This window comes from Dryobates pubescens, chromosome 14, assembly GCF_014839835.1.
Source record: "Dryobates pubescens isolate bDryPub1 chromosome 14, bDryPub1.pri, whole genome shotgun sequence".
Lineage (NCBI taxonomy): Eukaryota > Metazoa > Chordata > Aves > Piciformes > Picidae > Dryobates > Dryobates pubescens.
Window position 1 is genome coordinate 2,800,468 of NC_071625.1, and position 573,319 is coordinate 3,373,786.

General features: G+C 45.0%; 7 protein-coding genes and 1 long non-coding RNA gene across 9 annotated transcripts; 3 read left to right on the forward strand and 5 right to left on the reverse strand.

The window, feature by feature from the left end:
- Nucleotides 1-41,743: 41,743 nt before the first annotated feature.
- VPS13B (vacuolar protein sorting 13 homolog B) lies at nucleotides 41,744-368,780 on the forward strand. The gene is made up of 62 exons (XM_054167231.1): nucleotides 41,744-41,918; nucleotides 45,806-45,949; nucleotides 62,321-62,444; nucleotides 65,216-65,383; nucleotides 66,365-66,546; nucleotides 68,231-68,405; nucleotides 71,846-72,114; nucleotides 74,427-74,522; nucleotides 74,876-74,998; nucleotides 75,675-75,812; nucleotides 77,311-77,398; nucleotides 80,375-80,566; nucleotides 81,522-81,691; nucleotides 84,008-84,202; nucleotides 84,846-84,970; nucleotides 97,014-97,198; nucleotides 130,487-130,621; nucleotides 131,488-131,661; nucleotides 177,871-177,980; nucleotides 182,004-182,151; nucleotides 186,848-186,975; nucleotides 194,916-195,150; nucleotides 197,538-197,758; nucleotides 202,543-202,749; nucleotides 209,668-209,839; nucleotides 210,868-210,982; nucleotides 211,929-212,070; nucleotides 212,360-212,768; nucleotides 217,327-217,438; nucleotides 235,791-235,994; nucleotides 245,075-245,201; nucleotides 246,818-246,961; nucleotides 268,165-268,867; nucleotides 275,679-275,816; nucleotides 285,365-285,772; nucleotides 296,460-296,659; nucleotides 299,582-299,789; nucleotides 300,113-300,297; nucleotides 312,513-312,709; nucleotides 316,050-316,231; nucleotides 319,115-319,464; nucleotides 325,819-325,980; nucleotides 333,525-333,680; nucleotides 334,569-334,832; nucleotides 334,986-335,069; nucleotides 335,242-335,417; nucleotides 335,962-336,132; nucleotides 336,764-336,965; nucleotides 337,927-338,115; nucleotides 338,829-338,975; nucleotides 340,170-340,438; nucleotides 342,328-342,455; nucleotides 343,281-343,480; nucleotides 346,116-346,234; nucleotides 347,382-348,205; nucleotides 352,424-352,600; nucleotides 353,440-353,610; nucleotides 360,303-360,479; nucleotides 363,326-363,428; nucleotides 364,036-364,285; nucleotides 366,667-366,914; nucleotides 367,553-368,780. Exons 1-61 carry the CDS (start codon nucleotides 41,772-41,774, stop codon nucleotides 366,904-366,906), a joined length of 12,084 nt encoding a protein of 4,027 aa, XP_054023206.1. The 5' UTR covers nucleotides 41,744-41,771; the 3' UTR covers nucleotides 366,907-366,914; nucleotides 367,553-368,780.
- On the reverse strand, nucleotides 360,499-371,046 carry LOC128897789 (uncharacterized). Its single transcript, XR_008462596.1, has 3 exons — nucleotides 370,813-371,046; nucleotides 370,524-370,555; nucleotides 360,499-360,676 (listed from the first exon to the last, which is right to left on the reverse strand). It is a non-coding gene; the product is annotated as an uncharacterized LOC128897789 (long non-coding RNA).
- Nucleotides 371,047-371,078: 32 nt separating this feature from the next.
- Nucleotides 371,079-377,471, reverse strand: LOC104298130 (cytochrome c oxidase subunit 6C). 2 transcript variants are annotated; one of them, XM_009898167.2, is made up of 4 exons: nucleotides 377,355-377,471; nucleotides 376,305-376,430; nucleotides 375,135-375,273; nucleotides 371,079-371,205 (listed from the first exon to the last, which is right to left on the reverse strand). In XM_009898167.2, exons 2-3 carry the CDS (start codon nucleotides 376,416-376,418, stop codon nucleotides 375,154-375,156), a joined length of 234 nt encoding a protein of 77 aa, XP_009896469.1. In that variant the 5' UTR covers nucleotides 376,419-376,430; nucleotides 377,355-377,471; the 3' UTR covers nucleotides 371,079-371,205; nucleotides 375,135-375,153. The 2 variants fall into 2 exon arrangements, with proteins under 2 accessions (XP_009896469.1, XP_054023205.1); XM_054167230.1 differs by having other exon boundaries at nucleotides 377,338-377,437.
- Nucleotides 377,472-385,705: 8,234 nt separating this feature from the next.
- RGS22 (regulator of G protein signaling 22) lies at nucleotides 385,706-441,018 on the reverse strand. The gene is given in 29 exon segments (XM_054167528.1): nucleotides 385,706-385,892; nucleotides 387,336-387,443; nucleotides 388,135-388,237; nucleotides 389,889-389,996; nucleotides 392,122-392,235; nucleotides 392,354-392,464; nucleotides 392,785-392,897; nucleotides 393,336-393,534; nucleotides 395,102-395,281; nucleotides 397,681-397,842; nucleotides 401,408-401,566; nucleotides 402,183-402,345; nucleotides 405,910-406,076; nucleotides 406,603-406,695; nucleotides 410,873-411,067; nucleotides 417,371-417,472; nucleotides 419,026-419,151; nucleotides 421,204-421,309; nucleotides 421,850-421,923; nucleotides 423,520-423,700; nucleotides 424,608-424,769; nucleotides 425,333-425,885; nucleotides 426,938-427,067; nucleotides 427,419-427,572; nucleotides 428,173-428,258; nucleotides 432,315-432,536; nucleotides 437,906-437,968; nucleotides 440,294-440,322; nucleotides 440,934-441,018. Coding segments are annotated over 29 exon segments (4,008 nt in total). The 5' UTR covers nucleotides 440,959-441,018; the 3' UTR covers nucleotides 385,706-385,872.
- A 9,992-nt stretch (nucleotides 441,019-451,010) lies between these two features.
- Nucleotides 451,011-454,802, reverse strand: FBXO43 (F-box protein 43). Its single transcript, XM_009898165.2, has 4 exons — nucleotides 453,328-454,802; nucleotides 452,374-452,476; nucleotides 451,350-451,535; nucleotides 451,011-451,259 (listed from the first exon to the last, which is right to left on the reverse strand). The coding sequence occupies exons 1-4, from the start codon at nucleotides 454,800-454,802 to the stop codon at nucleotides 451,011-451,013; spliced, it is 2,013 nt and encodes a 670-aa protein (XP_009896467.2).
- A 6,387-nt stretch (nucleotides 454,803-461,189) lies between these two features.
- Nucleotides 461,190-463,355, forward strand: POLR2K (RNA polymerase II, I and III subunit K). Its single transcript, XM_009898164.2, has 4 exons — nucleotides 461,190-461,222; nucleotides 461,528-461,591; nucleotides 462,218-462,310; nucleotides 463,249-463,355. Exons 2-4 carry the CDS (start codon nucleotides 461,531-461,533, stop codon nucleotides 463,269-463,271), a joined length of 177 nt encoding a protein of 58 aa, XP_009896466.1. The 5' UTR covers nucleotides 461,190-461,222; nucleotides 461,528-461,530; the 3' UTR covers nucleotides 463,272-463,355.
- A 3,223-nt stretch (nucleotides 463,356-466,578) lies between these two features.
- Nucleotides 466,579-492,952, forward strand: SPAG1 (sperm associated antigen 1). The gene is made up of 19 exons (XM_054167464.1): nucleotides 466,579-466,678; nucleotides 467,359-467,500; nucleotides 468,533-468,692; nucleotides 469,041-469,166; nucleotides 470,767-470,834; nucleotides 472,007-472,125; nucleotides 472,589-472,694; nucleotides 473,574-473,704; nucleotides 473,936-474,042; nucleotides 475,209-475,371; nucleotides 477,591-478,013; nucleotides 478,342-478,441; nucleotides 480,124-480,276; nucleotides 484,323-484,498; nucleotides 485,208-485,349; nucleotides 486,832-486,958; nucleotides 489,302-489,466; nucleotides 491,185-491,556; nucleotides 492,137-492,952. The coding sequence occupies exons 2-19, from the start codon at nucleotides 467,361-467,363 to the stop codon at nucleotides 492,266-492,268; spliced, it is 2,910 nt and encodes a 969-aa protein (XP_054023439.1). The 5' UTR covers nucleotides 466,579-466,678; nucleotides 467,359-467,360; the 3' UTR covers nucleotides 492,269-492,952.
- Nucleotides 492,953-495,006: 2,054 nt separating this feature from the next.
- Nucleotides 495,007-513,331, reverse strand: RNF19A (ring finger protein 19A, RBR E3 ubiquitin protein ligase). The gene is made up of 9 exons (XM_054167466.1): nucleotides 512,689-513,331; nucleotides 507,743-507,951; nucleotides 505,682-505,826; nucleotides 504,995-505,157; nucleotides 501,827-501,941; nucleotides 499,320-499,481; nucleotides 498,537-498,750; nucleotides 496,973-497,116; nucleotides 495,007-496,306 (listed from the first exon to the last, which is right to left on the reverse strand). The coding sequence occupies exons 1-9, from the start codon at nucleotides 513,303-513,305 to the stop codon at nucleotides 495,625-495,627; spliced, it is 2,451 nt and encodes an 816-aa protein (XP_054023441.1). The 5' UTR covers nucleotides 513,306-513,331; the 3' UTR covers nucleotides 495,007-495,624.
- Nucleotides 513,332-573,319: the final 59,988 nt, after the last annotated feature.

The following is a 573,319-nucleotide window of genomic DNA, read 5'->3' on the forward strand; positions in this document are numbered from 1 at the left end:
AATTTTTAATATGAAATATTCACTTGTATTTTCCAAAGACCTGCACTTAGGGGAAAATGCTTCTTACCATACAGCAACTGACTGCCCACTCCCTGCTATCCAAAGGCTCTCATAGCATCTGAGTCTGAAAAAATCAGGTCTCTTATCTCCTGATGAGGCAGCCTGGTACTGCAATACAAGAACTGTCTTGCATTTGGGAAGGCTGCAGAAGAAGGGATTTGAGCAAGCGAGCTGCAGACATGCAGGAGGAGAAAAAAGCTGGGCTAGAAATTCAAACTTTTCAGATAAATCAAATCCTGCTCACTCCTTTGGAAGTGCAACCTTCCCTCTAGCCAAAAAGAATGAAGACAGTTGATCCCTCTACATTTAGTTTTCTGGATTTGAAAAATGAAATAAAAGAGAAAGTATCTCTCAGTCTTCTCTCGAGGGACTTGTTCTCTTGCACTGCTTGGAGTGGGGCTGTACCAGTATCAGAGGACAGCACTTGACTTGACCCTGTGTTTGTAATGATATTATTGCCCCTATTCACAGAGTGGAAACTTGCTGGATCTCTTCCATTAGGAGGAGGAATTGATGATAGGAGTCAGGAATGTCTTTGGTTTATTTACAAAGCATGTGCTCAGAATTTTGTTTCTCTGAATGCAGTAGAAACAAACAACAGACACTTTTACTCAAAGTTTCCACGCTTGCTTCTGTAGCTCAGCATGCTCCCCGCAGAGCTGAGCTGCTCTGGGCCCCTTGCAGGACTGCTTCTCTGGCTGTTCTTTCTTAGGGACAGTGAGGCATGCACATGCTACTCCCCCCCGCCCCCCTATCTAACCAGCTGGCTTTCCTAACCTCCACATGCCATAGTGAATTCTGGTTGAGCTCAGCCCTACTTCTGATTAGGCTCTGGCATGATTTCATAGAATGGCTTAGGTTGAAGGGATGTCAGAGATCATCTGCACCAACCTCCAGGCCATGAGCAGGGACACCTCTTGACTAGACTCAACCAACCTGGCCTTGAACACCCCCAGGGAGGATGTGTCCACAACCTCCCTAGATGACCTATTCCAAAGTTCCTTCCATCTACTGAAGAACTTCTTCCTAAGATCCCATCTAACCCTACTTTCCCTCAGCTTCAAACCATTCCCCCTTGTCCTGTCTTTCTAGACACCCTCAGGAAAAGTCCCTCTGCAGCCTTCCTGTAGGATCCCTTCAGTATTGGAAAGCAGCTCTAAGGTCTTCTCTTCTCTAGGCTGAACAATCTCAGCTCTCTCAGCCTGTCCTCATAGCAGAGGTACTCCAGCCCTTGGATCATCTTTGTGGCCCTCCTCTGACCTCACTCCAGCAGCTCTTTGTCCTTATGCTGGGGACACCATAACTGGACACAGTATTTGAAGTGGGGTCTCACAAGAGGAGAGTCAAGGGGCAGAATCCCCTCACTTGTTTTGGGTGGCATCTCCCGTTATCTTCAGCCTCCTACTCCCCGAAGGACTAAATTGCTCTTTTCTTTTGGCTGGAAGGACAGACACCTCTATTAGTTTTTCTCAGGTGTGTGACTGTAGATGTGAAAATCCCACAGCCACGAAAATTCCATACAGGTACCACCTGCAGCCACACAGCCACACACAGAGGTACACAAACAGACTTTGGAGCGGCTCTGTAAGCTGTAGTGCAACAAAGCCTCAGAATGGTTTTCTAGCTGTTCAAATCATTTACAACCTGCAGTTGCAGACAAGCTTTCACACTAATTTCACACCAGCACGGCTTATCTCAGATCTGTAGCATGAACTTTTGTCAAAGGAAAATAAGTAAATAAGGGCAAAAACTCTTGACAGCTGAGTATCATTTCTGAATGCCTGCAACAAGACAGTGTTCTCACATTTCAAACAAGTGCTAATTTTTACAGTATTGAGTCCGTCATTCTTTAGCTCTGCTAATCACAGTTTGATAGGAAGGTGCAGAGTAATCATGTCAGAGAGAGAGATTTGTCCTCCCATGAGAAATACTCCCCAAAACATTTCAAATTAAGAACTGGAGACCACGGGCAGGCACAGTTGCAGTGCACTGCATTTCTCAGCTCGCAGCCTTAAAGCTCCTTCCCATCTCAAGTAATACTCACTTGAAGCACAGAACCTTAGACGAGCTTGAAGTGCAAGTGAAGATGAAAGCAGAACTGAGCGTGCAAAAAGGGAAAGCAAAGTATTCTCATGAAGTTGGAGCTTTGTGCTTTCTTCCCAGGATAAACTGCTTCCAACCTGCGGCACACAAAGGCTTCCCTGATCTCTGCAGCTCCCCGCTCTCTGCAATTTTGTGTTTTCATATGGGATACTGGTCAGGTCAATTCCATTCTAGGTACATGTATGCTGTTCTAAACCAATTTAAAGCCCATTGGTAGGATGTGCTAAGCATTACTTCTATTGCACTTGCATAAAACAAGAGAATGGCAAAGAGTTTATGAAGGGATTCTTTGAAGCTGATGTTGGGCCAATAGGAAAGGGATGTTTGCAGGGATTCTTTTCACACCTTTATTGGATGCAGTGGTTGCTTGTATTTGTCAATAGCATTGAAAGCTATGAGTAGACAGGACAAAATAAACATTTTTCAACATGAGCAGACTGCATTAGTAGCAGTGGAATGCATCTAGTTAACTAAAGACATTGTCCTCGGGCGCTAAAGAGATAATAATTACATTTGCAACTCCACCTTCTGGCTTATTTTGCTCTGAGGAGGCCAAGAGTTTGGATTCTTTATTTTGAATAAATGTGGATACTTCCTTCAGGGTTTGAAAAAGGAAAAATTGACAGCTACATTCCAAAGAAAGCTTAGCTGGATGGAAAATGACTGCTTGCAATACTAATGTGCTCTTTGTTTAGTGGTGCAAATCAGTATCATCTCTTCAAAAGTGTGTAGCTAGGATAAGCGTTGGATATGAGACCAAAGAGCTCTCTTCATTTCATGAGTTAAAGATTTCCATATGAAAAGAAGTGTATATGTGTGAAATCTTTTTCTGAACAACTTTCAACAGATTTGTGGGAAAAATACAGTGGAAAGCTCTTCTAGCCAGTGGCACTTGGGCTACTTCAAAGAGATACTGTGGGAACACTAAGATAAATTAATCAGATGGAGACGGAGAGTGAAAGAACAGCTACATCCTTAACTAATTTTGTTCAGTGATATCAAAGTCTCAAGTTTTCCAGGGTTCTCTCCATGTTTGTAAAGCTAGGGTACTGCCACAAGCACTCCCCTACACTAAAGACAGTACTTTTAGCATTCAGTATTCTCCACACCTCTCTGTAGCAGTTCATCCTTCTTTCACCCTCGGTGGCTTCAGAACAACATGGAAACACTTAGGCTCTTGGGCAGAAGGATTTGAAGCATGTAGCTCTCTCTTTAAAAAGGAATCATATACAGATTTGGTTATAAACATCTTCCTGTGCCCCTAGAAATCAATAGGGGTGGAGAGTCAGACATGGGATTTAATGGAAAAAGTTATAACCCTGTATAAAGACCAGCACCAGCAGTGGAGCAGTGCTAGATGAAACTGTTCAGGCTCACTGGCATGTTGATTCTGTGGAGTACATTTTTACTGAAACAGTTTCCATATCATGTTTGGCCTCATGAATGCTCAGTGGTAGAAGCCAAATCCTGTCCTCAGTCCAATCTCTGCAATTCCCTTCAACCACGTTGCAGCTTTCATCTGCTTTCTTGCATCAGATTCTTTCACATGATTTCAGCTGTGCCAAGCATCTTGAAGTTGTGTTACCAAGAATGTTTCAAGCACAGATCTCTCAGCCTCATCACCAAAGACAAAACTCCTTTGCCCAAGTGCTTTGCCCTAAATCCAAGGGGAAAAAATGGAAGCTTTGCACCACTTTGAGCTGAGATCTTGGCCTTTGAAACTATGGCATAGACATAGGGGTTGAACCAAAGTAGGGTTTGGACTTTGTGAGATGAATCAGCGTCAGTGAAATGTTTCCAGGTGAAGAGAACATTCTCCTGTTTGTTCCCAAACTGGCCTGCCTGCAGGGTTTCTCCATTACAGCCTCCATTCACAGACTGAAATTACAGCTGTGCCTTGCTCTGATTGCTGTTTCCACCCCTTCTCTCCCCAGCATGCCAACCCTTTCTCCCTTTCTTCTGAGCAGGAATGAATGGTAGAGCAGGGAAGCTTTTGTTAGTCTCAGCTGAAGGCTGGCTGGGGAATTAACAGGCTAACTGAAGTGTCAAGACCTCCCCAGAGGAGAAAGAACTAGCGAAAAAAAAACCCCAAAACCAAAACAAACCCAGCTCGTGAGGAGCAAAGGCAAAAAAGGGCAGAAGTATAAGGGCTGGGGGCTCATGAGTAGATCAGGAAGATGTTCTCACGGTGTCACCATGTTGTAAATCCCAGTGCAGCCAAGGCAGCATAGGAACAGTTAGAGAGGTGTGTGGTGGTTTTGGGGGTGCTCAATCATGTTCTTAGCTGAAATCTCTTCTAAGAGACACTTCAGGCTAGAGATGGGTGTGGATGGAGGAGGGAAGGAGGAAAGTCTAGGAGAAAAAGCAGCTGCTGGTCAACAGCAGAGGAAATGAAGAAGATACTGTGTCTTTCCCTGCTGAGAATGGGACCGTTGTGTTTGAAGAAGAAACATCTGAGAAAGCATTTGCAAACACTGTCTCAGAACAACTAGGACTAGCAGATGTCAGTCAGGGAAAATCTGTCTTTAAGTTCCAGGCACTGAAACTGTATTTCTATTGTGTTTGAACTAATTCAGTCAACCCCATTTAATTTCCATTGTTGCAAGAGTCTAAAAGAGGCAGGAAAGAAAGAAGAAACCCAAAGTCTACTGGAGAGAGATGCCGAGAAAGAGAAGGACGTTTGGAGGGGAGGGGGAAGAGGGCAGAACTGGCAGGAAGAATAGAAGATGTTGTTAGTGAAGCAATTTTTTTGGTAATTCTTTTCCTGCAGAGATTTTGTCATCAGTCTGTTGTAACCATCCACCTGTACAGTAACTACCAAACACACATTGGACACAATGAGCTAATCTCTGACTTTCCTTTGCGTCAGCCCTATGGGGAAAATGCCACAAGACAAATCCATCTGACACGCTGTCATATCTCTTTGTGTTTCGAACCTGTTCAAAATGCAAAAGCGAAGCAGTTTGTTTGAGTTGCAGAAGGGGTTTTGGCTTACTCCCCATGAAAATATGATTATAAATTCCTCCTGCATTTACTGTTGGCGTATTATAAACAACCGAGTCCACCGATCGCTGGCTTATGTAAGAATTCTCCTGTTATTTGAGACTCGCTGCCTTGTACCAAAGTGACATACCTATTTTTCAAGAGCTGAACTCCACACTGAAAGGAACTTTTTCTGTTCAGTGGGATTTTTATTGCTGGCTAGGGGAGGAGGAAAGCAAGCTGTGGGAGTTCTTGCCTCATACGCCCCAGCTGATTGCTTTCAGTGCAACTTTTACCCATTTGCAGCTGGGCTGTGAGAGCTCCTGCTCTGTGACAGCCATGTCCCCATCCAGATACTAAAAAATGTCAGTGTCCTTATTTAAACCTCTGCTGTTGAGCCTGTGCATTCGATTCAAGATTCTGAACGCCTTGGCATCTGTCTCGATGCTTCCTGATGAACTGCAGGCCATGAAAGAAGCTGCATTTTGACCATCCCCTTTTACCTTCGCCGTGGCACGCCTCATTATCTGTCACGGGTGGGAAGAAAACATCTGAATGAATGTAATCCTTTTATGGGTTTATGGTCACAAAGTCCTCAAGGGAGTGTTCCAAATCCAGAACACCGGGTTTGGTGTTTCAGTGGGTCAGATTCCTCTCAGCTGTGTGCCCATAGCTTTGGTCAAGCTGTCAGAAGGTGAAGAGCAGTCAGGTGTCAGAGCAATTACGCTGGGCCTTGCTGTGAATGGTGGATTTTTGTGTGTGTGGAGAGAGCTCCCTAGGATCTTAAAAAAGGAGAGCCTGTCTGCATGAGGATGACCTATTTTTGGGAAATCATTACTGTCTCACTCTCTGGCCTGCACAGCTTTCTGCATGCTATTGGATTCTATCAGTGTGCCACACTACTTGTTCAGTCCTGCTTTATTCCTACAAATGACTGATTTTTGCCTGTTACTGATGGCACAGGGCAAACCTGAACCTTAGGTATTTAGGTAAGTGAGAGTGTGTAGGATATTGCAAATTTGCCTTTTCTGCAAGTTGCTCACAGTTTAAAAGCTTTCCTTAAAGAAAAAGTAAAGCACGGGCAGTTTCAACACGATGGACTCATACCGGCCCTTACATTTGCTTCAGCTTGAGCATGAAAGGAACTTTGATTTCAGTAAGAGATAAAATCTGAATGAACTAGCAGGCTTTATTCTTTGCCTCATCATTTTCCTGACACGGGGACCCATTCCTAGTCAGAAAGCTGTGGAGACCATCACACTAATTTGCTGGAGTCATGGAGCATCCAGGAGTGCTTGGATATGCCCAGGTCACGCTGCATTCTCAACATATTCTAAGTCTGTAAGGTGTTTAGAACAGATCCTAGATCCCATTTGATAAAATATGCAAGTGAGGCATAATATGTAACTTATTAAACCGATAGCTCAGCTATCAATTACTCTTTGGAAGGAGGCTCATACGGCAAAGTAAGAAGAATGCTACTGAATGGATTCCTGGAGGCAGGCTGTGTGGTCCACAACGTTAAAAGAAGCAGCAGTAAATGCTGTGTTCCAGCTTTGATTCCACTATCAGCTATTTAATGGCATTGTTTATTAATATAATCATTATTTGTATAACAGTGTCACTTAGAAACTTTAAATACAGGACCCCAGCTGAGTCATTTCATCTCCAGGGTTCAGTTCCCCTATCTCACAGCAATATTTTAGAGCCATGTTGTTAGGAAGACTTAGCAATGTTTGCTGAGCACTTTGGAGGAATGAAGCACTGTATTAATGTACAAGGAGGGTTGCTATTTAAAAGAAAAATCTTCATTATTTTTTCAAAAGCAAACAATTTTGGCAAGATGATAAAAGGAAGAAAGAAAGGGGGAGTGCAGGGCTGAAGACGGTATATTCATTTTCTTCTCCCTAAACAGTAAACTCGTTAAGGAACAATATATTCTTTCATTCTCATTGTTCTATCACCCAGCCTCTTGCACTCAAGAGCAGCCATTTCATATCTGTATTTACACTTCTCAAGCCATACTCTGTGTTGGTGCTTTTCAGCACTTGATACATTTATTTAAGGATCAACTCAGAGCACTTACTCCTCTTATTAGGAAAACACATCCCTTTTACACACCACAGCCTGCAACTGCAATGCTATTATAAATCATAGGTATCCCTGACACCCCCCTTTCATCTCCTCAGAGATGCAATGATCTTTACAGGGGGTTTGCTTTCATTTAGGTTGCTTTGCTACTTCTTCCTTGGGGTTGAAATAAACAGTCTTTCATTTCTTGTCTCAGCCAATGGATTTGTCTTTCCCCTGATAGCACACAACAACATGATTGTCAGTTGTCGGTGTATGCAGGTCAGTCCATGAATCTCTGGCAGGCATAAGCTCTACCTTTTGCAAAGACAGCTCCTTTACCCAAAGGCAATGCCTTTATTGAAACCATTAATCTAATCTGCTTGTGCTCAAATGATTATGTCTATGGGTAATGTATTTACTGTACCTTTGCTTTCACTAAGTACCAGTTTGGGGGGGGAAAGCAAGAGAGTACAACTCAAGTCATGACATTTGTGTGCTACGAGGAATAAGATGAAATGTTGATCTACTTTCAGTGGGCTTAAACCGATTTCAAGTAGTATAAATCAGGCAAATGTCCAGCAAGAGGAAAAAAGTGATGCACTGCAGTGAAAAAGAGATACGAAAGAAGAGACAATGTCAGAAGGGTGTCGAGAGGAGAGGGCAGGGGGAAAGTGTCACAGGCAGCCAGAGAGGGATAAGATCTGGAGGATGTGACTGTAGAGATGCAGTGAGGGTGATTAAAAAGTAACAAGGAACAAAGAAGATACTATCCATTTTGATTCCTGCTGCTAATTCTGAAGCATACTTAAACTTCAGCCGCAAGTTGCTGCTTGTCAGCTCATTAAGTCAATCCCCTGGCTTTGTTAATCGCCTGTGTTGCCGATGAGAAGCATGTAAATGTTTTTGTGGCAACGCTCTGTGACATCTACTTACTGCCATTTAAAACACCACCTAGCTCTGCAGCAAAGGTGACAAATGAGACTCTGCTGCTCTTTTGAAATGTCTTTTGTTATGATTATGAAAAGCAGAATTCTGATTTTTAACGAGAACTCATGAACTTGAAACACAAAACCGGTCTGATCTGGACAGTTCAGGTACCAAATGTAACTTGTCAGCTAAATGCTGACAGGACTCAACCGACTGTGTGGTATTTCAACCCATTTCTGTTTTCTGCTTTAAGTCGCTGTTAAGACCCCTGCTTGCTCTCAGCCCTTATACATTAGTTAAAGAGCCGTGCTCTGTGCAGCTGGTCACAAGATACCGCCTTGACCGCGCATGAAATTCACGCTGGAGGTAACACTTGGTCTGTTTCTCTGCCTAGTAACGGAAGGTCCGACTCCATGAATTTCGTCAACCAATCTCTCTGGGAGAGGAATTTAGCCTGGTTTAAAAGACACTTTGTGAAAAGATTAATTTCCTAACCTGTAAAGGGGAAATGGCCTCTTCTTAAATTAGAAAGCATTCTCTTCTTCGGGGTTTGCAGGATTATGTCTCCACTGCATGAACCCAGCATCCAGGCAGGATTGTGTAATGGCAAAAGTATTCAGCTGGAGCAGCCAGCTTTATGATTGACTGATGATATTCTGCTGAAGAAGATCTGAGCAAAGATAACATTTTCAAAAGAAAAATACTGCTGGCACTTGACTACCTGTTCTGCACAGCATTTATTCGAGCTTGTCAGCTAACCAAAACAGAGCCCCGAACGCCGCCGATCGCTGACCCCCTCTGCTGTAAAATCTTCTGTTACTAAATCAGCACTTCCCTGCTCTCTGTGTTTGTCTTAAGCCTTTTTGTGAAACAGTATCTGCCTCCTCGGAGCCGTTTACTGCTCCGGCTGTGTACGCACCGAGAGTTCTGTGCAAAGATCAAGGGGACGCGAGGTGCAGCCCCATCCAGGTGATAGTGATGCAGGGTTTACTCTAGGGTTGCTCATTTATTAGGATACAGTTTGTGTGCTCTTACTGAAGGACAGCTCAGCGCTGTTGGAGCCCGGACTCATTGTTCTCGGCACTTAAACGCTGAATGGTTAGGATGAGCTGGATAAATGCTTTGAGGTTTTCTAAGGTAAATGAGTTAGACACGTGAAACTACAGCTATGTCTTAGCAGCTTAATACAGCCATAAACTGTAATGCCTGATTTATCCTGATGAAATAATGAGAAGATGTTAACATTTCTCAGGATAATCTGTGACGAATAGGAAGTGCTTTGGCCTGTGGCTATATGGTGCTAGGGCCTGATTATATCAGAGCTCATAAATTATAGAGTCAAAAGAGACCACTGCGATCATCTGGCTTGGCCTCCTCTATAATACAAGCCATGGGACTTCCCTGAATTAATTCCTGTTTGAACTGGACCACAAGGTTTAGAGAAGCAGCCAATATCACTTAAAATATTTCCAGTGATGGGGAGCCCACAGCAGCCCTTAGTGAACAGTTCCAAGGAGCAGCTGTTCTTGCCCTTACATCTTTGTGCCCCCTTTTTATTCTTATTTTTTAAATTTTCTTGACTCAGCTTCCAGCAATTAAATCTTAGTTTGCCTTTGCCTACTAAACTAACTCTCATTCATCAAACTCATATCCCTGCCATAGATACTTATGGTCTGTGGTCATCTCTTCTCCTAGCCTCTGCTTTCTTAAAACAGCAGAATAAACTCTTTGAGTCTACTGCTATAAAGCATATTGTTGGATTCTTTAATGAGCCCCTTGGCTCTTCTCCACAGTCTGTGTAAATCTATCAGAATCCTCTATGGACTGTAAATATTGGGCATGGACTGTAGTCCATCATGAGTCCTACCAATGCTAAGTGTAGCAATCACATCATCTTCCTCACTCTTTGTATATGTTACTGGATCACTTGAATCCTTTTTGCCTTCATTGCCCATTGAGAAGTAACATTCAGCAGGTTATTGACCTTAAACATTCAGAGATTAACTCTTTTTTTTTTAATGTTATCAGTAATTTAGAAGTTAAAAAAATATATCAGAAGAGGTTTTAGGTTCCTTATGTAGGGCCAAGTTCTACCCAGGCTGAACACCTGGGCACAGGAAAGAATTCATTCTCTCATGTGTGTTTCGGTATCTTGCTGTGTGCAACGGATTTAGTGCTTAGTAGAGCAAAAGAGAGGACCTTCAGGTGCTCCACTCCAGAGCAACAAAAAGGAATAGCAGAGAGGAAGTTGTGGCTTCACCCACAGCAGACCTTGCTCCCTACCTTTCCACAGTGCAGCGCAGCTGGGCCTGGGGGAGGCACATCCTCTGGCATCCCCCTCCCTCAGCATCACTGGTGCTAGGAGATTGTAAAGAAGGAGGCATGGGGGTGCTTGGGGGTGGATTTATGCACATCTGTGTAATAGTGAAAGCCTGGATCACTCAGTTTTTAAGCAAGGGTAGAGAGAGACAGTTCATTAGCTTGGCAGTATCCCTTCAGCCTTGCATGCTGTCTCTCTGACTAAACATCTCCTCAAAGTCACTTTATGCTTAATTTTGGAGAATGAGTAATCATCTTTGCACCACTCCAGAAAATGTCAGCAGCAATTTATGACTTGCAGAAGCACCAAAGTAAACCAGCCATTGTGGTGGCATACACCATTTAGATGGAAGCTGGTATAGGTACCACTGCTGATACTGGCATTGTTTATTGCAGCATAGATGTTACTGATATCAGCCAATAGTACATTCAGGAATTCACAGAGAAGGTGGTGAGACACTGGAGCAGGCTGCCCAGGGAGGTCATGGATCCCCCTTCCCTGGAGGTGTTCGAGGCCAGGTTGGATGAAACCTTGAGCAACCTGATCCAGTGCAAGGTGTCCCTGCCCGTGGCAGGGGCATTGGAACTAGATGATCTTTAAGGTCCCTTCCAACTCAAACCATGCCATGAATCAACAAGTGGATATGTTTTATACAGTAAATTATTGTGACAGTGTCTCCATAGGGAATACATTTATACTAATGACCCATTTACTGCATTTATTTGAAACACCAAACTTAAGTGCAAATACCCATGGCCAATTTATGTGCTTAGCAGTCTGTTACACACCCTTGAAGTCATAAAGTCATTAGCATAATACATATTTTAGCACACTCATTTCTCTCTTTCTCTTTTAATTGTGTGTGGGATCTAAGATGTTTTCCTCAGGGCTTGGGGAGGTGTTGCTCCACACTGTGCTGTAGCACAGGGTCTTGGATATACCCTGTAGGAGTTTAATGAGTGTTTATGTTCTGGCAGTGCCAAGAGGCTGTCTCGCAGTCGGTCCTTCCGGTGGCTGCAGTTTCTCAAGGCAGTGCTGATCATATCTCAGTGGAGGGAGATTTCACATCCTTCCAAGCAATGCCAATGGCTCAGTGTTGTAATAATGTCTCAGAGAAACACATGCTTGCCCATTGCTGTGTTTTATCAACAAGAATTTACTTCTTCAGTGCTCTGAGGTTTTTTTTCTCAGCAGGGGAGATCCTCATTTACAAGAGAGTCTCCTCCAGTGAGGGGTTTGGTGGCACTTTCTCATACGCACTGCTCTTCCTCAGCCTCTCCCTACCACTGCTGATAGCAATACTGGGGCTGTGGATACACAGCTATGCAGGTGACACTCTTTGTGGCCTCAGGATGCTGTTCAGGCTTTTGGTGTGTGTGGGTTTTTACTCAGGAATTGCTGAATATGTATTTCATTTGGTTTTTGCAGAGGTAAAGGCTCCTACACCGAGTCTCAGTTCAGCTGATTGCTACCACCCAGGTTACTCACCCCTGGGTTAAGTTACTCTTTCTCTCTTGAGAGTCCCGGTTTATAACATGCAGCATGAAAACAAAGTGACATGGACTAAACTGACACTCAGCTACGACAGTGCCTTCACTTGGCATTTGCATCTGCAAGAGAGCTATGAATGCTTACTGGCTAAGGAGCTGCTGGCTCAAACCTGGAACTTCTTTTGGTGTATTTTGTCAAGAGGTCTATTCCTACAAAGCTCCCAGGCCTGCTAGGGATGCTGCAGCTTTTCAGAGTCTCTTTGGCTGTTCAAACCACATTTCCCCACGTCTCACATCTGCTCACCAGGTTCCTGGATATCCTTGATACAGTTTGGCCAGTTTGCTGGGCCTCTGGCTCTCCAAACACAGAATTCTTTTCCAAAATGGCTCTGCTTTATCCTCAGGAGTTTCTATTTTCAGTCATCCAGCTGCCTTCACACACACACTATCTTCTATGCCCAATTCATCCTGATAGCTCCAATATTTTTGAGAGGCAAGCAAAATTTTTCTCTGATGTCTGGCTACCCTATCAGAGGCCTAGACACAGGCACTTGTAAATCTTTGTCTTGCAAAGTTTGGTTTCAGATAATTTCCAAATCCCTTCCTTGAAACCAGCTGTATAACAAAAGAGGAAAGCCAGCCACTTCACACATACATTGGGTAGAGACTCACTTTTTTTACTCCCTGGTTTAAAATGGTGTATAGCTGGATTTTCTGTCTGTCAGAGCACATACTCATTTTCTCTGTTTTAAGGCTGCAGGGCTGCTCTGGCCAAAAATGAAATCTGTCCATACAGAAGCAGTCCAGTTTAGCAGTGCCAGAAGCTTTTGTTACAAGTTGTTTATGACTTTTTGCCCTCAAACACGCACATCCAACTGTACTGCCAGACACTCACCCCAGTGCATGCTTTTGCCCCCTCAGTGAGAGTGACCTTGACAATAAAAGCTAAGAGATGTTTCTGACTTCAGTGCAATGCCTCAATTTGACTTCAGTGGAAGAGAAGAGAAGAGAAGAGAGGAGAAGAGAAGAGAAGAGAGGAGAAGAGAGGAGAAGAGAGGAGAAGAGAGGAGAAGAGAGGAGAAGAGAAGAGAAGAGAAGAGAAGAGAAGAGAAGAGAAGAGAAGAGAAGAGAAGAGAAGAGAAGAGAAGAGAAGAGAAGAGAAGAGAAGAGAAGAGAAGAGAAGAGAAGAGAAGAGAAGAGAAGAGAAGAGTATCATATACTTGCCTACTGTCTACAATCATTACATTTAAAGGTATAGGAGATGGGATGGCAGCATCATGCTGAAGTTCCCTTCTTCCTAAGGCATCTTTCTCCAGTAGCTGCACTAAGAATAAGCTTTCCCATGCATTCAAGAGTCTTGGAAGAAATACCAGTAGATATGTCCTTTCTCTTACAAGAGAAAGAAGATAAAATAGTATAGAAAAGCATAAACCTAAGCACTAAAGATAAGTGTAAATAAGCTGATGAGAATGCAACATGAGAATATAATGGAAAAAAATTAGAGAGCAGCCAGCCTCCTCTCCCTCTCTGCATCTCCTCCTCCTGCCCACCGCCTGGGAGCCAGCTAGTCGTTAGCATTGTCTCCAAGTTGAGCCCAGCAGTGATCCCTCAGCTCCCGGTGAGCCACGTCAGCAAGCTGGCATGGCCCAGGTGAGTGCTGTGTAAATGAGCCAGACAGGGGCTGGCAGCAGGATGGCGTAAGGCAGAACCCGTTCGTTCAGCTGCACTGCTGCTGCTTATCAGCCCACACAGGCTCAGGCAGAGGTTTCTTCACCAGCAGTGTAGCCCTCCTAGGCTCCTGGACATTATTTAATGAACAAGACTCAATACTTTTGTGGGGCTTCATGGGGACTGTGTGCAGCTGTTCTGTCACACCTGTAATACAGCACCGAGCTGCTGCCATGCAGGTGTTAAACTGAAGGAGCATCACGCCCCCAGTGAAACCCAGTGGATGAGGGTCTGTTCGTGGCATAACTGGCATACAGGTGAATCAGTCTGAAAACTGCTTACCATAAGAGACATTAAGTGACTGACATAATTTTATGCAAATACTGAGTGGCTGCAGGTATTTCATTCTGCAATGATACAAACATTTAATTGATGGTTTAGTCCAGTTGCTACCAAAGACTGGCCATAGCTGGCTGTAAAACAAGCACTGGCTCTCAGAGTTGCTGTCCAAGTCTACCCTACTTCCTACTCCTGCTTTATTTGTAAGACAGAAACCACTCTAAGGTTCCTGGGGCACAAGCAAGGTGCAAGGCTTTCAACGTTTCTTGCTGATGGGCATTGAGAGCCTCCCTGGTTGGCATCATGAGATAAGGTTACTTATAAACTGGTGGCCCTGAAAACACTTTGTAGTTTCCCATTTTGTAGTTGGTAGCTTTGTACTATTTACACCTTGGTCTTTAGTCACATAGGAGTCCACAGTTATGGTTGTCCTCCCTTGCACCGCTTTGGGAACCTAACTTCTGTCATGCAACTGCTGTTATCTTAGATTTTAGTTTCTTCTCTGACATGCCTGAGGGCAAGCACAAAAGCCTAGAACCAAGTGTGACGAGAGCATGCTATAAATACTGTCAAAGAAAGTCAAATGAGCTTTCTCCTAAGTAAGGATACTGGTCCAGGCCACCTGCTTAGCAAGCTGCTATCAAACTCCTGCCTTTCAGGACAAAGATGGTCCTTGCTGCTTTCAGGAGTAAAAAAAACCTTCTCCTGACAAAGCCAGAAGAGTTTTTCTGAACTAGAGGAGCAAACTTGTCCCCCACCACACTCACTCAGCTACTTTCAGTCCAGGTGATACCTTATCATTCCAAAAGTGAACCTGTTTATTTAGAAGTCACCTGAGGATGGATCAGTCAGGAGAGCAGAAAAGACACAAGAAGGAAGTTCTGTGCACATGTGGAAGAATGATGTAGAAGAAGGTGGGGTGCATATGCTGAAGGGAGGCTGAACATGTGTTAAAATCCCCACATGACTTGGGTCTGGCATAAAGCCTGTAAGTGGGTTTTGAATAGATTTGTGCATGTGCACAAACACATTGGGGAAATCTTTGTGTACCCACAGATTTGTTCTGGTTTGGAAGTGTTGGTGCAATGTGTGTGCAGAGCAGAGAATGAGAGCACGTGCAAGCGAAAGAAGGAGAGCAAGAGGTGGTTTCAGTGGCTGTGCCAGCAGAGCATGGACTTATAAACTGTAGCATGGGAAGATGCCAGCACAGAAGACCTCTAAGATGTTGAAAGTATGATGAAACTTCTGAGTTAAAAGCTTACTACAGAGAGAGCACAAGAGGAGTCAGACTGAGGAACACAGGAGGGAGGAAGAGCAATAGGAGTGATCCAAAGAGACAGGGAGGAACAGCACACAAAAGGCAGAGAGAAAACAACAGTTGTGAAGTGTAAAGAGCAAAAGAGGAGAAATTCAGGAAGTGTGAAGACACTGCAGAAATGCAAAGAGCATGGAGTCAGCTTTTACAATTTTTGCTAAGTTGAAGTGTTCTGGGGTGAGTGCTTCCTGATGGGGATTATTGCTCTTTTGGTGTAAAATGCACTGCAGGGGCAGAAGAGTGCCCACAGTCAGTCCCAGCTGCTGGCTGCTTCTCTCACGGTTTTGTCTTTCTCATTTATTTTTCAATTAGGACAAAATTTTTCTTCCTTGAATTGAGAAGTCCCCTCAAAAGGTGGCTTTTTTCAGCTGCACCTGTGTTGCACCACTGTTACTGGTTGGTGTTCAAACTGCCCCATTCACTTTCCAAAAGAGAGTCTTCCCTTTGAAAACTTTCACAGATTTTGCCATGTTAAAGGAAACCCTCTGCCATCCCTTATGCAATTGATTCTGTTCACACCCATTGCAGGGAATCATGATAACAACAGCTTCCCTTCTGGGCTTGCCTGAGAGATTTCCATACTACTCAGTCAGGATTTCCACGTGCAGGTGAGATATAAACATAAAGGGTGCAGTGAAAGGGAGCCCTGGGAGTATAGAGCCAGTGAAGGGGAGCACTGGGAGTACAGAATCAGTGAAAGGGAGCCCTGGGAGTATAGAGCCAGTGAAGGGGAGCACTGGGAGTACAGAATCAGTGAAGGGGAGCACTGGGAGTATAGAGCCAGTGAAAGGGAGCACTGGGAGTATAGAGCCAGAGAGAAGAAGGATATGAAGGTGAATAAAACAAAGCAAGGGCAGTCAGGAGACAGGCTACAAAAAAGTGGAAGAGAAGAAAAGGAGAACAAAGAATCAGAATAATTTGATAGGTAGAGGAAATAAAGTGACATGCAAACCAAAAATAGAGCAAAAGTAGAATTTAACATGGGAAAATGGAAATACAGCAGAATTTGCACAAGAAGTCTAGAATGGTGGGAAGAAACTAAAGGAAGCTGTAGAGCGACGTAGCAGGGTAGTAAGCCAGTGAGTAATTTTTCAGGGAGTGAAAACAGCCTGAAGTCAGTGCCTGTGTATTTATCTGTATTGCTAGGGATAGGGATGCACTGTACCTTTCTGTAAAGCCTAGGAGGTTGGAAACAAATGTTTATAGAGGCACTCCTGCTGGAAGAGAGGGGTTTGTTTTCCTTCCACACAGTTAGGTCTCTGTAGCTAATTACACGGCTGCATTACTGATCATGTTATGCAGACTGTATTGACATTGAGAGAAGGTGGACAGGAGGCACAATAGGTTCAGTGATGTGTATGTAAACATTTCTATCTGCACCCTCAGAGGAATTCCAACTCTCTCCACATAGAAAACAAGTCAAGACCTTCTAGAAAGTAAGCAACAGAGACAGGTCTAAGCTGCCAGATTTTGAATCCTGCCCAATAAGACAGAAAGGGATGCCATGTAAATGAGAAACTGGCCTGAGTTTCTTCTATGTATACACATCTCCATTCATTTTACTGCAGTGGTTCAGCTCTTTAGGCTTTGCTTAGGTTAATTTCTAACCAATGCTCAGCTATTTTCTATCCTTTTTACCCCAGTTTTGCAGCATTATCTGCATTAGTAACGACTTCACTGTGTGCACGCAGCCATTGGCTTTGCTCTCCGCTGTTAATGAGGCCTCCTAAATATTTCAATTCACAGAATAGATTGCTCTTTTGGTGTGAAACCATGCTGCTGCTTGGTTAAATACAAGCAGCTGCTGCTTGTAGAATATGCTTTAAGAAGGGCAACGAAACCGCCCTTTTGTTTTAGATTCTCTGGTGCTTAGATTGTAGCCTCATTCCTTGTATTTCCTATTTACAGTATTTAATGGAGATACTTTCAAATGCTTATAAGAGCAAAGCAGGGAACAGTTTAACCTCTGACAAGGGCAGCATTTCTAAATTCAACTGTAAGCACTTAGTTAAGAAAAATCTGTTTCCAGTTTCCTGATGGGATCCCTTTAAACAAAATGCAGGTTAACTCCAGGCAGCAAAGCTCTGAGTTCAGCCTTGTCAGGAAAGGCCAAATGCTGCAGATCCCTGCTCAGGAGAGCAGCCTTTCAAATTATGAGTCTTTTTCAAGTAGAAAGGAACACTCACGCCATTTTAGGATTTGCAGCATTTGGCCTGCAGCTAACTTGGCAAAACCTGCGCCTCCACGGTGCTCCTAGTCCCCAGTAAAACCTCCTAAGTGGTTTTTGATTCCTTTTCAGTATTTAACTCCCTCTGAGGGGAAAAAAAAAAAAAAAAGCCTGCCAGGTGATGAACTTCCCTGGGATTCAGAATGTTTGCTAAAATGATAACAAAACAAGGCCCTAACAGCTGAGTCATGGAATTCAGGAAAACAGAAATTCACCGTGCTATAACCTAGGGACCAATGACTTCATTTCCCTTCCTCTATGGATTTGCATGAATGTAAACAAGAACAAAGAAACTGGCTTGGAACAGCTGATTGAAAAATGAGGGCTAATCTGGTAATTTTTAATGGGCCAAGTTCTGTAGCCTTACCAGAGCAAAACCCTCCGTGTTGTCATTTGGCATTGAAAGAGTGCTGCCTGACTCAGGGCTGGAGCTCTGCAGCAGGAGACACACATCTCCCAGAGTCAGCCTTTTTATTCCCTTCCATAAATAGTTTCAGAAGTGAAGTGAAGGTTTTCCTCTGCTGAAAGGACAGAGGGATTGCTTTTTTTAATCCTGTTTGATAAGAAGTGCTGCACTGTGCCATTGTCTTTTCTTGCTTGGTGCAAGGAGAATGATTCTTGCTGCTCCAGCCTCCTTTGTTCAGCAGATGTTTGAGGGCAATACCTGAACTGATCTCTCAGGTGATCCTCCTGCGGCCAGCAATGTCACTTCATGTGGCTGGCCCGGAATGGAACTGTACTCCAAATCCTGCCAGGAGGGAGAAGATAAACCCCACAGAGCAGGCATTTCTTAAGCAAGGTCCACAGCAAGAAGACCCAACAAACCAAAACAGAGCTACTGTAGGTTCACAGCAGAGGGACAGCCGTTCACAACTCCGAGCCATCTCTATCCCATTGCCCCCAAAGATCTGGCAAATAGCCACAGGAATGCTATGCTTGTCTACTTTTGTGGGAAGAAGCAAACTGCATAGAGTTAATTTCTTTCAGTGACAGACATCTGCGATTCTTTACTGGGTTTGCCAACAAAACTAGTTAGGAAATGCTGGGGGTAACAATCTGGTCCTGAAGAACTCTGCACCTGAACGTTAAACACCATCTTAAGTCTGAACGTATTTTCTCTCTCTTCTAAAACCAGACTTTGCCTGAGTCAAATTAGACAACCTACTAGAGAACATTTTATGATTTAAGAGTTCTCTAAAATGACCCCAAAATATCTTCTTGATGTTTCATCATGCCATGATTTTGCATTCTGCCATCTCTAGATCTCTCCCTCTCCTGCAGCGTCTCCCCCATTGAATCTACCCCTGACTCAACATGAAGCATCGCTTTGTCTGAGACCTGGGCTTGTTCCACCCCTGAAAAGGAAAGGAAAACTTTACCTGGTATTTGCATTTTTGGCCATTTGGTTAGCAACATATTTGAGGTTGTTTCACATTAGTCTCAGAGACCTAGATGGCATACTGAGCAGAAGGCAGGTGAAAAAGTTCATGATTATCAATCAGCATCTCAGTTCGGTACGTGTGTGTTTTCCCTGTTGCTGAGTTCATTATTCTCGCTAATAATACCGAGTTAAACACCTGAATATACCACTGCAGACAAACCCATGTTATTTATGCATTTTCACTAAACTAATCCTTGCCACAGGCAAGATTTTAACCTTGTAAAGGGTTGCAAGCTGCTCGTGCTTGTAGTTGCTCTTCCCAAGGCACAGACTGTGAACAGACTTCGACTCACAGTCTCTGTTCATGACTTGTTCTCCCTCTCCTGTGGCGAGGAGTAAGAGACAGAGCCACAACCCTTTCAAAATCCCTGAAGATTCTTTGATACAGATGAACTTTCACACGAAAAACACTCAAGGGAAACAATCCTAGGCTGAACAACACGTCTTTCTTAGAGCAGCTGCAATTTCTGTAGTGTGGACAGGAAGAAAGGAAAATAGCAGCTCTGGTTCATGACGGAGATAACCCCAACCATCAGGCAGTCACCTAGGAGAGTTAAATCCCGTTTGCTCCTAATTGCAACCGAGCAAAGCACAGCCTGTTTCTGCCGGCATTTCTGTCTGAAGGAAAACCTGGTAGCTCTTTTCTTTTCTTTCCCTCCAGCAGGGAAGAGCCCAGCCTGGCAGTACTGGGGGCTGGCGGTGCACCTCCGCAGGCAGGCAGCGCCGCTGGAACCCAACGCCGCCCCGGTGCTGCGTGCTGGCAGCGTAAAGCGGAGGCACTGGCAGCACAGCTGCCGCACCGAGGACTACGCTCTTACTCAGCTGAGCTGCTCCCCGCCTGCCCTGGAGGTAGAGATGCTTAATTCTCTGACCAAAAGCCTGGTTTTGCTATTACTAGTGCTGCAAGGCTGTGGAGCTCTGGGAGGGTGAGCTGGCTGCTATTCTGTTTTGCACATCATCAACGAACTTCTCAGCTAATTTCCCACTGCAGAATCTTTGTTACCAGCAATGCTCTGTGAGGCAGAAGGAATATTTTTTACTTTGCAATCTCAGATGGAAGCTGCAGTTTGGCAGCTGGAAAAGCAGATTTTTGTCTTGTAAACTCAGCATATATGATATGAAAGTCATAGAAAATAAAAAACAAGGATCTTAATGTTGTTGCTGCTAAAGAACAAGTGAATTACAAACACATTTTAAAAGGTCTGTTTGCATTGGGTTGTTGTTTGGGTTGGTTTTTTTCTGTCAGCCATTCTTTAAGGCTCAGTCCCTTGCTTTCCAAGTCCTGTTGAAACATACAGTTCTGCTAGCTCCAAACCTGGCATCCTGCAGGTGTCAAAAATAATGAGACTGTCTTAAAAAACCTCAAGTCCCAGAAAAATAAGATGGACTTTTTAAACTCCTAACCTTTTATCAAATCTGTGTTTGTATTTTCAGTCGTTACAAATGTGAAGGGCAGAAGCACACTTGAAGGGAAAGCAGCTTAAAACGGTCATGGGTTCATTCACGTCCCAGCGTGGCAGTTAGAAAGGAAGAAGCAAATATTGAAACTCAAGATAAAAATCTTGAGACTTTTAAAAACTGAGCACCACCCCCCCCCCCAGACCCAAAGCAGCTCTTATTCTAGAATTCAGACAGTAAATCTCCACTAAGAGGGCAGAGCAAAATTACAGCAGAATAGTGTTAGTGCTTCAAAAAGAAAATAGCTTGATAAAAACGTCCCCAAAAGTAAAGCCACTTAGATCTCAGCAGCTGGTACTGAAAAAAACTGAAGCACTGGAAGACTGGCAAGGGCAAATTAAGGTATAGGTCTCCTAGCTGTAATGAAGTAGTTTTTTCTGCAGTCCTCTTTGCCCAGTGAGTACCATTTTTGAGGTGAGAACGACTGAAATAGGCTATTTCCTTACAGTTCATCGGGGTCAACAGGAGTTTTCACTGTGAAAGGACAGCAGCACTTAGTCCTTGCCTAGTTAGGCATTGTAGTGAGACCTGTTGACTCTACAGCTCCTTACCTTCTGTGATATTTTAGGAAGCTCACAAACCAGCTTGTATTATTCCAAGATTGAGCAAATCCTAAAGAAGAAAAGCATGCAACTCGAAAGCACCAATCCTCGTGCCGAGTGGACTAAATCAAGCTTATGTAAGGAAATTTTTCAACTATGCTGTCATAAAAACAGGGCAACACTTGCACAATTTGTACCCTACAGTCCAAAAACTTGTCCTAGGAAAGGATCCAGTGGCAGGAAATGTAGTGCAATTAGAATTTGGAAGGAGGGATAAACAAGGGTTGAATTAAATTTCTATCAGAAAGCTCTTTGTGACCCTTAATTCTACAGAAGGTACAACCACTCAACACAACAAACAGCCTGCAGGTGTGAGCCTGGGGCAGCCTCAAAAAGGAGAGAAGTGGAGATCTAATGAGCAACTTCTCTACCCTCACAAAAAGCAACACTGAAAAGAAGTCATTGGTGTAAGGTGGAGTAGGTGTTCACTCAAGGAAAACATGGGAAGGTTTTCCTTACTAGAAGGCTTCTCCAAGGTGTAAAACACATTTTAAAGAGCCACGTATCCCACTGTTCAAAAGCCAGCTACGTTTGCTGAGACAGAAGCTCATGCCACACAAATTTATCAAAGGTTTGGCTGAAATCCAAATAAATTGTTCTGTGTGAACTCCTGCATTTTTATCAGCTTTGCATAACTCTAAAAAGATAAAGTGAAGATAGACTAATCAAACAGAGGGAGCTTTTTCTTGCCATCCCTACAGGCAGTGAACTAACACGAAGTTAGTAAAACTAACATGGGTGGAAGCAGTTTGCATGAAATTACTGTCAGCAACTTTGCTCAAAACACGAAGTAAAACTTTGGTGAGATTTGAAGTGCTTGTTTCACTTTGGAGAATGATTTTATTCCTTCACTATCCCATGGTTTTATTCATCCACTATCCCATTTGCTCCACTTACTTTTGGCTGGGGCCAGAACGTACAGAATGTCTGCATTTCTTAGGTGCTGAGTGCAACCTTCAGCCAAACCAGGCAGAACCTTTTCTGACAGCTGCTCCCTCCAGCTTTCCAGCCCAGATCTTCACACTCATAAGAACCTGAAAAGCTGGAAAACTTGTAGATTGTTGGGTATTGTTCCAAGCTGAACTCCTGAAAATCATTGCAGGGAAACCAAAATGAACATATTGTGGTTGCTTTATTTCACAGCTGTCCTGAAAAGGGGGAAAAAATATATATATATATGTATATTTAAAAAGCTACAGAACAGCCTATATTTGACCATCTTTGAATATGTGGTGTCTTCCCTGCATTCTGTACCTTTAACTTGATGAGAAACTGTCTGTCTGTTGAGGCAGTGGCCATTTTATTTGCAGAGGCTGTGAGGCAAGAGAGGCGCACTCCGTTCCCTTCAAGAACAGAATCACTTTCATTTCTTGGTTTCCAACGTGAAATTAAAAGAAGGACAACTTAAAGGCTGAGGCAAAAGGTTTGTGTACAAGCATGCATCCATATAAAGTATATATTAACCCAAATATATGATTGTAAACATAATCTCTAACTATAGATGGGGTTATTTGTGTTATTTGATACTTGCCTTCATTTTCACACACATTGTGCTGGAGAGAAAACCACCAGCCCTGCACTAAGGTTTGTGGCAGGACTGCAGTGTGGTGTCCACAGCACCCTTCTCCAGAAGCAGCTGAATACACAGAACTGGAACCCTTATCATCACAGCAGGTTTATCATAGCCTTGAAAATCATCAGCGCATGGAATCTTGGTTTCATTCAACCATCCAGCTACAGGCTTAGCTAACAAACCCACTCAAACTCTGAGTGAAATATCCAGACCTTGCCAGTGGAAACCTGCATTTTCTGTGCCAGCAGCTGTCGACTTCCCCCAGCGCGGTAAGGGGAATTCCCAAAGGCACTTTGAAAACAACCCTTCCTTGGGATCCCAATGGAGGGAGCCCATTTTGCCCTTTGGAATAATGCATCGTATGGCATTTTCTACCTTGTTTGGTATTTAGAGGTGGAATTTATTGCCAGGCTTCCTGGCAGCAAGCTGTGCAGGTTGCAGGCGGAGGCTGATGGAGGTGAGTGAATTAATGTGGTGGCTGTTTGGAATGTCGTCCAGCTGCCAGGGAGAATTATGTTTGTTTGCCTTTGGCATAAGTGTGAAAGGAACAGCCGTAGATCTCAGAAGTGTGAGTCTACATTTTTATATCTCACACTAATGAATACATTTTTTTGTATCCTATACATTTGGGGAAATAGCAGAATTTATTTGTACATTTTATTTACCACTTGTGTGGTAGAGAGGGAATGTTTCCTCAGAGACTGGACTTGTACTTGAGAGAAGAAAAAGGGAAACAAAAAAAAAGGTGGAAAAAAAAAAGGTGAAAAAGAAAGGAAAAAAAAGGAGAAAAGAAAAAAAAAAGAGAAAAGAAAAAAAGAGAAAAGAAAAAAAAGAGAAAAGAAAAAAAGATAAAGAGAAAAAGGAAGAAAGGAAGAAAGGAAGGAAAAAAGAGTGAAAGAAAGGAAGAGAAAGAAAGGAAGAGAGAAAGAAAGGAAGAAAGAAAGAAAGGAAGAAAGAAAGAAAAGAAAAAGAAAGAAAAGAAAAAGAAAGAAAAGAAAAAGAAAGAAAAGAAAAAGAAAGAAAGGAGAAAGAAAGAAAGAAAGAAAGAAAAGAAAGAAAGAAAGAAAAGAAAAAGAAAGAAAGAAAGAAAAGAAAGAAAAAGAAAGAAAGAAAAAGAAAAAGAAAAGAAAAAGAAAGAAAGAAAAAGAAAGAAAAAAAAGAAAGAAAGAAAAAGAAAGAAAGAAAAAGAAAAAGAAAATAAAAAGAAAGAAAAAGAAAAAGAAAGAAAGAAAAAGAAAAGAAAGAAAGAAAAGAAAAAGAAAGAAAGACAGAAAAGAAAGAAAAGAAAGAAAGAAAAAGAAAAGAAAGAAAGAAAAAGAAAGAAAGAAAAGAAAAAGAAAGAAAGAAAAGAAAAAGAAAGAAAGAAAGAAAAGAAAAAGAAAAGAAAGAAAGAAAAGAAAAAGAAAGGAAGGAAGGAAGGAAGGAAGGAAGGAAGGAAGGAAGGAAGGAAGGAAGGAAAAGACCTGACAAATCCAAAACAATGTCAGTAAAAATTACCCTAATTTAATGTCACTGTTTTTGCAACTATAGCTGAAATCAGATCAAAGGAAATAGAATTCCAGAAAGGTCTGAAAAGTTATTTGAGTAACTTTCCCTCCCCCTCAATGTCACCAAAATATCCAATTTTGCATTTGTTTTTTTGCTGGAATTGTATTTCTTTCAGTTGGATCTTTCCTTTGCCCATAAATTGCCAAGCTCCTGTGCTGTCAAGAGAGGGATGATAATGCCGTTTGTAACGTGCCCTGATGTGAAAAGTGCTCTAGCAGATTGATCTATTGCTGCTGCTGATAGGAGCAGAAATTTCCCCAACTAGATCTGTCAATAGCTGACACTAAAACAACAAGGTACAAAGTGCATTTGAAGACTGTCAGACACCATTGCTTTTTGTGTTTTCTCTAGCAAACTATTCTTTAGATAGCTGACTTGACCTAGTGTTGTTTAAAAAGATCAAGGGCTCAGTGGCTCAGAAGGGAAAAAAAAATGATGGAGAAGAATAATATTAGTTAATCTACACTATGGAAAGCCTAAATGTCTCTTGTCCCATCATGGTAGGTAAATGAAACTGTCACTGAGATCTCTTCTGTTGGCCTTCATAATATAGAAGGGGAAAAAAGCTTTCTGGCTCTGCTTCAGTAAGGAATTAAAGATGAATTAATGATTTTTGAAATAATTATTGAAATAATTATTTTTCATAATGGTTTGAAATAATTATTTGCAAAAAGTCATGTCATAGGACAGACTTTTTAAAAAGAGAAGAATCAGAGAATCAGCTTCTCAGGTTCTGTTTGCAGGCACGTCACCTTACACCTATGACTGGGAGAAGTGCAAATTCAAATGAAGCTTGCAATTTACTTTTCATGATTCCAGGTTTGGTGTTTGTTAATGAATAGCTGTAAGGACTGAAATACACTATAAAATAATTTGACTGTTTGAAAAGCAAACACATTTAACATTAATGGGAAAATAATCTGTTGAATTAATATTCCTCAAGCACTTGTTCTGCTCTGACCATAAATGTTTGTAACCTTGTTCAGAGCCTGTTTCCATCGAAGTGGCATGACCAGCAGGAGAAAGGAAAACAGCTGTGAGTTTGTAAGCAGGACTGTTTTCTGGTAGGATGAAGATGTAAGCTATCACTTTGGAGATGGGATTGGGGTCAAGAGGTAGTGATGAAAACAAATAAGAGGAAAACAAAATAAGGAAAAAAGGAGGGTGGGGGAGCTAAAGGAAACAAGGATGAAAAGAACAATAGGAAATAGGGAGTGGAAGGTACAGAGTGTGACAGAGAAGAAGAACAAGAAATAAGCATCAGTGGGGGCAGAGAAAGAGCATAAGAAGCCAAAGGGGGGTGGGGGAATAAAATGAGAGAGAACTACATAAAAATGAGGGCAGGGTGGAAAAGCTAAAAGGGGAGGAAAAGGAACTTCGCCAAAAGAGTGCTAAATTGAAGGGAGAATTGGTAAATCCTTCTTGGAGCAATCCGTGCTGCCCAATTATCCACACGCAATCCCTCTGAGGCACCCTACGGTCATAGCTGTGCAGCCTTGACGCCAAAAGAACTACTTGGAGCTGTGGTCCAGTGTCAGAGGAAGCAGGAAAAGATGGCAGAAAGAATCCTGTGGCAGAGAAACCTCACCTCCCTGAGCCAAGCACTCCTGCCAACAGATCCAGCTGCAGCCAGCTACGGCTGGAGTCATTCGGTACTTGCTCTGCGAGCAGGGTGAGCAGCCCAAGAGCAGCAGAGATGCTGTAAGCAGCCAGATCTCTGCAGCTTCCCCTCTTCTTTGCATGTTGGTGCCTAACAAGGTGAGGGGAGGACAGCTGGAGAATGGAGCAGAAAGAGAAATAAGGAAGAGCAAAACCTGTTGTAAAGAGGGTCACAGATAGTGGGCAGAAGAGGGAAGAGAGACCAAGAGAAAAACAATGAATGCTGGATGGGAAGGAAAGACTCGTATTACCTACCTAAGTGATCCCCTGTGAGCTGTAAGTAGCAGCGGCACGGCACACAGCCTGCTGCTGCACCCATGAGCTGAGTGATGGACATGAAAGAACAAGAGGGACACACATGCCTGTCTCAAATCCAGCCACTCTTAAACTTGGAAATACTTCTGCCAGGGGATTTCAATGGAGTGTGTATCAGTTTCTTTCTGACCAGGCTTGACCTTTTCCAGCAGGCAAGCTGGGATCTCTCTTCATGTTGCCAACATGGCTGTATTTGTCAGCAGGATAAACGAACTGAGTCAGTGGAGCTCTGGGAACAGATTTGCAGTTGACACGCACTCCCTCTGCTGCTTGGCATTTGCTTCTACACAGCAAGATACAAACAGACCAATTTCCCCGAGTTTTGCAAAAGAAAGAGTTCTAAAACGTTCTGCTTACTGCACTTTTACATGGCTACGAGCTCCCTGCTGGTCACACCTCCCTTGGTGGACCGAATGTACATAAAGATCGACCACTGTGATCTTTCAGACAAGAGGTCTTGAAGTCCACGAAGGCCCTTCGCAAATGTGTTTGTTAAAATGGTTTATTGGGATGAGTGTGCATTAGTGGCCTTGTTTTCTTCCCCACAAGGACAGGTCACTGGTGTTGCCTCACTGACACAGCCATCCCCAGCTGAGCTCTGGAACACAGGATAACCAAAGCTTGCTTTTAGGAAGATTTGGTACATGCTCAGCTGGGCATCACTTCATCTGAAGGCACAGACAGTGGGGGATGCAGTGCTGAAATACACAGCTCCATCTGAGGACGTCTGAGAAAGAACTCATTGGGTGCTTTGGCTTGTGGCCTGTTACAGCGTAAGGATGAAAGCACCACAGCTGGTAACAGAGTTGGCCAGTTCAGAGAGCAAGAAATAATGCTGCAGTCAGCGCTGTGCTTGTTAGGACTGGGTGGCCTCTGTGTGACCACCAGCCACAAGCGCTCCAGAGAGCTGGTAGCATGCCTAAACTGAACTCCACAGTAACCAACTCCTGAATTCTAATCCTGTCTCTAACTCAGAGTCCTGGTCAAAATCTACTTAGGATCTTCCTGACTTGCTTCTACATCCATGGGGTGGGGGAAAAAATCAATATTTATAGCTCTTACCAGGCACACTGGAGCAGCCCTTCAGCATTTACACTTCATATCATCTGTGCAGCTGCCTCTGCCCAACCAGCTTGTTCCTCTTTGGTGCTACCACATCCACGTGAAAACTTAACCATCAGCTGATCACCAAAAAAAAGGGGAGCTCCAGTTCTCTGCTTTATAAAAAATGAGCATTTCTATTTTTCAAATTACCCTTTGAAATACTGTTTTAATAAAAGAGACCAGAAGAAAAGTCTCCTTGGCCAATTCTTATGTCAAGATCTGGGAGAGACTGCTGGAGAGTATTTTACATTCAGACAGGAATTATTACTTTAGCCCTCAGGCAAAATGTACCAGAAACTTTTCTTGGGTCATTCTAGCAACAAATGATGAAGAAAGGAAACATCTTTTATTTAAAATAGAGTCTGTGAGTTTGGTTGGTTTTTTTTTTTTTTTCACTCATAAAGACTAAATTTAGACAAATTGTCTTGGAAACTCAGGAAAGAAAACGTTGTGGGTTGGTTTCCCCCCCCCCCCCCCGTTCATCAGTTTTCTAACTGCTCAAAGTTAAAATAAGCAGGAGCAGTCAATTGCTATTCCCTCTTAAAAAGAGTTTTCTTTACTGGCTTTAACTGTTTCCTATCATTATCACAGTTCAGTGCTTGCAGACAGTAGAGCAGCTGAACAACACAGACACACACTAATATTTCCAAGACGTTTTCAACCCACGGGCAAAGCTAGATTCCATTTGTCCCTTGCAGTTCTGCTCAAGCTTGAGGAGAGCTCTTTTTTTGGCTATAATTGCAGGAAATCAACATTCAAATCTATATATCCAATTACAATTGCCTTAAATGATCAGCTAATCTTTGCTAGAGCTTTTATCTAGCCTGGAAAAGTTATTTTTCTGTAGTGTAATGCCAATGGAAGTGCAAATTCTGTGAGAATTGCTTTGCTATCAGTGTCTACAACATCACTGCAGAATAAGTCAGCACAATATTGTCTTGTTTTTAGGACACACAATGCTCACAGCACACTTTTCATTTGCTCATTGCTGTTGCAGTGACAGGTATATCTCAAAGGCTTGTGTAGCTCAGAGTCTTTATTAACACTGTTCTATTTTGAAGGGGAAATCAAATAGTGCTGGCTTTTGTTGAGAGCAACTCAAGCAGAGCTGGGCCACAAAGCTGCAGAAGGCAATGGAACATCTCCCTGTGAGCACAGGATGAGGGAGCTAGGGCTTTTGAGCTTGAAGCAGAGGAGCCTGGGGGGTGTCCTCATTCCTGGTGATAGGGATGTGCAGGGCAGTGTGGGGAGGATGGAGCCAGGCTCCACTCCAGGATGTCCAAGGACAGGACAAGGGGCAAGGGGTGCAAGCTGGAGCACAGGAGGTGCCACAGGAACAGGAGGGAAAACATTTTCCCTGTGAGGGTGCCAGAGCCCTGGAGCAGGCTGCCCAGAGAAGTTGTGGAGTCTCCTTCTCTGGAGCCATTCCAAACCCACCTGGGTGTGTTCCTGTGTGACCTGCCCTGGGTGCTCCTGCTCTGGCAGGAAGGTTGGACTGGGTGATCTCTTGGAGGTCCCTTTAACCCTCTAACATTCTGTGCTGCTGTGATCACACTCATTCAACATTTCATTTCTAACCAAAAACCATTCATCAAGCACAAAGTTTGCTCCCTTGGATCGCTGGTTTCTTGCAAACCTAGTGAAAAGCTGGCACCCCAGAGATGCACATCTCAAACATTCTGCAGCTGAACACACAAATAGCTCCAGCGATAGGAACAGTCTGCCCAGGGCAGTGCTGGAGTCACCATCCCTGGGGGTGTTGAAGCAGCATGTGGACCTGGTGCTTAGAGACATGGTTCAGTGTTGACCCTTCAGTGCTTGATCGAAGGTAGGCCTGGATGATCTTGAAGGTTGGGCGATCCTCAAGGTCTTTTCCAACCTAATATATTCTGTGACTCTGTGTGATTCTGCGAAATGGGGATTCACCAAGACAGGCAACTGCTTGGCCCTAGTGGTGTGTCTGTCTGCCTGTCTGCCTCCTGTGTGGACTACCTTGCTTTGAAAACACGTTGAAAAGTCTGGACTGCCCTCTCCATCAGAATGAAACCAAATGCCAAAACCTCAGCATTTTTCACGAAACAGAATCCTTGTTTCCTGGCCAGCCCTATTATTGAACCTTAATATGATACAACATGTGTCCATATTTGCACACATGGTCCACAGCCCTTACACATGTGTAAATCCTACTGAAGTCATGTCTAAAGGATCAGGCTCGGGGGCTGTTATAGAAAAAGTTCATGTTTCACTGACTTTTTGGTATTCTTTGAAGATATTACATTAAGAGTAAATATAGAGAGGTACATGTTATATGCAAGGTTTTCAGAGAAATTTAACTTCCACACCAGAAGGTCACATCTAAGGCAATATGGTCTTGGAACAAGTTCAAAGTTGTCACACTTGATAAAAATAGCTTAAAGGGCACATAACTGTGCTGGAGTACGGGAAAAGAGTGGAACATGAGAGGGAGAATGATTGAAGGCCTGATTACTAATCATCTACATGCTGGACTGCTATTGAAAGCTGGGTTTGCAAACATGTATCTGGTACTGAAGTTAAAGACAAGTTCAAGCAATTAAAAGAGCAGAAATGCTTTTGCACTGCAATCTCTAAGGAAACAGCAACTTACAAACCTAATTCTCTAGAAGAGTGGAAAACCTTTCCCGAGTAGAGAGGATAAAAGAATGCTGCTTCTAGGTTCAAAAGGATGTTTCTGCAGTCAGATTTTTGCATTACTTGTTCATCTTTCTGTAAAGCTTTCCTGAGAGACAAGCTCTCTATACTCATTTTGCAAACATAAAAAAACCACCTTCAGCTTTTTGTATTTCATTTGAAACTGCTGCAGTTATTGTAGAAGGGAAAAATAATGGCTAAGTTCATCCAACATCCTGAAAGAGGGACAGGGAGCTGAACTTGAGGAGAACTTAAATCATACTGGAACCTGGGCTGCTATAGCACAACATGTGGTACATGATAAACAAAAGTTTATGTTACATTGCCTCTTGAAATACACATTGGGTCAGCTTGGCAGTCAGTAGCCCTTGGGATTGTCTTCTGTGTATTGGATACCTGTTAAGCCACAGTCAAATCTGCTGATGATCCTTCAGCCACACATTTAAGTGAGCACAGAATAAGATCCCAAAGCCCTTCTGCAAACGAATCCACTCGTGTGCAAGTGCCACTAAAGGGAAGGCTGCTTCGGAACTGGCAGGACACTCAGTAAGTCATGGGTCATGTGTGTCCTGCATGGAAAACAACACCGTACAATCCCAGCTCCCTTAGCCTCTCCTCACCAGACCTGCTTTCCAAACCCTTCACCAGCTTCACTGCACTTCTGTGGACACACTCCAGCACCTCAATGTCTTCCACTGCAGTATCCAAACCTGGACACAGTACTCGAGGTGCAGCCTCGCTGGTGCCCAGCACAGGGGTACAAGCGCTTCCTGGCTCCTGCTGCCCAAGTAATTTCTGATCCAGGTCAGGATGCTGTTGGCCTTCTTGGCCACCTGAGCACACTGCTGGTTCATGTTCAGCCAGCTATCAACCACCCCCCCCCAAGTCTTTTTCTGTTGGGCATATTTTCAGCCACTTGTCCCCATGCCTGGAGCATCGCATGGGGTTACTGCAACCGAAGTGCAGGAGCTGGGACTTGGCTGTGTTGAACTTCACGCAACTGACCTCAAGTTCACTGATTCAAGTGATGCAGGTGTCTCTGCAGAGCCTTCCTACCCTTAAGCAGACCAACACTGCTTCTTCATACTGTGTTGTCTGTAAACCTACTGAGGGTGCCCTTGATCCCTGATAAAGATGTTAAACAGGACCAGCAACAGCCCTGAGCCCTGGGGAACACCACTTGTGACTGGAAAAAAAAGAATGATTTAATTTCCCACCCCAGCTGAGCAGGCAAAGGGCTCAGCCCTGAGGAGTTACTGGGGGAGGTGTGTCCCAATGCCAGCAGCAGCAGCAGCAGCAGCTCAATGCATTTGCTGTATTTTGCACCTGCCTTTTAATGATTAATGGCTTGGTGCAACCTTTGTGCCAAAACTTAACAAAAAATAATGTTTGATGACTTTGTAATGCAATACTTTTGACTCACTTCTCCCAGAACTGCTACATGCAGGTCTCAGTCAAGTCCTGATCCTATGTATCTCAGTGAGGCTCTTAATGATGAGAAAATGAAATTGCTGACTTCCCCGCTTGGAAACACATTTGTCATCCATCCACATCCTTCCCTGTGGAGCAACTGCCTCACATGCAGGGGTTTGTTTGAGCAGGTTTCACCTCATGGGAGACTGAGGCAAATTACCATGTAAGATAATTTATTCTATGGCATAGCTTTGGTTTGTGACAGTGACCCTTTCTTTGCCCTAGCAAGGAAGTACTTAAGAACTGAAGGTGTCCCTTCGACCAGAGAGAAACGCCCAAAAGCACAAGAATCTCACACCACTCATGGCACACTTAGCAACCAAGAGGACTGTAAATCTTTGATGATTAGGAAGTAAATGATAGCAAAAGTGCCCCAAAGCCACTCTAAAAATAGAGAACAACCCAGCTCCAGGAGGTGCACTGGATACACACAGCTCTCCATACCCCCCTTTGTAAGGGTGGAACTGTGGGGAAAGGTTACGCTGTGCTAGGGCAGAGAAGCAACAATGTAATTTATGCTGCTGGGCTTAAAAGCATCACATTTTTATACAAAAACAAAAAAGCAGAGAGTCTGAGTCATTAGAAAAATACTTGCACAGCTGGTAAATTATATTTTCTATGGACTTTCTACATGTGATTCTAAGCACTAAGTATACACATTATTAGGGTCAACCCAAATCCAGGCTGCTGAAAAATCCAAAGTGTTGGAGGATTTAGGATCTTCCTGTGGATTTTGTTGTAGCCTCCACAATCTATGCTTTCATTAAAATAATATATGCCCTAACTTGCCAGGTTCTGAAAGGAGCCTTTACAGTGTTAAGCAGTGCTCTGGTTCACAGACCCTACAACCCACAGATTGCAACAATTCTCCCAGGAGATGTAGAATAATACCAATATTTACTCTGCATTTTTATCTTCTCAGAACGGATTGACCACTGATTCAGAAGCAAAGAACTCCTGTGATATGGCCCTGTCCTCTCACTCAACTGGAAATGGTAATGTTGTAGTGGTTTTAGCACTAACCATCCATGAAAGAGCACAAAAGGTAAGGATGCCCCAGAGAGGGAGTTAATCAGGGTCTGTCTGTCTGTTACAACCTCATTAAGAGGGGCGGTACTACTCTGTTCTTTCATCTTTGTAAAGTGAGAGTGAAACAGTCCATCAGGAGTTTGCTTAGCTGGGAAAAGTGACACATCTGCTGGCCATTCTTTTTTTCTTGGTCTCAATGTCTGGAAAGAAGTGCTTTGTATTCTTGTTGCATCTGGACAAAGACAGACCTGCTGGAGGTGCTCCGAGCTCCATGAAGTTTCATAGAATATACATAGAATAACCCAGGTTGGAAGAGACCTTGTTTTGGTTTAAACTCAGATTTGGTTTCTTCTCCTCTCCCAGTCACATTTACACACTGCTTTTCTTTTGGCTGTGTTTCTCTGCAGCCACTACAGCCCTCTCTTTATCTAGAGTGCAGCTCTGAGAACTGCAGCGAACTGGAAAGTTTTTAATTCTCTTGCCAGTTCCCATAGTCCACTGTTGGGAATCCCTTGAGCTGGAAGAGATTAGAAGCCATGAGCCAATGGCCATTGCTTTTAACTCAAATGGTTTTAAAGGCCATCCAAGCAGTGCAAACCAGATTTGCATGACTCCAGTCCCATGTACTGGATGTCATTGAAAGGATTTTGCTGCCAAACTTCTCTGCCTTACAGCAGAGCTAAAAGCTGCGGTCAGGAATTAAAGCAATATTTTACAAGCCACTGTACAAACCCAGAACAAGAAGATGGTCCCTGCCTAAAAAATACACAACATAAAGGTGTCATCAGTTGGCATGTGTTCTGTACATCAGCTTTGCCACAGGAAAATACTGCACCTAATTACGTCCTAAGGTTACAGACAACATGGAGATATGACTGATGGATGAGCCCAAGGACATAGCCGTATGACAGGGATCCACCAGACAGGGAGGGTATCAGTTCCCTTGCTCCCAGCTGTTGTCATTTTGGTAGACATCCTAGTGACAGTAAGTTTTGAGAAAGGGGAAGGCAGTGAGGACCTTTGTAGGTGTTTCAAACATGTTGTCTCCATGTATGAAAGACCTCTTAGGTGATGACATACACAGAGGGAAAAACCTGGTGGTGATCTGCATCACTGCCAGAGCAGAAGTCAGTGTCAATCTGCTGCAAGGGGGAAGAGAGAAAGGGTGATGTGCTTGAAAGAAATGCAAAGCATTCAAACCTAAATCTTTTGCATCTGTTGTCATAAACTCAAACAATTTAATGGAGGCATGCAAAGGGGAGGTTAGGACTTTGCAGAGAGGAGAAATAAGGTAGATTGTAGTTGTCAGGTGCTGTAGAAAAGCCTGCTTTGGTACCTCAGACAGAAGATGATGGAAACATGTACTTTATCTTTTCTAATTAGTAGCAGCTGCCTGCTCTCAGAGGTTTTCAACTAGGAAAGTTTAGGTTACCTTGATAATTATTCTGTCCAGCTTCCCTAAAACAAGTCTCCAAAGAGAACATAGCCTGAAATGGTTCAGCTTTCCCAGGTAATTTGTTACTAGAATTAAAATCAGCAGCTGTGCTCTGTTGGGATGGCAACATCTTTGCAGCACACTAAATAGTTAGGCCTGATTTGCATAAATGTTTGGAAACACAGTAAAGGTGATGACAAAACAGCTGGGTGCAAGGGTATGAGATCCATCACCACAAAGCAAGTGATTCATGTGGTGTCAGCCTTCAAATAGAAACTAAGAATGCACTTGGAGAGTTCTGTCCAGCTCATAGATTCACACATATTTGTTCTTAGGCACGAGATATCTTGAACAAGCTCTCAAAACTTTGGTGCCCAGAGGTCAGCGAGCTTTGTTTTTGCAGTGTGTGTCACAAATGTAAACGGCTGATAGACTGAGTTAGTCTATTTGAGTCAGTTAACAGACTGAGTTAGTCCATTTGAGTCAGTTAACAGACTGAGTTAGTCTATTTGAGTCAGTTAACAGACTGAGTTAGTCCATTTGAGTCAGTTAACAGACAGTTAGTCATCGTCGGTTTTCACGCAGACCTTAGGAATTTCCAATATGGAACAAGAGGCAGAAAAGAGTGAGAGCCATCACTAATAAAATGCTTTGCAATATTCCACACAACATCATCACAATCTCTCCCTTCCGTCAGGCTATAAGCAAGTCAGCCCCTGGAATAAAACACAAGACAGGCAATGTTGCCTACTTGGGGGACTGAAGACTGAACAAAGAGATTTCCACTTTCTCCAACTTCACTTTTGTCTCTAGACTGATGTTGTTAGCAACCCTGAATGTGAAATGTGGAGAGAATTACATCAATGAAAAGAAAAACCCCAGCAAAGCAAGGAACTGATAATGACTGCCTAGACATTGAGAAGCACTTGTTTAAAAGCAAGACCAAACCCACAGTGTCTCAAAACTTGTAATCAAAACCAAACTGTCTCAAGACTGCACCTACCTCCTAACCACCATTGCCAGGGCTCTCCCACATCCTCCTCAGTGTCGTATTCACCTGCTCTGTCTTCTCCATTTAAAATGAAATTGGATCTTTAGGCTTCTGGCTTTGAGTGTGGGTGCAGCCTTCCTTGTGGCCTCAGGATGATCACTCCTTGCTGATCTTTTCGGGTGACATGTCACCGCCTCCAACTCTCCTGCTTTGGGCAGACATGTTCCCCAAACTCTACCTCTTGTCTTTCAAGGTCCAAGGGAATTCTAAGCAGTCATTCCATCAGAAGTGGGATCCTTACAGAGCTTTTCTAGCCTTTTTTTTTTGAGAGAGGTGTGAAACAGCTACTTAAGGTCAGAAAATCATTGAATGCTAACATCTGGCAGCTCTGGGAGAGAAAAAAAATAAGGCAGCCTAAGGCCTCTAAGTTATATGCTAGGACAAAAAAATAACCCAAAGTTCTGGGAATGACAAAAAGTCTCTCTCATAAAATAGCTGAGTATCTCAGTTATATGCTTCACATCTTCTCTTTTTAGTTCTTTGTGGCTTTCACAGTCTGATTTCAATTTCTACAGCCTGATTTCAGTGTTAGGACCCATGTTTACTTACCTATGAAGTCCAAGAAACCCAGGAGATCAGTGCTGAAATAATAAAGATTTTATTCACATGGAGCTGGGGCTGCCAAGTTCCAAGAGTGGCTTTTTGGAGCTGACACACATTTTCTTGGCCTTGCAGTTCTTGCAGCTGTTCACCATGTCTGACATTCATTAACAGCAGCTCTACCAATATGCAAATCAAACCTAAGGACATTTTCGCATGCTAAGAAGAAACTCTGAAGTATCTTCATTACAGCTTTGCTGACTTCTTTACAGACTTCAGCTCCTGCAGAAATGTCCTGGCTTCAGCTGCAGGGCAAGCCAAAGAAGGGGCATCACAGGGTACTACAGCTTGACTGTGAAACTCATTTTGCCAGCAAACAATGAAGGGCACTCGAGTTTAGCATAATTCAAGCGAAGCCATTTCTCTCCTCACCCTATAAAGAACAGATCAATGACAGAAAGAAAAGGTGCCAGTTACTTTCTATCTTCTGATAACACAGAACATTCTTCAAACCAGGAAAGATTATGGTAGCAGAGTGATACTTATATATATTTTAACTGTATCTACAGTATGTGCACTGAATATTTACTGAAAATTATTAATAAGCACCACAAATTGAAACAATCTGTTTGGATTTTTGGGGGGCGAAATGTAAGTAGATAAAGCTGAGGGAAAAGTGATCATTTAACTCTTGAAAAGCAGGAGTGTTTTCAGAGCATGCATGCTAGAAGCTGCCATTGGAAATACAGATCTTTTGCATGAACACTGCAGTAAGAGTCAAGCAAGAACCTGTGTGAAGCGTTTCACACATAAATCTCCTGGTGCCTGCAGGCAGGAATCAATTACATGTTTCTTTACATACCCATTTAAAAATTGTCAAACAGACATTTCATGTACTGGAACCAGAAATTGTATCTTCTTGCTTGAGTTTTTTTTGATGTATGCCATAATTAGGTGTAGAAGCCAAAGACATCTCTTCATAGCCAAAGGATACAGAAACCCTTTAGGCGTATCGGAACAGGTCAAATCGCAGCCTGGGCTGCGTGTGAAAGCAGCACGGCCAGCAGGTTGAGAGAGGGGATTTTGCCCCTCTGCTCTGCTGAGACCTCACCTGCAGTGCTGTGTTCAGCTCTGGAGCCCTTAGAATAGGAAGGACATGGACCCGCTGGAGTGGGTCCAGAGGAGGGCCACAAGAAGATCAGGGGGCTGGAGCACCTCTCCTGTGAGCACAGGCTGAGGGAGCTGGGGGTGTTCAGCCTGGAGAGAAGGCGGCTCCAGGGTGACCTTAGAGCAGCCTTCCAGTGCCTGAAGGGGGCTACAAGCAGGCTGCAGAGAGACTGTTTGCAAAGGCCTGCAGGGACAGGATGAGGGGCAATGGTTTGAAATGAGAGAACAGCAGATTTAGTCTGGATGTGAGGAACAAATTCTGCACCATGAGGGTGCTGGAACACTGCAACAGGTTGCCCAGGGAGGGAGTTGAAGCCCCATCCCTGGAGATATTAAGGGTCAGGCTGGACAAGGCTCTGAGCAACCTGATCTAGTAAAGGATGTCCCTGCTGACTCAGGGAAGTTGGACTATATGACCTTTGGAGGTCCCTTCCAACCCAAACCATTTTGTGATTCCAAGTATCTTTGCATACCCTACAGTTTCATTGCTGCAGGACAGGAAATGTTTTCCTTTCTTAGCAATTCAACAACAACTTGGAAAACACTTCCAAGTCCTGCCTTTGTGGTTCAGAGGGGCATGCATGCTTCTCAGGAGTTACCTGGAAATTATACTCTTAGAAGACCAGGACTCCACATTCCCCCTCTGTTCCACTCAGGTTCCCCATCTTGTCATTTACCCATTCTGGTGTGTGAATAAAGGCTCAGTAGCAGAGGTATTCTGCAGAGACAAGACTGCCTCTGCAATGAAGGGCTAAGAATTCCCCAAGCAACCAGAATGTATGGGAAAAGAATCCATGCCTGTAGCCTACATTTAAACCACCAGTCACTGCAGCTAAATCCTTACACTTCAATGCACCATTACTGTCTAGACCAGAGGCTTTCCAACCCAGCCCTGCTCACGCTGCTTAAGTTGGTTGTGAGTCCATTGCACAGCCTGCAATGGTTCAAATCCAGATCTGCATTAATGTGCCTCGCTCCCCAGTGCCCTGAGCTGCTACAGGGATTTAAATTTACCAGAGGTTTAGTGCTGGGAGAAGCCATTTCCCCAAAAGCCATCTGAGGCAGCAATGAGCTGGGATTAGGGATCCAAAGCCACTTGGCTTCCAGAATTTCATGACCTTCATTCGCTGAAAAACTACCTGGTGTGAACATAACTGTTTCAACAGACTCTTGCTCGTAAGCATAGTCACAAATTCCCTAGATTTTCCTTTTCTTTTAACATTGATTCTTCATTTTAAATGTGTCAAAGATCAGTCTGGTTTTGTCATATTTGACCCCCAAAAAGTTAAAAAATGACTACTTCAAGCCTGCAGCTGAAAGGTTTTCTGCTATGATGCTCAGGTAAAAATTAGGGAAGAGAAGAACAAACAAAACTTGTAAGAGAGAGAGATGTTTGAAGGTTTAAACCTAGAATATAACTAACATTCAGACTGCAATGGAAATCTCTCTGTCATGCTTTTTCAAATGCTTCCCCCCCCCAATGTCTAATCTGGGTGCATCTTGGTCAACCCCATAGCAATAAAAGCTGTATGGCACTTTTTCTTCCCCAGTTCTTGATGGCTATAGCCATACGATTGACTAGTTAGGTATCATGCCGTCATTAATCAGCTATTTCATGGTGAAAAAGGAGTTCCTCACAGGTTGTCTCCCAAGCCTCTGTGTCAGGAACCTCAGATTCTCTCAAATCCTGCTAACAGCCTAAGCCAAATTTTTAAAAGTATAAATCTCTTTACATGTGTGATTTCCTTGGGTTTTGCCCATAACTGCAGCCTCAGGTAGTGGGATGGTCACTTAATCCTCTTCTCCCCTTTTCTTGACTCTCTTCATTTTTATGAACTCTGTTTTTCCCTTCCATTTTGCACTTTATTGATCATGCTTCTGTTGCAGAAAATGGCAAATCACCCTGAGCAGCAACAGCTCTGAAGCTAGGAAGGCACCCAGAAGCTCTTTAATCAGGTTAGTTTTCTGCAGGTAGATAAATTTCCAGAGGAGTTCCTTGCATTCCTGCCCTCTTTTCACTTCTGGCCAAACGCTACAACAATCTCCTGTAAGCTTTCCCAGCCTCCAAATCAAACTGTATAAACCTCTGTTAGCTTTTCAAGGGATTCACAACCGCTGAAGCGATTCCAATGAACCAGATCTGCACTTTTTGGTTATACCTGTCCTCACATTTCACTGACTGGCTGGAATATGGAACAAACTGGGCTAGTGGAGGCAGCTGGCATGTCCAGCAGACATGCCCTCCTGGCTTTACTATGCCCGAGTTCATTGCTACACACCATTTGCTGTTACCTGCACATTCCCTGTGTATTTGACTTCCACCTCTCTGTACATCAGGGACCTCTTGTAACTCTCTCCAGCTACTTTCACACCACCCATTTCCTTTCTGTCAAAGATTGATTTCCACTTTTTCTCTCTTTTTTTTTCCCCTTCTGTAGGCAATAAATTATTCAGGGCGTCAACATACTTGAACTGGAACTGAGATGGAGGTAGTTATAATGAAATGCTAATAACTGCCAGGAAAATTACAGAGCTGTTCTGAGCTGCTAGAGCTGCCAAGCAGCTGCCAGGAGCACTATGTGTCTCCCCTACTTTTCTTCTAGCTTACTGACTTTCATCAAACTAGGGCGTAGCTCTTCAATTCCACACTTTCAGAAAGCATTCCATTGTTGATTGGATGTGTCATTCAGAAGTGATCACCTAATGGACAGAGGAAGAGAGGAATGTTTTTCTGCTGAAATGGAGGCTTTTTAATGCGTGCCTAGGGTGTGCTTCAACATTAAACTTATCTGCTGGCACACCCCTCTGTTGTGTCAATGCAACTCTATGGGGAGGCTATGCTAGAAATGAGCTTGCTTCCATGAACACAGATCATTTCACTGAGCTGGCCTGCAGTGCAGACTCCCACAACATTGCACCAATAACATTCCCCACTCCCACAGCCCTCTCAGAGGAGCAGAAATGCGTAGCAGTCGTGTGAAGGAACTCTTCAAGGATGTTGGCATGAGACAAATTGCAAGGCAGAAGCACACAAAGAGCTCTGATGCTGTTAAAGTGTTTCTGTCCCTTGCCTGTCTGCCACCACCTCTCAGCCACAGGTTAACAGGCTGAAGAATGGTCAAATGGGCTTGAGTAAGAGCTGTGGGAGTGGTGTCCACCATAAGACAAAAGGCAGTCCAAGATGAGTCAACTCTTTGGGGTGAATACCAGTTTGCAGGCTGTGATTCGTGACTGAAGAGGGCACAGCTGGTGAGGTAATATTCTGTGTAAAATGAGGGTAGATTCATTGACAATGAGGGTGATGAGACACTGAACAGCTTGCCCTAGGAGGTCATGAATGCTCCTCCCAGGAGGTGTTGAAGGCCAGGTTGGATGAGGCCTTGAGCAACCTGGGCTAGTGGAAGATGCTCCTGCCCATGGCAGAGGGGTTGGAACTGGATGATCTTTAAAGTGCCTTTCAACCTATGGGTCTATGATTCTAGGATGAACTCAGCAGGGGTATGCCAGAGGCAGCACAGACAGCTAACCCACCAGGAGCCGGAGCCACCAGACCTTGATTAGCTCAGGGAATTTCAACACACTGCTGTGGGAGGTTGACTCCTATCTGAGGAGCTCAGTTTGGGCACCAACTGACATGACCATGCCCCGTGTGTCACACACTGCTGTTTTCAGCCATGCAAGCACACAGATCAAATACGTATTCCTGGAAATCTGAAATCCTGTGTATCTCAACAGGGCACACCTCAGGCTTTCCTTTAAAACTCCAAGCTGAGGCCTTTGTGAGGTGATTCATTACCCACATCAAAGCCATGCCCGCACTTCACCCTGGAAAAAAAACACGAGCCCCAGCTCTTTTCCAGCTCATCCCTAGGCCAAGTCATGCCAAGGCCTTTCCAGGGCACGTCCTGCCACAAGGAGCAAGCCCAGAAGGACTCAGGGCTGTGGGGAGAACTTGTCTCCGATGATCAACATCCTGAGGAGAGCTCTGGGCACACAGAACACTGAAGGTATTTCTCAGTAACTTTTTTTGTCGTGTTTGCAATTGTGACACTCAGAACCCAAGCAGAGCTGCCTTCGGGAGCAAACGTTATCAGCAAACGTTACGAAACGCAGGGGCATTACGTTCGCTGTCGCCGAACGGGCAGCTCACACTCATGGAGCAGACACCTACGCGGTGGTAGACTCTCCTCCGCCGCGCTAGGGAAGGGCAGACACGGCTCCCGGGCGCGCCAGCCTCCGCTTCCTCGCCGTTTCCCGCTCACAGGGCTCGGCCGCGCCGCCGCTCCCACCCCGGCCCCTCCCCGCGGCAGCTCGCGGCCGCTCCGGCCCCGCCGTCAGCGCCCGGCAGAGCGCTGCACTTCCGCCGGCTTCAAGGCGGACTTCCGGCTTGGGCTGCGCGGCGGCCGAATCCTTCCGGCCGAGGGGGTGCACGCGCGAAGGGGAACCCGGAAGCGTCCGTGCGGCTGAGCCCGAGCGGCGGCGGCTGCCTGCGCGGGGTTCCCGCGGCCCGGCCGGCCCGGGGAGGGCGGTGGCTGGGCGAGGGGCACGGAGCCTCGCGGGTGTGCGGAGGGACAGGTAAGGAGGTCCTGAGTGGGGGTGGGGATGCAGTGGGGAGGTGTGAAGGGTGTCCCGAAGGTGCGGGCGCGGGGTTCCCGGCTTCGTGCTGATGCCTGGGAGAGGCTGCGGCGATGCCGGAGGTGGGGAAGGGTCTCCTGAGCGTGGCAGGGGTGCTGGAAGGAGTGCGGGGTGGGAGGGGAGTGGAGTGGAGTGGTGGCAAGCGTTAGCGTAGCTGCAGGTTATGAAGGGTGTTGGTTTGCTTAGAGGTGAGGGTGGCACGACGCTGACGTTTCTGCAGTGAGCGCAGTGTGCAAGGTGTCCGGGTCGGTGAGATGTACCTCAGGTGGTGGGTTAGTGTAGACTGAAACCAGCTGAAGTGACCAAAAGCGCGATCGGCTGCTTCACGTCCTTCTTTGGACGCAGATAGCTGCGCTTTCATCTTGCTCTGTGCTTAATCTTTCCATGTAAGCGTGTCTCTGCACGGAGGTGTGTCTGTTTGCAAAGCAGAGTCTGAAATACACCCAAACAGCGTGGCTCTTACTTCATTCAGAATTAGGCTGGCAGATTTAGAAAGAATATCTCATTGTCTTGTCCTTTTTTCCCCCCCTTCCCAGTGCTTGACCTGTAACACAGAGATCTTCCAGAATGCTGGAGTCCTATGTAACTCCTATTTTGATGAGTTATGTGAATCGCTACATAAAGAACTTGAAGCCTTCGGATCTGCAGTTGTCACTCTGGGGTGGAGATGTTGTGCTTAGTAAACTTGAGTTAAAGCTGGATGTGCTTGAACAGGTATGTTGTATTTACAGTAGTGTCTGTGTCTTGGATTTAAAAGAAGCTGATTAAATAGTTTAGATTGCTCTGCACAGGTCAAAACAGTGAAAGGGTGGACTAGATGATCCTTGAGGTCCCTTCCAACCTGGTATTCTATGAAGCTATGAATATTTCTTCATGTCCAAGTCCTTTCCCCTGCTCCTGCATTTGGTTGCATTAATTCCACATAATTTCTTTATTGATGGTTGGTAATTCTTTGCCCATTCTTGAAGTGAAGAAGAAGGCTTTTTAGTGGAGATGTTCTTCCTCAGGAACTCTGGCTTTGCAGCGTGAATGAACTAAATGTCTTGTCCAGTCGTGTTTACTGATTGCATACAGTAATGAGTTCAAAATGTCACAAAGCCAAGTAGGATGTATTTTTCACGATGCATGCTAAACAAGTTTGTGTTCTCTGTATTGTTTTATCTCTTCAGTTTTCATTGTTCCACTTGTATCTGAGCTTAGGAGGAACCGAGGGGTAGATCTGTCAGCTGGTTTGTGTGGATTAGGGCAGAAGCTGTGTAAAACTTTGTCTTACAAAGACAAACTTGACCAAGTGAAACACCTGACACACAATTTCTAGCTTGCTGTCAATATGAACTGGTTAAGTCCTAGTGGAGAGACTGTTTCCATCTGTCCTTATCTGAGTTGACAACTCAAGGAGTTGAGTGTGAGAGACAGATAAAGCTGTTTTCTGTTATGTGTAGTGTAGCAAGCTTTAGCTGGACTCCTGTGTCCTGATGTATCCAAGTGAAGGAGCTGAGAGAAATGCAGCAAAAATAATGGGAGATTTAGACAATGTAGCCACTGAGAGAAGAATAAACCAGGGAATGTTTCATCTTGGGAGGAGAAGGCTGATAAGGGATCTTATCAATGTCTATAAATATCTGAGAGGTGATCTCTCTTGGGTGGTGCCCAGTGACAGGACAAGGAACAGTGGGTACAAATTGGAACACAGGAGGTTCCACCTCAACATGAGGTGACACTTCTTTATGGTGAGGGTGCCAGAGCCCTGAAACAGGCTGCCCAGAGAGGTTGTGGAGTTTCCTTCTCTGGAGACTTTCAGAACCCCCCTGGATGCATTCCTGTGTGACCTGCCCTGGGTGATCCTGCTCTGGCAGGAAAGGAGGAGGAATGAAAAAGGGCTTTGTTATGTTGTTTTATGAACAAGTTGCTAAATTTGGTTTGTTTTGTGTTGTCTGCTGAAATAGCACAACAAAGATTTCTCTGTGTTGCTTTAAGGGAAATTTGCTTGTGCAATTAGGATAATGTCAGACAGCATTTGTATCCACATTCCTTTGAAAAAGCACAGCTGTGCCTTCTAAATGTGCTGTGCATTTGGGCCTGTCACCTTGTCTTGCAAGAATTCCTGCTTCTGTTTCTTGCAATATCCTCAGGTTAACTAGACAAAAATGAGGATGTGTTAAATTCTTCCAGCACACAGTGGGAGAAGATCTGTTGTGGAGTGCTGTCTGAAGTCAGCTTCATGCTTGTGAACACGTCAGGATCTAAATAGGCTTTACAGTATTGATGAGTGACAGGAATTAATGTGCCTGTGAGTCTGCAAAGGGAACTTAGTTCTCTTAATAGTCACAGTTTGCTGTCTTGATTAGTGAGAATGTTGCCTCTTAAGTTGTATGCTTAGATTGCATTTTATTTCTATGGTTTATCTGTCTGCACTCTGCCCCACCCCTCCCCACCAAAGCTGTGGTCCATGAGGTGCTGTTTCACCATCTGCAGCTGAAGTGCCCAGTACTTTGCTTTTCAGTGGCTTAACTGGGACCATTTGGATTAAAGTTTTATTAGTGGTGATTGTGAGCCTGAGGCAGAGTTTGTAGGAGAGAGGCTTTTAGCTGCAATCCCTTAGTATGCTGGTGAATGAGATGAAGGAAAAACACATGGAAGAGCCTTATTAATTTGTTTTCACAAAGTGGTTTTGTAAGGAAGTCTGTAAGTGGCATCTTTTGGAATGGGGACTAGAAACCAGGCATGACTTTGGGTGAGCTTGGGCAAGGTTGGAGTCAAGAGTTTCCTTGACTTGAGACAGATGCAGATTTGCTTAACTTCATTAATGAAAGCTTGTTAACACCACTGCCTTCCCACTTCAAGATGTACTTAAAAAAAAAATAGAGATATGTTTTGTCCAGCTGTCCTTTCTGAAGATTTTATCAGCAGTGGCTGCACTTTATCTGCTCTTAACTCTTGGATGCCTCAAGGGTCTGTACTGGGACTAGTGCTGGTCAATATCTTCATCAATGATATCAAGAGCAAGGCTGAGGCAGCTTCAGCAAGTTTGCAGGTGACACTAAACTGAGTGTGGTTGGTAAGACTGAAGGGCAGGATGGGTGCCATCCAAAAGGACCTGGACAGGCTGCAGAGGTGGAAGGAGAATCTCATGAGGTTCAATAAGGCAAAGTGCAAGGCCCTGCATCTCAGTCGGGGCAGTCGTAGATACCAGTCTGGGCTGGGGGTGATGAGATTGAGAGCAGTCCTGCAGAGAAGGACTTGGGGCCACTGGTGTGTAAGCTGGACATGAGCCAACAATGAGCACTTGCAGCCCAGAAGGCCAATGGCAGCCTGAGCTGCATCAAAAGCAGCATGGCCAGAGATGGAGAGAGGAGATTCTGCCCCTCTGCTCTGGGGAGACCTCACCTGCAGTGGTGTGTCCAGCTCTGGGACCCCAAACACAGGAGAGAGATGGGCTTGATGGAGCAGGTCCAGAGCAGAGCCACACAAATGATCAGGGGGTTGGAGAACCTCTGCTGCAAGGACAGGCTGGGGGAGATGGGGCTGTTCACTGTGTTGGTGTTAGATGTGCATGTAGAAGAATAGTTGCCTTCTCTTCTGGGTGAGTAATGAGAGGCCATGTCGATGTGCTGACCTGTCACCATTGCAACTGTGGTTACTTCAACTCTGAATTTAGAATATGGGAAGTACTTAGAAAAATCAGAGTTTTTAATGGACTTTCAAAACATGCCAGTGAGATTTGATGACAGTTTCAAGGTGTTAGGCAAATAATGATATTAATTAGCCTCACAGAAATATTCTGTAGGTAGACTTTATATGTTAAATACTAAATGCAAAATATTCTGTAGGTAGACTTTATATGTTAAATACTAAATGCAAAATCCACTTGTCCTTAAATTTTATGCATGTGCAACTTGTATAAAGCAAGGCTAAGTTTAGGGTCAAGCTGTGCAGGAGATCAGGCTTTCCTGGGTCCACTTCCAGATGTTTGTCTGGACTGTCTCTGCTTAGCTTCTACTCATTCATTAGTAGTACTGAGTCAAAGCGTTTAAGTACCTAAAGTGAGCCAAGGTGCGATGGTGTTTAAACCCTGGGTTGCCCAGCATTGCTGAGGGAGTTCTGAAGAAAGATTTCTGTCCCTGACTTTACCAGTTAAGAAGCTGGCAGTGCTGATCAGCAGCAGGCTCACTAGGAGCCAGTGGTGTGCCCTGGCAGCCGAGAGGGCAAACCACATCCTGTGGCTTCTTCGATGTTTGCTTAATTCCAAACCTGTGCTCTTCAGAATAATGCCTGTCAGTGTAGGCATTTGTGTTCCCCTGCTTGCCTCTTGAATAGTGACAGGTTTTGCAGTGGCTTCATGTGAGAGATTTGGTTGTAAACTTTTTTTGTCATCACGAATGTGGTAATCCAAACGTCTGCTTTGAGCAGACTGATTAATGTAGATGTGCAAGCAATTAGGCAGCTGCCAGGCCCCATGGCATACTGCTGATTTGGGGAGGGAGAAGAGATTTTTGACTTATGCTTTGTGCTAGAACTGTGCTGCTTTGTGTTGCAGATTTGTCTTGAATGTGGGTGTGTTTCATTAATTAATTCATTCATGGCTCTCTTGTTGTTGTTAGGAGCTGAAGCTTCCCTTTACTTTTTTAAGTGGGCATATTCATGAACTTCGAATTCATGTGCCATGGACAAAGCTGGGATCAGAGCCAGTTGTCATCACTATCAATACAATGGAATGCATCTTGAAATTAAAGGATGGAGCTCAGGTAAGAAACATGCTGAATGCTTTCCTACCCTTGGGAGGTTGATGAGAATAACAGCTTCTATAGGTCCCCTCTTTTTCAAGCCTTCTGAAGGATCTGACGCGTGAAGCTGTAGTCCCTGTTAGGTTCTGAGGGGCTCATACTGCTGTTCTCAACATGGTTAACATCTTTCTTGATGCCTATTTTAATTCCTTATGAGCTGTAGCTGTGTTCTTGCAAGTGTCAAAGCATGTTCATAGTGCTCTGCCATGATTTTCCTGTGACTAGACAAGAAATGGATTTCAAGAGCAATTTGTGCCTCCCAAGAAGCAGTGCTGGTTGCTTGAGACAGCTGTGTGTAGCACCACTGAACACTGGGCATCCTCAGAAGATGTGTTGTTGTTAGTGAAGGAGTGCTCTAAAGATCCTGCAGTGCAATTCTCTTTTCCCTTTAGAAGTTACAGTACTTGCTTGAGTGTACTTGGAAGAATTCTTATGTGTGAGAGTCTCAAAGGGCTTTTTGTTTGGTTCCTCTCAAGGATTTGTCCACTGCACTGATTCACATGCTCAGGGAGGATTTCCTTCTCTCACAGTGAAGCTGAAATATGCAGTTTTGTGACTGATTTAGTTAAAAGAGGTCATTGGGTATGTCAGTGGTAACCTGGTTTTAGTCAGGTGTGGTGCTTATGAGAGGTTTTGTGGGTTTGGTTTGTGTTTCTGTGTGTGTGTGTTTGGTTTTTTCTTAATGCCTTGTTCACATTTCAATTTCAGCACAGAATCTTCCACTTACATGCAGGGTCATGCAAAAGAAAATCCCAGTGTGTGCAAAGCTCTTCAGTGTTTGATAGGCAGCATGATGAGCTGATAACATTTGACATCAATAATTAGGTACAGAAAGAATGTTGGAAACTGCTTTTCCATGACATTGGATATTTCTTGTAATAATCCTTTCTGGCTCCAGAGCTAAGAGACTTTTGTTGCTGGAGCAAAACTCTCTAGTCCTGTGTATGCTAGACCCAAAGCATGTAGAATCACAGAGTCCTTAAGGTTGGAAAAGATCTTTAAGATCCTCAAGTCCAGCCATAACCCAACTGCCATGACCACTAAACTTGAAGCACCACAGCTTCTTGAACACCTCCAGGGATGGTGACTCTACCACCTCCTTGGCCAGCCTGTTCCAAACCCTCACCATTCTCTCACTAAAGAAGTTTTTCCTCATGTCCAACCTAAACCTCTCCTGGCACAACTCAAACACAGCTTGTGACTAGCCACCAGCTGATTTAAGTCTGTTTGTCACAGCTCTTTGCTGGATTCTAATCTGGCTGGATGGGCCCCAGAGTCCACTGGGCTATGCCATGGGCCCCAAAGTTCTCCAGGGGAATGCTGTGGGAGATGGTGTCAAAGGCTTTACTAAATTCCAGGTAGACAATATCCACAGCCTTTCCCTCATCCAGGTGGGTCACCTGGTGATAGCAGGGGATGAGGTGTGCTGTGAGGTGCTTGCATTCTGTGGTTAGAATCTGTGCAGATGTGCATATCCACACCTGTGCATGCCAACAGCTACATGCTGAGGACTTCTCCAGTGTTAAGGTAAGATTCTTGAAGACCAGATGGTCCATGAGAAATTTGTTTTTAGGAGCAGCAAATTGCAACTAATTGTAGAGCTGCAGAACAAGATTTGAAGCCTATGACTTTGTGCAGCCAAAACTAATACTTGATACTGGCTACTGCTGCAGTGATCAGATAGCCTGGTTGCATGGCATTTGAAACTGAAATTTTGTGGAGCATGCAGCAAAAGGTCAGATGCTGGGGCTGTAAAGCACTCTCAAAACAAGTATTTGTTACAGATGTTTAAGGTTCAGAGGCAAGAAAGGATGTTTGAAGGTTGCAGCTGACATTGGAGCAAATCGCTCGGTGCTGTGTACACTCAGGAGGCTCAGATCCGGGGCTGCACCACAGAAGGACTATCATCAACTAACAAGAATGTAAATGACAGCACTTTTCTGCTGTTTTCTGAGGATATGGCTTAAAAAGTTGACAGCTAGAAATTGATTTCTTCAATTACTATTTGAAAGTGTTTTGTGAAAAGAAGGTGTTTTGACAAATTCCTCTGTTGTAGATTTCCGTGCCACGGTTAAAACCGGCTGGCAGGCAAATCTTTGTAGTCACTAAGTGAGAAACCTGAATGAAACAGAATACTGCTGTGTGGCGTATGGGAGTAAAATGAACCTCTGGTTTCCCACTGGAACTCTTCTGCAGAGAACTTAGTGAAGAGCATAATTAGCAATAAAGTTTAGTTTAGTTCTCAAAGGTTGTAGAATCCTAGACTGGCTCAGGTTGGAAGGGACCTCAGAGCTCATCTCCTCCAGCCTCCCCACCATGGGCAGGGACACCTCTCAACTAGACTCAGCTGCCCAAGGCCTCTTCTAGCCTGGCCTTCAACACCCCCAAGGAGAAGGCATCCACAGCCTCCCTGGGCAGCCTGTTCCAGAGTCTCACCACCCTCCTATTGAAGAACTTCTTTGTAAGCTCCAGTCTAACCCTGCTCTCCCTCAGTTTCAAACCATTCCCCCTTGTCCTGTCTCCAGACACCCTCAGGCAAAGTTCCTCTGCAGGGACTACCTGTGGGATCCCTTCAGCTATTGGAAGGCAGTCATTGACTCTCATGAGACTTCCTTATGGATGTTTTGGCTTGTTTTAGAGGGTATTAAATTCTTCTTATTACTTATCTCTATATATTAAATCTCAGGACTTCTATCTACAATTGCAGTCCCCTTGCTAAATCTCTGCTGATGCTGATTTTCTTCCTAGGCTGCTTCTCCTTTTTTGTCCTGTTGCACCCTTAACTTGTTTTCTACTTAAATTCTTCTCTTAGCTAAAATTTACAGTTCTCTGTCCATGCCTCAACACTCCTCTGCCCAAACTAGATGCTCTGAATGTGGACTGTGCAAATCAGGAATGCCAATCTTATGTCTGTTTCTTTCGCCTTCCTGACACTGTAACTGACCACAAGACTTATCTTTGTATTCAACCTTGAATTCTCTGGTTTTTAGTTTTGCAACTGATGCAGATGAGGAGATTCAAGGAGAAATGTAACATCTGTATTACTGCTTCACGTCTGAGTCCTTGCCTTTGATCAGGACACAGTGCATCAGGATTATGCTGATGTAGAGACAGATGAAAACTCTACCCCAAGGATAACTAATTCTGGGATCAGGGAGGACTGTAGGATACAAGCACTCAGAAGGGCACAGCATACAGACAGTTAAGCACTGTTCCTTTTATCAGGCATTGCAAAGCAGGTTTTGAAGGCATATAATAATAAATTGAGAAACAGTGGGGAGCAGCCCACAAGCATGACTGTCAGAGCAGCAGACACCTTCCTATCTGACAGCCATCGAGGCTGCCAGCAAAGAACGCTGCGAGCAGGAACTGAGCTCAACGGGGAGATGATTGCAGCGGCAGATAGAGTGTGCAGGCAGGTTATGAGGACAGAAGGCTTGTACAGTGCCATGAAGTTTTTGTTTGGGTGGTGAAGCTAGCTGCAGGTCTGGAGCAGTGCTTTGCTGTCTCTCCCCTCCCCTGGGTTGCAGTGGTTGCACTGAATGCGGCTGCTTTGGCAGGTGGGGCTGGGTTTTGTTGGAGTGCGTGTGTGTGCTGTTCAGTGATGGCAAAAGCGTGGTGAGGCTTGAAGTCAGAGGACTAACCATCAGACTTGGATAGCCTGCTCTTCATTTGCTCATGCAGATGTAATTTGTTTGCCTTGGAACACCTGACTAGCCAAGGAGTCTCATTCAATTTGGAGCCTTGTCAGGATGCTGCAGTTTGGAAGGACATGATCACAGTTTTGGACACGCTGGGAGAGTTTTCTACGTGTACAAATCTTTTAGGGAATCCTGCACAGTGCTGAATTTCTGGCACTTGTCTCAATATTTCAGTAGTTTAGTTTCCCCTATGCTTTGAATTATTTTTTTGCTTCAGAGCAGCTGCCTAGAGCCCAGTTATTTCATGGGTTTGTTCTAAAATAGATGTGGCTGTGGGGCTTGTTCTTTTCTGGATCATCTTGGAGCTCAGCAGAAATCAGTGCTCCATGAACCATGTGTTTCTGATTGGCACTTTTTTACAACCTTTGGCTTTTGAACAAACTCTTTTCATCTTCTGTTTTCACTTTCTCACCTTGATTTTTTTTTTGTTGTTGTTATTATTTATTATTGTTTTATTTCTAAGTGTTGGATTTTTTTCTTTCATAAGCATTGGAAATGTGGGCACTGACTCCCTGAACAGCTTCTTCCTTTTCACTGAGAACTCCAGTTTAGCTATGGTTGTGCTTTGATATTTGACTGTAGAAATGGATTTTTCTTCTTGTCACCTCTTCACTCTTCCACGTTAGGTCTCCTCTTTCCCTGTCAGTGTTCCTAAGTTCTATAAAATATGATTTGGACAAAAAACCTGTGGAAATAATAGCAGCTCTCCTCAGGCTTGTCAGTATTTTTGAGGGGGTTGGTCTCTTCTGCCAGGCAATCAGCACCAGAACAAGAGGACCCAGTCTCAAGCTGTGCCAGGGGAGGTTTAGGCTGGAGGTGAGGAGAAAGTTCTTCACAGAGAGAGTTGTTAGCTGTTGGAATGTGCTGCCCAGGGAGGTGGTGGAGTCACCGTCCCTGGAGCTGTTCAAGAGGGGATTGGATGTGGCACTTGGTGCCATGGTCTAGTAGCCATGAGGTGCTGGGTGACAGGTTGGACTTGATGATCTTTGAGGTCTTTTCCAACCTTATTGATTCTGATTCCATTTTGCCTTGCGCCTTCTTGTCTTCCCTCCGGTTTGTGTAGCTGGTGCAGCTCATGCCACGTCCTCCATCTGGCTTTAGCCTACTTCCCACATGCTGGCTTGGGTCTTACTGTGAGGTGAATTGCAGTTTGCTTACCTCATAGAAAACAGAATCTGCCCTCAAAAGGTGATGAAGAGTCTTGATTTCTTTGTTTGTTCTGGGTTAGTGTGTTGAATTAGCATCCTGGGTGATCTGGTGAAGGCCAAAGTTGGCACACAGAGAAGACCTCAACTGTGGGAAAGTCTCAGCTCCTCTTAGCTGTGTTATCTCAATGCATCATCCTCTGATCAGCCTCATCCCACTAATTATTTATTGAGTGGTTGTCAGCTGACTGATTGCACTGAGTTTTATGAATGGTAACCAATGCTTTTTGTTTTCCAAGCCTCTTCTGGACCTAGAGATTACTCAAGACCTGGTGTCTGTCTGTTGCAATGCCACTTTGCAGTTACAGTTCAACATAAAGTGAAGCAGCAGACCAGGTCTGTTTTCAAAACTGGGTTGGTTGAGAATTCAGAATCTCAATATTTAGTATGAAATCAACAAATATATTCATAGACTTTTTCTCATTGCTGTCATTGCTGCTGGAAAATACTTGTGTGCTGAAAACCGAAGCGTTAGGAGCTTGTTGTACATAGGCTACCAAGAGCTGGATCTCAGTCTGGGAGACTTCCCTGGAACTGGGGTGTACTGGGAGTAAAGACTTGCTGCTATAGAAGCTGCAAACCACATTGGGAGTAAGTCCTGGCTGCAGGGTTTCACCATGCCTTAGTTGTGGAGCCTCACATGTTGTTGAGAATATTCTAGTATTGTGCCATAGGGCACAGGTGACCTAATCAGCAAGCTTGCAGGTGACACCAAGCTGAATGGTGCTGTCAACGTGCTAGAGGGATGGGCTGTTATCCAGAAGGATCTGGACAAGCTGGAGAGGTGGGCACAGGTGAACCTCATGAGGTTCAACAAGTCCAACTACAAAGTCCTGCACCTGGGTTGGAATGAGCCTCGTTAACAATGCAGGCTGGGGGATGAGGTGATAGAAAACAGCTGTGCAGAAAAGGACTTGGGAGTTCTGGTGCACCAACAACGGTCACTTATAATCCAGAAGGCTGATGGCAGCCTGGGCTGCATCAAAAGCAGCAGGGCCAGAGATGGAGAGAGGAGATTCTGCCCCTCTGCTCTGGGGAGACCTCACCTGCAGTGCTGTGTCCAGCTCTGGAGCCCTCAACACAGGAAGGACATGGACCTGATGGACTGGGCCCAGAGGAGGGCCATGAAGGTGACTGGGGGGGTTGGAACACCTCTGCTGAGAGGTGCTGAGGGAGCTGGGGTAGTTTAGCCTGGAGAAGAGAAGGTTCTAGATATAGCAGTGGCCTTCCAGTACCTCGGGGCCTGCAGGAAAGCCAGGAAGGGACTTTTCACTAGAGTTTGTAGTGACAGGATGAGAGGGAAGGGTTTGAAGCTTGAGGAGTGCAGATTTAGACTGGAGATTAGGAAGAAATTCTTTACCATGAGGGTGGTGAGACACTGGAACAGGTTGCCCAGGGAGGTCATGGATGCTCCCTCCCTGGAGATGTTGAAGGCCAGGTTGGATGAGGCCTTGAGCAACCTGGGCTGCTGGAAGGTGTCCCTGCCCATGGCAGCAGGGTTGGAGCTGGATGATCTTTAAGGTCCCTTCCAACCCAACCATTCTGTGAATGTGGTGGATTGGTGATTGGAGGTCGTGTTGTGGTACAGGTTCCTGAGCTTTGGAAGGGAAGAGAAGCAAAGCAGCGATCACTGCAATGAGATTGCTACAGACTCCCATTTCAGAGTTACAAGACCCCCAACTCCATTAGTCTTATTTGATAGACTTGAAAGTAGAAACCAACAGAAGTATTTCTGTGTTTTAATTCTGCATGTGGGCAAGTAGATGGAAGGCTTGAAACTCAGGTACCACAGCCTCCCAGATTTATGTTCCAGAAAAGTGATTTACTGAGGCAAATGCAAATAATAATATTTAAGTGGTGTGTTTATAAAAAGTACAGAGGAGCTGTTCTGCTGTGTAGATGCAGGTGTATAAAGCAGAAGGATTGAGAGTAATCCTTGTACCTCCACTGGTTTTACTTTGCTTTTTTTCTGACCTACTTACAGCAAGGAAATGTAATGCCCATAGTCAGTGTCTTTGTTCCAAGGTATAGGGTGAGAGGATTTATATAGCATCTTTGGCATCGTTCCTAGAAGTCTGGGGTCAGATTCTGATTCAGCTTTCCCTGGCATAGGTCTGGAATGCCTCAATTGATTTACTTTGGAGTAATTCCAGATTTCTCCCAATCCAGCTGACATCAAATCTGGCCCCTACAATCCAGCTTTGTTTCATGTAGTCGGGTGAAGAGTTTGGCTTGGTACAGTTTAGTGGGGACCAAGGTGAGGTAATGCATTTGAAGAGATTTCCTTGGAGAGGAAGCAGTTTTTCCTCATTTGCTGATAGATTAAAGCAGAGTTCAATTTGTTGGAATGTATTTTAGCTCCTCATTATAGCAAGACCTACTCTTCCAGCATGGGCATGATTGCAGATTCTGTAGTGGAAACCCCCTGTCATTTACCCACCTTTGGTAAACACATCTTGAAATTCCAACAGACAAAATACTTCTAATTCCTTCAAGTACAAAGTCTGCTCTGAAATGACAACTTGTTCCTTTTGGTAAGAGTGGTCTTTGCCCTGAAACCAGGTGATTCCATTACAGTTTGTTAGCTACAGGTATTGAACTTAGGCAGAAAACTTCCCTGTGTTTCAATTCTTGCTTGTCACTTGACAATAGCTGCTCTTAGAGGGGGATTCCTGCTAAATTATTTCAATGCCCAGTTGATGTAGATTGTGTTTTATTTTGATCACTTAGGGACAATAAACTCTGTCTCAGTCATCTTTTTAGCTTAAGTCCAACTCTGAAATAAACCTGGACTTCACTCCAAAACCAAATCAGTAACTGCAGTTAAACTTCATCCCTCTATTGAGAACCTTGGCAATTTAGTCTTTTTCTTTTCCTTTTTTTTTAACTTCTCTTTTGGCATCCTTTTTTAGTGGCTCTGCCTCTGACTTGCTAAGAAACCATGTCCTGAGGCTGTCACCTTGGCTTGCTGAAGGTCCTCCCTTGGTTTCCTTTGCCCAGGCACCTGTCAGCTTTGAGCTAGTTGGTGTCTATCAGAGCTATCTGTCAAAATGCAAAGATAGAAAGAGCCCAGAATGCTGTAAGGTGGTGTCCTTCTTTTTCAGTGTAAGTCACAGAATCAAAGAATCTTAGGGGTTGGAAGGCACCACAAAAACAAGACCATCACCTTCATCCTGACACCCACCCCTCAGCTGTTTGTGGACCTTGATAAGCTGCCCTTACACATTACACCAGATTGGAGGATGAGCTGCACAAAGCTGCTTTACTCGTTTGACATGCATGAATCATTCCTCTGGAAGATTTTGTCATGTAAAGGGCTTTATTAATTGGAAGTGCTTTCAGTCAGAGCTGAAAATGTACTTTGGTTTCATTAGATAGTGAAGCATTGTTTTTTTGTTCCCCCTCAAGAGCCTGTCAGCATGATTCAGTATTTCAGGTTAGGGGATGAATCCCTGAAATGAGCCAAGAGCTGCAGCAGCAGCAATATTTAATTACTTGGGCCCAAGGCTCATTACTCTTGAGGCTTTGAATTGTGTTGGTCATTAGGGACTGTTTGCAAAGAACCACAGTGGTTTTCCATGCAGCTCTGGGAGCTGAGTGGTGTCCTGATGAGTAGAGCCAATGCTGCTCTGCTGTCTGCTGCAGGCAGCAGTTGTGTCCCAGTCCTTTGGGTGGGTTGGCCCACCCATGGGCTTGTTTTCATTCTTGGTGGCAGGTGAGCATCATGTTTTATGGCTTCTGGGACACTCTGTAGGTGAGGACAGTCTGGACTGTGTTGTGTGTGTGGCGTTCTGCTGCCTTCTGGAAGCAACTGTGCTGGATTCCAGGTGTTTAAACTGTCTGCCCTGCAGTTTTTCCCCAGCAGAGCCTGATGAAGACCTGAGAAGCAGGGTGGTAGGGGTGTGCTGCTGACTCCATACAATTCATGCAGCCTGCTTCTGTTGGTCCTCTTTCCCATATGTGCCTCTGATGCAGAAAGTGGCAGGGTTTGGGGTAAATGCATTGTCCTGGAAGTGGAAAGTGGCCATCTTTTCTTGAAATTCTTCTACCCTTTTGCCAGTGTGCATTTCCATTTGGACTCTCAGAGTGGTGAGGGAGAGGCTGCAAGCTTCCTTGATAAAGTAGTGGTGGGAAGCAGGCAGCCTGCTCCAGTGCAGTCATCTGGTGTGCAGCTGAGGCTCTTAGGAGAAGAGGCCAAAGGGAAGAACCTAGATGAATTGTCCTGCCATGCTGCATTATAGCCTGTGGGATACAGGTTGCTCATCCTAGATATTTGCTTACAATCATGAAGAATGTTAAGCTTTTGCAGTAAAACTTTAGGAAAGTACTTAACAGCATAAGAAAAATCTGCTTAAGCCACAATAAACTCTGCATTCTTTTTAGCAGCCTGCCATGAGGAGGGAGCATCTGGTGGCCAGAGTAGATCAGAGTCCTGAGTGCATATGCTAGCAGTTTGATTGTCATCAACAGACATTACATCTTACTTGATTTATTCTGTGCAACAAATAAAACTTGGTTTCCTGCCCTGTTCAGGATGGTCTGCTTTGCTTGCCTTGTACACAGCTCAGCTCTGGCTGCACCCATGGAAAAGCTGGGGGCGATTGTGTAGCATGGAAAGAACAGTGGACATCTCTTTTTATCTGCTCCTGTACATACAGCTGTTCTCTTCACCTGAAATCACAGAATGTTGGGGGTTGGAAGGGACCTCCAGAGATCATCCAGTCCAACCCCCCTGCCAGAGCAGGGTCACCCAGGGCAGGTCATACAGGACCACATCCAGGTGGGTTTTGAATGTCTCTGGAGAAGGAGACTCCACAGCCTCTCTGGGCAGCCTGCTGCAGGGCTCTGGCACCCTCACCATAAAGAAGTGTCTCCTCATGCTGAGTTGGAACCTCCTGTGTTCCAATGTGTACCATTGTCCCATGTCCTGTCACTGGGCACCACCCAAAAGGGACCATCACCTTCACCCTGACACCCACACCTCAGATATTTACAGACATTGGTCAGATCCCTTCTCAGCCTTCTCTTCTGCAGACTAAACAGCCCCAGGTCTCTTCCAGGAGAAATGTTCAAATCCCTCAGCTGTCCTCGTGGCTCTCCATTATACCAAACCTTCTGCAGCTAACTTTCCCAGGGCAGTTACCTAAATGTCATGATTCTCTCATCTTTTTTTGTTGTTTATGACATATCTGAGAGTATGCCACTCAAAAGTGGTGCTTAGAAATGGCAGTTTATTACCTATATGCTGATTGTTTCAGCACCTCTGTCCTCAGTAGCCAAGTGAGCTGTGCATGGAGTTGGGGGACAAGCTGAGATTCACTCCTGTTGCTGCACATAGAACCCAAGTTCACTTGCAAGAGGAGCATGCTGAAGCTGCTCAGGCACTTCTGCTCTTGGCATTTTTTGATTAAAAACAATTTCTGCACAGCAATGTTTTCTTTGCAGTGAAATGCCAGTGGTGGTACCTGTAGGTGTTCAGCTGGAACTAGCTGCCTGCTGGTGTTCCCTGTGCAGATAGCTAATTGCCCTTTTGGCTTGGGCCAAGCACTGATTGTGGTGGGTGGGCTATGCAGAGGACTCCTGGTGGGCTATGCAGAAGACTCCTTGTTGCTGCAGGGTGTAGTGTTTAAGGTGCAGCAGCAGATCAGCCTGTGCACAGGAGTCTTGCTGCTTTGCAGCACTTAGAGTACCTGCTGAGAAGCATGCAAAAGCTCTGCCTCCCAAGGTTGGCCTTCTCATCAACTGCTGTCCCCAGCCCTTTCCTCACCTTGTGTGTGGCCCAGCAGGTTCCCCATGTGTCAAAACTGATGTGTAGTTGCCAGGGTGCTTCCTTGCTCTTAGTTAATGCAACTTTGAGACCAGTAGTTTGGTTGCCCAAAGATTAATTTGAAAATATTTAGCCATTTTAATTTCCTACTTAGCAGTGGCTTTTGCATGAAACACCACTGGAGTAGCAGGTGGTTTCCTGGCTCTCTGGAGGGCACGGCTTGCTCCAGCTGCTTTTGCTGTGCTCTATTTAATAAAAGGTTTTACTGCATCTCTCATAACAAGCTGCTGTTATACACTCATGGTGGGATTTTGTAATATACCTACAAGAATCCACCTGCAGGGATTTCAGCAAAAGGTTGAATGAATTGAGTCTTCCCTCACTGCTGGCCTTCTCCTGCCTCCCCACCCTCAGCTGGAGATTGTCCCAAACTCTGCTTGAAGGCTAGTGCTGGGGCAAAGTAACTCAGAAATTGAGCCTCTTTGTACCTGAGAACCACAGCTGCTTCCTCCAGGAGAGGGGAAGGAGAAAACCCCAAGTTTGCCAGCTATGTGGAGTTAATAAACATGGCTCATGGTACTTACCTGAGAACCACTTACAGTGGTTTTTCTGCCTGTAGTGCCCTCATTCCTGGTGATAAAGATGTGCAGGACAGTGTCAGGAGGATGGAGCCAGGCTCTGCTCAGGGATGTCCAAGGACAGGACAAAGAGCAGGGGCTGCAAGCTGGAGTAGAGGAGGTGCCACAGGAACAAGAGGGAAAACTTTTTCTCTGTGAGGGTGCCAGAGCCCTGGAGCAGGCTGCCCAGAGAGGTTGTGGAGTCTCCTTCTCTGGAGACATCCAAAAACCCCCCTGGTTGTGTTCCTGTGTGACCTGCCCTGGGTGACCCTGCTGTGTCAGGGGGCTTGGACTGGGTGATCTCTGGAGGTCCCTTCCACCCCCCAACAGTCTGTGGTTCTGTGATGCTGGCCCCTGGTTTCTAATCATGGTGCCTTGCAGTATGCAGATGGCTCAAAGGTGGTCATCTAGCAACTGTGCATTAGCAGAGGGAAAAACCTGCTTCCAATAACTTTTTAATAGGTCTTGCAGTATTTACTACCCATCTAGTAATAGCTGTCTGTGTAATTATCTCTACCTGATCAAAATCAATTATTGGACATAGTTGCACACTCAGATGCCAAATGAAAATGTCCTGCTCAACGTGAGTGAGGCTTCTTTTTCCATTTAATAATGCTGGAACCAAGATTTACCACTCTGCAGTTCAGCTTAGTGTGTTGTAGCTGATTGAAGTGCTGCTGTGAGATGCTTATGGGAATTTTCTCATGCAAGTTGGTTTGGCTCTAGTTCAGAGTCATTTTCATAACTTCTTCCAAACTGTTTTGGTAAACTTAGAGAGCTTACATATAATAAACCTTGCAGTAAATTTTAGTCCCTCAAAAATGACAGAGAGAGGCAGTTGCACCTTGGAGTTTTGCATAGCAAAAGGAGTGTCTCTTAAAGAGAATGAAGGCAGTGTCTGCTGCTGGCCATGCTGGAACTCACACTCTTCCCTGGAGGATGTTTTTTCTTGTGCAGTAAAGATGCTGCTTTTAAGAAGCATTTGGGGTTTGTTTCTCTCCTTTTGCTTTCTTGTTTCCTATGCCATCCCTGTTGTACCATCCCCTCACCATGTCTGATCATCTGCTAGTCTGACCCTTTTTGGCACTATTCAGCAGTCAGTATCTGAGGAAGTATTTATTGAGTAAATACTTCCTACCCTCCTGAATAAGCAGGCTCTTAAGAACAAGTGGAGCTTTCTTTTTTGGACCATCTAATCTGTTTCTCTTTTAAGTGGAACCAATTTTCTCTGCTCTTCAGGGCTACATGATTTGATGAAAGCAGTGGGACAATATGTGCATAAATAGCTAAGTGCTCCCCAGGAGAAAGCCTTGTTTTCCCCATAAAGCCAACTTAGGAGGCATTTTGGAGGTCTTGCTGTTAAAGAGGATATTGTAGAATGTGACAGTGTCTTTTTGAAGACCAAGAGCTATGCATTTTAAATATGGAAAACAGAGTAAGGAATGAAGAGAAACTCCTTGCAGTATCTGGCTGATGTGGTAGTAGTAAATTGACTGAGTCTCTTGCATGTGGATTTGCTAGCTGTGATGTCTTTAGCATGTCACTTATGACTTGCATGGTTTCAGAAGTAACCATGGTGCTCCAGGAAAACATTTCAGCTGAGTACCTGGTCTGGCACATTTGCCACAAGGGGAAAAAAAGAGCCTGAATGTGCAAACTTCTGTGCCCTGCTCCGAGGTGTGTTTGTGTAACACCTTCCCTGAGCAGGACCTCATCATTTGTAGCTTTTCCAGGCTGAAAGGATATTTTTGTAAGTGAGTGGTGTTTTCTTTAACAATCAGCTCTCCAGATACATGATGAGTATTTTTAGCTTTCTGCTCTTGTGACTCTTGTTTGAAATCATTCTTTTTACTGTGAGGGTGCCAGAGCCCTGGAGCAGGCTGCCCAGAGAGGTTGTGGAGTCTCCTTCCCTGGACACATTCAAAACCTGCCTGGATGTGTTCCTGTGTGACCTGCCCTGGGTGATCCTGCTCTGGCAGGGGGCTTGGACTGGATGATCTCTGGAGGTCCCTTCCATTCTGTCATCCTTAATGCTAAAATGAATTGGCATTTATCAAATCTCTTAGCTATAGTTATTAGAACTTTTAGAACTCCCTTCCCACCCCCAGAATCATTTTGACTGTAACTTAAAAATGTTTGTCATCTGGTGTGAGGTGGATTTATGGGAGCACAGAAGTTTTAGTGCCTTTTGGCTGGGTGTTTCTGATGACATCACTGTGATCTAGACACAGTGTGTGACTCTAGTTGGTTCCAGTGTTAAATAGTTTCATAATTATGCTAGTTTTGGCAGTTTGCTTGGAACCTTTTCCCATCTCTTTAATGAACATGTTTTACTTCTGGGCTTATGAGGCAGCCACATGTTTGAGAAATTAATAGTGTGCTCTTAAAGTTAACAGTGAGCACAAGTGTGCAGATACAGAAAGCTTTGGGGTATATGTCCACTTAGGAATCTAGTTCCTGTAAGCTCATGGCCACTGCTAGCATCCTCCAGTAAGTAAAAAATCCAACATTTGCTTTATAACCTGGCAGGAGCTGTTGTGAAATGTAGTGTGGTCATGCTCCTAATAATGCTGTGCTGCTCTCAAGCTAATTGTCTAACAAGGAGAAATGAAGGGATGTTATCCTTGCCTAAAAAACTGCCCTTCAAATAGTTGGTCAGGTTGATTTCTTCATAGATGTAGGTGTACTCTGTCACTTTGTGTGGGTGACATCACAGAGAGGGATTTCTGGGGTCAATTTGTGTGTTGCATTGTGGCACCATCTTTCAGTGTGTACATTTGGGGTTGATTGCTTTTATATCCAGTTTGCTCTCGATGGTTGTGGTCTTTTCCCCTCATGACAGACTTGCAGCTGAGGGAAATGTGAAGAGCTCATTATATTGATGGGTTCAGATTGGAGGATTTCTTTCAAAATGAACTCAATCTGAGGGTTCTCTGCCCCATTAAAATGAAGAACTCCCCCAAACTCCAGAGTGCTGGTCTATAGTCCTACCTCTGAAGTGGTGAAAGCTTAAACCACTCTTAGTTCAACTTTAAGTATTAGTAGGACTTCAGAATTTGCATAGGTTTTGCATGATGAATCTTGGATGAATCAGTTTGATGAACCTTCAGGTTGTGTCAGTGCAGAGATAGAAAAGTCAGACTTGGATGTAGTTGGACTTGATACAGTTAACACTTCCAGAACAGACTGTCTTCCCCAGCCCCACTTTCTTTTTCTTGTAGCTAACCTAAATATCAAAAGGCAAGCATGCTGTGATCCTCTTGGATCCAAGTGTTAAATGGTCTCCCCACAGCATTCTGTGCAACCCAAAAGTGGGCTCAGGAAAGAAGGCAATGTGCTGATTGAGCTGCTTGGTCAGGCTGACATGTTGGGGTTTTCTTTACCAGTTGAAACATGACTAGCAGTGCAGTGACTCATCTGACAAAACATTGTCATGCTACCGAGGAGCCAGCTGCCAACGAAGAGGGCATGGGTAAAAGCAATTGCAAACATTTCAGCTTGCAAGTCTGTGATCTGATTTTTCTTGGTAAGCTGGAGGTGTGAAGGAGAGGTGAGCTTTGCTGATTACAAAATTTGTATGTTGATGAAGAGGTTTCCATCACCCCAGGCTTAAAGGTAAACCAAGAGCTTCAAGTTGTCAGTATTACTCAGATGTGCCACAAGGAGAGCAGAGCTTCAAATGACATTGTGCTGTGGTTAGAGGCTCTGAGAGAGTCTTTGCAAGACTCATGCCTCCAGAATAGGAAATAAGAAAGCAAACAACTGCCCTCTAAACACAGCTGATGCTAATCCCTCATTTTTCACGGGTTGGGATGGGGAAAGTCTTGTGTGACTGAGATGGCCAAATAACTGTGAAACAATAATAACCCCCCAGCTGGGATCAGCACTTCATTAATGAGTGGGAAACATCAAATCCTTGACTTTAGAAGCTGTCTTCTAGTATATAGACAATGATAAATTCATCTTTCTGTTTATTTATTCCCCCCAGGCTAAGATTATATTGCTCATTGTTGTTTTTTCTCAGTCAAACGCTATTTCCACATTGAGAGTTTTTCCTCTGTTTATTGAGATACAGAGTGGAAGGAGTGGAACTCTCTCTTCAGTCATTTTGGAAGTTGAAGATTTCTGTTAAAAATGTGTCATTGCACTTCAAATTTTCCCTGCAAAACACATGAAGAAGCAAGCAGTGTGAAGATTCCACTTTGTAATCTGTCTGAGATGACTGAAAGTGCCGAGGGAGCCTGCAGGGAAACCATGAGCTATCCCATACAAAAAACCAGCAGAGTTCAAGCTGTTTGCTTTTTGGTGCTTAGGGGAGTTAAGACTATTAGGGATTCTTACTGCAGTACTTAGCATTTGTTGTCCAGACCCTTCTTTCTGTGACCTTGTTGTGTGATCCTAGCAGTGCCATGATCTGTTTTGCTCTTTTTTCTGCAAGAAACAACAGAATACAGAATTAACCAGGTTGGAAAAGCCCTTCAAGATCACAGAGTCCAACCTATCAGCCAACACCATCTAATCAACCATGGCACTAAGTGCCTCATCCAGTCTCTTTTTAAACACTTCTGGTGATGGTGACTCCACCACCTCCCTGGGCAGCACATTCCAGTGGCCAATCTTTCTTTCTGGGAAGAATTTCTTCCTAACATCCAGCCTGAACCTCCCCTGGCACAGCTTGAGACTGTGTCCTCTTGTTCTGGTACTGGTTGCCTGGGAGAAGAGACCAGCCCCCATCTGGCTACAACATCCCTTTAGGTAGCTGTAGATGGCAATAAGGTCTCCCCTGAGCCTCCTCTTCTCCAGGCTAAGCAACCCCTAAGGAACATCTATAGAGGAGAGACTTTGGCTTGAGTCAGGAGTTGTAAGAGTTTGCTTCCTCTCTAACCTGCTCTCCTAATACACTTATGAGAGTATTTGCTTTGCTTTTTGTGCCCACATAGCTTTGTAGTGTCTGTAGTTGGATGCATGTCCAGGAGGGAACTGATGGAAAAACAGCAGCAGAAGGTGAATCACTGTGACTCATCTGCTTTCTTTTCCTCTAGCAGGAAGACCACGAGAGCTGCGGTTCCAGCTCAACAAACCGCAGCACCACGGAAAGCATGAAGGCAGCAGTGAAACCACGCCGGGTCCAGCACTCGGCTTCCCCTGACCCTGATTTACCTCCAGGTAATGCAGAAATTCTGGAGCTGTGTTGCATTCCACTGACACAAAATACCCACACTTCATCCAGGTGGCCACAGCATTGAAGTTTGTAGATTCATAGAATGGTTTGGGTTGGAAGGGACCTCCAGAGGTCATCTAGTCCAACACCCTGCAGTCAGCAGGGACATCCTCCTCTAGATCTGGTTGTTCAGAGCCTAGTCAGGCCTCACCTTGAATATCTCCAGGGATGGGGCCTCAATTACCTCCCTGGGCAACCTATTGCAGTGTTTCAGCACCCTCCTGGTGCACAACTTGTTCCTACCATCCAATCTAAATCTCCTGTTATATCTCTGCTCACCTACAAGAGATGTAAAGGTGAGTGAAATTCTTGGATATTATAAAAGAGAACCAGATTGCAATATCCACAGTTAATCCTTCCATCTTTTCCTGCCCTTTTGTTGAATGCATAAATTCACAGAACTCATTTGTAGTGTGAGGTAGATGAGCATGAGAAACATGCTGTAGAGGCCCCCCCAAGGCCACAGGGGGATGGGCAGTCTCAGGCCTGGCCAGCTGAGACTAGCCCAGCAGAGGGAGGGGGAAGAAGGAGCCCTGGGGGTTTTGGATGCACCCTCAGGTGGGGATGGGATCTTTCTTTGTCACTGCGCTTTGGGTTTTCTGTAACATTCACTGCTTTCTATTTAAACTTTTATCACTTTTGCAATCCGTTTGCCTGAGTCGTTATTTCTGCCTGTGGTGGGGAGGGGACCTGCCCCAACCCATTACAATCACTCTGTATTCTCCTGCTCATCAAGTGCTTAGTGGTTCACCTGAAAGTTCTTTTCTTGTGCATTTTCATTTTGTTTTCAGATTCTTATGCAACAAAGGTGATCCAAGGTTGGAGCACCTCTGCTGTGAGGATAGGTTGAGGGAGCTGGAATTGTTCAGCCTGGAGAAGAGAAGACTCAGGGGGGACCTTGGAGCTGCCTTCCAATAGCTGAAGGGATCCTCCAGGAAGGCTGAAGAGGGACTTTTCATGAGGGTGTCTAGAGCCAGGACAAGGGGGAATGGTTTGAAGCTGAGGAAGAGCAGGGTTAGACTGGAGCTGAGGAAGAAATTCTTCTGTAGATGGAAGGAACTCTGGAATAGGTTGTCCAGGGAGGCTGTGGCTGCCTCTCCCCTGGGGGTGTTGAAAGCCAGGTTGGATGAGGCCTTGAGCAGCTGAGACTAGCTGAGAGGTGTCCCTGCCCATGGTGGGGAGGTTGGAGGAGATGATCTCTGAGGTCTCTTCCATTCTAGGATTCTATTATTATCAAGTCCTATGTCTACAGAAGTACCACTTATTTTTCTCCCCCTGGCATAAAATTTAGCTCAGTTGAACTTGAAGATTTTTATATGGTGTAAATACATCCCTATGAAAAAATCTAGATACAGTCATCTGAGCTTTCTGGGGTTAACAGCTAGGTAAATGTTTCTGAGTTTGTACAGAAATTTGGAGTATGTGATATAATTTTGTGTGGAAAAAATGAAATGGGAGAGTGCTGGAATGAATTGCAGTGTGCATTCTTGGGGCAAGTAATTTTAGGTGGCTTAAAGACCCCAGTTGTTTGTTAGGCTTCTTTTCTGTCTTTTGGTAATAGAATGTTTGTGTTTACCTCTCATCCAAAGAGAGCAGTGGCATTGAGTGAGTGGAGTATTAGGTACTACACAGCATTATCATGCTTTGGAATGAGTGCTTGAGGAATCACATCTGGAGGCTTTCTCAGCTCTGAGATCCAAGAAACTCCTGTGGCTTGGACTTGCAGAGCTCTTGGCATCCACAGTTGCCTACCATGGACAGCGCTTCAGCTCTGGCAGTTCCTTGGTTGTTGGTTCTTTAGGTCTCACCTGTGAACAAAAGGAGTCCAAGGTTTGGCAAAGAGTTGGATCATTCTCTTACCTTCAGTGGCAGGTTTAGGACTTTGGTTCCTCAAATCTGTGGCAGTGGTACCTGTGGACCTACCAGAAAGGCCTGGTCTTAGTATATGTCTGGAGGCCTGCTTATTGTAATGTTGAAGTTAAAACATTCCAGATGATGTGTTTCCACAGATACAGAAGTAACATGCACATCAAATACCCTAGAATGGCTCAGGCTGGAATTAGACCTCAAAGGCTCCAACCTCCCCATTGCAGGCTGGGACACCTCTCAACTAGACTTAGCTGCTCAAGGCCTCATCCAACTTGAGCACCCCCACATAGGAGGCATCTACATCCTCCCTGGGCAGCCTATTCCAGAGTCTCACCACACTTACACTGAAGATCTTCCTCAGCTCCAGTCTAACCCTGCTCTCCCTCAATTTCAAACCATTCCCCCTTCTCCTGTCTCTAGACACCCTCAGGAAAAGTCCCTCTGCAGCCTTCCTGTAGGATCCCTTCAGGTGTCGGAGGGCAGCTCTAAAATCCCCCTGCAGCCTTTTCTTCTCCAGACTGACCAACCCCAGCTGCCTCAGCCTGTCCTTGTAGCAGAGGTGCTCCAACCTTTGGATGGATCATCTTTGTTTTCAATCTCTTGGTATTTTCAGGCTTTTTCCCCCTATGATTTATTGAATGTCTTGGGAGGTTCCTGACCTAACTGCAGGCAATGTTGAAGAGTGTTAAGTTCTGTGGTGTGGGGATAGGTGAAGGCCAGTGATAGCTGGTTTGGTTCAACTGTGGCTTTTACAGAGAGTATACAGGTTGGAAGTAATGACCTTAGTAATAAAGGAGTGTGGCATCCTGCCTTCCTGTAACTCCTCAGAGCTGGTTTTGTTCCACAGGCTATGTTCAGAGTTTGATTAGGAGGGTGGTGAACAATGTCAACATTGTGATCAACAACCTCATCTTGAAGTACGTGGAGGATGACATTGTCCTCTCGGTCAACATCACTTCTGCCGAGTGCTACACTGTGAATGAGTTCTGGGACCGAGCGTTCATGGACATCTCTGGTGAGTGGAGATGCTTTTGGTTTAGGTGTCACAGTGGGGGCACTCTTCACAGAATCACAGGTTTTGGAGTGGCCAACATGGGCCTGTAAGCTGAGGTGTTCTCTCTGACAGTTGGTAGAGGTGGAATTTGGGCACGGTGGAAGTGTTTTAAGGTCACACCGATGTTCTGTGGTAGAATGGGGAATGCAGTGGTTTTCTGACCACTGGACTCAGTTCTTTGTTCTGGCTGAAATTACTGCAAACTAATACCACAAAATTAAGAAATGGTTCCTCTTGAGATCACTGGAGTGAGCTTTGAAAGATTGGAAAGAAAACTTTGGAGGGAAAATATTCAAGGTTCTTCCTGAGAGAATGATATCAATAGTGGTCACTAAAGCCGTGAATGAAGCCAGTAGTGGTCCACTAAAGCCAGTAGTGGTCCACTAAAGCCAGTAGTGGTCCACTAAAGCCAGTAGTGGTCCACTAAAGCCAGTAGTGGTCCACTAAAGCCAGTAGTGGTCCACTAAAGCCCAGAATGATGCCAGAAAGAATGCCAAGAGTAATGCCAATAACGTTCTTTAATGTCAATAATGTTCTCTAATGCCAAGAACGATGCTGAGAGTGATGCCAGGAATGTTCACTAGTAGCAAGAACGATGCCAAGGATGTTCACTGATGCCAGTAGTGTTGCTGGGCCTTTGCTTGCACAGGGAGCAGTGCTCTTCTGTTAGAAACAGATGGAAGGTACAGTGAAGGGATGAAAATCTGAATTGGATGTGAGCAAATTGTCCTCACTTCTGAAGTATTCAACTGAGAAAGTCTGTTGAGTCCTTAACTTGTTCTCTTTAGCCACATGAACTATGTGCTGACCTAAACATTCAACTCCTCAGGTGTCTTGTCTTGTTGTCCCCTAGCTAAGAGCATGGATGCATCACTGATTTTTCTTATGCAATAGATGTCTTTCTGTTTTTTCCCCCCCTAACTTTTATGTTTCTTTCCAAAGCCACTGATCTGGTCCTGAGAAAGATGATCAACTTCTCTGACTGCACAGTTTGTCTTGATAAGAGAAATGCTAGTGGTAAAATTGAATTCTACCAGGAGCCTCTGCTCTATAAATGTTCCTTCAGGACTCGTCTGCATTTTACTTACGATAACCTCAACTCCAAAATGCCATCTATCATTAAAGTAGGTATCCACCACACCACTGGGTTGCTTGCTTGGTTTTTTGCTGCTGGCTAGTGGAAGTTTGATTTTCTTATTTTATTTTTTCTCAAAGTCTAGCTTGGAATTTAAAGTAAAGTGCAAAGCCAAGGCTGTTGCTTTCTGCTAAAGGGATGTTCTGCTTGTGTTTTGCTCATATAGAATCAATCAACCAGGTCAGGAAAGACCTCAGAGATCATCAAGTCCAACCTACTACCTAATACCTAACACCTCCTGACAACTAAACCATGGCTCCAAGTGCCACATCCAATCCCTTTTTGAATGCTTCCAGGGATGGTGACTCCACCACCTCCCTGGGCAGCACATTCCAATGGCCAATTACTCTTTTTGTGGAGAAACTTCTCCTCACCTTGAGCCTGAACTTCCCCTGGCACAGCTTGAGACTGTGTCCTCTTGTTCTGGTGCTGGTTGCCTGGGAGAAGAGACCAACCCCCACCTGTCTACCACCTCACTTCAGGTAGTTGTAGAGAGCAATAAGGTCCCCCCTTAGCCTCCTCTTCTCCAGGCTAAACAACCCCAGCTCCCTCAGCCTCTCCTCATAGGGCTTGTGCTCAAGACCTCTCACCAGCCTCGCTGGCCTTCTCTGGGCACGTTCAAGTGATGCAGTTAGTCTGTGTACAGTAAGAGCTTGCAAGGAAGGAATGCTCTGTAATATTTTTTTGTTTTTCTGAAGTTTTGAAAAACAAAACATAATCATTATAAGGAGATGGGAAAAAAAAAGAAGCCTGCAGATAATCTTCTACAGAAAAGAAGCCAACCCCCTTGCAGGACAGGGACACCCAGGGCAGGTCACAGAGGAACACATCCAGGTGGGTTTGAATGTCTCCAGAGGAGACTTCACAGCCTCTCTGGGCAGCCTGCTCCAGGGCTCTGTTTCTCTCACAGTGGAAAAAGTTGGCTGGCTATCACTGAAAAGAGCCTGCCTTCATCCTCCTGGCAACCACTCTTCAGGTATTTGTAGACACTGATCAAGTCCTCTTTCAGCCTTCTCTGCTGCAGACTGAACAGCCCCAGGTCTCTGAGCCTTTGCTCCTAACAGAGATGCTGCAGTCCCTTAAACATCCTTGCAGCCCTCTGTTGGACTCTCTCCAGTAGTTCCCTGTCCCTTTTGAACTGGGGAGCCTGGAGCTGGACACAATATTCCAGATGTGGCCTAACTAGGGCTGAGTAGAGGTGCAGGAGAGCCTCCCTTGACCTGCTGGTCACGCTCTTCTTAATGCACCATTGCCTTCTTGGCTGGCAGGGCACATTGCTGTCCCATGGGGAACTTCTTCTCAAGCAGGACTCCAAGGTCCTTCTCTGTGGAGCTACTCTCCAGTAGGCCAACCCCTAAGCTGTACTGCTGCATGGGGCTGTTCCTCTATGTTGTTAAAAATGATAATGTTATTGTGAAAAATGACCATGTATTATCATCTTACTTACAATTTGTAGTGGATCCTGGACTAACCCAAACCCCAGACTGGAATGCACGGAGTCTGTCTTTGCTACTCATCATTTACAGCCCTGTGCCTGGTGCTGTGTTGTGGCTTTTGTTTTCAGAAATCAGAACGCCCACACAAGATGAATGTGGGGTTGCATGGTTGGAGGGGTGGCTTCTGTGATGGCAGACCTTGGATGCTCATTGCTTTTGTGCTGTTTTCTGTTCTAGATCCACACCTTAGTTGAGAGTTTGAAGCTTTCCATCTCTGATCAGCAGCTGCCTATGTTCATCCGTATAATGCAGCTTGGCATCGCTCTCTATTATGGAGAGATAGGCAGCTTCAAAGATGGGGAAAGTGAAGATGTGGTTTGCCACACTAAAGATATGCTGGGGAATGTCACAGGTAAATAACAATTTCGACTGTTTGAAGAGATACATCTAAAACCTATTTGCTTTTTACAAATGTAAGTGACCAGGGACAGTGATTGCAAAGTGCTTTGGCAGTCTGCAGTTGGGGAGAGGCTGGGTGGGTGTGCAGTGCTCTGACATCTGTTTCTAGGTCAGGTTCTGAAAAATATTCTGGTGGTCCTGACTGAACTCAGGTTAAACTTCAGATAAGATCATTTTAGAAGTTGTGATCCATCAGGATCCATTTGGATTTATCTGTCACTGTGTCATGCAAGGTACCTGTCCTTAGGCAGCTTGGACTTTTCTCCCTTTCCCTGTTCTAATTCAAGGTGGCTGCAGCCAGTTTCAAAGTGGCTTGGTTGTAAATCTTTCTTTGAAAGTTGCCTCTGAGAGTGGCTGTATCAGCATCAGTTCTAACCAGCAGAGCACTGGGGAAGTTTAGGCTGGAGGTGAGGAGAAAGTTCTTCACAGAGAGAGTCATTCTTCATTGGAATGTGCTGCCCAGGGAGGTGGTGGAGTCACCATCCCTGGAGGGGTTCAAGAGGGGATTGGACGTGGCACTTGGTGCCATGGTCTAGTCATGAGGTCTGTGGTGACAGGTTGGACTTGATGATCTATGAGGTCTCTTCCAATCTTGGTGATACTGTGATAAATTGGGTGTTAGGAACAAATTCTGCACTGTGAGGGTGCTGAACACTGCAACAGGTTGTCCAAAGAGGTAGTTGAGGAGCTATTCAAAGTCAGGCTCACCAAGGCTCTGAGCATCCTGGTCTAGTGGAGGCTGTCCCTGCTGACTGCAGGGGGGCTGGACTGATTGACCTTTGGTGGTCCCTTCCAACCCAAATCAATCCAGGATTCTCTGGGTGGTGAAACAGTTTAAGTGAAGATAAGGTTAAAACAGAAGGCATCTGCCTAGAAGTGCTCAGTCTGGAATGGAATAAGAGATTCTTAGGTCCAAATATGAGTAAAATCTTTGGCAAGGCATCTCTTGTCATCCTTGTTTCTCATCTGTGTTCTCAGGAAGGTTGCTTGCTTTCTGTAAGTGTTCAAAAGAAGAATGCAAATGTCAGCTGTGAAAGTGCCTTCCAAGTTTCTAATACAATAGCCATCTAAACAAGCCAGAATTGTGTAACTCCTCACTTGGGGACACAGAGCTGTCAGAAGGGCCAGCTAAGCTGATCTTGCAGTGGGAAGAACCAATGCAGTTTTTGTTCAACTGCTCCATGCTCAAATGTTGTCATTGCACTTCATTGCATCTTCATATCTATTTGATGGAATTATCTCCTTCAGAACACAAACCAGATGGCAGTTGTTGGGTGGCCAAGCCTGAGCTGTGGAAACAGCTCTAGAAGTCTATTTCTGTCTTCATTGCAAAATATTTTGCCACATAGAGGCTAAAACTGTCATTAACTCTTTTCTTTCACACTGCTTCTGCTTGTGTCCTACACAGTTTAGTGTCTGTGTAGGCACACACACCAGTTTGCACATATAGACAGACATAGATTTACAAACATTTAGTAGATGTTTACAAATATCTGAGGGCTGGGGGTCAGGAGGGAGGGGACAGGCTCTGCTCACTTGCTCCCTGTGATAGGACAAGGAGCAATGGATGTAAGCTGCAGCACAGGAGGTTCCACCTCAGCACAAGGGGGAACTTCTTTACTGTGAGGGTCACAGAGCACTGGAACAGGCTCCCCAGAGAGGTTGTGGAGTCTCTGTCTCTGGAGACTTTCAAAGCCTGTCTGGATGTGTTCCTCTGTGACCTGAGCTGGATTGTATGGTCCTGCTCTGGCAGGGGGGTTGGACTTGATCATCTCTTTGGGTCCTTTCAAACCCCTGACATCCTGTGAGCCTGTGAAAGAGAACTTTGAACTATCTATTTTTCCTCCCCTCTTATTCAGTGTGGTTAATCAGGAGTGACAAAGTGACATTAAGCAGGTGACCCATGCCAGCAGTTTGGGATTTCACTTGGGTTTTTTTCCCTTCTGGCTTCACGTTCTGTCTGTGTACAAGAAAGGAAAAACACCCCACACTTTCTCAGCACTTTTTGGGCCATTTCTCTGCCATACTTCCAACCACAGAGGTGAACTTTTCTGAGCAACCTTCAGATGTGCTGTAATTATTTTCAGGAAAACAAAATGTAATCGAGTACAACAAAAAATCAAATGCATTATCTGCTGAGCTTTATTAGCCACAGTTTTTAAACATCTTTCCCCCCCCCCCCCCAAAAAAAAACAACCCCAAGGCTTCATGAAATCCAAGATTAATTCCACTGGATTTGTGCCTAAATTTTTTGCAGTTTAATAATGTACAGACCTCTTTCAGAGATTCTATTTTTATGACTCTTTGAAAGGGTTCTGAAGATTCATTAAACAATTTAAAACCCCTCCTTTCAGTTTGAAGAATTTCCTGGGTTCAGTTATCACTAATTCTTACTCTTTTGGCTGGGGTTTATGTTTCTGATGCCAATATTGGCATGATAAAATAAATTCTCTCTCTAAGAATATTCCAGCAGCAGTTTGTTCTTGTGTACCTAAACATAAGAGCAAGAGCTTGAGATATGACAGCAGGGTGGACACAGCCTGTATTTTTGTAGCCTGAGCAAAGTTTGCTCAAATTCTGTTAAGCTGAAGACATTCAAAATGCAAAAGTAAAATTGTAGGTGCCCTCATGCAGGCCAGAAAAGCAAATAGTGTGCTGGGCTGCAGCCAGAGGAGTGTGGCCAGCAGGGCAAGAGAGAGGATTCTGCCCCTTTAAACTGCTCTGCTGAGACCCCACCTCGAATCCTGCCTCCAGTTCTGGTGTCCCCAGCATGAGAAAGACACAGAGCTGCTGGAGAGGGTCCAGAGGAGGCCACAAAGGTGATTCAAGGGCTGGAGCAGCTCTCTATGAGGACAGGCTGAGGGAGCTGGGGTTGTTCAGCCTGGAAAAGAGAAGACTTTGGGGGCACTTTAGAGCTGCCTTCCAGTACCTGCAGGGTTCCTTCAGGAAGGCTGCAGAAGGACTTTTCATGAGGGTGTCTAAGGACAGGACAAGAAGGAATGGTTTGAAGCTGAGGGAGAGCAGGGTTAGACTGGAGCTGAGGAAGAAGTTCTTCAGTCTGAGGGTGGTGAGGCCCTGGAATAGGCTGCCCAGGGAGGCTGTGGCTGCCTCCTGCCTGGGAGTGTTCAAGGCCAGGTTGGATGCACTGTACAGTAATAAAACTATTGGAAAGTTCCTTAGGTTGGGTTTTGTTGTTGTGGTTTTTTAGGGGGAGAGGAAAACATGGAGCCAAGCAGTTGGAAACATTCAGAAATGTAAAGTTTCTACTTATTTTCTGTCTTTACAAACCAAGTGTGAAACACTGTCCTAGGTAAATGTCACGTCCTGTAACTCTGAATCTAATGAATGAATTTGCAAGCACAGTGGATTTTAAATCTGATTTTGTTTTAAAAGGAGCAGAGGATGAAACAAGCTCAGTGATGCAATATCCTACACAGTATATCAGTCAAGATCCTTATTTGCATCAAGATGATGATCAGCAACAAGGATGGGTTTCTTGGGCTTGGTCTTTTGTTCCTGCTATTGTGAGTTATGATGAGGAGGAGAATGACTCTAGTGGCGTTGATGATGGGATGATGCTACATCAGCAGAAATCTCAGTCCCTCAAGGATCCTGTTATCTCAGTAGGGTTTTATTGTACAAAGGCAACAGTGACTTTTAAGGTAAGTGTGCCTCTGAGCAGAGATCATTTTTCACTGAAAGGATTTCTAATTCTGGAGTAGGCTCCCCAGGGGGTGGTTGGATCCCCATCCCTGGAGGGCTTTAAAAGGCTAAGAAATGTGATGCTGAGGGACTCAAGTTAGCACCAAACCTGGCAGAGTTAGAGAATGGTTGGACTCAATGATCTGAGAGAGCTTTTCCAGCCCTGCAGTCTTGTAGCCCCCTTCAGGTACTGGCAGGCTGCTCATAGGTCTGCCTGGAGCCTTTTCTTCTCCAGGCTGAGCAACCTCAGCTCCCTCAGCCTGTTGTCGTAGCAGAGGTTCTCAGCCCCTCTGAGCATTTTCATGGCCCTTCTCTGGACCCTCTCCATTAGGTCCATGTCCTTCCTGTGCTGAGGGCTCCAGGGCTGAGCACAGCACTGCAGGTGAGGTCTCACCAGAGCCGAGGGGCAGAATTGCTTCTTTGGATGTGATAATTCCTTATCCACTGGACAGTCCAGCCACCAAATCCATATCTCTCCAGCTTAGAGAGAAGGATATTGTGGGAGTCTGGTACACCCAAACAAATGGCCAAACCTAATTTCTCATTATCAAAGCTCACCATATTCTTCCCTTTGCTCTGTGCTGTGCAGCAGGAATCTTTATTCTCTTTCCTCACATGAGAAAGCTCATTAAAAATGGCATGGCCTCTTTGCTGGACTGAGCTTTCCTGGTGCTTCACTGCCAGCTTTATGCATTTCACTTTAAGAAGTGATAAAAAAATCCTACTCAAAATGCACCATCTTCCATTCTATAAATGATGTAGGATACTAACATGGTGTCAGGAGGAAAACAGAATTCCTTGTTCTGCTTGCATGCAAAGAATGTATGGAATTAATTTGTGGTTCAGATTTTGGGACAAAATCAGGTCAGGTTTCTGCATTAGCATTCTGAACAGTTGATATCATTCCAGCTAAACAGCCTGCCAAATGAAACAGCACTTTCTAATAATGCTGAAAATGGCTCTTGTAATGACTGAGTTCTTTTAATCAATTAATTGCTTTTCCTCTCCAATAATTGCACACAGCTGAAGGCTGAGCAGTGATTTTTTTCATTTATTATATTCTTCCCCCCCCCATCCATTTTTTGAGGACATTGGGATTACAAAATTTCAATTTGAAACCACATCTGTGTGTATCCACTCCTGGAAATACTGAGACCTTGGGGATAGTCTGATGGAGAAGTTAGGAAGCTACTTAAGCTGCTCAGCAAACCTAAGTATTTCTTTTAAATGCATAATGTGACAGCTTCATTGTTTGGTGACTCTCTTCTCTCTTTTCTTAGCTGCAGGTTACAGGATTTGTAACCTGAAAGTGTGTTTTGCCACTTCACATTTTTCCAATGGAATCACGCAAGACCTATAAATGCATGTTGCTGTTGATTGCTGTGATAAAAATGAGTTTAGTTGTAAAAAAAATCTTTACTTAATGCCCTGCTGCTTAATTATTTGCTGGGAAGAATAAAGAATGTAGGCCTGGGCACCTCGTTCCAAGAAGGACCTCAGGGAACTGCTTGAAAGAATCCAGCACAGGGCCACAAAGGTGCTGAAGGCAGTGGAACATCTCCCTGTGAGCACAGGCTGAGGGAGCTGGGGCTTGGAGCAGAGGAGCCTGAGGGCTGCCCTCACTCCTGGTGATAAAGATGTGCAGGGCAGTGTCAGGAGGATGGAGCCAGGCTCTGCTCAGGGATGTCCAAGGACAGGACAAAGGGGCAAGGGGTGCAAGCTGGAGCAGAGGAGGTGCCACAGGAGCAGAAGGGAAAACTTATTCCCTGTGAGGGTGCCAGAGCCCTGGAGCAGGCTGTCCAGAGAGGTTGTGGAGTCTCCTTCTCTGGAGCCATTCCAAACCCAGCTGGATGTGTCCCTGTGTGACCTGCCCTGGGTGCTCCTGCTCTGGCAGGGGGCTTGGACTGGGTGATCTCTGGAGGTCCCTTCCAACCCCTAGCATTCTGTGATTTTGTATGATTTGATTTTAACAGTACTTTAGAAGCTGATTTGATGCTGTACTAGTAGGACAGCTCTGCATCTGCCTCATCTTTTCACACAGTTTCTCTTTAGAAACTAAAAACACTGCAGAGGATTTAAAACTTTGTGTTGTAGCAGCCTTAAACCCCAAGGCTGAATACAAGTTCTGATAGGGCAATGCCTTGCAGCTGTTGCACCTCTTTCCTGCTTGTGACTAAGTTTGGGCCCCTAGTTTGTCCTCAGGAGTGCTGTATATTAATGACATTACTGCTGATGTTAACTCATATAAGGTGTTTATGCTATTGTTTCACAGCTCACTGAAATGCAAACTGAAAGTAGTTACTACAGCCCTCAGAAAGTCAAATCCAAAGAAGTTTTGTGCTGGGAACAAGAAGGAACCACAGTTGAGGTAATTTTCCATTGCAGGTTTGCTTTGTGATTCATTTTAAGTAATGGAGGAAGTCATTACCAAGAAAATGTTGTGACATTATTTCATTACTGATTTTTTTAAATATATATATTCTGTTCTAATTGGGTAAATTTATTATAATGATCACTTAGAACTTCTCTAAATTTTCTGTGCCACAGTGATCAGACACTGCAGTAACCCCTTCCAAGTGCCCTGTTTGATTCACTTGGGTTTTATTTCAGTCTAAATATATAAACCTAAACATATTGTGCTTCACTTTTCTCCACCTTTTCTGTTTCTCATGGAGTAGAATTCTTCAAAATATCTCTTCTTTTTTTCCCTCCCCTCACTAGGTCCTTATGAAAGGTGAACTTTTCTTTGATTGCCAAATAGGTTTTGTTGGTTGCCAAGCTATGTGCCTTAAAGGAATTATGGGGATTAAGGATTTTGAAGACAACATGAATAGGACTGATGAGGTGAGTATGCTGAGATAGAGCTGACCTGCTGAACAGGGGATTCTGGTATGTGTGCATTGTTAGCTAATGTCCAGTTTCTCACCCACCAGCTCCCCCACGTCCTTTCCTGCAGGGCTGCTCTCAATCTCAGCCTGGATTAGTATCAAGGGTTACCCTGACCCAGGTGCAGGACCTTGTACTTTGCCTTACTGAACCTCAGGAGGTTCTCCTAAGCCCAGTTCTTTAGCCTGTCTGTGTCCTTCTGGATGGCATCCCTTCCCTCAGTCTTATCAACTGCACCACTCAGCTTGGCATCATCATCAGTCTCTCTGGCTGTAACACTGATGAAGATACTGAGCAGCGCAGACCCCTGAGGGACACCACTTGTCACCTGTCACCATCCGGACATGGAGCTGTTGATTGCTATCTTTTGTATGCAGTCATCTAATGAATTCCTCATCTAATGAACAGTCCAACAGTCAAATCCATATCTCTTCAGTTGAGGGGGATGGGTGGAAGGGGAGGGAGAGGACAGGAACTTCAGCATTATTGGAATTGAAGCTGTTGTAGTTGTTTTCATTCATCATGAAATGTGCTCTTGAGACAGGCTATGATGCCATTGGTGTGTTATGACAGAACTGAAACTGTATTTTTTTTTTATCTCCCCTCCTTTGTTATTTTCTGCTACCTCATGAAGGAAGCCTATTTCTTTAACTGTGGAGAAAATCTGAGTGCAAAAGGGATGACCTACCTCACCAATTCCCTGTTCGATTACAGGAGTCCAGAAAACAACGGTATTCGTGCAGAGTTTATACTGGATGCAGCTCATCATAAGGTCAGACAACTACATTTTACTGAGAAAAAAATACCTTCTAATGCTCTCTAAGATATTAGTGATGATTATTTAAGTATAGGTACTACTAGAGGACTGGTAGTCATTACTTAGAATAGAATAGAACTAACCAGGTTGGAAAAGACCTCTGAGATCAAGTCCAACCTATCCCCCAACACCATCTAATCAACTAAACCATGGCACCAAGCACCCCATCCAGTCTCTTCCTAAACACCTCCAGTGATGGTGGCTCCACCACCTCCCTGGGCAGCACATTCCAATGGCCAGTCTCTCTTTCTGTGAAGAACTTCTTCCTAACATCCAGCACTTGGCTGTGCTTAACTGAATCTTACTTTGCGGATGGCCAAAAAAGAAAGGTAAAGCAGGCAAAAAAAGGTGAAGCAGCTAATGTTTGGTAAGAAATCAAATGACAGAAACATGTCCAAGAGAAATCTCAACCCCTTCCTGCCCCAAAAGCTGACTGAATGCCTTTCATTTTCAAAAGCATGAACTGCAGAACACCTATGAGAGAATGGTAGCAAAAAGTCCAGTTTCACCAACACACACTTCTTTAACAGTAAGCATTTCATGGTCTTCACACTGCTCTCATGGAAAACAGATCTTGGGCAGTGGTCATCTTATTGGCTGAATGCTGTGTTTGTATCCATGGAGGAGGCCTTGCTAATTCTGCCTTTGGCAGAGACAAATTTTCAGTCAGCAGCAGCCTCTTGTTGTCAGTTGTGCAGCAAAACTTTATTCCCTGATTGTAATTCTTAAAGCCTGGATGGAATGACCCTGTGGTCCCCTCAGGTGTGGTCATAGGGTAGAGCTCTGTGCTCTATCGTTGTACAGGTAAGACATTTACAATTTTGAATGGGTCTAATTTTGCTGTTTTCACCTTTTTAGGTGAAGTGTAACCCTGAAGGATAAAGAATAAAATTACCCAAAGAATAACATTAACTAATGCAATCACATAGTGTGCTTTGGTTTTGAGCTTTACTCTTTCCTTGGCTTGTCTTTGCTTTTATGATTTGCCTAGTTTTTGGCAAGAGGGGAAGCAAACTTGCTATGTGATGATTAAGATGCTAAATCCCAGTGCTGGCTTCCTACTGTTTAAAGCTAAAGCCACAATATTCCTTAAATAAAAAAGCTCCAGTTTTCAGTGTAGTTGATTAGGCAGATCTGGTGGACGTAGGGGGTCAAGTGAGGAATATTTACTCCATTAAAGGTACTAATTAACTAAATGTTATTGATGAATTGGTCAGCATGTCCACTGGAATTATAGATGTGCCTTTGTGCAGCCTCAAATAGAAGTTGCATTACCTGCTGGAAAGGTGAATTCTTTGGGATAACCTCTGTCCTTTGTCTTGATAAGCCTTTCCTTGTGTTGATGCACAAATCCAAACATCAATATATCTCTCTCATCCCAACCTATCAGCTGGCAATCTGAAGATTCTTTCCTTGTACAACATTTGCTTTGTTTGGTTTGCTTTGTTGGCAGGAGGCATACACAGAGATAGCTGGAATGCAGAGGTTTGGGGCTTTCTACATGGATTACCTGTACACAATGGAAAGCACCAGTGGCAAAGGTACCTTTTCTTTTGTTGTTTACCTTGTTAAATAATGGAAACAAACACTTTTCATGCCCAGCTGGTCTTTGACCAACTGCCCTCTAACTTACCTTAGATTTACCATCCTGTTTGTTGTTAAAATGGTTTCATCTTCATTGATGTGTTTGGGATTTAAGTGTTTTGATTAGCTGTTGGTAGTTGGTGTCCTTCCCATTTTTGTTCTCTTCTTGTTGCCCCTGCATAACTAATCTCAATGATCTCTTCCATTGTCAGTTGCTAAACTGACATCAGTTGCATTCTAGAAGTGGTGAAGTTTATAAAGAATGATGTCTTGGGTTTTTGAAGCTGTCTTTATTGATTTTGGGGGAGAAAGGAATCTTTTAAGAAAGCTTGGTTGAAGAATGAAGTTGATCTTCTGCTGTCTTTGTCTCCTATGAAGGAAAATGCTGCGATAAGAGAGAGTGAGGAGAATGGGTCTTTAAGGATGCATCTCTGAATAGTTTTGTGAGCAAATGTTAACCTAAAATGTGCACCATGGCAATATTAGCTAATTCTAAGCAATTGGTGAGATTCCTGTAAATCTGAGGCAATCCAGTGGACTAAATGTGATGAGCAGATCTGCTTTTGTGTCACAGAAGCCAGGCCAGAGTAGTTCATGTGTGTATTTTTATACAGATTCTTATTGTGAATCATGATGTTACTCCTTCCCCAGTCCCAGGCAGTGGCATCTACAGCTGGTGCAGCAGTTCTAGTGCCTGAGTAATTCTTTTGTCCTCACCTGTGTATTTATTATCATGAGCTGTATTTCTGTGGACAGCTGTAGGGGACTTGTTGCTGTTTTGTGACTGTACATTGCTCTCTTCTTGCTACCTAATCCTGCTTCTCTGGGTATGGGTTTATTTTTTTGCAGGCTTTTGTCTCTCTGTAAGAGAAGTTGCAACTCCTAATGTTTGTGCTGTTTGGAGTTGTTGGATAGTAAGTATAAAAGGAGTAGGGAAGAAAAGCTTGCAATTCAGTTAGAGCATTGATCGTGGGAAGCTTACAAAAAGAAATGAATGTTGGTGTTGCCTGTGATAGCAGAGGGATACCCCAGGGAATTTCATAGTTCTTTCCTGCCCCTGCCACTTTTCCCTTTGTGCTGTGACTGTGATGGGAAGCTGAGGATGTACCTGAATCAAGGTTCTCCTGCATTCTGCTGGCTTTAATACAGAGAGAACTGTTGAATTGCACACAACATTTTTATAGAGAGAAGCTGCAGAACTTTTATAGAAAGAAGCTAAGTCTTGTGTCCTTGCTGGAGGAGAGGAGGAAGCACAGGCAGCTTCATTGGGGCTGTTTTCTTAAAGTGCAAGTTGATCCTTGTGGTGTGTTTTGTCTTCTTGCTCTGAGCACACAAGGAATGGAATGACAGCGTTTTGACTCTAACCTTCTGCAGGAGTTGCTGAACTCAGAAACACTTTTTCCCACCCCCTCAGGCCCAGGCTGCTGGTGTTATGGGAATACCTTTTCCCTTTCACAGCTTCCCTTCTCTTTCTTTCCTTTTGCTTTCTTAGGGCCTTGGCTTCTATTTTTTGCATCAGTCACCAGGAAAACACCCCACAAAACGTAGCTTGGCTTCCTCTTAAGCCCTGCCTGCACTTTAAGTATTACTCCTCTGATTGCAGCTACCTGACTACATAACAGAATGGAGCAATTAATTTTTAAGTGGATGGTGTCAATGGTGGTTAAAGCTCTAGAACAAGAACTTAAATTTTCAGGTAGTTTTGTTCCCTGGAAAGACAAATGCAACATTTTCTGCTAGTTACTTTGAAGCTAATTTTTGTGTATTACAAATCAAATATGCAGTTATTAGAACATGAAGGAATAGGTGTGGATGATTTCTTTAAAGTGAAGCTGCAAATACCTCTCAGGATTTTGCAAGCAATATAAATCTTGCTCCATTTTGGATATGTGGAAGTCTGCATCTCACTAGTTCTTGTTTTGACATTAGCCAGGGTTTTAGTTACACTCAGTGCACAGCACCTTCCCCTGAAAGAGCCCTAACCCAGCTGAAGTTCTAGGATGCAGTTACTGTGAGTGTAAGATTTTTATCTGTCGAGGCAATTTTGGTTTGACACATTGTCTGCACCTTTAACCTTCCTTGGAGCATACGATTACTGATTAAACCAGGAGTGCCTCCTGGATAGCATTAACCTCAGGAGTTCCATCTGGCACCCCTAGAAGTGTGTTAATCACTTTTAGTATTTTGAATGAAAACAAGACAGCCATGCACAGTAGTCTTACTATGAAACTTTGCCTCTCGTTCCTTTCCAGCTTTATTTGCCTAGTTTTTGGTTGGTGTTTCAGCACAAACCAGTGATTTCCCAGAAAGGTTGTGTACCCTGGCTGTCCCTGGATCTCTGATTTGCATGATCTAAGAGGGTTTGCTTTTGAGGTTCTGTTTTCTTTATAATGTGTGCCTGCCTATGTTGGTGGCAAATTTATTATGCAGCAGCCTCATTGTAAGACTTTTATTACCCTTTTAATGCATTTAGTAGTTATTCGGGGGGGTTTTTTGTGAGTTAAAATTAGACACACAGTTTACAGAGAGCTGAATACTTGGTGATCAGAAATGAGTTTCCTTCATGCAGCTCTGAAGTTTCAGAAGGGAACCTGTGATCACTCACCTGCAGTTGTAGAACCGATAAGTTTTCTGTCACATTCTCTTTGCACTTGGTCAGAATTAAATTGAACTATGGCCACAGAACTTTAGAGACCTTCAGAGAATCCCCACCTTGAGAGACTGTGATACAAAGGTAGTAGAAAGGTTCCTAAGTTGTGTTGTTCCAAGCTGTGCTGGGAGGCAAGGCAGAATCTTGTCCTGTTTGCTCTGTGTTGACTGGAGCGATGTTTGTGTAGCCAGGTTAAAGCAGTCACAGGGCACTGAGGTGTTGGTGTATTTTCTGTACGAGTCAGTTGCTTGGTGTAATTTGTTCTTATTTACCAAACTTCCAGTTTCTGGGAATCAGCAAGACCTGGCTTCAGCAAAGAGTGAAGATTTTGGCAGCGTGCAGGAGATGTCCACAAAGAGCCTCATCGTGGGCCCCCTGAGCCTCCGGCTGGAGAGCAGCGCGGTGCACCGCATCATGAAAATGGTCGTGTGTGCTCTGGAGCACGAGTATGAGCCATACAGCAGAGCCAAGCCAGGTCTGCTCCTACTGCATGCACACAAACATGCAGCATGAAGTCAGAACAGAATGGCTTACCTTGGAAGGGACCTCAGAGATCATCTACTCCCTGAGGGGCAGGGACAGTTCTCAACTAGACTCAAGGCCTCATCCAACTTGAGCACTCCCACAAAGGAGGCAGCCACGGCCTCCCGGGGCAGCCTATTCCAGACTCTCACCACCCTTGTACTGAAGAACTTCTTTCTCAGATCCAGTCTAACCCTGCTCTCCCTCAGCTTCAAACCATTCCCCCTCATCCTGTCTCTAGACAGCCTCAGGCAAGGTCCCTCTGCAGCCTTCTTGCAGGATCACTTCGGGTGTTGGCAGGCAGCTCTAAGGTCCCCCTGGAGTCTTCTTTTCTCTAGACTGAAATAATTTTGGACACTTTGGAGGCCATTTGGTTCAGTCACAAGCTTCTTTTTGAGTAAAGAGGGCTTCTTTCATTGGGAAGTCTTCCTCAAATTCGAAGTCTTAGAGATGAAGGTGTTCCCTGTTAGTATCTATTTATTGGTTTGAAATAGAATAGAATAGAATAAACCAGGTTGGAAGAGCCCTTCAAGATCATAGTGTCCAACTTATCATCCAACACCACCTAATCAACTAAACCATGCAACCAAGCATCCTGTCAAGCCTTGTCCTGAACACCCCCAGCAATATGTAGTTCTATATCCAATATCCAATATCCAAATGCATGGAAAGAAACTGTGGTGGAAAGTTAAGATGAGTTTCTGAGGGAGCTGTGCAGATTTCAAAGTAAGGAAGATCCAGTTACAATTGCTTTTAGCCTTAGGTGGAACCTGTGTCCAATAAAATTATTAATTGTGAAGGGGGGGAAGCTTTCCAATGTTTTTTCCAGTCCCTCCCCATTTCTGAACAGCAGCTGGAGAAGCCATTCTGTATATTTGAGTCCAATAGGTGTTTTTGATTTATTGTAGATATTAGTGATGGAAGCAGGACGATGCCAAGCTCAGAAGAAGTAGCAGCATTGGAGGAGTACATTCCCACTCGACTCACAACATTCACTGTTCTGAAGTGTACAGTTATAATCCCAGTGGCAGAATTCAATTTGCTGGACCACCTGATGCCCATCATCATGGGTGAGAAGGTCTGTATGCCCAGAGATTTGTTCACTTCTTCATATCAGCTCGTGCTGCTTCAGAGAAGTGTTCTCACTGGCTCTTACTCCTTGTGCCAGATGTGTTGCTGAGTTCAGTTTGGTGCCCAGGAGCCTTATCTTCAGGTGCCTGAGATGAGTGGTGTGAGTGGTGACTAGCTGGACTTGGAGAGTGAAGGTGTCATTGTGTACTCATAGGAAAAAAGAACTGGGAAGCAAAGAAGGCTTGTAAAGAAGCTTCTCACATTAGAAAGTGAGATGTTGAGAGCTGCCTTGTGGGAAGCATTGTTTCATCCTGGAGCAGCCTGATGGGTTGGAGTGCTTTGCACCTCATGGGCATGGATGGATCATCTTTTTGTAATGGGAGAACAGCCCCAATTTCTTGTAGATCTGAGGCAAAAAAAGTTGAATTCAAGTGAACTCCCCCCCCCCCCCCCTTATTTTTTTAAAGCCAAGCCTACTTTAATAATTCTGAATTTCAGACTGAAAGTCAGACATACAGCAACTTCTTGGCCTCTTTTCCTGCAAGTTTAATACAAATTTTAGATCCTTAGAGTAATTTGGCTTGGAAGAGATGACCTCCAGGAATCCAACCCCCTCTTCAAAGCAAGCCCAAGCAGAGCAGGGTGCTCCAGGGGATGTGCAGTGAAGTGCTGAATTCACTCCAAGCATAGAGATTCCATAAGGAGCTCTCCCATAGACGTGACTGGAATTGCCTGTGCCAGCTTGTGTCTGTTGCCACTCATCTGCTAAGGGCACACCTCTGGCAGAGTCCAGCTCTCTCCGGTCTGTACCCTCCCAGTAGGCTCTCCCTTTTCCTTGCTGAATGGCTTCAGTTTTCTCAGTCTGTCCTGGCAGAGGCCTCCTGTGCCTCAATCCTCTAACCCCTTTGGTAGCCTTCCAACCAATGTAGTGTGGTTTGTGGATGGTGCATTCTGATCTGCACTAGGTGCAGTGCTTCATTTTAGTGGATGCTATGGAAAATGGAATTGGAGGTGTAGAATGGCTGCATGTTTGACTTACATTTTTGGCATGGCATCTGCTTTTTTGGCATGACATCTGAGATGTCTGGAGTGGGTCTGAATACATAACACAGGGCAGTGTGAAGGTTACAGCAGCATGACTTGAGGATGGTCATGGTGCTTTGGAGTGGTGAAAATGTAAACAAAATATTTCAACCTTGCATATTCTTGTGGTGCAGTGACCTTGGGCAGCTGCCAGGTGCTCACACAGCCACACTCTCACTTCTTCTCAACAGGAAAGAGGGTCAGGATGAGAGAGGGGGAGATCACCACTTACCAGTATGAGCAAAAGAGGGTCAGGATGAGAGGGGGGGAGATCACCACTTACCAGTATGAGCAAAACAGACTTGGCTTGGGGGTGATTGATTTAATTTATTGCCAATTAAAGTCGATTTGAATAGTGAAAAACAAAGACAAGAATCAAAAGAACACTTTTTACCCATCCCACCTTTTTCCCAGGCTTGACTTCACTCCTTCCTTCCCTGAGTCCTCTAATCTCACCCCACAACACAGGGGGATGAGAAACTGGTAGCTGCAGTCAGTCCATAACAGTTGATCTCTACTGCTCCCTCTTTCTCCATGCTTTTCCCCTGCTCCAGTGTGACTCCTTCCCACAGGCTTCAGGCCCTGAGGGAAAGTGAGCTGCAGCCTGGGCTATTCACAAGGCTGCAGTGTCCTTCAGGGCCTGTCCACCTGCTCCAGCATGGGGTCCTCCATGGGCTGCAGTGTGTGTGGCTGCTCTGGTATGGGCTGTTCCACAGGCTGGAGGGGAATCTCTGTGCTGGTGCTTGAGTGCTGCCGCCTCCTCCTCCTTCTCGGACCTTGCTCTTTCTCACTTTGTTTCCCAGAGCCTGCTCAGCCTGTGTGGCATTTTTGCTGTTTCTCAAATAGAATAGAATAAAATGTTTCCACAGAATTGCCACCAGCTTGGCTGATGGGCTCAGCTGGGTGCTGCACTGTGGAGCAACTGCAGCAGTGGCTGGCATCACTTGGCACTGGCTGTGCCTGGCATGGGGCATTTCCTCACACAGACCACCCCTGCAGCCTTCCCCTGCCAGCACCTGGGCACCTACACCCAAGACAGCTCTGGGTAAAGAGTTGCTCTGTGAATTTTAAACTCTGAAGAAATGATTTTGTGGAGGTTTGAGGACTCGAATGGTGTCTGTGAACAGTTCCTTGCCTGTGGGTTTGCTGGTGTGTGTGTGTGTAGGGAAGGTTTTGTAAACATGTTAGAGAAGACATCTCTCATGTAGTAACTGCATGTTTTTTTCCCCCTCTCCTCTAGAACTTAAGTGGGCTGCTAAATGCTGCAAGTTTCCAGCCCCTGCGGCCTCTGCCTTCCATCCGAATTTTGGTGGATAAGGTTAACCTGGAGCACTCGGTGCCCATGTATGCAGAGCAGCTGGTGCACGTGGTCAGCAGCCTCAGCCACCCCTCTGACAACCTGCTGCATTACTGCTACTCACACTGCTATCTGAAGGTAAAAGAGGTCTGGAGATCATGAGGGTCTACAAGGCAAAGTGCAAGGTCCTGTACCTAGACTGGGGCCACTCTTGCTATCAGTCCAGGCTGTCCCCCAGGGGACTTGGGGGTGCTGGTGGGTGAGAAGCTGGACATGAGCCAGCTATGTGTGCTTTGTTTTCCATACTGACCAGGGAGAAGTCATAAAAAATAGCTGTGATGAATTTTTCTTTAGATGCTTCTATTAATGGGGGGGAAAAAAGAGAAGCTTTGAGGACAAGCTTCTTATTTCCTTCAATACCACTTTTTTTAGGCCAATGTGGTAATTACAGCAAGTGATTTTATTTTATATGAAAGGTAGAGTGCAATCTGCAGGTGGAGAGGATATAGACTAATACATTTTAGCTGATAAATTATTTCAGCTTTGGGACAAATGGAACAGAGCACAGTTGGCACCTTTTGAGTGAAGGAAATATTTTTGTATTTATTGCTATTGAGAGTTTTTTAGGTAGCTTTATCTAGTTGCATTTGCTGGGGGGGAGGGAAGGGGAATTATCTGAAGCCAATAGGTAATTTATCTCATGTATTTGAAAACATGTATATTATAAAGGTAACTTGAAAGTGGTCTGGTTGTGCCCTTTGACCAATTGATTGTGTTTCAGGTATTTGGTTTTCAAGCAGCACTGACTTCTTTGGACAGCAAAGGGCTGTACTGCTTCCCAGTTCCAGTTATCCCCTCCTTCAGTACTGCTCTTTATGGCAAGCTGATCAAGTTTCCCAGATACTGGTGAGCATTAAGCATTGTGTTTAAAAAATGGGCTCAAACACTTTTGTACTTCTGATGACTGATTTTTAATCTGCCAAGCTCCAGGATCATCCCTAAACGTTTCTGTCTCCTCTGTTGTGTTCTCCTACCCACGTCTATTATCATTAATAAGTTTCTTTGTGAGGATGGCTGTTAATAGACATTGAGACCCTTGCTTGATTGAGAAAACAAGCCCTGCAGTAAAGGGCTTTCTTCTAGACCTTGAAGAATTGTGACCCACTTTCCAGCCTTCCTTGAGTGGATGCAAAAGCTGAAGTTACACACTGATGGCAAGCCTGATGTTTGTAACTGAGCACATCAGCTTTGTTAAACTCAACCAAATAAAAAGCAACAAATGTAGGGGGGGGGGGGGGGGGGAGGAATTAATCCCAAATCAGCCCAAACCCACATAAGGATTTTATTTGTGTTATTCATTATGGTTGGAAGTGTTTTTAATATAGCAAGCAGGTAGTAAGCTGTTTGTAGTAGTTAAGCTTTTAAGTGCAAACACTTTGGTTCTGAAAGCACTTCTGTGTAAGCCATATAATTGCTTTGATTTATTACCTCTAATTCCATGGAAATTCACTACTAAAATTGAAATTTGCCTCTACAGGTTAAATTTTGCATCATAAATGTCCTCCTGTAGTAATTTTTATTAATAAATTGTACTTATAAAAACTATTTTCAAGGAAATGTGTTTTGCCAGTACTTTGGCAAGGACACTAATTTTTTGAGCAGTAGCTGTCTGTAGAGCTGTTTTATGACTCAATGCGTGCCAAGAATCCTACATAAGGATAAAGGGCTGGGGCATGTCTGCTGTGAGGATAGGCTGAGGGACTTGGGGTTGTTCAGCCTGGAGAAGAGAAGATTCTGGGGGGACCTTATAGCTGAAGGGATCCTACAGGGGGGCTGCAGAAAGACTTTTCCTGAGGGTGTCTAGAGGCAGGGCAAGGGGGAATGGTTTGAAGCTGAGGGAGAGCAGGGTTGGACTGGAGCTGAGGAAGAAGTTCTTCAGTAGGTGGTGAGGCTCTGCAATAGGCCTACTGAGGTTGTGGCCCTCCTCTGGACTCACTCCAGCAGCTCTGTGTCCTTCCTGCCCTGAGGACACCATAACTGGAGGCAGTATTTGGGTTGGGGTCTCAGCAGAGCAGAGCAAAGAGGCAGAATCCCCCTCACCATAGTGCTCTGTCTCGTGTGTGCACAGGCTCGTGCTCGCATTCTCTTCAGTGTGCATCTTCCTCTTCTCTCTCTTGTGCTTCCTGGCTCACTCTCTCTCTCCCTTTTAAAAATATTGTGATGTGTGCCCAGCTGGAAAACAAAGTATTGTAGGCTAATAACATAGAAAAAAAGCTATGCAGTAGTTCTGGGGAGTGAAGACAAGGGAATGGTTCTGCCTTAAGATGGAAATCATCTCTCAGAATTGATTTTTCTCTTTTTCAGACCAGCACTCTCTATGGTCTGCTGCATTTAGAAATCTTTTTAATAGCCTTCTCACTTGCTTTTCCTTACAATCTGATAGCTCTCTAAAGCTTGCTTATTTATTAAGAGTGTGAAACAATTACAGAAAATTACTTTATTCCAACCATTTACCCAAACTAAGCAACTCCAATTTGCGGGTAATAAAGTAGAAGACCAAATGAGTAGAGCAGCAGGCTGGTTAAATGAAGTGTAGTCTGAAGTGAATAAAAGTCCAGATGAAACACATCAAATAGCACTTGAGCTAAATCGAAGTCAGCATGAGGACTGAGAGCCTCATTGAAGTCATGCAGTGAGTGAGAATTAGCCTGCTAGGATAACCTGGTAATGTCATTAAAGCTAAATTCAGTCCTCCTCCCCCCCCCCAAATTATCCCACCTGCTTTATTTGGGGGTTTTTTGTAGATTTCACATTCCAGAGTTTCTTCAAGTCCACACATCTGATGCTACATGTGTTCTGGTATTTCTTCCTAGAAAATATCTGCAACAGACCCTAGCTTTTAAAAACAAAGACATTTTATGGACTGTTATGGAATCCCCCAGGTAGTGTGGTTTGAGTTAGCAGTGAAAATCTCAACTTGATTTCTGACATAAATCAGTAGAATACCTTTCTTTTCCTGCTGCAGTGTGAAGCTCTCCAAATGTGCATCAAATGCTGTAGAATGGGGTTGGGGTTTTTTGAAGCTGGCTGACAAACATTGGTAGCCTGTTTGAACAGATAAAATGTCAACAATATCAGCCCAGTGAATTCCAATAAATAGCCATAAATGCTCCAGTTCCATTCACCTAATGGATTGATGTCTGCTCTAATTGCAGTTAATACACTTTCTTCTTACAAATGTGTTCAAGCTCCCTGCTTAACTAAGCCTTGGACATTTCTGAAGTACTTTCTGTGCAAACAAAAACATCTGGGCTAGTGATTTTTTTGTCAGGCATAACAAGATGCAAAAGACAATGCTGATGTCAGTAGTTTGCAGCTGCTTGATGTAGTGTTGCATGCCAGCTTGTAAAGCAGCTTTCAGGAGGATGTCTAAGAGCAGCTGAGAATTAGCAGAAGATGGTTAAAAGCCTAGAATGAATTGCAGGGTTGTTTATTGGCAAAGAGAAATCTGAGAGGAGTTTGCTGATTTGTTGGTTTCTGGGGTTTGAGGTTTTGGGTTGGTTGGGTTTTCTATTTTGGTTGGGGTTTTTGCTTGGTTTTGGTTTTTCTTTGTTGGTTTTTGCTACAGTGTCTGATCTAGTTAAGCCACTTTAGTGTTGTAACCTTCTCTCACAAAATATCACTTAATTGTGCTTCTGAAGGCTGTGAAAGTAACATTAAAGTTGCATCATTTCTGAACAGCCTTCCTTATCTTTTTTGGAGTTGCTCTCTGGATCGCTGCTAATCTGTCAGCTGTATGTGTTGAGCTAAATACTGGTCCAGTTATGTGTGTTGCTTTATTGCTTTTCTCCTGTTCTTGAGCCATCTTCTCTGCAGTCTCTTCTCATGGCAAGTGTTTCAGACTCTCCTTTTCCTTTATAAGGTCTGGGGGAAGGTTCTCTCCTCCTCACCTGTCTCCACCTGTGACAGCCTTCGAGACTCAAAACACTGCTGGAATAAGCTCATAAATGGGGGTGATGTGATCCCTGCATCCTTTCTTTTCAGCTGCTTGGCCCAGTAGTCTACTTGTAGGGGGTCTGTTTCCTTGATGAGTTTCCTTTTAATGGTTTTGAGACTAGAGCAATAGCTGCTGATTCAGTGTCTGCAAGGAAGCACCAGCACAGCCTTAGCTAATAGCTGCCCGTGTTCAATTTGAGACTGAAGTCTTTGTGATGAAGTTGTGGACATGCTAGGTGAATTAGGACCTAAGATTTCATGGCTTGCTCTGTAATTATTAGAGAGCACAGAGTTAACTGATTGCTCTTGAATTGCTGCTCTTTCAGAACAAAAATCTGAGATAGAAACTTGCAGGCAGGCCTGGATAGCTGCTGCTGGACAAACAAATCTTTGAGGCACTCAAAGGGTACAAATTTGGCACTTTTCTTTTGAGCTGTTCTCTGCCAGTCTTGGGGAATAAACTACACCTTAAACATAGGCAGGGTATTAAACTTTGTCCAGCAGTTTCTCATTCACAGATTCAAGAATGATTTAGATTGGAAGGGACCTTAAAAATCATCCAGTTCCACCCCCCTGCTATGGGCAGGGACACCTTCCACTAGCCCAGGTTGCTCAAGGCCTCATCCAACCTGGGCCTTGAACACCTCCAGGGAGAGGCCATATAATGAGGAGGAATTCTTGCCAACATGAGATTTGGTTTGTTTCCTCTGTCTCTTTTCTTCAGTTCTTCTGTTGAAGAGCTGATAATTACTGACAAAAGCTGGTGAAAATGTAAAACTTGCTGTGCCTTCAGTTACATCTCAGCTGCTCAGAGACACGTTGCCACTTGTTTTCTCTTGTGAGCCTGTGACAGTCCTGACCTAGTTACTGTATTACTGTGTTCTCACAGCACTGAAGCATCACTAAAGAAATCTAGGTGCAGAGATGCTGCCACTGAATGTTTGTGTGTATTTTATGTAGGCTTTGTTTCTGTGAATCCTTAAAATGTTTCTATAATGGAGCTGTTGGCAGTATTTCAGCACAGTATTGAACTGGATAGGTAAATATTGCCTGTGTCTCTGGAGCAGTTCACATGTACATTAGATTGGCACCTTAGGGCATTACCTCCTTTTGGTAACTGTTACACAATGACACTGACAGACTGTGCCAACAACATGAAGATCAGCACTTTGTGTTTTCTTGCCTTGTTTTGACTTTCATAGAATCACCAAGGTTGGAAAAGACCTCAAGTCCAACCATAACCCAACTACCATGAAGTCATCACACGGTTCAGTGCAGTTGTGCTAGTAAGAGGCAACTGGACCCTGCTGGCAGGCAATGCAGAGTCAGATATGCAGAGACTATGAGCATTAGATCATAAATCTGGGAGGTTTTCCAATAAATTGACACATGAGTCTTGACTTTGGCAGCCTGTTTTATTGACTAGTCACAGCAAATCAAGAGTCACGTCAGTTGAGACCGGGGGTGGATTGTGTTTCACGTGGGCAGTCCAGGGCCATGCTTGTTTCCTGGGTCAGAAGCAGAAAAAAGGTTGAAGACAGATGAAACTGATTTTGTAGCATTCAGTTGTGACTATTACTTATGTCAGTAATTGGACAGAACTGCCAGATGAAAATTCAGGGTATCCTTTGGAGCAGAAAAGCTCTGAGGTTGCATGCCTGAGCAGATGCCATCGGTGCGTGGGACAGGAGAGGGTTTCAGCCACAGCAGCATCATGTGAGTTAGAGCTAGCATGTGTGGAAGTGTGCTAGCTGAGCTGTGGAGGTGTGCCAGTGATAGGGGCTGTGCAAAAGCAGAGAGGAGCAGTTCTTCTCTTGGGTAGAATTGCTTCAGATGTGAACATTCAGCCTAGGGAGCATGCTGCATTGCTTCACTTTGTGTTCTTCTTTGCCATTGCCCAGCAAATGCATCAAAGAGCAGAATACTAAATCAGATTCTTGCAGATTTGTTAGTAGCTGTTTACAGCATGCTCTTGTGAGCAGTACATTTGGTTTGGCTGACAGTGCATCTTTGTGTTTGAAGAGCAGGCAGGCCTGTGTGTCACAGCAGATTGTGAGCAGTAATGCAGGGTCATTTGATGCTTGGTTTTGCCAGGAGTCTGATTATTTTCATTGATGACACAGCTTAACATATTGGTTATTGTAAAAGTTAAAGTGGGCTATGCTTCTGTAGAGGGCTGAAGATGCTTAGGTGTAGGAGAAGGAACTTGTGGGGGACATATTCTAATCTGCAGTGATACTGGTTGTGCCTTAGGAGGAAGACTTTTACAATGAGGGTGGTGGAACACTTGAACAGGTTCCACAGGGAGGTAGATGGTGGAGGCCCTGCCCATGAGACATTTAAGGTCGGGTTTGAGGAGACTTTGAGCAACCTGATCTAGTTGGGGATGTCCCTGCTTACTGCAGGGGGTATTGGACTAGATGACCTTTGGAGGTCCCTTTCAGCCCAGTGCATTCTGTGTTCCCATGATCATGCATTAAATATCAGCATGAACACTTTGGGGTCCTTCTCAGCTGTACTCTTCTGGAAGGAGCTGTTGTTGCTTACCAAGAGCAACCCTCTGTCCAAGAGAGGCTTTGCATTCTGAGTACATGACTTGCAGCTTGATTAGTGTGACTACAAATTAACTTCAGTTGGAAACCTCTGGTTTAATTATTTTTATTTTCAATCAAGTGCAGATCTAAGGTTACTGCTTCCCAGCAGATGTGGCAGGCAGCATTCAGCAAATCCATGGATAGTGCACTTTCAATCAATGTCAATTGGAAGCAGTTGTATTTCTCAGCATTGTCCATGAGGAGGGAATTCAGCAGAGCTGACAGGAAAGGGTGGTCATCTGCAGTGTTTCCAGTGTGGTTATTTAGCCTAATTAATTGTCAAGGCTCTTCAGTGAGAGTAAATTAAGCCTATTAACTAATACCTGCCCAGGGAAAGTGATTGCACATGGTAAATACTTCATGCTGGCTGTGGTAACTGTTGCCATCAGTATGGGCTGGCATTTGTACCAGAAACAAGCAAATAGTATTTGTTATGTGCAGGATGTTCAGTGTTAGAGCCATGTTTTGCTTTCCTTGAGACTGGTGAAAGGTACAAATACCCTCTACTGTCTTAAAGCTCCAGTGCTGGTATGCAGCATAAATAGGAAAGAACATTTGAGTCTCTGCTATCTGTTTGGAAAGTGTTTCTTTTACTCAGTGTTTCCACTGTTTGAAGGAAATGTGGGGTAGGATTTGTAGGGATATTCTCAGTTATGAGGCTTGCCCTGTGCCTACCCTGGCCAGAAGGCTCCACTGCTGGCAGTTTCACATGCAGTGTTTGTCCAGAATTTTGCTGGTATTTGGTGCTTTTTTCACTCTTGCTCCTCTAAGTGTAGCTGTGAGTCACAGAGAGGAATACAGTCTGTGATTCTGTGATGTATGCTATGAAATAAAACATCCCAGAAACCAGTCTGTGGGCCTGAGGCTTAGTGGTCTCTTGTGCCTCAGTTCATACCCACATGCCTACCTGTAGCTTCCCCTTCCACTCCCAAAAGAACTGGGGGGAAGAAACCCTTTAAGTCAGAAGGATATGGTCAGGCTTCAGACCTGGGACAGCTTCTGGCATGCTTAGTCCCTTCAGCATTGTTTGAGAAGTGGCAGCTTCTGTGGCCTGAGGGTGGCAGGACTTGAGCTGCTGTGCCCAGCTGCAGACCTTCACTGGAGCCTCTGCTTGGCCTTCTTCAGTTGGCAAATAAGGACAAAACCTGCTTGAAACTTGCATCTTGAAACAGAAGGACCATTTGAGCCAGCCCCATTTGAGGGATTTGGAAGAAAGGTACTTTGGTATTGTAGTTGCTTTTTTTGCCTTTTCCTTGGCATCTTCTCTTTAAGACAGTGCCATGGGAGTTGATAGGATCAAGAGCACTGCTTCAGGAATTTGTAGTTGGCAAAACAGTAACTTGAAGAAAGAAATCACTTCCATGCTTTAGGACTCCCAGTGTAGGTCCCCAGTGATCCCTCTCTTCTGGAGAAGACTCTGGGGGAAACCTTAGAGCTGCCTTCCAATAGCTGAAGGGATCCTACAGGAAGGCTGCAGAGGGACTTGTCCTGAGGGTGTCTAGAGACAGGCCAAGGGGGAATGGTTTGAAGCTGAGGGAGAGCAGGGTCAGGCTGGAGCTGAGGAAGAAGTTCCTCAGTACAAGGGTGGTGAGACTCTGGAATAGGTTGCCCAGGGAGGTTGTGGCTGCCTCCTTCCTGGGGTGCTGAAGGCCAGGCTGGATGAGGCCTTGAGCAGCTGAGTCTAGATAAGAGGTGTCTCTGGGGTGGGGAGGTTGGAGGAGATGATCTCTGAGCTCTCTTCCAGCCTGAGCCAATCTATGAATCTATAATTCATAGCACATAGGTGCTAACTTTGTTGGTCTTAAGGACTCCTTGGCATGTGTGAAGCTTTTTAAGCCCAAACCTGAGCACAACCCCCTATATCCATGTGACTGCCTCAAAGGTTGAGGCAGAGTCAGGACTTAAGGTGCCTAATTTGGATTTAACAGTAATTGTAGCCTTTGAAGTAGAAAGTAGTATGCATTTTCTGGGATTTCATGTTTTGCTTTAAATATAGTGTCTGATATCCTTTAACATTCTTTTGAGGTTGCTAATTAATGAGGCCACAGCAGAATAATTGTAACTCTCTCTGCAGTTCTGCAGTGTGTACCTGGGAATCATTAAGGCATCTTGTCTATTCCTGTCCTTGCTGGTGATGATACCCTTGATCCCTCTGTTGCTATATTAAAGGCTTTTGTGGTAATGGGAAAAGCAAAATGCCCTTCCCCCTTCCAGCAGCTTCCTTTTGATGCTATAACTTCTGTCTTAAAGGATACCAGAATTGGCTTCTGGGGTGCTTTCAGGAAAGGGTTTAGTAGAATAAATTCACAGAACCTCCCCAAATTCCAATCAACTTTTTGGGACAAAATGTCTTATTTAGATCAGCTGTTAGTCCTTCTCTCCCTCCCTCCCTTCCTCCCTCTGATGTTAAAAAGATACTCTCCAGAAGTCAGTTGTGAAGTGATCATGGTGTATCCTCCTAATCCAGCATCTAGAATCTTCAGAAAGGAAAAAAATGAATTTTTATTTATTTGGCAGAAGTCAGTAAATCCTGAAAATCATCACTTGCCCCTTGGAATAATTTGTACTCTTAACAGTGTTGCCTATAAATAAGAGGCAAGGGCAGCTGCAGCTGCTGAAATTGCACCTGTGGAAGTGATGACATTTCAGGCAGCCTGTAGTGAAGCCTGCAGAAGAGGTCTTGGAGATGGTTTTAGAGTGAAGTGTTCCAAAGCAGGTTTAATTGGTGTGGTTTTTTTTGATGATAATTAACTTGTTCCTAAAGCACAAATAACTGTCTGAAGACTAAGGAGGGTGTGACACATGATAGAGCTTTCTGATTTTGAGTTGTGGTGACTTCAGTCCTGCATTCTAAACAACAACAATCCCAAGGCTGCAGTGGTTAAGAATAGAATACAATAGAATAAACCAGGTTGGAAGAGACCTTCAAGATCATCGTGTCCAACCTATCATCCAACACCACCTAATCAACTAAACCATGCAACCAAGCACCCTGTCAAGGCTCCTCCTGAACACCTCCAATGATGGTGACTCCACCACCTCCCCAGGCAGCCCATTCCAATGGGCAATCACTCTCTCTGTGTAGAACTTCTTCCTAACTGCCAGCCTAAACCTCCCCTGGTGCAGCTTGAGACTGTGTCCTCTTGTTCTGGTGCTGGCTGCCTGGGAGAAGAGACCAACCTCTGCCTGTCTACCACCTCCCTTCAGGTAGTTGTAGAGAGCAATAAGGTAGTTGTAACTTCCTTCCTTTCTTCTCCCTGTGCCCTCCCTTCAGACCTTTGGTTTTTCAAGTAGCAGACAGACATCCTTTCCCTTACCCAATAATAGTTGCTTAAAAGTTAAGACAAAGGATCAAAATAATCATTTAAAGCTGAGATGACAGAGAAATATGGATTTGTGGTAGGACTGCAGGTGAAGCATTTGCTCCTGTCAAACCTAAAGCCACCATGCAATTTCTTTTAGCCTAAGTGGAAAGGTTTGCAAATGCTGAGTGAAATTATCCAGGCATTTAAATTACCTTCAGGTTCTTCTAAGGCACAGTTGCTGGGTTCTAGTAGCAGGTTCCTGGCTTTGTTATTTTGGAAAAAATGAACTCATGGTCTTTTACTGTACAGGATATGAGTAATAACAAAAATGAAATTTCTGGAAGCCTTTTGCAGCTTTGCAGTTGGGGACTCTATATAAACCTCTGGACCCAGCTGTTCACCGCTGTATCCTTTCAATCACTTGGAGGTGTTGATTTTAAAAGAATGAGTTGCTGTTCCTAAAGTCTACAAACTCCAAATATTTCATAGCAGGCCTGTGAACTTGCCTGGGTTGGTTCTATGGGTGCCTGTGCATGGTGGATGAGAAGGACCAATTCATGCTTTCATTCAAGGGCAGCGAAGAGAATTATTTTCTTTAATGCTACGCCAGATTTATCCAAATATTTCAGCAAGTCTGCATTACAGTTTGTCAGCAAACTGGGTACAACCAAAGTGTATTTAAAAATCATTTAATTAGGACAGATTCATTTTCACTCCATGCCACTACACAGCAAGACTTGCTTGTTCATATTTCCTTCAATTTACCCTGGAACTTGGCCAAGCTGAGCTTTAATGAGTAGCCTATCCTGCTAGTTACATTAGGATTTATTTTCCCCTGGAGAAGAATGTTGGAATTGGTAGGTTTTTAACCTGCTCAGTTAAATGAACATATGTTCAGAAACTGCATCTTAACTCTTTGAGAGTAAAGATTTGAGCAATAATGATTTCTATTGTTGTTCCAGTTTAAGTGCTGTTTAAACAGGGGGTTTAGATTTCAGCCATGTGCCAGAGCTGGTTTGATAGGGCGAGGAGTTTTGATACGAAGTCACATTCAGTTGCTTAACACAAATTTAATGATACTATATAGCAACCCAGATTGGTTTACTGAAAAAAAAAACACCCAAAGTTATTTCTTCTTGTGTTTTCATTTGTTGCCCAAATGTATCTCTTGGGTCGTAAAACTTGGTTCAATATAGCTCAGTACCTTATTAATGATGGATTTTCTGTATTAACAGGTGCAGTTTGGTAGCAAACTTGTATTCTGAGTTATTTTAAATGCATTATTTGTGTTTCAAAACTATTATAATAAATCCTGAATTATAAATGTGCTTTCATCACTAGCCAGGCCCAGTTAAAATTTCCTTTAAGCAGCATTTGCTGCACACATGGTCTGATACTTCCCCCCCCCCCCATCCTATAAAGAAAGGATTTATTTCCTTCTACTTCCCATTCCTCCAAACCTGTCTGAAAAGGACCAGTAGAATTTATTCCTGTGGGATTGTCAAAGCACAATCTAGTAGAATTTGCATATTCTTTAAGAAAATAAAGAAATTCATACACTGCTATTAGCCATGAGGGAATATTTTATGTGAAACTTGAGTGTTAAGTTCAGCATAGTTCAGTGCAGTAGCTGTGATTTGTATTAGGTGAATAGTCAGGCTTTGAGAGGAAAAGCTTTTCCACTCCTTTTGTAGAATGGCTTAGATTGGAAGGGACCTTCAAGATCATCCAGTTCCAACCCCCTGCCATGGGAAAGGACACCTTCCATCAGCCCAGGTTGCTCAAGGCCTCATCCCATCTGGCCCTGAACATCTCCAGGGAGGAGGTATCCACAGCATCCCTGGGCAACCTGTTCCGGTGTCTCACCACCCTCACTGGAAAGAATTTCTCCCTAATCTCCAGTCTAAATCTGCCCTCCTCAAGCTTCAATCCATTCCCTCTCATCCTATCACTACAAGCCCTTGCCAAAAGTCCCTTCCTGGTTTTCTTGTAGGCCCCTTCAGGAAATGGAAGGCTGCTCTAAAGTGTCCCTGGAGCCTTCTCTTCTCACAGCTGAACAGCCCCAGCTCTCTCAGCCTTTCCCCATAGGATCTTTTTTCCACTGGACATTTATCTGAGGGGTGGGTGTCAGGATGAAAGTGATGGTCTCTTTTGGGAGGTGCCCAGTGGTAGGACAAGGAACAATGGCTGCAAGCTGGAACACCGGAGGTTCCACCTCAGCCTAAGGAGTCACTTGACAGTGAGGGTGCTGGAGCCCTGGAGCAGGCTGCCCAGAGAGGTTGTGGAGTCTCCTCCTGAGACATTCCAAATCCACCTGGATGTGTGACTTGATGATCTCTGGCACTCTGTGATTTTACTGGTAGTGGTCTATATAGTCTCTAAGCATTTTACTTCCACCCAGAATGTCCTTTACCTTGCACTGCCCTCCCAAAGCCTGCTCCTATCTTTTCCTCTTCCATAATTCTAAAGTATAATGCAATGGAAGTTACTGGAATCACCTAATGAGCTCTGCCTGCCCAATATGGAATGTGAGGGGGAAATCTGGGCTGTGGGGCTCTTTGTATTTTGTTGTGTGGCTGTTGTCTGTAAGGTTTCCTTGATCACTGCCCAAATTCCATTTGGTGATTCACTGTAAACTTTGAAATCAAATTTTCAGGAAAGCAAAGTTCTGAACGAGTTTTGTTTTCTGTGTTTTCAGCCAAGAGCCCAATTTTGTGAGCTGCTCTTACTTTTGTGGGAGCACTTGGAAATGCTTTTATTAAATATTGTGAAAGGAAGAGTTAATTAGATTAAATGAAACATTTTGGGCTTGTTTTGTTTTCCCTGTCGTGTTTTGGAGGGAGGTGTAAGGTTAAATCATGTAATGGAAGTCACATTTAGGGTGAATTGCAATAGAAGTGGAATCTCACAAGAAGAAATGTAACAGACACAGCTCCAGCCTTGCAGACTTAGCTGCCTGGTATCTGCTATTCAGTGAGTGGGCTTTGTCATTATTTTTTATGCACCACAGTAATGATTTTCCTTTTCTTTTTCCCTCCTGCTTACTTTGAACAGGACCAAGCGAGCTCACGTTCCCCTAACAGAGTGCATATTTGAGCTGCCTCATTTGGCAATCCAAGCAACCAGAGCTCAAACCCTTTTGCTTCAAACCATTTATCAGAGCTGGTGTCACCCTGCTGGAAGTTTCAGTTCTGTGGTGGTGAATGAAGCTCTCCTGCATGAGGTCTTCCAAACTTCAGGTAAACAAGTGGGATCCTTTGGGTTCAGTATTTCTTATGGTGCAGGGCACTGCTAGGGAATCTGCATACACGTAGATCCTTTAAATCCAGGTTTTTGCCTGTAGTAGTTAATGGACAGAGTGTTTTTTGTGTGTGCTTGGGTATTTATAGCTCCAGGATGTAAGCTAAGCCACTGAGTTTCACTCCCTGGCACCAATTTCTGGATGCATTTAATTTTCCCATGCAGGATATTTTTTTCCATGCCTCCCTCACATGAGACATCCACCCTTGCTACCTTGCATGGTACAATGTTGGAACTTCAAATCATTCACAGAGGTGAAGCTGGATCATTTAAGGGCTTTATTAATCAATGGCATGTCTCAAGCTGTGCCAGGGGAGGTTTAGACTCAAGGTGAGGAGAAAGTTCTTCACTGAGAGAGTCGTTCATCATTGGAATGTGCTGCCCAGGGAGGTGGTGGAGTCACCATCCCTGGAGGTGTTCAAGAGGAGATTGGACGTGGCACTTGGAGCCATGGTCTAGTCATGAGGTCTGTGGTGACAGGTTGGACTCGATGATCCTCGAGGTCTCTTCCAACCTTAGTGATACTGTGATACTGTGAAACTGCTGAAGATCTGCAAGCCTTACTGGTGATAATATATCTAATGGAACTGGTTACCTGCCATCCTTTTGCAAAGCATCCATGGATCTGGGGAGTAAGTTATGGGTTTTGACCAGTTTATAGTTGACCATAGTCTTCAAGTGCATAAAGGTCATCCAGAAGAAGAAAAACTACTTTATTTATCTGTTTTTAAGTACAGATTAGAATAATTTAGACCTGTTGCTGGGTATCCACTGTGATAATAAGAATAATCGAGGTCTCTTGGAATCTCCATCATTACTAGTCATGGAGAACATGTTAGGAGACTGATTCAGATACAGTAAGTAATGACTTGAATCAGAATGGCAGATCAGAATAGCACTGGAAATCTTTACCAGCCCTGTTTTTATCAGTCCTATTTTCCTTCTTCCATTCATGTTGGTTTTTACAGTTAAATCTGTGTTGATCTGATGGTGCAAAAATACTGCTGTATTTTTAGGTCTGTAACCTGTTTTAAGTGCTTAGTTTTCCCGTTCTCATCCAAAAGTCACTGCTTCTCTTCATTCCTTGACTCTGTGTGGCTCACCAAGGATGAGATTGTGAGGTTTTAGTCCCACGTGCTGGTGCTTCTGAAGGCAGCAGGTTTCCAACCCATACCTCAAAGAGAAATGTGAAAACACAGTCAGCCACGTTTCAGGTGGTCTTAGGCTTTGCACAGTTCCAAACTAGCCATCATTTAGCATGCTTCAGTCCTTCAGTGAACTGTGACACAACTCTGCTAACCATAGAGCTGCAGAATAGCAATCTGGAGCCCACGCTGGAAGCACTTACAATAAAGCAAACAAACAGTGCAGCGCACTCGGTTTGATCTCCTCTTGTTCACAGCTTAATGATTGGCCTGGTCAATGTTAAACTTCTGCAGTGATACTCTGCATGAACTAGCTGAAGGCAGCTTTGAGTTCAAGGCTGTGAAATGATTGCTGTCTATCCTTTTGTCCTAATTCTTGGCTTGCTTGCTTGTCTAAGTCTGCTACCTTGTGTTGGAATGCCTTTGTGGAAAATTCAGGCTAATTAGCTGTGTTGGAAAAACATCCCCATGCTTAGGGTCAGCTCCCTTCTACTGTAACAGCAACTTCTCCATCCCTAAGCTTCTGACAAAGCCTGACTGGGATGGCACAGGGAAGCTGGGATTTCAGCTGCTGTTTTCTTTTATTCTTTTTCCCCCTTCTTTTTCTTCTTCAATGAAGTAACTCTGAAGATAATGTAGTCAGTAAGGAACATTTTGGTAGGCCATGCACGTCTGTTAAATCACTGGTATTCTTTCACTAACGTTCAGCTTAGTTTCTCCATCATAAACCAGCAGCTGAGGAATGTTCCTTGGGAGTCCTTGGTTTGGGTCCTTGCCTGCCTTTGTTTTCAAGATTCTAAAAAGCCATCTTGCTAACAAATTAGAAATACATCAGGACAAGCAGATAGTCTCTGTCTCTCTCTCTCTTAGATTCTTATCCACCTGTGAAATAAACCTGCCCTGAGCAGACATGACATTCTTCAAAAAAAAAGGACTCTTGTAGTTTGTTTTCCAGTTTTTTCATGGTTTGCCATTATCCAAAGATTTCTAGCAAGTCTGCCTGCCCACCATCTGGATCACAGGCTTGTGATCCTTCTTGATACAGAGTCCACCACTCTGCTGGTTTGTCCTTTGGGAACAAACTCTGCCCTCTTGCAGAGGTGTTGCAGTTGTGCTACCTCCGCTAGGTATTTGCTGCGAGCGAGTGATGTGCCTCTGTGCTGGGCTGATCCAGTCTTAATTGAACCTTTACCTTTACAAACTTGTATCTTCTCTTTTATCAGGAATTATGGTCCCTAGTTATGCTTTTCCCAACACAGCCATCTCCTCCAGTTTTAAAACTGCATCACTGAGCCTGTGCTTGTAACATGGCCTAAGAGATGCTGTAGAGGAAAGAAGAACAGGTGAGTTGTGGAGGAAGGAAATAAAAATATGAAGGAGGGAAAAAGAGAAAGGTGATCAGCTAATAAAAAGGGAAGAGAGATTCAGGGGAACACCAAGAGAAGCAGGTAGAAAGAGTTAAAGCAGAAAGGCAGTAGAAGTTAAGAAAGACAAAATCTAGGAGGATGACAAGTACAGATAGAGGAGCTGCAGGAGGAGGAGAGAACATCACAGAACACTTGACTGCTGGCCCTTTGACATGCTGTGGAGAGTCCATAAAGGTATTAAGGCCTCTTTGGGAACCTGTCTGCTGGGAAACTGATGAAAGACTTTCTCTGGATGTAGTTTAAAAAGGGAGCTTTGCACATTTCCACAAACACAGGAGCAAAATTTATAGCTGGTATCTGGAGTTCTGTCCTATGGCTCCATGCTGGAGCAGAAATGTTTTTCTGCTCCAAAACTTCAGCCTAAATTATTTTTGAAGGAAGGTGATGTAGGAATTCAGAACAAACTCAGGCTCTTCCCTCCACAAATTCATGTTGGGGGTAGATTAATGGAGTACCAGCAGGTGAAAACAGCATGAAGATTGACACTCTTATGTCTTCCATCTACCTTTCTGCTTCTACTCTACAGAAACCTTTTTCTAACTAGGAGAAAAACCCAAAACCTAAAGCAACTTTCCTCAAGTGTTTAATAGTTTGTTGATTATTAGACTTACTGTCTTCAGCAGATAGTTCAAGAGTTTCTCTTTTGATGAACTTGTCCAAAGGCAAGGTGGTTTTGATGCCTGAAAAGCAAGTTGTGTGTGTTTGGTTTCTGACAGAATGTGGGAATGATGTGTCTGTGCTACTCAGAGTATGTCTGTGTCACGCATGGTGGTAAGTCTGTTATCCTAAAACTGCCTATAAATAGATGTGAGTGAGCTGGCTGAGCTCAGTTCTGACAATTTGAAGGAGGATGCTGTGGTTTTTACACTGGCTATTTGTTGTAAATGTGTCTAAATATTGTGCCTTCCTTAGCTTGAGATGATTATTGTTGTACTCTTACAAAAATAAGTCTGCAAAATACTGCAAAAGAACTGTGCCAGTTGAGAGCATTTTAAGGCTGAGCATAGTTAATCCTGTGGAGTAATTGGACTGTGTATTTTTTCATTATCTGCTGTTAGGTACCTGAAGCACTCAATTTCTAACCCTTTCAGCCTGCCAAGCAAACATATACACAGTCACACATGGCTTTAGTTTACTCTGGAAAAATGGACCTGGCTACCACTTTTTCCTCATCCCGTTCAGGTAGTTCATTATTTTGTTGACAGTTCAGTTCCATTAATCTGGTGTTTTGGGGTGGGGAAATTGCTTGCAGACCTTAGGTTTCTCTATTGAAGGTGATCAAACAGGCATTTGAATCCCCCCATGTAAATGATGTCTTAAAGTTAAAACAAAAATCTCCTTTCCAGCAAGTAACTGTAAAACTATTTTATGCAAGATTTCATGTGGGATACCTTAATGGTTGAATAATAAATTTTACCTCATAAAAATGAAATTCAATAATACAGTAGCGTTCTCAGCGCAGTAGCATCTGGTGGAATCTCCTGAGAGCCAGTATTTTCCAACTCATTAGGATCATGTCGTTCTGTATGTCGTCAACATTGACTTAGCCAAGCTACCTTTCCTTACATAACCGCCAAACTATTAAATAGGTCTCTTGTGGAGTGAAGTCAAATATTCCTCTTATTTTTGCTTGTGCCTTGGAAGAAGAGAAGAAAATGTACATGCTGTAACATTTAAACATCTGGTCTCGACCACATCAGGGTAGCCCTGAGAAAAGTAACAGGATTCAGTTGTTCTTCCCAGGTGTACGTATAAAAAAGGGGCTGTGGAGCTGCTGCATACTTCTTTTACCACTTAGGAAAAAGACTGAAATAAGCAACTTGCCTTTCTAATACCCCTGCCTTTAAAACTGCCTTTTGTTTCTCTTTTTTTCCCCCCCTTCTACCTGCTCCCCTGCCACCACAGCCCAAAACACCAAACCCAGCACAATCGCCACGTTTCCCGGCTCAGTGGTGAGGCAGGTTGTTAAGCTCTAATCACTTCCTTGCAGCTTATTGGTGTTTAATCTCTGTTCCCCAGAACGTGGCCACTCCTGGCATTTGTTTTGAAGAGCATGACTGAAACTTTCTGTTGCAGATCAAAGTGTGAGTGTGTATTCTCCTCAGTAATGACTTGAGACATGGACTGGATCAGGAGCAGTGTGGCCAGCAGGAGCGGGGAAGTCATTCTGCCCCTATGCTCAGGCCACACCTTGAGTACTGTGTCCAGTTCTGGGCCCCTCAATTCAAGAGAGATGTTGAGTTGCTGGAAGGTGTCCAGAGAAGGGCAACAAGCTGGGGAGGGGTTTGGAGCACAGCCCTATGAGGAGAGGCTGAGGCGGCTGGGGTTGCTTAGCCTGGAGAAGAGGAGGCTCAGGGGAGACCTTGGTGTCTACAACTACCTGAAGGGTGATTGTAACCAGGTGGGGGTTGGTCTCTTCTCCCAGGCACCCAGCAGCAGAACAAGAGGACACAGTCTCAAGCTGTGCAGGGGGAAGTTTAGGCTTGATCTTAGAAAGAAGTTCTTCATAGAAAGAGAGATTGCCCATTGGAAGCTGAGGGAGAGCAGGGCTAGACTGGAGCTTGGGAAGTTGTTCTTCAGTATTAGGGTGGTGAGACTCTGGAATAGGCTACCTAGGGAGGCTGTGGCTGCCTCCTTCCTGGGGGTGTTGAAGGCCAGGTTGGATGAGGCCTTGAGCAACTGAGTCTAGCTGAGAGGTGTCCCTGCCCATGGTGAGGAGGTTGAAGGAGATGGCCTGAGCCATTCTAGGATTAATCAGTGAGGTTAAGATACTCAGCCTGTTGAGTATTTTAATAAATCCTCTGTCTGAAACAATGGGTCTGTAGTGGCCTGAAATGAGGAACTAACATGTGACCAGTAATTAAACCTGCCTTCTTTTCTGGTCTAATTACATACTAATAAACTGTGAGAAGCACAGCATTCTGGTGAAAGAATAGCAGGAGGCATCCAAACAAGCTTAACACTGCTTGGTAATGTTGTGCTAAAGAATCTACTGTGCTGAAAAGTCCACATGAGTCTTCTGAAATGTCTGTTGTGGTCCAAGTGAACGTGTACTTAGTGTGTACACGTTCAGAGAGAGAAAGAGAAGCTGAAAAAAGCTGTGGATTGGGAAAGGAACACAAATACAGATGAAATCTGTAGGTATCCAACAGTGCATGTAAGCTTCTGAAGGTGAATTGTGCTTCAGAGTTGCAGGAGAGCTCATTTCAGTCTGGTTGGTGACATTAACAGTGAACTCTTGTTGGTTATGTAGGTGGGCTCCCAAAACCAGGACACTTAAGCTGGGAGCTATAAATAGTGCCCTTCCTCCAGTCTGGAGTTTATTTGCACAAAGAGCCATGGAAGCTGTGACTGAGAGCACCTGTTTTGTGTGCTCAGCTGGTAGCTTGATGTTATTTCTTGTCCTGTTAAGAAAGGTGTTTGGACAGCAGGCAGGTAGGCTGCCCTTCTGCTGCCTTCCAACTACTAGGTTGAAAAACTACAGGCAGCTTGAAGTGATGGCTTCTTTGCTAAGAGTTACAGAGCATGTTTGAGACTGAGCTACTGCAATTCAGTTATGACAAGAAGACAGGGGAAGAACAAGAGGAGACTGCAGGGGGACCTTAGAGCTCCCTGCCAATAGCTGAAGGGATCCTCCAGGAAGGCTGCAGAGGGACTTCTCCTGAGGGTATCTAGAGCCAGGACAAGGGGGAATTGTTTGAAGCTGAGGCAAAGCAGGGTTAGACTGAAGCTGAGGAAGAAGTTCTTCAGTATGTGGTTGGTGAGACTCTGGAACAGGCTGCCCAGGGAGGTTGTGGCTGCCTTTTCCCTGGGGGTGTTGAAGGCCAGGCTGGATGAGGCCTTGAGCAGCCGAGTCTAGTTGAGAGGTGTCCCTGCCCAGGGTAGGGAGGTTGGAGGAGAGGAGCTCTGAGGTCCCTTCCAACCTGAGCCAATCTATGAATCTGCTGAATAACAGAAACTGTAAAGTTCCTGAGACAAGCTGAGAGCAGACAGTGAAAGCTTCAGGGATAACAGAAGGAAGTACTCTTTTCTGGGGGAGGGCCCAGGGAAATTGTCAAATTTTGAGCAAAGCAGGAAGCCTTTAGTGTTTGCTGATAGAAGAAAGCATGAAGGGCAAGGCCATGGTGGCTTTTTGGTGCCTGTGATTTGAGAGGAAGATGCATGCAGAGGTCTTGCAACAGAAATATTGACTCCACTCAGGACATCATTTACTAAAGAGTGCTTTTGAAAAGAGCAGGAGGAAAATCTTTCACTGCTTCTGGAAAAAGAATAGGGTCATCAGGAAGTTCAAATTGGAAGGGACTGCTGGAAGCCTCTAGCTGAGTCTTTTGCTGTTGTGAGGAGTTGTGGCCATGTGCTTGGTACGGCCTTGGCAGTAAATGTCAAGTTCAGAGCTGTAGGGTACCCAGTCTCAGGTACCTGTTAGCTATCTTTTAATCTCTGTGCAGATCCTTTCAGAGTTGCACCTAGCTTCTAGAGCACAGAGTTTGTGTGTGCTTTCAGCAGTCTCTCCAGTGCTGTGAAGCTGTGTTCTGAGGAAAATAATGTGCAGGTCAAGAGGGTGGCCTGCACTGCTCTGGGCTTGGTGTTAGGAAATTGCATCTGAAACTGTCCTGTTTGTGCCAACAAACCAGAGCACTTCAGAGGCCCTAGGAGTCCATAGATTTTTATGTCTGTTCTTTTTACACTGAGTGTAAGCTTTAAAGCAAAGCTTTGAGGCACGGGCAGGGCAGCATTTGCAGTGCTGTTGAAAGCTCACATGATTGCATCTTGCTCTAGCTCTCACAGCTCCTGGTTTCATCAGTTAGCTCTGTGTTCTGTCCACTGGGCTTAGATGAGGTGGTTGTGATCAGCAAAGTGCTAAGCACTTGATCTTCTGTCTTTCAAGAGAGCTTTTTATAAAACTTGCTTTGATGTGTACTTTGTGTCCAGGCTACTTTCCCAGTGGGATCACTTTTTATGCTGCTATCTGTTTGTATGTGGCAGTATCCCAGATGTTATCAATGAAACGCAGCTTGCCAGCAGATTTATGCTCATCACCAAGGTAGTACCTTGCCACAGGCAGCAATAAGAGCAACCACTTCTTTAATTCATAAACTTTACCTCCTGTAAATTTGCACAAAGGCTTGAAATTCTCTCTTTGCAGATACATGCTAAATACAGGAAAATAAAATGGCTGAAAAAGGGAATAGTCCTGGAGAAGCTATCGTCAAGATCTCAGTCCTGCTGTCTCATGGCCTTCCAATCCCTTTCCTACCTTCATTGGAATGATTTGTATGAGTTTGAAGAGAAACCTTCAGGGGAGTTTATTTCTAATGGTGTCAGTAAAGAGCTGTTATAACTTAAACACTGTGGGGGACAATAATCAGGAGAAAGGAGCTGGTGATCAGGTATTAGAGCATAGCAGGAAGCACTGAGGAGTCCACAGAGATGGTTGTGACGTGGCACACAGTGCAGAGAGGTCACTGGAAAAGATTTCTACTTTTATTTTTTCTAATGTTTTCTATCAAGCATTCCCTCAGACACTGCATTTGCTGTGGGAGCATTTGATCAGCAGGCTGGGCAGCAGGAAAAGAAAGCTGCAGACTTTATAACAGTACCTTGAAGCACATGTACAAGTACAGTGAAAGGTTTTCTAGAGAAGTAATTTATGTATTTCCCTCCCTGTTACATTCTGAAGCTGGTCTGAGTTATGAAGATTGTCATTAAGGTTCCTATAATATTGCTCAGTCTTTTCTGGAACCCATCTACTGTAGAAATGCTTCCAGGGTGAGCTGGAAGCTGTTTTATTGCACCAGGTGGCTTTGTTCTTAGGCTTTCAAAATGGCATGAGCATCTGTGTGTTAATTATTTTTGGTGAGGTTTTCTCTACTTTTCCCTTGAAATTCTTGCTCTCTGTAAAGCAGGAAGAGTTCTCTGTGTTTATCTGGCACAGCCATTCATCTCCTTTGCAGTTTCAGTGTTTTACTCTCATTTACTTGAATATAATTGAATGTGTTCTGCTGACATGCATTTATAGCTCCAGGCTCTCTGACTTAGCTGTTGAAGCTGTTTCCTTGCCACAGAAGTTAATGTGTCTGTGGATTCCCCTGCATGTGGCTAGGAGCCTTTTGCCTTATCAGTTATTCTTGCTATTGGGTCTGGTGTTAAATTGTTCTGGCACTGAAAACCTTTGATGCCAGGAAGGTAGAATGACAACTTCATCACTCTCTGTCCTTGCTGTGGACAATCAACTTTATTAGCCTTGCAATCTGGATGTGTCGGATGAATTCCTCAAGCCTCCCGTGCATCGCCTGTGTTCTATCCACAGCGCAGCAGAAGGCTGTGCAGTGCTACTATTTTTATACTCCTAGTCCCACACCTGTTTCTTTTGTTACTAATAAAAGCAAGACTTCCAGAAGATATCAGTGCAATGGAGTTGTCCTTCAGATCATTCTCATCTGTGCAAAGAACTGTTTGATATTCCAGTTGTGGACTCCGTTTCCCAACAAAAGTCATGCGACAGCAGCAGCGAGGTGCAATGAGAGCTCTCCTAGGATTCCTTTCAATGGAATGGAAGACTGGGGGTACACAAGGTTGTGTGGCCTTGGATGTGATTGTTATTTGATATATGAGCTGTGACATAGCTATTGCATGACTGAGATGTGCCTGTAAGCGATGCAGCGTACAGATGGGGTTTCTCTGAAACAAAGCCAGCGACTCAATCTGAATGTGCTCATTTAAAGGGGAAAGAATACTTCATAAAACATATGGGAACGTTTCTGCTTTTTCATTAAATGCCCTTCTTGCTCTTAAGCATTTTTTATGATTGTTCATGCTACTATGTCCTTTACCTGAAGCAGGATTGCCTCTGCATCTGTTTGGTTCTAGTGATGTTTGTGTAAAGTTCTGAGTATTTAATTTAAAACCACACCAACTGTATTTTTCGGCTTTGTTCCACAACTTTCAGCAATTCAAAGGTGAAATATTATCACACACAGTATCACACAGTAACTAAGGTAGGAAGAGACCCCAAGGATCATCAAGTCCAACCTTTTCATGGAACTGCTGGGGAAAAAACCCTTTCCATTCTGCACTGCAAAATACGGGATTTGGGAAGAAAGTCAGATGCTGGCAACAGGGCAGTTGCGGAGTGTGATTTAAGTGGCATGGTTACTAGGATCCACTGGAATCAAAACCAGGCTTATGCACATTTCAACAAGAAAATGCAGACCAAGTTTATGCAAAGAGGATCCCACTCTTCAAAAGTGTGGATGCTGAAAATGTGCAAGGAATCATAGCAACCCACAACTCACCCAGGACCTCTTGTCATGATATGGCAAACCTTATCCTGGGCTGCATCCGGAGGAGCGTGGCCAGCAGGGCAAGAGAGGGCATTCTGCCCCTTGGCTCTGCTCTGCTGAGGCCCCTCCTCCAATACTGCCTCCAGTTGTGGTGGCCTCAGCATAAGCTGGAGGTTCATCTAGGAAATGTCATTCAGACTTTCCCACTTCCCAATCCCCCATTGGTTCCAGGCTGTTGGTATAGGTGGACCTTTGATGTAATAATTCTGTTCTGTGTTAGTTTGAATGCAAACTGTTGATGTGTAGGAACCATTTTTGTGCTAACTGACTGAAAATTCAGATGTTAGTCTGAAATGACACAGAAGTAGTATGTGATATAATTAAACTTGTAATGCAAACTCAAATTCTTCAGTACCTACAGAACTTCCTCATTTCTTTCTTAATGGGTATTTCCTCCCTAATGCAATTCTAAGAAAGCTAATACTGACTTTTGACAATGCAGTTACTTTTAATTGTATGTGCTGCTGAGGTGCTTTGGTGCTAGATCTTGTTTGCAGGCATTTTCATAGGGATAAGAGGGTTTTCAAACCTCCTCTGTGCTGCCTTACAGAGGCTGTGATTTCCTGTTATTTTTAGCTGATAGAGGCTCATGCTGTTGTGCAAGAGGATGGTCTTCCCTTCCACTCCTGACAGCAGCTTTCCCACACCTTCTAATGATCAGGCAGATATGTGAGCAGTTAGTTCAGCTTGTAGATCCAGCTGGAAACTGCTCCTTCTGAGGGTAGTTTTTCAGTCCATTTGGCAGTTTATCTGGCTTCCAGCATGCCCACATGAGCAGTAGAGGCAGCTCAAGGCAGAGGGAATGATGGCATTGCCGCAAGGGGAAGCAGCTCAGACCTGACTGAGAGGCTCGTCTGGTGTAAAGCTCTGCAGCCATCTCAAGATCTTATTCCAATATATCAGCTGCTTCTCCTTTACTTTCTGAAAGATGCCCAGTCCTGCAGGTTAGGATCACTTATGTTCTTTGTGTGTTTGCAATAGTTAGTGATTCCCACTTACTGTTTACACTGGACTGGTGTACATTGCACAGGATTATAGGAGCCTCATCTCTTACTGCTGAAGCCATTCTGTCTCACTCAAAAGGGTGTCAGAGTTGATGAAATTCTACGTTCTGCTACACATTGGAACAAACTCACAGCTTTGTGCCAAGAATACTTGGTGAGGTAAACCAGCAGAAATTTGTTTTGGTAGCATCCCTGCATGGAGAATGTGCCAAGCAGGTGTCTGTAGTCAGCCTACAGGTAGGATCTAGTCTCTCCATTTGGAAGTAGCAATTAACTTTCTGTCAAGCAAAATTTTGCTTTCTTTTATAGGCTGCTATTTGGTGGCCATTTCAGAAGCTGTCACTACTTAGCCAGTCTCATATGGTGGGGTTTTTGCACATACAGGGCCATAAAAAAAGTCAGCTGCTTTTTTTTGGGCCTTTTTTTTCATTGAAGGTAGCCTGGAGGTGTAGGGGGGGAAAATTAAAATAGCACTGAAGAGAATTGAAATTTTTTATTACAGGAGGGTGCATACAAAGATTTTGTTTCCAAGGGGATGCTGCAGTTGTGGAGAGCTGTGAAGCAAGCCTCTGCCAGCTGCATTGGGGAACCTGTGCCAAGTAAACTACAGGTTGTATCCCAAACTATTCTGAGCATTAATGTTATCCGTAGTATAAAAGCACCGAGAGTGGTTTTGATAAGAGCTACCACACCTGGTTGTAAATCATTCTTGGTAAACAAGAAAAGGCATTATTGGAAGAAAAAGGATTCTACTCTGTTTGTGGTTTGGGTTTTTTAGGTATGGTGGTGGGGTGACTTTGGTTTGCTCAGTGTTCTGTGCAGACAGGTAAGCTGCCACCTCCCTGAAGTCTCTCAGTCACTTCTGTTTCCTTCTAATGAAATGATTGACTTCTGTGCTTTGCTTTTTTTTTACTATCTATAAACATTCCCTGTCCCTCAGGCTGTGTGGCTGTATTTTATGCAGTTTCTGACTAAAATTAGCAAATCCATTACCTCAGCCCTTAACCAGCCAACTGTGCCACTGATGACCCAGTGCTCGTGGTGTAATGCTGCCAAAGCGCAGCCAGGCTCCGGAGACCTCTCTGGAATACGCTGCTGCAAGCAATTCTTAGCCTGTGGAGCCAAATACCTTTTTTCCCTTGATTTCATTTCCACTTTCATTCCTTTGGGATTTTTATTTCCTAAGGAAGGTTGGCCTTGCTTTCAGTTGCTTGAATACATAAATGGTCTACCTGTTTTGTGGTGACTGGGTGCAGTTGGAACCAGTGTTTTCCTTTGTTTTCATTTTTGGTTCTTTATATTTCCCTGGAGTATTTCGTGTGTTTGTGTAGCTGTGTTGGGGTTTTTATGCTAGCAAAGCAGCACAGATGCACTTTCTTTAGGTGGCATTCTTCTGAGATACTTACTGCATTCATTTTTTTTCTTCTTTGTTGTTTGTTGGTTGTGAATTACTCAGTTTATGCAATCGCAGCAGAAGTGGTTTAGGCTTCTGCAAATATTTAGGGAATGTAACTGGGAATTGTCAGCTTACGTGTGGCTGGAGAAGCAGCTCACTGGATGGTAAACCTGCTGTGTGCTCTCTTCTAAAATGTCTAACAAATGCATCATCTGCAGCCTCTGTTTTTAACATGGACAACTGGCTTCTGGGAAAGCAAAATTTGGTTATCTGCAAGATAATTCTTAATCTTTCCTTTTAAAGCATCTGACATTTGGGGCCTTGCCCTCCAGTCATGACAAACTTAGCAGAGGAAAGCAAGCCCCTGGTATTCCTTGTACAAGAAAGGAGGTCTCTCTCTTTTTTCCTTTCTTTTACACCTTGCATTTATGTGTCTCCAAGTCAGTACAGGCATTTTCTCTCCTTCATAGGGCATTTGAACCTGAAGTATGAGGATGGTTTGTCTCCTGTAGCTTTGCCACCAGTGTTAGAAGTCTTTAGTTTTATTTGTGTCACTGTTATGGAGGAAATTGACTTTCACAAATCATGTTAACATCATCTTTCCTTGATCTTCTCTTGTTTATGCTTTTTGTATGGTCTTGTTTTGTTTTGTCTCCTGTTGCAATGAAATCTTTTGGCAACACAGTTCTTAGTATGCATGGGCAGATGTTTAGCTTCCCGTGGTGGGATGAAGCCAATGGGAAGTCAGTGTGTGTAACATCAGTGGCCATTTCACGAAGCTGATCTGCACATTGCTTCTGTGTACTCTGTGAAGAGGTGATTAGGTAACTGTTTCCTCTGGGAATTAATTGGAACCATCTGTCTGGTTATTAATTATGCATTCTAGTTGTTGTATTGAAAACATTCCTTTCCTGTATTTATTGATGTTGTCTGGAAGTCTTGGGAACTACACTGACACATACTGTGTAACCACTCCAAGGAGTAGGGATGTAAACAGAGAAGCTCCATGTTAGACTATTTATTCTATCATATAACTGAACTTGAAGAGGAATTCTCCTTTGCTCTCATGCTTCAGGTTCTTCAAAGCTTGAATGCCATTTGAATAGTGTCATTGTTGTGGTTTATCAGCAGTGTGGTGAGCACTGCAAAATGAATTTCCTTTCCCATACTCAAAACTTCTGAATTTGTTTTATTGGCATAAAGAAAAGTCCTGAAAGAAGATGAAAGCTAAAGCTTGTAGTGGGGTCTCCAGAGAGAATGTCACCTAGCCCTACTCACCTATTGATAATTCTTCAATGACTTCTCACAAGTTTATCCAGAAGAGAGAATTGATTTCTTCACAGGGAAGAAAGTTCAACAGCTGAGCTCAGTTTGCCATGGTGTGAAGAACCACTCGCTTGCCTCTGGGAAGAGTATTTACAAATGAGCACCAACACCTTTGATCCAGACACAGAAACTGTAGCTTGGTTCCATAAGCATCAGAGCTTTAACTCCACCATGGATAGCCCAGATACAGATTGGAGGGAAGAATTTGGCTCTCTTCAAAAATCAGCATAAAGAAGAGTAATCTTCCCAGCAGTTCCTAAGTAGCATTCTTGCATGGACTCCTTAGCTAACTTCTGCTGTGCTGGCATTTGTGGATTTACATGTGGAGGCTTACATTTCTGTTTGGGAGGGAGTCTGTCAGAATTTGTTGGAGGTTGGAAGGGACCTCCAGAGATCGAGTCCAAGCCCCCTGCCAGAGCAGGATCACCCAGGGCAGGTCACACAGGAAGACATCCAGGTGGGTTTGGAAAGTCTCCAGAGAAGGAGACTCCACAGCCTCTCTGGGCAGCCATCTTCAGGGCTCTGGCACCCTCACAGTACAGAAGTGTCTCCTCCTGTTGAGGTGGAAGCTCCTGTGTTCCAGCTTGTACCCATTGTTCCCTGTCCTGTCACTGGGCACCACCCATAAAGAGCCTGGCCCCTTCATCCTGACACCCACCCCTCAGCTATTTATAGACATTGATCAGATCCCCTCTCAGCCTTCTCTCCAGGCTAAACACTCCCAGGGCTCTCAGTTCTGTGTCATGTGTGCTTGTTTCTTCCTGGGAAGTGACCAGAGACTGTTGAGATCAAAGTGGTTAGTGTGAGAGCTGAGTGGTTGGTGTGAGCTGTGTGAAGTACATGGTGCAGAAGGTTCCATGGTGATCTCTTATTTTTGTTTCTCCTTGAGGTTCTGTAGATATTTCTTTCCAGAGGCAGACTGATGGCTTCCATGGTTAGAACACAGTGGTGTGGCATGAATGCCATCTTCCCACATCTGCACCGTATGCCTGTGCCTATGGGACAAAATTAAGGCAAATGAAGTAATAAACATCCTTATAATTGTTGATTATGTTCCAATTGTGTTGCATTGTAGGAGGAGAACTTTCCTGAGTGTGACATGCTAAATATTGACTCAATTTCCAGAGGAATGTCTGCTTTTCATTTTGAAGATGGTACTGTGTTCATTCTAGACACCTGAAAATGATTATGGAAATGAGGCTGTGTGATCTGAGCCGCACTGCCTCTTTGCTCTGCAGTGTAACTTGTCTTGAAGACCATGTGATTGAACACTTCTGCTCATAAGGACAGTTCTCTGTTCAGCACAATTCCTGTCTCATTTTATTTCCCTTTAGGAGAATCTGGTTTAATATGTACAGAAATCACAGTTTCAGTATTGGAAACTATGTTGAGAGCTCCACTGTTGAGTTTTTAATGGTTTTCTCTGGTAGAAGAGATTTGCTTCAGTATGATGAAATCCTAGAATGGCTCAGGGTGGAAGAGACATCAGAGCTCATCTACTCCAACCTCCCTATCATGGGCAGGGACACCTCTCAACTAGATTCAGCTGCTCACAGTCTCATCCAGCCTGGCCTGCGATACCCCCAGGGAGGACACATCCACAACGTCCCTGGGCAGCCTGTTCCAGAGTCTCACCACACTTGTACTGAAGAACTTCTTCCTCAGTCTAACCCTGTTCTTCCTAAGCTTCAAACCATTCCCCCTTGTCCTGTCTCTAGACACCCTCAGGACAAGTCCCTCTGCAGCCTTCTTGTAGGATCCCTTCATCTATTGGCAGGCAGCTCTAAGGTCCCCCTGCAGTCTTCTCCAGGCTGAACACCCCCAGCTCCCTCAGCCTATCCTCACAGCAGAGCTGCTCCAGCCCTTGGATCACCTTTGTGGCTTCCTCTGGACTCACTCCAGCAGCTCTGTGTCCCTCGTGCTGGGGACACCAGAACTGGAGGCAGGTTTGGAGGCAAAGTCTCAGCAGGGCAGAGACAGGGGGCAGAATCCTCTCTCTTGCCCTGCTACCCACACTCCTCTAGCTTCAGCCCAGCACACAGCTGCCTGCTGGGCTGCAGGAGGGCACTGCTGGCTCCTGGGGAGCTGCTCAGCAACCAACACCCCCAAGTCTCTTTCTTCAGGGCTACTCTAAACCCACTCTGCACCCAGCCTGGATTTCTGTGTGAGGTTGGCCCGACCTAGGCACTAGGGCCTGGCACTTTGGCATGTTGAACCTCATGCAGTGTGTTCTGTTAAGGAGATGGTCCTGTACCATCACACACCTCCCATCAAAGAAGAATTGTAACTTTGGTTTCAGTGTTTTCCCAAATATTTAGCCAAATGTTTCTAAGCAATAACTCTTAAGTAGCAAAATTGGGACTTGATAGTCCCTGGGGAAGAGCAGTATAGAAAAATGACCTGAACTGTTGACTGTCTCTTAGTTGACTGTTAACTAACTAAGGTAATTGGAAAAGTTTATTAGTTAACATTGCTTAGTCATAAATTAACTTGCTAAAATACAGTGTGTGAAGACCCCACCTGGAGCATTGCCTCCAGTTCTGGTGCCCCCAGGATAAGAGGAGCATGGAACTGCTGGAGCAGGTCCAGGGGAGGCCAGGATGCTGATCAGAGGGCTGGAGAACCTTCCCTATGGGGACAGGCTGGAAGAGTTGGGGCTGTCCAGCCTGGAGAAGGGAAGGCTCTGGGGAGACCTTAGAGCAGCCTTCCAGTACGTGCGGGGCTACAAGAAAGCCAGGAAGGGACTTTTGACAAGGGTTTGTAGTGATAGGATGAGAGGGAATGGATTGAAGCTTGAGGAGGGCAGATTTAGAGGGGAAATTAGGAAGAAATTCTTTGGAGTGAGGGTGTCAAGACACTGGAATAGGTTGCTCAGAGAGGCTGTGGCTGCCTCCTCCCTGGAGGTGTTGAAGGCCAGGTTGGATGAGGCCTTGAGCAACCTGGGCTAGTGGAAGGTGTCCCTGCCCACGGCAGGGGGGTTGGAACTGGATGATCTTTATAGTCTGTTTCAACTAAACCATTCTATCAACTTCATTTGGCAAGCTTGAAGGACTTAGAACTGAGTTCTTAGCTTGAGGCAACAGCTGATTGGAATGCTAGAGAGAAGTTATTTTTCCCTACTGAAGTTGTGTGCTGCAAGTAGGAGTCTATACAGTGTGTTGCTCTATAACGGAGACATGTAGTCCTCTTCAAGGATTTCATTGAGCTGGGCTGTAGCCATAGATCTGTAAGTAGCGTGTAAATACTTGAAAATGCTGGAGAAATAAATTGGGTTTGAAGATTGATTATCTGTTTGGTTCTGCAAGGCTTCCAAAGAGCAGATGACAAAGAGTGCTTTGTTTTGGTAACTAAGCCACTTCAGTGCTTTGTTGAAGAAGTTGTCCATGAATACTGAAGCTAAGGCTTTAACAGTCTCCAGCACTAAAATATCTCTCAGGCCATTTTTCCCCCTGTCAGACTGTGTAAAGAAAGCATTACATTAAATCCATGTTTTGTGGGCATGCTATGGAACAAAACTCCTTATCAATGCACATCTTAGACAAGTAGGTAGTGTGCAAAGACTTCGATGTCCTCACACTAATCTTTTCCCCAGATCTTTTGAGTAAGGAACACAGTTGGAATTTCATTTTTATGTGGAAACAAAAAAGAACCTGGAGTTTATTTTTAATGAGTTACTTTGACTTAAAAAGGGTTTGTAAAATACAAGGCAGTGGTAGTCACTTGCTGGTTTAGTTACCACTAGATGTAGGAGATAACTGTTTACTAGAGAAAAATGTAAAAGCTCAAAGATGAAGCAGTTGTGTAGTTTCCAAGCATGTAACACAGGACACATTTTAAAAACACAAGAAATGGTTTAATTTCATTAACTGTGGTCTGAGATGTTGTGCATCCCACTCCTGGTAAACCACAGTGGCATTTACTGGCTGTTGCTTCAAAGCGCTGGTGGTTTGCCTCCCTTTTCCAGGGCCAAACGTGTCAGAAGACCGTTAACTCAAGTCTGGAAAGCGGGGCTCATGGATTTTGCTCTAATGATAAATTGAGCATATTGCTGATAGAATCAAGGCAATGGACTTGCCAAAACCCTGCCTTAATGTCTTTTAAGCATGAAGCAATAATGTTGCTGTGAAGTAGCTTTTAAATGGCATTTGGTGAAGTGGAGAGCAGCTGGATTAGAAGGGGCTGTTTCTAACTGCAGTCAGCAGTGGTCATGGTATCACATTGCAGTCACCCTATAAAATAGCTTGTATTTGAAGAGAAATGGGGAAAAGTGGAGGTAGGAATAGAGAGAGAAGTAAGCATGGTCTGTGTGATGTCCAGAGGGGTTTGGAATTGGTTACAGTTTGATAATGTTGCTTCAGCTGCTTGGGCAGCAGTGTAGTTCTCAATGGAGGAAGGTCTTTATCAATGGAACTTTTATCAGGCTCTTGGAATGTTGTGGAGGTGCAGTCAGTCTGCACTTCTCAGGCAGTCTGAGATGTTGATAGAACTGTGCCTAACATCCCAGCCAGCTAAGGTGGACAAATGGTTGATTTTGAGTTTTAAATGAAAAGGAAACAAAAGAGTAGATGACTGATTGTGACTTGCATAGGCAAAGCTAGGGCACCCAGTGCTGGCTGTGTAGAGACTTCCCCTTTGCCATTAGAATAAGAGCTGGAAATTCACTTAGCTGGAAGAAGTTTGTTTTCCTTCCTGGAGAAGACCTATTGTTGAAAGGGCTTCACTTACCCGAGTTCTCCATTTAGAGAAGAGAGTTTATGGCTGCATTTTGGATCGTACTGGCTTGCAGGTGCACTGGAGGTGGGAACAGCCTGAGACTGGAATCATCATGGACCTAGGGGGTTTTTTAATTGAAAAGGATTGTCTCAGGTCAGATTCAAATCCATACTTACAAGAAGACCAAGACAAGTTCCATATTTAGTTTGTTCAGGGAAGTAGGTCCTGTTATTCTGCTGGCTTCTGCAGGGCTTTCACTATTGTGGAGCCCTAGTGTTATGGGTGTGTTCATGGCTCTCCTTGTCTTCTGTCTCTTACTGGGGCAATCCACTCCCTACCCTTAGTAATGGGTACTTGAGCACTGTGCATTCCTACCAAAATGTGATGATGGTCTTGGTAGAGTCTTGGTAGAAGGTGTGTCTGGGTCCATCGTTGCCATAGGTGATGTGGAAGCTTGGCTTCTAGAAAGGCCACAGCAATTACCATGGCATGCAATTCATCCAGAGGATTGTCGGAGAGCAGCAAGTTTAGGATCATTTCTGTGTAGAAGCAGAAAACTTCTTGTAGATCTACGTATATAAGAGCAACATTGTGTAATAGTTCTGTGCTAATTGAGCAGTGATTAATTAGTATGAAATTGTTAGAACTGTTTCAGATCGTGAGCCCTCCCCTCTCTGATGAATAATGCCCCTGTAAGACCTCCTGTTTCTCTAGGGAGAAATGCCCAGAAGCTGAATGTTTTTCTTAGGGTCAGGCAGGAAATACCTGCCCAAACCAGGATTAGAAGGCACATTTCTGGCTGATAGATTCATGTATAATCCATTGCATCTCTGTACTTCCCAGGGAAAACCAATATTCCTCACCCTTCTGCTCGCTCACTCTTTCCCCTGCTTTAATTTCTGTTATGGTTTACTGCACAGTATTGGTTAACACTTAAAACTACTAATTGCTCTTCTGAAATTGTGTGTAATATTCACAGGGACAGTTTGGTACAGATTGCCTGACAATGCAGGGTGTTGCCAGGGGAACTCACAGTTTGCAATGACACAGCCTTGCTTTACGGACATCTCTTTCTTCTGCTCCATAACAAAGTGATCTTCTTCAGCTGTTTTTCAAGGAAGATGTTTTAGGCTTTTCTGAAGCAGAGCTCACTCATTTTTTTTAAGGAGCTCTTTTATGATGGTAGTTCATGTTAATAAATTCTTTTCTTCTTTTGAATATGATGTTTGTCAGTGGTATAATTTGCCATTAAGTCTTAATAACTTTGCCATCAACCCAGCAATCTCTTCTGTCCTATTCAATTTGTTCTTGCATCTTTGATGTGGACTCTGTCTTCAGTGTTCCAGGACAGGGTAATTCCTTGGCTAAAGCTTTATACAGGTTTCCTTTTTGTAGGCTGTGGATCCAGGGTGAGTATCCCTGAAATGACAGATTTTCTGTTCTGATTCAGAAAGACTTTTTTGCATGAGGGGAATCATTAGCTTTACTATTTCCATTTCCCCTCTCTCCTGAATACCCATGTTTTGTTCTGTAGGGTTTCTTTATAATTTTGTTTCACATGTATTGGTGGTTCTCATACTGAGGATGGCTGAGTATTGCTCATCTCTCTAGTGCCACATCTGCTTTTTCAGCATTTACTGCAACCTTTTGGGATTAAAAGAGCAGCTGCCTTTGTACCACGTGAGGAGATCACTGTGTGATTGTTAGGTACCTGTCAGTAACTCCAGTGATTAGATCTTACATTGTTATAATGTTTATGTAACCTTTATGTACCTTGCTGACACCAGTAGTGATATTCCTTCACAGCTTCAGATTGCATTGGGTTGGAAGGGACTCTCAAAGGTCCTCTTGTCCAAGTCCCCTGCAATCACCAGAGACCCCTCCAACTAGATCAGGCTGCCCAGGGCCAAATCCAGTCTGGTCTTCAATGTCTCCAGGGATGGGGCCTCAACTGGGCAGCCTGTTCCAGTATTTCACCACTATCATTGTGCAGAACTTTCTCCTGATGTCCAACCTAAGTCTGCCCTGCTCCAGTTTCAAACCATTGCCCCTCATCCTGTCTCTACAAGCCCTTCTAAACAGTCCCTCCTCAGCCTTCCTGTAGGTCCTTTCAGATATTGAAATGTAGCTCTAAGGTCTCCTTGGAGCCTTCTTTTCTTCTGGCTGAACAGCCCCAATTCCTCCAGCCTGTCTTCATAGCAGAGGTGCTCCTGCCCTCTGATAGTCTTGGCCCTGCTCTGGACCTGCTTCAGCAAGTCCATCTCTCTCATGTTGGGGGCCCCAGAGCTGCACACATGTTCCTGATGGATGACAGATACATGGTCTTGAAATGTCATTAGGTTGTGTTTAAGAAGGTGACTGGAGATGAGGAAGAAATTCTTTAGAGTGAGGGTGGGGAGACACTGGAACAGGTTGCCCAGGGAGGTTGTGGATGCCCCCTCCCTGGAGGTGTTGAAGGGCCAGGCTGGATGAGGCCTTTTGCAGCCTGGGCTGGTGGAAGGTGTCCCTGCCCATGGCAGGGGGGTTTGGAACTAGATGATCTTTAAGGTCCCTTCCAACCCAAACCATTCTATGGATCTATGAGTATGTAAATATTTCCTCTTCAGAAAAGAGAGCTGTGTGGATGAGCTGGGAAAATACTTATTGCTGAACTCAAAGTTTAATGGCCGAAATGCACCTAGGGTTGCTCTTCATGGCCTTTGTATGCTCTCCTCTTCTCTGAGGCAGTTTCTAAGCCCTAGAATACATCCCCTACACAGAACCCCGTGGATGAATAGGTGGCAAATTGTTTCCAATGTTTTGTTCATTTCCTTACTGAGTGTTTTTATTCTTGCTTGTGACACATGAAGTTCCTTAAAGGAGGCTTGCATACAATTAGGCTTACTGCTTTTTCTGCTTGATTAAAATGCTTTTAACATCCATATGAGCACCATGAAATTCGGTGGCTGCTGGGGGTCTTCCAAGGAGTTGTGAGAGAGCAATTTTATTTTTATGTTTTAGGGGTTTTTTTTTAAAAGCATTAAACACATATTTTAAACAAGGAGGGATCTAAGCAGTCAGGGGAAAACACAGAGGCAAAGCAATGCTCTGTAAAGATGACTGAGAGTAATACAGAGCGAGTAAGAAACTTTGATATCCTAACTCTAATTGATTCCAGCGATTTGTCTGTTCAAGCCAATGCAAATAATTGTAACATCTGTCAAAAACCGACCACTAGCATGAAAACCTTTTAACATTTTGCACTTAATAAACTATTTTATCCATAAACTACCTTATTGTTTATATTAAAAACTCCAAAATATTCGGCCTGCCCCAGCCATTTGAACAAAAAAAAACCCAAAACCCTGCTTTAATAAGTAGACGTTGCATAAAAATGACACAATCCAGCAGTTATTTGGTAAGGCCAGCATAATCATAAATTCACCATCCATGCTTTTCCAAAAATACTAACCCATATTGTTCTCCCTGGACCTGTTGCAGGGATGACTAATCCAGCTGCTGAGGTCTCCCTTTATGTGTTTGATGGAACACTTGGCTTGCTCGGCTACAGCTGTGTGTTTATGTGCGGTGCACACCTGCAGGGGCCTGACAAATAGCTGTAGTATGCAGAGTATACAAAATTACCCTGGCAGTGCTGCAAATAAGGAAGTTTCTGTTTTGAAGTCCATATGTGTGTGTGAGCTTGAGATGCCAGCTGGGGTATTTATGTTGCATTGCACAGATGTAAAACTGCCAACTGATTTTATACCAAATAAAGGCTAATCTTTTTATACATACTCGGTGTCGGAGTTACGAAGTGGCGCGGAAGAATGTTCTCACGACTTAGGGCTTTTAAAATGAGAGCTGACATTAAAAATGCTTGAACTCACAATGTGCACAGGGGGTAAAGATAAAAACCTACTGTGTTTAGTTAGCTGACTGCTATCTTAAGGGCTTTATTGTTAGTGATGTGTAGTTATTAGCTGGACGTAATCAGGACTTGATTTATTGGATGCGCGTACGCTGCACCGTAGTTCCTTTTGTCCAGGAGGTCTCTTCAGATCTGTGTTGAATCCAGTTTATGGGTTCTGAAATGTGCAAGCCCAGTTTATAGAGCTACTTAACTTGGAAGCTTTGCTTTCCTGTTTTCCATTGTGTTTAAGCATGGTGATGTTTTTTTCATCAAATTTAATACGTGCTTTGAAAATGGTTGTCACTGTGGGTAGGCCTTGGTGGTGAAGGTACTTCTAAAGATACTGTTTGCCTTCAAACACTTGAACTGGGCTGGCGCTTCTCTGCTGTGTGGATAGGCTGAGGGACCTGGGATTTGTTCAGCATGGAGAAGAGAGGACTCTGGGAAGGACCTTCGAGCTGCCTTCCAGGACCTGAAAGGATCCAAGGATCCTACAGGAAGGGCAATGGTTTGAAGCTGAGGGAGAGCAGGGTTAGGCTGGAGCTTAGGAAGAAGTTCTTCAGTCTGAGGGTGCTGAGACGCTCAAATAGGATGCCCAGGGAGGCTGTGGCTGCCTCCTCCTTGGGGTATTGAAGGCCAGGTTGGATGAGGCCTTGAGCTGCTCAGTCTAGCTGAGAGGTAGGGAGGTTGGAGTAGGTGATCTCTGAAGTCTTTCCCAAGCTGAGCAATTTGGGGATTCTGTGCAACTAAAATGGAAGCATTCATTCCATTTGCTAAAACTGGCAAATAGCACAGATAGCAACTTTAGTGTCATTTTTAATTTGGTGTTTATTCTGGGCTACTAAAACATTTGGGGATCTGTAGAATTCTTCTTTGGCTTACTCTGTCACAAGGTACACTTGGAGAAACACATCTATGGTTAATCTGTAGGAGCAAAGAAAAGGTGAACCACGCTGAAGCGTTCCACCATGGAATGCATCTCAAGAGACCCAGGAATTAATTTTGCTGAATACCCTGCAGAGTTTAGCAATGAGTAGCTAAATAAAATGTAGCAGTGTCTGGCCACCTCACACAGCACACCTGTCTGGTAGGGCTTTTTTTGAACCAAAAGAATTGCAGACACTCGGCTTGGGACAGCAGTCTGGGGCTTCATGAGCTTAAAATTCATGTCTGCAAATGTCCCCCAGAAGCTCAAACACTGTCCAGAACTACAGTTCCATGATTACTACATTCTACAGCAGAAATTTCAGGCGTTGATGAATATTAGTTAGCCAAAGAGGCAATGAATTACTGCAAGTAGAAGGAAGAGCCAGGCTGTAATACTGCAAAGCTGTGTCCTGTTGGCTAACAAAAGGGTGAGTGTGGCTGTGAGCTGCTGGTACTGCTGAGAACCAGTCTAGAGAGCAGGGCTGGCTGGGACGCAACGCAGAATGCCAAACCTGAGTGCCAAGTGGAAACGCTTCAGCTTAGTTCTGCTGTATGGGTACAGGGAGTCTTAACTGTTGTAATATCCTCGATTTGGGAAGTATATTTGAGACCATGAGAGCAGAATTCTCTCGCTGTGGGAGGAAATATGTTGCAAAGATGGTGTAGTGATTTTGTGGCAGGGCCAGCTCTGATGGAAGGATATCACTTCAAACGGCTCGCCGCCGCTGCAGGTTGCAAACACACAATTGAAGGCTTCTAGTTCTCAGCTCAGGCACAGATGTCTTTCAATAAGTTCAGGCAGTAATTTCTTCAAATTGCTCAGTTTATCAGCAGCACATGTCATCAATCCTGGAGTGGCTGCTCCAGTCAGACTGCGGGATCCTTAGCGTACAGACACAGCTGCAAACAGGTGAACAGGCAGAAAGTAATTTGTGCAGCTTGGTGGCTGTCAGACAAAAGACAGACAATCTGTGTTTCAAACAGAGTGCAGGCCTTGCACGGGCCAGACAAAAGGGATTTCTACAACTGCAAATAATTCTGAGGTTAAGGTGTTTTCCTTTCTGCCATTAGGTGATTTGTTAAAATTGGGAACAATGAGCATTATAAATCTACACCGAAACTGGAGATAAGATGAAAGGGAAAAACAGCTCGCTAAATAAGCTTACATCCTTCTGTTGAAAAGCATGCGACTGGCGGCCACAGAGCCTGCTTTTAGCAGCTAAGCCTGAATGAGCGGGGAAGTCACTGTGCCCCTGGACTCAGCACTGGTTAGGCCACACCTTGAGTGCTGTGTCCAGTTCTGGGGCCCTCAGTTTAAGAAGGACATCGAGACACTTGCACATGTCCAGAGAAGGGCAACAAGGCTGGGGAGAGGCCTTGAGCACAGCCCTGTGAGGAGAGGCTGAGGGAGCTGGGGTTGCTTAGCCTGGAGAAGAGGAGGCTCAGGGGAGACCTTTTTGCTCTCTCCAAATCCCTGAAGGGAGGTTGTAGCCAGGAGGGAGTTGGTCTCTTCTCCCAGGCAACCAGCAGCAGAACAAGAGGACACAGTCTCAAGCTGCGCCAGGGGAAGTGTAGGCGTGAGGTGAGGAGAAAGTTCTTCACCAAGAGAGTTATTTGCCATTGGAATGTGCTGCCCAGGGAGGTGGTGGAGTCACCATCCCTGGAGGTGTTCAAGAGGGGATTGGATGTGGCGCTCAGTGCCATGGTCTAGTCATGAGGTCTTGGGTGATAGGTAGGACTTGATGATCTTTGAGGTCTCTTCCAACCTTGGTGATACTGTGATACAGGTTTGGAATTAGGGTAAGGATGCCTGACTGGCAAAAGGAGCAACCCTGTCAAGGGAATAAGCTCCTACTATTCCTCTGGACTGAAAAAATTGACTTATTAATTTATTTTCAAATTCTCCTTTGGATGTCATTCTAAGATACTGTGAAGGTTCCTCAGGATTTCTTTAAAGCTCTGTCTTCCCCAGGTTTTAATATTGAGTATATAGGTCACGACTTACTACACTAAGTAAATCAGAGTTACAATTTGTAGCAAACAAGCTTCATGTAGCACTAACCCAATGGCAGTAAGAGGGAGAAAATGCACTCCCCAGTCACAGATATTCCTTCTTCAAATGTCTGCCTGCAGAATATCTGTTCCTTCCACTGCTTCTCATGGGCTTTGTAAACTTGTCTTGACCTCCCAACTTCTTCTGCAGCATTCCATGAGGTACTAATCAAGCTAATGTAATGTAGCCCTTCTTCCTGTTCAGCGCAGTGAGTAAGTACTTGGGTGCGATAATACTGACAGGTAATTCTATGCTTAATTTCAGTTGTTCTGGCAAATTTATTTTCTGTGTTATTTAAAGCTTACCAAGACAGAGATATATGGGTGGCAGAAGATGCAAAGAGTGTCTACTTGAAGGTAGCAGCTGGTATTTGTGAAGATAGGGCCCTTTGCATAGGGGATAACTCAGTCTGCTGAGGACGTTGCAGTGTGCTGAAATCCACTTCTGTGCATAGTGTAGTGATGCCTATGAAAATCAATCAATTAATGCAATTGTGCAGTTCTGCTTAATCATGCAGAACTGTTCACTACAATTTTTAATCTGACCCATGAAAGTTCACTGTTGCTTTTAAAAATGAAACCCAGGAGCTTTCTTACAAATAGTTTGTTCTTCTTGCAGCTCCTGCCTGTGTTACACACTGGAGTCCCACATGAACCTTGCTGTAATTAAAGAATGCTCTTGTTAGGCTGTTGCAAACTTCTGTCAAAATACAGAATTCCACAGGGAAACCATATGCTGAGCTTGAAGAATTCCTTAAATTTCTGACCTATGAAGAAGCATGTTCCAAGCACTTGCTTTAATAAGCTGTAGTAAGGAAGCACTGCCCTGTTTCATGGTTTGGGGCAAATGCTAATTCTAAGGTTAAATTGTGTCCCTAATACCTGCTTGTTTCAGGACTTCCCCTGCATTTGGATTTTCTTCTCTTTTTGTGTCTTCATAGGCAGTAAGATTTTCTTTAATCTCTCAGAAATTAATCATGCTAATGAACATTTCCTTCCAGGGAAGATTATAGATTCTTCTTTCTTCCAGGGATGATGATATCTGAGAATCCTAGAGTGGCTCAGGTTGGAAGGGACCTCGGAGACCATCTCCTCCAACCTCCCTGCCATGAGCAGGGATACCTCCCAACTAGACTAAGCTGCTCAAGGCTTAGAACATCCCCCCAGGGAGGAGGCAGCCACAACCTTCCTGGGCAGCTTATTCCAGACTCTGGTACTGAAGAACTTATTCCTCAGCTCCAGTCTAACCCTGCTCTCCCTCAGCTTCAAACCATTTCCCCTTGTCCTGTCTCAGGACCCCCTCATGAAAAGTCCCCCTGCAGCCTTCCTGTAGGACTCCTTCAGGTACTGGAAGGCAGCTCTAAGGTTTCCCCAGAGTCTTCTCGAGGCTGAACAACCCCAGTTTCCTCAGCCTGCCCTCGCAGCAGAGGTGCTCCAGCCCTTGGATCCTCTTTCTGGCCTTCTCTGGACTCACTCCAACAACTTTGTGTCCTTCTTATGATGGACACAGGTAATTAGTCTCTCTCTAGATAGATAGATTTTTGTTTTGGTTTTAATATGTTATCTCTTCTTCTTTCTTCCAGGGAAGATTCTATGTCAGCTTGTTTTCTCCTAACCCTGACAGCACGTGTATTGCTTGTTGATTGTGTAGGGCCTGTGCTGTAGCTTGCAGCCTGGCATTGTTAGGGTGGTAGCATGTATGGGCTTCACCTCTTCATCATGAAGGCGAGATCACCTTCCTTAAAGGATGGTTTTAATTTGTGGAGGGGAATCAAGTGGATACTGTATTTAAGGAGGGGAAAAACCCCTGCATTCATGCAGGTTGCTGTCTGAGTCCAAATTGCTGATCAGAGAGTCTTTATCCACATGGGTAATGTGCTGTGCAATATAAGCTGAAATATGTTCCACGAGGGAGGAAAGCGGAATAGGTTACATACGCTGCTCCTAAGTGCAAGGAATATAAAACTCCATTACTCACTTTAAGCAGGTGCTTTTTATATGAGGCTTTAAAGAAATATAAAACTGCTGGTGAAATGATTGGTTTGCACAGACACGACTTAACTTCCAGCACTGTGACCAGATAAAGAGGCTGAAAATATTTCTACAAACATTTCTGTAATGATTTGAAGGATTAAAGGTTAATATCCTCCTGGTGTAAGAAACTGCCATTCCAGGCACTAAAGGTGCTGCTGCTCTCTTAAGTCCTCAATAGGGGTATAGAATGTTTAAAAGCAAAGGTAAACATTTTTGTTCAAGCATTGTGGGTCCAGGTTTATAGCCTGAAGAATGTGTCTTGAAATGGCTGAGAGGAGCACAGTGATACCTTGAAGAAGAGCAGCACAATACACTCAGCACTGCAGCTGAGTAAGGATGATACCCCAGTTAGCACCAAAACTCATCCTTAAAGGAAGTGAAGTCTTGTCACCTATGCATGTGGAAAACTACGTGTGAAGGGGCAGCTTCACACCTTTCTGTTCTTTAAAGCAGCCTGAGAAGGAGAATTGAGGAATCTGTTTAAGATACATAGATACATCTAAGACTTGATGTAGTGCATCTTAGCCTTTCTCCATGTAATGTCAGAGTCACGGAGTGGTAACGGTTGGAAGGGACCTCCAGAGATGGAGTCCAACTGCCCTGCCAGAGCAGGATCACCCAGGGAAGGCCCACACAGGAGCACATCCAGATGGGTTTTTGGATGTCTCCAGAGAAGGAAACTCACAACCTCTCTGGGCAGTCTGCTCCAGGGTTCTGTTGCCCTCACAGTACAGAAATGTCTCCTCATGTTGAGGTGGAACCTCCTGTGTTCCGGCTTGTGCCCACTGTTCCTTGTCCTGTCCCTGGGCACCACCCAAGAGAGACCATCACCTTCTTCCTGACACCCACCCCTCATTGGTCAGATCCCCTCTCAGCCTTCTCCTCTCCAGGCTAAACCGCCCCAGCTCTCTTAGCCTTTCTTCATAGCAGAGGTGTTCAAACCCCTCAATCATCCTCATAGCTCTCCATTGGACTCTCTCCAGGACTCTCTTGCTCTTTCACAGTGAGCAGGTGACCAAGAGGTGTTACAGGGAAGCTCACAACCATGTGTAGGTCCAGGTGAGATATGGCACTGCACATCTCTTGCATAGTAGGTGTGTTACATAGCACTTTAAGGTTTACAGCTGTTCTGGGGAGAGAGGCTTTTGAAAGGCAAGGGAGTACAAACTCCTGGGAAAGCAGGCTTTGGTTGCCAAAGAGCTTATTGAAATAGATGTGTCTTAGAGACACAGAGCTCCACAGCTGAACACGAAGGCGATGAGATCTGAGATGAGCTCTGCTTCCTGTAAGGCTTTGCTCTTTCATCCTGTGATTTGCTGTCCTAGAAAGCTGTAGCTGTCCTTTTTCTGTTGCTGGGCACCTTCTGACCTAAAGAGGAGTTGTAAAATGCAAGCTTTATTCCAGAGCCTAAGATACTTTGCAACTTGTGCTTAGCACTTTTGAAGAGCAGACATTTGAACTGGGCTTGGATTAAGCTGGACCTAGATTTCAGAAAAACTTGGGTTAGAAAATGCAGTTCAGAGGTTTTGTGATCATCTTAGCAAATGGCATTGAGAAAATGTGCTCTAATATACTTTGTGTGTAGAGATTCTGCGTGAGCTGCTGAACTTCACCTCAGATGCAGCGAGCGATTATGAGTTTACACTTCCAGCTATGGGATGTGTTAGTTGGAGTGCAAGCTGTCAGCTCTTTCCTCTCTCCATCTCTGGTTTTGTCTTGGGCAGGATCTTACTTAAAATACTTTTGAAGTTTCTCAAGTCCTTCCTTGTTTATCCACATCCTGGAAGCCTTTGCATCTCTGTAAACGTTAGCATTTGCCTGCTGACAGTGTCTGGATGTGAGGATTAACAGGATGTGCATTCTGAGAGTTAGAAGCTTGGACTCTGATGCTTTTCTGCCATCTCTTGGAAGACAAAAGTTAATTTAGTGCATTAACCTGGGCTGCTGCCACTTGTCTCAACTGATCCAGTGGTATCTGAAACACAGCAGAAGGGAAAATCCATCCTTCCCCTCTTTCTGAATCCCCGTTTACAGCAGCAGGAGCAGTGCCACTAAAGCCTTTCCAATCCTCTGTGCTGACCACTGCCACCTTGCCATTCTCACAGAAGAGATGAGCTTGCTCTTACACTTGGATTTGTTTACTGGCTGCTCTGTGCTAGGCATGGCAAACTTCAGTATATATTTCTGCAAGGAACTGGACTTTGTTTCTCGCTTCCCTGGGGTGGGTTGAGACAGCCTCAAACGGTCACACTTCCCGTAAGGCTTAGGCCTAAATGCTATTTCATTTGCTTCATAGCTCCTTGCTTTTATTCATGGATTGATGTTTTTACTGAGTTTGAAATCACTTTGCCATGTAGATGAGGGGCTTCTACTCTAGCATGTTGCCAACCCATGGTTTATTGGTTCTTAATGCTTTAAAAATGGCAATTTTCCCTTCTGAGCCCATTACCTAAATGTGGGGAGAATCAATGTGGAACTAATTCTGGAAGTTTTAGCCTTGGTTTATTTGTTTACTCTTCCATATTTTGCATCTCTTTTACTAAAGAATTAGTGATTGTATTTCACAGTCCTCAGAATCTTCTGCTGGGTTCCTGTCTTTTCTATTGCTCAGTTCAGATTTTGTCACTTGGGGCTCCTCCATTAATCATTGCATGCTGACCTTGTTACAAAAGGATTAGTGAAAGATGTGGAGGCTACTGGGGAAATGACTGATTAGGCAACTTTTAAAACCTGGTTTTAAATGAAGTGAATGATAACATTGGTGGAGTCATTAGCAGAAATCCTGAGCTGATCTAAAGGCAGGTCACAGGTTTGATTTTCTAGGTAGCTGATTCCCTCCTGCTTGTACTTAGAATGTCAGGGACTGCAGAGACTTGGGACAAGCTGCATGAATCTAAAATGGACTCCATGGTGGAAATGATTTCAGTTGAGAAGCACATAATCTTCCATAGTGAAGTGAGAGAGATGGATCTGACAGCACACCTTGGATTTTGAGGCATAAAAGAGTGGCTGATAGATGGAACTAGCAAGAAGCTACCAGCTTTCAGAAGACTGAAAAGACAGAGGTCAAATTATGAACTAGGATTTGTTTTCCTGTGGTTGTAACCTTGGCTTTTAACAGTATTTTATATTCTTTGGGACTGAATTGGCAGAAGACCTGGAGAAATAGACTGTGTCTGTCTGCTCTTTTTAAACACTGTGGCCTCTGTTTGCAGAAGTCCATAGGAAGCAGGAGAAGGCAGAGCCAGGGCTAGGAAATGCCTACAGATACCCTATCTGCTTTTGGCAAATTCATGTGTGGTGTCTGATACCACACCTTAGATCAAAGGGGATTTTCAGCTTTAAAAGAGGCTTACCCCAGGCAAGACTAGGAATGAGGGTGTGTGATCAGTAGCTGATCTTTCAGGCTGAGAGCTGATGGGGTGTTGCAGTGGCAGGCACACAGATGGGTTGCAGTGAGCATTCTTTGAGCCTGCAGCCTTCCTGAGCCACAAATGAGGAAAAGGCTGAACATGCCTCCAACACAGGAAACAGGTTCAGTTGTGATAAGAAAATATGCACAGAATGTGCAACCTGCTTTCACATGGCAGCCCTGTGCTGCTGCTTCTCTTTTCCTACCTTGGGAAGTACTTGGGATTCGAGGGTTAGTTTAATGTCTTGCCAGAACAAAACTTGACTGAATCTATGCCAAGAAGTCTAATTACCAAATGGTTTTTATGTGCAGCACCAAAACCACTTCAGTGTTCATGAACTGGAAGCATAATTACCAAATTGAATCCAAAAATTTCTGTTTCATACTATTTTTTTTTTAAGGATTTTTTCCTAACTAGTTAATACCTCTTAAAGATTATGACTAGATATTAAAGATCAGTTACCTGGACCCTCAGCAAGTTCATTGATAATACCAAACTGAGGGGGTGGGGTGGGGAGGTGGCTGACATGACACCCTGTCAGGCTGTGCTGCCATACAAGGAGATTTGGACAGGGTGGAGAGCTGGGCAAAGGAGGACCTCATGAAGTTCAGTAGGAAGTGTAGAGTCCTGCATCTGGGAAGGAACAGCACCAGGCACCAGCACAGACTGGGATTGTCCTGCTGGAAGGCAGCTCCATGGAGAAAGACCTTGGAGTCCTGGTGGACAGCAAGTTCTGCATGGGACAACAAAGTGTCCCTGTGGCCAGGAGGGCCAATGGTATCCTGGGGTGCATCAAGGAAAGTGTGACCAGCAGGGCTGGGGAGGTTCTCCTGCCCCTCTACTCTGGTGAGACCTCACCAGGAATACTGTGCCCAGTTTTGGGCTCCCCAGTTCAAGAGAGACAGGGAACTGCTGGAGAGAGTCCAATGGAGAGCCATGAGGATGACTGGGGGACTCTGCTCTGAAGAATGACTGAGAGCCCTGGGGCTGTTTGGTCTGGGAGAAGAGAAGGCTGAGAGGGGATCTGATCAATGTCTATAAATATCTGAGGTGTGGGTGTCAGGATGAAGGTGATGGCCTCTTTTGGATGCTGCCAGTGATAGGACAAGGAACAACAGGGTGCAAGCTGGAACACAGGAGGTTCCACCTCAACATGAGAGGACAGCCCTGGAGCTGGCTGCCCAGCGAGGTTGTGGAGTCTCCTCCTTTGGAGAGAACCTGGATGCATTCCTGTGTGGCCTGCCCGAGGTGCTTCTGCTCTGGCAGAGGGGCTGGGCTGGATGATCTCTGCAGGACCCTTCCAACCCCTGGCATTCTGTGATTCTGTGACTTTTTTTGATTCTTGGGTTTAAGTCTTCAAGAGAGAGTGCAAAACCCAAATGGGTTCATTCTGTAGAGAATCTATGAAGCCTCTGTACTGTGTTCAGCTCTCTATGACTGTCTTGAAACACATATCAAAATGCTTTAAAATAGGGGTTTTTTGTACCTGATGTTCCCTAATACTTTCCTTGCATAATGATGGACTTTGGATCAAATCCTCTGTTACATATGTGAGGAAACATTGCCATAATTGCACTAATGTTTGCATAATTAACAGGCTGCTTGCCAGTTTTAACTGACAAATTCCAAGGCACTTCTGCACAAAGGGGAAAAAAACCCCATTAAAAATGGTGACTTCTGTTAGTTTTTCCTTTCATACTTGTTACAGGTGTTGAAACTATTTATTTCTAATTTGCCAGTAAATTTATGTGTTTTCTTCTGATAGGCAGAGTTGTACCAAATAGGAGGGGCTGGCTTCCTCCATCCCTGCTCTGGGGCTGTTTTGGGGGCTGCCTTCCAGTCCTGCCAACATACCTCACTCCTGATTCGTATGATCCCCTGCTGCTGTTGCTGTGGTTCTAGGCAGCTCTTCAGAAATGCCTGCCAACAGCACCAGTTTCTTTCAACCAGTGTGGTAGTTTGCTGGTGTGCACCAATGGGGGGCAGAGGAAAGACCACCAAAACATTTCCACTTGTGACCTCAGGCAAGGTTTGAACTCCAGCTTCCTCTGGAAAATGGCAAGCGTGCCACTGGCCTTCTGAGCTTTGTGGCTGTGGGGATGTGAAGCTTTACATTGCCACTGAGGAAAAATGGTGGTGTCTAAGTGTAAGCTGGAAACACTTGGGCATTTTAAGATGCTGCAAGGAAAGGATCATATGGAGACCTGAAAGAGAAGAGTTGAGGCAGGCACCTATAACCTGCAAACAAAAGTGCATGTACTTGCGTGTATAGATAGTTATTATCCCAGTGTCACAGTGGCCTTGTGTGTTTCCCCTCACTGTGTCTGTGTTGCTTCCCTCACCCTGGCTGTTGGTGTTTTCATGCCCCACTTCGTATGAAAATGCCAACCTGCAGCACTCTCTCAGTTCCATTTCGAAGCTGTGACTTCACCAGCAGGAGGAGGGAACATCTAAGGCAGATAATTAAAGTCTAATTAAATTTAAATGCCTCGGTGAAGGAATATAAAAATATTTAAATTCAACAGGCTAGTACATTTGCAGTTTTCTTTTATTAGGTGTGAAATCTAAGAATCCCCTGCCAACTCTGGAGGGTTCAATCCAGAATGTTGAATTGAAGTACTGCGGCACATCGTTGGTCAAATGCGCCTCTGGGACCGTGGGATCCATAAAAATTTGTGCCAAAGCCCCAGGTATGTGCAGCTGGACCATGTAAAACTTTATTGCCTGTAGAGGAGAATTGGCCTTGCCTTTTACAAGGAGAGTTACTGAAACAAGAATTTACTCATTGTTCCTATGAATCAGGGGGTTTGGGTATTCTGTTTTGGGGAGGGTTTATTGTTATTGTTCTGAGTGTGCCAGGATGGTCCATTCTGGCCCCAGGATGATCCATTCTGGCCTCAGCACAGTTCAGTTTTACACTGAATAAAAAGATTGGGTTTTTTTCCATGAGACAAATATAAACCTAAAAGCACTGAAGAAGCTGGACTAAATTCTGCATTTTCCTATGACACAGGCTGTTTGCATTTTGCTTTCCTTTTGACCTAATGTTGATGTGTTTATTGTTTCATGTCTCGTTTTCCATTAATGGCAGAAGTGGGTGTTTCACTTGGGAAGTTTCTGAGGGCTCTGTGATAAATTGCTTTTAAATTTCTGTAACAGACTTTTTTTGAGAGCATGAAGGAGCTTTTGCAATCAGTGCCTGTGACCTTTTCAGAAGGCAGCTCGTGTCAACAGCCCATGTAGTGTATGTAAATCCAGGTCATTCTGATGTTGAGGCCACTATGGTATTAAATGATATTATTTTATAAGGTGGGGATGGAAATGACTATCTTAAAGATAATTGATTACTTCATTTGAAGTCCTCCTGGATGTAAAGGCATTTACAAGATGGCATTAAGGAAGCTGTTTAGTAGTTTATGTGAGGTTGCTCTTTCAATGTCTTCTTTCAGTTCTGTACTTACACTGTTAATAAGTGTGCTCTTTGGACCAGTGAATGTTTGTGTTGAAAATTTACCTTGTTCAGTAAAAGCTGTAAAGGGTCTAATCTTCACCTTAGGTGATGGTGGAAAAGAGAGGCTGATTCCTTTAATTCAAGGCCCATCTGACACCAGAGACTTACACAGCAGTAAATGGCTCAACGAGAGCAGAAAGCCAGAATCCCTCCTAGCTCCAGATTTGGTGGCCTTTACCATCCAGATTCCACAGTACACAGACTACTGCCCTAACTCTGGTAAGTGCACAACTCCTGTGAATCTGCTGTCATGTTGCCTTTTTCCTATCCAACATCACTTTCAAGAAAGGGGCTTGATGCAAAAGGCCAAAGTCTCTTTCTCATGCTGCACACCTACAGCTTTGCTTTAGCAGGGTGTGAAATGCACAAACTAAAAGCAGCCTTTGGATGTATGTCAAATTCACTAGGGAATGCTGCACTGGTTTGTTGCCTTCTAAGGCAGTTATGCAAAACCTTTTCTAAACTGTTACGGGAGCAGGATCCATGTTCACAGAATCCTAGAATTATGGAATCATAGAATCCTAGAATGGCTCACATTGGAAGGGACCTCAGAGATCATCTTCTCCAGCCTCCCCACCATGGGCAGGGACCCCTCTCAACTAGACTCAGCTGCCCAAGGCCTCATCCAGCCTGGCCTTGAGTACCCCCAGGGAGGAGGCAGCCACAACCTCCCTGGGCAGCCTATTCCAGAGCCTCACCACCCTCAGACTGAAGAACTTCTTCCTAAGAAGTTTAACCCTGCTCTGCCTCAGCTTCAAACCATTCTCCCTTGTCCAGTATTTAGACACCCTCAGGACAAGTCCCTCTGCAGCCTTCCTGCAGGATCCCTTCAGCTATTGGAAGGCATCTCTAAGGTCCCCCCAGAGCATTTCCTTCTCCAGGCTGCATTTGGATTTTGGTGTCAGTGTGGTGCATTTTACAAATCATGTCTTTGTGTTTTTGGAAGTTTATCTGTTTGCCATGCTAAGAGTGGAATCAAACAGGTGCAAAAACCCAAGCATTGCAAAAGTGTAAGGAAAGCAAGAGAGTGAGCTGACCCTGGTGTGATGAAGCACAAAAGTCAACTGCAAAGTGTGATTTTTCTGTGGTTCATTTCATCTGTAATGGCTCTTGAATGTCCTTAGAGCAGTAAGAGTGAGTTTATTGCCATCTTTGTAAGTGTTATGTGCATGTGTAAGCACCAGCTGATTCTTGTGCAGTCAGTGCCTGGAAGCACCAAGCTCTGCAGCAGCTGGTAGGGTATATTTGCAGGGACTCTAGCTGTACGTTTCATGGAGAGCACCCACAGCAGCTTTGCAGACCACACTAAATGGAGCAGCAGTGTTGATCTGCTTGAGGGGAGGAAAGCTCTGCAGAAGGGTCTGGACAGGTTCAATCCATGGGCTGAGGTCATTGGGATGAGGTTTAACAAGACCAGGAGTTGGGTCATGCACTTTGGTCACCACAACCCAAAGCAGTGCTCCAGGCCTGGGGCAGAGTGGCTGGAAAGCAGCTCGGTGGAAAAGGACCTGGGGGTGCTGGTGGACACCCAGCTGAACAGGAGCCTGCAGTGTGCCAAAGCGGCCAAGAAGACCGACAGCATCCTGGCCTGAATCAAAACCAGCAGGAGCAGGGAAGAGATGGTGCCCCTGGACTCAGTGCTGGGTTCAGTTCTGGGCACCACAGCATAGCAAAGACATTGAAGGGCTGGAGGGGTGTCCAGAAAAGAGCAATGAGGCTATTAGGGATTTGGAGGGCATCATATGAGGAGCAGCTGAGGGAGCTGGGGTTGCTTAGTCTGGAGAAGAGAAGGCTGAGGGGAGACCTCATTGCTCTCTCCAGCTCCCTGAAAGGAGGTTGGAGTGAGGCTGCTCTTGGTCTCTTCTTCCATGTGAGCAGAGATAGGACAAGAGGAAATGGGTTTGAGTTGTGCCAGGGGAGGTTTAGGTTGGACATGAGGAGAAACTTCTTTAGTGAGAGTGTGGTGAGGGGCTGGCACAGGCTGCCCAGGAAAGTGGTGGAGTCCCCATCCCTGGAGGGGTTCAAGAAGCTGTAGATGTGGTGCTTCAGTGCATAGTTCAGTGGTCATGGTAATTGTGTTGTGGTTGGATTCAATGATCTTAAAGGTCTTTTGCAGCCTTAGTGATTCTGTGGTCACATTGGAAACATTAATGGTAGAGCTTTTATAAGAGCTCCTGTCCCTAAAACACTGCAGAGAAGCAATTCATGATTCATCAGTTTCTGAATTATTCAGATACATGAAGAAGCAGCCCCCAAAGTGATAATGTGTTGCAGCTGTTGTCTGTTGTCTCACTTAAGTAGCTTTTAAATGTCCATGATAATATTTGTTGCTATTCCCAAGTACTGCATTTTCTGCCCTTTTTGAGACTCTTCAGTTTTCTGATTTTTGTTGTGGCCTGTTCAGTGCACTTGAAAGGGGCTGTGCACTTGTGTGGTGCTGTGTACTCAGTGGCTGACCTGCATGCTCAAGAGTCCAGCTCTGCTTCTCTAGATCAGTCAGGTGACATCTGTGGGTGATGACAAATGGGAGGGCAGAGCTTTCCCAGTAAACATGAAGAATACTGGAGCAGATTGCCCAGGGAGGTCGTGGATGCCCCCTCTCTTGATGTGTTCAAGTCCAGGTTGAACGAAGCATTGAGCAACCTGGGCTGCACTAGGAGGTGTCCCTGGCCATGGCTAGGGGGCTGGAACTGGATGATCTTTAAGTTCCCTTCCAACCCAAGCCATTCTGTGACTTCTCTGAATAATACATTGTAAAATGTTTTTTTCAGTTGTTTTTGTTTGGTTTGGGGTTTTCTGTTTGCTTTAAATAGAAATGGAACCAGGCTCCATTACTGACTAAGTGATCCCTGCTTGTATACAAATGGTGAGGGAGTTCATGAAAGCCCTCTCTTAGAAACACTTGCTGAAGGAGCTGAGGCAATTTAGTCCAGCAGACATGGCTGTGCTTTTCATTGTGAGTATGAAAGCTGCATGGAGGGAAAACATAAACTGATGTGAGGGCATAAAAATGCTTTTACTGTCAGTTGCAGTCACTTCTGGCAATTTAAGAAGGCTCTGCTGGAGAATTTGACAGCAAATTCAACTTATGCTTCAGGGGAATAAAAGGGTTGTTTGAAGCTGCACTCCTAGAGGTGATTGTGCAGTCCTGAAGTTGTGCTGTTTGAACAGTTTATCCTCCTAGTGTCAGATAAGGATGCCCTGGGATAGGAATCTGAACTACAGAGAAGGGTGAAGAGAGTAGTGCTACCTGCTTGTGGAAAGAATGAAAATAGCTATCCAGGAAAGATGGGAAAAATCAGCTAGAATTGTTGTGTGCTGTCAGAGTGCTGGAGGTGAGGCCAGGGTTGGCCAAGTCTGCCAAGTGCAAATATCTGTACAGCTGATGTTCCCAGGGTGCACATGAGTTCTTAAAGGAGAGAAGGGGGACAGCAGGTCCAGCTTGGTGGGACTGGGTAAGCTGTCACCCAGCACTTGGATAAACTCAGTTACAAGGATTCATACAGCTCTGCAAACCCAGTGAGAGTGAAGCTGCTGCTGACAGCATGCAGCAGGGTTAGAGGGCTGCACTGGAGCTCTACAAGGCTGAGGAGCCACCTCCAGTAAGGACAGACTGATCTAGTACCTTGTTGTGTGTAAAGCCAAGAGGTGCAGTTGCAGGGCAATTTCTAGGTACTGTGGAAGAAGCTTGAATACAGTAAGAGTTGAAAATGGTTTGTTACATAAAAAAATAATGAAGGAAGAGTAATTAATTAATGCATTGTGTGTGTGTGAAGCTGAACAGAGAACAACTGGATCTAAATTAAAATCAAAGCAGTCTGGATATAAAATGCCAAGGAAGAGGCTGTGTGAATGACTACAGGTTCTAGACTAAATCAGGGTCTACCTGGAGAGCCTCCTCCTCTCCCTGCAGAGTCAGCAGCTGCTTGCTGTCTTGTACCACTTGATTATATGGTCCAGGGTGCCCAGGGTGATTGTACAGCTCCCCTGTACTGCTTGTCTGTAGGTGACCCTGCAAAGCCTCAGGATGCATTTGCAGTTGGCAGCGGTGTTTTATTTCTTCTTGTTTCTCTTGTTGCTGCTGAGGAGAAGAGGAAAAAAAGTGATGGTTCTGGTGGTGCCCTACTGCATGGAGTACAACCAGGAAAGGGAAGAACTCCAGGCACTGTAGTGCCAAGAAGGGCAGCAATAAGTGTGATGTGTAGCACATCCAGGCACAAGGAGTATTTTGGGTGGCAAGTGCACAAACTGCTGGGTGCTTCACACCTTGGTGCACAAAATGTCCTAGCAGAACAGTGGAAAACTGATCTGTGTGTGGCAGAGGAGGTGCTAGGGACAGAGAGTATAAATGGGATTTTATTTAGTCCTTAAATGCAAGTCTGCAGTGCTGCTCTGTGAATTCTGGATACTTCTGTACTATGGGAAATTGCCTCAGGTGTCTCTCTGCATAGCTGTAAAAAGCGGTGGTTACACTCCCCAGACTTTATCAAAACTGCAGCACAGAAAATAAGTACAAGAGAGGAGATTATTCCATTACCCCAGGGCTTGGGAAGGTCTTCTTACTGCTTCTCTGAAATAACTTGGCTTTATTAACCCTGGAGCAAGCTGCAGACCTTGTTTGTTTCACCTGGCCAGTCGAGAGAAAGAGGGAGATTTCCAAATGAATGCTGGTGTTAGGATTTAATTATGAGCAGCTGTTGAATAGATGAGGTGAGCTGATTAAGCTCTATTTGCTTTGCTGTATGGAATAATTGGGAGTGCGTGCACAGCTGGTGCACAGAGAGCTTTATGACATATAAATCAAGAGGAACTAAAATAAAAAACACAATTAATAAAAAGTTTTCTTTGAGATCAGCTTAAATATTCCATCCTGCAGCAGTGGAATAAGGGAGTAAACACAAGTACCTGTGTTAATGTCATGCCCATGCGTGGTAAACTGATACACCCAGCAGAGCAAAAGCAGAGTGAGAAGGCTTCTCTGGTTTGGGAATGCTGTGTGAAGGCTGAAGAGCAAATGCCCTTGGAAAAGCTGGAATTTGTTAGCTGAGTGATGTTTTCCCTTAAATAGTTTGGGATTTATTTTTGCCACTATCAGTATTTTGTAGCTTTAGATCAGATACTCCATCGTCTCTCTCCCTGAGTCTTCCATGTTTTTAAGACTAAATAAATCATCTCTTAAAGTGCCCTAAGTGTTGTACCAGCAGGAACAGCATTGAGTTTTGTCCTTTCATAAACCAGCTGATTTTTACCTGCAAGAACTTACTTGAAAGTAGGCTTTAGGTGCTTGTTTTTATGCATGCACACATACCTGTGCCCCCAGCTCCCCGCTCCCGGCAGTTCAGGACTGGGGCTACTGCAAAGCCTGGCTTTTAAAGCAGGGGCAAAGAGAATTTGAAGTTCCCAGCTGTAATTCAAGAGAGCATTAGTGCTAGCAAATGAAATTGGAAAAGCCCAACTTGCAAGAGAAAATTAATGAACTACTTTGGATTCTTTTTGAAAGCTGTTGACCCGGCGAATGAGGAAAAACCTTTACTCTATTGGAGCAATTAGAGACAATTCACATTTGTGGTTTGAGCATGAATGTGTAAAAATTATACCCATCTATCTTATTACATTTCCTCTTCTTTCCCTGAGGATTTCACTATGTACTTTATCTGTAATTGTTGCCAGTTTTCTATCAAGTTCCCACTGGGCTTCTGGTGCAAAAAATCTTATCCTCCCGATGACAGAGCTTGCCTGAATGATTTCATGCTCTGAGCATTTTTGTTCACGGGAATTAGGGGCAGAATGTAGCTGCAGCTGAACACAGCATCTATTTTTGTAATTGTGCAGTTTAGACTCTGTTATTGGAACTAAATGAAGAGATGCAGGTGTTCTCCACTGCAGGTCCTGGGGGATTTTTTGATGGTAGATGCTTGAAAAGCAAATGCATGTGTTTCCAGAGCTGAGCAGCAGCTGTGGACAAGGATTTATGCTTTTCTCAGAACTTTGGGATTTCAGAATGTTACATTTAATCACACGCACAGAGAGGGGAGCAAATGGTAAAGATGTTACATATAAAACCGGGGGGCTGATCTCTTTACCATACCAACTAGTTGTGGGAATAGAGGAACAAAGTGATCTTTAATCTTAATATGAACAATTTCAAAAGGATTATGAGAGCTGCCAGGACTCTGCTCTTTTGAGAGCTCTGCTTTTGCAGTGCACAACGATTTAGGTCCTCTTAATTGCCTTTAAAATACGGCGTTACTCTTGCTTTGCCTTGGAAAAGCAGGGATGCAAACGGTATGGGATCCTGGCGGCCCAGGATTCATGTGGCCTTATATTGGAGCAGGGTGAATTTCAATTCAAAGGAGTTCCCATTTTTTGAAGGATTTTTCCAATCATGTTCTGTGGTTTCCACAAATTGGATTCAAACCAGCAGCGCCTGAAGTGCAGTCATCCAAGATACAGAACTTGGGAGCAGAAGTATTTTGTGGTAATTCAATTTCTCCCTCCCTTTCTTTCTGCCTTATGATTTGGAGTTAATTGATTCTAGTAAACCAAATGTCTGACATCTCCTAATTTTATCAGGAGTTGAGGCGGGGGCAGCAGCTGCTGGGGCTGCTGAGTGGTTCAGGGTGGGAGGACGCCGTGGGCACGTTGGTAACAGTGGTGAGTGCAAGTTAGTTAAAACCTGTCTGAGAAAGCAAAAAGGCTGCTTTTGATTTTGTACATTTACCAACTTGTGTGCTCCATCCTCCCCCATGACCCTCACAGCTTAATTACCTTAGGCACCGCAACCAAGTGAAGTGTCAGCCGTTTTTCAGACCTAAATCTCCTGTCTCGCAAAGATCTTTTGCACTTAGTTCTCTTTTTGCACTTAGCTCTTTTGCAGAGAGGGAAGTGAACTTGTCCTCGAGCAAGTTTGTTGCTCTGCTGACTGCAATTATAAGTGTTGTGTCCATGGGGCCAGCACCAGGAAGGGGCTGCAGAGGCTACTGCTTTACCGCTGTTTGCAGTGGGTTGTGTAACTCTGGCACCTGGAAGCCAGCTCTGGTTATAGAGAGGTAATTGCACAGTGCAGGAGTGAGGCAGCTCATTCAACTTTCCACCAAGTCATTCTGCAAATCCTCTTGAGGGAAGAGATGTCTTCATCCCTCTGCTTACATTGCATTCAGTTTCTCTCACTGCACCATAAATCCTTCAGCAGTACATGTCTCTTACAATCCCTCTGAGTCACAATGTCAGAATTCTGAGTTTTGTAAAATGATCCTTGAAAAATGGATCTTGCAAGCAAGAATCAAAAAAGCTCCTGTCTGTCCTGTTAGGAAGTTAGCCTGTGTGGTGTGGGTAAGTTCCCTGAAAATGTTCCTGCTTTTATTTCAAGGCTTACTGCTTTTGAGATGCGCTGTTCAGCTGCACTGGGGAAGTCCACAGGATGATGTCTTCAGCCAAAAAAGTGCTTTTGCCTTTTACTGATTTCCTTTTCAATGTTATCACTTAAGAGTTTGGTAATGTGGCAAGAAAAGAGCCAAACCTGGATGATGAAGATGACTCCAAACAGCAGGAGTCTGAGACACCGCACTGGGAAATCTGTTGAGTTGAGGCTGTTGGAAAGGCTGATTCTCCCTGAGGCTTATACCTCTGTCTTTAGAAACTCCTTGTCTGCCTTCCTCTCTAAACTCAGGGTAGCAACCTTCTGCCTGTGGATCGTGGAGCTGATCTTGGAATAGGAGTTTGTGCTTCAGCATTGGCAGCTGAAGATCTGAGCTCCTGGGTGGTGGCTGTGCAGGCTTTAAAGCACAGAGGAAACCTCCTCAGCCCCTCTCTCAACAGCACATAACCTAGAAAATTCTGTAGCAGTGCCTGCAAGCAAAAATTAGTTGTTAAACCCACTTCTGTTTTCAAATCCAAACAAACCCCAGCACACCTTTGAACTTACTAAATGTGTAAAGATTAGGAAGTGGCAGATAAGAGATGCTCCCTGCTACCTGTAGTTTGTGTTTATGCATATGTTCATTTTACAGCCTGATGGTATCAAAATATTTGATGTGGCCACCAAAGTCATGGTTAACACTGCTGGTGTGAAAACAAAATAGTATCTAAATGTGGGCAACTTCTCTTGCATAGAATGGTTTAGGTTGGAAGGGACCTTAAAGGTCATCTGAAGGTCATCTAGTTCCAACACCCCTGCCATGGTCCAGAGGAGGGTAACAGAGATGATCAGAGGGCTGGAGAACCTTCCCTATGGGGACAGGCTGAGAGAGTTGGAGGTGTTCAGCCTGGAGAAGAGAAAGCCCTGGGGAGACCTTAGAGCAGCCTTCCAGTACCTGAAAGGGGCTACAAGAAAGCCAGGAAGGGACAGTATCACCAAGGTTGGAAGAGACCTCAAAGATCATCAAGTCCAACCTGACTTTTGACAAGGGTTTGTAGTGATAGGATGAGAGGGAATGGATTGAAGCTCAAGGAGGCCAGATTTAGAGTGGAGATGAGGAAGAAATTCTTTGGAGTGAGGGTGGTGAGACCCTGGAACAGGTTGCCCAGGGAGGTCATGGCTGCCTCCTCCCTGGCAGTTTTGAAGGCCGGGCTGGGTGATGCCTTGAGCAAGCTGTGCTTCATGAGCTGGTGAGAGGCATTCCCTGTGCACTTGTGGCATCTGGCAAAGCGCTGCTCAGAGAGGTGAGCAGGCTGATGGCACAGGAAGCTCCAGAAACGTGACAGCCATGGGCTCTCGGCACTTGCTGACACACAGCTTTGGACATTCAAATCTGGTTTTAATTGAGAAAATGTATCTTGGCCAACAGATTGGGATAGCTCCTACTCAGCTTGAAAAATTGCCATGGGATCTTGAACTTCCATTTGGATGCTTCCCAGGCGTGGGCATAAGGGACTGTAACTGTTTGCTTTCAAATGGTGTTTAAACTGTTTCCAGGTTTTGTAATTGAATTATATCGCTCTCACTACCGCTGTGGGGATGGAAATGGTTCAGAGAAGATGGCTGGGGTTTTGTGTCATGAAATGCTGGATGTTGCTGAAAGTCAGGAGGCTTTGGGTAGTAAAACAGAAATCTGTTCTGACCAGGTCAGTTCTTTGCTTTTCAAACTTTCATAACGGCTGCTTAAGGAGCATTTTGCTGAACAGAAGCACAGCACATTTGAGGAGCAACAGCATGCAGCGAAGCATTTCCATTGGTTTTGATGCAGAAATTGTGATCTAAATATAGATTTGTTCCTGGGTTTAATTTACTTTTATTTTCTCTCAGTAATTTTAATCTCTGTAGTAGCTGAAAAAGAAGTTCCAGGTCACTCCCAAGATTCCAGTGTTCTGGTGACAATCCACATCAGCCAGTAGTTTCATTTGTATGGTTTAGGATGCAGTCTTAAATACACAGGGTGTGAATATTCAACCACTTTGACCCTGAAGTTGCCACAGAATTTCCTTGCTGTGATGTTGCAAATAACAAATTGAGGAGCACAAAATGAATTTGGGCCATTACCAAGTGACTGCATAGTTTTATGTTATGTGGAAAGCAGCAATTCACAGCCAGGACTGGACAAAGCAGGTTAGAATCTTAGCAGTGCATTGATTTGTTTCAATAGTTTATTTAATTCAACTAACTGCATAATCCCAGTGCTGAGAGCCCCAAGGTGAAACATAGTCAACATATTGACCAAACTGACAATTATTTTGAACAGATTATTGTATATGAGGGGTCTGGAGCACAGCCCTGTGAGGAGGGGCTGAGGGAGCTGGGGTTGCTTAGCCTGGAGAAGAGGAGGCTCTGGGGAGACCTTATTGCCATCTACAGCTGCCTGAAGGGAGGTTGTAGCCAGGTGGGGGTTGGTCTCTTCTCCCAGGCAACCAGCATCAGAACAAGGGGACACAGTCTCAAGCTGCACCAGGGGAGGTTCAGGCTGGATGTTAGGAAGAAGTTCTTCCCAGAAAGAGAGATTGGCCATTGGGATGTGCTGCCCAGGGAGGTGGTGGAGTCACCATCCCTGGAGGTGTTTAGGAAGAGCCTGGCTGAGGCACTTGGTGCCATGGTTTAGTTGATCAGATGGTGTTGGGTGATGGGTTGGACTGGATGATCTTGAAGGTCTTTTCCAACCTGGTCTGGTCTAGGCTATTCTTATTCCTATTCCTATTCTTATTCTTTTCTATTCTATTCTATCTTCCAAGCCTCCAACTTTGGATAGATTTCAATTAGTTTAATTTTTTTTCCATGTGATTTGAAGCATCTAACAATCAATCTCTGTTTTTATCAAAAATCTGAAAACCCGATATGAATCAGTGCTGCAGGAATCATGAAGTCACTGTCAGCTTTTGGACCATTTAATCATTTTTTTGCTGCAGGAGCTTATTTCCATTTCCTTTTTACCTGTGCACCAAAACTGAACTAGTATGTGCAAGATGCCAGTGTTTGTGCTTGTGTGAGGGTGGCAGAAGTGCTTGCAGGCTATGAGGAAATCAGTGCAGTGGGTGAGTTCTGTTAGCTGCACTGAGCCTACTTGTGGGGTGTGAACATTTAGTGTCAGGTATCTCTGTGTAACACATTTCTAGCTAAAGAAACTTGAAACACACCACATCGTAGAATCCTAGAGTGGCTCAGCTTGGAAGGGACCCCAGAGCTCATCTCCTCTAACCTCCCCACCATGGGCAGGGACACCTCTCAGCTAGACTCAGCTGCTCAAGGCATCATCCAGCCTGGCCTTCAACACCCCCAGGGAGAAGGCAGCCACAGCCTCCTAGTGCAGCCTGTTGCTGAGTTTCATTACTCTTGAACTTCTTCCTCAGCTCCAGTCTAACCCTGCTCTCCCTCAGCTTCAAACCTTTACTGCCTTTTGACTCCCTGAGGAAAAGTCCCTCTGCAGCCTTCCTGTAGGAGGTATCTTGACATGGTCAATATCTGTGTAGAGTACTAAATCTGAGAAAGGCTGTGATAGGATTAGAATGGTGGATATGTGGTTTAATTAACTAGGTGGATGGAATAGAATAAACCAGGTTGGAAGAGACCTTCAAGATCATGTCCAACCTGTCATCCAACACCACCTAATCAACTAAACCATGCAACCAAGCACCCTGTCAAGTCTCCTCCTGAACACCTCCAGTGATGGTGACTCCACCACCTCCTCAGGCAGCCCATTCCAATGGGCAATCACTCTCTCTGTGTAAAACTTCCTCCTAACCTCCAGCCTAAACCTCCCCTGGTGCAGCTTGAGACTGTGTCCTCTTGTTCTGGTGCTGGTTGCCTGGGAGAAGAGACCAACCTTTGCCTGTCTACAACCTCCCTTCAGGTAGTTGTAGAGAGCAATAAGGTCACCCCTGAGTCTTCTATTCTCCAGGCTAAGCAACCCCAGCTCCCTCAGCCTCTCCTCATAGGGCTTATGTTCCAAGCCCCTCACCAACTTTGTTGCCCTTCTCTGGACATGCTCCAGCAAGTCAACCTCCTTCCTAAACTGAGGGGCCCAGAACTGGACACAGTGCTCGAGGTGTGGCCTAACCACTGCAGTGCACAGGGGCAAATATTGGCTAAATATAGTTAATTTTTATTTTAATCTGATTTGCAGCCTTCAGTAGAGGAAAGGGTATTTTGCAAAGGGAAAATACTATTTTATGTTCCGTTGTGTATGTCATTTCATTTTCTGTTATTCTAGCTTATTTTCTTCTGTGATTTTATTTTGTCATTTTATGTTATTTTATTTTGGTTTGGTTTACTCTATGTTATTTTATTTTGTTATTTTATTTTAGTTTGTTCCTTGAAGTTGAGTCTGAAAGAAAAGCTTCTAGGTGTTGCCCTGACCTTGCAGCTGGTTCAGTTAAGATCTAGAACTGTTTGCTGGAGCAAAGTAATTTGCTGAGCCAAGTCGTGAGTTCCCGCTTGAACACTCCGCTGCTGTGTTGATACTGAGCTCCACTTGCAGCACAGCAAATTAATGCTGGTTTTCCAAAGTGTTTTGCTAATTCCTGATCTATTTTTGAGGTGAAGCAGATGAATTTAGGGGGAAAAAAAAAAATCTATAAAAATGTGATTTTCCTCGAGAGACTTAGAAACTTCATTCTTTGTCTGCAAGCAGAATAGCATGGATGGAGCTTAATGAGAATGCTGGCATGGCCCTGCATGGAGAAGTAGGTGCCCAGACAGAGAGAACTGAAGGGATGGAGTGTCCTGAACAAACATGTCAGCTCTTACAGCTGGCACAGAGTCTGCCAGCCTCTGCCAGCTCCTCCCCTTGTAGCCTGTGTGCATCGTCTGTCACTGCACAGCTCCTTGGGCCATGTGCCTCGGGACCAGTGCCAAGCTGGAGAAGTAGCTTTGAATATGCTTGCCTCATGTCCAGGAATCATGGAAAAAAATGGCCCACTGCGTGTGGGAAGGTGGATGTGAAAGGAGTTGGACCAGTGGAGTTTGAGGTGTTTCTTTTTGAATTTCAGTGTAGGTAAGTGTCATGGCAGAGGGCAAAAGGGCTGTGTTCAGAGGATACAAAGCATAACATAAAATGTCATCTGAAAATTGGTATTAGGGATCAGAATAATGACCTGAGTAAATCAGTGGCTGACTGCCTCCTACCATCTGGAAGGTGGATGAAAGGGTGCTGGAGGAAAGGGATGACATCCAGAGGGACCTGGACCTCATCCAGCCTGGCTTTTAGCACCCCCAGGAAGGAGGCATCCACATCCTCCTTGGGCAGCCTATTCCAGAGCCTCACCACCCTCCTACTGAAGAACTTCTTCTTAAGCTCCAGTCTAACCCTGCTCTCCCTCAGCCTCAAACCATTCCCCCTTGGCCTGTTTCTAGACACCCTCAGGACAAGTCCCTCTGCAGCCTTCCTGGAGGATCCTTTCAGGTATTGGAAGGCAGCTCTAAGGTTCCCCCAGGGTCCTCACTTCTCTAGGCTGAACTGCCCCAGCTCCCTCAGCCTGTCCTCATAGCAGAGGTGCTCCAGGCCCTCAGTGTAACTCTGTTCATGTTTGGTTATCTACTCAGTGGAAATAAATTAAGAAAAGGAGAACATAAATTCTCTTCTGCCTCTAATTTTGACCTTTCTTGAAATGTCCCTGCTGTGACAAGAGAAGTTCAGTATTGAGCCAATCTCTCTAGGCTGTGACCTAAAACAATTCATCCAAGAAAATGAAAGATGTTCTCTGTGTCTATGTCTTTACAGTATTTGGAAGCCAGTTGGAAGCACAGTGCCTGGATTGATACTTTTCAGACATCAAAACTAGGGCAAAATGGTTGTTTTGATAACAGATATGTTACTTTAAAAAGCTAAAAAAAGAATATGTTGTATTAAAATTGTGGGGTTTAACCAGCTTCAGGAGAACTTGGTGGGTAGAGAGTAATCTTCAGTATAATGGAATTTTCTGCACACAGATGTGTGTGTTTTAAAATGTATTTTTAGGCAGCTGCATGTCTGAGCTAATTGAGTAAAACCGTAGTGCAGATTGCAATCAGCTTATGGAATCCTTCTGAACGAAAGCCCAGGAAGTAAGGTACATTGAGCTGCATCTTGGAGTTTTGAACAAGCTCTAATAAAAATAGAACAATCTCCCTAGCACTAACTATATTTAGGGGAAAGCCCTTTTTTAGCATTTGAAGCTGATAATGCTGTCTGAGCTTCTCCACTGGTAGCACAACACTGAGCTGCGGATAAGCCTGTGAAAGGCTGACTTAACACGACTGATGGTGCACTCGCAGTGCAACATCTTTATCAAGTTAATAGGAGGAGCAGTCATGCCCTACTTGAATTACTCATTTAGAAGAGCTGAGCAGCAGCCTGGATGTGGACTTTGAAATCCTGGGAAAATAAGATGCATGCATGCATTCAAATGTCTGAAGTCTTTGCTTCAGAGCAGCTGTAAAACGTTGGAAGCGAGATGTCAGCTACTGGCTGCTGTCTGCATTTTTACTCTGAAGGGAGATGTGATCATTTAATTGCTAACCCAGGGTAGCATTTTAATCACTGCATCCTCACTTCAAGGCTTTCTGTTTTCAGAAGCCAGTTGAAGAGACAGGACTTAAGAATCAGGATGTTTAGCTATCTTGTGCACGCTTCTAATTCACAGATTGTTTCAACTTTAAGACCCTACTTGTTTTGTTTTAACATAGAGATTTAGTGTGCTTTTAATGAGGGAGTAATAATCCACTGGGGTTGTCAAACAGCAAAACAGAGCAGAGGGATGGGTAGCAATCTGAACAATGCTGCCAGCATGCTCACTAAGGATGGAAGAGTGTAATAGCTGCTAAAAGCCATGCATTAAAAGGGTGTCTGTGCTTTGCACTGTTGGAGCGTTGCAGCTTGCAGAGTCTTGTGCAGGTGACTTCATTGCCAGGTTCCTTCTCTTCCCAGCACGATTCCATATTTGCTTTGAGAAGACAGACCTGTAGGAAATAACTGATTGGCTTTAATTTTCCTTCAAATGCTTGGACAGTTTCAGAGTGTGCATCCCATTACACTCAAATCTGAGATTTTGGATAAGGAGTGCCAGATGTTGTGTGTCAGGATCCTTACACTTCCTAAGGCAACAATGCAGAAGTAGCCACTCTGTTACTGCAGGAGTTCTGCAAGCTGCTGTGCCCCAAGGTGAGCAAGAGCAGGGGCACTCGCTTTTGCTTGTTGCAGTATCAGCAAGGGCAGTGTGAACTTTGCCTTCTTGTTAAGCTTTGGAGGCAGACAGCAATCACCACTCCAGGGGTACTCATAATTTTCCTCTGAGCTATCTCTGCTACTTTCACATTGCTTCTGGCAATGGAATAATATTAAGTCTTAGTTCTGTTGCAAAGGGGATCACAAAAGTGGTCCTGAGACTGGTGATGACCAGCACCAGAAAGCGAAGAAAGGGAGCTCCACATCCCCACTGCCACTCATCACAGTATAACTAAGGTTGGAAGAGACCCCAAGGATCATCAAGTCCAACCTGTCCCAACAGACCTCACGACCAGACCATGGCACCAAGTGCCACGTCCAATCTCCCCCTGAACACCTTCAGGGACTGCGACTCCACCACCTCCCTGGGCAGCACATCCCAATGACAAATGACTCGCTCAGTGAAGAACTCCTTCCTCACTTTGAGACCAAACCTCCCCTCCAGCCTTTACTGCTGGGTTTTCCTGAGAAGCAAACTGATTTCCACCAAAGAGACAGCTCAGGAAATAGGCTTGGAGAAAGTCCCACGCTCACAGGCTTTTGTCCAAAGATGTTCTTTGCTCTGGGGATCGTGGAACACTGCAACAGGCTGCCCAGGGAGGTAGTTGAGGCCTCGTCCCTGGAGATATTCAAGGTCAGGCTCAACAGGGCTCTGGGCAGCCTGATCTAGTGAAAGATGTCCCTGCTGACTGCAGGGTCTTGGGCTAGATGACCTTTGGAGGTCCCTTCTGACACAAACCATTCTGTGATTCTGCTTTAGGAGTAGTTTGTATTAGGAATTTCTGTCCTGATAAGACACCTGCAGCACTTCCAAGTGCAGTGTGTGTGCCACGTAGTAGCTGGGTTAGTTTTATGGAACCCTTTATAAATGCTACTGACAGAGGTTAGGGAAAATGACTTCTTGTGCTTCATGTGGCTTCTTTCCTAGAATACTAGTGTGCTCTTAGACATTAAATTATCTTCCAAACAAATAGGCTGTTCCCAGTGAAGATGTGTGTTGTCCCACTAGGAATCCTAGACAAAAGATGAGAGCAAAGGGGTTGAAGTTGTGCCAGGAGAAGTTTAGGTTGGACATGAGGAAGAACTACTTTAGTGAGAGAGTGGTGAGGGGTTGGCACAGGCTGCCCAGGGAGGTGGTGGAGTCCCCGTGCCTGGAGGTGTTCAAGAAGCTGTAGGAGTGGTGCTTCAGGGCATGGTTTAGTGGCCGTGGCAGTTGGGTTACAGTTGATCTTCAAGGTCTTTTCCAGCCTTGGTGATTCTATGATTGCAAGTATGGCAGCCTTGAAATCTGTAGGTGGCTGGCATCACTGGTCTCAGTGCAGTAGTTGAAGAACAACAATAAACTTAGCGGTGTGCCAAGGCAAATAATCTTCAGGCTTTTCTTGATCCGCTGCTCCCGTGAAGCGCAGTTTAATGGTTAGTTACTGCCAGTGTGCAGAGTTACTGTTATGCTTTGGATCAAGGAGAAGGTGAGACAGTTTGCAGCACAAAGCTTTCAATAGCTCGGATTTTCAGCCTAAGGAGTCACAGAAAGCAGCAGAGTGAAGTTCAGATTTATCTGGTGAATAAGTCTTGAGCAGTTTTCTGTGCCATTAGCGGAACAAATTAAACTTGCCCTGCTTGAGTGCATTTACCTAAACAGTGTGGTGTGGGAGGATTATCAGCCAGTTACTCTTATTGCTTTATTGGCAGCAGAGCAGATTTCAACCCAGTTTTCCCATGGCAGAGGCACTGTATCAGCCATCCCAGAAGTTTTCCCTAAGAAATTTATGAAGTGGTATGAAAGTAAATTACTGAAGAGCCATCAAAGCAAGTATGTTATTAATTGACAATTTATTGACTTCATCCTTAGTGCTAGTTGAAAGGGGGGGGTGGGGGGAGAAGCATTAGTGTTCAGCCTACACTGGAAAACTGTGTGAGGTCTTTTGAATGATATTTCAGTTAAGCTGTAATTAATTAACTTAATGGAGCAAGTAGTATTAAAAGGGTAAAAGCACACACATTCTGATGCATCTATAAAAATGAGAGTAAGGTTAATTTAAATGAGCAATGGAAAGTGTGAAACTGGTTCTGGTTAGGGGAGAGTGTAGCACCAGCTACTGAGAAACTTAGTCCTTGCTCAAATGAATGTCCCACACCTCGCTGACTACCTGCAGAAGAACTCCTGGTGCTCTTTATCATTCTGCCAGACCATTTCGTGGTGCTCTTCATCATTCTACTGAACCATTTCTTGGTGCTCTTCATCATTCTACTCAACCATTTCTTGGTGCTCTTCATCATTCTACTGAACCATTTCTTGGTGCTCTTCATCATTCTATTGGACCACTTCTTGGTGCCTAGGTTTGGCACATGTAATTCAAGCAGCATTGCAGCTGGCTTTTATTGTTTGATATTTTATCTGAGTTAGAAGAATGGACTGAGGAGTACAGCAGACAGAAGATCTTGTGTTATTTTTTTATCCTTTTTTTCCCCCTTTTTCTCTTAACTTACTGATCCTGGCTGATGATTTCACTCATCAGCTCATCTGTGAAAATGCATCTTGTTATCCATGCAAGATGCTTGGGGAATTACTGTAAGGGTATTTTCAGACTCTTGCTGTGAAGGAGTTGCCTGAAGTCTGGAATTTGACAGTGATAGCAGTTATGTATTAACTATTAGTGAGCATGCTCTAGATTTTTTAAATGTTTTTTTTTAAGCAGCTAATATTTGAGACAAGAATTTAATTCCCTCTAATAGCAGATGGAAAGAGGTCTCCTTAAGCACTGAAAAACCCCCAGAGATCGTTTGCCTTGTGTAATTTGAATTCATACAGGTTTTTTAATGCCAGTCTTAATTAAGACATGTAGATTTAATGAGAGGAATATTTTTCCTGTTATTAATAGTCCCTAAAGCCTCCTTCATGTAGAACACTTGAACTCTCTCCCCTTCTGCCTTTTTCTGACACCTGGGAACTTTGGCTGTTGCTTTGAGTGGCTGATGTGGTTGTTTTTGCCAGGCAGAAGGAGGAATGCTTGGTCTTGACTTAAAGATGAATTTCTTGAGGAAAATCTCATTCTGAGCAGCATTCACAACAGGAGCTGTTGCAGGATAGTTTACTATCAGGTTTTCTTGGCCACTTCACCCATGAAAGCAGCCTCCTAGATCTGCTTAATCAGTAACACTGTTTTGAAAATAAACATTGTGGAAGGCTCTGTCCTTTTCTATTAACAGCTCCAAACATTGTAAATAAATCTAAGTAATCTTTTTTCAGTCACCCATGATTTACTTCCCTTCTTTGATATTGTCAGTTTTACCTACTCTGTTCATGCTGCTCCAACTTTGATCTCAGCTAATTGCCATTAAATTCACACTGCTTACTGACTTGGCAAGCCAGAGCACGTTAATGCTGTTCATCAGGAGGAGGCCAGGTCCTTGATTCCATCCCCTGTAGGCATGGGCTTGTTTGTTTAACAGCAGAATGATTTGAACAGCTTTGCATGTGCTGCTCATACATTTTCCACATGAAAATCAATAACAGCACGGTCCCACAACTGCAGCTTTTAAAATGTGTTTATGACTTAAGACAGAGGGATATTAAAAGCTGTTTTTTCCTGTTGTTTCAAAGGACCCTCCCATCCCACAGTGGGATTTCACACAGGCTGTTTGGAGCTCATCCTTGGGCCAGAGAAGGATTTCTGTCTGTTTGGTGGCTCTTCACTTTACAGAATAAAGATCTCCTTTGCCTGCTCAAGTTATTCAAATGAAGCACTTAGAGGCATTTCTCTAGGGTTATTTCCACCCCCCCTCCAATGCCAGAGGCTCTCTGATCTTGGGTGAAGAAACAATCTCCCAAGCTCAGTGTCTGTCTCCTGCCCTCTCCCAGCTGGTGCTTTGGGAACTGCATAATTTGCCAGCCTTAATGCTGATAGGGAGGAATTGGTCTGTTAAGCATATTTATTAATTTCAAATGCCAGCATCCTATTTAAAATATTAAACAGTTCTGATGTAGGAAGTAAGTCGTAAGAAAAATTCATCTAACGAGCTGCTTTTTATCCTCCAGCAGGAGGAGGAGGCCTGCATTGGCTGAGAAACTCGAGAGAGGTCAATTTTACCTCCCCTTGAAACCCATCAGTTACCAATAACAGTTTCTTTCCCCAGAGGATGTAAGGATGATGTACACTTGAGGCAAGGTGTGACACCTAATGCATTAATAATGAGCTAAGAATAAACAAATCCTGAAGTGGAGTTTTATAATCTGTGTTGCTAAACACAGGCAACAAGGGCAGCAAAGTTGGTGAGGGGTTTGGAACACAAGCCCTGTGAGGAGAGACTGAGGGAGCTGGGGTTGCTTAGCCTGGAGAGGGGAGAGGTCTCAGGGGAGACCACCTTGCTCTCTACAACTACCTTAAGGGAGGTTGTAGACAGGCTGAGGTTGGTCTGTTCTCATAGGCAGCCAGCACCAGAACAAGAGGACACAGTCTCAAGCTGTGCCAGGAGAGGTTTAGGCTGGATGTTAGGAAGAAGTTCTACAGAGAGAGAGAGATTGGCCATTGGAATGAGCTGCCTGGGGAGGTGGTGGAGTCACCATCATTGGAGGTGTTTCAGGAGGAGACTTGACAGGGTGCTTGGTGCCATGGCTTAGTTGATTAGGTGGTGTTGGATGATAGGTTGGACTCGATGATCTTGAAGGTCTCTTCCAACCTGGTCTGGTGTGGTCTGGTCTGGTCTGGTCTATTCTATTCTATTCTAAATTGACTCTGAAGCTGAGGACAAACTTCAAGCATGTTTGGGAAGGTGGTTACTAAATCTTCCTGAAGGCAGCTTGGGAGATAGCAAGAGTTAGTGCACACCTTTGCCAGTGTGTTTGTTGACTCTTTCAGACCTTCTGTGACTTCAGTTAATGAATTTTCTGTGTTGTGAGAAGAATCTTTTTGATATAACCATCTGTCTCCAGGGGGAGGAAAAAGGAGCAGGAGTAATTGAAAAAATCAGAAGACTTTTCTTCTCTCCAAGCATTCCAGTTGGATTTTCTGAATTTCTCAAAACTTTGTGATTGATATATGTATGTTAAAGATGAAAATCTGCTCCTTGAGGATTTGGGGGTTTGTTTTGGTCACTTAGTGCTTTTTGTCCCCCCTCCCACTTGCTGGCAGCATCTCGTGTTTTCCAGCATCTATCTTTAGTTTGAACAATTAATCTTACTGAAATATTCCTTGAATTTTAATCTGGCTGGACTTTTAAAGGAATGTTTCTGTCACTCTGTGGAACAGCTGGCCTGTCTGCTGCAAAATTGTATACATTTTGAGGTCTGTGACAATTTAATTATCTTAGTTTTTAATTTCTAATACATGTAATGAATGAGAAGGTGAAGAGGGGAAAAATGTTGTATCAGTGTGGTGGGAAAATAAAGCATGAACCTGAACTTGCCCAGCAAAAGCTGTTGGGAAGCACTTCTCAAGAAGTACTGAGGAGCTGCAGTGTGGTGGATGGCACTGAGAGGTCATGTTAGCCATGTTCTCATTCTCCAGTTCTGGTGCCCCCCGCATGGAGCTGCTGGAGTGTGTCCAAAGAAGGCCACAAATCCATGAACCTCCCCTATGGGGACAGGCTGAGGGAGTTGGAGGTGTTCAGCCTGGAGAAGAGAAGGCTCTGGGGAGACCTTAGAACAGCCTTCCAGTACCTGAAAGGGGCCACAAGAAAGCCAGGAAGGGACTTTTGACAAGGGCTTGTAGCGATAGGATGAGAGGGAATGGATTGAAGCTCAAGGAGGCCAGATTTAGAGTGGAGATGAGGAAGAAATTATTTCCAGTGAGGATGATGAGACTCTGGCACAGGTTGCCCAGGGAGGTTGTGGATGCCTCCTCCCTGGAGGTGTTGAAGGCCAGGCTGAATGAGGCCTTGAGCCGCCTGGGCTAGCGGAAGATGTCCCTGTCCGTGGCAGGGGATTGGAACTGGATGATGTTTAATGTCCCTTCCAACCCTAACCCTTCTGAGACTCTCTCAATTACTTGGCTAAGTGCTAGAGTTCAGTGATTGGTCTCTGTAGTTTTCTGTAACCTCTCTTAAGAATCAGTTTTGAAAGAAGTGCTTCATTGTACCATCATTGTTCAAACAACTTCACACCACCACAAACTGCTTCTGAAGTGCATGCAAGTTAAAATCAAAGCAGAGCTCAGCCAGGTGCCAGAAGCAATGTAGCCAACTGTGGAAGCAGAAACCTCACCCGAAGTGACTCCCTCTCTTCTGTCTGACATCCCACACTGATAAGAAAGTGATGCTCATGCCACTTCCATCAAGTGGACCTGCTAGAAACTGTGCTATCTTTATACATTCAAAAAAGATTCCAAAGTGCTCTGTGGATGTATTGTGTGCTCAGGGCTGGTTTGGGTCCTTAGAGCCCTTCAGCTCATTTTGGAACGCTGCAGTGTAAAAGTCTTTTGTTTGTTTGTTTTGGGTTTGTTAGGCAGCTTTCTCATCAGACTCCTGTTAATGTTCAGGAAGCCAGATTTAAATAAGACTGCTTCTTGTTTTAGTGAGGTTTGAATTCTTTCTCTGGAAGAATAAAATGTGATGAGAGACAGTTAAATACAGTAAAAACTGAAAGAAGCTGTCCCAGCTAAAATCACCAGACCACCCAGGCCTTGGACCACCCAAGGGAGCAGAACAGGCAGTTGCCTGAGAGAGGTGGCCTTTGACTGGAGGTCGAACAAGTCGTATTGCAGATCTTGGAAACACTTGGGAGGGATTTCTTAGTGCAGGTGGCTGCCTATTGGATGTGGGCTTTAGTCTGAGTCCCCACTGTATAAGCAGTGTCCCTGTGAAAATGACCCTCCCCTTATTGTCTTAGGACCTTAAGGTGCTGCAGAGGGACTTCTCGCAAAGGTGTCTAGAGACAGGACAAGGTTTGAAGCTGAGGCAGAGTAGGGTTTGACTGGAGCTTAGGAAGAAGTTCTTCAGTAGGAAGGTGGTGAGGCTGGAAGAGGCTGCCCAGGGAGGCTGTGGCTGCCTTCTTCCTAGGGGTGTTGAAGGCCAGGTTGGATAAGGCCTTGAGCAGCTGAGTCTAGTTGAGAGGTGTCCCTGCCCATGGTGGGGAGGTTGGAGGAGATGATCTTTGAGGTCCCTTCCAACCTAGGCCATTCTGTGATTCTATGAATATAAGAAAGTAATTAAAATCTAACCTGCATCCATGTCTTTTAATTTGGTCTTTGTGAAAGGAGCAAACTTGGAGGTCATCCTCTTCATTTTAACACAAGTTTTAAAATCATTGCTATTTCACAGCATTCTGCTCAACGAGCTCCTTAGTTGCATGGTGATACACTGTAATGAGGCTTTCTGCAAGAGGGAGGTCACTTGTGCCATACCTTCACTGTCTTTCTAAAAGTAGTACTTTGAGGTGCCTTTGAATGAATTTCAGTTCCTTGAATTTGTAGTTGCTGTTCTGGGGAAAAGGCATTCACTGCTTTCCAGCACAGCTCCTGAGGGACCGAGCAGTGAACTCTTTATACAAGTCTACTGCTAATTAAGCCACATTCAGCCATGAACTGATCTTGAATTTTGTGTAAAGGGAATGAAAACATCTGCAGATGAGCTGTTTCTTGTTGTGTGCAAGAGCTGAGGGCCCAGAACAGGTCTGGTGAAGCAGGTGAATGCATTGGTTTTACTGTAAAGCCCCCCCCCCCCCCCCCCCCCCCCCCAAAACTGTCAACCTGAGGGTTTTGATCAGATCCTCCTTCCTTGGTCACTCCACCCCCTCACTGCTTGGTGTTCAGAGCAGCTGAATGGAGGCTGGAGCCGGTGATCTCTGAGGATCCCTTCCAGCCTAAGTCATTCTGTGATTCTAACCTGAAGAGCTTTGAGCTCTCCATGTAACAATGACTAGATACGTGGCTGCGAGGAGGGCTGGGTAAGTGGGGTTGGAAAGAGGTAAACCTTGTTTTGGACTGGGAGGTGTTTGGTTTTTTCCCCCAGAAGACAGATGGGTTTTGTATTTCTTGCTGAAATAGGCAGTTGTGTTAGAACAGTATCAGTGGTATTTCAGTGTAGAAACTCTTATTTCAAATCAGAATCTTAGGGTGTAAGATGCAGCATGGATAGAACAGGCATGGACAACATTTACTTAGGTGTTTGCTCTTCACTAGAGTGAAAGGAGCTGCATGAGTTTTGACTGGTAACACATACAAGCCTTCAGCTAATACAATTTTTCAGTGTCTGCCCAGGATTGACAGTTGTGTAGTCTGGTTTCAAGCTGGCTGATTGAGCTTGTTTTGAGAGCAGAAGCCTGAAACAGAAGTCAGGCAACAGTGGATTAATGCCCAATCTCTAGCCACATGAGTAATGAACTCATTTAGGTGGCAAATCTTCAGCAGTCTGAGGAAAACAAAAATCCCCTCACATGAAATTTCATAGGGAATTGGCATCATTTGTGAAAAAGCATTGTATTGATCTGGTTCATCTGGAAGAAAATAACTGTACCCAACATCTGATTCTTCATCTGTGTTAGAATACCTCCGCTCTATCCATCAGGGTGAAGCTTCTTGAGTTCCCAGTCCCCACTGTGTGGTTGGCCCTCACTGAAGCTTAGGCAGCTTGTAGAAATCCTGGAGCTGAGGCACTCTCCTGAGCCCTAGCACTTGAGGAAGACCCAGGAGGTCCTCACCTGCGTTCTCAAGGCTCCGAAATGAGTTCTTTCCTGAGACACAGGAGATGGTTCTTCAGCTGTTTGTAGCAAGAGCCTTTCTGTAATTCTTTCCAGCTTTTCAGCAGGGATGTTTTATGCCAGTGCTAGTAAAACTTGGATTTGTTTGCTGAAAAGGTCATGAACCCAGTAAGATTTGAGGCCAGAAGAGAAGGTAGGAAGTCTCCTAATGATGGTAGGGGTTGGAAAGCTGGCCCAACAAAAGCCAGATTAGTCTGCATGTAATGCAAAGAACCTCATAAAAGGAATGTTTGCAACCTTTTTCCCTTCTCTCTTTCTACTGTGCTGTTGCCTTCTGCTCCTTTAAGCCTAGTGATGGCTACATTTTTCCCTCACAAGTATCCCACACCGTTCAAAAAGGAAATAAGCACATTACAACGTCTGAAATACAGAAGTTGGAGGCTAGTAAGAGTCTTGCAGAAGCTGAGAAGTTACATTGCTTCTCCCATGTAGAAAGCAGACAGCACAGGAATCATCTGAGCCCCCAGCCATGGGCAGGTAGAATAACAGTTGTGGTATTTTGTGTTGTGACTGACATTTAAAGAGTGTTTAATGTCTTTGGGTTCTTTGCAGAGTGCTTTGTTTCAGAGAGCACGGATTTTTGGCAGGTGTTTTGATGCTTAATCACATGAGCTCTGAAGCATCACATGAGCTATGACTGTGTGATATGACAGGAGTAAAATTACTGTTCTACCAGAAATACTTAATCTTAAAATCTGGATTAGTAAAATTTGCTCAGCTGCTTCTCTTTATCCTTTCAGCCAAGCAGAGATTCTGTAACATTCACTTTGTTTCCTTTTGGTTTGGGTGAGGGTTGTGGGGTTTTTTCAAGTTGTTTTTTCGTTTGGTTTGAGTTTTGGTTTGGTTTGGTTTGGTTTAGTTCCTCCCTGGTAACACAGTGCAAAAGGAAAAGATGTAGGGAATGGAAATAGCAGGGGTTTGAGTTTGTAAAGATTGTCACAATCCAGGCACGCTTCTCATCTGTTTCACGTTTGACAGAGAATTGAAGTGAAAGCTTAGATGCCATGTACCAATTTGTAGGTTCTTTTCTTTTCTGGCATTTATAGGAAGGAGCCTCAGAGCCCCCAAATGTCTCTTAAGATAGTGAGTATTTTTTTTACCACAGTCCCATAATTCAAGCAAGTAAGGAGAAAATGGTTGGATTCTGTGGCTGATGCTGAAAAGATCAGCTCGCTGCTGGTTGCCTCACTCTTGCTGACTTGGTGGTTTGATAACCTAACTCAGTAATAATTCCACTTCATTAAAATGTCAAAAGCCCAGATCTGTCTTTGCCTGATAAGGAGCAGGCAGCAGGGCTTTGGAGCTGTCACTGCAGCCTCCTTGGATTATGCTGCTGATTTATAGATTGGTCAGTGGCACAGCTCTTGGGCAGCACTGTCCTTTCTTAACACCTTTCTTATCAAGCTTTGCTCTCTCTGCTGCTTATTTATTTGTTTCCTCTTCTGTGAGGTCTGCCAGTGAGAAAGTAATGGACTTTCTGCTGCAGTGGTGAGGAGTGTAAGCAGGAGCTGCAGTGAGAGCACCAGCAGGGGTAGGGCAGTGCTGCAAATCAGCGGCATGAGATTTGAGTTAGTTTTTATTGGGGTGGAGTAAGAAGTTTGCTGCACTTTGCCAAAAATAGAAAGTGATCACGCCCTTGTAAGCACAAGACTTGGCATTAGTGTCTGGACAGGTCTCCTCCAGAGTTTTTCAGCTGGTTAATTTGTGCAGTTTGTGCTCTTGCAGGACTGTAGGGGAGACAATCCTAAGCGCAGAGAGCGAAAAGGGGAACAAACTAAAGATAAGGCTGGTTCTCTAGTGACAGAGTTACTATGAGAAGTATGGAATGTAATTGAAATGCTCATTCTTTTGAGAGGAAAAAGGGGGGGGGGGGGGGGTGAGGGAAGGTAAATTTATCTGCACATGAATCCACCAGTGAAGTGACTCTGTGGCCGAATCTCAGGCTGCAGGGCAGGCTCCTTCCAGTGCCTTTGCAATACTGGGACACGGCCACACTGGCATAATTGTTGATAGGCCTCTGTTTCTTGGAGTTGTAAGCAAAGATACAAACCCTGAGTACAGGAATGCCCCAGGCTGCTTGTCCTGACCACAGCTTTCCTTGGAAAAGAGGGAGGGTGCTGAACACAACTTACTTCTTGGAAAGTCACTGTATTCTTTTATAAAACCTCACACTTCTTTGTCTCAAGGAGCAATGATGACAGATAGCTAACTGCAGCAGCATTACTGGGAAGCACTGTTACTACACAGTGATTTCACACTTGCCATCTACTATTTTGCTGCCTTATTAACAGATACTCAACTATATTTTATTGCTCTGAAAGTTAATTTATTGTGATGAAAGAAAACTCAGCAGTTATGAGCTATGTAACTGTAAACCCTTCCACATTTTTAAGTCAACAGATATTTCCTGAGATTGCAACTTGTGAATGGTGGTTGGGGTTTCTTTGGATGTTAATATTATCTGAAAGTTGTATTTTGTAGTATGGAACACACATCAGGCTAAAACATTTGCTTCATCTGCTGCCAACAAGATGCTTAAACAGCCAACAAAAAATAATCAGTTATCTTTGAAGTGGCAAAGATTGGTTGATCTCCAAAGTGTCTTTTGTTTTCATTCTTTATTCTTCTGAAGTTGTCATTGGACAGTCTCCTTTCCCCATCTCCATTGCAGCTCCTCCTCGCAAACTCTTCTTGAGCCTGTCAAGTAGCACAGAAGCTAGAGGTGGAAAAGGCCTTGTGTTGGGTCACCCAGTCAGTCAACCTTGCTGCTGGTGAAAATAGAGGTCAGCGAGAAGGGCTGGGATGTTTTTGAGATTCCTCTTACATGTTTTCAATTAACTACTGGCACATTCAAAGTAAAGCCCAGCTTTCTGCTGGAGGAACTGAATGCTAAATAGAAAGGAGCAAGTGTCAATAGATGGAAGGGATAGGTAGTGTTTATCTAGTGTATATACAGGCTCCTGTTTATCAGGTGGGAAAGCTTCTTGGCCATGTGTGGTATATGAAGAGGCTGGAATAGTGTCTTACTGCTGCTTGAGAGACATCCTGACTGAAAGAAAAAGGGAAAAAAGAGTCCTCTGAGGTGCCCAGCAAGCAAAGCAAGCCTGAATAAGTGACACAGTAGATAATTATCTCATGGAATAATGGATTTCAATCTTCCACCATCCTCTAAGGCTGGGCACTCCAGAGAAAAGGTGATGCAAACTCAGCTGGTGGTTGATGCAAGTGAAACATTTTAATGTCTTTTGGCTTGTAGTTAATTACTTAACTATGTAATAGAAACCCCAGGTGGATACTAGACTGATTTAAGGGTGGGCAACCTGATCAAGCTGAGGATGCCTCTGCTTACTGCAGAGGGGATTGGACTAGATGACCTTTGGAGGTGCCTTTCAACCCAGACCATTCTGTGTAAGTGAGGCAAAAGGTTCGACCCAGTCTATGCAAACACAAATGCTTTTTTTCTCTCTGTCCTTAACTCTGTATTGGACACTTTGTTGGAAGGGAACAGGCAGGTCAATGAGTATCTAATCCAGTAATTTGTGTTTGGGCTTAGCTGTTAGAATGAGCTGTCAGTGAAAGGCAGATGCTCTGATTCTTCTTTGAGTATCACAGGTGCTTTGGTTAGGATCACACAGGTTGGTTGCATGCATCCCACTGTCAGCCCTGGGCTGGTTTAAATGCATGTGTGACCTGTAATGAAGGATACCTGGTGGTTTGATCCTGTTCCTTTGAAAGAGTGGGAACCCTGCATGTGCTGTGAAATAAACAGGAATGTCTGACAAGGATCAGAGGTTAAAAAAATCACTCCACCTCCCATTCAACTTGGGCAGTAAAATTTGTAATAGCCTGAGTTACAGCCTCTGCAGTTCAGAACTGATTGATTTATTGCACAGCGCTTACAGTTGCTCTTAAGCTCTGAATTTGCTGTCTTTCAGGTAACAGCAAGATGAAACTGGGCAGTGTGTTTTGGTCCCTTGTAGTAAGGGAACTAGACTCAAGGACATAGAATGTACAGGTGCCAAAGTTGTTGCTTTGGTTTCTTTCTGGGTTTGGATTTTTTTTTTCTGTTAAATTTTCATTCTGTTTGGCATTGTTGGTTTGGGGTTTGGTTTTATTTCCCCCCCTGGTGTTGGTTTTTTTTTGAGTTGTTTTTTTTTTGGTGGTGTCTGTTGTTGTGGTGGTGGTTTTGTTCCATTTTGGTTTGTTGTTGTTGCTTGGGTTTAATTCCTACCTCCCCCCCCCCCCCCCTTAATTTCTTTTTCCTCTCTGTCTTCTTTTGTTTTCTTTTTCTTCCAGTCAGGCAAGAGTTACTAACAGACCTCAAAGAAACCTGTTGCCACACTGCTGTATTCCTTAAGGGGAACTCAGTTTCTTGATTTGGATGGACAAGTTAGCTGAGTAAGCCCACAGACACACAAGGATTAATGCAGAAGGGAAGTTCTGTCTCTCAGGATGAAGTTGTGCAGCAGGCATTCTTTGTGACTGCTTCTCAAAACTGAAACCTTTCAGCACCTCTTTTTGTGAGCAGAATTAGAATTGCTAGTGCCAAAACCAAAATGTTGATCTGAGAAATCCTGATTAAATAGGACAAACAAATGTCAGGGGAAAGAATTTTATCTGATACAGTAGCTCTGCTGGCCTGGCTCTCTGTAGGTATTCTGGTCAGCAGTGCAATTAAGACAGTTGTTAGCATTCTGTCTCTTTGTACAGGTTCTTAGCATTAACAACCAAGATTGTTCTCAAATGGCCAGAAAGAATCCATCTGCCTTAAGAGGAAACTCCCTGTTAGTTCCAAATTATGAAGAAAGCTGATATCTCTGCAGCCATAAAGTCAGCTTCACGTGTAATGCACCCCACAATTCCCCCAGCTGTCAGCTGGCATGATAGCTATCAACATAATCACTAGACATGCTCTGTGGCTCTGACCCTTGACTGCCCTTTAGAGAGGGAAGTGTCTGTGCCATGAGCTAATGACCAGACACAGATAATGAGGCTTCCCTTTCCTTGCCCCTGAAAGCTGTTTCAAGGTTTTCATTCTCTTCTTAAGTAAGGGTGCTGCAGAGTCCCAGTACAGTCCCTGCTTGTCCCCAAAGCAACAGAGATCATCACTGCTGCTTTGAAAACTGCAATTCACACTTTGGGTTTCACCACTTGCTTCAGAAGTGACATCAAGTTATTGCACCTTGGAAGTGACTGGGTGGTCCCCATGTATTTAGAGTTATGTTCAAGGTTTTCTCCCATCCTGTTACCCATTTTCACTCCTCCTGACTCTCCCAACAGTCACTGGATAACCACACTACTTCTGTAGTACAGTGTCCCTGCCCATGGCAGGGGCTCTCAAGCAGGATGATCTTTAAGGTCCCTTCCAACCCAAACCATTCTATGAATCTATGAAAGTGTGCCTGGGGAGTCCAGAATGAGGGTTGAAAGAGCATCCAATTCTGACAGGACTTCAGCATCAGTTCAAGGGAGAAGCTGCTGCTCTGAATGTTGAAGCCGAGATTATCCCACTGAGATTCCAGCTACTCAGCACAGGCAGAAGGCAGCTGACCTGATAGAATAATTTACATGGGGACAAAGTTCTTCTAGTCCAGGAGGTGTTACTCTGTTGAAGATCCATGATGGCTGTTTTAGCACCTTGCTTCTTCAGACACTGTGAGAATGTGTGTTCCTCCCCATCTGCTGCGTTGTAGATTCATAGAATGATTTGGGCTGCAAGGGACCTTCAAGGTCATCTAGTTCCAACCCCCCTGTTATGGGCAGGGACACCTTCTGATAGCTCAGGTTGCTCAAGGCCTCATCCAATCTGGCCTTCAACACCTCCAGGGAGGGGGCATCCACGACCTCCCTGGGCAACCTGTTCCAGAGTCTCAACCACCCTCATGGTAAAGAATTACGGGCAAAAAGATGCTGCTTTAGATTTAGTACAGTGCAAAAATAATGGCAGATTATTCCTAGGAACCATTCAATATGTTTAGAAATAGAGCTAGGCTCTGTGGTAGCCTTTCAGAGTTCTGAGTAGCAGTAGCCTTGAAGTTTGTTGTGGAGTTTTTATTTGAGCATTGTATCAAGAGTGTAAGAAATGGTCTGTGAGCAAGCCAGGGAAGGTGGCTGCGGCCAGGGGCTTGATTTTCTTTAGCATCACTGCCCCCATATGGATCCAGTCAGAACCTACAGGGGATGTGGGAAGGCGTTTCACAGACTCACAGATTGCATGGGTTTGGAAGGGACCCTCTCAGGGCATCTTGTCCATGCCCCCTGCAGTCAGCAGTCACCTCCAACTAGAGCAGGCTGCCCAGGGCCACATCACTAAGACATCTGGAAACAACTAAAGAGAGGAGAGAGAACCCTGCAAGGACAGCACAGAGCTCTTCCCTTTGCACTCATTCTCTCATTCTCCTTCCCCTTCCTTCTCATTTTCTCCTCCTCTCAGTCCTCTCCACTTCTCCCCACAGCACAGTGTGCCTGGACACCTTGGGCAAGTCAGCTGCTGTAACTTTAGTCATGCCAGTTCAGCTTAAGTCATTTATTCATTTATCATAAGGCAGTTTGAACAGTTCTGAGGGGCAGCTCTGAGAAGATGTTAGAGTTCATCTTGCTTTTATTTGCTTGGTATTCAACCAAGTTGAAGGCTGGCAGGGTGGGTGCTGATGGCAAGGTGGTTCTACCTGGGAGTGTTGCAAATGGGCCTGTAGCCTACAGGTTCTCTAGCAAATAACCTATTGATGGACAGAGGCTGGAACACAGAACATTGATTTACAGCTGCAAACTTAGAAAAGCCATTGCAAGAGATCCAGAAGACAATCTGGCAGGTGTCCAACAGCTGCTGACCAAAGCCATGGAGATGGTGCAGGGAAGTGAGTGAAGGGAGGTTCTTGTGGAAGCTAAGCATGGGAACGAGAAGTGCATCATCTCCGTTGGATGATGGAATTATTATTGAAAGTCATTTTATTGCCAGAATTAACTGGATTGGGTACAGAAGTTAAAAGCCAAAAGAAAACCCCAGAACAACCAAGCAACCAAAGGTACCACATCTCAATTTCCACTACTTTTGTGTGGTTCACTGTATAATGCCAAACTTTCAGACCTGCTTGGGTTGAAAGAGTATTTTGAACAAGCCAGATGCAGGAGAAGAAAACAAAAAATAATAGTATTTTACAAAAGAAGAAATAAAATAATGAGGGCATGGAAGGCCGGGTTGCATGAAGCCATGAGCAGCTGAGTCTAGCTGGGAGGTGGCCCTGCCCATGGCAGGGAGGTTGGAGGAGATGGTCTCTGAGTCAGTCTCTTCCAACCTGAGCCATTCTAGGATTCTGTGAAACAAAAAACTGTGGTGAAGGTTCAGAAAGCTCAGTGTGGTTAAGCAACTCTGTGGTTCTGTAACAAAATAAATGTTGAGTTCTGTTATTTGATTTATGCTCTGCTGAAGCTTGAGTACTGTGAAGTTTGTGGCTGAAATGAATGACTTTTTCTTACTGCCAGTGAGGTATCTGCTGTGATAGAACACAGAGAGCTTCACTTCAGCCAGCTGCCCTGGGTTCATTCTTCTGCCCATGGAAGACAGCTAAACTTGGCCTGGCTCACCAGAGGGCATTGCTGAGTCTCTTTAGGGAGCTTGGCTGTTGGTCTGTGCCAGGGAGACACTTGATGGCTGTAGAGGAAGCTGGATTTTTGTCATACCTTGATACTGGCTTTTTTCCTTCTTTATTCAGTAAAAGATCTGTAAAGAAAATGACACAAGATTTTTGGGGGGGTTGTGTTAGCTTGCTTTGTGGTGGTGGTGGTGGTGTTTTTTTCACCACTATCCCTTCCCTCTTTACTATGGAAGCCTGACTCATGTGTTCCAGCTGAGGGCACCTAAGAGATGATTCATTGGCTGACATTTAGGATGCAGAGTTTCCTGCACATGCAGTTCTGTGTGGCAGCTCAGTGCTTCCAGTGAGCAACATGAAAATTGCATTGCTTGTGAGTAGAATATCTTGGTAAAAGGAGGCTATAGCTTCTCAAGCTGCTAAATCAAATGTGTTGATTTGCTCTATATGCTCACTTCATGATGAAGGAGTAGTGAGAATAAGTTTCCTCACAAAAGACTGCTTGAGTCCTCATCTTGGAGAGCATCTACAAACATTTTGTACTAATGGAAGTTAATGCAAAGTGGTTTCCTGAGACTGTTAGTGGTTGTTCTTCTGTAGGATAATACCAGGCAGAATTAAGTTGGGAATTATCAGGTAAAGGTTATTTAATTGTAGATGCTCTATGCATTGCCCCCACAGTGTTCTCCTTACAACAGTATTTCAGGGTATAGAATGTGCTCCACATCAAATACACAGTGTTCAAAACCTCATTTAGGAAATGCTGTCTGGTTTTAGTGCCCATAGCTGCTGAACTGGCTACTGCAGCTGGAGAGTGTGAGGGGTGCAGATCAGATCCACAGGTGATCTGTCCATCAGTCTGCTTTATTCCCCTTAGGTAAAAAAGTCATGCCTAATAAAGCAGTGTGCAGTAGGTTCTTTGGTGTTAGAAATGCTCATCTTTTGTGACTGAGAGCCCATTCTCTTCTTGATTTAAGCACAGTTAGCATCATGAAGTTGTGTTTGGATCTAAAAGAGCTGTTTCAGAGAGGCTGATTGTACCTTTACACCATATTGCTGTAGCAGGAAGCTTACCACTTTCTTACATTCTGATGTATCTCATCTGATTGTAGCCTGAGAGCACACAGCCTAGGACAGATTTGTGGCAGTTTAATTCAGGTTAATCTGTGGTTGCCTTAAATTTTGAACTCTAGCAGTTTTTGATGTTGGATGCATTTTCTTCTTGTGTTTCTCACAACTGAGTTTCATTTACACTTAAAATGACTACTTTTGTCTTTTCTTTCACTCTGCTGCTCTGCACTCTTTCACTCTTACGCCACCATGACTGGATTGCAAGTATTGTAGGATTTCTTTTCAGTCATTAATAGTCTTATTTCAAATGTGGTACATCTTTTTCTTGGTGGCTGGAAGCTGTAGCCTGTTCAATATCTTTATTGATGATCTAGATGAGGGGATTGAGTCCATCATCAGTAAATTTGCAGAAGTTAGGGGCAGGTGGTGATCTGTTAGAGGGTAGGAGAGCTCTGTGGAGGCGTTTAAAAAGAGCCTGGATGAGGCACGTTTTGCCATGGTTTCATTGATTAGATGGTGTTGGGTGATAGGTTGGACTTCACGATCTTGAAGGTCTTTTCCAACCTGGTTAGTTCTGTATTCTGTAGTCTGTAAAGACATCCATTGAAAGCTGTTATCCTGCTCTGCTAGAGCTGAACAGGTGGGCAAGCAAGAACTAGACAATCATTCAAAGGCAGGACTCCTTTAGGCTGTTAAAGGGCATTTCTGGTGCATTTGGAAACACTGCAAGGTGTTAAACCAGAAACTCGTAATGCAGCTCCTGGAAAAGATTTGCTGCCGTGCAGGAAGATGTTCTGAGCTGTGTGGTTGTGTGAAAAGGATCAGTGCAGAATGCAGCATGGAATGATCCCAGTTAGGAGGAATATGTAAGGGACAGTCACATTTAATGGAGGATGCTGCCAGTTCTTCTGAGGTTTGACAGATCCACTCCTAACCAAGAAGCAGCACCATAAGGTGACTGCTCACTCGGTGTACCTTACTATTTGAGCAGCAATCCAGGCAGGAGTTTTCTGGCTGCGAGTACAAGAGTTTAGAGCAGTTTCTCTTCAATAATATTATTTCAATATGTCCCTAACTACAGCAGGCTGCTGTTGGGAGCCTCCCTGTTTCTTTCTTTGAGGCTCACCACAGACCCAACTGAACTGATCTGAATAGAAGTTATTTTCCTTACATTAAGGAGGTATTCAAGTTAGTTACTGTGCGAGAACAGCTTGGATTTTCTTAGCTCCCGATGGCATGACATTATTTTCTGGCGAATTCTCTGGGTTTTGAGCAATGGCTAGGAGCCTTTTCTTTACAAATATCTGTAAAATAAGAACATGAAATTGAAAGCTTCCAAGGCAGTCATATTAACCACTCCTCTGCTTTTGCCTTGAACTGCAAACAGCTAAGCAGAGTTATTTTGAGGTATCCTGTAATGTTCTTCAGTGGATATTATTTAGCATCTAGCATGTCATGGTGGAGATAGCTGAGCAGAGATTAATAGGGACAGAAAATTGATGTGATTTTAATAACCTTGGGGGTTGGTATAAACACATAAAAGGAGAAACCAGCTCTGCAGTAGTAGTAACAAAGCAGAGAAAGCTTATTTCACATAAAATTAATGATGTGGGAAGCAAGCAAAACACAGCATGTATGGTAGTGCTGCTGTTGTTAACAGTGTATATACTGCTTTTCTCTTAAACCTGTGACTTAATGAACCTTTAAAATTACTCAGCCCATGATCCAAGATGGACTTTGGTTAGAATGGCAGCTGCCTTCTTGCAACAACTAAAAAAAGTTCCCATTTAAAATGTTCTTGCTTAAAAACAAAACAAAAAACAAAACACCACCCCCAAAATAAAACCCCAAACAAACCCCCCAAAAAACCCCAACCCAGAAGCCAGGTAGCCACTTAATATCACAAAATGTAAAGCTATAAATGAGCAGAAACCTTACAAACATCTGCATTTTGTTCCAGAAATCGGTTTTCTACACTCAGTGTTACAATCATAATAAAGGGCTCTGAGGTTAATGAGCTGGGGAAGAAGCAGCTGCTCAGAATTATCTCCTTTAATATCAAGAAAATGAAGATGAGGCCAAATGCTTTAGTTTTCTCCTTATTACAGATACAGCAATTACCAAGTAAGCTTGCTGTTACGTGAGAACTGACACCTCTCCAGCCCCAGCAGCTCTGAGGTACCTGGATTAGCTATGGTTAGCTGCTGGAGTCCATACAGGGCCTGCCACAACCTAAAGCTACATGGAGTATCTGAAGCATGGCTATAAGGAAACAATCCTTTTAATAGCTGATTGCTTAGAACTCTTTAATTAGTTTCTTCACAGAATGAGCCAGGTTGGAAGAGACCTCCAAGAGCATCAAGTCCAACTGATCACCCAACCCTATCCAATCAACTAGACCATGGCACCACGTGCCTCATCCAGACTCTTCTTAAACACCTCCAGTGATGGTGACTCCACCACCTCCCTGGGCAGCACATCCCAATGGCCAATCTCTCTTTCTGGGAAGAACTTCTTTCTAAGATCAAGCTTAAACTTCCCCCTGCACAGCTTGAGACTGTGTCCTTTTGTTCTGTTGGTGGTTGCCTGGGAGAAGAAACCAACCCCTACCTGGCTGCAACCTCCCTTCAGGTAGTTGTGGACAGCAATAAGGTCTCTCCTGAGCCTCTTCTCCAGGCTGAACAACCAGATTGGATCCTTTTTTTTCCACATACTCCCATTTGAGAATCCATGGTCATTAAAAAGTGCAGGGGAACCTGCACTAAGGAACTAAGGAGTTAGTAGCAGGTACAGTTCTTGCTGGTCGAGACACTTGAACGTGTCCAGAGAAGGGCAACAAGGCTGGGGAGAGGCCTTGAGCACAGCCCTGTGAGGAGAGGCTGAGGGAGCTGGGGTTGTTTAGCCTGGAGAAGAGAAGGATCAGAGGCGACCTCATTGCCCTCTACAACTACCTGAAAGGTGGTTGTAGACAGGAAGGGGTTGGTCTCTTCTCCCAGGCAACCAGCACCAGAACAAGGGGACACAGTCTCAAGTTGTGTCAGGGGAAGTTTAGACTCGAGGTGAGTAAAAAGTTCTTCACTGAGCGAGTCGTTCGTCATTGGAATGGGCTGCCCAGGGAGGTGGTGGAGTCACCGTCCCTGGAGGTGTTCAAGGGGAGATTGGACGTGGCACTTGGTGCTATGATCTAGTTGTGAGGTCTGTTGGAACAGGTTGGACTTGATGATCCTTGGGGTCTCTTCCAACCTTAGTTACTGTGATACTGTGATACTGTGGTCCGTCAAACACGACCAAAGAGCTAACAGCGCCCTTTGGAGCACACCCTCAAACAGATCCGCTTCAGAGAAGGAGCATTCTGAAAGAGACCCTGAGACCCTGTCAGCCATCTGCAGGAGGGTTTGCTTTGTAAATAAACTCAGTGTTCTTGCAGAGCCGGTGCAGATGTTTTGTGCAGTTTGCTTAACACTTTTCTTTTGCTAAAAATCTTAAATGCGGTTTGTAAAATCATGAAGCTCCAGCGTTGGGCTTCCTGCCAAAGCAATACTAAAGGGTGCATGTTTCTGTTGATTTGTAACATTTCTCTCAGAAGACACTGTAAAAAGCTGGTTTCACTTTTAAAAAAAAACCAAACCAACCCAGTTTTTCAAGGCAACCTATTGAAAAACTCCCACCGGGGCCTAAACTAGGAATTAGGGGGCCTGCGTTAGGAACAGTGTGGCCAGCAGCAGCAGGGAGGTCATTGTGCCCCTCTGCTCTGCATTGGTTAGGCCACACCTTGAGTCCTGTGTCCAGTTCTGGGCCCCTCAGTTTAGGAAGGACATTGAGACACTTGGATGTGTCCAGAGAAGGGCAACAAGGCTGGGAAGAGGCCTTGAGCACAGCCCTGTGAGGAGAGGCTGAAGGAGTTGGGGTTGCTTAGCCTGGAGAAGAGGAGGCTCAGGGGTGACCTCGTTGCCCTCTACAACTACCTGAAGGGAGGTTGTAGCCAGGAAGGGGTTGGTCTCTTCTCCCATGCAACCAGCACCAGAACAAGGGGACACAGTCTCAAGCTGTGCCAGGGGAGGTTTAGACTCGAGGTGAGGAGAAAGTTCTTCACTGAGCGAGTCGTTCGTCATTGGGATGTGCTGCCCAGGGAGGTGGTGGAGTCACTGTCCCTGGAGGTGTTCAAGGGGAGATTGGACGTGGCACTTGGTGCCATGGTCTAGTCATGAGGTCTGTGGTGACAGGTTGGACTCGATGATCCTCGAGGTCTCTTCCAACCTTAGTGATACTGTGATACTGTAAATGTAGGACAGCAGCTTGCTGCCCTCCTACCGCTTGAGAGCTGCAGTTTGGTAGCGAACCTTACCTAGGATTTTCCAGGCAGAAAGTTGGTGTTGGAGAAGCTTGTGTACTTTTAAAAATAACAGTAATTTAAAAAAAACCAAATTATTGAAGAAATATAAATTATAGCCAACCTGCCAGAGGTGCTGATAGTTTTTAATGCTGACAACATTCAGGCAGGACCAAAAGTTGGAAGTCAAATTCCTAAGCTTGTTTCTGGCAGGAAGTGATTTAAAAGGGAGGTGATTCTCCCCCTCTACTCAGCTCTGCTGAGACCCCACCTGGAGTACTGCCTCCAGTTCTGGAGCCCCTATTACAAGAGGGATCTGGAGGTGCTGGGAGGTGTCCAGAGAAGGGCCACGAGGATGAGCAGAGGGCTGGAGCACCTCTCCTGTGAGGACAGACTGAAGGAGTTGGGGCTGTTCAGTCTGGAGAAGAGAAGGCTCTGAGGTGACCTTATTGTGGCCTTCCAGTATCTGAAGGGGGCCTACAAGAAGGCTGGGGAGGGACTGCTCAGGATCTCAGGTAGTGATAGGACTAGGGGGAATGGAATGAAGCTGGAGGTGGGGAGGAAGTTCTTCCCCATGAGAGTGGTGAAGCCCTGGAATGGGTTGTCCAGGGAGGTGGTTGGGGCCCTGCCCCTGGAGGTGTTTAAGGCCAGGCTGGATGAGGCTCTGGCCAGGCTGATCTAGTGTGGGGTGTCCCTGCCCATGGCAGGGGGGTTGGAACCAGATGATCCTTGTGGTCCCTTCCAACCCTGACTGATACTATGAAAAACACTTGAGTGGTCAAAACAACAGTTTGGGTTCATTAATCAAAATGTATCTAATCAGTCAAATTTTACCTTATTTCAGGCTTCTTTGGGAAAAGTTTAGCAGTGATGGAATAGGTTGAAGAAAGGATTTGAAAGGATTACCCTGCTCTGCTGACACCCCACCTCAAATCCTGCCTCCAGTTCTGGTGTCTGCAGCAGGAGGAGGATGCAGGACTGTTGGAGAGAGTCCATAGGAGGCCACAAACATGATCCAAGGGCTGGAGCACCTCTGTTATGAGGACAGGCTGAGGGAGCTGGGGGTGTTCATAGCCTTGGAGGTGACCTCAGCTATTTTTCTGCTTTCTGTAAGCTTAATGAGATATTGATAATTCTAACATTGCCTTCCTGACTGTCGTTCTGGGCTGTGAATTACTCAGTACAGATATTTTTGTTATGGAATCTGACCTTAAGAGACAAAAGTACATCTGTGCTTCTTTTTTGGTGTCCTTCTGCCATCTCTCTGTCTTTACAGGTGCTCCAAAAATCTAGGAATGGATCTGTAGAGCTAATCTTTCCAAGTCCAGCCTATTTAATATAGCTTTGAGAGTTCTTAGTTTCTCCAGTGTATTCTTGCTCTGTATGAGCTATTTGCTTAGAACCCTCTTCTAGATCTTGAAATCAGTCAGCCGGTTCTCCATTCAGATGCTTTGCTTTCGGTCCTATATCTGGCTGGTGCAGCACTGTTTGGTTGTCACTGTTCTTGCAGTCTTGTTGCTCTGCAAGGAACAAAAACAATGGTTTAGTGAAATAGACAATTTGAGGCTTTCCCTTTGCAAAAAACCAGTCTGGCATTCCTTCAGAGGGCTGAAAATACCCAGACACGGGTAGAAGGTTTTGGACGCAGCTCCTCCGTAATCAAGTACAAGATTTTACTCAACAATCCCCCTGTCATAACATAATTTCCCTCACTCACTTCCAAGAGATCTTTGTCCACTGATGTGTTTTCTCAGTGGCTTGCCTCTCCATGGCCCTGTGGCCTTCAAGCTGCAGAAATGTCTGTGTGGAATGTGGAGCGTTTTAAATCAAACCGTGCTGCAGAATTGCCTATGGTGATCGGAGCTCCTTTGTTGCACGTCTGGAGACTCCAGTGTCTTCATCAATTAACATCAGTGTAAACAGCAGGTAAAGTGCAGCTCCTGGTGGGACTTACACATTTGTATACACACTTACTGAGGAAAATGCAGGCATCAAAATCTACAAATAGTGTTACATCTGGGGAAGAGGCTCTGCTGTTGCAAGAGCTCTGAGATTCCCATCCAGGTGGTTTGGACCTGGAGTTGTTCAAAGCCCATTTGCTTTGGAGTTGGCTGTAGCAAATGGGCAGTCATTTGCAAATGAAGAAAAGGACCTGACTTAACCAGCAAGTGAAAGCCAAGACACACGTGTGTGCAGGGTTTTATTTCTGTGCTCCCTGCTCTGGGATTTGGAGAATGTGGAATGCTTTTGGCATGGAGCATCGAGTGAGTCAGGGAGCATAAATGCTGAATGAACAGTATTGGGAAACACGAGTTTCCAGGTTTGAGTGCTTCTAACTGACCCTTTTGACTGACCAGAGCTGCATGCGGTGTTCCCACTGCCTGTGTCCTCACTGGATTTATGCAGTGGTGCAGGTGATGGTTTCTGGTTTATTGGCCTGTTCCCTCCTTCCTAGTGAACACTGAGCTCACACTTTGCTGGAGTCCACAGCAGGAGAATCATAGAATCATAGAATTGTTAGAGTTGGAAGGGACTTCAAGGATCATTAAGTTCCAACCCCCCTGCCATGGGCAGGGACACCTCACACTACAGCAGGTTGCTCACAGCCACATCCAGCCTGGCCTTAAAAACCTCCAGGGATGAGGCTTCCACCACCTCCCTGGGCAACCTGTGCCAGTCTCTCACCACCCTCATGGGGAAGAACTTCTTCCTAACATCCAATCTCAATCTACCCATTTATATTTTTTTTCCATTCCCCCCAGTCCTGTCACTCCCTGACACCCTAAAAAGTCCCTCCCCAGCTTTCTTGTAGCCCCCTTCAGATACTGGAAGTGTTTGTCCGTGCTTAATCAAGCAGGATGCTTTGGGAGTTCTTCATTCAGCCCTGTTCATGGTTTCTCTGGGTAGCTGAGCAGAGTTGGCTGCTACCAGGAGAGAATCTCCTGGAATGTTTTGGACAGAGCAGGGCCCTGCAGGACTCTCTGCCTTCTTTCATACTGACAATTACCATCATGTTTCTTTCTCCTAAACATTTATCCCTTTTCTCCTAAAAATTTATCCCTTCTCAGATTATTTATCTGTTTAACTTCCTCTCAGCCTGATCTAGTGTGGGGTGTCCCTGCCCATGGCAGGGGGGGTGGAACTAGGTGATCCTTGTGGTCCCTTCCAACCCTGACTGATTCTATGACTATGATACAGAGAAGAAGACTCCACAACCTCTCTGGGCAGCCTGCTCCAGGGGTCCATCACCCTCACTGTAAAGAAGTTTCTCTTCTGTGCTCAAGCTTGTACTCATTGTTCCTTCTCTTATGATTGTGCACCGCTGAAAAGAGCACAATCAAGTTACAGTAGTTTATGGCACTAAACTAGTCTTTGTCATACCTGGAACTGTGCTGGTATCAGCTACAGGGGCAGAACTGTTTGTAGCCTGAGAGCTGACTCTTTTCAATGTAAAAGTGTTGCCATGCTAGCAGAGCAGATCTTGTCCAAGAGGTTTAATTACAAACATGGTCTGAGGACTTACAATCAGGTCGACAATCAGGCTTACAACATGGAATGTCAGGATAGCTTTCTAGTGGGCTTTAGGGGGAAAAACCCACAAAGGGATTAGACTTTGGTAGGTACCTTTGTAAAGCAAAGTGGTCAGTTTGAGCACTACTGGGTTTCTCATCAAGCACTTCCATAAGTGCTATGTCGAGCTCTGGGGCCCCCAACTCAAGAGAGACATGGAGCTGCTGGAGTGATGATCAGAGGGCTAGAGAACCTCCCCTATGGGGACAAGCTGGGAGAACTGGAGTTACTCAGCCTGGAGAAGAGAAGGCTCTGGGGAGACTTTAGAGCTGTGTTTCAATATTAGAAGAGGACCTATAAGGAGGCTGGGGAGGGGCTGTTCAGAAGGACCTGTGGTGATAGGACACTAAATGCAGCAGGGGTGGAACTGCCAACCTATTCTGTGAACCTGGTATTGAGTCTGTAGCATATCATGCTTCCTATCTCAGCTGAATATAGAGCTCCTCATTCTTCTTATGTTTAGAGACTAGGAAGTGTGATGGATAAATATAGAAACAGGACCTAAAAGTGAACAGAAGGAAGTGATACTGGAAAGATATTCCTCTGCTGTGCAGCTCAGCAGAGGAATATTGCTGCTGTGTTTTCACAGGGATGATTCAGTAATCACCCAAAGCAAGCTGACATTTCTGTATGCTACAGCTGCCTACACACTTCCTATTTTTCTTGATTGCAGTTGCCTGACCCCACATCCCCACAGTCTCCAAAGGACATTTAATGTTTTGCTCAAATGAATTTTGGAAAACAAAGCAGCCTTTCAAAATACTTTTTTTTTTTTTTACCCCTGGAAAAAAGGCAGACATGTAGCAAACAAGTTGAATAGGAGCACCTCTGCTATGAGGATAGGCTGAGGGAGCTGAGGAGGTTCAGAAGAGAAGACTCCAGGGGGACCTTAGAGCTGCCTGCCAATACCTGAAGGGATGCTACAGGAAGGCTGCAGAGGGACTTTCCTGAGGGTGTCTAGAGCCAGGACAAGGGGCAATGGTTTGAAGCTGAGGGAGAGCAGGGTTAGACTGGAGCTTAGGCAGAAGTTTTGCAGTGTGAGGGTGCTGAGACTCTGGAATAGGTTGCCCAGGGAGGTTGTGGCTGCCTCTTTCCTGGGGATGTTCATGGCCAGGTTGGATGAGGCTTTGAGCAGCTGAGTCTAGTTGAGAGGTGTCCCTGCCCATGGTGGGGAGGTTGGAGGAGATGATCTCTGAGGTTCCTTCCAACCTGAGCCATTCCAGCATTCTGTGATTTATCTATGATGATGGCTTATCAGAACATTCAAATGAAATTAGGTCCAGATGATTTAAAGTTGCATTGAACACCAGTCACAGCCCTGCGTTTGTTTGTGCTACTCGTTACAGTAGGAACTTCGCTGTGGCACATAACTTCAACATCTGAATTCTATCCCTGCTTTATGATTTAATAACTTCTCTGCCTCACTGTCTCCATTTTTGAAATAAAAACTATGATGCTGTGATGCTGACCTCCTGTTTTAGCACTAGTGCTTTTGTGCTGCAAGCAGCAGTAGAGGTGTTACAAGGTCGTGATAGCAGTAAAGGTTCTTCTGTACTGAATGTTTCCAAAGATTGTATTGGGTTTGAATCAATTTTTTCAAGAAAAGGAGTAGAATTAAAGTATTGTGGGGGGTATGTGCTTGAGCAGAGAACAACTCTTCTGTGAAGGAACTGTGCTTGATATTATAGAGCAAAGCACCTTGGTTCATGGGGAAGCATAACCCCACTACTTCTATTTTACTGAAGTATTCTAATATTGATCTGAGCAGCTAAAGCTAATTGTTCTTAGAGTCATTTTAAGCACTTGGTGAACAGCAACTCTGTGAAAGTGCAGCAGACTTTGAGGTTTTTCTCTGTGAGATAAATATGGCTTAATGTTTACATAAAAGATCATTCAAGTCAACCTTGGGTAGGGAGACCTGCAGAAGTGTTTCAGTAGGTAGGCAAAAGTTTTGCAGTTACTGTAGCTAGGGAATTGTAAAACTAATTTTTCACAATCACATCAACCTTCATGTAGCTTGGAATATCTGTTTCCCTTGCCTGACTTGGCAGTGCAGGCTGAAAAGCAGGCCTGTGGTTCTTGGATAAGCTGATTGTTTTGCAAGACAGTCATGTTGCTGGCCATTGATACAGCTAAGGGGATAAAAAGGTTGTGTGTTTAATTTTTGTGCCATGTAACTGCAGTCTCTAATTCTTACTTCAGCTCTCATTCTTCAGCCTGGGATGTGACTGAAAATGGCAGTGGTGCCATGGGGTAGCTAATTGGTAAAGCCTGTTTGGAATGTGTGCAAGGAGCCACTTTGGCAGAGAGCAGAGCAGTGCAGAGCACTCTTTTCCCTTAGTTGACTCCCAGGCTAAAATTAAACAGAGTTGGATACTTCCACATTCAGTGATTTACAGTGCATCTGTTCTGAGGCAGCTGCAGAAAGAACTAATTCCCTGTACACATTTATAATATGGAACTCTGCATTTGGGTGTCATCTGCAGATCTGCTGTTTCACACTATGCTGTAGCAGGAAAGCACTTCAAGACAGTCAGACAGTAAGTGAAAATCGATTTCTTCATAGAATCCTAGAATGGCCTAGGTTGGAAGGGACCTCAGAAATCATTTATTTCAATCTCCCTGCCCATGGCAGGGACACCTCTCAACTAGACTTGATTGCCTAAGGCCTCATCCAGTACAGCCTTAAACTGTTCCTGGGAAGAGGCATCCACAACCTCCCTGGGTACCACCCTTGTAGTGAAGAACAACTTCCTCAGCTCCAGTCTAACCCTGCTCTGCCTCAGCTTCAAACCATTTCCCCTTGTCCTGTCTCTAGACACCCTCAGGAAAAGCCTCTCTGCAGCCTTCCTGTAGGATCCTTTCAGGTATTGGCAGGCAGATCTGAGGGTCCCTGAGAGCTGTCTCTTCTCCAGGCTGAACAACCCCAGTTTTCTCAATCTGTCCTCACAGCAGAGGTGCTCCAGCCCTAGGATCATCTTTGTGGCCTCCTCTGGACTCACTCCAGCAGCTCTGTGTGCTGCTTATGCTCCATAACTGGAGGCAGGATTGGAGGTGGGGTCTCAGTAGAGTAGAGCCAAGGGACAGAATCTACTCTCTAGTCCTGCTGGCCACACTCCTCTGGCTGCAGCCCAGCATCCCCCAGTGTCCTCTTCTGCCTCATTAGAAGTGAGTAGATTGGGGTTTATCCCATTGATTATGTGCTTGAATTTCCCTTTTGAAGAAGGGAGTAGGGCCAGAGCTCCAGGACAGCCACGCCACTCCTCCCTGCTCCTCCAGCAGCCCTTGCTCAGGACTCAAGGTGGGAGGAGGTGGTGGCAGAGCCAGCCCAAGTGCAGGAGGCCGCAGGTCATCCTCTGCAGGCCCCCAGTCCCTTGGGCGGCTGAGTGCTGTTGCTGCAGCTGCCGTTGTCCAAGGAAGCTTGTCCAGAAGCTTGTCTGCAGGATGAGAGTGCCAAGTGCAGCTGTGCTCTGTGGCCTCCTCTTCATCCTCCTCCACCCACCTGCAGCCTCCCCTTGGTTCATTCCTTCAGGAGAGAGAAGAAAGATGGGGAGGAAGGAAAGAAGTTATCTGCCCATCCTGAGCCTGGCAATTGACAGCGTGACTTGGAGGGAATTGTCCACAGTTCAAAGCTTACGTGGCGCTGAGTTCTGTCCTTACCTTTCAGATGATTTAATAGATAGATGGAATCAATAACTGCCAAGAGCTGGAAAAGAAGCCCAGTGTGGGAATAAGGCCTGGCTTTTCTGAGATGTAAAATTAATTAAAAGGAGAAAAGGGGAGGAGAGAGAAGAAAGTTCACCACAGTCTTAATGAAAGCCAGGAACCTTGAGCATTGCCTTTAGGCAGAGACAAAACAGCAATGTATTTTTTCCTCAGACCTGTAAGGAGTCTGCTGCCAGCTTACAGCTTGGTCTTCATCAGTGAGATCTTCCTTCCTAACTGGGGGGAGGTTTGGCATTCTTGGCATGAATACACAACATTTTAAAGAGGGCTTTTTCCTGTGGGGAGTAGGAGGGAGAAGGCAAATCTGAAGAACTTCTTTGACTACACAGTTACTGTCAAGAAATCTATTACACAGAAAACAGCTTTACAGAGGTGATTAGGCAGCTCTTGGAATGTAGTGGCTAGGCAGCAAGTATTGACAATAAATGACAGTAATTAAATGTGACACAAGTGGCTTGGTAAGAGACCAAAGTTACCTGACTGAAGCAATTACATTCTTTGCCTTCCAGTTCATCTGACTGCTTGTGTGGGGAGGTTTAATTCTGTTTTGGCTTGCTTTTCTCCCAGACACAAGCTATCAATGAGAAAAGACAAGTGGCAAAAGCAAATGCTTTGCTCTGTGTCCTACCTTTACACTTCTGTGGGATTCTGCTGCTGTGACTTCACTGAAGTGAAAAGAGAGCTTTAGTTAAAAGTGTGACTTTGTTGCATGGAACTTCGCTTACCTGAAAGAAACTAAATTAACCAGCTTGAGGAACACTTTCATGGGTTTTTTTCCTAGTAACACATTTTCATTCCTTTTCTTTTTCCTTCTTCCCCTCCACCCCCTTCTTTTTCTTTGTTTTCCCACCCCCCTTCTTTTTCTTTCTTTTTCCTTTTTTCTCTCCTTTTTTCCCTTTCCCCCTTCCCTTTTCTTTAATTTTTTAATAATTTTTTCTCTTCCATTTTCCCTTTTTTTTCCCCCTTCTCATTTCCCCCTCATTATCCCCACCCTTTCTTTGTATTTTTTTCTGTCTGTCTTTCCCCTTCCACCCCCCTCCCAGGAGTCTGTTATAAATGTGGGATTTCTCATTGACTTTTCCTGTAGGCTGACTTTATTCCTCAGCTCTTTGGGAGGTCTCTGACTCCCACTTGTCATATCACACAGACATTAAACCTTTCATTAAGTATTGCTGAGAACAGATGGTATCTCTTTAAGATGCAGGATTCTCCTCTTTTAGCATCTAAGCATCTTACAAAAGCTCCCAGCTGTACCAAATGCTTTATGTACCCTCTCTTCCCTTCTGCCGGTATCTCTAGTCTGCCCCAGGTCCTGCCCCAAGGCATCCTCGCTGCTCTTCCTTACCCACACATTACCCCTTGATGCTCCATTGCAGATGTATCCCCGAGGTTTATCACTGACATTTAAAGCCATCAGATCACAGAGGCTGCTCTGTGTACAGGAGTTGCTCACAGTGTGTGTTCTAGCTCCAAGCCCACGCTAGGCAGATGATTTATCTTGGTGTGTTTCTCGACATCCATGTTCCCATTGCACTCATCAGGCTTCACTTGTGTCGCCCCAGGTTGGTGGGGCTCCTGCCATTTGGAATTCAGATGGCTTTACATTTTTGTTCTTGTACAATAAACCCATAAGTTATCTTTTTAATTGCTTTGTTTTGTTGGGTTGTTTTTTTCTTTTCCTTTCCATTTGCAGTTTTGGTGTTCTGTCTTTTGAGGCTTGTGTTTGGAAAAGTACATTGAATTGTGTGACAACCTTTCAGAGCTTATTATTAAGTTCAGATTGCTGCACAATTGCATTGTACAGTGCAGAGTAAATATAGTGTGCATTGCTTTAGGAGCTGTGACTCTCAGGACTACTGTAATTCTATAGAACTTGCTGCTGAGACCTTCCAGTAACCACAGTTTCTGTTCTGAATTTGTTTCATTATTTATTTCATTATTTCAGTTATTTAGTCCTTGTAAAACTGCAGAACTTCTGTGCAAAGATAGCAGCTGCCTGTTCCTTATTGCCAGCTCCTTCAGTACAGTTGATACCTTCATGTTACATTGCTCCATCTGGGTCGGGCCACCCCCAGGCGCAAATCCAGCCTGGGTGCAGAGTGGGTTGAAAGCAGCCCTGGAGAAAGAGCCTTGGGGGGTGTTGGTTGCTGAGCAGCTCCACAGCAGCCAGCAGTGCCCTCCTGCAGCCCAAAGGCAGCTGTGTGCTGGGCTGCAGCCAGAGGAGTGTGGGCAGCAGGGCAAGAGAGGGGATTCTGCCCCTTGGCTCTGTTCTGCAGAGACCCCACCTCCAATCCTGCCTCCAGTTCTGGTGTCCCCAGCATGAGAGAGACACAGAGCTGCTGGAGTGAGTCCAGAGGAGGCCACAAAGATGATCCAAGGGCTGGAGCAGCTCTGCTGTGAGGATAGGCCGGGGTGACACTGGGGGGATCTTAGAGCTGCCTTCGAGTACCTGAAGGGATCCTACAGGAAGGCTGCAGAGGGACTTGTCCTGAGGGTGTCTGGAGACAGGCCAAGGGGGAATGGTTTGAAGCTGAGGCAGGGCAGGGTTAGACTGGAGCTGAGGAAGAAGTTCTCCAGTATGAGAGTGGTGAGACTCTGGAACAGGCTGCCCAGGGAGGCTGTGGCTGCCTCCTGCCTGGGGGTGTTCAAGGCCAGGTTGGATGAGGCCTTGAGCAGCTGAGTCTAGTTGAGAGGTGTCCCTGCCCATGGTGGGGAGGTTGGAGTAGATGGATCTCTTCCAACCTGAGCCATTCTAGGATTCTATGATTATGCTGTAGCAGATACTTTACATGTTGTTTTCTTCTCTGGTGTGTGCAGGTGCAGTGCTCTTGTCCAGTGTGCAAGGATTAGCAATCAATGTTGATCCAGTCCTCTATACTTGGCTCACCTACCAGCCTCAGAAACGAGGTGGCAGGCACATTCAGCAGGTATGTATTGTTGGAGGGAAAGAAATGGGACAATGGGGAACTTCCTCTTCCATACATTCCAGCAGTGCATTTTTGTTACAGGCACTTTTTCTTTCACCCTTTCCTTTGTAGTTTGCTGCTGTTGGTCTGGTTTAGAACTACTTAAAGTATCATGGTTTGCACATTAAAATTTTCATTTCACAGCTTTCTAACTTCTGATCTTTAATCACAAGAGCAGAGAGGATGTTTTTTAATGCTCACTGTTTAGCATTAGCATTTTCCAACTAGTTTCTGAGTCCCTTCACAAGCCTGCTGGGTTTGAATAGCAACTCAGGTTTCCCCATTTTGGGTAGTCTATCAAATAATTGCAGCATTTGTTATAAAAGCACTACTCTTAGTAAAACCTCTGTGAGCAGGAGCTAAACTTGACATGTACCAGATTCCCAGTGGAATGGCAAATGCATCTTGGTGTATGAAGTTCTTGGAGGAGACGAAAGAAGTAAAGGCTGTTGGTGTGGAGGGCAACTGTTTTCTCTCTGACATATTCTTGACCTTTCTTTTCATGCCTCATACTCCTGGCCTAGAAGAATGTAGAATCATAGAATGGTTTGGGCTGCAAGGGACCTCCAAAGGTCATCTAGTCCAATGCCCCTGCAATCAGCAGGGACATCCTCCACTAGATCAGGCTGCTCAGGGCCTTGGTGAGCCTGACCTTGAATATCTCCAGGGTTGGGGCCTCAACTGCCTCCTTGGGCAACCTGTTCCAGTGTTCCACCACCCTCGTGGTGTAGAACTTCATCCTCACATCTGATCTAAATCTGCTCCTCTTTCATTTCAAACCACTGCCCCTGGTCCTGTCCCTGCAGGCCTTTGCAAACAGTCCCTCTGCAGCCTTCTTCTAGCTCCCTTCAGGTACTGGAAGGCTGCTAATAGGTTCTCCTGAAGTCTTCTCTTCTCCAGGCTGAACAGCCCCAGCTCTCTCAGCCTGTCCTTGTAGGAGAGGGCTCCATGCCCCTGATTTTAAGTTTATTTCTCCCTGTTCTGTGGCAGAGAAGTAGAATGTTCTAAAGCTCGTGTTTCTCTTAACTGACGAAGCTAACCTCATGTTCTGGCTCAGCAAAACCTCACAGACATGTTACCAACTTTATCAAATGTTCTTTATTTATCTTCAGAAGGAACACCACCAATTTGTAACCATAAAGCTTACATCTCAAGGTGTGTTAAACTTTACTACATACTACTTTATAGCTAGCTTGTTGAATTCTTGTGGTGAAGTGCTGCTGATAACACTTGCCTGCAGTGTCTCCTTTCCCATCAGATTCATCTTCTTGTACAGCTGTGGGGCTCTTGTCATCTGCTATTTCCCAAGCCACAATTTCCTCATCAGTTTGTGGCTAAACCCCAGGTCTTGATGATCCTTTTCCATCTACTTCAACGTTGATCTTTCATCTTCTGCATTCTTTTAACCAGAAATCTTTTGCCAAAAATCTGACAGGATTGTACTGGGCGTCATCAACAGCACCATCAGGCTTGGTTTCAGTGAGCAAAGATGAAACAGCTGTTTCATTGTCCAGATCAGCACTCAAGCACTCAATATTTGGTCATAATTTTTTCCAGCTTTGTCTGGTTGTGATAGCCTTGATGTTTCTCACCCTGTGCCTGGTGCTGTGAGTTGCTGTGCTTTGCTGATCCGTTTCTTCAGTGGTTCAGAAGTAGACGCTGCTTCTCCAGAGAGTGTTTCCATCCTCTTGTCTTGTGTACTGCCTTGTGCTGGCTGTGCTCATTCTTCAGGACCTCTTGCTTCACTTTGGCAGCTCCATCTTCTTGCAGTGTTGTGTCCAAAATTGCCAAATCTTGGCTCAACAGTTGCTGTCATGGGAAAGCTGCAGATGGCTTTGCCTTGTGAAAGGTTGTGTCAGATCAACTGCTCCAGTTTGGAAGTAAGTGAGGTTCTCCTTCCCCTGACTCTGCCCTGGTGAGGTCACACCTGGAATATTGCATCCAGTTGTGGGCTCCCCAGTTCAAGAGGGACCAGGGATCTACTGGAGAGAGTCCAGGGACAGCTACCAGGATGCTTGAGGGACTGGAGCACTGCCCTGTGAGGAGAAGCGGAGAGACCTGGGGCTGGTTAGTGTGGAGAAGAGAAGACAGAGGGGATTGAATAAATGTTTATACAGATCTGAGGGTTGAGGGTCAAGAGGGAGGGACAGGCTCTGCTCAATTGCACCCTGGGATAGGACAAGGGGCAATGGTTATAAATACAGCACAGGAGGTTCCACCTCAACATGAGGAGGAACTTCTTCACTGTGAGGAGCACTGGGGTTTTGCAGTGTCCTTCTCTGGAGACTTTCAAGACCCATCTGGATGCATTCCTGTGTGACCTGTGATAGATTCCGTGGTCCTGCTCTGGCAGGGGTGTTGGACTCGATGATCTCTTCCAACCCCTAACATCCTGTGATAGAAAGTGTCTGATGAGAATGTGCTAACCTTCAGGCCCTCTCTGCACACACGTGGAAGTCTATCTGCTGTAAAATGGTCTGTCCAAACCTGGTGACTTTCTCTTGTTGTTATGGCTAAAGGGCATCAAAGTGGTGTGTTCCTGCCTTCCAGAGTCACTTCTCAGTTCTTTAGAAGACAAAGCTGATGCCTGTATGCCGAGAGGAGAGTTCTGTTTGTCATTGACATGAGTGCTTCCCTGTGAACTTTGCATGCCAGGGTATATATCAGTGGGTTGTTTCACTGGAGCTAGGATTAAATAGCTGATTGTCTTTCTTATTTTAATTTGCTTCTCTAGTGGAAAATGGTGAAGGCGTTTGGAGGCCACCCTCTTTCAATTAAGTGATTTTTCAGCTAGTTTGGGGGTTTTGTGTGTGTGCACATGTTGCACCCTGCTTCCTTCAACGATCTGTTTTCTATTGGAGAACATTTACGAGCACGTTGCGCGCCTCACACGACTCTGTTCCCCGCAGAGGCTCCTGATGCAATGTGTGAGGTTTCTCATTACCCAGCTATATGGCTTACATTTTGGGTCCAATACCAACAAAATCAAATTACACAAAAACTGATTAAGATGCATGTAATCCTAATGTCTGATCTTCAGAACAAAAAAAGCCCTCTTGTCATCTTTAAATGATAACCCCCTGCAAAATCAGCAGTAGAGAGATTCTGCCTTTATCAGCTGGGGTGCAGCTATAGTTTGCTGGCAGCCAGTGCTACAGCAAAGTGTTAAAACGTACTGAAGAACTTCTTCCAGTCTAACCCTGCTCTGCCTCAGCTTCAAACCATTCCCCCTTGGCCTGTCTCTAGACACCCCCAGGAAAAGTCTCTCTGCAGCCTTCCTGGAGGATCCCTTCAGCTATTGGAAGGCAGTTCTAAGGTCCCCCTGGAGTCTTTTCTTCTCCAGGCTGGACACCCCCAGCTCCCTCAGCCTGTCCTCATAGCAGAGGTGCTCCAGCGCTTGGATCATCTTTGTGGCCCTCTTCTGGACTCACTCCAGCAGCTCTGTGTCCTTCTTCCACCAGGGACACCAGAACTGGAGGCAGGATTTGTAGCAGAGTCTCAACAGAACAGAGTCAGGGGGCAGAATCCCCTCTCTTGCTCTGCTGGCCCCGCTCCTCTGGCTGCAGCCCAGCACATGGGGAGCTTCTCTAGCCTGTCAAGTTCCTTCTGGATCCCTGCTCTCAAGTGAGTCCAGCACACCACACAGCTTGGTGTCACTGCCAAACTTGCTGGGGGTGCAGTTGATGGTGATCATCGAGATGTATTCAGGTTCATCTTGATTGGCTAACCCCCATGGTACATTAATAAATCAGATTTCTCTTTGTGGCTATCAGAAGCTTTTCTCCAGACTGATAGAACTCAAATAAGTGCATGCTTGAATGTAGCATTGCAGAACTTGTTTCCTAAAGATGACCTCCATTGTTTCAAGTTGTTTTCTACACTTGTAAAAATACACAGTTTAAGACATGCTTCTCATGACCATGTCATCATTCAGTGTGAAGATGCTTTGGTTCTGGGTGGTTTACAAGGCTCTTCTTTTCCTAGCAGCCTGCAGGAGGTGTTGCGCTCGGCGTGTCGGTAACTCGGAAGAAGGAGGATGAAGCATCGGTTGGCAGCGCCCCTCTGGCAAGGCAGCAATCAAACCAAGCCTCAGAGTATGCCAGCAGCCCTGTCAAAACAAAAACAGTAACAGGTATGATCCCTCAACTGAAATGAGCTGTCCTGCCTTTGCAGAGTCCCTCAGTAAAGTGTGTCCACCTCTGAACAGCAGCAGCTGTGTAAACCCTGTGCAGCTTGAGGGTGGCTGTAGCTGTACCTCTAACTTCTTAGAGGGACTTTGGTGATCTTCAGTGTTTGTCGTGCAGAAGCAGCTATTTGCATGAGCAATGTTCATTGCCCACTTACAAAAGCATCTAGTTTGCAGAAGTAGCTTTTCACTTGACTTTTGAAAATGAATGTTTCAGTCTGGTTCCTGCTCAGCTGGGGAACCACTTTGAATCTTCCCCATGAGTGTTACCTTCTCTGCAGTTACAATCACACCAGAGGTCTGCTGCAAGAAAATGTCCTCACTCAAAACTGTAACTGACAAAAATGTCAGCTTTGCTTTTCCTTGGGGTTTCCTCTGGGGGTGCAGAAGTGGGAAAACAAAATGATCAATTACAAGCTGGAGCGTGTCCAGAGAAGGGCAACAAAGTTGGTGAGGGGTTTGGAACACAAGCCCTATGAGGAGAGGCTGAGGGAGCTGGGGTTGCTTAGCCTGGAGAAGAGAAGACTCAGGGGTGACCTTATTGCTCTCTACAACTACCTGAAGGGAGGTTGTAGACAGGCAGAGGTTGGTCTCTTCTCCCAGGCAACCAGCACCAGAACAAGAGGACACAGTCTCAGGCTGCACCAGGGGAGGTTTAGGCTGGAAGTTAGGAGGAAGTTTTACACAGAGAGAGTGATTGCCCATTGGAATGGGCTGGCTGAGGAGGTGGTGGAGTCAGCATCACTGGAGGTGTTCAGGAGGAGACTTGACGGGGTGCTTGGTTGCATGGTTTAGTTGATTAGGTGGTGTTGGATGATAGGTTGGACTTGATGATCTTGAAGGTCTCTTCCAACCTGGTCTGTTCTATTCTATTCTATTCCTTTGCACATCTGTTTTTTTATTCTATTCTAAACAACATCCTCAAAGCAAAAGAAGGATTTCTGTGTATCTCAGCTTCTTTTTCATTTGAAGGCACTGTCAAGATGTGTTTTCAGTTGCTTACTACAACAGACATGGCTGCTAAAAGGTCAGGTTTGTGTCTAGTGGAGTGCTGCAGGGGTGGGTACTGTTCATCAGCAACCTGGATTGAGGGCACAGAGGGCAAGTTTGCTGATGACATCAGACTGTGGCTGACAGCCCCTCAGGCTGTGCTGCCATTCAGCCAGACCTGCACAGGCTGGAAGTTAGATAGGGAGAAATCGAATGAGATACAACAAGGACAAGGTAGAGTCTTTCAACTGGCAAAAAACAACTCCAGGGAGCAGGATAGGTTGGGGACTGACCTGTTGGAGAGCAGTGTAAGGGAAGGGGACCTGGGGGTGCTGGTGGACAGAAGGATGCTGATGAGCCAGCAATGTACCCTTGTGGCCAAGGCCATGTTTATGCCATTATACCCACAATATTCATGTTTTCAGACACTGCAGTTAAATTACTATCAGCTTTAGATTCCTGTATTTGATTTTGCCTATTTAGCATCTATTCAATTCCATTCCTCTTCCCAACCAAGCCACCAGCATGCATTTCATAGCAGGCATGACTAAACCATAATCATCCAGGTCATTGAGCAGAAACAGTGAGCTGCTAATTCAAAAGCTTCAGATAATCCACTGGTTTCTCACCAGCCAGACTTCTCTCACATTTGCCAGTTTTTTTGCATTCCAAGAGCTCATTTTAGCAGGAATCTACTTCAGCATTCTGGCTGGAGTTTAGGGGAGTTGGGGGGTGGGAACAAATCTGTAACTGCATCCAGTGTTGCTAAGTACAGGTCATGGGCTGCCACACTGTACCCAACAAAGTTCTTTGAAACTTCCATTAACACAGCATCAGCCTAGGGAAGACTCAGTGACTCAGCTGACTGAAATATGGTCTCACATTTTACAGCAGTTCCAGTTGTGCAGGATGGGACTGGAAAATGAGAGCAGCAACAGTTTGTGTTCATGTGCACTGGCTTCCTCAAAAATTCAACTTCCACAGCCTGAAGCAGCCCCCTCTCTGTGTTGGGTTTCTCCTTCTTCATTAGCAACTGTGTCATACAATCCTGTTTTCTATCTGTCCACTGCTGCCTGGCTTCAACACAGGGCTGATAACAGTGCCAGGAAATGTTCCTAGACGTTCAGTTCAGTAGTAGCTGAGTAGCAGAATTATTTTAGGAGATTAACCTCCATGCTGAGACAGATGGAGCTGATCCAGTCTACATGTCTCCTATAAAGCACCAGCCAAACACACACCATAGCCACACCAGGCCACTACAGTCTCTTAGCAGCTGTCATCTACTGATGGCCTTGTCTGTGGGGCTGGTGAGATATTGTCCTGTCCCAGCAGCCCTTCAGAGAAAACTCTGGGACTTACCAGTCCAGGAAAGAGATTAACAGGTAACTTCTTTTCTTTTCAGGAGTTACTTCTGTGCTTGTTTCTTCTTTCCGCTCTGGAGCAGTTCTTATTGTTTCTCTATTTTCTGTGCATTCTGGTTGAATCATTCTTTATCTGTCTATTGGGTTTGGAGCCTTTTCTTGTGTGTCCTTTGGTTGAGTATAGGGTACTCCACCAATGCTGCTGTCTATCATTCAGTTCCTGGAATCTGAAGCAGCTTTGCAGGTCTCAGCTGCCCATACATTGAGAGGAGCAAGAGCTGCTTGGACCAGCTAATTTTAATTCATGTGTAGTTGTTTCTGGCATTAGAGAGTTAATTCCCCTAATGAGAGAGAATTAGCAGAGTGTGCATTTCCCAGCAAAGAAAGCATGGGAGACTGGAACAAAACCTAGCTCTAGATTCTACTGTTCAGTGGAGGAGGAGGATGCTGTTCCTTGCTGATTGAGCTGTAGGATATACACTTTCACCCTGTATTTGTCTGTTCATCCTGAAGCACTCCTGTCTGTGAGGTTTCTCAGGAGCTCTGCATACCATTCTCACCCTTACCCATGCTTGTCTTCTGGAGTTCTCTGCTCCAGTAACTCTTCAGTATTTCTCAATGCTCAAGTTGTTCCTAATTGCCTTGTAATGTGTGTAGTGTAGGGCCTGACTGCACAGAGAAGATGGTGTGGATTCAGGTAGGGTAAGAAGTTAAAGCAGAACAGCTATTCCTCACCAAATGTCTTTGTTGCAACTGAATCCATTCATCATGTGGATGGAATGTTCACTGCATGGCATACAAGTGTCCACATGAGAAAATACTGTGAAATAGCTGCTCCCTGCTGCTTCCCCCTCCATAGGAGCACTTTACTTACTCGTCTCTCCAGCACAGCCAACAACAAACAATCCTGAAATGCTTTTTACATTCTCATGATCCAATTTCCATTCTTTATCATTCTAACAGATCCATAATTGGAGCCAGGAATATCTGAGAGGACTGATAAGGCTTCAGCCATAAAACATTTCTTCTACTCTCTTGACCACCTCTCTTTCTGAGTCGTGTGATCCTGTGTCAGTATTTTGAATGATCTGGAAAGAAAGAGAAACACTAACTTTATAAACTGATTGTCGAAGGATTTTGTCTAGAATATGGATCAGCTGATCTTTTCTAGCCTGGATGGGAGAAATACTACAAATTAATTCCTCAATGGCATTCAATTTGCATGTTCTTGGCAGGAGGTCACCTCTCAGATGTTTTCTTTTGAAAGCTTTGCATGTTTCCTTGCATGATCCAAACTGACTGAAGCCCCAGTGATGCACATCAAGGAGCATGTGCTTTGCTCACCTGACTTCAGTTGTAAGTTTGTATGCCACAGATTTCTCCTGGCTGTGTGATTGGGACATGTAAATTGTCACACTTGTGCTGCCTTCAATCTGGTTTAGAATGAAGCCCTAAAGACTTAGTAATTTAGTCCTGCAGTTCTGTCAGCCCTGCAAGATGTGGGCCAAAACTGGAATTGTTAAAGGAGCTGACAATAATGGGGTGGACAGCCCAAAACATGAGGAGGAGGAAGTTCTGTAAGAGATGACAGGAGGAACTCTGTACCACTCACAGAGTCTTTGATGCATTTGTAGTTACTACTTGATCTGCTCGCTAGCCCTCTTTTGACTTTCTGTTTGCTCCTATTCAATTAAATGCTTCTGTTCTCTAGTCTTTTAATATTGATGTTATTAAGTAACATCAGGAAATGTCTCTTTTTACTAGGAAGCATTGGATTTTGCTGAAATCTTTCAGACTTTAGCACCTTTGAGCTTGTTAAAGTAAGAAAGTGGTTTCATTTTTATGCCTTTTTAGAAGCATGCTCAAGTTTTTGAAGCCATGAATTCACAAGGGCTGGCTCTCATTACAAGCTTAGAAAACAAAAACCTTTTTTAGTTAGACTGGCAGCAATACCTGTGAAAACCTCTTGGATTGCTGCTCCATCACCAAGCAGGTTGTCACACTTTGAAAGCTCTTCCTTTGCTTACCTCAAGTACCCTTCATAGTATTTCCTTAGCAGTTTACGTTACAGAAGTCAAAGCATTTCACTTGTTGGCATTTCTCACCAGGCTGAACTGGCACAGTTGCACTGCCAGCTTTTAGGACCAGGAGTAGACACACTGTCACTACACCCACAGTGAGGGAAAAACCTCTTTGGCTATTTCAAACAAGTAATCTTTGCCTTTGCTCCCAGTCAGTATTGTGCTTCACTGCCGTTGCTTTGTGTAAGTGCGCTTTGTCATTTGCCTTAGAATCTCGTCCCCTGTCGCTGCCTGTGAAAACCATGCTGAACTCATCTGAAAGCTGCAGAAGTCCTGAAGAAAGAATGAAGGAATTTATTGGAGTAGTGTGGAATGCAGTCAAGCGCCTCACACTTCAGGTAAGATGAAAAGGAAGTGGAATCCAACTCCCCCACACCCCTTGTCCTTCCAAGCTTTATGGAACGTTTTATGCATTCTCCTGCTTTTTATTAGAGAATTTTTAAAGCAGCCCCAAGGTTTTATTGTCTTATTTCAGTAGTTTTCAAAGTCTTAAGAGAATGAAAAATCACATATAGATATTGGGGGCAAATTAAGCAAAGAATGCTTTGGGTTTTAGAATATTAGTTTTCAAAAGCACTTGGGGTTCAAAATATTGGAAGGCTTGAAAGTTTCAGTTCTGCCTGAGTGAGAACTTCAGGCTTGGGACTTCATTGCAGAAAATACTGACATTGAGGAGATGCTTTTGATTAACCTTGTTTAGTTTCCAGCCAGCTCTTGCATCATTGTTTCATGAGTATTTTGCTTGTTTGTCTTCATTCTTAATGTTGTCACTATTGGAGATTAAATGGCCAGATAAAGGGAGTCAGGAAAGAGCAGCTGTAGGCTGTTTGAGGGAAGCAGTGCATCTTTAGGTTGTGTCTGACTAGTACCTGGCCCAATGAGACCCCCTGTAGCAATGGGGCATACAGTCTGAGTCATAATCAAACCAAGAAAGTAATGATGAAAATGCAGAGCTGGAACATTTAATCAGGACAAAGATATTCTGCTCACACCTTTTTCAAGGCACACTTTGTTATGTGAACAACCAACAAAGTGAATTTGTGTCACTTTTAAGAGTGGTTAAGATCCTGAGTTACCAAACAGAAAATAAGAAGGCTATGTTCCAACTCGTGTTTTTTTGGGGGAGACTTAAAGCTGATGACAAGGAGAGGCACAGGTTTTCTCAGGAACTGGTAAATGTGCAACCACAAAACAAAAGGGCTGGAAAGGCCCTCAGAGATCATCTGCTCCAACCCCCCCCACCACAGGCAGGGACACCTCTCAGCTTGTCTTGGCTGCTCAAGGCTTCATCCAACCTGGTCTTGAACATCCCCAGGGAGGAGGCAGCCACAACCTCCCTGGGCAGCCTGTTCCAGAGTCTCAGCAGCCTCCTACTGAAGAACTTCTTCCTGAGGTCTGGTCTAACCCTGCTCTCCCTCAGCTTCTCAGCATTCCCCCTTGTCCTATGGCTGGACACTGTTGTAAGAAGTCCCTTCTTCTCTATTTCATCCTTGGTGAAATATATGCCTGGATCTTACCAGAAGGACATTCCCTCTTACCTGGGATGACTTCCAACAGACTCCAGGGAAACACTACAGAAAAAATCTGAGACCATGCTTCCAAACCAATATGCAGTAGTTCTCCTAGGGGAAACAGGTAGGCTTGCTGTTCTTTTTATCATTGCTAGGAGTTCCTCTGTCTATTTTTCAAGGCACAAATGCACATATATAGTTCTGGTTTTTTTCCCTTTAATAGCAGCCCAAATGGGAAGGCTGAACTTTGTGCAAGGCAATGGAGGATAAGATAAGGGCTGTGAAGGCAACAGAGGATAAGGTGAAGGCTGTGACTCTGTTTTTCAGTTCAAGCACAGTCACTTTTGCAGTCTGAGTTGTTCTTTTTGCCTGTGGTGGGGAGAGGGTCTGCCTTCAACCCTCCACAGGGATGTATTTATTAAACTCGTTATTCATTTTACTAAACACACAAAGACATTTCTATGCTAAGTTCCTGGAATTTTCTGTATTATCATTTGGCATGACAAAGGCAAATTTCTAGCCTATTCTAGCTGGTTAAATGGTGGAGCATTTATTTTTTTTCTAAAGCTATCCTGGTGTTCCTGGATCTTTTACTAACACAACTGGAGAACAGAAGAGCCTGCAGTTGTCTTCAGGTAGAACTTCATAGCTTAAAATCATCAAAGGATTATTCTTTTAGTGGAAGTTAGAGTAAGTAAATGTCTTTGGAACCAAAGGAACTGGAAAGTTTATTTTGGATCCAGAGCTGGTACTTAGCCCTAGTAGGACAGTACTGCACGAAGAGTTTGTGCGCTGGGGTTGTGCTGAGGTATTGGTGCTGAAGTGAAAAGACTTCAGACTTGAACTATAGAAGCTGGAAGGGGGTTTTATTTAGTTGGAGGGGTTTTATATGCAGCCTTGAAGCCCTTTTGGCAGCTACTCTGTGTAGGAGGGGAACAGTGACTTTTCACATGCTCTGCATACTGATAGCTGCTGAAGCCGTGGAGCAGTACAAACACAATTAGTTTTAATTGGTTGTTAATGCTGAATTCCAGTGAGAACAATGAAGGACCTGTATTAAAAGCAAATGAATTAATGAGTAATGCTGCAGTGAATGCCAACTAAGAGTGTAATTATTACTTAATGAAGCTTAGCCAGATATTCCACATGCCTTTAAGTATCCCTGAAATTATTTTTCTAAATGAGTCTGTTTCCTGAAATTATTGAAAATAATATTTTCTTTAAAGCATGGAACTTGAACAAAATTGCAGCCAAAGTGAAACTCTGATTGAAAGAACAGACATGTAAGGGTGGGATTTGCCAGAGGTTCTGTTCTTTCAACAGTGGACTTCATTCATGGGTCAGGAAGAGATCCTCTGACTTGTAAGTGGCAGTGCCAGCTCTCAGCAGTTACTCAGCAGTTCTGAGACAGGCTGATGGCTTCTGTTGGTTACTAACTGCAAACTGACACAAAAAGAACCAAAAGAGAGAGAGAGAAATTGGCCATAACTAAATAAAAGCTTTTTAAACTCAAGCTTTCTGAGAAAAAGCTAGGAGTGCTGCTGAGACTGTGTTCTGAGTAGTGAAAGAAAATGCAGCTGGCCCTTGTGGTACTCCTTTGTACAGGCAAAGGAGTACTTGTGGTACTCCTTTGTACTCCTGTGTGTACAGGCAGCCTGCTCTCTTAGTTCTCTTACTCAACACGCTCAGCTTTCTCGTTATGGCATTTTGGCTTCATTTAACTTCAAAACATGGCTCTCTGGCCTGCCTGTTTGCATTCTAACAAACAGTGTGTCTGGCTCATCTGCACATGATCTATGTTGGTAGGGCTGATTTGGATGTCAGAGGTTGAGGCATGGTCTCACAGTAATGACCACACCATAAGCTGTAGGTGAAAAGTGTAACCAGAGTTCTCTGCAATCTGGGGAGTCACTGTGATGGGATTTGATTATATTTGTACCTGAAAATCCCAGAACAACACCTTTCTGCCTTGCTTCCAAAATGATGATCAATGCAGAGAGAACACTTCCCAGGAGACACCTTGTGGGTCATCTGCAGTGCCTCTTACTGGTTTATGTGGCTATAAAATGTGGCTGAGGGAAAAGAATCGCCTCATGGTATCACTGTCAGGAATGGTTATAAACACTTGTGCCACCTGTCCCCCTTCATTGCACTTGTGCAAGACAAGCACAAAGCTGCAGAAGGCAGCAGAACATCTCCCTGTGAGCACAGGCTCAGGGAGCTGGGGCTCTTGAGCTTGGAGCAGAGAAGCCTGCGGGGTGCCCTTGTTCCTGTTGATGTGCAGGGCAGCGTCAGGAGGACAGAGCCAGGCTCTGCGCAGGGATGTCCGAGGACAGGACAAGGGAAGGGGTGCAAGCTGGAGCAGAGGAGGTGCCAGGGAACAGAAGGGAAAAGTTTATCCCTGTGAGGGTGCCAGAGCCCTGGAGCAGGTTGCCCAGAGAGGTTGTGGAGTCTCCTTGTCTAGAGACATCCAAAACCCAGCTGGATGTGTTCCTGTGTGACCTACCCTGGGTGCTCCGGCTCTGGCAGGGGGGTTGGACTGGATGATCTTTGGAGGTCCCTTCCAACCCCTACCCTTCTGTGGTTCTGTGACCTCTTGCTTTTGTAGCAACCACCCAAAAGAAATCAGGGGTTGGAAGGGACCTGCAGAGATCATCCAGTCCAACCCTGACATTCTGTGGTTCTGTGAGAACTATGGTGTCACTTCATTTGTTTCGTTCCCTCCCATCTACCCTCCTCAGCTAGGAAGACCAAATAATTCTGCAGTATATATTTCACTGATCTCTCCTTCCAGCAACATTCTCTTTTTATAGAATATGAATTAAAAATGCTCCCATTTATTCCCCTAACTTAATCCTTTCCTTTCTGTAGCACAGAGTCTTCAAGTCATTGCACCGTTCTAGGTTAGTAGAAGCTTAAAGCAACAAGTTTGCATAACTTTTTAAAAATAGAAGGGAAAATACTGCTGACTTCATTGGTTTATCATGTGTGTGTTACTTAGCATGGGTAGGCCTTGACATAACAGAAATGAAAATAGGGAGTGATTCTGTTTCAAGAATTTGTAATAATTCCATCTCTTTAACACATGAATGTGTTCAGTATTGGCACAGGAACACGTTGCTACCAAAACTGAAATAAGATCCCCGCAACAGCAAGGATGTTGCCATGGAAAAATGAAGTAACATTGAGTGCAGCTGTGAAGCATTAATGAATAGGATATTTTTTTAAAAGATCATTTGTGTTTGGTGTGGCTTGGAGGGTCCCAACCAGATGGTTTCCATGAACAGGATCTGACCCCCAGCTTGAGGACTTCTTACTGGCAGATTACTTCATTTTCTTTCCCTTGGATTGTCAGATCCTTCCATTAATACAAGATTTACTGCTGCAGATTTATATTTGGCTACATAAATCAGTCACATTTTACATTAAACTCACAATTTTGGGCGTACAGTTTAACAGTTATTTAAAAAGTGTAAAAAGATTTATGTGATAGCTTTAATATATGCCATTGATGGAGTTTAATTTCAAGAATTTGGATTACATCTATGTTAAAGCACTTTCTGATTGGTGAAGCAGTCTGTAGCACGCTTTCTCACCTCTGTCCAACATGTCGTTCCGTCATCCGAGAGGGACTCTTCCCTTTCTTCCCTGGAGCTTGTTAGCAGACAGAGAGATCACAGTATCACCGAGGTTGGAAGAGACCTCAAAGATCATCAAGTCCAACCTGTCACCCCAGATCTTCAGGTTCTGTCAGAGAAAGGTACACAAATTCCACTGAAGCTGATAGTTGTGTGGAAACAGAATCTGCATCTGAGAAGTTCAGCAGGTGCAAATTCCGTTTTGCACTCATTGGGCCCTTTTGTGATTGCAGTAATTGCTTGATTTGCCCTGAAATGTGGTGTTTTGCCCTGTGTTCAGGGCTGTGTTCAGGCTGCTGGCCTTTGAAATCCTCCAGTAACTATTTAAAAAACCCCCAACATTTACTCATATATCAACTTTAGATGAAGCCGAAATCAGCAAACCCTATCTGTTAGCTAAACTGTGATATTGCACAGAATCACAGAGCCACAGAGCAGTAGGAGTTGGAAGGGACCTCCAGAGATCACCCAGTCCAACCCCCCTGCCAGAGCCGGAGCACCCAGGGTAGGTCACACAGGAACACATCCAGCTGGGTTTTGGATGTCTCTAGACAAGGAGACTCCACAACCTCTCTGGGCAGCCTGCTCCGGGGCTCTGGCACCCTCACAGGGACAAACTTTTCCCTTCTGTTCCCTGTCACCTCCTCTGCTCCAGCTTGCACCCCTTCCCTTGTCCTGTCCTTGGATATCCCTGATACTGACCTCCACATCTTTATCTCCAACAATGAGGACACCCCTCAGGCTCCAAGTCCCAGCTCCCTGAGCCTGTGCTCACAGGGAGATGTTCCACTGACTCCAGCATCTTTGTGGCTCTGTGCTGGACTCTTTCAAGGGTGTGATACTGTCATGAATTGCCATCAAAATTCATGGTCCAGCTCCCATTCAGTTGTTTGAAGATGAATAGCAAAGAAGCTGCTTATGTAGAGGAGATTCCTCAGTAGTTTGAAGGAGCAGAAGTGTTGTGGTTCCATTTCAGTATTCTTGAGACAGCAAAGTAAAAGAAACCAAAGATTATCTAAAGGCCTTGTCTTGGGCAGAAAGCTGCACTGAAGTGTCAATTAGGTGTAAAACCTCTGCTAAGTATTGAGATCTCTTCTGAAAAGTACTTTGGAAAATACCTCCTGTAGATCCTGCTGCTGGTAATGTGATGAGGTGTGGGATCTCCCCACGCTGGTGGAGTTTGTGGATTATTATTGCCACATGGTTTGTGCATCCAGGCAGCATTTGATGTTCATCAGCACGGACAGACAGATGAGAATGGGTGGTTTGTTCTAAACTGTTTACTGGGCACAAGCACTGATAAAACAGAAGTGACACCGATCAGAATTCCTTTTGTCATCTTTTTATCATTATCCCACAATGGCTTGACCTGCAGCCTGGTGCTAATAGACCAGAAAACTATCTAATGTGTCCCTGTGAAAATCCCTGCACATTGACACAATGACTAATTTACCAGTGGAGGGGAAAAAAAAAGGAAAGCCAAAGCCAAATCTCTTACATCTGTAACAATACAGCCTTGCTTTTCATCCAGTCTAAATAAAGTATACTCTGCACCCTTGGATCAATAAACTACTTATCAAAGATGTAATTAAGTTCATTTTACAACTCAAAGGGTTCTAAAACTAGAAACAAACAGAGCCCTCATGGAACAATGTATTTATTTTTGCAGAATTCTACTGGAGATTTTTCTGCAGTGAATTCCTGTCAGGTTGTCTAAGCAAAAGGGCACAGAAAATGCTGAAGTAAAGATGAATATCTGGGTTCTCCCTGGGCTGGCATGGACCTTGCACTGCTGTGCTCTTGGTGGGACTGTGAGCCTTCAGGGGGAGGATGTGGAGCACAAACCTGGGTTATCAGTTTTAAGCTGTGATGTGTTTGGTGATGTCACATTGAAAGACTGTTACATAGGTTTACAGCAGACAAGTGTTCTTTTATCCCAGCTGCAAGTAGGATCTTGTCTCTGACATTTTGTACACCAGACCTTTCTAAACAACATGAAGAGACGACCTGAACTTGTGCTCACTTAGCCTGCACACTTGAGTGCACTGTTATTGGGACTGCCTGAGATCCAGATGCAGAATATCACTTGTAAGAGCTAGGGAAGACACAGTCTGCAGCTGGCACTACCTCTGAGTTAACAAGCCTTGCTAAGTCCAGGTGTTCTTGGTTTGGGCTCTCTCACCCCTGCTAGAAGGTCCTAAGGAAATGGCAGAATGGTCAGAAATGGTTCAGGGCAACAGCACTGCTTGCAAATAAAGAACACAAAAGTACTATTTCAGATGAAAACATATCATGCATTGCTCTGGTTTGCACTGCAAACAGGATAAATGATGCAGAAACCTTTTGAATTTTATTGATTTCTCCCTCCCTCTGTGTAAGCTTGTGCCTGTCCACTTGGTTTAAAGTCAGTTTTCCACTGAAGTTCATACTTCTCCTATTTGATCTGATGATTAACCTTTTTGCATAGCCCCATTGCTGTTCACTACTAAGTAGAGAGAGTTTTCCCTGAAACAGGTCTTTCTATAAAGGAACAACACACAAAGTGTTCATTCTGGAGGTTAGCTATTGCTAACAAAAGCTAAGGAGCTACAAAAAGAGGAGGATTTTCTCAGCCTTATTGTGAGAATATTTTCTGCCTCAATTGCACTTCTTGTGAAAAGTTGCTCAGGTTTACAGACCAAAATCCCACTTCTGCCCTCCCCTCCCTCACAGACTTGTCATTTGCAAGAAGAGATCATTTCCAACATTTTGTGTCATTGGCCTGTGATCCTCTGATCATCTTCCTGTGATCATCTTCCTGGGATCCTGTGATTATCTTTCTGTGATCCTCTGATCATCTTCCTGTGATCATCTTCCTGTGATCCTGTGATCATCTTCCTCTGATTCTGTGATCATCTTCTGTGATTCTGTGATCTTCTTTTTGTGATTATCTTTCTGTGATCCTGTGATTGTCTTTCTGTGATCATCTTCCTGTGATCTTTGCTCTTAATTCAACTGAAAGCAAAGACTACTTTAAATCAAGCGTAGTGGATGAGTGACTTGAGGTTTTGTACCAAGATGACTGCTCCACACTGTGGTAGGCAATGGTGATCTGTTTCTGACAAATGTCTCCTGGCTTTGTTTTCCCAGCTGGAAGTGCAGTCTTGCTGTGTGTTCCTCCCCAACGAGAGCCTGCTGTCCCCAAGCACCATCGTGTCTGGTGACATTCCTGGCACTGTGAGGAGCTGGTACCATGGGCAGGCCAGCATGCCTGGGACACTTGTTGTCTGCTTGCCCCAGATAAAGATCATGAGTGCTGGACACAAACACATGGAACCACTGCAGGAAATCCCCTTTGTGGTGCTGAGAGCCATCCTGGAAGAAGGTAATGTGATAAACTCAAAGAAAGGTTTCTCTTGAATTTGGATTTGTTACTGTTATGAAAATCACCTTTGATTTGGAGCACTTCTGATGTTGTGCTGCTTTTGTAGCAGTGTGTTTTGTGGTGTTGATGGCTACAAATGCTAACAGTAAGGTTTACCCTGTGGAGATCAAAGTGAAACTCATCATCAAAGAGCTGGTTGTGTGGTTATAGAATCAGAATGGCTCAGGTTGGAAGGGGCAGCAGAGGTGCAACTTTTCCCTTCGTTGGTTTTGGCATCCAAGTTGCTGTGTAACAGCCATGAACAGTCAGTTTGATGCAACAGGAGGTAGCAGTGAGTTGGGAATTCCAAGGTAGAATGAAGGCAGGTCAGGAAAAACTTCTTATGCCACCTTTGCTAGTAAACAAAACAGAAACAACCCCCCCAAACATACCCAAATACTAGCCAAACAAAAAAATATCTTGGCTACAACATTCAGAGTGGGCCTTAGGAAGAGGCTCTTTACTGAGCAGTGGTCAGTCCCTGGAACCAGTCCACGGGGAAGTGGTGACACGACTCTGTATCCTGAACCAACCCTAGGCAGCAGGGTAGGTTGTGCTGAGATTCAAAAATTCCCTTGGAGTAAATTAAAGCAAACCAGCACTGAACACCTGATGAGTTGGGTTTGTTAGAGCCAGTGGAAACTCTTGGTGATGGACCAGGGCAGAGGGAAAATGTTTCGGGGGAAAGAAAAAGGAAAGAGGAAGGAGGAAAGAGAAAAGGAGAGAGAGAAAAGAAAGAAAGATAGAGAAAGGGAGAGAGGAAGAGAAAAAGGAGGTGGAAGAGGACCCTTTTCTCCTCCCTGTGTCTACCTTAAACTCACAACAACAAAACCAAAATAGTAGATTATAATACTGGATGTCATACTAGAGATGCAGCAACTGGAAAGGGAAAAAAGAGAAAGAAAGAATGAAACAGGAGAAAGAAAGGTAGGTGTGTTTTTACCTAATAGCTTTCACTAGGAGGGATCTAATTTGCTAATCATAGTGACAGATAAAAGATAAATGTAACCAAAGTCTTTTGTTTGTTTTAAACTGCTGATGTAATTAAAACCATTTCTGAAGGGAAGAAGTCATTTGAATTTTGTCAAATCCAGATTTGTAGGAAAGATCCTAGTGAGGGAAAGGAATCCCCTTTGTTGTGCTAAAGCCTATGGTAAGGAATTTATTTGTGTGTGGCTTTGTGCTCTGGGAATAATGCCAAACAGAAGTTCTCACAATCTTGATATTTTTGCTTCCCTAATGGAGCTGTAGCCTTCTCCCATGCCAAAACTCCCCCTTAAACAGGCTGTTACCAAAAGGGTTTTCAAAGCTTTTGGGTCACTTTCTTTGTTTCTTCCCATCTAGATGTAAATAATTATGATGCACTTTTATTGGGTCAGTCTCTTAATTTGCATTCTGTCACTGTAGCAGACTTCAGGGTCAGACTGTTGTCCTTAAGGCATGCTTACCAGCCCTCTAAGATTGCATTTATTCAACATTGCTTTTCCTGGAAGCTGTTTTATTTTAGTTTAAATAATTCCTTCTTTTCTAAAGAAGAGGTAAGTAAAAGGCTTGCTTTCAAAAAGCTCTGTGCTCACCCATGTATTTTTCTTATTCCATGGAAAACCAGAAGAGAAGGGGAAGGCAGCATAGTTACACTGCCACTTGGGGATATTGCATCCTGCTCAGATACTTATTGACCCAGAGATGTCAACATGCTGTAAAAATAGCTGATACAACATCCCACAATCCACTCTTGCCATTTGTTTGCAGAGCTCTGATACTTTGCTGAGGTCATTGTCCTTTGCAGCAATACCAAAAGGAACGTTCTGAGCACAGGAGTTAAGAGTCAGAAACATCCCTTAGCTCAGTCATGCCAAGTAACATGCAAACAGAAATGCATTTATGGATGTGAGGAACCAGGGATTCTGTTGAACTTCTGTTCAGTAACAAATGCAACTCAATCACTTCCTAAAAAGGTATTAAACTCCATGATTGTCTTTGTAGTTCGAACCAATCAGATAGTAGGCCCATGTGGTTGTGTTCACTGAGGCTATCAAAACAGAGTCACATTCTCAGTGGGTTTTAATTCTTAAGAAGTTGTAAAGAATGGATTGCTGTGGTTTAGATTTCCAGGGGTGGAATGGAATGGGTGGGTGAATGATATTTGTGTGCTTTCAGGGTCAGTGTAATGGCTGTTGATTGCACTTGCTGATGGTGGTGAGATGGATAGATGATCTCTTAAGGCCCCTTCCAACCTAGGCCATTCTGTGATTGTAAAGGGGTTTAGCACAACACCTTGGAGGAACTAACAGCCTGATTTTCCTGATGCAATTGTTTAACTGTTTCCCCTTCTTGTTAACCATTAGGTGATGCTTTTCCATGGACTATCAGTCTGCATCATTTCAGTGTGTATACTCTCCTGGGACAGCAGATGACACTGAATTTGGTGGAGCCAATGGGCTGCACATCTACTTTAGCTGTTACTTCGCAGAAACTGCTTGCTTCAGGGCCAGAATCCAGACACTCATTTGTTGTCTGCCTCCACGTTGACCTTGAGTCCCTTGAAATAAAGTGCTCCAACCCCCAGGTGGGTAGATTTAATTGATTTATGAAAGAAAATCAAAAATAACTCAGCTTAAGTACAATTGTTCTGCACTTTGTTGAAGAGGGTTTCTTCTATTTTGGTTTTTTTTAACTGGGCCATCAAGATGAAGGTGCTCAGATGAGGATTCCCTTTGAAGCTCTCTCAAGTTTGGTAATTCAAACTCTTTCAGAATGTAATAGCCACAGTATAAATGCATCTTCTGGCTGGTGGAGTGAAATGAATTGCAGATGTACCATTAAATGCCATGCTGCTGTTCTGCTGTCACTGTGGATTCATAGATTGAAGTGGTTCAGTGTAATTTTGTACCATATTTTCAGAGAACTCACTTTTTTTTCCTAACATAAAATGCTTTTTAGACAAACAATGGTGTCCTTTAGTACAGGGAGGGGACAAAACCCAAACAAATGAATGTGTGTGAACTAAAGTTACCACTCCTAGCTCTATGTCAATCATATTACAAGTAGAGTGAAATGTTAAAATGAAGTTATGCTGTGGCCTATCAGACCAAATAGAGTCACAGAAACACCAAGGCAGAATCACCTAAGATCATTGAGTCCAACCATAACCCAACAACCATGACTGCTGAACTATGTCCTGAAGCACCACTCCTACAGCTTCTTGAATGCCTCCAGGGGTGGGGATTCCACCACCTCCCTAGGCAGCCTGTGCCAACCCCTCACCACTCTCTCACTAAAGATGTTTTTCCTCATGTCCAACCTAAACCTCCCCTGGCAGAACTCAAACCCATTTCCTCTCATCCTGTCACTGGTTACTTGGGAAAAGAGACCAACAGCAGCCTCACTCCAGTCTCCTTTCAGGGAGCTGGAGAGAGCAATGAGGTCTCCCCTCAGCCTTCTCTTCTCCAGACTAAACAACCCCAGCTCCCTCATCTACTCCTCATATGAGGCCCTCCAAACCCCTCATCAGCCTCATTGCTCTTCTCTGGGCACCATCCAGCCCTTCAATGTCTTTGCTATGCTGTGGTGCCCAGAACTCAATTCAGTACTCAAGCTGTGGCCTTACCAGCGCCAATCACTGCCCTACTCTTGCTGGACGCTGGTTTTGATCCAGCCCAATACTATTGTCTTAGAAGATGTCCTTGCACACCGTGATGGGCATTCATTTACTGTGTCCAAAAGGATGGAGACAAACTAACTGAGTCTGATGAAGGTTCCTGAGCTGTGTGTTCTCCCTTACACCTGCCTTCCTTGTCCTTTCTGCTTTACTTATGCAACAGGCAAAAAAACCCAAACCCCATCAGTCTTCTTTAACCAGATGTGCAGAAGAGAAGATGGAAAATGCAATGACATAAACAGCATTTGATAGTTATGAATTCAGGGCAGAGCTCCTATGAAATTTGAGTCTTCAGCATGTCAGGCTGTATTTTGTCTGTAGATGACAGCCTTCAAGTAGGTGATAGTCGGTGAACTTGTGAAATGGTAGCAAAGGTGAGGGGTTTTACTACAGGAGCGTTATGATTTAATGTGGAGCCATGTTCTGGTGATTGTAGCCATTTACAGTCCAGAGGTACTTCCAGTGTGCAGAATTGCCTGGTTATTGCCTTTTGTTGTAGTTTTCAGGTTTGTAGCAATGTGTTGGTTTTGAAATATGAAATGCTGTAACATACTGAACTGTACAGATATGCCAAGCAGCCAGTGGAGCCTTCCTGGGTCATGGGAGGTTTTACTGCATAGGGGGTCGAAGCAGTGAGAGGGGGGGAAAATGCTTAACAAATAATAGCTCTGTTAATCCCAGTTGGGTTTTCTTCTCCTGAATAGAGTGTACTAAAAATAATTATGCTAACTTGTGTTATAAAGAAGAGAGGCCTTACATTAGCTCTGGGGGAACCATAGATCTGCCTTCCAATACCTGAAGGGGTCCTACAGGAAGGCTGCAGAGGAACTTTTCATGAGGATGTCTAGAGACAGGACAAGGGAGAATGGTTTGAAGCCGAGGGCGACTAGGCTTAGACTGGAGTTTAGGAAGAAGTTCTTCAGTAGGAGGGTGGTGAGAGTCTGCAATAGGCTGCCCAGGGAGGTTGTGGCTGCCTCCTCCCTGGGGATGTTCATGGCCAGGTTGGATGAGGCTTTGATCAGCTGAGTCTAGTTGAGAGGTGTCTCTGCCCATGGTGGGGAGGTTGGAGTGGATGATCTCTGAGGTCCCTTCCAACCAGAGCCATTCTAGGATTCTAAGAAACATGATTGGAAATGAATGTTCAAGAGATTAAGGCTACTGATGTGAAAAAGTGCAGCCAACAAGAGAAGTAGAAGGCCTTCCATTTTGATGAGTTACAACCAGTAGAATAAAATTAAGTGTACTAAAAATCACGAAAGACACAGCTTCAACTCTTTGTCTGAGGTCTTTCAATTTGATCTACAGATCAACACGTGCCTTGGGTGTTGTTTTAATGGACTTTTTGGGGTGAGCCTTTTTTGTGGTGTTGTGTACTTTTTAACACACCTCCATGAAGATCACCTCCCTCTGATCGAAATGTGCCTTTCTTCATGGTGCAGTTGTTGCCCTGGCTCTGGTTTCAGGGACAGTATTCGGGTGATAGTTCTTGTTTGGCTGGTTGGTGGCAATGTTCAGAGATATGGCTGCTGCTGTCTCAAAGAGCCACTCAAAGGCTGCAAAGATCCTAGCCTGAGCAATTTAAAAAGCAAATCTCCCTGATAAGGAATTATTAATTTCACAGATTATGGTTCTTGCAGCCCCAATGAGATTTACACTCTTCAGTGTTGGATTAGCTGACGGCAAACCTCCTCACCCTATGTATCAGCTTGTATGTAAACAAGGAAATGGCATCATTCCTTCCTGTGGGTCATTTGGTGCATTTATGAACAGTAGCATAATTAAATTTCTGGAAGCCCTGCTTCATTAAGGCAAGGAGAGCTCAAATTATCCTTTGGTTTCTTGAGGGAGGGGAGGTTGCAAGCATGGATGACTTGGATATGTGCCTGTATCCTGCTAGCTTTCTAGAGACTCTTTCTTTTGGCAGCAGAGTGTCAGCACCAGTTAATGTTCTATTAATCAGTCAGATGGACCTTACTAGTTGTTCTGCCTGAGTTCCATGGAAGGGACTCAGGCAAGCTCAGAAATTTGTAATGAGTAATTTAAGTGCTACAGACACCAAATATTTTAAAGCATAACTAAAAGAGCTTGTTGGCACAGCTGGAGTTCCTGCTCGTCTGTGGCTTGGGCTGCACAGGAGACAAAAAAAAAGTACCGAGAAGTTTATCTCCTGCAAGGAAAAATTCTGTCAGAAGGGAGTATATGACCTGCTCAGTGTAAGCCTTGAGACTTCAAAAGAAAATGCAAGATGAATGAAGGTTTTATAAAATTCCAGCCCTTCACCTCTTAAGGAAGGGCTGCAGCGTGTACTTTGAGCCTTCATCACACGCTCTCACGCACAGCATCAAGTGCTGCTTTGTATCAAATGGAGATTGACAACAGTGTTTTGCTGCATCTGTTCTGCCCACATAAGAAGCCAGCTTCACAGAGTAGATGTGTCCTGAGGCTTAAAGTTCTTATAAATATGAGAATTTCCATTTTTTATAGTGGCAAGTTGGGTATGGTATCCAGCTGTGGATCTGCTTATATATTGTTTGCAGTGCTCTCTGAGCTTGTTTTAGACAGTATCTCGCGGTCTGTTGTCTCACAGATCCTGTGATTAATGCTTATTTACAAAAACTTGTGTAAATAGCTTAGAACCCAGTCAAACAATGTGCAAGTTAAACAGTGTGGTGCTGAAGATTGCAATGACATATGCCAGGAGACTGCTGAGTTTGATAGTGGGTAGTCTTCTTGAAGCACCCAACGGCTTCGTGTGCCCCCCCGGGATCGTTGTTTTAATAGCATTTAAATTGATCTCTTCTGCATTGGCAATATCTCATAAACTTGCCATGTTTCTGGTTTGCCACGTGCAGTATCTCTACAGAGGAAATACAGCACGAGTTACCTGTGTTTAATTGTTGACATTGGTATAAATAGAAGGTTTACAAGAGCTTGTTGCTGGCTCTGTTTTTATGAGCCACGAACTGTACATTTGGGCAAGGCACACATTATTTTTATCAAAATCACAGGGCTGTAGCTGATGTTAGTTACTTTAATTGCACTGTTGCTGCATATCAGAGTTCTATAAATGGTGAAAAATTCACTTCTGCTACATTCTGTCCAGTTCTGGGCCCCTCAGTTTAAGAAGGACATCGAGACACTTGAACGTGTCCAGAGAAGGGCAACAAGGCTGGGGAGAGGCCTTGAGCACAGCCCTGTGAGGAGAGGCTGAGGGAGCTGGGATTGTTTAGCCTGGAGAAGAGGAGGCTCAAGGGCGACCTCATTGCCCTCTACAACTACCTGAAAGGTGGTTGTAGACAGGAAGGGGTTGGTCTCTTCTCCCAGGCAACCAGCACCAGAACAAGGGGACACAGTCTCAAGCTGTGCCAGGGGAGGTTTAGACTCGAGGTGAGGAAAAAGTTCTTCACTGAGCAAGTCATTCATCATTGGGATGTGCTGCCCAGGGAGGTGGTGGAGTCACCGTCCCTGGAGGTGTTCAAGGGGAGATTGGACGTGGCACTTGGTGCCATGGTCTAGTCATGAGGTCTGTTGGGACAGGTTGGACTTGATGATCCTTGGGGTCTCTTCCAACCTTGGTGATACTGTGATACTGTGATTCTAAGTCTCAGTGGAGGACTTTGATGATTTTCCCTTAACCTCATTAAGGAAAGTTTCATCTTAAAAAAGGGTTTGGTGTTGTTTTTTTCCTTTAGGTGCAGCTTTTGTATGAATTGGCTGAGATCACAAGTAAAGTTTGGAATAAAATCCAGAGGAAAGGAGTTCTCTATCAATCTCCTGTCTACACTGAGCCCATGACGGGACCTGCTCCTCCTAGCTCTCCAGTTAAAAGCAGCGTTGGTACTGCTCCGCCAGACACCAGCACGTACAGCCCATCTGCTGACATCGGCACCACTACGGAGGTAGGCTACTGCAGATGCAAAGTGCCACCCAAGGTCTGACTCAGGAGGTGTGGGGTGGAGCAGGCAAGCAAGAGTCAGAAAGAGCAGTAGTGTCACTTTGCTCCAATAAACTAGTGATGAACAGTTCCTGGCTCTCCTTGGTGGAACAAGAGGAAGGAGCAAAGAAACCCACAATCAATTCTGCTTCTCTGTTTATTGCTAGTCTGGGTTGCTTCTCTTTGAAGGGAATGAATAGTAAGTCTCATCAGAAAATGATAGTTCATGTTTTCAGGTTCAGGAGAATGAGGCATAAGGCATAAGAACAGTAACTGATGTTTTGGGGGTACCTGTGATAACTGTGAATCACCTCAAGCAGCTTCAGCAGTCAGCCTGTCATGCTGAAGCCAGTACTACAGTGTCAGTGGAGAGCTGCCACGTGTAGACTGTACTGGCAGCCATGGGAGTGAGACGGATGAACAGGTACTTGGCCAGGTGTTTGAGACTGTAGGAAGTTTCACCAGGGAAAGCTGTTTGTCCTTTGAGAGTAGTCACTGACTTTGTTATCACCACCCTACCTTGCTGTAGATAGTACTATCCTGAAATTGTGCTTCTCCTTTGTTTGAAAATGGTTGGATGTAAAGAAGAGAGAGAGAACCTGGTCAGTTCTGCTGTCTCCAGCTGCTACTTTGTACTGCTTCAGTCTGCTGTGCACCTCAGCTATATTTTGTATAACACAGACTTTATTTGAAGAAAAATGACCTCCTCAGTATGCTCAGGTGTGCACAGAACCCTGCTATAGTTGCAGGGATGCACCTGAGTGGCATCAGTACAGAGAGGTATGCAGCTGTTCTGCGCCCCAGAAGCAGGCAGGGGAAGCTGACAGGCCTTGTGGACAAGAAACGGAGACAGATTTTTAACATTTTTTGGTCTGCTGTTAAGTGCAGCAGCAAGTTCTACCTGTCACATTGCCTAATGGGCTGCAGATGTCAGGCTGTTCAGCCATGCTGTTTGTCAGGAGGCCAAGGTTTTCTGCTGGGTGTAGACACAGTCCTCCATGGCCAATATGGATCATTGTCCGTGACATCTGCCTTACACAAAAGACTTTTTATCTGGGGGCCCTGTTCGTTCACAAGAGCCTAAGTAGTGAAATCCAAACAAGTATTTGAGAAACCAGTTGCATTGTCTTGCACCAAAGTATGGATGAGCTCTGAATATTTTTTCCAGGTAGGTGCTGAAGAAGTAACTTTAATTTCAAAAAGTGTGGAAGTGGGGTAGGGGATTTCAGAGTGACCTAATGCTTGTCAGCCTCATGTGTCATGGTATGCATCACATACTCTTCATAGACTGGTGTAGAAAATCTGAGCCCTGAGGAACTGGGGGAGGTTGGATACAGGAAGGCAAAAGTTACCTTTAATACATCACAGAAATGGTGATTGCAGGAACTGGGATGTCAGGGAAGTTAACCAGCTGATAATAAGTGATACAGCTTGGAAGTGGAGGGTGGCTGAGAATGACTTGCTTTCAGTGAACAGCAGAGTGGAAAGAGAAGATGGAGACAGCTGAGAAAGCTGGAGCAGCATTCTACCATTTCCCTGGGCCTGATTTATCTCTGACTATGGCTTTGCTGCTGGTTGGAGCTGGACCACTCCTTTCCCATCCCAAAGAGCCTGAGTGATAAAAGCAGATGAGGCAGTTATAGTGCAGGCACTCACTGGTCAGGGCACCTAATACCAACAAATCCTTGCTCAATTGCTGTCTTGGGACAGGCAGGCCTGAAAAAACCCCTTGCAAATCCTTGGAGAAGAAGAAAAATATTTTTATTTTAATCTATTTAAATGCTTCATACTATTTAAGTGCTTCACATCTTTGCATTCTCTAAGATGTTAGTATTGACTACTTATGAAGGCATATTTTGGTTTTTAGATGTTTGATGGTACTTGATATTGGCCTAATGTTAGTCACAAGGAAGTCAGTGGGGCAAATCTAGGTCCATGTTGTTTGTGGCCATGAGAGCCAATGACATCCTGGCCTGTATCAGTATAGTGTAGCCAGCAGGACAAGGGAGGTTATTCTTCCCCTGTACTCAGCACTGGTCAGGCCACACCTTGAGTACTGCGCCCAGTTCTGGGCCCCTCCATTCAAGAGGGATGTTGATGTCCTGGAACGTGTTCAGTGAAGGGCAACAAAACTGGTGAGGGGCCTGGAACACAGCCCTGTGAGGAGAGGCTGAGGGAGCTGGGGTTGCTTAACCTGCAGAAGGGAAGGCTCAGGGGAGACCTCAATCCTGTCTACAACTCCCTGAAGGTAGGTTGTAGCCAGGGGAGGTTCAGGCTGGATATTAGGAAGAAGTTCTTCACAGAAAGTGATTTGCCATTGGAATGTGCTGCCCAGGGAGGTGGTGGAGTCACTGTCCCTGGAGATCTTCAAGAGACTGGATGAGGCACTTAGTGCCATGGTCTAGTTGATTGAATAGGGCTGGGTGATAGGTTGGACTGGATGATCTTGGAGATCCCTTCCAACCTGTTTGATTCTATGATTCTATGATCTGGAAAGTAAGTCTCTGTATTTGTAAATGATAACATTTTTTTCCCCCCCAGACTATTATAGCAGTAATATTTTTAATGGAAGAAATAGAGCAGGCAAAACATAACAATCGAGTGCATCAGCCACAACTTCACCTTGCAGCTGTGTATTTTATAGCCAGCACTGCCAACAGGCAGCAATGAAGTATAGAGAGTAATTAAATAATGTGTGTTTCAGCAGGTTTGACTTAGGGCAATTTTCCAGAGCTTTGTGTTTTATCAGAGTCTGTGTTTTCTTCAGCTGTTCCTATTTTTTTGTTTAGAAAGTCTTTAAATCTTGAAATCCAGCAAACAGAAATACTGTGCTGTGTGATGGGGGAGGGAGTCTGAGTTTTGGGATTTTCTAGTTTAATGTGTTATTTTGTTCCGTAGGAGACAAATGATTATTTTTAAAGCTTCTTTCAGCTGCAATGGACTTGCTATAAATGAATCAGAAGAAAGCAAACTCTCATGACTGTTTATATTCAACAGCAAAAGAAGTGATTTGTTTATGTGAGCTGGGGATGATTTATATTTTAAGCTGTGTGTAATTCTTTTCATGCTGACAAGTCGATAGCGAGCGCCACAGTGCTGTGTGCATGGAGCTACCTAGCTTGCTGCACTCGAGCCTGGGTGGTGGTAAGACAGGGAAACATGAATGAGAGGCTTAAGTCCTGGAGGGCTGGAAGCACTTTATCATTTTTACCATCCCTCCTTTGGAGCAGCAAAAGCAAAGGTAGTACAGCCTACAACAGGCCACTTGTTACTGTTTACTTAAGTACAAACAGTGGTAGAAGTGTTTAGTCCTTGGGGAAGCTTGGTGATTAAGCAAGAACGCAGAAGTTATTTTGATAAGGCATAGCATTAGTGTGGCCAAACTGTGATCATCCCTGAGCTTTAGGCAGGCCAAGGATGAAGGCTTCTTATGTTTGGGTCTTCCTGATGAACAAAGATAAATTCTGCAAAGAAAATAAACTTAGCATATTGGTCAATTTGCAACAATCGGCGAAAGAATTAAATTGTATATTTTAGGTCTTGGCATGAAAAGTTGTGGGAAAATAGTTCAGGGTTTCCGACTCTTTTAACTGGAGTTTTTTCTGTAGATCTGGAAACAGAGCAGAAAATGAATGCATAAACATTTTTAACTGCAGCAGGCTGGGTGCTGAAAATCCAAAGTGAAAACAAGAATAATGCAGCCTCTCTTCTCACTTCAGTTTCTTCATTTCCCCCTGGAAAATATCCCTAAGAATTTGAGTTTATTTAAAGCAAAACAAAACAAAACAACAATAAAAGAGATAGATGTCAGCTCCTGCAGACCATCAGTTTTGCAGCCCCTGTGACTGCCCGATGGTTCTGGTTACAGAAACATTAACAGAACGCTAAGGAGAAACGCGATCTCTTCATTTTTCTCCTCCCAAAGGATAGCCATATAGCAACATCTGCCTTCAGAGGAACATCTGCATTGCCTCTGCCACTGCAAAAGAAAATGGGCCAATTCAACTGTTTACATATGGTTAAATGGCAGAAAATAATCAGTGTGTGCACGTTGAACTGGAGAATAGGAGAACGGGAGGAGCAGGGCCACGGCGCTGGGCAGCTGGGGCTCTCTGTTGGTCAGCTCCGCAGCTGGCACTGCTGCACACAGAAGCTGTTATCCCTGAAAGCCTCAGCTTCATGCCTTCAGCTGTACTCTCAAGGTAGCTGGTCCAAGCAGTAGTATACAGCAGTAACTTGGAATATTGGGTGGGAATGTGGTAACTTGAGTACAGAATCACACTGCAAAACCGAGTACATGTGAGTCGAGGCCCTGGTTAGGACTTGCAGGCCCTGTGGTAGAACAAGTTCCAAAATCATGCTCCAAGTGTCTGATCCTCAGCTTACTCTGCCTCTGCCTGTGTCCAGAAGTTCCCAATTCTTCTGTTTCTGTTAACTGTATTTGACATCAACATCCTGTACTTCAGCCTTAGAAATGCAAAGCCTGCTTTTCTTTTTCAAGTTGTCTACCTGCACGCCTAGGGCTCACTTGTGCCTACCTGGAGTTTGGTTGTGCAGCTACAGGAGTGTGAGCCACGCAGTTTGAACAGGATTTAGTGAGGTCACCTCACATGCTACAGGAATTAAAGTCTGAGAAACATCTGCAAATCAGACAAGCATCAGCACAAACAACATTGGAACGATGCTCGTGTTTGCCTCCTCCCTGGGGGTATTCAGGGCCAGGTTGGATAAGGCCTTGAGCAACTGAGTCTAGTTGAGAGGTGTCCCTGCCCATGGCGGGGAGGTTGGAGGAGATGAGCTCCGAGGTCCCTTCCAACCTGAGCCATTCTCTGATGCCAGTGAAAGCTTAGCTCTAGCAATAGGAATGGAAGCTGCAAGCATCTTGGCCTCTTTTCCTTGCCTCTGTGTTTTTTGATTATAGCATATCATCTGGTCTGTTCCATTATGTATTTAGAAAAGGAGAATCAGTTTCTGAGGATACACCTGGGCCAGAGCCTGTAACTCTGTTTCTTGGTAAACTTCATAGATATAATAGGCTTGGAAGTTGGTAGGGGCCCCCAAATGCAGAATTTGCAGCTGTTAAATTTGACTGCACATTCCTGAGCTAGTTTGCTTTTTATATGTGTCTCAGGTTATGATAGATAAATACAGCTCTTCAAGAACCTCACAAAGACCATAATAAGTAACCTTGTGCCAGAATGATGAACTGACTGATTCTTTGACAGGAACAGTACATCATTTCATGTCTTCAGAAAGTCAGCTTTAAAAGAAAAGTGTGGGGAAATGATGGCCTCCATTTTCTGCAGGACTAAATTATCTGTACACTCAAACCACTAAACACAAAACAGCTCTCTGTGGGCAAAGAAAAAAGAAGGGAAGTTAAACCAACATTAATAAAACACCTGAAGACATTAAATTAATGGAAGTAAAATAACCCAAGTATAAAAGTCAAAACTTGCCGTGGTGGCAGGACGTGTTTGCTGTTAACTGTACACTATTAAGTTTCATTTACTATTGTTTTCTTCTTTCTTTAACTGCTGGACATGTAGCCATCTGCCAACATTTTAGTACAAAGTTGATTTTTCTTAGAAAAAAGCATTTTGGAACATGTCCAGTGGGAGAATCAGGGTGTGTATGGAGGGTGAGGAGGAGGCTGTCTCTCATTCCCACCTCCTCCATCACAGCTTATAAATTGCAGTTTGGCAAAGTGTGCCTAAAGTGCTGCAGTACAGAAAGAATTTGGAAGAGGGTCCAGCTGTTAATAAACAAACAAATGAGCAAATAAATAAATACATGTTTGTAATAGAACAAAAGGAATAGAGTGCAGCATATCAGTTCACAGAACATCAACAGTGGCTTGAACTTTGACTTGAACTGTAAATAAACAAATTCTTAGGTTTAAATAAGTAGTGTTTCTCTCTTTCCTTAACCTTGCATTGACTTCTGTTTCTTGATACCCTGTGAAATCTATCTGAAGATGTCATCAAAGGGAAATTGTCCTTTCCTGACTCCTTCCTTCAAAGCTGCTGAAGGCATCCCTCAATTGCAGAGTACTACTGACTCCAATATCTCTAAAGCATGAGATTTGATGAGAAGTCGCCTCAGACACAATGGAAGTTCGACACAGAAGCATCATCTTTTTGAGATACCAGTCAAAGGCAAATTGTGAGGGTGTGGCAGTGTCAAAGAACCACGTGGATGAGTTACACAAAAGAAACCAGAAGGAAGGAATTTATGGGCAGAAATTGGAAGGCATAGAACTGATGCCATGCTGATGGCGTGAAATCGCAAGTGATGGAAAAGGAGGAGGCTTCTCTGACTCAGAATGATGACTTCATTTGTAATTTACAAATAAAGACTCATTAAAACTGAGTTACAGGGAAGCACAGAGAAGAAGGTCAAAAAACCCCCAACACTCACCATCAGTGTGTTTGTAGTGTAGTGGTATGACCATCCCCAGTGGCTCTTCCTTTGGCCCCTTCAACAGCTCTTTGCTCCTTTGGCTTTCGTCATTCTTATCCTCTTCCCCACTGCATCTCAAAATATTCCTATCAGCCTGTATTTGTTTGGTTTTCAATGATGATAGCATTTCATTAGCACAGAGTTGATGAGGAAAGCTCTCTACACCAAGTGGAACTAAGTCCTGGAGCCTTACAGTTGTACCACAGAATCGTTGCCAAAGTCTGTTACCTCTACCTAAAAAACAAATTAATATATGCATTTTATTTTTCTCCTGACGTTAAAAAATGCCTTGACTCAAACATACCAGCACTGAGCCTGTGCTTATATAGTTTGGACGTCTGCATTAGTCCAGATGGGAGGAAAAAGAGGAGCAATGCAGAGCAATAGTTTGTTTTCCTCAACTTCTGCGTCTGCTTTCTAGGGTGATTCTCTTCAGGGCGGTGATGATTCCCCGTTCTCAGACTCCATTACGTTGGAACAAACCACCAGTAACATTGGAGTCTCCAGTGGCCGTGTCAGCCTGTGGATGCAGTGGATGTTGCCAAAGATTACCATCAAGTTCTTTGCTCCTGATCCTAGAAACAATGGCACAGGTACTCAGCCTTGTTTGCTGATCTTTGATCCCTTCGGTTATTTTACAGCACGCTGTTAGCTGCTCCAAACATTCTGTATCAGTGCTAAACACTGCCATGCAGAAGTTTGGGGTTAGATCTCTATTTTACACTACAGTAACTGGCTGTAGTTAGGTTAGTGCATGAGAGCAGGGTTGTGCTTTGCCACAAACCACCTCTGCGTGGAAAGATGATGAAATTGAAACTAAATTGGTTACTTGACTAACCAATGTGGGTGCCCCAGGGGGTGTCATTAGAAGCAATCAATTTGAATTTTGCTAGGATTTAGTAGTTTGGTTTGTGTATGCCCATGTTTAGACAAGTAGCTCTCTCTTGATAATTTCTAATTTAAGATAACATCACAGTACAGCCCTTGAAATCCTGGAAGGTTTAGTATGGAGTTCAAGGCAGAAGTTTCCACTTAGGTGTTGAAAAGAGGTGTGTGTGGTGCACAGCTTCTCCTTTTTCCCTTGAGACTGAAGTCAGATTATCACCCAAACATTGATTATTTGGGTGCAGCTTGGATGATGTGAATGTGCTGCCGGACTGGAAACACTGCTGCTTAGAAACTGACATTGTGACTCAGAGAAGTGGGATAAGGAGACTGCTGATGAGAGCTGGTTTCCCAAGAGATGTACTTGAGCCTTTGGTTTGAAACAACGGGGGAAAGAAATGCCAAGTGTTGCTGGAGGAAATATCTTGACCCAAAAAATGTTCATTTTTTGGATGCCTTATATTATGAACAGCTGAACTAAAAATCCAATATCTAAATCTCTCTGCATCTCTGCATGGAAAGATTTGGATTCTAGGATTATGTTTTTTCTGGTTCCTGTCTGTGTGGCACCTGAGCCAAAGAAATGCTTTTGGAAGAAACTTTGGGTAGAATCAGCATTAGCCTCTTGCTAATTAGCCACATTGCTAAATGTGGGAGCTCAGGCACGTTTCTTGCTTTACAACCTGCAAGTTTCAGATGCATAAGCAATACCTGTGGTTTTCTTGGACTATTGCAGAAGTTTGTGTTGTCAGTGAACTGGAAGATCTCAGTGCCTCAGTGGATATGCAGGATGTCTATACCAAAATCAAATGTAAAATTGAAAGCTTCAATATTGACCATTACAGAAACAGGTAATTGCTGGTGCTTGCTCTGCTTTAATTTCAGGCTCAAAGAAGGAGGCAGGTGGGGTTTTTTTCTTAATTCTTAACTTGAATTTAAAGTAAATTGCTCACTTCTGTGAAATTATCCTAACCTTCTAAGTAATAACAATTCCATTTTCTCAGAATTCTGTCTGATTGCAAAGGAATCCTTAGAAACCATTGCAAATCAGGGGAGCATTTATTTACGTGTAGTGCTCTGCTGTACATTAAACAGAAGTCTGTTCGTTATAGGAGAACGTCTGAATGGGGAATTCTTTAAGTAGTGCCTCATTGTGTGTTGGCAAGTGCCAATATTTGATGATTTATGGTACTGCACTCTTGGATATTAAAAAGAAGTGGCTAAAAAATAGATTTGTTTCCATTGCCATGGCTCAGTAACCCCAACACAGGGAGCTAAGCAGATCATCTGTGTGACACAGCATAATGTTGTACAGACATACCCCAGGACAGGACACAGAGCTGTTGGAGCAAGTCCAGAGGAGGGCCACAAAGATGTTCCAAGGGCTGGAGCACCTCTGCTATGAGGACAGGCTGAGGGAGCTGGGGGTGTTCAGCCTGGAGAAGAGAAAGCTCCAGGGGGACCTTAGAGCTGCTTTCCAATACCTGAAGGGATGCTACAGGAAGGCTGCAGAGAGACTTTTCCTGAGGGTGTCTAGAGCCAGGCCAAGGGGGAATGGTTTGAAGCTGAGGGAGAGCAGGGTTAGACTGGAGCTGAGGAAGAAGTTCTTCAGTAGGAGGGTAGTGAGAGTCTGCAATAGGCTGTGCAGGGAGGTTGTGGATGCCTCCTCTCTGGGGGTCATCAAGGCCAGGTTGGATCCAAAGCACATTTATTGTAACTTTTTTTTGCTTAGAGCCATTTTTAATTTGTTCCTTTTTGGTCTTCTCCTCTGCCATGCCCCTCCTGCATTGGCTCAAGCCTTGGGGGAGACTGCTGGTCACTGGGGCAGTGTGGAGGTGTGTTCCTTTCCTGCACTGACAAGCTGAACAGACGCACCTTGCTGGTTCGACCCGTCAGCAAGCAAGACCCTTTCAGTAACTTCTCTGGCTTCTTTCCCTCGGTGAGAACCTTGCTTCAAACCTTTTACTACACAACATCCACTGAGAAATGCCAGTTGGAATTAAAACCCAAACCCCAAAATGGCCTTAGGTTCTTGTCATCAATTGTATTTTGTGGTACTGAATATCAGTTATGTATTAGTGATTACACTTGATTACGCTATTGGTTATTCTGTCTCGTTGATTGTATTAGCTGGGTTGGTTCCCTCTTATTTCATAGTAGTTGTCAATCTTTTTTGGGGTTTTTGTAGGTAGAGGAATTTTATTTATTTGTTTTATCCCTTCAAACAGACAACTGCAAAACTTCTGGATGGCTCACACCAGCAGCATGGGTTCCTTTCTCTCACTTACACCAAAGCAGTGACAAAGAACGTCCGGCACAAGCTGATCTCGAGGAATGAACGCAGGACGTTCCATAAGCTGTCCGAAGGTCACACGGATGGTTCCCCTCACTTTCTTCATGAGATCCTTCTCTCTGCTCAAGCCTTTGATGTTGTCCTCTGTTTTCCCCTGCTCAATGCAATTGCAAGCATTTTTCAAGCCAGGCTGCCGAGGAGCCCAAAGGAGAAGAGAAAGTCACCAGGCCAACCTATGAGGACTCATGCTCTGACTTCCCGCAACTTGCCTCTGATTTATGTCAACACTGGTGTCATAAGAGTCTTCTTCCCCAAAAATGAGGAAGATCATCACCCTGCAGAGGGTACAGTATTTTATGCTAGGGTCTTTTTTGCTGTTGTCTGATGTAGATAAATGCTCTAACTTAGTTAAATCATTGACTGCTGCTAGTGCCTTCAGTTGTAAGGGTCAGTTAGGAAGCGTAGCTCTCATGCCACTTCTCTGCCGATTTGCTGAAAGCTTCTTTTAAGTTTGCATTTAAAATATGAATCTAACAAAAAGTGGCCAAAAACTGTGAAAAGAGAACCCAATTCTGCAGTAGTGATTTATGTGGTAACTCTTATTATGTTGAAACCAGTTCAGTCTTCTATGGATGCCTATTCCAGCAAGGAGGCATATGCAGGGAGCCTTAGCTCTTGTGCAATGGGCACCTAGAAACCCGTGCACTAGTGAAGCAGGGGGATGAATGTTACTCAGATGTACCTTGTGACTAGTGCCCAACTGAGGGGATACATTTATCATTTATGTAGTAAGTGTTAGTTGAAGCTTTTCAGACTCTCTTATGCAAGAGGCTTTCAGTTATTTGCAGAAGTGTGGCTAGAGGCAGATGTTCTTTCAAACAACAGGCAGTAGCCATCTGATTGATAGATAATACTTTTTTTGGTAAGAAATTATTTCCTTTTCATACATAAAATGTATTTACACCCCTGTTACAATCATAGAATGCATTGGGTTGGAAGGGACATCTAGAGGCCATCTAGTCCAACCCCCCTTGTGAACAGGAACAGCCCCATCTAGATCAGGTTGTTTAAGCCTGACCTTGAATGTCTCCAGGGATGGGACCTCAACCAGCTCCCTGGGAAACCTGTTCCAGTCTTCCACTGCCCTCATAGTAAAGAATTTCTTCTTGATGTCCAGTCTGATTCTACCCTGCTCTAGTTTAAAACCACCTCCCCTTTTCCTGTCACTGGAGGCCTTTGGAAACAGTCCCTCCCCAGCTCACTTGTAGGATCCTCCCAGGTGCTGGAAGGCTGCTCTTAGGTCTTCCTGGATTGTTCTCTTCTCCAGGCTGAGCAACCTCAGCTTGCTCAGCCTGTCTTCATAGGAGAGGTGCTCCAGCCCTCTGATTGCTTCCTTGGCCCTCCTGTGGACTCTTTCCATCAGGTCCACATCTTTCTTGCATTGAGGACCCCAGAGCTGGGCACTGTACTCCTGGTGGGGTCTCGCAAGAGCAACGCTGGACATGATTATCAGTGCAGCCCAGGATGCCACTGGCCTTACACCTGGTGACAGCTGTCAGGAACACGATCACTGCCATTGCCAACAGCTCTAGAGATTGAAAAGGGAAAAGGAAACATTTTTTTTATGCTGCCATGAGATATTGACATCAGTCCTATAGGGGTAGGGGGTTTGCCATTCTGTGCAACAGCACACAATCTAATCCTAAGAGTACAGTCTTTAGAATGTTCTCATAACCTAACTGCAAGGAGTGCAGACAGTGGGAATTTACATAGAGCTTTTGTTTTGCCAACATCCTCTGCAGTTCTCCAACTGGGACTGCTGAAAACACAGGAAGATAAAATTAGACTGCCTGTGTTGGCAAGAAAGAATGATGATTCCAGTTGGAAAGGAGCTCCAGGGCGTGCTATCAAGGAACTCTTTCTAACTAAGCTTTTGTAGCTCTGTGGCTGTATTAAAAAGAAATTATTAGAAATGATCCTTTGCTCATAAATGCATGAAAAGAACAGAATCACTGTGGGTAAGCATGGATGTAGGAAGGAAAACTCTTCCTGCTTTGGAAGAATAATGATAAATGCAGCTTTGCTGAATTAGTAAGAAAGCCAACTCACTTCTGAAATATCCTCACTGAGACAATCAGCAATATTCTGCTTTCATTTCTTCTTTCACCTATGATTTCCCCAAATTCTCATCTGTTTCTGAATGTCTGCTCAATCACTTTTCTGTTGCTTCTTGCCTTCAAGAACTATAGGAATTAGAAGCAATAGGAAGGAGAAAGAGTTGAATATGACCCACATTGGAGGTGTGTTAGGTCAGAGAAGTCTGATACGTTGCAGATATTTGCCCCCATAATACTTTCTTCACTCCCAACAGCTCTGTGTCCCTCTCATGCTGGGAACATCAGAACTGGAGGCAAGATTGGAGGTGGGGTCTCTGCAGAACAGAGCCAAGGGGCAGAATCCCCTCTCTTGCCCTGCTGCCCACACTCCTCTGGCTGCAGCCCAGCACACAGCTGCCTTTGGGCTGCAGGAGGGCACTGCTGGCTCCTGGGGAGCTGCTCAGCAACCAACACCCCCAAGGCTCTTTCTTCAGGGCTGCTCTCAACCCACTCTGCACCCAGCCTGGATTTGTGCCTGGGGGTGGCCCAACCCAGATGCAGGTGGTGTTTCAAGATCTAGCCAACTTTCTACACTCTCTTAATGATGAAGACAACTATAAATAAATAGATAAATATAAATAAATAGATAACAAATAGAAACAAGAATTAATGCACAGCAGAACACTATAAATAAAACTTGTAAATGGCAAGAAATCCTGATAGAAAGCAGTAAAGACAGGGAAAATCCACATCTGGCTAGTTTGAGGACAACAGGAATTGCACTGGGAGCAAAATATCCACGATCACTGGGAAGGACATGATAAATTTGTTGCTAGTGAAAGAGAAAAGGCAGCCTGGTGAATAAATGCACGTCCTGCCTTTGTCGAAGTGATCTATTCCTGTCACTTCAGCCTGGCTCTCCACTTTGAAGTCTCTCCTAACATATGGTTTGTAACATCCTCCTTGCTTACTGTTAAGCAGTATCAAATCAGTCAGACTGAGTAACTTGTGCTCAGGGATCCCAGTCTTCTGAGGCTAATTTTTACCACACCTTGGCAGAGCGGGTTTGAGGCAGATGAGTGTTTATCTGGTCACATGGGAAGTGGAGTGTTCAGATCAAACTAAACAGGTAGTTTTGGTACTGCCCCTCTGAGAACATAAAGGAAAATCTCTCTGACAGGAGTCAGCTAATAATGAATTACAGATTTTTACATGATCATAAATAGGGGTTTATGGCAGATTAGTCTTGTTAAACACAACTGACTTCCATTCTTCATTATGATTTCAGATCTGATTTGATAAAATCTTTGCTTAGGCTTTTGTAACCACAGAATGGTAGGGGTTGGAAGGGACCTCCAGAGATCATCCAGTCCAACCCCCTGACACAGCAGGATCACCCAGGGCAGGTCACACAGGGACACATCCAGGTGGGTTTTGGATGTCTCCAGAGGAGACTCCCCAGTCTCTCTGGGCAGCCTGCTCCAGGGCTCTGGCACCCTCACAGGGAAAAAGTTTTCCCTTCTGTTCCTGTGGCACCTCCTCTACTCCAGCCTGCACCCCTTGCCCCTTGTCCTGTCCTTGGACATCCCTGGTATGTCTGTGTTTGATGAGAAGGAGATACAGCAGACTCAGTCTTTCCCTGTCAGGAAACTTCACCAATTTAGTTTACCACAAGAAATGTGATGCTGTCTTTTTCTGGGCAGAACTTGGGTTTCTATCTGCTAGGCTTTTTATCTGATGTGACCACTGCATTTACAACTCAGAATCTGTACATGTGGCTGAAATTTGAATGTGATGGAGATGAAGTGGAAAGCAGAGATTTTTCTTCTTGGAGTAATTTTGTTCCTGATGTGGAATTCACTGACCAGTGCATATCTTGTGCTTTGTACATGTGTCAGATTTCAGATTCTCTTGTTTCACTCCTGGTGTTTGAACTTCTCATGTGTGTTGCAGCCCATACCACATGCTACTAGAATGGTTCCACTGGAATACTCTGCAGTGTTCTGCAGCTAAGGGACCCTGGCCCATGTTAAAAAGGCTGCACGGCTGGGAGTGCTTCAGGTGCTGATATTTCAGCAGATAATTGTGGGAGAAAGAGCCATAGCATTAAGAGGTCTGTGGGATCCACAGCATTTGGGGCAAACCCCCTGAAATTAAAAAGCATCAGAGTAAATGAGAAGTCACAGATGAGATTTTTAATTGTGTGATAAAGATGATCCAAGGGCTGGAGCAGCTCTGCTATGAGGACAGGACCTTAGAGCTGCCTTCCAATAGTTGAAGGGATCCTACAGGAAGGCTGAAAAGGAACTCTTCCTGAGGGTGTCTAGAGACAGGACAAGGGGGAATGGTTTGAAGCTGAGGGAGAGCAGGGTTAGACTGGAGCTTAGAAAAGAAGTTCTTCAGTAGGAGGGTGCTGAGACTCTGGCACAGGCTGCACAGGGAGGTTGTGGCTGCCTCCTTGCTTGGGGGTGTTGAAGGCCAGGTTGGATGAGGTCTTGAGCAGCTGAGTCTAGTTGAGACGTCTCCCTGCCCATGGCAGGGGAGTTGGAGTAGATAAACTCTGAGCCATTCTATGATAAAACTCTGTGGGGACATTAAATGACAACATTTTTGCCCTTTGTGCCTCACAGCAGTGGCGCTGACTTCACACTTTGGGGTTTTTTTGCATCCGTGGTTGCTCCTGAGCAGAACAGACTCTTCAGCAGACATTCTTGTTTAGATGTTTTTAAGAAGTAGTTTTTCAGTGTTTCTGCTGTGTGCATTTGACTTTTAATCAACCCCATATTTTCTCTCCTCCTAACTGCAGCTAATCCAGCAATTAAAGAAGACACACTGGTTCTCAAGATTGGATCCGTCTCCATGGCTCCTCAGGCTGACAACCCTCTCAGCAGAGCTGTGCTTAGAAAAGACATTTATCAGTAAGTGCTGGGGGAGGGCTCTGGGTTCTCATACATGGTCTCAGAAAAATTCATTTTGAGCAGAGTTAATTGATCAATAAAAAAGGGGTCTGAGCAGGCTGTAAAAATACTTTTCACATACAATCTTTTGATATCCAAACCCAGGTTTTTCTGATTTTCTTCACTTGTGGGCTTTCAAATCCATTTAGACAAATCAAGTTCTTCTGTGAAGTGCTGATGAATAACAGAATTTAAATGTCAAGTCATTACAGAGCTTAAGCTCACAGATGAGAACGTTTTCAGAGGCTTGCTTTTATGCAATGACTACTAAGTTCACCTAAGAGGAAAGGAAGTCTTCCGTGCCTACCAAAGTGCTCAGTAGCCACAGAGTGTGAAGGAGATGGATTTGAATAATAGCAATGGTAAACATAGATTCAAACTGTAGGATTCCTGATGTCATGCAGATCAAAGCTGAAGGGAAGGCAAACTTCTGAGGAGCTCTTTCCCAGTAAACACATTTTCTGTGAAACTGTCATGCTCTGGATTGTGTCACTAAGTGTGTGCAAACCACACTCATCATCCATAGGCAGCCAAAGTGGGGAACATATGTAATCAACATGATAAAAGTAATATAGGGCCCTTAGGAGAGCTGGCAGCCTTGCCAGACATAAAAGTATGGTTGCAAATAATACCAAGTGAGAAAAGTCACAGAAATACAGCTGAACAAGTGTCTTAGACTTCCTGTTGGTCTGTTTTTCAGATGTGGCAATATTTTTAACTACTTCATAGTGCTCTTCAATAGAAATTACAAACATCAGAATCTTTTCCCAGCAGTAAAACATTTACTGCCTAGAAAATGACAGCAAGTTTTACTTTTCCTCAAGACCAGGATTTTTAGGAGGCCATGAAACATCTCCTGTTTCTCCTCTGATCACTTAGAGGTTGTCAGAGAGCCTTTTTGTCTCTTTCTTCGTGCTGCCATGTGGAAATATTTAAATGAACGTTGTTCCTTGTGTGCTTAATTCATTAGCTTAAAAAAAAATGTACAAAATAATGGACATGATTTCAGATGGAGCTTTCATGGAAGAAAGCCTACAGCCTGGTACCAGCAAGAGCTCTGGGTGACAGAGCCTGATCCAACTCTCAGTGTGCCCACAGAAGAGATCTTCTCAAAATTAGCACAAGCCCTTTCTGCTCCCTCTGCTAGAGAAGAGCCTCATCAGATATGCACAACTTCACACATTGCCTTGGGGTGGAAGGGACCCTCAAAGATCATCTTGTCCAACCCCCCTGCAGTCAGCAGGGACACCTCCAGCTAGGGCAGGCTTTACCTGAAATGCACAAATTCTATGCTTCTCAGATTTCACTCAGCTGCTTAAAGGTTCTGAAGCCCTTTAGCATCACAGTTCCTTGAGTCTTACATTCAAAACCCTTGTGAACTAGGTTTGGGCAGTGTATATTTGGGTTTCAGGTCTGTACACACTTACAATGTGCCCCAGCCTTTCTTTAGAGATCAAGGCACCAAATGAGTAATGGAGAAATAAAGCACTGGGCCAAAGACTTCTCTGTTTCTGGCCTCATTGTGGCCAATCTGACAAGGCCATGCTTCCTGTGTCCTTTTCTGAAGAATGTCCTCCACTTGTGGTAGTTTCCTGTAGCTGCTTCAGTGACCATTCTGATTTCTCAGCAGCTCTCAGTCTTATCTGTGTTCCTTTAATCATCCAATCACACTGGCTGTAGTGTTTTTAAACTACATCAGGACAGAGTCTCAGGTTACTCTGCAGAGCTTTATGAGGCAATATTGAAGTCAGTAGTGGGTGGTCTTTTGGCTTTCATAGAACCCTCAAATTGCTCAGCTTGGAAGGGACTTCAGAGATCATCTCTTCCAACCTCCCTGCCATGGGCAGAGACACCTCTCAACTAGACTCAGTTGCTCAAGGCCTCATCCAACCTGGCCTTCAACACTCACACAAAGGAGGCAGCCACAGCTTCTCTGGGTAGCCTGACCAGAGTCTCACTACCCTCCTACTGAAGAACTTCTTTCTAAGCTCCAGTCTAACCCTGCTCTCCCTCAGCTTCAAACCATTCCCCCTTGTCCTGTCTCAAGACACCCTCAGAAGTCATCCCTCTGCAGCCTTCCTGCAAGATGCCTTCAGATACTGGAATGCAGCTCTAAGGTCCCCCTGCAGTCTTCTCCAGGCTGAACACCCCCAGCTCCCTCAGCCTGTCCTCTTAGCAGAGGTGGTTTTGAGATTTCTTAACTTAGGATTTGCCCTTTTTAGTCTGCCCACAGTAGATGGGACTAGGTAACAGAAATGTGTAGCTGGAGCTAATACAGCTTGTTGAATACTGAATAATTAGCTGCTGCAGCATTCTAATCATCCCAGCGTGCCATCTTCTGTCTTTTTCCAGCCTCTTCTCCTCTAATTTGCTGCTGCTGCTTTTAATAGAATAAAAGCCAATAAATCATTGCCTGACCCACTGCCTTTACCCTATTCTTGGTGTGGGGACACAAACTTCATTTGTGGTGTCACTTTGAACAGTCTTCTGTTTAGGCCTGAACTACAACCACATGCAGTTAATGTCACTTCTGTAGTGCTTCATGGGAAGAACTCTTGCTTCTCATTTAGAAACCGTTCTTGTGGAGGCTGGGAAGCTTTTTCATGGCTGAGGGCTAAATAGAATTTCCAAACAGCTTTTGAATTTGTCCTATAAATTTATACATGAAAAACTGAATGTGCTCATTTATTATTAACAGAAGGTAAAGCCTGCAGTGGCTGCGAGTCATACGACAGAAACTGGGCCGCTTCTGGCCTGCAAGCTGAAGTGGCTCCATCTGTGTCTTAGGGAAAACACTTCACTTGCTGAACTTGGAGAGGGAACTAAATTGAGGATGAAATGTTGGAAAAATCATGTGCCCCAAAACTGTGGGCAGAAATCATTTCTTCAGTTGTTATTGGAAGTTGGACAGAAATGGATTAACAGAGGAACTTCAGTTTTCTTAGAGCATGTAAGCATTAGTCTGAAAATAGCTATTTCCTCCAGGAGAATCTGGATGAATTTAGTTGAGACAATTAATACTCTAGGCATGGGGTCTGTGGTGACAGGTTGGACTCGATGGTCTTTGAGGTCACTTCCAACCTTGTTGATACTGTGATAGCACAAAGGCATCTGAGTAGCACAGTAGTAAATGCAGGGCTCCTGAAAGAAGTGCAGTGACACATTTTTAGTTGGTCACATTAAGAGACAAATTCTCCTTTTAAATTGCTGGGGATTTTTTCCCCTACTGAATCCCAGGAGCTGATTTCTTTGCCTTAAGAATTTCTCACTCATTTTGGATTCCTGAGCCTCAGCAAAGGGGCCTTTGTCTTACAGAGTTCTGGTCATGTTTGTTGGTTCCCATCAACAAACCAGCACTTCTGTGCAGAAGAATTTTGTTGATAGCAGAAGGCCTTGGGACAGGGGTGGGGATCAGAGTAAGGAGAGACTGGATAAGGATGCAAGTGAGGCAGCTGTCTAGTTTGGTGAATAGAAGGCTGGAGCCACCTCTGCTGTGAGGACAGGCTGAGGGAGCTGGGGTTGTTCAGCCTGGAGAAGAGAAGGGTCCAGGGGGACCTTATAGCTGCCTGGCAATAGCTGAAGGGATCCTGTAGGAAGGCTGCAGAGAGACTTTTCCTGAGGGTTTCTAGAGGCAGGACAAGGGGGAATGGTTTGAAGCTGAGGGAGAGCAGGGTCAGACTGGATCTCAGGAAGAGGTTCTTCAGTAGGAGGGTGCTGAGACTCTGGAATAGGCTGCCCAGGAAAGTTGTGGCTGCCTTCTCCCTGGAGGTGCCCCTTGCAACCTAAGACATTCTCTGATTCTATGATGATGATTCTGTGATCATTAGAGCTGTGGAGGAGTCAGAGTTAAATGGAGTTTCTGCCCAGCAGTGAAGGAGAGAACCCCATTTTTGTGGGGTTTAACTACCTGGTAAGCTTGTCACTGGGGTGGGGCTGCTGCTTGGAGACAACCTCACTAGGCTGGAGAAAAACAAGACGTTGTGGTCATTTCTTGGCTTGCACGATCAAGCTGTGTATGTTAGAACTTCTGAAGTGGCCAAACACATTTGGCAAAAGAGAGGAAGGTCTAGCAGTTTCAGGGAGGAAGAGTGCTGAGACAGGGAAATGGTGTTGACACCCTGTTGGAGTGAAAGGCAGCCAGTCCTTGAGATCAGAGAAATCACAGTGGAGAGAGATGTAGAAATAGTACAACTACAGGAAGAAACAAGCAGATTCTTGGAAGCAGAAAGCTGCATTTCGCAGTTCTGGGCTCGCTCTTGTTTGGCTCTCTGGTGCCTAGTAAGATAAAAATTCCAACTCTCTTTTTTTTCCCCTCTAGATCTTCATAAAATTCTCTCATCTATGAATCCTTTGGTACCTAACAACAAAAGCACACTTCTGCTGGGGTGTCAGTGTAATGAAATGAAGAGCTTAGCTCTATGCCAGCTGCGCAGAGGCTTCTAGCAGCTGTGATGTTTGTAGCAGTGCTTTGTTCACGTTGGAGGACATCAGTTAAGATTTCTTATCAGCAGTGTCTCAAACTGGAATGCATATTTTTGAGTGGAGGGTGCTAAAATCAGTTCTGTGGTTGATTCTGTTACAAAAAAAATCCTAGGGAAGCATGAATTCATGGAGTAATTTCAGTTGGAGGGGGACTTCCCTAGTTGCTCTAGTCCAGCCTCCTACTCAAAGCAGTTTGAGTCAAACAAGAATCCTGGTGGATTATGAAGATGTTTGATAATCACTTGTCAAAGGAACAGACAGCAGCTAAGGGCACCCAGCCAAAAGATCCTTTTCCATGTATGAAGATGGGTGCAGCAAACAGTAGCATCTCCTGGGGTAGCTCCAAAAGCCACATTTCCTCTTTGTGCCTCCTCATAAGTTTTCTCTTCATAATTTCCTCAGTTCTTTTTCTTTTAACACAAGTGGTGAATGTAGAGTATCAGCATGAATAAAGTGTAATGCTTTAAAGAGGTGGAACTAATTAAATTTGTCTCAAGTCATCTTAACTAGTTTTATGCCCAATTATCTCACAGTCTGTGAGATCATTTTGTCACGTTTTTAGATGCCACAGCGCTTTCCTGTCTTCACAAACAGTGCTTAGTGCAATTAAGCTCATGGTTAGAATCCTCAAACACTTGGAGTTGGTGGAAATGTGACATGAAAAAATAAAAGTGTGTATATTGGTGGTTTCTAACAATGCACAGCACTGGTTGTGCTAAGCTACCAGCAGAACTGGACAGTAGCAGTAGGATAAATCACAGAATCCTAGGATGGCTCAGGTTGGAAGGGACCTCAGAGATCATCTCCTCCAACCTCCCCACCGTGGGCAGGGACACCTCTCAGCTAGACCTGGCTGCTTTAAGGCCTCATCCAACGTGGCCTTGAACACCCTCAGGGAGGAAGCAGCCACAGCCTCCTTGGGCAGCCTATTCCAGAGTCTCAGCACCCTCCTACTGAAGAACTTCTTCCTCAGCTCCAGTCTAACCCTGCTCTCCCTCAGCTTCAAACCATTCCCCCTTGGCCTGTCTCTAGACACCCTCAGGAAAAGTCCCTCTGCAGCCTTCCTGTAGCATCCCTTCAGGCATTGCCAGGCAGCTCTAAAGTCCCCCTGGAATCTTCTCCAGGCTGAACACCCCCAGCTCCCTCAGCCTGTCTTTATCACACAGGTGTTCCAGCCCTTGGATCATCTTTGTGGCCTTCCTCTTGTTGATAAAATCTTCATTCCAAGACCCAGCAATTCTGTTTCTCTGAGTGAAAAGTAAAGGCAGTAGAGACATGGCTGAAATTGAGCTGACATCTAGTTCTGCTTTAGGATAAGGGCCATATTATACCAACTATTATCTCAAGTGCTTGCTTCATTATGTAGATAGTTGCCAGGCATCCCCAACAGGGCTGCTGTTAGCAAATTCTGACATGAAACATTAATAGAATCGTAGGGATTATCCATGAACAGATCAAGTGAGATAATGTTGAGGGCAGATGCGAAAATGGACTTAGCTGACAAAGGGCAGGGAGCATGCAGGCAGTTTGGAGGCTGTGTGCAAAAGGGCCTTGCTTATACAGTCCAGAATAAACGTGGCTAAACTATCAAGTTCTGAGAGCTGAGGTGACCAGGATGACAAGCTGTCCTCAGCTTGGCCAATAAAGAATCTAATTGTTGTCTGCACTCTGCAGTCATCATTTCTGAAACCCAAGGATTTCATTCTTGTCATACATCAAAGCTGAACAGTCCAGGTCTGGATGTTCCATGGTCATTTTCATGTGTAGATCTTTCACAGATCAAAGCACAAAGCTGTCCATAGGCTGGTTTCAATTTGTGAATGGAAATGGAAATTCTTCAAACACTTACACACCTCCCCTCCAAAAAGCAGTTGACGTGTAAAAACTTTAGTCAAGAGGAGTTGGCTGCACACAATTTATTCTCTTAGTTTTCCTCAATGCAAGTATTTTTTATTGTAAATCTAGATGTGTGATCTGCTATGCTTTTAATCTTGTAGGTTACTGTTTGCTGATTTTTTGACTTTCAAATGTTTGCAAGTAACAAAACAGTGTTCTTCTTCTTGTGGAATATCTGCTATCTATCTCTGGTTTAAACCCCATCATGTAGAACACACTTGTGATAACTTTGTAATGCCCAGGGTAGGTTAACAGCAGTCCTTCAGTGAAAGCAAAAAAGGAGTCATGATCAATTTTGTGTCTGTGCTGATAGTGCTGGAGTGAGAGGAAGGCAAGTGTGGTGGCAGGAGTTTCTGCAAGAAGCACAGAGCCAGCAGTCTGTGTGCAAATCTGGTTTTTCTTTCCTGTGTGGTTTGGAAAACCAAATGCTTTTCAAAACTCTTCCATAGCACCCACATCTATAAGCATCTTCTCTTCCCAAATAGTTTTTTGTTGAGTATGAAATTGCTGTGGGACATGTTTATGTTAAAATACTGATACATTTAAATTATTGTTATTAGAAAGTAAGGGTTTTCTACAGCTGTAGCATGAGCAAAAGGCTTCATTCTTAGTGTTTTCAAACCTAGGAACAGTTAGAAAAAAAAAACCACACCTTTTTTTTTTGCATTGAAGTTCAGTATTCAGACACTAAATGTTTCCCAGAGTATGGAACCAGTATCAATAGGCTTGAGAAGTGGGCCAGTGCCAACTCCATGAAGTTCAACAAGTCCAAGTGCAGGGTCCTGCATCTGGGTCAGGTCAACCCCAGGCACAAATCCAGGCTGGGTGCAGAGTGGGTTGAAAGCAGCCCTGAAGAAAGAGCCTGGTTGCTGAGCAGCACCCCAGGAGCCAGCAGTGCCCTCCTGCAGCCCAGCAGGCAGCTGTGTGCTGGGCTGCATCCAGAGGAGTGTGGGCAGCAGGGCAGGAGAGGGGATTCTGCCCCTTGACTCTGTTCTTCTGAGACCCCACCTCTAGTACTGCATCAGGTTCTGGCCACAAGGATCATCAATGCAGAAATGTAGGCATCCGTGGGTTGGGATAGAAATGTGAGCAGCTTATTAAGATGTGCATGTGCACTGTAGGGAATTAAACAGCTCAAAGTTACAGTGCATCATCAACTCTCTGAGCTTTGCTTTAGTTTTACAATGGATCCAATGCAGAGGTAATGCTATGTAGAAAAAATAACTTTTAGGGGGAAACAAATGCCTAGTATTTCAAGGAGAAATCTCCTTTCATTGCGTGGAAGTTGTGAAATGAGGTTCCCCCAGCACCTTTTTCAGTTCCTTTCCTCCTGGAGTTAGGCAAAAACCATAAATGTGTAATGACTATTTTAAACATGTTCCTCTGGTTTTCTGAATGTTCATCTTTCAGGCCAGGATGTTTTTACTTCTCAAACTCTGTGGCTTTTGTTACCAGGAGTCTCTCTACCTTCGGTTTGGATATGCAGTCTTCATGTACGGCTTGCATCTAACAGGCTTGAGCTGTGTAACTTGTTGACTTGCTGTTTGAATCAAGATATTCATGTGACATAGCACCTTCTTAAGGATGCCCTTTGCTGTTGTAATTGAACTCCTGCCTTTTTAGCATGAGGACTGGAGGGAAGTTGTTTTCTCTTCCCTAAGAATCCTCTCTCTGGAACAGGGCTTGGAAGTAAAGTCTTGTCCTGCTTTACATTTCTCTCTTCTTCTGTCTTTAGTGGAGAGGAGGAAAACCAGCCTGCTTAGACCTATCACCCAGTAAAATATTCACATATATGGATAGTATTACATGGAAACACCACTCCTAATTAACATTGGCATGTCTGGGGCCATCCCAGCAGTTACTAATTTAAAAGCCTCAGTGGAAACTAATTGTGAAATAACAGCTGGAGCTGCCCATGTAGTTTCAGAAATGTAGCTTCTTAATTATCTAATACCAAAAGCTATTCAAAGCTAAATTTGTAGCTGGAGTTCAACTTGAAATATGTTCAGCTTTAACTCCCAACCTTATTTTTACTTGAAATGTCTTTAATTGTGAGCCGTCAGGGAATAGGCAGTGAGGCAGAACTAATTTGCCTGAATATAGAACCATAGAATCCTCCAACTGCTGAGGTTGGAATATATTTGAAATGCATTTTCTTATAATGTGATAGCAACAATAAGCTAAGTAGCATCACAAGAACAGCATTTCTGCAGCTTTATTTTTGTCTTGAATTCCTCAGCCTAATCCCTGTGTGCTCAACACACATACCCAATTTATATTATCATTTACTGAATCTTGCCCTGAGTTTGAATTTTTTTCTGTGTGCAAATTGGTGTCTGCTTTATAGACAGAGCCCTCTGAGAGAGCACTGCCATTGTTGTGTCCTTTAAGGGCCCAGTTGTTAGTAATCAAGGCAGCTCTTTTGGAAACTTTATTAAATGTGGCAGGAGAGAAGCCCATCGAGTAGATGTCAGTAAAGACTGCATCCAAGGGAACAGCCAATTCATTCAAACCAAGCAAAGATGGGCTCTGTACGGTTGCTGAAGGCAGATTTTGAAGTCTCCTGCTCCCTCTGAAGCAACGTTAATGTTAAGTACAACATCCCTCCTCGATCAGTTGTTTTTACTGTCAGTTTTGTTTTGAGAACCTAAAATGCATTCTCTCTGCATGATTCTCCCTTCCTTTCAGCCGGGTGCACTGCTGCTGACTTGGCTGAGGTGTTTGCACAAATGTGTTCTTCCCCCTAGCAGCGTCCCAGCCCGTCCTGAGGAGGAATGAAATGCATTTCATGGAGATTCACAGAATTGAGTCATGCTGTTGTGTGTCCGACAGTCACGCTCCAGGGGCAAGTAGATTTGAAAGAGCAGCCCCATAGATCTCTCTGCTTCCTTCAAGTCTGACCTGGAAGATGATGGGAATTTGCTTATGTGTTCAGAAGGGACTCCAGTGGTGAGGAGAACCACTCTGAGCTTGGGCTTCCCCTTCTGGAGGGGCCAATCCTTTCTTTAGCAGTGCAGGGAAATGCAGTGGTCTCCCCTGGCCTCATGTACTGGTTCCAGTTAAACACCTAGCTGGCTGTGACTGGCTTACACACACCATTCAGTGGGCAAATATGGGGATGAGCTCATGCTTTGTGTGCAAGCCTTCTTTGGGCTGTTTGCCTCACCCCAGTCCTTTGGCTTAGCAGTGAAGGAGTCCTGGTAGAGTGAAGATCTCAGTGCTTGGGACAGTAGCGTGTAGTTGTTCTGGCAGAACTGTGGAGTTTACAGTGTGGTTGTGATTGTTTCATTAGTCAGGTGTAGTTCATGCTGGCACCTGGGTGTGATTTAGAACTAAGCTGGGAATAGATGTTCAGAGTCCCTTCAAACTGGCCTGTGGCTTCAGTTCTCACAACTGACTTCATGTCTGACCATGAAGTTCTCAGATCAGACAGTTCAGCTATGAGCTTAGGAGACAGGCATGAAAGAGGCATCCCTTAAAAAAAGGGAGTGTACCAAGTGCTGAATACCCTATTTTATATCATTTGTTGTGCCATGTGCTCCATTTCATTCACTATTTAATAAAGATTCCATCATCTGACAGCTTAAGGTCAGAAGTAAGTAGCAGTTGTAAAGTGAAACTTCCACCAGGGCATTGCCTTCTGCATTTGCTTCCATGGAAAAGTTTCTCAGCTGTGGGTGATCTGAACTGCTGTATGTTCTGCAAAGGCAAGGCTAAGTTGATATGGGAGAGTCTGAACTCATTCTCCTTGGTCTTCTGATGCTTCTTGCTATCTCAAATAGTGTTTTATGACAATTAGTGTTTGCTGTGAGGTTCATATGGCATGGAGTTCTTGCAGATTCAGCATCGATGTCTGTGCCGTGTTGGTGGTGACTGAGTAGAGAAGAAAATGACAAGTGGTTCTTGTCTCAAGACAAGAGAATAAGTAGTTCAGCTCTCCAGCTCTGTGTGTAGCGAGCTGAAGGAGCTCAAAAAGTCTGGGAGGCACTGGGCAAATTTCTTTCAGTCAGGTTGCTGTCCTGAGCCTGTTTGTTGTGTAGGCACACAAGGATTAGCCCTAGGGAAGAGGTAGCACTGCAGTAGCCTGGGTTTGGATCAGCTTCATCTGCCATCATGCTTTGGAAACACGGTGCAGAATCTGTCACTGAACTAAGCTTTTTAATCCAGTTCTGGGATTCAGCATTAACATTATTAAACATGCTCTGTAATGGTTTAAAAAGGTAAGCAAGAGAGGCCCAGAGACAAATGAAAAATGCATGAAATCCCATTTTAAAATCCCAGGACACCTTTTACAGTTTACACAGGAAGCAACTTGAATGCAATGAAAAAAAAACTCAGATAAGCTATAAAAGTGGAAGCTAAAAGGCAATCTGCCAGCTACAGTCACTCTTGTCTGAGTTGTGTTGTGTGCCTTATGTTGTAAGCACCATATAGAAGCTTGTGGGATCCTTCTTTCAAGTTACCTCCCTTTAATGATACCTTTTGTCTAACCAAGGAGCTTTGTGTTTTCCCTTCTTACTGTAAAATACTGGGGTGAGCAAGGGGAGGTCTTTGGATCTCTGTTGAAGTGGGAGAAAATAATCAGTTGGTCCTTAGGAATTAATGGCAGTTTGAGAGTTGCAGTGGTCCCTCTTACTGAAGTAATGTTCAGTTCCTTTATACAAACTTCTCACCATTTCTTCTCAGGGTTTCCTTTGCTGAGTCTCCAACATGTGCTGGAATCCACATACCAAGGTTATTTATCTATCTTTTTCTGCCTCATTATATAAGACTTTTTCTTTCCCCCACCTGGAGTACTGCCTCCAGTTCTGGAGCCCCTATTACAAGAAGGATCTGGAGGTGCTGGAAGGTGTCCAGAGAAGGGCCACGAGGATGAGCAGAGGGCTGGAGCACCTCTCCTATGAGGACAGACTGAAGGAGTTGGGGCTGTTCAGTCTGGAGAAGAGAAGGCTCTGAGGTGACCTAATTGTGGCCTTCCAGTATCTGAAGGGGGCCTACAAGAAGGCTGGGGAGGGACTGCTCAGGATCTCAGGTAGTGACAGGACTAGGGGGAATGGAATGAAGCTGGAGGTGGGGAGGAAGTTCTTCCCCATGAGAGTGGTGAAGCCCTGGAATGGGTTGTCCAGGGAGGTGGTTGGGGCCCTGCCCCTGGAGGTGTTTAAGGCCAGGCTGGATGAGGCTCTGGCCAGGCTGATCTAGTGTGGGGTGTCCCTGCCCATGGCAGGGGGGTTGGAACCAGATGATCCTTGTGGTCCCTTCCAACCCTGACTGATACTATGAAAATGAACATGCAAGCCTCGGCTAAGGTAAAAATCTTAGTCTAAATTAACTTAGGTAAGCCTTTAACAGTGTTCTGCTCTCGATAGTTTTCTTCTCAACTCTTTGGGAGTAAATATAATTTCCATCATGTTTGGTTTCAACCATTTATTTTTTTCTGTTAATGGCTAAATATTTTCCAGTAAGAGAAAAAGGAAAGTTAGTTGCTTTGTAGCATTTTTAATTGTTGCAGGAGCTGATGTTGTGAATAATGCAAGTTGTGTGCTCCTGTTAGTGGGAAAGCCATAGCCCATTTGTGATGAGGCATTTGTTAACTTCTGTCTACGGATTGCAGCTCATTCCAGAAATAGCTGTGGGTTTTCTGATGTCTCTCACAGGGTTGTATCTATGACAAATTCATACCACAGTTCTTAAACTGCTTTTTGGATAGGAGATTTTTCTTTTGCCAGTGTCCTCATTCTCCACTGAACGTTTTGAAGTGTTCCTCCTTTGATTTTCAGTGATTTGACGACAGGGATTATCAGAAATACACAGAATAATTACATCTTGTTTGAGCAGGTATCACTATGGGATACTATTCAAAGCTCCCTCATCCTGAGCAGCCCCAGCTGCATTGTTTAACTGAGTGTGGCTCCTTGCCACCACTGATTTTCTGCCTTAGCTTAGTGGTCACCCGCCTTAAGTACAGCCAAGTCACACTGAATGTTTCTGACGTTCAAGCTCTTCCTGTGCACAGTGCTTTATCTGCTAATACTGCTGTGAAACCTGATGATGCTGCAGTAAAAGCACAGATGAAGAAGTTGAATACAGTGGGTTTGCTGATTTCAGAAGCTGTTCTGTCTTTTTCTTCCCTCCCTCGGTGATATAAAGGAGTTGTAGGACACAAAGACAAACGTAGCTCTCGGAACATTCTCCATGCCCTCTGATGCTTTTGGTTGTTAGGGTTTGGGTTTTCTGTGAGCAGGCAGTGGCCAACAGAAGTATCATAATGGCTAACAGCAGTGCATGCTGAGAATAATAAAATGCAGAGCTGATGTCAGGTATCACCATTGAGTTCAGTGATTGGCAGCAATCACAGATACTTAATTTTTCTGGCATGAGAGTCTGTCTTCTCCAGCAACAAACCAAACCATAAAGAAAGAGGTGATGTGAGTAGAACACAGGAACATCTATACAGAGATACTTCCTGTACTTACAGGATAAAGAAAGATTTGAGCTCTTCCTGATAACCAGGGTTATTCAACTATGGTGTCCCCATCAGAAGGACACAGAGCTGTTGGGGTGAGTCCAGAGGAGGGCCACAAAGATGACCCAAGGGCTGGAGCAGCTCTGCTGTGATGACAGATTTAGGGACCTGGGGTTGTTCAGCCTGGAGAAGAGAAGACTGCAGGGGGACCTTAGAGCTGCCTGCCAATACCTGAAAGGAGCCTCCAGGAAAGCTGCAGAGGGACTTTTCCTGAGGGTGTCTAGAGACAGGACAAGGGACATGGTTTGAAGCTGAGGGAGAGCAGGGTTAGACTGGAGCTTAGGAAGAAGTTCTTCAGTAGGAGGGTGCTGAGACTGGCACAGGCTGCCCAGGGAGGTTGTGGCTGCCTCCTTTGTGTGGGTGTTGAAGGCCAGGTTGGATGAGGTCTTGAGCAGCTGAGTCTAGTAGAGAGGTGTCCCTGCCCATGGTGGGGAGGTTGGAGGAGATGATCTCTGAGGTCCCTTCCAACCTAGGCTATTTTGTGATTCTAGGATTTAATCTTTGTATCTACCAAATTTCAAGGAACAGGAAGAAACTTGCCTGTTGGTGAATCCAGGTGCAGAGCCCATGTGGAATGTTTCTGATTCCCAGTTTTACACTGGCTGTGGAAATACACGTGTATGTTTACTGACGCCACATCCAGAGGAATGCAGTGCTCTGGGATGTGTTGGTTCAGACTCTCTTTTGATGCACTTTAGCCTTCAGACAGCTTGCAGTGCTTCATTCTCCATGTTCTTGGCACAATAAAAAAATGCCTGATAAGTTGTGTAATGACAAGCATTGTACAAGTTGCTTTCTAAAAATAATATTTGAAATGCATGTATTGTGTTCTTCACACATTGTAGCTCATAAACATAAACAGCTATATTTACTGAAGTGGACTCAAACTAACTGCAGATGATAGGGTTTGCTGTTTCCCAAATGGACAGTGTGGAGAGCTGCTTGGTTGGTTGTCTGTGTGTTTGGATCTGTGCAGTGTCCCTGCTTTATTTTTTCAGCTCCAGGCAGAAAGTAAAACTCTGCAGTTTTCTTCATAACCATCACTGCTTATCTTGTTGGTGCCTCATGAAGTTGATTGTGCTACCCAATATTGCAATCTGTAGTCTTCATGGACAGCTGGGTGGGGAGAAACTGAATGAAATCCAGCAAGGACAAGGGTAGAGTCTTGCATCTGGGAAAAAACAACCCCAGGGGCCAGGATAGGCTGGGGACTGAGCTGTTGGAGAGCAGCTCTGGGGAGAAGGATCTGTGGGGTCCTGGTGGACAGAAGGATGCTGGTGAGCCAGCAATGTGCCCTTGTGGCCAAGAGGGCCAATGGCATCCTTGGGTGGATTAGAAGGGCTGTGGTGAGTAGGTCAGACAGAGAGATTATCCTCCCCCTCTACTCTGCCCTCCTGAGGCCACATCTGGAATATTGTGTCCAGTTCTGGGCCACTCAGTGCAAGAATGACCTCAGGGAACTGCTTGAGAGAGTCCAGCAGAGCCACAGAGATGCAGAAGGCAGTGGAACATCTCCCTGTGAGGACAGGCTGAGGGAGCTTGGAGCAGAGGAGCCTGAGGGCTGCCCTCATTGCTGGTGATAAAGATGTGCAGGGCAGTGTCAGGAGGACAGAGCCAGGCTCTGCTCAGAGATGTCCAATGACAGAGCAAGGGGTGCAAGCTGGAGCAGAGGAGATGCCAGGGAACAGAAGGAAAAACTTTTTCCCTGTGAGGGTGCCAGAGCCCTGGAGCAGGCTGCCCAGAGAGGTTGTGGAGTCTCCTTCTCTGGAGACATCCAAACCCACCTGGATGTGTTCCTGTGTGACCTGCCCTGGGTGATCCTGCTGTGTCAGGGGGCTTGGACTGGGTGATCTCTGGAGGTCCCTTCCAACCCCTAACATTCTGTGGTTCTGTGATGTTGTGAATACAGAGGGTTATTTTGAGCAGGTGAGGATGACTTTTGCCTGGTCCTGCCCTGTACGTGGAGCTTTCTTAAACCCCCCATTACAAACCATCTCTAGCAAGGTTTTTGTGTAGCTGAGTAGTGGGCTTGAAGTCAGTTAATGTGAGAGCTGCTCTTTGCTGTTTACCAAAGCAATGATGTATTCTGTGGTTTCCTATGTCAGGATGTTGTTGTCTAAGAAAACATTGTCTCCTGCTGCCAAAAGTTACCTCAGCAGCTGTTTATAATGACTGAGAATCCTCTTGAGTTTGGCTCTGCTTGAGGAGGTAGCATAAGGAAGGTAAAACTGACTTTAAAGCAAGAAGGGAAGAGATCAGACTTGCAGGTAGGAATGTTCAAGCCATGCTTTCAGGACCATCCATTTTAGGCAGGTGGTGGGTCTCTAAAAAAGAGGAAGGACTGGGAAGAGTGGGAGTGCACCAAATTCCTTGCCTGAAAATAGAACACAGTAGATACAACTATCGTGCAGACATGCAGCCTGTCTGGAGAGGAGACTGTGGCAACTGTCAGAGCTACCCAGTTCCACTCTTTGCCATGGTACTCATCTGCAGACAGAATGAAAAAGGAGCCAGTGCCCAAGAGACACAGGGCAGGAATTTGTCCAACATTAGTTCAAAACAGAGGAAAATCAGCTGCTGTGTTTGTACTTCTGCTTCGCTGCATCCATCCTTTGAATCGGTCTAGCGCAGGCTAGCACAAAAGGGTTTGTCACCTCTGTACCTGCAAGCAGGAATCACATCTAGTAAGGGCTAGATCTGCACACAGATCCAGTAAGGGCTAGCAAAAAGGAGCTGGAGGATTTCTTCATCGTCACATAGTGTGTGTAGTTTTCAAATGCTACTTTCCTGGCTTGTTTTGTAGCTCTCAGATGAGCTGTAAATGAAGAGATCTGACTTCCTCACAGTGGGTCTCGGGGTTCTGGCCCTTCAGCAGCATGCAGTAATGGCCTCAACATGAGCTGGTGCTTGCACAAACAGCTTACAAACAGCCTAAATGGATTTTAGGAAGAAAACCATGGAAGTTGTGTTTCCTGTTACATGCTTGTGGTCATCTGAGATTGGTTGTGATCTTACTGTTATTATTGACCCAACTGTTGTGTTCTACACCACCTGCCAAAAGGTTCAGATGGGACAGCAAAGTTATTTTGAGAAGGGGAAAGCAAATAAAATTGTAACCACTGTAGTCCATTTCAGCTTGGGAGAGCAGCATTTGTGCTAGAGGTCAAGAAGCCATGAATTTGGCTTGCTCTGTTCCCCTGATTTTATTTCCTATGAGGATGTGCAAAGCTGTAGAACCGAAAAGGCTGCAGAGGTTTGGTGTGCTCAGGACTAGGCCAATTCGGCTGCAGTTTAACTTGGTCTCATCCTTCTGGGGAGGATGCAGCTTATAAATGGGGGGGCATGTGTAGGGAAACATTTCCTGTGGAAAACCAGAGCTGTGTGCTTATGGAAATGCCTGCATGCATAGAAGTTATTTGGGAAGAGGCTGTGTTTTGATCCTTGTGTAAAACTGGCAGGATCTGCTTTGGGAAAGCCATAACTGACTTAGTCAAAATACCAAGGCATTACTGACTGATGCTGGTATTTAACAGGTATGTGTAAAATAGGTGTTTCTTGGAATGGATCATCAAGAGAAACAAAATCTGTTTGCTTGGATGGCAAAAGTGTATTTGAGGGATCAGAGGAAGAATTTTGTGTTCTGTAGGAGAGCGTTAATAGTAGGAAAGTGTTAGGCTGTGATCCCTCAAACAATACAAACATCTGGCCCCTGAGATGTAAAAGATCAAAAATTAATTGGATCAAATAATAAACAAACAAATAAATAAAAGATCCAAATACAAAAAGATCCAATGAACAAACCTCATAAGAGAGTGTCTAGCAATAGGAAAAGGGGGAATGGTTTGTAGCAGAGGGAGAGCAGGGTTAGATTGGATCTTAGGAAGAAGTTCTTCAGTGTGAGGGTGCTGAGACTCTGGAATAGGCTGCCCAGGGAGGCTGTGGCTGCCTCCTTGGTTGGGAGTGTTGAAGACCAGGCTGAATGAGGCCTTGAGCAGCTGAGTCTAGTTAAGAGGTGTCCCTGCCCATGTTGGGGAGGTTGAAGGAGATGAACCCTGAGGTCCCTTCCAACCCAATGCAGTCTCTGAATCTGTAAAAGCTGCTCCCAGAAGAACAGATGAAAACCAATCTTTACTGTGAAGCAGAAGACAGAACATTTCTTTGTGCAGCTGAAATTAGGAGTCTAAGCTGTATTTTATGTGCTTTAGCAGATTATATGAGAGGTATTTTTAGTGCTCTGTTTTCAGCAGTGCTTCACAAAACATACTCTGATATTTACATGCATTAGACCAAGTCTGTAAGCACACATTGGCTCACACAAGAATCTACCATGGGTTTGGGTGGTTTGTGAGAAGCAAGCAAACAAATAAATAAAATAAAATAGCCCCCAAAGCAAAGCCAGAGCTGCATTCATATTGATGAAATAATGCCTAGAAAGAATAATAAAAGACACAGTTGTGGTGGTTAGATCTCTCTGTGTAGAAAGTTGACAAATACATTCTTGAGATTTTAGAAACCACATTTAATTTTGAAATAGCCCTACTGACACACCAGATTTCAGTGCATTTCTGCTAAGCATTTCAGAAGGCTGCAGGGCTACTGAACAATGCCATCAGGCTGCTTCACCAGCAATCCAAAAGGGCTTTCCTGCTGCTCACACGCCTCTGTGGGCAGGTGCAGTACGTTGCCTCAATTGCTAGCACAGTCCACTGGTGGCAACAGCAATGGTGTGAGCAGTCTGAGCTGTTTGCCTTGGAGCAGCATTGGGATTGCACTTTGGAATTGGTTGCATGCCTGTGCTCACAGATTGCAAACAGCGTGTGCATCACAGCTTGAGCTGGGCTGCCTTAATCCTTATTTGTTTGCAGATTGTTAGCATCAGTGATTAAACACATAGAAGAATGACTCAGTTCACTGTGGAGGCAACAGTTCTGTAGTAAGTGATGACTTGGCATAAATCAGCAGACTAGAATCACAGAATCTTGGAATGGCTCAGGTTGGAAGGGACCTCAGAGATCATCTCCTCCAACCTCCCTGCCATGGGCAAGGACACCTCTCAACTGGGCTTCTTTTTCTCCATTATTCTTGGTTAAATTTGAACAGTGGAACAGTTGCTTACAATGAAGTTGTGGATACTAGTGATACACAGGGATTCTGGAGGACTTCACTGGGACATCCTTTATCCATTCAGGGGATAGGAATTTTTGAGTATATCTATTTGCATATCTCCCTTTGAATTCCATGGAAAGTAGGCAACTGGAACACTTCTGAAGATCTGCACTTAATATCATATTTAGATGTAATCAATAATGGCAAAATGGACACCTTAATGTTCTTAACTTTGCATGTGATGGGTCTGGCTTTGACTTTTCTTGCTGATTTTCTTTTGGTTTGGGGTTTTTTTTGTCATTACAGGAAAGCACTGAACCTGGGAATACTTCGAGACCCTGGATCAGAGGTTGAAGACAGACAGTACCAGATAGATCTTCAGTCTATAAACATTGGTACTGCTCACTGGAATCAGCTGAAACCAGAGAAGGAAAGTGGCAAAGGAGGGGTTCTGACAGAGAGTGAGAGGAATTCTCAGAATCCAGCCCTGGAATGGAACATGGCCAGCAGGTAGGAAGCTCTTAACTTACTCTTTTCTCTAATTACATGGCACAAACACTGCAGGGACCACTCACAGGACATCTGAATCAAGTCTCTATTGGGATTGCTTCACATTATCAGCACATTCCCATGAAGTTTGGGATTATCCAGTTGAAATGCATATTACTATTATTGTTACAGTGTAGTTACTGTGTGGTTCCTGTGTGCCTTTGTTTCCATGATAAGCTCTTTTATGGGCACTCTATGTCCATAGAAATAGCTCCAGGGCTGAGACTTCAGCTTCTCAGTCTACAAAGCAATGGGAGTTTGGGGGGTGGGTTCCCTTTTCTTTTTTGAAAGATAAAGCATGGACACACTGGTGTGATCTTACACATGTCAGAAGTATTCAAATATCAAATAGGGGGAGGTGGTAATTGGTAACTTGTGAGGGTTTCAAATTTTTATGTTAGTTTTAATACAGGGTTTTTTATACCTGAAAAGTCATGCATGTGGTTTACAATTATATAGACTTTTTAGCCGCCAGGGTTCCCTTCTTTAAAGTGACAGGAAGAAAGTCTGATGGCCAAGAGCAAGCTTGCAGAAGTCATTTTGTGGATTGAGAAGCGTTTCTGCTGGAAGCAGCCTGTTTGCCAAAGCATGTGTTAATTCCTGGTCATTTCACAGGCCTTTATATCAAATTTGTGCAAAAGCAATGCAATTTTTCTGGAATGAGTGCATAATTTTATGGATCCTGAGGTAAGATTCCTCTCTGGATTGAGGGATAATCCTAGAATGGCTCAGGTTGGAAGAGACCTCAGAGATCATCTCCTCCAGCCTTTCCACCATGGGCAGGGACATCTCTCAGCTAGACTTGGCTGCTCAAGGCCTCATCCAACCTGGCCTTCAACACCCCCAAGGAGGAGGCAGCCACAGCCTCCCTGGGCAGCCTGTGCCAGAGTCTCAGCACCCTGGCACTGAAGTACTTCTTCCTAAGCTCCAGTCTAACCCTGCTCTCCCTCAGCTCTAGACACCCTCAGGAAAAGTCCCTTTGTAGCCTTCCTGCAGGATCCCCAGGCAGAGGGATAAGGGAAGACAAAAATTGATGTGTTGCTGGTTTAATTGTCAAGAAAAAGGGGAGAGGACTCTCGTTTTCCTGAAAGTTTGTCAAGCTTTAGCCCAAGAAGCTACTCAGACTGGGCTTTGTAAGTGATGTATTGGTGAAAGAGCAAGAGAGCAAGAGGAGGGCTTGCAAGAAAAGATGGGATCAAGAATAAAAGTAGCAATAAAACCAGAGGAGTCATGGGAATAGAGGTGAATATGCAAAGACAGCAATAGCATCTGTTCTTCATTGCTGAGATCACCTGGCTCTTCCCTGTCTTGTAACTAGTACCTCTTTTTTAACTAACATAATTCCACAGACAATTTATTCTCTGACATTCTTAACCTTGAAATGATAGATCTGACCTTCTAGCTGGGCCTTGATGTCAGGCAAGCAGCCCATGGAGTTCTTTCCCACAAAGCAGTGTAGGTCCACTGGCATTTCTTAAGAGATAAGACAACATGAATCTCCAAAGGACTTCTGTGCAGTTTGTAGTCTAAGCTGACATAGCAAGACCATCTAGTGAGGAACTGCTTTTTCTTTTCCTTCCTCTTGGTGACTGAAATCATCTTGTTGGCAAACTTGGTCTGAGCTGTATGGGTTTAGATTTAGATAGGAAATGTGGTGGTATTCCTGAAAAGCTGTTAAGAGTAAGGGAAGCAGCTATTACAGATCATCTGAGATGGTTTGGGCTTTGGGGTTTGGGTCTTTTTAATAACTGCCTAGGAAGTCTTCCTCAGAAGGCTTCCAAAATAAAACTTTATGAGAATGTATTTGACAAATAAATATGTCCTTTGAAATTGCTTTTGAATGAATCTTCTACTTGATATTTATTGTTGCTCAGTTGTAATTAAATGCATTAGCTTTTCCTGGCTGCTATGTAACACAGTATTTGCTTTCCAGCTTGAATTTGTTTAAAGAGAAAGTTGGTCTGAGTCTTCTCTGGTCTTCTTTTGCCTAAAATTTTACATGTTTACTGCAGTCCTTTTTCAGCATGTTTGCATTTTTGCTTTCTGCTTGGCAGTCATTTTGCTGCATCTGGGTTTATTTTATGGACTTTGGAAGTGGTGTGCTGAGAACTGGAAGAACCACCATTGAACTCTGCCATCCTCTGAGATCCTCCAGAGTGGCTGCCTGGTGTTTTCCATGGTGCTCAGTGCTTCCAGGGGTGTTTAGCTCAAGACTTCTTGCAGCTACCGCAGAAGCTTTATGCTCTGACCTGTCTGTGATGCAGATTTCTGTTCGAATTCTTGAAGTTTCTTAGACATGCTTGGCCTGGACCATAGTGAATGACTTTTGCAGGTTATTTTAGAGTTATTTCTTTGGGTTAATACACTGCTGTTTGTGTTTGTTTACAGTTTAGAACCAGTGCTCTGGTTTCTCACATTCGTTGAGTTTTAAGGTTTTTTGGGCTGTTTGTTTGTTTGTTTGTTGGTTTGGTTTGATTTGGTGTTGTTTGTTTGTTTTTTGAGATCCACTTCCATCCTTTTTTAATGTGTAGGTTCTGTGGGAGGGGGACAGAGCTGTTGCAGCAAGTCCAGACAAGAGCCACAAAGATGATCTAAGGGCTGGAGCTCCTCTGCTATGAGGATAGCTGAAGGAGCTGGGGAGGTTCAGCCTGGAAGAAGGCTCCAGGGGGGCCTTAGAGCTGCCTTCCAGTACCTGAAGGGATCCTACAGGAAGGCTGCAGAGGGATTTTTTTCTGATTGTGTCTAGAGACAGGACAAGGGAGAATGGTTTGAAGCTGAGGGAGAGCAGGGTTAGACTGGAGCTGAGGAAGAAGTTCTTCAGTATTAGGGTGGTGAGACTCTGGAACTGGCTGTCCAGGGAGGCTGTGGCTGCCTCCTTGCTTGGGGGTGTTGAAGGCCAGGTTGGATGAGGCCTTGAGCAGCTCAGTCTAGTTGAGAGGTGTCCCTGCCCGTGGCAGGGGAGGTTGGAGGAGATGATCTCTGAGGTCCCATCCAATCTGAGCTATTCTGTGATTCTATGATATCATACAAATGAATATTTGAAAGCTTTGAGATAATTTATCATTGAAATGCTTTAATGATCTTTAACATAGAAAGTTAATCCTGCAAATCTTCCCCCCCCTCACACCTTTTCTGGAGTTGTGTCTTTCTTGTGCCTAATCTCATGGCTTTGAATGTATTTTGCACTTTCAGTCTGTAATTTGGAAAGCAAGCAATCTTGCTTTGAGACAAAGTGTGGGCTGTTGCAAGGTGTCTAGTTTAAAATCCTTTCAGAAGGGCTGCTGTGAAGTGCTGGTGTCCTGATGCCTCCTGTGCCTCTGCTGGTCACCCCAAGAAGAAAGGGACGCTCTGGTGGGCCTGATGCCACCTCTGAAAAACCCATCCAACTGCTGTGTTCTAGTGTACTGGAGTGAGGAGCAGAAGTCATAAATCTTTCCATTATGAAATGTTTTTGCTTCACTGTAGATGTTATAAAAAGCTCCCTAATGGTGTAATATATAAAAAGAATACTGGAAACAGTCAGACAGTTCTAATAAGGTTGTGTACAAATGAAACCTGTCCACATTTATTCCCCTTACCAAACAGCATGTGGGGAACTGGGAGTACTTAACCAAAAGAGGTTTTCTTGATTGAAAACTGCTTTTTCAGCTTGCAGATCTCCTCCTCCCTCTCCCTCCTCTCAATGGAAAAAACAACAGCCCTGAAGGAACTAAAGAAATATATCCTCTCTCGAGGCCTCGCCCCCGTCCCTCTGCACTCCTTCTGCAGCTCCCAGCAGCAGCTCCTGCTTCCTGCAGCCTGAATAAACTCTGCTGAAAAAAAACATAAAATGGAGAATTAATTGAGCCTAAAAGCAGGACTTCTCTGTGTGGTAATGAATTGAGTGTGGCAATAGACTGCGGGACAATTTTGTCCCTGGCATACCACCATCTGGAACAGCTCTCTGTGACTCTCATTGAGTACATCAGGGAGCCAGTGATCTGTTGTACAAAACCGACTCCAATACCACTGCTGCTTTGCAGGGCTCCTCAGAAGGGTTTCTTGCAGATTCTTCTGTGAATAGTTTGCATTTTCATGCTTTCTTTGAAAGCTGTGGTGCAGCATGCCAAGTTCTGATGTGGAATACAGAAAGAAAGAGGTCTGTAGATGCAGCTGTAGGAAAGCAAGGACATCCCCTGTGAATCTTTTGGGGTCAAATGCAATACATTTCCATTCCATCCTGTATCTCAGTTGCTGTGTTGGTTGTACCTGAAGCCATGGTTGTATTCACACTGTGCAAAGCCTTGTTGAATACGAGGGACCACATTATATTCTTTATAAATACACAGCAAAGAAATGTGGGATGGTGTTCTTAATAAGATGAAAATTAGTTTTGTTGAGACACAATTGTAGAGCAGTATTTGTGCTCTACAGCCAGATGGGGTATGTTTGTTCATTGTCCCATTTTGGTCAGCAGACAGTCCTCAAAATGTTGCCATGCTGTTTCACTGCCTTGGCATCTGTCTCTGCAGCATCTCAGACACCTGAAAGAATGTGAACTGTTCTTCTTCATACTAGGAGATGGATTCTGAGGCATGATGATGTCCTTAGTAGTTAGGCATCTACTGATTCATATAACTACATGGGAGACATGCAAGAAAAAATCAGTTTCCCAAATCCTCAAGTAGCATGCTACCCATAGATTCACAGAATGGTTTGGGTTGGAAGGGACATTAAAGAATATCCAGTTCCAACCCCCCTGTCATAGGCAGGAACACCACCCACTAGCCCAGGTTGCCCAAGGCCTCATCTAACCTGGCCTTCAAAACCTCCAGGGAGGAGGCATCCACAACCTTCCTGGGCAACCTGTTTCAGTGTCTCACCACCCTCACTGGAAAGAATTTCTTCCTAATCTCCAGTCTAAATCTGCCCTCCTCAAGCTGTAGTCCATTTCTTCTCATCCTATCACTACAAGCCCTTTTCAAAAGTCCCTTCCTGGCTTTCTTGTAGCCTCGTTCAGGTACTGGAAGACTGCTCTGAGGTCTCTCCAGAGCCTTCTCTTCTCCAGGCTGAGCAGCCCCAACTCTCCCAGCCTGTCCCCATAGGGGAGGCTGCATAACATCTTTGGGTTTGTGTGCTTTACACTACTAGAGAAAACTGTTGGGTTCTGTGGCCTGTTCCATGCTACATCTGGGATATTTTTCAAGTCACAGAGTTCTTATTGAGGATTCAGCTCTCTGTAGGTAGCAAAGTTAGATGGCACGAATCAGCTCTCTGTTGTCATTCATGTATTGACTGTGTACGAGGCAGATGTTTCCAAGCTTCACATCTGGGTTATGATCAGCTCTCACTGGCCAGTGTTTTCTCTTTGTTTCAGTTATTTTTTTCCACACCAGAAGGCCAAGCTCTAGTCCTTCTTGTGCATTTCCACAGCTTATCCAGTCTCACATCATTGCACCTCCTTAATTAGTGCAATATAGTCTCTTTGGCAGGCCTTCCTTCTCAGATAAATTCAGTATGCTTCTGAATGGATCCAGTCAAGTGCTGATGAGTTGATGTACCAGGTTTTGTTGCTTTGATTGCCAAATTCTGTTCCTTGTGGGTTTCTTCTCTTTACTTCCCACATTTTTTGTCATATTAATCATTACGATGTCTTTGCTTTCAAGGCACTTCCAGACCCCTGTCTCTTCATTTCCCCTTACATGTCCTCTTTCATTTGCTGCAACCCATCTACATTCACTGCTCATCAGACCTTGTCACACCCTCACTGGGGCTGCCACATTTGATTTTCCAGGAAGCACTTCCTTGCCCACTGCTAGGCTAACCTGTATGTTATAGAGGCATTTCCTGTGAGCATTCACAAAGTTACTGCAATGTCTTCTTCCAAAAATTTCACTTCTATTATAGTGTACTATGAAAACTCTTTAAGGACAGCTCTCAGGTTGCCACTGTACACATATGGTGCTGTTAGCTTTTCCATTCAACTTCCCTGTGTGGCAGTGTGTTTTTTCTTGTGCTTCAGTTGTAAGCCTTGGAGGACAGAGCCCATTTTTGTGCTGTGCTTTTACAGCGTGGGTCCATGATCCATCACCAGAGTTCATGTTGTCCTGCAGATACAGCTCAAATTCAGCCCTGTGTAAAAGATACCTCCAGGCCTTATCACAACTGCTTTGCTGCCTTGTTGCTCTGTGCTACCATATGGTCTTTCAAATGTGCTGTGCTTTTAAGTGTAGATGATCAACTGCTTTAACATCTCTAAAAGTACTAACTTTTCCTTTTTTTTTTCCCCCAAGACAAATATGTAACACATGCACAAATGAACCATGGCATGAATGCACTGCAGACATAGAGCCATCATTATGCTCTTCACAATCAGGTTTTTTCATAAGCTCATGTGGCATACACCTGTGTTAAGTTACCAGTGCACTTAGGTGCAGTGTGGAAGACTTAATTCAAAGTGGAGTCTGTCTCATTGCTCCTTTTGTGGTCTTCCTCATGTCCTCTCCTTCCATTATTTGCTGTGCTCTGTTTGTATTTGCTTCTCTTTGTATTTACAATACTTGACTTGGCTGAGCTTCCAGTTCAGCAGTTAGAAATGCAGAGACCAGTAAGCAGAGCAGGGCAGGGATGCCACGTAAGGATAACATTAAATCAGCAATCAATATGTATTTCCCCAGAAAGGCCTTTTAAGGTGCAGTGTGTTGGGTATCTGGAATAATAACAACTGAAAAATTAAGCAATGGGAATAAGTATGGACTGAAACATACACTGAGCAGTGATTAAAGAGAGACAATGTGGGTTTGGGGTTCAGCAAATGGCTTGCTTTTACAGCTCCATTTCATCTGTTGAAATCATACTTGCTAGTGTTTTTATGCCCTTCCGACTGGAAGTGTGTGTGCTTTCAGAGAATTATCCTGCTGCTGAGCTCTTTCATTTTCCTCAAAAACAAAGGCATTTCTTTCTCATTGTATTGAGAAGAGGAAGCAGGAATGGAGTAGAAAGCCATCTGGTTTAAATTTAAAATGAAGGTGATGGCAGGGAGTGAAACATTTGGAGAACTGGCAAAATCTAGGACCGTTTTCTCAGCTGAAGATGCACACTGACCACTGACAGGTCTGCTTTTGGATTTGGGGGTCTAATTAGCTGACCAAAATGTTAAAGCTTTTAAGGTAAGGTAGTGTTTTGCTTACCCTCACTGACTAGCTTGCACTTAAGCGTATTGCATGCACTTAGAGCAGCAGCAGGCAGCCCAGCCTGCTCAGCAGTGTTCATGAAGGCCATTTGAAGCAAAAGTTTTAGACTTCTGCTCAGTAGATCCTGGGTCTGTGCTCTGTAGCATCTGCTGGATGTAAACTACAGCACAGGACGTTCCACACAACACAAGGAAGAACTTCACTGTGAGGGTCACAGAGCACTGGAACAGGCTCCCCAGAGAGGTTGTGGAGTCTCCTTCTCTGGAGACTTTCAAGGCCTGTCTGGATGTGTTCCTCTGTGACCTGAGCTAGATTGTATGGTGCTGCTCTGGCAGAAGGGTTGGACTCAAAGATCTCCAGAGGTCCCTCCCAACCCCTGACACCCTGTGATCCTGTGATCAACTCATGTGTCCTGTTGCAGTGGGGATGGCAAAGTTAAAAGTAATACAGGGAGACCTAATTGGTGTGCAGATATCTGAGGAGTTCTCCATAGGTCTCTTTCCCTCTTCTTTGTGGTTCAGTCCTTTCTTTTACCCCATGGTAGGAATTTGCATGCTTTAGGGTATGATTTTGACTTGCACTGACCCACAGTTGGGAATTTTCAGTGTTGCAAGCACAGGAAAACTTCCCTTGGATGAATAACTTTGCAAAGGTGTTCAGTTTTCCTTGGTGAAATGCAGGGATTTAGCATTTCTGTAAATGGTGATAGGTAAAAGGAGTTATCAGAAAGCTACCTTGCTGGAAGGGTTGTCCCAGGAATTTGAGCTGTATTGTCTTTTAGGGGCTGAACACCATCTTGATCTCATTACACTTTTTTCCTGATCACAGGCCCTCAGATGGCATTTTGTGGCAATAGTTTATTTGACCTGACCCAGAAGATTCTGGCTATTTGGAATGTGTTGTCATAAGCTATTAGCAATCCATCTATAACAGAGTTGTGCCTCTAGGCTTAGTTTTTGGTTAAAGGGGCAAAAAATAACAGCCACCTAGCTGGAAAACAAATGTAATTACCAAGTTTAATGGCATAAATATTCTTGGCAAGCAAATGCTGAGATGTAGATGAAAAGGGTACCAACTAAGAAGAGCCAGTAGCAGTGGAGGAAGACTGAGATCTCTCCATTTCAAGGCACTTAAAACACCTTGGGCAATAATTACAAATTTAATGTGTGAGGCCCAGAGTTCCATGGAATTAGCTCGTTTAATTTTTCATCTCTGTGATTTTTCTGTCAGCTATGATGTCATGTGCCAAGCTTCTAATGTGTGAATTCAAACAGTAATCAGGCTTTGGGATAGCTGTTCATAAAGTGAAGGGCATCCACAAGCAACTTGGGAAAATAGTGATAGTAAGAGTCTTGTTCAAATGATTTTGTGTAGTTCATTAAACAGTACCATAGAATGGCTCAGGTTGGAGGGGACCTCAGAGATCATCTCCTCCAACCTCCTCACCATGGGCAGGGACATCTCTCAACTAGACTCAGCTGCTCAAGGCCTCATCCAACCTGGCCTTCAACAGCCCCAGGGAGGAGGCAGCCACAGCCTCCCTGGGCCGCCTGTTCCGAAGTCTCAGCAGTAGAAGAAACAATGTTCAATGCCAAAATTGTCTATGTGTAGAAGGTTTGAGAAGTTAAATCTTCAGATGAACAACTTCTGTGAAATGAAGGCAGAAATCTGTGTTCAGGGCTGGGGTTAACATGATTTATAATGGTAATATTTAATGCTTATGGAGGCAGCAATCAAATGCCAAACCGGTGTTGAAGCAGTTTCGTGCTATGTGCTCAGTGTAAAGAAGACTATTGGTTGGCTTTGCCTCTCAACAATTTATGATGTCATTTCACCTTTTCCTTTGTCTTTTCTCTCTTTTGTTGCCAGCATAAGGCGCCATCAGGAGAGGAGAGCCATTCTAACTCCCATTCTAACAGATTTCACAGTTCGAATCACTGCGGCTCCTGCCATTATCTTCACCAAAATTGATGCTGCAGAGAACTTACACCCTGAGGTTAGTACAAAACATGAACAGAAGTAGCACAGCTTTCAAGATGTGCACAGTTCTACTGTTTTCCCCTTCCACCATCTGAAGTGGGCAGCTGTGTCCTGAAACACTGAGATTGCCAACTGGGAGCAAACAAGTTTTAGGCACTAGCTTCAAAGTTCTTCTGCTGGAGAAGGGATTTGTGTAGCACTCGTTACTGCAGGCAGCCTGTCCAGGGATAGATAAGCCTGTTTGCAATTCAGAATATGGGAATCCTTTGATGATTTCCAGCAGTAGGTTTGAAAGATTTGTGGTGGAAAGGTGTCCAGCAGAGGTGTGACAGTACAGTGTTACCAAACATGATCTTCACAAGCCTCTCGTAAAGAAGCCTGCAAATGCAAGCTATAAGAGGACAGTTGAGCTGAGGTCTTCTAGCCAGATTTTCAAGCCCACAGATTGCCACAAACCATCCATTCCTCAGCCATTACTGGGAGTACTTCAAGATACTCCAGATTTAGCAATTGCTTTTACCAGTCTGTGGGTCAGCTTGTTGCATGTCACACACCAAAGGTATTGGCTCACTCTTTGACATTGGCTTGTAGCTGAAGAATTTCAAACATTTCATGTAGGGGAAATATCAGAAAGTTTTTGTCAGCTCACAAGGAGTGTTTCTCATAACAGCTCCCTCCTGGGAGAAGCAGAAGTGGTGCAGGAGCATAGGGGCTGTTAGGTGTGCATTGCAAAGTGTGGTAGCTGTACAGTGCTGGAAAATAACAGCTAGTATGGAAACTAACAACTGACAGCTTCGTGTGCTGTGTAAAGGGTCAGCACAAGGGCAGATGGAAATGAATGTAAAAAAGAAATAGCTTAGGAGGTGACTAGGATGCACAGAAGCTCTTCAATTCAAGAAAGAGAAAATCCTGAGCTTTACTGATGTTTAGATTCAATACTTTCAGTGTTCTCTGCAGATGTTATTTTTCTTGTTCTCTGTTCCCTGGGTGATGTTCCTGATGAAGGGACAGTCATTTAGATCACGAAGACCTTGAACACTGTGCAGCCTTCTTGTGAGAAGGAGCAATACTTCTACTCACTCAACCCTTCTGCATCGGTGCTGGTTTCCATCTCTTCATTGTTTGCCAGCAGTGCTTTTGTTTGTGCTAGGTAAACAAACCAGCGGCCAAGCTGTGCCAATAAACCAGCGGCCATCCAGCTCGCTTTGCCAAGGCGTTACCGACAGTTCACAGGCAAAGGGAAACCAATCAGAGGGCTTATCAGGAAGTTCCAACTCGTGATTTCATCATGAATCAGGCACACAGAAACCAGCCCAAAAGCCCCATCCCTTTATTGGAAGGAAAGGGCAGTTGGAGTTCTTGCCAAGGCATAAAAGCTAAAATGTGATAGTGCACTGTTGGATGCTACCAGAGGATGGAACAAGACCTCTGACACCAGATGGGTTCCTTGCAAAATTTGTCTTGGTAGTTGTGCTGTTAAAAGCAAAGCAGAACCACCACTGCCTCCTGAAAAGACCAACTTCACACTGTATGCAGGGCTGAAGTTCTGACTGCAGCCCTGAATCCCAGTGCTGATGTGAAAATGCTTTTCCCAGTATTTCTCTGTAGCATTTTCCCTTGATTTCTCCACAGGAAATTTTGGTGTGTGGTCACTCTTTGGAGGTGAATGTGACAACAAACCTGGATTTCTTCCTTAATGTGGCTCAAGTACAACTGCTTCAGCAGCTAGTACAAGCCAATATGGTCGGACTGGAACCTTCCAGTAGCAGCACTGAGGTAGGTTCTTCTCTGTTGTTTTAGAGCACTGTAGTTCTGATCAGGTGTGTGCATCATCTGGACAAAATGATGGAGCTAAGTGAAATGCATGTTTTATTATTGGTGCTTTGGTCTGCTTTACAATGAAGGCTGATATTGTGCTAACAATAGGATGAGTGTTCTTCTCCCAAGAATACTTCTGCAGTAAGAATGGCAGTGGATACATCTGGAAGGGTCCTTCATCTTCTGAACCATTAATCCATCCTTTTCCTTCTGGAATCTGAAAGTTGATACCTCAGTTTGAATTGAAGGCCACTCACTAACTGTGACAGACTTAGAAGTTGAATTTATTTAACTTCTGGGCTGATTTGGAAAAAAAAAATATAGGAAAATGAACACTTTGCCCCAAGGAAAAAAAATCCCTGTTTCTTGTATTCAAAACTTTGCCTGAGGAAAAAATACCTATTTCTTATGTTCAAAACCAGGAATGTAATCAGGCTGGCAGCATCTTTAAGACTGTAGAAGTTACTGTGTGACAAGGCACCAAATCCACTGGAATGGCTGCTGGACTTAGTGAGAAATCTTCACAAATAAGGACAAGAGTTAGGGAGAGAGCTAAAGAGCAAGACAACGCCAGCTATTGCTTGCCAAGAGTCTGGCAAATGGGAGACCTGAAGAAGCTTTTCTGTTTCCTTTCCCAGTTCTCACAGATTCAGCGTGCATGTGAGTCTGGATGGAAGCAAGGAATGCTCTAGAGCAGCCAAACCACTTACATTTCTCTTTACTCACCCTGTCAAAACCCCAGAAGTTGTTTTTATCTGCTAATCCAGGCATCACATCCCTCTGGCTCCTCCATCCCTTCCCAAGGATAGAGGGAAATAAAGGGCCTTGTTTCATTGCCATTTTGAACCACACAGACAAGAAATGCAATGGATCTTTCTTTGCCTTGGATACTCTGCAGACACAGGGCCTCTTTGGGAGGTGAACATTGTAAGTAAGCATCCATGGGAATATCTTCAATCCATCACTGGTGGAGCACTGGTTTCCCATTGTCAGTGGAATGGATAGACGCAGAATATTTGAACAGATGCCAAGCGTTTTACTTGTGAGTTGGCACTGTGCAGCATTGCTGCATGACTGCTGTGGACTCTACAAACTTAAAAGCCATTTACTGCATTATTTCAGAAAGCTCTTGGTTGGCCACATCCCAGGGCACCTATTTGTATTTCACTGATAGGAAGTGTGGTGCCTGCACAGGGCTATTTGTACTACAGACCTGTTAATTATTTCCTTGCGAGAACTGAAGCATAGTTTAGATTGGAAGACATCTGTAGAGAGCTTTCTTTTACATCTTCCTAACTGCCCTCACTCTGGCAAGTTTTTATCTTTATATCCCTTCAGAATTGTCCTTGATGCAACTTTTAACCATTGCCTCTCAACTGTGGCCATTACCATCTAATTTTAGTGGTCCAGTGTGGTTTTTAGCCAGATATTCAGTTCACACTGTGGAAAGCTACCCCAACTCTGCTAAGGTCAAAGCAAATGGATTTGGTGCTCCAGTCTAGTTGAGAGGGAGCCCTGCCCCTGGTGGGGAGGTTGGGAGTCGATGATCTATGAGGTCTCTTCCAACCAAAGCCATTCTAGGATTTGTTTGTGAAGTTGAAAGGAACAGAACACTTTTGGTTAAAGATTGTTTTGGTATTTGTACATTAATTGACATCACTGAACTGTCACCTGGTCAGTCACTTTCAAGGGGATTCAGAGCAAAGCTTCTTTTCAGGGACTTATGAATGAAGGAGTACCCAACCAATAAACACCAGGAGGTAAAAGCAGTGCACAGAGGCATTCTCTGAACAGACATTGGTTTCTGTTGGTTGGTTGGTTTTGGGTTTTAGTTACAAACTGCAGTTCTGAGTGAAACTTGAAACTTGGAAGCATGGATTTGCATCCAGTGTTTGAGTTTATTTTACTCTGGATAAACAGTGAGAAATCTTCAATAGTTAATGAATTCTCTTGTAATGATCATTCTCACAATTGCAATTATCTTGTCATTACTCCTCACAAGGGATACAGTTACTGTGAAAGAGAGCCTAGTGCTGATAGATTTATTCATTGGTCCCTGAGGTCTTAGCTCTGAACCAGCTTCAGAGAAACAGCAGATTTCCCAGCAGTTCTTCTTGCACCTGACTGGGGCTGATGCCTGGAGAGCTTTTTCTGAAGCATTTAACCTGATTTTTTGGAAAGAGAGCAATCTTTTAACAAGTGCTTTGAACAGCCATTTGTGTCTTTTCAACAGCAGGAGCTGAAGAGCTTATTTGTTCTTTATTTTTCAAGTTAAAAATCCTGTATGCAAGCAAGCTAAGCATGCTTGCAGTGGCAAAACTGTGACATTCCTTAACACTCCTTCCCATATCATTCTCAGTTGAATTTTCACTCTTCTGTATTTAATGTTTTGTTCACAGTTTTTGCTGTGGAAATGAGGATCCACTGAGGAATGGGATGGAAAGTTTTCAGGGGGCTGGATTTAAGCAGATTGAAAGCAGGTGGCTCTCCACATTGTATCACAATTGTGGCACATAGCTCATTAAGAAAACCTACCCCACTGATATTAATTCCCCCCCCTAACAGATGTTTAGTACCATAAAGGGATATGACCTGCATGACACCAGTCACTGGAAGGAAACACTTTTCCTTTTGATGTTTTGCATGAGGTGCTTTGGGTGGTACACATGTCTCACATGCTCAGAACAGAGCTGATTTGCTCACAGAAATGTGGCATAAATGCACACCCATCGCTGCTCTTCAGCCTACAGAATTCACGGCAAGGATTCTCCAGCAGTGGCAGTGCTCAGTTAGTAGTGGATGTTGCATTCAGAACCATCCTTTCTAAGTCAAACTGAAAAATCTTACATTGATTTCATTCAGTTTTGTCTGCCTGTACTGGCAGTAACAATCTAGCAGTCATCTAATGGGAGGATAGTAAGTTATCTTCCTGAAATATCATGGCTACTGGAAATGGGGATTTTGGATCCCTGCCTTTAGCCCAGGACTGTATTACCAATTGCTAGGACTGCATTACTATATTACCTATACCTATTTCAATTTGCAGTGTAACATTTCAGATAATAAATTATAATAACAATGCTTACTTGATTGTGATAACCAAAAGCACGTGGCTTTTGTTGGCTTCATCTAGTCAGTCCAGTATTGATACTGGAAGTGTTTGATTTTCAGTCACTATTTAAGGTAGAGCTGGTGACTGGAATGTTTACTGATTTATGCACTTAAACAAACCAAGAGATCTAAGAAACTTTAATGAAAGCAGATAAATTATCAAAATGAATTTAAAGGTATTATTGGGAAGTAGACAGGGGTGCAACATCAGACACAGAAGTCATCTCAGTAGCCTGGATGAGCTAAGTAGTGTTAAGGCTGAAAGAAATGGCAGTAAAACTGCTTTGGGCACATTACGTGGATGTCCTTGAAAAGCTCTGACACTGGAAGCAGAGCTGAGAGGTGTTTGCTTTTCTGTCATCAGGGGGGTTTCATCATTCTGCATTATCTATAAGCTTTGATTAAGGTTGTAGTGTAGATCACTGTAATTGGAGTTACCTCCCAGCATGAGGAGAGATTTGTAATTAGATTTTTTTTAATTATTATGTCTGTTCCACAAATAATAAAATTGGTCAGGGCTAGAGAATCCACTACAACAAATACATGATAAAATTGGTCAGGGCTAGAGAATCCACTACAACAAATGCATGATAAAATTGGTCAGGGCTAGAGAATCCACTACAACAAATACATGATAAAATTGGTCAGGGCTGGAGAATCCACTACAACAAATGCATGATAAAATTGGTCAGGGCTAGAGAATCCACTATAACAAATACATGATAAAATTGGTCAGGGCTAGAGAATCCACTACAACAAATACATGATAAAATTGGTCAGGGCTAGAGAATCCACTACAACAAATACATGATAAAATTGGTCAGGGCTGGAGAATCCACTACAACAAATGCATGATAAAATTGGTCAGGGCTAGAGAATCCACTATAACAAATACATGATAAAATTGGTCAGGGCTAGAGAATCCACTACAACAAATGCATGATAAAATTGGTCAGGGCTAGAGAATCCAACTAAATGACAACTAAATGATGAAATTGGTCAGGGTGGAGAATTCACTATAACAAATACATAATTAATTTGGTCAGGGGTAGAGAATCCACTATGATAAATAACTAATACAATTTGGTCAGTGATAGAGAATCCACTGTAACAAAAAAAGATAAGATTGATCAGGGCCAGAGAATCCACACTGATAAATAATCAATTTGGTCAGGGGTGGAGAATCCACTCTAGGCATTCATAAACTTTTTCACTGGGTACTTATTTTCCAGGTGGTGAAAAGTGCATCTTATTTCTTGCTTTACAATTGATGACTTCAGAAATTCAATAATTACTTTTAATGAGTTTATTATCTCTTTTCCCTTTTATCTGGAAACTGTATTTGAAGTAGCTAAATGTATTTTAAAGCTGGAAGGATAGAGAGACAATACGCTGGATGTACCAGCTTAGAATCTCGCTGGGAAAATGTTCTTCCTGTGTATTGAAGGGCAGGAATGGGGAAAAAGCAGCATTTAAGATGTGAAAAAGCTTCACTTTCTTCCAGATATTTGACTAGATAAATCCTGAGGATTGCTGAGCAACTGTAAACATCATTAATCTTGGTTAGGAAGCTTGATTTCACCAGCAGTTCTTGGTTAATAGAAGTATTTAGTAATTCTCTCCTGTCTCAAAATACATTTTGGTCCTCTTTGGTCCTCCTACAGAGACGGAGCCTGGCAGCAGAGCAGCAACCCCTTGTTTTAGACATTCAAGGTGTGATTTCCAAATGGATAATATTTGGTGGTTCAAAGGGCAGTGTCTTGAAGATTAGCATAGGCAAAACCGGCAGAGAAGTGACGATTTATGGATGGGGTTTATTTTTTTAGTGTTTTAATATTCCATAGAGTTTCATGCCAGTGTTGTGGTTTTACTTATTATAAGCCCTAGCTTTATGCTCCTTTGTAAGTGCATCTTTGATGTACAGTAGACCTATTGTGTGGACTTCTTCATAAAGTACACTCTTATTGCAGAGAATATTGCTTTGATCTGCTCGACAGCTTTGGAGTAGGGACACATCTGTGGTGTGTGATAAATTACCTGAGAGGCAAAGAGTGCTGCTGCCTTTTCATAATTATTCACCTTTCCAGAATTAATGTATGCCAAATTCTTTCAAGAAGAAGATCTAATACCTGCAGGTGGAGAACAGAAACAGAAGTGCTAGGAAAAGAATTACAAATATTGAAGTGAAGTGCAGTCAATGTCTTGACTTTGTTCAGTGCTGCACCTAAGCTTCCTGGTGCCTTGTTAATACATGGACCGTGTTTTCTCATTCTTGAAAGAATGTTTAGTATCCTGGTAAAAGTCATTGCAGTATAGCTGATAACCAGTTCTGCTGCTGAGCAGTGATACAACAGGTGAATGTTCAAGGAGTTTATTTCCTAATCTAGCAAATCCATCGCTGGGTGTCCATCACTTCCTGGGTGTTCATCACTTCTCCCACCCGGAGACTTTTGGCAAGAGAGCGTTTATTTGTCACACTCACATTTAGAAGTGGAAAATACAAGAACTCCCCCTTGAAAAGGAAATTAAACACAAAGCAACAGGCAGCTTGGTCTGCTGCTGCCCATGTGGGCATGCATGGATAATGTATTTGCACTACTCAACCAAGTATGACCAGTTGAGGCCATTGCCAGCTATTTTTGTGTGCCTCCATGAGCTTCAAAGTAAGGCCAGAGTTCTGGAAAAGATTCATTTCTACACAAAAAAAACAAATCAATTTTGCATAAATTTACCCCAGAGAATATTTCTGGCTAATACCCATCTACATTGGAGGTAATTAGGAATGCAAGGGCAGATATTTTGTGTCTTCCCTGAAGGAACTGAAAAGGTACTTACAAATGCTTCCTTTTTCTTCATCAAATCTCTATGAGGATTATGGCTTTAGGAGAGAAATCAGCCACACAAGTGAACACAAGATGCCAGAGATAAATCAGCCAGGCAAGTGAAACCTCTGAAGTGTTTTCCAGAGGATGTCACCCAAAGCCTTCTCCCATGTTCTGCCTCCTGCTGGTGTAGACAGACGGATGTTGGTCTCTTCTCCCAGGCGGCCAGTACCAGGACAAGAGGACACAGTCTCAGGCTGCGCCAGGGGAGGTTCAGGCTAGATGTTAGGAAAAAGTTCTATACAGAAAGAGTGATTGCACATTGGAATGGGCTGCCTGGGGAGGTGGTGGAGTCACCATCATTGGAGGTTTTCAGGAGGAGACTTGATGGGGTGCTTGGTGCTGTGGGTTAGTTGTTTGGGTGGTGTTGGATTGGTTGATGGGTTGGACGCGGTGATCTTGAAGGTCTCTTCCAACCTGGTTTATTCTATGTATTGTATGTATGTATTCTATTCCTCTCTCTATCCTTCACAACTGTTTGTCAGGTTGTGTAGTCTTGTTTATTTTTTGTTAGCCCAGATGCATGCTTCAGTAGGATACCAGTCTGTCCCTATCCCATACAGTCTGAAATTCAGACAGGTAGCTAATACACTAATGAAAAACTGCAGGAGCTATTTCTTGGAAGAGTCATAGCCAAATTCATCACCTTTCCCTTCCCTCATTCTGTTTTTATTCACAAGCCTTTAGTTGCAGTGGGGACTGCAGCACACAACAATCAGTTGTCACAGATAGGGAAAGAAGAATATAAAAAGGGGAAAAAAATGCAAGAAAAAAATTTGGGACAGGCTTTTTGGCAGGGCCTTTTGTGACAGGACAAGGGCTCATGGTTTGAAACTGAAAGAGTGCAGGTTAAGGACTAGGTATAAGGAAGAAAGTTTTTCCATGAGGGTGGTGAAACATTAGAACAAGTTGTCCAGAGAGGTGGAGGATGCCACATCCCTGAAAACGTTCATGAGCAAGTTGGATGAGGCTGTGAGCAGCAAAGCTCTTCAATGTACTTGCTGTTATTGTATCTGTGTGTTGCTGTCCACTACAGTGCAGTAGATCCTGCACAAATTGGATGCTAAAATTGTTTCTTCCCCCAAAACCTAAGAAGAAATCCTTCCTGTAAAAGTTGAAGAGAAACTGTATTCAACAACTGAGCTGATAAAAGGTGGACTTGGATACACTGGTGAAAGGGTCACATGCAGATGACCTGAAACTGCAGTGTGTGGTTGGGGTTCTTATTCCTGCCTGATAAATACACTTCAGGCATGCTTTGCAGTCAGACCCCATATCAAATGGACACAAGCTGGCCTTCCCCCGAGGGCACTGCTGAGCAAACAGGAGTGAAACCTGGTGGGGGCAGATCTGGGTTTTCTTGTGAAAATTCCAGACATGCCTTGCTGGCTGATGTGTGCTGCTTCATTCATACCTGCTTCTAGGAATTTGACTTTGGAGCACTCTGTCCAGACAACCCAAGCTCTGGCTTCAGCAGTGCTTGTCAGCCTGCCAGATGATAGCTTGCTTCCAGACCTGGCTCATGGCCAAACACTTTGAGTAACCTCCCCTCCCCCCCCACAGATGTGACATGTTCCATAAGGGTAACCCCCATGTTCTGATAAATTGCAAAGACAACCCAGCAGCTTCCTGAATAAATGATATCAGTCCTGGGGTGGGGAGGGAAAGAAAGGCAAAAGTTGTTTCAGTTTTTGCATTTTGTTCTTTTGCCACAAAAATTATTTTTGGAGTGTAACTAATGTGAATATTGACTGTTTCATAGTGAGCAGAATGTACTGGTGATCATCCCCAGCATGGGAGAGGCTTAGGGAAGTGTGGTTCCTGCCTGCCCAGATACCCCCACAAAATCAGCAAACACCTCAGTGAGGATTAGGCAACACACTAATTGTCTCCAGCATGGAGAAGGCACAGAAAACTCATCTACAGCAGCTGATTCCTTTCTGACCTGGTTGAATCAAACTGTGCACTGCCTTGTCACGTTAGAGATATTGCAGTCATACCTGCAGGAGATAGAAGCCACCCTCAGTCCCTGAAGTTGAGACTTAAGAAAGCATTTCTGGTAAGTTATAATAGCCTGCAACATGCTGGCTCAGAAAGCTTATGGGAGCATGCTGAAGTATTGCTCTGTGCTTGCTATGCTTACAATCTTTTTTTCCCCTGAGCATCCACTAATGACTGCTGTCAGAGCACAGGAGTCTAGAAGGACCTTTGGTCTGACCCAGTAGGATCATTGTTATAGAGTCATAGAATGGTTTTGTTTGGAAGGGACCTCCAAAGTTCATCCAGTCCAACCCCTGTGCAGTCAGCAGGGACATCCTCCACTAGATGAGGTTGCCCAGAGGCTTGTTGAGCCTGGCCTCGTGTATCTCGAGGCATGGGGTCTCAACTACCTCCCTGGGCAACCTGTTCTGTGTTCCATGACCCTCATGATAAAGAATTTATTCCTCACATCCAGTCTAAATCTGCTCTCATTTTGAATCATTGCCCCTCATCCTGTCACTGCAGGCCTTTGCAAACAGTCCCTCTGCAGCCTTCTTGTAGCCCCCTTCAGGTTCTGGAAGGCTGCTATTAGGTCTGCCTGATGTCTTCTCCAGGCTGAACACCCCCAGCTCCCTCAGCCTGTCCTCATAGCAGAGCTGCTCCAACCCCCAGATATTTTTGTGGCCCTCCTCTGGACCCTCTCCATCAGGTCCATGTCCTTCCTGTGTGGAGGGCTCCAGAGCTGGACACAGCACTGCAGGTGAGGTCTCCCCAGAGCACTGCTTTTGATGCAGCCCAGGCTGCCATTGGCCATCTGGGCTGCCCGCACACACTGTTGGCTCATATTCTTTTGTGGTTGATTTCTGTTTGTGGCAATCTCATCAGCCTTCTGTTGATACAATAACTTCAATGTAAGGACAGCAGAAGGTAAGTACAAAGGATCTGTTACAACTGTGCAGTGCAAAATTCAGGGGACTGGTAGCTAGTGGAGTCTGTAGCATTCTTTGTTGCCTGTGGTGCTTCATCCGAGCAAGCTCCCCAGTAGAAAGCAATTTAACTGAACTTTACTCCAGGCCAGCAATGTATTACTGCTGTGGAGAATGAGCAAAAATACCAAATGGTACCATATCTTTTGTTGAAAACAAACAGAGCTTTGTTTTCCATTTGTATTCTTTTTAACAATAATAACAGTCAGCAAACTGGTAAAACAAGTTCCAGATACTCCTACTTAAGAAGCCAGAGAGCCGAAGTGTGAAGCAGCAGATGCACATGTTGCACAGATGTGGAGCTGACTGATTGGTGTCCTTCTGGAAGGCTCCTGTAATTGGCAGTGGTTTTAGTGTGGTGAAACTTTGAAAAGTTGGCATCCTCCTTTACAAGTTTCTTTTGAAGAAGGTGTTTAGCTTTTGTCTTCTGATTCCTGAAGTTGTAAGGTAATCAGTGTTGGAGATCAGAGCCAGCAGGCTCAGTTCCTGTGTTTTATGTATTTGGGTAGCCTTGATATCCATGACTGTGAAGGCACAAAACAAAGGTGATGCAGTGAGGAGATGGCTTTTGGAGAGTTTGAAAGACTCTTTCCATTGACATTCGATACTTGAGGCACTGACTAGAAGCAGAGCAAACAGAGTGCACGGTAACAGCAATGTGCCAGAAGCAGCAGGTATTGAAATGTGAGCCAGTGAAACACTTCTCAGGGAGCTTCGTATTTCTTGTGGGTTTCACAATTACTGATGAGATCTTACCTAGCTCTTCAGCTCTGCCCCATGTGTTAAAGCCTTAGGGTTTCATTTTGGGGACCAGCACATCATGAAGCTTATAGTGCCGTGCCTGCGATCGCCTGGGCCGTGCAGTGCCGTGTCTGTGATCTCCTGGGCTGTGTGGTGTCCCTGGTGGATTAGCAGTACAGTCACTCTTACTTTCATAAGCAACATTTAGCATTGATTTCACAGCATAGGCCAAGTCCTTCTTTGGTGGGTGTGCACCCCACCAGGGTCATTTTGTGACAATGGAGTATTGGTCTATCAGAGGAGCCTCATGGGGTAGTCCAACTTTCTGTTTCCCCTTAGCCTGCATTATTGAATTATCTGAAGCAGACTCTCTTCTCTTTGCTTTATGAATTTCATTTTTGTGTCTTGTCATAGTCCTACTGGAGCAGTCTAAAGCACAGAATTGTTCTGTCCAATCTCTTTACCACATACTCTACCTATCAATATTTTGAACGTTAACTTGTAGATAGTATTTATATTGCCAGTAACTTCAGTACTGTTGTACTTCCTTACCAAAATCAGATGTTTTTAATGACTAAATGGTATGTAAACTTTATTTAAAACAAACTTAAAAAAAAAGCCTAATTATTAATTGCAGAGGGAATAAAAATGTTGTTATTGAATACATCTAAAATGGAAACTTTTCTTTAAATGGTGGAGCACGTACAACAAAGCATTTTACAGCTTTGCAGAACAGGATTAGAAAAACATGAAATGTAACCTAGGATTCTATGATCATTGTTTCAGTTTTGCAAAGAAATCCCAAAGGTCATTGATTGCTGAAATGCAGGCAGGACAAGAATCACTGCAGACAACGCCGTGGCTCAAACTCGCCCTTAAACAGAAGTGTGAGAGAACACAGGGTTGGATTTTCTCACACTGGGGACACTGCATGTGTCAGAGTCATGATTTGCTTAATCATCTGATGAGGAGACAAAACTTTGAGTATTGGGTCACAGGATGAGGGTTCTGCATTCTTTGATCTTAACTAATCTGCCGCTGTGAGTCATCTCACACTTGTGTACCACGGAGCCTAAAGCTGTGGCCTCATTCTCTTTAGGCAGCGCCGGGTACAGTTTGTTCCCCGTATGGAACATCACCTGCTTGGTAGTGCAGAAAACTTGCTTCTTGACAGTAATTCTAAACACATGGATTCTGTAATTCTTTTCATTTGAAAGGGAAATAGTAGGGGCTTTCTTAAAGGGAAAGATGAGGAGTAAAGGGAGAAAGGTAGTTGAAGCCAGTAAAGAGTTAATTGAGGTTATAGCCAGTGGGCAGTGAACAATTGTGAATTTGAACCTGCCTGCTTTCTTTGTGGAAAGGATGGTCATTTTTTTTCCTGACAATCACACATGAGAAACATTTTTTGTGTGCATTCTTACCTATTTTTAGAGGTAAGTAGAGCTAATACGATCACTCTGCATGTCCATCTTCTTCCAGTATTATCTAATAGTTTGTGTTTTCAGCTAAATTAAAAAGCAGATAAGCCTCCATGTTAATCAGTTTTGAGAAAAATCAGGAAATGGGTGGTGAGAAATACCAGGTATGCAATACCTGGCAGCAGACAGTGTTTGACTGCTTGTGTGGCTCACATGGGCTGGCTGGGCAGCTAAGGGTAAAGATGTTGCTTAATTCCACACTGATTTTCTTAGGGCCAGTACTATCTTGTGTGTTTTTTCAGTCTACTTCTCTTAATCATATTAGCTGCCTCTAGGACTTGTTCAGGTTTTCTGGCAAGCTGTAGGCTGTTTTCAGATGCAGGTAATCCTGCATCATCTGAGACTGCCTGATAGAATGCTCCATACGTAACTCAAGCCAGAGATTTTGTCAGGAAACAAATATGTGTGATTTCTCAAGAACTCATTTGCCTGTTCTAGCAGAAATTGAAGAGCTTCTCCTGCAGTTTGAAGCGTGAATTAATTTTATTGGTAGTGAGTTTAAACATGAAGGAATATAGCCTTCTATGTGTAGATAAGCAAATGGATGCAAAGATGGTGAGGTCAGGGTTGTTTTATTGGTCAGGGTTAAGTGTTGTTTACTGTTTCTTCTCAAATTAATTTGCAAGAGTCTGAGCTGCAATAGCAGATCTGGGTAAAAGCACCTGGGAGTTGTGGTGGACAGCAGGGTGCCCATAAGCCAGCAACGTGCCCTTGTGGCCAAGAAGACCAATGGCATCCCAGGGGGTGATTAGTCAGACAAGGGAGGATCTCCTCCCCCTCTACTTTGCCCTGGTGAGGCTGCATCTGGAATATTGTGTCTAGGTCTGGGCCCCTCGGTTCAAGAAGGACCTCAGGGAACTGGTTGAAAGAGTCCAGATGCCTCCCAACTAGACTCGGCTGCTCAAGGCCTCATCCAGCCTGGCCCTGCCTAACCCTGCTCTCCCTCAGCTTCTAACCATTTGTCCTGGTCCTGTCTCTAGACACCCTCAGGAAAAGTCCCTCTGCAGCCTTCTTGTAGGATCCTTACAGAAACATGCAAGGGCCAAAAGTGCTTTTTAAGAAGAAGAAAACTTGTCTTCGTACCCAGGCCCTCTAAATGTCTTTAATGTTGTTCCCAGGCCACGGTGAGGTGGCTCCAGTGAAATCTTAGTGCTGCAGCTGCAAGCTTTGAAAATGGCAGGCTGCTGCAGGATGTTTCATAATAATTCTTCCCTGATTTTGCAGTGAGGTACAAAGTCAAACTGCAGCATGGTTTGACTGCTGGGTGCTTTGAAGCAGCCTCCTAACACGGAGAGACTAAGGCAGCTGGAAGACTGCCAGTCTTGAGGAGTTAGAAGAGCCTGAAGATGCAGCTCCATGTGTCATCTGCTCCTGAAGTGGGCTTACAGAGGTCCTGCTTCTGACCTTTTGTTCCTGCTCCAATACCACAATTCTTTGCTTTAATTATTTTTAAATGAGTTCAGAGGGCACAATTTAGGATGCAATTTTGAGGCTCATTAAGCTAATCCAAGACTGGCTGCCACAGCCTGTCCTTTGCCGTCTCTGCTTTGTAGCAGCACAATAAAGCCAGTGCAGGAACCAGGAGAGGCCAAAACACCATCAGTGGGTTTTTTCAGGGTTTTTTGGGGATACTTGGTTTGGTTTTTTCCCCTGGGACTTTTTGGATACTTCAGGACCTTGAACTGGCTGTTTACAGGCTCATCCAAGGCACAAATGAGGAGATGCAGCCTCAGTCTGGCATGGGTTTGCACACCGAGACTGTGACCAAAGAATGTAACAACACTGGGGACATTTTGTGATGGCTTTCTACCAAAACCCTCCATATTCTGGGATTCTTCATTTCCTAGTCTTTATTTCACCTGCCACAGTCTCAAGTTGTGTCAGGGGAGGTTTAGACTCGAGGTGAGGAAAAAGTTCTTCACCGAGCGAGTCATTCGTCATTGGAATGGGCTGCCCAGGGAGGTGGTGGAGTCGCCGTCCCTGGAGGTGTTCAAGGGGAGATTGGACGTGGCACTTGGTGCCATGATCTAGTTGTGAGGTCTGTTGGAACAGGTTGGACTTGATGATCCTTGGGGTCTCTTCCAACCTTAGTTACTGTGATACTGTGATACTTCATATACATTGCTTCCTCAGGTAGTCTTTTTACAAGGTAGTCTGGACAAATTGAAACATGGTTTGGTCAAACACTAGGCCAGGTACAAGTTTATTTGGCTGGATACAGGTGAGATGGAACATCCGAAAATGTTACATAAAAACCAGTAAGTAAAGGTAACTTTTCCAGACATCTGGAAGCTTTCAAACCTGAGGCATTCAAGACCCAGGCATACATTTCAGTGAGCAATCATGTGCCAGCAGTTGGACATTTCTCACTGGAGGCTCCTGTACCGTGGATTTTTCTGCTTGTGGCATACAGCCTGACTCACTGTGACTTACATTGCTAGAAGTAGTGTATGAGGAAGTTTGTCTGCTTGGGCAAGGTTTGTACATGGCATCTTCTGATCTTCTGTGGATTTAGTTAATTGCCTTTAAGAAGCTCAGAACAAATAAAAGCTCTGATAGGTATTAAGGAAAAGCTTGCTGCATTTGACTGTGGGGATAGTTGATTTAACTGTGTGCTCATTCAGCTGAGAGGCTGCGGGCAGATTCCGTATCATGGAAGTCAAATACCAAGTTACTTTACTACATTGCAGTAAAGACTCTCTCCATTCTTCATACACTCATCCATCCTGTACTAGAAAACACATTCTGAGGCTGTTGAATCCTGCCTTGAGTCACTGCCAGGGTATGTGGCATTTGCTTCTGCATCTTTTCATTTATTTTACAGGACACTGAATATTAGTCAGTGGGAGAATATTGGGAGTTACTCCAATGGGAGTAAACACCGTAGTTAGGTTTATCATTTCCAGGTCTCACAGTAGTGACTCATCTGATATTTCCATGTTTGATATTATTAAATTATTTAAATTCCTGCATCTAAAAACATTCAGCAAATTCTCATTTGAAACATACTCATCTCATGAGAAAGGTTTAGATCCATGATTGAACACCTGGTCAAGAAGCCATCAATGTGTGGGCATCTCAGCCCAGTATTGTGTTAGATGCCACCAAGCTGCTGTGTGATTTCCTGGGACTAGTCAGTGGCAGCACACCTAAACCTATTCCACCGCAGGCTATGATGTGCCAGTTCCACAGAGAAGCTTGTTTGTACAGCCACACTGAGTTAGGTAAATTGGCCTGGCTCTGGTGCTTGAGACCAAGCTTTCTCTTGGGAAACCACAGCCTTAAGGACTTCAACATTTTTTGTTACATTGGTTGGTTTTTCTTCCAGTGTACTTAGCATACCAGTGAATGGGAGTTTGTCAGCCTCCTGAAAGGTTCAACTAGCTTGATACGGCAAAGTTGCTTTCTGTGAGATCAGATAAACACCAAACCACCACTTAGTTCTGCATGGAAATGTGACCCAGACCTGAGACTGCTGAAACTGCAGTCCTGTACTGAAATCTTAACGCTGCAATGCTAGAGAAAGTCATACAAAATCACGCTGAAATTTCAACTGCCACTTTTGCAAGTGTCCAAGCGAATTATGCAAGCAGACTGCCATGGCAAAGTGCTGTTTCTTGGCTATAACAGCAGGGGAAAAAAAAAACCCAAACCCAAAAGTGAGCAGGCCCACATCTTGCTTAGAGAAAAGAGACAACCTTAACATTCTAACAGTGAGTTTGAAAACCACCAAGAAGCCAAGACTTCCCATGCAAATATTGATGGAAAAATTAGCCTTGAACAAAGTCCTCAGCCAGAGTTTAGCCTACTCCGTTTAAACTGGCAGCATTTCTGTAGAGTTTCTTCCTGGCCTCTCCTAGGGCAGCAAAGCAGACTTAGCATTTGTATTAAGAGTAAAGCATTGCTTCTGTTGGTGTCAGGAAGGCTTCAGCATTTGCATAGAGCCCTGGTACAAGTGGAGCATTAAGCACAGCTTTGATTTGTCAACATGTGGATTGGTGTTTAACAGAAGGTAGCTTCTTCCCCTTCTTTTGGAGAGCTGGAAAAACATTGCCCAAAGAAGCTGAGCTTGTGTTGCTCCTCACCATCACACCTTTCACATCATTCCTGCAGTATTGTGAAAGCTACAACTGGATTCCTGTGGGGAGTATTTCTGTAGGTCTGGGAGCTTACAGACATGTTTGACACATGGCAGACAAACATCGTTGGTTTGACAGAAAATTCTGATTCACAGAAAATTATGGATTACAATAAGTATTTTTTTCTTGTATATGAAATAAAATACTTCAGACTTCTCTGATATTCTAACTGCCTCCTTTTGCTCTTGATTGGATAGTTCCCTTTTTGGAGGACAGCTTTGGATTCATGTTCAAGGCCAGGCTGGTCAAGGCCTTGAGCAGCCAAGTCTGGTTGAGAGGTGTCCCTGCCCATGGTGGGGAGGTTGGAGGAGATGAGCTCTGAGGTCCATTCCAACCTCAGCCATTCTAGGATTTTATGATACACAGAAGTCTTTCTGTCTGCAGTTGAACTAATACAAGTAGAAGAGAGTCTGTCTAGCTTAAATTGTAGGACTGAAGTTTCAATTTGCAACTTAAACTTTATTAGATTGGAAGACATAATTAGCAGTCTAATAGGCTTCTGTCTGCATCTTTTATATCATGGGAGATTAATACATCAATTTACAAAGTAATTTTCATAATGGTCAGATGAAAAAGTCAATCTTAAAACTCTCGTGAAAAACAAACCAAAATTGGTTTAGTTCAAGCGTTCATCAGAGCAGTGTGGCAAACTGATCAACCCAAAATGAAAGCTTCTTTAGATGACAGTGATACATCAAGTGAATGTCCAAACTGTTGGAGACTCTGTGATGGAGTAGTACTAAGGAGAAAAAGCCAGAGAGAAGCTCTGCAGTGTTTGTAATTCCAGTTTAAGCGCAACAGAAAAGAAATGGAATGCATCCTTTTTGTGTAGCTCAGTTTGTGTGATAGGCAGGGGCTTTATTTCCACTGCAATATTGCTTGTTTTTAGCAAAAGAGCTCAAAGGAGGTCAGATGGCACAGTGGTGGAGCAGATGTGATTGGCACTTTGATTCTGTGGTTTCACACTCGTGACTCTTGCCTTGATTTTTGTCATGTGAAGAATGATCTCAGGATTGGCTGATGGGTTTTGATCAGATGAGGAATGGCTATGCAGAAGAAATGTTATTTCAGTAGTGTCATTATACAGCCATAATTAACAGGAGAAGCTGGACAAATTATGCAGCTGGAGATGCTTGTGATCGAGAGCAGCTGCGCTTCCAAAGAGGATGTTGTGTAGTTATTCTGTTAATTAAAGAATTCTCCTGTGAAGGCTCAGACTGAGAAAATAAAATTGCTCAGAATGTGTACATTTGGTGGTGTTGAAAACTCTGGAGAGAGGAAGGAAGTGAAAATACAAGTTAAAAACATGCTAACTATTATTCTATGTATTCTATTCTAACTATTGGTCTCAAGTAGCAGAGTGTGTGTTTACCTTGATGGGTTTCTTGCCTCTCGTGGAGAAGGCTTTGAGGACATGCCTCTACCATCCAAATACTTGAACAAGAGTGAGAAACAAACGAGCTACCTGGTTAAGGGTGCAGTGACCTCGGGTGGGATTGCTGGCCAGTTTTGCAAAGCAAATCTCTTTTCTGTACCCTTGCCTGTCCGCTGCAGTTATCTGTGTGTGTTCCACAGGATGTGCTGTTTCCTTGCCCTTGCACTAGACAGATATATGTGTCCTGTGCCCTCCCGAACTCAAGGGGTTAAGCTAGTAAAGTTACCTATCTCAGCACATGAAAAGGAAGAATTAGCCACAGTTCCCTAGCTCCCAGTGTAGCTTTCAACACCTTTCCTAGGGTGCCTCGTATTGCTAGGATATATAACTGTGAAAGGAGGGGAAAACGCACTGCAGTGATCCAAGAAGTAAACTATCATCCTGACGTGTGTTTGCTAGCTGTTGGAAACCTTTCCATGTTGCAACTCATTCTGACAGTGAAACTGTAGAATTCCTCTGATTTAAATACCATCTGGTTATGCTCAGAGCTTTAAAGCTATTATCTCAGCATAAAATTTCAGCATCCTATACTTTTTTTCTTCGCCAAACTATCCATTTTTAAGCCACAAATATTTTTCCAGTCCTTTCAGATTTTATCTAAAAGTGTATTTTAACAGTATTGAAATAGTTCTTAAACAATAACAATTTATCTTGATAGATGACATGCTGTGTTTTTTCATTTTATTTTAATTAGCCATTGTGGAACCAAATTCCCTTTTGTTTTATTCCTTTGAATACTGTTTAATTACAGTTATCATGCCAAATATCTTAAAGGTTATTTTACCAATACAGTTTTATTTAACATAAGCCATGTGGAATCAATAGCCCTGTTTCCTAAAGTGAATGCTTGGAAAATCTTACATTCATATGTTAAGAGTACACATCCTTTCCTCATTAGCTGGAAAGTACAGGGATTTTGGCACAGGTTCTGTGTGGAAGCATTGTGCAGCTTTTATATGGATTTTGTTTTTAGCCTTTGATGACACTGTTTAGAATAGGAAGTATCTAATAAGTAAAGCATTTTGTCTAATGTGCTGCCAGTGTGTTTAATATATGCCTGGAGGTCTGAAACATTATCTTCTCCACTGCAGTAATATGCATTTAATTCTCTGAAAGCAGAAGGTCGAACTTTTAAAAGGGACTCAAAGTACATTTTAAACTAAAATAATCTAAAACACATGGGATAGGGGACCAGGGTAATGTACAGTTGGTTTTTATGGTTTAATCATGATCATGTTAATGCACACCAGTAGCTAATTAAAGAAAACTTTTATTGTTCATTTTAAATGGGTTATGTAAAGAGTAAAGAGAACTGATACAATGCAGCCCGATGATAAATGTTGCCCTTACATTTGCTAGCAGCGAGCTGATACTGCTGCCCTTGACATCTTTAAAGAGCTGGCCCATTTATCCCAGAATAATCTTCTTTAGAATTGTTATACTGAGAGTCATTCCCTCTCCTCTCTTTATCCCAGTAGAGGATGATTCCCAAGTTTATTACTAGATGTGTTTTCAGGTTAACCACGAACCGTTGTTGGGAGGGTTGCTGCCTGCTGAGCCGAAAGGGATGCAAGAAGCTCTGCTGGTCCTTCTGTACTTTTATTTTGTACTCCTTTCTTTTATGGAAAACTTTTCTGTAAAGGGATACTCACTTCTTCCAACCTGTATGATATATATGGTAAAAGCATATAGAAGTCAAATTCCATTGTGGAACTAGGTGGCATGGAAAACCTTTATAGGATGCGGTGTCTTTAACCTTTCGGGCACTGCTCTGTATTCTGTACTGCTTAGTACTGAGCAGAAGCTACTGACAGCTCTTTGGTGACCTGCCTGAGTTGGTCTGGAGTCTCAGCAATGTTTCTGCAGTGGAATGTCTGCATAGCAGCAAATTCAGCAGTTGGGACCAATTAGCATCCCTTGCAGTAGCCTTCACTGAGAAACTGTAGTCTGAGTGGGGATGGAGACAGAGCTTTCTTCACTTCCTTTGGGTGCTTTGCACAGACCAGCACACATGATAAATAATTACCAAAAGAGGTATAAGGAGAGAACTGATCTTCAAGTCAAGTCTGGTGAGGTGTGAAAAAAGAAGACATGTCCAGAAGCCAGCAGTGCAGTGCTTTCTCCTTCCACTCATACACAAGCAATGCTTTTCTCCCTGGAAGACTATCAATTAGTGAATGATGTTGTATTTTCAGTGCATAACCTGAGAGCTGTAGAAATTTGTGCTTCATGGAGGGGAACAAGAAAACACCAGGTAGTACCCATCAGTCACTACAGAACCATGCTTTCAAAAAAGATTTTTCATCAGCCCAAACTGATGGCTGTGGACAATTAAAAGTTGCTGGGTCTAGCAGCATGTGCCCTCTGCTTCGTTTCAGGCAGCATTTCAGTCAAACAATATGTCAAGATTTTGTGCAGCTCCATCCTGTCTGCCTTCTCTTTGCCCTCAATACATGAGTGATGATGTCAGCTCTGCTGTTTTTTTAAGTGCCATCAGTGCCAGGATATGGGCAAAGAACTGTATAGTTTACCAGACAGAGAGGGTGAGGTGTAAATAGCCTAGCTGCTAGGAGATCAGAAGTCAGGATTGCTTGGCTCTGTAGTTCCTTTTACAGAGGCTGCATTGAGAGCAGGATCCCATTTACAGGCCAGTGGTATCAGTCTGCCACAGAAATCAGCTGCAGGGAATTTTATTGGTTATTTGAAATGTACATGAGTGAATCTGTAAAGATTGTACCTGGAGCTGGCAAAAACCTTTTCAAAGCAAACCTCAGCTAGTTAATGGGCCTGGCTTAGCATTTCCTCTCCAATATTTTTTTGTCTAACATGTTCATTCCTTTAAAGAAAAGGAGTGGGGGTCGCTCCTTTTGCTCCATAAAGCACAGTATAAAGGAACCTTTGAAATAAATCTGCTTTTCTTTATGTCCCCCACAACCCAATTTCTGCAGGATATTTAGAATCTAATAATATTGCTACATAAAGAGCAAAGTATTGAGAAATTCACTGCCCTTCATTCCTATAGCTCATTTGCTGATACATTTATAAGTACTTGTAATTCATTCTCATATTTTTCAAGGGGAAGTTAAGGTATGGTTTACTCTAGTTTTTATCTCCCTTTTTAAAGATTTACTAGTGGGGAGAAGATGAAAAGAAACCACTGAAGTGGGTCCTGGAACAAAGAAATAAATCATGGAGCCAATGTGCAGCAGCAGCGAGGGAAACCCTAACAGAATAGTGGACAACATCAGGATGGAGATTGAGAACAAGGCAGAAGGCATCACTTTACTGCTTCCTAAAACCACAGTCATCCCACTTGGTGAATACTGTGTAGAGTATTCAAGAAGTGCATAGTGGAGTTAGAGAAACAGGGAAGGGAAGCTAAGAGGATTAAAGGTCCTGGAGCAGCTTCTTTGTGAGAAGTCTGAAAAACCTGGGATTTCACTGAGGGGCATGGGAGGGAGAAAGATGAGGAGGGGCTATGACCAAGGTTAGCAAAGCCATAGCAACAGTGATAAAGCTGAATGTGGACCTGCATGTTCAAATCAGGCACTGTAAATGTTTGGGGAAGTGCAGTCACACTAGCAGGAGGTTGATTTAAACCAAAGGGGGAAAAAGTGGAACTTGCTGCATCAGAAGGTTGTGGAAGCCAGACACTGTCACCACATTCAACAAGGAAGTGGACAAATTAGGGTCAAGAAGTCCAGAAACATGGTGCAAACATTGGCATCCCAAATGCAACAGCTGTGGGTGCTTGAGGAGTAGGAGGGAAACAGATTGCATGAAGTAGCCAGGGTCCATGATCTCTCCTGGCAAAGTCTGCTCCTGGTATTGTGAGGAGCAGAGTACTGCATGGGATGGGTCACAGGTCTCATGGAGTTAGACAATTCTGATGTTAGCTCTTGTGCAGAGCAGAAACACTTCTCCTGGGAAGTCAGATGCAGGCATTACTCTGTGGAAGCTATACAGGTGAATGCATGGTTCTAAACTTTGTATGAATCTGGGGAGCTGACCACACATCCTCATCATTGCTATTGTTGTTGCAATTCTGCAGGAGATCCTCTCCAAATATTTCTGTACATGCTCCACACCTTTCCTCAGGATCTTTGTAAGACTGAAAAAAAACCCCAAACAAACCCAAAAAGAAGCCAAACTCATGTAAGCCTAGAAGTCACTACTCCTTTTTTGTTTCCTTTGCACATTCTCTTGGCACTTCATCTGCTGTGAGTCATCCTCTCACTGGAGCAGACACCTGCTGTGTCTTCATGAGTGATTACTGTGTTAGCTTGGCAGATAGGTTTTTATACTTGTCTTTTCTGACACCATGTTTGTGTAGTGGCTGTTTGCTGCCACAGAAATGGAAGTACTTGGGGTACTGATATCATAAGTTAATAGAGGCTTTTCCTCTGCAGGTTTCCAAACAGGAGCAGAGAAAAATGGATGTGTCTGATGGAGGAACAGTCGAGACTTCTTCCCGCTACAGTGGGGCACAGGACAGTGGGATTGGCAGTGACAGTGTTAAGATAAGGATCGTTCAGATCGAGCAGCACAGCGGCACCAGCCAGCACCGCATCGCCCGCCCCTCCCGCCACTCCTCCATCGTGAAGAACCTCAACTTCATCCCCTTTGACATCTTTGTCACAGCCAGCCGCATCTCCTTGATGACTTACTCCTGCATTGCCTTACAGAAACCAAAGTCTGTGCAAGAGCAGAAAGAAGGTGAGAGAATAAGCAAAAGCTCCTTGAACCTTCCCGAAGCGGGCTCGAGTGGCAGCCATGATACCAAGAAGCCCAGTCAGCCCTGCATTTCCTCTGTCACAGCAGATGATCTTTTGAGCAGTAATGTTCCCTTGTCTACTGGGAGAAAGCCAGGTCTTCTGTCCCTGGAAAGCCTGCATGCTTCCACCAGATCATCTGCTCGACAAGCCCTGGGGATAACCATCGTTCGGCAGCCTGGTCGCAGAGGAACCGGGGACATAGAGCTGCAGCCCTTTCTCTACCTCATTGTATCACAGCCCTCTGTGCTCCTCAGCTGCCACCACAGAAAGCAGAAGGTAGAAGTATCAGTGTTTGATGCTGGCCTGAAAGGAGTAGCCTCAGACTACAAGTGTACAGGTAAGAGCATTTCACGTTCACCCCTGCTTGTAACTGCCAAAGAATTGAAGGTCTCAAAGTTACTGGAGTGGTGGAAAACAGCTGAGAGACCTCGGGGATGTGTTTGAAAACCAGTCAGTAAATACACACATTCTTGGAATTATATCCCACAGCCTCAGCTGTTTGGTTGGAAAGGACCTTAAAGGTCATCTAGTCCAACTCCCCTGCAGTCAGCAAGGACATCTTCAGTTAAATCAGGTTACTCAGAGCCCCATCCAACATGACCTGAAATTGTTCCAGGGATCACAGAATCACAGACTTTCAGGGGCTGGAAGGGATCTTGAAAGATCATCTAGTCCAACCCCCCTGCCAGAGCAGGATCACCTACACCAGGTTACTCAGGATGGAGCATTTACCCCCTCTGTGCAACCTGAGCCAGGGTCTCACCACCCTCAGTACAAAAACTTTCTTCCTTGTCTCTATTCTAAGTCTCCCCTCTTTTAGTTTCAAACCATCACCCCTTGCCCTGTCACAACAGGCTTTACTAAAAAGTCTGTCCCCATCTTTCTGATTGGCCCCAGTAAGTACTGAAGGGCCACCAGGAGGTCTCCCTGGAGCCCTCTCTTCTCCTGCAGGGGTGATTCCTCATTGCTTATACTATGTTTAATCTCACGTAGTTAATCTATGTAATAAATGTGTAGACTAGATCCAAAATGGGCTAGTAAAAGCTCCCCATCATCATGCTCTGCCTATGGATACAGCATGTGTGCTGCATAAGATTTTAGGCATGTTTTGAAGCATTTAGAGAAATTGGTTTGAGTCAGCTCTGTTACATGATGTTGAAAGCTTGACTCCCATTGCTTCACTAGCAGTGGATTCAGCTCTGTGAAATTCTGTGCTATGCTTTGCTGCTTTGAACATGTGTAGAAATGAAGTTTGGAATACTGTTACCAAGCCACATATATTTTATTGGGGACAAGGGGGTTGTTCATATTTTTTTAATTATCTCAAATTATTAGAGCTTAAGATTCAGGATCTTGCACATTAAGCTATCACATTTTTTGTGAGAGAGTATTGCACAGTGGCTGAGACACAAAAACCTCATCCAAAGAACTTGGCTTCTCTGTCACTAGCTGTGCTGAAACATGGAAGAAAGAAGAATTTAGAGGATAAACCAGGAGGAAAGAGGCCATTTGAAAGCTGAGCATTCGTAGTGTGTTAATTAGCAGCTAGCAGCAGCACATTTCCATCATGCCAGTGTCAGTGTTTGGGAGCATTTGCCTGCCTTGGAGCTAAAGACCTGATGGTTGTGCTTTCAATTTCCTCAGTCCTTCTCTCCAACCAAGTCAGTTAGGAGAAGGAGGAGACTTACCAGGTCATTAAAAACATTAGCTTAGTTTTACTAAGGATGTGCTAAACTGCTTCATTCCTATTTTACATTATCTTGATGGCAGTTATGCTACAGTCAGACATAGGAATTTCAAATCAAAGTTCATAGATTAATGGAAGAAATACTAGCTGCTTAATAAGGACCATTAAAAAGACTGGTTGAGTTTATTTGTAAGATTCTGTCCCTTTGCTCTGCTGAGCCCCCACCTCAAACGCTGCCTCCAGTTCTGGTGTCACCAGCATGAGAAGGACACAGAGCTGCTGGAGTGAGTCCAGAGGAGGCCACAAAGATGATCCAAGGGCTGGAGCACTTCTGCTATGAGGTTAAGCTGAGGAAACTTGACTTGTTCAGCCTGGAGAAGATTCCAGGGGACCTTAGAGCTGCCTTCCAATAGCTGAAGGGATCCTACAGGAAGGCTGCAGAGGGACTTTTCCTGAGGGTGTCTAGGGACAGGTCAAGGGGGAATGGTTTGAAGCTGAGGGAGAGCAGGGTTAGGCTGGATCTTAGGAAGAAGTTCTTCAGTACAAGGGTGGTGAGACTCTGGAACTGGCTGCCCAGGGAGGTTGTGGCTGCCTCCTTGGTTGGGGGTGTTGAAGGCCAGGTTGGATAAGGCCTTGAGCAGCTGAGTCTAGTTGAGAGATGTCCCTGCCCATGGTGTGGGAAGTTGGAGTAATGATCTCTGAGGTCCCTTCCAAGCTGAGCCATTCTAGGATTCTGCAGAATTAGCCTGAAATACGCTGTAAGCCAACCTTTATTCTGTGCTCTTCCTGCATCTGCTAGCCGTTAGGCCCTGCAGAGGGAGCAGGGACCGTTCCCCCTTGCAGTGGGCGCAATTGTTTTTAATGTCATCTCGTAAGCTGCTTTTGTAAATATTTTCTTAAATCTTTATTTGCTTTGTTTCAGGTAATGTGATCCAGATACAAAATTGCCTCATTTCCTGAGCATTATGCTCTGGGCCTTCTTGAAAAATCTTTTTTCTATTTGTTTGTTTGTTTGTTTTCAAAGGGGAGGCTGTGGCGCTTGGTTGTTGTAAGGGAGAGAAATATCTCAGTAAATATCTGGTAGAGATGGAATTTCTTCAGCTTCCGCCAGCAAAGCCTTTGCAGAAGCCAGGCATTGTGAGGCCATCCAGAATTAATCCTCATTTTTGTTTAGCTTTTTTTTTTACACCCACGCCTTTGATGGCAGGGGGTCCATGAAGAGCAGATGCAGTAGCTAAGACCACATGTCACCTCTGATCTAATGGCAGGGCCGGGCTGGATGGAGAGCGGGCAGGCTGGCTCTGGCAGGAAGCCTGATTCGCTGCCTGTCCTGGTTTGAGGCCAGGCAGATCCTCTCTTGCCCCTGAAAGGGGCAAAAGAATGACACTCATCACACAAACGGATTGCAAAAGTGATGGAAAGTTGAAATGGGAAGCAGTAAGTGTTTCACAGAAGCTACAAAGCGTAGTGGCAAAAGAATCCCAAAGCACACAGAGTCCCCTATAGCATACCCAAGAGCCTCCCAACACTTCCCATCTCCCCACCTGAGGGTATACCCAAACCCCCCAGGGCTCTTTCTTCCCCCACACTGCTAGGCAAGTCTCAGGCTGGCCAGGGCTGAGACTGCTTCCTCCCTGCTCCTCCTGGCATTGGGCCTGGCAGAGGCCTTGAGACACTCCCCCAGCGTTACCTGATAGGGAGCATCTCCCATGGGAGCAGAGAGGGAAGAAAGGGGAAGAGAGAGACTTTGCAGATGGATTTATAAGGAGCAGGATATTATGCTGCTTCCTGTGTCCACCCACTGGGCTGGACCCTCGGGACACTGGAGGTGTAGCTTGTGTGGCAGGAACAGGAGGCAGCCAGCCTCAAGTGCCACACTGCCTCCCTGTCAGCCTGCGCTTGCTGTGAGGCAGAGAGGATTTCAGGCTGTTTCCTAGCGTATCATTGAGGGAGTTCTGCTGGCCTGTCACCTGTTCTCCTCCAAGTACATTTATTGTCCAGCACATCTATGTCCATGAGGGGGGGGTGGGGGGGCCTGCAGCCCCCACCCATAAAGACAAGCTGGCCTGGGAATGCACATTCCTCAAGTTACTGCAAGTGCTCAGTTTTTAACTTCCTGCCACGGCACTTGCAAGCGCACTAGCAGAAATGTTTTCCCACTGGTGTTCTGTAAATTCCACTGGAAACCACTTTTCAAACAAGCCCAAACGTTGCACTGTGGAGTTTGAATTGCAGAGATGATTGCAGTCCCAAATACGATTCATGCACTGAAGGAGAAGCGTGCTGCAGAGCTCATTGCTCTGGGTAAAGGTCCCTCTGAGCAGCCCAAGCTGCCATCCCATGCACACACTTGGTAGCCCTGGTCCCTGCCTGCTGGAGTGCTGTGGATTGCTGAACTCCCCCATTGAAGTCTTCCATGTGCTATGCCCCCTGAGCTGCCCTGGCTCTCGGCTACAAACTGGAATTAAACCACATTTTGGAGAAGGAAAATCTTGAGGATGGTAAATTTCTGCTGCCTCGCTCCTTTCCTTTCTCCCTATTCCCCTTCCTCTTCAGAAGTTTGGGTGTTGCCATCTGCTGTCGACAGAGATGATAGAGGTGGAATCAAAAGCTTACAAATTCAAACCAAGTTTAGAAGGACACTTCATGAACTGTGAAGTTTGGAGCTGAGATCTGGACCTTAGCAAGAATTAAAGTGGCTGCATTCAAAAACAGATGTTTAGGTTGGGTTTTTTTCTCCTTAAAAAAACTCCACAAACATGGGAGAGAAAACCATGGCTGTATTGAAGGCCTCAGCTTGGTAGGTGCTCAGCTGCTGTCTTGGTTGTAGTCTGTGCTCGTTGTTTTGCTGTTTTTCCTTTGCTGCCACAGACAGATTTTTCTCCTGCCACAGACAGATTTTTCTCCTGGTGCAGAGGATAGAATTTCTGGCGTCTTCGCCACCCTTCACTTCTCAAGCCTTGCTTTTCTCTCTCAGCTCGCTGTGGAGTAATTCTAGCCTGCCTTTGTACTTATATATGCACCCCTTGGGTTTTCTCCAGCATTTTCTTCATACAAATAACTGCAAATTTGAGTGTTGATTTTTGGGAGAATCATAGAAAATGGAAATGGAAATGACCTATTATAATACATTATTCAAACCAGTTCCCTGCTGATGCATAATTGTTCCCTATTGTATATTTTGTAGTGTTCTGTCAAGTGGTGGTGTTGGGTTGTTGGACTTTTCTTTGCAGATTCTGAACATTTCCATCATTTTCTTGAGGGAGAAAAGTCCTTCAGGAATTCCTCACTTTTCAGCCTAAATTTTCTCTTTTTTATGGATTGCTTCTCTTGCAATTCCTGTGCCCTTGACAGAGGGTTGACTGACTGATATTTATTCCTTCCCTGGTCTATAACCCTATGAAAATGCATATGCTGTTTTCTACCTTAGAAGGTATTTTAATCAAGACAGACATATTTCGGTCTTTTGACCTTTGATGTAAAGGAATTTTTCTTACCCAGATACATTTTGTAGCTCCTGTTTGGAAATCCCTTCAAGTTTTGGAGATATGCACCAGGTCACCAGGTCTGAAACCTTTGGGTTTTAGCTTTCTTCTTGTTATGTATAAACTTATTTATTCATCTATATCTGGCATTGGAAGGCAGCTCTAAGGTCCCCCCAGAGTCTGCTCTTTTCCAGGCTGAACAACCCCAACTCCCTCAGCCTGTCCCCATAGAAGAGGTGCTCCAGCCCTTACATCATCTTTGTGGCCTCCTCTGGACTCTCTCCAGCAGCTCTGGAGAGCTGGAGACATCAGAACTGGAGGCAGGATTGGAGGTGGGGTCTCAGCAGAGCAGAGTCAAGAGGCAGAATCTCCTCTCTTGCCCTGCTGGCCTCACTCCTCTGGATGCAGCCTTCTGAGCTGCATGAGCACACAGCACCTGAATGTTTATATGAATCTTTCCAAAGGAACAATAACTTAGGGATCAGTTAAATTGATGCATTTGTGTTCATGGCACACTGTTCAGTACCTTTTACAGTGCTTTATACTATGTATTCTGAAAACCATCAGCATATCCCTTCTTTACTATGAGCTACTAGCATAAAGCAAGATATAGTGGTAGAGCCAAGTCAGAGATAACATCCCTGTTCAGAAACTGCATTTTGCTGGTAAAGATCTTTTATTATCACTCCTTTCACTACACTAGGCAAACTCCAAACACAGGAAACAAGATACTCCCTAAAGTAGTTTCCTATAGAAAAGGGAATGTGTCACATCATTCTGGTTAGTGTAATTAAAGGAAAGGGCATTTATACATAAGGGCAATTTATACATAAAAATGTATAAATACACATGGAAAATACACAAATCTGTTGTAAGCATTGACAGCTCTTAAATAACTGCTGAGGGCTGACTTTGTAAGTGTATAGTGGGAATAAAGGGAGGGCAAGGCTGTAATATATATGGCATGCAGTACAAATACTGCTGTAAAGTCATTGCCTGAAAATTGATCAAATAAAAACAGAAGAATGTGCTAACTTTTGATCTTTTCCATATAGATCTACAGTCATGATCAATTGGTTTCAGTAGGTTCTTTGAAATCACACAAGGGTTCGTATCTGCCAAGTTTTATATGAATCACATGATAAGGTCAAGAAATACAAATTCCAAAGCTGACTTTATATACCCAGTCCACATATGACTGCTCTACCACCATACCATATGTTGGCTATAACAGTGGGTATGGAAATACCACTCCTGAAAGCAGCCCATTCTGTAAAACCCAAATAAAGCAATTATAGCAGTTTCTAATTGACTGAAAATGGAGAGACTAACATCAAAAGAGGCTTTTTACACTACTGGTTTTGCCATTTCTGATATGCAGAAAATAAAGACAAAAATAGCAGTGGGAGGAAATTAATTTTAATGAACCACTGGAGACTGATCAAAGGAATATAATTCAAGGTGGTATGCAAGAATAGCCACTGATTAGCTATTGTGTGAAACTCCAGAGTCTATTACCACACTAATAATGCTGAGTCCTAGTAGCATTCTGCTGGTTTAGCCTTTGCATTGTTATTTTCTCTATCTGACAATGAAAATACAGTCTAGAAGTAGCAGGGTTTGAGCACAGATTCTCTTGTAAGGACTGCGCTTAAATGTCATCAAAATTAAAGCTGGAATTGAGTGCTGTTTAAATTGATTTTGTGGTATCTGGTGCCTTTTGTTGATATTTTACCTGCTGTTTTTGCAGGTTTTCTGCATTTTCTGTAGCTGCAGCTTTGCCCTCCTGCCTGTATATGCATGCATTGTAAGACACATGCATCTGCCTGCAGGCACAAGTCCTCTGTGGAACAAGTGAATTAGGAATATTACTTGCTGTGCTACACTTTAACCTTTTTCATTTCATTTAATCCATTTTGTGTGTTATCATAGCCCTGGAATATCATTCATGACTGTGATTGTTGTCATACCTGTAGATCCTGGGAAGACTTTACCAGAAGCTCTGGATTATTGCACGGTTTGGTTGCAGACAGTAGCAGGAGAAGTAGATGCTAAAAGTGGCATTCCACCTCCTCTTATCACTGTGCAAATTAAAGACTTCCTTAATGGACCAGGTAAGCACTGCACTTCAATCTCTTACTCTGTAATGTCATCTGTTTGTGGATATGCACGTGCAGAGACACACATTAGGTCGTCAGAAAAGTGTTCTATTCCTGCTGCTGAATGTGACATTCTCCCCCAGTAATTAGCCCAAACTGAAACCAAAGCTGAGGAATCATCAGTCCTGTACCAGTCATAGGTGTAAGGTCTGATTACTTGCTTTCTGCTCCTCAAGAAGAGTGGGGTTGGCAAATTTCCAACAGAATGACACCTCCTGCATCAGGAACAGTGTGGCCAGCAGGAGCAGGGAGGTCATTCTGCCCCTGTACACTGCACTGGTTAGGCCGCACCTCGAGTACTGTGTCCAGTTCTGGGCCCCTCAGTTTAGGAAGGATGTTGACTTGCTGGAACGAGTCCAGAGGAGAGCAACAAAGTTGGTGAGGGGTTTGGAACATAAGCCCTACGAGGAGAGGCTGAGGGAGCTGGGGTTGCTTAGCCTGGAGAAGAGGAGACTCAGGGGTGACCTTATTACTCTCTACAACTACCTGAAAGGAGGTTGTAGACAGACGGATGTTGGTCTCTTCTCCCAGGCAAGCAGTACCAGAACAAGAGGACACAGTCTCAGGCTGCGCCAGGGGAGATTCAGGCTGGATGTTAGAAAAAAGTTCTATACAGAAAGAGTGATTGCACATTGGAATGGGCTGCCTGGGGAGGTGGTGGAGTCGCCATCACTGGAGGTTTTTAGGAGAAGACTTGACAGGGTGCTTGGTGCCGTGGGTTAGTTGCTTGGGCGGAGTTGGATTGGTTGATGGGTTGGACGCGATGATCTTGAAGGTCTCTTCCAACCTGGTTTATTCTATGTATGTATTCTATTCTCCCTTCTTCTAGCCCTAGAGCAACTGAAATTCTGCAACAGTTATGTTTATAAATGCTAACTTTTAAAATGTTTCTGAATATTGTTGTAAGCTGCCTTCTCTTGTTTGCTTTTTTTTTGTGGAATCTACATACCTGGCATTGCCTTCCTGTAATCTCAAGTGGTAGAATTTAACAGACAGTGATACTGTGCTTATTTAATTAACACAGAATAAAACTGGTGTAATAGGAAGGTTCATTAGCATTTACTTCAAATAACATGACTCGAAGTTTCATTCCTTTAGTGTGCAAACTGAATTTTGTCATCCATTCTCTGGTTTGTGAATTTTGTGTTTCTATTACTATGAAGAGTAGAACTGAGGTTGTATTGAAAGTTAGAGAATACATTTCTGTGGGCCTGTGCCATCATAACTCATTTCTCATATGCATATTTGTTAGAATTTGATGATGATCTCGAAGGTCTCTTCCAACCTGGTCTGGTCTGGTCTATTCTATTCTATTCTATTCTATTCTATTCTATTCTATTCTATTCTATTCTATTCTATTCTATAACTTTATTCCCCCCCCCTTGACGACTACTACTCTCCTCAGCACTCAGAATGAGCTGTTACCAGTAATTTAGTGAGCAGCTCTTCAGTACTGGGCTTTCCCCTTCACCCAGTTACCTGTTGATTCAGTCTTGCAGCATACTGTCTAAACCTGACTCTACAGCACAATTATGTATTTCCTCTGTGTTGCTTACTGCTGTAGGACCTGAGCACTACAGAAATGCAGCCCTCCCATGGTGGGTGATGGAAGAGTATGTCCTCACCATTTCACAGAAAGCCACTGAGGCACAGGGAATTAATCTATTAGTCTATTTAATCTCACAAAAGCATGTAAACCTTCAGATTTCTTCCAGGATCTCTCCTTAGCCAAAAGGAACTTGTTTTAATCACCTTTTTGCTGCTAATTGGAACTATCATTACCCATGACTCAACAGTAATTGCTCTGAATTTTCATTAAGTGTTTTGCCACTGTAATATAACAAAGCAGCTCTGCATTCCTTGCTGATTTTTGTGACCTTGCCTGTTGCCACTATGAGATCCTTTTCAAACCTAACCTCAAGAAACCTTCCTTGGGGGCTGGAGGCTTCATTAGATGAGTAATGGAAGGCACTTTGCACATGTGATTGCATCAGAACGGCAAATGCAGAGTTCTGAAAGCTTGACAGCTCCTTAGCAGGCTACTGGAAAATCAGTTCCTATGTCTCCTGCAGGGAGAGTCCTCTAACCACAACTTCTTCTAGGATGAGGTAGCTTGGCCACCAGCAGGCCTGGAGAAAGCATCTGCATCACCAGATTCTAACTAAGCTGGCAGTTGTTTAGTGAGGACAAGAACCTCAGCACAACTTCTGAGAGTCTTGTAAGGTCACTAGAGGAGCAATATTTGTGATGGGAGACATCACAGTGAGTAAACTGAATAACTGAGTGTACTGCTGCAGTATGTTTGCACTGCAGGCCTGCTCTGGAGTATTTTCTAAGCACCTTCTCTGTTGCCATATTGATTTATGTGTTTTGTAACTGCGCTCAGGAAACTGTTAGCATGCACTGGAAGCAGCAGTAGGTGGTACCTGCTCTGCTGTTCTGAAAGTCAGCACACTTCAAAGCTGTGCAGACAAAAACCTGAATGGAGCAGCTGGGATAACGACACAGTTTTCCATATAGATTTGAGGTGTGCAAAGCTGAGTGGTCTGCTGGTGGAGTCACCGTCCCTGGAGGCGTGCAAAAAAGGCTTGGATGTGGCACTGGGAGCCATGGTTTAGTTAGTCATGAGGTGTTAGTTATTAGGTAATAGGTTGGACTTGATGATCTCTGAGGTCTTTTCCAACCTGGTTGATTCTATGATGTGATTGTAAGATTATTTTTCCTACAGAAGACGCTGTTATTGTGCTGAGGGTTAAATGTCAAATACACCAATCAAACGTGCCTATGTGTTGTGATGCAAACTCCTACACAGGCAGTTAAAATGAAGAAAGAAAAGAAACAGGAGAAAATTGCAAGTGGTTCCTAGTGATTGCTGTGTTAGATAAAACTGGTAGTCTTTGTAAATAGTTTGTCAGCCGAGGCAGATAAGTAGATAGTATTCCATAGAAAAATTGTTTGGTTTCACCACAAAGGAAACCAGGTTGTCAGTCCATATTAGCTTGGAGATGAAAAAACTACAGCAAGTAGCTAAACTTGGAAACCACTAATTAAATGAGAAGAACAGGATACAGTAATGCACTTCTTGCCACATGAGTTGATTATTTTGTACATTTTTGGCAACTAAAGAAAAATGGTATTTCTTCCAGATTTAAGGTAATAGGATCCTAGAAGAAATAAGCATTCATCACCAGCCCTGTGGGAACAGACCTTAACTTTAACCCACAGTGTATTGAAGGACTAGTCTTTCTCTTTCTAAAGTAACTAATTATTTAAATCTTTGTAAATTTCATCTCCATCAGTTTATAAGACCCTTTCTCTTTTATGTTCAGTCTGTTACTGAATTGTACATCTAACTCTTTTCTAATGCAGAGAAGTGAACTGTTTGATTGCTTCAGCATTAGATGTTACTCATTAGGTGAGAAACAAAGATGACTGTCTTAATAGGTTTTGAGCAGTTATTCTCTTTACCTTCCAGTCCTTCCTTTGGATTTTTATTTTTTCATCACCTGTGCTTTCTTAGGTATAAAAGCTGTCACTGTGAGGCATTCTTTCTGCATGCAAATGATGCAAAACATGTTTATGAAGTAAACCTTCATACAAACTGCCTTAAACCGAAGATGGTTTATGCCTCATCTTTCTTGGGAAGACATTGGGCTAGATGTGAAATAACTGTGGTTATAACCAGCCAAACTAAGAAATTTCATGTCTCACTGAAAGACAAAGTGACAACCAGGGGACCTGGGCAGTTGCTCTTTCCTGCCAGTCCCTCCCTGGTACACTGTGAGGGGAACAGCACAGTGATCTGGGGTTATGCTCTTTCCTGCCAGTCCCTCCCTGGTACACTGTGAGGGGAACAGCACAGTGATCTGGGGTTATGCTCTTTCCTGCCAGTCCCTCCCTGGTACACTGTGAGGGGAACAGCACAGTGATCTGGGGTTATGCATAAAAAGCTAGAAACAAAACTGCACCATGTACTCTCTCCTGCTTTTTTCCCCCACTCTTTGCAGGGGCAACAATTGTACCCATTAGCAAGGTCAGTGGTTTGGAGAAACCTGGAAAATAGCAGCTACCAGAAACCCACTAGAATAATATCTCCAGCAGGTGATAGATTAGTTGGAACAAATTGGAACCATTGCACTTCAGCAATCCTGGTTTCTTTCAAGCTGTTTTAAAAATGTCGTTATTTTAATACACAATATCAGCCCTGCGGAACAGTCCACAGCAGGTTAATTTGAATCATATGATGTATCACTGCCCTCAGCTGACATGAGCTCCATTCCATGTGTGAAGCCATAATAAATCCATTCCCAACCGAGGCAAATTCCCTGTGAGAAGGTGAACTAATCCAGGCCTCACACTGGCATGTTAGCCCTCCGTAATTGAAAGCAGGGCCACCTGTTCCCAGCACAGTTAGCCTATAGAGAGAAAATTAGCATTAGATCAGATACCTAATATATTGAAAAATCATTCATACTCCTTGCAAGTTCAGCTGTGGGCTGCTTAGCATGACATCACATAGGAACCAAGGAATGTGCCCACTTGATCCCAGTTTAACAGTTTTGTTAACCATGGTGTTTGTTAACTTTGAAATGAGAATTTTTTGATTTAATGAGAGCTGACACGTGAGAAGGGGAACTAGCCAGGGTGCAGACTTTTCTAATTAACTCTGGATCATTTGCAAAACTTCTGAGCTTTCTAGTAGGTCTTTTTTTTTTTTTTTCTTTTTGCTCTTTTACAAACAAGTTTTTAAAGCACTGACACTGTAGCCATGAAATGATATTTATTTGATTAAGGGGGCAGAGAGCAATATTCCAAACAGGTGTAGCAGCCTGTAGGTATTGCTTTGGTTTTGACACATCTATTGGCTACAATATCAGTTTAATAATGCAGAGAATTATCAAAGGGCCTTTCTCAAAGCAGTGTCCACAACACTTACTTGAAATTTTGTTTCTTAAATGCCCAGATGCTGAAAATGAAAACTGCACACCCAAGCCACATGCCTAAGTTGGAAAAAGATTTTCATGGTATCTTTTTCTGGCTGTTGGCAGGCTTCTGAACCGTTTAAAACATCTCATGAAGTTCCATTTGATTTTTGTCCTGTGTGTCTTAATATAGATGTATTATTCAGCAGCTAAGCAGAAAATAGAGAGTTAGTGGTTGTGAGTTCTTTTCCTTTCCACAAATGCGCTCTGTGACCTGGAGCAGTTTATTTCATCTCACTGTGTTGTGCTGCCAACTTCTCTGACTCTCTTCTGAGGGTTAATGTGTCTCTTACCTAGGGTTTTACTTTACTTCCCACTGCCTCCATGACAGTTTTTTGCCACCCAGCCTCCAGCACACTTCTGGAGTGTGTTCAGTAGTTGCCCAGCTGCTTAATTTCAGTCAGCATTCCGTGAGCAGCAGTGACCCTCCATCCTTTATTAATGGTGGCTTTGGTCTTCTCAACCCACAACAATTTATTTTCATTCAGTTGTGATACCTTTGTTTAAAATAATAGAATCACGTCACTGAGCCTTGTCTGAGCTCTCAGCCCCTGGCACTGGCTAGATAAAGCTATCGCCTTTGTGTAATGGCAACAACATGCTGTTACATGGAAGTGGGAGCTGTTACTGCTGGGGAACACGCTGTATGGCTCAAGCTGACTCAGCTTGCTGAAGGCTGGCGCGTCCATTCTGGCCCTCCAGAGCCGCTTCTGTGGGGCTGCAGCACACAGATGGCAGCAGGCAGAAATACTGAGCAGTGACTGCCAGCCTCTTCCAGACTAATTGGCATCTGTCTCACAGAAGCAGAATACAAGATGGACTGCAGATGGCCTCTGAAGCCTTGTCTCAAGTTTCTTCCTTCTCTTCCCTTGATCCAAATTGGGAATGATGAATTAGAGGATAAAAACAATTAGTTTGTATTCTTCTCGCTTTTCAGTTTCTTTTAATTTGTTTCTCTTTTGATGCCTGACCAGACACAATTGAGAACAGTGCAGCTAATCTTTTCTTTGCTTGTCTCTTTCCTATTCTTATAAATTGAATTTTTGCAATTCAGCCATTTCCTCGTTACCAAAAGGCCACCCTGACACCAAATCAGACTCAGGGCTCAAGATTACCTTTACCTTCCTCAGATTTCCTGTTAGATTCCTTACATCAGGATGGGTGGCTCCTAGAGAAAGAATATTACTCGTGGCAAAATCTTTCATGCCTGTTGCCTGCTCCTCTCCTGTTTAGGAGTAGGAAACTCAATCCTCCTAAGAGTTTAGGGAAAGTAGTGTTTTTCTTCTATAGCAGTGCTATTTATTTAGTTTAATATTTTACAGCCTCCTTAGGGTAGGGGAGAGTGAGACCATGTCCAACCTGAGGGAAAAAGACCCGACCTCTTCTGTACTAGCTGCAAGAAAGAAAACATCCATTACAGAATGAGGAGCATGAGAAGGGAACACACTTTTGGAAAATACCTGATTTTTCTCTCTCACAGTCCAACATTTCTCATAGTCTGTGAAAAGATCCCAGCCTTACAAATAAAGCTTGTAAAAATTTTAATGCCATTTACTTTCTGGGTTTTCATCTTAAGAGTACACTATGGTGGTTTATTGCTCATAGAAACGGTAACCTGGTGTACATTAAGTCATGGTATATATTAGAATAAGCCTACTGGCTTCAGTAAGAGCTGGGATTGACCTCAAACAGCTTGCTAGGAGCTCTGTTATTTTTGTGTTGCTTATTCATCCTTAGCCTACCAATTGGAAGTCCTGTTCAGTAATAATCATTATCCCAAGCTCACAGAATAAAACTTTATCTTCACAGTACAAATCTGAATGTTGTGGAGATCAAGGGCAAAATTCTCCTATTTTATCTGCCTTTTTTGGTTTTTTTTAGCTGAAGCTCTCAGTAATAAAAAGACCAAGAAATAAATAGTTTCAGACAGAAATTTCAGCAGGCTGCTCCTAGGTTTTCTTTTATAGATGTTATGATTTTGTTCAAATGGACCATATTGAATCCATTGGCTTTTTTGTAATAGATTTCAAAATACATAATAAATGAAAGTAATATGATGACTAATGGGTCAAGTGAAGTTGGAACTTTTTAAATGAGAAAATAGCTGGAAACAGTTTTCAGGAAACTATTCCAGTTGATTTTTTGGTCTCCCACAAGGTGTACATTAACATAAACTCTGTAGAATCGCCTCTGGGACCTGAATTCCCTCTCTGATTTCATTTATTGCAACGTGACTCTTTTCCTTTCACTGTTAAGTCATCTCCTGGTGTGGTGGGAGCATATAATAAGTGTAATTTATTTATATTTATTTAATCTCCTTTTAACTCAATAGTTATTTCATCATTCTGTTTCCTAGTAGCTGTTCAGAAAGTTGTGAAGGGTAATTAGAAACTAATAATTGACAGGCAGGGATTTACAGCCTAATGTAAGAGATCTAGTGGAGAAAATGAGAGAGGGAGAAGGACCAATTGAAGTTCTATACCCAAGTGTTGCGCTGCAGTAATATTGCTTTGATGCCATCCAGTTTGGTTTGATTTAAACATAGTCAGTGGAGAAAATGAGAGAGGGAGAAAGACTAAGTGAAGTTCTACACCCAAGTGTTACACTGCAGTGATATTGTTTTGATACCATCTAGTTTGGACTGAAATAACTCCATTGGATGCCATCTCTTTACAAGCACAGGTATTTCTTTGCTGTTTGTTGGCTGGAAATAGCTAACACCTGCCAAAAGAAGTTATTGCTGTTGTGTCTTACATCTAAAGAAAGCATTGAGGTGTAATTGTGGTAACTAGTCACTAGCAGTCAAGGGGAAGAATGGTGCAGTTGAGGACTTAAAGGTGACTTTGAGCTATCTTCTGCCCTGTCCTGAGTCTGATGTAGTTCTGGACAACTCAGAGAGTTGTTTGAATTACAGGAACCTGTGTTTTCCCACAGCTGTAGACTCTGCACAGTGCTGTGTGGTGTGCTTCCCCAGGTGTTTAAAATGAAACAAAAGGATTGTTACCCTTGGGTTTTGCACCCTGGAAATACTATCCCAGCCACATCCAGGTGTCCCTGTACATCGTACCATCTCTTTTGAGCCAGTTTTGAGTGAGTGGAGAAGCTGCTGAATATCTATCTTCATATTTCATCCATTTTCACTATTTCTGTCCATCACTTAAGTTTTAATTTACAAAGAATGTTAAAGATTCTTTGGCAGTGTAAAGTGTAAAATTGGGCAAAGCCTAAAAAGATGCTGATGGCTCAGCTGGATTTTGGGGGTTTGAACATTTTAGTTGACATGCCAATGAATCTCTGCAGAATCTTCTTTAGCTGTCAAAATAACCTAGGCCAGTATTAGATGATTGAAATATTGCAGTGAAGGTTCCCAAATTACATTTTCTGCAATTAATGGAAATAAGACCTTGATGCAAACCTCTGTGATGTTATCAGTCATGGCAACATTGTTCTGTGTGCCATGTGCAGCTTCCAAACAAAGCAGAGAAGTCATTTGCACTTTTCAGGTGTTCTAGTGTCTGCTCTTTCCTTACTCTTTCAGATGAGTGCAATGTTTGTGAAAACAAGTGACCAGCAGCACTGATAAATACAGGCCCAGGACCACAGCTGCCCAGTTCCACCACTGAGCTTCCCCAGTGCTTTGTGTCCTCCCTAACCTGAGAAAGCCCAAGAGAGAGCTCTCATATTTATCTCCCTTTAAGTCTTTCTCAATAAGTTTACTTTCTGGCTTTAGCTTGATACCTTTTCTGTCAGCTTCAGTCTAAGCAGGTTTTTTGGCTGTATTTTGTTGCTCTTTCCTCTTTTGGGATATACTGCTGTGGGAAAGTGTTGGCAATAGAACCTGCCTTTGACCAAGCAGTTAGATGTGAAAGCTCTCACACCAAGCAGTGAGGATCCTTTCCTCATTTACTAACTTACAAGCTTAGGTAATGAAGCCAAGAAGACCCTGCCAAAGAGAGTTTCCCCTGTGTTCTGATGTTTTTCTTCCCTTGCCTTTAATTAAAAATATTGATACAGAAGTATCCAGAAGCCAAATCCTATTCTAGGATAGGATCAAGAGGAGTGTGGCCAGCAGAGCAAGACAGGGGATTCTGCCCCCTGACTCTGCTCTGCTGACACCCCACCTACACTACTGCCTCCAGTTCTGCTGTCCCCAGCATAAGAAGGACACAGAGCTACTGGAGTGAGTCCAGAGGAGGCCACAAAGATGATCCAAGGGCTGGAGCACCTCTGCTATGAGGATAGCTGGGGTTGTTCAGCCCAGAGAAGAGCAGATTCTGGGGGGACCTTAGAGCTGCCTTCTAATTCCTGGAAGAATCCTACATGAAGGCTGCAGATGGACTTTCCATATGGGTGTCTAGCAATAGCACAAGGACTCTGCACCTCTCCTTATTGAACTTCATATTTTACTGTTGGTTCTGTCCTAATGAAATAGTAAAAAAGAGCATTGTCTAAACTTAAATACCTAACATTTTTGCATTGCTTGGATTGTTGCACTACAGCTTCTCATCTTTCTTTCTACAGCTGACATAAATGTGGATGTGTCAAAACCTTTGAAAGCAAGCCTCAGCTTTGTCAAACTTGATCAAATAAACTACTTTTTGAAGAAAATCATAACCAGAAATGATGATGAGCCCAGGAAGGAGGCTGCTCCATCTGCTGGTGTTATTCCAGAGGAGGGTATCTCTTCATTACCCAAACACTCCAGTGCCATGGATTTGCTCCCTGTAGCACACACCAGTGCTGCACAGAAGGCTTCAGTTCAGGAAAGCTTGTGGCAAGCCCTTTCCTGCTTCCAGAAGATTTCCATTCACACTGTTCAGGTGGTTGTTTCAATGGAAACCATCCCACATCCCAGTAAACCTTCTTTGTTAGCCTCTTTATCAAACCTCAGCGGGAGCCTGAATATTAAAGGTGGACATAAAACTGCAGGTAAGAGTTTTTGGACAGTTGGAAGTGCTGCTGATGTGTGCCAGTGGTGGTTTAGGAACTGTTGTAAAGTGTGGGTGTTGAAGGGAACTCCTTTAGCTGACATAGAATCACAGGCTGGCTTAGGTTGGAAGGGACCTCAGAGATCATCTGCTCCAGCCTTCCCCCCGCCATGGGCAGGGACACCTCTTTTAATCAAATCAATAAGATGGTGCATTTGAATGATGTGGAGATGAGCCAGATGTAGGCATCTGGCAGAGTAGCTTGCAAGGTAAAATGGTCTGTGGCTGAGAGGAACAAGTTGTAAGCCAAGCAAGGTGGTGATTGATTCTTTTTTTCATCAGAAATATTTATCCTCAGGCCAGCAAGTTTCTGTGCTTCTTTATTGCTTTAAAAGTTTAAGATGAAAAATAAAAGGTCCCTAGGCCATGAAAGCCTGGAAGTGCTGGAGCCTGAAGCTCCTGATTTATCCATAAATAAACAGCAGCGCAGGCAGGAGCTGTGCCTGCGTTCCCACGCTTTTCCAACTGGATTGCAACCCTAGCACACAGAGCACTGCAGCTGAGTACAAGGCCTTTAAATAGTTCTGTGTCATTATCCTCTTTCCCTCTGTCATTTGTACATCATCCATCCCATGGTTCGTTCTGGTGTCCACAGCAAGCTTCAACGTATCAAAGCCAAGCCTGTTCTGTCTCTGCTCTCTAGAGCAGTTGGCAAACTCAGTGGGGTGTAATCACTTACCCTGAAGCTTTTCATCAGCTGAGAAGGCCATACCTTGCCTTTCATGATAAGCCTCAGAAACATTTGCCATGAAGTTTTGTTTCTTAATTCCTCTGGCAGTCTGAGGAAGCCAGTCTTTATTTTCCATGTCACAAGCTATCCATGAGTCTTCAGCCTGTTTCTAGTCTGCCAGGCACTGTTAAGTAAAGCGGTGCTGATGCTGAATCTAATGCAAATGGAAAAGAGTTAGTCTGTATGAAGAACTTTCAGAAAGAGGCAAAGAAATAGACCTCAACAGGCTCTTTTTACATTTCTTTCCAGTTAAAGTTGCCTTATCTTTGCCCTATAAAAAGGCAAATGCAGGGGGGGGAGGAAGAGTTGCCTACTGTTGTGATGATACAGTAAATTGCTTTAAGTTATAAGAATTGTGAGGGACACACTAACACAAAACTGATTGAAACTGTCAGAAGTTCTTTGAGGAAAAACTGTTTGGGTTTTTAGCTAAAATTCTTCCTTTGAAATTAAAGTGCTGACAGGATCCAAAGTGCAAATTATAACTTCAGGAAAGAGGCTACTTGATTCGCTTGGGGGGAAATGGTGTTCTGATGATTCTGTGCTGATTCTATGATTCTAATCTTGTGCCAAATAAGCTTCAGAAGAATACCACAGTTACTAACTAGAATTGTTTTATTATTACAAAGAAACTATGCAAGGTAAATATTATTATTTTTTTTCTCCTTTAAGTGTCATAGCTAAGCCGTGGGAGCAAGGAGTACTTAAATCTGTCAGGCCTCCACTACTTTTCTTTCTACAACAGGTTTTATAGATCAACCTTTGGAGCTGAAGAGGGTTACTGTCAGAATTTTTTACATTTTTTTTAATGGAATTAAACTAATACACAAATATTTCCCTGTGTCTTTGATTTTACAGTCAAAGAACTATGGGGACCATCTGCAGCAGCTGCACTTTACGAATTATTTGCTGAGGCAAACTAAGCACAATGACAAAAGTAGGCATCTCAGATGTGCTGTTAAAACAGAGGAAGAAAAAGGAGCGTTGCTCGCCTTTTGTACAGCACAGACATCTGCTGTGCAGATGTTATTAGACAGAGGGGCTTCAGATACAATAATTGTAGAAAATTTTCATTAAAACCTCAACAATTTGCACTTGTTTACTTGAATCTGCATAACTCCCCAGTGAGACAACACGATACACTTGGGATTTCGTTGGTTCTCACTAGCGTTCCCTTTGATCCTTTTTGATGTGCTGACTTTAATAAACACAGCTAAAAAACACTGGTCAAAAACATCATGGAAAAAACTACAAAGGAGCAATTATAGCAGTAGAAACTCCTCTAATCCCGTACTTACCCAAGCTATTTTTAGTGAAATAGGGTTTTTTTACACATTTTATGTGACAGTGTTTTATAAACAGTGTAAACGAGCCCCTTTCCAGATGAGATGCCGTGGAGGAGATGGAAGTCGGTTTGTAAGGAAACCTCTTTGCTAGGAATCATTTAGCCAAGAGAGCAGGCCTCACAGGGATGTGTTGTCGGCATATTTCCTCCCTGATGGGGGAAAACAGAAGTGCATGACCTTCAGTAATGCCTTGATTTGGTTTTAGCTGAAATGAGGACAGAAACTTGCCATAGATGATCAGTTTTCCTTCCAGAGTTACTGATGGAAGTTGGCAGCCTTCTGGGTTAACTATTTTTGATGAATTTCTTATGAGTGCAGGAAGATGTAGCTCCTGGACAAGAGAGGGGTGAATTCATTGCTTTATTTCACTACTAACAAAATACACTGTAAGTGTTGAACACTCATATTGCAGTTGTGTCAAATGAAAACGCCTCCATGCTCTGCCGAGCACCCACCTCGAGTGCTGTGTCCGATTCCGGTGTCCCTAGCAGAAGAAGGACACAGAGCTGCTGGAGTGAGTCCAGAGGAGGCCACAAAGATGATCCAAGGGCTAGATCACCTCTGCTGTGAGGTGAAGCTGAGGAAACTTGACTTGTTCAGCCTGGAGAAGAGAAGCTTCCAGGGGACCTTAGAGCTGCCTTCCAATAGCTGAAGGGATCCTACAGGAAGGCTGCAGAGAGACTTTTCCTGAGGGTGTCTAGAGACAGGTCAAGGGGGAATGGTTTGAAGCTGAGGGAGAGCAGGGTTAGGCTGGATCTTAGGAAGAAGTTCTTCAGTACAAGGGTGGTGAGACTCTGGAATAGGCTGCCCAGGGAGGTCACGGATACCTCCTTTGTGGGGGTGTTCAAGGCCAGGCTGGATGAGGCCTTAAGCAGCTGAGTCTGGTTGAGAGGTGTCCCTGGGCATGGTGGGGAGGTTGGAGTAGATGATCTCTGAGGTCCCTTCCAACCTGAGCCACGCTAGGATTCTGTCATACTTTTCTCCATGTCTGCTGCACTGTTGTTACACAGCCTGAGAGACTTACAGACATTAAGTGTTCCAAAGATCATAGACAGAATTCCCCAGCCCTTTGTCTTATATACAGAGATGACTACTTGCTAAATATTGGGGGGGAAAAGCAAAACACAATTTCAGCACGTGATCACTGCAGTTATTCTTACTCAACCTGAAAGAAATTGCATACATTAAGTACTTTACAGAAAGCACTAAAAGCTAAATGTAGGTATTAATTAGTGTAGAGCAATGTAGGTATTAATTGGTGTAGAGCAATGTAGGTATTAATTAGTGTAGAGCAAAGACCAAACTTCACTTCGGAGTTAACTGACTCTAGAAATTTCTGCTAAGGCGTTGTCGAAGCCTTTGGATGCTGCAGATATGCAAGTTGGCCTATGGGGAAATAAAGCATTAAATTAGATATGACTACCTAAAATAATATGCAGCAGTAAGAAGCCTTTTACAACCCCCAGAAGACCTGTGTCACTTGTAGAAAGAAATGGACACTCTTTCCAACACTTGAACAATAGGAAATGAATTCTTCGTCAGTAAAAGCCGGAGGACAGACCAAGTATTCAAGTGACCACTGAGGATTGAGGTGGAAGTGCAGCTTGTAGACACCTATACAAATCACTAACAAACCCTAATGAATATTGGGTGTGGGCACTGGGGTCCTGTCAGATGTGACACCATGTCACAAGTAGCTTAAACCCAACACTCACGAAGAGGTGGAGACCTCATCGGGTCTCTAACATCTGGGATTTTATTTGTCATTTTGGCATCCCCTGCAAGCGCAAAAGAAGGAGTAAAAGGGGATTATCCTGACAATGAAATGAGTTACTGAATCTTGTGATAATGAAAAGCAGAAGAATTCTAATTCCTCTCTATGGTCCCCGAGGTGGAGGTGCGTTTATAGTGCTGCAGGAGTAGAACGTAGGAGGGAAGAACAGATGGCCTAAAATCCATGAAACAAGACACCACCTAATCCTAGGACTGAGCACCACTATTAATCCTGGTCAGATTCCCTACTGGTACATTTTAACAGGCTTCAGGATTGCTACTGATGAACTAGCATGTTAGCTCAGGGCAGAAACAAACCGAGCTGTGGGCTTTGGTTCAAGGCAGCATGCATTAATTTTGTACAACTGCTGTTTGAATAACTTGACTCTACAAAGCAGACTCCAAATGAAATTCAACTCAGAGCAAATATGATTGGGTTTGTAATCTCTTCAGCTTTTATTGCATTGATTTTTGAGACTGGAATTTCTTTCATGTGAATCCCAGCACTGTGTGTAGCAGTAGTAGGGGAGACAGCGTTTTCATGGGAGTCAGTTCTGTTGACAGAGAATAGTGAAAGCTGAATGTTTGCTTCATACATTTGATGCTTTCTGTGCAACCCCTCCAGTTCAATCTGCATTTTGCAGTGTGAGGCACAGAACCCAGATTTGAGGCATTATTGCCTGGTCTTGAGGGCCAGTTCCATGACTTGTTTAAATGGTTGATGTACTGGCAGCATGATCCTTCTTTTTCTATGACCAGAGCATATTTAATGGCATGAGATCACCAGCTTGCTGCCTAAACAGGAGGTGCAGTTCCTTCAGAAGCTGAGCTTACTGTGGCCACACATTTCCACGCTGTGCCTTCTTCTTGCTCTGTTACTCAAGCAGCTGTTCAGTGAGTTGAGTCAGGGCATCGATCTGTCTGAAAACTAATTCAGCAGGAAAGAAAAGTTTTCATCAAGATCTCCTCCTTCAGCTGGCTGGCTCTAAAGGTACAGGTTAATGACCATGGTGGCACAAAAGAGAATTCAGTATGGAAAGGAGGGAAGGGGAGGAGGATTGAAGGGAGGAGGTGACTGGAACATAGGAGGCCAGATCTGGTCTGGTCTTAATCCTGGGGAACCATATCCCAAGAGTGCAGGAAAACCTGTTCAGTTTGTGTGGCCTGGGTATATCTGTCAAGCCTTGGACTTCCACAAGCACAATTCACTGAGTTCCTGAGCTACAAAAACCTCAAGTGCTGCCAGGCACTGTCTTCAGGATGGTCATTTATAAAGAAAAGTTACCCCTTCAGGGGTTCATGGCCTGTTTAGTTTATTAAAGCAGCTGAAATGCAGTGAATTGAGCACAGAGCAAAGAAGCAAGGGACTAAAGCTGTAATTGTAATTCAGACTTGTGGCAAATATATGGGGCTACCTTCTGAGTGGCAGCCACTATTTAGAAATGCTTCATTTAGTGTGCAGCCATTCAGTGGCTGAGCTTTCAGCAATGCCAAGTATCTACAACTTTCTAAATCAGTGACAGTTGTAGGTACCAGCTGCTTCCTGAAAATAAACCAAAGTTTGCAAAATTAAGCTGTGGAAATACAAAGATCTTTGGGGGGGATGTTTAACTGGAGAACCTCTCCATGCCCATCTGTGAAGCTCCAGTGAGAATAGTCACTTTGCTGAAAGCTGCTGCTATCTAAAGATAAAATGTCTATGATACAGGAACCAAGCATTGCTCATGTCACTGTGGCACTTAGTTTTGGAAGCTGGACTCAGGTGTTTTTGTCATTTCCCTTTATGCATTTTTCTCTGCTTGAATAGAACAAGGTAAAGTAATAGAGTGTTTTAACAAATATGTTCAGAACCCTTGCATACCAAAGAAAGCCTTGACTGAAAATTAAGATCCCTTTAGTTCTTAACTTTATTGTGCCATCTCTGATCAGGCATCAAAAAACCCCAAGGTACCAAATCATCAAGTGAACTGAGGCCCTTCAGCTAGTTAGTATGCAGTAGTGTAATGAAGATGATGTACCTGCCCAGTTGCTCTTAAAGGGAGATGAGCTCATTTCAAATAGATAACCATCTCTGACTTCTCTTCTGATTCATCACTAACCTGAACTCCATTTGAACCTTGTTAGACACAAAACAAGCAGGATTCCTGGCCCAAGCTATAAAATATAATTAAGCCCTTTTGAAATGATGTGTAAAAGAACATAGCTTTACCCCCACTATAACTACTACCACCACCACAACCAATAAAGTTAAATCAAGCACTGCCTGTAATGGATTAAAATAATAAATGTTCCTGGGTTTCAGTGTTTGAAGTATTTGAAGAAAACAGGCTCCCAGCAGCCAGGACTGCTGAAGGCATGGGGACATTTATTAGTGACGAACTCAAGGGTTTAGCCTGGTTAGGATCATTGCTTTCTATTTACCTTGTGTTACACATCTCATGTTTTTACAGAGTCCACATGTGTCCCCATGTAATGCTGAAAAACTGTCTGTCACTAAAGAGCAGTTAATTGGTAGTGTGTAAATATTATTCTCCTGGGGGAGAATGAACTATCAGGAGATGCAGCTGAACGCTAATGAGAAATGCAGGGCAGTCAGTGGACTGCTAACTAAATCTCTCCCAGAGAATTGTCCTTTGCTGTGTCTCACCATTTGTTTGCTGCTGCTGTTTCCAGACTTGAGGCAATTATTGGCTGGCTGTTAAACTAGATGCAATATGTCCCCTCTTAATTATTTTCATAGCTTGGTTCCCCTTTCTTCTCAGAAGCTACTTCCCAGAGGATACCTGCCCTCAGAGCAGTGTAACTGCAGTGTAACAACTCATTGCATCTGAGAGCTGAATTTTTCTTAATAGGAAAAAAAAAAAAACAGGATAGATAATTGTATCACTATATTAGCTATAATAGCACACTTATGTTTGCAAAGCTTAGTACCTTGGGCAACTTCAAACTAGCTGCTGAATTTGCAAATGCGAAGAGTGAATGCTCAGATTATTACCTTAGTAATGTGGGACATTAGAGCAGGAGGCAGTAAGGAGACCCCCTCACTAATTAAACCTCCAGATTGCGTGGAGAGACCACGGGAGAGTCTCTCTTCCTTCTCTATTCTTGCTGTATTTATTACAATGCTTGTGTTTCCATTTCCTTAGACTCTCTTCCCACGTACAAGTTTGCCAATTTAAATCATGTATTGGGCGACAGTGCAGTGAACCAAACATGACTCGAAGGAAGAGCAAATGGACAGAGCATAACAGAAGGAGGAGAGCCTCCTGCTCCATTTCCACTTGTTTCATTTGGAGCTGATTCAAATATCAGTGTTTTAAAGTGGTTTTGAGAACAGGCAGCCCATAGTTAGTGTCAAAATGTTCTCTCTGCCTTTGTGTGTGAACCTGGACAAATAGCAGGATTTCTTACCGCCTGCTTTGCCCAAACACAGAGTGGCTGTTGCTGTAAGGCAAGGCTTGTTGTGGTGTGTTGGTTGCCTTTATTAAAACAAGCAAGCTCTTTTCTTTCTAGACACACAAATGGGTTTGTGCACACAAGGAGGGAGGTTTCACAAACCTGGACTCCCCTGTGATTAGCAAATGCTGATGTAACTATTCTAGTTATGTATAAAGCCCAATCTATTAGAGTACTCAGATGCTACAAGAGAGCTTTGTAAGTGTTAGCATCAAGTCTCTACTGACTAACACAAGGAATATGCTGGAATATCAAAGCAAGTGCTGTCCATCTGTGATTTTTCTTCACTGTTCTTTTGTAATGATCTTCAGTCATGGTAAAGCAACTTTACCAACTGAGCATATGCTTTGGATCTCAGTGTGTCTTTAGCAGTCTTCAAATAAACATCCTTCTAGTGCATGTTGCTATTTCTTTGCTCCCATTAGTATGTGACATTATTTCTTTTTGAATGTCATCCTTTTAGGATTTCCACAATCATGGTACCCTATAGAAGGTTCTCTCAGAGCCAGAGATCGCTTTGTTTACTATTGCCTTTTAGGGTTTGTGCATACTTAGTGAGCTTTCTTTGTTTTCTTTAAGCTTTCTCAAGATGCTACTTTGTGCAAGTTTGTCTAAATGCTCTTTGCATTTTTCTTTAGTAAGAGTACAGTGGGGTTTATACTAAAGGTCACTTCACCCTCAAAAGGACATGTAGGAAGGATGAGGCTGTGATCCTCGCCTATACCAGAGCATTCTGGTTGCAGCAAGCGGAAGTAAAATCTCTCACTGAGTCCCTGAGCTTTTGCTGGTAGTTGTAGGACACAGTCCATAAATGGTGTCTTGTGGTATTTCATTCATTTAAAATTTACCAATGCTTCTTTATTCTTAACTGTGTCTTCATTTCCTGTTGTTCACAGGGTGTTTGAGCAGGGCACTGCTGGTTTTGAAGCAGCAGTATCATGTGCAGAGTGCTCAGTTCTGCTTCTGAGCCCTTGGATAGTGTGGGGCTTTTTGTCCTTTGTGGAGCTGAGATGATAACAGAAACATTCTGCAAACCATAATCCTTCCAAGTGTAATCCCAGGGAAGGAAAACATAAATAAAACCACTCGGATTCTGACATTCCTTTTCCCCCTTTGTTATTTCTGCAACTTGGCACATATTGCAGGAAAACCATAGAATATTTCTGTATGTTGCAGAATTGTCCAATAGTGACTGAGAATTTCTCCTCTTTAGAATCAAAACTTCATGTAGAGTATAAACAAGATTGAATTTCTAAATATTGTAGTGCCTCTTACAATAACGAGCCTGAGCAGAGCAGGGTGAGCCCTGCCTGTAACAGCTCCTGCTTTGGTTTGAGACTAGTGTGAAGCTGCTTCATTCCCCAGTCTATGGAATCAAGTCTGAACCAGTACCAGAAGGAGGTGCAGCCCAGTGTCTTGGTGTTTAATATTCTTGATTATCACTGAAGTCCACCGAACAGTTTTCTGTCCTGAGACCAGACCCAGGCATTCAGAAGCCAGCCTAAATATCTCAGAACCCCTTTCCCAGTCGGTGACAACAGTGCTGCTGATTGCCATGGAATAAAGGTTCACTCAAGCCCTTCATCATTCTTGTAATACACTCCAAACTTCTAAAGGGAGAGATTTGCCTTGTTTGTGGTTCCTGCTCAGGTTGGATACAATTCAGTGCCATTACCACTGTGGGGACTGTTGGACCACCTTCCTAGTGGATGCTGGAGGTGGAAAAAACAAACCAAAACAACAACCCAACACAAACCAAATCAATTTCCTTCCATTGTCTATAATATATCTCAGTATTATGAAATCCTAACTTCCAGGATCTGTACAGACAGCTTTCTGGATTCTAGAAGAAATTCTACACAGAGAGAGTGATTGCCCATTGGAATGGGCTTCCCAGAGAGGTGGTGGAGTCACCATCATTGGAAGTGTTTAGGAGGAGACTTGATAGGGTGCTTGGTTGCATGGTTTAGTTGATTAGGTGGTGTTGGATGATAGGTTGGATGCGATGATCTCAAAGGTCTTTTCCAACCTGGTCTGGTCTATTCTATTCTATTCTGTTCTGTTCTATTCTATCCTAAGAGATCCACAGAAGTTTTACTTCCTGTATTCAAGCAGGGAGTTGTGGTTTTGTGGGATTTTTCTACCAGCCAATGTATGAAAATATAAAATGGAACTCTACCTTGAAATGTCTTTGTGTAAGCCCTAAGTGCCTCTGAATCTTTTGCCTTTTGTAAATATCTAGTTTCATTAGAAAAATAAACTGTTGCCATTGTAAAGTATGGTGACCTTCAATATTTAGAGTGTTGAGTCCAAGTACAAGTACCAGAAGTGCAAGTGCAGTGTACTGAAGAAATAGAGATGTGGTCTGCTTTATGAAGTGGTCACCTGCAGCAGGTTAAATTCACCCCAGAAGTGGCATTTCTGAACAGTGTTTCTTTCCTCCTTTTAGAGAGGGCACCCAAGTTCTGTCATAAACCTAACCTGATGTTGTCACTTCTAGGGGTTATAAAGCTATGTAAAGTGCAAATGGTTATGATGTGAAAGCTTTGGGGTAAACTGGGTTTTGGTAGGCACGCACTACAGATTTTAAGTTGCAGTAATTCCTGTGAGTTCAGGGCCAGGCTGGATGAGGCCTTGAGCAACCTGGGCTGGTGCGGTGTCCCTGCCCATGGCAAGGGGGTTGGAACTGGATGATCTTCAAAGTCTCTTCTAACCCAAACCATTCTATGAATCCATGAGTTCCCTGAATTCCAACATGACCCTCCTCCTCCTGCTAAGCACATCTAGCAAGCCACTGTTTCAGAATAACTGACCTGAACAAAAGCAGGGAGAATAGTTTAAAATAGCTGTTTCCTATCAGTTTAAAATATAACCAAGGGAAGCAGCTGTTCTTGTTCTTAATATAGTCTTCTGAATGTCATATTTTAATGAAAAATGTCTCTTCTCATTAACCTGATGCTGCTCACATGGACAGAGTCATCACGTTTTGGCAAACAGTTCTCTGTACAGGAATGTGCAAGCGCAATACCTGCCTCAGAGCCGCAGCACTCTGTAAAGTGTGCTCTGTAGTGTTGGAAGAGCAAACAAAACAAACCAAAAAAGTAAAAATCAGAGGTCTTGTGGCCTAACTGTGATGTTCTTGTTTGGAGAGGAGAGCAATTGCCCACACAATTATTTGCATGGAACTCAGTGTGGCTGCTTGTGTGAGTAATTACTTGCAGGCAGAGATTCCCGGGCTTGTGGCAGAGTGAATTCAAGAAGTAAGCACATAAATGTTGGGAGAATAACTACCAGTGGGATTAATTGCCTCTCTTTCTTTTTAGGAATCCATGGATCATCTTTTGTCCTTGACATAAAAGATTTCCTGCTTAAAACAAGTCTCAAAGAAAGAGCCAGATCCCTGATGGGCCCCTTTTGCTGCTCTCTGAACGTGGAAGCCAAGTGGTGTAAGCACAGTGGTGACCCCGGCCCAGAGCAATCTGTTCCAAAAATATACATTGACCTGAGAGGAGGGCTGCTGCAGGTAGGTATAAGATGCTTCTGGTTCTGCTCTTGGGCTGGGCTGGCTTTGGGTGATTGAGATTTCAGAAACAGATTGCATGAAAGAAACACAGAATCACAGGATGGCTCAGGTTGGAAGGGACCTCAGAGCTCATCTCTTCCAACCCTCACCACCATGGGCAGGGACACCTCTCAACTAGACTCAGCTGCTCAAAGGCCTCATCCAACCTGGCCTTGAACATCCCCAGGGAATAGGCAGCCACAACCTCCCTGGGCAGCCTGTTCCAGTGTCTCAGCACCCTCCTACTGAAAAACTTCCTCAGCTCCAGTCTAACCCCATAGAGCTTTGCAGCCTGCAACAGCTCCTTGGGTTGGGGGTTTGTGCTTGTTGGGTTTGTGGGGGTTTTGTTTTATGTTTTAAAACAAGTATCCCTTCTTTTGTGTAAAACTGGTGATTGAAAAGTTGTGTCCAGTGGTTTGCTTGGTGTTTGTTTGGTTCTTTTCAGTACTGCTTGTACCTGGATGTGTGTGTGTGTTCCCTGAAAACTACTGGATCAAATTACTAACACTTCATATCTAGGACCCTGTTCTGATGCCTGTGTGTTTGTCCGTGAGCTCTGTGTCTGTAATGCCTCAGGGCAGCTTTAAGAAATACATCTCCTTGCTTTTTAAACTTACACCAATTTCTCTGGGGACTAATTACAAGCTTGTTTCTAGCAATTAATACTTGGGTTGCCATGCTGTCCTCTCCTTTTTGGAAGTGCACACAGCTTGAAACCGGTCCAAGAGCAGGGGAGTTCTTGAAATGAAAACTAGGTTCTTGTGGGGCTTAAACAAGTGGGCTTTAAGATGGGTCTTGTTTTAATTATTTTTATTGTATCATCAACACACACCAAGTGTTTTAAAATAAATATAGAAATGAAGCATAGAAAGCACAAGAAGGAGATTTTGGCATTTAGTCATTAGGTCTCTTCCCAGAGCTGGCATTGGAAGCTCTTGAAACCACAGCACTGGGAATGGGGCTAGTTGAAGAAGAGTAACTTCTTTTTCAATCATTTCTGAGTAGAAAAATAAAATCAGTTAGTTTCTCTGCTTCTTTTGTATTTGTTATTCACAGGTGCTGCTGGGCTGACTACCTCTACATGTTGTTACTCATAAAAAGGCTTTGGGTTTGTTCCCAAAATGTTGGGGTTTTGACAAGGACACACCCCCACCCCCCACCCCCCCCCAAAAAAAGTCTCAATCTGAGAAGGCCATTTCTGATTGGAGTTTATTCTGGGATAATTAGCTTTTGCTGAATACAATGAAGTATTTGGTCTGGCAGAAGAGATCTGAGAATGCTGACAAAAGCATTAACAATTCTGCTTCAAATTAATTTATTTAAAGCTAACAATTTTACCAGCTCTAAACATGACCTCATCTTCTACCCCTCTTAATTGGTATTGCAGCTCCTGGTCTGTGAGTGGTGTAGTTAGGAGTAGTGTTGTAATGCAGGCAGCTCTGGACCTCCAGCTGCATAAAAATAAAAAGAATGCAAGTGGGAGAAAAAAAATCATTCCTCCCTCCTCTGTCACTGGGGAACTGAGGCCTCTGAGGTCAGCTTAGGTGACGCAGAACTCCTTCGACATGGTGCTAGACTAAGTGTGGGATCCAGAGCCTAAAGGCACTCTAAAAAATGCAGTAGAGATGCACTAAAGAGAGACCTCCCTTGAGATATTCAAGGTGAGGCTCAACGGGGCTCTGGGCAACTTGATCTAGTTGAGGATGCCCCTGCTGATTGCAAAGGGGTTGGACTGGATGACCTTTGGAGGTCCCTGCCAGCCCTGACCATTCAATGATTCTAAATAAGGGAGGTGACCTGGGTAAGCCAGGACTGTCCAGCTCAAGAGTAGCTGTAGCTGTTTTTCATGAGGGTCTTGATTTATTGCGTGTGCCTGCCTGTAGGTGCAGGGAAGAAAAGCTTCCTTTTTGCCAGCGGTGCTCCCCTCCCTTTAGGCACCCTCTGATTCTTTTTCATAGTTGAAAACTGGTATTCCCCAGTGAAAAAAAGTCTCTGTTTTCATGTGCACACTCGACCTGTTTACTCCTACCCTTACTATGGACCTTTAAGTTACTCTGTGCTGATTCTGATTTTATCCCACAGTGGTTTTAAGTCTTATTTCTTTATCATTTGCTGGTATCTTCCATTCCTGACACTTCCAAATGCACTTCTGCACACAAGGAGTAAAGGAGTTGTGCCCATTAATGTGATTCTCTCAAGCAGGAGCTTGATTTGACAAAAGCTTGTCAGAGGAATGGTTGCTTGCCTTTTATTGTGCTATAAAGTGCTTGAGTCTTCTGGGCTTTGGGTTCCAGTTGCTGTTAGATATTTTTCTGAATTTCTGGTTTAAACTTCAAAAAACTCTTAAACCTCACTCTGAGAGCCTGCAGCACATCCAGTTCATATATTGTACATACTCTCTGTTTCTGTTTGAGATGATCTTTGGTATGTCTGTCTTTGCTGTGTCACTTACTTTTTAATGCATTCCACTTTTGGAGCAATGAAGTCTTTGAACAGTTTAATCTTTGCATCTTTAAGGGGTTTTTGTGTCCTATTTTAAACCACAAAACCTCTGCTGCCTATTGCTTTTAAGATCTAGGCTCTCCTAGGCAGCATCAATATCAGTTGTAAGTGGTAAGAATTAATGCTTTCCTTTGAATGATGAAAAGAACAAATTTACCAAAGGCTTTATAGAGGGGTTTCTGTCATTCTTGTACTTGGTTTTCACCTCAAGGATGCTTGCAAGCAACGAAGATGTGAGCAGAGCAGGCTGAAAGCCATGCAAAGTTCCTAGCACTTTGAAGAAGGTGTTTTTTTCTTCAAGTATCCCTGAACATTTGTGTGTAATTGCTTTGTCTCTTCTCTCTCTTCTTTGTTGTTTTTTTGTTTTTCCTTTTTTGAAAGGTGTTCTGTGGTCAGGAGCATTTGAACTGTTTAGTTCTTCTCCAAGAGCTTCTGTGGCAGTATCTGGCTAAAAAGGGCCACGCAGAGGCTGCGACATCTGAACGCACACAACACACTTGGTCCTCTACGGAGAGGAGCCAGGCCTCCAGAACTGAGCACACCTCTGATGATCTGAGGACAGGCCTATTCCAGTATATACAAGATGCAGGTAAAAAGATTATTGTTTCTCTCTTCTTTTTGAAGTTCTGAAGTAAATACAGTAGTAAGCTAGGAGAGATTACTGGCCTCTTGCAATGAGGAACTACACTTGGGTGAGAAGTGGTGGAAAAGACATCAGCTAGAGCAAAAGAAAGAACACTGTTTTTATTTCTTCCCACTAAGCTGTAGTCTTTTAGAAGGCAGGGTAACTGCTTTTTTATTTTCCCTCATTTTGATCCTGAGGAGTTTATTTTTAACCACTTTAGTCTCATAAACCAGCTTGTTCCTGTCTAGAAACCGTGCAACAGATTCTACCTTTCTTTTGCTTGACAGAAGCACAAAAGCTGCCTGGTGCCTATGAAGTCATGTTTTACAATGAAACTGAGGACAGTCCAGGAATGATGATGTGGAGGTATTCAGAACCCAGAGTGCTCACTCTTGTAAGGATTAATCCTGTTCCTTTCAATACCACTGAAGACCCAGATATTAGCACCGTTGACCTTGGAGATGTTCTTCAGGTGGGTAATGTCCTCTGCTTTCATTAACAGGAGAAAACAGCTGTAAAGTGAGTATTTTTAAACTTAGGTTCATTGAAGTTTGATTTGCTATTAAATCAGTAGGAGATAAATGCCATAGCTCAGGCATATGTTTAGTTTTTAAACTACTGCTGCAAACATTTGAACTGCTACCTGTAAAGGTTTTCCATGGCATGACAAGCAAAATTTATCAGTTCTGGTTTGCAAGCATGCACAGCTTTTATTCTGCTTCCTATGGTTTCATCCATCTGTCTACTGAAAGATTTCACTGGGTTTGAAACTGAAACATGAGGAAAGAACTGCTTTGAAATTGCCAAACTTCCAGGGGATTCAATTAACTAATATCTTCAATCCAGCTATCCTGTCCTGTGGATGTGATGGCAGGTGGCTGTAAGATCAACAGGGCAGAAAGGGTCTGCTTTGTGTTTGCTTTGAGAGAGTTGAAATGGGCAGTCCAGGTTGACTCTGAGATCATGGCAGCATCCCCCCAAAGGAGTGCTGAGTGCTGCAGTGGTGTGACTCTGTGCCCCCCAGATAAACCACACCTCACAATTACACCAATCCTCATCCCTCTGCCCCCCCAAATGGACTACACCTCACAATTACACCAATCCTCATCTCTCTGCCCCCCAAATAGACCACACCTCACAATTACACCAGTCCTTACCTCTGAGGCTTTTTGCTTTCTGGTATATACAGACAGTTACTTATATTCACTCCTCTCTACTGTAATTAATCTTTATAAATTCACTCACTCCCTTCCTACCTATTTTGATTTAAGATCAGTTTTAATTTTGTTAATCTCAGTTTCCTTTTTGTATTACAAATTGGATCTGTCATTGTTTTTTATTCCAGTCTGCTTGTTAATCAGAATAGTGTTGTGAGTCAGGAGAAATAAATATCTCCCAGTTCTTCCTATTTGTTCAGAGCTGCTGAATCACATTTCATTATTGCCATAACCTTAAAAATCACTTCTAAAATTGAATTATGCACCAATATGCTTTGAGTTATGGGTAAGTGGGATTATCTCCTCAGGTACAGGGAGTAATGTTATTACCATGCACATACAGTTAGTGAGCTCATGGAAGCGTCCTGCCAAGTTCTTTGCCCTCTGGACAGCCAAATGTCAGCTCCTTTCACTTCTATGAAAATTAAAATTAAGTGGAAAAAAATCAGCTCCTCTTGGCATGAGGATTGAATCAAAGATCAAAACTGTGTTACTCTGTGCTGCCTTGATGACCCCATTAGCTTGCCATGAAAGCCAGCAATTTGCCTCCTTTCAGGATGGCATTTTCTGGTCCCAGCACGCCAGGCCTTGGCTGTAATTGCATTAAGCTCCATTATGGATACCAGACATCATGGACGGTGTGACCCTCTGCAGGGGGCAACAGTGGCTCGTCAAGTGGGCATCCACAGCTGGACTTTAGTAGCACACACATTCTGCTGCTTGCTGCTTCCATGCTGCAGCCAGAACAGAAGGTAGCTGCAGTCCTCTTTCATTTCCTCTGCATTTGCCTTGGACAGTAAGGTATAAACCTAGCAGGTGCTGTCAGCTGCTCCTGCTCTCCATGTATTTCCTCAGAGGAGCAGTTGATCCTGGCCATTGACTGAAGACAACTCTTTCCATCAGTCTCAGTCTAGGTTTGTGGTCAAGCATCCCTGTACACCTTCCCTCCATCATGCTTTTACTGTGGCACACCCTTGTTAAGGGCTGTCAAATTTTGTGATGAATTAATTTAAGTCTTAGTAACTGTTGTTACTACTTTGGGCTTTCTGTTACAAGGAAGAGGTGAAAGACCCCAGCCAAATTAGATGACATCTATTACAGCACTGTGCTCTTGGGCACATGGAGTGCAGAAATGCCTGTGGTAGGAGCTATGTTATGGTAGTGAGCCATTAATGGTATCAGCAAATGTTCCATGGTTCTAGGTGGTGACTGGAAATGACCTTGCACCTATACAGAGCAGCTCTGCAGAGTGTAGATGAACATCCATTTTAAACATGGACAACATGCCTGGGTTTTATTAGTCTGCCATCGATATGCTGTGAAATAAGTAATGCAGAATTGATTTTCACCATTTTTTAGCAAACTGCCTTTACCAAAGACTCATCTCAAACTTCAGGTTCTCATTTCAATTAATCAGGAAGCCTTTCCTCATAGAGTCATGGAATCCTAGAATGGCTCAGGTTGGAAAGGACCTCAGAGCTCGGCTCCTTTAACTTCCCCACCATGGGCAGAGACACCTCTCAAATAGACTCAGCTGATCAAGGCCTCATCCAACCTGGCCTTCAACACCCCCAGGGAGGAGGCAGCCTCAGTCTCCCTGGGCAGCCTGTTCCAGAGTCTCACTACCCTCCTACTGAAGAACTTCTTCCTCAGAACCAGTCTAACCCTGCTCTCCCTCAGCTTTAAACCATTCTCCCTTGTCCTGTCTCTAGACCCCCTCAGGAAAAGTCCTCTAGATCTCTGGGGTTTACCAGGTTTTGAGATAACTGCTATTTATTTGATGAATCATCTTTAGACTTCCCTGGTGCCACACCTTTAGGGAGTTCCTGTTCAGTGACATAAGGTATTTCTTATCCTCAGGTGCTCAAGCTGCTGTCTGGCATCAGTTCTAGTTTTTTGTGACCTGGGGACTCTTACTTACTGCCTTTATGTCTACACCTCTGCCGAGATCTGTTCTGAATGTGCCTTTTCAAGACTATGTCAGTTTATGCAGGATGGTTTGCAAGCTCTCACTAATGAAGAGCACAAGCAGCCATGGATCTAAAAGGCAGAGAAGAACAAATTTGTCTAATCAAAGTGCTCATATAATGTGTAACACTCCAAATTCTGAGCTCTGGCATCACCCATACAGACTTAAAATCCTTTCTCCTGGGTTGTCACCCAGTCAGATGCAAGCTGCTGAAATTTTCAAGACAAAAGGGACATAACCTATGGCATTTGCTCAATTCTCCATATGAAGTTAAAATACCTCATGAACTATAACCCTGACAGGCTTTTGTATCTGAGGATGTTTCCCTTGTGTACCTGCCAGGAGTGCTGTTGCATGCAATTGTGGCCAGCACTAGAGCAGCTGATGCAAAGATGACCGTGTGCTGAGTTCCTGGTTTTGGCTTTCTTCTTTAGATAGTGTCCCAGTAAACAGAGCACTTACTCCTGGCTTAGAAAAGATTAAATTAGCCAAATCTCAAGGTCTGCTGGAGAAAATTAGGGCAGTGAGTACAGTTCTGAGGTTACAAGGGCTTAACTGAGATTCAATAAGGAAGGATGAGGTAAACAAAACCACTCTGGTTGAAATTCCCCCAGAAATGCCTTTTAGGAGAACAGAAAATATTTCCAACTTCAGAAAACCTTTCTGTTGCATTGCCCTACATGCTTGTGCTGCTTAAATGAAACATTTGCAGACTCTGCAGGCTGGAATCCGATTTTTTCAGCACTGTCAGCCAGTAAACAGTCATTTTCTAACACCTTGTGGTTGTTTAAACAGTGGCTTAAGGGAGCACGAGCTTAAGAATGAGTGACATTAGACCTACTGTAAGTCATTATTTGAGGAAGGATTTGACATGACAGTCAATAGGAAAAGAATTATGATAAATGTCAAAGACATTCATTTTTCCTTTGAACAGAGAACACCTCATTTTTGGCTGGCTCTACTTCCTTTTTACTTTTCATTCCCAGTTGGGGCTCCAGCGTTCAGCTGGGCATTTGAGAGTCTGGGAAAAGAGCTTTTTGGAAAACCACACATTTTACTCATGTCTGATTTATTTCTTACATTCCCAAAGCAACAACTATTTTGGAGATGCAGATGATTTGTGTGTGACAGGTCAGTGATTGAAGTTCATCATGGTATTAGATAATAAGCTGTGAAGTTCAACCATGCTTCTTGATAAATCTTTCAGTTTGCCAATGTTTGAATCTCCTGTCAGCGCTGTCTTCAAATAATCAGACTTTGGGGATGGATGGCAAAATAATTTGTGTAGCTGTTGTGAATTGTTCAGAAGGCACATTGGGTGCTTTGTCTGGGATTTTGCCTTTTCAAGCTTACATTTCTTGTTAATTCTACCTTTGGATGTTATTCAGAATGACTCTGCCAGCCATACTGCTTGGACTGCACACAGTGGGTTTGTGACCACTCTACTGTGTGAAGAGCTGCAACTGCAGCAAGCTCAAAACAAAAGAATCCAGTATAGTTATTAAGTCTGATCATGGACTAGAACTGTAAGGAATGCCCTTTTATTCTGCTGTAGGAACAGAAGTCAGGAGAGGCAGTGTTTACATCCATGCATGTGTACAGAAACAGATGCAGCTCATCGTGGAAGCAAGTGGTCTGTACAAGTGGGCTGTAGGCTTGCTTGTAGCTGGAGCCACTTACACCTCAGCCCATCTGGCTGCTGGGCAGCCCTGTGCACATGTTTTCTATAGTTAAGGCTGTGACTATTAATGATTAGCATTGTCTTTGCTTTCTTGCAAGGAAGGAAGTAGGGGCTAAAGGAGTCGCAGTGTTACACAGCAAGTCTTAAGCAGATGTTGAAACAGAGCCCCTTCTCTTCAGGAATTCCAGCTTTAAACATCATTTGTGAACTTCCTTGCCTGAGAGTAGGATTATCTCAGACTTTACTGTTTTGTTGCTGTATTTTGTGTGTGTAATCTTAATCATTTTGTTGTGTGATCTCAGTGTTCACTGCGTCAAGATGAGGCTGTATCGTTTGACCTCCGGTTCTGCGCGGCCTGCAGGGAGTTAAAGCGTAACTTGTGGGGAATGTTAATGGAAGTTGTGCATAATTTGCTTGTGCATCACACTGAAATTTACCCTTTGGGGTTACTGAGCCAGTGAAAATTCCACTGGGGGCCAGAGGACTGACGAAACCATCAGATTATCTTAATGACAGATTTACACCTTCCTTGTGTTCCCTACTTGCAGAGTTTGGAAGTCTGCTTTATGAAACTTTGCAAACCCAAGGCCTTCCTGCTGTCTGCTGATCTAGTGGCACCTCTTACTTTGCTGTGGTAAGAATATGTGGTCAAAATAGCCTGTGTACAGAAAATTACACAGTGCTTCAGGTGCTAATGGACTTCTACCCTCAGTCCCAGGGGGCAACTACATTTCAACAGCATAGTGCTTGGGTTATTAATAAGTGCTAAAGCTTAGAAAATGAAAAGCTTGAAATAAAATGTGAGGGATTGATCCTGTATCAGAACAAGAATAAGGCTGTTGCAAGAAGTAGCTATGTCCCTAATGTTTCTATGTATGTACTTCTGTTTCTCTATACTTGCAACAAGAGTGAAGACCTCAATAAATTAAATTAACTGTTGTTGCTTTTGCTGTTAGAGAAGCAAATGATCTCCACAGCAACTCAGTCTCAAGATGAACAGCAGTTAGTAGTGAAAAAAAAAATGGGTTTGACACTTGATAGCACCACATACATCTTCATGTTTAAAAAGGCCTGCAGAAGTCTGCTGTTAGAGCAGAGTGCTGATCTGTGCTTCCTTAACAAAAGTTGTTAGTGTGTTTAGAGTCATTTTTCCATCAGGAAAAGAGCCAATGTCTGTGGCCAGATTCCATTACTGTACACACCTGCATCTGCTCTGAACCTGCTGGTCTGATAAATTGATAAGATAAGCTGGTCACATGTTGTTTTAGAAAGGCAAAGAACATAGTTTCTAATAAAAGAATGTGACATATTTCTTCTGAAAGGTTAAAAAGCATTTCTCAGGGCTCTTAAATTACCATATTCTGATACCAAGGGAAAATAAAACCTGGGCTTAGAGTCTTGTTTGTACTTAGAGGGCTTTCCGGACAGGAAGGCAATCTTGATGCAATCCAGTAAGCCACAATACCAGTGGGGCATTACAGGTGAAAAAATTGCAGCTGTACCCCTCACCACAATGTATTACAACTGTACACTGGAATATTTCCTGTACAGAAACAGGGCTTGGTTAACTTTGTTTCCCAAGAGTAGATCACATTAAAATGTTATAAAATCATGATTTCCTGCATTTGAATGCTTGTGGTTTCTCAACTGGTTCCAATATTACAAAGGGTTTTTTATAGCTTCTATTAGTTGAAGATGTATAGAAGCCTTTTTCCAAAGTCAGCTAAAAGGCAGTTCTGTAGTTTTAAAGAACAGCTTCTCTCAGAAGACAGGGGGGTTGCTTTCACATCTCTTTATTAGAACTCTATTTAATATTTATTTTATAAACTCGGTGCAGATGTAAATTTAAATAAAATTAAATATCCTAATAGGGCCATAAATAAATTGGTTAAATGGAGTTAGAAGAGCTGAGGTGGATGTTATTACTCAGAAAGCAAACCAGTAGTCACTACTCAGCCAGAGACCTCAGAATAGGTAGGGGAGGGGGGGGTGGAAATTAAATTAAACAGATCTGGCATGTTGAGTTTTAAAGTGAGCATTCACAGTTAGATGCTCTGGCTTTAGGATAAAATTTGTTAAACCAAATTTAAGGAGAAGTAAAACAAATTCTGTGAAGAAATTATAGGGGGATAATGTTGAAAAACTTCCCAGCTGTGGTATCTGATTATTCCTGAGTGTTGAAAATGTACAACACAGTAGAATAATTTTTTACTGCCCAGAAATATGTGGGCATATGTCAAAGTACAAAAAGGCAGAAATATAAAGGAGGCTGAGCTGGGGGGACAGCAAATACTTTGTACAGCCAGAATGTTAATGCTAGTACTGCTGCTAACCCTAACACTACTGAGATTTGCCTCACTTCCTACCTCACTGGAAACCACTGCTTTCTTTTTTTCTTTTTTTCTTTTTTTTTAACTTCTACAAAAGGGAGACAGTGGTGGTCCCTAACTGTGCCAGGGGAGGCTGTTTGCCATACTGATCTGATACACCCTTAGCCCTGAGGGAGGCTAAAGCAATATGATCCGTAGAATCACAGAATCATAGAATTGTTAGGGTTGGAAGGGACCTCAAGGATCATCCCGTTCCAACCCCCCTCCATGGGCAGGGTCACCTCACACTGCAGCAGGTTGCTCACAGCCACATCCAGCCTGGCCTTGAAAACTTCCAGGGATGAGGCTTCCATCACCTCCCTGGGCAACCTGTGCCAGTGTCTCACCACTCTCCTGGGGAAGAACATCTTCATAACATCCAATCTGAATCTACTCACTTCTAGTTTTTTTCCATTCCCCAAGTCCTATCACTCCCTGACACCCTCAGAAGTCCCTCCCCAGCTTTCTTGTAGCCCCCTTCAGATACTGGGAGGCCACAATTAGGTCTCCTTGGAGCCTTCTCTTCTCCAGACTGAACATCCCCAACTCTCTCAGTCTGTCCTCATAGGAGAGGTGCTCCAGCCCTCTAACCATCCTTGTGGCCCTTCTCTGGACACATTCCAGCACCTCCAGATCCTTCCTGTGGTAGGGCCTCCAGCATGCACTTTGGTTTGGAGCATGCTTTGACAGTGCCAGACAGCTACGAGAAACAGCAGGGGACATGCTGAAGTGTCCTCCGAGTGGCCGCAGCGTTCCGCTGCTCAGCTTGGATGGTGTGTGGGATGTGAGCAGGCAGATTTCAGAGGGTTCGGTCTACTTAATATGAATTTTCTTTCAAGCATATTTTCTACATAATGTATTTTTCTGCAGGGTCCTTTTGCTATTTTTATACCCAAAATGTTTCGAAATCCAACTTCAAAGTGATGTTCTTGGTAGTTATTGCCACGAACTTTTGCCCAGTAAAAAGCCGGATAAAGCTTTTTATTTCCTACTACTGCAACTTCTGTTCACCTAATGGGAGAATTGTGTTTGTAAGACAGTTGGCCCTAAACCAGTAGAAGCTCCTACTAACAGGATAGCTTCATTACAGAGCAATCAGTTTATTCATGCTCAGGAAGCTGGATTTAAATTCCCAGCATGGGCTGGCGTCTGACACAAAGTGCTAGTTTGTGTTGTGCTCTGCCTCTCCTTCACTTAGGTGGCCCTGCTTGGAGCAGATAAAACACACACATGCTTCCTGTCTGCTGTGTGCATTTTCTTGTACAGTAGTTGTTTCTGGAATAAGAATAACTTCATCTCCAAGAGGGAGCGCCCACCATCTGAGGGCCTGGGATCCAAGAAATAAACATTTCTCCTGCAGCAGCAGAAAGGGAGTCCAAAGGAAGCATTGCTCGGAGCATTCTGTAACACAGCTGTTGGTATCTTTCTTTCTCAGCTGGACAAGATGCATTTTGCTGCCTAAGAGTTCTGCATGTGTATAGTTAAAGTCCATTTTTTGATACTGAGTTTAAAAATTGACATGCTCCAGCACTGAAGTTACAAAGCAGGAATTCTGTCAGCAGCCTTAGGTAGAAGTTGCTGCAGGTTGCTGAAAGTATTCTTGCTTCATTATTTAAATACTGGAGCATGTAATTTTTAAACTCAATATAAAAAATTGGATTGTTTCAGCTTTGTGCCCTGCACTTGCAGGGGGCAGGACTGGAACTGTCCCTCTGAGGCAGCTTCTCTCCTTCCTGTCAATATTTGTCAATACACCATTTTCATTCTTCATCAGAGCCACACCAGGCAATTTTCAGACCTCTTGTGTCTGTAGTCTACAGCAGTAGAGGGGTAAAGGAGGAACCATCAAATTCTCTGCTTTGTTTTAAATCTATTTGTATTATTAACAGTTCTTCTGATAAGTAATTAGAGTTTAGAATATTTTCATCTAGCTTTTGCTTCTGATCTCTGTTATTAATGATGCTGAAAAACATCACTGGACTGCTGGTTTGCTCCCTGTTGCCATAATCATCCTTTGAAGCAAGTGTTTATGCCATAATCCATGGTTTTCTTGCAGTGCAGAACTTGGAGATTCTTGGTTAAGTCTGAGTCCAGGGCTAAATCTGAGTCTGTAGTTATTAAAGAATAGTTTTGCACCCATGCAAAGTGCACAGGAGCTGTACAGCAATGGCTCTGTTGGCATTTTAGAGGTGGAGAGAGTCATTACAATTAAACTTTCTTTGAGACCTTAGGAAAGAAAGCAAAAAGCTGTGGAGAGGTGTGTGCTGAAGAAGGCTACTCATTGCTTAGCAAGGTCTGTGGTTAGCTATGCTTTGTTGGTGTTCAGTGTTAGAGAGGCAGCACTAGACATCACATTTTCTAAGAGGTAATGATTCTTTGAATTATAGCTTAGGTCTTAGTCGAATACTCATGGCAAAAGTGCTGTATTTAATTCTACATATGGGGATTTCTTTTGTTGCAGCTAATTCACTTATTCCCACTGCCTATGACTCAGTTCTGGCATGAGAGCCCATTTCAGGCTTTCACAACTATTATTTTTGGCAGCTAATACTGCCCAGGGCTACCATCTTTCCTTAAACATATCCAGATCAGGCATTAGTAATAAGCCCCCAAGAACAAATAAAGCTAGATATGTGGAAATCAAAGATTCTAAGTCAACTAAGTCTTTTGCAAGCTTCAAACTAGAAAGCTTAACAGATTGGACAGTCCCAAAGCATGAGCTGTGCTTTGTGTAGACAAGGCCATAAAGAGTGTCCTTGGCTTTTTGCTTCTGATGTGAAGATGATGCCTTGGAACATACTGCTGCTTGTTCTGTTGGATTTCTTGACATATTGCAACACAGTCAGAAAAAAAGGTGTGTGAGCAAAACTGAGGAGGAATCATCTTTTCAACATGCTTAGCAGCCTGCATGAATTGGAAGGTGATGTCTTCTTTCTGGCTGTTCATACCACTGAGTCCCACAGCCGTTCCTCTGCCTTTCCAAATCCAGCACACTTTGCCTAAGAGGTCACCTCAGAGTTCCTAAAGGGCAAATACTTGTTGTTAGGTTACACCAGAGCCTGAGTAGGATTCACTACTTCTTTAGGGCATAATAATTTATTTTGCCATCTCTTTACCCCCCTGGTGAGCAGGTGGAAGTGCTGCAGTGCCAGCTGCTTGCTTGTGCATGGTTTTTAAACACTGTGTGGGCAATCTGCTTTGGATTCTTCAAGTTTTGATCTGCCTTCTTTTCAATCCTTCTGTATTGCTTTCCTCTAGCTTCAGACAGTAGCATGTTTTGGGCATTGTAGTGCCACTTAGGAAATCCCTTTATTGTGCTCTTTAACTTGGTTTTGCTACTCAACTTATCTTAGTGGTAACAGAATTCATCAACTTGCTTAGCCTCTTCTGAAATGCCCACCAGTTGCCATTCTGATACAGCTTGGTGAAAGCCTCACTAGGGAGACTTTCTTATTATTATTGAGAAAAAATAATAAATAAAAGAGGTTTTGTTCTGAGATGGAATCTAAAAGAAATAAAGATCCTAAATAATGGGATGGCTTTATAGGACTTGCTGCACACATGAACACCGTAGGCAGGAAGAGGTGTTAATAGGCAATAGGAAGCACAAAACCAAAGCATTCAATATTCAAAGGTATTAAGTTAGAGTCCTAAAAATTCTCAAGGTATTCTAAGGACTGAGATTAAGAATAACAGAATGTGAGGGGTTGGAAGGGATCTCCCAAGATCATTGAGTCCAGCCCCCCCTGCCAGAGCAGAAACAAACACTGCTGTGTGTAGGAGTAACCTGTGCAACCATTACAGACTGCAGCCTTGTGTCGGAAAGGATACAGACCTTTTGCTGGTGATGTGATTCCAGAGCTTATGGGTGCTACAGGAAACATGCCAAGTATTGCAACATTTTTAATCAAATCAAGTGTTCTGTCACCGGTGGGGACTGTGGAGATTCAGAAGAGAAGGCTCCACAACGTTGTGTAAAAGAGAGCAGGTGAAGGAGGTTGCTGTCTCCAGCTTACTGACAAAACAAGCTTTTCAAAGCAGCTGCCATGAGCACCAAGGCTGACCTCCAACTTCCCTGGCTTTTCCAGCCTTACATTTCATTCATGGAGCACCTCACTTTGGACCTGTGGTTTCCACAGACCTTTTCTGCTGGGAACTGAGTAGGGTAATCACATTCCTGTTGTTTTCCTTCATTCGTTCCTCAACACTGCACAGATCCTAGTGGGAGCTAACAGTTTTAGCATGAAGAACTGGAATGTGTGGTATATTCCACTTGAGGCTCCCCAGGTGTCTTACACAAGTCAATCACTATTTCTCCCTCAGTTTTGATAATATGTCACCTGATGTCCCTCAGGACGAGGTTTGTTTTTTCTGGGCATCATCATACTGCCTTGTAATTTTGCAGCTGACATTTACATAGCTTCGCCATGTTCAAGTGACTCTGCAGTTTCTAAACAGATGTGTGGCTGTGTTTGTGTATATAATGTGCCTGCCTTTTGATGTTAAACCAATCCCTCTTCTCAGATTCTAGCCCTTGAAATTAAACCAGCACTGCTGATTGATATTGCTGTGCTAGTTCTGTGGTAGCTTTCTTACTGCAGTTAACAGATATGGTTTTCTGGGTTGGTTTTTTCCCCTCTCCACCCTGGCCTAAAAAATTTTAGTGGCTGTGGTTGATTTTTCAATCTTCAGGTATCAATTTGTCTTGACAGATGGAGTGAAAATCCGTGTTTCAGGCTCTGTGGTTCCACATGTTAATTCTTCCAGAATTCTTTGGTGATTATTTATGTTCCCTTGCCCTCCTTAGCATGAACCACTGAGCTCCCTGAATTTTCCTTCTTAACCTTCATTCCTGTTAATTAATCAGCCTGCTGTCACCTCCATGTGCATTACAGCCCTTGCTGAGTAATAAGGAGGAATATTTATGGAGCTCTTTCTGGCTGTGCCTAGATTGATTTGTATCTCTACCAGGTTCTTGCTTTTTTCCTCATTATTACAAGTGCTTCATGACTTCTCCTAGGGTTTGCACTTCTGTGTTGGCCCACACAAGACACCATCATTTTTACCCTGCAGCTTTGATCATTCTATTATGACAATAAATGGGTAATTAATAAGTTGGTTAAAATAGCTAGTTCAAGTACAAAAAAAACCCAACCCACATTAGGATGATTAGAATGTCCTTGGTGTGATGCTATCTGATGGATTTATTTTAATTGCCTTTGCTGTTCTTGGGTACTGTAGAAGCAGCTTTTTGTGCACCTGGTAAGAGAAAATTAGAAGTGCTCTACTGCAGAGCCATTCTGAAAACACTTGAATTAAGAGAGCATGGAATCTTTCTAACAGTTACAGTTCTGATTCTCTGTATGATGGCTAACTGTAGATTTGTACAGTAAATCCCATTGTATCTGCAACCAAGCAGAAAGTCATTCTGCCTTCTCCCTTTTATCACAGATTCCATGCAGCTTGGAGTACTGGGACGAGCTTCAGAAGTCTTTCGTTGCATTCCGGGAATTCAGTCTGTCAGAAAGCAAAGTCTGTGAGCTGCAGCTGCCCAGTATCAGCCTTGTGAACGATCAGAAGGAGCTCATAGCCTCTGATCTGTGGAGAATTGTGCTGAACAGCAGTCAGAACGTGGCCGATGACCAAAGGTAATGGTAACGGAGGAGGGAGAAACAGCAATGTAATGCTGCTCTCTTGAGAGAGCTTTGTCAGGAGACTTAGGAAATCAGATACTGTTTTCATATGCAGTAAGAGTAGCTGGTCCTAAAGGAGCTTCAGCCTGTAGTTCACCTTCACACAAGGGATGGAGTGTGCACAAAAAGAGCTTTCTTAGGTTTGTAGGCAGCCTGTCAGCACCACGTTCAGCCATCTTCTGAACGCAAGGATTGCTGCAAAGGGAAGGCAGAGAGGCTGTGTCTGAGACCTCTTAGCTACACCAGCTAGTAAAATTAGCTAATTAACTGCAGAAGGCAATTAATATAGAGCAGTGGCATTGGTTTCAAAGACATTCTCAACATGATTAGAGGGCTGGAGCACCTCTCCTATGAGGACAGAATGAGGGAGTTGGGGCTGTTCAGTCTGGAAAAGAGAAGGCTCCGAGGAGACCTAATTGTGGCCTTCCAGTATCTGCAGGGGGCTACAAGAAAGCTGGGGAGGGACTTTTGAGGGTGTCAGGGAGTGATAGGACTGGGGGAATGGAAAAAAAACTAGAAGTGAGTAGATTCAGATAGGATGTTAGGAAGTGGTGAGACACTGGAGCAACCTGTTGGAAGGGACCTCAAGGATCCTCTAGTTCCAAACCCCCTCCATGGGCAGGGTCACCTCACACTAGATCAGGTTGCTCAGAGCCACATCCAGCCTGGCCTTGAAAACTTCCAGGGATGAGGCTTCCACCGCCTCCCTGGGCAACCTGTGCCAGTCTCTCACCACCCTCATGGGGAACAACAACCCAACCCTAACAATTCTATGATTCTATGATTTTCTAGTTAGATCAGAAAACCCAGAATGCTTTCCGGGGCTCCTTGGCTTTTGGTGCCGGCTGCCCGCGTACAAACGCGCGTGGCATCCACGGTCCTGGTGCGGGGAGCTACAGAACTCAGAGAAATCAGGAAGTACAAACATGGCTAACAAAATCAGTGCAGAAAATTAAACATCTGCTTTCCATTAATAGTATCAGGTTGGAAATGATTTCTTGATGTTAATTGTGAAAGAATGCATTTTCATCGCTGAGAAGTTAAGTGCTTCAGACAAGGTTAATTCCTCTGAACGCAGGACCTTGGCAGAATTGCCTTCCTGGTCAGCTTAACACCACAGAAATGTGAACTCGGTGGGAACTGAAAATGAAGTAGTGAAATTCAGGAGGTTTGTTGGGGTTTTTTTCCGTTGAGGCATTTGGCAGTGTGATCACACTTATTGTTTGCTGCTCAGATAGGGTTCATCACTGTATGCAGCGTTTTGCTCAGAGAGCTCTGATAAGCTAATGAGTCGTAATCATTCAGAGAGAGGGTAGGGTTGTAATGAAACACAAATAAGTGGAAAACAGTATAAAACCAGTCTTGACTCTGATTACCATCAGAAACATTTTACAGCACATGGATTCATCTGCACAGAAGGTCTAAACTCAGGAGTTTTCACCTGGGAGGCTGCAGGCCTCCTCAATGGTATCAGGGTGTCTGATCATAAAGGGGAAGAAATATCCTAATGGCTTTAGGGTGCCAGAAGACTCCAAGGAAGGCAGTTGTTCTGTCCACAGCAGTGTTAGGAGCACTGTGTTCTCCAGACTGTATGTGTGCACAAAAGGCAGAAAGAACAGGTGTTCAACTGAAGCATCAGCAGCTCACTGAATAGGGAGAACAGCAAGAGAAAGACAGCAGCAAAAGATACGGCACACTGCTGAAGCACTGGAGAGTAAACAAAAAGAAGGAGGAAGGTCAGCAGGAAGTGCCTTGAATTGCCAGCTCCTTAGGCACGTGTACAGAGACTCCACAGTCACAAGTCCTGATAATTTTGTGGCCTGAGGGATTCATAACAGTTTTAGGAGATGTAGTTTACACCTGCATGAACTAACAGGAGACTGGAAATATAAAGGGCTGTGAAGGTCAGGGTGAACTCCATCCAGAAGCCTGAAACCTGAGGGGTACTTGAGGAAAACCTCTGATTTCAATCAGAGAACACAAAAGGTGATGTTGGCTGCCCCAGCAGCAGTTTCAGAGAGAAATTCAAACTGATCTCTTTTTATACCAACTTCAAACAAGGCTGCACTGCAAGCTTCCTTAAGAGCGACTGCGGGAAGTGCTGGTGTGGAAGCAGTAGCCCTGAGCAGCCATCATACTTGGTAACATAGACTGATTCTGAATGCAGGGGGGTTCCATTTGAGAAGTTTTGATAGTTCACAGGATTAAAAAAAACCCAAAGGGAAAAGAGAAGCACTTGGAGTACTAAAGCCAGGGCAGTTTTCTTTCAGTTTTGTTTAGAATTTCCTCTGCTTCTGCTACAGCCATGCCTCACATCTCGTGCTAAACACAAAGCAGTGCCAGCTGGTTCTTCCTTTTCTCCCCAGCTGGAAAGTTGTGGGTAGCCCACACTGCATTTTGTAGCTTTGGAGCAGAATGTGGGATTTGGGGATATTGTATTCAATTGATGCACAAATTTTGAGTTCACAATCACATCCACCTGGTATTAATGCACCCGTGGTCGTTCACCAAGACTTAATAGATGTTTTCCTGGGGTTTTGGCTGATGTATTTGGCACTAAAACTCTTCTGTGCCAAACTGCAAAGGGACAGAGAATAAGGAACATTAAGGATAGATTTGGCTCAAATTAGACAGTTTATTTGTGCTTCAGTGGTGTCTTAGCAACCTATAGAATTGTGAGGTAATGTTAATTTCTCTCCAGAGACTGAAAGATAATGCTGGAGGTCAGAAAAACCCCTCCAGTGGGGTGGCATTTTAAATGTGTATTCAATGTGTTGTGATATGTGCTACGAGAAGGCTGCAGGCTGAGCTTGCAACATTCAGAGATTCTCTTTGCATGGTGAATTGAGGGTGAGGAGAGCACAGAGGAGGAAGCTTATGGGGACAGGATTTATGCACAGAGGTAGTTCAGCGGCTGTGAGTTGGCTTCCTTCAGATAAAACAACAACAATCTCTCTTGGCCAGATCACCTTTCATCTTTAGTTCAGTTATTTCAACAATTAGAGAGACCTGGTATGGTTTGGATTTATTTTCTGTAAATGTGCTTTGCTTCTGTGTTCGAAGTGTTTCAGTGTGTAAGTTGGAAGTGCAGAGTGATGAAAGCATTGCTGGATTGCAGTCTTGTCTGCTGTGCTCTGCTTGGGGAAAAGCACCTGCACTAACATCAGCAGTTCAGAGAAAACAGTGACACTGCCTGTGTCAGACAACCAGCATGGCACAGGGTTAAATCCTCCTGGGAAGTGATAAGATCCTGGAGGTGCTGAACAGTGATGACTTTGTTGTCTGCCTTCCACAGCTCAGAAAGCGAATCCGGCTCACAGAGCACCTGTGACCAGCTTGTGACCCCTACAGCATTAGCAGCCTGTACCAGGGTTGACTCCTGCTTTACTCCTTGGTTTGTGCCATCACTGAGTGTGTCGATCCAATTAACTTACCTGGAAGTCCACCTCTGCCACCATCTTGATCAACTGGGCACAGGTATGTACTCCTTTGTGTAAAATAATAAAAGCATGTCATAGAATCCTAGGATGGCTTAGGTTGCAAGGGATCTCAAAGATCAGCTACTCCAACCCCCCCTGCCATGGGCCTCAGCCAGTCTGGCCTTGAACAGCCCCAAAGAGGAGGCAGCCACAACCTCCCTGGGCATCATATTCCAGAGTCTCACCACCCTCCTACTGAAGAACTTCCTCAGCTCCAGTGTAACCCTGTTCTCCCTCAGCTTCAAACCATTCCCCCTTGTCCTGTCTCTAGACACCCTCAGGAAAAGTCCCTCTGCAGCCTTCCTGGAGGATCCCTTCAGCTAGCAACTCTAAGGTTCCCCCCGAGTCTTCCTATCCTATCCTGTCCTGTCCTATCCTAGCCTATCCTAGCCTATCCTAGCCTGTCCTAGCCTGTCCTAGCCTGTCCTATCCTGTCCTGTCCTATCCTGTCCTATCCTAGCCTATCCTGTCCTGTCCTGTCCTGTCCTATCCTGTCCTATCCTGTCCTATCCTGTCCTATCCTATCCTGTCTCATTCATATATGCTGCTTAGCTGCTCTTTTGCTGTGCATGGTCTCCAGTTCCTCATTTAAACACTCTTAAATAAATCATCACCAGCAGCCAGCAGTGGTACAGAGCTCAGGGCCAAGCTGATGGCTGCTGTGTGCTGAGAAAGCACACAGGCTAGAGCGTGGGTCTGGCTGATCAGCCCCATCCTCCTCCAGCATGGGTAACTGTAGAAGCCATTGGGTGTTTTGTACTCTGATTAGTGCTAGCAGGTGCCACTGAGGTTTTGAGCCATCTTAGTGAATGAATTTGATCTTTGACATTTTCCAGCATATTAACAGTACTGCTAAAGTGTTTGAAGATTTTTGCAACCCCCTTAAGTAAGAATTCCTTGACAGAGCTCAGAGAGCTGCAGCTTTAGCTGCAATTTCAGTTATGATCAGGTTTGGAGCTACATCTGGTTTTGTTCAGTGTTCTCTGTCATTGCATTAATGGCAAGGAGATTCCAGGAGATCTTCAGATTATTGTCTAATTTTTCAAATGCCAGAAATGCTTTCCATGGAAGATGAGCAAGCATCACAGATAATCTGGACAGGGACAGCTTTCTTCCTGAGTCATTTTTGTGTCTCTATGAGTGTTATAGTATATTCATTATCAAATCAGGCCAAGACTGACACTCAATGTCTGGCAAATAACTTCTTGTCTACCAGCTACCTCTATCAGTAGATAATCTTCCTCACTATTACACTCCAGTGGAAAAAAGGCAAAAATCAGATTACAATCAACCCCAGCTGTTCCGTTTTTCAGCAGCAGCTGAGTTTATGCTGATGCTGCTGTTGGTCCTGTTACAGCACCTAAAGGCCTTAAGTTGTGGGGCTCTGCTGTGCTATGTTACATGCAAAGGGAGCACAAACCTTATTGTATCCATTATGCTTTGGTACTGTAATAGGGCTTGATCCTGGAAAGTGCTGAGTGTTCTGGTTCCAAATCCACAGAGCATTTGAGCATATGCTCATGTGAAGCATGTGAGCAGTTTGCAGCAGCATAAATAATAACAGCAATGGAAATAGGCACAAGCTGAGCCTCGCACCGGTGGTGTCCAGGCCTTGCAGGGTCTGCTTTGCAGGACTGAGACTTCAGTTTGTGTGATAAAATCTGGAGGGTTTTATTATATATTTCTCATGCTTTATTCTCAGGACACTGTTTGGTTTAATTTCTAGTACTGTGGGGTAATCACAGAATGTTAGGGGTTGAAAGGGACCTCCAGAAATCATCCAGTCCAACCCCCCTACCAGAGCAGGATCACCCAGGGCAGGTCACACAGGAACACATCCAGCTGGGTTTGGAAAGTCTCCAGAGAAGGAGACTCCACAGCCTCTCTGGGCAGCCTGCTCCAGGGCTCCACCACCCTCACAGTACAGAAGTGTCTCCTCATGTTGAGGTGGAACCTCCTGTGTTCCAGCTTGTGCCTGTTGTCCCTTGTCATATCACTGAGCACCACCCCAAAGAGACCATCACCTTCATCCTGACACCCCCCCCCCAGCTATCTATAGACATTATTGAGATCCCCTCTCAGCCTTCTCTTCTCCAGACTAAACAGCCCCAGGGCTCTCAGTCCTTCTTCACAGCAGAGATGTTCAAGTCCTGCAGTCACCCTTGTAGCTCTCCATTGGACTCTCTCCAGCAGATCCCTGCCTCTTTGATCTGGGGAGCCCAAAACTGGACACGGTATTCCAGGTGTGGTCTCACCAGGGCAGAGTAGAGAGGCAGGGAACCTCCCTAGACCTGCTGGCCACACTTTTCTTGATGCACCCCAGGATACCATTGGCCCTCCTGGCCACAAGGGCACATTGCTGTCCCATGCAGAACTTGCTGTCCTCTAGGACTCCAAGGCCTTTCTTCACTTGGTTTTGTGGTCTTGAGCTCTCTGTAAGTGCAGCCAAGACAGTTTTCAATGTGGATGCTGTTATCCTGCACAGTCACATGTCAGCAGATGTTACATCACTAATATTTGTTAGCTATCTGTGGAAAATTGTCTGCATCTGGAGCAGACCTCAGGGAGATACGGTCTCTGCTCAACAGGTGGCAATCTGCAGGGCTCTGCAGTGTGCAGTTGCAGCAGTTTGCCTGGCTGCTCTGTGTACCACAACAAGATTTTGGTTTGCAGATGCTTTTTGCTCGCTGCTGCCATGAGTTACCATTCTGGTTCACATCCCATTAGCAGTTTGGACAGGATTCATTTCAGGCATGGTGACTGTTCCAAGAATTTTTACTTATTTTCATCATCTGCACAAGAAGTTAAAACCCACCTTCCAAAGCCATGCCAGAGGTGGCAATGGTGATGTCCTGCTCTTGTTTGTCCTTTCACTCTTCAGCACCAGCAGGGTTCCTCCAGCCCTTTGTGTCTGACCAGAACACACCAGCTGAGCTGGAGTACGTGGTGGTTGCCTTGGAGGAGCCTCACCTGTACCTGCGGCGCTGGAGCGATGAGTCCATGTGCCAGGAGGTCCAGTTTGCAACTCGGGCCAGCTGCAAGCTGCTGGAGTGCCGGAACGTCACCATGCAGAGCCTTGTGAAACCCTTCAAGGTCTGGGGGCAGATGGCTGTTTCCAGCACCACAGCAGGAAGGCTGCTGGACTGCACCATCACGGTGGACCCCATTTTCATCAGCTTTGGCCAGTATGCCCTGCACTCCCTCAACACAGCAATGCAAGCTTGGCAGCAGGTAAGGGACTACAGCAGCAAGAGCAACTGTGGCTGGTGTGATTGGTTTCATAGGGCATTAGAGTAACACCTGCATTATTTACACACATTGCAAGATGTAAAGGATTTAATTTACACTAGAAGTGTTTTTTACTAACAAAAATTAATTCTGTGATAGCCATGAAAATGCAGCCAATGAATGCTGCAAGGAAAGGTAGAGCATAGCCAGAGCTGCTTGAGTTGCTGTGAAACTACAGGGATTTATCATAGAATGGCTTGGGCTGGAACAGACCTTAGAGATCCCTGCTCCAAGGTCCCTTCCAACCTAGTATCAGAATAATCCTAATATTGCCATGATGTATGAAGAGGTGAGTGATCCCTGACCTGCAAGCACAGCTCAGTCTGAGCAGCAGAGCATGCTATTTGCAGCTACTTCTCCTGTTCTTACTGAAGTCCAGCACTAGGTTCATGTTACAACCTCTGCAAGCAGCATTCATGGCTGAAGCCAGGCCCAGGGTAAGGAACCTCACTTCTGCAATGACCCCTCAAAGGCCTGTAATTCCCTCAGTCCACCATAGCCTTGAAATCAAATCATTTTCTTCATCTGCCTGAAGACCTATGTGGAGCCTGGGAATTAATTACCTATCATGGCACTACAATAACAAAGCCCCCCAAAAAGGGTAAAACATCTGTTTTCTATCAAAAAATTCTTTTTTAAGGGCATTCCATGGTTTTCTTGTTGCAAAAGGACATTCATAAAACAAGATCTAGTGTGATTTAAATCTTTACAGCTGGCTCAAATATCAATGTGAACAAAAATCTTTGTAGCTCCAATTTCTGGGTTTTGTCATATTTTGAACAATGCCTTTAATAAAAAACAAACATAGAAAGCATAAGAGAGCCCTTGGTAGGCTGTTCAAACCCAAAATATGTCTGACTTAGTACCAGCCTCTCATCTAAGACATGTGTGGCAACTACTGCAAAATGGCCTTCAGGAAGGTCAGTTTTCTCTCAGGGTGGGGGGGAGCCAAAAGCAAGCTCTCTCAGACGTAGCTCCACACAGAAATAAAAGATGGTGCATGAATATTTAAGTGTTTTCGACCACATCACAGTGTGACTGACTGGCTGGCTGCTCTGTGCCTTGAAGGAACATTCTGAGCTGCAGAAGTGGAATTGTATATTTGATTAAGTGCAGCCATATGTGGCAGGGTATATTGCTGACAGGTAGGTTCCCTGGCTCGTTGGTCCCCACGTATAGATGGATTTGGCAGCGCTAACAGGAGCCACAGGAGGATATACTTCTGTAATTGTGGCTGCAATTTTCTCGTTTCCTCTCATGTCAGGGGTGCTGGCCACCATGTTCTGATGTGGTGGGGATCGAGCCCTGAGTATTCCAGATTAAAAACCTGCAGCACTTTGAAATTAGGGAACACAAGCTCCCTAATGTGTGAACACACACACACACACACAAGTGGGCTCAAAACAGCTGAGTAAATTGTTACCAAGGTATTTTCTGTCTGCGTTACCTCCAGACTGGCTCGCACGGGACGAGAGGAAATGGGTTGAAGTTGTGCCAGGGAAGGTTTAGGTTGGACATGAGGAAAAACTTTAGTGAGAGAGTGGTGAAGGGTTGGCACAGGCTGCCCAGGGAGGTGGTGGAGTCCCCATCCCTGGAGGTGTTCAGGAAGCTGTAGATGTGGTGCTTCAGGACGTGGTTTAGTGGACATGGTTTAGTGGTCATGGCAGTTGGGTTATGGTTGGACTCAATGACCTAAAGGTCTTTTGCAGCCTTAATGATTCTGTGATTCTAAGGGACTACATTTCCCAGTGGCAAGCGTTGTTTGATGAGTTCTGTTCACACAAAACACAAGGTAGATGCTGCCAGCTAGAAGCATGAATTTAATAAGCAGCAAAGGTTATGTGAATTCTCCACATGTTTTTTACTGGGTTAATATCTGAAACAAGTGATGTTGGAGGCAGGGGACAGACAGATGAAGCATGAAACAAGTTGGCCCTGTACCTTCAGGTCAAGAGTTCAGGATTACCAGAAGCCTCTGTCAGCATCTTTGTTTCCTAGATATGGACTGATTTTTTTTTTTTTAAGTAATGATGAACTTTTTTGAAGTAGATTAAGCCTAAAAGCCACCAGGCATACAACTTGCTTTATACTTATAAATCACATGCTGAAAACCTGAGAGGATTAGCACTTTTTAAATGTTTCCCCTTTTGACATATTTCCCTGTTTAATCTGAAATCCTTGTTTAAATGCAAGCACTAACAGGCTAATGTACAGCTAAAAGCAAAGCTAAAGTAGTGGGTTTAATAATCAAATAACTGGGCAAGAAACCTCAAAACTGTTATAAATGTAGCTTTATTATTTAATAAAAAGATGGAGAGTATGAAGTGAGGGAGAAAATGCATGTCTGCCATGACTGTATTGTGGGGAGAGGTTGTTGGTTTGGTTCTTTTCTCCTTTATTTGGGCATTTTTTTAAGCCTTACCAAACTGTTTTATAGCATTAGTGCTTTGTGGTCTCTGGAGATGCAGGGTCGGCTGAGAAAACAGCTGCCCAGGTATCATCCTGAGGGAGAGCTCCTGGGGAAAATACTGTTCCTTTCTGGTCTTGCACTGCAAATGTTTTCCTAAAGCCCTCGGAAGTTACAAAAGCTCCTGGTTGAAGCCATTAGAACTTCTTTTCTTCAAGGTCTGCATGGTGCTTAACCTTTCTGATGGCATGTTGCATAAGTTTTCTTGATGAGCTGGGATCACTCAAAGTGACATCTGTAGTCACGGTGGTTTCTCCCCATCCCTCTCCCACAAGCACAAAGAACAAAGGAAAACAATGCTGAACATTTGCATATAGCTTCAATTTCTCTTGCCAGTTAATGTCAGGATACTGCCATGAGAATGAAGTTCAAGCAACCAGCAGGGAAATGTTCTTTTCTCTGAGAGGAACTTCGAGGGAGATAAGAAGTTGGTAAAGACTCCTTGTCCAAAAATCCTTCCTGAGAGAGAGAAGGCTTGCACAGGTCTTTGGTAGCTCCTGAAGTACACAGAAAATAACTTTGTACATATAAAGAAACCCAGGCTTGTATGTTTGGGCTTTTGTTTGGTTTGGGGTTTTTTTTCAGATCCAGAAATGCTTTGAAATAGCTGTGAGCTGAGATGTGAGCAGAAAGTCAGAGACAGGGAAAGCCTGGTGACCAGTAGTATGTGGGATGTTTTCCCTCTGTCTGAATAGAATTCACAAAATATTTGAAAGCCCAATAAAGGAGAGACACTTTCCAGGCCTCTCTGAGAGAAAAGAACAGCTGAAAAATGATCTAAAGAGGGGCAGGAAATTGTCCTCCAGGAGCTGACCCTAATCTGTATCTGATTCGAGCTGTTGATCTTTTGCTGATTCTTTTGATTTGATGTTTTAATTCCGAGAGGGAAGTGTTTTTTCCTAATCCACTCTTCCATATTTGTAGCTCCTGGAGTCACCATTCAGCCCTTCAGCATCATTGCCACACAAACAGCCCAGTTCTGTTTGTTTTCATTGTGTCTGATTTCTCCATACTCTTTTGTCAACCAAGATTTCCTCACTCCAGCATTTTGCTAATTTTCTCCTTTTTTTCCCTTTTTTCCTGCTCGCTTTCTGCTTACCACAGAAGCTTCTACTGTCAGACTTCAGCAGTGGGTTTGGGGTCCAGTTGCCTATGATGGGTGCAGGGAGCTGCTGCAACTGCTCAGGGATCTAGAGGCATGAATGGCACTCTGGAAAAGATCTCCTGTATTTAATGCAAGGAGAATAAGAATCACCTAGAAACCTGGGCAGCTACCCAGCAAGGAGTGGCCATACTGAGCTAAGTCATCCCCCAGCTTCCTTGATGATCTTGTAGTCAGCTGTTGTCATCAAGACCTGAGGTATCAATAGATCTCTCTTAAGCTTGGCAGCATGGAGCAATGCCATAGTATGCAAATCTTGGTGTTTCCTTGGTTAAAACTTTGGAACTGTTACAAAGCTGAGCTTAAAACACCTCTTTTGCTTAACTTTGAGAAAGACTGCTGTTAAAAGCAGTGGATTCTAGTAGCAATTCCATCATTTAAGATTAATGATTAATGGCAGTCATCTATTAATAATCCCTGATGGGATAATATTCCTCCAGTACAACTCAGGAGTTCTGTACATGCCAAGACCTCACTAGATTCTCTGTTCCCTCTGGAGCATGTAAGATCATGCAGTGTGTGCTAAATTAGATGAAACTCACTTACTTAGGTAAAAAGAAGGAAGTTCATCACCTGGTGTTGTTCTTCCAGTCTTTGTATAATCAGCAAGAAAATGTATTAGAATTGCAAAGGAACAAACAAAAAGCCCTAAATTCCCCAGGGGTTGTATCTAGGTTTGACTACAACAGCATGCTAAGCTCTGTGGACAGTAAATCCTCCCTCTTAAAAAGAACATTTTACAAAGCTGCAACAGGAAAATATCTGTGTTTGTGGTAGACTTAGGGGTATGTGGGTATGTGGGTATGGCAGCTTGACAGCAAAAAGTCATAGATCCACCACTAGGAATTGCCAAAATCAACTCTGCTCTCCGAAGTGCCGCTGTAAGTGTCAGCCCTTGGTATACCCTGAGCTGCTGCTGCATGAGATACATGTTGCTGTGTGATGACTGTGACTGCTTTGGAAAAGGGAGATTGGGGTTGTGCTCCCCTAACTCTTTATTTCACAGAAGAATTTCATTTTGTGCAGAGGAATTTGTGAGATTTTGAGAGAAGCTTTAAGTATTCTCATGCTCAGCTTCTCCTAGGGTGAATAATTCTTTGCACAGGCACTCCCAGGCAAGCATTCTGGCACTCAGTCACAACAGGAATTGCAACCTGCCTGTAGATCTGCACCTTAGGTTCTTCTGGAGTTAATAGGAGCAGTGAGTATACATTTAAGGATGCTAGGCTGGACACTTCACTTTGCAGCAAATCTGTTCCACGTGTATCGCCCAGCAGTGTGCTATAAGCAATGTACCAAACTGTTTTCAGTGGATAACTAAGGATCCATAGGGATCAGTGAGGAAATATTTTCCTTTCTGTCTTGTTTGATCTCTGGATTTCTGCAGGCTTCCAGGCACATTTTTATCAAAAAACAAGAGACCCATATGATCACAGACAGAGGGGGTGCAAGCTTCATTATGTCCATTTAAAAGGTCCACCGAGAGAGTAAGGAGGGGAAACAGAATCAGCTTTCAAAGACCATGGAGGTCCCATAAGTCAGAGAAAACGTCATGGGAAGAAAGAAGGAGAAAAGAGCAGCTGGGCTCTATTGTGGAGAAAAGGGAGCCAGGCAACAATAAAGCATTGTCAAAAGTGTGTGCTAGGAAAGGTGGGTCGGAAAGAGACAGCAAAAAGCAGCCGAAGGTGACTGCTTTGGCCTGTGCCCATCGTACTGTGGGAGGAGCAGCCAAGAGCTGCTCGCTTGGAGTAATTGTCATGGTTGCTAGATAGCTGCTTCTCAGTGAAAGGTGCAAGCCCAGTAGTGACTAGGACAGAAATATATGAGAGATGATCTTCAAATCAAATTGTCAGGCACACTTTGACCTCTTCCCTATAGGGGATTGTAGTTTATGCCTTCAAGGGGAGAGGACTTGCAGCTCTGGTAATTTTGATGACTATCACATAGTCTCATTGTGTCAACAGAGTGACAGGCAGCCAGGTGAAAAGCAGAGAGGGGTGGAAGGATGCTGCAGGCAGAAGAAAATCTAAAATGTTAAAATCTAAAATGCTCTTAAAGCCTGTGATAGTTTTGGGGGTTTCTGTGAGGCTGTCAAATTGCAGGGTGCGTTTTCAAACTGGCCTCGTGGAGGTGTGCCAGTGTTCCCCCTGTGTCTCCTGCTTTGTCTTTGGTGACATTTTTAAGTGTTGTGGTGTCAGGAGAGAGAGGCTTTGCTGCTGCTGCCCCACAGCAGCATTTCAAAGTAGAAGCTGCAGCTGGGGAAGAGGAAGTGCAGCCTGCCAGCCTGAGAGATCAGTTGTCAAGCATGGAGAAAGCTGTTCATGCCTCTGCTCAGGCTGGAGCGCCCCATCTGCCCTTTGTGACACCTCCTTTCCCACTGAATTTAATTTCATTGCAGTCTTTTACATAAGTTAGGAAATCTAGGGGGAGGTTTGTAGTTTTAAATCTTTAAGATTTGCATTACAAAAACATCAGTATTTTACATAAAATGTGTTCAGTTTTGCCAACCCAAACACTTGTTTTTGCAGAGTTGAGTACTCTGAGACCAAAGCTAAAGGCAAGAGAACTTGAAGCATTTCTGTGCTGGAAGTCGTGACTGGGCAGGCAGCTGCCAAATGTCTTGCAATTAATCTGATGCTCACTGCCTTTCACATCCCTTTCCTTTCAGAACCAATGCCCTGAGGCAGAGGAGTTGGTCTTCAGCCATTTTGTGATCTGTAATGACACACAGGAGACGCTGAGGTTTGGCCAGGTGGATACTGATGAAAATATTTTGCTGGCCAGTCTCCACAGTCACCAGTACAGCTGGCGCTCGCACAAGTCCCCGCAGGTACGTCAGAAGGAGCCCTTCCAGCGCAGCACTTGCTCGGGCTGAGTGGTGGCTTTGTGCTTTGTTTGGTTTGCTCTGTGGCCTCGACAATCTCTAACGCTCCAGCTCCTTCAGGAGGTTGGGACTGCATCGGAGAGAAAAGGTAAACAGAGTGAGGAAAGCCAGAAGTGCTTAGAAGTTACTCAGGGGTGGGAGTGGGTGAGCAAGGCCGCTGCTTTGCGAAACAGAGCCCTGGTGGAAACTGAAGCTGCTGAAAACAGAGCAAAAGAAGATCTCTTGCCAGCTGTCTGTTTTCTGTGGTGTGCATTAGAGGTTTGGGGAATTTTTTTAATGGCTTGTTTTTACCAGAAGCCTCTGCTCACTGAAATTGTTTGCAGAACAGGGTCAAGCTAGATGAATGTCTCAGCTCCATGTGTGCTTGCCTTGGAAAAGCTTTGGAATTGTCAGAAAGACCCCACTCACATAGCTCAAATGATGCAGGTTTGTTTCCTGGGTGTGTTTTGAAGGACAGACACTGAAACATTGTTTAACTGTGGACAGGATGTGTTTTCAGTGGAGCCCTGTTGTTGGCTTTCTTGAGTGGTGGTGGAAAAAGGACTTTGCATCTTGAGTCAAGACGGGGCAAGAGCTTAAATCTTCTGTTAAGTGTCCATGAGACAGCAAAGCCAATGATTGTCTTTCATATACACCTAGCTCCTGCTGAGTGGGATACGAAGCACCTGTGCCACCCCACTTGCTCAGCAGCAGTCCTCTGCTGAAGAGTTACTAAAATGTTTACAGATCCCAAGAGAGGTGAGGTGGATGGGAGTCCCTGACTCACCTGGAGCCCTGGAAAATAACAGCATTAGTATATGATAAAAAACCATCAAATTTGGGTGGTAATTCTACATAGGAGCTGTGCCCATTTGCACTGCTGACAAATGTCACTGGGGAGCAGAGATGGCAAATTTACCCTGGTCTTTGTTCATGTGCCACTTGATGACTGTGCACAACCTCAGGACCTCAGGAACTGCTTGAAGGAATCCAGCATAGAGCCACAAAGCTGCTGAAGGCAATGGAACATCTGCCTGCTGAGGGCAGGCTGAGGGAGCTGGGCCTTGGAGCAGTGGAGCCTGAGGGCTGCCCTCATTGCTGGTGTTGTGCAGGGCAGTGTCAGGAGGACAGAGCCAGGCTCTGCTCAGGGATGTCCAAGGACAGGACAAGGGGCAAGGGGTGCAAGCTGGAGCAGAGGAGGTGCCATGAGAACAGAAGGGAAAACTTTTTCCCTGTGAGGGTGCCAGAGCCCTGGAGCAGGCTGCCCAGAGAGGTTGTGGAGTCTCCTTCTCTGGAGCCATTCCAAACCCACCTGGATGTGTTCCTGTGTGACCTGCCCTGGGTGTTTCTGCTCCAGCAGGGGGGTTGGACTGCGTGATCTTTTGAGGTCCCTTCCAAGCCCTAACATTCTGTGCTCCTGTGATCACTTGCTTTTGTAGCAACCACCCAAAAAGTCATTTAAGCCTTTTCATAAACACATGGAAAGAGAAGGAAGTGTTTAAAGTGATTATAAATAAAACCAGAACTAAGAAAGGATTTCCTCTTAACAATTTTTCTTTCCCATTTCTTGTTACTTAAAAGTTACTCAGTTGGGAGATTCCCCTTCTGAGCATCATTCTGGACAGTTCTTGAGGTAGTTCTGGTTAGGGTGTATTTCTGATAACTCTGCCCTTCTGCTAAAGGTGCACATGAGAAAGAGTTTTGCAGATGAGAATCAGCTCAAAGCAACCAGCAGAGGAGTTAGAATTGCAGCTTGTTGCTGATGCTTTCTGTCAGCTGCAGCCAAGCTGCTGCAGACCACCACCACAGCATATGTCATTAGCTGTCTAACACCTGGAGAACTTAAATATTCAAACGTTGATCTTTAGCCTGTCCCTTCAGTCACAGCCTCCAGCAGCACAAAACGTTCCATTGTCATGGCTGTTGTCTAAGTTTCTTACCAAATGAAAAGAAAAAGTGCACAATGAGAAGTGGGGAAGTCCAGCAGAAGACTAAATCACACTGTAGGAAGTGGGTGAAGTGACAGTGCAAACCTCAGATGCATTTCTCAGATACTCGTTCTTCAGCTGGCCGTTGGTGATGTCAAAGGGTTTCCCCATTCTGTTTTGTTTTGCTCCGGTCAGATTCAGGCTCAGTGAAGAACTGGGCTGATAAACAGTCAGGGGTGTCCTGTTGGATTCCCATGTCCCAGGAGAAAGAACTAACAGCTCACTGCTTCTGACTCAACCACATTGCTGGCCGTCAGGCCCTTCTAGTAGGGGGTTAGACCTCCCTTGTCCCAGCCCTTGAAATAATTTCCAGAGTATTTCTGCTCTTTCAGTGCTTTTCAGCAGTCCTCTCTTGCTGAGAAATGTAGAGACTGAATCCCAGCACTGAGGTAATTCCACCGAAGCTGTCTGAAAGCACAGGCTCTGCACACACTGCTGAGGCAGAAGTGAGTTCTCTTCACAAAGGTCAGAGAATCCTGGCACCCATCCATCAGTTTTGGTCATTTGGTTAGTGCTAAGCACGAGTCCCTGTAAATTCAGCGTGCCTCAGAGCGGCACTTCACTGGCACAGTCCCAACAGCACAACCCTTTGTCACTGCAGATCAGAGCAAAGAAGTTTGTTTAAATATCATTGCAAATGTTGCAGTGAAGTGAAATGAAAGCAATGACTCAATTAAGACATCAAGTTGTCCCTCTTATGCTGTGGCACTTTTCTAATTGTTTCCATGCAAAACTCTCTAGCAGCTTGTTATCCAAAGGTCAGGATAATGCCCAAGCACAGACCTACCCTCCCAGTGTCATAGTGATGGAATGCTGGATGACTTCATGCTTATGAAATTATTTCATTTCTCAGGATAATTCCCCACTTGCCAAGTTAGTGAATTTTAAGAACTCTGGGAGCAGATTGTAAGATAAATGTGAAATAATCCATACTTCTCGAGTCAGGGACTTCCCTCCAGGCATTAGTTCATACTTGACTTGCTTGACTTCCTCCTGGGGATAGAGTGAGTTAGGACAAGGTCCTAGATACCACATTCTCTTACTGGGAAAGAAAACCAACTGCACAACTCTGGGTGGCTCATGTTTCTTGTTACACAGGCACTAAGAAGCAGTGGTTGCCATGAAGTACTTTATTTAACCTCTGCAAGATGTTTTTTTAGTGTGGCAAGGCAGTTCAGTTCAGTGAAAATAAATGGTTTTCAAAGGATTGTGTTTCTTTTACATTTACATCAAGACATTTCACCCTTTTCCTAGTGCTAGTTAAGCTAGGGAGAGGTGCAATAGTTGCCCATTTGAGTTATTTAGCACGAATACATCTACCTAGAAGAAGTTAGTTTTGTAGCAGCAGATAGTTCTGTGATGCTTTGGTTATATTTAGAATCATTTTTTAATACTGATGAAGCTGCTGTAGGCCACAGTTTAGAATTGTTCATCTTTTTCATGTTGTGAAAACAGCTCAAGCACACTAAGGAGTTGCATTTATCAGCTATTGATGGTGTCCTTCCAACTGCTTGCTTTAACATAAGGCTCTTCTGTTCCTTCATTTTGTTCCCAGCCCAGATCTTCTGCATTTCAGGGGACCTAAACTGTCCCTTTTAACTTTCACTCTGATTCCTGCAAGCCTTGCTAGTTTGGCTGATATTTCAGTAATGAGTCTAAAGTCTGATCCTCGCTCTTCTGCTCCACTCCATCCCCTCTCCTTTTCTCAGGGTAAAAACCCCAAACTCCATAGTCACTTTCAGAGCTGGGCTGAGTACAAAGCTGGTGGTATTTGAGGCTTTCAGCAGCTCTAGCAAAAGTTCCCAGGCATGGTGAGTTCCTTTTGCAGATTTTAATGAAAGTAAGAGGTCTGTTGGATGTCATGGAAAGGGAAGAGAAGCTGCATCGCCCCAGTGCTCTGCAGACAATGCTGGCTCCTACACGATTCTTGGATCCAGTCTGCACTCCTTATCTTGATCTTCAAGTTGCTTTGTGGGATGGGCCCCAGCTCTGTCAGAAGTCATGTTTGTCTCCAAGACAGCTGTGGTTTTTAGGAGAAGAGCTGAAGCATGTGATACATAGGGTGAAACTCTGAAGTCAGAAGAGACCAGATCTCCCTAGCAATTTGCTCTGCTACAGAATTGCATCTTGCCTGACAGCAGGTGGGTAGAGGGTCCCACAGTAAATGTAAACATGAGCTATTTAGGTGAGAGTGCCCTGAATGTGTTCTTCAGAGGGTGTTTGCTTGCCAATCAACAGCAAAAATCTTCTAGAACAAGTTTGTTATTTCCCCCACACTTCAATTCAGCAAACTCTTCTGACAAAGCAACAACAACAACAAAAGGATCTGAACGGATTCTTTTGCTTTCTGTTGCTGAGGGTAAGGCTTCAGTGGAAGCAGCAACTCCCAAACCCCTCTCCAGAGTCTTCTCCCAAGGTTACAATAAAGCCCATTTTCACTTTGTGCTATGCTGAGCCTGAGGCAGCGGGTGTAGAGGGTAAAAATGAGTTCTGCTGTGGGCAATGACTTCTGTGAAAATGTGGCCAAGTTACTGCCTGTAAGCCAAACAGATTTCTTTCTTATCAAAGTAGGTAGCTGGTTCTGAAACAACTCTGTGCCAATGTATTGCTACTCAGATAGGATTTGAAGGAAAAGATCTCCGTTGTTTGCTTTTCTCTTCCTCTGAATGGACACTTAGAAATTGTCCAGTAGATGTAAGCAGTGGTTAGCATATTAGCCCTGGAGGTAGTTTCTTTCCTCACAGAAGAAATCCATAAGGGCTCAGAACTACAAATCCAAACTCCAGCAAAAAAATTCTGTGCTGTCTCTTGATATGTTTCCCTAGCACAAAATGCAGAAATCAAATGAGTGCCTATCTGAACAGTTTTGAGTTCTCTGCAAGCTATAAATTGCTGCTTATCTCTGGACTCTATCTGTTAGAATGCTTCTGAAGGCCACTGAATGTTTTCTGTACCTTTTTGCAATGACTTCTCTTCTCTCCTGATCTGTGTACCCCTGCTGAGCTATACTTGTTGAGCTTTTATTAATCAGAGTGTCTAAAAATACTCAGAATTTACTGAAAGGCTGCTAAATGGAAGAGGGTTCCGGGGTTTTTCCTGTGAAACTGTACTTTAGGATCAGTTTTATAGCATTTAGAACTCTGCCCTGTTGAGTATCTAACACCATCTCTTAGGTTTTCTGCTGAAATGATGTTAACACTTAATTGTCTAAAATGACATCAGCTTTTCTTTCCTGCCATCTCCCTCTGCATCATTACTGTCATTTGCTAATTACTTCTAGCCATGCTTTCCAGAGAGCTCCTATTTAAAACAGTTGATTCACACGGAGATCCCTTTGCATTTTCATGGAATGCAGTTTCTTTGCTCCAAAGTAAACTTCCCCAGCGACTTCTCAGTTCCTACACTGTTATGTCATTAACACAAATAAATATCTTTGAAATTACCTGCAAAGGCTATTCCCTTTGCACCTAGCATTTAGCAGCATACACAAAGAGTGTTTCTAAAATAAGAGGTCGCCAGTCCAGGGTTACAGCTCTTTTGAATTCTGCTGTGTGAATGGTGAGGTTAAACGCAGAGCAATCCTTGTGTTACAAAGAGAATCAGCAAGGCAGCATTTGGGAGCTGACGACTGCTCAGGGAAAGCTGACAGCATGTGCCTTGGGAACGTTCAACTGGTGAGCAAAGCTGTTTATACAGGGTGGGAGCCATCCTACAGCTACTAATGATCAATTATGGCATTTGTATGACATCTCTCTTTGGAGCACACCATATTTTGTGTGCCTCCTAATTGAGACTGACCACTTAGTACCTTTTCTCATTATTTGGCTGTCATTTCCAGCTACCAGTCTCTCCAAAGTAAACACTTTTCTTGTTTCTCTTAGTTTTCCTATGTGATGAGATTTGTTTTTTTTCCCAGCTGCCTCTGTAAAAAGCTGAACTGATTCCAGCTACCGGAGCTGATTTGTTTTCCCTTTTCTGTAACTGATACTTCAGAATCAAAGTGATGTGTTTGTTTATGAGCTTCAGCGTCCCAGTGCGCAGCTCCCCTCGAAGGACTCGTGCATATAGAGCTGTGCCCACGCCTGTGCACATCCAGATCCATGCCCCAGTGCACGCTGCCCTTCCTGCTGCCACTGTAAAGCCAACTGGGACCCGAATGCGACAGTCATCACTCTTGCAAACTCAAAAGCCACCCACTGAATGAATGTTATTGTTCTGTGTGTAACTTGGGCTGAGAATACCACAAATTGCAAACAGGCTACTGAGTTGTAATATCTTTGAAAGTTGTTGCTGTGGTTGTTTCTTAAAACAATGGGGAAAACCCAACATCCAGCCAGCCACAGGTCCAGCTGGCCAGACCTATGGCCAGCGCCTGTCCCTGTTTGGGAACAAATCACAGGAGCCCTGAATATTTACAAGTTTCAGTTTTTCCTCGTGTAAATTATCAAACTTTGGGCCTGATCCTGTTCTCAATTATTTAAAGTAGTTAATGGCAGATGTCCAAAATCAGAGCAAAACTCAACCCTCAAGAGAGAATTCCCACAAGGCCTTTATACAACTGTTTTAAAGGACTTAAGTGACGCTTAAGCTCTGTGCTGGCCCTCTGCAGAGAATAAATTTTACCCAGAATACTTACTGCTTTGATCCCTTCTATATAACTCTGAAGTTTGCACAGCCACAAAAGATCTCCACAGAGCTAAGCAGCCAGATCTTCAGCTGGCCTACATTTATGTAACTTCATTGACCTACATGTAACAGGACCAATTTTCACTGCTCTGGCTTAAAGAATCTCCACGGGATAGAGGTAAGTGCCCGTGGTGGGTACATGGATGAAAGGCTCTTGGAATGATGAAAGACTCTCTTGCTCTGGAAGTGATTTAAGTTCAACTGGAAAAAAAGCCACTCCTTTTCCGGAATAAATCACACAGGGAGTATAATTATGCAGTTCCTTTTCTTCTCATGCAGCCAAGCTTCAACTTGCCACCACATTTGTGTAAGAAATGAAATGATTCCCATCTCTCAGCAATCTCTGCTAAGCTGTACACTTAACACAGGGATATATGCGAGCTGTACAAGCACGCACCCAGCTAGGTTTGCTTCTTCCTTTGCTTTGGAGGGAAGGGCATTTGTAGTTTCCTGGCCTGGCCTTGCATTCTCTTGTCACATTGTTGGCAATAAAGAGAGTGGATTTCTAGAACAATTTCAAGGGCAGTAAAGAAAGTCTCCTCTTCCCCTATTTTATGCTCTCCACATAACTTTTTTCTTTCTGCACAGCTGTGTGCTGGGTTTTTACCATCCTCAATCCACCGCCGGAGCAGTTGGTTTCTAGAAGTGCTACAGAGCCGTCCCACAGTAGTGTTGTGCTTCTGCTTGCATCACCAAATGCTCATGCAGAGAGCTGATGTGCTTAGCAGTGCTGAGTGTTAAAATGAGGAATGCTTCTCTGTCATGGGAATTCCTATCCTACTGCAAGGCACTTTTTCCCCCACTTGCCTCCTGAAATAGTAACTGCTTTCTCTCCAGCTGTTGCACATCTGTATTGAAGGCTGGGGAAACTGGCGGTGGTCGGAGCCTTTCAGTGTGGACAACACGGGGACCTTCCTTCGAACCATCCAGTACAAGGGCCGCACAGCATCACTTATTATCAAGGTGCAGCAGCTCAGTGGAGTGCAAAAGCAAGTAAGCATTTATGTGATCCAGCCTGGGGAAAAAAAAGTGTGAGTGAGTGAAACTGTTACCTGTTCTAGTCACAAATTAATCCCCTTACTATTTATTCTCTCCTGCTGTCTGCAAAAAAGCCCAAATACGACAAGTATAACAAACAGGCTCCTGGGGGCGTGTTCACAACTCTTATTCTCCTTGGTGTACCTCTTAGCATTTAACAGCTCAGTTACTGCCTCGTACTCTACATGTTGCAGTAGACATGCCTTTGCATGGAGGGTTGGTTATAAGTTCTAGCAGTGCTAAGTTACACAATCCCTTGTAATTTTTAAGTTCTTAAGAGGCAGAATTTATCATTTTTAAGATATCTTACTCTGTGTTGAAATTCAGGCCTTTGTATTGTTCAAAAGAGAAAGAAGTCAGGAGCAAATTAACATCTGAAGCTGAGCTGCTGAGTAGTAACCTTGCACTTAAATACAGAAGTATGGTACAGCTATTTAACAGAATCAGCAAAAGTACTGAAAAGTCTGGATCAGTGTCAGCAGGAACATTTCTTCTGAAAGCTGGCACATCACTGCCTGTGCTCAGGGAGGGCTCAGCATTCAGAAACCAGCAGAGTGTCAGCCCTGGGCAGTGCTGCTGAATTCAGGGGATCTGTTGCATCTTTCTTTCAAGCCCAGATCCTGCCTTAGCAATATTTCAAGTGTTTTAATGCCCAGCTTTCTGTGAAATTGCACATCATTTGGCCAGTAAAAACAATGTTTTACCATTTGCTGCCTTCAGCAGTGCTTGGGAAAACCTAAAACAGGGAGGTCATTCTTACAGAAATTTTTGCCATGTAATTCAATTTTGCCTTTTCCTTTCACAGTTGTGTGTGTTTGAGCTGCTTGGTTTTGTGTGTTCTAGATCCTAATCTGTGGAAGGCAGACAGTCTGCAGTTACCTTTCTGAAAGTATTGAACTGAAAGTGGTCCAACATTACATTAGTCAGGATGGACAGGCCATTGTTAAAGAGCACATCAACTGCCTTGCAGCCAAGCAGAAGCTGCCTTCCTATGTCCTGGAAAACAATGAGCTTACTGAGCTGAGTGTGAAAGCTACAGGAGATGAAGACTGGTCCCAAGATGTGTGTCTGAGTTCTAAACACACAGAACACAGCTCTGTCATTCAGGTATGACTAGAAATGGGTGTGTGGAATATAGCCTGAGAAACAGCTGAGACAACTGAGGGCTTTGCATGTGGGCTTCTATTTGATCGGCTGCAATGTTGGACTGTCATCATCCTGCAGTGATGTCAGTGTAATGGTGCTGATCTCTGCCTGCAGGTTCCATCTTCCAGGAGCTCAATTACATATGTGTGGTGCACAATTCTGACTCTGGAGCCCAACTCCCGTGTGCAGCAACGATTAGTAAGTACAGTTAGTGTCTCTGAAGTCTGCGGGGTTATGCCTCACCTGTGATACATAACCAAGGGCAGAATAACCCCCTTCAGAAATTTACTAGCAGCTTGGTTCAACAGTTGTAATACTAGACCAAAATCAGCCTTCAATTGGTATATCCTTTTCTTCTTTTTCTTTGTAGATTCTTTTCAGCCCTCTTTTCATTGTAAGGAGCCATCTTCCAGACCCAATTATCATCCATTTAGAGAAAAGAAGCCTGGGATTGACTGAAACACAAGTGATTCCAGGGAAAGGACAGGAGAAAGCCCTCCAAAATATAGAGCCTGATCTAACTCACCACCTGACATTTCAAGCCAGGTAAAATGCTTGCTTTCCTTGAGAAGTGTTTTTCTGTACAGAAAAGCAGGGGTGAGTAATTTACACTCTCACTGCTGGTGTAACTTTCCCAAGAGTATGGCATATGCAGAGGAGGTGCAGCAGAACAAATGTGTGGCTGAGATGGTGTGATAGGAAATGGTGAATTGGGTATAACTATCCTAAGCACCTTGCCATTGGTTTGCTTAAGAAGTCTATGGTTTGGGGCTTTGAAAAATAAAATCCTAAATAATCTTGAAATGGGTTTTGAGAATACTAACCCTGCTCTCCCTCAGCTTCAAACCATTGCCCCTTGTCCTGTCTCTGGACACCCTCAGGAAACGTCCCTCTGAAGCCTTCCTGTAGGATCCCTTCAGCTGTTGGAAGGCAGCTCTAAGGTCCCCCTGGAGTCTTCTCTTCTCCAGGCTGACCAACCCCGGCTCCCTCAGCCTGTCCTCATAGCAGAGTAGCTTGGAAAGCTCCATTAAAGAAAATCTGCTTCTCTTAATGCTTGATCTTGTCTGACTGAATCTGTTCTCAATGACAGGGAGGAAGACGATCCGTCAGAATGTGCAGTCCCTATCTCGACCGCGCTGATCAAACAGATAGCAACTAAATCCCAGCAGGATGGGAATGTCAGCCAAATACTGTCTGAGTTCTATGGCATCACTAACCCTCCCCAGCCTGCATGGCCATACAACAGCAAGGATTCAGACAGGTAATTCTTTGCTAAACCTTCTTCCTGGTTGTCTCATCGCCTTTTTAAATCAACTGAAATCATATTCAAGAGGATTGTGTATGAACAACATTGAATATGCCTTTGGTAATTACTTGGTTCCAGTAGGTCAGCTGCAGAAACTTGCAGGTGAGAAAAAAAATTGAGGTCAGCCTAGGGGCTGCCCCTGATGACACTGAGAAGACTTCATCAGCATGGGTTTAAAAACTAGAGCTATTTTGTGAATGCACCTTCTTTGTTGCAGCTTTAGAGGCTGTTGTGTTCAGTAGCTGGTTCTTTCAGGACAGAAACAGGGAGTTGTTGGAAGATTTTATGACTACAGAAGTCGCAGGTTTGGTTCTGAGGGACAGTGGGAATTCTGTGAAGACATTTCTTTAAGTGACCTAATTTAGGTTGAACTTCTGTAGCTAAAAATATGCCTCTGTGACATACATGTAGGTAGGTGTGTCAGACAGCATCTCAGTATGTTCCAGAATGATAAGGCAAGAGGAGATTTGAGTCTCTATTTCAGAAGCTGAAAACCATGCCAAGTTTCAGAAGACAGCTCCTGAGTTGCAGTCTTGAATTCATCATTCCTTTGACATTATCTGTTTGCATGTTTGGTTTTGAACAGCAGTGAACAACTCTCCCAGTGGGACAGCCCAATGCAGGTAAAGCTGTCGGTGTGGAAACCCTGTGTTAAAACTCTGCTGATAGAACTCCTGCCCTGGGCTCTGCTTATCAATCAGTCCAAGTGGGACCTCTGGCTATTCGAAGGAGAGAAGATCATTCTTCAAGTACCCACTGGAAAAGTAATGATACCTCCCAACTTCGAGGTAACTTGGCCTTTCACCTTTAACAGGCACAGTTCTGCTAAACATTCTGATGGTGAAGAATGCTCATCCAGGTGACTCCCACCCTCCAGTCACTGTGGCTGTTAGCTGTGTGATGAGGAGCAGAAAGAGCAATCCAAATCTGCCATTCTGATGAGCCAGCAAGCAGGGGGTGTGACAGATGAGACAGCAGCATTTGAGAGCAACTTGTCTGAAAGATGCATGGCCAAGAATTGTCCCTGTGACCCTGTAGGGAGCCCACCTGCACACCACCCAATTCAGCAGCCTGCTCCAAATCCATAGTGTGGGCATAATGCAGAAGCCCAAGCAAGTTGCTGTAAAGGTTAGGCCTTTGGCCCCTGTCAGTTGCAGTGTGTTGAGCATGGTGGCAAAGGTGACAGCCTGAAAGGAGTGTTTGTTCTGAGAGTGGTTTAGGTCGAGTTGTTTTGTAGCTCCCATGCTGCCAAGAAAAGCTTGATGATGTGAATTTCAAAGAAGGCAGGTTCTCTGGGACGCCTGCCTCCCTAAACTGAGAGCTTTGTGTCATGGATTTCTTCACAGGAGCTGGCTTGGCCATGCACATGCTGCTTTCTTACAGCCCCAGTGTTCTTTATTTTTGAAACAATGGAAATCATCTGGCACAACAGCTTGTCAGGGCCAGTGGGACAGTCTAATCCTTCCTGTTTGCTTTTCCACCTTTTCTTCCCCCTATGTGTGTGTGTTAATAAACAAAAGGTCTGCCTGTGCCTGTTAGCATATCTCAGTGTAGGCTGTGGTCTTGATTCCTCCCTGAGGATCAGTCCCATATCCACGTCATGGTTTCATCCATCCTTGTGCCACGTAGAAAGAATCAGAGGGAGGATGGGAGGCACTGAGTTTGCCTTCATGCTGGAAACTACCCTTAGCTCCAGCTGAAGCGTTTGCAATTATCCAGAAGTTACAACTGATGATTTTTCACTTGCAGGAAGCTTTTCAGGTTGGAATATACTGGGCAAACACCAACACTGTGCATAAATCAGTGGCAATTAAACTGGTTCATAACGTGACCTCCCCGAAGTGGAAGGATGCTGATAATGGGGAAGTAGTGACCTTGGATGAAGAAGGTTTTATTGAAGCTGAAATAAAACTTGGTGCTTTTCCAGGTCATCAAAAGGTGAGAAGAAAATTGTCATGATTTATAACTCATCATTTAAGGAAAAAACAGACATCCAGCAAAGGAAACCAAGCTAATATTAGTGTGTCAAGAAGATGGGGCCAGTTGCTTTTCACTGGTGCCCAGTGATAGGATGAGGGGCAACAGACACACACTGGAACACAGGAGATTCCACCTCAACCTGAGGAGAAACTTCTTTGCTATAAGGGGCCTGGGGGTCTGGAGCAGGCTGCCCAGAGAGGTTGTGGAGTCTCCTTCCCTGGAGACATTCAAAACCCAGCTCTATGTGTTCCTGTGTGACCTGCCCTGGGTGATCCTGCTCTGGCAGGAGGTTGGGCTGGATGATTCTGTGACTCTCTGATTCTAAATGCAGTGTGAAAGCTCCTCCCTAATGATGTTAATGCTTGTAAAACATGCTGAAAGTACAAACAACGTATGGAGTAGAATTCAAAGAATGCTATCTCCAAAAATACTCTGCCCAGCTCCTCAAGATAACACCACACCTGCTGGAAAAAGAACCAATGAGTTCTCAATCTGGTTTAGAAAACAGTGATAGATGTAGCTTCTGAAGTATCGAATGTGGCTCTGGTTTCAAAGTGCATGAGTGTAGACAAAATGTCCACACTGGAAAGAAGATGGCACTTGGGTCACTATATTGCAGCACCTTCTGGGGCTCTGTGTGTGACCTCATCATCCTTCTTGCCATCTTGCAGTTGTGTCAGTTCTGCATTTCTTCAATGGTTCGACAAGGTATCCAAATTCTACAGATAGAAGATAAGACAACCATCATCAATGACACTTCATATCACATCTACTACAGACCACAGCTTTGTGTTTCCAAACCCCACTCAGGAGAAGAGGTAAAGCACAGTGGTTGCTGGTTTGTTTTGTCAGCTGCAGTGCCTGGGGGATTAGATTGGAGGTGTTCAAGAAACATGTGGCCATGGCACCTGGGGGCATGGTTTAATGGCCATGGTGGTGTTGGGTTGATGGTTGGACTTGATGATCTCAGAGGGCTTTTCCAACCCAAACAATTCTATGCTTCTATGAATGGTTTCACCTGCATATAGCAGAGCTTAGAGAGAAGTCATTAGACATAATAATGATAAGGTATTTTATGTCATTTTCATTTAAAACACAGACTCCTGGCTGAATTCAGCTCCAGTAATTAACAGTGATCAGAAGTCTGTGCAGAGCTTGCTCACTGCAGCCTGAGTTCTGCCTGTTCTTCGTCTGCTCAGGCACTAGTGGCCATTTCTGTCAAGCAGGCAGCATAGGCCATGGTAGCTGTTGAAATTGTGTAGCAGAGGGATGTTGGCCTAGCAGGCTGAAAGCATTTTACTATCCTCTGAGGCAAAGTCCAGTTGTCTGAACAGAGCTGTAGAACTCGGGGATGTGCCCAGAGTTTGTGTATTGCAGTGAACTGCATCAAGTTGTGGCTATCAGATTTCTGATAATCACACAGTCTGTTTGAGGGCCAGCTTACAGAACCAGGATGTGTGCATGGGCAGGAGATTTTCATCAACCATTTGCAGGCATTTGGGGAAGGCTGCATTCATAGTAAAATATGTGAGCAGAATTCTCCAGGGTCAAGCTTGCTAGAGGGGTTGGCAGATGAACACATTTTTTAAGTTCCCTGTTTCTGTGCTCTTCTCCTTCTGCATTTGTTTTCTGCATGGCAGTATCTGCATCTGTGCATCACACCTTTTCTGGCAGTCTTGTTGGGTGGGGAACTGGAAGATTGCTGAGGCTAAAATCCATTCTCAGTTTTGTATCTATACGTGGGTTTTCTCTTCACAGCTGTGTTAGAGTGATGTAACTGTTGCTGTTGGTAGAGTTATGCTGTACAAGTGAGCAGGGGCTGTAGATAGCTGTTCTCAGTTAACTGCATAATTAGACATGAGGACAGAATTTGGCCAGATAGCTTTTAATGCAAAGGACCTGTAGTAGTTGTGTTCATTGGCTGCTTGAGACTGCTCTGTGCAAGATCAGCATGAATAAATGTCTTGTTAGGAGACACTATCTCATGCTGCTGCCATCTCTTTTCTTTACAGGACTTCCACTTAACAGACAGTGCAGTGTTCAGCATCAGTCCAAGGGAGGCACTGAGCACTGTGCCCTGCTGGGACCTGATGTCAGACCCCAGCCCCTTCCCTTTGGAGGTGCCTCACACTGAGAAACACATCCTGCTGAGCTTCAGCCCAGGCAGCTGCACCGGCAGCCCTGAGCTCTGGAGCCTCCCAGCTGTCATCAAACAGGAGTTTGCTAGGCAGAGCGTGGCTGTGCCCACAGGGCTGTGTGCTGAGCATGGATTCTGCACCAGGTACTGTAGTCATCAATAATCACCTTGGCTGGTTGCTGTACAGCCTCAGCTAGTAAGAAATAATGAGAGATGAATACAGAAGTCAGAGTAACACATGCCCCCCATCTGTAAAGGCAGGGCTGACTTGGCTGCAACATTTCTTATCTTTTGATGGCTTTGATGCTTTTATTCTAAATGGTTTCTTGTTGTGATTGTGTACAGGTTGTACAATTTGTATCTTGCATGGGCTGCTTTGGGTTTTGTATGCACACAAAGAGCATACAGAGTTTCTGTTCAAGATTCTGGGCATCTTTAGTTTGTGGGTAACAGTGTAAGAGTGCAAGGACAGTGCAACAATTTAGAGTAAGATGCTGAAGGCAGCAGAACATCTCCCTGAAGGGGACAGGCTGAGGCAGCTGGGGCTCTTTAGCTTGGAGCAGAGGAGCCTGAGCTCATTCCTAGTGATAAAGATGTGCAGGTAAGTGTCAGGAGGACAGAGCCAGGCTCTGCTCAGGGATGTCCAAGGACAGGACAAGGGGCAAGGGGTGCAAGCTGGAGCAGAGGAGGTGCCAGGGAACAGAAGGGAAAATTTTTTCCCTGTGAGGGTGCCAGAGCCCTGGAGCAGGCTGCCCAGAGAGGTTGTGGAGTCTCCTTCTCTGCTGACTTTCAAAACACATTTGGGTGTGTTTCTGTGTGACCTGCCCTAGGTGCTCTTGCTCTGGCAGGGGTTTGGATTGGATGATCTCTGGAGGTCCCTTCCAACTCCTAACACTCTGTGATTCTGTGAAAAGCAAAAGAAGGATGAAGCTCTTCTGAGACTACAGTGAGGATTGATTTTTCAGGTTTTAAACCTTGAAATACCCAAATGTACCTTTATGTACAAACAAATGCATCCAGCCAGTTAAAAATGAGAGTCCAGTGACTTGTCAGATGCCCAGCTTCAGTTCTCACACCTGATATCTGAATCTATTCCTGCTTGTAGTGGTATGAACAAAAACCCATCTGCTGAAACCGGAGAAGCCCCAGCAGTCTGTTATCAGCCATATGTTCTTTCTCTCGCCTCAAGTGCTAGATGTCATCCAAACCCTCACACCGTTCCTCTGCAGAGCCCAAGAGGTGTCCTTGTGGATACCAAAGATTCTCATACAGACTTCAGATTACACCATTTTTATTGGGGAGAACTAGGAAAGGATTCCTTAGAATTCTGAGGCAGGCCGAGAGGGTCTCATGTTCCCCATCGCATTGTCAGACTCTTTGGACTTTTTAAATCACCGTGGGGGGAAGGGTTTTAGCCACTCAGTTTGCACAAGGAAAGGAAGAATTTCTCTTTCTGTGTGAAGAAGTTTTATGGAGCTAATGAGTAGAAGTAAATGAATTGATTTTCCCTCTGGAAATTTCTGCAGTGCTGCTCCTTAACGTTGCCATTGGCAAGGGTGCTGGCAGCGTGGCCGCTTGCAGGGGAGCAGTCGGTTACAGATTTATGTGTTTGTTAAAAGTATCTTTGATGTGTATCAGGGAAGTATGCCTGCAAATTCTTCTGGAAAAATGTAAAGATTTATGTTGAAAATTGGGGGCTACAATCTCATGGTTTTAATTTAATCTAAAGCTCTGCTGGCTAGGGCTCTCTTCTTGCAAGCACACGTGCTGGATTTAACTCACAAGCAGTCTCTGCGAAGTGATTTCTTCTCTCATGTTGCTTGTCATGCTATTTCCACGTGTCCTTCTGTTGAAATAGAATTCCCAGTGGGAATACATCCCACCTCAGTGTACACAAATACCTGTGGAATTGGAACTTGATCAGAAGGATTCTTACAGATGCCAGCTTTGACTGTTTTTAATTGTGCACGGTAATAAAAGACAAAGGCTTCATCCAAAACATGCATAATCAAATCTATCTGCTTCTGTTTCAGAGCTGTAGCACTGACTTACCAAGAGTATCTTGGTGTGACTTACCTCACACTCACAGAAGATCCCAGCCCTCGTATCATTATCCACAACAGGTGCTCTGTTCCCTTGCTCCTAAAGGAGAACTTCAAAGGTAGGCAGTGTACAGTGATCTGAAGCAGTGCACTGTTGTGGTGTCCATTATCTTGCTGTGTGTGTCCATCATCGGTTCAGTGTGTGTTTTGGTTACCACATGAACTTGGTGCCCTCATAAAGGTCTTTCTCAAAGTGAGAGACTCTGGAAAGTACTGAAGCCTGGAAGCTGTTGGAGCTAATTGTGAGGCCATGAGTGTGAACTTGCATGGCTTTAGGCTTTTGGGTCTCCCTGGTTGCAGCTGTCAGAGGGGACTCTGGTGCAGGAAAGCAGTAGGCAGTGGGGTTTTATTGACGTAAATCCAACCCCATGAAACATTTAAATTTCCTCACATTTGCAAATGTAACACAAAACATATTGTCAGAACTCCAGCTACAGTGTGTTCATGCAATGAGTTGCACCAGGGGAGGTTTAGGTTGGAGATTAGGAACAATTTCTTTCCTGGAAGAGCGGTCAGGCTTTGGAACAGGCTGCCCAGGGAGGTGGGGGAGTCACCATCCCTGGAGGTGTTCAAGAGATGTGTGCCCATGGCCCTTGGGGACATGGTTTCATGGCCATGGTGGTGTTGGGTTGAAGGTTGAACTTGAGATCTTGGAGGTCTCTTCCAAGTGAAATAATTCTGTGATTCTTTGTGTAAATTTTAATAACATGAAAAGGAAACAAACCCAACCCTGAGCACACAAAGTTTCAACCAGTAGAAAGTCCTGTCTTTGTACAACCATAACATTCCAGACAGGAACCTCCTTGTTAGGGTAAGCACAGGTGAGTGCTGCTTTCATCTGGATTTCAGAGAGCCCTGATGTTGTGCATTTTGTAACGTTTCAGATACACCAAAGTTTGAGGTTTATTGTAGAAAGATTCCGGCCGAGCGCTCGGTTCATCACGAGCTTTACCACCAGGTCTGCAGCTACCCAGACTGCAAAACAAGAGATGTGCTGCCCAGCATTCTTCTGAAAGTGATGGCATCCAGTGAGGTAGAAAACGAGTGGAGTGACTGTGTGGACATCAACAACCAAGGAACACAGGTAAATCCTTATGAGCTGTTTTCTGGTTCCTCCTGGCCTGCACAGGCTGGTGTTGCTCTGCAGCAAGCATCTCTTTTCTGTTGCTTTTTGGGGGGTTTAAAGTCTTGGAGATCTCCTTCTCCAAGGCCCTTGCTGAGGCAGCTTTAGCATGCAGGTTACCTTCTGCACTGGCTGTTATTACAAATAGCTAGCTCCAAAATGCAGGCTTCCTGCTGCTGAGTATTTTCACTTGCTTTTAATCAACCTGATCTGCCCTGGAAAAATCAGTCCTGAAGATTTCTGGCAAAAGATCCCACAGGGTCTAGCAGCAGAATCCTTCTGTTTGATAATTTCACGATCACAGGATGTTAATCTTTGTATTATTTTACCTTGGTATTATAGGAATCATCACATCATCACTGTCACTCTTCCTCTGTGTCTTCCCAGAAGCTGTGCACATCTTTCTGAAACAAAACAAATCCACCCCCTTTTCTTTCCTTCTGTGATTTTTCTCTGGTTTGAGGTAAATGAAAACTTCCTTGACTGGAGTCATTCTTTTGGATGGGAATTTTTTCCATCTTTGAAGTCATTAGTTTACATGGAATCAACATAAACTGCTGGCTTCTTTGAAAGAAATCCTGTTTTCAGATGTTTTCCCTGGGGACCAATCACAAAATGCTCTTGATTATAGAGTGTTATGTTCTACAGCAAGTAGTTCAGTTCCATTCAGTCAGCCAGGCAAGCAAGGCAAGGTTTCAGATTTCAGCCATTAATGTGATGCCAGACCAGGGTTCTTTATAAGTATCTGGCTCCTAGAAGGAATTAGATGCTAAGACAACATTTGGGGGTCATTGTGTACTTGAAGAACTCTCTCAATAAAAAGTGTAGTCTTCTGTTAGTGAACTTCTTAAGGTAGAGATGCAGAGAGTTTCCCCAGCATGTCTCAGTCAGTCTTTATCTTAGAAACCTTTAAGAGAAGTATGCTGATAGCTTCATACACAGCTTGCTTCAGATTGTGAAACAACTGAGGTTTAGAGGAATTTGTATTCTGTCTACCTAGCCTCCTGTTCTGTTGGAAAGAAAACTGTATTCATTTGCTACAATTAAGGTATTTGTCATCAGCATCATCTTAAATTGGAGTGAAAATGACCAATCCTTAAGATCAGGGAAGGTTTTCAAAAGACTGAGTGTTTTGGACATTCACTCAGTGTCCCTTTTTTTTCCCCTTTAATTCCATCATGCAGGACTGGAAATCTTTCTCAGATAAGCAAAGCATTAAAGCTAAGAGATTGAAATGAGACATTCTCTTGTGTGCAGTTCTCAGAAGAGCAAGATACAATTTGATGAATGAGATTTAATTACCTGTACGAGGTCGTTGTAAACAGTGTAATGAGAGTCAGTTTAAGTGCTGGTCCTACCAACTAACTGATTGTCAGCAGCACTAAAGAGTCTTCAGAACAAACTGTGTGTGTCCCTGGGCTAGCCCCATCAGCTTAGTGTGCATCCTGAGGTTTGCATTCCTTTCAGTTGTTACAACCTAGTAAACAATTGTGTTGGTAGCAGCCCTGCAAGGGAAAAAGGAGGCCAGCTTGTTCGAAACAGGGACTGCTAACAGAACTGGAAAGACCTAAATCTTTTCTTTTCTGGAGAAAACACAAAGCATGCACTGCAGTAGAGCAGAACTAAGCTCAAATACAAAACCTTTCCTTCAAGTGGAGTCTTCCTTTCTAAGGACAGCTTGTTCAGAATGAAAGTTTGCACACCTGTGAGCAAGACACAAACCTGTCATGTTCCCCTTTGCCTGCCTTTTTAGATGCTTTGTGCTCTCCAACAGACCTTTGCCACTTTCTTATGGCAGCACCTTGCTTGTGAAGCTGTTTTCACCAGAGCACTTTAGATGGCTTTAGATGTGTTCAATGTGAGTTAGGCAAGCCTCCATGAATCCAAAATGTTACTTATTTTCTGACTCTCTGTGTGTTTTGCATCATGCTATCAACCATTCACCTAACCAGCTCTGAGCTGGGGCACAGCAGCAAAATGTTAGTTTAGGGTTTTGAGAAGGTGAGATTTTGCAAGGCTCCAGGAGTTTGCCTTTCTCCCTAATCCCAAATCACCAACTGAAAGTTACTGTCTACTCTTCTCCCATATAACCTCCCCTCTCCTCAGCACATCTTGCTTATTTCTGGAGAAGGTCTGCTTATTTCTCATTACAGTTTATTCAGTTAAACAGTTAAAGGATGAGGTGCAAATTTAATCTTGCTGTATAACTGAAATACTTCAAGTAGCAGAGCTTTTGTATTCTGAAGTACTCAAATCTGTTTGTTCTTCCAGAACTGTATCAGGAGGGGTGGTGGAACACTGCAGCAGGTTGCCCAGGGAGGTAGTTGAGGCCCCATGCCTGTAGATATTCAAGGTTCTGCTTGCCAAGGCCCTGAGCAACCTGATCTAGTTGGGGATCTCCCTGCTGACTGCAAGGGGGGGTGGGCTAGATGACCTTTGGAGGTCCCTTCTGACCCATTCTATGAGTCTATTAGTACTCAAACAGTATTTGAGTGCAAGATGCCAGTCAGAAGGCATTAGCAGGCTTAATTCAAACGATGCCATTAAAAGCAGTGCTTTCAGTAGTATTGCCTGTGGTTCTCACTCTCTCCCCTAGGTTGTGTTCTTAACTGGCTTTGGCTGTGTTTATGTGGACATCACCCATCAGTGTGGAACCATAGTCATAACCTTGGCTCCAGAAGGAAGATTGGGACCCATTGAGATCAACCTCAACAGGTACATGAAGCACAGAAAGGAGGATCAAAAGCATTGCCAAGCAGTGCTGAGAGGTCAATCAGCTGTGAACCACCTTAGGGACTTTGGCTGGCTTGTTTTGTGTGATGCTGCTGCGTGCCCTCTGGCTTCTGTTCAGACCACACATTGTGCTTTCTATATTCCAGTTCAAAAATGACATCAAAAGTCAAGTCACTTTGGGGTAGACACTAGATGTCTGATACAAAAGGAAGTCCTGAGTTGTTCACTGGGGGTGGGGGGAAAGCCATTTTCCATCATGATTAACTTGAGCGTGTTCATCAGTTCAAAATGTATCTAGGCCTGTCCTGCCATCTGTAATTGTACAGGCTCCCACTGAAACTGGTGGGAAGCTTGATGTGCAAGGGCTGTAGAAATACTCTTCCAGTCAGTAGTTAGCTGCACTTGACTAAAACCCTCCTCTTTAGGATACTTTCACACTTCCATGACACACCTCCACCTGCTCATCAGCTCCTTTCAAGTGCAATTCTTACACTGGTCTCTCTTTCTCTTACACTCTTCTCTTTTCCCAGAGAGCAGGATGCCTGGCCTCTTACAGTTGGTTGTGCTGGTTTTGTTTGCACTCTGCTGCCCAAGTGCAGTGCATGGTAGCCTGCTTGCCAGTTAACCTTGGCAATGGGCAGTGGACACTGGAGGCGGTCGGTACCGCTGGTATAAAAATGCTGTGGTGGCTTTGTTGGAGAGCACTCCCTGCATGTCACATGAAATGAGTTATCCATAATGGTAACCTCCAGTAGTGCCTCCAGAAAATGCTGCAAGAGCTGAGGCTGAACATGAATCATCAGAGTTGTGTTTGTTGTCTGCCTTAATAGCTGGCCTTGTTCAAATTCAATAGGGAATTGCTGTGTATATGGAGAAGGTTCCTGCCCAAGCTATGCTGTTGATTGATAAGAAGGAGAAGCTGGCAGAGATGTGTGATATCCCTTCTCTTAGAAGACCTCCTGAGTGATGCTTACTGTGGTGATTAAGGCTGCCAGGTCCCATTAAGATTAATGAGATTCACCTGAGTTTCCCATGTATTAGAGAGAAGCGTTCTCCTGGTAGCTTGGTGAGGAATCCAGGCGCCAGGTGAGCTATGTAAAGTGACAAAATGTCTCTTTTCCTCATCTAGAAGTCAAGAGCAGACCCTGTCACTGAAAATGTTCATCAGCCAGTTAAGCCTTGCTGCCTTTGATGACATTACCAACCACAAAGTCTCCTGTGAGCTCCTGCGCCTCACAGCAGACAACATTTTCCTCCACATGGCCCCCGCCAGCAGCCACCTGAGACCCCTGTCACAGGAGCTCCAGAGGGATGCCTTGGAAGGGCTCCCACAGTTTCATAGGCTCCAAGTGTACTGTGAAGACCTGCAACTGGACAATCAGCTGTACAGTAAATCCAACTTCCATTTTGCAGTCCTGCTCTGCCAAGGAGAGAAAAATGAGAGCGTGCAGTGGTGCAGGGTGAACAACCTGGTTGTTTGTGACAAAGATCTGGAGAGGTACAAGGAGAACTGCTTTATAAAACTCTGCATTGCTTTCTCTGAGGAAAAGAACTTTGTGTTTCATATGAATGACCTCAGCTTCGAGCTCAAACCAGCCAGGTTGTATGTGGAAGACACCTTTGTTTACTACATTAAGACTTTGTTTGATACATACCTTCCAGAAAACAAAACTGCCTGTAAGGCCATGAAAGCATCAGACACCACCCTGATACTGCCTGAACAAGTGAGAGAGCATGCAAGAGCTTTAGTGAAGCCAGTGAAACTAAGGAAACTAACAATACAACCAGTTCATCTCCTTGTCAGTATCCATGCCTCACTGAAACTCTACATAGCCTCCGACCACACTCCTCTCTCCTTCGCTGTCTTTGAGCGAGGACCCATCTTCACCACTGCCAGGCAGCTCATCCATGCCCTGGCCATGCATTATGCTGCTGGAGCACTCTTCAGAGCAGGTCAGTACCTTCCCCTAACCTGTGACATCTGCATCAGCCACCAGGATTCCCTGGTTGTCTCCCGAGCCGAGTCACCTAGCTGTCAGCCTTACAATCATTGCTCCCCTCAGACACTCTTTGCTAATGATATTTTCAGGCACCTTTTGGGAAATGAAATGTTTGAGCAGACCCCAGTGAAGATTTGTAAAGCTGTGCTAAACATTGCCCAGCCACCTGAAGGCTTTGCAGAGCCCTGCACACAGCATAAAAATGTGCTCTGGCTGACTTGGGGTTTGTGGTTTTATATTGCAGCACTAGTCAGGATCAGCCCACATTCCTCACAGAAACTCCCCAAAACTACATTTAATCAAATTATTCAGCATGCTGCTCTGCATTCAGAAGTAAATTACAGCCCTGGATGTTGTTTTGTTGTTAGGGCTCCCTTTGGCTGCAGTTCATGATGAGGAGTCTGTCTTTCCTCACACGGCCTTCACGCTGAACTGGCACACAGATGTTTGGTGTCCTTTGATCCAAGAGCTATGAAGTTTGCCGTTGCTTTTTGCCATAGAGGATCAATAGTGTGCAATTAGATTATTAGATAGACAGGTACATTGTTTCCTGCAATATTAATTTAGAAATCATGGCATTTGGTCTCTCGTGTGACTTAGTGTGGAATGGGATTGGTATTTGAGACAGGAGGAGGCTCCTGCACGATCACACACAAACAGCGTACTGCACACTGAAGCTCCTGTGCTCAGTGTCCAGAACTGCACACACACCTTTCAGCTCTTTGTGAACAGAAGTGAGATGCTGCTCTGTTCTTTCACTGTGTGCAGACCTGACTTGCATAGCTGACTGTGGCAGCCATGCACAGACTCTTGCACCAGAGCACCATCCACTGAGTTATTCTTCTCTTGCATTATTTTGCTTGCAAAATTCGCAGGTTTTCCCTTTCACTACTGGTTTGGATTTGGTGTAGAGTTTAAGTCCTGTACTACAAAAGGAGAGATCTCATTTCCTGCTAATAAAGAGTGAAACTGTGGCCAGATATGGTCCACACCAAACATGGTGTGAAAGTTTCTCCCCACAAGTGGCTGGGAGTGGTGATACAAGTGGTGACAGACTGCCTCAGGAAATTGGTCTTGTGCTGGCTTTTCATCCACAGCATCCTAGGTGAGCACATCTGCTGCTGAGGGATTCCTGAGCCCGACCTTGGTCGTTCCTCCTGTGCTAACCTTGCAATGTGCAGCTCTGCACAGGCCACCTCTTGCTCGGGGCTTGTGATGCAGCTGAAGTCAAGCAAGTTTAAAGAACAAGCAATAGGCTTTGCTTCAGTGGCACTAGGCTTGAGGAAAACTAGTTACTGCTTAAAGCCCACTCCAAGCACTAAAACTAAAATGTGTTTTTGAAAGGGTTACTGTGATGAAAAGGTTTCCTTGGGCAAAGGAGGGGCTTTGAAGACTTTGTGATGCTTGTCAGGAGACTGGCTGTGTCAGCAAAGTTCAAAAAGAAGGAAAAAATTAAGGGAAGAGCTTTCTGTGGTCTGCAAACCTTGAGTCCTTTCCTCACCATCTTGGATTGGGCTCTTGTGAAGGAGGACATCACCCCTCAGCCTTTCATCCACTTTCTTCTGCAAGGCAGATTCCTTGGCTTTGTCCTGCTCCCTGCTGTCCCATGCACAACTTCTTGTGGCACAAATGTCATTCCCATACAGCTATGCCTTATGCTCCAAGTGGGATTTTTGCCCTTAGCTGTCTGCAAGACCATTGCTGCCAGATAGGAGGGGGCAGGATTTGCCTCAAGGCCTGCTGAAGGGGGTGTCTCAGGCTGCCCCATTTGTGGCAAGGGAGAGGTGAGAATCCATGTCTGGTCAGTGATGACTGGGGCTGGAGAGCCCTGCTCAGGTATGCTGATCAGCATTGCTTGTCTGCAATCAGCAAAGCTTGCCATGGAAATCTCCCATCCTTTTCCAATTAAGTGGGCTTCCATTTAAAAGAAATTCCTGGTGTCAGGCAGATCTAGCCCTGTAGCTGCACGTAAAGAAAAGGCAGTGGCTCTGCTAATACAGTCATAAATGTTTCACATTAGTGGATATAATTGCTAAGTCTGCTTGGGGAAATAGCAACCTGACATGAGCCTGTGTTTCTGCACTGTAAAATGCAGCACAGAGCTTGTCAACTGAGGGATTTTCCTGATTCTGCATTTTCCTGTTCCTGACTTACTCCCACACCTTCCTCCTTGGGTTGGGTGGTCCATGCTGGCAGTGAGGAGACATTGCTTTTGCTCTGAGCATGGGACAAGGAGGGTCACCCTTGCTGTAAAGCTGCACATCCCTGCAACGTGCTCTCCAAGGATGAGCACGCTCCTGCCAGAGCTTCCCAAAACTGGCAGCCTGCAGGCCAGGGCCAGGCTGTAGCAGCCCATTCCTGGGATACCAGGCAACTGCTCAGCTTTGTGTCTGGCTGATTTGACTCCTACTTTTAATCCAGTTTTGATTCCTGAACATGCTGACTGTCCAAGCAGGTGAGTGGAGTTAGAGCCTGGCAGTGCCTGCTGGGAGCATTGCAGGGCAGGCAGGCACTAAAGCCACAGGGCAGCCTCTCCTGTGACACCAGCACCTCAGGACAAAAATGCCAAGACAAAGGAAAAGAGAGACTGTAAGGGATTATTGCAACATTATTGATCAGAAGAAGCAGAAGGAGCATCTCTTCCATCCATACACTGCTCCCCACCCCTCCGGCTTTTCATCACTTCACACAGTGGCAAGGCTAAGGCATTAAAAACACTGCAGCGAGGGAGTCACCGGCCCAGCCCGCACTGCTGGCGTCCCCCGGTCCCCAGCAGGGGAGGACTGCCAGGGGGACACTCCTTTCCAGGGCAGGCCACACTGCTCCTGATGCTTTGCTTGTCACGTTGCCAGTCATGCTTGGTTTTGGTTTTCACAGTCCATCCCACCCTCTCCCTTATGTCTGCTGTGGTTCCCACTTTGTATGCTACAGATAGTGGAGTTCTCAACCTGCCAGGTCTGAAATGTGGGATACATTCAACAAGAAGAATAGATTTTCTGGGGGCTTAGAATGATAGTGTGACACTAATTCACTTCATATGAGTAACATTTTCTCCTCTGTTCAGTTTCATGATTCAGCCTTCCACAGGAGTGACTGGGAGGGGTTAAGAGAAAACAAGAAAAGCATCTGGACAGCAGGAGTCTGCGGTGATGAGATGGAAATGAGAGGGCAGTGCAGATCAAGGGCCCTTAGTGGGAGAGCAGGAGGGCCAGTGTGTGCATCTTTCAGTCTCCTGGCCCTGTCATGCCTTGTGTTGCTCTGGCAGTGCCAGTGGTAAGTGCTGGTAGCAGAGCTCGAAGGCCAGGCAGCTCTCATTTAACATTTATTGCCCTTTCTGAAGCAGTCTCTCCAGGCTGCTGAAAAAAAAAGTCGTTCTGCAGCACTGTTTCCCTAATAAATCTGCTGCCAACCAGCCTGAGAAAGACAAGACCTGCAAACAGCTTCCCAGCAACAGATTGCTGTGCACTGGGCCATCCAATAGGCTGCTGGCAGCCCTGCGTTTATATAGGAAACCAGCTCGGCAGAGAGCTCTCCTGGGATCGGCGCAGGGAATACTCCCCTATGAGTAACCTAATCAGCACGGAGATGTCAGTGCTGTTTACACAACTGCGCTGAGCAGGAGGCATTTGTCTGCGCTCTGAAACAAAGTGATCAGCTTAGGAGGGTTGGGGTGGATTTAAAATAACTTCTTAAGCACTTGTCAAAAACCTGCATCCTCTTCCCTCACACTCCATCAAGCCACCGGCCTGCAGGCTGCTGTAAAGCAGCGCTTGTGTCAGTGTAAGCTGCCCGTCACAGAGGACGTGAAACCGCGGCGCTGCCTGCGAGCCTCCAAACCCCCGCAGGGAGCTGAACTCCCCATTCCTGTAGGCTGGGAGGCTCCGGCACCCACTTCCCGAGCACACTCTCAGCAGAGCTAGGGGCAGCTCCTGCAGGAAGTCATTCTAAAGCTATTTGTGAGCTTGCCAGAAGGATTTCTTTGATTTGCAAAGTATGAAAGATTGCCGTTGCTGAATGCGGAGTGCCTGAGTTGTTTCCTGGGGTTTGCTCAAAGGGAGTTCACGATGCAATGAATTCTGGGTGTGAAAAAGATAATTAAGGAGTGAGCTCCTCACAGGTGCTGCTGCTGCAGTTTTTGCAGCCGTGACATGTGCCCTGTTCCTCCACACAGGCTGGGTCGTCGGATCGCTGGAAATCCTGGGCAGCCCGGCGAGTTTGGTGAGAAGCATAGGAAATGGCATTGCAGACTTCTTTAGGCTGCCCTATGAAGGGCTGACCCGGGGCCCAGGAGCGTTTGTCAGCGGAGTTTCCAGAGGAACAACATCATTTGTAAAGCACATTTCCAAAGGTAGAGCTTTCACTTTGCTGTTCTAACGGCCGGCTCGTTGCGGTGCGCTGTTACAGGCTGCGTTAAAGGCTTTAAACAACGTTGCCTGCAGCTTTGCTTGGCTTGCTGGGCTGCAGCGAAGCGCCGGGAGGGGAACAGAGCTCGCTTACAACATCTTATGCATGAAGCAGATCATTGCTTAACTGCAGTGCATGAGAACATGTCAGAAACGTCAGCGTTTTAAACCTCCCAGTGGGAAATGAAGGTCGGCTCAGCCAGGCTTTCGTGTGATAACTGCAGAAATATTAAAGGTGTTCTGCACTTCTGCTGCCCACCAGAAATTCGACACTGCTGCCTCATCATCTTTATTACTGCTTCTTTCTGAAAGGAAAGAGTCGCTGCAGTTGTCAGAGCTGGTTGGGACGGCAGGGCCTGAGCTCAGATCGCTTTGCTGGGCGAAGTCTGTACAAACAGTGCCATCGCGTGGCTCCAGCCGCCCAGGAGGGACTGCAGCTGCCCGCTGCTCCTCCGGGTTCCCTCGGGACACATCCTCCCGGGCTCCTGCGGTAAACATTTGTTTACCTTTCCCTCGCTCCCCCTCCACGTAGGTTAGCCTTACAGAAGTCTGGGAGCTGGGCAAGGATGTTTGGATGAGTTCCTGTTCCCAGCAGCCAGGCGAACCTGGTGGGGGCTGATGTAAAAGTGTGAGGTGGTGGTGTGCCTGTTCCACATGGGTGACCATGCAGATGGCTTTGCTGCTGTGCTGGGGAGCTCAGTCCTGCAGCGAGGCACAGAGCATCTCCCTGGTTTAAATCAAAGCCTGCTGATCCAGCCCCAGTTGTGTCTCTCCCTGTGTTTAGGTACGCTGACGTCCATCACCAACCTGGCAACAAGTCTCGCCCGGAATATGGATAGGCTGTCCCTGGACGAGGAGCACTACAACAGGCAAGAGGAGTGGAGACGGCAGCTGCCGGAGAGCCTGGGAGAAGGACTGAGGCAGGGCCTGTCCCGGTTAGGCATTAGCCTTCTAGGTAATGTGCTGCTAACTAAGGCTGAGCGATAACACTGTTTGCTGATCTGCTCTCCAGCCCCTTCTGCAGCTGAGTTCCAACTGCAGCTGTGTGCTTTGGTGTTTTCTTGTGGCATAGCCTCACAGCAGGTGTGTGGGATGCTGTTTCTTTCTGTCAGGGTTTAGTGACTGTTGTAAGGGGGCTTTTGCTAGCAGAGTGATGCAGACACAGGATGAGCTTGCACTCTCTTTGTGAAATAGCCTTTTCATTGGTCCATGATACAGAGCTGAGAAGAAAAGGATCGTGCTGTATCAGGCAGGGTGACTTGTAACGAAGTCAGCACAAAGACCTCATGGTGCTGCTGTTTGCTTTCCAGTGCCTTCAGAACCTGCCTGGCCTGCTGCACTGTAGATATCAGGGATTCTTGGGTTGATTTGAAAACCACTTGAACCTACTGCAGATGTTAAGTAAGCTCTGATGGGGAAATTCTGCTCTCGGGGAGACCCAGCTCATCCTGATTGTGTCACTGTATTCATCAGGCAGCCAAGAGGCTTGGTTAGAAGTCAGGACTGCTCTGGCCGTTTCAAAGTAGTACCTAAACGTTTGCAAACTAACCCACACTGGAAAAATCTCTTCAAGGAGTTATGCAGTAGGAGGCTGGATTCTCTAGGTTACTTCTGCTTGTCACACAGCAAAGGAATGCAGAACTGTTCTGCTTGGCAGAGTTCCCCAGGACATATTAAAGAGTATGAATCCCTTGGAGATCAAAGTGACCAAAAGCAGCCCAGTGCAAAAGGTTAGAAGAGCTGAAGCCTGAAAGGATTTGTCCTCTTTCCTAATCTTTGGTAGTGTACACAACTCCTAAATTTGCAACCACAGCCCTGAAAGCCCCAAAGAGGAAGTGGTAAAAATGTTACAAGTTTGGGTTAAGTTACTGGAAATTATTTTAAGCAATAACAGTAGATGATGTGAAGCACTGTCATCTGATAATGCCTGTAACCAGCAAGCAAGTGTCCTGGGAGAACTGTGCCTGGAGAAGAAATTTCATGTGCTGCTAGCTACTATCCCAACAGTGAACTGTTAGTGGTGTTGCAAGTCAAAGGGAGTTTGGAGAAGGGTTTTATTTTCCCTTCTTGTTTCATTGGGCTAAGGGCAGTCAGGCTGAGGAGCTGGCTGAAAGCTTATACTTGTACAAGCACTGCGTCAGCCTGGGCCGTGCGTGCTGGTGAAAGGGTTTGGTGATCTTTGCTCAGTTATTAGTAAGACAGCAAGGTGATGTGGTGGCTGTGCCCTCTTCACACCAGAGCCCTTCAGAGCTAAAAGCATCATCTGTACAGCCTGAATCGAAGAGCAGAACGCTGTAGCTATGGCTGTCCCGAGGCAAAGTTCCTGCTGCTGACAGAAGGCAGGGGCTTGTGACACGCGTGCGTAACTCCGCCATGCCTCCGCCGCCCTGCGTGCGAGCACGCCTGAGGTAAACACAAAGCCAAAGCCAAGGGTTCCAGTTTCAGTGTCCCTGATTGCCTCAGCAATCAGACTTCATTTTAGAAACTTGGAGCTTTAAAATGGTGTCCTCTGCAAGCTAGGAGCTTGTTCTTATGCCTGCTGCCACTTAGAGGTTCCTCCCTGCTCGATACCCTCGGCTGTTAGCGGTGGAGGCAAGGAAGCACCCCGATAAAAAGCTCTGTTTCTTTTGTGGCTGGAGTTGAGCAGTATGGGACCTCTCACTTAGGGAAGAATCAGATACATTCCACTGTGGCTGTCAGGGGTTTTTCATTTATCAGAAGCTGATTCTTAAAAGCATGCTTTCTCTGCATAGCAGCAGCGCTGGTGTGAACGGGGCTAGACCTGAGCTACGCTGAGCCCTGCGTTGCCGCTTGCACCAGTCCATCAGAAGGCTGTTTCTGTCCTGCTCATTGAGTAAAGGGTATTGTGGCTTCCAAAGCAAAACCAGTTGCTGTTGAAGGGGAGCTATCACCCTGCTGCTTGCCTTCAGCAGCACGTTCAGTGAACATGCTTCCTCTGGAAACACTTCCAGGTTTTTCCTGCATAAGGAAGCGGAGCTGCTGTGTTGATTTCCTTCCCAAGGATGAGTAGAGACAAGCACAGACCCTTGGAAGCCATAAGCTTTATGACTTTTTAATTGTAAGATTGAGAAGGATGAAAAAGGTTTGCAGGATGGTCACTGCACTCTCACAGCCGTGCAAGCCCTCTGACCATGGCGAGCAGCTGCTGGAACTGCAAATGCAGAGCCGGTGCCTGGGCACAGGCCCGCAGCAGCCCGCGGCTCAGTGACACTTTCTGGTGTCCACGCAGAAAGAAGAGCTGCACTGCTGATTGTTCTGAAGAGCTGGCTCATGGTGGCCCTGGTTCAGCAGAGCACTTAAGCATGTGCTTAAGAGCTTTGCTGAATCGGGGCCAACCTCCTGTACTCTTGTCTCCTTCTCAGTGCAAGTTGTTCCCTGTGGTACATTCTTAAGTGCTTTGTCCTGTCTCGTTTTAAATGACTCAAGCACTGTCAGGGTGTTGTTTGATTTGATTGTTATCTTTGGCCAGCTGTCGTCTTCTTTGCTAGTTCAGGGGAGACTTCTGGGTCATGTTAGTAACATTTGTGTGTGAAAGAAGCAGAAGCTTACCCTAGGTGTGCTTTGCTGTCATAAGGTTAGACCGAAGAGCCATGAAGTTGTATTTAGACGTTTAGATGATCGGCGTTTCCTACCAAGGAACTGCCTTTTGCGTTCTGCACGATGGGATCAAGCCTAAAATGATGATTCACAGCCATGTAAAAGAGGCTGTTGAAGCTGTGGATGTTCAATACTGGCCTAAGGAAGAACACTGTGTTGAGGTAGCTCCTTGCTGCAAAGCCATTTTCCACAGGCACAACAGTGCTCAGCATCTCTGTTACTCCTTCCAGCCTTTGGGGAAAGCAAATTGATAGTAACAGTGCCTGGCAGTGAGCAACAGTGCCTGGCAGTGCCTGGCAGTGAGCAACAGTGCCTGGCAGTGCCTGGCAGTGAGCAACAGTGCCTGGCAGTGAGCAACAGTGCCTGGCAGTGCCTGGCAGTGAGCAACAGTGCCTGGCAGTGCCTGGCAGTGAGCAACAGTGCCTGGCAGTGTAACTGTGCTGCTGGAGACAATAAAGCATGCAATGCAGAGGCTCAGGTGTTCATGGCTGAGGCAGGTGGTTGTTCTTGCTTGCAGCTCTCGCTGCGTCAGGGCTACTCCACGTTTGCCCATCTGCAAGCAAGATACTAAGAGTCAGTACTCATCCTGGAGGTGGAACACTGGAGCAGGTTGCCCAGGGAGGTGGTTGAGGCCCCTTCCCTTAGGATACTCAAGCTGAGGCTCAACGAGGCCCTGGGCAACCTGGTCTAGTTGGGGATGTCCCTGCAGACTGCAGGGAGGTTGGACTGGATGAGCTTTGGAGGTCCCTTCCAGCCTGGACCGTTCTATGCTTCTGTTCTGCACACTCACTCTGCACATGTATCAGCACACACCAGCAGATGCCCCCTTCTGTTACCTGTATTTTTATGTTATGTTTGTGGAATGAAGCTATGCTTCAGCCACGGTTTTGGTGTGGAACCTTTGCAGCAATCCTGGAGGACGACAGAGGGTCCAAAATAGAAAGAAAAAAGGAAGGAGAATGGTTTCAGCTGGGCTACCTTCCAGCCTGGTGGCAAAGCGTGGGCAGCTTCTCCCGGTGGGGGATCTTCTCCCCGTTGTTCCGTGGTCTGAGCTGTGCTGGGCTCTGCAAGCCGTGCTGCGCTCAGCCAGCGAGCCGGTGGCTGCCGGTAATCAAATGCTCCTTGAAGTAATCCGGTGATAGACTCCGAACTATCTGCATTTTGTAGTTATCAAAGCATCTTTTTTATGGTTACTCAGCAACATGCATTAACCAGAGTGCACCCCAGCTGATGTTTAGCAGATGGTTTGGTGTTGCTGGAACCTCTTTGGTCCAGTAATGGAGGAATATGGTTTTGTTTTGTTGCTTTGGTGTTTAATTTTATGGAGGGGTTTTTTCCTATCCATGCATAATCTGTGTGCACACATGTGGACATGCACATGAAACTGAGTGCCTAGGGTAAGGGGGGAAAGAAAGATGGAGAATGGTTTCATTTGAAAATAAACACTCCTACAGAGCAGGGTCAGGGACAGTGGAAGACCATAGCTGTCTCTAGCTTGTGAGAATGATCTGCTTCTCTCATACCTTGCCAAAATCTGGGGGGAGAAGCGCTCTGTGGTAAGCCCCATCCAGCGTGATGCTTCTGCCAGTAACTTTGTATTAGAGAGAAGGAAGCCACAGGGACACAAGGGGACATCTGTTTGGCAGTATCCAGTGTCAGGAGATGCAGTGAACCTCATGTGTGTGTCACCGTTACCTTGCTGCTGTTGGGTTTGGGAGGGTTGCTCAGCCTTTGACCTGCTGTTTTCTTTCCTTTGTCCACACATGATGCCCACAGCAAAGGAACTGCACAGGCCTGACTTGCCCACGCAAGGGGGGCAGGAGCAGCTACTCTTCAACGAAGGGAGTAGGGTTACAGTTTGTTATGTGATTGGGGAGCACGTGAATGAGTCGTGCCAGTGGGTTGCAGTCTGAGCTAAGACATCACAAAGGGTGAGCAGAGAGCTAAGAGGAGATCCTTGGTTAAATCTTTGACAGGTAGAAAGGACTTGCAGAAGGATTGGAGGTACTCAAGGGCAGTGGCTTTACAGCCAACTGCAGAGCATGCATAAAATGGCAGAGTAACACCAAGTGTGCAAGTACTAAACAAGTGGCTAATTAAGCTGTGTATTATTTGGGGTACTATATAAATAATCTTATATAACACAGTCACAGCAGTTCCCATTCTTCTTCCTTGTCCTCTGGGCCTAATTCCAGCTGAGAAGTGCCTGGAGCATACCACAGGTCCTTTGGAGTAGGCTCTTATTTATTATTACCTTATAACACTGCTTGAGTGTATTGCAGTAAATAATTTACTAGTGCTAGGACTTAGGTGGATTACATTTAATAAGGCAATAACTCCTGTTCTGAAACTGCAGTTGCTGTGGATGACCTCCATAGATAGGGTGAAGGAGGTCACAGGGTAACACAATACTGCAGCTTAGCAGAGCACCAAGTAGTGGTTTATGCCTTCAAATGCATCACGACTAGAAAAGAGAAGGCTGGCTGAACAGTCTCACTTGTGGAATGCAGTGTTGGGCTATCCTAGGCAAGCAGCAGCTGGAAAGTACTGATGGAAGGGAACTCAGCTGAAAATGTTTTATTTCCATGGCATGGCATTAAGAAATCCTGACGGCCTCTGTGGTACAAAGGGTGAGAGTCCAGCTGCACACTCAGCCTTGGTATCACTCTCAGAGCAGACCTGCATTTTGTGCTGTTCATCAGCAAAGGATGCACACAGAGAAGCTGGAAGCAATCTCTCTGAGACAGAGGGAGGGATTCATGGGGGTGCAAGTGTCTTCACTTGCTGATAGACAGGGATCTGGGGAAATGTGTGCTGCTGCTTCTCCATGTCTTTGGAAAGAATACCAGTGTGTAAGTAGGATGTTAGCTCTTGTTCAAAGTCAGCACTTCTCCACTTGTCCAGTAATGGTAAGTAAAACCCCCTGAACACTGGCTCCCAGCTAGCTGACCAGTGCACGCCACGCTGGGGAACGCGTGGGGCTGCAATTAGCTGTGGAGTTGTGCCTGGACTTGCTTCCACATACAAACCAGAATCTTCAGAACCCTCTGGCTTGCAGTAAAAATGCCTGGCTACCCGGGTGGCACTCAGTCCTGCTCCTTAAGTAATTGTTTTATCTTGATCTTTGCAGCTGAAGGTGTGAACTGAGAGCTGGCTGAGGGGTCTGCAGACTTGGTTTTCACTGAGCAAAGCACCTCCCGGCAGGCAGGCCACTCTCTAGCTGATGTCACCCTGCCCAGGCCTGGCACTCAGCAGTTTCCAAATAGCTGATCTATCAAAATTACAATAACTGGGGACGTGCCTGTGCCTGAGTGGCCAGGGTAAAGTCAAGATCAAAGCAGTGTCCCACCTCACATACCTGTTTACATTTAGGGAGATTTAAGTCAAAGCTCTCTGTTGATACTAAAAGCTGGCAAGGTCACCGTGTCACTTGTAAAAGTTTGACCTCTGCACATTAAAGTAAAATATGATCCTTTTCACCAAAAAGTAACACAAAGTCTCAGAGTCTAATTCTGCTAATCTCAGTCATAGATCAAAAGTTGCATTAGCTTATGACCACGTCTGGCAGCGCAGGAGGATATAAAAATGATCTATTGGACACAGGCAGTTTTTATTCTCATGAAGTCAGTCCCAGGCTTACATGCAAAGCTCATTTCCACAGCAGCCCAAGCATTCTCAAACTGGTGGATTGTAGTCCAGCATGTTCAGAGCTGCTGCACAGAATGAGCTAAATCACACTGGGTGAGGGGAAGCACACAGAGAAAGCCTTTGAGAGGAAAGCACACTGACAGCTTAAGGGACCTGGATGCTGAGAAAAGTAAAACACAGTTTAGCAAAGGAAAGGGAGCTGGGGTCACACCGAAACCGAAGCTAAGGTTCTGCCTAGCTAACTGCTGGCGTGCTGAATAGTTGTGCAAGGGGAGTGGGGTGCAGTCTGTAATCCAAGCAGCATTCAGCTCCAGCAGGAAGGTTTGGGTCTATTCTGGGATATTAACCTCCACTAATTACTGGGACTCTGTGTTTTCCCAGGTGCAATTGCCGGGATTGTGGACCAGCCGATGCAGAACTTCCAGCGAGTATCGGAGGCCCAAGCTTCAGCCGGGCAAAAAGCCAGAGGAGTCATCTCTGGAGTGGGCAAAGGACTCATGGGGGTCTTCACAAAGCCCATTGGAGGGGCAGCTGAGCTGGTGTCCCAGACAGGTTATGGTGAGTTTCTCCATTCCTAACATCCTCCTTTAAACCCTAATGTGCTCTTCAGATACAGCCTGCTGTGCCTTTCCTGTTGGGCTCAGGAGCTGTGTGCCCTAGAGGAAGGTTTAGAAACGCTGCCGCTCCGTAGTCAGCAGCATTGTGCTGGTTCTCCTGAAGGCCATCATGTTGTGCTTCTCTGTTACCCATCAGTCCTGTACAGAAACAGAACGCAGAGACCATGAAATCATTGCTGGAATCCAGGAGAATTAGTTACAGGAACGTGTGCTCACAACAGAGGTTTTGACATGGAAGTGTTAGAGCAGCGCTAGATCCATGACTCTTCAAGTGCTTTGCTATGGCAAGGACAGAGCTGTGCTGTCTGCACAGAGATTTGTGCTCCTGGGAGAAAAGTGAGGAATGCAGGGGGAGCATCCCCTTTCCACGGCAGCACTGTGAGCATACAGCCCCTTTGTGGGTACCCAGGCAGCCAGCCAGAGCTGGGAGTTCCAGCCAGACTGAGCACTTAGTGGCAGTGAGTTCCCTCAGGTAGATGTGAAGGCTTCTGACTGACCAGAAACTGTGACAGATAAAATCTCCACAGACAGGAGCTTCTTCGCTTCCAGTATCAATAAACCAAAGCTGTTGGGCTGGATGTCTGAAAGTGGGGCAGGGTGTGGGGAAGTCAGAGAATACAAGGACAGTGTGTCAGTAATTTTGTTCCACTGATCACACCAGACAAGGCTTGAAGATTCCAGCCTTTAGTCACCAGCAATATTTCTGCTTGTGAGGCGTGGATTAGAATGAAAGAGTTCTTCTAGGGCTGCAGCTTAAGATATTGTTCCCATGCTCCCCATCCCATTCAGAACTCATTCCTTGAAGCAGTCTATTTAAAGACATAAATGAAGCACTTCATTATCACAGTTCTTCCAAATCAGCTCTGTCTTGCTTGTGTGAGTCTAAATAGGAAATGTTCTGAACCCCAGAGAGTTTGGAGGCCCCACCTCCAATCCTGCCTCCAGTTCTGGTGTCCCCTCCATAAGAAGCACACAGAGCTGCTGGAGTGAGTCCAGAGGAGGCCACAAAGATGACCCAAGGGCTGCAGCACCTCTGCTCCCTCAGGCTGAGGGAGCTGGGGGTGTTCAGCCTGGAGAAGGCTTGGGGGGGACCTTAGAGCTGCCTTCCAGTACCTGAAGGGATCCTGCAAGAAGGCTGCAGAGGGATTTTTCCTGAGGGTGTCTAGAGACAGGCCAAGGGGGAATGGTTTGAAGCTGAGGGAGAGCAGGGTTACACTGGAGCTGAGGAAGAAGTTCTTCAGTACAAGGGTGGTGAGACTCTGGAATAGGCTGCCCAGGGAGGTCATGGATGCCTCCTCCCTGGGGGTGTTCGAGGCCAGGCTGGATTAGGCCTTGAGCAGTTGAGTCTAGTTGAGAGTGTCCCTGCCCATGGTGGGGAGGTTGGAGGACATGATCTCTGAGGTCCCTTCCAACCTGAACCATTCTATGAATGATGCATCCATAGGTGTAAAGCCTGGCCTGGTAAGGTCAGAGAATGCCTGCTGGCTGTGTGCTGCGTGTGCTGCCCTTGGCATTGTTCTCTCTGGACTGAATTCCAGCGCAGTCTTTATCACAAAGCTGGTAAGAGCACAGGGACAGTGCTGACTGCAGAGAGGGTAAACAAGACATCACAGTTTCCATGAGCATTGACAAAAGCACTTAGCCAGGAAAAAAAAAGCCATAAAAAGTGTATCAATAATAGCTGACAGTGCGTGAGAGGAAAGCACACAAGAGTTCAAGCAACTCTTACCCACAACTGGATTGGAAGTGGGACTGAGCCTCCTGGGGGGGACCCAGGGGTGGGGGACCACACAGAAAGTAAACACATGTTCTCTCTTGCTCCATCTGTAAATAACATTTTCACTTACATAATGCTGAGAACCTTGGTAAGCCAACTGGGATGCTGCTTTTAAGTGTTACCATCAACATGTGTGCTGCAAATTAAAGGGTTTTTCCCAGCCTGGATGCTTTGTTTAAATTGTTTTCCATTGTGTCAAGAGGAATCCGAGTTCTTGACACCCTTACACAGAGATGCTGCACTGGAAGCCTTCAGTAGACAAAGGCCAATTTTCTTCATTTACTTAAAGAGTAACTTTGCAGGAAGCCATCAAACAGTGCCTACTGCACAACCAACTTCCTGTCTGCTACAAAGTTCCAGCACTCCTTCATCTGTGACATTTTTTGCAACCCACTCATGCTTTCTGGCGACTGTCCTTACAAGTTTACAAGCACACAGACTGTACCAGCTTCAGCTGTGGAGAGCCTCTTAGAAACCTGCTGCTTGCAGTGTCTGCTCTGAGCTGGCACAAAGAAGAGCTCCCAGTAAAGCAGCTGCCATGGGCAGTGTCCTGAAGGGCTGTGTTGTGTGCTCAGCAGCCGGGTGAAGCCACTGAAGGTTTAAATGCAGCCTCCAGCCAAGCTTGCCTGCTGGTCTGCAGCGCTGGCAACAGGCAGGTGGAAGCATTTGCATGTTAAGCAAGAAAGTCAGCAGTGGTCTTGCTTTTTCTGCATAAACCCTAAGGGATGTGTCCCATCCTCCCCTGAAGTGGCAGCTCTCAGGAGCACTCTGCTGGGCACGACTGAGGCTGAGTGGGGGGTTTGTTTCTCACTAGTGGCAGATCAGCAGGGTTAAGTGCACAGCTCTTGCACTGTGAGGTTTAATGAATTATCTGGACTGCAGCTTCCAAAGATGTGACATCATCCTGGATCTGCACTGCTTTATGAACTGCTCTAAACAGATGACATCACTGCAGCGTGTAACTGGTGTGTAGCAAACAAGCACTGAAGGACTGCAACTCTCCCCCACAGGTATTCTGCACGGAGCTGGACTGTCTCAGCTTCCCAAGCAGCGCTCTCAGCCCGGCGATCAGCTCGTGGAGCAGGCTCCAAACAGCCACGTCAAATACGTCTGGTAATGTTACTGAGACACTTGCTCATTTGGACATCCACAGTGGTTGTTAATGGCTGCTGGCCTGCGGTCAGGCCAAGAGGCTGCTCCCTGGAAGAGGCTGAGTTATGGCAGTTTGTTTAGGAACATTAAACACAAAGGTAGTGCATGGAAACCCAGTCTGCGAACGATGGGCTGCTGATCTGCTTCCAGCCCTGGAAATACGGAGCTGATCTTTCTTTAATGGCATTCAGTGAGTTCTTATTTATCACTGCACGGAGCCCAGGAGAACCCTGCACCTCTCCAGCAACAGCTGCTAGTGAAGATAGCTTTATTTGCTGCACTGAGCCACTTCTCAGGGCGATTGTTCTGTTAGGAAGGGAAATAGGCTGACCCAGCACAGTCCTCAGGCCAATTTGGCAAGGGATGATTAAGGAGCTCTGTTAAGGAACAGTTTCACATTCATTCTCTCTCATTTCAGTAATGGAGACCTGGAATGTACTCCCTATTTTATATTTGTAGGTGATAGCTACAGGCTTAAGTGAAAACATGAGAGAGCAAAAGAAATGCTGGAGGACCCAATGCATAACACTGCTTGCTTTTTGGTTCTTTTGTTCTCTTGGTAATGCAGGAAGATGCTGCAGTCTCTGGGAAGGCCAGAGGTCCACATGGCCTTAGACGTCATGATTGTGAGTGGATCAGGCCAGCAGCATGAGGGCTGCTTGCTGCTCACCTCAGAGGTGCTCTTTGTGGTCAGCATCAGTGAGGACACCCAGCAGCAGGCATTCCCTGTGACCGAGATCGATTGCCTGGAAGATGAGCAGCAAGAAGACCTGCTGAAGGTGCAGCTAAAGCAGCAGAGAGTGCCCTCTGATGTGGAGGTAAAGACTTGAGTAGATAAAGTTAGCCTGCTGCTGGTGCTCCTGGCAACAGGCAAGCTCACCTTCGGCTTGCAAGGCCAGAGGTCTAGGTGCCACAGTAGGAGAGCTCCTGCTTCACACAGCTGTGTCACCCTGTGGATGAGAAGGGCATCTCCTCCCTTCTGTCTTCTTGAGCAGCACTTTCCTATCAGTGACAGCAGCTGGCTGAGGGAAAGAGCAGAGGCAGTCTGGGTGCTTGGTGAGCACCACCGCTTTTCTGAGGAGGTTCTCACCACGTGCCCAAGGTGTTTACTGTCTGGCAAGGCAGCCTGTGCCTGCTGAGTCGCAGTGAGAACAGTTCCTGTTGTTCTGGGAATGCTCTTTCAGCAGTTCAGTGGTGCTGGTGCCTGCTGCTTTCAGCACATTTCTTATCTTGCCACTTGCAGTGCTGAGGTCTTGCTCTGCTGCTTGCTGTATTTGCTTCCTTAGCTCGTCCTTCTTCTGCAGATGCTCATTTCCAAGGGGATCCACTTGTTTCTGGGATTGGATGCACCAAGGGCTTGCTAATCAGAGCACAAATCTTTCATCCTCCTATGCTTTGACAGGGAGGTTGGACCCAATGATCTCTGGAGGTCCCTTCCAACCTCTAATATACTGTGATCCTGTGACATTGACAGATCTCAGAGCCACCTGAATACTGAGGGGTTGGATTCATTCTCTCCTTTTAACAGCAGAGCAGTATTACTTTCTTACAATGTTTATTATATGAAATCCCCAGAGGACTCAGGAGAGCTCATGTCAAACAGGCCTGTCCCAGCTGGTTTTGCAGAGTGCAGGTCACAGCACAGGCTGCTGCTTCAAACAACCAAACCCCATCACGTTTGAGGTGTGCCAAAGAGCTTCAGCACCTTCAGTAGGCCCCTGACTTCTCCAAAGTCACCACAGAGCTTTGCTGTTGGCTCCAACAAGGACTTCTGTGTCATGACAGCACTTGGATGGTTTTTGTGAAAGCTTATTTTAGTGGTGAATTCTCTATTTCTATTTATTGTCTTTCCACTAACCTCAGCCTCACAGAATGCTGCTGACTGAAGTTTCCTTCTCTCACCACAAAACTACATGAGGCTTTACTTAAATGTTGATGCAAGTGGGCAAAGCTCAGCTTTTTTCCTCCCCAAGTGCTCAGTGTTTGCTGGAGGCACACAGCAAAGTGAATCCAGACTACCCTGTTCAGGCCAGAGCTACTGTCCTGGAGGGAAGAGGAAGATTATTTGTTCTCCCTAAGGCATCTGATGCATTCAACCCATCTTAGCCCCAACTTCAGCACCAGCCCAGGCCTTTTTTTAGCAGGCTATAGTGTGATGGTTCTTGTCTTTGGATCTGCTTATCCAAGGGGTGAGGAACAGGCTGCTGCTCTCAGGGATGCTGCCTGCCCAAAGGTTGCAGCAAGAGGGTAATGAGGCAGAGAGGCTGCCTGTCTGGGATAAGGGAAGGCAAGGGACAGGGGCCCTAATTCTAATCCCCCCACAGCTGCTGCAGCTGGGGATGTTAAGGACATCTGGGCAAATGGTTCCACAGCACAGCCCTCCATGGCATGTGCAGGGCCCAGCATTCCCACATACCCTGTAAGTACTCACAGTGACCTGCTGGGCAGGCCAAAGGCAGCTGCACCAAAGGCAGGTTTTTCCAGAGGTTCTGGATAGAAACACAAGAGTCCCACTGCAGAGGAGCTGGAAGTCTGGAGCCACCCAGCCTCAGCACACAACCTCTTGTGCTGATGCAGGCTCTTGAGCATGCAGTGCAAATGTGTGATGAAAGCAGTAAGGGCAGGTGCAGCCAAGGCAGAGGGCAGCACAGCAAAAACAGACTTGGCAAAGGCAGCCACTGCTGCTGCTGTCACCCATGACAGCCACACTCTGCCCACTGCACCACTGCTGCTCTTCCTAAGCACAGGCTCCAGCCCTGAGCTTCTGAGCTTGCCCCTGAGCCTGCTCCCTGTGGCGTTTTTGTGGTGATGATTTGAGCCAGGAGTGTTCCTACTTGCTAAGCAGCAAACACAGCTCCCTCAGCCTGTCTTCACAGGGAGATGTTCCACTGCCTTCAGCAGCTTTGTGGCTCTGTGCTGGACTCTAAATTCAGTCTCTTGTGAAGATCTACTCTTGACCAAGGTGTTCATCCCTGCAATTCTCATTTTCTATGGCTTCTTAGAAGCATACCAAAACAGCACAGGTGAGGACTAAGCCACCAAGCACGGGGCTGCAGAGCACTGTTGATTAAAACATATTAGGCAACTGTAAGCAAGACCTCAGAGAGGAAAACTTTTAGCTACAGAAAGCACTGTGAAGTTACTGTCCTTACTGCTGAGTTCAGTTACTCAGTAACTCCTCCTTCTTCTCTGATCCCAGGCAGATGGAGCTAGAGAGAGGCTGTCAGAGCAACAGTACAACCGTTTGGTGGAGTACATCACAAAGGCATCTTCCCACCTGGCTGCCGGCACCGCCACCCTGCCGGCACCACAGCCTGCCGAGCACCTGCCAGCTGTCACCAAAACATATCAGTACGTGGCTGAGCCAAACTTCTCCCACATATTCATCAGTAAATTCACCATGGTGAAAAACAAAGCCTTAAGGAAAGGATTCCATTGATGTTTGTGGTGAGTACAGCAGCGCCATAGATGTCTCTGCAGTACCTACAGTACATTGTCATTTTGGAGGAGGCAGGAGAGGAGACCAAGTAAAGCCAAACAGCTTTTCTGATCCTGACAACGTTCCTGCTCCCTAGCCAAAACACTAGTGCTGGAGGAAGAGTGTCCCAGCAAATGAATCAAGTCAAAGGGAACAGGCCTGGATAGGACTCTGTCAAAATCCCTTTGAATAATCCCAGACCTGAGCCTAAGGGTGGGCTGCGTGCACACCCTCCTGCCTGCCACACACCCTCCTGCCACACACCTGCTGTGTAGCAGCCCCTGCTGTGCCAGATCCAGAGCCTGCCAGGCTCTGTTAGAAACCAGGTTTGTAACTTGGCTCAAGGCTGAGCCTTCCCCCCAGCACTCCTCTCACCAACAAAACCTTTTCCCTCAGCATCCGAGGGGCTGGTTTAAGTTACCAGTGACAGCTGGGGTTTAGCACCACTTTTACCTTAAAACAGCTTCCTCCATTGGACTGAAGTTTTGCAGGGTTAGTCCTTACTGTAAACTAGTGCCTTTGTGTGCTGTGCAGAACAAAACTGGAACTACAGTGGGCATTGATTTGTAAAGCTGTCTGTATACAGAAACCTTCTTTTCCCCACCAGCACATTTTCAGGCCTTTCACCATCTGTATGACTTCGTGCATTCTCAGTTGTTAGCTGCAAGCCAGTAACACACAGCTCAAACATTGAAGAAACACAGCTTAGTCTCCTTAAAATCCATCCAAAATCTCTTTAAGTTCCGTGTAACCTGGATGTGTGGGTGCTCAGTACAGCCTTAGCGGGCCTCACGTCCTCCTGATCTGCCACCTGTACATCGTAGGTGCTCATTCAAGGCCTCATTCATTTCACACTCCTCATCCCTGACCTGCCCAGCCCAGGGGCATTTAGAAACTGTGACCTTTCAGCTATCTTTGTGCTAAGCAAAGAGATTTATTTTTTTGCCAAGTTGACCTGAAGTATGGACCCAGAGGCACCAAGTGCATGGACAGTTATTGATGCCACCACAGTGCACTTGTGAACAGGACATGAAGCACATCAAGACAAGTGAGCTTTGGGGTGTCTTGTTTTTCAGCTGGTTTAGTCTCCAAGAAATCCCTGTCTCTGGGCACAGCTAAGGCTCCTTCAGAAGCCCAACTTGGCTCTGCCAATTTTATCCCAACAACCAAAAGCTTACTTGGTTTTCAGCTCTGTTACCTTTCTCCCCTTGTCTGTGGACATGAATTTTGTCTGTGGATTCCTGCACATGGCTGGATTTAGAGAGAAGAACTGAGATAAGAGCTGATCATCATTTGGAGCAGCTCTGCTTTGTAGTTACTAACTTCTATGCACACCTGACCAAATGCAGTCAGCAGGAACGCAGTAACTGCAATGTTTTCCTCACCACTTCTGTTTGTTGTGAAAGGCATTTCTAAAAGCTGTGTCTCTTGTGTGCTGGAAATGCAGCAGCCTGGGCTCTACATGGTCCTTTTCTGCCTGTGAACTAAGCCCATCCAGGCTCAGCATTTCATGGTGAGGCAATCCTTCAGCTGTTGTTCCAATGGCACTCTTTTAGAACGTCTCTGTACATACCCCAACCACATGCTTCATTCCTGGGTAATTTATGGAAATAAATGTTTAATACTTCTAATTTTGCATATTGGTGGGCAAATTGTAATATAATGAGATTGTTTAAAGATAATAAAGCTATTCCTGTAACACCTGGTCTGCTGAGCTACTTGGGCCTTCCACTGCAAGGTAACCAACAGGTCCCCATGTGGAACAATGACAAGACAGCCAAGCCTCATGCAGAGCCTGCTAGGCTGCAGCTGGTCACTGGACTAACTCACCTACCAGAGAATGCAATAGAGCATGACAATACCTGCCAATTATAAACAACTGATTGTGAGCTTGCCAAAAAAGGTGTGCTGAGCAGCTGTGTGCAGCAAACCAGCATTGCAGTCACCGTTTGTCCATCAGACTGAGCTGTCCATTATTTATTAGACTGATCTGCCCATTATGTCCCTCAGACTGATGAGCCCAAAGCAGCCAAGAGGCTGCCACTGCACCTGTAAAACAGGAGTGAAGGCAGCAGCTCAGTTTCTAAGTTTGCAGACTGCAGCCACTGTTTAAGATCCATTTGTGGTTTTCCTGAGTTACCTTCTCCTGGAACAAACACTTGCTTAGGTTACTCTCCTCTGGTGCATTAAGCCAGCATCTTTGCTGCATTAGGCTGGTTCCTTCTCCCTCTCCTGACCACACGTATGGAAACATGTGCAGAGGCAGCATATAAATCACCCTGTGCTACATAGGAGCTGTGTGAACTATGAAAACAGTTGTGCACAGAGCAGCTGCCTGTACTTAGCTGCTTCAGCACTCCAGTGCACACTCTTAAAACATGCCTGCTCTCATCAGGCCCTTTAGCCCTGGAGAGCTCACAACTTCAAGTCTTTTTAGTTTGCTTCCAGAACAATCCATCATTCCTCAGACACTCAGAAATAAAGCCAGCCAGCCAAAGGCATGGTCAGACTTATGCACAGCAAGGCCTCTCCCAAAGCAGTTTAGGTCAAACGATTCCTTTTTAGCTATCATTTCACACACAAATGTAGCAAATCCCTTTGCAGCCAGCTGGGATGGTCACAGAGCAGGCAAGAATGATTCTGAGCTCTGCCTCTCCTGCAAACACCATGCCAGACCCCAGCACAAGCAGCTGATCTGGGTCTAACGCAGGTTTTCAGTGTACTAAGCAAAGTCCCACTCCCCACTGATTGCAGGACAGGATTAGCTGAACTGTTACTGTTAAAGGCAAAAAGAAAAGGATGCTTGCTGGGTTGGTGTTGCTTTCAGCACAGCTCAGCCCTCTCTCAGGGACCCAACTTTGCCCTCCCTTCCCGCTCTAGAGGAACATGAGCTATGGGTTGCTGGCACTGCCCACTGAAAGGAAGCACTTACTTGCTTTGCATCCACTGTGAACCCATCACATCATTACCCAGAAAGCAACATGTCCAGAGTCTGCAGACATCAGCCAAGTCAGAGCCCCTTTGTTTGCCATGGTTCACTACATTTACCCAGAGCCATCTTTAAGGTCTGCTGCACGGTCAAATAAACTCTCTTCAGTCACAGAACTGCTGTCTTTCAATCACCACACGCTGGCAGCTGAAGGACCAGCCAGCTCTGACAGTTTAGCAGCAACTTAGAATTTTAAAGTAAATCAATTCATAGCAACTGGAAAGAACACAGAGGTTAGAGCTGCAGTGGAGTCAGCTGTATGAGCCTGCACACCTGGAGCAGCGCATTTGCCTCTGTGACTGTCAGCATGACTAAGGACCACTGGCTGGCCAAACCTGCAGACAGGCCTGGGAAAGTGTTCATCAGTGCCTAATGGCAGCAGTGTTTATACTTGCCCTGGGAAGATAAATGGGTGTCACTTGCTGCTGTTAGGCTTTGGTTTCCATTTACAGGAGCAGCGTATTTTGATTACTCGATGGTTTCCCCTGCACCCCTGTCTTTGTTTGAGGGCAGCACTGCCTGTATGGGAAGTGTTGAGCAAAGCCCAGGCTGCTCTAAGCTGGAGGTCCAGCTCAAAGCCATTACTCACGTGCCTTCCTTAGTCCAGCGCTGCTCATGTACCTATTAGGAGTTAAGTAATTACTGAGCCATTTAAAATAATAAAGAGTTACTCCAAACAGGATTTGAACTCAAGCCCTTCAAACACAACACAGATGGCTTCATTTGTCAGGCTTCTCCAGGCAAAGCCTTCCCTCCTTTCACACACTCAGCTCTGTGCCTCTCTCAGTACCCACAGTCAGCAATCAAGGGCTACAGTCCTAGCACCATCTTCAGCCTCAGCAACAGACAGCACAGATGTCCTCTCCAGGTCAGCTCACCTTGTGAAGCTCCAGGTAAAAGAGGCCCTTCCAGAAATGCAGTCTCTTCCTTCCTGTAACAACTATCCTCTTGCACGTCCCCATCAGCAGCTAGGACAACCTGGCTGTAACTGCTTAGGGATAGCTTGTTATCAAATGTGGCCAGACAGATGCAAGTAATTCCTGGGCAAAGAAACCAGACATGGTCACCTTGAGCAGTTGATGAAGATCTTTCTACCACACTCCCCAGCATCTAAGCATTTTTGACATTAATGAAGACAACTAAGTTGTCACTGGTGCAGTATTTTATTTATTGAGTGACATTAGGGTGTGCCATGCACCGAGTGCACTGCACTTCACAACTCTGTCAGCAGGTAAGGTTCAGTCATCAAATCTCCTTGGACTGGAGGGGATCTGTAAGATAAAAAAATAGTCAGTTACGCTGGACAAACTTCATGGCCCAGTGAGCATATCAGTATGTATGAATGCAAAGCCAACAGAGAAATGTTTCTGTGGTGGTTTAGTCTAGAGGAATTCCCCCTGTTATTTCCTGATGGTTTAAGATTTACACCCCCTTCATGTGGCAAACAGCAGTGAAACATGGAACAAATCAAGAGCTGGAACGAGACTGCACAGCTCGTCAGAGTCACTCTACATGCGCACTGCTAACTGAAGCACTCTTGCTAAGGGCCTGAAAGAGAAAGGAATGCAGTTCTCAGATAGGAGCCAGAGAGGAAACAAGTGGTGTAGGCAACCTACCAAGGAAGGAAGAAAACCAAATTCAGATTTGCTTCTCCACATTACACTGAACACAGCCCAAGAGCAGCTGTGCTGCACGACAAGAGTCATGCGAGCAGGCAGCACTGAACGCGTGGCTTGCCCCTCCCTGGCAGTGCCACTGTCGCCACACAAAGGCCTGGCATGAAAGCTGGATTCACACTTAGGTACCCAGCTGCCTGCATGCCCAGCAGAACAAAGGCTAACACCAGCACTCGTGCATTCTCCCCCCTGCCTACCCTACCCCAGGCTAGGTGCTGCCTGCAGAGTGGGATTCGATGTGGCTGAACCGTCCTGTGGAGTGCCAGGCACAGAACAGCTTCCAATACAAGGGGAGAGGTGGAGCATGCAGGACCACCCCACCTTTAGGTAACTCTATCCAAGAAAACACAGCAGATTCAACCCTTTACTTCCACAGCTAAGACTGAAGCTACTGAGGCAAAGGAAAACGCCTTTCTGTCTGCTCTGTGCTTTGCTTTTCACAAGCCTTCCAGAACACCTGCCACACTGGCACTGGCTTCCCCTGCTTCTGCTGACATAGCCACCTGTGGGCACAAAACCCCAACCTCCTTCTGCTCTGAAGCAGTGAGCAGTATCAGCTCTTACATGAATAGGCCAAGGAATAAGAAGCATCAGCAATTCAAACAAAATCACACCTGAAGGTTTGTGTTTCACCTTCCCTTTCAGCTGGTGCAATCCAGGAACAGAAGCAGCACTTAGGAAACATTTAACAGGTGCACACAACGTGCAACTTGCTTTTTAGGCTGCAGATGGGAACTTAAGCTGAGAGTGCAGCTCTGTTTGCACTGAGTGAAAGCCTGCTCATGACTCCAATTAAATATTCAACAGGCATCCCTGTTGACAGTGTTTGTCTCCAATGATTTTAACACCAGATGGCCTTTTGGAATACACTGATGAAGGCCACCTGACTCAAGAATGCAATTCCACTTTCTAAGACAGTTTCAAAGTGCCTATACATTAGCAACTGGCTGGAACCAGAGGCACAGTTACCAAGACTAAACCCAGGTAAGTCTGTAACTTCATTATTTATTGATTTAGCTGTGACTGCAAGAAAGGAACAGAGGTTTCCCCCTCTCACAACAAAAAACCCAACTCCAAACCAAACCCCAGAGGGACTGCCACGATTATTTTTCCTTTTCAAACTTGCTAAAGAAGGTGGAGCTTTGCTTTTGGTTTTGTTTTTTTCATGGAACTGTGTTATGCAGAAACCAGATAGGTGTAGATTACACAACAGGGTTTAGTATTAAGTGTTAAGTACTAATCTTTTATTCAATCTTGCTGCTTTAAGCGAAGAGGCTGAGACAATCCAGCTGGCCCGGGATAATTAGAGCCCCAGATTATCATGTAATGATCCCAATATGAAAACATTCCAGAAGAATGAAAAAGCCATCATTCCACATTAGTTTGGAGGCATTTTAAGAGAAGCAGAGAACTCAGTGTAAGAAACTTGGACCAGGAGGAGGGGAGGAATTCTGCACTGTGCTGTCACATCACGAGCCCGTGTGGTTTGGTGACTGTGCTTATTAATAACTACAACACGTCTCAAACGGAGACCTTTTTTTTTGTCCTGCTGTTATGACAACTAAGAGAGAACAAAGCTTGGTAACCTTCAAACAAAAGGCAGAGTTCAGTGCCAGGAAAATATTCCAGCTTCATTCAGTAGGGCAAAAATCTTGACCTGTAAGCCACTGCTATTGCTCTGTGCACAGACTTGACATTCTCCCTCAGAGAGTCACAGAACGGCTCTCTAGGATCGCCCAGTCCAACCACTCTAACTCTGCCAAGGCTGGGGCTAAACCATGGCCCTCAGCACCACATCTCTGCCTCTTGGAGGGGTGGTAATTCAACCATCTGCCTGGGCAGCCTGTGCCAGGCTTTGAAAACTTTAGACAAGAGGCTTCTTCTCATGTCCAACCTAAACCTCCCCTGGTGGTTGAAGGAGGCCATTTCCTCTTGTCCTGTCACTTGTCACTAGGGAGAGGAAAGCAACCCCACCCTGGCTCCAGCCTCCTTTCAGGTAGCTGCAGACAGCAATGAAGCCTCCCTTCAGCCTCCTCTTCTCCAAACTAAATCCCAGTTCCCTTAGCCAGTCCTCACCAGCCCTACTCTCCAGACCCTTCACCAACTCTTCTGTGGAAACACTCCAGCCCCTCAATGTCCTCCTTGGAGTGGAGGCCTCAAAACTGAATCCAGTACTCAAGGTGTGGCCTAACCAGAACTGAGAAGGGGGGTGGCAATCACCTTCTTGGTGCTGCTGGTCACACTATTCCTGATCCAGGACAGGATGTTCTTGGCCTTCTTGGCCAACTGGGCTCACTGGCTCATCTTCAGGCTTCTAATCTATCTACCTAGCTTCAAAACAACTTTGTAGTCCCCTCCTGAGTGGCCTGACCCTTCTTTCAAAGCCTGTGAACTCTCCTTTTGTCCCTAAGCTGCAAGCAAATCTCTCTGATCAGCCAGGCTGGCCGCATTCCCCACCAAGCTGTCTTCTGACACACGGGCAGGGCCTGTTCCTGCACCTTTAAGATTTCCTTCTTGAAGGGTGTCCAGCCTTCCTGGACTCCCTGGCCCTCTCAAGGGACTCTGTCCACCAGTCTCCAAACCAGGCCAAAGCCTGCCCACTGGCAGTTCTGCTGAACCCCATCTCCAACAGCTGAAAACTCCACCATTTCGTGATCCATGTGCCCAAGACAGCCACCAACTGTTACATCAACCACCAGTCCTGCTCTATTCACCACTGGCAGGTCCTGCAGAGCACCCTCCCTAGCTGGCTCCCTCACCAGCTGCGTTAGGAAGTTCTCTTGCACACACTCCAGAACCGCTCCCTCTCTGCTGAGTTGTATTTCCAGCAGACATCAAGGAAGCTGAAGTCCCACCATGAGAACAAGTGCCAGTGATTGTGAGACTTCTCCCAGGTAGCTAAAGAATATTTTATCTGTCTCTTCATCCTGGTTGGTTGGTCTACAACAGTTGCCCACCATGATACCTGCCCTGCTGGCCTTCCCCCTGATTCTCACCCATAAACATTCAACCTTACTGTCACCATTGAGACTAGTCACATTCCACCTCTCACCAACCTCAGAAGACAGAAGAATTTGAGCTGTATTCTACAAGGGAAACTGCCTTTCCTTCTTCTCATTCACTGTGCCACCACAGCTACCGAAGCAGCAGATACAGCCAGCCCAAAGGGAAGCAGCATCAGCGTAGCAGAGCCATCAGGCAAGTCTTCCAGTTAACACCACAGCTCTGTCCATGGCTGCATGAGGAGCAAAAGGCCTGGCATCTTTCTGCTAACCTCCTCATAAAAGGCAGGCCTCCTCATTACCCAGAAGGCTTTCAGGAGCTTTCTAATCTGCCCTTACTCCCTGCTGCCCAGTTCCCAGATGTCTTCATGGTTTTATTACCTGGAGGTCTCTCAAGTGCAATTTTTTCCTTTGGCAACACCTTTCTAATTCATCAGAAGGGAAGAATCTCCAAACAGAAGCACAATTTTTCACTGAAACAACCTGAGCTAGGCTTGGGTTCAATGCAGAGATGCCTATTACCTGTAAATGCAGGTTACCATCATTTGGGTGGTGCAGACTCGAAGACACCAGCTGCCCTCATGACTTCAAAGTCCTTCATGGGATCATAGTTTTTATAGAACTCTGCATAAGCTCGCTTCCTGGGTTCAGCAACTCCAAACTGCAAAGTAAGACACAGAAAGTTAAAGCTTGCTAAGTTTTATCAACAGGATTTTTCTTCTATTAGCTCCATGTTACTTGTTCTAAAGAGGCTCTTCTGCCTTCCTAGTCTATCAATGCAGGCTGCCAAGTCAGGTCTAAACCCAGACTGTTAAACAAAAGGACATCCTATGTCTGACCACAAACAAGCCTGCCTGCCTCCCACCAGATGTGCAAGTAGGCACTGACCTGTAGCTGTGCAAGCTTATTGACTCTGATAGCCATTTGCTGGCCTCAAGGAAGTTTAAGTCAACTGTGGCATTTTTGTGATGAACAACCTGAGGTTACATTGATTTCCAGTCACTTTTATCAATAGCTTCCTGGGTATTGACAAGCTGCAAGTAGTATAGGAGTGAGTTCAGTGGGCAAATCAAGATCCAGTTCCTCCACAGTAATGCAAACTGTGTTCCTTGCCTTGTGTATGAGACCCAAGGATGATTTACTAAAGCCACTGAAGGACACCTACTGCTCTCATCTTTGTCAGCAGGCTCTTAGGGGCCACAAACAAACCCCAGTCTGTAAGAGGGGCTTTTGGGAAATGTAATCCTCCTTTTCCAAATGGTACTCAAAAGAAAGGATGAAAGGACCACAGTAGCCTTCCCCACCATGAGACCTTCAGTGTTTTTCAAACTGCTTATGCACAAGTTCTCTCAATCAGTGTAGAGGTAAGAGCTTGACAGCTCTCTTGAGCCTTCAATACCGTGACAGGGAGACAGAGAGTCCCCAGAGTTAACGTGCATCAATCGTGTGAAGGATGGAGAGCAGCCTAGGAGACTAGGGTGAGAGGTCACAAACTGCATGACCCTGATCACACAGCTTAAAGCATCACATCACTTCTTCAAACGAAGATTAGGAAGATTTATTTATGCTCTGGAAACGTGCTTACAAAAACACGTTACTAAAGCTCTCTGCTGAACAGCTCTCAACCAAATCTCAACAAAACAAAACAAAACCAAAGACTATGCATTCATCCAACTGAACTGCAGAACTCACCTTGTATAAAGTTGCACATCCCACAGACACAAAAAATGCCCCAAACAGGTGCATCTTCATCCGCCGGGCCAGAAGGCGCCGCATCTGAGGCTTAGGCAGCAGTGCGGCCGACATGGTGACTGGTTCCTAAACACAAGAGAAGACCTCACATCATTTTCTGTAACTCTGCTCCAGAAGGCTTCTGGTCTTTTGGTACTGTGCAACAATCACCTTCATAGCACAAGCCAACAGCGCTCCCCGCTGAGTTTTTAATACATAAGAGACAGCATTCGAGGACAAACTATGGCATGAATCCAAGCAAGTTTTAACACTCCTTGCACTCCCAGCACTCATGGGATCGGGACTGCCCTTCCCTTTTCATTCAGCACCTTTCCCTGCCTGCAGGGCCTACCACTTCAGACACGTTCAGAACATGGGTCACATTTTATTCTTTCCCAAGGAAAAGCACATCTCTCCAACCGCTTGTGATTTGGGTTGGGTTTAAGTAACTGCAAACCCTGTCCATTATTAGGATTTTTTTTTCACCTGACAGGGTTTTATTTAAACACTACAAGGCCTGAAGCACGTGGCTGTCTTTAAAACCAAGGTGCACTGAGATGGGAGCGGCCCCGAGGCAGTGCTGCCCGCAGGGTGCTGCTCTCAGTGCGGTCTCCTGCGCTCACAGGGCCACAGACCAGGAGGTGGCCCTGCGGTTCCCAAAGGCCTTGGTGCTGCCGATGCTCCGCACGCCCTTACCCCTCGCATTTAAAAGAAACGACCACAACCAAGCCCCGATCCCGGAGGAAGCAGCGCCGTGGCCAGCCTGAGGCAAGCTCCCCTCACACACGGCGCTTCGCCCCCTCGCTGCCCTGCAGCAGGGCGGCCGCCGCAGGACCCGTCCTTGACGCTCTCGGGGGCGCGCAGAGGTCACGCGCTGCCGCGACGGGCCGTGGGGCCGAAGGGAGAGGCCGGGAGAGCGGCGGCTGGCGGCCGTGGGGACGAGGGGAGAGCCAGGACTCGGCGGCAGGAGGGGGGAGCGCGACCGCGGCCTCACCTCAGCGCGAGCCTCACCTCAGCGCGAGCCCACTAACGTCCTTCCGCCCAGCCAGCCGGGCACCCTCTGCGGCCTCGCGACTCCGCATGCGCGGGAGGCGGCGGGCTGCCTACGGCGAGCGGCTGGGCCCAATCCCCGCAATGCGCGTTCCAGAGGTGGGCAGTGCTGGGTGTTGCACCGCGCCCGTGTGTTGTGCAGTTTGAGCGTAGAGAAGGGCGGTGGGCTGCGCCATAATCAGAAGCGTACTGCTCGCCTGAAGGACGCCCCGGGCGATGCTGCTCTGCTAAGGAGCTCAGTGCGGGCCCTACCCTCGCCTCAGGCTTTCTGCGCACCGAACAGCTTCGGCGGGCATGGCAAGCCCCGGGCCAGCCGCCTCCAGCTGCTGAGGCACCTGGTTCTACAATAGGTGCGGTTGAAATGAAAGATAGCTGTTCAAGAGTTATTCCTGTGTGGATTAACGCAAAGTGCATCTTCGTGTTACATTTAAGATGCTAAATGAAGTGCTAATTGTTAGTATACTTTGACGTCATTGCCATGGGATACGCAGCCAGCCCCTGAGCGTTCGGTGAGAAGAACGCTTTGAGACTGCGCACGTAAAGGATGAAAAAAGGGACAGCGGGAGAGCTAGGGAAGGAGAGCAGAAAGAATCGGCTCCATTAAGTCGGTGCACAAAGTTGCTTCCTGTCACTCCAGTTTCTGAGTTGATTATAAGGCTGAATGCGGTTCTGGACCTGAGTGAGCCTTGTGCATCCAAATACATCAGAGCACATAAACGTCCTGACAGCACTGAGGCAATACAGAGATAACAGCAGCCCTTCCCTTCGCAGTCCACCCAGCCCGGGGGACTCCAGCACCTGCTCCAGTTCTCTTTTGCACGTTACTGAGGACTGTTTGTTCAAAAGGTGCCACAGTTACCAAAACAGTCTGCAGTCCTCTTTGCCTCTCCAAAACGCAGCTGCACCAGCAACAGGTGAAGCTTTTCCATGGTGCCCTTGAAAGCGGTCATTTTTTTGAGGAGTGAAGGCAGGCATTAATGATAAATCATTTCTTGCTTGTGCTCCTCTGAAATTTAAAACAAAATTTACCTCTGACTTTAGTGACAGAAAATGTAGGCAGTGAATTGTTGTCTTTTCCCACAGAGTGCCAGCTGTGACACTTTCTGTGGTGCAGACTGGAGCCAGCTCAGGGACACCGCTGTGACAGTCCAGCGATTTTGCCTGTGCCACAAGAAGCCTTTAGATAATCGTGATCTAGATCAAATTAGAAGCAAAAATCTACTGGAGAAAGATCACATGGGGCATCAGTAATCCCCAGAGCCAGCTGCATTCCTATATAGTTTAATTTGTTACAAAATCAACCTCTATCAGTAATAAAATTCAGCAATGCTGTGTGGCACAGATGAAAAGGCACACATCTGGATGCTCCTGCTCCCGTTTCTGTGCCAGAAATTAACTAAGGAAATACTCTCTTACCACAGCTGTGTCGACATCAATCTAGGGTGCTGTGGAAGCAGCAAAGATGTTGTGGCACAAGAAGCTAACTGGAGTGGCAGCTGTACCATAAATGAGGGTGAATTAAGGATTCCTAAATGGGAAAAAGTCAGAGTTAGTAGTGGGAAGGGAAATTGGGCATGATGGACGAAGAAGCAAAAGAAAGAGCAAAGGTTTAAACTGGAGTAAATGGAGCAGACAGGGATTTCACAAGCCTTTGTTGATTTTATGCATGCTTCTGAGAGGAAAATCTCAAAAAAAAAAAAAAAAAAGGCAATTTTGCTAAGTTTTGTTCAACTTGTGAATACTTGTGGGTATCTTTATACAGATCAAAGAGTGATACCATTCTGTGACTGAGCAGGAGTTCATTGTTGAAAAAAAAAAGCTCTTTCTCAGCCTCCGGTCAAGCCGTGGCTGATGTGTGTGTCCAGGCCCAAGAACTAGCAAACACACCAGGCTCACAGCTGAGATGTTCACACTCACGTGGCAGGGTCATTGGACTATTCTTCTGGAGTATGATTCTGTATTAATTGTTCTCATTCTGAAGACCTCCAGGTTCAGAGAGCCTGCCTGGAACAAACACCCTGCTTATTTTAGCAACAGGACAACCTTGCCCACATGAACTGAATTCTTCATCAAGTAATACTCTATGTCTGTCTCATTCTTACCTCAAAGTTTAAGGTAGACAAGTCTGCCTTCATCTTTCATTGTCATCTGATGTCTCAGGATGAAACAAAAACACACCCCCAGAAACACCTCCCTCCTGTTCCTTGGTCAAAGCTCCCTAAATGATGCCAAGATTCTTCTGTCTTTTGTGGTTTAAAATTGTGTGTAGTGAGTCTGCAATGGCAATAAAGTCATCCAAGACAATGGGTTTGCACTGCTCTTTACACCTCTGTGTTTGTGTAGAGCTGCCTTACTCTGAGAAAGGTTTTTCATTCGTCAGCCTTGTTTTCCAGGTGTGTCTCAGTGAACTCCTCTCAGAAGAGTGAGCTGCATAGAAAGGAGAAGAGGTCCTGCACCTTGAGAAAGTGACCCCTTAAAAACATGCAGCTGGAGATGTAGCTGTCTCTAGGTTACAGATGTCTCTGTACCCTGGAGAGCTCTATGTCCTCTGTTTGATTTACCCAGCACAACACAGCTCACTCTGACAAGAGACTGACCCTGATGATGTGTGAAGTGCACTGCTGCAGCTATTTCCTGTGGCAAGTTTCAAGACCTTTTCTCATAGGCTTCTAAACCTCTCATTTTTCATTTGTGCTTTAATTCACACTGAGGTGATTACATGGTCAAGTGTGGGAAGACGCTGGCAAACTTTCCCTTCTGGGTTCGAAGCGACAGGCAGGAGTGAAGGATGTCTCTTTAAGCTTTGCTGTGACTTGTGTCCACATCACACTGCAGCCATGTCAACCAAATTGTGTCCATTTATGAGGAGAGTGAGTTCCTGAACACGAAGACACACATTAAATAAGCAGTACCCCAGAGATGATGAATTCATTGACCTCTTTATGACCCGCTGAACAAACTGGGAGCCTGAACACTTGTCTGTTGTTTCCAGTTACATCACCTGCTCTCATAAAAGACATCCCCCTCTTCCCAAAAATGCCCTTGCTCTGCTTTACCTTCGTGTTGGAAAAGCCCATTGATTCAGCACTACTGTGTTGGGGAAAGGCTCCCTAGCTTTTAGGGGATATTTGATGGCACTGCAAATAAAACAGATTTTTCTTTACAGCCCTAACTTTGCCAACAGTCGAGGAGTCTCTGCCTACAAAATCCCCAGTGGGGCTAAAATCCACATGAGGTTGTGGTCCCAGGTTTGAAAGGTGAGGCACGGTCAGACCTGTGAGGCTTCCAGAAAGTAGCTCATGGGGTTTTTTTTAACAAACTTGTTACTGGCATAAACTTCTGACAATATGTACACTGAAACCAGTCTGGTTTAGCTTGGCTGGTTTTGTTTGAAATAATCTAATTAGGAAATTGTGACTCTCAGGTTTCTACTGCACTGAAATTGTTGAGCTTTGTGATTAACAAACCTGGCAACAGATAACAGCATGAGCAACCTTAGTTCAATGTATTGTGACTGAATGAGTTCAGGACATATTTTCCTAAGGCAAATCTGGCTGTGCTCAATCCAGCATTACATGTAAACGTCTGGAAAACTTGCCATGTTTTTCCAAGCAGGAGGCATGAGATTACTCTAATCCATAGCCTCTACCACAGTATTAATTAGCATGGCTTACTAAGCAGGGACGTAATATTTGTAAATGAAACTCTAGAAGGGCATCAGTAAGGAACAGGATGTTGAAGCCAAATGGAAAACATGAACCAATAAAAAGGCTGAACTCGCTAGAAGTGCAAGCTCAGTCTTTGAAGTTAGTTCAAGTACTGCATGCTTTAATTTTGGTGTAATCTTCTGATGGGGGTACAAACAAGAACTCAGAAACAGATTTTGTAACGTTTGGCCCAATGGTAGATGAATCAGTTTGTTGATGGTTACCAACAATTGCACAGCCAGAGGAGCTGTGGTCTTTGTTCAATTAGATTGAATAATTGGCTTCAGTGGGAGTTTCGGGTGCAGAGCAAATGAAGTGTCACAGCCCTGGACTCTCGTAAGATTCCTTAGCAGAGGCTAAGCTTTTGCCTTCAGAACAACCTGAACATGGATTCAGAGAAAATAAGTCCCTCAAGAGTTCATCTGCTCATTGCCCAGCCCCAGTATGGGTTTGAAAATACGTAGTCATTTGGACAGATACTCACATCTTATCTGGTTTTAGAACCCCTCTGGTGACAATAAGGGTAGCAAAAGCTCTCTGGGCAGTTGTTTCCAGTGCTGAACTATTGTCTGGAAATCCAGCCTGTGCTTAGTGCTACATTCCCCTGGCAAGCCCCAGGAAGCATATGTATTGCTGTGGTCTGATTTTCTAGTCCTTTGTTGTTGTTTTTCTAGCAGACTTTCATGTGGAGCTGCAGTGGGAAAGCTGTGCTTTCCTGGTGCTCCACTCAGAAAGGAAAGGCCAAGATCACTGCTTTCGTCCCTTGGACAGCCTTCTGAAGGCATGCTCCTGCCAGGTGCTGAGCACCTCTGGAGACTTGAAGTAAGAGAAAAAGTTCAGGATGAGGAAGTCAGGAGTTAAGGTGATCTTTGAACTGGAAGATGATAACTGGTGGATGAACACAATCACACACTCCTTTTTCAGACCAGGTTCATTAGCTTGAAACCAGTAAATCATTTATCATAGCCTTTAGTGAATGGCCAACACGTGCTGTTAATTACATCCTCATTAAGGACAAAAAAAACAGAGATAAAGTTAATTTTTCCTGTTGCATGTGCTTTCTAGGGGAAAAGGAACTCCCCAAAAGTGCATTTATTTTCTCTTTGCAGCAGCTGTGCAGGTCTCTGGAAAGAGCCATCCCTATTCCTCTGCAGCACAAGCATAACAAGCAGTCCTCTCAGATGCAAGTGAGTGCAAAGCCAAACACTTAGAAACCTTCATTTCCAAACATACACAGAAGAATGTGGCTGGAAATAGATTACATATAGCAAGCTTAAGCCCTGTGTAATTATGACAGCAGTTTAGCAGACAAGTTAATTGGTGTGTAGAGTGTGTACACATAAGCACACACACAGCCACCAAGTGGAGACTTCTTACACAGCTCTAATGGCGGAAATTACTCCAGAGTTGTTCAATCTTCAAAGTACCTTTTTCCAGAAATGAGTGGGATTCAAACCAATTAGGATCCAGGATTTACAAAACCAGTAGTGACCAGCTGGGTGTCACTGATGGATGACATTAATTTAATTGTCTACAAGAGAAAACCACTGAGGCTGCTGTCAGCTTGTTGGTTGCGGTCACCATGCCATAGGCACCATGGAAGATCTAAAGAGCAATAAAAGTCTAGTAGGAGGTGTCCCTGCCTGTGGCAGGGGGCTTGGAACTGGATGATATTCAAGGTCCCTTCCAACCCAAAGCATTCTATAATATTTGCAGTGAAATCTCTGTATATACTGACTTTGAGAGCTAGGGGATATTGTACAAGCTATTGTGTGCCTGTGCATTCCTTGAGGGTGATGCTGTGGGGTTTATTCTTGCTTGCCTTGTCACTTGTTTCATTTACTTTCTCATTAATGGCACAATTGCTTTGCTTTGTTCAAAAAGCCTTTTCTGAGAAGTGAGCATTGCTTTCTTTTTAAACTTCTTGCCAACAACAGACTTCCACATGCATATGGTGGAGGGCAATCGTGTACAAGATTGGTATTAGAGGAAAAAGAAAGAGCTAAAATTAGAAGCATAAATCCACTTGCTACACTTCCACTTTGACATGAAATGAGAACATGAGAAATGCACACAGCTCATCAGCACACTCTGAGGAAAACACATCATGAACATGTGGAATAAGCAGTGCTGTTGTCAAGGCTTTCACATGTGTTACCAGGAAACTCAGATACCTTCATTAGCTGAGAAACAGAGGGAAATCCAAGCAAATGCAGCCTGTGCTTGACATGGAAATTATCTCAGCTCAGCGAATATTAAAGATAAGAGAACCTGGTCTGTACCTTGACAAGCCTTACCATACTAGGACAGCTTAGTGGGTCCTGCATAACTGCACTCTGCTCCAGCACCCTGGTAAATTGTTATTACTTGGCAGAGAAGTATCCATCACAGCCATTGGGCAAATGCTTCACTAAATCCCTGGTAGAAATCAAAATGGTTTAGTTCATCAGCAGGTAGGTAAAAAGTGTAGACTTTGGTGTTTGGTATTAATCCAAAGTGCTGGAGTGACAGAACCTTATTGAGGACTACATAATAAGAATAAAAATCAAAAAACTATGTGGTTACACCATGTGGCTTCTGATTTGGGAAGTACAATTTAGCCTATTAGACATGGACCAGCTCCAAAAGTGCACATTCAAACCATCATGCATGAAAGGGTTAGAAGCACAGATGTGAATTATAACTCTCTCAGATCCTGGGAATGCTCCAAATCAGGCCATTAGAGGTAGGTTTGAACTCTGAGTACAGATCCAGAGCTAAATGTTTTTGTTCAAACCTGTCCTTTCCTAACGTTTTTACAGCAACTACTGAATGCATTAAACCCAGCAATGTTCCATAAGCTTTACAAAAGCACCATTTAGCCCAGTCCTAGCTGTACTCAGACATGATTCACAATGGCTGACTGAAAGCATTTCTACCACAGGCAGTAAAACACTCATCAGCTGAATGTAAGGGGGCAGTGTCAACAGGGCAGAGTCAAGCTGGGGTGCTGCAGCTCCCTTGGCCACGGTCAGCTGTGCAGTGATTGGCTTGCTGCAGTCTTTAATACTAGAAGCATAAATAAAGGATTTTCTTTCTGAGGCTGGGACAGAACTGTGAGGCCACTGCTGTCTTTGACTTCAGCTTGTCTGTATAGAAATGACTGCAAAGAGTTTTGACTGGAGTGCTGGCTGTGGATGAGGCTGGACACTTCAGAAGTGGGCAAGTGCTAGACATATGTCCCCAAGTGTGTAGTGCTGTAGAGGGCTAGGTACACAGAGGGAGCAGTGAAGGCACACCTGCCATTTTACTGTACATCAGCAGGATAAGGGAAGGGATTCTGCCCCTCTGCTCTGCTGAGACCCCACGTCAAATACAGCATACAGTTCTGGTGTCCCCAGCATAAGAAGGGCACAGAGCTGTAGGGGTGAGTCCAGAGGCCACAAAGGTGATCCAAAGGCTGGAGCACCTCTGCTATGAGGACAGGCTAAGGGAGCTGGGGGTGTTCAGCCTGGAGAAGAGAAGGCTCTGGGGGGACCTTAGAGCTGCCTTCCAGTACTTGAAGGGATCCTCCAGGAAGGCTGCAGAGAGACTTTTCCTGAGGGTGTCCAGAGACAGGACAAGAGGGAATGGTTTGAAGCTGAGGGAGAGCAGGGTTAGACTGGAGCTGAGGAAGAAGTTCTTGTGTAACTCTCCCTCCTTTCTTGCGTCTTTTTAAAATGTTAAGAGTTTTAAATAGAATTGGGATAGAGTTGATGTTGTAACTTAGGTCAAAGGATTAATTGGGAACTTAAGAGGGGGCAGAATTGACTGCTAGGCAGGAACATGATGATGATAGACCTCTCCGCATTTTCCAGACCACTTGAAATGTCAGTCCCCAGCCACAAGGTTGTTGGCTCCATTCTTCTCTACATGTGTGCAATGCATGTAAAAGAGATCAGGGTTCCCAAGGACTACTCACAAGTTAGGAATGGGATTGTCTTCCACTACCTTTCCCAACCTCTTAGACAAGAAGAATGAGCCATGCAGCCCTGTCTCAGCTGTCAGCAGTAAAGGTTCTTTCAGAGGGGGCTCTTAGATCCTACTGCTAAGGACCCTTCATGAGTGCTTTCCTTCTCAGTGTGGAGTGGCAGCTGAGGACTACTAACAAAAGTCTCTTTCTTTTTTCACTCTTGACACAATCATATGCTGGTAGCTTTGTCTCTGATCATATTTAGATTACTTCTGAAATTAAATCTATAGCTATTTGTCACAGATGATAAAACATCTTGTGCATCTGTTCAGCCTTCCCAAACTGTTCACAACAGTTTAGAAGTCCCCATGCAAAAACTACAGTGCCATCATACTTCTGTCAAACTTCAAACCAGGTGCTTTGGGTCCTTCAGTGAGCAGCATTCTGCAGACTGTCTCTATCCACTCAGCATTCTGCCCTTCAACTCAGTTTGCTTCTCTGTCTGCATTGTAACTGAGATAAATAAACATGTGTGTGTGTACACAGCCATGTACAGTCACATGCAGTCCGTTCCAATAGAATCCTTGAATGGCTCAGGTTGGGAGAGCCATTGACAAGAACTGCTACACAAATTAGCAACACAAGAGTCAGTACCACAGCCATGTTGATATGGAACACAGTGGAAGATGTTTATTTTCTACCTTTGGCTGATGTTCCATGGTTCTTAATACTACTCCAAGCTGCCATCTTTGCTCTAGAAATGTAAGGACAAACCTTGGATGCAAATTGGTTCTGTGTCTCCTGCCCATATCCAATGCATTTCCCTGTGTTTCCTTCTTCCTCAAGGAGATTTTCCACTGCCTGCAAAGGTACCAGAATGTCATTTCTGTGTTGCAGCTTGATGAAACAGTCAAAACAGGTCATCAAGAAAAATGCATCAAAAAGGGAGAGCCAAGGCATGGTTGGCTTGGCCCTCACTAGCAGCCAGTCTCTCATTCAGGTGCCCACTTGCTTTGCCCCCCTCTAAGCAGGCCAAGAAGAGAAAAGAAGGAAAGCAGGAAAGAGAAAAATTGTGAGTCAGGATAAAGACAGGGAGACTGCTTATCAATTTCTGCTGCAGGCAAAACAGAGTCAAATGAGGGAAATTAATTTATTGCCAATTAGAATAAATGATTACTGATAGAGGAGGTGGGAAGAGGGCAGAAAGAGAGCACAAGGGAAGACCAAGCAATGCTGCAGTTTTCTCTGAAGCTGCATGCAAAGAATGCTGCTACAGGAAGAGTGTGTTTAGAGTACTAGAGAGGGCAGGACACCACCTTGCCTAAAATAGCACTGTTGAAGTACAGAATTAGAAGAGGAAGAAGGAGCAGAGAAGGAAGTCCAAGTTTTATTACTTTTTTTTATAAATCCATCTAATTTCAGCAGAGGCTTAAAAAAAAAAACCCACCACCAAAACCACAAAAGCTCTAGGGGATTCTTCCATCTAGGAATTCAACCTCTGAAGCAAAATCTGCTTCCCTGTCTTTAGCAGATCTCTTTGCAGTCCCACTTATTTCTCTCATTCTAATGTTTACTTTGCTTTGGCAGGGATGATCTATTGATATGTCAGACCCCTGCCAGCAATTCCTGTCAGCTTCCTCCAGTCATCTCATGCTATATTTAACATACTCTAACTTGAAAGCTTAGATAACTTTCAGAGACTACCATTTTGCACACACACACAAAATTACATCTGGTCAACATTAGGTCATAGAATCATAGAACCACTGACCTCCAAAGGCCATCTAGTCCAACTCCCCTGCAGTCAGCAGGGACATCCTCCACTAGATCAGGTTGCTCAGAGCCCTGTCCAGCCTGACCTTGAATATCTCCAGGGATGTGGCCTCAATTGCCTCCCTGGACAACCTGTTGCAGTGTTCCAGCACTCTCGTGGTGAAGAACTTGTTCCTAACATCCAGTCTAAATCTGCTCTTCTCTCATTTCAAACCATTGGCTCTCATCCTGTCACTGCAGGCCTTGGCAAACAGTCCCTCTGCAGCCTTCTTGTAGACCTGGGTGGCTGCTATTAAGTCTGCCTGGAGCCTTCTTTTCTTGTTCAGGCTGAACAATCCCAGCTCCCTCAGCCTGTCCTCACAGTCCCCTGATCATTTTTGTGACCTTCCTCTAACAATGGTTAGAGGGAAAAATAATCTTGCCTTCATGTTAAGGCTATACAGTTTCTGTTAAACATGATTGGGAGTGGGATAACTTGGTTCTAATGAGCATCAGCACTGACAGCAGTGCTGTTGGCAGTCTGGTACTCACTTTGTTTCCTGAGAGGAATTGCTTGTTTCTTCGAAGTCACACTAGTCCTTGAAGAAGCACTTGATTTTTCAGAGTTTCCAGGCTTTGGGAAGGACACAGATGGAGCTCCTGTGTGTGGAAAGAAAATGAAAGTGATGGGAAACTGAATGGATTGCATCTCACTTGGTGCTATTAGAGCAGGACAGCTAAAGGGAGATATTCAAGGAACAAAGAGATCACAATATCCTTGGGCAAGTCCTAAAAGAGTATACCTGGAGACACAAGGGCGAAGCAATGTCCTTTGCATAGCACCCTGACAAACTGTGACAAAAAAGTCTCATCTCTCTTGTGGTACATGAGCTGATGAAGAACAAGAAGAGAAGACTCTGGGGCAACCTTCCAATACCTGAGGGGATCCTACAGGAAGGCTGTAGAGGGACTTCTCCTGAGGGTGTCTAGAGACAGGACAAGGGGGAATGGTTTGAAGTTGAGGCAGAGCAGGGTTAGACTGGAGCTGAGGAAGAAGTACTTCAGTCCGAGGGTGCTGAGACTCTGGAACAGGCTGCCCAGGGAGGCTGTGGCTGCCTCCTTTGTGGGGGTGTTCAAGGCCAGGTTGGATGAGACCTTGAGCAGCTGAGTCTAGTTGAGAGGTGTCTCTGCCCATGGTGAGGGAGGTTGCAGGAGATGATCTCTGAGATCCCTTCCAACCTGAGCCAGTCTAGGATTCTGTGCTGATGATTCTATGATTCCAAGCCATCAGGGAAGGTGAAATATGTATGTGAACTAAACAAGATTTAAACAACAGAGCTTGGTTAACAACCTGTGAGGAGTGATGAAGAGCTTTTCTCCAGTTCTTCTTGCAATTTAAGGAGAATTCTTTCCTGCTCCAAGGCTTCTATGTATTTGGAGAAGGACCAGGAAGCCTGCAAGAGCCATTGAAAACCATCAGCCTCCTGACCATGTCACTTGTAGTTCCTTGTCCATTTTATCACTGCTGCTGAATAATCACAATCAGTACAAAGAAGTTTTGTCCTGACCACACTGGGGTCAATGGTAATGCTACAGAGAAGCAAGTCTCAAAACACCATGAAATCCTGAGCAAGCTTGACAGATAATGATACTTACATTCACCTATTCTCCATCCCTGCTCCGAGTCCTATTCTCTCCCCTTTCTTCTTCAAAACCTAAATACAGCAGGCTTGTCCCCTCCCAAAATACTGACATAAAATACTGGCATTTTGTGCTGTTCAGGACTTGAGGTTTATTTCCTTGCCATGTCCTGCCACTATGTCCTCTCTCACATTGTCAAAGGTTTCATTAGCCTCACAGCTCTTTCTGTCTGTGCCCACTCCAGGAGAATTCTGCTACCACTAGAGACAAATCAGCTGGGCTGTCACCCTTTCCTTTGCTAAGGAAAAATGTTGCTCTTTAGACTGCAACAGCCATAGTTCAGGTGCCATGTCAATTTTAGGTCACTCTCCCAAGGCAGTCTAGAAACTGTGCTTTTATTTGGCCTTTTTTTTCAGCATGAGAAGTTTGCAACTAGTTTGTCATGGCATCACTCAGGAAGAATGTCTAGCATCTTACTGTAGCAGAAAGGAGCTTGGAGGAGCAAGTGCTCTGTAGAAGCACTATTGCTCTTCCTGCAGTTACCTGCCTCTTTTTGAGGGCTGAGGCACTGATACTGCTCCACTGCCTCACTCAACTCTTTTTATTGTTTGTTTGGGTTTTTTTAAATAGGTGTGAGCAGAAGTTCCATGTGCAGAAGGTTCATGTGTGGGGTGAGAGTGTGAGCTTAGCTATGCAGCTCACACTGGCACTGTGGTTTCACATTCCAGGGCTGTTTCAGCCAGCCTCTTTCTGTGTTCTGCTCATAGCTGACGTGGTGCCACAGGAAGAGCTCCATGGAATAGAAACAGTGGCCAAAGTGTGACTGACTCCTCGTGGTGTGACACAGCTGTGATGATGTGGCTGCACAGACTGTGACAGTGCCAACTCAGCTATGAATGGTCCCTTGATATACCCGAGGTGGCATGTCTTCTCTTCCTGATTCTGCAATGACTGATACATGCTCACTGCATATCAGATGCATCATCAGAACTGTTCTGGGAGAAGTTGTAAAAAGTGATTTTTCTCAGAGATTTTCTGTGCAAACTCCCAGATTTCCTAAATCAGTTCAGCATCAGTTTTTCTCATCTGAGCAGAACAGGACTCAAGCCTAAACCAAATCCTCTCAGGATATGAACTTCACATGACATGTCAAGGTTTTATTCCAGAATTAACTTCCTTTTCTTCAATTTATCTTCAATTATTCTCTTTTTTAAAATCCACACACATATGGGCTAGATGTGTTGTTAGATATTGATACTACTTAGAACCTAAATCTTATTAGAAAAGAAAATCACCTGTGAGGTAGGTAAACTTGTAACAGTCAAATTAATTGGAGAAGAATGCCCAGTTGTTGGAGCATCATGTGACAGCAGCATTCAAAACCAAATCCCACCTTCCCACACTCCCAAGATCATTTGATCTCTCTTGAATGATGCTATCAGTAGCAATATGTTTGTTATTCACCTGCCATCCATATCCATCTGAAAACGAAGCTAGGCCTCTCTCCATACCAGTCTCATTTGCCAAAACATTGCCTGCCAGACTGCTGAGCCTTCTCTCCAGTTCTTTACTCTGCCAATAAGAACAGCTCATAATTAGATGAAAATAACAGTTGACTGACCCAAAATAAGAAGCAAAGTCTGAGGAAGATTGGAAACAAGACAGTGTTGTGTGCAGTAATGCACTGTAATGCTGTTCCATAGAGCAGAAGACAGCACTTTTAAAAAGCATTTATTTGTCCTAATTGACATTTCCTGACCTGCACACTCCTGCAGACTAGCTGCCTTTCAGATTACAGGATCACAGGATTTTAGGAGGGACCACTGGAGATCATCTAGTCCAACCCCAGATTCAGTACCTGCTCCAAAACACAGCTAAGTGAGGGGGCAGCAAAACATGTTTGAGAAACTCAGCCTCAGGTATAAATATGGAGCATAGGACTTGTGGTGATTGATTCCAGCTTGGTGCAGTAGCTGGCAGTGAACTGCAGTGTACATGTTAGGAAAAGAGCCAGTCTGATTTCAAACAGCTACAGTGCAGGCCAAGGCACTGTGACCTTTGGTAAACTGTTCTGCTTATTAACTGCTGCTCATTTTTGTGCTGGTTTAGTGTTTTACTAAGGCTGCACCTTTGCACATTCTGTCTGATGCTCCCAAAACTGTTTATTAATCAATGTTCATATTTAACCTCACAAAATTAACCCCACAACATACCCATGAGGCAAGCAATATAACCTTCCCATGGTGCAAATCATAGAATCATGGAATGGCTTAGGTTGGAAGGGCCTCAGTGATCATCTACTCCAAATCTCCTGACACAGGCAAGGATGCCTGTGAAAAATGAGGGGGGGGAAATATGAGAAAATGAGAAAAAGAAGTGAAATTGTTCTCAGATTTCCTCAGAAAGTGCTCAAAAGGTCTGGAAAAGGATCAGAATATCCTGCTTCCTTGCCCCCAAAGTGCCTTTTCCTTCCTCATCATCTCCACTGTTCTATGGACTCAGCTAAAAGGGTGACTCTGAGTGTTAACTCTCAGGTAGTGTCACGTTTCTCTTCTCTCCAGAAGCAGGCTCACTAACTTCTGTGGCACACTCAGTTGAGGAACAGGGATGCCAAAGCAAACAGAGAGGCAGTGTATATGCTGATGTACTACAGCTTCTCTCTGCTGGCTTTCCCAGTGAGTGCAGTGCAGCAAATGAGGTCTTGCATAATGTAAATTAGGCAATGTTATGGCAGTGTTGCATCCCATGGCATTACTCCACTTGCTAACAAATAAGCTGACTGCTAAGAAGCTTAAAGTGAGATGGAGGAAATGTGGAAAAGGAAAATGAATCTCATGTTTTTCCCTTTGCCTGCTAAGACCAGGGAAAGAGTAAGTCCAGCTTTACAGTGTAAGTTCAACTTGAAGCTCTGCTTTGTGGGTAAAATGTGACTGTGTGCACAACGAATTACGAATCCTGGCACCAAGGCAGTCTGCAAAAAGTGGCTGCTGGGATTTACATTTTCAAGTCCCTGAAAGCCTCCTGTCTGCCCATTTTTCTCACTGTACTGCATAAAAGTCCAACACTAATCTGGTCAGTTCAGAAAGGGAGGTGAGCCCAGGTAGACTGAGCACTCTATGGACAAACCTGTGAGAAGGGAGGAAATGAAATTCCTCCCCGGGGGACATGATTGTTCTATTTGACTTAAACCTAAAATGGCAACTGATCTTGGGGGCAGGGAAAATAAATACATAAATAAATAAATATAAGGAAAAATAAGTAATTTTTAACTCTTGCCAGAGCTGTCCTCTCCTGGTGAGCCAGGCATTACTCATTTTAAGTATTATTTCTTTATCATTATTATGATGATGGTGCAGGGGCATTCTTTTAGATGCCAACAAATCATCACCTTCTGAAGCTGCCAAATGAACCTGCTGTTGTTATTGATGGGGGATGAACCCTTTCAGGATCCTTCAGGGGTGCTGAATCATTTGAATAGTTGTGTTGTCACTGAGGGGACAGAAATCTCAGGCAAGAGAAGAGGGAATGCAAATTCTTTAAACAATAGTAGAAGGGGGGCAAGGGTTTCAGAAACATAACTGTTCCACCCATTCTTTCAAGAGATTTTAAAAGTAGCTGCTTTCCTGGTAATTTCTTGTGAGGAGAAGAGTCTGCAGACTGTTTACTGAACTGCCTGTCACCTTCTAACATTTCTTACCCTGCTTCCCCGCTTAGAATGGTAATTCATCTTTCCCATTTGTTCCCCATAAAAGCTAGGCCTTTGCCCTCCTGGCCAAGTTCGCTCTTTTCTTCCTCGGTCTTCATCAGAAATCTTATAGAGAGGCAACAAACAGATGGAAAAAATAAGTATGTGGAAAGACAGAAGTGCCTTACTTTGAAATACTGCATTCTTGCACTCTAAGCACTGCCAGTGGCCTTGCCAGACCTACCTGTATGGAGTCAGCATGCTTTGGAGACAGAAGCGGAAGTTCTTGGAGTTTGGAGTTTGCTCGACCTTGGTGCATGGCTTTGAGCAGTGCTTTGGCTCTCTTCAGTTTTGTCTGACAACACACAGAGGATCACAAATACACCTGTTCCTGTGGGCACAGGTGTCCTGCTCTGCCCAGGTGTTCAAGTGCTTCTCACCATCAGTATTATCCCAACACATGTGTACAGGGGATTCAAAATAGCCTAAAGGTCTTTAAATGATAGGATAGTTTGCAAGGCAAATAACTTTCCTGCCCTTAAAGGAATGTTCTCTCCTCAAAGCTGGCCAAACAAGTACATTGTGTGAAAAATAAACTTTTGCAAAGCCTATGGTCAATAGGACCAAAAAAAAAAAAAACACATCAGATTTGAATAATGAAATTCCAAGCAAAACAATTTTACAAGCAAGCATTCCACTGCAGAGGTCGAGTTCTGTTAGTGCGCTCAAAGTGTCTGGGAGCTCATTGTGAACAGCCTGACAATCCCATCTCAAAGCTGAGAAATGTTCTAGAGAACACAAAGAGCACACAAAGCAATTAGCAGCTGCTGCATAGTTTGGAAATAATGTGCAGGTTTTTCAAATGCTTCTTCTGAAAAGTAGATCTGAAATCTGCTTGGGGTTTTGGTTTGCTTTCAGTAGTGAGCCAGGACTGTAAATTCTAAGGTAGGACAGTGCATACTGGAAGGGCAAACAGGTCTGCAGCTACCTATTTCACACATTTTTTGCTCTTTTGGCACAAAGGACGGCTAAAATACATTTTCCCCTCTGCTTAATGGGAGCAGTATTCTATTGACTCATCTGCTTCAACACCTGGACATGCACTGGCAGCGTTGGGAACTGATTGCCCTAGGACTAGGCCCATGTAAAGCTTCAGTTCTCACAAAAACACTTCAGAAGCTTTGGATCAGGCCAAGAAAGAGATTTTTTAATTCATGTCCGTTTGCTCATCAAGAAGGCTTTGTGCAGTTTACCAGCTGTCACCTGAAACTTTGCAAGGCTTTCCTCTGCTGTTTTCCATTCCTTCTTCCTCATCCTTTTGCTCCTTTCTCTCTCCAAGGCAAGCAGAATTTTGTCGCTGTCTGCACTGCTTCGAAACTTACAAAACTTTGGCCAGAATTTAAAGAGAAGAGCAAACACAGTCATCTGCACAGAAAGAAAAGGAAGTTAATCCCAACCATATTAAGCAAACAGGGTTTACTGTAAAACAAAATGCAGTTTACCCTGAGAATGAAACAACTCTTTCTTTTTGAACACACAGCCCCGTTCCTCCCACGTCCTGTGTGCTGCCATTGCAGCCCAGCTTTGCTCAGCACATGCTTCTCATCAGCGTGTTTATTACTGGTGAGAAATCTTCCTACAGCACAGTTAAAAGGCACTTTTTTTTCTTTCTTTCTTTTTTTCACATTTCCCTAAACAATTGTTTGCATTAATGAAAGCATCCATCATTCAGTGCAAGCATCCTTGCTAGAACACTCACCAGTGTATCTGCAGTACCCTTCTGCTCAGCTATGGCAAGCATTCAGTTCACCAGGGAGAGGGCAATTTTTTTTCCCCCCTCCTTAAGAGAAAGGAAATACTGAAATAGTGGGGTTTTTTTTGCCTCTGGAAAGGCTCTTAAACCACATTACAGATCTATGAGCAAAGCTTGGACAATTTTTAAATGATATAATCTCTCACAGGGTCTTTTTTTTTTTTTTTTGGTAACTAGAATAAGCAAAACAATTTTAGAAAAGCAAACAGTGGGGGCTGAGTGAATCCTGGTGATGCACGTACTGAGGCTCACAGTTTTCAGTTTATTTAGATGTTTAATTCTCACTGAGGAACTTGGCTTCAAAGGAGCCAAGTGTGCTCAGCACCTCACTGCTTCTGGCTGAATGCACTTGAAAGCGACATGTGAGTCACTGTCCTGTCCCAGTCACAGCTTCTTGGCCAAGTTCTTCCCTTGGTTTTGTGCCACGTTTCTGGAGTTCACTGGGGTTTGCATGGGCTGCACTGAGACTTCTCTTTCTCTTAAGACCTGTGTGAGCCCTTTTCTCTGACAAACCTTTCCTGATCAAAACACTTGATGAGCCCACAGGTGATGTTTAGAGATGTTGGTGACAACCTTGTGTGAAATGAAGAGGAACTGGCTTTCTTGGATTGAGAAGAGAAGTGAGTAAGAAGGAATAAGAAAAGAGTAAGTCTGTAGTGAAGGTTCACAAATTCACATTCAGTCTGATGAGGACAAAGATCAGAGGGAAAAATGTCTCCAGCTATTTCATGCATGCTTTCTGTGGTAAGGGAAAGGCATTCAGTGAGTTGAGCTTTGTGCTTTACTCACATCTGCATGTTTCCATAAACTACAAAAGCTACAAGCTTTCTAACTATAAATTACTTCTCTGACATTAACCAAGTGGTAAAGAGCAAGGAACTATAAAAACACAGACAGAATTCATTTCCACTACCAGAATTCCTAAGGCAGAGCTGGGTAACACCTTTCCAGGATCAGCTACCTGTCAGAGATTGTCCAGTTCATTGAGCCATAACTATCTGGAACACCTCTGTCAGCTCCACTAGACAGTCTTCACTGGCATGCATGACCGTAGTGTTCTCCTTCATGGCTAGGCTTATGCATCGAGTCCAAATCTTCCCATAGGTGACAAAGACTGTCCTCAGAATGAGGCACTCAGGTGCTATCAGACCTATTACAGAGATTCCCCCAGCTTCTTACCTGTGCCTCTCTGAAAATGTAAGGTCCTAGTTCCTTCCTGTGCTCCAAAATCTTCTTTGCTTGTGCAGCTGGAATGTCAATCTGCAGAGCTGGGGGTACGGCAGAGTTAATGAAGCGGTCAATAATAGCTGTGATCTTTTTCTGGACTATGGCTTCATCACAGTGAGAATGGCACAGGTCCTGAAAGGTGAAAAATAGCATTTTCAGGCAACGAAGAGAGAGACACAAGACCTTTTACAGGGTCCCCCTATTGTAATTATGCAACATTTCCCTTCAGTGTGTAGGCAGCATTCTTGCAGACAATGTGCATGTGCAAAGCCATAGTTAAGACATGAGTGGGAGCTCTCTTTTGCAGCTGTAGGTATAAAGCAGTCACTGCTTTAGATGACAAGCTCTGCCTGTGTGTTCTGATGGAGCAGGAGAGCTTGCACCCTAAATTCAGCCCAGTACACTGCTGACAATAGGCATTTCTGAGCAGAGAAACACACCTGCAGGTGTGAAACTCACTGCTTTCCTATATAATGAACCTGCTGTGGCTAGCACAGGCATGGACAAAAGATATGCTCTAAATACTCCAAGAAAAGAGGTGAATTCTTTAGAAGGTACAAGACGTTATAACCAGGAATGCTGGCAAAAGAAAGGACAATTTCAGCTACCAGCACAATCCTCCATTCACTGAAATCTGCTTGTTAAGAGTTCCTAGTTCCCCACAACCTCAGTGTTTGTGATAACTCTGTGCAGAAAAGAATACAAAACAAACCCCAATTTGCAAGGGTGAGAGCTCAAAGGAACACTGTGGGGGTGGGGGGTGGGGTGTTTCTATTTCTTTTGATATGACCCAGTTGTTCTTGTAAAACCCATTGTTACTGTGAATTCACACACTGACAATGCTACCATTGGACTTGGACAGGAAGGAAAAATCATTCCAAGAACTTCCCTCAGATGCTTTGAATCACAACTTTGCACTGATCCATAGCCACCCGGAAATGTCTCTAACTCTAGGAGATTATCATGTACATCGACTGGATACACAACCAGCACTCCAGAAAGCTTTCAGGAAGAGGGCTCTCTAAATGAAGAAGGTGCCTGTAGTTTTGGAGGAGGAGGAGGCTGGATATTTCCTTTGCAGGGAAATTAAAACCAGGGCCTTTCACCAGAAATGTGATATGTGAGAGCTGGCTTGTTTTGTTGTGAATGCTCTTCAGTTTTGTGAAGGAAAAAACATGAATGACAACAGCTACAATGAAGACAGCAAGGCAACACAAGAGCATCTTCAGTATATCCTAAGAATATTGGCCAAGATGACCTTCAAGGGTCCCTTCTAAGCTGATGCATTCTATGATTCTAATATGTTATGGCTTCCTTTGCTTGTCTAGCACAGAAGAAAAGGCAGAAAGCTGTAGTAAGAGCAAAGATGGCCAGCTCTATGGTATAAAGGAGGGTAAGACATGAGCACAGAGGAACAGATGGGAATGACCCACACAGTTATATTTCTTCATATTTGTTTAAGAAAACTAAATTGGGGTTGATTTTCCCAAGATGTGCCACCAGGCTGATGGGTTGTGAGGAGCAATCCAGTCACTGACTCCTAAAGGGGATTCTGGCCGAGCTGATGGCACGGCAGGGCTCAGACGACACAAGTATGCCCTGTGCAAAGTGCTGCCCACAGCTTTGGCAGTGTTTCTCCAGTTCAGCCTGACCCACAACACTCCTGCTACTCCAGCCCTTTGCTTCTATAAAGAGCATCAGCTGCCAGCCATGACAAATTGCATGCATGTAGAAATATGGTCAGGTTGTGCTTTGTCTTGATGAGGAGATAAAGAGAATTAACCTCAGTGAAGCAGAGGGGGTGGGCTGTAAAACAACGAAGGCTTTCTTCAGTGAGCAGACCCACAAAGAAAAAAGATACACTGTGCTCTGCACTGATTTGCAGGAAGCCTCCATGTCCCCCACAAGTTAGCAGTCAAAAGTGAAAAATCTGAAAATAGCATGGAGTGCTCTGAGGATTTATGCCATGGAATTTCAAGGGCCTTTATGCCCTGTTTCTAGTCTAAGCTAGCCACTCTGTATGCAAAAGAGACAGCAGCACCCTGAGAGAGCATTTCACCCCCTGGTTCCTTGCTCAGAGATGAGAGTCTCTGTGAGGAGGTTAGATTGCCTCCTGGAAACAGGGGAGCTGCAGCTTCTAACTCGGACCCCAACTGCAAATGTGTGAAGTCAAACAGTGAAAATCCACCCACGTGCCTGCAGCAGGCTCTCCAAGTGCTGGGAAAGCATCAGCCTATCTGCATAGCAGAGGTGCTCTAGCCCTTGGTTCATCTTTGTGGCCCTCCTCTGGACATTCTCCAACAGCTGTGTCCTTCTGATGCTGGGGACACCACAACTGGATGCAAGCCATTGAAAATAGCTACCCTTAAAAAGTGAGGATTGTTGGCAAATCCAAAGCAGTTCAAACAGTGGAGGAAGTTCTGCTATACAGAAGTGCCTTGAGATACTGTCCTTAAACTTCTCCTCATATGCAATAATAGATTCACTGACCAATTGCACACTGTTCCCCCTGTTCCATTTCCCCACCATACCTTGTACTTCTGCACCTCCTGCCAGAAGAGCACCCCATTCTCCAGCAGGTCCCCTCTCAGGGACAGGAAGCACTGAAACTCCTTTGCTGTCACTGGGTTCAGCAGCGCTTGGCGGAAGGCAATGATGTCACTGGGCGAAGACAGCCACTGAGTGTCCACATGCTGTCACAAGAAGAAACAAATGTGCCAGATGATTTTGGATTCAAACAGCAACAACAAAGGCATTAGTTAAACTGCCTGATCCCTATCTCTGCAGTGCCCCTAGCTTTCAGTGCTTTATGAGTTTGTGACATGGGTACAAGAGAATGTGGCAAGGTTTCATTTCTTTCTTTCTTTTTCCTTTTTTTTCCCCTTTCTTCCCAGCTTGGTTTGGGCAGCATTTTTTGGATGACATGATGGGAGAGGAAATGACTGACAATGATTTAGACCATATGACTACATACTCTAAAGTATGGAACCAGCTATTGTTATTGATAATGGCAAGGGGCTACTTTTCTAGAGAACAGTTTGAGGTTTGTGCAAACAAACGACAAAGAAAAGGGAACAGACAAACCGCACAGCTTAGAGCCGTAAAATGCTTCTGACAGGGATCTCACCAACAAAATGAACTTTGAAATGTGTTGCCATGATCACCAACAGAAGCTGGAGAGTTTGCTCTCTTGTGGAGCAAAGCTACCAATAGTAAAATAGAATTTAAAGTCATTGGGACATTTTGGAAATCCTCATGCTGCAAAGCACAGAGCAGTAGGCAGCCAAGAAAGGGTGGAGAAAGGAAGATGGTTTATGCTGAGAGAGTTTGAAATGAAGTTCAGGCTGGCCTGCCTTCCTGAACAAACAGTTCTTGTGCTGTCACTGAGCAGCAAGCCAAACAACCTCCTTTATCAGACAGATGAATGAAAGCTAGCTTCTAGCAGTGGGATAAAACTCTTCAAGTCCTGGAGGGATGGTGTTGTTCAGCACTCATCATGACACAGTCCTGGAAATCTAACCTAATTCTAAGATAATTCTGCAGCTTCTCTGAAAAACAGAAATTACACTTAATGTCCTGCCACAGAGCTTGCCAGGGATGAGAGCCTACCCTTGCAAGAGAGGGGGTGGTGATTGGCAAGAGGGGTCCTTGGTTAAGATAAAGTCATCTCAGCTAAGACAGTGAGCATCATCTTCTCAGCCCTATTCCAGTTCTCCAAACGTGCTCTACCCCTGTGACCCAGATTTAGGCAGTTTGGGGGGAAAAAATTACTTCTGGGACGTATTCATGAAGGGAAGAAGAAAACATTGCTCCCACCCTTAGGCTGATATATGAACAATGCTCATTTCATGGATCAGCAGCCCTGAAGCAGCACATGGGAAGCAGCCATCTTCCTGAAACACAACAGGGAAAGCCACGAGTGCTTTGGATCCCTTCTGAGCTGATGCTTTGCGTGGATAATTGGTGACCAGGCCTCCAGTGTGATTTCAACAGACAGTAAAAGTTCAACTGAATAAATGTACACAGCTTGTATGCTGGCAATCACAAAGAGTTCACTGCTCTTCCAGAAGAAAAAAAAACTGGCAGCCATCTGATGAAATGTATTATGACAAAGGTTTAAGATGTTTAAAATTGATATTATCTCTGTGCTGTAAGATTAAAACACAATTCTAAATGAAACAGATACTGTGAGATACGATTAAACCTGCCCACTCCGCTGCATACTTCACATTCCCTTTTGTGTCTGCACATAATCCACTCACAATAATAAATAAACTACCAGATGCTGGAATGAACAGCTTGTCCCAATAAGTCCACTGCATGCAAAATACAGATAAATGTGACTTAAAGGTACAATACCAGTTTGAGGAGGGTTATGAGTGCTCCAAAGCCAAGCACAAGAGAAGGATTTTTCCAAGTATGACCTCTCTAGCCAGGTAGGGAGAAAAATTTACCATGAACATCCAGCAGAGAGCTAAATTCACCAGTGATGTGAGCCATCAGCCCACTGTAGCAAACATAATCATGCCTGCTTTTGACAGCCTTGCATGTGGGCCTCACACTCTCAGCAGGAAAGTTGTGAAGGATGTGCAAGGTCCAAACAGAAAAGAGTGAGACTGATGGCACAAGAAACACAGTAAACTTCACTTGCCTTTGACACCCTAGCTGTCTTCCCCTGCTCTTTGTACTTTTTACCTCTTCTGGTTTCATGCCCAGCCTTGTAATGACTGAGCCCACAGTGGTAGAACTGTTGATGTCTTCGTATGGACCTTTAGACAAGAAACTTCTTCTGCACCCACACTGAATGCCAGCCCTTGCTCAGCTATCAGTGAGCACATGCTCATTAAAACTGGGGAGTTAGAGAAGGCAAGAGGCAATAGGAGTCACACTGTGTGCTGCCACTGCTTTACCTTACCCATGATGTTCTGGGGGACAGCTGATGTTACAAACAAATTCTGGGATTTTTTTTCTGGGGGGGAGAGAGTATGAAATGGGTTTAGTTCCTCTGGACAGCTGTATCAGAAGTACAGACTTGATCCTGCAGCTTCTTTGCAGCACAAATACACCTCAAATCAAGGGCAGATTTTCTGAGTAACGAGTACATAGCATGCCCACAGAGTTTGGTCACTGTGAAATACGAAGCCCAGTGGAGAATGTCATCTGGTTTCATTTCTTCTAAAATACTTTCTTCAAAGGACCTTTTCATCCTCTGAATTTGCAGTAAGAAAAAGAAAAGAGCAGTCTGGAGTTAGGAAAAGACTAAAAGCTCATTGGAAGTATGTATTTCACATGAACTGTTCATTAGAGTTGAACACAGCAGTTTCCAAACTGCATGGGCTGCTCTCCCTGCCAGCACAGTACAGCAGGTGCAAGAAGAGGCATGAACTAGTGGCCAGACCTGGGTAAGTCCAAGCCAGAGTAGCAGCAAAGGGAGGAGTTCACTGCAATGTTAAACCCTGTGGTCTAGTTTCAGAGGCATCTAGAGGGGAGACTGTAATCAATACACCTTGAAATTGTTCTACTGGGACTTGAGTTGCATGTTACAAGAATTACTCTAGCAGGAACCACCCGAACCAGTGCTTGGAAAATCTTACCAGAAGCACTGTAAGTGCAGCAACAGCCTGACCTGAGCTGGCTTTGGTGCCCAGTAGCTCCACACAACACACCACCTCTCCTGCCCTGAGTGACCACCATAACTATCAGAGCCTAAAGTCATGGACAAAATTAACTCAGTGGACTTTGTGCAGACATTTGTGCATGGTTATGGACATCTGACAGCTATTTGACAGGCATGGTCCATAGGCTAAGGGTAGGAGAACATGGGCAGAGTGAGAGAGAGAATGCAGCACGGGAAGCCCACTTGCTTGGGTCCTTTTTCCCCTGGGGAAAGCCTTCAAACACAGCAGCATTTCTTCTGTGTGCAAGGGTATGGCTGGGGCAAAATGTCATGTGGAGAGTGCTGCACTACAGCAAAGATTAGTTTACTCCCCTGGCAGCCTGGCTGGCAGCAGAACTGACACCAGCTCCCTCAGATTCAGGCTCTAACAATAATACTGTCAGTTAGGCTAAGCCTTCAGAGGAATTGCCTTCACAATTACCAAGTTAAATGCTTCAATCTGTACATGCCACAGCATCTCTTTCAATGTGAGCTTCGTGTGAGCTGGGAACTGCTTTTCCTCCGTACCATTTTATCTCAGTGATAAGTTATGAGCCAAACAAAATCAGTGCGTGGATGTGTTGCTGTTGTTACAAAATTACCTTTGCTCGTCCCCGCGCCCTGCGGTGCTGCTCTGCTAGGAACAATGGCAGCCATTGTTTCTCTAATCTCTTCTGGATGCACTGCTGAACTTCTAGCAGAACTGCTGCTGAAAGTTGATCGTGAGGGATTTGTCCCCATCCTCCACCTGAACGCATTAGCTAAGCAATCCAAACACAATAACACATGACATAAACTTTTGTGTACACCCAAAGTCCTTTATCTCGCTACATCCTTGATTTAGCAAAGCACGAGCTTAGCTGTAAGCAAAGCGTTTAGTGCATGCTTAGCCAAGGCTCACATGTACTTTGCATAAAAGGGGAGAGATTACATTTGTCCCTACCTATAATAGAATACAGACTCCAGCAAGTAATACCCCAGCTTGACCAAGTCAATTTGCTAAGTATCAAGACATATCTGAGCAGCACAGCTCAGACTTGCTGTCTGTGGCTTTCCAGATGGACTAAAATAGAACGCTGAAATAAGGCACTGCCTGAAAGGTTTTTTGACACTTTTTCTGTGCATGTGGTGTGCATGCTCTGGCTGTGGCCTCAGATCAGGGTTTAAGGGAGGTATTCTGTAAGGACAAGGGAGGAAGAGCCTGAGCAGGAAAGAGGGGATCCCCACAACCAGAACAGAAACAGATGTACTGGGGGGGGGAGGGGAAGAATATAGGTAAGATCTGAGGAGACAGCTTGGGGAAGAGGTGGAGTAAAGCTTCCTATGGACTTTTATCTCAGTGTGATTGTCCTTTGAGAATGGTTCTATAATTGCTACCTGTTCTTGTTGTTCTCTGCTGGCAGGGCTGTTAGGTCCAAATAAGTATTTTTCACTGAAGTACTTGCTTTGAATTTCCTCAGCCTTTTCCTCCCTTTTTCCTTTATCCTGGTGGAGCATCTTTCTGAACTGTTCAATATCTAGCCAGCACATGAGATCCATGCTACAAACAAATGTAAACAGAATGTTATTTCAATATTGAGTTAATTTCATCAACATTCTAAGACGTTATTGGTTTAACCACAAGCCACCACAGTGTTCAAGTCCTAAATACCAGGTCAGATTGGACTGAAATTTTATGTCATTTTTCCTTTGCTAGCACCATCTGGTGAGACCTTGCACTTGCTGAACAGGCAGATCAAACACATATCTTAAGGATCTCATTTAAGGTCCCTTCTGGGATACCCTGAGAGGAAAAACCTCCTCAATGTGCTGGTGCTAAATCCATCAGGGATTGTGAACCAGAGCCATAGTGCAGAGCTCACAGAGAGAATGGAAAATGAGACAGATGAGAATTAGAAGCAGTACTGCAGAGAGACAAGCTGACACCCCCTGTTCTGCCTCCTCCTCCAGTCACCTGAGAGAGGCAGGGATGACAGCTGGGAACCTCAACCCCAGGAATCACCCTCTTCCTACTCCTACAGAAGTGCCTGAGCTGAAGTCAATCTGCAGTCAAGAAGACAAAGTCAGTTTATGGCAGATTTTGTTTCTAGGGCTTTTTGTGGGCTGTCTTTTCATCATTTACTGATTCTGCTAATTATTTTGTTATTCCTGGTAAATGATAAATTATCTCCATATGCAATTCTTGACCTACACATTGCTCATAATCATTTGAGTGGATATGATCAGTTTAAATTTGGTTTAGTGGAACTTGTATTGGTTTTAAACCAGAGGACAGAACAAGTGTCATACCTGCAATTTCAGTTGAATTTACAGGACTGTTCTGTGCCCATTTTCACAAGGACATTCACTGTATTTGCAGCAGGAAATATTAAATCCAGAGAAGTCTGGTTCCCTTTTCCATCCAGTCAATAAATGACTTTTCAAAGCATTCAGCTCTGGGTAAAGCTTTCCAAAGCATCCGACTGCTTTAGGAACAGATGTCTCCCTTTCAAAAGTCTGGGGAAATCCTTCCAGACCCTACTTCTGCTCAGACTGAAGTTTTCTGATTTGCAAGTTCACCAAATGTAAGCAATCCAAGTTACTCTGGTTTATGGTTACTTGCTGACATCTACCTATACCACCCGATCAAATGTGTCCATCTTGTTGACAAAGCACAACCTCTAATCTTAAAGTGTGTGAGGTTAAACTGTTTCTAGAGGGGGCCTGTCCTAGTATATTCCACTTTGTCTTTTCACTGGATCAGGAGCATTTGCATGGTCACAGAATCACAGAATCAGCCAGGCTGGGAGAAACCTCCAAGATCATCAAGTCCAACCAATCACCCGACCCCATCCAATCAACTAGACCATGGCACTGAGTGCCTCATCCAGGCTTTTCTTAAACACCTCCAGGGATGTCAACCCCACCACCTCCCTGGGCAGCCCATTCCAATGGGCAGTCACTCTTTCTGTGAAGAACTTCTTTCTAAGATCAAGCCTAAACTTCCCCCAGTGCATCTTGAGTCAGGCTACCAAGACTGAACAAGTGGCAACCGACTGACCCAAGGTGACGCAGGTTGTCCTGCAATCGTGTGAACGGACCCTGGTTATTTAACAAAGCTTGGGTCAGTTTCTTACCAGGATTTGTGCCCAGGCACTCAGTAGCCTGTCCTTCCTGAAACCTGAATCACCTACAACTGGGCAATAACAGAACCCTAAGTTTTGTTGAGGAGGCTAATGATGCCTTTGTTGGGCTTTTGCTGGAATGTTCCAGCTTGCAGTAGTTCTAGGATCCCTTCCACTCATAGCAGCATTGAGCATCTTTACTGTAGCATGGCAGCTGGACTTTAGAGTTACTAGCTCTGAACCCAGCTCCAATTTTATGACTTTTAAAAATGTTTTACTTCATTATGAATGCTTACAAAAGACAAATTCAACAGAAATGAAACATTTCTCTTCCTGGCTCTGTCACTTACGATGGGACTTGTCAGTGATTAACACAGAGGCAGGAAGTCCCAGAGATGACTCAGTGTACCTGCTCAGAACCCCATCCTAGCCAGTGCCTGATGCCTACCATTTGCCCAGGGGTTGCGCCAGACATTCATTGGGAAGCAGGAGGAAAACATTAGAACTTCAGTGGCATGTGAATATAATTTATAAAGAAACAAATACACATATACTGAGGGTGCATGCCAAAAAATTCTTAGTGATGGGGTGCACAAGCACAGCAGTTTGGAGACCACTGGCCTAGACAACTAACTCAGAAGTCACTGGACCATAGGCACCCACAGTGGAAGAATTTCCATCTGAACTCAGCGCCTGCAAGCTTTTTGTAGTCAGTGAGCAGAAATAGTCATCATGAGGAATGATCCTTTCAAACTTGGCTTAGATGCTACCTTCAGAATTAGAAGAATTGTGTCCAGAAGTGTCTATTTCTCTCTCTGACTACAAGGGCAACCTATGACAATAAGCAGAGGTGATGGCATTGAGTCTTGGCCAGAGGAATCCTTCACTAGATGCCCATCTCTGAACACTCTGTAAAAGCTGACCAGTATCAGATAAATGATAGAAATGCTTGACTAAAAGCAACAGGCAATGTGTAAAGCATCAGCTCAGAGGAGCCCAGCTTAAAGGAAGGAAGTGACAATTTAAGGACTTGCTAGCATTTACTTTTAAAGTATATTTCTCTTTTCCTAAAACAGGGTGGAGATTAGTGTGGGGCTTGGGGAGAAGGGAAAAGAAAGGGGGGAAAAGAAAGGGGGGAAAAGAAAGGGGGGAAAAGAAAGGGGGGAAAAGAAAGGGGGGAAAAGAAAGGGGGGAAAAGAAAGGGGGGAAAAGAAAGGGGGGAAAAGAAAGGGGGGAAAAGAAAGGGGGGAAAAGAAAGGGGGGAAAAGAAAGGGGGGAAAAGAAAGGGGGGAAAAGAAAGGGGGGAAAAGAAAGGGGGGAAAAGAAAGGGGGGAAAAGAAAGGGGGGAAAAGAAAGGGGGGAAAAGAAAGGGGGGAAAAGAAAGGGGGGAAAAGAAAGGGGGGAAAAGAAAGGGGGGAAAAGAAAGGGGGGAAAAGAAAGGGGGGAAAAGAAAGGGGGGAAAAGAAAGGGGGGAAAAGAAAGGAGGCAAGCTCACATTTACTTCTGCTAGACTTTTAAGCAAATGGGTTCCCTTTTCCCAAAGCCCTGCACAAGCTATATCTGCTAGAAGCCAGCACTTAATTTTGTTCAGATCAGTGCAAACACAAAGCTGTGGTTGCTCTCACACTGTGAGAATAATGTGGCTGTCTTCTATTTGTACTTTTTTATGACATCCAGCTTTACATTTTTAAATTGTCCTAAATTGAATCTGTACTGAAAACGAGAAGTTTTTACTCATTACAGGCTAATTGCTCTACTCGGGGGTTTGCCACTAATCAAAGCAGAAACTGAAAGCAGAACTGTAATGCAAACATGTTATGACAGGATAATTTCCCCCCCAAAAATGCTAAGATGGTTCAGTTGTCTGAAATGTGCACGTGTATTTTGTAAGTATGCACACAGGCATTTGGGGAAAAGAAAATGGAAATCCAGATAGCCCAAATCCCAGCAAAGGCTCTGAACTTAGAAATGGGTAAAAGAATGACAGTAAAGAAACATACCCAGCAGAACGCTTGCTGAGGAAAGCCCGGAACTGCTCCAGCTTCTCTTTGTCATGGATCAGGTCAGATAGTTTAGGACCTGCCAGCTCTTTGGGAACTTGACCTGAGTGCTGATCTTCTTTGAGAGCACCAAGGCAGGGCAGCACACCAGTGTCAGCCACAGCACTCTGAGGGAAGAAATTGTTTCACTTGCTTAGCTGCTTTTTTCATCTCTATTTTTTGCTCAGTCTATTAATCCTTGCATTAAACAACTTCTGTCTCTGCAAAACAGCTTTTTGATTGCTGAGAAAACAAGTTGAGTTAAAGGCTCCAGCTCTTAATTAGCTTTATTTTTCTGTTTGCTTCAAACACACCAGTATGTGCAGGTTCTCTAATCAAATAAACAAGTATCTCTCTCTAATTTACTTGAAATGGAGGTATTTACACAGGATTAAGGGCCCAAAATACATTCCACAGACTAGTGGAAACTGTCCTATTGATTTCAATCATAGAGTGGTCTGATGTGGACGCAACTGACAGACCTGTCTGTCATTAACACATTGCTTGTCAATCATTCCCCAAAATGAATGGTAGAAATTAGGCTGCTTGCTCCTCCAGACTGACCTGTAGCTTGGCTTTCGTTGTGGAGACTCAAAGTGTTAACCCTGTCTGACAGAAAGAGAGTTTGTTTGTGTTAGTAGGTACTTGTCTTACCTCATCCTTCTTGGAACTACTCTTGTGATGCAAAGCCTGGAGCTTTCTAAAGTACACAGAGTCCAGCTGTTGAGCTTCTTCCACCAACTCCACCTAATAAAAATAATATCTTAGGTCATCCCTACAGTGCACATTATAGACAGATGGGGAACTGGGTGGGCAACTTGCCAGTGACAGGAGATAGAGAAGATGTTTGCCAGTAATCAGACTAATGTTTAGGAGACCCTAGAAGTCACATCCTTCTGACAAATAATTCAAAGTTCTTGTAGAACAAAGTTTTCAGATCTGTGCAGCATCACATGTGGATTTCTACAGAACACCACTAAAGAACCTGATTATATCTTTGAGAAAAGAACTTTGTATTTAAATATATATATGCTGCATTATTTCATGTGTATAATATATTTTGTATATTGTGTATGTTGTGCCACTTACCTGACCTTCTATACCAGCAAATTGTATGCCAAAGCACCACTAAGAAGTAGAAAAACAGGTCTTAAAATTGTGACTTTCCCTAGGAAATGCCAAAAAAAAAGAGAGTGCCACAGAGTTCCAGAAATGAAAATTTCAGACAAGAAATAGTTTAAGTGTTTAAGCAATCAAGGTGAAAGCTTTCAGACCTTCAGTCTCATCCCCTTCCTCAGTTTTATAGCAGACAATGCTTTAAAGTAATAAATTGTGGATGATTAGAACTCATGAAGTATTGACAGCCTAAAACTTCCTTAGAAACCTTAAATGTACAAGTGGAGTGGTTCTCCGTGCAACGTGCAAACAAGCAGCAACTGCACAAGGCATAGTTTGCTGCCCCTCTCAGCTACCTAAGCCATTGCATTGCAGGGTTAGGATATTTAGCAAAACCGAACCAATGCATTACACTGATCAGCGAGCTCATCACAAAGGTTAGAAAGCTGTGGTGTTACCAGGCAAGAGTTTTTATGCAAGAGAGACAAGGGAGTTTTTCGATCACTATTCATCACTCCTTTGTCTAAATGCGAATGCCACCCTAATCGCCCTGTTAGCTGAATGCCTTCGGGCTCAGTGGACCTGTCTTCCACTGTTCTAACGTGCTTTGGGGGGGTTCTTTCCTTTCAAAGTTTAAAAGTAAATAGGAAATAATTCAGAACATTTCCCCTGAAGTTTAAAGAGAAAGCCGCCGGAGGCAGGATGGCAGTCAGCAAGAAAAAGAAAATCGTTTCGTTTAAAGATAAAAAAAGACAGATACACACTGACCCTGTCCCAGAGAAGCTATTGTGGACTCACCTAATTCTCGTTTCATTATGGGCCAAATGGATCCTGTTGTACTGTAGAACAAAGGGGAAGGGTAGAGCCAGGGACTAAATAAAATACGAAGCAGAGCTTGTCTGTGCTGGGAAGGAGTGTGCCTAAGCATCAGCCTGCACCTAGCACAAAGAGACTCTAGTGCCTCCTACAACAGGTCGGTTTGTGTCTCTGTGTTATAGCTCTTTACAAATGGTCGCATTGTGCGCTTAAAAGGGTTAGGTCTGGTTTTTCGTGCTCCGGGTAAGATGTTTGCATCATTAGGGCAGGGAGAAGTGTGCGTGTAGCAGCACGTGCAAAGCAAAGCGACATTGAGCTGAAAGGACAATCCAGCCTGAATGATCGTGGTTAACTCCGGCAGGGATCAACTGCATTAAGGCAGAGAAAAAGGTTGTGTTTGCAGTTCTTGCTCTGGGGGAATTCTTGCATCGCTAGAAGCAGTGACAACAGAATGCTGCCTTCAGAGAGTGCTCAGAAGTGGAGTGCTGTATATACGAAATGATGATATCGACCCTAGACAATCAGTATTGACAACACACGGGCAACATGCATCCAGCAGAGACTGCAAAGCTCATCTGAGAGAAATGGAATTTCAGATGACTGAAAACATCTATCAGTTACAAGGTGTTCTGCAGCTCACAAACAATTATAGCTGAAACAGCAAAAAATTGTGTTCCCAAAAGCTCAGGAAAGCTGCTGAAATCAAAGAGGACATTTTGCAGCTGGGTTTGGCTGAGCACATTTCAGTTTAGAAATTTCTGTGGTGTTCAGACTTTCAAAGTTTCTTAATGAAATTCAGTTATCACAGGATGAGAGGGAAGGCTCCTTTGTGAATTAGTTAGAAGGTAGAGAACACAAGATAAAGAAATAACTTCAGCTACGGGGTGGGGTTCCTATCGCAGTCTCACAGGGATCTGCGCTAAGGTTGTTGTTTTAAACATTCAGAAATTATCTGGAAAAGGAGGTGAGTAAGGAGGCAACAAAGTCTGCAAAATGAATCCACAGAGGAGAAGATTAAACTGACTGTAAAGAGCTGCAGGATTTCGGGACTCTTTAGCATCTGCGTGATAAAAGGGTAGCGGAATTCATTGGCAATAAACATGAAATCATTCCAGGGAGCTCCAAATTAGGACTTTCCATTAGTTGTTATTACTTAGTAAAGAGATCCTGGAATCATTGCAGATGGCTATCACCTTACAGTTTGCACAGCCACTCAAAGTTCACCAGGAGTAAAAGGCAATTAGAATCATAGGAACAATTAGGAAAGAAACAAAGATCAAAACAGAAAACGTGATTCTGCCACTGAATAATCCTCAGCGCAGCAGATCTTGAGTACTGCGTGCATCTCATCAAAAGAAGGTAAAACAGCAAACACAGATGAGGCTGATGAGTGGAACAAAGGTATTGAGCTCCTTCCCTAGCAGGAGAGGTCAGAGTCAGGGACTCTTGAGTTTCAAAATGGAGTGAGATAGAACAGAAACATGTAAGAACATAACATTGAGAATAGGACCTTACCAATTGTGCCCTGTTTGCCATGACATGTAAAACTAGGGCTTGGCGTGAGGTTATCAGGGAGGGGATTGCAAACAAACCAATATAAGCTTTTTTTACCTTTTCAGCTCCTGTTACATGATTAAGCTATGGAACACACTGCTACGGGCAGGTTGAAGACAGGAAATTACTGAAGACACATTGACACAAATCCATGGGGAAATAATCCTCATTAAAGACTATAAACACCAAAATGTGGATAAAGCCTCTGCTTCATGAACCCCCTCAGCAGCAAAGTGCTGAAGCTGACCACGATGCTGTGTGGGTTTTTTTTCTGTTCTTATACTCTGTTCTTACATGTTTAATACTGACCACCACCTAACAGGCTCAAAAGACTCTCCTCAGCTTTGATTTTAAGTATCTGCTCTCCTAGTTGTGCATACCTGCCTGTATGATATAGTAACAGAACCACACTGCACTACAAAATTTCCACAAAAGGATTTCACAATCTTCTGAGGGGGCAATGTCTGCATATTCTCATCACTTGCTGACAGCTGTATCAGCAGTAAGTGATGATGTTTCCTGTAAGAATGGAGATGCTTCATCTAAGGTCAGAGTGGAGCAAAACAAGAACAAGAATTTGCACCCTGCCCTCCAACTCCTCATTCACCATTGTAAGTTTCTCCTTCCATGTCCAAGAAAGAGATGTTAAAGCCTTGTATGCAAAAGTCTGACCTACACATGGCAAGTTGTAGGAAAGTTTACAAAGAGAAGAGCAGCATAGCATCAACCACTGCCTCCATTTCTTGTTCTTATTTGTCAAAAGCAGTCAGGATTGCAGGCATCTCCTCTGACCTCCATGACCTTGCTGAGTTCCAGCCTTCAAGGCCTTTCTGAGATTAGAACTGAGCACACCAAGATACCTCCTCCAGTGAGTCTGCAGGGCACAGTTTGCCTTTACAGGCAGCACAGCTATCAAGAAGTGTTTGGGGCAAATGCAGCTGGACCACTTTATCACATTTTCTCTTATTCTCAGCAGTAGCTGCACTTGAATCCTAACCACCAACAAATACTTTCTACAATCGGTATGGACATGGCATCCCTGTGCCGACACTGTACAGCTTATTTTGTGCTTATGACTGAAAACACAGAAGGTTTCTGAGCAAGTCATCACAAGGAAAGTGCTTTTGATCAATGGTAAGACTGCAGGAACAGGACACTTCCTGAATGCAAACCAAGATTATGCCCTGGCCAGAGGCATTCCTCCCTGATTCACAGACCAAGGGATCTATGGAGCCTGCACCTTCCTTTCAGGTGGGAAGTCTGCTCTCCACAGAAAGCGCAGCCTACTCCATGCAGAGGCCTAGAAAGGAGTGGGTGAGCAAAACATCCCATAATACTTCTTCCTTCCTGACTAGAAATGTAACAGGATTGCACGTGAAGGCTGCTTTGATTTTCTCCCCTGACAGGACTTTTTCATGGTGTCATCCAGAACAGTTACCTTTCCATAAGTGTCTTTGTCTGCTTCCATCATCTTCATCCATGGCTCTAGCAGAATGGTGAGAACATATTTTTCTGCTGGGTCAAAAAGGTCCTCAAAGGCTGGGTCAATTTTCTGATAAATCATGTTTTTCTGACTCTGGTGAAGTCCAATGTCCATACTGGCAGATGGGGCAATGTAGGTTGCATAAAGGAACTACAATAAAACAGAAGAGAACTGTTCCTCAGCCACCATCCATTCCAGTGGTCACAAGCCCATTGAAGGAGAGAATGAATGCAGTGCCCTGCTGTATATTCTGAACAGATAGCTGATTACATCTACCCTGGGTTTACCAATATGACTATTTTGTCCCAAGTTCAGTTATTGCACTGACTGACCTCTCTGCTGCTTTTACTCCTAAGTTTAGATCACAAAATAGTGTTTCATGTAAGCATGGCTTGGAGATATTTGGCTGATTGTTAGGTTCAGATAACCCCAACCCTTACAGCAACATCACTTGTCATGGAATTGCATTGCTGTTTGCAGGACACGTTCTGGGCCAGCTTGTGAAGGAGTCTTACCTCTTCTCAACACCTGGGGATTTGCAAACTTCAGGTTTGATGTCATGACAAATCCTAAGATTTCATTCTGTGCATAGAGATGCCCATGCAGGGCACTGTGACATTGACCAGAACCCTCCCCACAGAGAATCCATAGCAGAGAGATGGCAGTGAACAGCTGAAGCCTAGCTCCTTCCCAAAGCAAGGATCACAGGATGGTATTTTATGAAGCACAGAGAGTTTGCCATTCAGCATGTACAGCCAGAAGAGAGCTGAACCTGCAGAATGTTTCCTTCTCACGAGTTCATTCCTGAAGCACAGAGTAAATATCTTTTGTATTTCAAATGTTGAGGGTTTTTTCTTTTTCAAATGGTTCCTGAAGTCAAATTCTTAGATTATTTTTTTCTCTAATGTTTCATAAATAAAAACTTCTCTCCCTTTTTTTTGTAAAGGAATATCTTAGAAGAAGATATTCCAGAATATCCTTCCAATAGATGATGTTGTGAGCACAGCTAGGGACTCAACTGAAAAAAGATGCTGCTGTAATAAATTTCATGTAGCCATAAACCTTTTCTCCATGCTGTCAAAGTCTAACTAATTTTCAAACATATGGGCAGGGGAGCTGATTAGCAGCTGAAATCAGAACTCCTCTCTTGCATGGAACTAAGGAGCCCATCCTCACTATTTATTATCATAGTTTTGACAAGGAAGAATGCAGGTCTCTGATAGTTCTCCTCCTTACATTGCTAAAATCCAGCTGTAACTAGCAGATGGACAAAAATCCCCCAGTTACTCTGTGTTCAGGCACTAATAAAACCCTGCGGTGTTTAGAGTTCTAGCACAGTGGGAGAACGTTTGAGTACATTAAAGAATTGTCTCTGTTTGTTTTAAATGAAATTCTGATTTATTAGGCTCTTTCTTTCCAACAGCAACAGTGCCAGACTACATTCCCATTATTTTGAACCTTAAGAGTTTGAAACAGATCCTTGAGACTCTCCTGCTATGAGGTCACCAAGCAATACAGTGCTATGATGGCTGACATCCCTACACTTAGAACTTGCAATGATTACCAGGATTCCACTCCCTTTTCAGATAGATCTAAATAATTGAAAATAAAGATATAAAGATGCTTTGTGGCTATTGTGGCCCATGTTATCAGTGCAATAAAGGCTCCCATGTGTAACAGCAACAACAAGGAATGAGGACATCCACAGGAAGAGTCCTAGCTGAAGAACAAGACCACATTTACCCTAAATTATGTCCTTCTCAGCAAATTGCTAAATACATTTACATTTAGCAGAGACAGCAGTGCACAGACTCACAAATGGCAGGGGTTGGAAGGGACCTCTAGAGATCACCCAGCCCAACCCCCCTGCCAGAGCAGAATCACCCAGGATGGCTCACACAGGAACACATCCAGGTGGGTTTTGAAAGTCTCCGGAGAAGGAGACTCCACAACCTCTCCTGGCAGCCTTGCTCCAGGGCTCTGGCACCCTCACAGTGCAAAGGGTTTTTAGATCAAAAGTGATTTAAAAATATGAAAGTTATTTTGAAGAACCCTAACAGTGGTAAAGTTTCACCCTGATGCCAATCGTTTAACACACAGAACAGCCAAAGGAGAAAGGACCAGACCAATGATACAAGGATGTGGTATAAGAAGAGGGGTTAGCTGTTTTGTTACATTCCTCCACCTCTTATGATGCATAAAAACACACAAGGGATCAGTGCATTGGTGAGAAGGGTCCAAAGGAGGTCCCCAGTATTTTAGTGCACATTTGACACAATGCCTTAAATGGCTGATCATTTCTAGCATAGCTTCAAAACCAAAATCAGATTGTTTGTGATTGTACACCCCACAAGATTCTTGGGTGTAGCCCTTCCATCAAGATCTTGTGTGAAATGGCCTCATGAGTACATTTGCTATTCTTCTTCACTGCTGACAAAAAATAGCCTACAGAGTCAGAAATTGCCTAGACTAAGAAAGCTCTGGCCAAACCCTGTTGCCAATCTGCTCACATAAACACTCTCAGAACATGCTGCCACAGTAGGGACTGCCTTTGCAGGCTGCTGCACCTGCAGAACTGCCCCCGGCCCTGCAGAATTTCACATGCAAAACTGGAACATGATACAGATTTTTTTCCCAGGAACAAGAGCAAGAGCTGGTCATACTTGTGAAGCAGAAGTGGGTAAGCAAGCTGGAGGTGTGCACTTTTCCAAACTCACAGGACCAGATCCTTCTGTAAAAAAACCAAACCATTACAGACAGCTTCCTCACTTTGGAAGGATTTAGAGTGTCTGAGGCTTTAGGATGATTCTCTCATTTTTCTTAAGTTCTTTTAGGAATCCATTCTGTGGTATTTGACCCACCAAGTGAGAAGATAACATCACTACCACTTTGTGATGCTACTTGCAGGTAGTGAAATGAGGAGCTTTCATCTCACTGTCTCTTGCTAAAGGTTCAGTTGTGTCCACAGATCTGCATTGATCTGAATACAAAGACTGCAGGAAAGCCAACTGCAGAGAGTTCTAGGCATGCCAGAAAGGAGGGCAAGTGTCTGTGTTCACATCCTTCAACACTGGAGCAATGAATTTAGCAAGATCCTGGGGGAAAATACACTGCATCCTTTAAAAAGGAGTATTCATGGCCTGTTTTGACTCCCCTGTTGTGGAAGCCTTGTAGTTTTCTGAAACTGGGTGGGATAGTGAAACTGTTTATTTGCCAATCTCCTAAAGGGCCAAAAAGGAAAAATTACATTAAATGAAGTTAAAGGTTATGGAATTCATACAAAACTCTTCAGCATGTGCTATCAAATGCACACCATTCTTCAGCTGCTCCTTTCGTAAAACACACAGAATTTTCCTGTCAGCTATATATTTTCCTATAAATGTATTGGAATAAGAGAGAGACTGAACCCAAAACCATATCTGGAAATTTGGTCAGAGTTTGTATGTTGAAATTACTTTTAATGGCTTGAACCTGCAGTCAGAAATGCTGTGAAAATTCAGATTAAATCTTTGATGTCATCCATGATTTCGCAAATCAAGGATTGTTTGAGCTTTGGGGTTTGGAGTGCACCCATCCCCTGATGAGGAGGCCTTGGTAAGCAATCTCACAGCTACTTGAGTGAAGCACAAAACAAAAAAGGTTGAAGTCCAAGTGCTTTGTTTTGCTGCCCAAAGGTGTGGAGCTTGCTCTGATCTAAACAAACTTGTGCAGCTGCTTGGCAGAATCATTTGATGGCAGAATGCAATGCACTGGCTGATCTTAAATGGAAAGGCCAAACTGCCTTAACTGCTGTCATCACTTCCCTCTAACACAACTCTTGTGTCTGCCTTACACATGACACTACCCTGCAGGGTCACAATGACAGCTACCTTTATCTGAACTGATTCTGCTGCTAAAACATTGTGATTCCCATACCTGGATGGCATTTTCTAACTCAAAACCATTTTTTATTGAAAACTACACTGTGTTTCTTTATTGCTTTTCTTTCCCAATTTCTTTTGCACTCCTATCCCTGTATTTGTATCCACATTCCTGGATGATGTCCACTACTCCTTGCTTCTCTTGTCCATCAGATATAATTCTCACTGCAGTTCCTTTCCCTGGATGAATGAATATGCACCTTGGAATGTATTTTCTTACTCTGTCATAAAGCTGAGATAAAAATGCCTAACAACTGAAACAATGAGTAGCAGATACGCAGCAATCCAGGTTTGCTCTGGTTCCCAACAGGAGGCAGGCAGAACAGATGCAGAATACTCTGGATGTCTCTCACTGTAACAAATAGCAACATGTACACCACAACGTGTTGTGCAAATCTGATCCACATTCTCCCAGGAGTGTATGGAATGACTATCTCATTGTGCCAAAGGTGAGCACAGAATCTGGGGAGGCATCTCTTCCATAAGCAGACCCTGCAGATTGGATGCAGCTTGACTCTTTGCTGTGTTCCAATGAAAACAAGAATCATTTTTGTGCAGCCTTAAAAGGCAAGCTTGAGAATGATACCAAATGTTGCAGCACATGTGTTGATTTGTTAGGTTACATTTCAGCTGTTAGTTATGCTAATGGAACAGTTTCACATACTTGGGTCTGATGTATTTACTTTAATGGCTCTGTGTTTGCAGCTCTCTGCAAGTGCCTGATGTACGATGTTCTGCTGGCACCAGCAGGCCAGCACTGGAAATGAGACAGGCAAATAAAGCCTGAGCCTCAATTCTCAGCCCTGCAACCACTGCAGAAAGAGTTTAAGATGGGGTGGAAAGAATCACAGAATGGCAGAGGTTGGAAGGGACCTCTAGAGATCATTTAGTCCAACCCTCCTGCCAGAGCAGGATCACCCAGGGGAGGTCACAGAGGAACACATCCAAGCACGTTTTGAAAGTCTCCAGAGAAGGAAACTCTACAACCTCTCTGGGCAGCCTGCTCCAGGGCTCTGTCACTCTCACCATAAAGAAGTGTCTCCTCATGTTGAGGTGGAACCTCCTGTGTTCCAGTTTGCACTCATTGTCCCTTGTCCTGTCACTGGGCACCACCCAAAAGAGACCATCACCTTCATCCTGACACCCACCCCTCAGATATTTATAGAACAATGATCAGATCCCCCCTCAGCTTTCTTTTCTCCAGACTAAACAGTTCCAGGGCTCTCAACCTTTTTTCACAGCAGAGATGTTCAAGTCCAGAAACCAAACCAAAAACCCTCATGAACCATGACCTACAACAAAGCATAGTGGAAAATGAAGACATGGTCTAGATATGGTTAACTTACACACCTGCTGTGAGTGGGGTCCCTAGCCACAAATGGGCCTGGGCAGAGATGGGAGAGAGTCAGTGGCTCTCAGCCTTGGGCCACGAGTAGAGATGGAAGGAAAAGCCACTAAATAGGGCAGCAGCTCAAGTTCACAGGAGAGGGGGAGGAATCCATGCCTTGGCCTCTGCTTGGAGTTTCTGTACAAATAACACTGATTCAGCTGAGAATTCTGGACAAATATGCAAAATTCTTTGTCTTAATAAAACCTCCAAGCAGGACAAGACGACAAATTTAAGGCAGTCCAGATGCTCAGTAACGTGAGCCACAGGAAGAGATCACTGCTCCCTGCTCTCTGCAGGTATTTGTTCCACCACCATGTGAAGCAGCCTGTGCTCTGTCACAGCCTGTACCAGAATAGGCAGAGAGGATCTACTCCTACACAAGATCTGCAGCAGAACACAGACTAAAGCTTCACAGAGTCGTTTTAAAAGTTGCTTGGAGTTATTCTAATGAGATCACACTGCTGCAGCCTCCTTCCCAAGCAATATCAGACCCTTCTGCAGTCAGTGACAGCCACCAGCACCCATTTCACCCATTTACCAGTTCACATTTGGTTTATTTCCTGTTTGATTAACATGCATGGTTAATTAAGAAAGCTTATTTATAGGACATATCAGTAACTGAGGGTCTACAGATCCAAAATGGGGATGATGACTGTGAAAAGAGCATAATGATGCCCTGACAATCAGAAAAAGAAAAACAGGACTGATGATTAAGATCTGATTTTAGGACCAATGTTTGGACTTTGGACCTATCAGAGGTCTGGACTGTGAGACCTGCAATTCTACTCCACACAAGAGGTGGAAGGAAAGGTACAAGAGCATTAAATGATTTATTAAAATATGTTCTCTTTGATGTTAATGCTAAGCAGCAGTTTCCAAATGTGACAGAGTAGCAAAGGGGAGATTAGGTAAATTGAGCATAGCAGATCAAACTGAGCCTAGAAATCAAACTCTGCATGTTTAACATTTAAATCAAGAAACTTTGTGGAAACAATCCAAAGAACTTCTTTTACTGTCCACATCCCAGATATACTTTGGTGAGGGTTGTCAAGATTTGGAAACTTTCCTGCTTTCTATCTTCTTTTCAGTCTTTACACTGAACAAATGTATTTGTGAAGGGAAAACAGATTATTTACAACTTACTTGAGCTTGCTTGCATATTTTAAAAGGATGAAGAGTTTCTTGGTAGAAAAGCTGCTGATATGCCTGCAGGTCAAACCAGAAGTACACGCTGTTCTTCCACAACTAGAGATGAAAAATGCTGTAAGTTATTGCTACCCAAACAGCACAGCTTTAGCACAAAGGCTGACTTTCCAAGGCAAGTAATTACTTAGCTCCTTGGAGTCATCATAAATCAAGCTCAATTTAAGATGGATTTAATATTCTGTTGCATACTGGCAGGAGGACAAGATATTTAATGGCATCATCACTGTGATGCTGTATCTTTTATTGTATCCTTTATGCATAATTGACCATTCAAAGCATTAGCATTGTAGTTAACATTTGGAGGGTAGCCACATTTCACTGGCATAATGCCAGCAGTAGAGATGCTGATAATGGACATGCAGAATTTGTGTGATGCAGCAGTAACCAGAACAATTGAATACTGTGCACTTGACTTTGTCACTAGGACCACCATTATATGGTTACTGTGTGGGTTTCTCAGTCCTGGCTCCATTTCATCAATTCAAACAAACATCAAAAGATCTTTCAGAAGAAGGAGACTTCCCTACATCCTCTGTTTTAATCACATGCCTATGAGATTTGGATCTTTAAAAATACCCTGAAACCCTCACCACTGGCCAATAAAGAAAGTGTTCCAAAAAGATAGGGACAGGAAACTTTGCTTCAAAAGGTGGCCTGCCAGACCTGGCATGTGAGTGAAACAGGCTCCACAGCTGTAGACAAAACCTTAAGGAAATAATATTCCAAAGGAGCCTGGCACCTGCAGACCTGGAGGACATGTGGGTGGGTGCCTGTCTCCCATGGAAAAATAATTTGCTGCTGTTTAGATTTCTATCTATGCACATCTAACATTTTTAGCTGAAGGCATTCAGCTTTGGAAAGACTGGCTCTTGCCTTCTGGCAGCCAAAGGCATTTCTAGCTACTGCTGCTGGACTCTGGGTTGTGCCAGTGGTGAAACAGATAGGCAGCTTGATTGCATTCAGATCTTCCCTCAAGACTCAGTTCTCCTGCAAATTCACTAGACGCTGGCTCAGGTTTGTGAGTGGTTCCCATCAATCCAAAACTCACACCCAGCAATGACTGATGGCTCTGCTGCCTGCAGAGCAGCAATGGTGTTACACTTCTCAGAAATCCAAGGAGCTTCGTGGAAGCAGAAGGTGGTTTTTAAAACATTGGAGATTTTGGACACCACTAACCCAAGCAGCAAGCAGCAGGCAGATTATCATGAGTAATAGCATCATGCATTTTCCATGGTTTAAAAAAAAAAGGGGGGTTGATGGGTTGAGACCTCATTTTTCCTGCCAAGTGAAAGGCTCTTTCTGAAAATGGTTATTCTTTTCTTATTTTTTTGTTTTAATCCCTGATGGTACAATCAGCTTTCCAATGGGTTTAAGACAGTTAGGATCTGACAGCTTGGTTAAGACCCGTCATTAGTTTGAATATACACATGAACAGTTTATTGTTGTTGAGGGATTGGAGGCTCACCAGTAATAATTCATTCAGTCATCAATCTTTCTTTCTACATTTTTTTTTTTCAGTCTGGCTGCTCTCTGTAACTTGGCATTCACTCAACTGTGGACTAAATTATCATGGGGTAGGAAAATCCTCATACCTTATTCCCTGATTTCTCACAGAACTGTGTGAAGTGGTAGCCTGCCCTGTTCTCCAAATAAAGAGACTGCAGCATGCTTTCCATTCTTGATCCCCCCAAGACAACACTGCCAGCAGCACTGTTCCCCTGGACAAATAGAAGATAGTTATTCAGCAATGAGTAACAGGCTTTTGCATTTTCAAATACCATGGAGGGCCATGCAGTGTGCTCAATCAGCATCTTCATCTCAAGAAACTAGACCCCATGCAACTGATCACAGCTCTCCATAGCATTTTCCCATTAAATATTCACAGCCAATGGAACAAGTCTGGTGGCTGAAGGTGCACAGAGAAGCAAAACGACCACAGCATCTCTTAGGAGGTTCCTCAATACTTGAAACAGAAAAACAATCCTAGCCTTAATTCTGTCATTGACTCTTTAGCTCTGAAGCTGGGCAATCCCAAACATACTAAACCACAGCATTTCAATGTCAAAAGTTGTCTCAGCTCAGGCTACTGAGGTTTGAATTAAGGCAAGTTAACAAGTGGTTATTTGGTCAAGCCTCAAAACAATTAACTACCATGGAACAAAAGATATGTCTTCTGGGGTTACACCACTGACATCAGCAACAAAGTCATGAGCATTTTAGGAAGCAAGAAATCCATGCTCTTTAATGTGGCCAGCCCCTAAGTGTTTGAGGAAGAAGACACCCATTTTGACAGTGCCCACAGACAAGCCAGAGGAGGTTACAAAGTGGTAAATTGGCTTCTGATAATCACAAGAGAGAAACTTCAGCTTACTTGCTATCTCTGACAGCAAAGTGGGAGCAGATGAGTGTGGTGGCTAACAACCAGCTTCTTTCCAAACAGTGAGAGGGATAGAGAAGGGCAAGCAGAAGCCAGACTCCTGAGGCAGAGAAGATACTCCTCCCCAGTACAAAGTTAAACTATGAATCCCTGCATTCCCCTCTGCATCAGATTTGCAATGGCAAATTGTGGGGATCAGACCCCAAGTTCCAGCCTAGCCCTGTAAGTGCCCTGGCCAGAGAGAAATTCTGCATGAGGAAGGTGTGTAAAAACCACTAGTTCATGGCAGGAGCGTCTCCTGAATATAAATTTCTGCCTGCAAGTGTCCCCTAAGTGCAAAGACTAACCTTTTCCTCTGTCAAAATTAACAGAGAAGTAAAAGTATTGTAACAAAGTGATAAGCAAAGTATGATTTTGAGGTAAAAGAGAAGGCTGCAGAGGGTCTCTGGAACAAGTTCTGCATCACGAAGGTGCTGGAACACTGCAACAGGTTGCCCAGGGAGGTAGTGGAGGCCCTATCCCTGGAGATATTCAGGGGCAGACTGGACAAGGCTCTGGGCAACCTGATCTAGTGGAGGATGTTCTTGGTGAACATCTAGGTGACCTTTGGAGGTCACTCCCAACCCATTCTCTATGACTGTATGATTCTCTGCGCTCAAGTGACCAGCAGACACCATGTGTGTGTGAAGGGGCCCACATTCCACAGTGTGGGGGGCTTTTTGAGTTGTGAGGCCATGGGTATTAATAGCCACAGGAAACAGTAGGCTGTTTTAAGACCATTCCACAAATGAGAGAGTTTTGGATATATTTTAAATTGCCAGGTCTTGACATCTCACAAAGTCAATTTGTCAGCATTTTAACAGTTACTGAGAAAACGCTCTGCTGTGCAGCCTGTTCCTCCTGAGGTTTGCTGGATGGAAGGCCTGCTTAGCAGGCAGTAATTCAGGAAATACAAGACTGAAGTACACAAGCAATAAGGAGGAACTGCACAAGTGAAGCATTTGCTTCTTACAAATGTGACTACTTCAATGACTCGGGGGGCAGATGCAGTTCACTCTAAGCCTGCTCTACTTTCCCAGACAACAATTCCACTGAAGCATTTCCATTTCTCCAATGAGTTTCCCATAGCAGCCAACTGAACACACGGTCACCATGGAGAAGATCAACACTTTCTGGTGAAAATAAGCCCTTGTACATGCCATGATTTCCTAGCAAATAGGTGACAGCACACAGCAAATGCTGACGTTCTGGTTGTACCTCTGCAGAAGGCATTGACAGTCACATAATTGGACCAGTTCTTCCCCAACACTGTGACTGCTTTCTCTTCCATACTACAGAGTAAAGTGTTTTACACCAGGATCCCAAATAACTGGTATTGTCAAGTGGTACTTACTGAGAGCAGCTCAGCATAGGTGTACTTTCTCTGACCCTGGTATCCTGAGACTTCGGTGTCCTCTAAACCTAAGCAACGAATCATGTCTCTGCTCATTGACTCTGGCCTGAATCCACAAACAAACAACATTTGAAACACATATTCAAGAAAACAAAACACAAACCTAGGAAAGTTAATAAAGCAAACAACTAAGAAGAGGCAGGAGAGAGTAGTGTGCCATGGTGAACAGCAGAGGGAAAAGGAGTAATAAATGTGAAAAATGTAGAGGAACATTTTTATCACAGTAACTAAGGTTGGAAGAGACCCCAAGGATCATCAAGTCCAACCTGTTCCAACAGACCTCATGTGGAAGTCACTGCCACAGCACCAGAGACAGGGGAAAGGCTGCAAATGTATGTAAAGAATATCAACAGTAGCACAAGAGAGGCTGAAACAACTGGAGATACAAATCCTTTTGTGTTGTGGCACAAACAAATGAGAAACTTACCAGGCATGCATGCAGTCTGTAGCGTAACTGTGCTTCAGCTCAGCAGATTATTGTCCTCAAGGAAAGTATGAATGAAACCAGCAGAATCTCAAAGCCTCTCATCAAGATTTGTGGTACATTGGTGTACAGAAAGATCCATAAAGGGGCTGCTGTACTTACCACATTCTGCTGCTTGAAATATCCCTTGGGGAGCTCTGATCTGATGGCAGGGTTGGTGAGAATCCTGATGATATCTTTAAAGAGAAATTTGGTGTAGCTTGTTTTAATAAAGTTGTTGAGTTTGTTCTATTTTTCTAAGAGAAGTAAAGACAAATCAGGCCATTCTGCTGGGTTTCCCACCTGTGCCATTTCTTAACATGTGCTCATGAACATCTCAAAAACCATTCAAGGGTTTGCAGGACTATTTTTCTTTGTCAAACACAATCTATAAACCCACAAATTGCAAAAAGCTTCCCTGGATATCCTGCAAGATTCTTCAGCACACCACAGCTTTACAGCTGCATTTTTAAGAGGCAGAAATATGTGACTTTGTACAGAATTACAGACATGCCAGAGGGGTGAGCATCTGAGCAAGCTGTAGCTCACCCTATCAGATACAATCACTCAGACTAGGAGAGAAAGGGGGCATCCTGCCACACCATCACTGACTGATTTGAACAAAATCATTCTGTGGTGTTTTAGAGACATCAGCTGCATTCAGAGTGCCCTCAGTAATTCACCCAGAGCTGCTGCTCTTTCTAAGTTCTTGCAACTTAGCTAGTTCCTGTCTACTTGGCCTGCAGCTAATCCTGGGTCATTCACACACCTTGTGAAGCCAGAAGCAGTCTCTGTTAAAAAGGGAACTGATTCTGGCTTCCATTCCTGTTGTCATCAGCAGGAATCTGGCTCCTGAGCCCAGCTTCTTCTGAACAGGAGCTCTGTCCCACTATTTCCCCTCCATTCTTTCCATTTTAAAAATAGCACTGTAGTCCAAAACTATCCAATTCAAATCAAGAGAAACTGGTGTGGCACAGCCCATCCTGTTCTTGATACTGGAACCACAGCCTCATGTCACATTCTCCAAGTGCCTTCTGTGCTGAAGCTTAGCATTGAGCTTCTTGAAAAGCTGCAACTTTCATTGCCTCTCAAAACCTGGATTTCAGGGAAGAAAAGAGCCAAAACCAAAGTAGCCACCTGCAAGTGTTGTGTGGCTCTCCTCCTCCCCCTCTACTCTGCCCTGATGAGGTCACAGCTGGAGTACCGTGTTCAGATCTGGGATTCCTAGTTCAAGAGGGATGGGAAACTACTGAAGAGACTCCAGAAGAGGACTGCAAAGATGGTTAGGGGACTGAAGCATCTCTTTTATAAGGAAAGGCTGAGGGACATGGGGCTGTTTAGCCTGGAAAAGAGAAGACTGAGAGGGGATCTGATCAATGCTTATCTAAAGGGCAGGTGTCAACAGGATGAGGCCAGACTCTTTTCAGTGATGCCAAGCAGCAGGGTGAGGGGCAATGGGCACAGACTAGAAAACAGGAAGTTCCACCTGAGGAAAAACTTCCTTATCTTGAGTGCAGCTTGGAATAGGCTGCCCAGAAAGGCTGTGGTGTCTCCTTCTCAGGATATATTCAAAACCCACCTGGATGTGATCCTGCTCTAGGTTAACCTGCTCTGGTAGAAGGGGTGAACTAGATGATGGCCAGAGGTCCCTTCCAACCTCTACCATTCTTGTGATTCTGTGATCAGCTTCCTAACAACCAAGCACCAAATTTTTGTTTCATTGAGTTCAGGGAATTTTGTCATTAGTTTTGATGGGACAAGGCTTTGGTTTTCAACACTGCAACCCTACCTACCTGAGGAAGGGATGGCAGTATCCCTGGCATGCAAGACTTAGGTGTCCATGGTACTAATGATGCTATTTGTGGGAAAGGATCAATGTCCACCCTTGGTCTTTGCTGGCACGTGTGCCAGAGCTTCAGTTTTGCACTGGCAGTTTCTATTGCTGTTGAATGAGTGACACAAAATCTGGGACCCCTGAGAAAGAACAAAAAAAAAGCTAATAAGTAGGACTTTCCCAGCCCAAGCAATACTGGGCTGTTTGGCTTCTTTTTCCCCAGGATGGTGTTTGTGGTGTCAAGATGTGGTGCTATGCATGCCTAGAATCAAAAATCAGTTAGTGCTAAAGCTGGGTTCAGAACTGGAAGAGTGCAAAGCAAAACCTAAGTCACAAATGAGTGAACTTCAGTTGCAATTTTGCACCACTACATAGCTGCTTTTGTATGAGTTCTGCAGCAGGGCCTGCCCCATCCATCCTACAGCTAAGGACTGCAGGTCACAGGACATAGAGCACAGCTCTCATGAGGCACCATAGCAAAGTTCATAGCTGCAGGTATTTGCTGATGCCTGCAACTCGTTGACCTCCCTCAGGGAGCCAAAATTCAGCTTATGTTTTGGAAGCAGGTTAGACTTTGCATCCTCAATTAAGCTGTCAGTATGTAAAAGGCGTTTTGTATGACAGACATGGAACAGTAAAGTCTCAGGGTCAAATTCCACATAGATGTATACACAGAGCATCCTCAGAAACCTGAGAAGAGCAATGTGGGGAATAGGTTAGGACAGAATTAACCTTCTGTACCTGGAGGGGTTTCTCTACCCTGAAGCCTCAAGTTTAGTTGAATGGTATCCAAGGCAGCTACACACAAAGTAGCTCTGAAGTTCTGGCAGTAAAATAACAAGGGCAGATCTACCTGGCCTCTCAGCAGACTGCAGTTTACTTTAGGCTCAACTGAAAATTCAGAGTCAACATCTGCTAGCATTTACAATGACATTGCTTCCCACAATTGCAATGGGCTAAGAGAGATGAAATAAATCTGATAGGCTTATCCAAAAAAGGGACATTTGTTAGACAACAGAATCTTAGTTCCTATTCCTATTTCCATACCAGTAAAGAAGCAGAGGTTTCACTACTTCAGGCTGAATCCATCTCAAATGATTTATATTCCACTGATCTCCATGCAGCAGATTCAGTCTGAGCAACACTTCTGAGCTGAGGCAATAGTCTCCACTGCTCAGCAGATACAGTGTTTTCATCTTGCTGAGGTGCCTTGAGTCAACAAAATCAATCACACAAGCATGTATCAGATACTACACAGAACCAAGTACAGCTCATCATACTGCTTAAACTGCTGGCATGAACATGGTTCTCATTGCAAAGAGCAGAAGCCAAAACAATTTTCCCACAAATTAGAGACAGGTTGTGTCTGCAAGAGCAACTGCACAGTGCCTTGGGAGAGACAAGCTGAGTCCAGTAGAGCAGTCAGACTGAATGTTCAGCAGAGAAGTTAGTCAGACTGAATGCCCTACTTGAACATTAAGTTGTTTTCTTTTTTCTTGTCTTTCTCTTGCCAACTATTTCTCCACATCTCTTTCTAACCAAGCTCAGATACTATGGTGCTTCTGACTTAATCTCAGCTTCGCAAACATGACCCTTCTAAAAGAGTTTTGTCAGTTTAAGCAGAGTCATTCCTGACTTACCTTGCAAGGACACTCATGATTAATTGTGTCTGCTCTATTCAAAGATTACCATTTATTGCCCACACCTGCATTGATCCAGCTGGGCTACAAGTATTAAAACAATGGGAATAACTGTTAAATAATGGGAAGTACCTTTGCTGCCTTGCAGTGTCCCTAAGAGCCTTTAGTCTTTCAATATCCATCCAGAGCCACCAGTACCTTTCCCCAAGTGTTCCTTTGATGAATTTCTTGAATCTTTCAAACTGGTGTCTGCTGCCTGTGTCATAAGTCCTGTGACTAACACACCAGGCAGCCCTGCTCTCAGCCCCATCACTTTCAGAACCTGATCTCAGGCTAACTTCTTCAGTATCTTCTTCAGTTCCATGAGCAAATTCATTACTTGCTAACTCATGTTTAAATGCTTCAGGATGTTTGTGAAAATCCACATCACTCCTGATGTCAGCAGCTGTCTGCTGGGTCAGTTCTGAAACAGCTTCCTTCCTTACAGACTGAACATGAGCTGGTAGGAAGGTTTTTGCTGTCAAACTTGTGGTTTCCTGTCCATTTTCTTCTTTTGGTACATTGTCCCATTTTGGATCTAGATAAACTCTTAATTGATTGTGGGAAGGAGATTCAGTAATGGCCACAAAAAAATCTTCCACATCTTCTCTGGATCTCTCCTTGATGATGTCAGCTTTTGGTGACACTGGCCTTGAAGGGGAAAGGAAACTCTGCTGATGGCACCCCTCAGAGAGCGAGCCTGCTTCTGCATGAAATCAGAAAAGATCATTGATCCCTTTTCATTCTGGACTGCTTTCTTGTACATCAACATTTCCAATGTGAAAAATGCAGCATATTTGATGGTGCTGCTGTGGAAGAGTCAGACCACATCACACAGCAGAGCAGAGAATGGCAGAGATGTTTCTGCTGTCACTAGCTGGCTAGAAACCCAGCCCCATGGCTCTGAAACTCATCCTCTGCTGAATTCCAGCAGGGCAGCAGAGTTCAGGAACAGCTTCCTATGGAGACAATTATTTACTCAGCTGAACATCCAGGCTCTTCAGCATTAGTTAAAACACCTGTGCCACACAGCCTGGTTTCTTCCTGAGCATTTGAGTATAGTTTGATCAAAATCCCAGTATGTCATGGGACTGGTTTTTGTTTAAGCCTGTAGCAGCCAGTAAGTGATGATTCTCTGTCTACTTATGTTGGTTATTGCAAAAGACTAGAGCATTCAACAGGCCTCTGTCAATTGGGTAAGACCTTGACACACACAGGACAGCAATCAAACGATTATGGCAAAGGTTCTGGAAACATCTAACAATCAGAGAATCACAGAATGTGGCTTGTTGGAAGAGACCTCCAAGATCACCCAGTCCAAACCTCAACCTGACACTGAAGGGTCAACACTAAAACATGTCCCTGTGGCTGCCACACAAATCATACATTATCAACTAGCCAAAGAATCTAGGCAAGAAAGCCTTTCAAAATATATCAAGTGGAAAACCAAAACAAACCCAAACCCTCAGGTGGAGTATACAGATATCTAGGAGATGGAAATATGTAAGAAAAGAGGCTTCTGTTATCCCTAAATTACCTGGCTACTAGGTCAGGTAATGGCTAGGTCAGGTTGTGGCTATGGAAAGAAACCAATCCCCATCTGAAGCCTAAGATAACATGTGATACTCAGAAGGTAATAAGTGGAGCTAACAGCAGTTACTTGGAACACCTTTTCTTGCAGAGTTGTGTTATAAATACTGTGGCTGAGCCTCTCTCACTTACCCAGAAGGCTCTCTTTCTCATGCTGCCCAGGCAAACACTGAGTATCCTGAGTTTGACCAGGATCTACAGGATCCAGAAATGTATCTGTAGTATTCCTGGATTCACTCTGTTTGGCATAGGAACAGAAACATGGCAGAATAAGTCAAGTTTCTCCATTTATTGCAGTGCTTCTGACAACAGAGGGCTTACTCTGCAGTCATCTTGTGTAATCTGCTTGTGTAGGTTTCTGTAATGACAGTTCCCAGGGAAGACAGCTCTATGGCAGTACCTGAGCATGCTTCTAACAGCTTCTGTTTAAGCTGTATCACAACCCATGAACCTTCTTCCATAACATACTATAACCTTCTCTAAAAAGCTCTGGAAGTAAGGGATATTCAGAGAATCAGTTGTGCAATGAGGTTGTGTACTCAATTACAATAGTTTAACCCAGTGCATTCACTAACCATGTTGATTTTACCTGGCCAAACCTCTTCAGAGTCAACAAAGAGTCATCCTCCTCAAGATGAGGAAAACCTGGGTCTTGCTTCCTTTTCCAAGGATAATAGTCATTATCAATAATGAAATTAATGCCAGTCTTGCTCCATTCCACCTGTGATATCAGTTTAGCTAGCCTGAAATCAAACATTGAGACAAGAAAATAGTTAATTTTAGTTTTTAATCAAAGAAACAGTTGGTTTTTGACCTAGAACAGGTAATCAAAAGACAGGGCTGAACTGAAAATAAATTGCCAGCATTGCAATTCCATAGTCCAGCAGCTTTACAGGTGGTAGCCTGCTGTGCACTAACAAGCTTTGCCAGCAGAACTGATTTCTGTCAGGGTGATCTTGTGTGTATCTATGCAGTCCCAAGCCACACCAAGGAGCTTTTGAACATTCTGATGACTAAAACAGAACTATTGTCCCAAACCGCAGAACCCCCCTATCACCACCAGGCACTACAGTTCCTGTTCCTGGTACCAGCAGTCATCCAGCAGCAGTGTCATGGCAGTGATGACAGCTGGGCTATCGTGTTCAGCTGGCTGCTGCGTGAGGACTTCAAAGTATTGATCAACAAGTGAAAAAAAATCTCTGTTTTTACTTCATCCAGGTCACTAAAATTAAACAAACAGGACTAGAGGTGGGAGAAAACATTGAGTACTGTCAAGAGGAATTATCCAGAAGACCAAAGCGTACAACTTTAGAGCTGAAAGGCAGCAGAGGAGATTGCAGTACCTGTATTCAAAGTAGCAGTCACTCTCTAGAAATGCTGGAAGCCTTTCTTCCTTAATCCACTGCATTGCTTGCTCTCGATCAAGGTACTGCTGAAACAGAAATACCAGAGACTGGCAGCATTCTTGGCTTTCCTGGTTTGTTTGCCACATCATTGGCTCCCTCCATCCCCCTTCTACCGAAGCATTACTTCAGGAAGACATAGAACATCACCTCTCTTATCCAGTTCAGCCTTAATCTTGCTGGGACAATTGAGTTCACTTGCTTTCCTAGGTGATCCTGCTTTTGGCAGAGGAGTTGGACTTGATGATCTCCCTGGAGGTGTTCAAGAGGGGATTGGATGTGGCACTTGGTACCATGGTCTAGTAGTCATGAGGCCTTGGGTGACAGGTTGGACTTGATGATCTTTGAGGTCTTTTCCACCCTTGTTGATTCTATGATTCTGTGATCTCTGGAGGTCCCTTTCAACCTCCAACATTCTGTGATTCGGTGATTAACAGCTAAAAATGTGTAAACCTGAGCACTTTTAAAACATCCATGATTTGGTTCATCTTCAGAAATAACATGTGCATGAAAGATGCTTTAATTGTACAATACCAAGTGCAAATTAGATGCTCACAAGAAAAGACTCCAGGTGGGACCTTAGACTTGCCTTTCCATACCTGAAGGGATCCTACAAGAAGGCTGCTTCCCCAGTGACACAGAGCTGGATCCTGTGTTCTACACCATGCTCACTGCGTGGCAGGGAAGGGGCTGCCCGGGGTTTATGAGACTTGTGGGATGTTCTGTAGTTTGAAAAGTTCCCTCCTCTGGGTTTTTTGTTCTTTTCCCCAGTTTCTGGGCTGGGGTTCACCCCCTTCTGCTCCAGTTTGTGCTGCAGGGGCGGTTTATTCGTGCCTCTATCTGCTGTGTACTCTGGTACCTTTTTGCCTGTTTTTTTTTTTGCTTCCCCTTTGTGTAACCTGACATCCCTGCAATAGAGCAGTAAATCGTCCTTATCTCAGCTGACATTTCAGCTTTCCCAGCTCCTTTCCTCCTTGCCCACCCAGAGGGGAAGGAGAAAACACCTCTGTTGTAAGTGGCCTGCTGGGACTCAGCTGCAGCCAAGCTAAAACCAGACCAAGCAGCAAGCTACACAGAGCCAAAGAACCATGCCTAGCTCTTGCAGAGAGCAAGCCTGTGGACCACAATGATCCACAGCTGCCTCCCTCAGCAGTGACACACAGCACATTTGGTTTAAGGTTTTGGGGGTTTTTAAGAACAGGCTTTTTCCACCCTTAGGGGATGACCTGGTTTATGGATCTGAGGTGCATTTCTCCTTTTAGTGGAGGTGAGGCTGGTGATTATGAAGAATTCAGTCACTCCCCTTGTGCATAAAAGCAGGCAAACTTTGGGCAAGGATGGGTGGTACTCGCTCTATCAAATAATCAGTTTATGCAGATTGGATGCTTAATGTTCTTTCCATGAGCTAATATTCCATTAGGGACAAGGGTTATTTCTGCCTCATCTATATCTGTAGGGGATTCAAAAATATCTGAATTACTCAGAAAGTGGGTGGTTTCATTTAGAGAGAAGAAAATATTTCAAAATATGGAAAGCTTATGTTGGCAGTGGCTCATAGAGTGTAATTTGTGGAGATGGAGACTAATTACTCCCCACCACACAGTGTCTGCCTCTTTTGGGTAGCTGACAAAGCTTTTTTCAAATGCAGAAGATTGTCTCTTTATTTTGGCATTTTGTATTTATGTATTTACTGACTCACAGCCCACTTTTTTGTCTGAGTGATTCATGACATGTTCACATCTGTACGTGGCTGCTACACGAAACTGCATATCCTACCAGAGGGACAGAATCTCTCCTCTTTTCCCTTACCCAGAGAAAGATGCTACATTCAATCCAATAGGGTTTGTTACCTTGGTTAGCTTCCTTCCCCAGTCTTGCTGGGACCCAATCCAGCAAAGCTTTTAGCACGTGTTTAAGTTTAAGGATGTGTTTAACTTCCCTTGATTAAAGCTAAACACATACTTAAGTGCTTTGCTGAGCTGGGGTTCTCTCAAGTCAGGTATGTGGGATGCCAGCCAGTTACTTTCCATAGCTGTGATCAGTTCTACCCAGTGCTGCAAGTGGTTTTTTTCTCACACTATATTTTACACCAAGTTGATTTGGAGTATCAATTAGAAGATATTTTCCTCCCTATCAGTAATCTGCAAGCATGCATGCACACATGCAGGGAATATTTCCTTATCTGTAAATTTCTTATAGTTTGAGAGGTGAACACAGAGTAAAATACTACTGGGTATATTTCTTGACAAGATGTGTTTCAGCTCAGACTGCAGCTTGAAAGACCTCCTAGGATTCTCCAATCCTACCTCATTTTCATTAGTAATGGACCAGTGATGGCCACTGAGGGTGACTTTTTGTAGCAATGTAACACCCAAAGCAACTGTCAGTTGTGAAGAAAAAAGTCAAAGCAAAGGAAGCAGCATCACCTGATGCCTACATAATCAAATCCTGTTTGATTTTAACTGACCTACTAGATGTAGTTGGTCTGGGATGGCTTCCACTGGTTCAGTCACAGCCTAGTACAATGAGTGAAGCTGGCTTCTTTCAACTTAGATAGTTACAGCCACAATTTTTGGCGTACTCTTACAGGCCGTTTTGTTCCAGCTCAGCTTTGGGATGTCAAGCTGAACTGGAGAAGGGACCTCTTACCTGAACCATAAAGGGGGCAGGAAAAATAAGAAACAACATTATCCTACTGAGGCATACAGCTCCTCAAAAGGCCACAATGCTCTTCATCTACAGAAAATGGTCCAAAGAGAGAAAGGTAATCTAAATAATACAGGAGCTGTGTTGCTCCAAAGCAGATAAAAGATGTAAGTAAAAGGAAAACGGCTTTAAATTTGTCAAGGCCATCCACAGGTTCAGTGACGTGAGGTTATCCCAGAGGGCAATGTTAGTCACACTTGCACCAGCACAGTATTTCTTCAGCTGAATCCTGAGAGCAAATAAGAAATCAAGAAGAGCTATTATGCTTTTGTGCTCTCAGGTGAAGTGTTTGTTTACACAGTTATTTAGCAGGGTAGGGATAGCTGTGAGCCTTGTCCTGGGATAGCACTCGTGCGGTTTAGGTGCAGATAATTGCAATCTCACATTACTATTATTCTGTTAAATGTCACTGCCTTCTGACCTCTCTCAGCACTGTTTTCTTTTCTGAAAATCATTAAGTTTACACTGGGCAGAGCAGCAGCCTTCTCCAGCTCCCTGCTTCTCTCTCAGCTTTCCAGCTATGACATCACCTAGAGCAACTGCTTCTAAAAATGTAGCGAGACCTTAGCCTGGCCTTGAATGAAATGAACTGAAGTCACATCAGTCACACCAGTGCAAAGTAAGCAATAAAGGAAGGAATGAAGTATCCCAGAAATATTTTTGCCTCCTCCAAAGCTGTTGCTTAAAGCTAAACTCCCACTGTCTTGTATTCTCTCAGGTGCATATGGTGCTTCAGCTCCTGCTTTTAACCTACCTAATTTGGTGATGAAGAAAGCCCTAAAAGTAGAGAGAAGACCCAAACTGATGTTGTCTGAGTAAGTCTAATACAAGATTATTTATATATACTTTTTAAAATAAAATCCAACCTAACTTTAATTTAGCTTTTGTGCTGCCAAAGATTATTTTCTCTGGCCATTTCAACTGATGCTAACTATGCAAATCCCTTGGGGATTAATGGAAGAGAGAGTTGTGTGTTGCCAGACCACAGATGAGCTCATAGCCACATGAGGAAATTAATTAATAAGGAAAGACTGTGATGCATTAGTTTCAGTCAATTTGCACATTCCAGGGATCACTACTAAAGTAACTGTTGTCATAATATTTTTTCTTTTAATATTCAGAAGTATTCAGACCACACAACTGAATTCTGCCCTCCAGAATATTCAACGTTCTGTGCTGCAGGATGTACATCTGTAATTCCATTCACTTGTCTGCTAGACACATGTGTGGGGCAGGGCAGAATTTGGCCCATCATTATGTTTTCCTAACATAAATTAACATTTTTCCCAAGCTACCAAGCCAAACACAACAACAACTACTGCCAGTATCTCTACAGTAAGACCTAAATATATAGTGGGGGGCTGCAAGATGCTTACCATAGTGGTGTCATTTGGATCAATAGCAAGGGCTGGAGAAGTGCTGCACGGTTTGGAGGTCTGCCCATTGTCCTTTGCTTTCCTCAGGACATCATAAATGAGGTTTGGAGACTTCTGATCATGCAGAATTTTTTTCAGCTGGCTTTCCAGGGGTTGTGGGGCATCATTAACTACTTCAAAAACCCCAAAGTCAGAATTAAACTTCACTGGCTGGGCGAAAGTCTACAAAAGAAGTTTACAACATTGCAATGAGGGAACTTTTTAATTTAAGAAAGTTACATTTTATAGTAGAGAGGCACCCTGCAGAATGCAAGCTGGTATTATGAAGCTTGTTTCTCTTGCCTGCTGTTCTCTAGTCTCTTTGCTGAACAGCTTTCCAAAGCATTCTTACTTTCTGTCTCAGCTATGCTTAACTGCCAGGAATGGAACTCATTCTAGAGCACAGAGCATTGTTTTTCACATGCACACCACAGATGCAGTACACAGATGTCTAGAACATGTAATTCACTGTAACTTTAGTTCTGCAGGAGGCTGCTTACCTACAGGATCAGATCTCCACTGGTATTCCCTCATTTATTACCATAATAAATTGAGGCTTGGAAAGATGGGTAATGAAGCTGACCTTTTACACGTGAGGTGCCTTTGAGGCAGATGAATCTGGAGATTTTCATATGTGGGAAAGGCTTTGCACCATATTGTTACTTGCAGGTCAAACATCTACCAAACCCTATGGCCTGCAGTGAATTTTGTTACACAGCACTAATTCAGTGAAAGTCTGTGTATAGAATCAGCTTCAGCTATGTAACTAAGTTCTGTCAGCTCAAAAAAAACCAAAACCCACTTGTACACACTAAAACAGAGCCATCTTTCATCTTTTGAGCACTAGTATTATTTCCCTAAAAGACCACCTTTCAAGTTTTCTTCCTTGAAAGGAAGCAGAAAAATATGGCTGGATTTTACAGCAGTACTGGGGAATGCCCAGGACAGATATGAATATGAGATTAGATAGAGCCAGAGTGTGTGAGCATCTCCACGCTGAGGTGGAAGACAGGAAGGCATATTGTATCTGAGAACTGAAGAAAATCCTGCCCAGATTCCAGAGCCAGTGCCAAGATTCCTTTTGGCTTTGCTCCAGACAGGATCCCACCTGGTGTTTGTGCAGTTGTCATTCCCTTGCAATTAAGACTATTTGAATTTTTCAAGCACTGTACTTTTCATTTCCTTGAACTCTGTCACGTATCACATCTATACACACACAGAACTCATATACGTGCTATACATACTGACTAAATGCTGCATGTAACATCAAATTATCTTACAGAGCAGTTTTACTCCTCTTCACACCTATGTAAGTCCAAAGTAACCATGTCTGTGTCAGATATTTTGTTGCTTCTGTTCAGAGCCCCTTTTGTTGATCACTGCCTTGCAGAGCAGTGCCCAGGACTGAGCCATGTGGCCGCAATATGTGGTTACAACATTCCCTGCTTATCCCATAATGTCTCACTGTGGAGGCTCAGCCTGGCAAAGCACAAAGCATGTGAGAGCATTAAGTGTATGATTAGTGCTTATGACATCAGACTGTCACTGCTCAAAGCTGGGCATTAAATTGCATTAGTTACCTAACTGCAGTTGAACTCATGGCTTGTTTTTTGTTCTCTGACACCTTGTGCCTCTTTTGGCATTCATTTTCTCCAGGGTACTCAACACTTTTTAGTGTTTTCTGGTTTGGTTTTTTCTCCAGATGTACTGAACAGAACTTTAAAGAGCTTTTCATGTGCAGTAGGTTTCTCTATACTTCATTCAAACCTCCTCTCACTTTGCTACATGTACATTTCATTTACTTTCAAACTCCATTTGGGTTGTTCCCAGCTTTTAAGTGACTGGCTGTGCAACCTTAACCTCCAAATCTATCCTACCTTATTTATGTTGTCATGCTTTAAAAAGGAAACAGAAGGCAGCACACTAAGAAACAAGATGCTTCTTTCTTTCAGGATTTGCTGTGCTCTTGCTTGCAGAGAAAAGCAAAGTGCAACTTCTGTAATAAAGAGCCAGCTAGCTAACCACTGCAACACATTGCCCAGGGAGGTGGTTGGGGCCCCATCCCTGGAGATATTCAAGGTGAGACTCTACAGGGCTCTGGGCAACCCGATCTAGTTGAGGGTGTCCCTGCTGACTGCAGAGGGGGTTGGACTGGATGACCTTTGGAGGTTACTTCCAACACAGACCATTCTATGATTCTAGCTAGACACAACCAGATTATTTCAGTTCCATGTTGTTCAACTTGAAAGCTAAGTAAAGGCAACAGTAAGTGATCAGGCATCTACTTTTACTTAACCCTTTGCAACTTACTCTAGATCGGTACACATTGTAATTCACTGAGGAGAAAACTTCAGTGTAATAAAAGAGATGCTAGTGACAGTTTTTTAAATGTGAAGCCTGTGGATATTTTGGGAGTCTGATGACAAGTTATCTATCAGACAAATCTACAAATGGAACAGAAGAACATCCACTGGTGGGATAAAAAGAGGAAGACACCATTCACTGTATACTTGACTGAAAAACCATGTGGTTCTAGTCCAAACTTTTAGGGTTTGGATCAGGGTGTAGTTACCTACCCACAAGACAATCAAGATGTGTGCATGCCTTGGCATCAGAGCAGCCAGTAAATCATCTTTACAGAAAAACCATCTTCTCAGACTACCTTATAAAAGCATGACTTTCAAAAGGAGTAGTCTTCAGATCTGAAGTTGGTAAAATTGTGGTCACTTGGTAGCTTTCTTGTGCAAGGAAATCCACAAGCCAAGGACTTGCCACCAAGAGCACCATTTCCTGAATATGACTGAAGTGGAGTTAGCTCTCATGTCTAGTGCAGCATCTTGAGGCTGCAAAGAGGTGGGGGGGGTCTCCATTAGGACCACTGGTAACTGGAAAATGAGGGCCAAGGCCCCACCATCAACTTGGGGTGGAATGAGTAGCAGGCAGGTTGTAGAGTGCAGGAGATACACATTGCCATTACTGAGCACGCTTACTGAGGCCTTCAACACCCAGCTGGATGGCAATTTCTGACTTCTGAATTTTATATATTCTTGGATGTTTTAAATACATTGATCAAAGATTCCAGTTCCAGGGATGCTTCACTGGCCAGAAATAGAAATGTTTTTCTTAAGTCTTTAATTTCAGATTAGTTACTAAGGAAGGTGTAACTCATTTCTATGTCATGTAATTGGTTTCTGCTACTGTCAAATCACCGTAGCACTGGCAACAAGTGCCCTCAGGAGGGGGTTTGGTAATATTTTACCTTTCCAAAATATTTTCTGTGAAAACTATCCTTCATTACAGTACCTTTAGAACACCTAGATATCCATGTCAGATTGCACTGACTATTATTATAGCAACAGAATCACTTAGAAGCTATACTGTAAATCAAAGCACAGAGAAAGCTGCTGCTGCTATAGCAGGTCCCCAGTGATACAATTTTCCATAGACCAGTGGTGCATTATAAATCAAGTCAGAGGCAGTCTCTTAAAATAGGCATCTGCTACCCCTGACTTCTTGTATCGAGTCACACAATATTTTCAGTTTAACTTGTTGCCTAACTACTAGCACACCTGGGTAACGCCGTTCCCAGGCAACAGCTCATAAGCAAAACAGGAATAAAGCAATGGAAATTTCAATGCTGTGTTTTAGCAGAGGCCTTCTGAGAAGGAGAGAGAAACTGGGAATATAAGATATTCAAACCACAGAACTCAAGGCACTAATAGAACTTAATCCTGAAGAGGGTAAAGCCCCAGGAAAAGATCAAAGAGAAAATAAACCAAATAATGAGATCATTACAGATAAAAATGGCTAATAGAGCATCTGTTCTCATGAAGATATATAAATGCATAGAAGAGAGACCATGTGTCATCTGAGAAACTGTCAAGACTACCAGTGTGGAAGGGTGCTTACTGCAGAATGCCTGTGAACTCTTCTCTGTGACCTTCCAGAGCCTTCAGGAGCACCTGCACAATCGCTGCAGTTTAGAGCTGCTGAGCTGCGCCAGGACTGTGGGCTGAGGAGCCCTCTGAGGCCAAGAAGAATTTTGGCCTCTAATAGATGTCCTGAAATCTGTGCATGTCCAAGGAGATCCAGAGACTAAGCAAGCTGAACTTCTTACCCTCTCCATCCTCTGTGATTTGGGGAACACTTGCAGTATAGTTTCTGAATAACCAGCAAAGGGTGGAGGATGGCAGCCCTCTGCTAAGAACAAGCTGGCACATGGAAGAAGACCCATGTTAGAAAAGGACATAGTTAGGCTTGGATTTAGGGAGATATCCTAAACCAGCTGCAAGGAGAGGGTGAAGGGAGTGGGGAGGCAAAACCACAGCCCTCTCACCACAGTTTCTTCCATCTGTGTTTCCCTAGCTTTGTCAGAATAATTCTTAGGACTCTTGCAGTGTGGTGAAAGCAGGTAAAGTCTGAGCACCTGAGAAGCCAGTGGTGCTCCTGCGCACAAAACCCACTCTGGCAGAATTAACACCTCCAGATTCTAGCACAGGGGTAAAAACTGGCATGGGGAGCCTGTTCTAACATCCTTAGCTCTGCAGCTCCCACAATGTGCACTTTTACACCAGTCTGTGCTGTGGCTTAGAGAGCACATCTATCTCTAGTTCAGTTTGGTAAAGCTGAACCATAGCTGAGCTTCTTCCAACAGTGGCTGTGCCATGGTCTTAGGTCCAAGGGGCATCAAGAAACATTCCAGCCATTCCTAAAGCTGAGGGTGGTTCCTACCAAGCAAGTCACAGAAATACAGATACGTTGTCACAGTGTTGGTCTGCAGAGCCTTAGGAGGGGGACAGCCTGTGGGTGCAACTCTAGGTTAGATGAGCTGGGAGACCCCATGAAAGCCATGAGTGACAATGTGGAACAGTCTGTGCCACCTCGCAGGGGACTGTGGGTGTGGGGATGGAGAGAATGCAGCTAGTCAGGGTCAAGACTGAAGTTGGGTGAGGTTGCCACACCAAGGGAGCGGGACAGAACCTGTGACTCTCATGAGAGCAAAATATGCAGCAACTGGTTAAATACAGGGCACTGAGTATGGTGATCTAACTGCAACTGGATCAACACGCAGATCCTTTGAGCTGCAGATGGAAGAGGAGGGGAGTACCAACTCTGAGACCTTCACAGACATGAAGAGAAACAGAGCTGGTCCCTTCACTAAGATGTTTTTGTTAACCACTAAGTGCACTGCCAGAAGAATGTAAAAGGACAAACATTTGTTATGTTGACATGTCATGATACTGGAATAAAAACAGACTTCATATACTTTCTAAACAAGTATTTATGTGTCTCTTCCATTTCCTATTAAGATTTTTTTGGTGCACTGTGATTCAAATACACAAATTTGCAAGAGGAGTCCAGACACAGTTATTTATCTGATGCTGATAATAGCACTGAGCAATAAGAGTTGCTACCATTAGAATACAGACAATCCCTGACAGCCATTTAGCTACCCAGAGGCAGCATTAAAATGTTCTAAGATGGGTTACCTTATCAGTAACCTTAGTAAGGAGGTTCTTCTATTTTGCAAGAGATTTCTGTAAGGTACTTACTGGAAGACTCAAAAATTCATTGAAGTATTCCACAAACATATCATCTGTGGCCAAGCATTCTTCCTGCAGAGAAACAAAAACAGAAAGCAAGGCTTGTACCAGTCTGTACTAGCATGGTTTGAGTGCACTGGTGCCTCAAGCAGTGTTTCTTCCATGAGATATGACATGCAAACATTTGGCAAATGGCATTGCCTGCTTTTGTGGACATCATCATTGTTATATTCCAGCCACTGCACACCGCTGAGGTCCTTAGCAATTTCAAACACACACATGAAGGTAAATCCTTTCCCAAGAAAACTCAGATAAAGCCTTCATAAACCAACAGCTTCTAAATACTGGAAATGTGCATGTTTACTTTTGAAAAATATCTGCATAAGCCCACTGTGTAGGAATTCTTCACCTTATAACTTTCTCTCATACATCTGGGAAGGAATTGGGCATAAAAACTCACCAGAGCCTGCTGCTTCTCGCATGCTGCTGCTTGGGGATGTTGGGGGAAGAAAAGGGAGTTCACTTATTTATAATTTGGCTCACAAAGCAAGCAGCCATACTTTGAATCTGACAGAAGTGGGAGGATGAAGTGGGAGGATGCTTGTTGACCTCATCAGAAGTGAAGACTGCATCTACAGATACTTTGGTACCCTGACACCTGCATTCCAAATCCTATTGAGACTCAAAAACTTTAGAATAGAAATTATTATTTTTTTGCTGTTGACAAACCAATTTCAAGTCAGCTGAAGGTAAAGCTAGAACTTTATTCCACTGATCTTCAGAAATGTCTCTTCAGCATAATGAAGACTCATAAACAGGTTTTAATAATTGCAGTTTCTTGGCTATTCTATTATTTCTGCCTTACAACACAGGAACAGTGCATCTAAATCAAATATATTTGGCAATATCAGCAAAGGTCTCATGACACAAACCTTTTGTCTAAGTGGATAGCATTGAATGCACTAGTGAGGAACAGCATTAAAGAAAGATTCTGCAGAGTGTATCCCTTGTGGGGAGCCAGTATCCTGATCCAGATCCCGCAGTGTCTAACCTCAATATGAGAGCTTGTACTCAAGTGAGGAAGAAATCTTGAGCCAGTGCCCTTTAATATGACCTGAGGTAAGCCCCTGTGTGCTGCATGGCAAGTCAGAAGCAGACCTGATGGTATTTGCCCAGCCATAGTCTGACAACATTTGTTCCTTTGCCCTTATGGCTGCGGCTGTGACTCACACAGGACAAGTTAGCTGCCACTTGTTCCTGGAAAACACTGCCAACACTGAAAGCAAGGCTTTCTGCATTACAGAGATCATGTTTGAATTGCATCACAGGCACACGGTCCAATACAGCTGCAGTACCATGGCCCTTGAGATATTAGGGCACTAAGTAAGAGAATTCACCAAAGCATCTAAGCCAAAGCATTTTGAAGTCAACAGAAAAGGCTGTCACTAATCTCACTGGGCAAATCAGATCCAGAAGTCAACTCACCAAGTCTTACCAAATTTCACCAAAAAAATTCATCAGCAACAAGCTGCAGTCTGCCTTCTGTTTGGTTTGGATAATGCACAAATAGATATAACACTGATAAGGATGAATCTGAAGGTGGCTTAGATATGATAATACCCCATAAAAATATACTATTGTTTCAAAAGACTTACTCAAAACAATTCAGTTATTACTGGCTGAAGTATAAACTCTATAAGAACATGCAGGTAACGTGCTTTTAATTTGCCAAGAACATAATCCTCTGTAGTCTCATATAACAGCAAGAAATGCAAACAGTGGTTGATTAGTCAACTAGACTCAGCTGCTCAAGGCCTCATCCAGCCTGGCCTTCAACACCCCCAGGAAGGAGACTGCCACAACCTCCCCAGGCAGCTTGTTCCAGAGCCTCACCACCCTCATACTGAAGAGCTTCCTAAGATCGAGTCTAACCCTGCTCTCCCCCACCTTCAAACCATTCCCCTTTGTCCTCATGAAAAGTCCCTCTGAAGCCTTCCTAAAGGATCCCTTCAGGTATTGGAAGGCAGCTCTTAGGTCCCCCCAGAGTATTCTCTTCTCCAGGCTGTACAACCCCAGCTCCTAGAGTAGAAAAGTTAAAGCAGAGGTGATTGTTAAACCTGTCTTGTTACATCTTTCAGCTGTTTCCTTTCTTCATAATTTCCCTTTCCTTTCCATTTCAGTCCTTGCTCTCCATAGTTTTCTTCAAGTTTTTTTCCCCTAACTATTTTCAAACCAAGTGGGTTTTTTTGTTTGAGAAAACTGTGAGGAATTACTCATTACTCCATACTTAGAAGAAACAAGGAACTCAACAGTGTCTAAAACCATTCTTTGTGGGCTATTTTTATCCTTACAATTGCATGATGAAATAAATGCCCAAACCTTACAAAGCATACTCACAAACACTTCTTCTGTTATAGAGGGAGGCTCTGAAATGCAAAAGTGAAACATAGGTTATTCAAGCAATACAGGCAAGCTTGTTCAACAACAGTTACCTCCCAGGAACAAAAAGAGGTGAGGCATGACAGCCTTCCTGGATAGGCTGGAATAAACTAACTTAGCCTGAGGAAATCAAATAAACTTTGAAAATATGCAGCAGTGTTGAGCCATGCATCAAAGAGTGGCTATCACAAGAGTGATTCAAAGGTGATTCAAGCATTATTTACCCAGGTTATTTCTCATATGTAGCAGTTAACTTTTTGTCAACTTTCCTCTGCAAAACTGATTAGGAGCTTGCTGGGTTTAATGGAAATAATTTGTATGAGACTCTGGGAGCCTTAAAAAGGAAATACTACAAATCATATGATAAAAATTAATAAAAACCTAATTGTAGGTGTTACTGGATAAGCAATTCTCACTCATTCTAGGAGAGTATTTGTGACGCCATTTGAAGGAATTAAAGTTCTCTCTTCAGATTAATGAATTGTGCTGGGCAAGTTTAAACCTAGCAGTACAAAATCCTGCTCTTTTGTATCCCCCTCCCTGGAGCAGAGACAATCACCTGGGGTCAGCCCCTCCTCGCACGGGAAGCGTTACTTACCGGTGGTAATCCTCTTCGACTGCATCCTCAATCTACCCACGTGAGGGCTAGCATCCACACCTGCAAGCTAGCGACCTCATTTGCAAAGCTGAAATCCTTGACTGCAGACCAGAAATTGAAGCAGCAGAGTTCCCGGGCCTGACTGGTGACTGCTGGACTGCGCCAGGCAGCCTGGCTCTGCTGCACAGCTCCCAGCAAAGTGGGGTTGCTATGGCGCTGCAGACAATGCAAGAGTTGACCGGGGCGGTGAGCAAACGCTTCTGCTGCTGGTGCACACCTCCCTGAAGCAGACTGCTATCAGGCTCACTGAACGTACAGTCCCAGAAGAGATGCCTCTGAACTGGGCACCTGAGGATACTTCTAGCAAGAAATAAAATTGAATGCTCTGTTTTTCAACTGCCCTGCAAGTTTCTCAGCCCAAAATGATACAGTCTACCTTCCCCTACATTAGCAAAACCCTCCAGCCACAAGGGATTTTGCCTTTAAAATAAAAATCTCAAAACCTATGACTAATGAGCAATGGATTCATGTCATCTGTCAAATAGTTCTGCACCTGCAAAGTAGGCAGTAAGGCTTGATCCCAAGATGCAAAGTCCTATCTACAGCAGTGAACTTCCATAGCAGTTAAGAAAGAAAAGATGAAGAGTTTCACATTTCTAAGGCTGAGATGAAACTTGGGCTGTTTCCTAACAGGTACAAATAGCTCCATTGTGATGTGCCAGCAACACAACCTGCAGCCTTGGTAACAGCCTTCCCTGCTCCCGCCTGCTGCCAAGGCCCAGACCCAGCAGCATTCCAAAGGCAGCTACATTTCCCCCCAGTTAGGGAAATGTTTATAAACAGCCTAAGTGGAAGAAGAAAAGATATTAGAGACAGAGTAGCCTCAGAATGTTTGTTTCTTCCTTGGTTCAAAGGGGTACTCCAGGACATGAGAAAAAGTCACATTTCTAGCACAGTCATCAAAAGTCCCCATAATTAATTACTCATTCAAAACATGGCAAACACTGTTAAAAGAAAATGAAAAGGCAAATCTAGAGGGATCTCCAAGGGCAGCTGTGAACTAATTCTCATTGATTTTAAATAGAACTATCCCATCTCAGCTATAGATGGGCTTTTTGTCATGTGATAGCTTTAATAACTAAATATCTGTACAAAAAGCCAACTTTAGCTAAATGTAACAATTCTTTCTTTGGATCATTGCCATGTTTTCACTTTTGCATCTGCAAGCAACAGTCTCATAAACTGGAAATGAGTGCTAGGAAGCTTATTTAAATGACTGCAGAACTGCCAAAACAGGATTTAGATCCTGAAAGCACAGATCAGTCATCAGATGGTTAAGCCCTTAAATGATCCTGTTGGCAAAGTGGCACAGGTATGGCCTCTGTGTTGAATGTGGTAGTTATAGTTTACAACAGTTTAATGCAGTTCTATGGCTGTCAGAAAAAGTTAATGCAGACACCTGAGGAAACAGTTATTTGGAATAGGAGCCCTCAAAAGAATGGTGAAAAGGGGGGTGGGGAATAATTCCTGAAGATAGTCTAGGTGAGGAGACAAAAAAAGGAAATGCTTACAAATGAAAAAGGAAGGGCTACAGAGTAAAAGATGTCGTCACACAGCTTTGGTCTGTCACCATTAGAAGCCTTTTACTCATGGAAGAGACTGTCAGAGGAAAGGCAAGTCCAAAGAGCTTGACCTCAAAAAGAGTATTCATTTGGATAGTCACTGGAGAACATTCCTTGTCTTGTCCATGTCATTAATGGTCCTGGGATTCCCATAACAATCTTATTCTACCAGGCCAAGACAGAGGTGTTTTATCGAGTTGAAAGGCTTGAAATAAATTTTGAACTCTTTGTTAGATACAAGTCTTAGAAAAAAATAAATGGAATCCAAAGGCATACCTGGAAAGTGAATTGGTATTTGGAAGGACCACTTAACCATTTGTCTTATGCATTTGTACTCTTGCTATATGACATATGCAAGCTGCTTACTTCACACCTGCAGTACCAGAAAGGCCTGAGCCCTTCAGCAAGTTTCATTAGTGTAGTGTCTGAGGAAATAACTGTTAGAGCCTTAAGAGAGTATCTCTCTAGCTTTTCCAGTTTTGGGAAAGAGCACTAAGACTTCACTGAAAAAAAAACTGTTGGTAAGGACAGCAGCAGTTTGAAGTGTGTTAGAAATAAAGTCATTCTCTGAAGACAATACAAAAAGTCTTTTCATGAGAACTTCAACTACTCAGAGCTCAGAAAATAGAAGCAAATTTACCATAGCATAGCCCTTAACTGAAACATAAGACACCAATCAGAAGAAGCTGTGACAGTTGTGTCTCAGATTTCCCTGCTGTTTTGGCACCATGTACAAAAGGTTGCATTGTCACTGTGTATTTTCTGTCATGCAGGTAAACTGGACTCCTGCTTTGTAGTAGATTCTGGCTGTGCTAATTCAAGCTTTGCAAGTTTACCCCACTTCCTGTCTTCAGCTGTGTGTGCAAGTTTCATGACAAGTTTTATTTTTCTGTGGTTTCTTGCAGCTCAGTTTAAGACAGGTCAGTTTCTTCATCTTGGCTTAACACCTGCCAAGTAAAGGGCCAACAAGAAGAGGCATATGAAGAAGCTTACGCAGATAGGAGCCACATATGGCGGCAATGCCAAACACACCAATTAACAAGATCATCTCCTAACACCCAACAAGGAACACTGAATGCAGGTGCCTTTCCAGTCATGCTCTTACAATCAGATGTCAACAATGGCTCCCCAGACCAGGACTAGTCAGCTAAAAACTACGCTATCTGTGTGAGACATTACTGGTGCATCAGCCCCGTGGATATGTTGTTTGAGACAACACATCCCAGGGACCACCAGTTCCCACCTTTGCCATTATACTGCCTCATCTGCTTGTGTAGCTGTATAATGAAGCACACTGGGAGACTGATCCTGATGGGAAAAAAAGTGAAAAAAATCTCAGGATGAAAGGAAAAGGAGGTTTTATGTACAGCACTTTGCAGAACACAGTAATGTCACCAGAGCAGGTGTTAAGAAGAGTGTAAGAATCCATAATGACTCCTTAAGAGCACCCAGGGAGGGGGCGGAAGTCTCATCCCTGGAGGGTTTTAAGGCCAGGCTGGATGTGGCTCTGAGCAACCTGATCTAGTGTGAGGTGTCCCTGCCCATGGCAGGGGGTTTGGAACCACATGATCCTTGAGGTCTCTTCCAACCCTGACAATTCTATGATTCAATAATTCTTCAGAAAAGCACGCAAACACCACAAATTACAGCCTGCTTATTTTGTAGACATTCTACTTCCCTGCCTGTTGCGCTCCTGGACTCCAGAAGTACCTTAGTTAAAGAACAGATTAACTTCCAAAGTTCACACCCAGTCTTCATTTAACAGACCAAACCAAAACATGCTGCCATCTGATATTGTTTAAAATACTTTACATGGGAATATTTAGCCCCTTCCCAACGGGAATGCTTTTCTTGTTGACTAAAGCCATCAGGACATCAATTAAGTATGAATAAAATGCATGCAATAAGGTATTTTTCCTGTGATCATTTTAAATCATGACAGGTTGAGGAAGCCTGTATAGATTCCCCATACTTTGTAAAGCCATACTGAATTTTACTATCAAATATACTTCTGTGGTTGGGAAATAAAGTCTAGAGTGTGCAGCTCCTGAAACTGTCAATCCTGAAATATTTCAGCTGCAGCACTTCCACGAGAGAGTTATGATGAATTGCCAACACTAGGCTGGCATGGAGACTGACAGATAATCCAAGTCCATGGCTGAGCCAGTTATGAAACTGAGCCAGCAGGCACTGTTAGGCCAGTCTATGATCCTGCCTAGTTGCTGTAGAACCTGGCTGTGTGCCCAGCACAGCTTCACCTTGTAAAGGAGGCCTTGGAGAACTAATCCCATCTGGATTGCTTCCCAGGATGCTACTCATCTCTTGGAGATTTTGGTAGGCAGCTCCTAGGGCCAACCCTTGCTCTAAGATATTCAAAACTGAGCACTTGTAATTACAGTATAAGGGTTAAAGAAAAGAAAAACAGCTAAAACTCTGCTCTGTAAGAAAAACCTTTGGTGCCCCCTTGTGATAAAATATTTTTATCAACAGACTGTATGGGTTTGAAATCAGGAACTGTTTTCAGTGAGAAGAGCAGCTCAACCCTTGAGACCATCTCACACTTCAAGTTAGTGAATTGAGCAAAGAATTTGCTTTCTTGTAGCCCATTTTGTTACTCTCCTACCACCTCAGCTGGTTCTAGCCATGACACAGTGTCTGAGTTTAAACAGCTTACAGAAATAGCTATTTCAACCGTGATTCAGGACTTCATTGGGTTTGGGTGAACTGGACTTAGTTCTCCCCATAGCATCTTTGCAGTGCTGTGTTTTGCAGTATTCTAGCTGGGTGTTGATACCAGACCAGGGTTTTGTCTACTGCTGAGCCAAGCACCCAGACTGTGCTTTTCCAGCATTTCCACCTAACTGTAGGTTGAGGGAAGGGCAGACTCTTGGGAGGGGACACAGCCAGGCCAACTGACCCAAACTTACCAGAGGGGTATTCCATGCCATATGACATCAGCTCAGATATAAAAGCTAAGGGAAAGTTAAAAATGTGGGGCATTGGGTGGTGGTGCTTGTTCTCTGGAGCACATAAAGGAGCCCTGCTTCCCAGGGAGTGACCCAGTGTCATCAGCTGATGGGGAGCAGAGAACAGTATTCGTATTCGCTCTGCTTCCGTGCCTGGCCTGTGCTTTCACTTTGCATCCCATCAAATTGCTTCTATCTTGACCCACAGGTCTTTGGTTATGTTTTCCCTCTCCCTTGTCCATCTAAATAGGGGAGAGAGAGTGGTTAAAAAGATGTTTTGGAGAGAATTAACTCCAGCTCAGCCCAACCGAATACACACTCCCCCTAAACTGAAGAACTGCAGCTGAAATACAAGTAGTTTGCACATCCCGTTTGCCAGAGATTGAAGGTAGCCCTTGTAGAACTGCTGTCAGAGTGAGATTTGGAATACAGAGAGAGAAGAATTAGACAGGCTTTTAATACACAAGCTTCAGTCTCTAGAGGTCTATTTTTATATGAAACTTCTAGTATTCAAGTGTTTCAGAGTCCATTCAGAACACCCTACCATCCATATTTTCAGCTGAAAGGTTGGTTTCTATATTACTCATCCATTAACACCCAGCTCCAAAAGGCTTTACCAGCTTTCAGGTTTCTGACAAGTCCGAGCAGGTTCCCCACACCTCACAGATGCTTGCCAAAGTTAAGAGGAAAAAATGTGTTAGGTCTTTCTAATCAGAGCTCAGAAAGCAAAGGCAAGCTTTGTTTTTGTTTTACTAAAAATAAGCACATCATTGCCAAGAAGCAGTCAGATTTTGTTAAGGCATCTGCCAAGTGATAACCAAATCTGCTAGATGCTTTGCATCAAAAAGCCCTTCACAATTCACTGCAAAGAATTTGCACTTATAACATAATCACAAATAATCAAATACTACCCTGAATGTTAGCAGCAGAAAGTACAAGGTTGTGTACATAAAAGCTCAGAAAAAAATGTGTGGAAAAACGTGGGCTCTTTTCAGAATCTGTGAAAGAATAACGTGGGAGTACTACAGCAGGAGACTGAACTGCAGGAGTGTGAAAGCCATACAAAAAAGTCAGTGCTGATCTTAGTATGCATTGCTCCAAGTATTTCTGATACAGAAAAGAAAGCCCTAATATTAATAAAGGTCTTGAGGAGGTTCTTACCTAGAATACTGGTTGCACTGATTCAAAGAGGATATTCCAATGCAAAGAGTAAAGAGTTGTTAAGACAATCCAAGAAACAAAGGCTGCATCTAAGAGATGAGATGAAGGTCAGAGCTTTGTGTTAAAATGAAGAGGGGGAGTTTATATAATACAGTCATAACACTGGGGGGGATCTAAAGGGAAGAGCAGATGTATAGAATAGCAAGTGTAATAGCAATGCTAAAAAAAAGGGCAATGTGAATGGCAGAGAAATCTGGAACACATCTCTAACACAAAGGTCACAAGACAGTACTCTATCCAGTTAAGACAGAACCTGATGAGTTGACAGCAGAACCAAGAGCTTGGCAGTAGCCTCCAGGAGTCCCTTTCTAATCAGACACTGTTGGATTTCTTCATATGCCTACAAAGACAGAAACAAAAGGAATTACTTCTTGTGGCTTAAGTTGCCTAAGGGATACTTTTGAATAACCAATAAATGGAACAAGAAAATAACCTGGCAGATGTTGATGAGCTCCTGAAGTGAAACAAAATTTGAAGCATTTTTAACTAGTTAGTGATAGAATATACTCACATTCCTTAGCCTATAAACAATTCAAAAGATTTATAACACATTTCTGCCTGAGCTCTTCCATACTTGTCACCAAGGAAAAAACAATCAGAGACTTCATTAATTTCCATTTCCTTCTCATGAACCACTTGGGGTTTCTGGTTGCTGCTCAGAACACAGCAGATTTATGAAGTATGAGTCTTGCAGCAACATCTGTCAGCAGCAGAGCATTGCTGCTAAGAAGTAGCTTTTAGAATTTAAATCCACAGCTCTGGTACAAACCATCACCTCCACAAAACTAAATGCATTCCCTCACATCCTTTGCCGGCGGGATCACTGCTCCCATCGTGCCCGAGAGGAAATAAGGACTGCAAAAACTAAGGCTTACAGCAAGCAGCAAATAAACTCAATATTATCTTGAATGTTAATTTCTTTATCCTCACCTTCCAGAGCAAAAGGCAAGTCACTCCTCCCTTTCCAACAATCTGTTGCCAGCAACAAAAAATAAATTAAAACTGAGCTGGAAAGCAATCATGGGCAGGATACTTTTGTCATTTCTATCCAAGGACCACTTCTGCATTCTCCTCCTTTGTGCTTGCTAGAGCACCTGGCCTCAGGTCTGAGAGAATCACCTCAGCCCAGAAGAAGAAGATTCTGTTCATGACTGCCTAGCACTTAGGGACTGGGGTGTTCTTGTTTGGGCTTTGTTGGGTTGTACTGTGGTTTGGTTTTGTCAGGGGAGTGTTTGTTTCTTCCTTTGAGTGGTTTTTTGTTGCTGTTTGGAAGGCTTTTCGGGTGGTTGGGTTTCTTTGTTGGGGGGCGGGGGGAGGGGTTGTTCAGTTTTGTGAAGTAGGAACCCCTGTATTCCATGATTGTTTTATCCAGACTCATAGGTTAATGGTACCTAATAGAGACTAATGGGGGGATAGAGTAGAGAGGGGGAAGAAAGCCTGTTAACAGGGAATTTAAAATAATTTCTGTCAATAAAGAAATCCAGTATCATGAAAGATTTTTTGATTCCTTTTACCCAGGCTATGAGAGGCTATTACATTACTGTACCATACCTTGTGGTCTATAAGCCATTACCCACACATTAAGTATGTCACTATTTTATTTCTCCCTCAGGTAAAGGCATAAAGGTAGTTTTTAAAAAAATCAGAAAAGTCACTGTCATAGAGAGGAACATTACCCAGAGATGAGAAGCCTGCCTTTCTCACTTGCCCACACCTCTGGTCTAATAGCAGATGACAGCAGAGAACTCTTTTCACCTGAATACTAGAGAAGAGTTACATTTATGATAGGCCTTACTGAGTAGAATATTTAGCTCAAGAAGAGATTTTTGTGAGACAGATTTAAGGCAAAGATTGTAAACATAACAAAACAAGGTTAAAAACAAACAAACCCAACCAACGAATCGCTGTGAAATAGAATTCAAGTATTTTTCCCCCCTTAAGCTACTTCTTGTTGGACACAGTAGATGTCAAATCTACTACCTTTAAAAGCAAATAATGCCTAAAGAGAACCAGTTTATCACCCCTACTGCTCTCTGAACTATTCAGATTTTGGCAAAAGCAAATTCTTTGGGTAAAGTCACATAACACTTCCTAGACTATTTTCCTCAAAGGGAATGGATATTTAATAACTGATTCCTAACCTGAGTTCCCATATGGCTTTCCACACAAAGGTGCTCCTGTTTCAGGAATACTTCCAGAACTCTTGCCAAAGTGTTCAAAACAATGCTTGCACCTGGTGTACTTCTACCCTGGACACCAATACTGTGCATCAGAGGGCAAACAATCTTCTCACTGCCATAACTCTCCCATCAATCTTGGGGATGCATAGAAAGCTGCCCTTTTTTTAATTTCTTCTAGAGACAAAGTACATTGGTAAATATCAAATGTGAAATGCAGTTATGCCAACAACATTCTGACATCCTCTACTTACTCTACATTGCAGTTACAACCATGCTCTTTTCAGAGTTCAATGCAAATATTAAATGGATCAAATAATTCAGTAATTTTCCTACTTGGAGGTTCCTCCTCCATAATGAACGTTATTCTTTCTAAAGCATAACTATGATACACACACCTCTATATTCCCTCGTTTGCCCCAGAATCCTTTTCCTCAGAATAGATTCTGTATAAACTCCTCTTTCGGTCTTCCAATTTAAGTGCTACAAGTCTGGACAAGAACAGTGCACAGGTTTAGCAGACACAAATGAGTATGAAAAGCAAGTGCCGATAACTGTATTCAAGAAAGGTAGTTTTCTGGCAGGTATATTGAGTTGATGCCATCTTTAATCAGGTTAATAGAGATAGCACTAAAACTTCTATAGCATTTTACTAACCATGTTGTTCTTCCTCTTCCCAAGTGCTATGTGGAGCTATTATGCCAGGAATCAAGTATGCTAAAAGTACTAACCAAATTAGAACAGTTGGAGATGAGAAACTGGAAGTGATCTTTCTAGAACATCCTGAAACAAATTATCTTGGCCCATTTGGCTTAAACATCCATGGATTGTGTGGAAAGAGAGAAAACAAAAGGGGAAAAAAAAAAACCTTGGAAATTGTTATTTGTAATTTTCAGACAATAAAACTATATGTGAATAAATATTAGAGGCAAATACACAGCATAGTGCTTAGTTGAAAGCTTTTGGTTTTTAATCAGACTACCTTTTAAATAGCTTAGTGATAAGACTTACCTACAAATATACAGAGTAAAGTTATAACAGTGGGGAAGAAACACCAGCTGACTACAAGTGTTCTGCACTGACTATCAACTGCAGAAGTAAATGGATATAAATATCTTCACAGAACAAGTACTGTGTCCATTTCTGTCACCTGTATTCCATGCTGTTTAAAATACCTAGGAAATTAATAAAGAACAAACAAACCCACAAAAGCACAAATAATTTGAAGTCAGAGAGGCAGATTGAGTTCTTTTTGAAAGGATCAGCATATTTAATTCAAGACCAAAAGCTGTTAGTTCCCTTAGTTAAATCTACAACTAGAGAAAGGATGTTTCTAGAAGTAGATAATAATTCAAGCAGCAGTATGAAGATGATCTTATTATCTAGGAGCTAAAGGCAAATTAAGTATAAAGGTAAGTTCACCCAAAAAAGGGTAATACAGCATATTTCTAAATGTGATGTTTTCAAATGAAGACAAGAACTCTGGAAAAACCAGCACAACAGAATATCTAGACAACATGAGATGAGCTTGGTTTAGAAATTATTATTCTATTGCCTTGCATTACAGAGGCTAAGAGAACAACAAAATAATTATTCTGATATGAAACTCAGACAACCAATATATTGCTTAAAAAGTATCATCATTTACATAGGTAGATGCAATTTTTTTTTTGCATGTGTACCTAAGTGCCCCACTTCAAGATATTTAAAACATTTTCAAGTGAACAATAGATAAATCCCCTTAAGAATATTCTTAAATAAATTTGCTTTAATTTGTCATTAAGACAAGACTCACATTTTAAAACATCTGTCAGGTGCTGTAAGCTAGATATTGTAGACTACATTTAAGACACTTTATTAAGATGTTAGTAAGTTCCCAACTACTACACAACAGGTAAAACAAGACATAAAATGTTCACTTTTTTCAAAAACATACTGAACTCAGATTAATACAGGAGAAGTTATCGAGGTAAGTCACCAAAAACACACTGAATGAGACTTTCAAAGTGTGGGTAATTAGGATGAACAAGATTAGGAACTTAGGAGAAGAGGAAAAGGAATTAAATATGAGGACTTGCATGCCTTACAAATTTAGAGTCTTTTTAAATTTCTTTTGCTTTGGGCACTTCCTGGAGGAGCATCTTTTTTGTTCTTCTGTTTTGCAGATAAACTGCTACATTCTTTTGACCCATGGAAAGCCTGCAGACATAAGATACAAAACTCAAATGCACACACATCTCTGCTGCACTGTCCCCGTTTCTTTACCAATTGATATTTAGCAGGATATTGACATCTGGGACAGGGCTTTAGAGCTTCGTCAGTGAACAGAGTTTTAGCAACCTGTGGCAAGAGGAAGAAGAGCAGAGCTACTTAGTGCTTGTAATGAAACATTTCTTAAAACTGAAAGTGAAGAGCTTCCTTACTACCTACTTTTAAGTAGGCCTCCCGTCTGCTAGTTGAGTGGGGAACAGAACTGCATCTCCTGGGCGTGACTTCAATGTGTGAAGGTGGCATCTGTGCTAAAGGAGTTCTGGCTTGAGCTTGAACAGGCCTTAGAGCAGATCTGTTGAGAACATGAAGCCTTGTGGCAGCATCTTCAGCTTTCAAGAAAGATTCCTGGCAAAGTTTATAAAGAAAAAAAAGAAGCAAATAAAAAGCAGCAAGTTAGGGGTTTATTTCATTTGGGATTTGCAGCTGGGTTTTGCTGCACAAAAGAAATAAATCATGTGTAGTGCACACATTCAATGAGAAAACAAGAGACAGGAACCGTTAAACACAGAGTCCCGTGAGCAGGGTAAAAAGCCAGCTGTCTTTTTGTACTCTACTGATGCTCAAGTCTCTGAATTAGGACACATCTCAATGGCAAGCATGGAAAAAGCAAACAGAAGTTTTATCACAATTAAAAGCAAGGCTCCACTGAAGTGTGGACATACACACATGGAAGATTTGAGCAGTAATGCTGCTAATAATACGCTTACTTGTCTACACAGCCCTTCAACTTCTGTATTTCCCCACTGAGGTTCACGGAAGGAAACTTAGACACAAGCAGTGCTGAAAACCAGGAAATACTCTAGACTGGGTCCTACAGCACTGCAGACTAGAGTGAAATGGAAAATGAGGAACAGCATGACACAAATGTATGAGTAAGGTTTAAATCTAAAGCCCGAATCAGTCAATGAAGAGATCCTCCAGGATTCTCAAGGAGAGGGGAAGGAGGAGAAGATGAAAAAGGGAAAAAGAAAGAAGAAAGTCACACATGGCTGAAAGACTAGTACTCAAACTGACAGCTGAAGAGCAACAAAACCTATTACACTCATGTTGGAATCCTCCACATATTCATATTAGAACTGTATCTATCGCCTACTGCTCTGTAGCTTTACAAGATGTTTCCTCTTTCCTTGGAGCTGTCTTCTTTCACACCTAAACAACCAACCACCTTTGAGATGAACCTTACCCCAGCCGCTTCTCTCAGGTGTTTTACGTACAACTTCCTCCTCTCATTTGCACTCTTATCTTGCACAATGATTTCACGCCAGTTTTTGCTTACTTTCCAAATGCTGGAATAAATTAATGAAAAATGATCTGCTTTCACATCTTTACCAAGTAGTACAGAAGCCATGACAGCAACACTACCTTTGTAAAGATTTTTTGCATCATTTCATATACTGTTGGTTATTTTACAGACCAATGCTATATACTAGTTCCCTATATTGATCTGTTAGGAAACATCTCTCCTACTCTTACACACCACTGCATAGAATAATAAAGTCTGGAGAACAATTGCAACATAAACAATGCCATGGATCTTTGGCTTACAACATTAAAAATGTTTCTTTTTTCTACATCAACCACTCAGTGAGGCTTGTTTCAAAAGTTATACATTTCTGTTAAGTGTTCTGAAAACATCTGTGCCCTCTGAGTATACATGGCACTCTTGACTTCCTTGAAATAAGTGACAGTTTATATCAATTTAAAAATTAATCTAGAACATTACTTAGGAAAGAAAATTGTAAGCAACTTTGTGCCTAGAAATAACTGAGGAAATGAAATACACAAGAAAAATAAATGCAGAAAATGTGTTTTGATCACTATGCATTATTGAGGAACTCATAATCAGAAGACATTAATTTCTTTAAGCCTGGGAAGTAAAGATACTTCTAAAAGTTATAAATGCCATAATTTAGTTTTAATTTCCACATTTGGCTTGGATTTTAATTTCCCCCGTACAATATATTTTTAGAACTACACAGTAAGAGCCATTTGGTTAGTGGTGATGCAACTCCTTAATTTCCTCACAAACAAACAAATTCTATTGCAAACGTTGCTATTCCAGGAGTTATTCTGATCTGTTGGCAGAAACAGTTTACTCCCTTTATGGGATGAAGGGGAGAGAAGCAGTTGTACTTACCTGCATAGGCTTTCAACTGTCAAAGCATCTAAAACTATAGCAAGAACATGTTTTAAATTTCTGTATTTTAATTCTGTTAAAATATCTAATTTTTCCAGGCCCATTTTCTTGCCAATAAGTCCAGCAAGAACACATTCTAGTGCAAATATTTCCGTTGTGTCAATATTCTCCGATATTTGATTTTGGTCTGATCTTTGTCTTTGCAAGCAAATTTCCTGAACCATTTTCAGAGCTGGAGTTCTTGAGAGATCTCCATAACTTACAAGCAGGTCTTCACTGGGCTGCTCTGAAACTAAGGCACGGTCCTCAGTAACAAAGTTTCTTCCTTCTGTTACCGTACTTCCTGAACTAGGAGGACAGCCCTGATTATCTTCCGTCTCTGACTGTGAGCCCTGCTCCCGAAGAGTGGAGAGCCTTCTAACTCTTTCAAGTTTTCTTGTCTTTCTTTTACTATCCACAGTTGTGGAACCTCCTTTATGGTTTTGGAAGCACTCTTGGAAAGATCCCTCGTGGTCAGATAAATCTCCTGATTTGTCCAAAGGAAGTGAATTATATCCACTGTCCTCAGGTGTGGACAGATCTGGGTAACTTGCCGTCTTCACAGGGGAAGAGTTTGTATCGCATAGTTCAGGGTTGAAGTTCTCTACAAGATTGTTGATATGAGTCAGGAGCTTCCCCTCATGGGCCTCAGGTAACACACAGTAAGCAGGAATCCCAGGCAACCCATCACTTCCACCCATGAGGACACTTTCGTTGAATTCATTGGCAGTACTAACAGCAGCATCCTTGCACTGAATGGGAGATAAACATTCTGGTTCTAGCAACAAGGGCTCCGCACATTTGGACTCATCCAGCGTGGAAGTCCTTTGTTGTAGGAAGGAAAGCCTCCGCTTCGGGCAATCGGGATGAAAGTCCTGAGGTTTTGAAGTGCTAGTTGTCAGGGGTCTGTAGCTTCCATTTTTTGGGGAATCTGAAGCAGTTTGTGATAGCTGTTCTTCAGGGCTCAAAACAGAAGAGAATAATTTTTTCTTGCTGCTTCCGGAAGAGCTAGCCTGTTCTTCACAGCACCCTGCAGTTGTGCCAGCTGGAAGGGTCTTGGATAACAGCAGCCTCCTGCGCAGTGAGCAGCTTTTCCTACTCACTTTAGGAGTTTCAAAGAAATTTTCACTCCTATTTGCTCCTCTTCTCTCTGACAAGGAGATAGAATTCAGCTCATTTTCAATAGAAGATGACACGGAAAAGAGAGCACTTGGGTCAATGTGCTTGGAATGCTCTTGCAGGGGTGATAAACTCGTTACATTCAGTGCTTCTTTATGCTCTTCATCAGGATCTTTGACTGACTTGTTGCATTTGCTGTCCAGAAATACTGAAGTGCAGCATGTGTCTTTAAAACTGGAGTAGCTCAAATGACTGCTGAGAGATGTTAGTCTATTTCTTTTAAGAATATCACACATTACTGAATGACTGTCTGACATCTTCTGCTTGCCACTTTGACTCTGTCAGTGAAGATACCAGTGCTATTTCTGAAACAAACCATAAAATCAGTCACCAAAATGCCCTGAAATTAGTAAGAAAGACTTGTGCAAGTCTATAAAAATAGCAGCCATGAAAAAAATTCTTTTCATTCACCTTGGTAGAAACAGTGCTGATACACAAACATGAAAATAACTTCCAATCAAGTGGCTGGTCAGAACAACTGATTAAAATGCAAAAAACACTCTAAGGGAAGGCAATTTACAACACACATCCAGTTAGCTAATTAATCTTTCAATTCTCATGCAAGGAAAAACACTTCAAATATGTGATACAGTAACTAAAGTCTAATTTGTGTTGAAACCAGCAACAAAACTCCCTCTCATTCCAATAGAATCAAGATTTTGATTAGGACTGTGTTATTGCTTTATCCAACCAGTGACAGTTCAAATAGTTCAGACTTCAAGAACTAACAGCAGCTCTGCTAGCAGAGGAGCTTACAGGGGGGAAAAAGCAGCATTTTCTCCTTGAAAAATAACCAAACTAAAAGGATTAATCATAAAGTCACAAGTCCAGAAAAAAAAAAAAAAAACACTTCAAAAGATAGGAAAGATGCATGAAGAATCTGTGTAGTGATTTGCTACCCTTCAGTTGACTACTTGTGCTATGAGCAGAGGACTACATCACCATAGCTCTTTTTTCTAAGCTGAGAAAGACCTACAAGAAGAATTGAGGTTTCAATTTCTATGCCAAATTTTGGTCAACTGCTGTTAGTTAGCAAACATTGATAGAAGGTATTCACAGAGTCACAGAATGTTAGGGGTTGGAAAGGACCTCCAGAGATCATCAAGTCCAACCCCCCTGCCAAAGCAGGATCACCCAGGGCAGGTCACACAGGAACACATCCAGGCAAGTTTTTAAGTTCTCCAGAGAAGGAGACTCCAGGCAGCCTCTTCCAGTGCTCCATCACCCTCACCACAAAGAAGTGTCTCCTTGTGTTGAGGTGGAACCTCCTGTGCTCTAGCTTGTAACCATTTCTCCTTGTCCTATCACTGGGCACTACCAAAACCAGACCATCACCTTCATCTTGACACCCACCCTTCAGATATTATTAAAATAATTCAAGCAAACCTGTGTTTCAAATCACATCAAAATGACAGGGAAGAAACAAGCAAATAAAAAAAGAAGAAAAATGAAACAAAAAGTTGTGCAGCGGTAGGGGAGAGCAGAACAGCAGCTGATGAAACAGGGAGAGCTCGAGTGAAAGCCCGCAGTGTCCTGTAGCTACAGCAGCGTCCGGCAGGAGGAGCCTGAGAGCTTCCCACTGATTTTGAGGCGAGTCCAACTTTGGAGAAGCCACTGCTGTACAGACCCAGGACACAACACACCCCACTACACACCTCAGGTTTGCATGCACATGCTTGTTTCAGAACGTATTACTTGCACAAATTGGCATTTAACACAAGCTCTCGTGCTACAAATACAGTACCGGAGGGAAAGCCTTTTTGGATATGCCAAGCATCTCCCATAACAGAGCAACATACTGCTTATATCTGTAAGAGATGCCTAATAAAATTTCTTATGACTTGTCTAGTGTTCTATAAGGACTTCCTTTTTTATCAGGAGAAAAGTTTCGTCTACTAGTTTGGTAGCACCAAGTCTTTGTCATTTGAAGTAATCCCTGAAAGTGGTTTTAACCTTGCTTTCAATATCCTAAAACAGTTGTGCAGGGAAGAGGAGACTGGTCACAGAGCAAGTCAGTTGCAGAGGAAAGGACCTGGAATCCATATCTACTAAGTGCAGATTCTTGTGTTTAATACATTTTTCATACCTATTATTAATGTTGTAGTTTTCAACTTGATCTACAAATCCACAGCTTTCTGTGAGACCTGCAAACTTTCTGGAAGCTTACAGAAAAAAAACCACAGTCATATTCAGAGACACTAAGTTAAGAACAGGGTTCAGATGTATAGACAAGAAGTAACTTCTGACAAGCTTAATCTTACAATATTCTAAGGAAGCAAAAATGTTGGTTACTGGAAGACAACATAAATGGTGCCTATAACTGAGACATGAGACCTAGGATGGAGTTTGATACTTAGCTTACATTCCCCAGGAACACACACTGCACATTTATGCCTTGAACAAAGTGCTTTCTGTCCCTATTTGTCACAGATCACCATTGATAACAGATAAAGACAAAATTTTGGTCATGCAAGAATATTTTCCTCTGTTATTTAAACACGTATCACAGCTGCAGCAAAAAGGGATTCTGTTCTTTGAACACCCATATCTAAGAACAGAAACGTCGTGAATACCTTCAAAGCTATTAACCCTGAAGATAGCACAGTTGAGTCCTGTCTGTAAGGGGCAGATCACTTACCCTAATTTGTGAAGCAACTCGAGATCTTCCAAAGCAAGAGTGCTGTATTGAAAGTATTGTGTACCCCTATGGATAACCTGAAGTGAGAAAGAATGTGGGGAGGAAAAGACAGAGGCATAAAAGAAACATCACCCGTCTGAGACACAGTTTTCAGTTCGGCTCGATATGTATTCACTGCAATGTCTAATTACCCAGCGAGGAAGACAATCGACGGCTGCCTAGAGACCAACACCCTAGGGTCTCTCAGTCACCTGGGATGCCGGACACGAGCAAAGCAACAGCTTCAACCAGCAATTCACTGGGCACAGGAAACAGACCGTAGAGGTCCCCTACCACCGAGTGCCGTTGAGGCTGTTGGCGGGGCTCCCCGAGAAAGGGCGAAGGCAAGGAACTCCCCCTCCCCGGCTGGCTGGAGAGAGCTGGAATCCTGCCGCCTCAGCAGTTCGCTGCCTGGCTCTGGGGCCCGTTGCCTTAGCGAGAAGCCGCTTCGCTTCTCTCCACCCACAGCGGCTCCTCGCGTGCGGCTACCGCTGCGTTCCCTCGCTTGGATTTGAACTGCCCGCCCTGCCCAACCGCTGCCGCGCTGCCTTCCCGCCTCCTCCACGCTGCGGCCCTCGGGCGAGCGGCGCCACCCCGGGACCAGGGCAGGGCGGCGGAGGAGGCCTGAGTACAACGGCACTGCCGAAAGGGAGAGACCGTTTCTCCGGGGCACTGGAAAATACCGTTAAAGCTCGGCTTCTCTCTCACTTCATACTTCAGCCTTGCGGTCCCTGCCCCACCCAGCCCACCATTAATAGCGCCCCTGAGGTCCTTCCGCCCCCTGCTCTGCCCCTCAGGCGCCCTGTGAGGGTGAGGTTTTCCCGCCGCTGAGAGCCCGCTCAGCTCCCTACTGAGGGGCGGCTTCAGGGACGCTGCTCGATCCCAGCCAGAGACTTCGCAGATAATCAACAGTCTCTGCAACACAGCCTTTGAGTTATAAGGATGCTAATTAGTTCGAGTTAAGTAGTACATTTACACCTGACGGCCCAGGAACAATTACAGAGAGTTGGTTCCACCTCCTTTCAATCAGCTGTCAGTGGGTGGGAGATGCCCTGTGACGCTGACTAATTCTTGCCGTGCTTGTAATTAATCTGTATTTTTTTTAAGTGAAATCAGTAATAAATAAATACATAAATAAAACACGAGTACATGGGCGCCTGTTTTCCCTGATCTGGTTACAGACAACGCGGGGCTACACACGCTCATCTGGTACCTGCTGGCTGCAAACGGGAGAAGGGGGCTGCCGGTGAGGAGGAACCGTCAGGCCTCGCAGCGGCTGCCCCAGGGGCTTCTGCCGCACAGGGACATTAGAAAGGCCAAATAAATCATCGCTGTGTTCTGCTGGGTATTACTCTCTTTTACCTCACTAGCGTCACATCTACCCACGGCTATCTTTACATTCTCTGGTTCTTTACCTGCTTACACCTTGCAGTTTTCTTTCTCCCTCCACCAGAACAACGTCGGAGATGAAGGAGAGATGTAAAACCGTCGTGTGTGACTTTAAAGGCAACACTTATCTCTAAAGAAGGAAATTAGAGGCTTCCCAATGAAATGCCAAAATTAAATAACATAATTCCCGTACGTAAGGTTTGGGAAGTTTGCAACCTTCCCTTCGGAAACTTTCATCCCTCCCAGCCTCTCACAACCCACCCGGTGGAGGGACAGTGACTGTCGACCCCTGGCAGGCTGAGAGGGGCTGAGGAAACATGGAGATGAAAAGTTACCTATCCAAAATGCGGTATTTTTAGACAAAGAACATTATTTGATGTGACTACAAAGTAACAGTTATGGATAAAAAAGACAAAGGCTCTTGGAGTACATCCCGTTTTCGTTTTAGGGGGAGAAATAATTTGAAACTTTCTGGAATTTAATGCAAGTTTTGTGAAAGTGCTTTCTATAACCTCATCTATTTCACATGAATCAGAGCAAATTGTTTCTCAATTCGTTGTATTTGTTTATAGAATAAATTATTACTTCTGTTAAACTGGCTTCTTAAAGCAGGACACAGCAGCTGCAAGTTCTGTCTCTGGCACTCAAACCTGGATGGATTTATGTAACGTAGATCAAAAACTGTAACAAGTTGTAATTGAGGCATTTAATGCACTGCATGGAAGCATCACGCCAGAAAGAATGTTATTTTTACCTCCCAAACAACCAACAAACCCACACAACCAACAAACCCACACAAACAAAAATAAACCAACCAAAACTTGAGAAAGTCACTTCTAAACATACAAATGGACGTAAGACAGCCTGCACCTCCCCGCGCTGCGCTCGCCTGCAGCCTCCTTTCCTTCCCATGTCAAAAAGTATCCCTGCACTTCCCCGCCTCGCCCCACGAGCCTTCCTTCCCGCTGTCCCACTCCTTTCTCAAGAGCTGTGCCACTTCTTGGGACCGTGGAGGTCTCCCACATAGTTTTTCTGCTACTCCACATCAGAGGAGCATCTTTGGGGCTAGTGTTTATCATCCCGTCAGTGTGGGTTCTTACTGGTTATCAGAATCGCCTGCAGTAACAGATGCTTTAAGATATAATAAACCATCCTGGTTCTCCAAGGGAATAGTTAAACGATGGCAATAATCAATCGATCGCATTATTTCCTTCTTAACAGGGGGGAGTTTATTTTCACGGAATTAACTTTAACTGACATTTTCATGGTGGTATCGTTACTACAGCCTTTTAAAATTATGGGCTGACAAACGCATTTTAAAGCATAAAACGAGCCTGGAGAAACAATACCAAATTTTAAACTTATTTATTTACGAAACAGCATTTACCAGGGAAGGAAGGGTTCCGGTTTATTTTCCTTCCTCTGCTTGGTGTGGGCAAATGCTCACCCCTTCGGAGACGACGCAGGGAGTGACAGCACGGCGACGCTAGAACCCAGGCGAAAGCCTCTGCATTTCACACAGCGTTTCTCCTGCATCTGCTTTATTCTGGCACTCCAAAAGTTACCTTTAGCTTTATCCATACACAGCAGTATGGAGACGCAGGCGAGTTGTCAACAATCATTGCTGTATTTTCATTACATTGAACTTAAATACAGAACTGGAAAACCCGCAACTGTTTACAACTCAAGTTTCTTTCAGATAACCTGTGTATGAAGGCGATTTTCTACTATGAGAATAAATTACAGCCCATGAAACCCCACCATGTACACCAACGCATTCGGGTGCTTAGGAAGCATGTTTTATTCAGAAACAGGAAAAGAAAAACCTTTCCTTAAACTAGGGAAGTTTTAGGAGGATGATTTAATTTCATCTGGCATATTCACAAAACGCAGTATTCTGCTGAGCATTTGTCTCCAGGACAGCAGCCGGTACCACGAATCTCGTCACGGCAGTCGCCGGCGCTTGAAACTCTATTCTAATACGACCCCGTACTTAAAAATACACGGCATCGCAGCTTGCAACTTCGGTTTAATACGGGCACGTATGATACTGCCCTCAACATTAATATATCAATATACGGCCTTTTATCTATGAGTCCTCGCTAAAATGCTTCCGAAACCATGAAAGATCTTAAGGGATCACACTTCGGCTATTCAAAACTGCGCTGCCGGAAGATAGCTGTCAGCTTTCTCCGGAGAAAAATGACGCTGCTATCCATATGACAACCCCGGTATTTAAAAATGCCCCCAAAGACTCCGTGCTTTTCTCCGAAGTGGCTAACACCGACAGCCGAGCACTCGTTACTTTCTCGGTGCCGTTATTCAGCGGGGAGCAGGCTGGAGCTGACGGCGCGGGCAGGGCCGCGCTGCGGCAGGGCCCCGGACGCGTGCGCCCGGCACGGTGCTCATCGCTGGCTCGCGCGGCCGGCAGCGCAACGGCACGGCCTGGGGTACGCGGAGTGCCATACGCGGGGCTCAGGAGCGGGCCGCCGGCCACCGCGCGGGCAGCGGAACGGGCGACGGCAACCGCTCCTCCCGCCGGCGCTGGTTGTGTCGTCATCGGGCGGCGCCGAGGAGACGGCGAGGTCGGTGGCGTTGGTTGTGCCCGCCGGTGAGTATTTGCGCTCGCCTGGGGCTTTCGGGCTTCTCCCTTCGGTAACCGGTGGACCTCGTCGCCGCGGGATAGGGGTGATGTGGCTGTGGCGAGCAGGGAAAAGCCCGGCACCGCCTCCTGGGCTCCCCTTCTGCGCGAATACCGTGCGATGCGGCGGGGGAGGCCCTGATGCGGTGTTGGGCTTTGTTATATTTGGATGGAGATACTGAAGTGATTGTGTATGCCTTGACAAAAATAATTTAAACCCCCTCCAAACCTAGTGTGCATGTTGTGTGTTGTTTGGTTGGTTTTGTTTTTTTTAGATCATGGATTCTCAGAAGGACGTTCAGCCTCCAAAGCAGCAGCCAATGATTTACATTTGTGGAGGTAAAGACATCAGTGAATATTTTTTACTTGTTACTGGTGGCTTTGTGTTTTAATAATGAAGAATACGTAAATACCAATAGCTGCAGTGTGGATCGTGATGTTTTTTAGCGCTTTACACACCAGTGGTACCACATACATGGGGGATATATGGATACTGGTGTGGAACTAATTCACTGAAGCTTGCGTTGCTCTAACTGAAGTGCTGTAGTCAAATTCTCTTACCTACAGATAAGTCAACACATGTTGGCTGTTTTGATTTGTCACTTCAGAAGTCTCTGAAGTGTTTTGTTTTTTAAGAAGGTAAACGTGACTTTGGAGGGCAAACCAAAGTTTTTGTCAGTAGACAGTCTAGTTTTATTGAGTGGAATATTTCCTGAGCAGCAATAATTGGGTGATTTTTTTAGGAAGATCCTCTTTGATCTTAATATAAATAGAGTTTGCTTATTATTTTTTTTCAGCAGTATCTTAATAACATTCAGCTCTTGATACAGAATCACTAAAATTATTTTCTGTTATGTTTGTTTGCCACAAATATGAATTTTACTGTTACGACATCTGAATGTTATCTGTGCATTAATGATGCTGGGTTTGTTTCCCACTGCCTTTATCTTCTTCCATCACCTCAGAATGTCACACAGAAAATGAAATAAAGGCAAGAGATCCTATCAGATGCAGAGAATGTGGCTACAGAATAATGTACAAGAAAAGGACAAAAAGATGTATCCTTTTACACATGCACTTGGGTGCATTTGGGAAGCTGAGAATGGAGACAAGGTATAAGGGAAATTGTCGGCGACGGAGACTGAAGTCAATACGGATGACCAATATGATCTATTATTGTCCCTTTATTGTTCCAGTATTGTACGAGTATGGTGCGAGCATAGTGAGTACAGTATAGCAAAGTGAAGTGCATATTAAGGGAACTTCGGAGAGCATCATTAGCATAGCTTTGTTGGCTCCCCCTGAGTGACCACACATCGTACTATTACGGATTATTGGTCAAACTACTAATAACAGGTGAGGTTGTTGATGCAGGTGCACGTCCTGTTATTCCAAGATAACTCTCTATGTTTATAGCTACCAGTGCCCTGCTTTAGTCACATGCTGCAGGCACAGCACTGTTTTGCTACACTGCTAGCCACTTCTGCATTTATGCTGAGCATGGCCTACCACCGTGTCAGGCTCTAGGCCTACACTGTCAGATAGCTCACACTGCTCGTCGCTGGCATTGCCACAGGAAATAGAATGGAAAATCTGAGTACCCTTGTAAGAATCCTGTAAGGCCAGAAGTCAGTACAGTAGAGCAAAATACTAGAGGGAAATTTCTGCAGTGTGATTTGACATCTTGTTTTCTTTTCTGGCACTCTGTTTTTTTTCTCCCCTTTTCTATGCAAAGCAGAATAAGCTGTGATAGTCTGTGTGCTGTACAGTCAACTCAGCCTTTTAAGAAAAGTGGGATGGGGTCAATTAAAGATGAATTTTGAAATGGTTTTATGTATTTAGTTGTGACTTTGGATGTAAGCAGTTGTGGTTTTTATCCCCTCTGCCCCATCCCCCAAATCTTTCTCCCTGTTTTCAACTACAGTGTAGTTTTCAACTACAGTGTTTTCAACTACAACACTTGTTCTTTTAATTTCCTTTAACTGCACTATTCCAGTGGTGGTTTTTGATGCCCGATGATGTCCACTGAAGATACAGCAGCTTTGTGATGCAGTTTAATCTCTTTGATGACTGCTTTGTAAATCCATTTATGTACCAATGCCTACTCTTTACTTGTTTTAAGAGATTGTAATACTAAATTTTCCTGGCATATTAAACTTTGTTTTTTAAGTTAAGTGGTATTGTATTATTTTTGAGAGAAACATTTCATCCTTACATTAACAAGGTTAAAATGCAGGTAAACATTCCTTAAGCTCCTGGAAACTGCATAAAATAACTGTGGTTTGGATGGATTCCACTGAAAAGAAATAGAAAGCTACACAAGGTTGGGTCTTGTTATAGATGACTCCAGGTAAAAGTTTCTGGTCACAATTTTGTTGGCAATAAAAGACCATAAAAAGGCAATAAAAGCAAGCAAAGCAACCGGTTGGGCATGCAAAGGTACCAAACTTTACCTCCACAGCAGCTTTACAATAGCATTCTTCATCTTATATAGTTACATCATCTACATAAACAAACTTATGCTAAATAGAAGGTAGGAATATGATAAGGAGTCTTAGGTGGGTAGATCCTTGCTCATGCGCACTCTGCATGGTAAGGGTCCTCCCGAGTGTGGAAAGATGAAGTAAATGAGTCATCCTCAAAGTTGTCCACTTTCACACATGCTCAGTTGTCTAGGCTTCTTATCTAAAGAAAACAAATCCCCAGTTCTGAATAGAACTGAGTGTTTATCTTAATACAGCTTCTCCTCAGCCTTGGTGTCTCAAATTAGCCAAACACACTGTTTAAGTCTGTAAAATATGCAGCTCCCCCTTTGTCATCAAAACAAGCTCCTGCAAGCTCCCCAATCACCCTTTAACACAAATCACAGAATCACTAGTATATTCATAACAGGTCTGAAACATAGGTCTGCATTTCAAGAGAGGAAATCTCAGAAGAACTTCAGAACACCCAATTGGAAACCCAGTTGTGGAGGAAGTATCAAAGAAATAATCTCTCAGAGATGAGAGGAGGAAAGCAAGGTAAACAAACAGAAGCAATGGGTAAACAGAGATTTCCAAACTGCTTCTTGACTTGGTTGTACTTAAGGAAAGCACTAGGTCTGTACTGTAATTTGGATAGTGTCCCAAAACCAAACCAGCATCTTGTTTTGTCTCTGATAAAAAAAATCCAAATGACTATTTTGTATTGATGAGCCAAAACTTTCTGCATCTGTCTGGAATGTGTGTTAAGTAATACTGAAATACCCTTATAACTAAAGTGTACTACAAAGTCCTGCTGGCTCATTTAGCCTCCTTAAAGTGCTTCCAAGTCTCCATGGTGCCAACGATTCTGCTCATGTTGAAATAACGTGTTTAACTCTTAGCAGTATGGTAAAGTATCCCTGTTACAGATGGCATGACCAGGTACTGGCTCATAAATTAACTGCAGTGGGTTGGATTAGGAAATAAAAAAACATTCTTGAAATTTTGTAGCTGTTTAGGTAAGATTTCCTTAGGTAGCTTACCTGACCTTCACTCTTGAGAGGTTTCTTACCTAGGTTTTTCCTTGGAAGCCAGGCATACGCAAGTGATAACATTTTTACTACACAGTTGCTGTCCGTTGGCATGCATAGCGTGTGCCTCATGCCTGCACAACAGGAACAAGGCATCAGCTTTTGTCGTGGTATCATAGAATGGCTTATGTTGGAAAAAGGACCTCAGAGATCATCTACTCTCTCCCCCCCCATCCCAGGGATGAGGTCTGGCGTTGAGTTGCCCATTGAAGAGAGCGCAGTACCAGTACTACAAAAGGCCTGGAGCGGGCAGGGGGTGCGTTTGGCTGCGCCGTGGACAGGCTGTGCGCATCTGCCATCCAAACGAGAAGAGCATCTGCTGCAGCCAGGAAAAGTGTGGAGCCGCTGTAGAAAACGGGGCCGGGGCACTGTAGGACTGACGGCAGTGCTGTAGGCACCCGAGGCGCCCGGCGTTGGGAGGGTCTTGGCTGTTGTTGGTTTTTCGTAGATAAATAAAACATTACATGGAAAGCAAACAGTTGATGCTTGACGAAACCTGCCCCGCAGCGCTGTTATTTCTCCTCACCCAGCAGGAGTGCGGGGCGTACCGAGGCCCAGCTGCACATGCGCTGCGGTGGGCAGAGGCTGGGTCGCGTCCGTCTCCCGGCGACAGCAGGCGGGTGGGTGCCGGAACGGAACGGCAGTGTCGCTGCTGGGGTTTGGCGGGGCGCGGTTGGGGGCTCGTAAGGGGTCACTGAGGGAGGGCATCCCGGTATCCGCACCGTCCCTGCGGCTCGCCTGGGCGCGTCCCTGCGCGCTGCCGGCCGCCATCTTGTACATAGCAACCGTTGCTAGGATCGGGCGGGCCGGGCTCCGCGGCGCTGTGAGGGGCCCCTGTGGTGTCGTTTCTGAGGTAAATTCCTGACTTCAGGAGCGGGTGGAAGCGGTGCCCGGCTCCGCGGCGCTGTGAGGGGCGCCTGTGGTGTCGTTTCTGAGGTAAATTCCTGTCTTCGGGAGCGGGTGGAAGCTGGATCGTCAGCGGCTGCGGAGCCCGGCGCGGCGCTGCGGCTTCAGGGGGCTGCCCGCGGCCGCCCGGAGGAGAGGAGCGCGTCCGGCTGTGGCGGCAGGAGCGCGTCCGGCTGTGGCGGCAGGAGCGCGTCCGGCTGTGGCGGCAGGAGCGCGTCCGGCTGTGGCGGCAGGAGCGCGTCCGGCTGTGGCGGCAGGAGCGCGTCCGGCTGTGGCGGGGCTGCGGCCCCTTACAACCCAGGTGCCTTGTACCGCATTGCCTCAGAGCTGCTCCGGGCGCCCCAGGGGACTTCCTCTTCTTAAGGTTTATGAAAACGCTGAAACGGGAGAAATCGTTGCAGTTTTACACTGAAAGCCTCCCCTGCTTTTTCCTCTCGTCTCTCCATGCGTGTTGTTTCTTCCCCAGTACTGAAACGGTGAATTCCTGGGGCAGAATCCTACCTTTATGCAATACCTAGCTATGAACAGTTATTATTTAAATGACACTGTATTGCAAAAACTTTTTGTGCAACTCCCAAGTTAATGTGTGTAGTTGTGCTAGACATTAGAACCCAATTATTTTAAGCACTGTATAACATGTGGGGAAAACCAGATTAGTTTTCTTCCATAGAGCTTGCAATTAGAATAGAAAAAGATGGAGATAAGCAAAGGTGCATGGAGATGAGGAGTGTCCAGTTTAAACACCTCAATTCATCAGTTACAGACTCACTGGAAAAGGTTCCATTAGTACAGTAATAGAATCAGAGGCCAAGAAGATGCACTTAGTGACAAAAGTCAAACGATTGGATTTATTTTGGCTACAGAGAAGGCAGAGGTTGCCATTCCATTGGATACTTCTTCCCTTTGAAAAGCGTGAAGAGTCCTGCACCAGGTTCTCTTTCATCTCCACCACGTCTGCTTAAAACAGGTAATACCACATGGTGCTTAAAGAAAAGCAGTGAATGTTGGAGACAAAAGCTGAGAGATTTGTTTGTTTAATTACTCACAGAATCACAGAATATTCGGGGTTGCAAGGCAAGGAGGGTGCTTGCCTTCTGCCGCGGCCATGAACTTGCTTCCACTCACCCCTTTCATTTGGACTTCGGTCTTCCACCTGGCCAGGACAGGATACAGGGACCCCTTGATCCTGGGTGCTGTCTGGCAGGGGCTCCCATTTCTGTGCAGGGAGGGCAGAGCTTGGCCCCACCAGTTCATCTCCCTCTCACACTCCCTTGCAGTCCTGAGCCTTTTGACCTCCTCTTTCAGCTCGGCCAGCAGGCTGAACAGATCATTTCCCTGCTCACAGCCAATACAGGTGTGTTCTCCCTAAATGTCCTGCTTGCAATGGCAGTAGAGTTTCTACATATGTCTGTTACGTTTTTTCAAACCACAAACCAGATACAATACAGATATACTTCTGTCAGTAAACCTCTGTCAAGAGCACGTCTGTAGATTTGAAAGTTCCCTTTTGTGGCAGTAGATCTGCTTGCATAGCAGGGCAGTGCTTCAGAGCAAAAGCAGGGTTATTCCTTCAATGAGCACTGCTTCAAAATATCACTAAGTTCTTACAGAATCACTAGATTATTTTTTTTTCCTTGTAATATTTAGTTATGGATGATGGCTCAGTACCATTTTTGCTGGACCAAGGAACTACTAAAACGTATCAAATACCTATTGGTCATCTGGACTACAAATTTATTGAGAAATGCACAGATGTTAAACACCTGGAAAAGATTCTCAGGGTATTAAGGTAAACATTTTATTTTCTTGCCTCTAGTACTAATTATATTCCTGCTCTGTAAAATTTGAAGGAACCTCTGCCTAAATGCTCTATTTGTCTTGAAACTCTTGGTAACATTCTAACTTAAAAATTCAAAACCATGAATCATGTTAGAAGTGTCCAAACTCTTAACACTAGAAACCCATGTTTTGTTTCAACCTTCCAGAAGGTGTGAGCAGGTTAGTCCATTCTGCCATAAAGCCCTCTTGCTGACTGTGGTCAGTTCATAGAATCATAGAATTGTCAGGGTTGGAAGGCACCTCAAGGATCATCTAGTTCCAACCCCTGTGCCATGGACAGGGACCCCTCACAGTAGAGCAGGTTGCCCAGAGCCACATCCAGCCTGGCCTTAAAAACCTCCAGGGATGAGGCTTCCACCACCTCCCTGGGCAACCTGTGCCAGGGTCTCACCACCCTCATGGGGAAGAACTTCCTAACATCCAATCTGAATCTACCCACTTCTAGGTTTTTTTTCCATTCCCCCTAGTCCTATCATTACCTGACACCCTAAAAAGTCCCTCCCCAGCTTTCCTGTAGGCCCACTTAAGATACTGGGAGGCCACATTTAGGTCTCCTCAGAGCCTCCTCTTTTCCAGACTGAATAGCCCCATCTCCCTCAATCTGTCCTCATAGGAGAGGTGCTCCAGCCCTCTAATCATCCTTGTGGCCCTTCTCTGGCCATGTTCCAGCACCTCCAGATCCAGTTCAGAGGCTGTGCATGTTTAACTTTTGCTGAAAATGAGACAAAAACATTCTTCTGTGAGCAGTGTGATGACAAGTCTGAACTCTGTATGTGTGTGCATTGGATAGTGGTTGAAGGTTAACTCACTAGAATTTTCTGGTCAAAAATGTTACTAGGTGATAGTAGAATTCAATTGCAATAGGAGAACAGTACTCTGCAGCCACTGTGGTGACTGTACAGAGGCTTCACATGAAGAAAAGTAGGGAGGATGCAGTGCAGTTTAATCATTCTTTTAACTTTGCTCCCTTTGCATTTTAAAGGTCTGGAGAAGAAGGATGTTACCCTGAACTTACCTTGTGTTGTGAAAAGCGTATTGAGCTTCTGGATCCAAGGAGCAGAGCTCTAAGAAAAGACAAACCTGCAGCCACAGCCTCTGACTTCACAGCTGAAGAATGGGAAACAATTAATGGTGAACTGATGGTACAGTAGAACTCCAGTTTATAATGGCCAGTGATAGGATATCAACCTTCCTCCTCTTCTGCCTAAGTAGGATGTAATTATTTGATGAAACGATTAAATGATCAAAGGATTGTGGTGGGTTTTCTTTCTTTGTTTTATTATTTGGAATGAATGTCACAGAATTTTTAATGCTCTGCTGTGTTTTGGTTTTGGTGGTTTGGTTTTTTTTGTGGTAGATTGCTTTATATTCAAAGAAGTGTAGCTGCTCTTTGTCTTAATTAATTTCCCCATTAAAAGGGTTGTTGTAGACCATGAAATATATCTGTTCTACTGCTTTAAGGTACAGATGCATTATTTGTTTATTTTCAGAGCTGGGTGAGAGAAATGAATGAAGATGATGAGAAACCACAGCTGCTGAGAACAGACACTGTACAGGACACAGCAGATAACCTGCCTCCAGTTCGTTGTTCCAGCAGCTCCCTTTCTGCTGATCAGGTATCTCCACTTTTCTAGTGGATGTTAATTCCAGGCCTAAAATATGGACATTTTCTATGTACAAACATCTAGTCTTTGAGCCTTTCTCACAAGATCTATTTTGTTAACCAGAAATTAAATCCCTGTCAGTTCCTTTGTAAGAGAGCAATTCTTAAACAAAAGTGCCTCCTTAGTACATGGATGTGTCCTGTAGTAATGTTTCTGCCCAAGAATTTGCTTCTGGAGCAAATCTCCATTAATACTCTTTTATATTCCTTGATTCACATTTCAAAGTGGTGTTTAAACCTATGAACTAGGTTCTTTTGGGAAAAGTTGTGTCAGGAGCTTTTCTCCAGCAGCCAGTAGGCTTTTGTTCCATGAGAGCAGACAGGAGCTAGTCCAAAATAAATACCATGAAATACACACACATGGATGCTGGACCCTCTGCACCAACTGTTCCACTCCATAACCACTTCTATGGGTTGCACTGCTGTATGTGCAGCCTTTTGTACCTTGAGTTGGCATTCCATCTTTAGCCATGCTTATTTAGCTATGCAGCATACTTATCAAATCTTCAGGACTACAGAATAAACACTGACAGTTTTTCCTAGGTATCAGTTTCCTCATGTTCTTCTTTTATTTTTTTTTAATTCAGAAGTTTTTTTCTCCTATTTTACACCATGCAACTAGTGAAGTTTTTATCACTTCTGTACTCCCATACAAGGTTTAAATGTTAGTGTTGTATGTTTGTAATATCCAACAGGATGCATACTAATGATATTTCAGAAAGCCATATTTAGGAGTTTCCTCCTCCAAACATGTCATTTTGTCTAGCTTCTTGAAAGACTGAGGACACTAAGAGTAATTCTGAAGTTCTACAATGTCAAAGTTTGTTTAACCTAACATTATGGATAGTCAGAAGTGTTTACAGGAAGGGTCCCATTTGCATTATGTAAATGCAGGTGTTTACATCCACCTGCAGAATGATTTCCTTGTTGCAGTGCCACCACCACAGCTAGTTTAAGAAATTGCTACTTGTTCCTTGGGTCCAGTTGATCACCTGCTCAGTCCAGCTGGCACAGATATTTAGGCTTTGTACTGTAACCACTGTCAGGTGTTTGTCTGGACACCGATAATTGTAAATCTGCAACTCTACAGACAATCCCATTGGTCTAATAATGAACAATGAACAGTGGTCTAACAGTGAACAATGGAGTGCAAGGTAAGAGGAGGGCTGAATGGCCAGGACAGAGTGGAAGGGAATATTTTGAACTGGCTGTTCCACTGTGGAATACCTCTTTGGAACCACACCTTGCTATTAAGTATTGTTCAAGTCAACAAGCTGGGAGGGGCATATCAGAAGTATTATCTCATGACTGAGGGAGAAGAGATGCTAAGTAGCAGGACAGTGGAGAGAAAGTGTGAGACTGAAGAGCTGCTCAGATGGCAGTGATCTGAAGAGTGCATGCTGCTTCAAAGCAAGAGCAATTCAGTCTCCAAGACTATGCTGAGACTAGGCACAAGCAGTGTTAGTTACTAGCAATCTGTATTGCAGAAACAACATTTGTAAAATAGGAATTTCCACTTTTAAGAATGGTCTTACAGGCTGTTTCTCTTTCAGACCAAAACATTACAAAGCAAGCAAAGAAACAAGAGAAACATCCCACGGGATTACAGTGAATGGGACAAGTATGTCCAGTGCTTGAAGTTGTTACTAATTCTTATTTACTTGTTTAGTGATGGAACTGTGTTGTTGGATTTGAAAATATTTAAGGTCAGCATTTCAGGGAACTGCAGCACTTTGGTGAGATGTGGGGGGGGTTCAGAAGAAATGTTCTGTTAAAATGCAAATGTCTGGTGTGGGGATGTCCCTGCCCATGGAACTAGGGACCTTGAAGGTGGTGATCTTTAAGGTCCCTTCCAACCCAAGCCATTCCGTGAATCTATGATTGCGGTGTTAACAGCTGAGAACAACATCACCTCTACTTTGCTACAAGTTGCTTGAAATATAACAAGACAGCAAAAAATATAAATAAAAAGGTGATTTTCTTTCAGATTTAATTTTTCCTTTCAACATCTAAAGTCTAAAATCTGTGGAGGTACATAGAATCCAGGAGTTACAATTAGCTTCATTTATCCCGATTTTTAAAGCACTTCTAAGATTGTTCAGCATGGGCTTTTAAATTTGATCTTCTGTATATTTAAAGCCACTATTCTAAATTAAAACCCAAACTGATGAATTCCTGCAATGAGCCCATAATAAATTTTCAAAACTGCCTCTGCTTCAGGCAGAAATTATTCCTATTGCCAAGCCTCTTGCAGAAGGCAAAGGCAACTTTTCATTCAATCCTACACAGACAAGCAGTCAGTGGAGTGTTTCTACATGGTGTAGGAATTGGTTATTGCTGGCTTTGTTTTATAGGACTATGGCACTGGTTTCAAAAGCTGCCTCAGAGTAGCCTTGGAAATGTCTGGTGCGGTTTCAAAATCTCTCTCACCTTTACTGTATGAGTTGCTCTGAAGCTGTTTCTTAGGTATTTTGGCAGAGGTTAACAGAGCTACTGGACAGGGCTGGGGTTGAGACTGCAGCCACCGACTGTGGAGATGGCAAGGAGGTGAGGCAGACATTTTCTTGGTTTTAGCCAGAAAGGAGGAAGAAGAGGTGGGGTAAGTACAAGCAGAAGCACATGAAACAAGAACACGAGGACAGGAGATGAGACTGAACAGTGTTTTCCTAACTAGTCAAAGAAAATGGAACTCTCTTTTCCTTAGGTTTATAGTGGAAATACAACATGCCTTTTGGTTAGGAGAAGAGTCTGACTCTGCAGCATCATTGACTTTGTTATTTGTGGTAATTTAAGGCTCGATGTGGAAAAGGAGTGTTCTAAAATTGATGAAGGCTGTGAAGAAAGTAACTCAAAAGCAAGAATTTTTAGTAGGCCAAGTCTACCTGTAATCCAAAAGGAAATAGACACCTCTGGTAAGGTCTTAGAAACATATTTCTTCTGTAATTGTAATACTGTGTTGGAGAGTGTCAGTACAAATGGTAGAAGCACATTATAGGCTTCAAAGCCCCTAGAGATGCTAAAAGTTGCAAGGAAGTCAACTGAGCTTGAAGACTTATTTGGAAAAAACCCAATCTTGGTGGAATGATCAGGGAAAATACTTCTGCTGTGTTTAGGTAAAGCAGTAAAGCATACATCTGCTATTCTAAACCAATGGCAGAGGCTGGCCAACCACTTTCACCTTGCACTCTCAATCGTATTCTATCAGGAGAATGTAGGTTTTAACTGTAGAAAATGAACCACAAATTTATCTTTTATCAATCCATGTTCTTTTGAAAGAATAATACACAGGTGATGACATTCAGCAGATTTTAGCTGGCAGCATTTTGATTGCACTGTGCAAGCTGCTAGGTGTTCTGTATAAATACTTTTTTCCAGGCATGACACAGAAAGAGAAGATTTTCGTTGCTACTCGTGAAAAAGAGAAGGGCAACGAGGCCTTTGCAACGGGTGACTATGTGGAAGCAGTGACGTACTACGCTCGGTGAGGAGCTGGCTTCTTTCATTTGAATGAATCTCACTTGTGAATATTGTTTTCAGAACAATGCATTTACAGCAACTTCTTACTGGAGCAACTAGTGATAATTAGGTTATTTTCCAAAGGGCAGAAAGATTTGACAGAAGAATACTTCAGTATCTCTGACAACAGAGATAATAGAGAAGTAGTGACAGGATGCAGTCTGCAGGTGTCACAGATTTCTGCAGCTTCTCCAAGCCCACTGAGATTCAAGGGCAATTTTACACAAAGATACAGTCTGTTGAGAAACTAAGTTCATTACAGATTAGTTCTAATTAATCACATCAGTGATTAATCTCTTGCACCATTTGTCATGTGCATCCCAGTTGCTGTTACTCCTCAGGCATGATCCTGGTGCCATAGAAGCTGAAGCCCGCCTGCAGTACCAGCCACGCAGGCGGGTATTGGCCTGCACAATTCATCCACTGGTGCCTGAGTCTTTCCCTTTTACAAGCAAGATCAGGTTGAAGACCATGTGACCCCCTATTCTTCATTATAACACCAAAGCTTTGTGGTTACTCTCAATACACTCAGAAGTTTCATTTGGCAGTTTCATTCAAGTCTACAGGAATGGCAGCAAGAGGTAATAGTGAAAGTGATAGGTGTGCCATGGCATCTTTCTGTGACATCTCAAATCAAAGCCCTGGCAAGCCATCTCTGAAGATGGTAAATCCAGTTGGTGGATAGTTGCTTGGGTCTCTCTGAAGGGGGTTCCTAAGCACTCTTGTGGGTAGAATATCAGCATTGATATTGTTGTGATATTGTTTTCAGCTTCCAAGAGTGAAATGTTTCTGCATTTGATTTTGTAAGTACAAGCCTACCATGGCCAATATTCCCTCTTTTCAGGAGTATATCAGTAATACCTACTGCAGCTGCATATAATAACAAAGCTCAAGCAGAAATCAAACTTCAGGACTGGGACAGTGCCTTGAAGGATTGTGAGAAGGTACTAGATATGGAACCTCACAACATAAAAGGTAAAGGAGAACATAAACTTGACCTTCTGTGCATTGTTTTATTTCTAGCAAATAGACATTCATGTTGTTGAGTTGATTGAGCTTTAGATCAGATCCAATCTGACTAAGGAAAGAGAGTAGCCTCTCAAAATAATTCTAACTGTATTTGGGGGTCAGGGAAGCTTTATGCAGCTCATCCTGTATTTGTATCCAGCTTTAAACAGTTCAGTAATGCACTGTGTCCCTTTGTAGCCCTGATGCGCCATGCCACTGTATGCAGTCAGTTGCAGAGTTACCAGACAGCTATAGAGGATCTGAACAAAGTGTTGTGTGTTGAACCAGGACATGCTCTGGCTAAGGTAAAGATGAAGGAATTCATTGAATGTGACTAAAAAGAGCTTGTATGAAGTTGTAGCATAAAGCAAGTACAGTTTATGTTGTTGTTGAAGATGAGTTTTGAAGACACAATCTTTTGTGCCAATGATCAGTTTTCCAAAGCCACATAGGGCATGTAGTGGAAATCAGTCATAGAATCCTAGAATGGCTCATGTTGGAAAGGCCCTCAGAGCTCATCTACTCCAACCTCCCCACCACGGGCAGGGACACCTCTCAACAGACATTCAACCTGGCCTTGAAATCCCCTAAGGAGGAGACATCCACAACCTCCCTGGGCAGCCTATTCCAGAATCTCACCACCCTCCTACTAAAGAACTTCTTCCTCAGCTCCAGTCTAACCCTCCTCTCCCTGTTTCAAACCATTCCCCCTTGGCCTGTCTCTAGACACCCTCAGGAAAAGTCTCTCTGCAGCCTTCCTGTAGGATCCTTTCAGCTATTGGAAGGCAGCTCTAAGGTCCTCCTGGACCCTTCTCTTGTCTAGGCTGAACACCCCCAGCTCCCTCAGCCTATCCTCATAGCAGAGGTGCTCCAGCCCTTGGATCATCTCTGTGGCCTTCCTCTGGACTCACTCCAGCATCAATGTGTCCTTATGCTGGCGTCACCAGAACTGGATGCAGTATTGGAGGTGGGGTCCCACAAAAGTGGAGTCAAGGGGCAGAATCCCTTCTCTTGACCTGTGACCAGATCTTCTATTCATTACTTGTGAGAATCTGTAGGCACTCAAGTCCTCTCTACTAATGTAATTTAGGTGCCTACAATACCAGATCTTCTATTCATTACTTGTGAGAATCTGTAGGCACTCAAGTCCTCTCTACTAATGTAATTTAGGTGCCTACAATTTTGCTGCTGTATCTGCTGCCACTGTCAGTGTCTTAGCAGATGGAAGTTAGTTGGAAATGTCTCTCAAAAAGCTCCACTGGGGTAGGTGGGCTTAGCTTTGACATGTAACTCACATGTGAAATTCAAAAGGGATGCCAAGCTTTTATTGTTAGAGTTGTAAAGTTAACCCGCAAGTAGAGGACTTGGGTTCTTCAGGATCTTATGGATATTATTTATTTTCTGTATATCAGTTACAACTTATATACCCATAAAAATGGTTTCTGCTATTGCTGTCTTTTCTCTGTTGCAGAAAAGTCTGTTAGAGATTGAAAAGAAACTGGGAAGTCTGAAGCCTGTAGCTGAGAGTCAAGGCAAAGGAAGAAGAATACTTATTCAAGATATAGAGGATTCAGAAGGTGATGGAGAAAGACAGGAAAATACAGAAGAGTGTGAAAGAAGCCGTGGAGATCAAGGTATGTCCTGTCATTCCTTGCTTAAAACCAGTGGGAAATGAGAGGAAATCATTGCCTTTGTTACTGCAATGTTTATTCACACAAGTCATCTGTGTTTGCCTCTTTGAAGACTAAGATTAGGTCTGAGTGTGAAATCTAGAATCCAGTTTTACTGCACACCTTTGGAATTATTTATAGAAAGGGTACAACAGAGCAGATGGAAAACACTGCCACAGATACCTACTGCCTGTGTCCTGTGTCATTTATACCTGCCCTTTTTCAGCTCAGTGGGGGATTGCTCCTGGTGTTGGAGAACATTTGGTGTTTCTTAGCTCTTTCTCTCACACAGCTCTCCTGCCTTCCCATCACCACATTTTTCTTCTGCATTTTTCCTCCCTTGATTGAATCCAATGGCCAAGTAGCACATAACTTGATTTTGTTATTTGCTTTGAAAACTATCAATCTTTTTTTCCCCCTGCCTTTTAATACAAGAGTTCATTTGTGTGCTCTGCAAGTATGTATTAGAGGCAAGCACCATGTAATTCTTGTGCTGTATGTAGTTTACAAGAAGTCCAAGTGCAGCTCCTGCTCCTGGATTAGTGTATGTCTAAGAGTGTTGAGATGAAGCTGCTGGCACAATCAGAACACCTGACTGGGAGGAAGTGAGGAAGCAGGGGCTACTGAGACTTGGACTGGCAGGTTGGGTTTAGATTCAGCTGCTTGCCTGGGCTTCAACCCACAACAGAACAGCATCCCTGGGGTGATTTCCAGCCTTCTCCTTTCTGTTGGCTCTTCATGACAAGTGACTTCTGTGTTTTCTGTGGGCTGGGTAGGTCTTTATCTTGAAATGAAATCAGCTTGTGGGGTTTCAAACTGGACATCACTTTAAGAATGCAGGGTTGGTTGCACACAGATTTAAGGAAAATGCATTTTTCAAAATCTGTGAATACCCACTAAGTCTTCTCAGCTAAACCCCTGGGAGAGCAGCTGGATCCTGTCCCTAGCTCACATATCAGTTAATTTGAGGTTGCCCTCCACTGGGAGCATTTGGGTGACTAAGTGCCTTCTAGCTCCACAGGAAGACTCCCATTCTGTTGATGAAAGGTTAGGCTTCTAAACACAGGGAAGGTTGTCAGCTGACCTCAGTGCCACATGTTCCTGAGATGTACATGAGTGGGTTTGAGATGTGGGAGGCAAGCAGCTTCATAAATTACTCTGTGTGTTCAAACTGAAACACATACAAGGTCAGTCCAGGTTTTTAATCAGTCTGATATATCCTGTGAAGAAAGAGAAGCCTGGGACTGTTTAGCCTGAGGAAGAGAAGGCTGAGAGGTGATCTGATCACCAAAGAGGGGTGGGTGTCAGAATGAAGGGGCCAGGCTCTGCTGGGTGGTGCCCAGTGACAGGACAAGGAACAGCAAGCTGGAACACAGGAGGTTCTCCCTCAACACAAGGAGACAGTTCTGTGTGGTGAGGGTGCCAGAGCCCTGGAGCAGGCTGCTCAGAGGGGTTGTGGAGTCTCCTTCTCTGGAGAGTTTCAAAACCTGCCTGGCTGTGTTCCTGCGTGATCAGCCCTGGGTGATCCTGCTCTGGCAGGGGAGTTAGACTCAATGATTGCTGGAGGCCCCTTCCAACCCCTGCCATTCTGTGATGTATCCTAGTTTCTCTGCAGTAGTGGCCTTCCTGCCCTTAAATAAACAGAGTTGTCATCATCATAACTGCTAAGGAAACTGGAAGGATCAGCAGTACCTATATAAGGCTTTTTGATATTATGTTTAAATGAAGCCTTTCTGGGAATGATTTATAAGCTTTTATCCCTCCTGTTCTATATTTGAGGAGTGTTTTGAAGGGTTCAACATTACTGGGTTGTTAGCTGTGTGTTTAACATACAGCATCTGGATTTCAGCCTGGAAAATCAAAGTTTCAGTATTGTAACAGCCAGTGGTTAAAGAGTTAATGTCAAGGCGACCTCTGTACCATTCTGGCACTACAGAAGAGGGGTTCACGGTGTGCCCAGCAAGGAGAACTGGGGATTCATAGTGATGCCTTGTCGGGAATAATTGCAGTTACTTGTAAGGACATTTTCTGTTCTTGGAAGTGTTTTCTGAGGCAAATCTTGCTAAGGTCAGGCCACCTGAAGGATCGGTGCCGCGTTCCTTGGCTGCACACCCCTCTGCTGCCAGCACGATAGTTCCTTCTGATGATGCAAGCTCTAACTCAGCTCATTAACTTCCTCGTAGAAAGCGGCGTGCCAGTGAGCGCGGAGGCTGCGGAGCAGGCGGCTGCGATGGGCAACGCGCAGAGAAAGTCTCATAGCAAAGGAGGAGGCGGTAAGGCGGAGGACAGAGAGACACAGAAGCAGAAGGACTCCACCGAGAGCAGAGTGAAAAAAGGCAAATCTGGGAAAAAAGCACAAAAGCATTCGTCAGACCGTGAGGAAGAAGTGAATGGCTATTTACACAGCCACCAAGAGAGTGCAAGCCCTGAATCTGAGATCTCCGGGTCGCATGGAGCAGAGCGTCAGTCGGCTGGTGGTGGCAGTTCTTCACTTCCTCCTGCTGCAGCAAAGCTCAAAAGTGAAGGAAATGAACTCTTTAAGAGTGGCCAGTTTGGAGAAGCTGTGCTCAAATACTCAGAGGCCATCGAGTATGTCACTGGCCTAGGTAAGTGTAACACCTTGTGCTTCACCCTGGGCTCACCTAGCCCAGCCTAGCCTTGGATTTTTGGCAGGAGCTACTGTGCAGTAAATTTCTTTGTCATTTCAGTAGATGACATAACATATATAAAGATGAGTGAAATAGTTCAGCTTCCTTGGGACAGAGATGTGTTTGAATAATTACATGTTCCAGGTGACACGATAAAGGAGAGCTCCTCACAGCTTTGCATTGTCAGCAAACTGCATCGCTGCAGTGCAGCTTACAGGGAGCAAGTCTTTAACTCTTGCATGTGATTTTAGTAATGATCTTTGACTTTAATTGTAACTTCTTTTAGGAGAACAAAGTCCAGATGATTTAAGTATCTTGTACTCCAACAGAGCAGCGTGTTATCTCAAAGAAGGGAACTGCAGGGACTGCATTCAGGATTGTAACAGGTAAATTGCAACCTCCGATGTAGAGCAGCAACATTCCTGGTGATGACTAAACCTTTAACTGATATGTTGTTATTGCAGTGTGACTTGGGACAGGCTTCAGTAAGGTCTGATTCCTTCTCTGAATGACAGAGATCTTTGCCAGTTATGTAAAGAATCACATGGAACCTAGGGAAGGTTGAGCTTACTGTCTGAGGGCAGTTGTTAGGCTTCTGTCCACAGAAATGCATAGCAGGATTAGAATTCTTCATATAAAAGCAGGCTCACTTCAGTGATTCTCTGTAGTAACTTACTTGTCAAAGCTGTGTTAAGCCAGATGCTTATCACAGTGCTGGAAAATGCTTTCAGGCATCTGTATGGTTGTGGGTTTTCTGTGTTTGGTTTGTTGCTTTGGATTTTTAACTATATGCTTGGCATAGTTATAAACAGTAATTAGGGCTGTTCAGGAGGTAAGCTAAAATTCTTTCTGCTTATTGTGGTTTGTAAGGGTACAGAAGTTAGAGAATAGACACCTTCAATAAATCCCAAACACTGCCTTCCACTAAATGATCACTGGCTTTCTGGGTAGCATTTTTTGTGTTATCACAGATAGGGTTAGTAAGACTGAAGCTTATGGTTCAAAAAAAGGATCCCAAAACAGAAATCATATTAACTGATCAGCTGGGGTTTCTTTACAGCACAACTCAACTGTTAACTCCCCTCCAAATCTAAAAACAAATGATGCGTATACCTTTGTTTTACCTCAATATTTGTCTTACCATATGGATTCTGCCTGACAGAAGAGTTTTCTGAAAATGTCATCTGAAAAAACAGACTTGTTACCAAGTTTTTGTTAAAGTAGATGGCTGATAAACCAAGCTGGCTGATCAATCAAGATGGCATGCTTAACAGCCAGCACATTTGGCTGTTTGGCAGGTTTGAAGTCTGGTAAGACTCCAACTGAAATCAGTAATGCAAAGCTTTGGGGGGTTATAGTCTCACCATAGAATCATAGAATCGATGTTAGGGGTTGGAAGGGACCTCTAGAGGAAGAAGAACTGCAAATGATGTAGGCAAAGGCACCACATGCTTGAATGCCCCCTAGATGTAGGCACAGCTTAAGATTTTGCTCTTAAGGAGCTGTTATTTCATTGATCTTAGAATACATAGAATACATAGAATAAACCAGGTTGGAAGAGACATTCAAGATCATCACATCCAACCCATCAACCAATCCAACACCACCCAAACATCTAATCCACGGCACCAAGCACCCCATCAAGTCTCCTCCTGAAAACCTCCAGTGATGGCGACTCCACCACCTCCCCAGGCAGCCCATTCCAATTCTTTCTGTATAGAACTTTTTCCTAACATCCAGCCTGAACCTCCCCTGGCACAGCCTGAGACTGTGTCCTCTTGGTGATGAAAGCAGTTTTCCAGATGGAAGACAAGGATCTGAGTAACTATGACACTACCAGTGTCATAAGGTTGGATGTGGTTGATCTTGGAGGTCTTTTCCAACCAAAAATGATCCTGAGATCCTGAGCTGTACGCCACTTCAGGTATTGATAGAAATAACTTGCTCCTATCTTCCTTGGTTATGTCACAGAGTTCTTGTGTGCAGTTGTGTATATCATAAACCAGTTTTATTACTGTTGTTCAGTGACTGTTTCACTCCTGCACTTTGCTTCTGTTTGTCTTCCCAGAGCTCTGGAGCTTCAGCCGTTCTCCCTGAAGCCTCTTCTGCGCCGAGCGATGGCCAGCGAGTCTCTGGAGCGATATCAACAGGCTTACATTGATTATAAAACAGTCCTGCAGATAGACAGCAGCATCCAGGCAGCAAATGACAGTGCTAATAGGTAACTCCACTGACACCTTTTCTGCTGGTAGTCACAGAAGAGTAGAATCTGGGTTTGTATTTTACATGCTGCCTCTGTTCTGTATCCCTCAGAGGCCATCACAAGTCATCACAGCTAGAGGACTGGCTGCTTTATTTAGTTGTTTGCTCATCACTTCACACTTCCCCTCTGCCAGCAGCAGGTCACTTTCTGTTTTAAAAATACAATATTCTAAAGTCTTTTTTCACTGGTGGTCCAACTTTTGTTCTTTCCTGACTTGTATTTGATACCAGGTAAAGCAATGCTTTTTTCTCTGTCATTTCTATTTCCTTTTTGTGTTAGCAGTCTTCTGTGGTGGTTGGAAATTCCTGTGGTGTGAACCCTTGAGCATGCTGCGGTTGTGTGAACACCAAAGTAGCTCCATGCAGTGGTTCTCAGAGGTGTAAAAAGTATAACTGAATATTAAGCGTAGTCTTGATGCTTGCAGCATTAATTCTTGCTGCCAAGAGAGGTCTCAGTTTCTATCATTAAGTGTTAGTAGTGTAAAATGAGTGTATACACACTATGGCAATTGTGTGCTCACGTGCTGGAAGCATTTGAGTGCGTGAAGGATAAGATTTTACATTCCCTTTTGATTCCTTCTTTCTTTTAATGGGGGAAAAAATAGTATTTCTGAAAGCAGAACAACCATTAACCACTGAGCAGGAACCCACATACAGATGACTTTTAACAGTGGATTCTGGTACCTTTTTAGGTGTGAAGGCAAGGCCGTGCACACTTGCATTGTTACGTCATTCAAAAGTCCCTCATACCTTTAAATTCTACCTATTTAACCAGGGGTGACCCAAGGAGGTCATGGTACTTTATCACCTCCTCTTAGAAGTCTTGTTTTTGGTAACACAACAAATTGTTGCTGACCCTGCTGTATCTACACCTGGATTGGTGAGGGAAGTGCTTGTCCTGGTACCTGTCTGATTGTTCCACTGTTTAAAAACTCCCTTGCTTATTTTACCTGCAGAGATTCTTTTCACATTTTTCCTTGACTTGTAAGTGGCTTAGTAATGAGCTTATTTCCCTTCTTTACCTTAACACTCTTCCTTTTCTCCTCTCTAGGCCTTCCTTATGTTTTTAGCTTCACTGCTCATTACTCTTTCCTCCCTGGCAACCCATCACCTTATTTCAGCTGCTTCTTCCTTCTCTTCTGCTGGTAATTAATTTTTGCTTGCAAATTCTTAGTTTCTGAAGCATAGCCCTCGTGCATAACTGAACTTTTGCTCTAATTTCCTTTTTAATCTTCTATCATTTATAGATTAAACTGAAATTGTTTACCAAAGTACTAATTTCCAAAGTAAAAAACTGCTAAACACTTAACAAAAGAATTGTAGTCCCCCTACTGCCTTTTAACCTAAAAGGAGAACCACAAACTGTAATTTGATCTTTTTAATACTAGGAATATCAGGTCTTAACAACCTGCTGTTACTGAAGGATTGCTTTGTTTTGAAGTTGCTGCTGGAAGTTGGATGGTGATGCTGCAGGCAGCTGACAGGGAAAGCTCATCATCCTGCCTGTGCCTGAGGTTGTAGTGAGGCCTGGATTTTTGTACTGATCTAACTAAGCAGGCCTTCCAAAAATTTTAGACTTGAAGAGGTGTTCAGTCTGATACTTTTAGTAATTCTCACCCAAAGGACAAGTAGCATTTAGAGTACAAAGCTTTTACCAGACCATTTTGCAACCAAATGACAGTCATAAAGAACGTAAGTACCTGCTTTAATGAGAAGTCAGCTGAGAGCAGGAGTCGACAGTTACCTGAGTGTTTGTCATGTTGGTTAGAGGATGTTTTATTGGTCCCCCTGAGGTGTTTTTTGTAGGAATTGTAAGGACTGTTTCTTTGAGTGGTGTGTACCAAATCAAGGCAGAGTCACTTCAAGCAGGCTTGTAACAAATGGCCTTTCCCCAGCTTTGTGACCAGCAGTTCATTTCCTCCTGTGTGTATGTTCATTGCCTCGGGAGTGAGCCTTTCGTTATTTGCTTCCCAGTGTAGACAGGCAGAAACCCTGAGGTGGGGCAATATGTTGATGCATTTCCATTGAGTAAACTAAAGTTTCATTCCAGTTGCCTCAGCTCTTTTCCTATCAGTTGGCAAACTGCATCAGGTGGCTTAGGAGCTTTTATTACAAAGTCCCATGTGAGTATCATGCTCCACAAACAGATTGGTGAGAAACACCAAAACTGCAGGGTTGTTGGGTCAAGTTAGGGTGGGGGTTGTGGAGAGACAATGTATTTGTCTCAGCTTTGTCAGAGGATGCCTGTGCTTTTTCAGCTAACCATGGCACACAGGCATGCATTGCTCACAGGGCTATGCTTGAATTATTGTATTACAAGAAATCAATTGATCATCCAATACTGCAGGAGTCTTTCTATTGATCTGCATGACTTGGATCAGTTTCTTCAGATTTTTAAGCCCATTCTGGTAAATGGACAAACATTAAACAGGAAGCCAAAGGAACCATGGTTTACAGTAGGATTCTTACTCTCTATGGGAAATACCTACATGTAAAAAGTTGCCTTTTTAATATGAAGTCTACAGTTCTGTTCTCTTAACAAAACAACCTGAGTAAAGCTTAGGGCTCTTTCATTTATGTTGATGTACCACCTTTTTTTTCTTAACAACTGAATTCAAAGTATCATTAAAAAAAACCCAAACCCTTAAGTTTTACTAAAATTAGAGCAAAGCATGACTTGGGCAGGATGCTCTGTTGGTATGGCCTGTAAAATACTGCTTAGGAATGATACAGCCCCTGGAAGGGCACTGCAGCTGACACACAGAACAATGCTCTTCTTGCTCACCAAGAAGCAAAAGCAGCTACACAGTGCTGTGGGATGGGATATTCTGTAGGTGAAGGAACTGACTTGCAATTTAAAAATGCAGGGTTGTTGGGTTTGGGGTTTTTTTTGGTTAGTTTTAAAGCTGCTGCTCAAATATTTTAAAAGAACAAAATTAGGCAAGAAAAAACTCATTGGGTAATTCATGCTCTTTCTGCCTCATTCTTCCTGCCACATTGAAGTTTGTTGTTTGTGTGTGGGGGGGGGTTGGGTGTGGATTCCTGTAGTCTGTTTTTTACACCTGTGTTAGGTGGAAATGCACCAAACAGCCAAATTCCAGGTTTATTGCCTGCAGTCCTGATGTGATTTGCTTTGTTGCTTAACTTGGAACTGTCCTTTCTTAGATATTAGACTTATCACCAGTTGAACTCATTTTGAGATTAGAAGATGTGTATCTCACTATTATTCTCATAGTTAATTGATATTTGTTTGTTGGCTTTTTTTTTTGGTTAAAAAGCCCCAAACCCACAGAAACTGTGATGGAACCATGAAGTCTTGTGGCTTTCTTGGTGTTTGCTAAGTCTTTCTCCAAAGTGTATCACAGCAGTGGGAACCTCTCATTGGAATTGCTGCACATTGCTCATGTGCAGCAGTAGTTGACCTGTCTGTGTATGTGTTTGTTCAAGAAAGGCTGAACAGTTTGTGTATGCTTTCTTTGCATTTTTAGGTGGGGATAAAGAATGATTGAGGGACAGATTTCTGATTGAATATCTACTTTGTGGCCTGCCTTGGTTATTTAAGAGAGTTTGTTGCCTCAGAGGTTGCATTTGACCTTGGCAATTGGAGGTGTGAAGCTATTGTAACCTCCACTTGTTACAGCTAGCACCTCTAAAGAGCTGAGAAAAGTAAACAAAATCAATGTATAATGGCTTTTCCCTATTTCTTTATGGCCTGTGGCAGGCAGCATTTAGAGCTTAGTGGCAAAAGCAGGAATGTGCTTAAATATTTCCAGATGATGCTAAAGTCAGCTTCTTGTCTTCTGAATGCTGGCATGAATACTCTAAAAGGTGGCAAAAGTCTGAATCTCAAATGAGTGCAATACTGCTGCCTGGTGTGGAGTCTTTTTTTAGACTTAGTCTCAAGATCATTGTTGGGTTTTGAATAACTGGAACAGCACCTTGTTTAATTGGAGTGTAAGTTATTCAAGCCTGAGTTAAACAGATGGTGGGGCTTGTCTTTTGCAGAATAACAAAGATTTTAATAGATCAGGATGGCTCCAGGTGGAGGGAGAAACTGCCACCAATTCCAGTTGTCCCAGTCACTGCTCAGCTGCACAGGTGGGATGGAGGAGCCTTGGCTTCAGAGGACAGCCCAAGAAGTACTGCAGACAGCAGCAGCGAAGAGGAGCTGCAGAGGAATCGTATGTAGAGCTAAGGCAAATCCATGGACACAAAAGAGAATCCTGTTAAGTGAAGCATGGAATGCAATTGAATCATGTCAGAGAACATAGCTAAGACTTCTAGTCTAAGCCAGGAGTATATGCAAGAGATGATGTGGAGTTTAGGAGGGGAGACAAAGATGGAAGAACATGATTAAAAGAAGTTTGTTCAGGTTCCTCAAAGCACTTTGATGCATAGTCATGAACAGAATATTACTGATGAGTCACTGACCTCTGTGATGTGATGATTTGCTTGTCATTGGCAGTGCAGCATAACAAGTTGGACAGTTGCTTGCAGAAAGAATATTGGATCAAATTATGGCCACCTTGGTGTGATGGTGTTGATCTGGAAGGCTCCAGATCAAGCACTGAAAACAAGATTGGTATCTCAGTGGGGGTACACTGCCCCTCCTCACCACACAGAAGGGGCAGACAGATGGAGGTGAAAGTGCATTCCCACTATTTCCAGCCAAATGGTTACTCTGCTGCATGGGGAAGTGTCTGTTGTGCCAGTGTTGTGCCAAATGTGGCTGTGGTGGCTTCTGCCTTTCTTAGAGGACAGAAAAGGCCATGTGCAGACCTATAAAGATACTCCAGTTGCTGGGCATTTGTTCTTAGTCTGGGTAGAGTCTTCATCTCCCTTTAATGAAGTGACCTTCTTAGGTGACATTGTGATCCTTTTGTACTGCAGGTGAGAAGGCTGAGGAGAAGTTCAAGACCTTAAAAACTGAAGGGAATGATTTTGTCAGGAGGGGTAAATATGAAGAAGCTGTAAACAAGTACAGTGAATGCCTGAAGTTAAACTCTGAGGAATGCACCATCTACACAAACAGGTAAAGATCCAGAATCCAACCCCTCTTTGGGAGATAGCAATAATGATATTTTCCCACTGCAAATACAGACTTTGCATCCCCTCAGTCCTTGCTGTAAAAAAAAAAGGGATTTGTCCCCCAGTTGCTGACTATTTCTGATGCCAAAATGGGTTTTTGGTTAAACTGCATAATTTTCCAAAGGGAGCCAGTGTTGATGCCACTCTTGTAGCTCTTAAAATCTTTTAACTGGAGAGTAGGCACTAGTGAAAGTTACAATTAGCATTACAGCTTGCAGCAGTTTTGGGGAACACTGCTATGGTTTTAATGAGACTCCAAAGTGCAGAGGCAGTATCTGGCATGTGAAGAGTAAACATTCAGAAAGGCAAAGGTACCATTTGGAGCAAACCAAAGCAGAAGCACAGTCATACCACAGGATTATTTTAAAGGTTGACCTAATTCTGCAGCATAATTCTTTATGCTGTAATCTTATCAGCTTGCACAAACTAAGAAGGATTTGATTAGGCCACTACTTGAATGGGAGACTTCCAAGTACTGCTGTGCTGAAGCAGTATTGCTTATTTAATCTGCAGCACCACTTTACCCAAAGGCAAATTGTGTGCTGGGTTGCATCCAGAAGAGTGTGGCCAGCAGGGCAAGAGTGGGTATTCTGCCACCTGACTCTGCTCTGCTGAGACCTCAGATCCAATACTGCCTCCAGTTCTGGTGTCCCCAGCATAAGAAGGACACAGAGCTGCTGGAGTGAGTCCAGAGGAAGCCACAAAGATGAGCCAAGGGCTGGAGCAGCTCTGCTATATGGATAAGCTGAGGGAGCTGGGGGTGTTCAGCCTGGAGAAGACTCTGGGGGGACCTTAGAGCTGCCTTCCAATACCTGAAGGGATCCTACAGGAAGGCTGCAGAGGGACTTTTCCTGCAGAGGGTGTCTGGAGACAGGCCAAGGGGGAATGGTTTGAAACTGAGGGAGAGCAGGGTTAGACTGGGGCTTAGGAAGAAGGTCTTCAGTAGGAGGTTGGTGAGACTTTGGAATAGGCTGCCCAGGGAGGTTGTGGATGCTTCCTCTCTGGCCTTCAAGGCCAGGTTGGATGAGTCCTTGAGCAGCCAAGTCTAGTTCAGAGGTGTCCCTGCCCATGGTGGGGAGGTTGGAGGAGATGATCTCTGAGGTCCCTTCCAACCTGAGCCATTCTGTGACACTCTGTCCGCTGCTCTACTATCATAGGCTCTGCTTTTAAAATACTTCCATGGCTGCCTCACTTGAAGCATTGAACCAGACTGGAAGGTTTGCTTTCTTGCAGTTGTCTGTCCCCCTCCAAGCCTGTGCAGTGATGTTGTTAATACTTACTGGCTTTGATGTACTTCTTGAACAATGCCACGTTGAGACTGAAATGTGTGAAGTATCGCAGTTAACATTGATGACTCAGATACTGTTGGCACTACAGCACTGTAGACTTGACTTTTATTGCAGTGTATTCTTTTTTTCTGTGTTAGAGCTCTCTGTTACTTGAAACTGTATAAATATGAAGAGGCTAAGCAGGATTGTGATCATGTTCTTCAGCTAGAAGATTCTAATATTAAAGCTTTTTATAGAAGAGCTCTAGCGTACAAAGGATTACAGGTGAGGACAAAGACCATGGCAGGTATTAAGCACTTCTAAACTTGCTTATCCTCTTCAAAGGTGATCAGGTAGTTGCAGTCAGGGGGGGAATACACAGCAAGCAGGCAGTGCTGCTGATTTTTTCCTTTGCAGAGCATCAGGCACAGATGACATAGTGTGTCAATGTTTTTGCAGCACAAGCCCTGCCTGCTGGTGTGTGATCACTGTAGACAATGGGAATACTGAAACCAATGAGCTTGGACTGGAGATGCATCCACCCAGCTTCAACTTCATTCTAACACTCTTATGGGGATCCCAGGCTGCTTTTGCTGTCAAGGTGCTCCATGTATCTTTGCTGATGACAATGGGTTCTCTCCAAGTCTGTCTTCATCTACCCAGACTAAAAGGTCAAACTGTCTTGTGACATCTGCTCATATTTGAGTCCTAGTCCTATTAAATCAGAGGGTTAATCATCATTGTTCTCTCTCTCCCTTCCCCAAACATGTTACAAACCTTTGTCAGTGATCCACTTTCTCACCCTGGACGGTGTCAGCACTCAGCCTGTTCCTTCCCATCACACAGGGGTGCTGTTTGTCTTTCACCCTTGTTGCTCTTTATAACTGGAGGTGAGCACTCCAAGCATCCACCAGGTTTCAGCAGTGTCCATCAAACAAACGCTTCCCTCAGGCCTCCTTTGTGTTTGATGTCTTAAAAAGTTACCTGATTATCTCTCACTAATCACCTGAGGACAGTCTGTCTGTGCTTAGAAATACACTGAACTGTTCTCATCCCATGTCAGCATTCAAGTGGAAGCCATAGGAACCACAGGAGCTTCTGGTTGTGATTAATCTGTTCCTCTGGTACCACAGCTATGAAACTTTGAATGTTTGCTCTGATTGATTACCAAAGAAGTTGCAAAGCTTTGGTTTTGAGTAAAATCTTTTCTGTAACTGTACTCAGCTACCAAGTATTAATCATCTGTTACCTTCTTATGTTGTTGTAGTTGATAAAAGATAAGTCTAAATACAAGCAAAGGTATGTAGTGATCCCACCAGTCAGAAAAGGGAACTGCACACTAGTGAAGAGTGTCAGGAACTGGAGAAGTAATTCCTGCTTTTTAGAATATCCTAGGGAAAAAAAAAGCTGCTTCTGTATTCTTGAAGGCACAATCTAGAACCCTTCTGAAGAGTCTGAGCCAGGAGCTCCCAAACCCTTTTGTTGTGGTTGGATTCAGTGCTTTCATTAGTGCTCATTCCAGGGATGTGGGTGAATTGTAAAAACAGAGGGAGAAAGAAAAGTGATTTGAGGCTGACAGGTGACTCTCTAATGAAGAGCTGTCAGAGCTAAAAGTGTGCAGTTTGGCAAAGACCCTGAACTAAGCTGCAGTGGAACTGAATGTAGTAGAGTGGGGATTATAGATTTACTGAGATGCAGCTCAGGGAAGATGGGAAACAAACAGTTCCTCTGTGGTAAATCAAGTGGCTTGCTTTGGGTGCAGGCATCTGTGTGATTTGGCTTGAGAACTCTGTCAGGATGCAATCTGACCTGCAGGAGGGTTGGGTGCTTGCTGACCCTGTGATTGTTTTCAGAAGTCTCTTCCAGAATCTCATTTCACTGTAGATGTGAATCTTCACATCTGTAATTCAAATGGCTTAGCTTAATTATCATCTGCTCTAATTAAAGCAATCTGCCCCTTTTCTGCATTCACTTTACAGGCACTTACTCTTCCTTCATGGTACAGCAGACTTCAGTTCATGTACAGACTTACTGCAGTGCCTCTGCAGCCTCAGCACTGAACAGAACATTCCATGTAGGAAGGAGAATGTGAGGGGCTTGGTCAGCAATGCCTTTGTTACAGCTGAGGTGCTGAGCAGAGAGCTCAGCTGGTACAGGAGGATTTGTCCATGATAATATGAATGACTTGCAGTGACCTTATGGTTCTGCTGGGGACCAGAAAAAACAGGAGATCCTTCACACAAGTGAATGATGTTCATCTTTTACTGTCTGTCTGGTCTCCTGCTCTTTACTGCTGCATTTCATCCTTATTTTTGCTACTCCAGCCCTCAAGGTGTCTTGATTTTTCTGTGACATATTCCAGTCCTCCTCAGAACTGATGCCATTAACTTTGTCTCTACAGAAAATGTAGTCTAAGAATTCTTAATTCCTAATGTCCAGGTTTGAAACATCCTTGTCATTTGTTAGTGCTTTTAAGTCAAACTCAGGCTCAGTTTCCTTTGCCCCCCTCTAAGGGCCCCCTATTTAGACTATTTTGATTTCCCTTAGCTGGAAAGGACAGGCTGGTAGTTCAGATTTCTTCTCCTGGTGATTTACTTACTTAAAACTTACTTTCCCTTCTACCTACAGAATTATCAAGCCAGTGTTGATGATTTCACCAGAGTACTTCTAATAGATCCAGATGTCCTGGAAGCAAAAAAGGAGCTAGAGGAGGTAACCCAACTGCTTAACCTTGGCAGCAGTGCTGTGGCTGGCAGTCAGCAGAAGCAGAGGAAGAAAATAACCATACAAGAGGTATTGCTCTTCACTTCTGAAAGCAGGCAGTCCAGGAGCCACACATTTGAAGAGATAATATTAAAGCTTTTGTTTTGCACTTCTTAGCTGTAGAGCTGGGGGGTGGAGGTGTGTGTGAGGTTGTATATGTCCTGGTCTTCTGAGGGCCTTTAGGCTGGATTCTTGCATAGGAAGTGGTCAGTGTCCACAGCTCTACAGCAAAGCTTTGGAGTGCATTCAGAACAAATGTCATTTAGAGGACAGTGAAGTTCAGGATCTGCTCCTTGCAAACAAAAGCTGCTTAAGACTTTGACAGACCTGTTGTACAGAATGCAGCTGTCACAGAGCAGCTTTGCTTTTGAAGTCCCTGCTGCTGGGGAAGCCCCTGGGGCTGTGCTGGCAGAGGTGCATGCTCAGCAGGCCTGCCAGCAGTGAAGTTACTGGGCTGAAGAATGGAATCTTACCTTAAAGAGCAAGAGTATGGAGGAGCAGCTGTGAAAGAAATCTGTGATGTGGTGGTGTGTGCTGGATCCAAATGTCAGCCTTGCAGAGTGCTGGGTGGAATTAGGCAGGAAAAGGATTTTCTGTCACCTGATGGTTTTGGGCTGTAGCTTTGCTGGTCCTTTAAGAATGTGGGGCTTTCCCCCCTGGCAGTTTCAAATACATAGCCTCCAGGCTGCACAGTGACACTGCCATTTGCTGCTGTCATTTCCAAGTAGTGGCCAGTGCAGTCCTTAGCACAGAAACAATCTGCTTTATTGGAACACTTCACTGGGTGTGATTTAAGTTGGGGTAGCCTTGGTCTGAGCTGTGACAGAAGGACCTGCAGAGTGCTTGGAGGAACACTTGGAGGAAGTTACTGCATTGTTCACAGCCCAGCTCACCCTACCTGCATTGCTGGCAGTGGTCCTTTTCCAGGGGTGGGGCAGGAGCAGTTATCTTTGCTGTGATAACTACAGCCCTTACAGAGCCCTCCCTGTCCTCTGCTGTAGTGCCAGGCAGCTCATGAAAGCAGACTGCAGAGGAAGGTGAGGAAATGAGAAGCTGGGATTTAGCAGGACTGCTTCATTTTAACTAAGCTGTAACTATATAGAAGACAGCCAAGATTTCTCTCTTCAGAGTAGAAAATAGAACACACTGCCTGTAAGCCCAGGGTGGCATTTCCCAGCAGGGACTGAGCTAAGCTCCCCTGTGCTAGGCACCTTTCAGACTTTCCAGAACACTTGGCATGCTCTGAAGAGAGATTCCCTGTGCTCCAGGAGTTGTAGTCAGTTCAGAGTAATTCCACAACTCTATTTCCACAGGCTGGAAATAGATTTTAGTAAGTGGAGTTAAACCCAGGGTTAATTTCCCAGTGACTGGTTGATGAAACTTGAGCCAGGCTGCAAACTCTGGAGAAGCTCAGTGGGTGCCAGGCGGTTGGACCACGCTGAGCTTTCTCCTTCCACAGCTCCACATTTCCTGCATGCATGCAGTCCACCTCAGCTTTCTCCTGGGGGTCTTCAGCTGGCTTTCTACAGTGGAGTGGCAAGCAGGGAAAGGAAGTGTCAACTACAAAGGTGACTTAAGGCAGAAAGTTGTGTGTCACAAGAGATAAAGATGGCTACCTCTCTCCTGCCAAGGGTGAGGTGCTAACTTGAACGAGTGACAAGACTGATGGGCATATGCATGCACTCAGCAAGCTTTGGCTTACCTACAGAGTCACATTAAAAGGATCTGCTGCCATTTTCTTTGTGAAGGTGACTGATGACCAGGAGGAGAGACAGTCTGCCACAGCAGAAGATGTTCTGACTGATCCTGTTACTTCTGAGGAGGCAGATCAAAAGGCTGGGCCCCTGAGGACCTCTGAGAAACTGCCTATTTCTGAAGCATCTAATGCCTATGACTTTGGGCAGATGGTAAATGCAGTGAACACCACGAAAGATAAAGCTGCTTGTGCAGAGCTTCTAACAGTTACTGAGCCAAAGAAACTGCCAGCACTGATGAGCAACAAGCTTGAAGGAGAAATCTTTTTGATTTTCATCCAGTCCATGGAATATTACCTGGTTGGAAAAGATCCTGGCCTTGTCTATCAGCACCTTTTCTACCTGAGTAAAGCAGAAAGATTCAAGGTAAGAACCTGGACTGGATGGGTAGCAAAGCTGCACAGGAACCTAAGGGAAACTTTCCTGTCACAAAAGGGAAGGATACACTGATTCCTATTCTGGGAAACACAATTGCAATCACAGAATCCTAGAATGGCTCAGGCTGGAAGGGACCCCAGAGCTCATCTCCTCCAACCTCCCCACCATGGGCAGGGACACCTCTCAACTAGACTCAGCTGCTCAAGGCCTCATCCAACCTGGCCTTCAGCACCCCTGGGAGAAGTCACAACCTCCCTGGGCAGCCTGTGCCAGAGTCTCTCCACCCTTGTACTGAAGAGCTTCTTCCTAAGCCCCAGTCTAACCCTGCTCTCCCTCAGCTTCAAACCATTCCCCCTTGGCCTGTCTCTAGACACCTTCTGCAGGAAAAGTCTCTCTGCAGCCTTCCTGTAGGATCCCTTCAGGTATTGGAAGGCAGCTCTAAGGTCCCCCAGAGTCTTGTCCAGGCTGCCCAAGCCCAGCCCCCTCAGCCTGTCCTGAGAGCAGAGCTGCTGCAGCCTCAGTGGAGCTCAGGGCTGATGATAAATTGTTTTTTTCCCTTTTTTTCCAGGTGGTGCTGGCCCTTCTTAGCAAAACTGAGAAAGAGCAGGTTCAGCACCTGTTTGCTTTGCTTGCTGAAAGCCACAGCAACCAGTACTCCCTGGAGGAGCTGGACAGCCTGAAAAAGGTTTATGAACTTTAGGAAGTGAAATGTTACTGGTTGCATGCATAGAGGCCATGTTGGGAAGGTGGAGGTAGGAACTCTGCAGCCTTGCATGGGTTGAGTGGGACTTACCCAGAGTGAATGCCAGTTTGGCAGCCTGTGCAGATCTGGAACTGGCTCTCTTCGTTGTCTTGTAGCTGTAACCCATTTTTAGTCTCTAGGATTTAATGTCTTGGTGCTCAGGACCAGAGCTCTTACAGGCTGACTTCAGATAGGCTGTGCTGATTCCATGGACAGACCACACTCCACAGGGCATGGGTGATGGGGAGCACCTTGCTGGTACCAGAGAACTCACTTTAGGCCTCCTTTGGTGTGTCCTGTTCTGAGGTGGGTGTCCCTGTGCCAAAGGGGCTGCAGGATCTGTGGGGCAGGAGGCAGCTTGGCTCTAAGCTTACACAAAGTATTCTTCACGTCCTGCAGCTGAACTGCAACAGGCAACCTGCTCCTTTGCTCTCCCTGCTCTATGCAACACAGGGTGAAGTGGGTCTGGTGAAGTACAGCTGAGCAGCAAAGGTGAATGCATGACAGCAGCTGGGCATGGAGTAGTTTGAGTCAAAATCATTAATTACCAAAGGAATTGCTGTCTTAAGGGCTGCTAACACAGGAGGCATTTTTAGAGCAGGGAGTTTTTTCCTGTGTGGAAGGACTGCTGGTCTGCCATGAGAGTGACACCCAGGGGAGCGAGTGGCTGCACTGAGCAATGAAAATACTGACCTCTGGCTTTGGTTATCAGGTGATGGGAGAGAGCAGCTCGGTGTGTTTACAGACACAGAAAGCCAGAAGGAAGCTGACCCCCTGGTTTTATGCCTGGGGTTTTATTTCAGACAGTACTTTAATGGTTCATAGTCAATTCTGACAGCTCCTCAAGATGAAGCTTCTCAATGTCTGAAGCTCTCCCCTGCCTTCCTTGCACACCAACACAACTGCACAGAGGGCATGAGGAATGTTGTTTGAATGAAAAGGTCTCTCAGGTCTATGCTAATTTAAACAATAAAGCTTTTTTCTCTTGAAAAGTACAATTATGGCTTCTTTCTGCTCCTACACTCCTCAGGCTTGGAATTCTGAGAGGGGGAGCGTGAGTTTTGTCCTGGAGTGCCTCTTGATTCCTGCTCTCTCTACAGCTGATGGGTTCAGGGTTTAAATGTCCTCTTTTGACGAGGCTGTCATGTTCAAGAGAGATCTGTCCCTCATCTGCCCCATGCACAGCCACTTGGCCACCACACTGCCAGCTTCATTCTTCACTCCTGCTGGCAGGTTTGATCACAGCTTAGTATCAGCCTGGAGGCTGGCAAGGGCATCCCTTGTGCTCCTTGCTGTGCACATCCACTGCATCATTTTGGTTGACAAAGATCTTTAGGATGGTGAAGCCCAACTGTTACCCAGCTCCACCAACCTGCCCTCCTGTGGTGGGTTGGCAGTGGAGCCAGAAGGGTTATGCAGGAGCTTGGCACACGGGTGTCAGTCTCAGCCTGGGACCCTCGCTCTGAGATACTGCCACACAGCTGAGGAGCAGCAGGACAGGTTTGCTTGTGACTGGGGCCCACCCCTGCAGACACTCAGCATCAGACTGGATGTGGCTGTGGGCTCCAGCTGGAGGTGTCTCTGCTGACTGCAGGCGGTTGGACTGGATGATCTTCAAGGGTTCCTTCCACCCGATGCAAACTCAAAGCTGTGTCAGCAGCCAGCATCTTACAGGGACGAGAAGGCTCCTTGTGGGGACAGAGAGGGCTAAGAGCAGCAGAGTGCAGAAGGCAGCAGCAGGAGTCAGTACTTGGACATTTATTTCAGATATGCAGTTTACAGGCAGGGTGTTGAGCAAATCTACAAACACTGCCCCCAGCATGCCCCAAGAACAGAACTGGCACTAGTGTTGTAAGCACACCACTGAAACTGGTGAGGAGTCACGGGACAGCGCTGCAGCTCGTGGCATTTTCTTCTCATCCAACCAAACTCCCAGTAGCACCATAATGGCAATACATGAAACACAGGACAGAACGTTGCTAACTGCTATGCTGATAGTCACAACAGGGGAGGCTCACTTGGGTTTTTGTTTTTCCTTTTAGTGAATTACATAGCAAAAAAAAAAAGGAGTTAACAGTGCAGGGGCTTTGGCCAGCTGCAGCTGTGCTCAGCTTGTGCTCAGCTTGTGCTCAGCTGTACAGATTCCATATGCCAAAGGAAAAACCAAAGCCCAGCATATTTGGAACCCATCTTTGCACTTGGGCGGTCATTGCACTGCGTCTGATGCTGGGACTGAAGCTGTGCACGCCTGGCAGAGATGTCACATCCTCTGAAGCCTGAGTGAGTCTTTGGTAGGCTAATACTTGGTTTATTGTTCTACACTGATCTACCACAGTCATTTGATTCCCTAGAATGCTCTTCTGTGATCCGAGGTGGCCAAAGAGGACGTTCTGAAAGCTTTACAGTAACGTCCTCAAGCGACCAGGCACTTCAAACCCAGTCTTTCCAAAGGCACCAAGAATTGATGGGGCACCCTCCTGCTGCCCTAACGACAGGTGACTGCAGCTGCCTTTCTGCAATGCTACCCATCACTGGATTGCTGCTGTGCAGGTGTCACACACCAGAGAGTAGCCTCATCTGCTGCATGGTTGGTTGCATGAATAAATAAGTAACCCCACTGCTCTTCACAGGTGACACCTCCATTCCACCCTGTACTAAGAACCAATTTCTTCTCTCCCAAAACGATGTCAGACGTCATAACCTTGCTCCGTGTGCACACACGCAGGCCTCTGGCGCAGGCTGCAGCCACCTGAAGCTCCACAGCTCATTCCACATGCACTCGAGAGTGTGTCCAGTTATCAAACAGCATCACCACCAGCTCTCAAACACACACTCACTGCTGCAATCTCTTTGTATAGGTCTCTGCAAAACTTTTGCTTCCCTTAAATATGAGTTCACACAAGAATGGTTTGAAGTCACTAATGCTCAGCTAACACCCACTTATCCCAACCCCCTGTTTCCCAAAGGAACAGTGCAGGACATTTCCCCCCTTTCAGCATGTAACATGTGAAGAATTTTACCAGTTTTTCTCTAGATACACCAAGTAGATGCTTTCAAGCAAAGTTGTGGCAAAAATACAAAACAAGGACGGATCTGCACCGCTGTAATGCACTTGGTTGAAGCCTTCCTGTCTCTGCACGCAGGTCCAACTCCACATGAAGTGTTTTGCCTTACCAGACAAGGAGATATAAAATGCAGTTGTATCAAAACCTTGCTTCTGCTGGTCACCTGTGCTTAGGGGAGTCGCAGGTACTTCGGCCAGCTTTCAGACAGGGTTCTTTAGTGGTAAATACATTTCTGCAGCACTTACAGGCTTAGATTTCAGTCTGAACAGCAGTGCTCAGTTCCACAGCATGCTGCGAGTGGTTGTTGTTTGTTTCCTTCAGTGTTTCCCCAGCACCTAAATCTACGTCTGTGGAAGATGCATGAGTAATGCTCTCCTCAGCAATGTAACTCAGCTGTGGAACATCAGTGCTCGGGGCTGTGGGAACAGGCACAGGGACTCCACCGGGCTGTGGAGAGTTCTCCAAGCGATCGTTTTCCACCTCCGGGAGCGCGCTGACCGCGGCGAAGCGCGCGTGGTAGTCGCTGGAGCCGTGGCTGCAGGAGGTTTTCATGCTCTCCATATCCGAGCAGCTGAACTCTGAGAAGTGACTCGAGTGAGAGTCTGCTACTGAGGGAATGCTGTCACTGAGAGAGGGGGAGTCAAACTCGCTGGAGTTGGTGCTTTGCTGCTCCAGCAGCTGGGCATCCATGTCCTCTCGGGTCTCGTTTATCTTCATGCTGCTCTTCTTCCGCAGCTTCCCTTTGCACTTCTTCCCTGCTGTTGCGTCTTTGGACCACTTGGTGGCGCTGGATTTACCCTCTGGCAAGCAGGAGCCGGCGTTGCCGCGGCCCGCAGCGCTGCCGTCCTCCACGCTGCTGCTGCCGCTGTGGTGTCGGAACTTGGCTGGCTTCGACTCGATGTCTACCTGCACTTCCATGCTGTTGCCTTCCCTAGAAAAAGAACGAGTCTGTGAGCCTGAGCAGACACAGAATCGCTGAAGAGTTTCAGTTGGAAGAGACCTCCAAGATCATCAAATCCAACCTTCAACCCAACCCCACCACGGCCACTAAACCATGTCCCCAAGTGCCATGGCCACACCTTTCTTGAACACCACCAGGGACAGGGACTCCACCACCTCCTTCCAGTGCCTGACCACTCTTGCAGTGAAGAAGTTCTTTCTATCTTAACTTGAAGACCGATTTTCCAAACCTCACCACACCTCCTTTCTGGACAGTCAGAAATTCAACCTTAACCACAGCTCCCTTCCTGCCCTTACACAATTAAGGAAAAACCTCCAGGGAAAGAAACCTGTGCTAAAAATTGAAGAGTGAGACCACCTCCAGATGCACAGCAGTCATCTAAGGCCAGCCAGCTAAGGGAGCACAATAAACTTGCTGCTTTCCAAGCTACCCAGTGAAAGAAAGTCTCTTGTTTCATCAAGTGAACAGCCCAAAGAAAACCAAAGTCTGGAAGACAAAACATTTCACTGAGCTACAGCCTCCCTGCTTGGAAATAACCCTGGCAGTCACAAGGACCACCACTGAAGCAGAGGCATGCTTAGAGTGTCCTTTAATAAGCACGGGCTGACCATCTTCTTTTCAATGCTTTTCTCTTACCTGTCCAGAGGGATGTAGGAGTTCAGGATGGAGCCTGCCATTGCTTTGGTACTGGCATTGTCACTAACTGTTCCCAAACTAACCGTGCCAGATTCTCCACTCAGACTGTAGCGTTCCTTCTGCACATCTGCTTGGACTTCCAGTCTGGGGAAGAGAAAACACAAGTTGCAAACCCTGCTGCTAGAGCTCCAGCACCCTCGCTGGACATCAGTATCAGCAGCGGGCAGAGTTCATTGCCTACTCCTGTCTAGACACACACATTTACTCTCCTGAAGCAGGTTCTCCTCCCATGTCTAACCTGGCTGGGATTTCAACCACCACACCACAGAACAACAAACCCCACAACCACCCCCCACAGCCCACTCCAAAGCAACACCAGACTCCTTTCCCAGCAAAGCCACATTTGCTAACCAGAGGTTCTGGATTCTTCCCTCCCTGAGACTCACAGGGACAGCTTGCAGGCATAGCTACAGCTCGTAGCGGTGAGTGCACTGTGCTCTACAGAGGGAACAACCACCAGAGGGCTGCCCAGGGTCAAGACATGACAGCCCCAGGGCTCCTGCGGCCGCAGAATTACTACTACTCAAACACCAGGCAGAGAATTGTGTTCCCTGCCCTGCTTGCCATTGCCCTGTGATCAGCTGCAACAAGAGCAACAGAAACCTGAGCAGCCCCAGCTGGGCTGAGCAGGTAAGGCAGAAATCAAACCAGCAGCTTTTTGCCAAGTGCCTGCTTGATCTGTGCTCAGCCAGGGAACTGCAAGGGCTTTGCTCTGTTTCCCAGTCTCAGCTCTGTCAAGAACAGAGCAGGAACACCTCCCTCCCAGGCATGTCTCCAATCACCTGTCCCAGCACAAGGGAACTCTTGAAGCTCTCCTGCTCTCCCTATTCTACACGGCCTGGACTTCTGAATTACTCAAGAAAAAGAGCAGTTTTAGCACCTGATTTGAGGAGCAAATTCCACCCTGAACTCTCTCTGTCCTTTCCAGACACTCCCTTTCTCTCCAGGGTGCAGGCGAGCAAACGGGCCCCAAGCAAGAGCAGGCGCTGAGCACGGACGTGACAAGAAGTTACCAGCTTGGCAAGCCCAGGGGCCAGGCTCCCTCCCCTCCCTGCCTAAGTGCACTTTGAACCCATGCTCCACCCAGGTGCTAGAAAGCACAGCTTGGTACTGGCAGACTATTGAACAAGTCAGCAGCTCTGATTTAAGGGTGAGCAGGACTGGGTTAGACCTGAGGTGTGAATGCTGACTCCTGGCCAGAGGCTGCTCTCCAGGGAAGCAGCAGAACAAGGTCTCAGGCCCCACTTACCCTGGGGGAAACAAACAAATCCAACTTCTTCTTTGAGGACTGTGGTGTGGCAGGAAGGCTGCCAGAGAGGGACTGTCTCTGTCTCCCAGAGACAGCTCCTTTTAATGGGAACTGAGTACAAAAATTACCTGAACTCAACCAACAGCAGCAGCCCCGGCCCTGCCCAAGCAGCGAGCCCCCCACCTGCCCAAGCAGCGAGCCCCCCACCTGCCCAAGCAGCGAGCCCCCCACCTGCCCAAGCAGCGAGCCCCCCACCTGTTGAAGCAGTTAACCATTGCACTCCCCGAGAGGCTCCCTGTAATGCTGGCCCCAGCCAGGGCCATGGTGCTGGCAGTCTCGCTGAGGTTGTCTCGGATGGCTCCAATCCTGTCCATGTGGCTGCCACTTGCACTCAAGCTGCCAGTCAGTCCTCCAACACTTCCCTCCCCTATGCTGGGGTTGTGCCGTGCCTCTGCTACTGAAGTGGTGTCTGGGCAGAGACAAAGAGGCCTTGTCAGTTATGGGAGCACAACTCTGTAGTGTCCAGAAGGTGCCCATGGAAACCCTTCCTGAAACTATGCCGAGAGCAAGGATTTGTAACACACAGAAAGAGAGCTGTCCCCAAACAAGAGAGACCTTTCTTTGCAGTTGCTGCCACGGTTACACCTCCCACCACATGCCAGAGGACAGGTACCGTGGAGAGAAGGAACAGAGCCTGTCACAAAGGATACTGCCCTGTCATTCCAAAACAAAGATCAGATCGGCCTCCAGCTGCCCCACGTGCAGGTGAAGTGCCCAGCCAGCTTCCACACAGCAGGCCTCTCACACAGCAGCTGCACTTGTTTAGAGCTTCTACCTGTGTGCAGACCTGCAGCTGGGCAAGCAAACCTCAGTGCTGGCATCAGAGCACAGCAGGGGCCCAGAGAAGCTGCCCTCAGCTGGGAGGGGGCTTTCGGCTCCCAGCAGAAGTACTGCAAGTCGCTACTCAAGGCTCTAAGGCCACCAAACAGAGGTTGCAAAGCCCCCACGCAGAGAAAAGGAAACAAAGCACTTTCTTACCTACAGCTGCATTTGTTCCCCCAACGTTGATGTCATTTTCATCATCAAACTCTATCCTGACGCCTTTGCCGTTGCCTGCCGAGACCCCGCAGCCGCCGCTGCGGCACAGCGAGATGGGCACCACCCCGTAGACGTAAGCCAGCATGATGGGAACACCAATGCCTGCAGAGGGAAGCAGCTGTCAGCACCTGGCACTGCACACAGCTACTGCATGCTCCAGAGAAACCAGGAGGGAGCAAAGTCAAGAAGCCTTGCTAAAGGACCGAGGTGAAGCGCCGGGGACTGGCAGCAGGCAGAGCTGGCCTCCGCCAGCACCAGCAGGCAGAGGAGCTTAATGCTTGAGGAATTCACACCTCAGGTACATAGACTCATGGAATTGTTAGGGTTGGAAAGACCTCAAGGATCAGCCAGTTCCAACCCCCCTGCCATGGGCAGGGACACCTCACACTACAGCAGGTTGCTCACAGCCACATCCAGCCTGGCTGCAAACACCTCCAGGGATGAGGCTTCCACCACCTCCCCGGGCAACCTGTGCCAGTGTCTCACCACCCCCATGGGGATGAACTTCCTCCTAATGTCAATTTCCCCTCCTCTAGCTTGGATCCATTCCTCCCAGTCCTATCACTCCCTGACACCCTCAAAAGTCCCTCCCCCAGCTTTCTTGTGGCCCCCTTCAGATACTGGAAGGCCACCACAAGGTCTCCTCAGAGCCTTCTCATCTCCAGCCCCAACACCCTCAGTCTGTCCTCATAGGAGAGGTGCTCCAGCCCTCTCCTATAACATCCTTTAACATTCATAACATCTTTCACCAACAAAAGGGAAGGGCTTTGAAGGTTCATATAAGCTCCTTTGGGGGCTGTAATAATGTTCCTCCTGAGAAGCAGAAACAGATTTACTCCAAATGTAATTCAAGGAACATGTCTGAGCCTCTGCTAATTTAACAGGGGGCTTGGTTTGGCACCCACTGAAGTCAGAGAGGGCTTTGCTGGCCCTTTAACAGGACAGAATATGACTGTGGGATCTTCCCTGTTTCCTGGATCCCAGTGATTCCATTCTAAAATGTTAACTTCAGAAGTCTTCCTCCAACTAAACAACTCAGTGGAACAGGGTGGCAGGAATGCAGAGCAGCCAGCCAAAGGCACCAGGGGCTGAAGTGCACCCAGATGTACACACACATCCATCCCACCGCTTCCAGCAGGCTCTGACAGTTACTCCCTTGGCACAAGAACGAAAGCACTGCATGGCTTTGCTGATGCATGTACACAAAAGGCACAGAAATGGCAGGCTGGGAACATGGCAAGCTGGCTCCTACTGAACAGGGCAGGGTACAGAAGTAGACCTCTTTGGTCTGAACAAAGGCTTCCAGGTACAGAAAGGCTCTTTCACCAGGAGTTCCTCAGCATTCAGGAAGGCAATCCATGTTCTGAAGGTCATGCAAGCCATGCAGAGCCCTGAGGCTGCAGGCCATGTGTGGATGACACAGGAGCAAAACCACCACCCAACAAAACCCAGGCACTTTCCCCAGAAAGCCAACTTTTGTCTCTGGCCAGGAATAAGGGACAGCTGGAAAGCAGGAGGTAAAGCAGACATATATGAAACCATCCATGAGACTTCATGTCCCACTACCTGCTCAGCAGGGGTCTGACACCACAGCTACATGAGAACAAAGCAATGTGGAGAGCCAGCAGACAGTTTTGTGCCTGGCACACAGCATGTGCACAGGGACTCCTCTGCTGTTAAGCAGCAGTTCAGAGCCACAGCTTCACAGCCACTTTAAATCATCATCTGCTGAAAGTGGCCCTGTGTCTGCCTGAGGCCACTCATTCCCTCTCTGAGCACCACTTGTGGCACAAGGGGGAACACCACATATTGGATCAGGGGACTGAGCCAGCCCCACACTAAGTGCTGGGTTTTAACCTGCCTCACTTATCCGTGGCAGCTTTGCCTGTGCTGCAACAGAGGAGGAGGAAGGCAGTGCTGGGCAAGTGTCCTCCTGCCATAAAGGTCAGGGTTTGCTTACAGTGATCCTGGAATCACATGGTAAGGGAAGACAATTACTCTGAAATACAGTTGGATTTTCCTCCAGAGCTATCCTCAACAATCCCTGAGAGCCAGAATGGGATAGAATTCACACCAGCTTCCAGAGCAGGGCACACAGCTAAGTCAACCATTGAGCCCAGTTTGGTACACAGCTGCTTGAGCTGGGATAGGCTTTGTGGCAACAACACTTTTGTGTCTTGGCCATTCATTTAACAAAACCACTTCACTTTTAAGAGCCAGATATGGCAATGTGCAAGCTTCCATTTGCAGGATATAAATGCCTTTGAATTCCTCACTTTGATGCAGCACTTCCTGAAGCTCTGCTCAGCCCCAGCAAATGCTCAGCCTCAGCCCCTCGGCTCCCTCACCAAGAAAAGGAAACTGCAGGACTCCTCAGCCGGTTTGCTGAGTGCTGACAGAGCTCTGGCTGCAAGGTGCTGGTAACAGATAGAATGTTATTTGCTTACCCACAGTTACTGCAGCTACAACTGGAGAGACAATCACAGACAAGGTCACACCACCTGCTATAGCCAGGTTCCGCTTGTGCTTGGAGATGTCTTTGCCTTCATAGCGGTTGTGAATCTTGAGGGAGGAAAAGAAGAGAGGGGTTTAGAGCAGCAGCAGCAGCAGCAATACACTGAAAACTGACAGAAACTTGGGATTCTGCACTATGCTCCCTGCCCCCTTCTGGGGAGCCCATGTTCTGTGTCATGATTTATTCCTTATCTCAAAGGAAGGGAAATGTATACATTTCTTACAGCCAGAGGTCCTCTGCCCCAGCAGCTAAGCATCGACTGCCAGCCTCCACTCAGAAGAGCTGAGCCACTGAACAGCTTTTCTGTTCAATCATTGCTCCAGCTTACATGGCTGGGAGAAACAGACAAGCTTCAGGATCAAAGAATTCCCACATCAACCTGACACCTATTCCCAGCCATCCTTCCCCTGAACAGTGCAGAGTGAAACCTTCACAGCTTATTAGATCTGTGGGAACAGAGCCAGGAAAGTCTTGTAGTAAGGCAGCCTGAGAGGAGGGGAGAGCAAGAACTCCATTGCTCTGACATCCTCATGATGAGTTGTTGAGGCAGGAAATGTTTTAGCCAACCTGAGTCTTTCAAGGCTTAGCTGTGCTGCTATTTACAGGGGAATCAGTAATCCAAACCCTCACTCATGGTTCCGGTCTGCAGTAACTCTAAAAGGGCACTGCCTCAAACTCAAACTGCCTGCTGCCAGTCCCAAGTGAACCTAAAAGGCCTTCAGAGATCACTGCTTTACAGACACCTCCTGCTTTGTGTTTCATTAGCTTGCTCTGCACATGGCTACTCAGGCCTATGCACCTCAGCTGCCACCATTCTTAGCTAGGATGCAGTTACACAGCAGCAACAGGTTGCTCTAGGGCTGTCACCAGGCTCTGTTACTCCTCACTGCCAGGGAGCAGCACAAGAGAGTACTGAGGATAAAACCCAACAGTTTCATATCCATATACAAACAGAATGACGAAAGATGAGCTGCAAGTTTTGTCAGATGTTGTGTTTCCTAGACTAAAACCTGAAGCAGAGATCTGGTGGGGCCACTCTCACTTTGGAGCACACAAAGTGGCTGCATTTGTTCAAGCAGGACAGGCAAGGAAAGGACAAGAGCAGACACTGCACTTTGTGCAATGAGAATTCATTTGCTGGCTGATAAAAGATCACCATGGAGCAAGGAAGTACCTGAATGGGGGTGAAAGGAATGTGGATACCTATGGATTGAAATGGTAGCACTGACCATGAACACTGTCACCCTACCAGTGTGTAAGAACCACAAGCTGAGCAAGATCAGGCTCCATGGGGCTCTCTGCAGTTACTGGGATGATCTCAAGCCTTGAATTTTAGTGTTAAGGGCAATTTTAACCACTGAAACAAAAGGCAAACAACAAAGCTATGTGTACAGGCTCCTGGATTCCTTAAAGCAATAACAAAGCATGGAAAGGTTTTTAAGGCCTGGCTGGATGTGGCTCTGAGCAACCTGATCTAGTGTGAGGTGTCCCTGCCTGTGGCAGGGGGGTTGGAAATAGATGATCCTTGAGGTCCCTTCCAACCCCAACAATGCTATGAAAGGGACTGATTGAAAACAGCCAGTTAGAAGGTTTGATTGGAAGGAACAACTACAAAATAAATGGCTTCAGAATACTGAGTAAGGAAGAAAGAACACCCAAATAAAATACTAGGCCAGGAGGAGAGATTTCAATACATGCAGAGGACTGGTAGTTTATGAGACTTGTGTTTATAACAAGAGAGGACCAGCAGTTCCTGAAGCACAAGCATGAACTCTTCCAACACAGAAGACAGACAGAATGTTGTAAGAGAATAGCGAAGCTTCCTCTTCTGAAGCAGCAGCAGAAAATAGAAGGTAGGTCAGACTGCTGTGAATGGGTACAAAGGAACAGCATGAGGGTGTTAGGACAAAACCAGAGAGGTTAAAGAGAGGAGACAAAAAGCAAGGGACAAAAAGTCAGCAAGAAATAATCCTACAAGTACACAGCTAGTAAGAGGCAGAGCAAAACGGATCAGTTTGCTATTCAAGAAAAAGGCAGGAGCCAGCAGGTGAAACTGGAGGTGTGCTCAGTTTTCTGCCCTTCAGCTGTCACTGAAGATCAACTGTGAGCCAGGAGGCTGGGGACAAAGGAGTAAGGTCTGTAGGAAAACAGCAGGTTGGAGTGCACTCACATGGTCTGATCTCAAACACATCTCAGCAGGCCCAATTCCAGAGCCACTAATAATAACTTCTGAAAACCTGGAAGCTGTAGCCAATGAAGAAATACAGAAGCCACAGTGTTTTGGGGTTTTTTTCCCAAGTAGAATTCAGGTCAGTTTGATTTCCTTGTGTGACAAGATAACTGGCCTTGAGGATGGAGAGAAGCAGATGCCACACACTGACCTGAATCAAATGTTGACATTTTCTTGCATGGCACTCAAAGCAGGCTGCAAAAGACTACAGGAAACTACTGTCAGCTTCCTGTGAAGTGAGGGAAAACAGCCCACTGGCCACTGGGGATTTAATCCCCCAAGTGAAACTCTTCACTCTGTACCTTTCCAAAACACATGACCTGGAGCCAAGAGGATTCAATGCTCCCATTAACCTGGAAGATGGAAGGGGAAGGATGTGTGTGTGGAATTTCAGGCCAGTGCCATCTGGCACAGTTGCAATGTCAGAACTCAAAGCAGTCTTGAGAAGCTGAAAACAAACGGCCTGAAATGACTAAGATGCAGCTCAATGGCATCAGAATTCTACACTGAAACATTGGTCATGAGCTGCTTTAAAAAACAAAATAAAACAGTTTCTTTTTGCCTTCCTTCTCCTCTAAGGATTGTTTAATCCTAAGGGAGACCGGAGGTTAAACCCAGAGATTCTGAGAGCATGTGAGAGCTTCCATGGCAAGATGCAGCAACTGGGTATGGTTTGGTGCTTTGCTCTGCCTGTTTCAAGAGCAGGAACATCCTTACATCCACTGCTGCTCCTTGCAGTGCAAGTGAAAGAGAGATCCTTTGCCAGCTGAGGGCTGGCTCGGGGGCTTGGTTTGGCTGAAGGGAGGCAGCTGTGCCACCCAAGGCAGGAGGCAACACCTGAAGCCCGCCAGGAACCGGAGCACACGTTACCTTTCGTCCCACGTAGACAGGGATTCCAATGATCATAGCAGGAATAGCAATGCCAGCTATTAAGGCAATTCCTACAGGAGCTCCAACAAGTGTCCCTAGCTGCCACAGGATTTTCTTCTTCCGGCTCCAGGGCTTCTTCCCCCAAAATGTGCAACCTGATGGGCTTTGAAGGAAGAAAGAAAACGGGGAAGGAGTTGCACATCCAGCACCACAACTATGCAGCACTTCATTATTCTCTACTCCCAGATGTAACAGACACCAAATCAGTTACCATTTAGTCTGATTTTGTTCCCTTTCCAGCAGAAAGAGCAGCACATTGCAGAGCACCACATGCCAGTCTGTGCTTCACCAGTAGCTTACACAGAGCCTTTCTATTCCTCACAACAAAGACTACAGCAGTAGTAAGACACAGTAAAAACAGCAGCTATGTGCACCTGACACACTTCATTTCTTGTCCTAAGTACACACTGCATGCATGAAACTCGGAGAAGTGTTTTACAGTAGAAAGTAACAAAGGGGTCACTTAAATGCATGCATCCAAAACTAACAACTCAGCTATGGATGCTTCATTTGTGAGTCTCCAGGCCAACAGGAAGGAAGCCAAACTTACAGCACCCAGAACTGACCTCTGTATACTTCAGAAGACAAAATTACCGACCACAGAGAGCTTTTTCTTCTTAAATGTACCTTAAATAATGTAAATCTGAGATCTCTTTCATACACAGCCAGCAGAATTCACAGCCACAGACAGCACAGGTCATATGATTGCAGCTTCCATCGTTCATTTTTATGATGTAAGCAGCACAGCGTGGGCATGGCTTTATGTCATCAGCTGTTCAAAAAGGAAGAGCAAGATCAGATCAGCTCCTTAGAGCAGGAGATTTGATCCAAACACAGGCATACATCTGGGAAACTGAGAACTATTAGCTGAGAAATGGGAGAAGTGTGCTTTACCACTCTTGATTTGGCAGTAACGCCAAAGCTGTTTGTGAACCTTGGAGATGTGAAGCTGATGAGAAGGAGGCATCAGCTCACATTCAGGTAGCTGAGTGGTTAATGCCTGCACTCCTTCAGGGGCTTCCTGAAGCTCAGCGCAGCCTCTCCCAGCTGGCTATTAAGTATCTGTGCTAGCACAGGGCTGCCAGTGTGCTCTTTGTAAACATAATCCTCTTTGGCATTTCATGCCTTTACAAATCTTGTACTTCAACGTTCAGCCTCCACTCTGTTATTTATCCTTCTTATCTAAATCCATCTTCCCTTCCACATTAAGTGCATTTCCTTGATGTCACCAACATGAAATTGAGTCCTTTCCACAGCCCTACTTAATACACACTCACTCCCTAGGGAGAAAAAAAACCCACACTACTGTCTATAAAAAATTATTCTGGAGGCTCTCCTGGTTCCCAGGTCAAACACTGCAAAATGCAGAGTGACCCTGGCTCTGCCAGGAACCACCAAGGGATCACTGAGGCACACTGCAGTACTGGCACAGCCACAGCTGTGACCTTTCTTCCTTCACACAGGGGGTTAGCATCTGCACTTTGGGACGAGCTATTTACTCACAGCAGCAGAAATAACTCGCAGGAGTTTGGTGCCTCTGTGCTACCAGGCAGGATTAAAGGCAAAAGGGGAGTTGTAATTGGTACAAAGAACATCCAAAAGAGGTGCAGACCCAGCAGCAGCAGTACCTCTGCCAACTGCAGTGCAGAAAGACAGCGAGTAGCTGAAAGGATGCACTTCCAGATGGGAACACAAGCACATCCCCACAGGAGGGGAACTACGCTGAGCTAATTCTGACAGCAGAGCAGCTCTACTGCTGCTCATGCTGGGAGCACCTCAAAGGGGCAAGGAATGGAGCTGGCATGCTACTTCATTTGAAGTTTACATTGTATTTGAAAATTAGAGCAAGGTGCCAATTTTAAAGACAAGAGAGAGTGCCCTGTGAAATGAGCCAGCACAGACAACAAATGAAAGCCTCCCGAGCCCAGGGCTGGATTGGAGAACGGCAGCTCCAGAGGCACAGCCAAGGTGCAGGAGACACTTTATAACTGTCTACCTTGTTAGGTCAGGCAGACACAAAAGCTGCCAAAGAGATCAGACTTTGGGGAGACCTGGAGCCAATTCTTATCAATAGCAAACTGGACTCCTGCTGCCCAGAACACTCTTCTGACTGTGTCCTTTTTTGCAGGGTTACAAACTCGTTCGATTTTGAGATGCTATTTTTGACTTTCTGGGAGCCAAGATACATGAGCATCTTACTGAGAAAGAGAAATTAGGACTGACAAACAGATGTCAAGCACCACAGCCAGCAGACTAGCAGGCTCCTTGGAAAACAGAAAAATCAGTGGCTTTGAGTCTCATTATTAAGAGCTTTTATCATCAGCAGCCTTGGGAAATTTCACCTTCAGTGGTGAAAACAACTGGTGAAGTGCCACAACCAGCATACAGCCAGCCTGCCAAACACAAGGAATGCTTTGCAGCATCCTCCTGACCTCACACTTTTCAGGTACAAAGGAAGAACTTTAAATGGTGACAAGTGTAAGATTGAAGGAGATGCTGTGGTCAGAGAGCAGGGCAAATGGTAACACTGAACACTTGAATTCCAACTCAAAACTGTGTGTTTCATTTCTAAAACACAGCAGCTGGCAACTGCCATATTACTACTACCCAGTTCTTTCCTTTCCAGAGTCCTTGAGCACCAAGGTAGTGAAGCCTGTTTTTCAGACACAGAGCCCTCACCCTGAGTACCTGCTGCTCCAGACTCCTGGCTGTAGCTAATGGATGAAGAACGAATTGTTCTCAGGCGCAGACTCTGAGCTCTCTCCTGGCGAGCAGCATCGCAGGTCTGGTTTGGATGCCAAATCTGCTTACAGTGGTAGCAGAACTCAGTTCCACAGCCCTCTCGTCCACAGGTAAGCTTGGGACAGCTGGCACATCCAAAAGCAATCACAGCATACCTTGAATGAGCAAGAGGGGCAAAAGAGAATTCTGTTAATGGAAACTGCTCCTGCCCAGAGAGCGAAGCAGAGCAGCTGAAGCGGGTACAAGGGCAGTGCAGGTCAGGAGCTGACAGCAGGTGGCCAGCACAGGCTCCTTACCACCTCCTGCCACAACTCCATCACTGTTGCATTACATTAAGACTGTACAGGAATAGTTCAACTACATTTTCAACAATTTTGTGCAATAGCTCTCTTTCAAACAGAAAACAACAGCAGGTGCAGTGCTCTGAACACTTAAAGCAGAGGTATTGCTCTGCTGCTCCCCTTGGATGAACTTCACCTGGTTTATAAATGCAGCAGGGATTAACTTCATGGCTGTTCAAATGAAGGCAGTTTGACCTTCACAGACTACATTGTTCATTTTCACCCCAATTTACAGCACCTGCAGAGATGAATGCAAAATATTCTTCATTGGGGATGATACTAACAAAATTATTCCTACTCTTGTGTACCTGCAAATTCAGCTGCTTTGGAGCAGCCAGAGCTGAAGCTCTGTAAGGTTCATGTCAATCCTGCTCCTTTCATTAGTGCTTTAAGACAGCATGTTTGGGGCTTTCCCCTCCAAGAAGCTCTGCACACAACTAAGACTTTTCAACCTTCAATTTACAGGTGATGCAGTGGCAAATAGAAACCTGGCACATACTTTGCTGCTTTAAAATATTGCTTATTTTCCAAGGAAAAATAACTGCTGGAGGTCTGTGGTGACAGGTTGGACTTGATGATCTTTGAGGTCTCTTCCAGCCTTGGTGATACTGTGGCTCTTCTATACTGCTGCCAAGTTAATCAGCTCTATTTTCCCACTTGATACAGCTGGAGAGAGAGCTGCTTTGCAGGTACACAAAAGAGACTGATCCAAGTGCTGCTTGAACATGCAGGGATACATCCCAGACTGGCTAACTTTATACCAAAGAACCTGAAGAGCAGAGTGCATAGTGAGGGAGCATTTTATATCCTGCCCCCCACTGCTAGACAAGAGCAGGTCCCCACTTGGCACTGATGCTTTGGCATACCTTCAGAAAGGAACTTTATAGGACAAAGCAAGCCTCAGTTCAAAGTGTACAAGAGGGCAGGTTGGAGTGCAACATTTTGCATTCATTTCTAAGGGTGATGTGAAAGCCAAAAGTTCCTGTTAGGCTGAGAAGGGACAAGCAACCAAATCCCCAGTAATAAGGAGTAAAACAAAACCCAGAGGCAAAGATCAATGACCTGAAGAAAGGCTGGGCACTGGGGAAAGGAATGAAGGATTTGCACTGTTTTGCACAACCTGTGTTTTTACTCCACAGAGACAGAATCTAGGAACTGCTGCTGTCTTCTGCTAATGCCAACAATGCAAACTGAGCAAAGCCACCCAATAATTCAGACAGCAAGGGCAGAATGCATTTGGAATACTGATTCCTGAGGCTTGTTAAAATGGCACCAGAAAACTGATGTGAAGAAACAGAACCTCAAAAAGGCAGCCTGGAACAAAGCCCCTGAGGCTTCCTCACCCATGCTCCTTCCCCTGGGATGTATCATTTCTTTTCTAGTGCCTGCTGCCAAGCCACTGCAGCCAGGCTGCAGCTGCTTTGCACTTCTACACCATTTCAGGTAACAATGTTCAGGATGCATTTCAGTGTGCAACAAAAGCCAAGGATGAAGCAGTCCAGGGGGGCACAGTGGTCTGGACCATTTCTGGCATTAGAGTCCTTTAGTGCCAGAGACATCACAGCCTATGGGCAGCTAGTCCAGGGCATGACTACTGCAACAGGTTCTCTTCCAAACTTACCTGTAGGTCTCTTCTGGGGAAGACCATGAATTTCTCCCCTGGGACAGGAGAAGTAGTAATACACCTAATACAGCAGGTAATGTGGATTCAAGATCTCTTTGGTTTCAGTTTTCCCATCTATAGGACTTGGTTTTACCCCAAACACAGTGAAAGAGATCTGCAAGAGAGCTATCTACCTAACTGTTCTTTGCTATCTACCAAGAAATCAGGGACCCACAACAGAAAAAAACCAAACACTGTAACATCTGCTCAGGCCTGCTTCCCTTTTCTTCCTTCTCATGGTCTCCCACAGTGTTCAGAGCTCTTCTAATCACTCACTCTTTGTCTGGTCCTGACCTTTCTGCAAGTGTGATGTCCAAACTACATCCCCACTGGGTCAGAGGGCCCAAGAAGCTATCACCTTTCCAGGCCCTGCATTTGGCCAACACTAGCAAATCCAGTGTCAGTGCAAGCATGAAAGCAAACCTGTATTCCAGATGTGTTTCTTCACACATTGACATGTGAAAGCCTCCCAGGCAGGAAGCATCTGAACATTCATGTTGGAATATTTCACCTACCCAACAGTCAGTCCTATTTTGATGCTTCTCCAACAGGTCTTTCTTTCCCTCTCTCTACCCTTTGCTCATCTGTGAGGCTTTGAAACAGTTTCAGGAGTTCAGTGTGCACTGCACATCTGGATCACTGCCACAGCTACAACCTTTAGACACTGATAAAGCAAACAATCTCTACAACAGCAACCTGCTGAACACCAGCACTGAGGTACCACCAGGAGAGCAGCAGGAGGAGCTGCTCAGTAGTGTGCAGCCTGCTCCTGACAGGATTCAGAACTGCTATTAAAGCAATGGCAAAATTCACACCCCTCAGATAATAACCAGGAACAAGCTGATTATTATCTGACATCAGAATCCTGTTGACAGGCAGCCAGTAGTGTCTCAGGCAGCCACAAGGCAGAACCTATCTGGAGCTGGAGAGGTCTTGCTATGGGGAAAAAAATACAGTAACCTTCAGTCATTTGTCAGAGTTACCAACCCCCAAATCCCTGCTCTCCCTTAATGAGAGCTGAAAGCATGCTGACCACTTTTAGTTCAGTCCATCTGTTAGCCTGAACTTTGCTCCATTGCCTTGGCACTGCAACATCTGAATTTTTTTGGCCTGCTGTCATGAACTTTATTGGTAGGTGGCTGCTATGTGTCTACATTGCTGAAATTCCCTGTGTGCAGCAAAAAAACTCCTGCCTGAAGAGTTTTCTTTTGGCGAGTGGGTTGTGGCTTGGGCTTGTTTTGTGTTGTCTTGTTTCAGAGAGAACTCTGCCCTTTGCTCGCTCCCCCAACATGTAACAAAGTGCTCAAGCCACACAATGGCCCTCTCCAGAAGCAGGATGCTGTGAGCAGTGCCTGGCTGTGCTCTCACTGCTGCAGACACTGCCAGCAGCACACCTACCCCCAGTCTGGAGCAGGTGACTATCACAGGATGTTAGGCATTGGAAGAGACCTTCAAAGACAATCCAGTCCAACCCCCCTGCCAGAACAGGACCATAGAATCCACCACAGGTCACACAGGAACACATCCAGAAGGGTCCTGAAAGTCTCCAGAGGAGCAGACTCCACCACCACTCTGGGCAGCCTGCTCTAGGACTCTGTGACCTTTACAGTGAAGAAGTTCCTCTTCATGTTGAGGTGGAACCTCCTGTGCTGGAGTATATCCACTGCCCCTTGTCCTACCGGAGGGTGCAGCTGAGCAGAGCCTGTCCCCTGCCTCTTGACCCCCAGCTCTCATATTTATAAACATTTATTAAATCCCCTCTCAGTCTTCTCTTCTCCAGACTGAAAAGCCCCAGGGCTCTCAGCCTCTCCTCATAGGGCAATGCTCCAGTCCTGGGCTATGCTGTCAGGCAGCAGGCCACCTACCCCCAGTCTGCAGCAGGCTGCCGTGGGCACTGCCCAGCGGTGCTGTGACTGCCACAGGCACAGGCAGCAGGCCACCTACCCCCAGTGTGCGGCAGGCTGCCGTGGGCACTGCCCAGCGGTGCTGTGACTGCCGCAGGCACAGGCAGCAGGCCACCTACCCCCAGTGTGCGGCAGGCTGCCGTGGGCACTGCCCAGCGGTGCTGTGACTGCCACAGGCACAGGCAGCAGGCCACCTACCCCCAGTGTGCGGCAGGCTGCCGTGGGCACTGCCCAGCGGTGCTGTGACTGCCACAGGCACAGGCAGCAGGCCACCTACCCCCAGTGTGCGGCAGGCTGCCGTGGGCACTGCCCAGCGGTGCTGTGACTGCCACAGGCACAGGCAGCAGGCCACCTACCCCCAGTGTGCGGCAAGCTGCCGTGGGCACTGCCCAGCCATGCTGTGACTGCCACAGGCACAGGCAGCAGGCCACCTACCCCCAGTGTGCGGCAGGCTGCCGTGGGCACTGCCCAGCACTGCCCAGCCATGCTGTGACTGCCACAGGCACAGGCAGCAGGCCACCTACCCCCAGTGTGCGGCAGGCTGCCGCGGGCACTGCCCAGCGGTGCTGTGACTGCCGCAGGCACAGGCAGCAGGCCACCTACCCCCAGTGTGCGGCAAGCTGCCGTGGGCACTGCCCAGCCATGCTGTGACTGCCACAGGCACAGGCAGCAGGCCACCTACCCCCAGTCTGCAGCAGGCTGCCGTGGGCACTGCCCAGTGGTGCTGTGACTGCCACAGGCACAGGCAGCAGGCCACCTACCCCCAGTGTGCGGCAGGCTGCCGCGGGCACTGCCCAGCGGTGCTGTGACTGCCACAGGCACAGGCAGCAGGCCACCTACCCCCAGTGTGCGGCAGGCTGCCGCGGGCACTGCCCAGCGGTGCTGTGACTGCCACAGGCACAGGCAGCAGGCCACCTACCCCCAGTGTGCAGCAGGCTGCCGTGGGCACTGCCCAGCGGTGCTGTGCCTGCCGCAGGCACCTACCCGCAGTCGGGCGCGGGGCACCAGCGGCAGTCGGGGTCGGCCACCAGCCAGCGGCGCAGCATGAACTCCTCGTACTTCTCCATCAGGACGTCGTCGCTGAGGATCAGGCGGATGTCGTGGGGGTTGAAGCGCTCCGAGCACTCCGGGCAGCTGATGTTCACCCTGCTCTCCGAGATCTCGATGCGCAGGTACTGCCGCAGGCAGTCCACGCAGGAGCGGTGGTGGCAGGTCATGATCTCGGGGAACCTGTCCTTGGAGTGCCGCAGCAGGCACAGGGGGCACTCCAGGAAGTCCCCGCCGGGCTTGCTGCCCGAGACGGTGCCGTTGTCGGAGGAGGTGCAGGTGGAGAAGATGGAGTTCTTGTCCGTGCACATCTCGGAGTGGATGCTCTCGATGCTGGCGATGCCATCCACGCCCCCGTTCAGATCCCTCGACTTGCGCTTGGGGTCTTTCTTCCTGCGGAAGAGGGAGCCCAGGGAAATCCTTCTCTTCTTGGGGGCCTTCTTCACCGAGGGCAGGCTCACCGAGGAGGCCGAAGACTGCAGGTCCCGGTCGGAGCCCATCTGCCGGTGCAAACTCATGGCGAGGCCACTCACCAGAAGGGGGTCAGATCTCATAGGCAGCCCTAAGCATGGCTCAGCATCAAAGCCAGAGAGTCAGAGGCCACGGGCGTATTGTGGAAGCCAGTTTGATAGTCTTCATGCAGACAGCTCACACCTGTCTGCTTCCAGCAAAGCCTTCAGAGGAGCTCCCTGTGTCAGGAGGAAAGGGGAGATGAAGGCACGCTAGGTTAGAATCACAACCATCACTGAAAGATCACAGCACTCTAGTGATCTGTTATTCATATTACCAACTTCTCACCATCTGACCCAGTAATTCTTTCTGTCAGCTGCTTCTATCCTTTACATCCTTCTCATCTTAACAAGCCTGAGATCTCCCTGTGGTCAAGGAGCCTCTTTGTTACACTCAGGCAGCATCAAGAGCAGCATCTTCACTGCCCTGCTCCCCGAGTGTGTGTGCAGGAACTACCAGAGCCCGAGGTGACAACTCAGTAAATGCAGGACAAGTTCTTCTGTGAAGCACAGGAACAGGCTTTCAGCATTGCAAACTTCCCTGTTTTCCACCTTTTCCACACATGGTAGTTAAACACACATGATGCCTTGAACCAAATGCCACGGTTATGTGTGGGTTTTGAATCCATTTCGACTGCCAGCAGAAAGGAAGTCACTGTGGCTAAACAACCCCAGGTTTTCTCAAAGCCTGAGAGTTGTCAGAGAGGGATCTAGCTGCACATTTGTGTTAGGCACCTGAGTATTTCAGGAAGCAGAGCTGCAGAGCCAGTGACAGCTGACACTGTCTTGCTCTTTCACTTGCATATTGCAACTGAAGCAAAGAGTAGAGTTAAGGTAGCATTTGAATTTTTCATCATATTGACTTGTATTTATAAATAAATAGATAGATGGAGTCCTCCCCCCTGCAAAAACCCCCAACCCCAGACTCCCAGCACATGTCCCACCTCAGTTGTTCCCTCTATACAAGATTTCCTCCCATTCCCTGCTGCTTAGCTGACTGGCTCCAAGAGGAGACAGCAACAGCTGGTTTCCTGTTTCCTTCCAACAGCAGGCAGCTTGCAGTAGGTGGCAGATCACCTCCAACCAAACACACTAGCTTCACCCAAACAAGCCAAGTGGGAAGCCACTTCTTGGAAGCTTGCTTTTTCTAACTCTCAGTGACCTGCTCCTGCAGCAGCAGAATGAGAAGGCATTGCTTAAGAGACACGGGTGGTGTGTTTCTGGACACGACTAATGGTGGCACCACTGCTTTCCTTGGTGCCTCCCAAGCTTACTTCCCAGAGAGGCTGCACTGGATTTCGGTAATTTTGCCACAGAATGGTAAAGTCAGAAGCTGGATGCTGAAAGCAAGTCAAAAGGCAGAAAAAGGGAATGTCAAGGGACTCCACTGCTGATACAAACCCCAATTTCTAACTGACACATCTTGGACAGAGGAGGGCAAAACACGCCAGGGGGGTGAGTGGCTCCATTTACCAGGGCACAAGCAGCCTGTGCACCAGCCAGCTGTGTGCTGTTTGTCTCTGGGATGGCACAGCAGAGACCACCGGGTCAAGACTAGGAAGCTTCAGAGGAAACTGACCAGCAGCAGAAACAGGAATCCCTCCCCAAAGGGGAAGTACAGAAATAGCCCAGCTGGCCAGAGCAGGGCAGGCAGCAAACCCACTGCTGGGCCCCCTTCAGACAGCGACAGGTTGATGTCAGAGACGTCCCAGCAGGTAGCCGAGCCAGCACTGCTCAGTTCATGGCACCACCCATTGCAGCAGTGCCCCACAAGGACACTGCCTGCCTCCAGGGGAAGGATTCTGAACACCACCAGGGAAATTTTTGGTTTTTTAAATTAAATCTCAACAATCCATAAAAATAATGATAACTTAAAAAAACTACAGCAACAACCCCCCTCTGGCATCTGGTGCTGCTGAAGACGTCCCACCTTAGACTTTTGTCTTAAGCTGCTATAACCTATTTCAATTTATAGTCTTTCTCCTGGTCCCCTAAGAAAGGAACATCTCAGCTCCATGGAACATTATCCAGAACACTCTTACTTTCCTCTCAGGGTCTACACAAAGCCTGTTTCAAGAACCTAACACACTCTTCCTAAGGGAACATTTACAGCCTAAAATCTAGTCAAAAAGAACCTTGGGTGCTTCACCTGCTTCTGCTCCCAAACCAAAGGAATAGTTTTACAACCCCTTTCTCTCATTAACTGACCTAAACCATTCCCTTATGGAAAGCAGAAAGGTGACACTGCTCAGCCATGGTGACAGGACACCTCCTCTCCAGGATCTTGGCATGATTTCGAGGTCCCCTCCAGCCCCTAACATTCTGTGATCCATGTCACAGACACATGCAGCTGGCAGAAATACACCACAGACACACAAATGCTACAGCCTGTGGCAGGCAATGAAGTCAGTCTGTGAACAATCTCGAAGGCACTGCTGTAACTACACACTTCCTAACACCTGAATGTCCACACAGACACTAGCAGGAGAGTGGGAAGTGCTGTTCTCCCCGAGCTGGGTGAGTCCAGGCACAACATGACAGGCAAGGGGGTGAGGTCTTGTCAAAAGCAAAAATGAAATCCAAAGAAGCAGGAAGTAAACAGTGACACAGCCAAGGCCAGGCTACAAGCCTTCCCCTCCTCTTCTCTGGAGAGGAAAGAACGTGGATTGCAGCATTTCTGCCAGCTCCAACAGCTGGACAGACTCAAGGAGCAGCAGCTCTGGTGATGAACCAGTTGTACTTTTTAAAACCAACCAAACAATAAAGGCTGTCCCCTGCAGGTCCTGCAGCACTGTGTGTAAGCAGCCTCTGAAGGAAAGGAAAGGAAACGTTCAAACTGTCAGGACTTTTGCTTAGAGAAGCTGCCAGTGATTTCAGACAACCCCCACTCAGACTCTGGAGATCTAAATGCATGCAGCCAGGTTTAAAAGCCATCCTCTCCTTATTTAGTCATTTTGGATTGCCACTTCAGTGACGTCCAAAGATCGCTTTGCTGAAGGGAAAAAGATCCAGCAGATGAGTTATTACAGGAAAAAATGAAGACAAATGGTGCACTGCTAGCAAGGATCAGCACTGTACCAAACCTTAACGGCCTCACTAGAGCAATCTGGCAGCATCTGCAAGTTCCTGCTGACAAAAAGAAGGGAAATGGCTTTGGTTCTGCAGTGCCAGAGAACACAGCGTCTGTGTCATGCCAGTAACAGAGAGTCCACGTGAAGGAGATAGGCTGTGTGAGAAACGAAGCCTGGAAATCCTAAGAGCCGAGACCAGCCAAGCCACACAGCTGTGGCCACAGGAACGACCAACCTCATTTTGAGAGGCAGCATCCGCAGCAGTTCCCTGCCGCCTGCAGGGACCAGCGTAAGCTGTCGGCATACCGAGGAAGCTGACACGGGCAAGAGCGAAGGGCTCGCAAAGCCACAGGGTGTAACTCTGCAAACCTAAGCTCACCACTGCCCTCAACATTTCCTCAAAAGCCCTCGGTGACTACACAAAGCCATGCTTCTGGCTTCCTGCCATGCCCCAAACCCCAGCACAAATCCAAATTCCAGCCGTGCTTTGCATTCTGCTGGCTCCAGAGGCAGCCACAAAGAGCTGTGGCCGCAGCGCGCACACAGACTCGGGCGGCGGAAGGCTTCCAGGAGACACACGACACTCACAACCTAACTCAGGCACGGCTCAGCACTTCACTGCTACCTGCTGCTTCACTCAGCCTCTCTCAACTGCTTGCTGGGTTTGCCCAACTGACACCCAGGCCACGGTCACCCATGCTGCTTTAAGCAACTGCTGCTGCTGACAACAGTCTCTGCTTTGGTAGAGGAGCAGTGAGGACTTCTCTTAAAGTACAAAGGCCGTTTGTTACAAGTTACCAGAGCTGCTTCTGCTACTAGCAAATGTTTTACAGGAGAAAATTGCTTAATTACTTCATTAGCTTCTCATTTCTTTATGCTTACAATGGACTATTGATAGCTGCACAGGGGCCACCGTTTCTAAACCAGGACTCTCAAATCCACAAGTGATCAAAGATGAGTTTTGAAACACCTTTAGGAATCTGCTGCCTCGACTCTCCAAGCTTTAGAGAGAACCTTTAAACAACACAGGAGCAGCTTCAGACAAACAATTCCACTTTCTTAGTGTGTGCAAATTCAAAAGACCAGGAGTTAAGTTGCCTGCAAGTACTGCACCAAGCATTCCCACGCTCATTTTACGCTGGAGCTTGCGGGGGGCTCAGGGAAGGTGCTGACAGGATCTGGGACGTGCCTGTATCAGCACAGAACTGATAAGCAGAGCAGAGTATGGTCCTTATGCATAAACTGAAAGGGAGTGACAGCCTCTGGGACAAGCCTGCTTGACACTCACAGGCCACTGCAGCAGTGCTGAGTGCTCACAAGGCATCCACTAGGAGCAGATGGACTTGCTTTAACGTATGGGAGTTTGCATAATGCAGAGTCAGGTTACTTTAGGAAAGTCTTCTAATAATTAGGATCATTTTAGAGATGCTTTGTAATGCCTTCTTACAATTCAGCAGAAGACTACTACGAGGTACCAAAAGCAGCCAACAGGTTAGAGCAATTCCCTCCTCACATGCAAACCTCTCTTCTCAGCTGTTTGCCTGCACTTCAGGTGGGATGGTCACTGAACCACAGGACTCCTCTTCATTTGTAAATCATCTTGCAACAAACACTACAACATTATGGTTTCTCTAATCCACTTCATGCCCAGATTGTTACTCCATATTCTAAATCATGTTCTAAACTCCTCTGCTGTTCATGGGTAGTGTTGTACAAGAATTTAAGAGAAGGGCACTTGTGAGGCAGCAGTGTTTTAAATCTCTGAACAACTGCCGTGCTGCACTGTTGCCATGCCCCAGTTTATCCTGACTGTACTTCATCTTCCCTTAGAGTCCTGTGTTGATTATCTGGACATTCTATTTTCACTTACAGAACAAAGCAATATTGTCTGTAAAACAATGAAGTAAACAGACTATGAACCCACTTGGGCTCAAAGCCTGAGCCGCTCAGACGGAGCAGGCATTAAAGAGTGACAGTATTTAACATACACAGCAGCCTGCAGAGCACTGCAGGACTGCCAGAAGTGAAGTGACACACAATGTTCCATTTTAATGTTCCTAATGGCATACAGCACATGGCAGACCAGCCCTGGTAGACAGGCAAATCGAATCTTCAACACCTCAAAGAAGAAGAAAGTTCTGCTTCTTCCTTTGAAACTGATGTGCAGTATGTCCTGGATCATGTGTCCATGACAGCTGCTAGTGGGGAAAGGAAGTCCTGCAAGCTGCTTAGATCATTCTGAAAGCTTCTGAGTAACTGATTGCCAACTCCAGCACAACTGTTCCTCTTGCAGACAAAGCCTGTGACGAAGAGAGTGCACTTAAAGCTGCTGGGGGATTGCTGGTAACCATCCTTTCAAACCACAAAGGAATAGGCTCTAACCAGAAGTGCTGAGAAGAGAAACAGCTTTTGCTTTCTGATCCAAATGTTCAGTAGAAGACTGCATCAGCCCTTTCAGAAGCAAGGTGAGCCAGGAGAGGATGGAGCTCCTTCTAAGGGCCCACATGATACTTTTGCTAACAAATGTCAGAGAGGCAAGGACTCCTTACATTCTAAAAGCAATCATTTTCTAAACCAGCAGCATCAACTCTGGGGATATTGAATGCAATGCTTGACCAGAGCTAAGAACTCAGTGAAAAGATGCTTTCTCTTTGTGAATCTCCAGGCCTACATCTGTGACAAAGAAGACTAACAGGATCAATTTCCCCTTATCTAACCCAGCAGAGCAGTCTTTGCTTGCCCATGCCCTTGCTCGCTGTGCTGAAAGCTTATCCCATGCACTGCAGTGCAGGGCTGCAGGCAGATGTGCACCGAACTGAGCCAGCAGAAACCACTCCTGGAAACACTGAAGAAAACAAAATATCATCACAACTTTTAACTATTTTAATCCTTTGATTGTTAAAATCCTCATACTAGCACATTTTCACCCTTGCCTAAGTGGTGGGATTGCATCCCCTCCGTGCAGCGATGGGCACGTACCTTCACTTCGCAGTGTTATGGAGAGATTCATTTCAGATACACACCCAGAGTAATATTCTACAACATCTGACCAGCCAGTGGCCTGGAAAGTGGAAGCTGCACAAGCTGCCTGTGCACCAAAAAAAGTTTTAATCCAACTGCATGAACACTTTAAACCAAAAGTATGCACTTTCTGTCCTCAGCTGAAATCAGTATAGTGAAGCATTCGAAAGACTGACACATCACTGTCTGGCCTGCCTGGGACCAAAGTTCCCAGGAACCCATCATCTTTCCCATCCCTCAGGTAAAAATGTAACCTCAGCACTGCTTTGGAAACACTAACCATCTGTAGGAGCAGTCAATATACAACAACTAACGAGCTTAATCTGAATTCTGTCTCCTGACAATGCTTAGATGGTGTGAACAGACCCAGATACTTCAGCAATGCAGTCATACAACAAGCATCTATGAAACCAAGTAACTTACGTGACAACAGCAATAGCAACACAGTCCCACAGCAGATCTTCAGGGGTACCTCTCTTTCAGAGGAAAAGCAAGCACTCCTCATGTTTGGCTTTACTCCTCAAAACTACTGCCCAGTGATGCCTTGGCATTTCCTGCAGCTGCTTCTCATTCTGAGCCCTACACTGCAGGGTAACTGGACTGAACGCACAGCCCAGTGAAACAGGATCAGAAAGCTTTGCTTCCTGTGTCACCAGCCCTGCAAATGGAAAACATTGCAACACTCCTGGATGCTGAGATCATTCATGCAGAAAAAGTGCTCCAAAAGGAGAACCACCAAGACTCACAACTTCCAGAAGACACAGCTGGGATTTGAGGTCTCTCATCTTGCCCACCGAAACACCCATGGCTCCATACTGCCTTCTGACCACCTTTTTTTCCCTCCTTGGTTTTCTGTTTCTTTCCTCCTTTGTTAAAATTTAATACAGGCTTTAAAGTTTGCCCTACCATAAAGCCAAACCAAACAAAATGTACTAGGATAGAAGGTGGGGCAAACTGTAGTAGAGGGGTCTGAAACCAAGAGCAGGAGTTCCAGAGAGACCACACAGGATTTGAACAGCATACCAGAAAGACAGCACTTGGGGGGACAAGTAAGAGATAACAGATTTCATTCCTTGGCTTCTGCTGATTTTTAAGTTCAGCAAAAGCCAGAGGTTTCTGCCTTGCACTGAGGAAAGATCTTACTGACCAGCTGACTGGCAGCATGCCCCAGCTCTGTTTTGCCTCTGTTTTCAGGGTGGTGGTGAACCAAAAGCCACACACTGATCTTGAACTAGCAGTGCCTCAGACTAAGAAGTGCTGGAAACAATTAATGGATTAGCTCTTAACCCCCTGGCCCTATTTCACCAGTTTTACTAACAAAATGGGTATTTAGATATATTTTGGATAAAACATACAAAGTGAACTAAAAGGGAACAAGACAGGTTTTGAATTCTTGCAGTGAGTTGAAGCTGGGCTGTGTTACCTTACCATGGGATGGGATAAGAACTTGGTCACGGCGTGTGGATGCCACCATCACATCTCACAGCAACTTCCTAAGCCACTGTAAACTCAGCCCTTGAGAGCTGAACAGCTGCTGTGCCTTGATCTCGGTGGTGGAAGTGCCTCTACAGAGAAACTCCTCCTTTTGATAAATACAATTCAATATAAACCTGCCAGGAAACCTTGGGTGGCTGAGTGACTAAGCCATGCCAATCCGTGGCAGCAGCAGACCCAGGACACACAGACAGCGCTCTGAATTCTGCTGCAAGTGCTGGAACTACCCTGAGGTCAGCTACAAAGTTCCACCAGGGTAACCAAGAGCTCCTGTGCACTCCAGAGGAGAGATGAGAGCAAGCACTGCTGTAACAGGGCTCAATTCCACTTCTGCCTGGTTGGAAATCTGCTCTGTCAGTATGGTCACTGAGAAGTCCTAAATGGATGGATTTCAAATCACCAAGCCCAGATGCTCTGTAATGGCAGCCCCAGCTGAACTGGTGCAATTTCAAATACACCCTAAGATCAAAAAGATAATGAACAAGTGAGAGAAAGAGACAAAAACAAAGACAGGGAAAGGTCTAGCTGGGGAAACAAAAATACTGTATGCTGCCAGGAACGCTGCCTGCAGCTTCCAGACAGGAAACTCTGCCTCCAGAAAAACCATCAGCGTCAGGAGATGGCCAAAGCACCACAAAACCCATCCCACAGCACAGCCTGGGGCAGAGGGGAAAAGGAAGGGAACCACGACCTCACAAGCCACCAAACACATCTGTGCTTGTCAATACATGAGGGGAGAGTTTCATTAATCGAGAGGATTCTTCCAGTCATGCTGAAACTAAATAAAAGCCAGAGCCCACTCAGCAGAGTGGAGGCAGAAGGGCACTGCTCTAGCAATCCGCACAGGCAGGCTGCTCTGGCATCATGGACCGTGCAAACACTTGATAAAAGGCACACAGCAACAAAGTTCAGGGCTTGTTCAAGACCAGCTGCTGCTGTACCTGTGCTGGAAATACATGTCAACAGGAGCAGTGCTTCTGGCAGCACTGTTATTCCACCTCCAACACCACCATGCACCTATGCCAAGCAATCTGCCATGTCAGCACTCAGCAGGGTTGAGCCAGTCTCATGCAAGCTTCTCCAAACATTTCTCACCGACAGCAATGTGGTGTCACCGCAACAGACTGGGGACCAGGCAGAGCTTCTCTGTGCAAGAAACAGACCAAAATGGCTAGAAAATTTAGTGCAAAACCACCCAGCTCTTGGCTTTAAAGACTTCTCCTCACGACTTTTAGTCCTTATTAACGACATCCCAGCACAATGCAAGCCGGCAGAGCCTGCGACCCCCTGTGTCTTACAGACTCTGGGCTCCGCGGTGCTGGTGAAGCCCTGGCAATGCTGCCACATTCTGGAGTGTCAGAATGCTTCACACCAAACAAACCCCTCACAGGTTCCTTGCTGTGCTTAACACATTTAACAGCAGCATAGCAAGTCAGAAGAAAAGGGCACGGGATCCGCGGCGATTCTGCTCTGGCTGAGCAGTGCTTAGCAGCACACTCGGTGAGCAGCTGCCAGAGGGGACAGGGAAGTGTGGGTCAAGGTGGATTTGCACCCTTCCCTTTCCTCATGGCTTTTCAATCACAAAGCTCCACTGCCAGTCCCCACAACACAGGGAATATTTCTGAAACACAACCCCCCTGCCCTCAGCACTTGGCAGGAAGCATTACAGAGCCTCTTTCCCCCTCCACCCCACATTTCCACATGCAAACTCCCACATCTTTAAATACACCTTTGGATGTTACCTCTTTGCTCTCCACACAGCAGCACCTTCAACAGCTCTTCCTACACAGCTATGGACACATCCTTTGTGCAGCAGAGACATCATCCACTACAAACAACTACACACACAAAGAAAAGAAACAAAGGAAGTAGAATGCAATTCCTGGAACAGCTCCTGTGCCTATTTTCTCCATCATTTCAAACAGCTTTCTAGGGACAGTCTCCAAACCAACCTGCATTAGTTGAGGTGCTGAGGTAAACCCATACTTTGTGGGGTGTAAATAGTGACACTGGCAACCTGCCTTCAGCCAGATCCTTCTCAGTGAAGCTCCAAAGAAAATCCCAATGCTTTAAGTCAGATCTAAAAGCTTCCTAGACCACACACATCTGGTAAACTGAATTGCCTCAGGCCAAGAGTTCCTGTTAGCCTAAACCTGAGTCTTCAAATGTCAGGATGACTTTTTCCTTTAGAAAGCAGAGTAAATATTTTTTTTAAACACTCCAAAAGCTTCTTGCTTATTTTTTTTTAAATCAGCTGCAGTCCTCCAGCTTGACTCTGAATCCTGTCACAGTGACAGCCACAGCTCTGCCCCCCTGGCCTTAAACACAGCTCTCCTCAGCTGTCTGCATCCAGAGAACTCTCAGGTGAAAGAAGCACCTCAAATGGAATGGAACACACAGGTTTTCCCCTTTATTTCCAAGTTGAAAATACTTGTTTCATCAGCAACAAGAGTCAGTCCTCTGTTCATCCCCAATCCAAAATGCCACTTTCTCTGGCAGGTGATACATTCACACGGTGCTTGAAATCCTTGCTTTCCTTCTACTTGCAAGTTACCCACTGTGACTTTAAAATGGCAGTAGATGATTACTGATTGCTTTTCTGGCTTATCTAAAGCTAGGGTTGGGATGGAAATAAACTCCTTGAGCAATACATGCAGTTTCCTTCTGAACAGGTCTTCCCTGGGATCAGCAGCAGACGGCTGTTACTGTAATCCCAGTTTAAAGAGCTACAGGTGCTATCCTGCAAGCCAGCAGTACTAAGCACAAACACTTAACAAAACCACCTGAGCTGGCTGCAATAACCCAGTGGGACAATACCTGTCAAGGACATTTTCTACCCCCACAAGACACACAGCAAACACACAAAGATTCCCCCAACTCTCTTCCATTCCAACATGCCACAGCCACTGCAGCCAGAGCAGCTGACTGTGCAGAAAGCACAGCCTCAGCCTGGCTCTGCTGTCCTCAAAGCCTGCTTGCCAGCAGATGCTTTCTGAAGTAGGAACAGCACAGTGGAGACTTCATGCACCTCAGAGCTTGGATTCCTGAACTGGGGAACTAATGCAGAGCAGGAGGAGGGGGATGCCAAACTCAGTTTTTCAGAGGGAGACTTCGGCTGCACCAGGCACAGCCTCTCCTCTGGCTGGATCGTTCTCAGGTAAACTCTCTGTATCGCAGGGCCAGGAAGAGAACAAAGCAGTGCTGCTAAGAGCTGAAGAGGTCAGCTGAAGCAACCAACTCAGCAGTGACAAGAGAACAGACAAGGCAGAAAAGCAACACAAGCCCTTAGCTAGCACACCTTGTCCCTGCAAGCCACCCAGCCTGACCCAGACAGAGCAAGGGCAGACAGCAGTGCATTCGTCTCTTCCATCTCCAAAACCAAAACAGATGCCTCAAGTAAGAGATATGTGAGTTATTCTGGAAGCAGAAACTGCAGCCAAAGCTAACAGTTTGTATACTCTGAAGATCACTTTAGACTAAGGGATTCCCGAAACTGCCTGCAGACACCATGCCCACAGGGGTGGCAGAATACCTCACACCGGCTGGCTGGGGAATGAACAACACTGCTGGAAACACCTCAAATAGGAGCTCAGAAGCCTCCTCTATTCACTCCCAGCCAGCCACACAGACACCAAGGCACATTTCACAAGCCTGATGGTTCATGTCACAGATCCTCAAACCCAAGCCCCTGCACAAAGACACTTGCAGTCACTTCGCTGCACCTTGCAAGCCATCTTTACACCTTACTCTCAGCTGCCCCCACACACTCACAATAAAAGGCTCTTCACTTCTACCAGAGCTTGCCATATAGTGAGTGCCACAAGACACAGCAGACCCCTCAGAGGGGACAGCAGTAGCTGGAATCGATTTACACCAGGGATTTCACAAACCTACAGACAGAGGAAACAGCACTTTGCTTCCGCAGCCACTGACGATGTGACTCCATTCCTGAATGAAAACCAGCTCCTGGGAGAAAGAAAAACCAGCACCTGCCAGAAGGCAGCTCCCCAGAGCCGATGGGGAGATTGGAATGCAAACCAAACCCAAGGAGCTGGGTGCTGAAGGAGGCCACACCTGCCTTTAGATAACCTGGTGACACTGTGACGCACTCCCTGGAATCAGCTGCGGTGTACTCGGAGCCCCTGCCCCAGCTCAGCGGACTGTGACCTGGACCAAGCTGTATTTGCCATCTCCCAGAAGACCATGGAATTCCATGGAAAATCCAGCTACCACGGCTTCCTTCCCCACAGCTCTCAGGATTACTCCACAGGTATAAATCCTAGGCTCTAGTCCCAGCCCAGCTCTTTCCTCTGGCTATTGAGAGAAGCTCAAAACACAGAGTATGTTTTCTCAGGGGGTGGAGGGGGAGGAAACAGCCAGGGTAAACAAACTCCAAACCCATTTAAGGTTTCAAGACTGGAGTATTATCCCCCAGCTCCATTCTTCAGGCAGTACAGAACTGCCAACAGTGAAGGTGAAACCTGTGTGCAAGAGCTGCACTTTCCCCCCCCCCCACCAGTCTGCTTTGTGACAGGGGGCTAAAATTCCATAGAACGAAAACTGAATGTACTTCTCTAAGCTTGTTATGCTGCAATGTGTGTGGTTTCCTTGCATGAGACAAATGAATCATACACTGTACAGCTGCCAAAAGAATAAACCAGGCCCAAGCACTGCTAGTGAGCAACAGAGGTCCACAGCACAACCCTCAGTCTGGTTACACTGCAGGATTCAATTTCAGAATCACTGGGGGGGGGGAAAAAAAAGTTAACAACTTCACCCAAAAAAACAGGGCACAGAAAATGTCAAAGTGAAGTCCTAGCAGTCTAAAAGTGAGGCCTTTAAATCAGTTTTGCACAGAGAAGTTAGAATCCAATCAACAAGGCTGGAAAAGACCTCAGAGATCATCGAGTCCTACCTTAAAACAGGCATTTTTAGGGTTTAATTGTTAGTTACAGCTTCGAGATTGTGATTCAAACCAGCAGATCCTTCCAGAAATTTTACTCACTCTGCCAAAAAATGGCACATTTTAAAGCATTTCTGGTCTACTCAGTCTGTCTCCAGTAAGGAGGGCTTGTAGACTGCTCTCGAACCAATTATTCAATGCTGCAACTGAAAACTTACTTTAAAAGTTCTAAGTTCTTTTGGCTGCTCTTTCCCTCCTTTCTTCTCAAGCCTTTCTCCTGCTCATACCTTTTAAGCAAAATCATCATTATCAGCAGAAGTATTCCTGACCATTCATTCCCCTTCTGTCCTTATTCCTGACCCTTTTGATTTTGCAATCCCATTGTTCAGCCTCAGCCTCCAACCACGAAAGCTGTCAAACCCTGGGCTGAAGGAACAGAAATGATTCCTCGCTCTTTTAAAGCTGTGTGCAGCTACAGAAGCAGCCAGCTGCAAGCTTTTACCAGCATTATTAAAGAATTCTTCAAAGAGCCAAACCTGTTACCCAGCAAAAGCAGCTCCTCATCTTGGAGCCACAGCAGTTGTGTAACAGAGTTCTGCAATGGAGCTCAAGGCACGCTCAGAAGCACAGAATCAAAATGGTTAGGGAACACTAATAATAAATGCAAGTAAAGCAGCACAAGAACCTGCCAAGTCAGCTCACACAGCACAAGGCTGTCTAAGGAGGAGCTGTTCCATCTCACCTCACAAGACTGTCATCATTTCCTTATGCTAGCAGGCTTCAACTCCAACCAAAACGATGCTGAGCGCAGCCTTTGGGAAGGACTGCTGGTCAGGCTGACATCCTCCAGACTGGAAGAGAACAGCTGCACTCCAATAGACACCACTTTGTTTAAATTGCAGTCTGGACACCACTGGAGTAGTTTATATCTGCCCACACTTCCCTGTCAGGAGCTTCAGCTACATTTGTGGCTTTTCAAGGGAACAGGAAAGAGTTTGTGTGGGAAACAACCAGCGAGCCATTAAAACTTGACAGCTTGCCTTGTCTGGGTCCAACCCCTCTCCTTTCTGTTTCATGTCCTCCAAGTGTCCAGTCACAGTCACCTCAGGAACCACAGAGGACTGTGCTGATAAGACAGAAGGGGAGGAGGGGAAAAGGAGAAAGACAGGAGAAAACACCAAGTGAGTGGAGCGAGAGATAAGCTACCAGGGAAGTCACAAGTCTCCAGCTGGCACATTGGTACGGTACTGCTTGTTCACCAGTTCCACCTCAGCAGTAACACCATGGCACACAGATTACTGAGAGCAGGAAAGGTGGGGAGGATGTGACAGGAGTTGTTCTCAGGACAGAAAGCAAGCACAGGTTTTTGGAAGATGCCCTTTTGTCACTAGGCTCTCCCTCAGCTCCGTGTAGAGCAGCTCCGTGTGTGACATCTTCCTTCTCCTTCGGTGTCGCCCGGTAACAAAGACGACAGCCACACGCATTTGGGTGATGCCTGTTTCAGCATGCACCATAACCAGGGGTTCCACTTCAACTTTCCATCTGAGTAAGGACATCTTTTAGAACCCTTTACATTTGTCTAGACTATCAAGATATATCAAGACAGTTCAGCTTTCTCTAACGACCTGGACAAACCCATTTTGTGATAAGCAAGATGGTTTCCACATGGGGCCAAGTATTCCCTGTAGTGTACTTACCTGCACTGCCAGCCAGCCCAACACAGCTATGCCACAGCTGGCAGAACTGCACAGCAAGGCTGCCATCATCACCTCACCAGTGCTGAAGTAGCTGCAGCAGACACCACCTTATGCCACCTGCTTCTGAAATACAGCTTTCTATGGGTAACAGAGGTGTACAGAGCCACACCAAGAACTGTTTGGGCATTTAACACTGCACACTGGTGAGCACAAAAATTAAGGATACCAGAATGCAACTTGCCCATAAAAACCCAAATCAGCATCCACTGGATTGCACAGTTGATGCACTGGAAGGCGATGCAGTGGTCCAGCCCCAGCACATCTGATGGTTGGATGTGAGCATCTAATCCTCACCACCACTTCCAGCTCTTTCCTCTGTCCACAACAGAGATCCAACTGCCAGAGTGCTGTAGGCAGATGGGTAGATTAAATGGGGACAGTTTCTTCTCACCCAAGCAGCTGGCTGCTTACTACAGGGACAAGTTGAGAGCACTGCACCAGGACAGTGAAGCTCAGTGAGACTACTGCTGTTTGGATCCCACTAAGTGCTCCAGCAGCCATTTCCAGCTCTTAGGGAGAAGGGCACCAAGCCAGGTGGAAGAATCCTAAAGGCTGGGTCTGGCTGTTGAACTTCCTGTTAGATCAGAGACACACTGATTTCTCTGGAACTGGCCTCATTCCATGGATGGCTGCTTCTCTCTTCCCTCTGAAATGAGGCCTCATGCCTTACTATTGCCCATTCTCCGCTTTGCAACAATATACAGCACTGAATTCACAAACACAAGCTCAGGAGATATTCTCACCAGACTCATTGCTTCAAAAACAAGAGCACTCCAGTGAAATCTTCACAGGGGTTCTGCAATGAAAGATTGTTCTGTTGGTTTTTAATTTGCAAAATGGGAAACAAGAAACCAAAGCTGAAACTGCCACCTGAAAGAGGATTCAGATACTGCAGGCTGCCAAAGCTCTAAGGCTGCTGTGTGTCAGTAAAGGATTGTACAGGTTCAAAACTGCTGTAGCTGCCCACAGACCAACACCTGAATGCCTGCAGATGGGAATGCAGAACACAATCTAACTCCTAAGGGCCCTGCCCACCACCACACTACACAAGAGGCTGCCACAGACTCCTTGCATTCTAGCATTCCTTCTGGGTTTCAGCACGCTCTGATTACAGTGGCTGATGTTTAGGGTTCATATGTTAACAGCATTTTTTCTGTTGTTAGGGCAGAAGAATGTTCTCTTGCACTAAAGTTATGATGTAGTAACGTGCAGATACCAAATGAGAGCTTAGCTAGTGTCACGCAGAATTAGCTGCTCTGAAACTTCTGTCTCATAAATGATTTGATTCCTACCGGCCAACCAGTTCTGAAGTGGAAAGCAGCCCCACAGAGCTGCCTTCCCCCCAGCAGACACAGTGTGCTGCAGTGCTCTGCAAACCAGAGCTTGGGGAATACATTTTCATGGAGGAACACGAGAAAGTGAAATAAATCCTGACACAGAGCCGTGCTCCTGCAACAACAGACACGGGGTGGGAGCAGAGAGGGCTGCCCAGGGCTGAGCTTCATGTAACCTTCCCAACCCTCCTTCCCAACCCAAACCACATGGCACTGCCAGCCCAGATGCTGGCCAGTAGTCAGTAGGGGCTGAGGATAACACCTGTGAGCAGCCTCTGCTTGTCTTCTGTCATTTCTTCTGCAAATGCTCAATGTGGTGAGCCAAAGACACAGGTATGGCAGGAGGGAAACAACAGGGGGAAACAGGGGGATCGGATACAAAAAAGTTTAAAAGCAGCTGTTTAAGTAGCTTCAGCATTCACAACTCCCCTCTCCCAGCACAAAACCTTTTCTTCCTGCTCCTCCTCAAGGTTCACACTCAGCCCTTTCCCTTCTCCCTCCTCTGCTGCCTTTCCTCACCACCTCTTCTGGTACCTCCTCTAAGCTGGCAGTAGGCATCTTGCAGGCCTCTGTCTCAAGCCCCTTGACCTGACAGAGAACTAAGAGCAGAGGAAGCACTTTCCCCTTCTCACTTGGGTCCCTCATTACTGGCTTGATGCCTGCCAGCTGGGAGACAAAGTGTAAGAATCTCCCAATGGCTACAGTGGCTGAGGAAGTCTGGCTGCATGTCAAGTACTCAGAAGCATGGGTGTTACACCAACCAGGCTTTAAAGACAACGCTCATAACCAAGTTTTCACAGTGAAAGAATAAAGACAGAGCAAGGTTTGGGGAAGGGGAAAATGCTAAGGCCCCTGAGCATCTGGGGCTGTCCCCTGTCCCATCTCTTATTGAGGAGGAGTGCAAAATAACCATGTGCAAACCACACAAGCCAGCTACTCAAGAAAAGGCCTTTCCATGAAACATTCCTGAGAGACCCAAAAGTCAAACTGGTTTCACTCAGGATGTCACAGGACATTCTAAGACAGCTGCCTAATTGCATATACAGAAGAACAGAGCCAGGCTGTAGCCCCAACTAGATACCACACTAATCACTTCCATTTCAACTCTGGACTGAAATATTTCCCCCTCAGGACCATAAACAGAAATAACCTACAGGGGAAGAAAAAACCCAAACCTTTTCCAAACTGCCTCTTGAGCAGACATGGCTTTTGTCACCACAGTGCATTGCACAGCACACTGCCAGCACTCTTTTCCCATTTGCAAAGCATTGTTAAAGGTGTGGCAACTCCCTTGGAGCATGCTGCATGTCTCTCAGCTGACACTGCTGTCTGGTTTAGAGGCTTAATCCCAGGCTGTGAACTTCCAGCCCCTGCAGGTAGCCAGCGAAAAAGAAACAGGGTCTCTCCAGCCCAAAGCCTGATTTCTTCCCTTCCCCTGTCAGTCCAGGCTGTGGAAGGAACTTGGATTTAGTTTGCTTTTGTTTTGAAGGTGGAGGGGAAGTTGGACCTGTCTATCACTGCATCAGCTGCTGAAAGAAAAAGAAAACAAGGATACAGCAGGGGTACTCAGATACCTCCTAAACACCTCACCATGTACCCACAGTTAAAACAGGCATCATATCCTAGTATCACAGAATCAGTCAGGGTTGGAAGGGACCACAAGGATCATCTAGTTCCAACCCCCCTGCCATGGGCAGGGACATACCACACTGTAGCTCAAAGGTGATTCCCCTTTCATAGTTTTTTCTTTACAGCAACCCCTACCACTCTGTGACAAGAACACAGCAGCTCACTAATCATGGACTTAGAAAACTGTTTCTCCCAAACTACAAAAAAAATTGCTGTGAAGTCGAGCTGAACTTACAGAAACCTCAGCAATTCTGTTCTTTCCAGGAGGCTGCTGACAGCACTGTGTTACAGACCATGGTAATAAGGGAGTAGACTTGAATAAAAGGGTTTGAGAGCAGACCAAAGCAAACAAAAACAAGCATCAGGTTTTTGTTCAGTGTATGCCTAGCACTTTCAGACACAGCAAGAGTACAGGCACTGGGCAGCCTAAGAGGCTGGGGAAGGCAGCCCTCACAGGTCAGCTCTGCACAAGAACAGAGCTGCCAGTGGAGTGCCACTGACCTGCCAGTGAAAGCCAAGCAAGCTACAACTTCCAGAGCATCCAACACTGCAGTTACTGCTAGGACAATGGAAACAAATGGGAGCCCAACATCTGAACATCTGAGCTGTGGTGCATATACAAGTGTGTTGGAAGATCAAATATCTGCAGGCATCCTAATGAAGCAGCCTTTGCCAGGAGGAAAAACAAAAACCCAACAAACTATTATGGTTTAATTATATTCCTTAAGTAATGTCCTGGTTAAGCAGAGCATGAGAACAGATGCTATCTAGGCTATTTTGGGGATACTCTAGGTAAGGAGTCACTGAAGAAGAAAAGACGCTGCCCTGCAGCATCACTGCAGAAAAAAAGGAGCTCTGCTGCCTCTTCTCATCCAGGGAGCCTGTCCAAGTGAAGTCTGCTTGTTCACATCACCATAGCAAAGACATGCAACAAATGAGAGTAAATCCAGGCAATCTTTCCCAACACCAACTCATGCAGGTTGGAAAAGACTCTCATGGTCACCAAGTTCAACTATCAACCTAGTACTGCCAAGTCCACCACTAAACCATGGCCCTAATGTAACTCCACTCAAGGTGTCTGTTAGCAATTTGATCCCTAGAAAAGCCCCAAGAGGCAAACCCTGCCCGTCTGCACACAGGAAGAATAAAAGCGTGTTACGAAGGTACGTTTGGGGTTTCATTCACTGGTGAGAGGAAAGTGAAGTTATTTCACTTCTCAAGGAAGTTCTTTGAAATCAGGAGCTTCACTGTTTATGTGGAACCATTTATTTCCTCCTACAGTTCCAAAGAAAATAGTTACACAAATGCAGGAGAGGAAGCAGGTGTATAATGTCATTGAAAAGCTATTTAAACTTCTTCAAAAGGAACTGTCTGTCAGCACAGGAGCTCTTTCAAGCATTTCCTTAAGTTACTTGCTAGAACATACACTTGAATATTTACCATGCTACTCAACAGAAGGAAGGCAACCACAGGAGATTCTTTCCCAAGACTAGCAAGCACTGCTCCATGGCCCTGAGCACAAAATTAAATGCTCACGGTGCAGGAGAACAGGGATGTCATTTCAAGCTGTGACTAGATGGAGATGATCCTCAACATCACTACAATGAAATGGCAAAAATCACAGTATCACAGCAAAATAAAATACCTGGGGACATGGCAGATTAGGAAACCCCAAACAAACAAGAGTAAAATATAACAAAACCCCCTCACCAACAACAAACCACAAGCTTTTCAAGCTGGAGTGAATTCCACAGGACCCCACACCACTGTCAATGTCCCCTTCTTTTATTTCAGTCTCCCTTCTGCTTTTATAAACCAGTTATCACTAACACCTGGAGCTGCTTAAAGCCAATTAAGCCCCAGATAACTTCACCAAATGCATTTCTGTGGGAAAAAGACTTTTACAAAATCATATCCATGTGCACTCAGGCAGCTTGCAGCTTTTTCATACTTTAATTTCCTCCAGCAATGCACAAACAACTCCGTGCAGACAGAGACACGGCAGACAAGCTCTCCAGGAAGGCAGAAAGCTCTGAAGTCATTTCCCTGCATTCTAAAATGTAGCACACTGAAGGGAATGCATCTCCTACAACGTCCAGAGCAAGAGGCTCTGCTACAGAGGGGTTTTATGCTCACTAAGCTTCGCTACCTAGTTCTAGAGTCCTACAGATGAAGCCCCTACTGAACAAGGTGTACACCAGCACAAGTAGTCCATGCTGTGTCTCTGTGGTGGGTTCACCTACCCTGCAGCAGTTTCAGAAGAGGGCCTCCTCCCACTCCTCAGAGTGAGGTCGTGTTCAGTTTCTAGCTGCATCTAAGATAGGTTTAAGCTCAGCCTCCAGATCTGAATGGAAGCAAGGGCATTAACTTCATTACATTGACGACTGTGTTAGTAGGTTCCAAGAAGAGGACATTAATAAATAGGAGGTGGTAACAGGTTTAACATTTTAAACCACTGCAGCTCTTTGATAAATCAATACTGTCGTTAGCAAGCTGCTTTGAGAGCATAGCTGCCGTGCTACACTGCTCTGTGGGACTAACTCCCCAAAGGCAATCATTTACCAGAGCTTACTCCACAGGCGCACCAAAGAGTACAGCAGCCCTACAAAAGGCAGCAGCAGGCTTCCAGCAAGGATGGATACAGCATCTCATGGTTAAACAGCAGATGTCATGGGGGAGGAGAATGTAAGCAGACAGATTAAGTCAAATCGAAATAAAAAATACAACCATGTGACTGCAAACCAGAAAGTGAAGTAGAGGAGTTAGCTGCATTGGGATTCACCTCATCTTCCCAGTTCAGTGTGTCATTCTCTTCACAAGTGAAGACTTTCTTATTAAAATGAAGGCTAGTAACTGTGATGACTGCCTGACACTTCCCACCACAACATCCTACTTCCAAAGCTGCTTAGAATCTTCCCAAACTAGGCAGAAAGTTCTACACTTTTTTTCCCCCCTCCAGCACTCTTATTTCAACCAAACTACTTCAGCCAATAACAAAACCCCTACACCCCAAAAACCCAGGACACACTTTAATGAAGAAAAGAAACTATCCCCAATGTGCAGGCTTTTCCCCTGGAAAGGTTCATCACTAGCACCCTTTGAGGCTGGAATCTGCACTCTGGTTTGTGCATCAAGGATGTGCATTTTATCAGCCTTCCACCAAGATGCCAACAGACATGCTCACACATTTGGAGCACGGCAGAAGATATACTGCCTTCAGCAAAAAGCACATCTTGTATTTGCTGAACTCTCTCCTGAACTTGATCCAGCCTGGAACTGCCAATATGCTGGGTCAAAGTACCAGAAAAGACAGCCAGGAAGCTGGCATCCTTTCCAAGGTCCCACTACTAAGTGGCAGTGATGTGGAAGATCCTCTAAGCAGACGTGGTGAGGGGGAGCATAATTAAACTCATGGTGATGAGAGATCAGGGCCAAAAAGCAGACACCACCAAGAAGATAAACAGTCCAAACTCACTGAGACATGACCCTGAGCAACCTGACCTACGAGCAGCCCTGCTTTGAGCACAGGCTGGACTCTACACCCCCCCCCCCAAAAAGTATCTTACAACCCAAACTATGGAAGTGGTAGCTGCAAGGACAGCTGAAGCTGCACCAACACAGGAACAAAAGAACTGTCCTACAGACTAAGTTGGACTCCCCAGTGGACAGTGTAGATGTATTGAGCAATGCTTTTGCAGGGAAGAAAAAGGAATCAAGAAAGCACAGCTGTATAATTAAGGACTAGAACTTAATAAAGGCAGGCACAGAAGGTAATCAAACTATAGCTACTTCTTTAATTCTGGCATTTCTTAACATTTGAGAATTTGACCTGAAACCTTAAAATGCCAGTAAGATGCATGCAATGGCAGAGTCATCCTCACTTTGTGGACATGAGCACATCACAAGAGCAGAGCAAGCCAGTCAGCTAACTGCTGCAGTAAACCTAGGAATCTTTCTTTTTGGAAGGAAATCAAATCACCAAAGTTTTGTTTTCATCACCAAACTCCTCAAAACTCCCCACACTCCACTACTCCACAGCAGTATCATACAGACAAAGCAGGCATCTCAGAGAGCTAAACGTCAAAGGTGCATAGTTCCCGCTTCAGAAGAAAGCTTCAACACCTACATAGCTTTTTTCAGATGAAAAAAGCACCTACCAAGGCTTGCTTTCTATGGAGTGTGGTGGGGTTGTTCAGTGCACCACCAGCAGGAAGCTCCCTCCTTTCTGAGTTCAAATTCCTGCTCTCACCGAGTGCCTTCTGGCACAACCAAGCTACTCCATGTACTCTCACAAGAGTGCTCTCCTGAATTTCAGGAGGAACCCCAACCAGATCCAAATACAAGCTCTTTATTATTTTCACTTTTAAGCACTAGAGATGGACAAAGGCAAATGTGCAGAAGGTTTAAGAGAATCCACAGCACAAACACAGCCTCCTGCGGTTCACACTTTTCCCCCCCCCCATCAAATGGCTTTAAAATGCATACTGTGAGAAGTCTGAGTGAATGTAGGCTGCAGTTGTGATTTCAAAACTGTTACCCTTAAAACAGAAAGGTAATACTGTATGACCTTTGTGATAAGAAAAAGGATATGGTTGTATAGCCCTTAACAAGTACAGCAGGACCTCACACCTCAGAAACAAGGCAGACAAAAGCAACGGTAGAAACAAACCCATGTAGCTGTCTCCGTATTTTACTCAAACAATACTTCTTGGTCTTGATCCAGCCCAGAGATTATGTTGATTAGAGGAGGGTGTAGGAGGTGGCAAGAAACCGTTTTCACTGCCTACTGGTTTAGAGAAAAAGCTGAAGCACTGCTGGGTAGGATGAGAAGGGATGCTTCTATTTTTTAACCCATTCCTCCCTCCACCCCCAAGCAACTCCTCCTTGCAAAGTTCCAAATTCATCAGCAGAAGATAAGCTTATCTGGCACATCATACACCTTATCTACTAACTAAGTAAACACTGACAGGATTCCTCCTTGCCTGGCCAGACAGGCAGGCAGCACCTAATCCTAGTAACATGAATTCTTGCAAGGCAGGACCTTTTTCTTTCTTCATCCTTACCCTCTTTTCATTAGTTAGTTAATCCTTTACCTAATTCATCTTGGAATCATCTTTAATTGTTAATAATGGAAAGACCCAGGACTCCTGTGCTGAGCTTACAGGGCTCACTTCTATTCTTACCCTGGCTGAAATTCTGCCCAGTGCCAGGTCACAGAAGGCAAAGTCTGCTTTGCTGCAGCTACACACAGCCACCACAGACACAGCCTGACCCAAAGGGGACTGCCACATAAAGGGGAGGGGAGGGAAAGGCAACAGCAAAGAGAAATGGGAAGGGGAAGAAAGACAGGAAAAAAAGAAAAAAGTAACCAGTCAGGCAGGAACTTTGGAAGGAAAATACTTTTGGTCACCAGATACAAAAAGCCTTCAGTCCAAATGGAGATGGCTTAAAACTGTGCTGCTGTGAAATGAAGTGAAAGGGTGAGCACAACAGCTTTGCAGGCTCCTTCTCTGCAGTCCCACAGATAACCTTGCACTGGCTGCAGAACCTTACCCCTCAGGAAGGAAACAGCCTGGCTCCAGGGGCTATAAGCACTAAATATCTCTCTGCTTAAGAAGGACCCAGAAGTTAACTCAATCTCTGGCCCTGAATAAAAGGGCCCCACCTCTCCTAAAAGGTATTTTTAGCAGTGTCATGCAAAGGAAAGCTTGACTCTTCTACTTGAGAATGGAAAGGCAAACAAAAAGTATCAGATACAGCTTCACAGGTAAAGAAACCGAGAAGATAATTGCTCTTCTCAGAGAACTGAAGGAAGGTCTTCAACTCAGCAAAAAGGTAAGTGATTTTAAAGGTTTTCCTTTGTATTGGACTCGAGGAACAGCAAGTCAGGGCCACCTCCATAAGGACACAGAGTGGAGAAGTTTTTGTTACAGATTATTTTTCCAGTACACATTCCAAAAGTCAAGTTGTCAACTTTGAACACAGCCTCACAGTCCCCTTTCTTTGCACCCATCAACAGACTAGACTGCTTATTACAGAAACATGAAAGGCAGAGCCAAAGCAAGAGATTTCCCCAGGGCTGACCAGCCAAAAATGTTTCTCAGCAGGCTTCTCCTTGGACAGCTGGGTGGTCTCACTACAGTCACTGTTTATTCCTATCCAAGCATTCTTTCACTGCTAGATGTTGGAGGGACGAGAGGATGGTCCCTACATAAAGCATTTTGATATGAAGGAGCAAAGCCAAACAACGTGTCTCAGCAGGCACTGTCAGTATCATCACTTATCACACACAGCCCCCACGCAGGTGTTCAGTTAACACTTACCCAAAACATTTATTGTCGAGGTACAATTAGATCTTGACACAAGGAAGAGCTCGAGCACTGAATATGGGCTGAGCATATGGCCCTCAATTTTCAGGTCACAGAAAGCCCCAAGTAGTCACCAACTATCTAATCTGCACAGAACAAAAGCCTGCTATTTCCTAAAAATAAAGGTATGAACGTTTCTTCTCGAGACTGACTTTTGAATGACAATACTGCAGAAGAGCTGCTAAAGCAGCCCTCCCCTTATCCAGTTTCACTGAACTCTACCACCAGCAAAGGCAATGGCCGAACCAGGCACCCAGGCACAGCAGCAGCAGTAGTCTCTTCCTCTGGAATGCAACCACGCTGGTGCTAAGAAAGGCTCTCATTGAAGAGCAGTTAATGTGGCTAGTCCACATAAACATTTCAAAACACACTCAAGGTGCAGCACACAAGGGCTGTGATCTCATACCCCAAATGCTGTCCGGGCAGCGCTGCAACTTAACCCTTCAGTCAGGCCTGAATCTCCAATACTCAGCAGATCCCCCCCAAAAGTGCAAGACCACTTCACACTCCCTACAAACCGTTCCTTGAAAACATACACGAGATAAACCTGCCTCACCAGAAGTCTGCCAGTACAGCTGGAACTATCTTACAGAGGAAGGATTTAGCTTGGATGTTAGGAAGAAATTCTTCATAGAAAGAGAGATTGGCCACTGGGATGTGCTGCCCAGGGAGGTGGTGGAGTCACCATCACTGGAGGTGTTTAAAAAGACTGGATGAGGCACTTGGTGCCATGGTTTAATTGATTAGATGGCATTGGCTGATAGATTGGGCTCAAAGGTCTTTTCCAACCTGGTTAATTCTGTATTCTGTAATGATTCTCAGATAAAACCAGAAGTTAGTTACCTTGCTGTGGCTCACAGAGTTCGGTCTGATGTGAAAAATGTGATCATTAACCGAGAACCTTAGAACTGGCACTTTCTGTTTCTTAGGATATGCGGCATCAGCAAATACAGTGAGAACAAAGCAGCACGATCCTTGCTGCAGACAGTTTCTCCAGTCAGTTGTCCTGCTGAAGCAGTTCTTCACTTCCTAAACAGAATGACTGAAGAGGACAGCCAGGGGCTCCAATTTAGAGTAAGAGCTCTAATCTGCCTTATGGAAGAAGCAAAGGACCTATGGAAGAATGTGTGTCTAACAACAATTTATTTCAACTATAAATGGAAACAGACCAGAACTGACATAGCCCCACAATGACAGCTTGTGCTGAACAATAACAGGATACTTGCATTAACAGAGTTGTGCTCTACTGAGGAAGCAAAAACAAGTGGCTATACCAGACTGAACTGGTACAAACATTTATTTCTGCACGATACCCTTCAAATGTCTTGCTGAAGGCATCACTGGGCCTCTACAGAGAGGAAGTTCTAACGCCTGAGGAAGCACCTGTGTAGACCTAACATTTATTTAAGCTCACTTCATTAAACCTCTTTGTTGCTTTAGGTTAAAGCAACTTTTCTATCAGCTGTCCAGATGGGTGCCACGGATCTAGACGTGAAGTGAACCGGCTGGAAATTCACCCTTCAGAAAAATAAACCAACTCTACAGCTATTCACGTTGTGTAAATTGCAGTTAGGGCTGCAGCGTTCTGGCCACCGGTCCAGCAAGACACTATCGGCCACCCCGCAGGTGACCGACTTCAACCCACAGTTTAGGAGCAGAAAAACCTACAGCAGTCTTTCCATTGCAAAACACAAACTACAATGGAAGCACTCTTCCTCTTTCTTATTCCATGGATAAACCTCAGGGTTGGGTTAAATCCTCTTAGAACTACGCCATGACTTCCATGGAAGCGAAGCAAACCAGTCCTTCAAGGAGCCCTCACCGACGCTGAGGCAGAATTGGACTGACCTGCAACTCAGCAGCAAACCAAAACACACTCAGAAGAGCCTAAAGCATGCCTCCATCAACTTGTTCTAGTCAGGTATTAAAATGTATTCTCCTAGGCTGGAATGTGGTGTTTACATACAATTCACCAAGCTAATTATGGATGTGTGACCATGGGCCAGAGTAAACTGACCCCATAATGGAGACCACAGGCTTGGCTGAAAGCCCTCCGAGGACAGTGGTGCTGAACGGGAGTTGTACTTCAAAGTTCAAAGATCCTTCCTTAGCGTCTCCAAACCAGGATTCAAAATTCCTTTGAACAGATTGAGGCATCCTACTTTGTTTCCCTGGAAAGCAAGGCGGGGGGGGGGGGGGGGGGGGGGAGGTAGAATCTTTGTGAGAAATACTTCAGCAAGACTAAGGATCAAAAAGGCCCCTGCAAACAGGGGAAAAAACCCAACTACAACAAACTGGACTGATTAGGAACACACCGAGCAAACTCAGTCTGAAGCCTTTGCTATGAGGAGCAGCACTTAAATAATAGGAAAAACCCTCTACACACATTTGCATCACAAAAGGCCCAAGTGCCAGAAGAATTCAAGGGCTGGTAATATTCACATAAACCAAGCTGTCCTAATGCCTGTATTAATGCCAGCTGGGAATCCCACAGCTAATGGCCTTTAATGATTCATTTACTAATGGAGAGGCCGGGATTTGTACACACTGCAAAGGTAAACAAACAGACCTGCCCAGCATCTTCCTCCCTCCTGAGCCTCAGCCACCATAACTAACCGAAAGCCGATGATGGCTCTCTCAGAAACGTGCCGCTAGTCTGGTCGATGGAAGGGAAAGGGAACAGGAGAAACCCACCCAGACACATTTCAACGCTCTCCTTCAGAAATGACGATCTGATGTCCCGAAACTCAAAACCAGCTGACAATACAAACACAGCAGTTAGAATGCAGGATGCCACAAACGCTGAGCTGAGCAGAGTGCAGCTGAAACTCTGCTGCGCCTCAAGAAACACAGAGGCGAGTCACACACACCTCAGCCTTCCAGCCAGCCGGGCTTTTTAATGCAGCATTATTGCCAGCATGCAGAAGTCAAACTTCCATTTTCTGCACTAAACGGGCCTGCTTCACACAGCAACTTTTTGAAAGTGCTTTCTGAAGTACAAGCACTTAAATGTTTACTTAAATAACGGTCAGGCTTGTGAAGCTCGTGGATAACCTTACAGAGCCATCACTTCCCAGCATGCAAGGGAATTCTGGTAGCTGGGTAATTCACAATTGGTACTTCAGTTTGACCTGGATATTAAACTGAAAACCTTCCTTTCCGATGAATTTAGTACAAATCCTTTAATCAGATACTCAAATATGACTTTTTTTTTTTTTCATAATTAAAAAAAGGGGGGAAAGCAATTTTTAAAAATGAATTTATTCATAGTTTTGTGTACTGAATTAGCTCCTGCAAGAGCCACTTCCCAAACTGCCCTTTGCTTTTTCAAACTCATGCCGTCCTTGATGGCAGTGGAGATAAAGCACTAATCAGTACCAATGCCAACCCGAGTGTTTTAACAGAAACAAGATCTGCTGTGCTCCCCACAGAGGAACACTGGCGCGTTTCCAGTAAGCGACCACAAGGCCACGAAAGCTCCAAATTCTGATTTCTCTGCTCGGCACCAACTGCATTCTACTACTTTCCCTTTGGCATGTCCCCATAACTCCACTCCCATCTCTTTGGCAAAGCCCCGGCCGTTTCTGTCAAGAGAGCACTGGAGCAGGAGGGGCAAGGCAGAAGGACACCTCCCCTTCGCCGACCGACACCTCCTCAGCCCACTCACACTCACGCTGTTTTGTTTGTTATCCCTTTTCCCCGGCCCTCCCAAGACGCGCCTGCAATAGTTGCTGTGCGTACAGCACACGGCCAGGTGGAGAACTCCCAGCTCTGCAGGACCCGGGCAAGGAAAACACTCGGCAAGACGCTGGCTATCGCCTCTGCTCGTCCCCCTACCGCCTTCACAGCCGAGGTGCAACACCCTCGTCACTGGGAAGCCCCTTGCTGCTCCGCTCCCTCCCGCATCCGGGGTGGCCACGGGAGCACAGGGAGGCGAACTAGAAACTGGCGGGTGGTGGGGAGGGGGCCGTGCAAGCCCTGCCCCCCGGGCTGCGCGGAAGGCCCGGGAGAGGCTCGCACTGCTCTGCCCGCGTCCTGTAAGTTCAACTACAAGAGTTCCAGGGGCCCGCCGGCGCCCTGATGCCGCTCTGGGGAGCGAGGCGCCCGCCGAGGGGCTCCCCGCGGCGCCACGGCCCACCCGGGTGGGCTTAGTGCGGCAGCTCCTCCCAGCACACCTCCGCCCGCTGCGCCGAGGCCAACCGAAATCCAGCCGGGGCTTCCCCGCTACCTCGGGCGGTGGGAGGCCCGGGCCGGCCGTGCCCCTTTCCTCCGCCACGGCTCCAGGCAGGACAGGCCCCTCGCTCGGCCCGGGGGGAGCCGAGGGGAGACAATGGGCATGATGACTTCACCCTCCAGCAATGTGAGGAGCAGCGCCGGTCGCCGCCGACTTCCCCCCAGCCCCCGGGACGCCCCCGGGACGCGGCTCCCACGGCCGCAGCGGGAACCTACCCGGGCCCACTTCACCCCGGGCTCGGGCCCCCGCCCAGAGGCGGCTCCGGCCCGAAGGCTCCGCTCCACCCCTCACCCTCCGCCACGCTCAGGGCGGCGGCGGCGGCTGCCGGTCGCCAGCGGAGGCCCGAGGCAGGGGACGCTCCGCGCCGCCGCCGGGCCCCTCCGCGCCTCCCGCCCCGTCACAGGCCCACCCCCGGTACCTGCAAGTCGGCAAGAGGAAACGGCGCCGTCCCAGCGGCCCGGGCCCGGCCTCACGCAGGAAGCGTCTCGGTGTCCGTGTGCGTGTGTGTGAGGAACGGACGGGGCGGCGCTGCCGCGGCTGGGGCGGGGCGGGGCGTGCCGAGCCCGGCGGCGCGGAGCTGGGGCCGGCTCTGCCTGGGGAGGGCGGCCGGTGCCCGCGACGCGCTGAGCTCAGGCGCACGGCGGTGCCGCCCCTCGCCCTCCCCCGGCAGCTGTTGGGGCGGGGCGGCCCCAGCAGGCCGCCGGCGTCGCGCTCGCCGCAGGGCGCTGCCGCTCTCCCCGCTGCACTGCCCGGGCGCGGGGGCGGTGGGAGCCGGGCGAGCCTCCCCCTTCCTCGCTCTGTGCCGCTTCTGGGGCGGTGTCTGTGCGCCGGTGGCAGCCGATGCGCGGGGGCTGCGCAGCGCTACCGCCAGCAGCGGCAACACCGAATAATTCTTTGCTCTGCCGGGGGCTTCGCACCCGTTGAAACGTACGAGTGCAAAGCGAGAAACGAGCTATTGAGGCGTTCCGGCAGGGTCGTGTCGCTGAATGCTGATTCACTCGCCGGAAGGGCCAAGCACTGATCCCATACCGGCTTGCTTTCAGTTAGCCCTAATGCACTAACATAAGGCGTTCCTTCTTTTCTCCCGGCTTCTTGCCGTTTGAAGAAGCTCTCTCGGAACTTGCCCCCAGCTCTTCTTCCCTGGCACGCCCCTGCTCCCTGTAGTTAAGTGCAGTTCAGCGCCCGGCTCCCTTGGCGCTGGCGTTCGCCCGCTCAGTTCCCGATCTGCCACCGCCTGTGCAGCGTACGTCATCCATCCCCATTGTTCAGTGTCTCCGTTTGCCACCCACCTTCGCCAAGTCTTTCACGGGATTCCCTCTGTCCGCAGTCCCGGCTGAGCTGATGCCCTTTGCCACATCCTGCTGGCTGCCCCTCACCTCCACTTCTGGTGCAGCTCTGAATCCCTCAGCTCTGTCTCTGACATATGTGAGCATCATTACTATTGCATTGCGTTGAAGTCGTGTGCCTCCCCCCCCTCTTTTTTTTTCCAGGTAATCATTCATGCTGTCTGACGTAATCTCTGAATCCTCTGGCACTGTAGTGTATCCTGTGCTTATGGATGACTAGTGGTGCTTCCACTGAGCTAGTACCAAACCTGAAAGCTTGCTCTGGAAGAAGCTGCTAATTACCCAACACTTGCAAATAAATTAAGTAAAATTAATGAAATGTACCCTGCTTGGCCTGCAGGATCTCCAGTGCACAGGCTTGCCTGGGGACATGCCTTGATTTATGTGCATAGTTCCATTTAAGTCAATAGAACTACTTCCAGTACATCAAATTAAGAGTGAATGGAAGTCATTCCGTGCTGAAATACTTGATCTGGTATGACAGAAGAGGCGATTACAAGAAACAGGGAGGGGAAGTGGGAAATGAGGGTAAGGGCAATGAGATTATGCTGGAATTTTGGTGTGTTGTGTTTGAACCAGGGCAGCTCCTTCTCTGCTTGTAGCAAGGTGAGTTACTCAGGCTCCAATACCACAAACGTCTACATGCCACTTCAGGGAGGTGAGTGGTGCCATTGTATTCAGCCGGATAAAGGTATGCAAAAGAGTGTTCCACAGAACTGCTTGCAGGGTAGAACCTTGGGCACTTTCTCGTGTACAGGAAAATTGAATGAAGATAATTAAAATTTGTAAAATGAGAGGAGAAAAAGGAAAGCCAGGAGCAGGGGGTGAATGTGGGAAAGAAAATTAAGCAGGGGACAGAAAAATTAGCATATCAATAGCATGATAGGATAGGGAACACATTTTGACTGCAACGGGAGAGGCAAACCATTCCATCAACTCAAAGGTGCAACCACCAATACAAAGCAAAACCAGCACCAAGAAAGGCACTGCAGTACAGCCGTGCACTGCTCTCTACATGCCCAGAGGGATTTAGCGAATCAGTGCAACTGTTCTAAAGTCTCTGGGCTAATGCTGGAGAGCTGCAGGGAAATGGAGCCCAGGAGCTTTAAAATTCTGCACTTGGAGATGGAGAGTGGTCACTCTGGTGGTCAGATGGTTTCTCCTTCAAGCTGACGCAGGACAAAGCAAACCTCCAGCCAGCCACCCTCTTGAGAGCTCTGCAGCACAGAGCCCGCAGGGGAGTCGGTGGTGCTTTTCATCAGAAGCATTTAAAATAGTCAATTAACAAACTGCAGAAAGCAGAGGGAGGAGGAGGGACAATCCTGCACAAGCAGTACGCAAACACCGACAGTGGTTTGTCCTGAGATGCAGGGAAGATACATTTGTCTGCTTGCTTGCTTAGCATTACAGACCTGGATAACAAAGAGGTGTTAAGGAAAAGCAGGGGCTGCCCAGAGCCTTTACCAAAGAGGAAATGCCTCATACACGCTGCATTTTGGGAAGCATGCAAGACTTCCCAACACAAACAAGCCTGTCCTTCCAAAACTCTTTCTGCAGAATATCTAGGCTTGAAATACTCTGGGTATTTAATTCAGCTGCTGGCAGAAAAGTATGAAGTATTATATCAGAATACAAAGATACTGCCCTCCAAGCAAAGCACCTGGCATGTTGTGAGGAGATGGAAGGACACAGAACATGCTGCCAAATGTGGATGGGCAAAAATTGAGGTGAGCAGACAGGACTGGGGAAGAACAGCGCCCTAGGGACTGGAGAAAGGGTATGACATGGTCTTAATTTAGTATATCCTCCTAGTCTGTGCTTGTGTGGGCGCTGGCCTCAGTGTAGGTTTAGTGTTTAAATGGGAAACACTGACATCTCACTTGAAAGGGGACTTGAGATCCAGTGCCTTGGGCCAGAATTTCACGTGTTTATGGTCTTTAAACTCATATTGGAGCAGTATCAAATATGAGGAGTAAATGTTTCTACATCTCTGATCCTACATCTGAGGCCCTCTTAGAAATCTTTATCTGAATATTCAACCATCATCTTCAGCATGAAAGTGGCAAAGCCAGCTCATTTTCTCTACAGATCAGTTTATCATCTGGTCTCCAGTATGTCACTTTTAGGGGAAAAGGAGACATCCTCTGCCTTTCCCACATTTGTGTCCCTGACCTTTATTTCATCTTGTTCTGGTGGATCCCCTTTGTTTGGGGATCCACCACTCTCCTACATTTTCCAGGTCAACTGTCTTGCCAATTTTTACTCTTCTTTTTTTTCCCCCCCTCGGAGAGTTTATTTTTAGCACCCCTGATTTTCCTGATCTGTCTTACAGTGTTGCCCCACAGATGGCTGCATTTGCACAAAAAGCATAGCAGAAGATTGATGTGGCAGCAGGAACAAGTGGCACAGGGAAGGATGAGAACTCGCTAGATCAATTTTTCCACTGGAGAAAATGTAGTGTGGAAATGCATTCTGACTGGAAACTAAAGAGGAAAGGATTAAAAGCCCTTGATGAACTAAAGTATCTGCAATATCCACTGACAGCAGAGCAGCCAGGCAAAAATAGGCAATGCTAATCAATAGCAATATAGAACTGGTAACTGTGATAGATTTGCATGGCTAAGATACAAATCGCAGGGGACAGGAACAGGTGTTGAACTCTGCCAGGTTTCTGCTCACCCCTGGTGAAAGCTTCTTTGCCATGCACTGATTGTCATCAGCAGTACTGAGAGCAGAGGATTACAGAATGCACACCCCATAAGAAAACCAGGTTAGAGTTTTCTCAGAAGGCAGCATGAATGTGATGATAAGAATGAAAGGATATTCAGATAGAGGGGTACCATGATGACAAGCCTAGGATAAGGGATTAGTGTCAAAGAGCTGTCTGATACAGGTGCAGCCACACTGATCCAAGTGACAAAGTGGCAAGACACCAATGAACAATGCGCAGGCTGAGAACTTTAGATATGAAGTCTTCCACAGCCCCTTCACACATCTCAGATACCTCAGTGTTACAGCATCTGGTACACAATCAGTTTCTGTAGTAGTCAATAAAGAAAAAGCAAGGGGAGAAAACTCAAGATGTCTAGAACTACAGCCCCCAGAACATGCCTACTGCAAGAAAGAAAACATACTTAAACCTGTTTAAATCCATCACATGTGGCCAGCAGGTTAAAGGAGGTGATTTTCCCCCTCTACTCTGCCCTGGTGAGACCTTACCTGGAACACTGCATTCAGCTCTGGAGTCCTCAGCACAAGAAAGATGTGGATCTGCTGGAAAGGTTTCAAAGGATGGTCAGAGAGCTGGAACCCCTCTCCTGTGAGGAAAGGCTGGGGGAGAGTTGTGGTTGTTCAGCCTGAAGAAGAGAAGGCCCCACAGAGACCTTATCAAAGCCTTTCAGTACTTAAAGGGGGCCTATAAGAAAGACAGGACCAGTCAGTTTAGCAGCTCCTGCTGCAGCAGGACAAGGGGCCATGGTTTTAAACTAAAAGAGGGGAGATTTAGACTAGGTATAAGGAAGACTTTTTTTTTGTTATGAGAGTGGTAAAACACTGGAACATTGTCCAGAAAGGTGGTAGATGCCTCATCCCTGAACACTGAAGGGCTCTGAGCAGCTTGATCTGGTTAAAGGTGTCCCTGCTCACTGCAGGGGGGGTGAGCTAGGTGACCTTTAAAAGTCCCTTCCAATCCAAAACATTCTCTGACTTTATGATCAGTTTAATAGGTTTATTTCTAGCCCCAAAGAGAGAGAATAGAAATAAACTGGCTGCCTGGATCCTAAACACTCAAACTGCAAGGCTCCAAAAATCTGCACAAGGCTGGTTTGTGACCTTAGCATTTCTTGAACATCTAAAGCTCTGCTCCTGGGTGTAATATTCCAGTTCTGGAGACTGTTCTGGAAATCAGGAGCTGCAAGCTGCACATGTGCTACCTGTGTATTTCCTTGGCACTAGCCCTTGTTAAAGGTCAGTGCTCTCACTGGCTGTATCCTTAGCTAAGAGCAATTTCTTGGAGACAGAAACTCAAATCCAGTAAGCATTAGACTGTGAAAAGCAGCAGACTGTCACTTCTGTTGCACAACACTGTTTCCATTCTAGTCCCCTGAGCCTTCCTCATCTCTTAACTCAGAGCAGCCTGCAACTTGTGTTTTTCTGGGTTGGGAAGCTATGTGCTCAGCCTCTGCCTAGAAGTGAAGTTGTTTCTGGAAACCTTGAGCAAGAGGGTTTTTGCCATTTTCAGAGTGAGAGCAGTGGGGCAGGGGCAAACATTGCACAAAGGTAAAAGTGCTTGAGGGCTTTCCAAGTAACTTTTTTCCCCAACTTCTCCAGATGTGAGAATACTTAAATCATGATGGCAAGAGCCCTATGCTGTTCTCTAGAGGTGGTCCTAAATTAGTCAGAGGGTCCTTCAAGCAGCATGCCTGCTCCATCTTTGGCAGAGCCCCCTGCCCTGGGGCCCTGTTATCTGCTCAGATTCAGCTGTCCTTTGAGTCTCTAATGCTGCCTCCATATTTTCATGGCAAGATGCTGCACCCCAAAGTCCTAGACCACCATCTGGCCAGTTCCTGGGGCTGCTCATCTGCAGGGTACCCACAGATGAACTCAGACAGGGGAGGCTGCTGAAGGAGGTGCTTGGTGCCCAGGGGGATCCCACTTCAGTGTGCACCACAACCACAGTTTGCTACCGACGGTATAGGACCTCCAAAAGTGTCACAACAGGCCTTGTGGCCTTGTCTCTCTCCATGTCTTCAAGCCACAGCTGAGTACCAGCAGTCCCTCACAGACATCTGTGTGGCAGGGACCAAAGGGTACCTCTGTCCCTGTGCCTGGGGCATGCAGAAGCAGAGCGCTTCTCCACGGCAGCACCTCACAGTGTCTGCTGGCAGGGCAGCTGCATGGAGCTCAGTGGATGTCATGGGTGTGCAAGAGTCTGCACTCAGGGTGACACTGCCAGCCTGCACAGCATGAGGAGGAGGTTCTGGGCAGGCATGGCATCACACAACACCTTGTTGCATGCTGTCACCTGTGGTTCTGCCAGATGTTCCACATCTGTCATGAGCACGTGTTGAACCAAGGCAGAGGTCCTTGGCTGAACCTGCAGTGTGCAGATGCTGACTCTCCTGTGGCCACAAAATCATCTTGTCAGGGAGCAGCACAAGCTAGGGACTTCCCATGGTGGCAGGTCCTGTCCCACCCCAGCCCAGCCCTGAACCAGGCAGCAGAAGGGCACCAGGGCAGCCTCAGCCCTGGGCATCAGGCATGTCCCTGGGGCCTGGCTGGAGCCCTAAGCTCACAGATGGGCCTGGCTCAGTGGGACTTGTGGATAGGCAGAACAGGGCTGCAGGAGCTGGAGACTGGCCCTGCTGTGTCACTGGGGCAGGGGCTGATGGGCCCAGAGGGTTGAAATGGCGTCCCTGGGCAAGGACAATTTGGGCTGTGGGTGCCCTCAGGGCCCCATCACATCCTCATGGACAGAGTCCACACAGCTTTGACTACGTCTGGCTTCAAGAGGAGCTGACAGAAGCAGAGCCCTGGCTGGAGCATCAGTGTGTACAGCCATGGTGCTGGTGGAACAGGTCAGAGGTGTGGGCTGCTGAGGAGTGGTTGCCTTTAGCCCCTGCTTACAGGGTACCTGGCAGTGAGAGCCAAGAGACAAGCAGCAGCAGGACACAGGGCCTCTGCCCAGAGAGCCTGGCAGAGCTGCATCCTCTCCTGGCCTCAGCAGGGCAGAGGAGCTGTTCCTGGGGAGGGTCACCTGCCCTGCATGAGGAGCTGCAAGCACAGCTCTGCCAGGCTGTCTGGCAGTTCCTGCTTGCAGTGTAACACCCTGCAGCCCCAGCCACTGCTGGGCAGAGGACATGAGGCAGCCTGGTTCTCCCCAGCATCACCAGGCACAGCCATTCTCCTCTGCACTCTGAGGCCACTGCCAGGGGGCAGTTTCACCAAAAGTCTTGTGCTTGTGACCAGGCCTATGCTGTTTACTGGGATCACTCACAAAGGAGCAGTTGTGGCCTTCACCTCTTGCCCAGAAGTCTCCTCTGTGGTGCCTCCCTCCTCAGGCTAGCCAGCAGCAGGCCTCTCAGAGCCCCCTCCAGAGTGAGGTGGGAACCTCTTGCCTCCTTGCATGAAGCTGACTTCAGACACGAGTTGCTAACAGCAGTTTCTTGTGGTCAGGAGCATCCAACTCCAATCACCTCTGAAACAGTTCCCAAGACTTCAAGCTGCTTTGGGACCAAGTCATTGCATAGAGAGAGCAACACCTGCAGTGCTGAGAGCTTCCCCAGAAAGAGCACCACAGCTAAATCCTTGACAGAGAGCTCTAAATAGTTTTGATTCATGGTAGACAGCATACTAGGACCTGCCTAGTTTGGCCATGATGCAACAATGCTGGAAGAGAACTGCTGGTCTCCAATGTCCCATCCACATACAAGCAAGGGAAAGTATCTGAAGCAGCCAAAGGTTTTCAGTCTAATCACCACTCAGACCAAGCTACAGAGAAAGAAATATCAAGGAAAATCGTTGATGCAGTGCCCCAGACCCTTGGTAGAGGTTAAGTCTCTGTCTACCAAGCTTCTTCATCCTGCAGCCTAAGCTAGTGCTCACAGAAATGTGCATTGTCTAGGGCTGAGCTCCAGTTCCTGATACCTGGGTCGTTGGCTTTGGAGATTAGCTCCAAGTAATGCTCCCAGGATGCAGTCTGCAAAGGGGTGAGCCAAGCCCCTGCATCCACCCACAAGGCTGCAGTGCTGGCCCTGAGGTGACATCACAGGTACCTCATGGGCCCGTGCTGCAGTGGGGACCTGAAGGACACAACAGCACAGGAATGACACAGAGCTGTCTCCAGCAGTGTTACCATCAGCTGCAGATCCAGCCTGAGGGGAATCTTTTCTCCTACATGTGCAAGGAAGGAGGCTGAACTGGCAGATGACCAATGAAGTGTCTGGACTGAGGCTTCAAGGAAAGCCCCTGAAAGCTCCAGGCCTGGACAGGAAGGGAACACATCCCACAAGCTGCTTCTTTCTAGGTCCAGAGCAGTCAGCCTGCACACTGAGAGGGCTTGTGAGGAGTGAGAAGGCCACAGCAGCACTGTGTGAGCCCTTGCTTCTTTTAGTTTCCTTAAAGACCAACTCCATGGATAGAAGGCTTGACTGGGAACCAGACGTGGGTTCTGCTGTCCATTAGCCTTTCAACAACATAGCTGGCAGAACGTTCCTGGGAGTACCTCAGACTGGCTACAAACTGCGAGAGGACAGCTGTACATGGGTGACAATGGGCAGTGGGGCCACAACAGCTTCCACACTAACAACCTGCTGGATGGAATAATCCTCAGAACCACACCTTGCAGCGTCTTGTCCAGGTCCACCTCTTCATGGTGCTCAAAGCCACAGAACTAGAACACACATCGTGCAGTCTGTACCCAAGGGACTTTACCTGCATCGGTGGCAGAAGGAGGAGAAGGCTGGGATGTGTTTTCTGCTCCCTGCTGTCCAACAAGATCCCACCAGGAGCTGGCCCTCCAGCTGGTTTCACCTCTGTCATGCTGCAAACGGGTGACCCAGCTCTTGGGTGCTGTGCTGACTCTGCCTGCCCTCCTCAAAAAGAAAGCTGAAGTGATTTAAAATACATCTAACACATGGTTTAGGTCACAGCTGCTAATTTCTAGAACCAGGTGTCTTGAGTTAGCATCTTGCATTTTTCCTGCTAGAATTTGCCTCCTATCCCAAAATAATCAAGGCAGGATTCAGTGGGTTTGGCTGCTCTCAGGACTGTGCCTGCCTCAAACTCTGCAGAAGGTGCTCTCTGTGTTGGTGTTGCTTCCTTTTTATAACTTTTTTCCCCCTTGGCTTGCCTTCACAGGGTTCCTTTCCCCTTGGTTCCTTTCTATTTTTGCATTAGATCAGCTAAACACATGACACCTAAGACTTCACCCACTCTATCCCCCCACCCCCTCCACTCACTCCTGGCCAAGATACACGGACAGAGATTTCCTCTCACCCAAGGATAATGAGTCACAAAGTCTAGATGATTAGAAGGAAGGGTTAGGGTTTCACCTGCCTTTTGGGAGATCATTTTCCCCTCAGATACCATCCCTAATCCTGTACTCACTGCAGATGCAGTCTGCCACAAGGCCTGCAGAAGTGAGTCCTCTAGAGACTGCTGTGCTACTCCTAGCTTTCTGGAAGGTATTTCTGCACCAGTTATGCCTAAAGGGTCAGGGCTGACACTTGACACTGAAGCTTGTTCAAACTTTTCTTTTGTTCCAAGTTTCAGTAAAGCTGAACTGCTGAGGTAGTCCTGGCTTCCACTGGAAGCAATGAAGGGGCAGCTGTGCTGCTTAGCCAGCAGGCTCTCTGGCATTGTTGTGGGGGTTATCTGTTCTGCAGGGTATGCAGATGCATTTAGGTTTGCTCTACATGGGGTCAGCTGGCTGTGCCACCACAGAGCACAGGGCAGAGCTACAGCTCAGCAGCCTTGCAGGCTCTGTGTGGTTGCAGCATTAATGCTGCCGGTAAGTGAGTCAGGCAGCTGAGATCTGGAGATCCTCACCTTGCCACTGCTGCTGGATTGTTTTGCCCTTTACTTCAGCAGGGAATGCTGAGTCAGAACAAAGCAAAGATTGTGAGGACTGGTGCAAAATTATTCCCTGGAACAGAAACTGGCAGCAGAGGTCCCTGCTTATGTGGAGGTCTTTCTGCAGTGCCAGAAGTGTGTGTTTCAAGCTTTAGGTCACCCCAGTTCACCAGCTATCAGGGCACTGCAGTATAGAATGTGATGGTGGTGGTGACTGGGAGCCATTACTGCAGCCAGGTATTTAGCTGACATGAACAAAAGCTGGATGAATTTGTGCCAGTTAAGAAATTCACACAACTACAGAGCTGATGATGACAATAAGCAAATGATGCCAGCTACTAACCACCCTCCAGGGAATCATCTGCACCTCCACACATGCACCCAGTCTCCATAGCACAGCATAGAGATGGGGCTCAGCAGAGTAATTAGCTGAGGCACAATGACAGACACTGCAATGCCATCAACCTGAATCCTTTGCAGAGTGCTGAGTTACAGCCTGATAGCAGAGATCTCACATGATCCTGCTTCTGATTCCCCACCTGCCTCATGACAGCTGGATTGCTTGGTTACATGAAAAAACAACCAACATCCCTGCCTAAAAGCAAGGCACAATGACAATAAACTTGCTTTGATGAAATCTTTGTAGTCCTTGCCATCTCCTGTTTGCTTTCTGTACTTTTTTGTTTTCCTTTTTGAGCATTTCCCATTTTGGGGTGACTGACTCTTTTACTTGCTTGCAGCTCCCCATTGCTTTGGTGTGACAGCTTTCCAGCCTGCAGTTTCTTTCTGTGTGCTTAGAAGCCAGTGTCACCCTCAGCATTTGACTGGGCTGCAGTTCACACCACTGAAACACCTCTCCCTGCCCCAGCAGTGAGTTTAAGGTAGCTGTCAAAGGGATGGAGGGATGCTTTGTTGACACAAAAAGAGAAAGCCTGCAGCTCACAGGCTGAGTTCCTGTCATCTGGAAAGCATAAAGATTGATGTTCAATGACTGTTTTTTTTACTTCCCATGGTAAGACAAAGCACTTGGAGCCCTAGCACCTCCCATAGTGTTGTGAGGACTGGAGACAGTTAATGTGCTGACCCTGATGCAAATATCTGATCAGGTAGCCAAGGCAAGCCATTTCCCCATGGCATGCTGTAGCCTCCTGTCAGCTGTCTGTGAAGAATCTGCCTGAGTCACCTTCTCTCTTTCTTCTTTCAGTGTAGAGGAAGCCCAGGCTATCAACTTCAATTCATGCTGACTGTTTGAACAGTTAAGGTTAGGTAAAATGAATTCTGCCCAATATCAAAACAGCTATCAAATGCTCTTCTCCCTTCCTCCATGGAATTAGTAAAAATCTAGATAATGATTCTTGCAGAATTATTTGTGTAATAAATGCTCACACTTCAAAAGCAAAACACTGCAACCAGGCAGTGAGGATAGTCTGCATAGCTTCATTTGCAAAGAAACTCCTATCCCATTTCTAAGACCCTTAAACCAATTTCCCCACAGCTGGAGGATTCTGTCAGCCAGATCACAACAGGCAGCTGGAGGGAAGCAGTGAGGACTCTTCACATGGGTTCCATTTGCTGTGCAAAGATGTGAGCTAGCCAGTTGGTACTTTTTATTTCTCTTTCTTGCACAGGAAGCCTTGGAGCAGTTTCTGTGCAGCACCCTGTGTAAGGGACACTACAGCCAAGGAAGGCATGGAGAGTGCCCCTTGTGGGATTAAAGCATGCCAGGACCAATGGAGGGTTAGAATGAGCAGAAGGAGAAAGTGCAAGGTCCCAGGTCTTTGCACCATACTGAACTGGCATTTTTACCCTTTTCAGAGCCTCTTTTTCCTGAAGGATCCAGGGTGAGCTATACAGCTTAATAAGGGAGGCAGGGCTCCCCAAAAGCCCATTTGTATCTCCTGCTTGGAGAGAGGGAAGGGACTGGCATGTGTGGGATGTAGCTGGCATGGGCACCGAGACCCAGCAACTCTCAGGCATTGGCTCTGCCTGTGTCACTGTTGAGGAGCTTGAAGCCAGCCTTGGAGAGAAGTGCAAGGGCTGTTCAGCAGTGAATAAACTGCCAGCAAGGGGTTTCCATGATTCCCTTTGGTTATAGCTGAGTCTCTCAGGGAGTGAATGATATAAAGCCAGGAGACAGAATGCATCTGCTCTTCAGCCTCATTGCATCTCTGAGTCTGAGCCCATGTTGCCAGCACAGAAGCCAGTCAATTCTAAACATACTGCTAAAAACAAGAGTCACCCTCAATGGTTAGGAAGAGCCCAGAGAGGAGGGGGTTAACATCCTCATCATGCTATGCCCATGGTGGCCTGCTTTCTTTCTGTCTTACTGCTAAGCAAAACACAGGATGCATAAATAGAAAGACTGAATATAGAGTGCAGGAGATTATTTTAGTGCAGTGTGAAGACATGATGCCAGTAAACCTGTAATTTGAATGTGTATTTTTGTTGCAAGCTCTAGTGTTCTGTTTGACACACAGGCACACACACAGCCAGAGCATGGAGGCTCAGTTCTGGCCACCTCTGTAGCACTGCAGAATTCTGAAGAAGATGACAAAACGCTGCATTCTGCTGAGAAATCAGCTTAAGCAAAGTGCTGGGAGAGAACAGCTTGGTACCTGTGGAACAGGGGGAATTAAGGGCAAGGGGAACTTCACTCAAGTCTGCCCTGTTTTGGAGAAAACAAAAAAGTTCTAAGCCACAAATGGAGTTGAGCTTAAACAAATGGAGCAATTGAAGTCGTTGAGCCGGCTTGACTGAGAGAAGGATAATCCAGAACACCCAAGCATAATGTTTCCTGAAGCTGACATGGACACGAGCAGAGCATAAGGTACCTCTGTACCACCTGTCAGAGGAATAGCCACAATAATTCATCTATGAAATGGAGTAGCAGGGCAACAAGAAAACCATCTGTAATGCAGGAGTCAGGCAAACCTTTGGGCATCCCAACTGCCTCATGCTCCTGTTGCTAAGGAAAAGCACCCAGATGTTCCTTCTAACGTCTTCCATTCCAGGGTTCCCTCACCCCTATTGCCCAAGGATCTCTGCACATTAGAATGTGGCAGTGGGCACATTGTTTTATTAATAAATAAACCTGATCATTTGGTACAGATCTAATCCTAGTGCCACTGCCTAGAACCAGGTAAATGAAAACCAGTTCAAACCCAGCTGTACAGAAAGAAGCCTCTTTCCTTCCCTTCTCTCATATACACAGATAGGCTTGGAGGAGAGTATTGAAGGTACCTCCTTTCCCTGGGAACTGTGGGGAGCTATTCTGGCTGACTTGGCCAGAGTTTAGCAGCTCACCATGCAGGCCCTGTGCTCTGCAGCTCAGTCACTTCCTCAGCTCTTATGTCTCTTCCACTTTAATGAGATTATTTTCCCTCAGTGTTTTGCAGGTTTTTCCTGTCCCTTCTTGCTTTCCAAATGAGCATTCCTGCTTACTAACATCTTATCCAAATGGCCAAGACTTAAGCACAGCTTTGGAAATCTTGCATGCTGTTTGTGCCTGCCTTTAGTTTATTAATAGAAAATGTCAGAACCCCCACAACTGAGCCCAGAGAACACTGCTAAATATCCCTCCTGGCACAGCTAAAGATAAGGTCTCAGTGTCAGTGCACAGAGCAGGAGTGAGACCAAGTCTTTCCAAGCTGGCCAGAAATCTCCAACTGCGATCTGTGGAGAGCTGCCTGGTGGTCCCCACAGGCTTGTCTGATCACATGTTGCTGGCTCCTCATCCTTTCCAGCTGCTAGCTTCTAACGAAAGCAGAGGGAAACGATATTCCACAGAAATAATGAACACACTGCCCCAGGAGTATCGTGTGAGCATGGACTGGGGAAAAGATGATCCCACAACCCTGAAAGCAGGGGAAACAGAATTTGCTGACCTGTGTCCTACCATGTGGAAAAGCTGGACATGTGAGTGGCCTTTTAAGTCCTAGCTTGATTAACTTCTTTGGGGCCATTCTTTACCCTCGTCTTCCTCCCTGCAGTTGGTACACCCTGTTATAAAGTGCTTTTCCCTGGAGCTGCTAGATCCCTGGAAACTACATGTAGGCTAAGATCCTTAGCTCCAGAGGCAGGGCCATTTCTCTGCCAGAGCAGAGCTTTTTAATAATCTAATTATTTCTCCAGCCTAGTTTAAAATTTTCTCAGCTAATGCAGCATTCAAAGAAAACTGCAGGCTGTATGAATAAGCCCAGCCAGATGGGAATTTTCTCTGACTAAAGGTCAGCTTTGGCCTCTGAAGAACAGGCTGTGTAGTAATGAGCATTTGGCTCCCTTGAAAATTGCCATTGTATGGAAAAGTCACAAGAATACATGTATCTTTCGTTAAAGAACTGGCTGCTTAAAACCACATGACTGAGGTATTTCACAATGCAGCTGTTACAGATGACTCCAACATAACCTCCTTCACAGTCAAAGGCAGGCATGGAAAGCTGCAGATCTTCAGATAAGAGAAAAATCAGCTGGAGCTGTGCTTATGCTTGTCATTTATTTTGTTCAGAGGCAGCCAGGGATCAAATCCTGCTCTGACACCCGTGGGATTGCACTGCAGGCCGGAGAGTCGAGGGGCTCAGCCTGGCTCCATATGCAGCCCATCAAGGGGCTGCCCAGGGCTCAGCCTCCTGACACCCCACTCACCTCCAGGCACTGAAAGAAGGGAGAGCAGCTCAGTGCGTGCCCCACTCCAAATTCAACTCCTGTTGAATTAAACTCTCTTTGTATCTTCCTTCAGCTTGTGCCTTTCTCTCCAGAGCAAACCCTCACCCCGGCGTGTCCTCAGGGCTTCAAGAGCTTGATTTTAGCTAAAACAAAACAGAGTCGAGCAGCTTCCACTGGTGAGCAGACAGCTTTCATTCCAACAGAAAACACGATGGAGAAGCCACCCCTCGGACAGAGGCTTGCGGAGTTGTCAGCGGATGTTTACACTCAACACGGCTCCCACCGCTACCCTGCCACAATTCGCACCTCCCGGCCTCACCCAGCGCTGCGGCGCAGATACGGCGACGGCTTTCTCACCCCGGAGGGTGCCAGCCAGGTTGACTCCAGGGGCGAAGTCTCTCTCAGAGCCGTGTCCAGCCTCCGCCTGGTCTCGGGCAGCTCCACAGCGCGGCCGGCCGCAGGGCACAAGCCCCACTTGTGGCAGGTTCCGAGCAGCAGCCGCCGGTGACTCGCAGCGGGAGCAGGGCCCGGAGCGCAGCGCTGGACGCAGCCACCGCTGCAGCCACCCCGCTGCAGCCACGGCTGCGCCCTGTGAGTGGCGGGGCGACCTTTGGGGACGGGAACGAAAGCAGCAAGGTGGATGGTCAGGCAGAGATGCTGGGGTCGGATAGGAAGAGGCCGTGCGTGACATCCTGGGAAGCTGCTGGGCGGGAGCGGGGGACACGCTGCTGGCACACTGCTCTCCTCCTTCAAAACCCGGCTGCGTGCTCGCAGCAGGAGTAACGCAAGGCTCCGCTTGTTGTTACTCCGGCCCACCACGGGCTCCGGGCGGAATTTACCTACACACGCAGTAGTCACATTGTGACATATTCTTCTCATTCCACAACCGTAGAGATCGGAGACTTTTAGAGCCTTGAAAAGGAAAGAGAGCCCTGCGGTAACTTGCAAACACACACGCCAGGCGTTCAACAGGGGGTTATAGACAATTCTCCAAGCACAGCCAGGCTGTAATGAATGTGCAAGAACAGTGGTGCACACACGCACAAAAAGAAGGAGGCAGACAAAACCTGTTTGCTTTTAAAAGGCTGTTGGCAACTAACCTAAGATCAAAATGAAGGTTTTGCAACCCAGTCCATTTTTACCAAGCAAAACCTAATGAGACTGATTTTTAAACAACTTAGCACAATTACATTGATTGCAAGAGCAATTTGGGTAATTACATGTGGAAATGACCATAAATTAGCCAGAAACGAGCAAAACCCCTGCAAATGTTCGCATAGAGGAGCTTTTCTTTATCCCTCTATGAGATGCTCAGTGCTCAGTACAAGCTCCTTTCTTTAAGCAATACAAAGGTGTGGCTAGATCAAAGAAAGAGGCCGTTGCATGGTCATGAATGGGGTTTTATAACCCAGGCAGACAAAAGCCCCAGGCTTTGGGACCAGCTCTGAATGGTCACACAGGGCCGGTGGGGTTTTGGGGGAAGGCTGCCCAGTGACACACGGAGTGGCATTTCGGTGTGCAAGCGTGGAGGGGGAGCAGTTGTGCATTTTGTATCGAAGTTCTGCCTGGCATCAGGTCAAAAAGTTAATGTCAGTGTGGTAAGAGGAACAAAGAACGATTTTAGGAAGGGTTTGATATTTTATTCATATTTGTATTAGGTCCAGAGAGATGATGGTTATGTTAATTGGTCTCTCTGAAGAGACAGAAGTTCTCACCAAGAAGAAAAATCATCTCAAGTAATTTGGTCTTTTTTGTTAGTTATTCTTTTTTTTCCCCCTTTTAATCTCCTTCAGCCAGAGAGAAGCTGAAGAAAGACAGGCCACATGGCAAGAAAATGAGCAGAGGACAGAAGAGACTTCAACTGGTGAAGGGAATTGTGGGCAGTGGGGTCAGCAGTCAAAGCAGGTTCTGCCTTTCTGGATAGAAATGAGTTGGCTAGGACCTTTCATAGCTCTTTATGGTCTGTTGTTATCATTACAGATTAGCTCTAAAGAGAGAGGAAAGCAGCTGATGGAAATTTATGGCAACTTTAGAGATAAAATGGTGGAAACTTTTCCTGGTAAAAAGCCACCCTGGGAGGTTGTAGGAATCTTCTCTGTTTAAACAAGCGGTCCTGGTGAGAAAGGCTTCCCAGCAGGACACTCAGAATAACAGCCCAAAGTGACCAGCACGGTAAAACCCAACACACTGCCAGCAGAGCTGTGTTTTTGGCAAAGCTCACCCCCTTGGTGATCAACACAGTGAGCTTCCTCTGTGAAACTCATCCATGGCTCAGCAGGACAAGGTTTGTCGAATAAATACTGCAAAGTGGATTAGTGTTAAAGCTCAAACTGAGAGGGGGCAAACCCAAAGGGGCTGTGCTGAAGCCCTGCTTTCCAGCTCTGGCAGGTTATCTCCCAGATTAATAGCAATTTTCCAGTGGTCACTGTTATTTCAGTTGGCTACAGCACTCTTGTTTCCTCGTGTTGTTCCAGCTCTGTTAATGTTTTATAGCTGTCTTTGGACTGTTTTTTCCACTGAGCTCTCCTGCTTCTTTAGTGTTGCTGCTAAACATGAGCAGGAGCCTGGTAGATGTTTGGAAGGGGGGCTGTTGACTTTGTGAGAACCTGATGCCCAGTTCTGTCCCACTATGTCTGGCTGAACCTAGCCCTGGTAGCCTGAGAAAGAAGAGTAGCCATGGCATAACCTGATGTAAAATACACCATTCTGTAACAATAGCAGAGGGCAAACCAACCCCAAAGGAGCAGCTTGAGTGGCAGCATTCCTTGCTTTTGTCACCTTGAGGTAAAGAAATGATGGATGAGTTAAACTCTTTAGCAAGCCTTCCTGCCAGGCAGGGGACTCACTGCTCTCTCTGCACACCACCGAAGTGTCACTGAATGGCAGCCATTGAAGCAGAGGAGTTTGCAGGGGGCTGGGGAGAGGGACACCTCTGCTTGGACTGCCCTATGCAGTGAAGGGTGGAGGCCATTTGGCCTGATAAGCCCCCACTAAGAGGCAAGCCTTTATTCACTGGGGCTGTGGGATGCTTGTTTGTCTTTGGGGAGCTTTTTCTGCTCTTCAGCTCTCCTGCCCAATAAATCCCTGTTTTGTCTAGTTCATCTGTTTGATTTTCCTTTGGGCATTTAGGTAGGAAGAAGATGGTTTCCCTCAGAGGTGGAGGCTTCAGCTGGTGTCTCCCTGAGAGTGAGCCTGGCAGATGTGTAATGTGATGCTAAACTCAAAGTTGGAAACGGTTCCAAAAAGAATTACATGTGGTGGGAGATTTGGGTCAGTGATCACTGACATATCCTTGTCCTGCCCTGTCCTCCACTGCCTCTTTTGTGTAGCTAACACTACAGTGTCAGAAGAAGCAGGAGGTGCAGCATTGTTGCTGGGGAGGTAGCAGTAAACTCCCTTGTGAATGTCTTGGGCTGTAGTGATCCACATTGCTGCATGAATTTGGGATAAATTTGGTTCTGGCTTCTGCTGTCAGGGGAAAGAGATGACAAGAGCTGTCTGTCTGTAGATACCACTTAAATGTAAGTAAGCTGGAGTGTAACATTCTGATTTAAGTGAAAAAACGTTAATGCCAAGGGAAATGCTTAGCTTGCTGTTAGGGAAATGCTTAGCTTGCTGTTTCAGGGAGTGAGTGGATCAGGGCTTCATCTGGTGCAGGACTGTGTGACTCCATCCAAGAGCTGTTATGGTACATACCAACAAAAGAGCTGGTTTCAGGGCTATTATTACTTTGGGCCCATATTATCCATTCTTACTTAGCAAATGAAGTGAGTTGGCTGCTGCAGTAAACATCCATCATGCTCCATCAAAGGCCTGGGCAGCAGCAATGTCTGCCTGGAATGCCTCCCATGTAGCTCAGTTTCATATGTAGGTGTTGATGGCTCTTTTGTGGGCTGCTTGGGACACATCAGACCTATATCACATCCTCTTTTGTTAAAGGGCCCCTGAGCCTGCCCCAGCAGTTTGAAGCTCAGCCCCTGCAGAGTCTGTGGTGAGCGTTTTCCTCACTTGCTTTGGCAAGCTTTCATAACCTGGAGAAGTTCAGCTGCAGTTAGCTTCAGCAGCGTACAATTAATTACTTCTGTATGTTCCTGTGCTGTAAGCACTGGGTGGAGCCTCTCTGCTATAATATTAGATTAAACTGAGCACATTATTAGCTTTATCAATGATTCATTGCAATCCTAATGCCAGCCCAAAGGACACAGAGCAGCCTTTAGCCAGCGCCTCTCGCAAACACTGCAGCACACTCAGCTGCTGGCTTTGCAAGGGCCTCTACCAAGGAACACAAAGCAGCAGACATTTCCTGAGCTGAGTGCAGGTGTTTCAAGTGGCTTAGATCAGAAATAGGGGGAAAACCTCTGCATTTAACTGCAGGCTTAAGGCAAGGTGCTCAAGAGGGGACTCAGGCAGCCAGGAATGACACCAAGGCCAAGTGAGAGCAGCCAGCTGCAGCCAGAGCCAGACCACTGGTAGCACTGACTGACAGTCGAGCTCATGTCAGTGTGTGAAGGCTGCAGCAACTGCATGCAGCTGTGAAATGAAGCTGAATGAGGAAAAGAGCCATGCAAAGACTCTCAGAAGCATGTCACCCACTCCCTCTCATCACTGCAGGTTCTGGAAGGAGCTGCCTCCTTGATTCATTGGCCCATCAGATCCCTCCACTTCGAAGTCAGTCATTCCTCTTTCACTCACCCTTCACAGCAAGGCCTGAAGGAAGGGTGGGCATTTTGAGTGCTGGTAATATGTACAGAAATGCTAACTGGTGACAGAATAAAGAGACCAGGGGATTTTTTTTCCCCCTCTTCCTTCCCCTTTCAGGTCAGGATGAAAAGGGTCATTTGGAAGAGCAGGCTTTAGCTGGTGCAGATGCAAAACATAGTTTCAAGGCTTCTCAGTCTGTTTGAAAGCTGAGGCATTGGCCTGTGGTCCTCACATTTGTCAATAACTGAATATTCACCCCTGTGGGACTGAATCAGATCCTACTACAGCCCAGTTTGTCGCTGGTACAACCCCTGATTTCAGGTAAGTTAGCCTTTATTTACACTGGTGAGTATGAGGAAAGGCAGGTTTGCTAAGCACAGCAGATGACACAAACCCAAGGGAAGCATTAGTCAGCACTGCAGGCACTGCTTTGTTAGTCTGTACACAGGTGGGTTAAAATAGGCAACTGTCCACTTCAAAAATGAACCCAGGAAACACCAGAAACAAACCACTCTGGAAGCCAGAAGCAAGGGCTGCTGTGAGGGAGACTGAGGAGCTCATGCAGGTGTCCCAAGAGCAGCCCTCAGGGCTTTACAGGCCCTAAAGGATGGGAGCAGAGCTCTGTGTCTCAGTTTACTCTGATAAACATTACTCACTGGTAGCTGTTTGAATGTGCCTCACACAGCTCAAAGCCCTTCTAAGAAAATAAAGAGCTGTTAATGATAACAATTATATTGCTGGGGGCTTGTAGCCCTGCTGCTGTCCTCTGACCCAGGACCTGGGGATTCAGTAAACCATGAATAAGAAAATTAAACTTCCTGTGGTTAGGTTTCACTTCACTGCAGATAAATCCATGTTTCTACTGGAAAACCTGCAGGGTTTAATGACTCAAAGATAAATGAAAATGACTGAGTCCCACTAGCCATTCCCAGATGAGAGTAAATGACATTAGATAAACGAGAACTCTAAATCATCAGAGCTAGAGATTCAGTCCAAACAGAATCACAGAGCAGCTGAGGTGGGAAGGGACCTGCCCAGATTCCCTGGTCAAGAAGAGCTACTTAGAAGTGGTTACCCAGCACTGCCTTAATTCAGGCTGCTTTTGAATGTCTCCAAGGATGGAGACTCTGCAACCTCCCAGGGCAACCTGTGCCAGTCACAAGTGTTGTCACAGTCAAAAGTGTTTCCTTATGTTAAAACTCATACATTAAGTCTCAATTTTCCTGTAATGCACACTGGAAACCAACAAAATCAAGTTTTGCTCTCCCTTCTTCTAACCTGAGCAAGCCAAATGGACAATCCCTACAAAAGACAAATAAATACATTTCCCTTAGAAATGCTGCTTCAAAACATTTCCAGCCAAACCTCACTGGAAAGGCAGTTTCCTAGAAGCCTTCAGAAAATGTTCCCATTCCTTTCCCATACAGTTTTGCAATTCCACTGCACTTCACCTTACTTAGGGATGGCTGAAAGGGCACTGTAAAACCTGTCCTGCCTTTCACCTCCTCTCTGTGACAGAGCAGTGCAGCACTCTGTGCCCAGCCTTTCCCTTCCTCCTCCACCTCAGCCTCCAGCCTTTTCTTGTGCCAATGACACAAATCATAGTATCACAGTATAACTAAGGTTGGAAGAGACCCCAAGGATCATCAAGTCCAACCTGTCCCAACAGACCTCACAACTAGACCATGGCACCAAGTGCCACGTCCAATCTCCCCTTGAACACCTCCAGGGACGGTGACTCCACCACCTCCCCGGGCAGCACATCCCAATGACGAACGACTCGCTCGGTGAAGAACTTTTTCCTCACTTCGAGTCTAAATGGGTTGGATCTTGGTGACAGGAGGCCTGTGGCCATCCCTGGTGACCTCAAGCATGTATGCCACAGCAGCTGATGCTAATAAGGAGCAGAGAAGCTGTGGCCCTTGTAGTTGAACTCATAAACCTGCAAATGGTGCATGTGTAGAGCTTTCCTTTCCTTGCTATACCCTTGGTCTGCTGCACAACCACAGTGTAACAGAGCTGAACTCACAGCCCCGGTCAGAGAGAGCTCGGCTAGACAGATGTCCCAGCTGAAAACCAGTATGCCAGGGAATGCCATGCACCACTTGAATGCAGTGTAATCACAGGTGTCCCTGAAGTTGTCCCCAAAGCATTTGGATGCTTCCCTGAAGGTGTCCCAAGCCCTCCCAAGTGACTGCTGTGCTCACAGTAAGGTTTCCTGCAGCAGCACCCAGGTTTGTGTTTTGCTCTTCACTCTGGCTGGCCTGCTGCCTCCCTTAAGATATTCTCCATGTTTACAATGGTTTAGCAGTCTCCTCCCCATGACCCATCACATCACCATTATCTGCCTTATTAATCATACCTGACATTCACTTGGCATGTTTTGGCAACCTTATCAGGGAGATTTGTGTTCTTACTTGAACTCAGTCTGTCAGGGATGGGGGGACAGGGAGTCCTTGAACAAGTCTCAGCCCCAATGATAAATTACAACAGAAGAAACATCTTTCTGTATGACCTCTTGCCATCTCCTGCAAGAAATTATGGGGGAGCCTATCACTAGGCTGAGTGCCTGTGCCAAGTGCCACAGGCCTCCTTGCCTTCCCTGGGTTCAGCAGGCACACACAGTACTGAACGGTGTGGTTTAGTGTGAGGAATCAAACCCCTGTTCATCCCCAGCTCCCTCTCCATGCTGCTGGCAGAGCTGAGAAATGTGCCCCCAGTCAGTGCCTGCCATCACTTCAGGAAGGCCAGAGCATGACCTCTTCTGCAGCTGCCCTGCCATTGCTCCAGCCCAGTCTCACCACGAGACAAGCGAGCGTGCTCTGCTGCCTTAGGTTTCTAAAGGGACTCACTGCAATGCTGGAACTTCTGGTTTGTTATAAAACATGGCAAAGTCTGAATGATCTGAAGGTTAATGGGAACTAATGCACTAAAGACTGCCCATCCTCCTGTTATTGACAGCTCCTAGACTGGGACTTCTTCAGACAGAGAACCTCTCTCTCTTCTGTCCCTTGGAAAGCAAGGCAGGCTGTTGTGGTGCTAGATACCTGCTGAGGGAGAGAAGGACATCTGCTCTCCGAGTGGTTAGCCAGGTAAAGCTTCTGCATGGCTTCTGAGCAAGGCCTGCAGGACCCAGCCCCTGAACTGTGACTCTCACAGCACATGTGGATTCTGAGATGGTTTCACCAGAGTCATGGCAGTGAGGTCCTGCTGGGGTAATGATCTTCACGTCTGTAGCTCTCATATGATTGCAGCTTGCTGCACAGGAAGCAATTACAGCTGAGGCCTGAGCTGCTTGGCCTCATGACTGCCTTCCTGGGCCTTGTTAAACATCTGTGGCCAGTCGGGTGGAATGTGCTAACAAAGGCATTCCCCCACGGCAGCCTTGTCTTGGGGCTCCCAGCAGCCACGTGGAGCCAGGGCAAGGCGGCACCGCCAGATCAAGGTCTCAAGTGTGGGACTGTCTCCAAGCAGCAAGCTGGGTTCCATCTGTCCCTCACCCCTGCATGCGACACTCTGGGGAGGGCGGGCTGCAATACAGAGTTTAGCTGCCCTGTGCAAGCCTTGCAAGGGAAGGTCCTGGAAAGCTGAGGCTTCCCAAACCACCACGAGACACTCGAGAAGATGCAAGAGCAAGCAAAGCCCTGCAGGTGCCCCGGGAGGGCAAAGGCAGCGGAGCCAGCTGTGATGTGCTGCAGCCTGCAGAGGCAGCCCGTGCACACGAGCTGTGCCTTGCTCTGGGCCACACTGTACCCACCTTCCCCAAGCCCACTGGCAGCTTGCCAGGCTGTCAGTGACAGTTACATGAGTCTCACAGGGGCTGTCTGTACCTAACAGGTTATCCCTTCCCTACTGCTAGGCTATCCTGGAAGAGGCTCCCATGAACTTTTTGTCCTCCCCTCTGATGACACATTTTCTAACCCCCAGAGCTGCTCTGAGCTGGACAACAGCAAGAGTCAGACTGTGCTGTGGCTTTTCCCTTCAAAACTCTTGGCAACTGTGTATGCTGCCAGCTCTGCCTCCCTGGGGGGCCACTGCTCAGAGCTCAGGCAGGGTGCTTTGCTACAGCTCCAGGCTGCTTTCTTACCATGACCTTCCCCCACAGACATTTTCTTGAGTCTTGGCTGCTTTGGGGGGCTGCAGCTGGTGGCACACTTGAATCTGAACTTTCCATGTGTACAGGAACTTGACCTGACTTGAGCCTCACACCACTGACTGCTTCCTCATGTTCCTCCTCTGCAGCCAGGCTGGCCCACAGAGCTCTTGCAACGTGGCACTCCTGTTCCATGACCCACATGGACCAGACACAATTGGACCAACTGCTCTGTGACTCACTGAAGCTGCCTCTGCTTGGGGTTCATGGCAGGACACAAGCAAGCTTCATCTTGCTCACTCTGCTGCCACATGTGTCAGAGAAGGAATCCTTGGAGGTCTGCTGATTCAAAGGGAGAATCTGGCTGCGGCTGACCTGGATTTGTTCACCTTGCTGCTGCTTTGGGTGTTGACTGCAGTCACTGGAGCAGATGGTGTAAGGGAGGCTGTGCCTGTTCCCTGCTCCCTGCCTGTTTCTGCCTGTGGCTGGATGTGGCCCTGGAATATCTTTTTGGTGATAGCCAAACCACTCTGCCTGGCAGCCTCCCTAAGAAGGTTGTCTCTGCTGTTCAGTGAGGACTTTGGAGTGGCTGTTTTGGGACAGCAGAAAGAATCTGTCCTCTGCTTCCCACAGGGCACCATGGCAGGAGCCAAAATGGGATTTAGGCACTGCAAATGCATCTTTCCATGGTTTTGTTCTTGACCTCTCTGGGATGGGAGGGAAGTTTTCAGCTGCCACCGGCTGCAGAGTGCTCTGCAGGAGTGTTGCTGGTGGTGTCCATCCATTTCCACATGGGCAGTCACCCATACAAAAGCCACCACCACAACCAGGCTACGTGACATCAGTCCCCAGACTTCTGATGACAGGAGGCTACCTGAGCACCACAGGGTGTGGTGGCCTCTCCACCTCTTTCAGAGGCATGCCAGGGCCCTCTGTGCCTACCAGATGTCTATGAGCCAGGGAGTCACTGCCTGGGCCAGTGACCAAGAAGCATGCCTGACCCTTTACCTTTATCATAGGCCATCAAATGTCAGTCAGAGAATGCTACCAGCAAGGGCTTCAGCTTCCTCTCAGAATGCAGTTGCCTCACACTGCAGGACCTTCCACCCCTGCCTCTCTTCACCTGCTCTTTGCTGCAGCACTGTGGAGAGGTAAAGTGAGCAAGTTTGCTTTCTCCTGTCCTCTTGAGTGCCTGCTCACACTCCCAAACATGTATCTTCTTCCCCTCTTCTCCTGCTTTCTGAAGGGTTCCAGCTTCTCCAAGCTCAGTTGCTTTCCCACCTCCTCCTCTGCCTTTCAGGGTCACAAGCATGAGCTCTGCAGGTGTGAGCTGGTCTCCCTCAGGTGTAACAGACACCAGCCTCACTTCTGCCCAGCTCCACTGCCAGTGAGGAGGATGTAAATAATGCATCAGCTGAGCTAGATGAGGGCCAGGTATGCACAGCTGTGAGTTATGATGTGCTCCTGTGCTTTAAGGTTGGTGAAAAGAGCCACTGTACAGCTGCTGGGGAGTTCTGTCTTCTCTTCCCAAGAGTTTTCATCTGAATGTGCTCACAAGATAACACCTTAATTAATCACAGTCCTTCATTTCCCTTCAGGGTTTCCTCCATCTTCTTGGTTACACAGCTGAGGTCTCCCTGGCCCAGAGTCACAACAAAGCCAGTGGGAGGTGGGTGACAATGGCTGTGGGGATTTTTCACTGCAGTAGGGCAAGCAGAAAGGTTTCAGGTAAAAGGGGAGGACTGTTCCCATCTCTCTCCTCGCTCAGAAAGGCCCCAAATAATACAGCCTAAGCCATTCCATCCTATGGATCCCTCTCTCTGTTGACTGCAGAATGCAGACAGCTCACCCCAGGCAGGATGCCAGCAGTGAGGAAAGGAAGCAGTCATTTACCTCTCCAGAGCATTTTGACTGTGCCTCATTTTCAGGGGCAGATGAGGCACAACACAGTTTGTCTCTGAAGCCATCAGAGCTGTCACTTTGGGACACTTTTTTCTTCAGCTGTTACACTATGCTTTTCCAAATCTTTCCCTGTCTGTGCTGATGCTGCTTGCTGAGGCACATCACAAGGCTTGGGAGGCTTCTTTTCCCTCCAGCACAAAAGGTACCTGTGCCCCTGGCTGCCCCACGCTGAGCTGGCTCCAGTGCACTTAACACACACACACAAGTCGAATGCTTTTGCTGCTGCTTCTCAGCATGTGCATCATGAACACACTTGTGCCTGTGAGTGCTCTTCTCACAGCCCAAGGCGGGCAGGCAGTGTTGCAATGCAGCAAAGAGCTCAGGTCAGCAAGGCTTTGGTTTGCAAATCATCTCCCCAGGGATGACTCAATGCCAGGACAGCCACCTGCTTAAATGGAGGGGCACCACCATCAAATTTCCATCCTTCCCAGGCTGGGAACTGCAGGCAGCCAGAGTGAACGTTAGAGGATCAAAGACAGTGGAGATGTCAAGACCCAGGCCGTTTCAATATTCTAAAGCCTGGTGTAAGGTACTGTGGGAACAGAGGCTGACAGGCCCATCCTTCCCACTGGCCCCCATCCTTCCCACTGGCCCCCATCCTCCCGAGGACTGGGGTGCTGTATGGGGGACCAAGCAGGGCTCCGTGCCTCACAACACTGCTTCTGGTGTGGGAGCAGAGGTTGAGGTTCCCTGCTGGGCAGGGAAGCAGGCCTTGAACCTTTGGGTGAGGCTTGTGTCCTGCCCTTGTTGCATTGCTGGCTGGTCACAGCGTGCTGGGTCTCGCCGAGGGCCCTGAGTGCGGCGGTGTGAAGCCTGCTGCCTGCTGCACAGAGCTCACTTCAGCTTTTGGCTTTATGTCACTTGGCAGTTTCCAACAGCTTTTCACCTCATCTTCTGGGACATGGCATCTGCAACCCCACAAAGTTATTGCTTTGTTCCTAGTCCTAGCTCCAGGATGTTCTCTCAAGAGCCACAGCTCAATGCAGTGCCTTCTCTGAAGCTGCTCTTCCCTCAGGAGGGTCAGGTCGCTGGTACTCACTCCTGCTGTCCTTGACTCAAGTACAGAGTGCAGGCTCACACAGCCACTGACACCTCTGGCCCTCAGGGGACATCTCAGCAGCAATAGGCATTACCTGGATCCTATTTATCAGTGGTCATTACAAATCCCTTTTTACCTTTGCTGAGAAAACAAATGGTTTATCCAGCACCCTGCAGCTGTGTTTCATTCAGTGGCTGAAGGGATCTCAAAGGTGCTTGAGACCATCCTGCACCCAGCACTCCCACAGCTTTCCTGGGCGATGCACCGTGAGCCACTGTAAATGGCAGCTGGGATCCTTGCTGGTTTCCTGCAGGAAGCATTCCCAGCTGCAGCCCTGGATGTGGTCACCTCCCTATGCCCTGAACAGCTAACAGCTTTCCTGCCCTTTCTATGCAGGCTGCAGCTGTCATAAGGAAGAGATGCAGGCATGCAGCTGGGCTGCAGGTTTCCCTCTGCCCTGCAGACCCTAGCCCTGCAGTTCTGCCATAACAAGTACCAGACTGGGAATTTCAAGTGTTCCCACACACATCTTTGCCAACCTTTTTGGACCTCTTTTTTCTATTACCATGCATTTGGAGCCTGAAGAAGCACAGCCCATCAGTAGCATAGCACTTGGGTGGCTTCTACATCAATGCTCAAAAAGCCAGTCCACCAAGTCAGGGAATAAGGGAGAGGAGCTGGAAGAGGGAAGGCTTTTCAGGGCATTTAATGACTTCTGCTAACACTTGCAGTGTCAGAGGATGAAGCAACATCTTCTACATCTGCAGCAGAGAAGGAAATAGTTGTAGTTCCAATTGAAAACCCTAAAGCTTCTGAAGTGACAAATGGTGTTTATCCTAGCTGGAAAAAATGTTATTCTTAATTGCAATCCTGTGGCTGCTGCCAGCTCTCGCAGCCTCAGTGTGTGGCTCGTGACAAATGCTGTCTTTTCAAGCTCTGTTTTGATTATGGGAAACTCAACAATGCTCTTTTTTTAAGCTTGAAAGTATATCTCAGAGCAGAACTTGAAAGCTGAAAAGTGGAAGCCAAAGAATTCACCTTATACTGACTTTCTGAACTCCCTTGATTTCTAAGGCAATGTGACCATTGCTTCTTGTATTTCAGCCTCCCAAGCCAGAAACACCCCAGTGTGGCACAGGCAGGCACAATATGCACAGTACACACACACACAAATAGGACCCTGGCAATGCTGCAGTGTCTGCAGAGAACCCCCTTTGGGTTTGCATTTGTCAGATGCCTGTTTCATACACCTGCTGGAGCCTTACATGTGCAGAAGCTGTGGCAATTTGTAGCTATGCTTCTATTTGTTCTCCTGGCCACTATTCCTGGACTAGCCTGGGAAGACACAGATCATAATACCCCACAGAGTATTCATGTTATAAGATCATGAGCAGAAACATGACCCTGCTGCTAGCAGCACTGTGCTCCCAGCTTCTGCCCAAGGAGAGCAGCTCCTTTCCTCCACACATTCAGGATCTCAGAGTGGAAGACGCTGAGGCCATGGTCCCCTAAGGTCTCTGGGTACAGTTTTGTCTCTGTGCAGCCCTGGACCTTTGCTCTTGAGTGAAGCCTTTCCAGGTTTATGGCTCTGCTGCAGGTGAAAACCAGGTGAGTGTAAGAGCAGCAGAGGTGTAAGAGCTTGGGTTGCCCCTCGTGTTCCCAGCAGAGCCCATCCATACCTGGAGCAACACAGAGAAATCAAGAGATTCCTTCTGGATTTGCAGCAGAGCAGGCAAGCAGAAGCTCCTGAGGAGCTCCTGTGTACTCCAGCACAAAGCACCCCCACCCTTTTCTCTGGCCTCTTTCTTTAGCATGACTCACACAGATTTCTGCTGGCAGTTTCTTTCCATCACTCCAGTGAGTCTGCTGTGTGCAGCCCTTCTCTTGAACTCCCTCAGAGCATTCAGCCAAGCCCAGCTTACTGCAGCTGGAAACCAAGGCAAACAACATCATGCAGCTTGCAGAGGTGCTCCCCAGGCCTGGTGCTCAGCCAGCTTCCTCTGCTGAATCCTTGTGCAGCTGCTCTGCAGGGACATGACTACCTCTAACACCGAGTGGGACAGCAGGCATGGGGATGTTTGCCACCATCTCCAGTGACTCTTCAGAGGCCAGCCAAGTGGGGGTTACCACAAGTTCTGAGACAAATACCATGTGCTGTGCACACAGAGCAAGAGCTAAAAATGCTGCTTCACTGGGCCAGGGGGCAGGGGGCTGCCACTGCTGGTCCTGGCAGTCATGGCTCATGGTTAAGAAGAGACTGTCCTGGCTGAAACACAAAGAGGCAAAATTAGGGGAGGCAAAAGGTTCAGCATCTCCAAAGATGTTCATATTGTGAAGTAGATGTGGCAGAAACCCCTCTGCTTAGGCCTGGAAAACTGAGAGAGGGTCATGCCCAGGAGCTCAAGTACAAGCCTGAGTGGAGAAATAAATATGAAGGGGATCCTGAGAGCAGCTGCTAGGGAGAAGCAGGGGGATGTGTCCATAAATCAGCCTGGCTTTGTGCAGTAAACAACAGAGATGGGTTCTTGAACAGGGCAATGAGCTGCTTTGCACAGGGAGTGAAGGGAAAGGGGAAAATGGGGGCTGGTGATGAGAAAGTTCCACTGTGTTTAGCAAAGTGTGGGATGAGGGAAGATGTGTTTGGGGGAAGGCTTCCAGCTGAGCTGTGATGGTACTGCAAAAGCCTCTTCTGGAGCTTGCACAAGCATTGGGAGGCAGGTTACAACATTCCAGGGGAAAGGGAAACGAAAGCAGCAGGATGCAGTGAAATCCCTTCTGTCTGCCTCTGTGAGCAGTAAGGACTCAAGTGACAAATGAAGATTGTTTGTGCTCAGGATGCAGCATGCTGCCTTCTAATTTCCAGGGCACTTCTGTGAGCCATGGAAGAAGTCCTGCAGCAGAAGCAGGAAAGATGGACGATGACGTTAGCCAGTGAAACAAAACAAGTCCACAAATTCAAAACAAAGGTTTCCCCACACCCCCCCTGTTTTGAAACACACTCTAAATAGCATAAAGGGCATGCACAGAGTTTCTTCTCCTTTGGGACACAAACACAAAGCAAGCCTCTCAAAACAAGCTGTCCAGAAGACTGAGCAAATGCTCGGCGCTGGTGGAAATGCCTCAGCCCTCTTGCTGGGCCTCTGCCTCTTCCCAAGCAAAAGCTTCAGCGCTGCTGCACACCCACGGAGCGGGCCAGGCCCTGTCTCAAGAGTGACAGAGCACAAACTTGGCTTCCTGCAGAACACAAGATGCTGCTTAGTCATCTGCAGAGCCTCCTGGGCACAGAGTGTGATGAGATCAGAGGAACAGTCCCGGTCTCTGTGACAACAAGTTCCTTTGGGGAACTACCACCACCATCAACAAAGCCTCTGGCTTCCTGGAGACAACTGCTTTGCACCACTTACTCCCTCATGCCAGGTGACCAGGTTTTGCACCCTCACAGATAAAGCCTGGGTCATGCCCCAGCCATTTCCCCTCTAATGTGAACAGCCCTGGCTTTCCAGGAAACAGATCCCCTTGGCCCTTTTGGTTGCCCTTCTCTAACCCTCTGCGTTCCTCAGCTGCAGAGAGCAGCACAACAGACACTGCCCTAGGTGTGGTGCACCAAGCTGGGGCCTTCTGTTTTCTTCTCAGTAGTCTCCCTGAGGACACTTGTAACTTCTCTGGCTTTCTAGCTGCCAAGGCCACTGAGCTGGGATTTTCAGGGAACTGTCAAGGGGGACTCCAAGAGCTTTTTGCTGAGGAGTGGCTACCAGTCATGAGTTCAGCACTATGTAAATATGATTTAGATTATTGCACCCAGGCTGAAGCTGACATGCCACACTTCTGCCCCCTGCCTTGGTTTTATTCAGTGCTGGAGTGCTTCACAAACAGCTCAGCATTTCCCCAGACTAGGGAGCTTGCTGCTTACTGTAAACCCAGGCAGGACACCCCACACAGCCTCACTCCAGGTTTAACACCCTGGCCAGCAGTTCTGCAGCTTCACCCGTGGACTGTCATGGCAATGGTGCCTGGTCCTGCTGGTTTACTGACTTCCAGCTTATCTGTTTGGTCTGATATGTCCTATGGATTCCATTCAGACTGCTCCAGCTCTTCTGATGAATTGCCATCAAGAATATGTTGGGTTAGTGGCTCTCCCTTGTGTCTGCAGCAGGACAGACTGGTACCTAAAACTCACTGAGCATTTCTGCTGTTCCTTGCCTTCCCCAAGTGCCCTTTCACGTATCTGTCACTAACCCAGCTGGCTTCCTGCCTTTGCTGGAGAAAGATCTATTTGCTACCAGGCTTTGCAAGGCTCAGCTCACACTCCTTTTGAGCACAGAGAATCTCTGCCATACTTTATGGCCTTTCCTGCTCTCCTAATTTGGGTAAGCTTCCCATTCTTTACACATTCACACATTCACTTAGGGCCTGGGATAGCTCCTCCTGAGCTGGGAAAGGGCCTTCTTGGACCACATTGTTTTCTTTTCAGATTGTGGCACAACTTCTAGCTGAGATTTTAATGTAGGCTTTGCAATCAGCATCTAGGCTGCCTGTTCCCCTCTTGCTTTCTGAACTGCTTTTGAAGGTTTGCTTTCTTTCTTTTTTAAACCTCATTTTGATACCTCTCTTGAAACTGAATATTCATGCACTGAATATGTTTGGGTTGTTTGGGTGATTATGATTGCAGAACTTTGTATTGCCTTCTCTGGGTACACCTCTAACCTATGGCAAGGTAATTGCCTTCCCAGGGCACAACTCAAGCACTTGGCAATGCCAGGCTTCATTACCAGTCCCTCCAGAGTACACTTAGTGATGCAGCCCTCTGGTAACAGAACAAGTTTGGCTTCTCACAGTGCCTGGAAACACAAAGCTGAGTGCCCTCCAGGGCAGTGACAGCAAGTTCAAGATGAGTACCTCTTCCACTGCAAGACAAGATGGAAAAGTCTGCAGCACAAACATGAAGACACTGCTCCTTTGCAGGCAAACTCATCCCTGCTTTTACATCCTTTCATGTCATCTGCCCACTACAGAAAGTTGCTAACTAGGGCTTGGAAAGTCAAATGTGCATTAAATGAATGGGTTTGGCAGAGGGAACATCTGGTTGTGAGTAACTTCTTGTTCTGTACATATGATAAAGGTTATGGATTAGTGTGCAGAAGCCTGAGCTTGTTTACAGCTCCTAGGAGCTGTATGGTTTGAATCCTGAATAAGGAGTGGGTTTAAATGCAGAATTTCTCATCAATATGAGTGCTGCTGTTTTTCCACTCCCTAAATAGGTGCAATTCAGTTTGCAAATTAAATATCAATGAGATTCACTTAATGCCACTCTTTCAGCAGCCACAGAGATCACCATTTTCATTATCTGTCTGTTCTGTTTGCTGTGTTAATATTCATGGCAGCTACCTGGCCAAAGCAGAACGATTTCCACGTGATCTCTACAAGCTGCTCCAGGTTTAATCCCACACGACCCCAAAGGAAGCAGGAGATGTTTACTGGGAGGGTGTGCATCTGCTTGTTTTAAACAAAGCTGGGAAACAAAGCACCTACAAAGAACTTCTCCCCAGAATATGTATCTGTGTGCATTTCTTTCTCCTCCCATCAGGGGAGCCTCTCTCAGGGAGATGGGTTGACCAGAAGATTAACGTAGAGGACTCTGCTTCTACTGCTCTGCCTTCACAAGTTTTCCACCATCTATTTCTCACCTAACTATGTATTCTATGTATTCTAACTCGGCTCAGTTGCTTTCCACTCTCCTTGCTTTTCACTCCCCTCTTTAGAAAGCCCATTCCATTGTGGAGATACTGCCTCTAAAAGCGATAAAAAGAGCTTCTTCATAGTAGTATGCACGTGTAAACCCCAGCTAAACATGAGACTGAGTGCTCCGTGGCCAGT

What these genes read in the sequence shown, in the direction of transcription:
- VPS13B (XM_054167231.1), top strand. Translation starts at nt 41,772, where the DNA reads ATGCTGGAGTCCTATGTAACTCCTATTTTGATGAGTTATGTGAATCGC. An exon ending in TGAGGTCTTCCAAACTTCAG is followed by an intron (nt 97,199 to 130,486) that starts GTAAACAAGTGG and finishes TTCTTTTATTAG; the next exon opens with GTGTGAAATCTAAGAATCCC. An exon ending in TGGAGCACTCTTCAGAGCAG is followed by an intron (nt 348,206 to 352,423) that starts GTCAGTACCTTC and finishes TCCTCCACACAG; the next exon opens with GCTGGGTCGTCGGATCGCTG.
- LOC104298130 (XM_009898167.2), bottom strand. Translation starts at nt 376,418, where the DNA reads ATGTCGGCCGCACTGCTGCCTAAGCCTCAGATGCGGCGCCTTCTGGCC. An exon ending in GATGTGCAACTTTATACAAG is followed by an intron (nt 375,274 to 376,304) that starts GTGAGTTCTGCA and finishes CTTACTTTGCAG; the next exon opens with TTTGGAGTTGCTGAACCCAG.
- FBXO43 (XM_009898165.2), bottom strand. Translation starts at nt 454,802, where the DNA reads ATGTCAGACAGTCATTCAGTAATGTGTGATATTCTTAAAAGAAATAGA. An exon ending in ACCTGAGAGAAGCGGCTGGG is followed by an intron (nt 451,536 to 452,373) that starts GTAAGGTTCATC and finishes AAACTTTGCCAG; the next exon opens with GAATCTTTCTTGAAAGCTGA. An exon ending in GACGGGAGGCCTACTTAAAA is followed by an intron (nt 451,260 to 451,349) that starts GTAGGTAGTAAG and finishes CTCTTGCCACAG; the next exon opens with GTTGCTAAAACTCTGTTCAC.
- POLR2K (XM_009898164.2), top strand. Translation starts at nt 461,531, where the DNA reads ATGGATTCTCAGAAGGACGTTCAGCCTCCAAAGCAGCAGCCAATGATT. An exon ending in AATGATTTACATTTGTGGAG is followed by an intron (nt 461,592 to 462,217) that starts GTAAAGACATCA and finishes CCATCACCTCAG; the next exon opens with AATGTCACACAGAAAATGAA. An exon ending in CAAGAAAAGGACAAAAAGAT is followed by an intron (nt 462,311 to 463,248) that starts GTATCCTTTTAC and finishes GCACTATTCCAG; the next exon opens with TGGTGGTTTTTGATGCCCGA.
- SPAG1 (XM_054167464.1), top strand. Translation starts at nt 467,361, where the DNA reads ATGGATGATGGCTCAGTACCATTTTTGCTGGACCAAGGAACTACTAAA. An exon ending in CAATTAATGGTGAACTGATG is followed by an intron (nt 468,693 to 469,040) that starts GTACAGTAGAAC and finishes GTTTATTTTCAG; the next exon opens with AGCTGGGTGAGAGAAATGAA. An exon ending in CAGGACATGCTCTGGCTAAG is followed by an intron (nt 474,043 to 475,208) that starts GTAAAGATGAAG and finishes TCTCTGTTGCAG; the next exon opens with AAAAGTCTGTTAGAGATTGA.
- RNF19A (XM_054167466.1), bottom strand. Translation starts at nt 513,305, where the DNA reads ATGAGATCTGACCCCCTTCTGGTGAGTGGCCTCGCCATGAGTTTGCAC. An exon ending in CCAGGAGTCTGGAGCAGCAG is followed by an intron (nt 505,827 to 507,742) that starts GTACTCAGGGTG and finishes CTTTTTGAACAG; the next exon opens with CTGATGACATAAAGCCATGC. An exon ending in TCAGATTTACATTATTTAAG is followed by an intron (nt 505,158 to 505,681) that starts GTACATTTAAGA and finishes CTTCCTTCAAAG; the next exon opens with CCCATCAGGTTGCACATTTT.